The sequence below is a fragment of the Mastigoproctus giganteus genome, chromosome 14 (genome assembly GCF_048544385.1).
Source record: "Mastigoproctus giganteus isolate SK-2022 chromosome 14, ASM4854438v1, whole genome shotgun sequence".
NCBI classification, from domain to species: Eukaryota; Metazoa; Arthropoda; class Arachnida; order Uropygi; family Thelyphonidae; genus Mastigoproctus; species Mastigoproctus giganteus.
The window spans coordinates 58157781-58734496 of record NC_143588.1 but is presented as its reverse complement, the minus strand read 5'-3'; the positions used below and the strand labels follow the sequence as shown (position 1 = coordinate 58734496).

The window sequence follows — 576716 nt, the reverse complement described above, 5'->3', positions numbered from 1 at the left end:
ATTTCTACTGAGGGGTTGCATATCACAGTATTAACGTTGAAAATGTGGGTGGATATTCGAAGAATTTCTCAGATCATCGCCATAAATTAAACCATCTTCTCTTCTGTTTCAACTTCGTTTTCTTCAACCATTTATTCGTATAAATCATTTAAAGAGTTGGTCGATCGTTTCTTTAATGTTTTTTTCCTTCCAGGATCTGTTTCTTTCCCGTACTAGATAATGGATAATGAGTTTTCAACATCTGTCCAACACGATATCTATGATGAATAGTTGGTCACAGCTGTTGCATCTAAACTCCCAGCCTATCGCTTACAGTATGACAGCTGTGATTAACAACACTAAATAAATTCTGTCTCCAGTCTTCTGGAAGACACTCATATATAAACGAAAGTTCAGAGATCGCTGTGGTTAGTTCTAGAATTCAACTGGAGCAAATCTAGTGAGCATTATACGAATTTAGATCGGTATTAATATACACATAAGGACACAAATGTTGTCAACTAACGCAACTTAATCACGCATTTGGCATGCATTTCCTTTATTATTAATAAAAATTTAATCTCAGTATCATTCAAAAACGGGAAAGCTAAAGAAGTGCAAAATAGAATGATTTCATTAAGGGGGAGTAGTGTATAATTTAGTTTATTCTACATTTAATATTTATTAAAGGTAGAATAAACATCGTTTCCATTTTTGGTAAAATTATGAAAGAAATGAATTATTCATTTGTATGTAGCCGCAAAAGTAGTATTAAATTTTAAATTCATCGTTAGTAATATGCGTCAAGTGTTAAAATATTGCCTCCACTTTAAAAGATTTAGTGAAACCTAAATAATCCTTTATTGCCAAAAATCAAGGCAAGTCCATCATGGCTAGGGGAAGGAATTAACAAAATTTAAGATGCTGCAAAAGTAGATTAATTATAAATGGGAAATCTTTGACACTCAGTCCTCAATTGTACTTAAAGAAAATATTAAGCAGATACTTTGGCTTGATATTTATTGGAGTGGTGATGCCTTCAGCAGTTTTCGATCAGGTTGGCTATCTCTTTTCTATTGGATTTACTAAAGACAAACTTGTGACAGTCGATTCTGAGTTGTCTCTTGGTTGAACAGCCATTTGTTCCTCTGAATTTATTTCGCTAAATGCCACATTGCGTGTGGCAAATGCCAAGGTAAAAAGCCCAATTATGTTAAGTATCTTTTAATTCCTAAATTTTCTAGTGCAAACATGTGCATAGTAGCAAGAAAAAGAGACTTTTATCAAAGTTATAGTAAAACCATAAACATTGAAAACGGATCACAATTCAAAATTTATCGAATATAAACTGCAATTGAAGTGAAGACATTTAAGAATATAAATAAGTTCAAAATATTTTGGTGTATTAAAATACACCGAATAAGTGGTTTTATAATTCTATATTGTCAAAATAGAATACTAAAAATAAAATTATTGTTAGTGTTACAAATACACAATAAAATAGGTAATCTTTAAAAGTTTGAAATAAAGTATGTGTAAATCTTTTTCAAATGCTTAGCGGGTTTGCGGGTATTTTCAACATAATTCCCGATTTCTGCTAAAAAAAAGAAAAGTAAAATAAATGAATTTCTTTTAAAATTACATAATTTTTCGTAAAATTTACGTTAATCAAGCTAAAATGTATATCGAACAGTGATGTTCTACTAAAGACTTAAATGGCTTTTTCTCCCGTGTTTCGCATTGCAGTTGAGTACTGTAACGATGAGTTACAGTACTCAATAATTTAAACATACCAAATATTTAAATAGTTATAGTTTAGATTTATTAAATATTAAAATATAGATTATAAATAATATTTTCATGAGTAACACTTGGCATTACCTATTAAAGCAAGTCCATTCAAAGATTATTAATAAATAATATTTCAAAATATATATTTTTAATAAAACACCTTCCCACTCTATTCCATTTCTTAAAACTCCCCCGTCCTTCCCCAATCTTCGGATTCTCTCTTTTTTTTTTTTTTTTTTTAATAAGATCAAAAATGGCTCTTCACTCAAAAGATACAAAACTGAATACGAACACAGAAAAACAGAATACAGCTTTGCGATGATTCAGTAGGGCTCCATTGATGGCAGATTTGAATCTCTTTTAGGAGATCAGGGATCAAGACTTTGATAAAGTTGTAATCTTGTTACTTATTAATTTCATTAATAAAAAAATTGTAATGGCTGGCATAAAAGATAATGTTTTATCTGTTTGAGGTCCGAAAGATATTTATTTCTCAAAATAGATTTAATTCTCACAGGACAACAAACTATCCTTTTAAACGAGTTGCGCTAGTACTGCACTACTTTTAACAGAGTTTTAGAATCTTGGAAAAGTGATTTCTTGTACCACATGACAGCTCACCGTTCAGATCAAGAAGTGAAGCAGCTATATATATGCTTAGAAAAGTTGTGCGGGGGTGGATGGGGGACTTTTTGCGTTTGATATGATTTATCGGGCCTCTAATTTGTGTCCTATTTCTGCTGGGAAAGCTGATCATGCGATATTTGGCGTTTCGGTGGATTTTGGTTGGAGGCACAAGCCCAGGGGCTCAAACTGAGATAATTCCATATTTATACACCTCTTTTCCCATTGGGAAATTAATGACCTTCTTCCACTGAGTGGAAATCCATTTCACTTGTTACAAATTGCAGAGACTTAGGTACTTCGGATGTTTCAGCTCAGCAGTTTAAGATTGTATGTGGACGCTACTTAAGAATTTTGAAGAAAGTACAATCTCTGGAAAAACGGCTTGGCTATCAATGAGGATGTTTTGTGAAGGGCGAGTTATAGCCTGGGCGGGTACCAGACAACGGTGAATCTGGTAGGTCTGTTGCGTGTGGCAAATGCCAAGGTAAAAAGCCCAATTATGTTAAGTATCTTTTAATTCCTAAATTTTCTAGTGCAAACGCATCAGAAATACATAGCTATATCTGAATAAATCATTAGTAAAAACGGCATCGTTTTAAGTTATATCTCATATTGTGAATACCTTCACAACGAGTTGCCATGATATTGCACTACTTCGAATAAGTAACGCTTCACCTAAGGAGAAGACTAATGTTACTTATTCTCAGATGGATACCACCACCCAGACGGCACCGTTTCAGGGCTATTTGGCCCTTCTTCGGTGGGTGGGTAGGTACCCACCCACCCACCGAAGAAGGTGGGTGGGTACCAATGACCAGCGCTTACTACGTATCGTATAGTGAACGGTATTTTGTTATGGAGTGTCCATCGTACAGCGAACCGGGAGCCACTGTACTGAGCGTTTTAAGGCGTACTGAGCACGTGTACGTGCAATGTGACCACCGAAACCGCTTCCATTGAGTACGAAGGAGAGACCTAAGCTACTTCGACAGCGGAAGAAATTACAGCGCCCGATGGAGTTCAACAAAGAAGCTGGAGAAGATCCATCCACATCTTCAGAGCCTTACATCTCTCCAAAATGTTAGAAGTGAATTTGAGGAAGAGGAAGAGTCATAAAAGTTGATACTGCAAATGAAAAAGATGGAAGAGTCCTCGAAGCCCCGCCGTAAGCGAAGAAGCCAGAATCGATAGCCAGAAGTACTCCATTAAATCGTTTAACTTGTAGCGGGTGTAATACACAACCGGAGCAGAGCAAAGAATTGTAGGTCGGGGGTTCTGCAAAGCAGAGCCCCCGACCTACAGTTCATTGCAGAACACGGGTCTCTTGACGTCACACTCACACACTGATTGCTATAATAGCCACATTTACACATATTCACTCAACTTAACGGGTAGCCCAGTGGATCAGCACCAGACAGTGCTTATCTGTGGGGTTTGCGACTCAACAAAAAAAAAAAAAAAAAAAAAAAAATACGCAGCGCCATTAGTGAGCAAAATAATAACTAAAGTAATTTTTTTCTTTCAACCAATCACTGAGCCATCCTCAACAGCCAGTTACGGAGAGAGATGGGGCCACAGCAACTCCCTGGCTCACCAGACAGCTTTATTACCCCCAATAAAACATCGCATCACCTCTTGTTAGAAATTTTCTAACAAGAGGTGATGCGATGCAATCATTTTCTCCAAAATGACTGCTGTCATTTTGGAGAAAAGCACTTATTTCATTGTATATTTACCCTTTAGGCATACAAGTAAATTACTTATTTACGTTCTTTCAAATATTTTCTTTTAACTATTAACTGCCAGTATAAAAACCTTAAAAATTAGGTGATGCAATTTTTTGAGCATTTAGTCCTACACTGTGCTGCCGCTTTATTAGGTACACCCCTGCCGTGCACACAAATGGTTTGTCCCACAACGTTGCAAGTCACATGACCACAGTTGTGGATATAAATGCAGCAAAACAACCTTTCTAGCATCAGTTAAGCGTACAAACCGTAGCAAGAATGGGGAAAAGGAGTGATCTAACGGACTTCGAACGTGGTATGTCAGTAGGTGCTGGACAAAGCATCTCTGAAACGGCAGTTCTCTTCTCCTGAACATTTCACGCACCACAGTTTCAAGGGTGTATCGAGAATGGCGCAACGAACAGAAAACATCCTCTCAACGGCACTCCTGTGGAAGAAAATCGCTTGTTGATGAGAAAGGTCAGAGGAGGATGGCTAGAATTGTGCAAGCGAACAGACGGGCCACAATGTCGCACATCAAGTCAGAATACAACCTTGGTGCTCACAACAAAATATCGCAACGGACCACTAGTCGCACTTTGTCGCGAATGGGTTACAACAGCCGACGGCCACATCGCGTACCTTTGTTATGAAGAACAAGAGAGCACGCCTCCTGTGGGCACAGCAATACTCAGCACTGGTATATCGAGGATTGGAAAACAGTTGCTTGGTCTGACGAGTCAAAGTTCCTGGTGCATCATTTTGATGGAATACTCAGAATTTGGAGAAAAACAACATGAATCCATGGACCCATCATGTCTGACAACTACTGTGCAAGGTGGTGAGGGGGAGTGTTATGGTGTGGGGAATGTTTTCTTGACACACATTTTCTTGACACACCTCGCCGGTAGATGGCGCGGCCACCGAAACACTTTGAGCAGAATTTCACAGCGAGGGTCGTATCTTTGAACCGGTTTTAATTGGGACTGTCGCCGTTAGGTGGCACCACCATCTAAAACGTGCCGTAACACGACAAGCAGTGTTCCTTCTTTGCCTCAAGATACGTTCAACACAACAGTCAGCGTAGCATGGCGGCAGACACGAGTTCCACGTTCTGACTGTGACATACTCCTAAATCCTTAAAATGACTGCGACATACTCCTAGGAATTATGTTAGATAACAAACTTCAATTCATTACCCATGCTAAATATGTACTAAGCAAAATCAAGACTTTGACAGGCAAAATAATCAGAATTACCAAAGGTTCTTGGGTCTGAAACCCTCCACTCTCAAGCTGTACTACAAATATATATTTATTCCTATCGTCTGTTATGCTGCGGGTGCTTGGGGCCCCAGTATACGCAGAGTCACGGTGGAAAAAATCTTGACTCAAGTCCAGCACTTCTTCCTGATTTCAACTTCAAGAGCTTGTCGCACGATTTCAACGTCGGCACTACAGGTAATCAACGGCAAACTACCAATTAAATACGAAGTGCTGTACAATTACTTTCAGTATTGTAGAAGGAAGGCTATTGCAGCACAGTTCAACCAGTTTTTTTTTACTGGACGTGCCAGTGAAAGAAGACAACACTAGATTAAGAAACCAGTTCCTCCAGGAAATGCAAAACGAATGGACTAATGCCAACACTGGAAGAATTACTACCATTTTTATACCTCAAGTTGCCGAATTTGACAAAAAACATTGGCCCTGGTTGTATAGTTGTATAAGTTGTGAAGGTTAATGTAGAAATTGGTGCCTTTAACAAATTGTAATAACTGAATTACAAATGTTATGGATATACAGTATGGTCAAATGTGCGGCTATACTACATTGGTCTTAGGCAAGAGATTTATTGTTTATAATAATTCCTGTGAAGTTGGTGGATCAAGATGTTTTATAAAACCACAAATTGTAAATATTCTACAGTTATTCTTCAGCGGCGGATAGGAAAAACCCTGGAGCCCGTAGAAAATAATAAAATACTTTGTGACCCACTCCTAAATCCTCAAATTGCTTACCTTATAAACTCACAAAACAAAAACTCAAAGTTGATAACGATAAAATGATGAGTTCTGAACGTATTAAAACGTAACGAATGTGAATGAGCTCGAGTGCATAACGTGGGCGTACATTAGTGAGAACAATGCACAAAAGCATTGTTCTGCCATCAAAATCGGTACAACTAAGTTTCTGCATTTCTGTTGTGAATTCCATTAACCGAATATAGAAATATATTTCGATTAAATAAAATTAATAATTTCGTGTTAAATATTATGATACAACAAATATAAATTAAACTTTTAAGAAAATTAAAAATATTTTATTGTTATATCAAATAAAGTTCAAAACACCATTAATTTTAATTAATAGAATTCAATTAGCTGTTGCAATTAGAATACCAGTCTTCAAGCAGCCTGCCTAGGCTCCTAAGATTAAAGAATCTCGTTAATTGTACTAACGTGGTACCAGCAGGGGGTTTTAATAAAGTATTATCTGTGATATTAAAGTACATTTAATGAGATTGTTTAATTTCTAAGAGTCGGGAAAGCCCACAAACTGAGGGCTTCCTTACAAAAGTAGATTGGTGATACTTCCATTGGCAGCCCACATTCCTTTATTTGTTTGTGGTCGGCGCACAGTAACATATCGCTCCCAGGCGTCGGTATTTGTGCCTGCACCTGTGTGTAATCCGCAGCCTGTTTGCTGCACAAAAAACCGGAGTACCGGGAGAGCAAAAACCATGCAATCTGATGGCCAATGTCTTTCGGGACGGACAACCTTGCTGTCTCTCCAATGAGACAGACAGTCTCAGTTTGAAAATAGCCTTCAGAGTATTCTTACATCCCCGTGCAGCAGTGCTATTCCATGACACTTTCATTTCTGTATCTGTTCACACAGAATGTAGTAGTTTCACCTGAATTATGACCATGAAACGTGCTCTGGAAAATATCTTCCATTTCTCTGTCCAAAAGAGCATAATATATAACGATCCCATGCAAATTATTTCACCACCTACTCATCAATTACTAAAGCTCATCAGAATCAGTCACTTGTCTATTAAGACAAGTGACTGATTCCCTTTTAACAACTACAATCTTGTAGATATACATCACATGCGTGGCAGCCATCTTGTTTTCCGTAACTGTTGATTCATTTAGAGTCATTGATTCTCAAATTTTTTAGTTCGCGGGACACTGTAAAACAAATTTTCTGGCTCACTTTGTGTACAAAATTAAAAATATATTACTATATTGTTTAAATTATGAATATAAATAACTATGAATAAAGCTAGCTATGACAATAACTGTAATCCTAGGGGGTCTAGCTTAGCTATTAATTGATCATGGATGTAATAAATCTCTATAGTCTATACGAATGGTTTCTTCTCATTTTTAAAATATACTCTCATAATATTCGTAGCACACCTAGCCACCACTTGCGGCGCACCCTTTGAGAATCACTGGAACTTTCAGATTACATGAAATTTAATATTTTCTAGTAATTATCTATTAAATAAAACTGTTTATAACTACTTAAATTTAGTAGATTAAAAATGATTCTTGTAGTGTTAATGCAACAGTATTCCACAGAAAAAGGCGACATTCTGATGAATATAAGAAATAAAATTAGACGGTCTAAAATTCAAAGGAGAGCCACATGTTAATTAGACAGGAACTCATATGGACGCTAAAAAATCTGCTTTAACATGCGGACAAGTAATTTATTTTGATTAAAATAAGAATAAGACTCGTTGTCGGGTTTTAGAAGCATCAGTGACTAACGCCAAAATTACTTTGTTGTATAGTGTTTGTAAATTTCGTGTGTTCTAAAGTCGATTTATAAATAAATAAATAAATTTTCTGTTTATACTCCGGGACGACCAAACGGTCAGAGGAGTTCACAAGATAGACAGAATACAAGAAACAGCACCGTATTCAGTAGTCACGGGCTTGAACCCCGGTCACTCAAGGCACGTGTACTTATGCACCCGCGCGCCTGACCACTAGGCTACGGCTTTCTGTTTGCTGGACGAATAACCCAAGTTTCCGGGAGAAAAATCCATGCTACCCGCGCCTGAGACCTAACTCAGCCACGTTCGGAAAAAATCCCATAAAAGTTCCTCAATTTACAAACACTATACACGAAGCAATATGGCCTTAGTCACTGATGCTTCCAAAACCCGACAATAAAAACGAATTGAAACCCATTTGTACAGAATATAGAGATTTACGTGAGTATTACTTCATTGGCGGAGACGTGCTCTGGTTCATTCAGTCAATGCTTGAGAATAGGACTATTATTGTTCGCGATGCCAGTCGGCGCTACACCAGAAAATTACAACTGGAGTCCCACAAGGTGGGGTCCTCTCTGGTATTTTGTTCTCAGCTGTTCTTCTGCCTTTCGTGACGGGCCGAACTGATATTATCACCTTCGCTGATGATATAAATCTGTTCACTGCTGTCAACCCCGGAGACACTGCTGACTACACAAATGTCTCAATCGAACATAAAATCCAGAACCTCGAGGCCTTCCTCTCCGGTTTCGGCCTTCACATCAATCCTGAGAAGTCGAAACAGCTAACTTTCTCGCTCAAACGGAACCCAACAATGGTGCAACCCAATATAAGAGGATCCGCGATTTCTGCTGTTCAGCAACACACCGATCTGGGCGTTATTTTTGACCAGAAGCTCTCCTTTCTACCACACATAGACCACCTGCAAAAAAAAATTCTGTCGACTCCGGTGGATGCTTAAGCAACAACTTATGCATGTCCATGACCAGGCCGTTGGGTGCAGGTATATTAAGACATGTGTCTATCCGGTCATTCTTTATGGAGCAGAAGTCTGGACCTCAACTGCCACAACGCATCTAAGACGGATTTTTGCGGGTGAATTTTGGCTATTGAAGTGGGCCATATGGAAATTCCGACTTCCCCCTGCACGAAGGACCACCCAGATGGCAGCATCTCTAAACATCAAACGTCTTCCTGCCATTATCCATGGGAGAAGACTCGTCTTTTCTGTAAAAATGATGGTTGGCATTATTTCGGACCCAGACTTCTGGGCTAACTGCGGTTGGAGGATCCCGGTCCCAAGCCTTCGGGCCAATCCAGTCCTCCAGGCCACACCAAACCGGTTAAAGTTATCCGATCGCTTCTTACCCGTGCAAATGCTGCAGTACGTATACTCCTTGGATGGCGACCTCTACAAGTTCGCATTGGATAAAAAATACAGGCAGAACTTATTCCATCCACTTCCTTCTCAGGACCACGTCACAGGACATTAGAACCTGCTCCCAAGGACCTGTCCATCACTCCCATGGATCCCTCACTACATTGTTCCAACTTTCTGCGCCTGCACAGATGACTCCAACACTGTAAGAGGACTGCTCCCTGGAGGATAATTTAACATGATAACATGCTGTTGTGTATATATGTCCATATGTAAATTTTTCATTTGCTCTCATTTCATTACACTTGTATAATTAGTAATAAGATTATTTTTTTCTCCTATCTCATCCTTGTTTATTGCAGTGTATTAGCCTTTACTGTAATATTAGCCTTGTTAACCTTATATTAGCCTTTATAACCTTATTTAGACTTTTTATCTTGTATTAACCTTTACTGTAAACCCCTGGCTTGTAGCCGTGAAGGGTATTGTGTACGGCATGTGCATTTGTATGCAATAAAGAGTTCTTCTTCTTCTATTTACTATATCAATGATCAAGTAACAGCTAGGTTAGGCCCCGAGGATTACAGTTATTATTGTCATAGCTAGTTTTATTCATATTTATTTATATTCATAATTTAAACAATATAGTGATATATTTTTAATTTTGTACACAAAGTGAGCCAGAAAAAATTTTTTTACAGTGCCCCGCGAACCAAAAAAGTTTGAGAACCAATGACTCTAAATGAATCAACAGTTACAGAAAACAAGATGGCTGCCACGCATGTGATGTCTTGATTATCTACAAGATTGTAGTTGTTAAAAGGGAATCAGTCACTTGTCTATTAACAAAAAACCGATGCACTCTGAGACGAATCAACTGTTCTGATGAGCTTTAGTAATGGATGAGTAGGTGGTGAAATAATTTGCATGGGCACTGCGAATGGTTATATATTATGCTCTTTTGGACAGAGAGAGAGAGATGGAAGGTATTTCCAGATCAAGTTTCATGGCCATAATTCAGGTGAAACTACAACATTCTGTGTGAACAGATACAGAAATGAAAGTGTCATGGAATAGCACTGCTGCACGGGGATGTAAGAATACTTTGAAGGCTATTTTCAATCTGAGACTAAGTCTGTCCGTCTCGAAAGACATTTGGCCACCAGCAGATGATATAAGATTGCATGGTTTTTTTCTCTCCCGGTGCTCTGGTTTTTTGTCTAGCAAACAGGCCGCGAAATACACGCAGGTGCAGGCACAATATACCGACGCCTAGGAACGTTAATTACTGTGCGCCTACCGCAAACACAAAGGAATGTGGGCTGCCAGTGGAAGTGTCACCAATCTACTCTTTTTTTGTATTGTAAGAAAGCCCTCAGTTTGGGGTCTCCCCGACTCTCATAAATTAAACAATCTCATTAAATGTACTTTATTATCACAGATTAATAATCACTATACCACAGATTGGTTGCCATTGGTACCATTAGTACAATTAACGAGATTCTTTAACCTTGAGAGCCTAGGCAAGCTAAGTTTCTGAATTTCTGTTGCGAATTCCAATAACCGAATGGAGAAATATATTTCGATTAAATAAAATTAATAATTTCGTGTTAAATATTATGATACAACAAATATAAATTAAACTTTTAACAAAATTAAAAATATTTTATTGTTATATCAAATAAAGTTTAAAACACCATTAATTATAATTAATAGAATTCAATTAGCTGTTGCAATTAGAACATTTTTTTTTAAGCAGCAAGCAAAAAGCCTTCCGGAGTTAAAATATCTCGTTAATTGTACTGCCGTGGTAACCAAATTGTGGTAATAAAGTACATTTAATGAAATTGTTTAATTTCGGGGAGGCCCTCAAACTGAGGGCTTCCTTCCAGTACAACAAAAGAGTAGCTGCCCATACATTCCTTTATGGTCCGTGAGGTTGTCACAGACATTTTCTTAGATATGCCAGAGCTGTACCCTCGAAATGTCGAAGGTATAGCTCTAAAACGGTGTTCGCAGGCCAGCCGCTAGTTAGTACACCGGACCGAGCCTATTGGTAACTCTCTAGGAGGCTTCCGGATCAGCTAGTGTATAATCTTGCTACCTCTACTCTGCCAGATAGAGACAGGAGGGAGTCCGAGTAGTGTGTATGCGGGGAGCATTGTCGAGGCCACGTTATGTCAAGGATCTGAGTATATTCTTACCACATGTACGCCATATCCAAAAATTTCATTACTTCATACAGCATGTCCCACCCACTTTTTTTACTATTGAATACACCATGAATTGTCAAACTAATAGAGTAAGCTTATCTGCGAAAAGATCTAAACCTCCCAAGCACTTCCTAATTCATTTCACAAATATACGTGGTCTCAATTCTAATCTCAACGATGTCCATTTCCACTTGCAGTCTGCCAAACCCCATGTACTTTTTCTGACAGAATCTCAGTTATCGGTTGATTCAACTACTGCTCATCTCAGATGCCCAAATTATTCGCTGTATGATTCCTTTCGCCTCAAAGGTGGTACTTGTGCATATGCCCGTTCTGATATTCCCTGTCAGAGACTTGGCAATTTGGAATCTCCTCTCTTTGATCTTCTCTGGTTTAAAATCTCTCTACCTCATTGTGTCAAATTCATCTGTTGTCTCTACCATCCTCCCAACTCTACTAATCACTTGGAACTCCTTGACTTCCTCTCTTTGTAACTTCATTTTCTCCAGTCTATCTTTCCTAATAGTGAGATAATTTTCCTTGGTGATTTTAATGTTCACAACTCCAGCTGGCTTCCGTTTTTTAGTCACACAGACCCAGCTGGTTGAGATGCTGACGTTTTTGCAATTACTAATGAACTTGCACAGATTGTTCATTTACCTACCAGAATACCGGTCTATACTAACCATAAGCCAATTGATCTTTTGGTCACAAACAACCCTTTTAAGTATATGGTAAAAGGCACCTCAAAGCACAACTTGGTGATTGACTCTTCTCCAATGGAGCCTTTATCTCATGGGTATTCCCGACATCGTGATGTTTGGCATTACAAGAATGCAAAATGGGATGACCTGCGAATCTTCTTTTCCTTGGTCGGATTACTGTTTCAAAACTTCTGATATCAACGTTTGCTCAGATCGTGTCAGTGAAATTATTCTTGCAGGAATGGAATCCTTTATGCCACACTCCACTTTAAAATCTCATCCTTTATCTAATCCTTGGTTTTCCAATAAATGTGCTAAGGCTGTCCAAGAGAAGAATGTTGCATATCGTAATTGGCTTGTTTCTAATTCTTCAGTTTCATTTTTTGCCTACACCAAAGCTCGCAACAATTGTAAAGCAGTTATGAGTTTGAACAGGCTAAGAGTAGAAAACTTGCTTCTTGTCCTAATGGTAGCAGAGCATTCTGGTCTCTTGCCAAAGCTATTGGCCGCAACTTTTGCCCATCTCTGCTCCCACCTCTGTCCAAATCAGATGGTTCTGTTGTCACTTCAGCCAAGGATAAAGCTGACCTGCTAGCATCCCATTTTTCTTCCAGCTCATGTATTAATGATCTTGGTAAAACACCTCCCACCATTCCCAACACGCTCCATTCAATGCCTCCTGTGGTCTTCAGTCAAAAGGATATCAGAAGGATTTTGATGAATCTTGATGCTAAGAAAGCTCCAGGTTTCTTAGCATCAAAAAATGAAAATTTTTTCACTTTCTTATTCCAAAGGTGTTTTTCCTTCTGCTTGGAAATTTGCTCATATCCAGCCAGTTCCTAAAAAGGGTGACAAATCCCTCCCATCCAATTATCGTCCGATTGCAATTACTTCTACTCTTTCTAAAGTAATGGAGAAATCAATTAACCGCCAACTCTTAAACTACCTAGAAACCTTCCTTCTGATCAACGATCGCCAGTATGGATTCCGTCAGTTTCGATCCACTGGTGATATTCTGGCTTATGTTACCCATTTATGGACTAATTCAATGGAAAGGTTCGACAAAACACAAGTAGTTGCTCTTGACATCTCAAAGGCTTTTGATCGTGTTTGGCATAAAGGTCTTCTAAACAAGCTTCCATATTATGGTTTGCCAACTGTTTTTAGTAATTGGTTATCCAGTTTTCTCTCTGATCGCTCACTGAGGGTGATGGTTTGTTATTTGGTTTTTAGGAGCATTAGCAACTAAGGCCATATTGCTCCAGGAATATGCGGTGGTCATTCCTTGACCTTTCCGCATCCTCCGTATTTGGTGGTGATGGGTTGGAACCCCGGTCTAATCAAGAAGCGTGTGCTACGTAGTGCTGCTCCTTCCCACCTGGCTACGGAGGCGCGCTAGAGGGTGATGGTAGATGGCTCCCTGTCTTCTAACTTCTTCACTAATGCCGGTGTCCCCCCAAGGTTCAGTTCTTTCCCCCACTCTTTTCCTCTTGTATATCAAAGACCTTCTTCCATTGACTGTAAATCCTATCCATAATTTTGCCGATGATAGCACATTGCATTCCACTTTCCATTTTGAGAAACCTTGTCCTGCTCAATCAGCTTCAACTTCTCGAAAATCTGCTACCAATTCCTTAAGTGCCGATCTTCAGGTAATTCTCCAGTGGGGCAAAGACAACTTAGTTGATTTCAACCCTTCTAAAACTCAGTCTTGTCTTATATCTCGCAAAAAGGATTCTTCTGCTCCTATGCTTATCCTTAGTGACAATCCGATTTCTAGGCAAAATTATATATCTCTTTTGGGGATTACCCTGACTTCTAATCTCGCTTTGCACAAGCACATTACAAATATGTGACATGGAATATTGTTCCCACATCTGGGGTGGTGCCCCCAAAACCTCTCTCAGGCTTCTTGATTCCATTCAGAAGAGGGCAGTTAGGTTAATTAATGATTCATCTCTAACAGAGTCTCTGCTGCATACCTCCTCTACAGATACTTCCACGGGCACTGTTCTTCTGAATTGGCTTCTATAATTCCCGCTCTCTCTTTCAAAACAGTCCGAACACGTGCTGCCACCAGCCAACATCCATTTACTGTCCAACTTCAAACTCACAGAACCAACTTTTCGTCTTCCTCATTTATTCATTCTTTTCATTTCTGTATCTGTTCACACAGAATGTAGTAGTTTCATCTGAATTATGACCATGAAACGTGCTCTGGAAAATATCTTCCATCTCTGTCCAAAAGACCATAATATATAACGATTCGCAGTGCAAATTATTTCACCACCTGCTCATCCATTACTAAAGCTCATTAGAACAGAGTTGATTCGTCTGAGTGCATCGGTTTTTGTTAATAGACAAGTGACTGATTCCCTTTTAACAACTACAGTCTTGTAGATAAACATCACATGTGTGGCAGCCATCTTGTTTTCCGTAACTGTTGATTCATTTAGAGTCATTGATTCTCAAATTTTTTTGGTTCGCGAGGCACTGTAAAACAAATTTTCTGGCCCACTTTGTGTACAAAATTAAAAATATATTACTATATTGTTTAAATTATGAATACAAATAACTATGAATAAAACTAGCTATGACAATAATAACTGTAACCCTAGGGGCCTAACCTAGCTATTACTTGATCATGGATATAATAAATCTCTATAGTCCATACAAATAGGTTTCAAGTCGTTTTTATTGTCGGGTTTTAGAAGCATCAGTGACTAAGGCCATATTGCTTCGTGTATAGTGTTTAAAAATTGAGGAACTTTTATGAGATTTTTTCCGAACGAGGCTGACATAGGTCTCAGGCGAGGGTAGCATGGATTTTTCTCCCGGAAACTTGGGTTTTTCGTCCAGCAAACAGAAATCAACTTTAGAACACACGAAATTTACAAACACTATAACAAAGCAATTATGGCCTTAGTCACTGATGCTTCTAAAACCCGACAACGAGTCTTATTCTGATTTTAATCAAAATAAATTACTTGTCCGCAAGATAAAGCAGATTTTTTAGCGTCCATATGAGTTCCTGTCTAATTAACATGTGGCTCTCCTTTGATTTTTAGACCTAATTTTATTTCTTATATTCATCAGAATGTCGCCTTTTTCTGTGGAATATCTGTTGCATTAACACTACAAGAATCATTTTTTAATGTACTAAATTTAAGTAATTATAAACAGTTTATTTAATAGATAATTACTATAAAATATTAAATTTCATGTAATCTGTAAAGTTCCAGTGATTCTCAAACGGTGCGCCACGGCATATAGTACGCCGCAAGAGGTGGCTAGGTGTGCTACGAATATTATGAAAGTATATTTTAAAAATGAGAAGAAACCATTTGTGTAGACTATAGAGATTTATTACATCCATGATCAATTAATAGCTAAACTAGACCCCCCCCCCCTAGGATTACAGTTATTGTCATAGCTAACTTTATTCATAGTTATTTATAGTCATAATTTAAACAATATATTTTTAATTTTGTACACAAAGTGAGCCAGAAAATTTTGTTTTTCACTGCCCCGCGAACCAATGACTCTAAATGAATCAACAGTTACAGAAAACAAGATGGCTGCCACGCATGTGATTATCTACAAGATTGTAGTTGTTAAAAGGGAATCAGTCACTTGTCTATTAACAAAAACCGATGCACTCTGAGACGACTCAACTGTTCTGATGAGGTTTAGTAATGGATGTATAGGTGGTGAAATAATTTGCATGGGCACTGCGAATCGTTATATACAGTATTATGCTCTTTTGGACAGAGAGATGGAAGATATTTTCCAGAGCACGTTTCATGGTATAATTCAGGTGAAACTACAACATTCTGTGTGAATAGATACAGAAATGAAAAGTGTCATGGAATAGCACTGTTGCACGGGGATGTAAGAATACTTTGAAGGCTATTTTCAATCTGAGACTAAGTCTGTCCGTCTCGAAAGACATTTGGCCACCAGCAGATGATATAAGATTGCATAGTTTTTTTCTCTTCCGGTGCTCTGGTTTTTTGTCTAGCAAACAGGCCGCGAAATACACGCAGGTGCAGGCACAAAATACCGACGCCTAGTAACGTTAGTTACTGTGCGCCTACCGCAAACACAAAGGAATGTGGGCTGCCAGTGGAAGTGTCACCAATCTACTCTTTTTTTGTACTGGAAGGAAGCCCTCAGCTTGAGGGCCTCCCCGACTCTCATAAATTAAACAATCTCGTTAAATATACTTTATTATCACAGATTAATAATCACTATACCACAGATTGGTTGCCATTGGTACCATTACTACAATTAACGAGATTCTTTAACCTTGAGAAGCTAGGCAAGCTACGTTTCTGCATTTCTGTTGCGAATTCCATTAACCGAATGGAGAAATATATTTCGATTAAATAAAATTAATAATTTCGTGTTAAATATTATGATACAACAAATATAAATTAAACTTTTAAGAAAACTTAAAATATTTTATTGTTATATCAAATAAAGTTTAAAACACCATTAATTATAATTAATAGAATTCAATTAGCTGTTACAATTAGAATATCATTTTTTAAGCCAGCAAAAAGCCTCCCGGAGTTAAAGAATCTCGTTAATTGTACTATCATGGTGACCAATTTAATGAGATTGTTTAATTTCTGAGAGGCGGGGAGGCTCTCAAACTGAGGGCTTCCTTCCAGTACAACAAAAGAGTAGCAGCTCACATATTCCTTTATGTTCCTGAAGGTTGTCACAGACATTCTCTCAGATATGCCAGACAAGCTGTACTTGCTACCTGGGAGTCTAAAACGCTGATGGAACTGATATTCGGGTGACACTCAAGTCAAGTGGACACAATTTCGGCGAAGTCCGGCCGGTCTGTGACGGCCAAATCCTCTGCCTGCACCTTCACGATGGTGGGACTGTTAGTAATCCTGGGTATAACCTCCATGCACAAGTACAGGGTGGGTGACCACCCAGGTGTGAATCAACGTAAGCAGGGGTCGAGGTGCGGCGCCCACACCACTTGGAGGAACGCCGCCCCTCTATGTTACTAGGTGGTAGATGACTCTCATGAACCGGTGACATACCACCACTTTGCTTATTGGAGGCTTGAAGTGGTGGAATCCATGTTTAGTCTCTAGAGCTAAGTTCTGGTCAACCCTTTCCTTTCTCTTCCATCATGCAGTATGATTGATGACTTTTGAGGTTATGATGAACATCGTGGCGAAATCCAATATTCCTTACATTTCGAGGGTACAGCTCTAAAACGGTGTTCGCAGGCCGGCCGCTAGTTAGTACACCGGACCGAACCTATTGGTAACTCTCTAGGAGGCTTCCGGATCAGCTAGTGTATAATCTCACTACCTCTACTCTGCCAGATGGTGACTGGAGGGAGTCCGAGTAGTGTATATGTGGGGAGCATTGTCGAGGCCACGTTATGTCAAGGATCTGGGTATATTCTTACCACATGTATGCCATATCCAAAAATTTCATTACTTCATATAGCATGTCCCACCCACTTTTTTTACTATTGAATACACCATGAATTGTCAAACTAATAGAGTAAGCTTATCTGCGAAAAGATCTAAACCTCCCAAGGACTTCCTAATTCATTTCACAAATATACGTGGTCTCAATTCTAATCTCAACGATGTCCATTTCCACTTGCAATCTGCCAAACCTCATGTACTTTTTCTGACAGAATCTCAGTTATCGGTTGATTCAACTACTGCTCAACTCAGATGCCCAAATTATTCGCTGTATGATTCCTTTCGCCTCAAAGGTGGTACTTGTGCATATATCCGTTCTGATATTCCCTGTCAGAGACTTGGCAATTTGGAATCTCCTCTCTTTGATCTTCTCTGGTTTAAAATCTCTCTACCTCATTGTGTCAAATTCATCTGTTGTCTCTACCATCCTCCCAACTTTACTAATCACTTGGAACTCCTTGACTTCCTCTCTTTGTAACTTCATTTTCTCCAGTCTATCTTTCCTAATAGTCAGATAATTTTCCTTGGTGATTTTAATGTTCACAACTCCAGCTGGCTTCCGTTTTCTATTCACAGAGACCCAGCTGGTTGAGATGCTGACGTTTTTGCAATTACTAATGATCTTGCACAGATTGTTAATTTACCTACCAGAATACCGGTCAATACTAACAATAAGCCAATTGATCTTTTGGTCACAAACAACCCTTTTAAGTATATGGTAAAAGGCACCTCAAAGCACAACTTGGTGATTGACTCTTCTCCAATGGAGCCTTTATCTCATGGGTATTCCCGACATCGTGATGTTTGGCATTACAAGAATGCAAAATGGAATGACCTGCGAGTCTTCTTTTCCTTGATCGGATTACTGTTTCAAAACTTCTGATATCAACGTTTGCTCAGATCATGTCAGTGAAATTATTCTTGCAGGAATGGAATCCTTTATCCCACACTCCACTTTAAAATCTCGTCCTTTATCTAAACCTTGGTTTTCCAATAAATGTGCTAAGGCTGTCCAAGAGAAGAATGTTGCATATCGTAATTGGCTTGTTTCTAATTCTTCTGTTTCATTTTCTGCCTACACCAAAGCTCGCAACAATTGTAAAGCAGTTATTAATCAGTCCAAACTAGAGTTTGAACAGGCTAAGAGTAGAAAACTTGCTTCTTGCCCTAATGGTAGTCGAGCATTCTGGTCTATTGCCAAAGCTATTGGCCGCAACCTTTGCCCATCTCTGCTCCCACCTCTGTCCAAATCAGATGGTTCTGTTGTCACTTGAGCCAAGGATAAAGCTGACCTGCTAGCATCCCATTTTTCTTCCAGCTCATGTATTAATGATCTTGGTAAAACACGTCCCACCATTCCCAACACGCTCCATTCAGTGCCTCCTGTGGTCTTCCGTCAAAAGGATATCAGAAGGATTTTGATGAATCTTGATGCTGAGAAAGCTCCAGGTCCTGATGGTATTTTTCCACTTGTACTCAAAACCTGTGCTCCTGAACTTACTCCTATTCTTTACCACCTTTTTTCACTTTCTTATTTCAAAGGTGTTTTTCCTTCTGCTTGGAAATTTGCTCATATCCAGCCAGTTCCTAAAAAGGGTGACAAATCCCTCCCATCCAATTATCGTCCGATTGCAATTACTTCTACTCTTTCTAAAGTAATGGAGAAATCAATTAACCGCCAACTCTTAAACTACCTAGAAACCTTCCGTCTGATCAACGATCGCCAGTATGGATTCCGTCAGTGTCGATCCACTGGTGATATTCTGGCTTATGTTACCCATTTATGGACTAATTCAATGGAAAGGTTCCGCAAAACACAAGTAGTTGCTCTTGACATCTCAAAGGCTTTTGATCGTGTTTGGTATAAAGGTCTTCTAAACAAGCTTCCATCTTATGGTTTGCCAACTGTTTTTAGTAATTAGTTGTGGGGGGGGGTTATTTATTTTATTATTATTTTTTATTTTTTCTATTCTTATTATTATTTTAGAGATCTTATTTTTAATCTATCCCTTAGCTATTTCTTTCCCCCTTTTCCTTGGAACCATAAAGGCTGTTGTTATTTTCTTTATTCCTTTAAACAGGGGGGTCCTCAATTTCCTTCCAAGGCCCACATGCTACCTGCTGCATAATATATATTACCCATTAATTTTATCAGAAGATCCAAGTTCTAAGGACTTTATTTTATTATTTTTCTCTTTACTCTAGCTTCCCTAGCTTGGATAGTTCATACCACTAATTGTTGATAGTTGGTGTCAATATCACACATAAGCTCAAGATAAAACAACAAACTAGATTTATTTTACACAAGATATTTACACACAATTTATAATTCATAATATCGAAATTTTACAACAATCAACTATTACTATACATGTTATGATGTCTACACTCATCTTTGTTCTTCTAACCATAATTGTAACTTCCTCATCTACTATTCAGAATGCTAATAACTAACCAATACAATCATTTGAGGCTAACACAATCATTTGAGCCTTTTCAGGCTTAACAACTTTCCTTGTTCTCAGACACTTCCAATCACAGATGAGTAACACACCCACTTTCTTTCTCTCTTTCTCCCAAGTTATTGACTCTACTTCCTATCACTTACAATATATTCTGTTCCCCTGGTTTCAGTTCTTTACTAAATGTCCTGTCAATTACTTTTTCTTTCGTTTATTTATTTCTAACACCGTTTCTGCTAATAATAATTCTATATAAACTTACTTGCATTCCTTTTCTACCACCTGGATGAGTTCTTTTTTTCTTTTTGTTTCTTCCTATTTCCTCTCTGGCTTGGTCACCGCAAACTCGCTAGATGTGCTCCAGGCTCGACCTCAGACGTTCCAACTGCGCAAAGAATCTTTTTCCAGGACTATTGTGTTTAGCCCTCCAAGGGTAACTCGGACGACCTTCCTTACTCAGATCATTCCTCCTTTGCTATTTTCTTTTCCCACTATACTATCATCTTTCCGGAACTATCTATATGCATTTCCCACACTCCCAGAATTTCCTTCAGCCACTTTCAAGCGCCTCCCCGGGATTCTCCTCCGCTTCGGGACTCTGACCTTCGGGCTCTCCTTTTTTTTTTTTCCTCGTGTCTCCCTCTCGCATCCGAGTTTTGTTTCCAACTCTCGCTTATTTTCCATCCAATCATATTTTTCTCTCTCTCTTCATCTTGAATTTCATTCGCTTAATTTTCTTTTCTCCTCGCCTGGACCCGCGTCTGATAGGTACAGCTCCTTTCTTTGTATTCACAACATCCGGGCTCTAACCAATCTCTAGAAATTATCCTGGGATGACCATTTCACTTACCTCTTCTGTCACGCTTCCTTACAAGACATCGCCTGTGAAATCATTGAGTGCTTCCCATGTCGGCCTGTTTGTACTTTGTTTACATCTTGAGTCTGTTTACTGATCTGGGTTTGTTTACTGATCTGGGTCTTCCTTTTGGATGGAGATGGAACCACTTTAGGGGTGTGGGCGTTCTTTTGTCCCCCGTTACCGTCAGCAGCCACAGCCCTATTTTTTCTGTAGGCACGAACTGCATCAAACTGGCCTACCCATTGTATCATAATCTGGTCAGCGTCCCTCCTGCTGCTACACTAATCTCTCACTTTCGAAGAGTAAACAGCACAAACAATTCTGCTGAGTGCTTCACTGTTTTTAACTTAGTTATTTATTAAAATTTGATAATCTACAAATTCTAAAAATAAGTGTAAGAATAGTTCTTACATAGTTATCCAGTTTTCTCTCTGATCGCTCACTGAGGGTGATGGTTTGTTATTTGGTTTTTAGGAGCATTAGCAACTAAGGCCATATTGCTTCAGGAATATGTGGTGGTCATTCCCTGACCTTTCCGCATCCTCCGTATTTGGTGGTGACTGGTTCGAACCCCGGTCTAATCAAGAAGCGTGTGCTACGTAGTGCTGCTCCTTCCCACCTGGCTACGAGGCGCGCTAGAGGGTGATGGTAGATGGCTCTCTGTCTTCTAACTTCTTCACTAATGCCGGTGTCCCCCAAGGTTCAGTTCTTTCCCCCACTATTTTCCTCTTGTATATTAATGACCTTCTTCCATTGACTGTAAATCCTATCCACAGTTTTGCCGATGATAGCACATTGCATTCCACTTTCCATTTTGAGAAACCTTGTCCTGCTCAATCAGCTTCAACTTCTCGAAAATCTGCTCCCAATTTCTTAAATGCCGATCTTCAGGTAATTCTGCAGTGGGGCAAAGACAACTTAGTTGATTTCAACCCTTCTAAAACTCAGTCCTGTCTTATATCTCGCAAAAAGGATTCTTCCGCTCCTATGCTTATCTTCGGTGACACTCCAATTTCTAGGCAAAATGATATATCTCTTTTGGGGGTTACCCTGACTTCTAATTTCTCTTGGCACAAGCACATTACAAATATTGCTTCCTCTGCATCTAAAAAACTTGGTTTTCTCTTTCGCTGTCGGCGTTACTTTTCTTCCAAACAGCTGCTCACTCTGTATAAATGGCAAATCCGCTCTGGCATGGAATATTGTTCCCACATCTGGGGGTGGTGTCCCCAAATCCTCTCTCAGGCTTCTTGATTCCATTCAGAAGAGGGCAGTTAGGTTAATTAATGATTCATCTCTAACAGAGTCTCTCCACTCGCTTTCTCATAGACGTGCTGTTTCTGCTGCATGCCTCTTCTACAGATACTTCCATGGGCACTGTTCTTCCGAATTGGCTTCTATAATTCCCGCTGTCTCTTTCAAAACAGTCCGAACACGTGCCGCCACCAGCCAACATCCATTTACTGTCCAACTTCAAACTCACAGAACCAACTTTTCATCTCCTTATTTATTCATTCAACTGCCGTTTTCTGGAACAACCTTCCTTCATACATATTCCCTGAAAATTATAATCTACAGAAGTTCAAGTCCAGTGTGTCAACAAATATCTTCTTTCGTCTTCTCAACCTCCAACCCAAGCACAGTACCAAGTACTATAGGTTCTAATACCTCTCGTGTTTGGGGTTCACATAAAAAAAAAAAAAAAAAAAAAAAGTGTTTGCGCACAGAAACAATGACTCTCACGCGTCGGTTTGTTGTCCTGCACCTGTGTGTAATCCGCAGCCTGTTTGCTGGACAAAAAACCCGAGTAACCGGGAGAGCAAAAACCATGCAATCTGATGTCATCTGCTGATGGCCAAATGTCTTTCGGGACGGACAACCTTGCTGTCTCTCCAATGAGACAGACTTAGTCTCAGATTGAAAATAGCCTTCAAAGTATTCTTACATCCCCATGCAGCAGTGCTCTTCCATGACACTTTTCATTTCTGTATCTGTTCACACAGAATGTAGTAGTTTCACCTGAATTATGACCATGAAACGTGCTCTGGAAAATATCTTCCATCTCTGTCCAAAAGAGCATAATATATAACGATTCGCAGTGCAAATTATTTCACCACCTGCTCATCCATTACTAAAGCTCATTAGAACGGAGTTGATTCGTCTGAGTGCATCGGTTTTTGTTAATAGACAAGTGACTGATTCCCTTTTAACAACTACAATCTTGTAGATAAACATCACATGTGTGGCAGCCATCTTGTTTTCCGTAACTGTTGATTCATTTAGTCATTGATTCTCAAATTTTTTTGGTTCGCGGGGCACTGTAAAACAAATTTTCTGGCTCACTTTGTGTACAAAATTAAAAATATATTACTATATTGTTTAAATATGAATACAAATAACTATGAATAAAACTAGCTATCACAATAATAACTGTAAACCTAGTAGCGTAACTTAGCTTTTAATTGGTCATGGATATAATAAATCTCTATAGTCTATACAAATGGGTTTCAAGTCGTTTTTATTGTCGGGTTTTAGAAACATCAGTGACTAAGGCCATATTACTTCGTGTATAGTGTTTGTAAATTGAGGAACTTTTATGGGATTTTTTCCGAATGTGGTTCAGTTAGGTCTCAGGGGCGGGTAGCATGGATTTTTCTCCCGGAAACTTTGGTTTTTCGTCCAGCAAACAGAAATCAACTTTAGAACACACGAAATTTACAAACACTATAACAAAGCAGTTATGGCGTTAGTCACTGATGCTTCTAAAACCCGACAACGAGTCTTATTGTGATTTTAATCAAAATAAATTACTTGTCCGCATGATAAAGCAGATTTTTTAGCGTCCATATGAGTTCCTGTCTGATTAACACGTGGCTCTCTGATTTTTAGATCTAATTTTATTTCTTATATTCATCAGAATGTCGCCTTTTTCTGTGGAATATCTGTTGCATTAACACTACAAGAATCATTTTTTAATCTACTAAATTTAAGTAATTATAAACAGTTTATTTAATAAACTAGAAAATATTAAATTTCATGTATGTAAAGTTCCAGTGATTCTCAAACGGTGCGCCGCGGCTTATAGTACGCCGCAAGAGGTGGCTAGGTGTGCTACGAATATTATGAAAGTATATTTTAAAAATGAGAAGAAACCATTTGTATAGACTATAGAGATTTATTACATCCATGATCAATTAATAGCTAAACTAGACCCCCCCTAGGATTACAGTTATTGTCATAGCTAACTTTATTCATAGTTATTTATAGTCATAATTTACACAATATAGTAGTATATTTTTAATTTTGTACACAAAGTGAGGCAAAAAATATTTTGTTTTACAGTGGCCTGCGAACCAATGACTAAATGAATCAACAGTTACAGAAAACAAGATGGCTGCCGCGCATGTGACATCTTGATTATCTACAAGATTGTACAGTAAACCCCCGCTATTCGCGGGGGTTACGTTCCTGAGAAATGTCGCGAATACTGAGTTATGGTTCCCATAGTAATAAAATGGTTCCGTTCCAAAGTATGTAATATATAAAAAAACTAGTTAAAAATTTGGCTGTGTATGTATTATATGTATCTTCATAATATGACTATGTACATAGACAGTACATAGTGAAATGCAAGCATATGGCATCGAAATGAAAATAAGAAACAATTTAATATTAAATGTAATATTTATTAGAAATTTCAAACAAATCTTTCAAACCAGCGCCTTTGCTAGCAAAAAAACTTATCCCGCCAGTGCTATCACCAGTTTCGCTAAAGTGTTGATAAAGGAGTTTTGCCTTTTCTTAATGATGAGTGAACTTAACAGAATTTTATTTTGAGTTCGGTCTTCTATCCACAGATTTAAAGCTTTTTCCATTTTTTCTAATTTAACATCACCAGTTACAGAGAAAATTTTTGAAGCAATTAGCGCGTTTTCACGGACACTACGGCGGATTTTTTCTTCCGATTGTTTGATTGATCCGTTGACTCATTGATTTTATAATGTTTTGCCACTGAGGAGACACTTTCGCCATTAGAAATTTATCTAATAACTCAATTTTATTCGCTAATGGTATCACCTTCTTTGATTTTTTCACATTTCCCTTGTTATTCGTAGGCATATTTTTGTGGGGATTAGAAAGAACTTGTCCACAATAAAGTCACTTTCTTCCGTTAACACACTCGAAAAAGTCTGTTTTACACTGCAAAACGGAAGATTTATCACTTTTCTAAGCATATCAATTTATAAATTGATAAATTTATTCAATTTATAAGCATATAAATTAAAAGCAAACGACGAAACCTTCCATGACAAGCACATAACACATACTGAACGAGGATTAGCGAGAAACATCCACGCTCGCTATTTTGTCACCCCTCTCCCCCCACCCACTGAGCGCTGTTTTGACCGGGAAAGATAATTTTAGCCACGCCCATGTTTTTTTATGGCGGAAAATATTCAAGGCGGTTTAAAATTCACATTTTTTTAGGTTTCATTTTATATTAAATCAGCGATCGCGAATACGCGAAACCGCGAATACAGATACCGCGAATAGCTGGGGTTTACTGTAGTTGTTAAAAGGGAATCAGTCACTTGTCTATTAACAAAAACCGATGCACTCAGATGAATCAACTCTGTTGTGATGAGCTTTAGTAATGGATGTGTAGGGGTGAAATAATTTGCATGGGCACTGCGAATCGTTATATACAGTATTATGCTCTTTTGGACAGAGAGATGGAAGATATTTTCCAGAGCACGTTTCATGGTATAATTCAGGTGAAACTAAATTAATAATTTCGTGTTAAATATTATGATGCAACAAATATAAATTAAACGTTTAAGAAAATTTAAAATATTTTATTGTTATATCAAATAAAGTTTAAAACACCATTAATTATAATTAATAGAATTCAATTAGCTGTTGCAATTTGAATATCAATTTTCAGGTAGCAAGCTCTCGGAGTTAAAGGATCTCGTTAATTGTACTTCCATTGTGACCAATTTTTGATAATAAAGTACATTTAATGAGATTGTTTAATTTCTGAGAAGCGGGAGGCCCCCAAACTGAGGGCTTCCTTCGAATACAACAAAAGAGTAGATTGGTGACACTTCCACTGGCAGCCCACACATTCCTTTATGTGTTTCCGTACAGTAACAATCACTCCCAGGCGTCGGTTTGTTGGGCCTGCACCTGTGTGGAATCTGCAGCCTGTTTGCTGGACAAAAAAAACCGGGAGAGCAAAAACCATGCAATCTGATGTCATCTGCTGATGGCCAAATGTCTTTCCGGACGGTCAACCTTGCTTTTTCTCCAATGAGACAGACTTAGTCTCAGATTGAAAATAGCCTTCAAAGTATTCTTACATCTCCGTGCAGCAGTGCTATTCCATGACACTTTTCATTTCTGTATATCTGTTCACACAGAATGTAGTAGTTTCACCTGAATTATGACCATGAAAAGTGCTCTGGAAAATATCTTCCATCTCTCTGTCCAAAAGAGCATAATATATAACGATTCGCAGTGCAAATTATTTCACCACCTGCTCATCCATTACTAAAGCTCATCAGAACAGAGTTGATTCGTCTGAGTGCATCGGTTTTTGTTAATAGACAAGTGACTGATTCCCTTTTAACAACTACAATCTTGTAGATAAACATCACATGCGTGGCAGCCATCTTGTTTTCCATAACTGTTGATTCATTTAGTCATTGATTCTCAAATTTTTTTTTTTGGTTCGCGGGGCACTGTAAAACAAATTTTCTGGCTCACTTTGTGTACAAAATTAAAAATATATCACTATAGTGTTTAAATTATGAATACAAATAACTATGAATAAAACTAGCTATCACAATAATAACTGTAACCCTAGGGGCCTAACCTAGCTATTACTTGATCATGGATATAATAAATCTCTATAGTCCATACAAATAGGTTTCAAGTCGTTTTTATTGTCGGGTTTTAGGAGCATCAGTGACTAAGACCATATTACTTCGTGTATAGTGTTTGTAAATTGAGGAACTTTTATGGGATTTTTTCCGAACGTGGCTGAGTTAGGTCTCAGGCGCGGGTAGCATGGATTTTTCTCCCGGAAACTTTGGTTTTTCGTCCAGCAAACAGAAATCAACTTTAGAACACACGAAATTTACAAACACTATAACAAAGCAATTATGGCCTTAGTCACTGATGCTTCTAAAACCCGACAACGAGTCTTATTCTGAATTTAATCAAAATAAATTACTTGTCCCCATGATGAAGCAGATTTTTTAGCGTCCATATGAGTTCCTGTCTAATTAACATGTGGCTCTCCTTTGATTTTTAAACCTAATTTTATTTCTTATATTTATCAGAATGTCGCCTTTTTCTGTGGAATATCTGTTGCATTAACACTACAAGAATCATTTTTTAATCTACTAAATTTAAGTAATTCAAAGTATTTATTATTTTCTGCGGGCTCCAGGGTTTCCCCTATCCGCCGTTGAAGAGTAACTGTACATTATTTACAATTTGTGGTTTAGCAAAACATCTTCTGATCCAGCATCTTCACAGGAATGATTATAAACAATAAGTCTCTTGTCTGAGACCAATGTAGTATAGCCGCACATTTGACCATACTGCCTATCCATAACATTTGCAACTAAGTTATTACAATTTGCAACTACAGACAATCAAGAAAAAACAGGAAAATAGGATTCCAGTTCGGCAAAATAAGAATAATTTACAAGATGATTTGCTATGTTACTATCAAAACGTGCAATGTCTAAACAATAGCAACTATAAAGACACCTATTCCCTGATATTACAAGAAGACTATACGACATCTACTTTTTAGTGGAAACATGGCTCACTCAGGATGTTAAGGACAGTGAATTGGTCCCACCGGGCTTTGTTGTTATTCGTAGGGATAGACTGGATAAGAGAGGCGGCGGGCTCATGATTGTCTGCCAAAAAGAGATTCCTGTCTCAAAAATCAAAGTCTTGGCTAACATTGAAGGAATTTTTCTCCAGCTGGGCAGTGGCTCTTATATCTGCTATGTTATGCTTGTCTATCTTCCACCACCTATAGATAACACTCTTATGACGGAATTTGAGAACACTATCGACCAAATTCTTGATCAACATCTGGGAATAGACCATTTAATTGTTTTAGGGGACTTTAATATGCCACATGCCTATAATGGATGTAATGCCAATCCAACTAATGTCTGGACACTTAAGGGTAGATTTCAAAAAATTTTCATCTCTCTAAATTTGAATCAGATCTGTGAATTTCCAACTAGAAATGAAAACTACTTGGATTTAGTCTTCACCAACTTTCCTTTGGTGGTCTTTAAGCCAACTAATCTTTTCAAATCAGATCACATTCCTGTCGTTTTTTCCATCAAGAAGAGATCAGTTAAAAACACGGATTTAGAACAAAAACAGAAGCTCAATTTCAATAAAGTGAAATGGCCTGATATGAATTATGCATTTAAAAACTGTAATTGGGAATTACTATTAAAAATCAATGATCCTCAAGAAGCACTGGACTGCTTTTACCAAATCATTAATGAAGTAACTAACAATCTTGTTCCATGCTATAGTGTTCCTGATACAAATTACCCACACTGGTTCTCTAAGGAACTAAAATCCCTACTGGCAAAAAAACGAAAAATGCATAGTAGGTTTAAGACAAATAAAGGAATATGCCTTTACAATAAATATTCCTCCTTAAGAAGACAGGTTAAAACGACATTAAAACAGGACTACAACAAATACCTGTGCTTTGTCGAAAGAAGAGTCTTCGAGGCAAAAGATATGAAGCCTATATTCAGCTATTTCAAAGCAAAAAATCAAAATGCTGCTGTAAACACGCTAGGTATTCCCAGTGAATTGTCATCTTTGTCTGAGGCAGACAAAGATGACAACCTTGCTAGCAGCTTTGAAGAAATTTACAAAACAGATACAACAGATGACAGGATGGAAGGTAACGAAAGTTTTCCTCTCAACTACATTGATACCCTAACAGTATTTGAAATAAACCAAGCAGAATTATTGAGCACAATCCATAGTATGAAAAAGGACCTCACAGGAAGCCCGGACGGTATCCCTACTGTCTTATGGAAAAAATGTGGAACCACACTTGTAAAGCCATTACTTCACTTAATAAAACTGTTCTTTGAGAGTGGAATCTATCCAGCTCAACTGAAAAAGGCCTTTGTTACACCTCTTTACAAAAAAGGAGACCCATCCTCACCCAACAATTACAGACCAGTTTGTCAATTGAATACACTCTCAAAGATAATTGAATCCACTGTAATGAAGCAGCTATTTAACTTTATGAAACTTAATTTGTCAGATTACTCTCACGGATTTATCAAGTGTCGTTCCACCTGCACAGATATGATCTCGTTTGTTTCGAACATATCCCAGGCGCTTGACGAAGGAAAACAAGTCGACTCCATCTTCCTTGATTTAAGCAAAGCCTTCGACAAGGTAGTCCATCAGAGACTAATCAACAAACTGCATCACTATGGTCTCAGAGGACAAGCACTAAACTGGATTGAAAACTACTTGGAAGGTAGAGAAATGTCCGTGACATTTAAAGGTAAAACCTCATATCCTTTCAGTCCTGAAATTGGTGTCCCACGGGGTTCATCCTCAGGCCCGCTATTATTTCTTATCTACATCAACGACCTGCCAAGCACCCTTGGAGACTACCAAATCAAAATCAACGTATTTGCAGACGACATAAAAATCTATAAAGCAATTCGCAGTACCAATGACTGCATCATCCTAAACGAAGCTCTTCAACGAGTTATTCAGTGGCTGAAGGAGAACAAAATGGCAGTCAATGAAAACAAGTGTGAGCTGATGAGCTTTGCTAATGCATACAAGAAAAACAAACTTAATTTTTCTTATTGTATCGCCGACCGGGCTAGCCGAGCGGGTAAAGTACCTGCCCGGCAACCCAAAGGTCGCGGGTTCGATTCCCGCCTCGGGCTTGGATCAAAGTACTGCAAAAACCTTGGGAGGTGCAATATGGCCACAGAAGCCGATGCGCCAACAACTACCAAATCAAAAAAAAAAAAAAAAAATCTTATTGTATCAACAACAAGGCAATCAAAAAAGTTAGTACAGCCAAAAATTTAGGTATCCTTATTAAAGAATCATTTTCCTTTGATGTCCATGTCTCTAACATTGTGAAGGCAGCTAGCAAAAAACTAGGTTTCCTGAAAAGAATTAACCGAGACTTCAATCAGTTGGCACTTTTCATCTTTCTTTACAAAATCTATGTTAGGCCAGCCCTAGAATTTTCCTCACAAGTCTGGTCCCCACGTTGTTTACCAAAAATTAGTATTTGAAAATATTCAAAAAAGAGCAATCAGTACGTCTGCTTTAAAAGTGGCCTTGAATACAATGAGAAATCCTACCAAGAGTGGTGTGTATTCTTTGGACTCGAAACGCTGGAGAAAAGAAGAGATAAAGCCGACTTACTCCTTCTTAACCAGCTGTTAAATGGTACCCTGAATTGCCCTCATCTCGTCTCACAAATAAATTTCAACGCTCCGACAAGAGCGTTAAAAAACCATCCACTGCTGAAACCATCCTATGCGAGAACAAATTATGGATACTACAACTTCTACAACAGGACTGCAAGATCAATGAACAAAGCAAATATTGAGATATTTGACACCCCCGGACTCTTCAAGAGGCAACTGAAATTGCTAACCTCATCCGGTACCTGACTTAAAATAGACTCTTCTTTTAAGTTCTAAGACTCTGATTGTGTAATGTGTGTGAAGAAATACCAGTGCTCTGCCTGTTCACTTAAATAGGACGGGTGAGTCCTACTTTTATTTATTTAGTTTTATTTTATCTGTAAATTTACTTTTTTCTTTACTTTGGGAAATGTATACTCCAAGCTTCTGCTTTGAAGCTGTGTAACAATTCTTTGTAGATGCACCCTCAGGCACGTTGTTTGCTGTTTTGTAGCTGTTAATAATAATAATAATTTGTTGAAGGCACCAATTTCTATATTAACCTTCACAACTTATACAACTATACAGATAGTTAGGACCTACCAGTTCGATTACAATGAGGTCCGATATATATATTTTACAATTTATACAATTTAAGATTTACAATTTATGTACCTTATTACAGGTCGAAGTCCCAGGACACCGTCCACCCAACAGTGATCCTAGCACATCGACTTATGTATTCTGAATGCTAATATTGCCTTCCTGCAATAAATACAAATAAATTTCTTCATCAGACATCTTGTAACAATACGATTAATACCAAGGAGGCAACTATATACAGTGGTAGCACACTTACATAATTATTCTCAGCCGGCAAGTCCTTTCCTTCTGCGGAAAGCCTTGTCTGCAAAGTTAGCCAGTGCCTGATAATTTTCTTTACATTCTAAAAACTTGAAGTTATTTACATCGTAAACTTCGGTCAATGCCTGAAGTTCAAATCGAATGTCTACATAATATCGACATTCTAAGATTATATGTTGGACTGTCTCCTCTGAGCCACATTTACAAACAGGAGACGCAGCCAAACCCAAAGTAAATAACTTTGAGTTTAGGCTGCCATGCCCGGATAGAAGGAAAGTTAGGTGAAGACCCGGGTTAAACCAGGGCCAATGTTTTTTGTCAAATTCGGAAACTTGAGGTATAAAAAGGGTAGTAATTCTTCCAGTGTTGGCATTAGTCCATTCGTTTTGCCATTCCTGGAGGAACTGGTTTCTTAATCTGGTGTTGTCTTCTTTCACTGGCACGTCCAGGTTAACAGAAAACTGGTTGAACTGTGCCGCAATACCCTTCCTTCTACAATACTGAAAGTAATTGTACAGCACTTCGTATTTAATTGGTAGTTTGCCGTTGATTACCTGTAGAGCCGACGTTGAAATCGTGCGACAAGCTCTTGAAGTTGCAATCAGGAAGAAGCGCTGGGCTTGAGTCAAGATTTTTTTTCCCACCGTGACTCTGCGTATACTGGGGCCCCAAGCGCCCGCAGCATAACAGACAATAGGAATAAATATATATTTGTAGTACAGCTTGAGAGTGGACGGTTTCAGACCCCAAGAACCTTTGGTAATTCTGATTATTTTCCTGTCAAAGTCTTAATAGATAATTACAATAAAATATTAAATTTCATGTAATCTGTAAAGTTCCAGTGATTCTCAAACGGTGCGCCACGGCATATAGTACGCCGCAAGAGGTGGCTAGGTGTGCTACGAATATTATGAAAGTATATTTTAAAAATGAGAAGAAACCATTTGTATAGACTATAGAGATTTATTACATCCATGATCAATTAATAGCTAAACTAGACCCCCCCATAGGATTACAGTTATTGTCATAGCTAACTTTATTCATAGTTATTTATACTCATAATTTACACAATATAGTAGTATATTTTTAATTCTGTACACAAAGTGAGCCAGAAAATTTTGTTTTTCAGTGCCCCGCGAACCAATGACTCTAAATGAATCAACAGTTACAGAAAACAAGATGGCTGCCACGCATGTGATGTCTTGATTATCTACAAGATTGTAGTTGTTAAAAGGGAATCAGTCACTTGTCTATTAACAAAAACCGATGCACTCTGAGACGACTCAACTGTTCTGATGAGCTTTAGTAATGGATGTGTAGGTGGTGAAATAATTTGCATGGGCACTGCGAATCGTTATATACAGTATTATGCTCTTTTGGACTGAGAGATGGAAGATATTTTCCAGAGCACGTTTCATGGTATAATTCAGGTGAAACTACTACATTCTGTGTGAACAGATACAGAAATGAAAATTGTCATGGAATAGCACTGCTGCACAGGGATGTAAGAATACTTTGAAGGCTATTTTCAATCTGAGACTAAGTCTGTCCGTCTCGAAAGACATTTGGCCACCAGCAGATGATATAAGATTGCATGGTTTTTTTCTCTCCCGTTGCTCTGGTTTTTTGTCTAGCAAACAGGCCGCGAAATACACGCAGGTGCAGGCACAAAATACCGACGCCTAGGAACGTTAGTTACTGTGCGGCTACCGCAAACACAAAGGAATGTGGGCTGCCAGTGGAAGTGTCACCAATCTACTCTTTTTTTTTTTTTTTTTTTTTTTGTATTATAAGGAAGCCCTCAGTTGGGGGCCTCCCCGACTCTCATAAATTAAACAGTCTCATTAAATGTACTTTATTATCACAGATTAATAATCACTATACCACAGATTGGTTGCCATTGGTACCATTAGTACAATTAACGAGATTCTTTAACCTTGAGAGCCTAGGCAAGCTAACTTTCTGCATTTCTGTTGCGAATTCCATTAACCGAATGGAGAAATACATTTCGATTAAATAAAATTAATAATTTCGTGTTAAATATTATGATACAACAAATATAAATTAAACTTTTAAGAAAATTTAAAACATTTTATTGTTATATCAAATAAAGTTTAAAACACCATTAATTATAATTAATAGAATTCAATTAGCTGTTTCAATTAGAATATCAGTTTTTAAGCAGTAAGTACCTAGCCTCTCGGAGTTAAAGAATCTCGTTAATTGTACTTCCATTGTGACCAATTTTTGATAATAAAGTACATTTAATGAGATTGTTTAATTTCTGATAGGCGGGAGGCCCCCAAACTGAGGGTTTCCTTCCAATACAACAAAAGAGCAGAGTGGTGATACTTCCACGGGCAGCCCACACGTTCCTTTATGTGTTTGCGCACAGTAACAATCACTCCCAGGCGTCGATTTGTTGTGCCTGCACCTGTGTGTAATCCGCAGCCTGTTTGCTGGACAAAAAACCCGAGTACCGGGAGAGCAAAAACCATGCAATCTGCTGATGGCCAAATGTCTTTCGGGACGGACAACCTTGCTGTCTCTCTCCAATGAGACAGACCTAATCTCAGATTGAAAATAGCCTTCAAAGTATTACATCTCCGTGCAGCAGTGCTATTCCATGACACTTTTCATTTCTGTATCTGTTCACACAGAATGTAGTAGTTTCACCTGAATGAGGACCATGAAACATGCTCTGGAAAATATCTTCCATCTCTCTGTCCAAAAGAGCATAATATATAACGATTCGCAGTGCATATTATTTCACCACCTACTCATCCATTACTAAAGCTCATCAGAACAGAGCTGATTCGTCTGGGTGTATCGGTTTTTGTTAATAGACAAGTGACTGATTCCCTTTTAACAACTACAATCTTGTAGATAATCAAGACATCACATGCGTGGCAGCCATCTTGTTTTCCGTAACTGTTGATTCATTTAGTCATTGATTCTCAAATTTTTTTGGTTCGCGGGGCACTGAAAAACAAATTTTCTGGCTCACTTTTTGTATAAAATTAAAAATATATTACTATATTGTTTAAATTATGAATACAAATAACTATGAATAAAACTAGCTATGACAATAATAACTGTAACCTTAGGGGCCTAACCTAGCTATTACTTGATCATGGATATAATAAAACTCTATAGTCTATACAAATAGGTTTCAAGTTTTTATTGTCGGGTTTTAGAAGCAGTGACTAAGGCCATATTGCTTCGTGTATAGTATTTGTAAATTGAGGAACTTTTATGTGATTTTTTCCGAATGAGGCTGAGTTAGGTCTCAGGCGCGGGTAGCATGGATTTTTCTCCCGAAAATTCGGGTTTTTCGTCCAGCAAACAGAAATCAACTTTAGAACACACGAAATTTACAAACACTATAACAAATCAATTATGGCCTTAGTCACTAATGCTTCTAAAACCCGACAATGAGTCTTATTCTGATTTTAATCAAAATAAATTACTTGTCCGCATGATAAAGCAGATTTTTTAGCGTCCATATGAGTTCCTGTCTAATTAACATAATCTTATATTCATCAGAATGTTGCCTTTTTCTGTGGAATATCTGTTGCATTAACACTTCAAGAATCACTTTTTAATCTACTAAATTTAAGTAATTATAAACAGTTTATTTAATAGATAATTACTATAAAATATTAAATTTCATGTAATCTGTAAAGTTCCGGTGATTCTGAAACGGTGCGCCGGAAGAGGTGGCTAGGTGTGCTTCGAATATTATGAAAGTATATTTGAAAAATGAGAAACCATTTGTATAGACTAGAGTATAGAGATTTATTACATCCGTGATCAGTTAATAGCTAAGCTAGACCCCCCCCCCCCCTAGGATTACAGTTGTCATAGCTAGCTTTATTTATATTCATAATTTAAACAATATATTAATATATTTTTAATTTTGTACACAGTGAGCCAGAAAATTTTGTTTTACAGTGCCCCGTGAACCAAAAAAGTTTGAGAACCAATGACTAAACATTTACAGAAAACAAGATGGCTGCCAGTGGAAGTGTCACCAATCTACTCTTTTTTTGTATTGTAAGGAAGCCCTCAGTTGGGGGCTTCCCCGACTCTTAGAAATTAAACAACCTCATTAAATGTACTTTTTTATCACAGATTAATTCACAGATTAATTAGTATACCACAGATTGGTTGCCATGCCAGTAGCAAGTTCAATTAACGAGATTCTTTAACCTCGGGAGCCTAGGCAAGCTGCTTAAAGAACAGTATTCTAATTGCAACAGCTAATTGAATTCTATTAATTATAATTAATGGTGTTTTATACTTTATTTGATATAACAATAAAGTATTTTAAATTTTCTTAATTTTTAATTATATTTGTTGTATCATAATACTTAACACAAAATTATAACTTTTGTTTAATTGCAATATATTTCCCCATTTTGTTAATGGAATTCACTATAGACGTTTATCTGTACCGATTTTGATGAGTGAACAATGCTTTTGTGCATTGTTCTCATTAATGTACGCGCACGTTGCGCACTCGAGCTTTTTTTTTTTTTTTTTTTTTTTTTTGATTTGGTAGTTGTTGGCGCATCGGCTTCTGTGGCCATATTGCACCTCCCAAGGTTTTTGCAGTACTTTGATCCAAGCCCGAGGCGGGAATCGAACCCGCGACCTTTGGGTTGCCGGGCAGGTACTTTACCCACTCGGCTAGCCCGGTCGGCACACTCGAGCTCATACACTCATTGCCATTCGTTATGTTTTAATACGTTCAGAACTCATTTTATCGTTATCAACTTCGAGTTTATTTGTTTTGTGAGTTTATAAGGTAAGCAATTTAAGGATTTATGAATGTGTCACAGTCAGAACGTGGAAGTCGTGTCCGCCACCATGAACTCTCCCTGGTTATGTTGAACGTATCTTGAGGCAAAGAAGAAACACGCCTTTTCGTGTCTCTGCAAATGTATTCAGGATACTTCTGAAAAACCGATCCTGAATACATTTACTCGTATATATTGATACCACATGGGTACTACATTTCTTTAAGACAGCTTTAGCTTTCGCAACGGATACAGTTAGCTGTAGCCATTGCGTACAAAAGGCCTAACTGATTTGGGTCCCAAATTGAAGATATTTATTTCTTCCTAGGTGTGCAGAAACATGGGAATATATAAAAATTCGGAATAGTTTTATTTTACAGAACGGGCCAATTTTCTCTGCTAGCGCTGCCTACCTTAAAAGAAAGAATAGTTTTATTTTACAGAAATGAGAAAGGATTCGACGCGTACTGGCTTACTTGCTCACGATCGAACACTGACAGCTAGAGAACTTTCGAAATTTTCGCAATGAGTACAGCTAATATTACTAATTTCACGTGGTATAAGCGTGGTTATTAACTATAGTAATTAATTCTTATGGAAACAGCCACCTAACGTCCTTACCTAAATATATTAGAAAATTATTGTTATTTAGAAATTTTGCTCTCTGTAAACTCTAAAGAGCACATCATTATTATTTTTTTTTTTTCAGGAGGCATCACTCAAGAGATGGACGATTTGAGGAAATTCTAAAGAAAATGTTTTTAAGTAAAAGGAATTCATCCTGTTTAATTCTTAGTAAATCACCGAAGTAGGTGCAATGGAATCGTTTTTGTTACGTCTCATATTGTGAATGCCTTCTCAACGAGTTGCGTTGATATTGCACTACCTAATGTGTCTTCCCCGTCCATCTTGTTTTCTACAGCAGCATTTTCGGAAGGCAACTAGAGAGTAATACTCTTGATCTGATTATCGGTAGTGATCTTTCATGCATTAAGAATCTGAAGATAAAGGAACCACTAGGTGGCAGTGATCACTGTGCTGAAGTGGGATATACTCTGAGGTAACTACCATCAGGGGTAAAGGGACGGGTATTTGCTTTCGTAAAGGTGACTACGGTGGTCTGAGACAGTTTTTCAATTCTATACAGTGAGGTCAACCGATGATGTTACCAACGGTGAATTCTAAATGGGAAGAATTCAAGGAATTAATCTTGGAAGCTATCGGCTTTTTTTTACCAACTAAGAGATATTGTTCAAGGCCTAAATGGATGTGAGATGAACTAATGAGACATGTGGCAAAGAAAAAAAAATGCATGGGATGCATATAAAATATCAGGCGACACAGAAGACTATGGCAGGTATAAACTAGTCTGTAATCAAGTCACAAAGGAGGTTCAAAAGGTGACACAAGTAACTAGACCTGTTAGTTTTTACTTGTTGTCGGGGGGAAATAATGGAGTCACTGGTTAAAGATGCATTGCAGGATCATCTAGACAAGACTGCAGTAATAGTTCAGACACAGCATGGGTTTGTTAAAGGGAAGTCTTGTCTGACCAATTTGATTCGATACTATGATGTGGTTACAAAGGACCTGAATGCCAAAAATAATTTTGATATCATATACTTGGATTTCAAGAAACGCTTTTGATGCTGTAGCACATGAAAGACTAAGGGTAAGTTGCTACAATGGATAAAAGGTTGGTGAGTGGGAGACGACAGAGAGTGGTAATCAATAGTCGCTGCTCTTCGTGGACTAATATTATTAGTGGAGTCCCACAGAGTTCAGAGTTGGGTTCTTTGTTGTTTTCTGCATTTATTAATGATATGGATGAAGATATATCAGACTTAATGTCTAAATTTGCAGACGATACGAAGGTTGGCAGGGTTGTTAATGACACTAAAGACAATATGCTACTGCAACAGGATCCTGCAAAGTTGAGCAGATGGGCTGAGAGGTGGCAACTGAATTTTAATATTGACAAATTTAAAGTACTGCATATGGGTTGCAGTAAGTCCACAGTAGCGTATCAACTGTGTGGTACTACACTCAGGATGGTTAAGAATGAAAAAGATCTGGGAGTAACGGTGCAGTCAGATATGAAGTTTTCTTAGAAATGCAGACGGTTTGCAAGAGTAATGGTTTCTTGTCAATGATATACAGGAATTTTGCTAGTAGGGTAAAGGAGGTGATTATCCCTTTGTATAAGGCAATGGGTCAAGCCACGTGTTGAGTACTGCGTACAGGTCTGGAAGCCGCATTTTAGGAAGGATGTACAGTTGCTAGAACGAGTACAGAGAAGGACAACAAGACTGCTGATGAGAACGAAGAGGTCCTCTTACCAAGAAAGGCTTAAGTTCTGCAAATTGTAGCTTCTGGAGACTAGGCACCTGTGAGGTGATCTGATTGAGGTGTATAAGGCCTCGAATGGGTTGAACATGCGCAATGCTGATGGAATTCTTCCTCTTTCCCAGATTAATCGCCTGACGAGACATAAATACAAATTGAAGAAAGACAGTTGTGGAACAGATGTGCGGAAGTTTGCATTTAGCCAGTGGGTTGTTGATAACAAAATTCCATCTGTCGTTGTAGAAGTTGATAGCTTAAATAAATTCAAGACAGAACTAAACAAACGTTTGGAGCGAGTGGATGGGTGAAATGGGAAGGGTGGGTTTTTTTTTTTTTTTTTTTTGGCTGATGCTGGATATGGTTGCTTTCTTGCATCATATGCCTCTGCTAATGCTAATATGCCCATCTTCTGGAGTTTTTCCTTCTACTTTAAGATTTCCAGTTCTTCGAACCCTTTTAATACTAACGACAAATACAGAAAATAATGCCTTAATAAAAGGCACTATTTTCTGCTTTGTGGATCTATTCAGTAAATGATAATTTGAAAAGCGACATTTTAGCCTTGCATTATCAACATTTCTTCGCAGTCTTTGTTTCTACTGGTACAGCATCGGTAAGTCCTGGAATGTATAAATCTTGTTCATTCTTGGTTTTAATATCTTAAAATTTAGAAAACATTTCTCTCAAATTTGTTGTCCAATAGATTGGACATCCTTTTTTTTGCATCTGCAATGAAATAAAGAGTAATAAAGAAAAAAAAAAAAAACCGGAAAGGACACTGTTTTCAGCAATCAGTAGACAATAATTATTTAAAATAGAGGTTAAAGTTCAGAATATGACTTTGCGACACGGAGAAATGCATAAGCTTTGCTCATTGTACTGCTTCCCAGTGATTGCACGATCTATTCCTTCAGGTAATTTTGTTTCCAGATTTAAAACTAATGGGGGGGGGGACCTCTAAACCGTTTATTGGAAACCGGATTCCCCTTTTTTTGCACTAGTTTAAAATCCGAAAACGAATTTCTTCCTTTATCACTAACCTCTGTGTCGCAAAGATCCACGGGTAAGACTCTTATTCTGAATTTAACCAAATTAACTTACTAATCCTCATGATGAACCAAACTTCTTAGCCTCAAAATGAGTGCCAGTGTCCTCCCCTTCGACTTTTAGCGCACTTAATTTTATTTCTCTTACGTCAGAATGACTCCTTTTTCCCTTAATCAGATCACCTCGCAGGTGCATTAACGCTACTAGAATCACTTTCAATTTATTAAATTTAAGTAATTGTAAACAGTAATCACGGTTTATTTACTAGATGATGACTAGAAAATATTAAATTTAATTTAATGCCAAAACAAAGCAACAGGTTGGGAAGAACAAGATGGCGGTTACGCATGCGCTGTCTTAAATACCTAGAAGTATGTAGTTGTTAAATGGGAGCATGCGTAGCAGCCATCTTGTTTTTTCCAACCTGTTGGTTTTGTTTTTACAAAACATCTTCGCGTAATTTTGTTTAACGACTTAAAACCAGTGGCTGAGGTGGGGAGAGAAATCCCTAAACTGTTTATTTTAAAAATTATATTCTTTTTGTTTCTCCCGAATGACAGCTTTGGCCAACAGCAGATGATATCTGATCAGGGAGCCTTGGAGCTGTTTGAAAAATTATATTCTAATTGCAACAGTCAGTTTAATTCTATTAATTGTAATTAATAGTGTTTTGAACTTTATTTGATATAACAATAAACTATTTTAAGTTTTCTTACAATTTTAAATTATCTGTGTTGTATCATAATATACGAAATTATAAATGTAATTTAATTGCAATAACGTACGAATATTCTCCCTCTGCGTTAATGGAATTCGCAACAGAAATGTAGAACCTCAGATGTACTGATTTGATGGTTGAACAATGCTTTTGTGCATTAAAATACTAATGCAATGGAATGTTTATATATCAGCTAAATTTAAGGGGTTCTAACTCTCAACTAATCTTTTGATTTCAAGTACAAGATGTTTTTGTACCGCAATCGAAGATGTTTTCCAGAGACATTAGCTATCATAAATCCATTGTATCTTCTTGTCTTTCAGCTGAAATTATGGTTAAGAATGATCAATAAAATATTTACAATACAAATGCTGTTTTATTTCGTAATCAATATTACAAATCAAAATACCTAAAAGAAAGCGAAGATTAGTAACCTTTACGGAAATAGCGCAAATGACGTCATTTCCGTGTTGCATTTTCGTGACAAACTGATTTTTCTTCAGTCCGAAATTTAGTAGGCGACGCCAAAGATGTTTTCACATCAACTCGAGTCCAAGAACCGATCCTTGAGGGTCCCTACTTCAGACGTTACAAAAATCTGAAGAGCATCCATTAATCATAACCCTCTGCCTTCTGCTCTGCAGCTGTCCATCTTAGAATCTTACCAGTAATCCCAACCTGTTTAAGCTTATACAATAATCGACTGAGTGACTGAGTAATATGCCTTGCTAAAATCAAAATAAACTATGTCGAAATTGCTTCCTACATCCAGATCATGAGTAATTTCGACTATTTTATTGTAAATCATGTTTTAACTAAATTACTACTAATTTAGTTAAACATGATTTTCCCTTAAAGCCATGGTGTGTGCCCTTCAGAATGCCATATCTATCTAAATGCTCCTGGATTGCACTCTTAATCATTGCCAATAAGATTTTTTCTTCGTCTGCCTTCAGTGGTTATGAACTGCACTCTTTGAACAGCCTTCATGTATTGGCGATACACTGGCACTTCTCCAATCCAAAGGGATTTGGCCCGAGTCCAATGATGCCCTTATAATTAACCAACCTCAATGGTTCAATGCACTCCCTGGAAATCTCGTCAAAACCATCGAGTATATGCCATCCACTTCAGGAGTCTTTATGATCAAAAGTTTTTCAAATAAACAAACTGTAATTACGAAATCACTAATTTCGTATGGCTCAGCCTCACGCGCACAGCCTTTTCTCGGTATGAAGGGTATTTCGTTAGCAGGGCCGTGCAAAGGTACTTGGGAGCCTGGATGCAAAACCGATTAAGGGGCCTGGTTTATTTATGTCGAGACAAAAATTCTCCCTCTATTGGGCCACTAATTCGGGAGCCCCGTTGCGGCGCATCCACTGTACCCCCCATTTGCACGCTCTGTCTGTCAGCAGTGACCGATGCAATGGAAATAACAGTTACGCATAACAAAAACTGCTTCCAGGGATGCATAAAGAGGAATGTGAGGATGGAATTTCAGAATATGAGACTGCTGCAATTCTACGTGCAGAGCAGCCATGTTCCAGATTTTCTGTATAATGTGATGTTTTTAACCTTTGGAATAACCAGTGGAGTTGAACTGATCACTTGTAAGCATATGCCAATGAGTTGATTGATTCATTGATTTTGGTTTTAATGTGCCAGAGATTTTGGTAACCTTTTAAATTCGTTACCTCATCAAAAGGTTATGGTTATACGCGCAGAAATAAATAAAAGGCAGTATAAGAGTAAAAATTAATTGTCTGTTTTGTATATGTGTATACAGATTAATAGCTTGTAAAAACTTAAAACTGCTGACACGTGGTCATTGTCAGATAAAATCTGAATGAGTGTATATGGCTCAGATACATGGTTAAAAGTGGTAAAACGTGTATTTATAAAAACCAGTACATTCTATTGAAATAAGCTTAATGGATAAGTGTTACATTGCTTTCACACAGGAAGTTCATCAGCGCTCAGCATTAAAGAATGTGGGTAAAACTCCAAATTAGGGTACCCGTCCAACATGGCAAGGCACCTCCCACTCTAAAAACAGCGGCAAGTGGGGAGGAGGAACACCCTAGGCATATCAACCTAGGAGGACAGTGAACGAGTCACTTGTCAATCTCTGCTTTTCCTCACTGTTTTGCTAGACGCCATATTGGATGGGGTACCCTGATCTGGATTCAGCCGACCAGTCAGTCAGTCAAGATCACATAATAAGGCCAGTAAACAGCATTAAACACTAAGAAAAGGACAGGATACACAACGCGACACACTTGATCCAAATAGCTACTTCTTGAATCCTGGTCACTTTTCTTAGGAATGGATTTCTTGGAATCTTCTCCTTTATTTCTGAGTGCAAATTTCTGTAAAAAAACAAAGATTATAAAATGTATAACCAAAAGATAACTGTTTAATTTAGAAATCAGCACACAATTTATAGGGAAACCTGAGGCAAAAGAAAGATTATAAATATTACGAATAAATCATCAATTTTACTCAAGTTGTCTTTCTTTATACAATGGCTACTTTATTAGCTACATCTACAGAATAGCCAGTGGATATAAATAGCTACAGAATAGTTATTTATATTCATAATTTAAACAATATACTAATATATTTTTAATTTTGTACACAAAGTGAGCCAGAAAATTTCGTTTTACAGTGCCCCGTGAACCAAAAAAGTTTGAGAACCAATGACTCTAAATGAATCAACAGTTACAGAAAACAAGATGGCTGCCACGCATGTGATGTCTTGATTATCTACAACATTGTACTGTAGTTGTTAAAAGGGAATCAGTCACTTGTCTATTAACAAAAACCGATGCACTCTGAGACGAATCAACTGTTCTGATGAGCTTTAGTAATGGATGAGTAGGTGGTGAAATAATTTGCATGGGCACTGCGAATCGTTATATATTATGCTCTTTTGGACAGAGAGATGGAAGATATTTCCAGATCAAGTTTCATGGCCATAATTCAGGTGAAACTACAACATTCTGTGTGAACAGATACAGAAATGAAAGTGTCATGGAATAGCACTGCTGCACGGGGATGTAAGAATACTTTGAAGGCTATTTTCAATCTGAGACTAAGTCTGTCCGTCTCAAAAGACATTTGGCCACCAGCAGATGATATAAGATTGCATGGTTTTTTTCTCTCCAGGTGCTCTGGTTTTTTGTCTAGCAAACAGGCCGCGAAATACACGCAGGTGCAGGCAAAATATACCGGCCCCTAGAAACGTTAGTTACTGTGCACCTACCGCAAACACAAAGGAATGTGGGCTGCCAGTGGAAGTGTCACCAATCTACTCTTTTTGTTGTATTGTAAAGAAGCCCTCAGGTGGGGGCTTCCCCGACTCCCAGAAATTAAACAATCTCATTAAATGTACTTTATTATTTAATCCACTATCATTTGCTACCAAGTACAATTAACAAGATTCTTTAACATTGGGAGCCTAGGCAAACTGCTTGAAGATTGATATTCTAATTGCAACAGCTAATTGAATTCTATTAATTATAATTAATGGTGTTTTACACTTTATTTGATATAACAATAAAATATGTAAAAGTTTCTTAATTTTAAATTACATTTGTTGTATCATAATATTTAACATAAAAGTATAAATTTTGTTTAATTCTAATATATTTCCCCATTCTGTTAATGGAATTCACTATAGAAATTTAGCTGTACTGATTTTGATGAGTGAACAATGCTTTTGTGCATTGTTCTCATTAATGTACGCCCATGTTGCGCACGCTAGCCCACACACTCATTGCCATTCGTTACGTTTTAATACGTTCAGAACTCATCATTTTATCGTTATCAACTTCGAGTTTGTTTTGTGAGTTTATAAGGTAAGCAATTTAAGGATTTAGGAGTATGTCACAGTCAGAACGTGGAAGATGTGCCTCCCATCATGAACTCTCCCTGGTTGTGTTGAACGTACCTTGAGGCAAAGAAGAAACACTCTCTGTAAATGTATTCAGGATACTTCTGAAAGACCGATCCTGAATACATTTACTCGTATATATTGATACCACGTGGGTACGACATTTCTTTAAGACAGCTTTCGCAACGGATACAGTTAGCTGTAGCCATTGCGTACAATAGGCCTAACTGATTTGGTCTCAAATTGAAGATATTTATTTCTTCCTAGATGTGCAGAAACATGGGAATATATAAAAATTGGGAATAGTTTTATTTTACAGAACGGGCCAATTTTCTCTACTAGCGCTGCCTACCTTAAAAGAAAGAATAGTTTTATTTTACAGAAATAAGAAAGGATTCGACGCGTACTGGCTTACTTGCTCGCGATCAAACACGGACAGCTAGAGAACTTGCGAAATTTTCGCTAGTATTACTAATTTCACGTGGTGTAAGCGTGGTTATTAACTATAGTAATTAATTCTCATGGAAACAGCCACCTAACGTCCTTACCTAAATATATTAGAAAATTATTGTTATTTAGACATTTTGCTCTCTGTAAACTCTAAAGAGCGCATCATTATTTTTTTTTTTTTCAGGAGGCATCAGTCAAGAGATGGACGATTTGATGAAATTTTAAAGAAAATGTTTTTAAGTAAAAGGAATTCATCCTGCTTAATTCTTAGTAAATCACCGAAGTAGGTGAAATGGAATCGTTTTTGTTACGTCTCATATTGTGAATGCCTTCTCAACGAGTTGCGTTGATATTGCACTACCTAATGTGTCTTCCCCGTCCATCTTGTTTTCTACAGCAGCATTTTCGGAAGGCAACTAGAGGGAGTAATACTCTTGATCTGATTATCGGTAGTGATCTTTCATGCATTAAGAATCTGAAGATAAAGGAACCACTAGGTGGCAGTGATCACTGTGCTGAAGTGGGATATACTCTGAGGTAACTACCATCAGGGGTAAAGGGACGGGTATTTGCTTTCGTAAAGGTGACTACGGTGGTCTGAGACAGTTTTTAAATTCTATACAGTGAGGTCAACCGATGATGTTACCAACGGTGAATTCTAAATGGGAAGAATTCAAGGAATTAATCTTGTACCAACTCAGAAATATTGTTCAAGGCCTAAATGGATGTCAGATGAACTAATGAGACATGTGGCAAAGAAAAAAATCTTTTTCTTTGCTGTGCAACAGCGATAATTTTGATATCATATACTTGGATTTCAGGAACGCTTTTAATGCTCTTGCACATGGAAGACTACTGTACAAATTGGAGCAGAATGGTATTAAGGGTAAGTTTCTACAATGGATAAAAGGATGGTTGAGTGGGAGAAGACAGAGTGGTAATCAATAGTCGCTGCTCTTCGTGGATTAATATTATTAGTGGAGTCCCTCAGGGTTCAGAGTTGGGTTCATTTTTGTTTTCTGCATTTATTAATGATATGGATGAAGATATATCAGACTTAATGTCTAAGTTTGTAGACGATACGAAGGTAGGCAGGGTTGTTAATGACAGTAATGGCAGTGTGCTACTGCAACAGGATCCTGCAAAGAGGTGGCAACTGAATTTTAATATTAACAAATTTAAAGTACTGCATATGGGTTGCAGTAAGTCCACAGTAGCGTATCAACTGTGTGGTACTACACTCAGGATGGTTAAGAATGAAAAAGATCTGGGAGTAACGGTGCAGTCAGATATGAAGTTTTCTTAGACGTGCAGACGGTTTGCAAGAGTAATGGTTTGTTGTCAATGATATACAGGAATTTTGCTAGCAGGGTAAAGGACGTGTTATCCCTTTGTATAAGGCAATGGGTCAGGCCACGTGTTGCGTACTGCGTACAGATCTGGAAGCCCCATTTTAGGAAGGATGTACAGTTGCTAGAACGAGTACAGGGAAGGACAACAAGACTGTTGAGGGGAACGAAGAGGTCCTCTTACCAAGAAAGGCTTAAGTTCTGGAAATTGTAGCTTCTGGAGACTAGGCACCTGCGAGGTGATCTGATTGAGGTGTTTAAGGGCTCGAATGGGTTGAACATGCTCAATGCTGATGGAATTCTTCCTCTTTCCCAGATTAATCGCCTGACGAGACATAAATTCAAATTGAGGAAAGACAGTTGTGGAACAGATGTGCGGAAGTTTGCATTTAGCCAGTGGGTTGTTGATTTCTGGAACAAAATTCCATCTGTCGTTCTATAAGTTGATAGCTTAAATAAATTCAAGCCAGAACTAGACAAACGTTTGGAGTGAGTGGATGGGTGAAATGGGAAGGGTGTTTTTTTTTTTTTTGGCTGATGCTGGAAAATATTGCTTTCTTGCATCATATGCCTCTACTAATGCTAATGTGCCCATCTTCTAGAGTTTTTCCTTCTACTTTAAGATTTCCAGTTCTTCTAACCCTTTTAATACTAACGACAAATACAGAAAATAATGCCTTAATAAAAGGCACTATTTTCTGCTTTGTGGATCTATTCAGTAAATGATAATTTGAACGAAGCGACATTTTACTCTTGCGTTATCAACATTTCTTCGCAGCCTTTGTTTCTACTGGTACAGCATCGGTAAGTCCTGGAATGTATAAATCTTGTTCATTCTTGGTTTTAATATCTTAAAATTTAGAAAACAATTCTCTCAAATTTGTTGTCCAAACAGATTGGACATCCGTTTTTTGCATCTGCAATGAAATAAAGAGTAATAATGGGGAAAAAAAAAAAAAAAAAAAAAAAAACTCGAAAGGACAGTGTTTTTAGCAATCTGTATACAATAGTTTAAAATAGCAGTTGAAGTTCAGAATATGCCTCTTACCCATTGGTATTTGCGACACGGAGCAATGCATAAGCTTTGCTCATTGTACTGCTTCCCAGTGATTGCACGATCTATTCCTTCAGGTAATTTTGTTTCCAGATTTAAAACTAATGGTAAGGGGGGGGGAGACCTCTAAACCGTTTACTGGAAACCGGTTTCCCCTTTTTTTGCACTAGTTTAAAATCCGGAAACGAATTTCTTCCTTTATCACTAACCTCTGTGTGGCAAAGATCCACGGGTAAGACTCTAATTCTGAAGTTTAACCAAAATAACTTACTAATCCTCATGATGACCCAAATTTCTTAGCCTCAAAATGAGTGCCTGTGTCCTCCCCTTCGACTTTTAGCGCACTTAATTTTATTTCTCTTACATCAGAATGTCTCCTTTTTCCCTCAATCAGATCACCTCGTAGGTGCATTAACGCTACTAGAATCACTTTCAATTTACTAAATTTAAGTGATTATAAACAGTAATCACGGTTTATTTAACTAGATGATGACTAGAAAATATTAAATTTAATTTAATGCCAAAACAAAGCAACAGATTGGGAAGAACAAGATGGCGGTTACGCATGCGCTGTCTTAAATACCTAGAAGTATGTAGTCGTTAAATGGGAGCATGCGTAGCAGCCATCTTGTTTTTTCCAACCTGTTGGTTTTGTTTTCCCAAAACATCTTCGCGTAATTTTGTTAAACGACTTAAAACCAGTGGATGAGGTGGGGAGAGAAATCCCTAAACTGTTTATTTTAAAAAAATATATTCTTTTTGTTTCTCTCGAATGACAGCTATGGCCAACAGCAGATGATATCTGATCAGGGAGCCTTGGAGCTGTTTGAAAAATGATATTCTAATTGCAACAGTCAATGGAATTCTATTAATTGTAATTAATAGTGTTTTGAACTTTATTTGATATAACAATAAAATATTTTAAGTTTTCTTACGATTTTAAATTATCCGTGTTGTATCATAATATATGAAATTATAAATGTAATTTAATTTGAATAACGTACGAATATTCTCCCTCTGCGTTAATGGAATTCGCAACAGAAATGTAGAAATTCAGATGTACTGATTTGATGGTTGAACAATGCTTTTGTGCATTAAAATACTAATGCAATGGAATGTTTATATATCAGCTAAATTTAAGGGGTTCTAACTCTCAACTAATCTTTTGATTTCAAGTACAAGATGTTTTTGTACCGCAATCGAAGATGTTGTCAGCAATACAAATGCTGTTTTATTTCATAATCAATATATACAAATCAAAATACCTAAAAGAAACGCGAAGATTAGTAACCTTTACGGAAATAGCGCAAATGACGTCATTTCCGCGTTGCATTTTCTTGACAAACTGATTTTTCTTCATTCTGAAATTTAGTAGGCGTCGCCAAAGATGTTTTCACACAACTCGAGTCGAAGAACCGATCCTTGAGGGTCCCCACTTAAGATGTTACAATAATCTGAAGAATATCCATTAATTATAACCCTCTGCTTTCTGCTCTGCATCTTAGAATCTTACCAGTAATCCCAACCCGTTTAAGCTTATACAATAATCGACTGAGTAAAATGCCTTGCTAAAATCAAAATAAACTATGTCGAAATTGCTTCCTATATCCAGATCATGAGTAATTTCGACTATTTTATTGTAAATCATGTTTTAACTAAATTACTACTAATTTAGTTAAATATGATTTTCTCTTAAAGCCATGGTGTGTGCCCTTCAGAATGTCATATCTATCTAAATGCTCCTGGATTGCAGTCTTAATCATTGCCTATAAAATTTTTTCTTCGTCTGCCTTCAGTGGTTACGAACTGCACTCTTTGAACAGCCTTCGTGTATTGGCGATACACTGGCACTTCTCCAATCCAAAGGGATTTGGCCCGAGTCCAATGATGCCCTTATAATTAACCAAACTCAATGGCTCAATGCACTCCCTGGCAATCTCGCTCAAAACCACCGAGTATATGCCATCAACTTCAGGAGTGTTTATGATCAAAAGTTTTTCAAATAAACAATCTGTAATTATGAAATCACTAATTTCATATGGCACAGCCATATTGAATTTTGATTGTAGTTGTTAAAGGGGAATCAGTCACTACTTGTCTATTAATAAAAACCGATGCACTGAGACGAATCAACTCTATTCTGATGAGCTTTAGTAATGGATGAGTTAGGTGGTGAAATAATTTGCATGGGCACTGCGAATCGTTACATTTTATGCTCTTTTGGACAGAGAGATTGAAGATATTTCCAGATCAAGTTTCAAACTACTACATTCTGTGTGAACAGATACAGAAATGAAGTGTCATGGAATAGCACTGCTGCACGAAGAAGCAAGAATACTTTGAAGGCTATTTTCAACCTGAGACTAAGTCTGTCTCATTGGAGAGACAGCAAGGTTATCCGTCCCGAAAGACACTTGGCCACCAGCAGATGATATCAGGTTGGATAGTTTTTTTCTCTCCCGGTGCTCGGGTTTTTTGTCCAGCAAACAGGCCGCGAAATACACGCAGGTGCAGGCACAATATACCGACGCCTACGAGCGTTAGTTACTTTGCGCCTACCGCAAACACATAAAGGAATGTAGGCTGCCAGTGGAAGTGTCACCAATTACTCCTTTTTTGTATTGTAAGGAAACCCCCAAACTGAGGGTTTCCCCGACCCTCAGAAATTAAAGAATCTCATCAAATGTACTTTAATATCACAGATAATACTTTAATGCCCCATGCTGGTACCATGTTAGTACAATTAACGAGATTCTTTAACTTTGGGAGCCTAGGCAAGCTGCTTGAAGATTGATAGTCCAATTGCAACATCTAATAGAATTCTATTAATTATAATTAATGGTGTTTTGAACTTTATATAATATAAAAATAAAATATTTAAAATGTTCTTAATTTTAAATTATATTTGTTGTATCATAATATTTAACAGAAAATTATAAATTTTGCTTAATTTTAATATATTTCTCCATTCTGTTAATGGCATTCACTATCGAAATTTAGCTGTACCGATTTTAATGAGTGAACAATGCTTTTGTGCATTGTTCTCATTAATGTACGCCCACGTTGCGCACGCGAGCTCATACACTCATTGCCATTCGTTATGTTTTAATACGTTCAGAACTCATCATTTTATCGTTATCAACTTCGAGTTTATTTGTTTTGTGAGTTTATAAGGTAAGCAATTTAAGGATTTATGAGTGTGTCACAGTCAGAACGTGGAAGACGTGTCAGCCACCATGAACTCTCCCTGGTTGTGTTGAACGTATCTTGAGACAAAGAAGAAACACGCCTTTTCGTGTCTCTGCAAATGTATTCAGGATACTTCTGAAAGACCGATCCTGAATACATTTACTCGTATATATTGATACCACACGGGTACTACATTTTTTTAGGACAGCTGGCGCAACGGATACAGTTAGCTGTAGCCATTGCGCACAAAAGGTCTAATTGATTTGGTCTCAAATTGAAGATATTTATTTCTTCCTAGGTGTGCAGAAACATGGGAATATATAAAAATTCGGAATAGTTTTATTTTACAGAACGGGCCAATTTTCTCTACTAGCGCTGCCTACCTTAAAAGAAAGAATAGTTTTATTTTACAGAAATGAGAAAGGATTCGACGCGTACTGGCTTACTTCCTCACGATCAAACACGGACATCTATAGAATTTGCTGAGTACAGCTAGTATTACTAATTTCACGTGGTTATTAACTACAGTAATTAATTCTCATGGAAACAGCCACCTAACGTCCTTACCTAAATATATTAGAAAATTATTGTTATTTAGAAATTTTGCTCTCTGTAAACTCTAAAGAGCGCTTCTTTATTTTTTTTTTTTTTTCAGGAGGCATCACTCAAAGAGATGGACGATTTGAGGAAATTTTAAAGAAAATGTTTTTAAGTAAAAGGAATTCATCCTGTTTAATTCTTAGTAAATCACCGAAGTAGGTGAAATGGAATCGATTTTGTTACGTCTCTTATTGTGAATGCCTTCTCAACGAGTTGCGTTGATATTGCACTACCTAATGTGGCTTCCCCGTCCATCTTGTTTTCTACAGCAGCATTTTCGGAAGGCAACTAGAGAGTAATACTCTTGATCTGATTATCAGTAGTGATCTTTCATGCATTAAGAATCTGAAGATAAAGGAACCACTAGGTGGCAGTCATCACTGTGCTGAAGTGGGATATACTCTGAGGTAACTACCATCAGGGGTAAAGGGACGGGTATTTGCTTTCGTAAAGGTGACTACGGTGGTCTGAGACAGTTTTTCAATTCTATACAGTGAGGTCAACCGATGATGTTACCAACGGTGAATTCTAAATGGGAAGAATTGAAGGAATTAATCTTGGAAGCTATCGGCTTTTTGTACCAACTAAGAAATATTGTTCAAGGCCTAAATGGATGTGAGATGAACTAATGAGACATGTGGCAAAGAAAAAAAAAATGCATGGGATGCATATAAAATATCAGGCGACACAGAAGACTATGGCAGGTATAAACTAGTCTGTAATCAAGTCACAAAGGAGGTTCAAAAGGTGACACAAGTAACTAGACCTGTTAGTTTTTACTTGTTGTCCGGGAGAAATAATGGAGTCACTGGTTAAAGATGCATTCCAGGATCATCTAGACAAGACTGCAGTAATAGTTCAGACACAGCATGGGTTTGTTAAAGGGAAGTCTTGTCTGACCAATTTGATTCGATACTATGATGTGGTTACAAAGGACCTGAATGCCAAAAATAATTTTGATATCATATACTTGGATTTCAAGAACGCTTTTGATGCTGTTGCACATGAAAGACTAAGGGTAAGTTGCTACAATGGATAAAAGGTTGGTGAGTGGGAGACGACAGAGAGTGGTAATCAATAGTCGCTGCTCTTCGTGGACTAATATTATTAGTGGAGTCCCACAGGGTTCAGAGTTGGGTTCTTTGTTGTTTTCTGCATTTATTAATGATATGGATGAAAATATATCAGACTTAATGTCTAAATTTGCAGACGATACGAAGGTAGGCAGGGTTGTTAATGACACTAAAGACAATATGCTACTGCAACAGGATCCTGCAAAGTTGAGCAGATGGGCTGAGAGGTGGCAACTGAATTTTAATATTAACAAATTTAAAGTACTGCATATGGGTTGCAGTAAGTCCACAGTAGCGTATCAACTGTGTGGTACTACACTCAGGATGGTTAAGAATGAAAAAGACCTGGGAGTAACGGTGCAGTCAGATATGAAGTTTTTTAGACGTGCAGACGGTTTGCAAGAGTAATGGTTTTCTCTCAATGATATACAGGAATTTTGCTAGCAGGGTAAAGGAGGTGATTATCCCTTTGTGTAAGGCAATGGGTCAGGCCACGTGTTGAGTACTGCGTACAGGTCTGGAAGCCCCATTTTAGGAAGGATGTACAGTTGCTAGAACGAGTACAGAGAAGGGCAACAAGACTGTTAAGGGGAACGAAGAGGTCCTCTTACCAAGAAAGGCTTAAGTTCTGTAAATTGTAGCTTCTGGAGACTAGGCACCTGCGAGGTGATCTGATTGAGATGTATAAGGCCTTGAATGGGTTGAACATGCGCAATGCTGATGGAATTCTTCCTCTTTCCCAGATTAATCGCCTGACGAGACATAAATTCGAATTGAGGAAAGACAGTTGTGGAACAGATGTGCGGAAGTTTGCATTTAGCCAGTGGGTTGTTGATAACAAAATTCCATCTGTTGTTGTAGAAGTTGATAGCTTAAATAAATTGAAGACAGAACTAGACAAACATTTGGAGCGAGTGGATGGGTGAAATGGGAAGGTTTTTTTCTTTTTCTTTTCTTTTTTTTTTTTTTTTGGCTGATGCTGGATATGGTTGCTTTCTTGCATCATATGCCTCTACTAATGCTAATGTGCCCATCTTCTGGAGTTTTTCCTTCTACTTTACGATTTCCAGTTCTTCTAACTATTTTAGTACTAACGACAAATACAGAAAATAATGCCTTAATAAAAGGCACTATTTTCTGCTTTGTGGATCTATTCAGTAAATGATAATTTGAACGAAGCGACATTTTACTCTTGCGTTATCAACATTTCTTCGCAGCCTTTGTTTCTACTGGTACAGCATCGGTAAGTCCTGGAATATATAAATCTTGTTCATTCTTGGTTTTAATGTCTTAAAATTTAGAAAAAATTTCTCTCAAATTTGTTGTCCAAATAGATTGGACATCCTTTTTTTTGCATCTTCAATGAAATAAAGAGTAACAACAATGAAAAAAAAAAAACCGAAAGGACACTGTTTTCAGCAATCAGTAGACAATAATTATTTAAAATAGAGGTTAAAGTTCAGAATATGACTTTGCGACACGGAGCAATGCATAAGCTTTGCTCATTGTACTGCTTCCCAGTGATTGCACGATCTATTCCTTCAGGTAATTTTGTTTCCAGATTTAAAACTAATGGTAAGAAGGGGTGGGGGGGAGACCTCTAAACCGTTTACTGGAAACCGGTTTCCCCTTTTTTTGTATACAGTTTAAAATCCGGAAACGAATTTCTTCCTTTATCACTAACCTCTGTGTCGCAAAGATCCACGGGTAAGACACTTATTTTGAATTTAACCAAAATAACTTACTAATCCTCATGATGAACCAAACTTCTTAGACTCGATATTAGTACCTGTGTTCTCCCCTCCGACTTTAGCGCACTTAATTTTATTTCTCTTACATCAGAATGTCTCCTTTTCCCTTAATCAGATCACCTCGCAGGTGCATTAACGCTACTAGAATCACTTTCAATTTACTAAATTTAAGTGATTATAAACAGTAATCACGGTTTATTTAACTAGATGATGACTAGAAAATATTAAATTTAATTTAATGCCAAAACAAAGCAACAGATTGGGAAGAACAAGATGGCGGTTACGCATGCGCTGTCTTAAATACCTAGAAGTATGTAGTCGTTAAATGGGAGCATGCGTAGCAGCCATCTTGTTTTTTCCAACCTGTTGGTTTTGTTTTCCCAAAACATCTTCGCGTAATTTTGTTAAACGACTTAAAACCAGTGGATGAGGTGGGGAGGGAAATCCCTAAACTGTTTATTTTAAAAAAATATATTCTTTTTGTTTCTCTCGAATGACAGCTTTGGCCAACAGCAGATGATATCTGATCAGGGAGCCTTGGAGCTGTTTGAAAAATGATATTCTAATTGCAACAGTCAATGGAATTCTATTAATTGTAATTAAAAGTGTTTTGAACTTTATTTGATATAACAATAAAAAATTTTAAGTTTTCTTAGAATTTTAAATTGTCTATGTTGTATCATAATATATGGAATTATAAATGTAATTTAATTGCAATAACGTACGAATATTCTCCCTCTGAGTTAATGGAATCGCAACAGAAATGTAGAAATTCAGATGTACTGATTTGATGGTTGAACAATGCTTTTGTGCATTAAAATACTAATGCAATGGAATGTTTATATATCAGCTAAATTTAAGGGGTTCTAACTCTCAACTAATCTTTTGATTTCAAGTACAAGATGTTTTTGTACCGCAATCGAAGATGTTGTCAGCAATACAAATGCTGTTTTATTTCATAATCAATATATACAAATCAAAATACCTAAAAGAAACGCGAAGATTAGTAACCTTTACGGAAATAGCGCAAATGACGTCATTTCCGTGTTGCATTTTCTTGACAAACTGATTTTTCTTCATTCCGAAATTTAGTAGGCGTCGCCAAAGATGTTTTCACATCAACTCGAGTCCAAGAACCGATCCTTAATGGTCCCCACTTCAGACGTTACAAAAATCTGAAGAGTATCCATTAATCATAACCCTCTGCCTTCTTTCTCTGCAGCTGTCCATCTTAGAATCTTACCAATAATCCCAACCTGTTTAAGCTTATACAATAATCGACTGAGTGACTGAGTAAAATGCCTTGCTAAAATCAAAATAAACTATGTCGAAATTACTTCCTACATCCAGATCATGAGTAATTTCGACTATTTTATTGTAAATCATGTTTTAACTAAATTACTACTAATTTAGTTAAACATGATTTTCCCTTAAAGCCATGGTGTGCCCTTTAGAATGCCATATCTATCTAAATGCTCCTGGATTGCACTCTTAATCATTGCCAATAAGATTTTTTCTTCGTCTGCCTTCAGTGGTTACGAACTGCACTCTTTGAACAGCCTTCATGTTTGGCGATACACTGGCACTTCTCCAATCCAAAGGGATTTGACCCGAGTTCAATGATGCCCTTACAATTAACCAACCTCAATGGTTCAATGCACTCCCTGGAAATCTCGTCAAAACCATCGAGTATATGCCATCAACTTCAGGAGTCTTTATGATCAAAAGTTTTTCAAATAAACAATCTGTAATTACGAAATCACTAATTTCGTATGGCTCAGCCTCACGCGCACAGCCTTTTCTCGGTATGAAGGGTATTTCGTTAGCAGGGCCGTGCAAAGGTACTTGGGGGCCTGGATGCAAAACCAGTTAAGGGGCCTGGTTTATTTATGTCGAGACAAAAATTCTCCCTCTATTGGGCCACTAGTTCGGGAGCCCCGTTGCGGCGCATTCACTATACCCCCCATTTGCACGCTCTGTCTGTCAGCAGTGACCGATGAAATGGAAATAACAGTTACGCATAACAAAAACTGCTTCCAGGGATGCATAAAGAGGAATGTGAGGATGGAATTTCAGAATATGAGACTGCTGCAATTCTACGTGCAGAGCAGCCATGTTCCAGATTTTCTGTATAACGTGATGTTTTTAACCCTTGGAATAACCAGTGGAGTTGAACTGATCACTTGTAAGCATATGCCAATGAGTTGATTGATTTATTGATTTTGGTTTTAATGTGCCAGAGATTTTGGTAACCTTCTAAATTCGTTACCTCATCAAAAGGTTATGGTTATACGCGCAGAAATAAATAAAAGGCAGTATAAGAGTAAAAATTAATTGTCTGTTTTGTATATGTGAATACAGATTAATAGCTTGTAAAAACTTAAAACTGCTGACACGTGGTCATTGTCAGATAAAATCTGAATGAGTGTATATGGCTCAGATACATGGTTAAAAGTGGTAAAACGTGTATTTATAAAAACCAGTACATTCTATTAAAATAAGCTTAATGGATAAGTGTTACATTGCTTTCACACATGAAGTTCATCAGCCCTCAGCATTAAAGAATGTGGGTAAAACTCCAGATCAGGGTATCCGTCCAACATGCCGAGGATAGGCAACAGTGATTGACAGGCGAAGGCACCTCCCACTCTAAAAACAGCGGCAAGTGGGGAGGAGGAACACCCTAGGCATATCAACCTAGGAGGACGGTGAACGAGTCACAACTTGTCAATCTCTGCTTTTCCCCACTGTTTTGCTAGCCGCCATATTGGATGGGGTACCCTGATCTGGATTCAGCCGACCAGTCAGTCAGTCAAGATCACATAATAAGGCCAGTAAACAGCATTAAACACTAAGAAAAGAACAGGATACACAACGCGACACACTTGATCCAAATAGCTACTTCTTGAATCCTGGTCACTTTTCTTAGGAATGGATTTCTTCGAATCTTCTCCTTTATTTTTGAGTGCAAATTTCTGTAAAAAAAGAAGATTGTAAAATGTATAACCAAAAGATAACTTTTTAATTTAGAAATCAGCACAGAATTTATAGGGAAACGTGAGGCAAAAGAAAGATTATAAATATTACGAATAAATCATCAATTTTACTTAAGTTGTCTTTCTTTATACAATGGCTACTTTATTAGCTACATCTACAGAATAGCCAGTGGTCCCCCTTTGGTCAGAACAGCCTGGATTCGTCGAGTAACAGACTCAGAAGTGTCGAAAGCATGCCAAAGGAATGCTAGTCTGTGTTGAGTCAACTGCCTTCCACAGTTGTTGCAAATTGGGTGGTTGCATTCCACCTAATCCCACAGATGCTTAGTTGAAATGATTTAGTAACCGGAAGGCCACTACAGGACGATGACTTCACTGCCATGTTCTTGGAACCAGTTCTATACAATTCTGGCCAAGCACATTATCCTGTTGGAAGAACCCATGGATGCACTGTAGCCAACGATACACTCCACACAGCTGACATAATGGGTTCATGTATTCATGCTGTTTTTACCATATCCTGCTTCACCCATCAGCAAGAAACAGAAGTGCCCTTTGGGTAGCACAGTTGGTAGAATGCCGTCCTCCCCATACCGGGTTAAAAAGACCCGAGTTCGAATTCCGATGCGGTGAAGAATTATGAACTTTTTCACAACGTGGCCGAGTTACTCGGTCTCAGGCTAAAGCAGCATGATTTTTTCTCCTGAAAACTTGTGTGTTTTAAGTTTTAAATTAACCTATTTGAATTATATTTCTTTGGTGTTACCTGTACAGGGATAACTTTTGGCTTCCTGCTTCTGGCAACGTAACTGGCGAACGGATATTCTAGAAGAGCCGTGAAAACAAAAGCGGAACAGAAGAACGCCCACACATCAATAGCTGTGATGTAAGTGACTGGAGGAAGATAAGACCGCACTTGGCCAGCAGTTGTTGTGAGAGTTAAAAGAGTCGTAACTCCTATAGTCACTCTGGCGGGGACTGCAGTCACATCGATCCAGAAAGATATCCAGGAAACGACCACGACGAATGTAGTCACCAAATAAGAATTGAAGAGGTAAAAGCTGGCTTGGCGTTGAAGGACAAAAGTCGCATTGATACAAGCGAAGTAACCAGAAACATCTGAAATGGAAAGAAGAAGAAGTTAAAGCTTTTGCTACTGTTTAGTCACAAAAAATTAATTTCTTTTACATAATTTCTGACTAACTTAGCTAATTCGATTCATTTCAAAATGTATTGAATTTGTGGAAAAGATTGAAAACTCACCAAGTATAACAATATCTGATGAAAGTTCAATCCTGTTTGCATTTATTGAAGTTTTTTGTTGAGAAAAATGCGTTTTTGTTTTCTTTTTAATTCTTAGTTATCTCCTTTCGTTGTAATGGGGTCATGCTGGTCTGAAATGGGAGGTTCCAGATGGCTCGGCCGCTGACAGCAGTTGTTGGAAGAATATAAAATAGGGACAAGATGTTTGTGTTCTTAACCACTCTCGATAACTGCAGTACGCGGCTATTGTAAAGGAAATGACCTCATTAGATAAACGAGTCTATTATTACGGTGCACTTCAACTTGTGGGACGACATCGCGAGGGGTGCGTACGGCTACAGATTTCGGTCAGCGAGGACTACAACCCTACTTTCGTGAAGAAATGGTAGATAAGATAAAAAAACTAATAACTGGGATTATTCCATTGATTTATTTTCTTATTTGGTGTAGAAGGGCCGTGGCAGGAAACTGATAATACAAGAAGGTAATAAATATACGCACGGTTGGATCAAAAAGTTCAGCGAATGATCTTAATTTTTAATGTCTTTTGAGCACGCACACACTGAGTTTGAACTGTGTATACCCACCATATTTTCTACCTTGGAACATGGAACAATATGCCCCTAGTTGCCGATGCTCCTAAAACCCAACAACTTTGAAATAATTTCCTGTTCTGTATTAAGAGTGTAGATCAAGATTTAAAAATTAATTTTTTTAAATAGTTAAAATGTTACCTGGACCACCATACTGCATTCTCGTAGTGCCAACGTTTACTGGAGTTAAGAGTCTAAACATGGTATGATCTGTATACTGTCTCGATGGGATCACAACACTTGCTTTGTGCCACTGAACCACCAAAGCCTTCTCAGTTAACGAATCTAGAAAAAGGTGAGAACTAAATTAGACTATAATTACAGAATATAAAACATTCTGTAATTATGATCTTGGTAATGAGATTTCCTTCATCCAATCCTTTAATATAAAATCAGAATTTTCAATTAAAACCAAGAAAAATTGCCTCTCTGGCCTTATAAATGTCGATGGAAGCTATCGTTCCATGTGTTTTCTTGTGCTATTAATGGCATCTGAGCGCTCAGAACCGATTTGTTCAACAAATCCGGTCTGCTGTTGCTCTGCTATGATGAAATCGTTTTTTCCCCCCGACTGACTTTCTCTTTGAGTTCCTCGTAACACACCAACGATTTCCGCAACCTTTTCCACGAAAGCGTCTGACGAACGTGAACCAAACGACCGCATCCGTTGCGTGTCACTGAGGTCTTCTGTAGCCGCCATGATACTCCTAATACCAGATTTGAGACGTACTTTGCTCATACGCGTGTGTTTGAAATATATAAACGAGAATTGTTTTATTAAATGCTGTTGTAATCTCGGATTCAGGTTGCTCTTGATTAAAATCAAGGCTCTCAGTTAAGTTCAACTCTGAGGATATGTTTATAGGGTAATTAAAGCAGGACTTTATTAGCCAATAGCAATTTAGATCTGGTTCTAGCGTAGTACCGGAAGTAGTGGATTACAGATTATTATCTTTGATATCTATTAGTTGGTTCTGGCGTTTCAACAGATTAGTCATCTGGCTCTTTGAATTGTAAAATATGGTAATGACACAAGAAACATTTACATATTATGAGTGAACATTTCACTACATGTGTGTTTGCCTGCTTATTCTTATTTATTATTTTCTTTTATTATAATTTTTTGTGAGACTGACACCCTCCCCTCTTCTCAAGTATTTGCTGTACCAGGCAGAAGTTATGCGCTTCATAATGGTAAAGAAATAAGTAGCAGCGCTCCGCTCTATGAGAAGCTCAGTGAAGATGACAATGCCATCTTCACTGAGGCAAGTGCCCATAATTGGCAAGTGCCAGTTATGGGCACTTTGCCTATTATCGAATATAGACTGGATCTGTCGATCCACGAATCCCAGAAGATATGTTCTGTGGGATTCATTCTGGCGAATTCGGCCGCCAGGGTAGCCACTGAAAGTTACTTTCGTGCTGGGTGAACCACTCTCGAATAATACCCGCAACGTGGCAGGGCGCATTATCTTGCGGGAACAAACCTGTGTCATCCATCACTATGAAGAAGTGACTGTCTTCTTGGATGACCTGATTAGCCAGAGATTCTCAGTAAAATATCCCAAAAACATGGGCGCCAACTGCCTATTTCTATTGGACCAAGACATTGGAGTGATTCCTCTCTGCAGTTTGTTGTCGCACCTTCCATCTGCCGTTCACAGAAAACTTGATTCATCGGAAAAGGCAACTTTTTTCTTCCCTAGTCGTCAATGGTTCAATGACGTTGTTCAGATGCCAACTTTAGGCATTGTTGAAGATGGGTGGCAGTACCGAGTGCTTACTCCGAAGGCCCATATGGAGGAGGGTTCATTGGTCTTGGAAACACCGCTGGTCGTTCCCTGGTTAAAGTCCATGATCTACCGTTTTCCGTACAAGGCAACCCAACCTGCGTTCACCACGATAATCGGTGAGGCGTGGGCACCCGCTATTGGCCCGGTGACTGGTGCTCTGTCCACTATTTATCCACTCGTGGAACACGAACAGCCCACAAGATTCGCAAGTTTCTATAATACTGCCACCGTTATCCGACAATCATCCCTTTCTCGAAGTCCATCAGATATTGTCCATGTCAATCAAGTACTTCGTATGTACCGCATGTTACGAAGTTGCAGTATCATATTTACCGGTTCTCACCGCGACACATTTAACAGGGGAGGATCAGCCGTTTGCTAAACACGGGACGTTCTTAATGTTTTCACCAGTTAGTGTACATTCCGAAGCCATTAAAAAGATAGTTTCCAATAACTCTCACAGATATTGATTTTTAGATTTTTCACTCTGTGAAAAATCTAGGGCTGAAGCACTCCAGATAAAACGATGAACGAATTCATTCGTTTGATAAAAGAATTACTAGAAACACAAATATCAAATATGGAATAAATTATCTAGGAGGCATAAAACTTTAATATATTTTATTTATTTATTTTTGAATGTCGTGTGGCTCTAGCCATTCTAATTTATTCATGAGCGCGTGTTACTACGTAATAATAAAAAGCCAAACGAATAATAAAAAGCCAAACGTAGTAGGAAATTCAGGAAACCTATTCTATGGTTTGCATGCTCAGCAAAATCTCCTGGAAAATGAGGCCTGTTCCATTTGGGGACCGAGTCAACCTCTCTCGGGTAGACGAGTGTCCTCTGAGCATCCGGGTATTTACATTACAGCAGACAACTCAGCCTTAGAACACACTCAACACGGTGACGTATTGTGGCTTGATTTTCTCCTGCGTTAATTCAACCCAAAGCAAAGCTGATCCAACAAAAAACAGACTATCGATAAACGCTCTGTTCCAAAAAGCTAACTTTTGATATTGCCAAACGAAAGACGCGCATGCGCACTGCTAAAATAACTATTTTAGTGTTCTTTATAATATACAGTAGTTTCCACTTCACTCGAGTAACTGTTTATGACCAGCAGCTGCTGTGTTTGTAGTAAACAACTATTTATGGGGGGCGTAGTTCCCCAAATTTCTGGTTTTTACAAGTGGAGCGCAGCAGCCAAAATATACAAAGACATTTTAACCTCATGGATTTCTACATTCCAAACTTAGACAGCGGTAGCGCATAGATGTATCCCCCCCCCCAAGAAAAACAAGCTCAATGTCTTTAATTATCCCATTAATTTTAGCTTGGCGTGCAAAAATTCATTAGGATTTTAAGAAAAAAATTTACGCGTTCACTTTTGTAAAGTTTCTTTGTCCATCGACTGATAAATTAGTGTCATCATCAAAATAGCGAACATTAATGGAGTAACTTGGAAGATCTTGGAGTTGTTACTTGGCACCAGTATAACTGAGTTTTATTCTAAACTAAACGTAGACCACGCGCACTGTTGCTGAGTGTTTTATTAGCTTACTGGATGCGGATTCGCCACCTTAAAGAAAGCGTTCTTATAAATCTAACCTTTTCAAAATCTTCGTATTAAATTAAAATAAAAACCAATAAATTGATGGCATATAGAAAAAAAACCTATGCAAATGCAGCTTTGAAAAATTTAGAACAAAATAAGGTTCCAAGAGCTTCACTTACATGAACAAATAGCGAGAGGACATTGCTGAGTGTCTAGTGGATATTTGCGTAGGTCCATCGGACACAACATTGCTACAGACATCCTAATGGAGAAAAATTCAAATGTTATTAGTTTGCATTGACCATTTAAATTTATTTTACTTTATTTAAGTTACTGAAGTTTTAAAAGTATTAATTTTATAAGCGTGCTGCTATTTTGGGCCACGTGCATTAAATGGTAAATACGGGTTCCATTAAACCAGATTTTGCAATCTCAAACTCTCCTGAACAAGAGAAAAATGTGGACTCAACATTGTCGTTGGCTCTACATTTTGGATTTACCAGGACATTGTGAAATCCAAATTTTTAATCGAATTCCCATTGCTTTCCATTTCGCTTGAGTCCACAATTAGATGAGTGGCAACTACGTTTTTAATGCCTTTGGTGCAGATTTGTGGCTATGCATGCAAAGTGAGAGCAAGGTTACCATTAGCATCTCTTGAGACAGTGAGCGTGAGAATACAATTAAAAACACCTTTTACTGATAATCACGAGGCCCTTTCCATAAAGCATGATGAGCTCATTTGGCAGGGGTTGGCTGTGAAAATAGACACGCCTGGCATTGACGAAATACACATCCGGCTTCCATATCAATTCTCTTTTCGCTTTCAGGTCTATCTGGTCCTGACAACTGTCTTTGCTTCCATTGCTACAGGCGGCATTCATCAAACGATGGTCGTTCCAGGATATTGATAGCCTCATGTCGATGACATACTCCTGAAAAATATCGAATAACATCAGTCAGATTAGAAATGGAACTTCCGCATTTCCAGAATATGAAAAAAAAAAAAGGTGTAATTATTAGTAAAGAACTATTCTTGCGAACTTCACCGCGTTGGCTTTTAGCCAAAAAAGGTTGGACGCCCCTGATAGCTGAATCAGAAATTAAATTTCTCCTCTCAGTTATTTCAGTGAGTAAAGGGAAGATTGAAATCTCCCATAGCAAAGCACTCGTACTTACTCATCTTTATAATTATTTTATGAAATAAAATATTTATTAAATGACTATAGAAAATCAGTTAGCTTTTATAGTAATTTATTCAGAAAACAGCAATTGCAGTAAGTTGTCAAGTATTATTCGGAGGCTTTTCTAAGTGCTATTTATTTTTAGAGGAACTGCAATTTAGACTAGAAAAACAAAGACAACGTTTGTTAAAAGAAATGAAAGTAGAATTCATTAGTTCTGCTTAGAACTAATGAACTAATTAAATTTGTACCGAAGTATTTTAACACGTAGATATACACCGATGAGCAAAACATTATGACCAGTGAGTCGTTATGCAAATCGAAGCAACTGCAGGTGACCTACGCGGGTCGGGACATGATATAAAAAAACACCTGATACTGAGCTCCGTTAATCAGTGTCACTCTTGTTCTTCAGATGGGAAAGGCAGCGGACTTAAGCGAGTTTGACAGAGGCCTCCAAATTCCCCCAAACATCAATCCCATCGAGCATCTGTGGTTTGTGTTTGAACAGCAACTCCGATCTGTGGCGTCTCGACCACGAACCTTACAGCAGTTAAAGGATCTGCTGGTTATGTCTTGGTACCAGATACCACAAGACACATTTAGAAATCTTGTAGCGTCCATGCCTCGCCAGGTATGAGTTGTTTTGGCTGCAAGTGGAGGACTAACATCATATTAGGTAGATAGTCATAATGTTTTGGCTCATCGGTATACGTCTGGCTTTGGAGGGAATATTTCTGTACTAATGTTGTTGCAATAATTTCTCTTTCTAATTTTGTCGGATTTCTATTAGTCCTATTTTAATGAAATTTGGGAAGGTTCGACAAGTCTTTCGAAAAGAGCCAAATATAAAATTTCATTAACGTCCATCGACTGGGAGTCGAGTTATTGCATGCAGACGGACGGACGGACATGGTGAATACAATAGGCGCTTTACACATGTATGCTAACGCGCCTACAGAGTGATTTGATGAAGCAATCGTTTTATGGTCACTTATAGAATAGGCTTAGATAATGCATAATAATTTAACGCTGTTATCTCTGTATTTTGTAAAGCAATAAATTTATTTATCCTTTTTTAAGTGTAGCAAAAGCACGTGGCCAACAACAATAGCTCTATGGTCCGTTAATTCAGAACAATAACCTTTCCTGTGTCCCACAAAGCTTCCTGCGAACATCCTCTTTTCTCTTATCCATTTGTCCTTGCATGTACAACGTGAGCGAGGGTTGATAGCCTGTAAGTCTTTGTCAATGCGTATCAAGTACGCGTGGGTCACTCATCTATAACTGCACCTTTTACAGTAAATATAGCTACGTGCATCCACTGCTGTGTAACGGTATTGGTTCTCAAAGAAGGAAGAGTGAATACTATTACACCTTCCACCCCATCTCCAACTTTAGGGGTCACATTCACAAAGAGAAGTTATTTGGTGGCACGGAACAGTGAACACATCTTCAGTCTTCCTTGTTTCATGTTCTTTCTTGCGTTGCTATTATTGACAACTAATCGCATGAATGTAATCCTCTATTGTAATTACTGTGGCACAGTACTAGACAGACAAAATGGAACGGACTCTTGCCTTATTCCATCGAGGATTTCCATAAAAGACCTTTTGAATGTAATTTTAAACTCTACTGTCGAATATCCAACGAACTATAACAACACGATTTTAATTCCTTGTGTTCGTATATCTTTAGAACTCCATTAGCATCAATCTTCTACTGGCTTCATGGATCATCAACATAATGAAACAATTAAACCAGAAGCCATCTTTGTCTTATATTTATTATTAACATCACTGATTTCCCATTACTTGTTAGGAAGTTTTATTTAAAATCGGGCAAATAGAAATCTGGCAAGTATCATTTCTTTTTTTCCATACAATTCGTATGAAAAAAAAAAAGAAATTCATAGATTAAAAGCAGTATTATTAGCTCTAGACAGTCAATGCATGCTTAGCGTGTATATTTATGGGAGACTTGTATACGTAATGTCACTTGTAAATAGGTACAGAGAAAAGAGACTTAAGTATATGGGAGAATAGCAATAAATATAGTACAGTTGTAATTAAACTGAACGGCTAAATTTCGAGAAGTTAAAAGTATAGTTTTATCAAATGTTCTATAGTTATAATCTTAGTAGTTAATGATAAAACGTAACTATATTTACTTTTCACTTCAGTTAGTAAGAGAAAAGGAAATAACATTCAATTAATTTTAAGAAAAATTGGTTAATAAACGCACTGCGTTAATTAGCTACTTTGTTTACAGTTGTGACTGATTTCAGTGCAGTCTTCCCCATAATGTTTTTATAAACAATCTGAGATAATAGATATAATTAGTTCCATTTATAGCAAATTCTGAATTCTTGAAATGCGTTTCTCCAGAAAGGCATTAGCTTCCTTAAATACTGAAGAGCATCTGCAAATCTTCTTGCAGCTCTTCTGTTAAAGTGCATTCCTCTTCTGTCTTCCAATTGTGTGGGCAACGGAGAGAAATTCCGCTTCATAATCTTCACATTGTTTCTCCATACAAGCTGACAAGGCAAGTATGAGTATCATATTTTCCTTCCTGTCATGTCCGGGCAGAATTCCAGCTTGAATAACAGTGCATGCCTTTGTATCTTTTGGAGACATTAAGTGATCTTTGACATCTGCTCTTTACCCAAGAAGACATAGTTCGGTTCTGTTCCACCTGTACTTCTTACATAATATGTTGCCAACTTCTCTAATAAGATTGTCTTCCAATATTACAATCTCCCGCGTTACCAAATCAGTTCGTCTGTGCAAACTCGCAGTATCACCCACTCCACCACAATTTGTCTTTAAAGCATCTCTTCTGATTTTAGTTCTTTTCCCAATTGTTAAAAAAAAGTCTCTTTAAAGAAAGATAACTCACAGTGGCTGTTTTGTAGATTATTTTGCAATATTTGATTTATTTTTCGGTTGGGATTAATGCCGTGTCATTACGAGCTTAGACTCTGCAACTTTTCTTCATTGACTCACAAGGTCCTGTCGCTTTTTTTGTTTTTGGGCTGAGGGCCCTTGTGCGTCTGCACCATTGGATGATACACACATGTTTGGGCTGTCATTTCAACGCTGTTTTTTGGCTGGGATCAGACACTGGTTTGATGGTCTTCAAAAGATTCGATTTTTTGTTTGTTTGTTTCAATTAGTAGACTTGCTTGGTGATAATACGTTCTGTTGTTGGATGTATTTGAGGCGCCATATTTTACTGTAGTACTCCCAAGTAGCTATATCGATATTTCCTTCTAAGAAAGATTTATGTTTTTTAGATTTAAAAAGTTCACGCTGTTAGAGTTCTAATATGTATTTTAATCAGTGATGAACGTTCTTAAATGTTGTGCACAAAGTATCAACGGTCTGTTTATTAGAAATGATTAGTAGAAGAAATCTTTATTGTACTATATTGGGTACATGGTAACTACATTATATAGATCGTCCATGTACAGCAAAGATGGCCAGAGGCTTTGTGGAATTGAGTGAATAAAACAGATATTTTACACTACATGGGTAAAAGGTTTAACGGTGGTGGGAAATGGATCAAGAATGCTGTCTTCTAGGCAAATTTATGAGAGTCGAACTGAAACACTTAAAACCATTAGAAGTCCATATGCACTTCTCGACAAAATTAACAGAATACGTAGAAAACGTGGTGTGACTCGTGCAACTTTCGATGAAGCGGGACAAAATTTGGTGAAATGAGGAGAAAAAAATTTCGGACATGTATAAGGGACATTTATAGGGGTTGTATAGGAATTGCCAAAAAAGATCGCATTACAGAAGTCATACAAGATGTTCAAAAATATGGTCACATGACGTCATACGGTATTTGATCCTCTCCAATGGCTAAACAGGGGTGACAGGGATGACCCATTCTCTATATAACGGTGTCTATAATATTCTGTGGCAACAAATCCGATTCTTCCACCAGCGCAGATCTTAGCTCATCAAGTGACCGAGGAGTTGGCTTTCGGCGTGCAATGCGCGCCCAAGGGCGTTCCCCAAATGTTCAATCGGATTTAAGTCTGCTGATCGAGCTGGCCACGGCAGTTATTGGATATCTTCAGTTTCAAGATATTGAAACTGAAGCCACCATTTGAGATAAATTGAAACTGAAGCCACCATTTGAGATCTACATGGTGGCCTTGTCGTTCATGGAAAGAAAATTTGTGCCAACCGCACTCTTAAAGAGTTGCACATGGGGTTCGAGGATCTGTTCTCAGTATCTATGTGCATTTATGGTACCCCTATCAAAATCATGAAGAAAAGTGCAGCCGTTGATCATTATTCTGCCCCACACGAAAAGAACGCCTCCAACGTAAGTGTCCCTTTCTCTGGTGTTGAAGGGATGGAACCGCATTCCCAAATGAAATAATGTATAGAATGTGTTTGTAGGTTAAAACGGGACTCATCAGAGAATAGAAATGTACGCATTTGTCAGGGCTCCAAGCCACATGTTCATGGCACTAGTTTCGACGAGCTCTGGGTTAGTTTGGGGTTAATAGGATACCACTCACTGGCTTCATTGCGTAGAGTCCACTTGAATTGAGCCTTCTTAACACAGTTTGGTAGCAAATATTTTCACCTGTGTCTGCAGCAACCTCAAGAGACAGTTTATGATAGGACATCGTAGGGTTCCTTCTGCTTTTAGAGCCAAATAACGGTCTGTTCTGGTGGATGTAGCCATCGGGCCCACCGTTACAAGAAGAGCTGGCCAGGGCGACCCTGCCCAGCTCTGCTTGTAACGGTTCCTGTCTCTTGAAAGTGCTTCCATAGCTCCGAGACGACAGTTACGTGACACATTGTGTCAAATGTGCCCTCTGCGACTGCCCGGCGTCAAGGCGTTCAACGGCTCACCACATCAAATAATCATTTCAACAAAGATGACCTGCCATCCTGATTACTGTGGCTGTCCCACTGAGAAAGCCAAAAAATAGGGAAAGAAATTATGTGGTCGCAACCGATGTTTGTATAGCTATGAATTTTACATAATATGAGATTCTGTATGGTTTTAGATCGATTTCTATTGGATACTCAGAATTGATGATGATGTGAGGAATTTTGATGCGCCTTTTTCACAACGTGGCTGAGTTAGTCGGTCTCAAACGATGGTAGCATGGTTTTTTCTCCCGGAAACTCGGTTTTTTTGTCCAGCAAACAGAAAATTGCCCACAAAACACGCAATTTACAGACAATACACACAGAGCAAATTGGGGTTAATACCCTAAAACCCTACAACAACTGTAATTTTAGGTTCCCTTCTTATTAAAGTAAAAGCGGCATTTATACTTTCTTGAAAAAATTGTAGAAGAATTCTTTAAGAAAATGAAAAGGGGAGAAAACTTGTTTTTCTTCCCTTAATTTATTATCCTGTTCACTATACTGTAGTCCTATCATGATCCGACATATTTACTAACCTTTAAACCGATGGTCGGTCCAATTTTCAGCGGTAAGCTTCTGATACGAGTACGAGCAATTAAAGGCAAACTTTTCCCTTACCTTAAAAATGCTGTTTGGACATCAACATATCTATTATTTGTTACCATTATGGCAGCTCCAAGGCAACCACCCATTAGTGTGCGCGGTTGCTAAAGCACCACCAGTAAAGAATAATAAATAAGAAAAACAACGTTATTCAAAGAGTATAAGGTCTGATATCGAAAGAACTAACGGCCAACTGAAATATTGACTCACCATTTTGACATCACTGATGGAGTCCAAGCTGTTCACGAACATACTAATAAAGACGATAGTAGGATGGCCTGAAAGTGAAAATAATATAACTTTAAGACCTAAATTATGTAGTTGCAGAGTAACAAGTTGGTTTCTAGAAATGCAGTAGATGGAACAGTAGCAATCGTTGATGATTTCAACTCGCAATGCCTAAATAAACAAACAAACCAAAAACACTGTTATAGAAAAAGATACACTAAAATTTCAGGCTGATCAATCATCGCCAGGTATCAACTTACTGCTGCTATCAGTTCCATTCCAACCTCTATTAATGCTGGTGGAGATGGAGTTCCCCAATTTTTACTTAAATTCTTCAGATCATCATCCTTAGCTAGTTATATACAACTTCATCCTCTCCACTCATTATTTCTCTCTCCAGGAATATCTATTATGCCAGACCGTTAACAAAAACTCCCATGTCCACGCTTGTGAATCACTGTAAATCAATTGACAATGTCTCCAGTCTTTTAAAGTTGCTAGAGAAGGTACCGGGTAGAAAAGACGAGTTTGAGTCCCGTCGATGAAGTGACGAATTTTTATGGGCCTTTTTCACAACGTGGCCGAGTTAGTCAGCTTCAGGCGAGGGCGAGGGCGCGTGGTGTTTTCTCCAAGAAACTCTGGTTTTTCGTACAGCAAGCAGAAACTGGTCCACAGAACACGCGCAATTAAAATCGTCCAGTGAATAAAAGTCGATTGTAATTCTGGAGTTAATATTTCTGTTAATGTTCGCACGGAAGAGAATAACGTTTAGGCAGTAGCGTGTACCGATTCTTCCTTTTTTCTGTTTGTTTACCAATAAATGAATGCACAGACTATCCACATAATAACAGACTGGAATACTAAGTTTACTTTTATATCGAGGTCAGTAGGGCAGTTTCCTGTTGTTGACAATCACGATAAGTACGAGATGGCACATTTTTTTCAATTAGTGATGCTGAAAAATATTAGCTGCACCATTCAGTGTCAGTTATTTGTATTTATTTCTCTTTAAATACCTTCCCTTAACACGCACGCACCAGAAATAAACCCTAGTAGAAAACGCAGATTTATAAATAATTGAACAGAGAAAGCGACTGCTATGGTTTACAATTATGAGTTTTTCTCATCTGCAGGGATTCGACAAAGAAGAGAATCAACAAATATATTTCTCTGACACAGCAATTAAGTCGGACACTAATTAGGAGAGTTGGAAAACAGTACTAAACATACAACATTCCCCATGTTTGTAATGTAAGGGTAGCCCCTTATGGCCAAGCAGAAATCTTTAGGAAATGATGAACTTCTCCATCATAAAGAAAGCGAAAACAAAACGAATATCTTCTAAAATGGAGCGGAAAACAATTCTCAACCCTTATTTCATAGATCTCTTCTTGAAATCTTGAGTAGGATTCTTGGCATAGTTGCACTGCCTTCTGGTTGGATTGTCTACCATACAAAACCTCTTTAAAAAAGTAAAGCAATCCAAAAACCTGAATCTGTATAGACCCATCTCATTAGAACGCAGTATTTTCATCATTGACCACCCTATCCACATTTCATAGTTCGAAGAATCTGCAGTTCACAAACTTGTTGAACACATTAGGCAGGATACACAATTCTTAATAATAAGACTAATTGGAGATAATTTTCTGTAAGCCAAGCTTATGATAACCAAATTCAGCCGCTGATTACTATTCCAGACACATTATGGAATTTTCCAAAAAATATGCAAGTTGTCAAATGACAAAACCATGAAGGCTCCTCTCGGAGATTATATGGATTCTTGCTGCTCCAGTGTGAGGACCTTTCGCAACCCTTTTTGTGGCAACTCTGGAATTTTTCTTAGAAGCACATGGAAGCAAAATCTCTTTGGATGATGTGAAGATGTTTATCCGCTCCAGCAACCTCTTAGAGAACTTCTACTAGGCTCAGCACGCTTCCCGGTAGTTAACCAAGCTGACCTTTGACAATTTACTTTAACTCTAAGTGTCACACAGTTAACCATCTCTCTAACGATAATCAGCTTAAAAATCCCACGCTGATTCTTGACCACGATTAAAGGTATATTTCGGGATGTATAATCCCTCTTTTTGTTAGCCAGAATTTGTAATCTGCTCACGTGACCCACTTTAAGACTGAATTTTGAATGCTGGACATTGAAATGGCTTAACAAGACATTGGGCAACACGCTAAGAGTCACTAGAGTAATATTATATGTTATCCTTGACTGGTAACTGGGTGGATTAATTGTTGAAGAACAAATAGTCCATGAGCGCCTAATAAGAAGTATAACTAACAAAGATGCACCTTTTTATGGTACTTTGAATAGGACAAGAAGTAAGGAATCTCTTTCTGGCACAATATTAAAGGCTACTCAGCAGGTTTGAAGTAATGTATCTTACAGTATGTTGAGATTTTTGCCTTTTTATGCGTTTTATTTATCTTGATAAGTTATTTACAAACACACTGCCTGTTTAATTAATTTGGTGAGATTCAAAGTACAATTCTTTCCATATTAAGGGAATAAATTGAAATTAGATTGAAATTAAAAGAGTTACCTTTGCCATGAGTTGGAGATGCGGTTGGATCATAATCTTTCAGTACATCACTTAAGTAATCGGCATGACTATGATGATGAGATTCTCCATGATCGTCCTCCCTATAGAAGTTTAAAATTCACTTTTGCAGTTTCAGTTGGGGAATTTGTTTGCAAATTAAAAATATACATTCTCATATATCATATAAATAGTTTTGCAATTATATTTTAACTAAGTCATTTGCAGTGAAAAAGGCTAATAAAACAATTTAAATAAAAAGCTAATTCAAATTATGTCTCACTTTTTTTATATCCTTTTTCGTTTTTCTATATCTTCATTTTTAATTATGATTAAGAAGCCTCAAAAGCTGAAAGTGGTCTTTATAAACCTCTGGAAGGTCCTAAATGCAGAATTAATCGACCACTTCACCCGGCTTATTAGTAGTTGGACTACAAAGAAAGTCCACGATGAAAACAAAAGTATTTTTGTTTGAATCTATGAATAAGTGTACTGAGGACCTTGGCGATATTCCAGAGAAAGCTCAGTCCCCTTCCACAAGATTTTCCACGGTATATAATCAAACAAATTCTGTATTAACCAGAAAATAAATTGAAAATCTTCGAGTTTCTGAAAGTGGTAGTTTATATCTTTTTGAACAACACAATGCAGTCATGTGCAAATTAAGCGATCCTCCTGAGACAGAAAAAATACGCATTTCCTCAAATACAATAAAATAAAGAAACCAGATGAAGTACAGTTACAAAAAAAGACACGTTCCTAAATACAATGGTATTATTTTCATTTTGGCAAGCAACATTAATCAGCCATTACTTTTATATAGCAGTTTGATCAAAACAATGTATTTCAGTTAACGTTTATTGAAAATGTTAAAGGTCAACTGAGGCCAGGATTCAAATTCAATTATGCATTATTTGTCTGATGAATTGGAACCCAAACAAAGAGGTGAGTTATTAATTTTTCTGAAGATTGCAGTGTGATTGATCACAGAAAGAGTCTGTTCTATTAAGGGTATAATATAATGTCCTTGTGGTGCTGTAGAAGTGGAAAGCCAGAGATGAAATCGCGAGATGTGTGTCTACTGAAGAATCAATTTACATTTGCGTGGGTGGGTGGGTGTACACTTCGGTGATAGCATTTACGGAAACTTGGCTGATGTGTAGTAACTCAAAGTGATGGCTGACGCCCTCTGGTTGTGGCAATATGAGTTCGAATGCACTTAGCGAGTGAAGAAGAAATAGCAACGGAATTTCGCTGCAGAGGTGACTGAAATTTCAGAGCGAAGGTTATCTTGTGTGAAAAAAGACCACGTGATTCATCTTTGCCATGTTCACTTCTAAAGGAATACGAGTAAAAGCTTTTCTGCTGTTCAGTCCGTAGAAAGAAAGAAACGGTGTTTATCGAGTTTCAGAGAAAATGAACGTAAAAACTAAGAAAACGGTAAGCCTTTTAAAAACTTTATACCAACAAAATCTGCGAGTTTTAAAGATGTTTCTGGTTCTTTGCTCCTTGAAGGAGGTAATATCACCTGCTTGGCAGTATGAACAGAGCCCGAAATGCTTTCAACCAGTTGCATTTGCATCTACGAGTAATAATAACGAATTAATTCTGATTAAGACTAATATTATTATAAAGATAGATATGATCAACACCGATACTGTACTTAATTTAATTCAACTGTAGTTTAATGTTAGATCTTGGACAACAAAGTTGAGTTACCATAGCGCTGGCCTTCCTCTTTTGCAGCTACAGCGTGCACCTGTAACCAGGGTTGCTGTTCGCGCAGGTGACTGCCCACCAACTAACCACGTTCCTCGAGTTATACTGAATAATCATGAAGCGTCAGTAATGCTGTAATTATATATATTTTTAAAAAATAAACATTACTCCATTTACTGGAGGTTAACGTAGAAGGGGGCAACCGAATGGGGGAGGGGATAAGTGGACAATATCCCCCACTAAAGAAGAAAAAATCCCACATATAAGTCTCGATCCTTCAAAATTTTGGAGTGAAATTACTGAAAACATTTCTAAACGAAGAATTTACAACGGTAGCATTATGAAAAGGGGTTCATTCACATTCTAAGGGGGTTCATTCACAACTAAAAATTCTCCCATTGAGTACTTGTTTGTACACAAACGCATGCGCAGGTTTGTCCTTTCCCCTCGGTCCTCCATTACGGCATAGTGCTTTTGTCATTCCTTTTGGAGAGGCCCGGGTTCGAATTCCATTGGAGGATATGTGAATTCCTAAAAGGTTTCTTCAATTGAAGCCGTATTTAGCTGGTCTCAGGAAGAATTAGCCCCACTCCTCTTAGTGAATCACTCCAGATTTTTCAGAAAAGTAGAAAAAGTATTTTGAAAAATCAGATGAGTTAAGCAATGTTGATGGCAATATGGAAATTGAATACAGACGATCAGATTTTGCTTCTTAAATGGAATGCCTAAGTGAAGAAGTTCCTATATCGATATGGTCACTTTAAACAAATAAAAAATAGTTCTCTTATTCGTTTAGAGTGATCTCATGCACGGGCACGTAATCTGTGCGCATGTACACGAATGAACCTTCGAGGAATGCGGTATATTAAGATACAAGAAATACACCATCCTCCAACATTTGGACACTACATGAATTTTGCTGTGCTCCTCCTCTAAGGCTGCTGCCGGTTCTCTGTTTGAAGTAGGACGTCATAGTGCTTTGTGAGATGGAGCGTTGTCATGCTGATTAAAAAATGGCTTTTTTACAAACTGCTACAGTGCAGGTAAAACAAAATTGTACAGAATGTCACAATGTTTCCAACTGATTCTCGTTTCTATAAAAAAGGCCCTTAATGTTCTTATGTGGAATGGCATAGAATGCGTTGACCTTTGGAGAGGCGTGTTCGTGCTGGTTTAAGGGTAGAACAAGAATAGTTAGACCTGGGACAAGAAAATTTGTCCCTCTGTGCACAGATAAACTAAATTCTTTCTCTCGCCAGATTTCTGAACGTCCATGGTTATCTTTAATAACCATATAAAACCAGCTATCGAGCCCCCTGACTCTTGGGCCTCTCCCGCGGTGGTCGATTAAATTGAGGTCCGTTAACAGTTTGATAATTTCACCACTGCTTCTGTGGTAAGTGTATTTTACTTTAGGTTTAATTGTTATTGAATATAGGAAAAGTTCTTTTATCAATGGTTTATTAATCTTGTTCTTGAATATCAATAGACAATCACAAAACATGGACTAGAGGACTTCCTAGTAAGTGAGTACGAGACAGTGAGAAATTAGTATTATAACGAGAATTCAAGCGGGGTATACTGAAAGGCTTGTCCAAGAAGGATGGAGAATCGATGATAGAGTTTGACATTGTAGACAAAAAGAGAGACCCATGGAGTTGTCGTCTGGGGTGAAGAGGAACGATTCTGAAGCAACGACAAAGAGCCATAGTTTCGACAGTGAAAGGGATTTCAAAATTTTTAATGATAACAGTAATAACCTGAGAGGGACACTTTCTAAGAGTTTTTGGTATGTGGAGGACTGAAATTAATACCAGGAGACTCGGGAATCAAAAGACAAAAGTTTTCTCGGTCTCATGCCCCCCCCCCACTCCCCCAGAGGGCTTAAACAGACGTTGATTTTAGTTTCATTATGGATTAAATACGCTTGTACGAGCTACTCTGGCAAAGGTGATTTATCGACCCCAAGTTTTCAGTTTCCCAACATCTGCGTGATACCCCTATATTAAAGACGCTCGGCTGTTGACGTACACTTTGATTGGCTATAGTTCTGATTAGGAGTAGCCAATGAGAAACATGCATCCCATAAATTAATTTACATGTTTACAAATTATTAATTTGCAATTTTAAATATGTTATATATGTCCAATCATCATGAAAGCCAATTGAAATGGACCAAGTTCCATCAGCGTCTAATCGAAAAGCAGTAAATACAACAAGGTTCGATGTCATTGAAAAGACATTTCTCGACATGCTAAAGGCAGAAGGAATCTATCACTCTTCTAGCACTCTTTATTTGCGCTGAAAACCAAATCGCAAGTCGAATGACATGAATGAAGATTGCTTTTTAAGTGGTTTGAGGATAATAATGAGATTGGCGAACTTTCAATGGTATGGTCACCGAAATTTCTGGAATATAAAAAGAGTATTAAATTGTTTTTTTAATGCTGTATTGTACTGGACTGCGTGAAGTAAAAGAGCTTAATCTTGCTGTCGTGTATATACTGATAGAACCCACTCTGACTAAAGTTAATTCAGAGCTTTAAGGGCTTTCGAGCACTCTTGTAAGAGGTTCAGTTGACTCTCTGCTGATGGGATATACGATCAGGCCGAGTCAGTGACATCTCCCTTACGGACGAAAAGCCTGGGTCGCTGGACGCTGTCCTATATTTCTGAAGTCGATTAAATTGAGGTCCGTTAGTCAAGGTTCACTACACTCACGCTTATAGCTGTACTTGCTTTGTGGGTTGACGCACTTAACCTAATGACAGTGAGGATGGGCTTAATAATGTTCAAACAATGGGAAAAATTAAGTAGACACTGCCGGACAAAATCAACAGAACACGTAGGAAACATGGTGTAACTCGTGCAGCTTGCGATGAAGCAGAAAAAATTTGGTATGGTGGTGTACCGTGCAATAACGATGAAACGAGGAGAAAACGAAAAACTTCGGACAGATATATAAGGGACATTTATAAGGGTTGTATAAGAATTACCAAAAAAAAAGATTACATTACAGAAGTCGATACAAGATGCTCGAAAATATGGTCACATGCACGGCTTGCAAACTTTCGGGTGGCCTAAAAATAATAGTTTTTATGTATTTTTTTTACTGTTATTTAATGTGGCATCACATATTTGTGATTTAGAAATCTGTATGGACAGATCCAATTTTTCTTACATTTCCGGTTGGAAATGTTTTCACCTGGGGCATCGTAGGGTTTCATCCTGCTGTTAGAGCCAGATAGCGGTCTGTTCTGGTTGACATAGCCCTCGGGCAACCTTGGCCAGTTCTTCTTGTAATGATTCCTGTCTCCTGAAATTGCTTCCATTGTGCCGAGATGACTCTGTGTGACACAATAAGCCAATGTATGAGGTGCGACTACTCGTCTTTAAGTTGTCCAACGGCCTGCCATGTCAAAGAATCATAAGAACGACGATGACTTGCCATTCGGAGTACTGGAGATCTGGCCATCCCACTGAGAAAGTCAAAAAACGAGAATGAAGTGATGTGGTTGCAACCTGTCATTTTATAGGCATGAATAATTTGCATAATATGCGGTTCTGTAAGGTGGTAGATCGATTTTTATTCGAAACTCAGAATGCGCCTGCCAGGATGACTATTATATCAAATATTGCTTTCGGCGACATTGCTCACAATAAACTATTTATGAAAAATTTTTTTTCTATTAATTAATTCGAGAAGTTTATATAATACCTAAAATACTCATATGTATTATGTATAGACTCCATGGCTGAGTTAATCGACCTCAGTCATAGATAGCAAGGTTCCACCCCCCCTGGGGGGGGTGATCTAAACCTCTCAAACACTTCCTCGTTCGTTTCATAAACATAAGTGGTCTCAGTTCCAATCTTAGTGATGTCCATTTCTATTTACAGTCTGCCAAGGCCCACTTACTTTTTCTGACAGAATCCCAATTATCGATTGTCTCACTATTCATCTCAGTTTCCCTAATTTTTCACTTTGATTCCTTTCGCTTCAAAGATATTATTTGTGTATAAGCGTGATATTCCTTGTCAAAGAGTTCTCTTGGGGTGCACAGTTGGTATAATCACAGTCCTCCTCACACCGGGTGAAAAAGATCTGCGTTCAAATCCCATCAATGACGCGAGAAATTATGGGTCTTTTTCACAATGGCCAAGTTAGTCGGTTTCAGACGAGGACAGCATGTTTTTTTTCTTCAGAAACTCGGGTTTTTCGTCCAGCAAACGGAAAATCAAAATTTACAGACGTTACCATGGAGCAATATGGCCTTAGTCGCTAATGCTCCTAAAACACCCTACAACAACAATAACCTCAGATCACAACTTGATAACGGTTTCTTCTCCAATGAAGGCTCTCCCCGTCTCTCGTGTCGTTGGCATTACAAGGATGTGAAATTCTTGTGATGCCAAGAAAATCTACATGATTTTCTTTTCCATGATTGGATTACTCATTTAAATCTTCTTTACTATAGTGACGCTCTTGAGCCAAATATTTGTTCAGATGGTATCAGTGAAATTATCCTTTATTCCTCACTACACCTTAAATTCTGGTCCTTTATCAAAAAATAGATTTTGAATAATTGTAAAGCAGTTACAATTAATCAGTTTAAACCAGTTTCACTCATCGGAATAGTAGTACTGAATCATTTGAAAGGCTGGTTACACTTTTACCATACATAAAATTGGGAAAACCCAGATTAATCAGAAAATATTCTTAAATTCACCATCAGTTCACCGTTTGGATATTTCATCCAGCCTCATGCTTTGTAAGAGGGGTGACAAACTTTTAAACCCGAGTTCTAAACAGAATGATCTTTTATGGGCACAATAAGACAATTTCATTCAAACTTTAATTTCAACTTTTGACTTAAATGCGAAAAAAAGTATGGCCAACATAAAAAGATTTATCCTGCTCGATATGAAAGTGATAATAAACTTAGTAATAAATAATAGGTCTCACTGCTCGGGTCCTTCTTTCTCGTGCTCCTCATGGCATAATGTCCCGATGCAAACTGAAGCGAGTAAGATGCAATACACGGCAACCAAAATCATCGCATAGCTGTGCAAGAGTTGATCTACTTCGCCTGCTGACTCGCCACACTAATAACTTCTGTGGATATAAATGTGCTTCCCAAAGAACCGCGATTATTGATCTAAACAGCGTTAAGCACTCCACCTGCCGTATGTAGTAATAATAATTACATTCTCAGTTGTCATGAGTTTCACGGTTGAAAGAGCATATATGGAACAGTACCGATTTAAGAAGTTTGCGAATTAATGTATGAAATTCTTAAACAAATGGAGACGAATTCAATCGGAAGATACCCAAAATGGATACAAGTCGAATAGCCACGATGGATTTAAGGGTGTAAGATTGGATTTAAGATTTCGGCGCCTTGGGCAATAAATTAAAAAGTACTCGTTATTCCTCAGTAGGAGATTATTTTGCCAATTAAATGATCAACTGTGTATTCTGAACATGATTTATGAGGGTGTTTGAAAAGTTTGTGGCCTGAGTATGAAAGAGTAGTGGTACAGTGTGTAAAATTTCTGTATTTAATGTATAACACTTCAAATAGTAACCCACCAAGTTTCATGAATTGTTAATTACAGGTCCAAAGTCAACAAAGTTCTACGAATGAGGAAAGATGGACAAAATCAGTCACTGTACAGTCATACACTATTTGGGAAAAAAGGGATTAATGCCAAAGGTAGTTCATGAGGATAAGGGACTAATACCAAAGGTAGTTCATGAGGGAGGGAGAGCCTGGAAGATGACCCACGAGTGGAAAACTTGCAACATCCATCATTCCAGAGGTTGTTGACAACGTGAATGATCTGACTAATGCCAAAGGTAGTTCATGAGGGAGGGAGAGCCTGGAAGATGACCCACGAGTGGAAAACTTGCAACATCCATCACTCCAGAGGTTGTTGACAACGTGAATGATCTGATGATGAGCGAGTCTTATTACAACAGGACAACACGCTTGCTAACAAGTCTGTCATTGCCACGGCCACACTGGACAAATGCACCTTTGAAATTTTGGACCGTCCCCCATTTTCATCATATCTACCACCACTGGACTTTCTTCTAATTCCTAATTTTAAAAAATACCTGGCTGGCATATAGCGCATTGTAGTATGGGTGGCAAAAGTATATCTCTAAAGGGGCTCTTTTGAAAAGCAACATGTTATCAGGCTGCTCAGATAAACCCTTCATACTCTCAGGCCATGAACTTTTCAAACTTCCCTCGTATTTGGAATCATATTCGGTTTTATCATATTAAAGTGTATCAAGGTGTCGAACGTGATGTAAATAATTACGTGTAAAAAGATACATTGGCCTGATTTTAACTTTCGGATACCAGTGCACTTCTGAGAGATTTTTTCCCTTTTGTGTTTTCGTCCTGCACTCTAAACGATTAGTCTCTTTCTATTTTTCTAGCAGTATAAATAATAGGTATAGGCTTAATTGACTTAATGTATTTCCGACAATTCTTTAACTTCAAATATTTGAGAACTGCTTCAATAGTAAGATGTATAACCATTATACTGATTTTATGTATTTTATGAGAATTTAAAGTACTTAGATAAGGCTTACATGCATTCGGTCCCGTTCGTCATAGCAACAGGAGTGCGTCTAGCTTAGATAATTGCTTTATTGATCTTTTACTTATTTGTAAAGTTCTTGGTTGCTTTAACAAACTGTTCTTGTCTATACTGTTTCCGTGGTTGCCTTGGTATTACACTACAATCAGCTGTTCAATCAATGCCGAAGATTTCCCTCTCTGCGCGTAGCACTTCTCTTTCCTCTCATTAACATTCAATGAGCCTCTGTCCTTCACAGTCCAGTAACAAGGAAATTCATCATTTTCCTACAAGTTTCACAGCCCTCGTGTGTAGCACAGGTGGTAAGATCGTTGTCTTCCTCACATCGAGTGGAAAAGACCTGAGTTTGAATCCCGTCGATGACGTGAGGAATTTTATGGGCCTTTTCTCAACGTGGCCGAGTTAGTCAGTCTCAGGCGAGAACAGCATAGTTTTTTTTCTCCCGGAAACTTGGATTTTCATCCAGAAAACAGAATATCGACCTTGGAACACATGCAATTTACGTACAATATACATGGCATCAGTCGCTGATGCTCCTAAAACCCTATTACAACAGCAGCAGTAACACATTTTCAAGGTAATTAATGAACTTATTTATATCCTCACTGTATTGGCAATAGAGTGAGACAATATGAACAGAACCGAACCTCGGGTTTCTAGGCACATCAGTCACTTAGGCCATATTGCGCAGTATATATAAAATGCCTGTAAATTCTGTGGTTGATTTACTGTATGCTGGACGAAAAACCCGAGTTTCTAGGATTCGAACTCAGGTCTTTCCACCCGGTGTGGGAAGGACCATGAAATGAATAAATATATTTCTGCTTATTCGCGTGCCGGCTGATGCAAAAAGAGTTTACATATCTATTGTGGAATTAGTTTACATATCTATCTATGGAATTAAGAGCAACTAGGATGTTCTGGCAAGACAATACAAGCAACTTCCTTATTTGTGGCCATGCACATTAACCAGTGGACTACGGCTAGCTGTAGTCCACCGGTTAACGTGCTGTTATTAAAAGTAAATAACAGCTGAAGTTGTTATTTTTTGCTTCTTAGCTTAGTGCTAAGAAGCTTTGCGATATTCAAGGGAATTTTTGTCTAATGGTAAAAGTCTTCCTGGTGGACACTGTCCTGGGTCTTGGTATTATTCTATATGAAAGGGAATCCAGCAACTTTCTCTCTTTTAAACGTGAATTTTTACAATTTATGAAACTAGAGGGAAAGTCCTGGAAGTTATAGCCTATGATTGCACACTTGCTGCATACAGAATCTACTTGTGATTAAAAATAAGTTGAGTGACCATAGTCCAACCATTTAATGCATTTTAGGACTATGCTGAACTCACAAAACTTGTGGGACTAGCCCATAAATATCTTTTCAGAGGATTTGAATCAGCGTAATACGGATTATATATTAGATAGATTTTGGATTTTAGAATCTGCTTATTCTAATATGATATCAACGATCAAATTCATTGTGGATTTAGATATATTTCAAGAGTAAGAATTTAAGAACATATCATTGCAGTTGATATGTTCTTCGATGTTTGTCTGCAAGAGTTCTTCATTGATCTGCTTTTTGCCAACATCGTACATGATTGTCTGATCTTATTCTCTTTGAACTATTAGATTTTAGTCCCATTTCTATGAATTCACGAATTCGCTCTATTCTTGTATTTTACCATGATCTTGTTTATTTGCTCTTTCTATGATCATCTACCATTTGAGAACCTTTATCGTATTTTTTATTGTACAGTAAGTTGTTTTAGTTCCGGCCTTTCAAGATTTCGTTTTGGACAACCTCGTTGCTGGTTATGTTGGAATCTCTGTAATCCTTTAAGATAATTAAATTCTTTTGATTCTCATTTTAGTGCGTGCTTTAAAGCATTGGCCGAATTCGTGGTCTCGGGAGATAATGTCTGAATGGTAGAAGATTCAGAGGTTCTTCTGTGGAGTTCCTCTGTCTGCCTTTTTTCAATAATTAAGCTGAAAATATTAAACACACGCTTTTGAATGTCATGATATTATTTAGTTTATGCGTTGCTCCTGATGATCTGTTCAAGGCCTGGCCAAATCTCGGGAACTGATGAGTGGCTTAACAACTACGAGAGATTTTCGAAATTTATAGTAACTCTAAATTAGCTAATTACATTTTTGACTTATGAATATCTAGGACATTAATCGTGCTATTAAACATAGCGTGTTTTGACGCTATCTTAATTGAATTTTTAAAACATTTTTCAATTATATTAATTAAATATAATTATTGATGATATCGGGGAATGTTTTCCGAAAATTATTCTCCAGAATTATCCACCCTTAAACTATTATACTATATCCATTAGAATAAGACTAATAGTTCCCACGAAGATCAACTTACTTTCAAAGACCTAATGAAGAAACACTACTTTTTATTAAAGCAAACTTTATTATATATTTTCTTTTCCTCCTACTCCGCCTCCTCCTTCTCCACTTGCTATTTTCAGAAGTTAAAGCTGAAAAATTAGAAGAGCAAAGACTCGCAACTCCAGCCAATCAAGGTCAAGGGTATGAGAATGATACGAATATGTCTGGAATTCACTGGGAGTGCTGTTCGAATTTTAACTCTAAATGAGTCAGCTTATTTTGTTCCGCTTAGCTCAGAGCCTGACTGCCCTTGAGCGCGTGCAGTTAAACACTTTCCTTGAATATCTTTCGGAGCAGTTCGTAATTTTTACGATTTCTTTCGAAGGAAAAACAAATAGGTAAATATTCACCAGAAACACGCATCCAGGCAGTGCTTTGGGAGTTCTTGTATAGTATCAGCTGATAGGATTGATAGAATTTACTTTTAGACAACACAAGGGTAACGTTTCGAGGAAATTACATCTTTTTACCAGTTTATTTCGTAGTTGGAGGTGGTACAGACATTGGGAATGAATTGTGCACAAACAAAGCAAAAGATATTCATGAACTGGGATGATAATTGCATATAATACCGCCGTTCTTTATGAAACAAATATATTAATATATTAATTTATACTGGACTGGTGCCTTCGATTGTTGAATTGAGCCTCATGGAACCGTTTAACGATCTTCAAGGTGATACTATTCTGGAACCTGAACCACACATAATGATGTCATATTCAAGTTCCAGAAGAGCACCCACACTCTGGATGCTTCGAATATTGACATAATTTTATTGGCAGAGAGAGAGATGAATTTTTTTTTCACCAGGCAGAAAAGATTTAACAAGGTGAAATTTATGAACCGGGCGCCATCTAGGGAGTAGTAATCACTGAATTACGAACACCCCTATCTCTAATGGACTATGCTGCACAGACTATGCTAGATGGACGCCTTTGTGTGTGACGCAAGCAACACGAGTCCATGGACTTATCATGCACGGCATCCAGTATACAGGCGGGTGGCGATGGTTGCTTAATATGAGACATCGTTTGCTGGCAAGAGCTAGGACTCCTAGTGCATATGGACTGGTGAGACCTACCGATAGCTGTTAAAAGACCTTGTGCACCCTACCATGCTGCCTTCTTTCCCGGACAGAAACGTGATCTACCAAGATGATGGGAATGCACCGTGTCATCGGGCCCGCTGTATGCGCCAGTAGTTCGAGAAACATAGTGAAGATATCACCCATGTTGATTGGCCTTCAAATTCGCCTGACCTCAATCCAATTGAACACTTTTCATTTACTATTCTGACACTGTGGAAAGGCTTGCAGTCAGCATGGCTGCAGATCCATATGGACGTCTTCAGACATCTAGTGGAGTTAATGCGTGGGCGAATGGCGGCTGTTATCCATGAGAATGGGTGGTCATAATTCAGTGATCACTCAAAATACAGCATTTAATCCTTCTTAGCGAATTTAGGAAAATTTCCTAGCCTTGGTTTCGTTAACCTGTTTTCTAAGGGTTGGTTGTTTTGCGAAACTTTATAATGGTCGTAATTTATGGCGCAAAACTTATATTTAGATATGTGTAAGTTTTAGATGGAATGAGGAATTTGTTTTCAGTTGGAAGGTGGGGTCTTTTTCTTTTATTTTCAGTATTAACTAAGAAACTACCAAGGACTACTAATCCTCCTTAATGTCAATACAACCTACCAATTTTTGATTAACACAGATTTAGTTTTTTTTGTTAAATTTAATTTAGCAATACTGAGATTAAAACTGTTAAAAAGCTTCCAACTTATGCAAGAAATACTTGTCTAAATAATCACCGCATACCATCTTGTAAACATACCAGGGGGAAAAAAATTCGAAAACATCCTATCAAGTGAAATAGGAACTCAAGTATCGAAGATTCTAAATTCTCTCTATATAAAATCCTTATGGCATGGTAAAGAAAGAAAATTCATGTACTTGGTTACTGCGTATCATTTTGTAAATCTGTAGTTTTATAAAGTTTATGGTAAAGCGTTGATCAATATCGCTGATTATAAACGAGATACGAAATTAGATCCCAATCCTGAATCTAAGCACGTTCTGGTGAACACAGAAAAGCAGTTAGTAAGATTTGTTCTTGCGGTTGATACAGTGGAATAAATGGCTGTTCTTTTTTTGAACAGTTACGACCTTGACAATGTATGCCTCACTGTTTCTAACTTTCCCGGCTAATTAGTGCTGAAGGGTGTTCAAAAATTGTGGGGACTTCTTTTTGGTACTTTTCCAAAATTTAAAAGGCCTAATCGTCTTCAGCAGCTTCCACTAGTGAGGTCGCACGTAGATCTATTGCCCTCGCGGGTAACACAGAGGTTATAATCACTGTTCTTCCACACCGGATGGAAAATTTGCGGGTTCGAATTCAATCAGTCGGTCTCAGGAGAGATTTGCACAATTTCTTAATTCCGGAAACTCGGATTTTTCATCCAGCAAGACGACTGAATCGATTTAAAGAAAAGCCTTTTAACGTTTTCAAAGTAATCGTCTTCAGCAGCTACACACTTGTCAGAATACACGCAATTACAGACACACTTTACCGACACCTATTAGCCTTAGTTGATTAGTTTATTATTCCTAAAAGACTGATAAAACCAAGAGAAACATTTCTGTTCACTCTGGGACATGCCATACCCACTTTTTCGTGGCGCACTGATCAACCTTGACTTAGAAGTCATTTTGGGCTTCACATACTCGTAAAAAAATACTATAGAATACGTCATTAGGTGAAAAATGTTTATTGTTTTCATGACCTATTGCTGACAAAGGCTCGTTTACTATTATTCCAGGCTTTAGTAAGCTATATATAAGGCTGGAACTTAACCATATCGCGTTTTTCAAGTTCTCTTTTCTTTTTCTTTTTTTGTATCGTGCTGCTAATGGTAGGGCAAATTAAAGTAGTCAGTTTTCTTGGCTTTTTTGTTTATCAGAAGAAAGAGAGAGAGAGAGAGAGAGAGAGAGAGAGAGAGAGAGAGAGAAAGAAAAGTATATTAAATCATATAACGATGGATTGTGACTACAGCATTGAATCGAATTGTATTGTGGAAAACATAAGTAAAGTGCTTTCAAATTATGCACGCGAATGTGTGGTAACGGAATGAATTCAAGGCTTCCTTCAGATATTTTTCCTTCCACGAAACCAATATTTTATTCTCTTCTGTAGAGTATTTTTAGTTCCTAAAACTTTAATGTTACTTCAGAACATTGGAACGATTTAGTTTTTATCCCAATATACTGATCCTGCACCAAGAAAACTAAGGCTATGAGGCATAAGTATAGTCGTATATCGTGCTTATAAACTGCGTGCATTGCACGACTGGTTTTGCCTGTTGCCTGACCCTTGCGTGTAGCACAGTGGTTAAAATCGCCGTCCTCCCACACCTGGTTTAAAAGGTTTTAGTTCGAATCCTTTTGATAAAGGCCCATAATTTTCACGGGCTTTATTACAAGCAGAGGACAGTCTGTTTCAGACGAAAATCTCCAAGTTCTTTTATCGGAAACTCAGGTTTTTCGTCCGGAAAACACAAAACGACCGAAAACAAATACAAACGACCATTTACAGAAATAATATTAACGTCTCGTGGCCTTAATTGCCTTGGCGCTTGACACGCCTAACGCCTACTTTGTGAGATGAAGAAACCCATGTTTATTACCAGAGCTTGATCTAAAAGATTGAGGAGGAAGGATGCCCTCCATAGGTGAAAACTACGCCATGTCTCATCCACAGTTAATGTATCCATTTTCCCACGGTCTTTGAAGATATAAGCATTTGACTATAGCATGTTAAATAAATTCTCAAATGCTATCGTGCTCTTGCAATTTTAGTTTTAATTTCTGGATTACTTTCCCATTGATTGTTAGCAGACTGCCAAATATCCTCTTATCACCCATTTTAATCGTTGTTTCCTTTTCATCAATTCCTATCATTAACTTCAGTCCTGTCAGCATTTATTCTCATTTTTCCTTAACTTGTCAGTGGTAACGTGAGGAATTCTTACTTAGTGTGCATTTGAAAGATCAGAAAAAAATAATTCAAAAATTTTCACCTTTTTGATGCCACCTTCATTTTCCATCTTTTCCAAATATTAAAAAGTCTTTTAAATTAACTTTTGATTTCAAAAATTAACTGTTGTTAGATAGACCTGTTGGCCAGCGAAATGAAAAAACAAACATGTAGTTGAACACCAGTCTGCTGATAACATGAGCACTGCTGCACAAAATGTGAAGCGTGTGCATTAAGTGTTTAATTCCAGATTTTTTGTGGAGAAATCAAAGAAAACAGCTATTAGGATTTAACTGTTTGGATGGAGTGGATGAAGAGCACAAATTGCTGAAATATCGTCTGGGATCTCATCGGCCCCACACACCCAATTCGGTTAAGTCTTCCCCAGTGAAATCTATATCAGAACCATAACATTTCCAGATCTCGCTGTATGTACAATTTTATCTCCTATCTTTACACCCTCCTTCTATTCTCATTACGTCTCTTATTATTATTTCTATGTATGTATATATATTGAGCTGCTGGAACAAGTACAGAGTAGGGAAACGAGATTGGTGAGGGGAACGAAAGGGGTTCTCTTACCAAGACAGGCTTCAATTCTGCAGATTGCAGCGTCTGGAGACTAGGGACTTGCGAAGTGATTTGATTGAGGTGTTTCAGGCTCTAAGTGGATGGAGCAAGCTCAATGCTGATGGGACTTTTGCTAAAACTACACATATGAGGGCGGCACAAATTCAAATTAAGGAAGGATGGTTGCAGAATAGATGTGAGGAAGCCACCGGGTGGTTGATCGCTGGAACAAACTTCCATCTGTTGTTGTGTGGAGGTTGATAGCTTAAATAAATTCAAAGAAGAACTAGATAGACTATTGGAGGTGATCTGATTGAGATGTTTCAGGCTCACTGCTATATAAGCTTGCGTTCTTGATTCATTTTCCACTGCTAATGATAACTCGTAATCGATCCTGAAACCTTGCCAGCGATTAACAGAACACAGGCTGAAAATTACTGTCGACGGACTTCACAGAGAACTCGAAATTTTATTTAAAAATTGGGGAATTTCTATTGGTCTACATTTAATAACGTTTGAGGTGTGACTACAATTTTTTTAAAAGACTCGTAAAATCCTAAGAACTGTACCGTAACAACTCGACTTTCATCCAATGGGAGTCGAGTTGTTAGATGCGGATGGACGAATATGGTGAAGACAACTGGCGCTTTATGATTGGAGAATGCTTCTAAAAAATTACTCCTGTTCTAGAAGACAACCACACTAATGCAAATTATATCTCTCAAGATGATTATACTATCTAAAGTGCCATTCGCGTATCATTCCTATGTGAGAATGAATGGGTAAATTTAATACAGTAATTTTCTCTACAGTATCGCAATACTCTTGCCCATACTACCTTGGCATAAAGCTGTGTTTTGCTGGCTATAACGAACATCTGGAGATCGTTACAAAGGAATGCTTTTAACGCTAGTGGAGTTGAAGTTTCACAGATACAATGGACTCTTTATTCGGCGTGTTTTTGTCTTGCCCCTGCTCTTCACACTTCTCTCTATGAGCTAAGAGGTTTGTAACCAGAAACCAGTAAGCTGGGCTTCACTTATTTTAAGTAAGCCGACTCCCACACTACGCAAGACATGCTTTAAAAAGAAATCAGATGGTAATATACCGCATAAAACACAAGGAACCAAAAAAAATTATATATAAAACGATAAATACAGTAAAATCCCATAAATATGATTTAATTAAAATTTCGTTATAATGCAATTATTTCAAGGACCCTGCTGACTTTCTTTACTAATGTTTTGCAAATCTCTAAGCGAAATACTTTTGCGAATGAATATAAAACACCATTATGCCTGGAATTTGTGGATTATGAAAAGGCATTTGACTCCATACAGCATAAGGCAATGTTTAGGGCACTGGAAAGACAAGCCATAGATACCCCATATATTATGATTTTGAAGAAAATATATGAGAGTGCTACCTCCTTTATTAGACTAGAACAAAGACAGTAGGAAATTTAAAATCGAGAAAGGAGTTCGACAAGGAGACACAATATCTCCGAAGCTGTTTACTGCTGCCCTTGAGGAAACTTTCAGAAGATTAGACTGGTCGCAGAAAGGAGCCAATGTGAAGTGATTGATTAAGAGGAAAATCTTAATCAGTTATGCAGAGTTAGTAAGGATTTTGGACTAAAGATGAATATGGCTAAAACAAAAGTAATGATGAACAAGTATGCCACGGAAAGGGAAATAATGATTGAAGGAGCAGTAATTGAAAAGGTGGAGACATATACTTATCTGGGACAAGTCATTGGCTGTAATAATGATAAATGGCTGGAAGTCAAGAGAAGAATAAATTTTGGATGGATAGCATTCAGGAAATATAGTTACATACTGAAGAGCAATATCCCAGTTTGTCTGAAACATAAAATAATGAATCAATGTATACTGATTCATTATTTCGCTGAGAACTACACAGCAAAGAATGGAACGAATTATATTGGGAATCAGACTGTTAGATAAGAAGAGAAACACATGGATTAGGCAGCAAACTCAAGTAAAGGACATTCTTATCAAAACTAAAGAACTAAAATGGTCTTGGGCAGGACACATAGCTCGAAGACATGATGACAGATGGACTAAGAAAATAACAGAATGGTACCCAAGAGGAGCTAGAAGAAAACCTGGAAGACAACGGTGGAGATGGATAGATGAAATTCATGAGTTTGTGGGTAGTAAATGGATGACCATTGCACAAAACAGAAGGAACTGAAAAGTTGCTGGAGAGGCCTTCATCCTGCAGTGGATTAAAAATGGCTGATGATGATGAAGATACCGTTCTCATTTTAAAAGAAGTACATTGCTGAATGGTATTTCAAAGATATTTGATTTCATAATTTAAAAAAAAAACAAAAAAACTTCGCTTCATTCATAAATTCGATCCTGTCAGGGGTTCTACATGTATTTCATCTCTTGGGTTCAGTAGTAACCAACTTGGTTACCTTCCGGCAATATGCCTGTACATTTTTTGTATGTATTGTATGTATACATGGCAAGGGTGGAAGCCAGACTAATGTCTATCTGCATCTATATATTCTGTATCAAAAAAATAAAATAAATAAAAAATAATAATAATAAACACAGGCCTCTTTGCCACCAGGGAGCAGGCACTATCTGAGTGCCTGATACCTGGTGCGTGCCCATCCCTAAGACATGAAGCCGGGCTAGGGTCTACTGCTCTGTCAGTGCAATTTGCACTAAAAATCCCTCACCCACCAAAGGTGGGTACCATCAGTCCTGCTCCCAGGCTGCCGAAACCTGGAAGCCAGGAAAATAAAAAATAAAATAAATAAATAACATAAATAAAAAAGAAATATTAAAATAAAATAAAGTAATAAAAATAAATGAATAATAATACAATAAATAAGTAAATAAATAACACAAATTTATTAAATTAAAAAAATAATAATAAAATAAAACAAAAAATAATTAAATTAAAAAATAAAATTAAAATAAATAGTAAAATAAAATAAAGTAATAAAAATAAATAATACAATAAATAAGTAAATAACAAAAAATGTAATTTAATTTAAAAAATAAAATAAATAAAAATAAATAATAAAGTAATAAAAATAAGTAAATAAATAACACAAAAAAATTAATTAAAAAATAATAATAAAATAAAACAAAAAAAATATTAATTAAATTTAAACATAAATAAATAAATAAAATAAAAATTCCAGCCTCAGTATCAGTCAACCATGACTAACACGGACCGCTAGAAAATCAAAAAAAACAAAAAAAACACTAATATCTATATTGTATCTATTAAAACAGCCAACTGTTTTCTTTTTTGAAAGACTAATCTGCAATATTCTCGAAAGCTTAAATAATATTCCTTGGATTGAACATATAAATATTCAAAACCATTATGAAAATTGGAAAATTTATCCCTTAATATATATCTGTATTCTTCGTATAGCGGACACTCATAGAACATGCTCCCAACTCTACCATTTTACATTCACAATATGGTTGAGATTATAAACCAAACTGATATAACTTTTGTCTTAGAGAACCATGACCAGTTAATATAAAAGAGGTCTCGATATTAGGATAAAACCACTTAGTCAACTTGTTTTCATAATTAAAATTAACTAGTGGAATGAACAAACGAGTCACAGCACCAATTTCACTAGTATTCCATCTTTGCTGCCAAATATCAATTAATTTCATAAGAATACAGCATTTCTTTTTTCTTTCTTAATATCTATCATCAAATCATTGGTTATACCCAAAAACGTAATCTGTTTACCCTTTCTTAAAAAATATCAAAAAGCTCTGAATACTACCACAAAATCTAAAGGAAGTGTCCCAGCTAAAACCTGCAATGCATTAGTTGATAGAGTTTTACATGCTCTCACTATTATCAAAAGCATGACTCTTTGAATTGATAGTAAATTCTTCTGGAACTTAACATTAGTAATCCTATGATACCACACAGGCTGCATACGCAATAATAGGAATAAAATTTGCCTTATAATACAGACTTAGAACACGTTTTCCTAGTCCCAAGTATGATTTAGTGATACAGTCAATAGATGCTATAAACTTTTTAATTTTAATACTTACATTTTCAATGTGTGCAGTAAATAACAAGATGTCGTCTATAATCATTCCTAAATACTTCACCTTAGATACTAAGGGTATTTGTTTATCATTTATGTGTAATTTAGGGGGCCTACCATAATCTAACTTTCCCCTGAATATCATCATTACTGTCTTACTAGATGATACTGTGAGTTTATTGTTTTTAGCCCATTCAATCAAGGTATTAACTATATTATTCATTTTTATTTCTATTTCCATTCTAGAGTTTCCTTGAACACAAATAACCAAGTCATCAGCATATGCCACTTTGTGGCACTCCAGTGACTCAGTTTGAAGCCGTTGATTAAGAACTAGGTTCCAGAATACTGGACCTAAAACTGACCCTTGTGGACACCCTATATCCCTTTTATACTCCAAATGTTGAGATCTAACCAAAATCCTTCTTCCACATAATTCTTAACAGTGTAATATAACAAATCAGGACAATTAATCGCCCGCAGAGATTGAAGGACGCTCTCATACCTCACTGTGTCGAAAGCGCCTTCAAAGTCCACAAACAGAGCCACATATTTACTAGAAGAAAGCCTACAATAAATTACCAAGTCATTTATAGCATCCTCCTCAGAACAGTTTTTCTTGAAACCGTATTGGTAAGGAAAAGTTACATTAGCAGTGTTAAACAAAAACTCCAATCTTAATAACAATAATCTTTCAAATATCTTGCCCAAGTTAGCTAACAGAGAAATAGGCCTGATCAGTTAATTCCTTCCCTGGTTCATGAATTAATTTTAATAGGGCAATCTTCCAGAAACCTGGAAAGACACCCTCCACATAACACTTATTATACATTTTTAGAATAATTTCGGGGAAAAGTTCAACAGCTTTAACTATACTGCTGTTTTCCACCATATCTAAACCCGGTGTTTTACTACAATTTAACTTAGAAGTTATCAAATTCAACTCAATAATATCAAATAAAACTGTGTTTGAAGGACCACAATAAACACTGTTTTCCCTCCTAACACTCCTTTGCACAGTATTGTCATCTGCTGTACAACCACCCTAAACAGTTTATCAGTGATAGCCTGAAGTGTTGCTAGTTCTCTCAGTATAAATCAAATTATTAACATTCAGTTTGTTTCTTATTAATTTAAACAAAAGACCCCAAGGGTCATAATTCCCTACAGTGAATACTAAACCTTTCCATGCTTTCATCTTATGTTTATATATTGATTTATGATAAAGCTTCCTTTTCACTTTATACAACTGCTTAAACCTAACAGCTTCATTGAGACCCCATACCTCTGATATGTTTTCCTTAAACTGAAAACTTCTTTCCTTAAGTCAGCCAACTCATTAGACCACCAAGGTACGCTTTTATACACTTCCTTCTCCTTTTTGGTTGCAAATAATAATGCTAAATACAGTACAATGATGTCTGCACAAAATAAGCATATTCTATTGCACTTAGGTTATTAAAATCATCGGCTGAATAAGAAAACCTGTCATTCAAGAAACTTTTAAATTTGTTCCAATTTATTCTTTTGTAATTAAATCTGTTACATTCATTAAATACCTCCCGATCACAATATCTATTTACCAAAGATAAATTGAACACAATAGCTCTATGGTCACTGATTACACTGTTATTGTAATCAGTGACTACATCCCACAGAAAAAGTTTTCTATCTATCCAAAAGCTGAGACACCAAGGTAATATCAATATTCGAAGAGCCATGGACATTATCAAAAGTGGTTAGCTTAGCACTGACTTTTAAAAACAGTCAAGTTATGGCAGAAAATAAAATCCTCAAAAGCTACACCTCTACTATCAGTTGTCTTACTGTACCACAGAGATGATTTAGCATTACTGTCAATTGTACTGCCAGATATAAACTCCATGACTCTTTCCAAATACTGGATAGATATCAATACTCATTGTTGGAGGACAATAAACTGACAATAAGTAAAAGGAAATTGTAATTTGAAACATGTATGCATGTAGCACATCGAGTACATAATTTTGAAATGACTGTTATATTTAAATTTTTGTTAAAGACAACTATTGCAATCTTAGGTTTGCAGTCAGTGTTATGTATACCCCTAGAACTAACAGGAAAACCTGTGACTTTAAAATTTCCTCCAAAAGTACCTACGTATGGTTCCTGCAAACATAAAATATCAAAATCGTTTTCAGTCACTGCCACCCTAGCGTCATCTATAACAGATTTGCATTTTTGCCCATTCAGCTGTATCAATCTTTACAGTTAATACACTTAGCCTCTGACTTTATTAGGACAGTCAGCAAATATGTGTCCACCTTGCGCGCAATGTCCACACGCTACCACCTTATGAGTATAATACACAGCTGAATGCCCATAGCCAAGGCATTTAAAACATTTACTAACTACAGTAAATGAAGCTCAAAAATATTCTGTCATTTTCAAAAACCGATTTATAAAGTTTGGGTGACAGCCCTATAACCCAATTAGTAACGTTTGCTTTTGTTCCTGTATTGAATCTGAAAGTGACTCCCTGCTGAACCTCACATACCGTATAACCACAATCTTTAAAGTTCTTACAGTACATATCTGCCATAATCTCTTCCTTTGTAAGTTCTTTTAACACATCATACACTAATATAGTCGGATTCGAAAACTTAACCCTATCATGTTTTATCCATTTACCAACTAGAATTTCAGAATCAAGTATTCTGTTCAAATCAGTACTATTTTCAATTTCTATTACGATTCCCTTATTTCTAATAATCCGAAGGTTTTTGATCTTCATATCTTTCATATCCTGCTTTAATGATTTAACAACAACCTCCTTTACATCATTACTATTAGAATATTGGGCCTCGCTTTCTGCTCTAAGAATGAGAGTATTTTTATGTCTGTCCTTAAAGTCCATCCTTTCCTGTATAGTTTCATTAACAATACTCCACTTATGTTTAATCCCTGCCTTATTTCCGATTTCTGCTTTCTGATCATTGTGCTTTAACCTTATCTGCATAAGAAACAATATGCTGTTCCACCAAATTTGTCATCATGGGTTGTCCAAGTGTTAAATCATCAAACAAATATGCCTGTACAGAACTAAATAAAGGAAACTGAGTAGATGTCATTTATGTTGATCTCAACAGGGCTTTTTACTTTCCGTCGATCATGCGTTATTAACGCAGAAACTTATACTTGTGTTTAAGTTGATCTGGAGTGTTTAGGTTGATCCTATCAACTTAAACACTCCAGCACTTTTTCCATGTCTTTTACGTTCTATACTGTTGTTCCCCAAGGGGGACAATAATAAATGAATAATAAAAGTTCCTCCATGGAACTTTTATTATTCATCATTAATATCCAAACTCTCTGTCCCATCCCCTGTTGATAGGCGGAAACGTAATAACCAAGCGCCGACTGGTAATAAAGAGCGTTAGGAAAGAACTTGGAAAATCTCCGAAGCTAAGGAAAGGTGACAGGAGAAGCCTGCAAAGAATCGTCCGCGCGAAACGCAGGTCGGCTTTGTCGCAGCACACATAGGCTGTTACTGAGACGATTAGGACACATGTTAGTACCAGTACAACGCGCAGAACGCTGCATAATATAAGTTTTACCACGGTAGTGCAGCCATACATACGAGGTGTGGCAATAAAGTTTCCGGACTAGTGCTGTTTCTGTCATGTGAGTTTGATGATAATCGATGAGTTTGAAAATAAACGGAAGTGGTATGTTGTACTTCAAATTGCCTCCTTAGTAGAGTTATCTTTCCATGTCACAATTTTGCAATGGAGAAACAAAAGAATATCAGATTTTATTTTTAAATTGAGAAAATCTGCAACAGAAACGTATGAAATGTTAAAAACTGTTTATGGTGATGAAATGTTAAGTCGTACCAATGTGTTTGATTGGTATAAGCGCTTGAAAGACGAACGTGAGGATGTTTGCAATGACCCAAGAAATGGACGTCCATCAACCTCTCGAAATGAAGATATACTGTATTTGCAAACGTTTAGGAAATTGTGGAAAGAGTTCGTCGTTTGATCTTCAGAACGATGGCTGATGAGTTGGATATGAATAAGGAGATGATTCGTCAAATTCTGCATGAAGATTTAAGGAAAAGGAAAGCCGGTGTAAAATTTTGTGCTCCACAGTGTCGCGGATGAGCAGAAGCAACGAAGAGTGCCATTGTGCGAAGACTTCATCCAGGTTTGTCAAGACAATCCTAATTTTCTCGACTGTATTGTCATTGCAGATGAGTGTCGGGCGTTTCAGTACGACTCAGCCAGAGAATGCAGTGGATTTCAAAATCATTACCAAGACTCAAAAAGTTTATTTTACAGAAGTCCAGGATCAAGACGATGTTGATTATGTTTTATGAAAGTCTTAAAGTTTTTTTTAAGACGTATATTCATAAAGAATTTGAACTTGAAGGGAAGAGAGTCTATGCAGCGTTCTACGCACAGGTGTTTCAAAGACTATCGAAGTGCATTTCCCGGATGAAGCCGCAATTTGGAGAGAAATGGCAGCTGGTTCTTTTTGCACAACAATACCCTCGCATATTCCACACTTGGTCAGACATTTTGAAACATGTCATTGTTCAGATTACCATTCATTCTACTCCCTGCGATCTACCAATGGCAGACATCTTCCTCTTTTCCAAGGTGAAAACTGTACCCTCAAAGGAAAGAGATTTCAGGATGTTGAGGACATAAAGAAAAACGTAACTGCCGAATTGAACATCATCTCTATAGATGCCTTCTCTGACTCTTTTCAGAAACTTTTCGAACAATGTAAAAATGCAGTCAGTCAGGTGGTGATTACTTTGAATAAATATAAAACGATTTTTGAACTCTTTCACTTTGCGTTCTTTTTATTGCATCTGTCCGAGAACTTTATTGTCTCGCCTCGTACTTTTGATGCTTGTAGTGCTGGTCAAATATGATTTTTCGCAAATGTTAAGGTGATGTTGAAACCTTGCAGGTCAACCTGTACATTCATTGATATGGAGAATGATAAGGAGTACATAAATAGGCCAGACAGAAGGGCGCAGTGTTGTAAGCAGGCTATGAAAACAATTACACATCACAAAGTGCTTCAGAGAGACCTATTCAAGGTTATTCGTGGAGTCACTTCATTGTATAACGATCGATGCATTGCTATTGCTACAAGATTTGTAGAGCAGGGGATTAGTAATTTATGGCACACGTGCCAAAGGCGACACTTGAGATGATATCGAGTTGCACGCCAGATGATTTCATTCAATTAATTCTAATAAGTAGCTTTTACAGAGTATGATAACTAGAATAGATAAGTGTGTCTGTCCATAATTTAATTCTTAAAATTCAGCTTCTTGAAGATATTTGAAAAACCATTATTTAGTTTCTGTTTTTGCGTATTGAATTTTAAAACTTATTGCTGGCTAAGGAGGCCATGTGTTAAAGTAAAATTGGTATGCCAGACAATATATTAAAGTGAATCGACTCCACTTTTTAAAAGTTATCAAGGTAAAAACTTCTTCTTTTTTTTTTTCTCTTCATAACTAGTTCCAAAGTTGGATCCGAAACGTTGACATTAGTTTAAGATTATTGAGTATGTTGATGGTGTGCCTATTGGTAGGAAATAGTTTGATATATCTACTTTTGGAACCCAATAAACTATTTCAAATTTCAAAAACATGAAATTGAGTGTCTAATTTATTTATTATCGAGCATTCATCCAACGTAAAATTCCTTTCACGTAATACAAAAATTATTTATTTATAGTGATTTAAAAACAACCCACGTCTCTATTCTGCATATTTAAATTTGTAGTTTCATAGTTACAATATTTAAAATATAAAGATTTAAATATTCAGAATATTTAGTCATTGAAGTTCAACGACTAGAAGCCTTTGAGCGATAATTCTTCAGATCACTTAATTAGTTTATTATTTTTTTTATTATTTGTTATATAATAAAAATAATTTTACTAAATTATAGCATTCTGGTTATTAAAATATTTCATTTCGAGCTGTTGTAGTCGGAGTAGGGTTTTGGAGCATCAGTGACTAAGGCCTTTGTACTGCACGTATACTGTCTGTAAATTGCGTGTCCTGAGGTCGATCTTCTGTTTGCTGGACAAAAAACCTGAGTTGCCGGGAGAAAAAAATCCATGCTACCCTCGCCTGAGGCCGACTAACTCAACTACGTTTTGAAAAAGGTCGATAAAAATTCCTCACGTCATCGACGGGACTCGAACTCGGTGCCTTTTCCACCCGTTTATGGACTGTCCACTAGGTCTTCGGTTGGAGCACGGCGCTGTTCACCAATGTTGTGATGCCATCTCAACAAGTTGCCGCTGTGTTGTATTACAAATAAAAGCACTTCTTGATGCCTTTTATGCTTAATGATGTACCAATAATCGCCTACAGCTTCGATGGTTACTGCCATCTCGTTGGATAATGCCAACAATTATGCGAAATACAGTGAGTAGCATGACATCCCATGAATTTTTCACAAGACACGCTGTGATGGTTTTCACAAGATGAGAGATGCCAAATAATGTACAAATGTGTAGTTGATTCATTATAGCTTGAAATAAGCACAGGGCTTAGTTCTCTAAGTACACTCCTGTGTCATGATCTACAGAATATTGATTGACAAGGCTTAAAGCTTTTTATAATCTCCTTTTGACTAAAATATTTGTTTTTGGTCCTTCGCCCGGATCGTAAGTTATCACCTCACCTCCATCTGACTTAAATTTGTTTGGCTGAGTTCACCAAGTGACATCACACCTTATTTTCTGTTGCTTCTCTGGCTACTTGCTTGCCTGATGTCACAACATCTTGAGATTAACTAAAACAATCAAGCGCTAAATTATTAACTGAGGTCAAAGGCCCACGACGTATAAAATACAAACTACCGCTTTTCTTCCATTCAACTCGATCATGTGTAGCAAGCACGTTGCATGCTATTTTCGGTCCATGACGCCAGCTGTTTCTATTTGGAAACGTGACTAAAATAATGCGTTTGGAGAAAATGAGAATAAAGAACTTATATAACGCTCATCTGGCAACAGTGATTACACTGTTCTCCTGCAGCAAAAGCCCTTAACTTGTCTCTATTGTCAAACTGTCAAAGTACACACACTGCTTAGGTATAAACTTTTATAAGGTTAATGATTTTCGGGTAAATCTTGATGTTTTTTTTTAATTCGAGTTTTATTAAAATTTAGCTTTTTTTTTTTTTTTTTAATAAAAATTATATTTTGCATGGAAGAGTCGTAAATATTAAGTCAACTGAAGCTTTTCATGTTTCTGCTTCCGAAATATGATACATCCCATGGATTTTGAAATTAAATCAAATTTTAAATTGATTGTCTAGCATCCGCAGCTTTAGGGAGGAATGCAGATTACGTTTATTGAGTAAAACGTATGGGTAGAATAGTCTAGAAACTACTGAAAACTGACCACTGCATGAGATCTAGAAAACTCTTGACTCTAGAACTAGAACGATCCAACAAATGTGAATAGATAAACCAAAATCTAAAGCTTCTTTTGTATTGCATTGACAGTCTAGAAAGACAAGACGCTTTCGTGTAGCCCAATACCAAGGAATAGCCCAATACTTACCTATTTAAGTGCATTATTACATAAATTATTATTTTTCATATTCAATATTTTTTCAACAGTCTTGTTTTAGAGGAAATGCGCCTTTTTTGTGATATTGCATCACAGTCGACGAAAAAGCCAAATTGCATAACTTTTCTTAATTTTATTTTTAAATAATAATAAAAAAACAATATTGGGAACATTCGGGTTCCATCTATTCAAGTAATGCCGCCTTGGTGAAAAACAGAACTGGATAAGGGATACACTAATAACTTGTATACAGTGGACTTTCGATAACTGAAACATTGATAAGTCGAATTGCTTGATACGAGGAATATGACATCGAATTATGGCCTTAGTCGCTGATGGTCCTAAAACCCTACTACAATAACAATAATTATAACTTCAATACGAATTTATATCAAATAATTTATTCCCATAGGAAAAAACCAAATGGTACACATTTTCAATATCATTCATGTTTAATATCACACATGCGCATTCTGTCAGTTTTTATGAGTCAGTTGTTGGTTCACTGATTCTAAATTAGGTTTCAGAAGAGTTGAAGAACATAATGCAGTAAGAGTGCTTTCACACTGCCCGGGAAAACTACGCGGGAATAAGCATGAACAGTTCATTGGCGGAATTTCCTGAGAGAACAATGCTTTGAAATATGGGTGGGAATTTGTCCTCGCCCATGAAGAACAATATATGCTTTCAAGGATGAGATATGATGCAAAAAAATATTATTAGTGGATGATATGATGCGTAAAGGAATGGATGTCTGGGATTTTCCCCTCCCATTTTAAGAAGTTGTTACTCCCTGCGTTTAATATCTGTCAGAATGGGAAAGCAGTTATTACAAGTATTTCGGACACGTGACTTAAATAATAATCATCTTTAATAGTATTAAAGATAAATGAAACATTTGGTAATCATTCCTGTATAGGTAGGTTCAACTTCAGAACTTCGTGTTGTTTGTTGTAGTAAGGTTTTAGGAGTATCAGTGACTAAGGCCATATTGCTTCTTGTATATTGTCTGTAAACTGCGTGTGTTCTGAGATCGATTTTCTGTTAGCTGGAGAAAACACCCGGAAGGGCCAGCATTGCCATATTGCACTTTTCACGTGTTCATGAATAAGTTTTGGCCCATTCCTTTCTTTTATCAAAAATTTTATGATTACTCGGTGCTTCAATTTTGTGGCATCCATGTTTTCCTTTGGGAATTAACGCAAATAAGATAGATGAGACTATGATAAAGCTACAGTTTTATATATATAGTCTGGGTAAACAACTTATTGAACGTCCCTTGTACAACGTGAACATAGTATAATCAAGGTTAAATTTTAATCTAATTTCTTTGTTTACATTTATTATTGCACTTTGACAATAGAAGTTTCTTTCACTACAAGTTTTAGTTTTTTCTGAATACAAAAGAAAGTTTCTCTGTTCAAGGGAAATTTTTCTTCTTATTATTATTTTATAAAGATCCTTCATCTTCTGTATTTCTGATTATTATTTATTATTATTATTTATAAATTATTTTTGGAAGAGAGATTTAAACTTCATGCGCTTAATATAATTCAAAATTTTCCTTACCGTTTAGAGAATTGCATCTAATTTTTTGGGCTTCAAAAAAATTGTTTCATGCGCTACACAATTCATATGTTACTAATTAATCTGTGAAGAGATTTATTACGATTTTTTAAAGCTATTTGTAATAAACAACAACACCATTTTTGAAACTTTCACATTTTGTTTCTGAGCATCTATCAATCCGCCCCCTGGTGTTCTTCGGTTAACCCTTATGGCCATTTTTCTGTGCAAAATCAAAGTCGAAGCCCAAATATTAAGTGTTTCCTATCCACGCAAAATCACCTGAACGTTTCAAAAAATAGAAACTTGCAACACAGAAAGATAAATAATAATAATGTAGCAAGAGTGAAAACTAAAAATAAGATATGTAATAAATAAATTCATTCATTAGTACTCAATATTTGGCGTGACATTTACGTTGTTTTGTAGTTCAGTGCCAGCCAAACATTGCACTTGGGCAATCGATCCCGAAATAGCCAGTTTGACGAAATGCTTTAGTTTTCGACAAAGCTGCTGGCAGTTATAAATTGACAGCGGAACGTTTCCAGGATTCGGTGTGCAATTAAGGTCTCTCGATGAACGTTCTGTAATAAAATTTATAATAAGAAAATAATTTTAAATCGCTAAGGTTTTGAAGATGAATGAGACAGAAGAAAGGCATAAGGTAGACTTTTGGTGCAGTGATAAACATCGTAAGAAAAATGGCTATGTAAAAATAAAAAAAAACTTATCACACTGATATGCTAGTGAATATTAAAAATAATGTTCTTATTTATTTTTATTTTAATAATCGTCTGGATCACAAGGATAAGAGTTATCATTTATGGTGCAGGTATTTTATGAAATTCCAATTCTAAATAAATTAATAATTGGAAGGATAGATACAGTAATCATTTTACATGCACTTCACTTGACCTCTCAGATGCGTAAGTATCATTCCTTGAAATCATCGTGCCTATTTCAAACCGTAATACAATTTTAGAGCATGTAATAGAATTTTAGAAAACCATATGGGTCATACTTTCTAACGCCCTCATGGGCAACGCAGTTGGTAGGATCGCCATCCTCCCCACACCGGGTGGAAAAGACCTGAGTTCCAGTCCCATCGATGACAGGAGGAATTTTTATGGGCCTTTTTCACAACGTGACTGAGTTACTCGGTCTCAGGCGAGGGCAGCATGGTATTTTCTCCCAGAAACTCGGGTTTTTCATTCAGAAAACAGAAAATCAACCTCAGAACACGAGCACAAATTTACAGACAATATACACGGAGCAATATGGCCTTAGTCGCTGACGCTCCTAAAACCTTTAACCTTTTCCTATAACAACAATATGCTTTCCATACTTTGCAGGTTGGTTCTCAGTAAGAGATAACTGTCGTCGTGTTATCTCCCCTGTAATGTGTCGCAGTGACTACCTACCACAATTCCTTACGTCTGTGCTACCTGAAATGAGTTGAGCAAATATGAAAACGTTTCTGATCGTTATTTTTTGTTTCATGGTATGAGATTGAAGTTAGTGAACAAGATGGATCTTAAAATGATAAACGGTCTGCTACCTAGTTAAGCCAGTTAAAATCCAGTACTTAATACTGAGGAACTAACTTATTCAGGCCAAAGATTAGATAACTGATGTATTGGTATCAGTCTTTAGACTGTATTGGATAATTAGGGTGGGATTATGGAAACCCATCAGTTTCTGCATAATGACACATACTGCTGCATATTTCTTATCCTAAATTCTCCTGAGCGAAATATTTTGAACTGCAGATTTATTCCCTGAGAGCCGTTATGATAGTGATATAAAAATGTAGTCAGGAACCACTATCTGAAATATGTGGTACATGCTGAAAGAAAAGTCTCACCCGTACTGCTTGAACCATTGCTGTGTCTACATCGTTGTCTGTGTAGCCTGTTGTCATATTTTCACAGCACTCATTGTCTTTTTGTTTGTTTAATTGTGAGAGTTAGCAATGGGCCTAGATTCTCTCATACTTCAATATTTCTTCAAGTTTTAATCGTCACTAGCATATTTATATACAAATACTGGAACATATGTGGGGTGTTCTAGGAAGACCACGTGACCAAACTGTGCTCAGAAGAGTAATACAACAGTCTCGATAGACATCCCAGCAAAACATCAAGCAGGAGTTTAAGGCATCAACAGGAGTTGTGGTCTGTACGAACACGCAACGTACAGAGCTACATATCTTCAGTTTTCATGAGACAGTGGCAGTGCATAAACCAAGTGTCACTAACTACAATCAACGGTCTTGCCTTGTATGGAAAAAACCACTGATTATTTCAAATTATTAAATGCAAGCAGCTTAAGTTACTTATCACCCAACTAACTTAGTTGGTTTTAAAAAGTAACTAACTCATTTTTGTGAAAATAGACAACACCAATGCAACATTTTTGTACTGAACCTTTTCCACGGCGTTTCAAGGCTAAACGATATTCACTAAGTGCATTAAACAAGAAATTTCAAGCAATTGGTTCTGCATGTGATGTTCTCAAATCTGGGAGGCTTCCAATTCTTATTGCGATAAAATTAATAGATATATATATGACTGTATATTGAAAAGTCCAGGAAAATTTCACAGTTCGAGATAGAGTACTACCTATGGCTGGTGCTGCATAAGCTTGCTTTCTTGCGTTACATGCCTCTACTACTACGAAGTCAGCCGCTGGGAACGGACAGGTTTTTTGGGAAAAAAATGCTGTTTTATTGACCTAATTAACATGTTATATCATATTCAATAAATAGCTTTATAGTCCTACTACGACTTAATATATGAAGAATCTTTATAACGGTGATTTGGCGCGAATATTGTATCTTGAAACTTATACTGTTGTGCGTGGTAGGGAAATTCTAGTGTATTAATAGTAATAGTATTCGTCATGTAGTGCAAGGAAGCCACAGGCTTTTGCTGCACTGGCAAAAAAAGCAAAAAAATAAGTAGATGAGAAAATGCAAATCATATGCTTCCCTCATCACACAGGTGACCATTCAATTTATTCAAACTGTCAGCCTCAACCACCTGTGAGGGCAACTTGTTCTAGCAACCAGGACTCTGGCTAAACGAAAACTTCATACAATCTAATTGGAATTTATGACCCTAGTTCTGGAACTCTTTATAATAGTGAGAATTCCACCTTCATTCAATTTACTAATCCCTCTCATAGCTTTATAAGTCTCAATTAGGTCACCACTGAGATGCCTGGTTGCCAAGCTCTGTAGCCCGCATAATCGGAGTCTTTCCTCATACGATCATCCTGCTGATCTTACCATTCTAGTTGCTCATCTTTCTACCCTTTCAAGAAGCTTAATGTATTTTTTTTAGATGAGGTCTCCATACTTGAACACAGCATTCCAAATCTTAAAATTGCCTTATACAGTGGGATTATGACCTCCCTATATCTACAGGATAGCATTCGATAAATCATCGATAGGGCACATGGGATTTTCTGGCTACCTGTTTATACTGTTCAGAAAACTTCATATCTGCCCGTGTTGTAACTCCCAGATCCCTTTTCTCCTTCTTTACAGCAAATAGATATCTTGAATGTTCGAATAACGTAGGTTGGTTGTTAAGTAGATAATTTTATTATCTATAATAATTAACTTATAAACTTACAAACATATACTTGATAGAGTAATGCATATAACTTAAGTAGATAGCGTAATACGTATTATTGCTGCATACTGGAATGTATGAACGTTATGCGTGCATAACTGAAAAATACGTGGTTTGAATAAAGTAGTGTTACTATTGCATTTAAGTATATTAGTTTAGTGTGGTATTCTCAATTATATTGAATTTAAACATAAATCATGCCTCGGACTAGAAGAACAAAGCAGCAAAGGGCTCAAAGTAGCAGGAGGACCGTAGCTCGAAGGAGAACTGAGGAGCGACTGGCCTACGAATCACGTCCTCACGAAATGTGCGACTTGGACATGATACAGCCAAGGTGATATCGTTGTGTGTTCGATGTAATGAGTGTGAGAATATTAGTATGGAATTCGGGGTTCTGATGGGCGTTTCAGTGCTTGAAGTACAGTAGATGCCCTCGTAGGAATTAAATAGGGGGTCATCAAGTTCTCAGCTGCCCACCTCAATGCCAGAGCTCACTTGCACATCAACTCTCAAGGTAGAATGCGCTTGTCCCACCGAAGGTAGTTATAGTTATTACTCTATTGTCATGGAAACGGAAAATATAATGTAGAAAAAGGATACAATGAATAAAATTGATAGCTGCACAGCTCACCCACGAAACCTCTCTGCTGGCTATTTAAATCGACTAGGCTTTTCATACCAATTAAGAAATACTGTTCAAGCCTTAGACCTAAATGGATGCCAGTAAAACTGATGACACTCGTGGCGGAGAAGAACAATGCGTAGGAGGAATTTAAATTATCAGGTAATATAGACATCTATGGCAGATATAAACTAGTCCTGCAATAAAGTCACAAAGGAGGTTAGGCAAACCAAGGCAGATTACGAGAAGTCTCTGTCAAAGAATGCCAAGAAAAACAGCAAAGATTTCTTTACTTATATTAACAGTGGAAGGAAAGGACTGAATCACATTGGTCCACTCGATATCGATGGTTTAATGTTGATGATGGGCTCAATGTGTATTTTGCATCTACGTTCACACATGAATCCTTTAGAGATGTGGATGCCAGAAGTTTATCAAATCGTTTAACTTCCTCTTCTAACAGGAACTAAAGGATTTTGTAATAACTGAGATGAAAGTGGAAGGAAATTTGTTGAAGTTAAACATAAAAAAGCGGCTACGATGGATGGAACTTATCCAATTATATTAAGGAAGGCTAGCAACGGAGGTAAGCAAACTCATAGCCATAATTATGAGAGCATCCTTCGATTCAGGGGAAGCTCCCGTAAAGAGGAGATGTGAAAATGTATCCCAAATTCACAAAGTGGATCAACTGATGACACGAGTCATTACAGACCTTTTAGCTTAACTTCTGTTCCGGGGAAGATAATGGAGTTACTGATTAAAGAAGTAATGCAGGACCCTATAAACAGGAGTGTAGTTATACTTCAGTCACAGCATGGGTTTGATGCAGGGAAATCCTGTGCGACCAATTTGATTGGATAATATGTTGCAGTCACAAAGGAACCGGATAAAAAATATAATTTTGATATCATATACTTGCATTTCAGGAATGCTTTCGGTACTGTTGCAGAAAAAAACTTCTTTTTTTTTCTTTTTCTTTTTTTGTAAAAATTGGAGCAATATGGCATTAAGGCCAAGTTACTGCTGGGATGAAATGATGGTTGAGCATGAGAAGACAGAGAGTAGTTATCCACTCTATTATTAGTAGAGTCTCCCATGGTTCGATGCTGTGTCCATTGTTGTTTTCTGTATTCATTAAGGATATTGATTGAGGTATAACAGGTTTAATGTCCAAGTCTGCAGATGATACAAATGTTGGTAGTGTGGTTAATGACAGTAATGATGGTATGCTACCACAACAACAAGAAGTATAAAAATTAAGTGGATAGGCTTGGAAATGGCAACTGAGGTTTAACATTGAAAATATATACATTACTGCATGTGGGTAGCACTAACCCCTGAGTAATGTAGCAACTGTGTGGTTTTCCCCTCAGGGTAGCGGAAAATGAAAAAGACGTGGAGTAATTTAAGATATAACTGATCAGTGCAGATAGGCTGCCAGGACAGATCATGCGGGGTCTGTGAATAATATACAGGAATTTTTCTAGCAGAGATAAGGAGATGATTATCCCATTGTTTAAGGCAATGGTTGGGACACATCTTGAATATTGCATAGAAGTCTGGAGGTCTCATTTTAGGAGGGATGTAGAGCAGGTTGAACAGATACAGAAAAAGGCAACGAGATTGATGAGTGGAACAAATGGGTGCTCTTACCAAGAAAGTCTTCAGTTCTGCAAATTGCAGCGACTAGAGACTAGCAACTTGCGAGGTGATCAAATTGAGATGTTTAAGGCTTTTAATGGCTTGAGCACGCTCATTGCTGATGTGAATCTTCGTCTTGCTCAGACTACACACACGAGGAACATAATTCAAATTGAGGATGGTGGCAGAATAGATGTGGAGAAGTTTGCTTTTAACCAGCGGGCGGTTGATTGCTGGAACAAACTTCCGTCTGTTTTTGAGGAAGTGGATAGCTTGGATAAATTTAAGGAAGAACTATACAAACTGTTGGAGAAGGTTAATTTTTTTTTTTTTTTTTGGCTGTTGCTGTTTAAGCTTGCTTTTTTGCATCCGAAGATAAAGAAAGAAAGATCCAAAGATAAAGAAATTTATATTTGGATCTTCTCACGAAATAATTTAGAAGTGGTTACATCCATAAAGCAATAGTTACACAAGGATTGATACGAACTGATCACTGTAAAAGTGTAGCGTACTAATATTGATCCTGATTTCATAATAACAAATGGTATAGAAATTTTGGTCGCAATTCTTTTTTGATGAATGTCGGTTTCATTTCAGTGGTTGTTAAAACAATCAGATTTATCGATTGTGGTCTTCAGAAAACCAACCCACATGTTCTTCATGAATGACCACTTCCTAGCCAAAATATTGGAATTTCGTGTGTCATGTCTCTCAAGTGGATTATTGGATTTTGTGTACTCGCTTCGAGTGCCAGTCGTTCAAGTTCGCGTGACTACTAAAATATGGAACCACCACGAAATAGCGCACCGAGCTGCAGACACGAAAGAGAGAGTGTTTCAAAATTAAGTATACACACTTTAAAAATTTATATTTAATGGGCAATATATACAAATGTAAATTTTTTTTGATACTTTGAAAACAAATAACATTAATTTTTTTTACAACAATAAAACTTTACTTTAATTGTTCAAAATGCCCTCCCTCAGCATTAATGCATGCACGGCATCTATCTTCAATAAATCTACACACTGAAATGCACAAATCAGGTGACATGTTTTGTTTTTTGATTCTTGTTGAATTTTCATACACAATTCCTGCAAATTTGCGGTTTGTGACTGTAACCCGAATCTAACGGGATGAGATCTGGCGACCTCGGAGGATATTTAAAAGCACTCCCTCGATGACCTATCCATTGATCATAAAATTCATTGTCAAGATAATCGCGTACAGCTGTATGATAATGTGGATGTGCACCATCTTGTCGAAAATATACCAATGTATTTGCAAACATGCCTCCGATTTTTAGCACAGCACAATCCCTCAACATATCCAAATAATTTTTTCCATTAATAGTGCCATTGAATCGATAGAGACCAATTATTCCAAGTGAAGAGAGCCGATAAGTTATCGATATTCTGAACGGTTCCATGCTCCTCAAATTTATCCCGCAACGAATAATTTAAAAAAAAAAAATTTGGCGCTTTTGTTCTATATCGTGATTTCCAAGCACGCGGAACTTCATTGGCATTTTCATATTTCCAATACCATTTTATAATTGCTCTTCTTTCTTCAAAATTTAATTGGGTACTCTCCATCGTTTTAGAGGTATCTATAAAAAAAAACACAAATTAAATAATTGTAAAAGAAATTGTCTCTATTTTTAAGCAATAAAATGAGATTAAGAAAATTAAAGTGGTGCATATTGTGCACATTAAATATAAATGTTTCAAGTGTGTATGCGTAATTTTGAAACACCCCGTATGCATTCCGACCGAAAAATATATATATTAACAAACTAGTTTTCATGGTGTAGTAATACATTTTTATTTTCACGTACTGTTTCAGTACATTTACAACCTTTAGTCACATTTTCTCCACCAGAGGGCAACGTGTGATTCTCGTCCGTGGTATGAGACGACACGTTAGGTCATTGGGCTTGCCTTTCTAATGTAGAGATAGCAGTTGGCTTCAGGTTTTTAATGTAACGATAGGCGTTGGCTTTGTTGGTTGTATTGCTGAATATATGCGTAAGTTTAGCAGCAAGGTAGTAAAGATAGTGAACCACTAAATTTCATCGTTTCTCCTATTTGATGAAAAGTGCAGGTTTAACCTCTACTGTAATCTAATACCTGCTTTGAAGCCAGTTTTGCTGTGTTGCTCATAACACCCATATTTTTAGTTACTTCGATGAAGCACTGAGTTTCTTTTCGTTACTCCACTATTTTCAAGAGGATTTGACAGCACCCTAGTAAACATAACGATGAGTTGGGAAGAGGAAGGCAGCTGGGAGCAAGTTTCTTATAAGAAAACGGTAAGTAAACTTAGCAAATAATAAAAAAAAAAAAACCCACACATTAACAGTATCGTTTCCTAATAACGAAATGTAAGTTCTAATTCATTATGTTACATTTTAATTCATAAACTAACTCTTTACTAATTTGTTACATTTTAATTCATAAACTAACTCTTTACTAATTTGTTACATTTTAATTCATAAACGCGTACCTAGAAATTAGTTGTATGTTGTCATTTAAATTGCCCTTTAATATTAGCAGTAAGTGATTAGCAATAACTTTAGTGTTGCTTATGATTGTTTTTTTAAGTTAAAATAGATATACCTGATAGCAGTACGCGTGTGAATTAAAACATGAGTTTTCACCGTTAAACAGTGTCCCCAGAAAAGTTATACTAATATTAAGTTCTTGATTTGTGCATTCCGAAACGTAATTTATAAACACTCAAATCAGCACTGATAGAGAGGCCAGGATCTTATTTCATGCGTATAATTTCATCGTACGACGAAATCCTAAAATCTTTTATGCATTACAGTTATGTACAGTATAGACACAATCCCCAAACACGAGAGGTATTAGAACCTATAGTACTAATAATTACAATACGTAATTGTAATTCATATTAGAGAGTAATCAATAATAGCATATAATTATATAGTAACGTAATTATGGTACTGTAATTGTTATTGTCGCTAATGTTTTAAACAGCACACTGGAAATTGAAGTGAGGGTATATTCCAGAACACGGTGCCCCTTAGACAATGACGTCGAGAAGAAGAGGGGAAAAGCAGTGACGTACGGTTCGTAACTCCGCCCACTCACTGCGTTCCTCCCCTTCTTGACGACCGCACGTGGCGAATGTCACATGACATAACAGTATGGCTGAGCTGAAAAACAAAAAATTAACGGCAGTTTTTTCGGAGCAGCAACTAAAACAAATGCAATTTATTCCAAAAAGACAATCTCACGCAACATAAGTCAGGGTTAAAATTAAGAAAATTTAACACAAAAACAGTAATTTTTTTCTCAAAACGAAACAAAAATTAATATGACATGCAGCAAACGATCATCATCAGCCATTTTCAATCCACTGCAGGATGAAGGCCTCCCCAGCAACTTTCCAGTTCCTTCTGTTTTGAGCACTGGCCATCCATTTACTACCCAAAAACTCATGAATTTCATCTATCCATCTCCACCTTTGTCTTCCAGGTTTTCTTCTAGCTCCTCTTGAGTACCATTCTGTTATTTTCTTAGTCCATCTGTCATCATGTCTTCGAGCTATGCGCCCTGCCCAAGACCATTTTAGTTTTGATAAGAATGTCCTTTACTTGAGTTTGCCGCCTAATCCATGTGTTTCTCTTCTTATATAACAGCCTGATTCCCAATATAATTTGTTCCATTCTTTGCTGTGTTCCCTTCCATTCTTTTGGTGAGTGCCCAAGTTTCACTTCCATAAGTCATGGTGGGGAGTATACATTGATTCATTATTTTACGTTTCAGACAAACTGGGATATTGCTCTTCAGTATGTGACTATATTTCCTGAATGCTATCCATCCAAAATTTATTCTTCTCTTGACTTCCAGCCATTTATCATTATTACAGCTAATAACTTGTCCCAGATAAGTATATGACTCCACCTTTTCAATTACTGCTCCTTCAATCATTATTTCCCTTTCTGTGGCATACTTGTTCATCATTACTTTTGTTTTAGCCATATTCGTCTTTACTCCAAAATCCTTACTAACTGTGCATAACTGATTAAGATTTTCCTCTAATTCTTTGGGATCGTGGCTTATGACCACAATGTCATCTGCAAATCGTAAATGGTTTAGGTACTCTCCGTTCACATTGACTCCTTTCTGCGACCAGTCTAATCTTCTGAAAGCTTCCTCAAGGGCAGCAGTAAACAGCTTCGGAGATATTGTGTCCTTGTCAAACTTCTTTCTCGATTTTAAATTTGCTACTGTCTTTGTCTAGTCTAATAAAGGAGGTAGCACTCTCATATATTTTCTTCAAAATCATAATATATGGGGTATCTATGCCTTGTCTTTCCAGTGCCCGAAACATTGCTCATTGCCTTATACTCGCTGTATGGAGTCAAATGCCTTTTCATAATCCACAAATGCCAGGCATAATGGTGTTTTTTATTCATTTGCTTTCTCCATTAGCTGTGATATTACGTGAAGGCGATCGTAGTTGAGAATCCTGTCCTAAAGCCAGCTTGCTCTTTTGGTTGATTCTCATCAAGTATTCTTTCTAATCTGTTAGTAATGACCCTTGTGAACAACTTGTAGATGTGGGATAACAAGCTAATTGGTCTATAATTTTCAATTTCTGATTTATCTCCTTTCTTATGCAGCAAAACTATGATTGCATTATTCCACTCCTTAGGCGTCACACCTTTTCTAATGCACTTTGTGAAGAGCCTTGCCAGTTTTTGTGTTATGTCTCTTCCTCCCAATTTTAACAACTCTACAGTAACTTCATCTTCCCCCGGGGCTTTCCGATTCTTCATTTTCTTCAATACATGTTCTACCTCATCAGGAAGAATATCGGGTATGTCGTATGTGTTTCTACTTTGCAATCCATCTTCCCCACTGCTGGTATCATTCCCTCGCTCCTTGTATAATTCTCTATAGTAGTCTTCTGCTATTTGAATTATGCCTTCTCTGCTGTTTATAAGTACACCATCGCTATTCTTCAGTTTCAGTAAAGCAAACGACCAGTTTTCACTAAATAACTCCTGAAGTCACGTAAAAACGTAACATAACCATTTTTCACTAAACAAATGAAAGTCGATTAAAAACATGATGCTTGTTATAATTTTTTTTCATCTAATGACCAATTTTAGCTTGAATCTCTCCTGAAGTTTCATAAAAACCTTTTTTTGCTAAACAGAAACGAAAGTCAATTAACATGGTGCAATGGACAATAAAATTGCTCTTTGCATAAGCACGAAACGGCAACATAGAATTTTTTTTTTTTTTGAAAAGAACGCAATCAACACAATACTAGGTTAATAATAAGTGAAAATAACAGAAATACAAATAAAACTCACCTCATAAACACAGGAACTCAGGACTAAATAAGCAACCATGTGCCAAGGAGCAACAGAGCATTAACTCCAGCATACAAATGAAATCATACGTGACAAATTTTGCATTGAGCGCTCCAGTGACATCCGCCTGAAATGAAGAGGGGGATGCAGTCAGTGGGCGGAGTCACAACCTGTCAGTCACTTCTTTCCCCATTCTCACAGCCAATTAAAAGGGTGCACCATATCCTGTAGTACAGCGGAAGGGAGAGTGGCGAAGTAATCTTTACATATGTTTTGTTGGATAGTGTGAATCAGAGCTGTAATACTTAATGTTCTACGTTGATAATAATAAGAGGAGTTTACCTCAATATAGTACGTAGAACACTTCCGTATGATACCCTCCAGAAATTAAAACGAAAAAATCGGCAACTTAACGGTACATTAGAGTAAATTATAAATAATTAAATAATCAATTTAACACAATTCAAATCAATTTAAAACAATTAAAAATCAAATTAATGCAATTAAAAGAATCTAACGAAAATATTCAAAACGATTTGAATTGTGTTAAATTGATTATTTAATTATTTATAATTTACTCTAATGTACTGGTAAGTTGTCGATTTTTTTTCGTGTTTTCCGTTTTAATTTCTGGAGGGTATCATACAGAAGTGTTCTACGTACTATATTGAGGTAAACTCCTCTTATTATTTTACTAATATGTTTTGTTGATGAAAATTTTAAGAAAAAGGAACTAGGCATTCATTTATAGAAAAATATAAAAGCATTTGCTGTCCTATTTATTCAGCATTTACATTTCAACAGGCAACACTGTTTGCAATCCATAAATTTTATTGAAAATGAATATAAAATAAAACTACAGTAGGCCCTCGATTTTACCGACAAAAAATTCCCTCCTAAAGGAAAAATTTAGAACCTTTTTTTTTTATTCGCGAATAGCGTGGACCTAAAATTTCAGGGGAGTGATGGATGGCTGTGGCGTTTTCGAAAGCGCCACAGCATTATTAATAAAAGAACCTATGGTGAATCTTTAGGTGCAGATGAAGAACAAGTTGAGGCTTTCAGAAAATATCTAAATGACCTCATTAAAAATGAGGGCCTCATCTTATCACAGTTTTGTAATGCTGACAAGACTGGGCTTTTTTATCGTATTGTTCCTGAAAATACCCAGGCTTACAAGCATGAAACAAGCACCCCTGATCATAAGCTAAATAAGGAACGGATTTCAGTTTTATTTTGTGCAAATGCTTGATGGCTTGAATCGGCTTAAGCCAATGGTAGTTGGTAAGGCAAAAAACCTTGTGCTTTAAAGGACTTAATGAACCAGTTACCAGTGATATATTCCCACTCAAAAAATGCCTGGTTTACAATGAATATTTTCTGTGACTGGTTCTTTAACCATTTTATTCCATTTTATTCCTGATGTCTGAAACTATCAGACATATGTATGAAAATTCCTTCTCATGAAATAAAGGCTGTTTTGCTGTAGATAATGCACCTGCTCACCCTAATGCTGAGGGGTTAGTTAGAAGAGATGGGAGAATTAAATGTGTTTTTCTGCCTTCTAACACTACTTCACTGATACAGCCGGTGGATCAAGCGTAATTGATGAATGTTCGAGGTTGTATAAGAAGTTTTGGAAGAGGTGATGGTTGTTTTAGAAGACACAGAAGAAGATACAAGAGGCACCAGGACACTGCAAAATTTATATGCACACAACATCAGATCTGATATCTTCAACTTAGCAGCTGCCTTGGTCAGTGCTTGAAAGAAGTTGAGGAAAAGATGCCTCAAATGGACTTTGAGGGAGTTGAGGCGTGTAATTTTCGGGATCCTCTTCTGAGGGTCCGCAACAAAAATGCAACTGAGAATGATATGGAACAGTGGCTCGAAAATGATAAAGGTGATCCGTGCTATCAAATTTTTTTTGAGCCAGAGATTGCAGAAAATGTTCTTCATGGAGAACAAGAGGATGAGGACAAAGACGAAGAATCAATTGCACCTCATCGTAAATTGTCTATTATAAGACATCATACATTATATTGAATCATCATTAGACCCTGATGTGCTTCCTTATTATGAACATTTTAGAGAATTTTTATCTACAGTAATAAGGAAGCAGCACCAAGGTGTAAGGCAACTGAAGCTTGATGATTTCTTCAAGACCATTTCACGAACTGGACCTGTTTCACCAGAACCTTCTACCAGCAAGCAATTAACACCTCTCCTTCCGTATGACAGTTGTTTCTGACTCTGAAAATTGATTCTTTCAATTAAGTTAATATTAATATTGAATATTATGTATCTTTTTTTTAAACATTTTTTTTGTTTTTTATTCAATGGAGTTTAAGAATTTTAAGTATTTTTTTCCCTCTAAAATGGATTTAAATGAAAACTAATGTTCACATTGAAAACAACTTTGTGTGAGCTTTAAGAAAAAATAAAATAAAAAAAAAGTGGTGGAAACACTCCATTGGTTACATTGTATAGTTTTTGATGTGTTTAATTAAAATAAAGTTTGGTTCCTGTTGTAAATCTGTTTTTATATTTTTAACAGATGTTTTAGTGGCTTGTATAAATTACTCATTGTACATTATAATAATATTTTATTCATACTTATACATTATAATAACATTTTAATACATCCTGTACATTGTAAGTTCGTTATTAATATATGTTTTTAAAATACATTCGATTTAGCGGACTTTCGGCAATAGTGGACACCCCTTCCTCCAATTAGTCTGTTAAAGGCTGCCATAGCCGAGTGGTCAGGTCTGCAGGTGCATAAGTACACGTGCCTTAAGTGACCCGGGTTCATGCCCGTGACCGCTGTATATAGTGCTGTTTCTTGTATTCTCTCTGAAGTTTAACCTTGACAAATGCAAAGTACTGCATATGGGTAGAAGTAACCCGAGAGAAACGTACCAACCGTGTGTTACTACACTTAAGGTGGTAGAAAACGAAAAAGACCTGTGAGTAATTGTGCAGTCAAATATGAAGTTTTCTGAGCAACGCAAACAGGCTGCCAGGGCAGGTCATGGGGTTTTGTCAATGATATATAGGAATTTTGCTAGCAGGGAAAAGGAGGTGATTGTCACTCTATATAAGGCAATGGTCAGGCCAAGCCTTGAGTACTTGCGTACAGGTCTGGAGGCCCCATTTTAGGAAGGATGTCGATTTGCTTGAGCGTGTACATAGAAGGGCAAACAAGATTGGTGAGGGGAATGAAGGGATCCTCTTACCAAGAGAGGCTTAAGTTCTGCAAATTGCAGTGGCTGGAGACTAGGCACCTGCGCAGTGATCTGATTGAGGTGTATAAGGCCTTGAATGTGTTGAGCATGCTGAATTCTGATGGGATCCTTCCACTTGTTCAGATTACAAACCTAAGGGGGCATAAATTCAAATTAAGAAAAGACAGATGTAGAATAGATGTGCGGAAATTTGCCTTTAGCCAGCCGGTGGTTAATTGCTGGAACAAACTTCCATCTGTCGTGGAAGTTGATAAGTTGAATAAATTTAAGGAGGAACTGGACAGGCATTTGGAGGGAATGGTGTTTTTTTTTTTTTGGCTGATGCTGCATAAGCTCATACACATGCTTTCTTGCATCACATGCCACTACTACTACTACCTTGTGAACTCCTGACCCAGAGTATAAACAGAATTTAAATTTTAAATCAAGGGCCTACTGTATTATGGAAATATGCTGTACGGAAAGTAGTCATGATTTTGCCCTTTTTAATGTGTTTGCAACTCAAATTTTGGCAAAACATTGTACAGTACAGTGAATGGTTATCTTCTTTGATTCAGCCCCATTTGTATATTTATTACTGAATTTCTCTTGACGTTGCAAAAATGATTTGTGTGCAAGGTGATATTCTAAAACAAGGATTCATTCTTTTCAGGGAAAACCACAACATGTGCCACACTTTAAAAATGCTATATTGCTCCTTAAATATCACTGGGTGTATGATGACATTGCAGCCTGCTACCAGTCTAAAAATATCTTGCAATATCTAGTTGTCACTGATCGTTTCCACATTGTTATTGGTACTATGTACTCTTTTGCTATAATTACCAATATGTTGCATTGTAAATGTTTAAAATCAACCCTGTACAATATGTACAAGTGATTAATATATTTGGGTGCCTTGTTACTGTAATAATATTTTCACTAATTATAACTATTTTGAATTTTAATCATAAGGAGATTTGCCTTCAGCCAGCAGGCAGTTGATTAACATTAGCAAAGGCACATGATGCAAGAAAGCAAGCTTATATAGCATCAGCCAAAAAAAAGAAAAGAAAACCCCTTATTTCACCCATACACTCGTTCCAAATGTTTGTCAAGTTCTGCCTTAAATCTATTTAAGCTATCAACTTCTACAATGACAGATGGAAGTTTATTCCAACAATCAACCACCCGCTGGCTAAAGGCAAACTTCCGCACATCTATCCTACAACAGTCTTTCCTCGATTTGAATTTATGCCCTCTCGGGCAATTATTCTGAGCAAGAGGAAGAATCTCATCAGCATTGAGCATGCTCAAACCATTCAAGGCTTTATACACCTCAATCAGATCACCTCGCAGGTGCCTAGTCTCCAGACACTGTAATTTGCAAAACTTAAGCCTTTCTTCGTAAGACAACCCTTTGTTCCGTTCACTAATCTTGTTGCCCTTCTCTGTACTCATTCCAGCAGCTCTACATCATTCTTAAAATGAGGCCTCCAGACCTGTATACAGTACTCAAGGTGTGGCCTGACCATTGCCTTATACAAGAGGATAATCACCTCCTTATTGATTGCTGGAACAGGCTTCCATCTGTTGTGTAAGTGGACAGATTCAAGAGGAAAACTAGACTAACTGTTGGAGGGGTGGATAGATAAAGTGGGAAGTTTTTTTTTTGGCTGATGCTATATAAGCTTGCTCTCTTGCATCATATGCCACTACTACCAATAATAATTGCTAATAAATAAGAATGATCAATTAAATGAAATGTTTAAAATTAATTTTCAAAGTTATAGTAATGGATTTGTCCATCAGTGTTTGCTTAATTAAGTATAAAAGTAAAATAATAATTGGTATCATGAATATTCATATTAATTAATTTTCTCCTGTTTTCTTTTAATATTCTGTTTATTTATATTCTATTCTCTAACTGTTAGGTGCTTAGAGGCCTTCATATTGCATAATGTTACACTTTGTAGTGTGCTATTTCTGTCAGTTTACATGTGTATGAATAAAAAATATATATATATATTTTTTTTTTCTGGGTCAAAAAAATTCCTGCATGTTAGATAATTCTTTTCAATCAAGATAAAGCAAAGCTTTATTTTGAATGAAACAACCACCAAACTCTTGACAGATTATGATCTTATTTTACTACTTGTCATTTGTGTACCAGAATTGATAGTGTTGTTTTTTTTCTGTTGCACAGGGTAACCAAATAAAAACAGCCAAAAACAACAACACTTCAATTTTAGATAATATTATTTCATACATAAATTTGCCCTTTTAATTCATCATATTAGAGAATTCAAAGAATACGTCCAAAATATTTAAATTATGAAATTTGCACAATAAGATTTTTACCAGTCTTAATATTTATTCATTCGAAATGGACAAAAATTATACTTTAAATTTAAAAAAACCCACTTAAATAAGAAGTTCTGAGGAATTTTTCATACTTAGAAAAGTATAAATACGTTAATTTTTATTTGCTTATATATCCATCTGGAGGGATAATTGATAGGGAGACCCTCAGTCCCCTTCTGTTGCACTTCTGAAGGTGTCTAGTCATCCATAATTATCAATTTCAGATGTACACAAGCTGATTTTGCTGAAGTAAACTCTACGCTGTGCATGAGACTGACCCAACATTAACGAAAAGGGCATTAGAAATTCTGATTACCTATAGGACTGAAATCCAGACTTTTTCAAATGTACAAGTAGTATAGCCACTGTATTGCCATGAAGAACAGTTAATAATAGAAAAATAGTGTACCTAAGAGTATACATTTAAATTGTTTTTGTTTATTTCATGTTATGTTATTCTGTTTGTATGAACAAAAAATTACTGTTAAATATCTCATGCCCATGGGCATCTCTCATAGTAAAGCTAGGGCTGCTATAGCTGAGTTGTAAAATTCTAGTGTTCAGTAGCATGCACATTTGAGTTTATTGTAGTTTCAACCAAATAACTATGATTGCAATGCCATTCTTGTATTCTCTTTATGTGGTTGGTAAGCTCCTCTGATCCTTGAGGTATAAACATCAAATTTATTTATATTACAGCTGTTGCTAAATGTTTTGCTACCTTCTACCCTCTGATGTTTGTGTTCTGTTTATACTTCCACAGGACTACATGGATCAGAGCAGTTAAACTAATCATTTTGACAAAAATGTGATTGTTAACTATATTTAGCAGCCATGTGGATTCAAATGTGCCCTTCTAAATTCCTCTGTTTGATCAGTTAACTAAGTGTTGTTTATTTGTGTAATAACAAGGAAACTTGCAAACTAGTTGTTTTGTAAACTAGTTTATTGCCTTTGTGGAAAAGCTTTTTTTTTTTTTTTAATACAAAGTTAGGTTTCTTAAATTAATATAACAAAAAGATATGTAGTAGTAATGGCATATGATGCAAGAAAGCAAGCTTATATAGCATCAACCAAAAATATAAATAAATCAACCACCCACTGACTGAAGGCGAACTTCTGCACATCTGTTCTACAACTACCTTCCTCAACTTGAATTCATGCCTCTTCACGTGTGTAGTCTCAGCAAATGGAAAAATGCCATTAACGTTCACCTTACTCAAGGCTTTAAACACATCAGTCAGATTTCCTAGCAGGTTCCTAGTCTCGATACACTCTAAATTGCAGAACTGAAGCCTTTCTAGATAAGCACACCCTTTTTGTGCCCTTCACCAGTCTGGTTGCAATTTCCTGCACCAGTCCCAGCAGATCTACATCCTTCCTAAAGTTAGGCTTCCAGACCTGTATACAGTACTCAAGATGTAGCCTAACCATGGCCTTATACAAAGGGACAATCACCTCCTTATCCGTGGTAGCAAAGTTTCTGTATATCATTGACAAAACCCCATGAGCAGTTCTGGCAGCATGTCTGTGCTGCTCAGAGAATTTCATGTCTGACTCCACAATTATCCCCAGGTCTTTTTCTTTTTCCGCTACCCTGATTGTGGTACCATACAGGTGATAAGTTACTCTGAGGTTACTGCTACCCATATGCAGTACCTTGCATTTGTCAATGTTAAACTTCAACTACTATTTCTCAGCCCATCAACCCAATCTTCCTAGACCTTGTTGCAATAGCTCACTCTGATGACTGCGGTTAACCACCCTGCTATCCTTTGTATCATCTGCAAATTTAGACATTAAGCATGATATTGTTAAATATTGAAAACAACAATGTTCCCAGCACTGAACCCTGGGGAACTCCACAAAGAGCAGTGCCTATTGATAACCACTCTGTCTTCTTCCACTTAATCATCCCTTTATCCATAGCATGTAACTTGTCATTAATGCTACATTGTTCTAGTTTGTACATCATATACTTGGATTTCCTTCCTGAAATCCCAAGTATGTGATGTCAGAATTAATTTTTGCATCCAATTCCCTGGTCTCACTGCATCATAGTAAGTTATCAAATCTAGAGAAGACTGCCCCTTAACAAATCCATCCTGTGATTGCAATATAATTGCATACCCCTCCAGATGCTCTCCTGCATTACTTCTTTAACCAGTGATTCTATTATTTTACCTGGAATAGGTGTGAAGCTAGCAGGAGGTCTGCAATTACTCTTGTCGCCTTTATGAATTGGGTATACATTCGCACATCTCTAGTCCAAAGGGACCTCCCATGAATCCAAGGATGCTCTCATAATTATGGCTAAGAGTTTGCTTACCTCCTTTGCTGCCTCCCTTAATATAATTGGATAGATTCTATCCACCCCAGGTGCCTTTTTTATGTCCATCTTCAACAATTTCTCCTGCAATTTACTTTTAGTTATCACAAAGTCATTTAACTGCTCATTAGAGTTTGATAAACTTCTGGCATACCCTTCCCTAAAGAATTGCTCATGTGTGAATGTAGATGCAAAATATCTATTTAATTTGGCTGCAACCTGAGCAGGGTCATCAACAGGTAACCCACGACACCAAGTGGCCCAATGTGATTCAACCCATTTCTTCTACTGTTAATATAATCATAGTTGACTTTGCTGTTTTCCTTTGCCAGAGAATTCTCATAATCTGACTTATTAACTTGCCTGCCTATCCTCATTTTTGACTTGATTACAGACTAATTTATATTTACCGTCGGCTTCTGTATCACCTGATAATTGATATCCATCCCATGCATTCTTATTCTCTGCCATGTGTCTCAATAGTTTGATATCCATTTAGGTTTAAGCCTTGAATAGAACTTCTTTGTTGGTAATAAAAGCCTAGTAGCTTCTTTATTACTTCCCCGAATGCTTCCCATTTAGAATTTGCTGTTGGTAACATCAGTTGTCCCACTGCACACAATTCAAAAACTGTCTGAGACCTGTGCAGTCACCCTTACAAAAGAAAAAGCTTTTCCCTTTACCCTTGACAGTAGTTAGGTCTTGAATTAAATTCCACTTTAGTACACTGTGATTGCTGCCACCCAGTGGGTCTTTTACGTACAGATTCTTAATGCATGAAGAATCACTGCTGATAACCAGATCAGTAGTATTGCTTCCTCTTGTTGCCTCTTTAACTTGCTGCTGTAGAAAATAGTCATCCAAGAAATCCACAAAAGTTTTGCTAGTGTGTGAGTATTCCAGTCAACATCTGGAAAGTTAAATTCTTCCATTATAAGACATTCTGATTTTCTAGTGTACTCTATTTTCCTGTATACCTGTTTGGTATACTCATCACAGTTATTAGGCTTATAACACACTCCTACTCAGTTTTGTTTTCCCAGTGCTTATATCACACCAGACTTACTCAACATTGTGCTTGTCACCCAAGTCAACTGGATGCACTGTCTTAGTTTTAATATTCCTTAATATCCTGTCTGTCCTTCCTGTACACATTGTACTCCCATATTCAAATTCAGCATCACTTATGTCTGAGTGACACCATTTTCCTGCTATTCCTACAGTCTGCATTTGATGACTTAATCAGTACTTCAAATTCATCAAATTTATTTACAATGCTTGTAGCATTAGTATACATGCACATGTTCTTGCTCTTAGTTACCCTACAGCCGTTGTATTTACTTGTTCCCTGATGGCTCCCAGCAGTTCTTGAAATCTTTGGCACCTTGCTTTCCAGGCTGCTGCTCATTCCAATAGAAGCAGTGCAAGAATTTCTTCCACCTCTGCCTGCTGCTGTTGTTGATCTATTAGTTTGTGTATCCTTGAAAGCTAGTAGTTTTCCAACCTACCTAACACTGTCTCGATACCATCAGCATATATGTTTTTGCACTGTCTTTATTCAAGTATCCCATCCTTGTAAAAACCTTCTTGTTAACAAGCACAGACCATGCTGAGAAAAATTCACCCCACCAGCCTTGTACATTCTGTCCAGGGCCGAATTGATTGGCAAGGCTCTTAACATATACTCCCTCCTGTCGTGTCTGGGCAGAATTGCAGACACTTTCAAATTCAATCCTAACTCATGACTCTTTGCTAACACTGCCCTGAACTTTTTAAGTAAGTCCTCAGATCTCCTACTCTTAATATCATCTGTGCCAAGATGTGTAACAGTATCATCTTTTATGCTCTTAAAAGATATCTGTGCCCTTCCACCAATCCTTGCACAACATATTTCCCTTTTCCCTGACAATAGAGTCTCTGACAATAATTAGCTCCTGTGGGACCAGTGCATTCTGCCTTAAAGATTGCTGCTATGTTGTCTGATGCACAAGAGTGAACTCTAATAATTTCAAATAGATATTTACAGTATACCCAGTTATAAAATATAAGTACAAATTCCTGGGTATACTGTAAATATCTATTTGAAATTATTAAACTATGGACCCCAGTACTCCAGGCCCATTTGTCATTAGAGTGAACTCTGTTGGATTGGGCAGCTGAGAGCTTGATGGGTCTCCATTTTAATTCATTCAAAGGCATCTACACTACACATCTGAGTGACATCTTGTTTCTGCTATTCCTACAATGTTTGCATTTGATGACTTAATTAGTACTTCATCAAATTTATTTACAGTGCTTATAGCATGTGCATGTAAATATAATCACACATTCTTACTCTTAGTTATTCTAACACAGCCCATGTATTTATTTGTTCCATGATGACCCACAGCAGAGCCTGAAATTCCAGAAACCTTTCTTTCCAGGTGCTGTATGTACCAATAGTAATCGTGCAAGAATTACTTTCACATCTGTCTGTGGCTACTGTTAATCTATTAGTCTGTGTATCGCACCAAGCTAGCAGTTTTTTGACCCACCTATCACTGCCTCAATAGCATCAGCAAATATTCTTACACCCCTTCTATTCAAGTGTATCCCATCCCTGTAAAAACAATCTCTCCTGTTAATATGCACAGACCATGCTGAGAAAAATTTTATCCCACAAGCCTTGCACATTCTCTCCAGGGTTGAAATGATTGACAAGGCTCTCAACATATACTCCCTCCTGTTGTGTCTGGTCAGAATTGCAGACACTTTCAAATTCAATCCTGACTTGCGACTTTTTTCCAACATTGCACTATACTTGTTAAGTAAGTCCGTGGATCTCCCATTCTTAATATCATTAGTGAAAAGGTATACAACAGTATCACCTTTTGTGCCCTTAAAAGATGATATCTGCTCCACAAAGCACTTCCTAATTCATTTACAAATATACGTGGTCTCAATTATAATCTCAACGATGTCCATTTCCACTTGCAGTCTGCCAAGCCCCATGTACTTTTTCTGACAGAATCTCAGTTATCGGTTGATTCAACTACTTCTCATCTCAGATGCCCAAATTATTCGCTGTATGATTCCTTTTGCCTCAAAGGTGGTACTTGTGCATATGTCCGTTCTGATATTCCCTGTCACAGACTTGGCAATTTGGAATGTTCTCTCTTTGATCTTCTCTGGCTTAAAATCTATCTACCTCATTGTGTAAAATTCATCTGTTGTCTCTTCCGTTCTCCCAACTCCACTAATCACTTGGAGCTCTTTGACTTCCTCTCTTTGCAACTTGACTTTCTCCAGTCCAACTTTCCTAACAGTGAGGTAATTTTCCTTGGTGATTTTAATGTTCACAACTCCAGCTGGCTTCCGTTTTCTAGTCACACGGACCCAGCAGGTCAAGATGCTGAGGCTTTTGCAATTACTGATGACCTAGCACAGATTGTTTATTTACCTAGAAGAATACCGGACAATCCTAATCATACAGCCAATACGCTTGATCTTTTTCTCACAAACAACCCTTCTAAGTACACGGTCAAAGTGAGAGGTCCTTTAGACACTTCAGATCACAACTTGGTGATTGTCTCTTCTCCAATGGAACCTTTATCTCATGGCTATTACCAACCTCTTGTTGTTTGGCATTACAAGAATGCAAAATGGGATGACCTGCAAGACTTCTTTTCCTTGGTTGGATTACTGTTTCAAAACTTCTGATGTCAACATTTGCTCAGATCGTGTCAGTGAAATTATTCTTGCAGGAATGGAATCCTCTATCCCACACTTCACTTTAAAATCACGTCCTTTATCTAAACCATGGTTTTCCAATAAATGTGCTAAGGCTGTCCAAGAGAAGAATGTTGCATATCGTAATTGGCTTGTTTCTAATTCTTCAGTTTCATTTTCTGCCTACACCAAAGCTCGCAACAGTTGTAAAACAGTTATTAATCAGTCCAAACTAGAGTTTGAACAGGCTAAGAGTAGAAAACTTGCTTCTTGCCCTAATGGTAGCCGAGCATTCTGGTCTCTTGCCAAAGCTATTGGCCGCAACTTTTGCCCATCTCTGCTCCCTCCTCTGTCCAAACCAGATGGTTCTGTTGTCACTTGAACCAAGGATAAAGCTGACCTGCTAGCATCCCATTTTCTTCCAGCTCACGTATTAATGATCTTGGTAAAACACCTCCCACGATTCCCAACACGCTCCATTCAATGCCTCCTGTGGTCTTACATCAAAAGTATGTCAGAAGGATTTTGATGAATATTGATGCTAAGAAAGCTCCAGGTCCTAATGGTATTTCTCCACTTGTTCTCAAAACCTGTGCTCCTGAAATTACTCCTATTCTTTGCCGTTTTTTTTCACTTTCTTATTCCAAAGGTGTTTTTCCTTCTGCTTGGAAATTTGCTCATATCCAGCCAGTTCCTAAAACGGGTGACAAATCCTTCCCATCCAATTATCGTCCCATTGCAATTACTTCTACTCTTTCTAAAGTAATGGAGAAATCAATTAACCGCCAACTCTTAAACTACCTAGAAACCTTCCGTCTGATCAACGATCACCAGTATGGATTCCGTCAGTGTCGATCCGCTGGTGATATTCTGGCTTATGTTACCCATTTATGGACTAATTCAATGGAAAGGTTCGGTGAAACACAAGTAGTTGCTCTTGACATCTCAAAGGCCTTTGATCGTGTTTGGCATAAAGGTCTTCTAAACAAGCTTCCATCTTATGGTTTGCCAACTGTTTTTAGTAATTGGTTATCCAGTTTTCTCTCTGATCGCTCACTGAGGGTGATGGTAGATGGCTCTCTGTCTTCTAACTTCTCCACTAATGCCGGTGTCCCCCAAGGTTCAGTTCTTTCCCCCACTCTTGTATATTAATGACCTTCTTCCATTGACTGGAAATCCTATCCATAGTTTTGCCGATGATAGCACATTGCATTCAACTTTCTATTTTGAGAAACCTTGTCCTGCTCAATCAGCTTCAACTTCTCGAAAATCTGGTACCAATTCCTTAAATGCCGATCTTCAAGTAATTCTCCAGTGGGGCAAAGACAACTTAGTTGATTTCAACCCTTCTAAAACTCAGTCTTATATCTCACAAAAAGGATTCTTCTGCTCCTATGCTTATCTTTAGTGACACTCCGATTTCTAGGCAAAATGATATATCTCTTTTGGGATTACCCTGACTTCTAATCTCTCTTGGCACAAGCACGTTACAAATATTGCTTCCTCTGCATCTAAAAAACTTGGTTTTCTCTTTCGCTCTCGGCGTTACTTTTCTTCTAAACAGCTGCTCACTCTGTATAAATCGCAAATCCGCCCTGCCATGGAATATTGTTCCCACATCTGGGGTGGTACCCCCAAAACCTCTCTCAGGCTTCTTGATTCCATTCAGAAGAGGGCAGTTAGGTTAATTAATGATTTATCTCTAACAGAGTCTCTCCACTCTCTTTCTCATAGACGTACTGTTTCTGCTGCATGCCTCTTCTACAGATACTTCCATGTGCACTGTTCTTCTGAATTGGCTTCTATAATTCCCACTCTCTCTTTCAAAACAGTCCGAACATGTGCCGCCACCAGCCAACATCCATTTACTGTCCAACTTCAAACCCACAGAACCAACTTTTCATCTTCCTCATTTATTCATTCAACTGCCGTTTTCTGGAACAACCTTCCTTCATACGTATTTCCTGAAAATTACAATCTACAGAAGTTCAAGTCCAATGTCAACAAATATCTTCTTTCGTCTTCTCAACCTCCAACCCAAGCACGGTACTAAGTACTGTAGGTTCTAATACCTCTCGTGTTTGGGGTTCACACAAAAAAAAAATATATATATATATATACTTTTGCCCCTGGCAGACATACCCTGGTTCTATTCCACCTATCCTTCTTGCACCACACATTTCCCATTTCTCTCACAATACAAGTCACCAACAATAACTACCTTCTGCAGGACTAGTGTATGTTCCCTTAGAGATTGCTGCTGTGTTGTCTGATGCAGAAGTGTGAACTCTGGTGTTGAGTTGGGCAGCTGAGAGCTTGATGGGCCTCCCATTTTAATTCCTTTGAGGGCATCTACCCTACTCTTCAAACTCTTATAAACACATCAGAATGCTGAGTTGGCACCTAATTTCTTCACATTCTCTGCACATAGCGCGCGCGCGCGCACACACACACACACACACACACACACACACACACACACACACACACACACACACACACACACACACACACAATAAGACACCCCCCCCCGGCTGGATTATGTCCTCTTCCAGAAAGGTTTGCAAAGATTTCATAAGCTGCACATTTTGTTAGGCTGTGATACGTTGGAGAATTACCCCCTTTGGTTCTCTTCAAGCCACAGCACTCCTGCTACTTTGTGCCTGTTGCTTAGCTGCTCTAGTCTGGAGTATGGTTTCCATTTAAATACAATTTAATTGATTAACAATGAAATTTAATTGCCAATACTACACTAAGCTAATAGATTCCTAAATGTGGTGATACATATTATGGTATCAAGTTTTATGTTATACCTCATTCTGTTAAGTTCAAAATATAAGTTACACTATACTGTTACTAACATGGTGTTAAATTAGTTATATCCTTACTAAAAAGGAAAATTTCTTAGCTAAACACAAAAAGATATATGCCCGACAAGTGATAAGATCCTTCGAGCTACTTATTTATCGCAATTAAAACCCTACTATTCCACTACATTACTCTTTACATGCTGTGATATTCACATCAAAACACCGGTACTATAGCGGTAGGAATAGTAACTTACAAAATTTATTAGCTAAATTTAAAAATAAGCTAACAAACTTGACTAAGACTACTTAAACTATTTGTAAAACACAATTTAATATGTTAATTAATCAAAAAGACAGTAAAAATTTCCAAAAAACTTATTTGGAGATTCAGTTTCCACAATACCCATACTGGTCCATCTGGCACCAACTACCATGCCACGTTCAGAGTGACTTAAAAAATCTTTCACCTTCCCATTCTTGCACACATGTAGTATCCCTACATATTGTATTGCATGGTACTAACACAACAATGCTGTTACTAAAGGAATGATCCCTTTCACAAAGAGGGTAGGTGTTTATCAATAAAATAGCTGCTCAGTGTATATATTAACAGAATATTGAGTGTACAGGGTGATTCAGAAGGAATAGTAAATATTTTGGGAGGTTATAATATTGATTATTCTGAGTAAAAAGTTCATATAAACATGTGTCCAATTTTCAATGGATACAGCTGTTTGAAACTGGCATGCACAAAGCCATTATGAGAGGTATTAAAGAACAATAAATGATTTATTGTTTGTATTTATTGACTTTTTGAATGATGCAAAACACAAATAATTGACAAATTTTTTACAATCACAATAAATGTACAAAAATCCCACTACCAACCTCAGTGCACTGTGCAACGGTAATATGACATTGTTCTTCTGAGGTCATCTTGGCATTCCTTTATGTGAGGGCAACAGTATCCAAAATGCAAGCGAGCAATTTGTCTCTTGCATTTACTTTTACTTTGTATACTGCACTTTTCATCCATCCCACAAACAAAAATTTAACAGAGTGAGGTCTGGAGACCTTGGTGGCCATAACGAAACAGGCCTACGTGCTCTGGATTCATTAAGAATTTATTACAGTATACACAGAGCGTACAAATAAAGGAAGAAATATATGAGCTTTCGGCTATATGGTAGCCTTCATCAGAATTAAAAATACATGAATGGCAGTTGGAATGAAGATGTGCACTGCCAGGTGCGTGAGACGCGAGGTTTAATTGTTTGTTGACGTCTGTGGCTGTGACGCATGATGACGTGGCCAGCGCTTGTCCAATGATAGAACTACTGACTCTGTGATCGGGTTGACTTGGCAACCACTGTTCCTGTTCAAGGATTTATCCGAAGATTTTATATTTAACGATTCCAACCAGGTACGTTTTAGGTAATGGTGGGATCTGTCTACCACCACGACATCGCGGTGTGGGTCGATGTCGTGGTGGGTTGTCCAGACATGTTCGGCGATAGCTGAGTGTTCTATATCCGCTAAACGGATCGCTCTTTTGTGCTCCGAGAGACGTTTCTCGAGTCGACGTCCAGTCTCTCCAAAGTAGCAGCTAGTGCAGTCACGGCAAGAGATGCGGTAGACCAAACCGCTCTGCAGAAGGGTGGGGACAGGTGTTTTCACGTTGGAAATGAAAGAACGCAGTTTCTTGCCTGGGAGTTGGATGCACTTTATTCCGTGCGTTCTCAGGATTCTACCGATCTGTTGTGACAGGTTGGGGTAGTATGGGATGAATGCCCTCGTGGATGGCTCGTCACTGTTGGTGTTGTAGCTGGTCGTCACGATGTCACGTGTCTGTAGATCACACCTGTCGAGGACGTCAATGGGGTAGCCACACCTCGTAAGGTCTACTTTGACCCTAGTGACCTCTTTGCGTCTTTCATCAGCGGAGCTGGAGTGTGTCCAGGCGCGAGTAAGCAAGGTTCGGGCAGTGGAGAAAGTAGACCTTACGAGGTGTGGCTACCCCATTGACGTCCTCGACAGGTGTGATCTACAGACACGTGACATCGTGACGACCAGCTACAACACCAACAGTGACGAGCCATCCACGAGGGCATTCATCCCATACTACCCCAACCTGTCACAACAGATCGGTAGAATCCTGAGAACGCACGGAATAAAGTGCATCCAACTCCCAGGCAAGAAACTGCGTTCTTTCATTTCCAACGTGAAAACACCTGTCCCCACCCTTCTGCAGAGCGGTTTGGTCTACCGCATCTCTTGCCGTGACTGCACTAGCTGCTACTTTGGAGAGACTGGACGTCGACTCGAGAAACGTCTCTCGGAGCACAAAAGAGCGATCCGTTTAGCGGATATAGAACACTCAGCTATTGCCGAACATGTCTGGACAACCCACCACGACATCGACCCACACCGCGATGTCGTGGTGGTAGACAGATCCCACCATTACCTAAAACGTACCTGGTTGGAATCGTTAAATATAAAATCTTCGGATAAATCCTTGAACAGGAACAGTGGTTGCCAAGTCAACCCGATCACAGTCAGTAGTTCTATCATTGGACAAGCGCTGGCCACGTCATCATGCGTCACAGCCACAGACGTCAACAAACAATTAAACCTCGCGTCTCACGCACCTGGCAGTGCACATCTTCATTCCAACTGCCATTCATGTATTTTTAATTCTGATGAAGGCTACCATATAGCCGAAAGCTCATATATTTCTTCCTTTATTTGTACGCTCTGTGTATACTGTAATAAATTCTTGGTGGCCAGTGAACAGGACCACCATGGCCGATCCATCATTCAGGGAAAGTTCAATTTAGATATTGTATCAACAGATGGGTATGATGTGCAGGAGCTCTGTCATGCTGAAAATACGTACCAATCCTTGTAGCCAAGGGAACATCATCCTCCAATAGTACTTGGTTTGTTTTGCAGAAATTCTAGGTAAATGGGCCCTGTAAGATGATTTTGTAACACAACAGGCCCAATCAACTGATTGTTGATGATACTGCACCACACATTTACAGAGAAGCATTGTTGAAAATTTGTTTCTTTAGTGGCATGCAGATTTTCATCTGACCACCTATGATAGTTACAGGTGTTGCTGACCACTTATGATAGTTACAGGCTACTTTCGCCATCACAGGTGAAAGTAGCTTCATTGCTGAACAGTATTAATGGAATTAATTGGCGATTAGCATTTGCCCACCGACAAAATTCCAGTCTCTGGTTGAAGGTGTTGCACCCGCTGTATGTGAAATGGATATAAGCCGTGCTCATATAATGTTTGCCATAGTCTTGTCTGTGGAATACCAATACGCGTAAAAATTCTTCATGTGCTAATAGTAGGACTACATTCTACCAACTGAAGATTGTGTTTTATTTCATCCACATTTTGTTCAGTTCAGAAGAAATACGAGTGCTGGGAACTGTACTGGAGTCGCACAGTTTGGTGTAAACACTCTTGAATCCAGTAATCTGTGGTTAGGAAACCTTCAGCAGTATTCTCTACAAGCGGTAGTAACACTTCCACCTCAAAAACTGTAGGAAAACACCATATCGGCACTGGCGTGCACAGCTCCCTGAATCAGATGTGACCAAGTAGCAGTTATAACCCGACACTGTTTGGTGTTAGAAGTGCTCTTAAGAATGTCGCACATCTTCACACATGCTGTTGGGAATGTTCAAGGCCCTATACATCTCAATCAGATCACCTCACATGTGCCTAGTCTCCAGGTGCTACAATTTATAGAATTTAAGCCTATGTTGGTAAGAGCACCCTTTTGTTCCCCTCACCAATCTTGTTGCCCTTCTTTGTACTCGTTCTAGCAAATCTACATCCTTCCTAAAATGAGGCCTTCGGACCTATACACAGTATTCAAGGTGTGGCCTGACCATTGCCTTGTACAACAGGATAATCACCTCCTTGTTCCTGCTAGCAAAATTCCTATATATTGTCGATATGACTCCATGACCTGCTCTGGCAGCCCGTCTGCACTGCTCAGCGAACTTTATATCTGACTGCACAATTATCCCAGATCTTTTTTTACTCTCCACTTCCCTGTATGTAGTACCACACAGTAACTCAAGAGAAACATACCAACCCATATGCAATACTTTACATTTGTCAGTGTTAAACTTCAGTTGCCACTTCTCAGCCCATTTGCTGAACTTGACATGTTTATATGAACTTTTTTACTCAGAATAATTGATACCATAACCTCTCAAAATATTTTCTACTCCTCCTGAATCACCCTGTATATTAACTCAGTATAACAAAATTATTTTGTTATTTAGTTAAAACAAAATATACAATGTATATCTAAGAAAGAATTCTTACTGTTTGTTAAAATCTGTATGTGACAGGTAAAATCTGCTGGGATATTTAGAATTAGCACTAAAAGTATACCCAGAAACACCTTTTTGTAAACATCAAAAAATATGCAGACTAGTGTAATCACTTGCACCTCTGCTTGAGGCCACTATTAAATTTTGTCTATGCATCCCACTGAAACTGGCAGTTTTCTGAACAGCTTAATGCTACTTCAAAATAACATTCACAAATACTCCTGCACTCCTTCTATTAACAAGTGCAGGCAATGCTGTGAAAAATTTTATCACATTAGACTTGCAAATTCCCTCTCACTCTCGTTGCATGAATTTGGTGAAAAAACCTCTATCATGAACCTGCTGTTGTCATTACTACGTGAAATTCCATAAATTCAAATTCAGCTTTAACATGTTGGACAGACAACTTGTGTAATTGAGACCGCTAATATTCATAAAATCAGACAAATGCTAACTTATTGTGATTTTCTCTTGTAGAGGATCTGTGTCCTCATTTTGAATTGAAATCAAATAAAAATATAATATTAAATTGAATATAGGATATTAAGAAATACATATTATAAATATTTTAGAAATTAAGTCAGGAATTCCCATATCTGTATTTCAGATAATATTTCAGGAATAACTGCATCCAAGTAAGATGTAATAAGAATAGATGGAAATAGTATTGAAAGACCTGCCTAAAGATAGATGAGCCTTGTAACAGGACAAAGGAATGAAAGCAAGCTTTGACCCTAAATCCATGCATGGCAAATAATTGGAAGTATAAAGGGAGATAAATACCCAAAGCTTGAGGGGGAGGGGCTTTCACTTATACCACCTTCAAAGGTTGAAGGCCGTATTTATAGCCCTGCAACGTTCCATTGCAGTATTTAAAAAGTGCAGGGGGGAGGGGATGTTTAGGTAGGCAAGAGGAGGAGGATAGAAGGAAAATTCCCACCCTCTCATATTTCACTAATAGTTTGGGAATTTGAAAATTAAGAGATTTAGAAGGCCGCCGTAGCCTAGTGGTCAGGTGCGCTGGTGCATAAGTATACATACCTTGAGTGACCGGGGTTCAAGCCCGTGACTGCTGAATACGATGCAGTTTCTTGTATTCTGTCTATCTTGTGAACTCCTCTGACCGTTTGGTCGTCCCGGAGTATAAACAGAAAATTTATTTATTTATTTAGAACAGCCTAAAGGAGATTTTTTAGAGGAAAGGAAATGAAAGTTTTTTACTCGGAAATCTGGGTGCATGACTACCCGTCCCCATTAGTAGAGGTTCTAGATTCCCATAATGTTTTTATATGATTCAGCCTTAACTTGTGGCTCTCTCTCTATCTTCTGGTTCCAATTCATAACCTAAAGCAAGTCCTGGATTACCTATGCTTAATGTGATTAGTACCTACATGTTTGACTGTGTCACATAGGCCTGACGTAGCTGAGTGGTCAGGAGAAAGGGTGCAGTAGCATGCGCTCTTTGAGTAGACCTGCTTGCAAGCCTGTGACTGTTAAATACAATTAATGTTTGTATTGATAATTTATTGTAAACTCCACTTATCTGGTGGTTGTGCCAGATTATAAACATTTTGTTCCCTCAAAAGATAATTATACTATAGTCTCGCTAACTTTTGCTCCTGGCTGAGAACCCCTCTCCTTTTCTCCATTTCCTTGACATGTAGTCACTGTGATTTGCTACCTCCCTTAGGAGAAGTGCATATTTGTGATCCTAATATGCAGCAGCAGTGCGTAGCACACGCTTCTTGATTAGATCGGAGGTAGAGCCCGTGACCACCAAATACAGAGGATGCTGAAAGGTCAGGGAATGACCACCGCATATCCCCGGAGCAATATGGCCTTAGTTGCTAATGCTCCTAAAAAAAACCAAATAACCTACTATGCAGCCAGTTCAAAAGGCTAGGCTCGAGTGTTAAGTTCTTTGATTGTACTTGATGACTTAATCCTTTTAGGAGTATTAATTATTTTCTTCAAGCACGTAGTTTCCTCCATCAGAATGCCAATTTCCATGTAATTCATTTCATTTCCACCTATATTTGAGAGAGAGAGAGTGAGAGTGTGTGAGTGCATCCAAATGTGCTGTCATTTTCTCAATGCAGTGTTCATAAATAATGGTTGACGAGTAAAAGTCTGGAATTCATAGCTAAAACCAGACCCATACATTCGGGATGAACTGTATATTGGAACAGATTTCAAAATTTTATGAAAAGGTACATGTACAGTAAAGCGCCAGTTATAGCGATCAGTGATTATTAGAATCAGCTGCTTTATAGAATAAAATTTCAAAGAACCGATTCAAAAAAATAAAATGCACTGCACTTTCATCATTTATCAGAATCACATCTTTGGTTATAGGAATCAATTTTGAATGCCTCTGTGATATTTTTCTAAAGCACATTTCTAATATCACATCTCTGTGATATTTTTCTAAAGCACCATAAAATGATGAAAGCAATTTGCAGTTTTCGGTTTATCAGGCTTTTTTGTTTGTACAATTTGTTATAAACGGGTAGTAAACTCTATCAATACAAACATTAATACTGATAACTGGAATTCTCTGTTTTTACATTATTATGGTGAATGTTTCCCCTTCACTGAAATCTTCAATCATATAAAAAACATAAATGAATTTTCAGAACCTGCTCTTCATTCCCATATCTAAACCTCGCAATTGCGTGTCTTGTTAGTTCCAGTTGTGTGTTTGCCATGTGCTTTGTTACTGATTGACGCTTATTTATTTATTTTTTTACTGTTTTAAATTTTACTACCCAAAAAAAAAAAAAAGTTAGTGAACAGAAAGAGTGAATTTGAGTGTCTCGAATGAAGTTTCTGAAACCTGCATTAGCAACTGTTTCAAAAAATGTGGATTAATTATTCATGATGGTCAACTAAGTCACAATACTGATCACATCGAAAAGCCTAAAGGCATGGGTGAACAGGTGTTTAATGATTGGGTGGACATAGATGGTGATCTACAGGTTATTATAGCTTTAACAGATGAAGAAATTGCCCAGTCTGTTACTGATAATTTTGCCAAGGAGGAGGAAAATTAGGACAAACCCGAATGAATTCCAGTTACAAAACTGCAAATTCGTGATGCTATAGCCATCCTGAGGAGAGCTTTGGAAGAAATTGGTGCAAGTGATCATGAATATAGACTGTTATACGATATATGAAAAATCTATAGACTTTGTAGTGATGATTTAAAGCAATCTAAAGTGACTACTGATTTTAAATTATAATCTTATTACAAAGTGTTATGTTTAATTAATATGTATATTAATTAACCTATGTACATAAGTATAAATTTATTTTTATTTTTGAAACCTGTAGATAATATTCATTCGATTTTCACGTATCATTTAACTCGTAATAAACTTTTGGTAATAGTGTATTACTGGTAATAAAGTACTTTATTACCAGTAATAAAATATCTTTATTTTTATAGCTTGTGGTTAATATTCATTGATTTTCACTTATTACAATCAAAATTCAGTTTGCAGATGTGATCGCTATAACCAGTGCTTACTGTATTTACATTTTACCATATACACATAGGCAGATTTAGGGGAGGGGCACAGCATGTGGAATTAGAATTAGAAACAGCATCCTATCTTAATGTATTGTTCCGCCAGTTAGAAAATGAAAGAAGAGACTGGCAACCACTTATTGGAATTTCTGTGTGGTGATAGGCAGGTCCCCTCCCTTAATTCACCACAAAGTCAGCTAGGCTGAGTCACCAGTGTCAGGTAAACAATCTTGTTTACACCAAACAGCAAAAGCATCTAAGCCATCTTTTGATATTACACATGCTGTGCAGTCATCAGAATTTCTCATTGGCTTAGGCATACTGGCTAAAGGTCTAGGAATAATGTTGCTGCCTGCTGGACAGTTGCAAGACAATCTGGTCAATCCGTTCCAAGCCATGTTACTCATAGAAGCAATATGTGAAAGACCTCTGCCAAAACAGTTCTTGGCACTTTCACAGTGTTTTTACTGCCACAGAAGAACTTGCTGAGAAGATTGAGAAGACTGGACAAATATATACACAAATTATATAAATAAAATGAGGGGGAGGGGGAGCTAACAGAGTTTAAGAAATAAGCAGAGGCTTAAAAAAAGGTCAAAGTAAGAAAAGAAATAGGCTAGAAATAGTATTTTATTATAATATATATATTTTTTATGTTTCTGTTCTGTTTATACCTTAGGGCACACATGCCTCTTATTTTAGTAATAACTAGCCTGTTTTATAGTTTTATTTCTAATTTGCATAATATATATATAGCACTAGCCAACAACATGATTTTTACCTTCAGGAACTTAAATGCTGTTTTTAACCAATTTTTATACTTAGATTTCGAAAATCACTGTGATAGTTTCACATCGCGTCACAGTTATTAAATATAGAGGCAGTTAACATTTTTACCAAAATATGCCAATTTCGCATAATCTAGCCAGTAATGTATGACATACTGATTTATTTTAATAGATATAATTTAATTCTCTTAATTTTAGCAATTGATTCTGGTTTCTTGTGATAAACATAGTCAGACCTATGTCCACCTATGTCAGACCTATGAACATAGCCAACCTATGGCTCTTAGGTTCAAATTCCAATGCAACAATTTAGAATTTGAAGAGAGCACACTTAGCATTTTTGGTGAGGATTTTTGTAGGGTATGCCAAGGTTTTCCAAGTATTAACTGGTTGTGACATGTTCTCAGGGTTGTAAATCTATCCTCCAAACACTTTTTTTTACACTTGTATTACAAACTTGAATTATGCATATACTGTATATCCCTTTATTTTAACATTAAACATTGGTACATCTTTTGATGTAGACATGATAGGGACTTTTTATGGTGATTTTTGGAATCAGTATTTCCTCCAGAATCACATATTCTGGAGGAAATAAACACATGCAGAGGTATGACAAAAAACTTTTTTTGTTGGCAGTGTAATTCTCCATATTCTGTATGGAGAATTCTGTATGGAGAATTCTGTATGTATATGACAGTTATATGTGATCCTGCCTTGTAAAGATTTTACAATGCAGGTCATATATAGTTGTCAGAGACAGCAAACATGTTAAGGGCATTTTCTGTGGTACTATTATGCTAAGCCAGTGGTTTTCAACTGGGGTGCCGCAACAACATTCCAGGGGTGCCATGTAATTTGGGTTTAAGTTACTTAAACTTATTATTTTTTAATTTATATGTTTATTTCATTATAAAAAGGTGTACAGTATCTTTTTAATTTTGTGGTTATCTATAATTGATGTTTACTTAGTACCTCTATATAAAGAATAAAATTATATACTGTATATATATAATTTGTATTATGAAATGTAATTTTTATAATTATATTATTATAATAAATATCATATAACATATATTTTTTAATATTTTACACACATATATATTATATATATATATAGAGAGAGAGAGAATCTAACAGGCAGAAAATTGAGTAGGGGTGCTGCAAAATAAAATAAGTGCCATTATTAAAAAAAGGTCGAAACCACTGTGCTAAGCCATAAGTGAAACTCTGCTTACATGTCATATGCAGTACAAGCAGTGAGGCCTCAATAAGTAAATTTCTTTTGACAGCCCTTGAGCAAAGGCATTTTCAATGCTCTGAGCTATATGCTTTGCTACTTCCAGGCGCCTCCGTAGCCAGGTGGGAAGGAGCAGCAGTGCGTAGCACACGCTTCTTGATTAGACCGGGGTTCGAGCCCGTCACCACCAAATACGGATGATGCGGAAAGGTCAGGAAATGGCCACCGCATATCCCGGAGCAATATGGCCTAAGCTGCTAATGCTCCTAAAAAAAAAAACCAAACCAAGCTACTTCCAGTCCAAAGCACAGTTCATTAAAAAAAAAAAAAAAAAAAAAAATTAAAAGTACGGCACTATACCACAACACTACGGTAATATATATATATATTATTTAACAAAAATTATTAAAGAATTATACTTATTTGGTAGTGGTTGATGTTTTAAATTAGTACCAAAATTTCTTGCTGTTCAAAGCTGGATTGAAAATATAATCACACCTGCTTAATTAACTGAAGCTTCTAAAGTAGCTCCAGTCTTACGGATTGCGAACTGTTTTTGGCAATTAGATATCCAGATTTCTCTCTGGCTGCTCGCTGTGGATGATGGTAGACATCCCTCTCTCTCTGTCTTCTAATTTCTCCACTAATTCTGGTGTTCCCAATGTTCAATTCTTTTTCTCACTCTTTTCTTGTTGTATATTAAGGATGTTTGATTGACTGGAAATCCTATCTATAGCTTTGCTGATAATAGCACACTATATTCCACAGCTAATATCCTTAAATGCTAATCATCAGGTAATTTTCAGGGGGTTAAAGAAAACTTAATTTCAATCCTTCTAAAACTTAGTTCTGTCTTATTTTTCAGAAGAAATAGTGTACTGTTCCTCTACACATCTTTCATGACATTCAGAGTTTGACAATATTACATATCTCTATTAGGTATTACAGTGACTTCCAATCTCTTTTGGAATAAGGAGGTATTGCTCAAAACATCAAAGGCAGATACTGTCTGCCTTTGATGTTTTGAGCAATACTATGTTATGCTATTAGTTAAGAAACACATAAAATCCAAGGAAGTGAAGCCAGCCGACATCGCTGGACAGTGCAGTGTCGAGTCAGTTTGGTGTGACATAAGCATTGGGAGATCAAAATTGAGAGTAGGAGTGTGCTATAGGCCTAATAACTCTGATGAGTATAATAAGAAACTGTACAGGGAAATAGTGGGCCAGTAAATCAGAGAGTCTTATAATGGGGGATTTTAATTTCCCAGATATTGACTGGAATTTGTGGGTTGGTCACTCACACACTAGCAAGGCTTTTGTGGATTTATTGGATGATTGTTTTTTACAGCAGCATGTTCGAGAGGCAACCAGATGGAGTAATTCTCTAGACCTGATTACCAGTAGTGATTCTTCATGCATTAAGAATCTGCAGATAAAGGAACCACTAGGTGGCAGTGATCACAGTGTGCTGAAGTGGGATTTACTCAAAGAGGTAACTACCATCAGGGGTAAAGGGAAGGGTTTTTGCTTTCATAAAGGCAACTACAATGGTCTCAGACAGTATTTAAATTCTATACAGTGGGACCAACTGATGATGTTACCAACAGCAAATTCAAAATGGGAATCATTCAAAGAACTTATCTTGGAAGCTACTAGGCTTTACATACAAACTAAGAAATATTGTTCAAAGATTAGGCCTAAATGGATGTCAGATGAACTAATGAGACATATGGCAGAGAAGAAAAATGCATGGGATACATATAAATTAATGGGTGACATGGAAGCCTATGATAGATATAATCTGGTCTGTAACCAAATCACAAAGGAGATTAGGCAGGCAAAGGATGCAAAGAAAAACAGAAAAGAGTTCTTTACCTATCTAAACTCTAGAAGGAAAGGGATGAATCAGATTGGTGCACTGGATATTGATGGTTCAACAGTTGAGGATCCTGCTCAAGTGGCTAACAAACTAAACGAGTATTTTGCATCTACATTCACACATGAGGAGTTATTCAGGAAGGGGAATGCCAGAGGCGAAGTAAACTCTGGTAGTGAGCTAGATGATTTTGTAATAATTGAGAGGAAAGTAGAGGAGAAATTGTTGAGGATAAACATAAAAAGACACCCAGGGTGGATGGGATCTATCCAGTTATATTTAAAGGAGGCAGCAAAGGAAGTAAGCAAACTCTTAGCCATAATTATGAGAGCTTCTTTGGACTCAGGGGAGTCCAAAGAAGACCCATAGACTGGAGATGTGCAAATGTGACCCCAATTCACAAAGGAGGATCAAAGGTTGACACAAGTAATTATAGACCTGTAGGTTCAAGCGTTTAGGGCATAAGCCTCAAGCTATGAAGGAGTCTAGACTATGTATAAATATAGTGCAAATGCATCAGAAATACATAGCTATATCTGAATAAATCAGAATATTGGTAAAACGGCATCGTTTTAAGTTATATCTCATATTGTGAATACCTTCACAACGAGTTGCCATAATATTGCACTACTTCGAATAAGTAATGCTTCACCTAAGGAGAAGACTAATGTTACTTATTCTCAGATGGATACCACCACCCAGACGGCACCGTTTCAGAGCTATTTGGCTCTTCTTCGGTGGGTGGGTAGGTACCCGAGTGATGCAACGATGGCAAAACAGTTATGAAGTATAACTCCACAATATGAGAGATGCCTGATGGTGTATCATGTATTTAGACTCAAGCGTTTAGGGCATAAGCCTCAAGCTATGAAGGAGTCTAGACTATGTATAAATATAGTGCAAATGCATCAGAAATACATAGCTATATCTGAATAAATCAGAATATTGGTAAAACGGCATCGTTTTAAGTTATATCTCATATTGTGAATACCTTCACAACGAGTTGCCATAATATTGCACTACTTCGAATAAGTAACGCTTCACCTAAGGAGAAGACTAATGTTACTTATTCTCAGATGGATACCACCACCCAGACGGCACCGTTTCAGAGCTATTTGGCTCTTCTTCGGTGGGTGGGTAGGTACCCGAGTGATGCAACGATGGCAAAACAGTTATGAAGTATAACTCCACAATATGAGAGATGCCTGATGGTAAAACGAGAGATGCCATCAGGCATCTCTCATATTGTGGAGTTATACTTCATAACTGTTTTGCCATCGTTGCATCACTCGGGTACCTACCCACCCACCGAAGAAGAGCCAAATAGCTCTGAAACGGTGCCGTCTGGGTGGTGGTATCCATCTGAGAATAAGTAACATTAGTCTTCTCCTTAGGTGAAGCGTTACTTATTCGAAGTAGTGCAATATTATGGCAACTCGTTGTGAAGGTATTCACAATATGAGATATAACTTAAAACGATGCCGTTTTACCAATATTCTGATTTATTCAGATATAGCTATGTATTTCTGATGCATTTGCACTATATTTATACATAGTCTAGACCTGTAGGTTTAACTTCTGTTCCAGGAAAATTAATGCAGGCACTGGTTAAAGAAGCACTGCAGGATCATCTAGACAATACTTCAGTAATAGCTCGGACACAGCATGGTTTTGTTAAGGGAAAGTCTTGCCTGACCAATTTGATTGGATACTATGATGCAGTCACAAAAGAACTGGATGCAGGGAATAACTTTGATATTATATATTTGGATCTTAGAATGACTTTTGATACTGTTGCACATGGAAGACTGCTGCACAAATTGGAGCAGTGTGACATTGGAGGCAAATTGCTGCTATGGATAAAGGGATGGTTGAGGGGGAGAAGACCGAGATTGGTAATCAATGAACACTGCTCATCATGGACTAAAGTTATTAGTGGAGTCCCTCAGGGTTCAATATTTGGTCCATTGTTGTTTTCTGTATTTATAAATGATATTGATGATGGTATATCAAGCTTAATGTCCAAGTTTGCAGACGAAACGAAGGTTGGCAGGGTTGTTAAGGACACTACTGACACTATGCTGCTGAAACAGGATCTAGAAAGGTTGAGCAGATGAGCTGAGGTGGCAAATGAAGTTTAACATTGACAAATGTAAAGTACTACATATGGGAAACAGCAACCCCAGAGCAACGTATAAACTCTGTGGTACTACACTGACAGTGGTAGAGAATGAAAGGGACCTGGGGGTAATTGTACAAGCAGATATGAAGTTCTCTGAGCAGTGCAGTTGGGCTGCAAGAGTAGCTCATGGTGTCTTGTCAATGATATACAGGAATTTTTCTAGCAGGGATAATGAGGTGATTAACCCCTTGTATAAGGCAATGGTCAGGCCACACATTGAGTACTGTATACAGGTCTGGAGGCCTCATTTCAAGAAGGATGTAGAGCTGCTGGAATGAGTACAGAGAAGAGCAACAAGATTAGTGAATGGAACAATGGGTTGCTCTTACGAAGAAAGGCTTAAGTTTTGCAAATTAGTGTCTGTAGACTAGGCACCGGCGAGGCGATCTGATAGAGGTGTATAAAGCCTTGAATGGTTTGAGCATGCTCAATGCTGATGGGATTCTTCCTCTTGCTCAGAATAGTCACCTGAGAGGGCATAAATTCAAATTGAGGAAAGACAGATGTAGGATTGATGTGCAGAAATTTGCCTTTAGTTAGCGGGTAGTTGGTTGGTGGAACAGACTTCTATCCCTTGTTGTGGAAGTTAATAGCCTAAATAAATTTAAGGCTCAGCTGGACAGGTATTTCGAATGAACGGAGGGGTGAAATTGGAGTGGTTTTTTAAATTTATTTTTTATTTTTTGGCTGATGCTACATAAGCTTGCTTTCTTGCATCATATGCCTCTACTAATGCTAAATCAGATGGACATCAGAAATATTAAAAAAATTGAGTTTTCTTTTTTGCTCATGGTGTTTTCCTTCTAAACAACTACTTACTCTGTACAAATGTCAAATCTGTCCTGCCATTGAATATTGTTCCTGCATTTGGGGATGACATCCCACATAACCTATGTCTTCTTGATTTTTTAGAAAAGAATAGTTGGGTTAATGACCTGTTTCTTATAAAGTCTCTCCTTTCTCTGGCTCAAAATTTCACTTTCTGTTGCATACCTCTTCAGTAAATATTTCTGGAGGTACTGTTCTTCTGAATTGGCATCTGTAATTCCTCCATTGGTAGGCATCTAGTCATTGTCTAACTCAAAAATCACAACCAACTTTTCACCTTCCTTCATCCCATCTACTTCTGTTCTGTTGAAATAACCTTCCTTTACATATATTTACCAAAAATTACAATCTATAGAAATTTAATGTCTAATGCCAACATCTGTCAACTGTCATCCTTGAACCTATGCATAATGCTAAGTACTACTGTAGGTTCTAATATCTCTCTTGTTTGGGTTTTCATTAAAAAAAAAAGTGTGATATTTTGAATAATTTCCTCAGTTGTTACAAATCTGTGAACTTTCAACTGGCTTTTAGATTGGGAAACAAAGAAAAGAAATTAAGCCATATTGAACAAGTATGGGCAGATGGGGGACCACAGTGATGGCGTACTTAAATTCTTGAATGGGAAGCATTGAGTATGCATGGGCATTGCCATGATGGAATCATTCATTCCTTGGAACTTACTTTTCTGGCTGTTTTCTTTGAACAGTATCACCTAATCGCCATAGACTGTTTTTTAGTATTCCTGGTTTGTTGTGGTACAAGTTTGTTCTGAACAATGGCCTGCAAGTCAAAAAAAAAGCATGATAGTCTGGCCTTTTTGGGCTTTAGAGAAAATGGAACTTTCTATTAAGAGTATTGGGTCTTTCTTTCCTGATTTATCACCAGTAATAATGAAAGAATGCTGACAATCTGTGTGATAATCAGTGAGGATGCAAGACATTAGCATGGTCAAAGTGTGATGCATTCTAAAATTGATGTCCCATAAGAAATACCAGTTTCACTAGGAACTTCATGTCTAATTAAATGTCAGTCACTAGTGATCAGATTGCAAACACAAGTGATTGAATTATTGGGTTTTGAATTTGATGTGTGGCCAAAGAAAGGAAAAGTAACCCTCTTCAAACTTTTCAAATCACTGAAATGTCTTGAAATGACACAGCACCTTCTCTGAAAGAAGATGCTTTTAATATTTTGTTGATTGCTGTTGCACTTTTCCATAATTTGCCACTTTTTAAAATCGTGTATCTTAAAATGAGATGAAAACACTTTCTATTCAATACATAAAACACCTATTTAATACAGTCATCAGACCGACTGCAAATTACTGGGTAATTATTGTCTGGATGGGTCATCAACCATGTTGCAATAGGTCATAACTTACTACAAGATGCAATTTCAAGATAGTCAGTCCCCAAACTTTTTGATCACATGTATATGTTAGATACAGAGTTATCAGATATGCAGGCAATGTTTGGCCATTGTTTGATGTGCATTCTGCCAGATGCAAAGCTATTTTTGGCTTCCAAGTAGCTTTGCATCTGCTGTTTATAAGTCAAGTTGTAATTCTTCAACTTCTTATTTTGAGTATATTAGTTTATTCAAAACTTATTTTCATCTGTATCCAGTTTTGTATTCTCTGTGGCAGCTTATATATGATATATTGCTGGCTGTCACTTGTTTGGGAGGTGTGGATTCAATTTCCATTGTGGATGTAGTTAGCTGATCTCAAGCAGAGGGAGTAAAATTTTTCACCATCTGCTATTTTGGGTTTTTCAGCCCAGACAACATACATGCAAATTATCCTATGAACACACAACTTCTACAGACAACTATAAAATACAAATAGGTGTAACAAAGTTGAATATCTTTAAAATAATTTGATTTTTTGTATCTAGTATCAAAAGTTTTTTTTTCCCCTTTGTTCTTTTATTCAAAATAGTCAGTGGTAGTATTGTGTAAAATCAGTTTGTATAACAGTTTTCTTGTGATTTATATATCTGTGCAGAATGTTGTAGTCATGATGTTTACCATTCACAATTAGTTTATCTTTGAAGTTTGAAAATTAATAATTTGTATAGTATACCTTTGAAAAACGAACATTCTTCTCCTGAATGTGCTGTTAAATTTGGCAGTCTTACAGCAAGGTATTCAATTGAATACCTGGATGAATGCCAGGAGCAAACTTGCTAGTGAATGTTATTCAGAGATACTCCTTAGGTTGGAATAGAGAACTGCCTCTTTAACTTCTTATATTTCATATTTCTTAAATTAACTGCATTTCAAAAGAACACATATCTATGTGTTCTAATATATTGGTTCCTGCTGATATGAATAACTTTTTTTATTATCTACAGTATATTCATCTAAATTGTATCTTGCAAATAAACTGATTTGTTTCTTCATGAGTTTAATTTAATATGCATATTTTTTGATTATGGTCAGGATCACCACATAGGTATTGTAGGTTTGAACTTGTGATGAGAATACTCTGTACTTGTGATGAGAATACTCTGTACTTGAATACCGACAGCTCATTTGTGGTCCCTTACTCATTTGAAGCAGCTTATTATTTTAATTGTTCTGTCAGTATTCACCATTATCGGATAATGATGAATACGGGAGAACAGTACCGTATTTTTGGATAATACGGTACTGTTATTTAAGTTAAATAAAGTTATTGAAAGCCTTATGTTGGTTGCTGTTTCACATTATGTTAAAATTGAACAAGAGGTTTGTAATGATTTAATAACTAAATAAGCATACACTACTCAGTAGCCTGTTTCCCTAGCCTGGATATGCTGTAACCAGTAATATCAAAAGAATAGTGCAGTGTGCATTACCAAGTTAAGATGGGCAAGCACTTCCTCTTTCATCTCTGGGAACCTCTTTTAGTATAGCATGGTATAGTGGACCTTGGAAACTAGTTATTTCTTGTGCTTTACCTGCTCAGCTGTTGGAGTATTTCTGTTTACTCGGTGGATGTAAGAATATTTTACTAGCATGATTCCCAATGCCTTTTCTGTTATATTGTTTTCTATAATAGTGTTAAAAAGTGCAGTGTGCAACAACAGCAACTAGTCTGCTTATTTATATATTTCCCTTAGGGGTCAAAATATGCAGCTGTGGTATTCTCTAATACAGTGATTCCTAACATGTGACCTGCAAATTCAGCTGCATCCTGGAATTGTATTTGTAGACCACAAAAATAACAAATGGAACTGGGTCCCTAAATTTTTAATGATTCCAGAAAAATTATTACATCTCCTCTCTTGCCATGAGTTGATTCAAAGTATATAGACCAGTACAATCAGCATGAGAAAAGCAAGATTCCCTTGATTTACTCCTGTTAAAACAAATCTACAACCCTGTTTTTTTTCTCCTTTTAAGTATATGGTGCAGAATTAGTTGGATAACAACCCAGTAATTATGCTAGGTCTTTCAGATTGTAATGTAGTTTGGTTATTCCTTCTTATAAATTTGTTGCAGCCCATTTTAATTTCTTAATGCACTATTTGGAATGCATACTTTTATTTTAAAAGCCACTTCTCCCAGCATACATTTTCAATAACTTGCCAAAATTGAGATGTTTGTTTGGATCCTGATTTAGTTAGAGCCAGCCATATTTCTTTTGCTAAAAATTTTAAGCATTTTTTCATTTCAGAGTCAACTCACTATGCTGCCAGTTTTCAATAAAAAATATCATTTCTGTAGGAATTTGCTGACCATCAGATTAAAAAATACTGATTCTTCTAGGCTAGAGTGATCCTAGTTTTCTGTTTAGTCCTGATGTTCCGAAAGATTTTTTTTTGGTTGCTTAAGTGTCTAATGTCTCAAATTTTAAATGTAATGATTTATGATGTAATTTTTATCATATACATTTGCAGAAATTCATTTTTAATGTCAAATTACATCTATAAAACAGTTCCATAAAAGACCATTTCCAGGGCTGGAAAAACCACTGTGCACGTAAGTTCACCAGGAGCAGATTTCTAAGATAATAAAGATGACAGCTTGGTACATAATTTCCTTGCTTCTCTCTTTTATCAATAAGCAAACTTTATGAGGTACCCACTGTACTCTCCTGCAGCACACGTTCTGTGAATCAAAAGCAGAAACCCACATGGTTGGCGAACAGACAATCTGTTGTGCAGTAGGACAATCTGCCATGCAAACTTCATTGATTTTGCTCAGACATGTGATGTTATTTTCATTAATGGTTCATCAAACTTTTAAGTTTGTAGTTTTGAGAATTTTCTTCTTCAGAAGATGCAATGCATAACAAGTTATTGATGAAAAAAACTTTGGTTAAGTCTGTACTAAGTGATCAACAGAGTATTTTTTTAAAATTTGTTGAAATTTTGAAGCCATTTTTTTTTCTCGCAATAGGAAGATGCCAAAATTTATTATAAAATTTTTTAACCACCATTAAATGAAGCATGAATTTTTCATGTTATTCATGAAAGATAATAAAGATGGATTACTAAATGTGTATAAAATATATTGAAATGGAATTTCACATTGATGATGAAAATGTATTGTTTAGTCAGTTTTCTTTGCTTAAAAATTTAATTTTAGAACAAAAGAGAAGAATAATGACCTAAGAGAACTTGTTAGTGTTAATTTTTTTTTTCTTTGCAAAATTTGTATTTCAATAGCACCTCTTAGAAAATAATGTATCTGGCTTTGCTTCCCCCCCCCCCCTTTTTTTTTTTTTTTAACTCCAGTCCAGCACACAGTGGAAACGTTGAAAGGATATTTTCAGGAATTTGTTAATCATTATTCAGAATTATTATAATTGACCATGTCTCAGCTCTTTCACACTGGTATCACGTTTTCAGATTATATTTGAGAAAAATTATAATTCATTTAAAATATTTTCTAAGTTATATCAACTACCAGTCACAATGAAAACTATTTGTATTTTCATGGATAATTTATTTTTTTGAAATGTAGCTTTAACATGCCACATTATTTAAAGTATGTGTTTAGAATGCTACTTTGTCTTGTCAGTGTTAACCAATCAGATGGATGAAACTATCTAGATGTAAAAACTGTTAATGTGATTGTTTTATAAATTTAGCATGAAAATAATTTTATTGATAAAAATATGATATAAGAAAGGAGCCTTTGGCTCCTGATTTATTTTATTACACAACTGCTTATTTATTCCTCAGATATAATATTTGTTTCAATTAAACTCAAGAAGGACATTACTTGGAGTACTACAAAGTAAGAAAGATTAAAATAAGACATTTTTCCATGTGAAGTATGTTAATTAGTTTACTGGTATGCAAAGGACAGCTGTTTCATTTAGATCCCAAACAATCCTAGCAACTAAATAAAATTGGCTGTTTCAGATTTCCATATCATAGTATCTTCGGGCTTAGGTTTTTGGATTTGGGCAGCATTCTAAAACTGTACTACAGGAAAGACCAAAGTGTATTACATTTCAGAACTCTCCAGTGGTACAGTTTGGACTCCCATGGTCAAGTGGAACTCTCCCTCTCTTTTCGGCACAATCTTGATTCTAGGTTGACTGGGCATGTTATGGCCTCAGCTGCCAATGTGCCATTAAACATCAAACCAACCAACTTGATTCTAGGTCATACTATTCCAAGTGCAATCTTACATTTGCCTTATACAGTAGTCTATGGGTGTGCTATTATTGAAGGAAACTGTAAATGCAGATACTTGTTAAAAGCTTTTAATTTATTTGTGAACTTTTAATTCTTTGCTACTTTAGTAAATTTAGAATTAGAATCAGTGCTTTCATTTTAATTTAGTGATTTTTTATTTATTTGTTTTTTATGGCTTAGATAAAAACTACTACTACAACAACAACCACAACAAAAGTTCTTGGGAAGGATTTAAAAGAGTTCGAGGAGATTGATATTGATGAACTCTTAGCCAAGTTAACAGAAGAAGAATTAGAAGAACTTAGTAATGAAGTGGATCCTGATGTAAGTTTTTTTTGCATTTAGAAATAGTGTTGCTTGACATATTGTTAAAATATGGTTTTGTAAATTGTTTATAAGAATTTATAAAAACCATAGTCAATGCTGGATTAAGATTTTGTAGGCCCCTGGACTACAGGTACTGTGAGGCCCCCGGTAATATTTTCAAAAGGAAAAAAAAAGTTAAAGAAAAATTAAATTTATTTTTACAAGGCTAACAACAATTAAAATTCAAACAGTTGCTTTGCATAATTTCTTGGAAACAAATTTCTCCAAAACATCAGTAAATTGTAAGTTCTTGAGAACATTTTCAATTGCCATGAGAGCAAGTCTGTTTAGTCATTCTTGTGCCATTGTCGATCTGTGTACATTCTTTAGATGTTTCGTCTTGGAGAAACTCCTCTCTCCATTAGCATTAGTTATCATTAAACACAAGTAAATCCGTAGTGCTATTTCAACATTAGAGAATGAAGAAGTTAATCCATGGTTTACTACAAGGGTGTAGATATCAGAAGCTTGTAGTGTTTCATGCTTCTGCCTGAATTCATAAAATTGACCAACAAAGTTCTTGAAGTGAAGGATTTCTGGCACATATCCAGGCTCGATATCATCTGAGTAAATCTTCTGAAACTTGGCTGCTGCTGTTGAAATGTCTTCATCAGTCGTTGTTGGAAATTCGACCAGGAAACCAAATAATGAATGAACATTTTTATATGCTTCAGTGTGATGAGAAAGAGCTGAGCATAACTTGTCTATGGTGGGTAGATATTTTTCCACCTTCCTCGCAAAGCAACATATTCAGCATTCTTCATTGATTCGTTTTCTTTTCCAGTGCTCTCGTTTTTGTTTGTAACAGTATTCCGTATTTTCTACTTTGTCTTTTGCTTTATTTTCAAACACTTCAAACTGATCCCGCTGCGATATCAAAAAATCCAGTAGAGATTTAAGAAGTTTAATAGCTGATTGAAGCTGCAGTGTTTCTACTTGAAGTGATTTGATGACTTGATTGAACCTCTCTAGTATGACAGCCCAGAAATCTGCCAGGAGAACTGTTTCCAACTTTGATAGCTGCTTGAGTATAGTGTTTGCTTCATAACATGTGTCAGTCTTCTGATTTCCATCTTCTGAGATTAACTTCAAAGCTTCTTGAAAACAGCTGTAGCCTTTAGACAAGGCTTTTGTGGCATCGTCCCTTGCAGACCATCTAGTATCTGATGGTCTTTTAACTACCAATTTAGATTCACTTCCACTTTCAGCATTACTGACCAACATTGAGTTGAACCAGAAAAGAAATTGTAAAGTTTTTGTATAAGACCAAAGAATGAAACTGCTCCAATGCAGCTTTCCACAGCACATACACCTACTAAATTAAGAGTGTGCAGCCCATGGAATGGAATGTGCAAGATGATTGATATTCATAATATGTGCTTAAAGCCTTTTGTAGCATCCTAACATGTTTTGATGCATTGTCATAAGACCGTCCTCTTTGATTAGCTACATCAATTCCAATTTGTTCAAAGAATTTCAAGACAATGTTGGCAAGAGCTTCTCCAGTGTGATTTGCAATGGGAGTGAAAGTGAGAAAACATTCAACAACCTTATCTGATATTCCAACATAGTGAAGAACTACAGTCAGCTTATCAGTGTGAGAATTGTAATTGTCTGGTGTTGAATCAACACTTAGAGAAAAGTATTTGGCTTCCTTGATTTCTTCTACACTGGTTTTCAATACTTTATTTCCCATAATCTCTGACGTCTTCACATATTGTTGAAGATAGATATGAAGCTTTTCCTCGACCTTGATTACCATATTTACTATATGAGAACTAAGAAAAGGATCATACTCAGCAAGTAATTTAAGTATCCCAAGGTAGTTGCCATTCTGTTGAGAATTAAGTACTTCTGTATCACCACGAAATGCTAATCCATGAGATGAGAGAAACTTTATAGTTGAAACTACTCTTTGCAGTACTTTTGCCCAGTATTCTTTTTTCTTTGTGAATTGGATTTCAAATATAGGCCTGACGTAGCCGAGTGGTCAGGAGCGAGAGTGCATAGCACGTGTTCTTTGAGTGGACCTGGGTTCAAGCCCGTGACTACTAAATATGATAAATATTTGTATTGACGATTTATTGTAAACTCCACTGACTTGGTTGTCGTTCCGGAGTATAAACAGAAAATTTATTTAATATTGAATCAATTCGTCCAAGTGCTTTTCATCTAGAAATCCATGTCATCATAGAGTTCCTATGTCCAGAACTGTTCTCATGTTCTGTAATCCGCGTAGAGGTATGTTTACAGTCTGAAAATCCACCATTGGAAAACTGTGTTTTTGATCCATGTATACCATCAAAGAGAATGCAAGCAAAGCAATATACATTTCCTGTTGAGGGAGAATACATTAGACATTTCCTTTTAATTTTGTCACCAGTTATATGTTTTTGGAATATCAATGAATGTGAAAATTTTCTTTTCTGATAAGAGTATTGTCTTTCGGATAAAGAAAAGTCATCATCATGGTGCTGGCATTCCATGGGACCTTGTTTACACCAAAAGTCACATACCTCCTTTGTTATATTTGAATTTGTCCACAAACCAATGTCATCTTGACACTCAGATCCTAGGTTATCTTTCTTCTGGTGGACAAGCCCAGCATCAACTCCTGTGGCATTGGCATCATCAGAGACAACTTGAAATTCTAATGCCTCAGTCATTTTGCCATCATTGGATGCATATTTTGTTTGCTGTTCTGCTGCTGCCTTGCATTTGAACCCAAGATCAAATAAGTTTGGAGATTGACTGAGCAGTTCTTCATGCTTCTGCGTCTTCTCTTGTTGTCTTTTTCTTTTGCTTACTCCACTCTCAAACCTCTTTTTCTTCGACATGATTAATCTGAAAGGGTGAAACAATTGGTAAATATTGATTTAACTGAATTATATTTATTCAACTTTCTGGCTGGCATGACTCAACAGAACCAGCCAGGAACACAAATAAGAATACAGTTTGCTGAAGCATATGGCTTGGCGAGCTCAGAGAGCCTTTGCCTGAGAGAGGCACTGGTCAAAACCAGAACAGATGTGGTTCAAAGTAGGTCCTAGCCTCAAATCAATCATAATCACAATAATACTGATTAAGGAAGGTTAATACTTAATAATACACTGGCAAAATGCACATCATTAATATTAAACTTAATTTAGCCATCATTAAAACATGGTAAGATGAAATTCATATAAAAAGGAAGGTAGGCCTTTGCCACTAGGCTTGACAAGTTGACATTATACTATAAGGCCTTAGCAAACCGAATAACATCTGCCTTATTGGCATCCACTCTTAAATCTCTATCAAAAATTAATCACGACAGTTTATCATATACATGATATAATAATATACAGTTGATTCCGGTTATTTGGGACACATCGGGACTAGTGCATTTTGGCCCGATTAAGCGGCTGCCCCAACTATCCGAAGTTTCATGTAAAAAAAAGTTAAAAATACAATGGACCTCCTCTTTACAATCAAATCATGTTACGATGGACTCACCATAGTAAAGTACCGTTCACTATATGATGTGTAGTTAGTGCCGATCATTGTCAACGAACTGAATTTTAATTCTATTAAACAGCGATTCTAATTAGCAAAAATAGGAGGAATATTATCCACAGGCTATAAAAGTAAAGGTATATTAAGCACAAATTTACCCTTTATTACCTTACCAGTTAAAAAAATTAAATGATACATGAAAATCGGAAGAATATACACGTGATAATCGGATTTAATACGTACTGTAATATGTACATACTAGCTAGTTGACATTTCTGTTCACTGACATTTGTGGTTGGGGATTAAAATTTAAAACAGTAAAAAGATAAGCAATCAATAACAAAGAACATGGCACACACAAATTGCAAGTAACACAATGTGCGCAAGTGAAAATGGAGTAATGAGTTACGAAGCTTTAAGAATAGGAATGAAGAGAAGATTCTGAAAATTAATTTTTTTATATGATTGAAGATTTTATGGAAGTATAAACACATTTCACCATATTAACCCACAGAATTCCAGCTGTCGGTATTATTGCAAATTCAATAAGATTGAGTTTACTATCTGTTTATTATAGATTGCACTCACGGAAAAGCCCATTAAACAGGTGACTGCTAATTGTTTTATCGTTGTGACCTCCAGAAATCCAACCAAACCACGAGGTACCGGTTGGAGACAATCGTAGGGTAATCTCCAGTGCTGCGGTCTCCTGCCCCAATTAAACGGCATGTTGTCCCAATTAAGCAAAGTAAACCCTGGCTATTTTCTCGATTGGGTTCTGTTTTTTAAGATTTGCCCCAATTAACCGGTGGCCCAAATAACCAGAATCCACTGTACTATAATTATAAACTTACCACAGTAACTGTAAACACCAGTGTCAATCTTGTCAGATTTCAAAACAATAAAAAATGCTATTTGAGAGAACATTTTGCAGGGTTCCAACCAATAAAACCATTATTCATATTATAAAGTCTGTATGATGTCACAAACCATCATACAATATATATGTATACAGTACACTGTTTCTTTTTGCCATAGTATGTTTACTACAAATATATATACAATATATTAATTGAGCTCTTTTTTTTTAAAATAGATAATTTAGAGTACTTATATTTTGATTCAGCATTCACAAATGAAATAGCTTTTCACTTAATCTCTGGATGCCCTCCAGCTGGGAGTTCCCTGGGCTGTAGCCCCTAAAACCGTGCCTTAATCCAGTCCTGACCATAGTAAGAAATTTTGTAGTATATCTGTGACATACAGTATGAATGCCATTTAAGGGTTGGTTATTATGTACCTAAAAATATAATTTTTAATAAAACACTTTCCTTTGGAATATTTCTTATATTACATTTGATTCTTTGTTATTTCTGGGAATCAATTGCATATCTGCTAAATGAATTTTACGGTCTGTTAAACTTTCATAGCTGTTAAACTATGAAAATAATTTTTTTCCTTTCTGTGTTTGGACTTGGCATATTATGGCCTTGATTTGTTTCCATGAAAATATAAAATTAAAATCAAAAACTTGGTACAGTAATTGGCTTTTCTTATGGTGGGAAGGGAGGGAGATTGGCTATCTCCCTCCCTATCACAAGGATGAATTAACTTAAATGGAGCAAAACTGCTCTGGCTGAATTTTCATTTGAAATGAGCATCAAATTTATGAGTTTCCGTTATCAGGAATTTTGCGATTCTTCTGTTAATGGTAATGCAGAAAAGATAGAACAAATTTTCATAACCGTTAATTTCCTACATAAATTTTATTTTTAAACAAATAACCTCACCAAATGGCTACCCTGCTATAGGTTTTGAAATATGAGACACTGTTTTGATGGATCTGTTTTGAAACACTGGTTTCTTATCAGATAGTTGTCTCAGTTAGTAAGTCTTTTACAATATGTGAATAAAGTCCTGAATTGTTATGCATGTACCATCAGACAAAGTAGTCCTCTGATTTCATGGGCCATTTAGCTTTGGTACATATTAAAATAACCCAGTCCAATCAGTTTAATAATCCACTTCAAACAATTCATTCCAAATTGCTATGAGGTATAAAGAAATTAAAAGATTAATTTCTTTATACCTCATGGCAACTTGGATTGAACATCAAACACAAGTTAGAGAGGTTTTTGATGTAGGCATTGAGGTGCAAGTTGTTATGTAGGTATGCATTATAGGAATGAAAAACACTGAATTTTACTATTATAGGCTGGCAGGGGGATATTTCAAACCAGAAGTTTAAATCAAATAAAGTTGGAATGCATTAGCCATTTGATTACACGGATCATTTTGCTCCCTCTGAAGCTTGTGCCAAGGAAGGAGCATTAAAGGATTGGAGTTCAAATTGGAAAAATTGATATAGTGAGCCAGATAATATGCACAGGTTATTTGATATACTCTTGCATATTAAATAACGTAATGAATGGGGAGATTTGAGAACATGGACATCACTAGGTCTTGCGGTTGGTCTTGCATCTAATGGTATTTGTAAATAAAGCCAGTGTATAGTAGATTCACCTAAACAGGTAAATTCACTATCCACTTAAAATCTTGGGCAGCTGTTTCAAAGCTTACTGGCTTTTCATTAGCTAGTGGGCATCCTCTATCAGCAAAAACATATGCTGAATGTTGTATATTATCTAAATGGTGTATGGAAAAAAACTTCTATTTAACATATAACAACCGTTATTTGTGCATTCCCCCAGAATTGGGATGCAGTAACCCTATAAAATATAGTATAGCAGGGATATATTTCAATGCAAAATTTGAAATCAAAGTTGATATGCATTACTGCATTACGTGTTTAATCACTGGAATCATTCTGCTCCCTGTGAAGATCAGTGTCTAGAACTCTGCACTGACTTGGTCTTATATCCAACTTAGAGACAAATAACAATATTTGTCTCTAAGTCAAATATAAACTCAAATGTTTCTAAACTGCCATCCAGTAATATTATATTTCATGGGAGTTAAACACAAGCCTGGTGCAGTTCAAGGGGAGGAATGCACACACAATGGTTGTTATATGTTAAAATAGAAGATAATGAAAACAAAAAGATATTAGTAACTTATGTTGAACCATGGATGATAGTATCAGGGTCATTCAAGCAGAATGACCCTGATTGAACATCTAATACTAATGCATCCTAACTTTATTTTATACTGAATTGTCTTGTTTCATTTCCATCGACTTTATTTATAACTAGGTTACTGATTGCAGGAGTTTACAGTTATAAAAGATGACAAAGGTACAATTTATTTTTGATTCATTAACAGAGGTGAAATTAACAATAGCAAGAATAAAATCTGGCTATGCGTTTCTGGCTTTAGCTCTTCAGTGTGGCAGAGGGAAATGTAACAAGGGTCAGAACTAGGATTTTTACATAGACCACTTACTATCTATTGCTGCAGAAAATCACATCTATCTTTACTTTTTTGTTTCTGGACTTTTTAAGAAACCTGCATTGGAGACTTATGCTTTGGTTAGCTGGGAGGACTGCTGTGTGACATTTGATTTGAAGATGTGATCTAGTTGTTGGGCTGCCTCCTTTTGGCTACCACAACTCTGAATGCAGTTTTTTGAGACCTGTGAAAGTCCACTGGAAACACTTGGGATGATGTCACACAACATGCCATACCTTTGTTGGCCATGAGAGATGAGGAAAAGTTGATGTTATTGCCTGATGCGATGCTGTTTTGTGTTCTGAGGAGGTAAATGAGAAGAATGGGGGAGGGGAGGAAATGGTGACCTCTTTGCTTTTATTGGCGTTTGATCCTAGATTAAATTGTATTAAGTAACATGTATATTGAGCGCCACGGTTGAATAAAGAATTTTAAGAAGCTTGTGGTGTAATGTAGCCTGGGCTCCAACATCAGTAAAAGAAGTTGTAGATTCACCATTTTCTATAACACTTTCTTCTTCAACACTTTCTTCTTCCATACTGTGCCCAGGACTGAGGTTTGCCTATGCCGTCCACACAACATGGTCAATGTGGTATGCAGTGTGATGTGATGTTGTCTCCTGTATTTCTGATAGACCACAGAGGTCTATCAGAAGTATAAGAGTTAACATTTTCTTATGGGGGTTTTCTCAATCTGGAAACAAAAGGTGAGGATAGATATGGCTTTCTGCAGTAGTAGGTAGGTACTAGTGGCTAGGTACAGTCATAACAATGAACGATGATACAGGAATGAAAAACACTGCTCATAGCAGTGTTTTTCATTCCTGTATCATCAGAGATTTGCTAATGAAGGCTGCATGCCATCTGATGAAACCAGTAATTCTTAAAACAGGCTATCATAGTGATATCTCATTTTGAATTTTCATTGTACAGTCAAATTTTATTTCGAGAAATAAATTTTTTAAGAGAACTGGATAACATATAGTTGAAAAGCTGTGACATTTTTTCATTGAATGGTTGTTTGTGATGAAGATCATTTGTATATATATGTTATTAAACTTCCATTCTTAATTAAAGCAAGCAGCATATTTATTTTTGCAAGTAATTGTTTTGTAGATGTATTGTTTATAAGTTAATCTTTTATTCAATTTTTTTTTTCTGCTTTCATAAACAGGAGTATTAAAAAAAAAAAAAAAAAAGTAAACTGCAGCCATTATCAACCCACTGCAGGATGGAAGCCTCCTCAACTATTCATGTTGAGAGAATTGGACCATAGTCTGCTATGCTGGTCCAATGCAGGGTTGGCAGATTGGCCATATTTAGTAATCAGGGGCTTGAACCCTAGTCTACTCAAAGAGCGTGTGCTACTGCACTCCCACTCCTGACCACTCGGCTACGGAAGCCAACAGGAGTATAATGCATTGCATCACTCTAGAGTCAATGCATGTAAGTGATTGTTTCAAGATTCTGCCACTGTGTTGTTGTCAGTGTTTTAAGCAGTATGGAAGAGAGTTAAACCAAAAAATGTGTTGGATACCCTGATGATATTTATGATTATATCTTGTTCCTCTCAAAAAGAACAGTTAAACAACAAAGCAGAGCATTATAACACATTCTTTGTGTTAAAAAAAAATCTATTTTGGACCCATATTACATTTCCTTCTACTTGAAGAGCTAAAGGATTAGCTCAGAATGCCTTCCATATTCTTTTACAAATTTTATTTTTGTTATTGTTATCTTTGTTTTTTAAATAAGCTGCTATGAGCAGTGTTTTTCATTCCTGTATCATCAGAGATTTGCTAATGAAGGCTGCATGCCATCTGATGAAACCACTAATTTTTAAAACAGGCTATCATAGTGATATCTCATATTTTGAAAAAAAATAAAATAAGAGTAGCCCTTTTTTTTTTATTTAAAAGTAGTGTGCCTTTCTACAAACTTGCGATTGTGGGGGTTAGTTCCACCTTGATTGTTAAAGCCATACTGTTTACTTGTGGTATTTGAAATCTTGCTAGTCACAAAGTATTTTGAATAATAAAGCAGTCCTAGGTTTACTGAAAAATGTTTATCTATTTTTTGGCTGATGCTGTACTTTAAGTGGTGGTATGCAAATTTCATGATTTCAGGGCTGTGCACTTTAGTGTACAACTTACTTATCGAGCTAGTGTTGTGTAAAGAGATTTTTAGCTGCATGTCACTGAAGACCATTTTGAAGCAAGTATCATATTGGACATAGAGATTGAACAGCGATATGTGATTTCTTATTGTGTCACATGGCTTAAATGTATCGGAAACAGTTAAAGAGATGAATGAAGCATATGGTAATGAGTGTTTTGGTATGATGGCCATATTCTGGTGTTATTTGTCAAGCTCAGATCATGGCCCCCAGACTTTCGTCCATATGCCACTAGTTCATGTTGTGCCTATTAACATTGTTGGTCAATTTATCACAAGTTGAATTTGACAAGATAACAGAACATAATAAATGACCTTTAGCCTCATGGTAGGGACAGTATCCCCACCCCACCCCACCATGAGGAGGTAGGTCGCTCCATTTAGGAAACGTCTGACAACTCGTGAAAAAAATAATAAAACAACAATTCTCTAAGCAATTCGCATTAATATAACATCTTGACAATATAGTTAATATCATAACACAATCTTATCAATGCATCTCACAAGAATGCACACGAGCGGCAACCCAATCACACATGATGCAAGCAGCCTAAGCTAGAAACGATCTATCTGCCGATGAGGCCAGCTTTCAATCTGATCGCTCCGGTACCTTGATGAACCCCCTCCACACAGCCCTGCAGCCACAATCTAATCTCCATAATCAGTCCTTCTTCGAAGGATATTGACTGCTCTTACATGGTCTGGACAGATCTTATCAACTACAGAGTGTGCAGAAGGTGACTTTCTTCACCAACAATTGGTGCATTTGTTGGTGCATCTGCCGCATGTCACTGACAGTCATCTTGAAGCAAGTATCATGTCGGAAATGCAGATTGAACAGCATTATGTGATTCGTTATTGTGTCACATAGGGCGTAACTGAATCAGAAGCAGTTAAAGAGATGAATGAAGCATATGGTAATGAGTGTCTTGGTAAAACAACAATTCTCTAAGCGATTCGTGTTAATATAACACATCTTGACAATATTGAAGTGGTTTTTCCATCAAGACAGTGCCGAGGTTCTGCCACATCCCTCTTATTTATCGGACTTAGCCCAGTGTGATTTCTTCCTGTTTCCACGTCTGAAGAAAGCTCTTAAAGGCTTCACTTCTGACACAACAATGCTTGCATTGTCACAATGAAAGCACTTCACAGTCTTTCGAAAAATGGCTCGCAAGAAGCATTTAATGCATGGGTATGAAAGTTTGTAAAGTTCAAGGGAGAGTAGTTTGAGAAGGAGAAATCCACAGAATATTCAGATGATGACGACTAAGAACTTAAGACTTTCTTCAAATTAGAATTTCAAAACTAGATCTTTCGGTCGACTCACATTTGCAGTGAGTTGACCGAAAGAATTTGTCTAGCGTTTGAAATGCAGCGATTCCCTGACCATTATTGGCCTCGTGGTCCTCCATCAAGATTGGGCATAATGGTCAGTCTAATTTTATTTATTTTATTTTTATTGTAGTTAGTTTCAATCTCTATCATTTGTGATATTTCACATAATTTGAACTTGGTGCTAGCAAGTGGCACTATTAAATTTCTTATCTAATTGACTTTCAAAACTTAATTGATTTTTCATATCTATTTTTTAAGGCTTCTAAATTACTTTGTGGTGTTGTTTTTACAATATTTTTAGTCTTGGTTACCTTTCTCTTCCTTCCCCACTGGTTTAATTTTTTATGGTTAGTTTAACCTATTTTTGCTGTACTGGTTTACCATACTACTGGCTTAATTTTCATTTTAGGTTTATACAATGAGCAACATGCAAAGGAATATGCTATTATTCTGCCTCTGATGTTTGCGTTACTAATATAATTTTTTATTTTTATCTATTTTCTTTCATTAATATATATACTGTATATGGTTCCAGTGACCTCCAATATTGATTGTCTTATTAATGGAAATCAAAATATTTTTGCTGAACCTCATTCCTAATTATCTAGAAAACAGATGTGTGTAAGAATACTTTGGTAACATTTTTCTTAATGTACATTCACTTGGAACATGTTCCTTTTTATATTTTTCCAGAAAACACTTCAAAAATACGTTGAAGCATCAAGAAAAGCTTGGATTAAATCAAAAGTAGATTGTTGAGTTGCAGCTGAAGAAGCAGATCAGGAATGGTAACTCCTCACTATTGCAGCTTCTTGTTTAGAAGTTTGTAGATGTTGGGAAAAAACTTTTGACCAAAATTCATTGCTTTTTCAAATGCTTTACAAAAGAAATGTCTGTTAATAGATATTATATCACTACCAAACTATTTAACTAAATTATTCACTCTCAGTTTCTGGTTTAAAGCAGCACTCACTTTTGGTTGGTGTCCTTTACTGTAAGAAATGAATGACCATTGAAGTAAAGGGTGCTAGAATAAAGTAACAGATGACCAAGTAACCCTGGAATTGCTGATGTGTCACTCATGTAGTGTGAAATACTGCTAAATAACAACCCATATCAAATGCAAAGTTTATCTGGTATTTCCCACACTTTTCAGTACTAGTGACAACCAACGTTGGAGGCAGTTTTGTATTAACTATGTTCATTATTTATAGTATTAAAGCACTGCTTTCTAGAACCTCAGAAATGGAACTGAAAAATATGCCCAGTATGCTCTTATTAATTTATAAATCAAAGCACATAAAATCTTAAGAAATTTGTTTTAATCAGAAAAGAACCTCTGCTTTCATGGTAACATGCATATTTGTTCATCTTACATATAAATTTCCTATTTATGTTATTGCTTGAGTTTCACTGGAAAATTTGTTTATTAATTAAAGTATATAAAGGGGAAAATAGGCAAAAAAAAAAAAGGTAAAATGCACCTCCCCCCCCCCACCAAAAAGCGTTTTTCTCCCAAAACATGGAAATAGGCATTTATAGCATTTTGTCTTCTAAGCATACGACAGGCTTCAGTTATTAGCAGTTCAGGTTAATTAAGCAGGTTAAATTTAGTATTTAAAGTTTGAAAAGTAACTAAACATTGTAAATTTATAAAGTGTATTATTGTGAAATGATATCAGGAAATAGTTCTTTTTCATAAAATTTATTTATATATTCACTTTTTCCTATGGCTTTGTATAAAACTGAACTTGAAATTTTGGTAGCTAGTCTTACAAAAGTATTTTTGTGTGATGAATCAATAATACCGAAATGGTTCAAGATCATAGTATGTTGCCACCTCGGGGTTTTTAAAAATAGTTTCATTCCATTATTGGAATGAAATTGTGATTGAAATAAAAGCTAATTAATAGCAATTATGGGAGAAATTAATATTAATTAATTGCTGTATAAAAAAAAATTCATTTTATAACATGCAAATGCAACAAAAAAAAAACTGAAATTCACTTTTTTGCCAAAATTTATAAATTTTCTAAATGCAACCAATTGTGAAAACATTAATATAATTAATTTTGGAAAGAATTTAAATGCTCCTTGATAAGTCAAATATTTAACAGTAGTTTTCTTACTTATCAGGATTCTCTGTTGCCACCATCACAAAGATGTCGGGACCAGACAAAAAAGAAACCTACCGGTCCTTTAAATCGAAAGAAGTTATTGATGTTTTTAGAAAAAATGGCCAAAGAGCAAGAAGACTGGCCAGAAATTAAACCATTTGAGGCAGGAATTAAACGAGGTAAGGCATAACACTTATTCCATTAGTGTGTGTGTGTGTGTGTGTGTGTGTGTGTGTGTGTGTGTGTGTGTGTGTGTGTGTGATAAAAGGATGAATTTGCTCATTTGATAGAGGAGGAAAGTGGGTAATGTGGAGGAGGACTCTGCCAACTATTACTGGCAGTCCTCTATACAGGACTGATTAAAAGCTTTTAGGTGTCCAATGCAAACAAGAAAATGCTATCCTTTCCCACTACACAAAGATATCCCAGTGATATTCTATTGTCTTTTCCACCAAACTAAAATGTAGATGTACATAATATAATGAATTTTCTCATATGATGGGGAAGGAATAGCATATGATGTGCACTCTGCCAGCTGTTACTGACAGGAATGCACACAGGCCTGGGTTCCCCAGGAAGAATTCAAGGAAGAACTAGACATTCTTGGAGGGATAGATGTTTGAAGTGTGTTGTTTTTGGTTTTTTTTTTTGGCTCATGCTTTCTTGTATCATTTGCCACTACTGAAAACCATGCTGTTTCCTTCAGAATTCCATTTAAAAAGAATATTTATTGTAATCTGTAAGGAAGCACGAAATATACATATTGCTGGTTACGATAGCTGATCACTGCACTTTAGCTAGAGGTTATTTCTATCCGAATGATCCTGTACTGCACTCTCAGTCATTGATTCCATTATTCAGTAGTAAAAGGTGTTGTGTACACCTTTTACTACTGAATAATGTGCACAATGTAAAATTATAACTTCCTACAGGACTAGCCTTAAAGAGAATTGTGTGTGTGTGTGTGTGTGTGATTCCTTTTCTTGGAGATATCTTTTGTATTTCGGAAATTTTATATCACCAAAATATAAAACATTGTTTTTCAGTTGCAAGTGCTTTATTTTTTATTTATTTTTTGTAGCAGTGTTTGAAGTAATGGCTTGTGTATGTTGAATGAAACCTGCACACTTAATAAACTGGCATCTCCGTAGCCAGGTGGACAGGAGCAGCAGTGCATAGCACACGCTTCTTGATTAGACCGGGGTTCGAGCCCGTGACCACCAAATACGGAGGATGCGAAAAGGTCAGGGAACGACCGCCACATATCTCCGGAGCAATATGGCCTTAGTTGCTAATGCTCCTAAAAAAAAAAAAAAAATAACAAATAACTTAATAAACTACACTTGCTTTTTTGATAATTCCAACTTTATTTTGCTTACTAATAAAAATGCAATTTTTTAAGAAGATTTTATTAAACTGCACTTATCTTGAATATTATAATTATACATGATAAATGCAATGTAAAACATAACAATACTACTACTATAATAATACTGTCATTAATAAAATTAATTAAGAATAAAAATTTTCACACTTTCAAAAGGAATACATTATATATTTATACACTCTTGATCACTGAATTATGACCACCAATCTGTAATGGACTATGCCACATAGCTCACAGTATAAAAAGCCAAACAGCTTGTTATGCTAGAGCATTGGTAATTTGCATCTGGTTGTGCAACATGATGTTAAAATAACAGTTACAGGATGTACTAAAAATATCAGAGTTTCAAAAGGGCATGATTGTGAGAGCTTGTGCATTGGGTGCTTCATATCAGAAATGGCATGTCTCGCCAGTTGCTCATGGCTCACTGTGGTTAAGGTGTACAAAGAATGGTCTCAAATGGGTCAAACCACCTCCTAGCGATAGAACTGTAAAGGATTATGCAAGGTGGCTATTTGTGGTGAGTGAAGGGTGCAACACGTACAGGCTCAATGGCAGGTTGCTGTGCTAATAAAAATTGACATCACAATACATTATGGGGAATGCAAGAACATTCCAAATGATGATGTGCTGCACACTGAGACATATTGAGTTCCATGGCAGATGACCTAAGAGACACCATCTACTCACTGCTGATCATCATCAGCGGTGAATGCTGTGTTGCGAACAACACGCTGGTTGAGCACTGGAAACAAGTGTGCCGGTCAGATGAACCCAAATAGCTGCTGCAACATGTTGGACACCTTCATGTGTGGCACAAGCAACATGAGTCCATGGACTCTTAGTGCAATGGTACCCACTGTCCAGGCAGGTGTCGGTGGTTGTTTAATACAGGACATTTTGCTGGCAAGAAATAGGGTCCCTGGTGCATATGGGCCAACTTTTCACCAATGAGGTCTACTGGCAGCTCATAGGAGACCAGGTGCACTCACCCATGTTACATTTTTTTCCCAGACAGAAACAGGATCTTCCAAGGTGATAATGTACCATGTCATTGGACCTGCACTGTGCACAAGTGGATCGAGGAACACAGCGATGATATCACCCATCCTGATTGGCCTCCAAATTTGCTTGACCTCAGTCCAATTTGAACACCTGTGGGAACAGGAAGTGAGATGTATGGACACGCAACCATCATCTATTTCAACACTGTGGAAACCCTTGGCGGCAGCATGGCTAATGTTATCCGCTACGGACTTCTTGAGACATCTAGTAGAGACAATGACTAAGCAAATAGTGGCTGTTATCTGTGCAAATGATGCCCAACATTGGATTAGATAGGTGGTCATAATTCAGTGATAACTTAGTGTATAAAATATATATTATATATTTACGCTGTATAAAGGGATGTATTAATCTTTGCATGAACTTAAGTTGAAGCAGATGAGCCAACTTCAAAAATTCGTTGAGTGTCTTCTACTTCATGTTAGCAGCTGCAGTTAGATTTTCTACCAAATTGAAGTTTTGTAACACCTTATCAGACACAAGAGAAAGTTAAAAAAATAACTCCTTGGTGGGTCCAGCCTTCCACAGTGCTCGGTTTTCTTTGGTGCCAGTATAGTAGGTTTGACATCCTTGTGTTTTTGATAATTTGATGATTTTATTTTTGATCCTTGTCCAAAAATAAAATCATCAAAATATGCTAAATAATCACTGAGTCATAAAGAGTGACTTTCTACTTTCAAAACTTCAAGTTAAATACTGTGTGAAATAAACAAATATCACTTGCACTAGAAATGATTTCTATGAAGTAAAAACAAACAGCACCATAAATCATTCAAATTTAGTCTTGTCATCTTTCACAAAAATGTAGAGGAAGAAGGAGAGTTATATTTGGGTATTCTTTCTTGGGACCTTAAAAAAAAACAATATGAAGAGGAAAAGCATTTTAAATGAGAGTGCTGTAATCATTAAAAATGCATGGTACATTGCAGGATTGACTTTGGGATCAGATGAACAGAGCATTAAAGCAGGAGAATGCTATAAGTAAGAGCATTATAATGGGAGTTGACTGTGTATGGAACACCATATAGTACTATATAAACTGCTGTGGGTACTCCATTGGCATGCAAGTATGGTTTTGTTCACTTACAATACTTTGCTGCTGTTGGTCATGCTAAAAATTAAATAAAACAATGGTTTTGTCCACTGTTTGTCCTTCCTGTAGTACTCTCCCTGTACTGAAAACATGCCCCTTTATTTTGTCAAATCAAAGTCACCTACAGCTTTTACTATTGATGTGCAATAAGATAGTGTCATAACATATCTCATATAGGAGACTTCATCTGAAAAAAGACATTATGCTTCTTGAAAGGGCCCAAAATCGGCAACTCACATAGTGAGATTGGCAAAAGGGCAACCATACGAGGAAAGAATCCGATTTTGTGGGCTGTGCAGAGCTTGGCAGTCAGGTACCTCAAAGGTGGTCTGATTGAGGTTTATGAGGCTCTAGAGGAGTTAGTAAAATGAATGAAGGTGGAATTTTCACTGTTATAGAGAATTCTAGAACAAGGAAACATAATTTCAAATTCCAGGGGAAGGTTTAGACTAAATTGTAGGAAGTTTTCTTTTAGCCAGCAAGGCTTTGATTGCTGGAACACGTTGCTTTTGCAGGTAGTTGAGGCTGACAGTTTGAATAAATTAAAAGGTCAACTGAATAGTTACCTGTGTGAGAAGGGAAGCACATAATTTGTATTTCCTTATCTACATTTTTTTTTTTCCCCATGCCAGTGCAGCAAAAAAGCCTGTGGTCATTGCCATTAAACAATGGGTTGTATGGCAGATGATTCTGTATAACGTAAGTTAAAGAGGAACTCACGAAGTCATTCCAAATTAATATGTGGTGCACAGTACTGTTACTGTTATTAAAATGTAAGAGTCAAATTTTTATAATTATTTTTTGTAGAAAAGTTTATTTTTTTTATAAAAGTTTTATTAGGATTAAAGAAGTTAGTGTTTTTGTATAATATGTTATGGTAACAATCATAGTTTCAGTGTTATTTATTTTTTTTTTTTTTTGGTTTTTCGCATTTATAGTGCAAAATTAATGATCTACAGATAGAATGATAATATTTTTACTAGGCAAAGTGTGGATTCCAAAAGAATTACCGAAACCCAAACTAGATGATGATCTAGAAGTGGAGCTTGATATAGGTGATGAGTATGAACATGCACTTGATGGGGCCAATGAATCTGAGTTGGTTGATTTAGCTGGTATGTATATATTGTGATTTTATTATTTACATTACTATTTAGTGAAAGCTGTTTTTCCTGTATTCTATTAATCATGTAGCATTTGCTCTGTAAGAGAAAGGATTAAGAACTACTATATCATCATAAAAAAAAATGTGTATACACACAACAGTTTTCTTCTACTTTTTGGTGGTTAAAATTGCAAACCTCTTATTTTCAGAATTGTGTTAATTCTAAATGGATTGTGATTTCAAAGCAAAAAAAAAGAATAAAATCCAAGTATACAGGGTGTCTCAAAAATATCGGTACAAACGTTTAGGGGAGGTAGGTAACATCTACAGGAATGTGAATCGCATAGGAACCCATAACGGAAACGTCACGGGAAAGTAGTAGCAGAGGCACAAGAAGCAGAAATGAGACAAGACAGTAATTAGTGGCAAACATTTATTTGACATAATATTAACAATGGAGTACGAGATGGATGCATTTCATGATGTTACAACAGATGTTCAAAGGTTCCACCGTGAGACGCGATGCATGCGTGACACCGACACAGCATGGATTGGCGGACACAGTCGAACACACCTGGAGTTTCTTTGACAGTAGCAGCAGCGCAGAACAGTCTTGCCACGAGATCCATTTCCGTCGCGCCACCGTAGCCAGGTGGGAGGGAGCAGCAGTGCGTAGCACACGCTTCTTGATTAGACCGGGGTTCGTGCCCGCCACCACCAAATACGGAGGATGCGGAAAGGTCAGGGAATGACCACCGCATATCCCGTAGCAATATGGCCTTAGTTGCTAATGCTCCTAAAAACCAAATAACAAACCATTTCCATCTCCACAGGCGATTCATACAAGATAGATTTGAGGGCCCCCCCCCCACAGAAAGAAATCAAGGCTCGATAAATCAGGTGAGCATGGGGCCAGGCAACGGATCCACCATGGCCAATCCATAATGGGCAGGCGTCCCGTCATGTTGAAACCAAATGTTGCGTCTCACATTTGCTAGAACATCGTCAAGTAACCCTGGTAGAACTTGTTCAAGAAAGATCCGATATTTAGCGGAGTTCATGCGGGATGGTAACAGATATGGGCTGACTAAGCAGTCACTGACTATACCTGCCCACACATTTATTGCGAAGCGACGTTGTGCCGCACGGGGGCGCTCACCATGTGGGTTGTCGTGAGCCCACACATGAGCATTGTGCTGATTGAATAAGCCTTCCCAAGTGAAATAAGAGGCAACGGCATGTGTGGTGGTAGTAGGATTATTTTGGACGGCATTCAACACACTTTCTTCCATGGCGGGAGTTTGCGTCGAACGTGGTCTGCCCGCACTACTCCTGTTACCTCTAAATGACCCATAATCACACAAATTTTGATGCACACTTGCAAACAAACTGTGGTCTGGTACATGTCTGTCTGGGAAGTGTTCTCCATAAATTCTTTGAGCGGCTCGTCCATTGCCCTCTGCTAATCCATACACTAAGTGCATGTCTGCCAGCTCACAGTTCGTATATCGATGCATGCTCTTCGTGCGGCGACTACTGCTTGAATGAGTAAACCAAAAATTTTCCCTCTCGCGAACTGATGAACAGTGCCATCTACCAACTTACGGTGACGTTTCCGGTTATGGGTTTCTATGTGATTCACATTCCTTTAGATGTTACCTACCTCTCCTAAACGTTTGTACCAATATTTTTGAGAAACACCCTGTATAAAAAAACATTTATTTTGGACATGCATGATTTGAGGGATACCTGTATGCATTTTAATTTATCAGTACATCACAGTATTCTTTATTATCATAATTATCATTACATTAAGGGATTTGTGTTCATCAAATTATAGTTCTTTTACACACAATTGGAAAAATGAATGCTGACTCATTCTAACACACCATAATGTTATGTCATACATCAGGGAAGTACGCATATAATACTGAAAAAGTATTAAATTTTAGTGTCATATTGAGGACCTACTCAACTCTAGCACACAAATTACAAGCTTTTCTTTATTTTGTGAAAAGAACAAGACAGAAAAACTATATTTTAACAGTGAGATGGAGAAGGGGCCAAAAAGACTGATTATCATAAACCCAAGGAGTTAATATAACTGTTAATTCCCTGGGTTTATGATAGAGAATCAGTCTTTTGGCCCCTTCTCCATCTCACCGTCAAAACATAGTTTTTCTTTTTGCAAAAAAGGAAAACTAAATTAAAATCAGATTTTTTTTTTTTTTAATTGTGAATTTCTTATATTCATTATTGAATATAAGAATCGTAATAAACACTTGAAAATAGTGTTTATTTTTTTATTTTTAACACCATGCATACAATACAACCTGGGGATGATACTCTTTCTCACAATATAGAAAACAATGAAGATTAACCAAAGAACTTAAAGTTTATTTAAAAACTAATATATTAAAGATTCTTTTACAAAGAAAGTAAATGTATGGGATGGCAACTCCTCTAACTGGTATTGCTAATGGGCTAGAAATAAAGTCAAAATACCTCCCCCCCCCAATCAATAAGTTAATAAAGGCAATCTTCCTTGTCAATCAATTATGAAAGACCAGTGAGATACAGAGACAGTATGTCATTGATGACAAACTGATCAGTAGTATGCCACAACATTCATTACCAGAAGTATTTTACACAAATGGCAAAAAAGTGTTAGTGCAGTTCAATTGGTGTTTTGTTGTCAGGGTTATTTGTATGCTGGTACAACCCAATAAAATGTTACAACTTCGGAGTATCAAATGAACGTCAAAACAGGTTGATGGATTACAAACTGATCAGTAGTATGCCACAATGTTCACAGCATACTTTACCAGAGGTATGTTATTCTTATGGTAAAAAAGTCTTAGTGCAGTTCTATCAGTGTTGTGTTGCATTGTCAGGGTTATTTGTATGCTGATACAACCCAATAAAGTGTTGCAACTTCAGATATTTAATACACTCATAACAGAAGCTGTATGACTTTATGAATAAATTGTGTAAATGGGACTTGTTTGGTGACTTTCTATCCTGAATTCTTCAGACTAAAGTGTGTTTATGTATGTAAACATACTTTAGTCAAAAGGCTGCTAGTTCCAAACAGAATTCTTAGATAACAATTTGCCAACTATGTTTTTGGAATCATTTAAGTTAGCAATTATTTAATTTTAACTTAAATGCAGTTTTATTTGGAGAACAAGTTTTTTGAACCAAATTGAAATGAATCAGTTTGCAAAAAAAAAAAAAAAAAATCCAGTACTTCCGGTGTCATTAAAGAAAAAGTATTTTTCAGTATCAGTTTTATAATAATGAAAGAAGAAAGAACTGATGTACACTTGTACACTGCTCCTTGGTTAGGGTATTGACAAGTGTATGAGGGAGATTGAAATATAACAGCCTATCTCAAGTAATGCTTGATATTTTAACAACTGCTCATAGCAGTGCTAAAAAAATATTCAGCCAGGTGGGGGGGGATTAAAACTGACAGAGTTCAAATCTCTTTCCAGTGTAGCTTTGGACCTCTTGGTAGCCAAGGCTTGAACAGCAGTGGCATTGTTTTATACAAAACTTTGGTTGATTGAAAGGATGCTGTACTGGTAAACAGTTCTCTTACTGTATTTAATGCAGTGTTTCTGAACATTTTTTTAATTATCGTCGTTCCCAAAAGGACTTTTTTTTAGACATTTTTTTTTCCTAATCGCCCCCCATGAAATTTTAAACAAGAAAATCTGACTCTTTTTATTCAATGAGATATCCGAGCCTGATGCTTCTTATCTAAAAGTTCAATGTTTCGTATGACGTTAGTAAATTTAATTCTAATGTCTCCTGTTGAATATATGTCAGTTCTGTTTCTTTCCTTTGTTAATTTGCTGAACTAAAACCACTTTCAATCATATAAGATGTTGGAAAACAAAGAAGTACTGTAGCCATTTCAGACCACATTGTTGGATAAAGAATGTTTAGTTGTTTTTGATCCCCACAAATCAGCCATTCCACCTTTTTTTTAGAATTTATATTTGCATTCTTCGTTACATTTTAATTCACTGAGTTCTTGAATTTCTTCACTAGCACACCCAGTATCGCATCCAATTGGATCTAACATCCATGTTTTCAGTTCAGTAGAAAATAAAAATGAAAATCTATTTTTCATTTCGCCTTTTAAAGAACACAAATGATCTGAATAATTCTTAAGATCATTCTCGGTGAGAAATTCATTGATTTCAGCTAACTCTTACTTACCACGAAATTGTTTTCTCGTTAAATTGCTTTCAAATATTTCCAGTTTTTCCGTGAAGGCTTTTAATACGCGTTTGCAGTCTATCACTGCAATTAATTTCCCTTTAAGTTGAAGTGATACTTCATTAAGTTTTTGAAAAACCCAAGCTTTATAGTTTGTTGTTTTTGTGTTTGCTAAAACTGTCTCTGTTTCACTTTCTAAAAAACTAATTATCGTATCAAAAAAGGTTTACAAATCTTCTTACACAGTTTCCAGAAGAAAGCCATCTGACTTCTGTATGTAAAAGAAGCCTCGCATAAATTTTTTATTATGAACACAAAATTTTCTGAAAAGGTCATATAGCATATCATATTTGCTATGTGACTTTATTTTTATTGATGGTTTTAATAACTATACTGAGAGATTGATAAAGAGCTGGACTAATATTTTTTGCAACCAGATGATGTTGGTACATAATGCAGTGTATTTCAAGAACTTCGGGACATACTTCCTTTAGGTGACCTATAAAACCTTTGTCTTCTAACCATGGAGGTAACACCATCAGTGGCACAGATACCAAATTTTCCAATGGTACTTATTTTTCATCTAACCATGTTTTTACAACACAAAAATGGATGCTCCAATACAGTCAGTTTCTATAGATTTTACAAACATCTCTTCTTGCAATTTACAATCATCCTTGAAATAGCGAACGTATGCCATTAGAAGGACCTTATTGTCAGTAACTGTGGATTCATCAATCTGATTAGAAAATTTTCTTGTTTTTAGTTTGTCAATTTAGTTGTTATTCAACGTTAACTGACATCTCATTGATTCATCTTTGAATTGAATCGTTGCTGAGCGGCAATGCTTTGAAAATACTGGAAGAATTTTGATGCATCACTGTTGAAATTGCAATCTCTAATGCGAGTTGTATAACAGTCTCAGCAACTGTATAAGCACTACCAGTTTTTGCAATAATTTCTGCAATTTTATAAGACATAATCATTCCATAATCATTTGTTTGTGTGCTCTTCTTAAATAAGGAAGTAACAGTGTTACACTGCTCAAAATTCTGTTTTAAATTTTGAAATATTCTATATCTTTACCAATTTTATCAGAATGTTTCCTTTTAACTGATCTGAAAGTCTTGATGGTTTCATAGCCTCTTTTGAAAAAGAACTATTACACATAAGACACATTGGCTGTCTTTAGTCGAATGGACATTCAATAAAACCATAAACTAGATATCCATCAAGATACTGTTGATACTTTTTCTTTTCAGCACTTGTCATGATTGATGATGGGTTGAATAATTACAAAGAATTAAATAATAAAATATGAACAATTTTTATTTAACTCTCATAGCCTATGTCTTTTTTTTTTTTTTTTTTTTTTTTTTTTTTGATTTGGTAGTTGTTGGCGCATCGGCTTCTGTGGCCATATTGCACCTCCCAAGGTTTTTTTTTTTTTTTTTTTTTTGCAGTACTTTGATCCAAGCCCGAGGCGGGAATCGAACCCGCGACCTTTGGGTTGCCGGGCAGGTACTTTACCCACTCGGCTAGCCCGGTCGGCATAGCCTATGTCACTCACAAAAGCACAGTGGATCAAAAATAAACAACTTTAGCAGTAGCAGAGGCATATGATGCAAGAAAGCAAGCTTATAAAGCATCAGACATTAAAAAAAAAAAACCCTTCCAATTTCACCCATCCATCCACTCCAAATGTTTGTCTAGTTCTGGCTTGAACTTATTTAAGTTGTCAACCTCCTCTACAACAGATGGAACTATCAACCACCCCATGGCTAAAGGCAAATTTCTGCACATCTATTCTACAATTGTCTCTCTTCAGTTTTAATTTGTAGTCTCCCCATGTGAGTAATCTGAGCAAGATGAAGAATCCCATCAGCGTTGAGCTTGCTCAAACCATTCAAAGCCTTATACGTTTCAATTAGATCACCTCGCATGTGCCGAGTCTCCAGATGTTGCAATTTGCAGAACTGAAGCCTTTCATGGTTACAGCAACCCTTTGTTCCACTCACCAATCTCGTTGCCCTTTTCTGTACTCATTCCAGCAGCTCTACATTCTTCCTAAAATGAGGCTCCAGGCATGTACACAGTACTCAGTGTGGTCTGACCATCGCCTTATACAAGGGAACAATCACCTCCTTATCCCTACTTGCAAAATTCCTGTATATCATTAGCATCAGTAGAGGCATATGATACAAGCTTATGCAGCATCAGCCAAAAAAAAAAAAAAACCCCTTCCACTTCACCCCTCCGTTCATTCGAAATACCTGTCCAGCTGAGCCTTAAATTTATTTAGGCTATCAACTTCCACAACAAGGGATGGAAGTCTGTTCCACCAACCAACTACCCACTGGCTAAAGGCAAATTTATGCCCTCTCAGGTGATTATTCTGAGCAAGAGGCAGTATCCCATCAGCATTGAGCATGCTCAAACCATTCAAGGCTTTGTACACCTCTATCAGATCACCTCGCCTGTGCCTAGTCTCCAGACACTGTAATTTGCAAAACTTAAGCCTTTCTTCATAAGAGCAACCCTTCGTTCCGTTCACTAACCTTGTTGCCCTTCTCTGTACTCATTCCAGCAGCTCTACATCCTTCTTGAAATGTGGCTTCCAGACCTGTATACAGTACTCAAGGTGCAGCCTAACCATTGCCTTATACAAGGGAATAATCGCCTCCCTATCCCTGCTAGAAAAATTCCTGTATATCATTGATAACACACCATGAGCTATTCTTCAGCCTGTCTGCACTGCTCAGAGAACTTCATATCTGCCTGCACAATTACCCCCAGGTCCTTCTCATTCTCTATCGCTGTCAGTGTAGTACCACAGAGTTGATACGTTGCTCTGGGGTTGCTGTTTCCCATATGTAGCACTTTACATTTGTCAATGTTAAACTTCATTTGCCACCTCTCAGCCCATCTGCTCAACCTTTCCAGATCCTGTTGCAGCTGCATAGCGTCAGTAGCATCCTTAACAACCCTGCCAACCTTTGTGTCATCTGCAAACTTGGACATTAAGCTTGATATACCATCATCAATATTATTTATAAATACAGAAAACAACAATGGACCCAACACTGAACCCTGAGTGTTGACAAGACACCAGGAGCTTCTCTTGCAGCTTGTCTGCACTGCTTAGAAAACTTCATCTGACTGCACCAATTACTCCCCATGGCTTTTTCATTCTCCACTACCCTGAGTGTAGTACCACCCAGTTGGTACGTTACTCTGGTGTTACTGCTCCCCATATGCAGTACTTTACATTTGTCAATGTTAAACTTCAGTTGCCACCTCTCAGCCCACCTGCTCAACGTTTCTAGATCCTGTTGCAGTAGCATACTATCATTATTGTCATTAATAACCCTGTCAACCTTCATACCATCTGCAACTAGACATTAACCCTGATATAACTTCATCAATATCATTGATAAATACAGAAAACAACAATGGACACAACGCCGAACCCTGGGGGATTCCACTAATAACATTTGTCCACTAAGAGTTGTATTTATCGATTATCAATTTCTGTCTTCTCCCACTTAACTATCCTTTTATCCATTGTAGCGACTTGTCCTTAATGCCATACTGCTGTAATTTGTATAGTAGTCTTCCGTGTACAACTTCCACAAGGAAACAATAAATCAATACTAATTGTCGCTTAGAAAATAGAAACAATAGACTAGGCTAAAACATTTCCTCATATATTGACCAAAGAAACAAAAGAATAAATAAACCATGCTCACCATGTCGTCGCCGAGGTTGCAGCTGGTGGAAAGGCACAAACGGCAAGGATTGTGGAGATATTACTTCTGAAAGCACTTGGGCATTTAATGCCTATGAAAAGCAAAGGTAATTGAATTAAACCACGCCCGCTATCTTCCTTTTATCAAAATTTCTCATTCACTCCTAATATAATATACAGTACCTATATATTAAAAACGGAAGACTGCTGCACAAATTGGAGCAGTGTGGCATTGGAGGCATATTGCTGCTATGGATAAAGGGGTGGTTGAGGGGAAGAAGACAGAGTGGTAATCAATGGACACTGCTCATCGTGGACATTGCTCATTGGGTCCACTATTGTTTTCTGTATTTATAAATGATATTGATGATGGTATATCAAGCTTAATGTCCAAGTTTGCAGACGATACGAAGGTTGGCAGGGTTGTCAAGGACACTACTGACACTATGGTGATATAGTTGTACACGTTGGCACTAATGATATTAAGAGTAGGAGACTGGCAGAATTTAACAAGTACAGGTCACTGTTGAAGAAAAGCCGAGAATTAGGGTTGAATTTGAAAGTGTCTGCAATTCTGCCCAGACACGATAGGAGGGAGCATATGATGAGAGCCTTGTCGATCAATTCGGCCCTGGAAAGATTGTGCAAGGCTCAAGGGGTAGAATTTTTTTCAGCCTGGACTGTACCTGTTAACAGGAGAGATTGCTTCTACAGGGATGGGATACACTTAAATAGAAAGGGTGCAAGAATATTTGCTGATGCTATTGAGGCAGTGTTAGGTGGGTCGGAAAACTGCTAGCTTGGGGGGAGACAAAGACCAATAGATTGACAGTAGCCACTGGCAGAGGTGAAAGAGATTCTTGCACTGCTTCTATTAGAATGAGCAGAAGCCTGAAAAACAAGATGCATGATATTTAAGAGACTGCTGGGAGCCATTGCGGTACAAGTAAACACATGGGTTGTGTTAGGGTAGCTAAGAATAGAAACAGGTGCAGGTATACTTGCGTATACACCATTGCTAGGAGTTTAGTAAGTAAATTTGATGAATTTGAGGTATTGCTCAAAACATCAAAGGCAGATATTGTTGGGATATCAGAGACGTGGTGTCACACAGATATAAGGGATACAGAACTGGAATTTGGGGAGTACAACGTCTACAGAAAGGATAGACAGGATAGGAAGAGGGGAGGGGTTATGCTATTAGTTAAGAAACACATAAAAACCAAGGAAGTGAAGTCAGTCGACATCGCTGGACAGTGCAGTGTTGAGTCAGTTTGGTGTGACATAAGCATTGGGAGATCAAAATTGAGAGTAGGAGTGTGCTATAGGCCTAATGACTCTGATGAGTATAATAAGAAACTGTACAGGGAAATAGAGTGGGCCAGTAAATCAGAGAGTCTTATAATGGGAGATTTTAATTTCCCAGATATTGACTGGAATTTGGGGGCTGGTCACTCACACACTAGCAGGGCTTTTGTGGATTTATTGGATGATTGTTTTCTACATCAGCATGTCCGGGAGGCAACTAGAGGGAGTAATACTCTTGATTTGATTATCAGCAGTGATTCTTCATGCATTAAGAATCTGCAGATAAAGTAACCACTAAGTGGCAGTGAGCACAGTGTGCTGAAGTGGAATTTACTCAAAGAGGTAACTACCATTAGGGGTAAAGGGAAGGGTTATTGCTTCCATAAAGGCGACTACGATGGACTGAGACTGTATTTAAATTCTATGCAGTGGGACCAACTGATGATGTTACCAACAGCAAATTCAAAATGGGAAGCATTCAAAGAACTTATCTTGGAAGCTACTAGGCTTTACATACCAACTAAGAAATATTGTTCAAGGTTTAGGCCAAAATGGATGTCAGATGAACTAATGAGGCATATGGCAGAGAAGAAAAATGCATGGGATACTTACAAATTAACACATGACACAGAAGCCTATGACAGATACAAGTTGATATGCAACCAAGTTACAAAGGAGGTTAGGCAGGCGAAGGCAGATTACGAGAAATCCTTGGCAAGGGATGCAAAGAAAAACAGCAAAGAGTTTTTTATTTATGTAAACTCTAGAAGGAAGGGGATGAATCAGATTGGTCCACTTGATATTGATGGGTCAACTGTTGATGAACCTGCTCAGGTAGCTAACAAACTAAATGAATATTTTGCATCGACATTCACACATGAGGAGTTATTCAGCGAGGGGAATGCCAGAGGTGTATTCAACTCTAGCAGTAAGCTACAGAATCTTGAAATAACTGGGAGTAAAGTGGAGGAGAAACTGTTGAAGATAAACACAAGAAAGGCACCCGGGTGGATGGGATCTATCCAGTTATATTAAAGGAGGCAGCAAAGGAAGTAAGCAAACCCTTAGCCATAATTATGACAGCTTCCTTGGACTCAGGGGAGGTACCCATAGACTGGAAATGTGCAAATGTGACCCCAATTCACAAAGGAGGATCAAAGGCTGACACAAGTAATTATAGACCTGTGAGCTGAACTTTTGTTCCAGGAAAATTAATGGAGGCACTGGTTAAAGAAGCACTGCAGGATCATTTAGACAAGACTTCAGTTATAGCTCGGACACAGCATGGTTTTGTTAAGGGGAAGTCTTGCCTGACCAATTTGATTGGATACTATGATGCAGTCACAAAAGAACTGGATGCAGGGAATAGCTTTGATATTATATACTTGGATCTTAGAAAGGCTTTTGATACTGTTGCACATGGAAGACTGCTACACAAATTGGAGCAGTGTGAAATTGGAGGCAAATTGCTGCTATGGATAAAGGGGTGGTTGAGGGGGAGAAGACAGAGAGTGGTAATCAATGGACACTGCTTATCGTGGACTAATGTTATTAGTGGAGTCCCTCAGGGTTCAGTGTTGGGTCCATTATTGTTTTCTGTATTTATAAATGATATTGATGATGGTATATCAAGCTTAATGTCCAAGTTTGCAGATGATACAAAGGTTGGCAGGGTTGTCAAGGACACTACTGACACTATGCTGCTGCAACAGGATCTGGAAAGGTTGAGCAGATGGGCTGAGAGGTGGCAAATGAAGTTTAACATTGACAAATGTAAAGTACTACACATGGGAAACAGCAACCCCAGAGCAACGTATCAACTCTGTGGTACTACACTGACTGTGGTAGAGAATGAAAGGGACTTGGGGGTGGTTGTGCAAGGAGATATGAAGTTTGCTGAGCAGTGCAGACGGGCTGCAAGAGTAGCTCATGGAGTATTGTCAATGATATACAGGAATTTTTCCAGCAGGGATAAGGAGGTGATTATTCCCTTGTATAAGGCAATGGTCAGGCCACACCTAGAGTACTGTATACAGGTCTGGAGGCCTCATTTCAAGAAGGGTGTAGAGCTGCTGGAATGAGTACAGAGAAGGGCAACAAGATTAGTGAATGGAACAAAGGGGTGCTCTTACGAAGAAAGGCTTAAGTTTTGCAAATTACAGTGTCTGGAGACTAAGCACCAGTGAGGTGATCTGATAGAGGTGTATAAAGCCTTGAATGGTTTGAGCATGCTCAATGCTGATGGGATTCTTCCTCTAGCTCAGAATAATCACCTGAGAGGGCATAAATTCAAATTGAGGAAAGACAGATGTAGGATAGACGTGCGGGAATTTGCCTTTAGCCAGCGGGTGGTTGGTTGGTGGAACAGACTTCCATCCCTTGTCGTGGAGGTTGATAGCCTAAATAAGTTTAAGGCTCAGCTGGACAGGTATTTTGAATGAACAGAGGGGTGAAGTGGAAGTGGGTTTTTTTTTTTTTTTTGGCTGATGCTGCATAAGCTGGCTTTCTTGCATCAAATGCCTCTACTAATGCTATGCTACTGCAACAGGATCTGGAAAGGTTGAGCAGATGGGCCGAGAGGTGGCAAATGAAGTTTAACATTGACAAATGTAAAGTACTACGTATGGGAAACAGCAACGTATCAACTCTGTGGTACTACACTGACATTGGTAGAGAATGAAAGGGACCTGGGGATGGTTGTGCAGGCAGATATGAAGTTTTCTGACAGTGCAGACGGGCTGCAAGAGTAGCTCATGGTGTATTGTCGATGATATATAAGAATTTTTCTAGCAGGGATAAGGAGGTGATTATTCCCTTGTATAAGGCAATGGTCAGACCGCACCTAGAGTACTGTATACAGGTCTGGAGGCCTCATTTCAAGAAGGATGTAGAGCTGCTGGAACGAGTACAGAGAAGGGCAACAAGATTAGTGAATGGAACAAAGGGGTGCTCTTATGAAGAAAGGCTTACGTTTTGCAAATTAGTGTCTGGAGACTAGGCATCGGCGAGGTGATCTGATAGAGGTGTATAAAGCCTTGAATGGTTTGAGCATGCTCAGTGCTGATGGGAGTCTTCCTCTTGCTCAGAATAATCACCTGAGAGGGCATAAATTCAAATTGAGGAAAGACAGATGTAGGATAGATGTGAGGAAATTTGCCTTTAGCCAGCGGATGGTTGGTTGCTGGAATAGACTCCCATCCCTTGTCGTGGAAGTTGATAGCCTAAATAAGTTTAAGGCTCAGCTGGACAGGTATTTCGAACGAACAGAGGAGTGAAGTGGAAGTGGTTATTTATTGATTTATTTTTTTGGCTGATGCTGCATAAGCTTGCTTTCTTGCATCAAATGCTTCTACCAATGCTAATGATAATAATATACAGTACCTATATATTAAAAATCAGTTTGCTCAGGAGAAAGGAAAACCCAATGAGAGAAATTAAATATTAAGGAATAAGATGTTGGGTTGAGTTGAACTTTGGAGGACCACAAACCGTTGTAATACCCATGATTTTTTTGACCCCTTGGGAGCAATATTTCCCCCATTGAGAACCCTTCTTTTAACGTAATGTATATCGTGAGTGAAATTTTGATTTCTAGTACAGTGTAGACTTGAAAAAATACCCTCCTGCTTTTTCTGAAAAATTTCTTCTTTTCTTTCTATTTTTTGCCAAATGCTCCTGTTTTCCTCCTGCTTATAGTTATTCATTCTGCAGAGTTTTTCTCTAGCTGTCCTAAAGAAATATGGTCAGTGTTTTGTCATGAGCAGGTAAGCGGGTACACATTGAATCCTTTCTCATTTCTTGTATCTGAGGAAACTTATAAATTTTCTTTAATTTCACCATCTTTCCAATTATTCAAAATGTGCATGTTGTGTAAAATTTTCACACGTACAAAATGTAGTCTCTATAGTACTTCTTTGAAAACAACATTTTTTATATTCTTATGCCCTTCTCATAACCTTATCTTAACATGCTGGAATGATCTGACCCAAGACATTGAAAAATTGGCCATGACTAAATACCAGGTTAGTAAACGAAATTTTGACTCTATCGAACATTTACCCTTGACTCTAGCCGAATAGGAAACTGCCATCTCTTAAATGAGAATGGCAAAGTCGAATCTGATGGAGTCAAATCTACATGCAGTAAGAGTACCCATTTTCCTTTAGCTTCTTCTGTTATTATTTCTAGATCCAAACAATTCCGAACTTTGACTATAGTCTCTGTAATATGTCTTTGAAAACTACATTTTTTTATATTCTTGTTCCCTTCTGGTAATAACCTTATCTTAACATGCTGAAATGATTTGACCTGAGACATTGCTACATACAATTGTGGCCGTAACTAAATACAGGGTTAGTAAGCCAAATTCTGACTATCAAATGTTTGCCCTTTACTCCAGTCAAATTGATCAATCCTTCTGAAATTGCCATATTCTGCAGTAAAATAAAATGATCCCTGACATTTTCACACTTAAAATATAAGGCTTGACAATGAGCACACCTTTCACCAAGTAAGCCAATACTGGGACAATATTAAATCTTTTGAATCCTTAAATGCACATTTCAGACCAATCCTGGATTGCAGGAGCATAAAAATGCATGTTTCTTCTTTGCTGCAAGGTACATTCAACACGATCAGTCAGAGTAGCATGACAGTGTATCGGGGCTAAGGTAAGCGGCGCAATTATCCAAAACTGGCCCTTTCTGTAAAATAAAACTATTCAGAATTTTTATATTTTCCCATTTTTCTGAAGAATGGGAAACACCTAAGAAGAAATATCTTCAATTTGAGACCACTTTCAGTCTGATCGATTAGGCCTTATAGTTCACAATGGCCATCTCAAGAAAACAGCTTCCATATTAATATATAGATTGATGATTGTAATTCTGTTTTTGGTCTGAATTATTTCCATGAAGGTTAAATTAGCTTACTGCCAATTGTCTACTATACTGTTTTTTAGTCAGATGTCTGTATTTCAAGAAAATTTGTAGGCTCGTTCATCGAAGACATTTAAGAGTTAATCTTTTGGACGTAGTGAATCACGATCCTGTGTATGTGCACATGTGTATACACACAGTATATATCATAAATATTCTTATTAAGAGATAAAATATAGGTATAAAGGTAAATCAAAAAGTAAAACCAGTTTCATTTTTATTAAACTAAGAAAAGGAAAGTATGCAAAAATTTGGTGTTAATTCCCTTTCTTCTCCAAATATTTATCATATTGGTATTTGTGCTTCTTTGATTTCACCATTTGAAAATTGGCATTATTATACTTTTTGACAAGGCTAAAAATGTGATAGTCTGAAGGGGGGGGGGGAGGTCTAGACTGTGTGGCAGCTGAGGATAAAGTTCAAAATAGAGTTTTTGAATCATTTCAACAGTTGCAGTGGCTGAATGAGGTCAAGAATTGTCGTGCTGCAGCAGAACACCATTTGGCAGTAAACCTCTGCATTTACTGCAAATAGCATGATGCTCCACATTATAATCAGACAATGCCAATAGCAGGTACATTTCTCCTTAGACAAAAATTCAAAAAAGCTCTTTGTAAACATAAGCAGTGTTAAGTGCCACTGTATTTAGACAATCTTGAGGAACATTCTGTTTCCACAAAAAATTGATTTAGCTTGATCTTATTGTTCACCTTAGACAAATACTGTTATCCATAGTTCAGACTGTTTCCAGTATCTTTTTAAATTGCATAGCATCATCCAATAGGTTAATCCACTATGCATTTAAAAATTGGAGACACCACTGATTTAAATGCATTATGGATTCACCTACTGTGTGATTTAAAAAGATATCGGCAACTTAGCCTGAACCGTGGATAATGGTATTTGTCTGAGAGGGGACAACAAGAACATGCTTAATTGATCTTTTGTGTGGGAACAGAATGATCCCTCTGACTAGCTTATTCATTGTATATATAATAAAGGATCTTTGTTTTAGGCTTTTATTTGTTTAATCTTCACAAAGAAAGAAAACTATGCATTATAAGAAATAGTGATTTATTTTTGAGGTATGCAAAGTTTCATAAATAGGAAATTACCAACATGGGATTAAACATACAACTGGCATTTCTTTAGTACAGTCTTTGTAATAATATTGTATTTTAAAATAGTTCTGCAATAGACTACTTTGTATAAATATGGTATATCATGTGTGTGGACTGCATTGTTCCAGTGTAGTATCCTCTGTTGCCTCTTAGAAAAACAGTTCCAGGATGAAATTGCAATGATCACAATTCCTTAAAATGTTAGTTAAAAAAAAAAAAAGTTTCTAAAATTTGATTAATGGGTATTTTTTATAATATCAAGTAATAGATTTTAGGTCAAACTTTTTCAGTCATAGACCCCTTTTGATTTCTTGCTTTATTAGTGGCCCTCCCTCTCCCAAATTAAAATATTTTGTTTTATTGTTCTCAATAACACATTGAGATTGACAAATAAAAATATTTCTAACTTACTTTCAAAATTTTCCCTCCAGTTTTTTAAAGTATGCACATTTAAAAATAAAATCAAGAATCGGGCTGTTCACATTCCATTCAATACATAATTGCTTGTATCTTGGTTTCCAGAAATGCTGAAGAAAACAGTCTCAACTATTTAACTCCCAAAATTATCATGATGGATTATTTTCTTTGCTACATATGTTGTTCATGTCATGCATCCACCTTCAGGAGGAGGACATCTGCCTTCTTCTGGACTGCCACCCTCTCCTCTATAGACTGTGGTGTATAAATCTCCTGGAGTATGCAGGCCACAATTTCCATGCCACTGCTTCAGATGGTACACTTATATTAATATGTCGGAAAGATGAATTTAATATTATATGAGGTGGCATCTGTTCTAATTGAGGTAGAAGTTGTTATTGTGAATGTTGTAAAAATTGTTGGACTGAATGTAATGTAGATTTGAGGCCTGACGTAGCTGAGTTGTCAGGAGTGAGAGTGGAGAGAGCCGTGTGCTCTTTGAGTGGACCAGGGTTCAAGCCCGTGACTGCCGAATACGATTAATGTTTGTATTGATGATTTATTGTAAACTCCACTGACCTAGTGGTCGTGCCGGAGTGAAAACAAGAACATTAAAATGGAATGATTAAGGAAGTTCTCTGGTATTAAATATAAAACCTATTTAATTTTTTAAAAATATGTTTTTGGTGCTTAAGTAAAATTGTAAATAATAATCCAGTACCAAATGTTATTATTGCAAAATTAAAACATTTCAAAGAGACTTATAAATGATCATTAGCTTAACTAAGATCTGCTTAATTTTCAACAGTTTATTCATTAATTTCTATCAATAAATTTTCATATAAGATATCAGTTTTTAATTGTAATATTGTTCTTATTTTTTCTAGCTATATTGGGCTTGCACAGCATGCTGAACCAAGATCAGTACCATGCCTCAATTTTGAACAAAGGCCAGAAATTGGGAGACAGGTTTGAAAGTACATAAATGAACAGTAATTGCTGCTTATTTTAATATATCTATAAAGAAAATTTTGTTTTTATAAGGAGAACAGAATACTCAGATAATGCTTAGAATTTAGGTTTACTCTAAAAGAAAGAATATATTTAATGATAATTAACTCAAGAGATGAGAAGCATCAAGAGGTGTGAAAATGGGTTTCCAAGTTTTAGCTGCTGGTTGCTCTAAGCCTCTGTAGATAATAGTTTGTGTCCATTTTTGTATTGAACAAACAAAATTTGAATGTACAGCAGACTCTCAATTTACCGGGATTGAATTAACCGGGACACTTCAAGATTCAAAATTAAAAAAAAAAAAAAAAAAACACAACCAGAAATCATAAAATTCAAGTAAAAAATAGAATAGGTATAAACAGATATTTTGCAAGTCATAAATAAGCGGCGTTATAAGTCATCATTAGGAGATTAGTGTGTGCCTATTATCTTGCAGCCCCTGCTGTCTTTACATCTGCCGTTCAAAAAAAAACCCCAAATGTTTAGTTTGATAGTGCATGGTGTTGATTGTTGTGTATAACGCAAAAGGACAAATTTTGTTTTGTTATGCATGTCACGGATGTTGGAATTTTTTTTTTTTTTTTTTTGTATGTTATTCATGTCATGCATCCACCTTCAGGAGGAGGACAATTTGTTTCGAAATCGTGAAAATGATGGGCAAATGCAAGAGTTGTGCTTGAAAAACTTGAAATTATTCAAAAGTTTGAAAATGGTGCATCCATTAAATCTCTAAAGAACCATTACAACGTCGTTGGTGACCAAACCATATGCAACATTTAAAAAAAATAAAGGGAAGCATTGTATTGGACAGCAAGTAGTGTGTGTTAAGTTCTTTATCTATTGGCATACTTTTTATGTAGGTTGCTGAACATTTTTTGATTCAGCAAGTCCCCAACTTGTGTAGATTCGGAATTGCATTACTTTTTTATAATTTTTTTATATGACTGAAGATTTCAAGTGAAGGGGACACATTTCACCCTAATGTAATAACTCGAAGAATTCCTACTATTGGTATTATCGCAAATGCAATAAGATATTTTACTTCCCATTTATGATTAGATGCACTAACAGAAAAGTCCAGTAACTCGGAAAGTGCAATTTTTTTTTTATGGCAGTGACCTTCAGAAATGTGCTTTAGTAAAATATAAAATCGCGTGGGGTTGGTAATAGTGAGTTTTCGCCTAACTCCTGTGAAGTTTTTTTTCAGAAAATTTAGTTTTAACCGTTCTCATGGTGCCCACTAAGAGAATAAGTGACAGCGGTACTAGTAAATCTATCAAGAAAAGGAAAGCGATCGAGTTGGATCAGAAAATTAAAATAATAAGAATGTATGAAAATGGCCAAACATTAACAAGTATAGCACGGAATTCAGATTTGTCAGTGGTAACGGTTAACACAATAAAGGAGAAAAACAGAATACGAGAAGTGGTCAGAACTAATGAAGGTCAACTATAATATTAACCAAGGCTACGAAATACATACCAATTTTTACAGTACAATAACATGCATTTTTTCTTCCTTTTATGTTTTCTTTTCTTATATGCCACTCCGGCTACTTCGCTGCTGTCCCCCGATAAAGTTTTTAATTGAACTTATTAAAAATATATAACTATTTTTCTTCATTCTTCTGAGACTATTATGTGGGTTTTGAACTTTTGGCATATCAGGGATATAGCAGCAATATTTTTATTAGTCATTCCCGAGTTATGCAAATCTCTCCTCACGTAAGAAGTCCTGGAATGTATCTCTTACGTATGTTGAGGACTTGCTGTATTTTGGATTATCCGGGAATATTTTTTTACCATCCATCCCGGAAAATCAAGTCTACTATACAGTAAACCCCCACTATTCACAGTTTCGCGTATTCGCTGTCGCTGATTAAATATGAAATGAAACCTAAAAAAATGTGAATTTTAAAGCGCCATGAACATTTTCTGCCATAAAAAACATGGGCGTGGCTAAAATTATCTTCACTGGTCAAAACAGCACTCGTTGGGTGGGGGAGAGGGGTCACAAAATCGCAAGCGTGGATGTTTCTCACTAATCCTTGTTCGGTATGTGTTATGCGCTTGTCATGGAAGGTTTCATCGTTTGCTTTTAATTTATATGCTTATAAATTGAATAAATTTTACAATAATAAGTATTACATTTAATATTAAATTGTTTCTTATTTTCATTTCGATGCCATATGCTTGCATTTCACTATGTACTGTCTATGTACATAGTCATATTATGAAGATACATATAATACATACATAGACAAAATTTTAGACTAGTTTTTCTTATATACGGTATTTCATACTTTGGAACGGAACCCCTTTATTACTGTGGGAGCCATAACTCAGTATTCACGTTTTCGGTATTTGCGACATTTCTCAGGAATGTAACCCCTGTGAATAGCGGGGGTTTACTGTACTTTCAACAGCATATCCTCAAATTGTAAGGCTACACTCATAAATGCTACTTATAGATATCTTAGTACCTTTTCATACATGTTTTTTCTCATCTGTTAGAGAAAAAAGAAAATTTTGAATTCAGATAGTCCTAGAGCAATTATGGTTCAAACTTTTTTTGTTTAAATTTTGTTTTTACATCTTTTGGTATCTCATGTTATTTTGTTAAATTGTCAAGTGGAGTGCTTATCTTCCCACCAATGCAGGTCAACAACCACCGAAACAGCCATCTTGGGTTGGCATCACTTTATGACTAAGTAATCATCTTTTAGAGCTGTATTGCTTGTAGTGTGGCATGTGGGCAACTTATGGTGGCGGCCTTGCAGTTGAAGATCAGTGTCTTTCAAAAGTTTTTAGATTTTGCCTATTCTGTGGGGGCGCTTCCATAGCCAGGTGAGAAGGAGCAGCAGTGTGTAGCACATGCTTCTTGATTAGACTAGGATTCGAGCCGGTCACCACCAAATACGGAGGATGTGGAAAGGTCAGGGAATGACCACCGCATATTCCCGGGGCAATATGGCCTTAGTTGCTAATGCTCCCAAAAACCAAATAACAATAACAGCCTATTCTGTGAAAAATGGATGCAAGTTCTATTGAAGACAAAATAAAGTAAGTACAAAATGGTAAAACGTTATTGTACAGGTAGGGCATAGCTTTGGTTTTTAGATAGCATGGAGCAAATTGAGTTACTAGGTGTTGATCTCATATTGTGAAGGCACTTCACCACAAGTCGCCTTGGTATTATGCTAGTACTTTAAATAAAGAAACACTGCTCCATTAGAGAAGTATATTGGTGTTTACTTAAAAGGCATGCCATTTCCCATAAATAGTTTCAGCCATTTTTGCTACCTCACCAATGGGAAGTAGGCACCATGAGTGACAGACATGACTTTGAAAACAGTTAGCCAAAATTTGTTAGATGCCTTATGTTGCAGAAGTTTTCAAAGTTTGATGAATTTAGGCAAAGATTTCATGCCATGATAGCTGTAAAACATTATTATACGTATAAGATATACCCTCAGTTTGTACAATAAAACCTGGTTAGTTCAAACTTCAAGGAATCCAAAATATGCACCTGTTTAAGCTTAAACAGGTTCAAGGTATCCATACAAGTTCAGAACCTATCTGTGTGAACCAATCAAGAGAATTTTTTTAGTAGATATTGATATTCTTATTATAACTGCAGAATTTTCTTAATAATCTTCTTTTTTTTTTTTGTCGTAGATATTTGTGAATAAATGGCTAATGCATTAATCAGTATGAGAAAGAATGTTGTGGGGAAATTTCTCACACATAACAAGATTGCTTTCTAAATTCAAAAAATAGCAAGGGCTTAATTTTTCAGTACTCACCTTGATCGATCTGCAATTGTTATGCTTTGAATGGCAATAGGTGACTAGCTTTAAGGTGATTGGTTCTTAAATTAAGGGGTGGGTAAATAGTAATTATAATGGAAACAGGATTAAAATATGCACAAGGAAGTAGAAGTGCATTAACTCCATCCTTGGTTGTCATTAAATTGGGATTCTAAATACTGGATAAGCCAAAAGTCGTAACGAAGGACTTTCGTTACGACAAGTTAAATGAAAAGGGAATGCGTACTGTATTTAAGAAGAATTTTGTAATCCCATGATGCATTTTGTTACTTGCAGGAATCTCAGATTGACGTTGTATCACTATACGCCAATGTACATATACCTTTCACCTTACAAGCCCTTCGTGGATATTTAACTTCCAACAATAGTCTCATTAATTGCACCTCCTTTTCTATAAACAATATCTTAGAACTCACCTCTCTATTATTAGTTGCCAGGCATTTCAGATTTCACAATCACATCTTCCAACAAATATTCGGGTTACCCATGGGCTTGGGCATCTCTGCTCCCCTTTCCGAAATTTACTTAGCCACAGTTGAAAATAAAATCCTACGACCTTACCCTTCCGATATAAAGTTATACATGCGATACGCTGATGATGTACTTTTAATAGGAAGCAAAACTATAATTGATAACCTTTTTACAAAATTCAATTCAATTCACGACAGACTTAAATACACACTTGAAATAGAAACCAATAAACAAATTAATTTTCTCAATCTCACCATATATAAAACAGGTACTAAACTAGGAACTAAGATTTATAGAAAAACATACACACACAGGGAAATTCCTACATTTTACATCGCACCACCCTTTCAACATAAAAAAAATCCGTTCTCCAAAACCGAATCTACGTCATTAAATTAAGCACCTCACAAGACGACCTATCCAATGAGTTACAGTATCTCACAAAAAAATTCATAGCCAGAAATTACTCTCCAAAATTAATCCAACATACCATTTCCATTGCAAAAAATAATATCAATAACCCCATAAAACACATCATAAATAGTAAAACACATCTTGTCCTTCCTTATCATAGTAATCTTGCAGGACAATTTTGGCGAATATTTGCAAGTATAGACATGACTCTTAATTTTTCCCCTTATAACAAACTCAGATCACTTTTCAGTAAATATAAAGAAACGCATAAATATCCAACAAGCGAAATGAATGATATTATTTATTTAATAAAATGTCAACACAATTTTAACGCCTGTTACCTTTGTAGTACCACAACCAAATTCGGTTCAATCCAATACCAGAGCATACTATCACTACAGTAGCTTCAGAACTGGACAATCTAGCACTGAACTTACTTTACATGCCCACTCCAACAACCATACTCCCTTAGTTGACTCAGCTATTACCATATTAAAATTAAAAAACAGTTACAAAATTTTACAATTCTAAGCCCTTATTATACAATGGTTTCGTCACCACTCCTATCTAAATATTATAAATACGGAACTCCCCTTCAATTTTTCTCCGGTTTGGAATCTCACCAATCTGAGATTCCCGCAAGTGCATCACGGGATTACAAAATTATTCTTAAATACAGTACGTGTTCCCTTTTCATTTAACTTGCCAACTGAAGGCGTTTTTTAACAAAAGTCCTTCGTTACGACTTTTGGCTTATCCACTATTTAGAATCCCAATTTAATGACAACCAAGGATTGAGTTAGTGCACTTCTACTTCCTTGCGCATATTTTAATCCCGTTTCCATTATAATTACTATTTACCCACCCCTTAATTTAAGAACCAATCACCTTTAAGCTAGTCACCTCTTGCCATTCAAACCATAACAATTGCAGATCAAGCGAGGCGAGTACTGAAAAATTAAGCCCTTGCTATTTTTTGAATTTAGTCCAATAAAACAGTACTTTAAGACATACTGTAACTTCTAAGTGTCCAAGATTGCTTTCTTAATATCAGTAAATTAAATTGATAAGTTTTGGTTTGCTGCCGTTTCTAGTCAGTTTGATGTATACAAGCTGTACGTTAATAATTTAAAATAAGGGTGCTGTATTACTATATACAGGGTTGTTAAAATTAAAGTATCCCTATGTTGTTATTTATTATTTGGTTTTTTAGGAGCATTAGCAACTAAGGCCATATTGCTCCGGGACATGCGGTGGTCCTTCCCTGACCTTTCCGCATCCTCCGTATTTGGTGGTAATGGGCTCGAACCCCGGTCTAATCAAGAAGCATGTGCTACGCACTGTTGCTCTTTCCCACCTGGCTACGGAGGTGCCTGTATCCCTATGTAAAGGGCTTTGGAGCAGGTTCTAAGGCTTGTACTGAAGAGAAATTTGGACAACAGGTACAATAAAGAATGGCTCATCATTTATTGAGAAAAAAAAATTAGTTACAAAATTTATCACTGTATGGTGTGTAACTATCTTAGTTACAATTATGCAAATAACTTGTTATTTGCATAATTGTAAGTTATTGCCACAGCGCCACTACTCAGCTCTACTGTACTGTATAAAAGCAAAGCAGTCTCTTGAAAATCATACAGTAGATGTTTGCCTGCACTACAGCATCAATACCATCAATGTTGCAGGAAAAGTGAAGCTGCACTATCAGAACATCAACAATGCAGCTGTGGCTATCAGAGAATTCCGGGGTCAGAAGCGCATAAGGCTTGGACCTATGACTGTGCTGTCTGCAAAATGATTGTGGAATTTGAAGAAACAGGACATCTTGGTGTTCAACCAGGTAGAGGTCGAAAACGAGTGGACTCCTTTCGTGTTGAAGATGTGGCTATGGCTGTCGTGGATTTATGAAGTCAATCTCCATGTGGTAGCACAATTATGCTAGCTGTTTCACGTGAAGTGGACATGCCGTATTCACTGTAAGGCTAGTAATGCATCAAGTGTTGTGATACTATCCTTACAAGATGCACATGCTACTAAAGCATGGTTGATTCAGATATTCGTTTCACATATGCATTTCAATTTCTGGTGTGAATGACAGTGGATATCATTTGGCCTTAGAATGTCCTTTGGAGTGATGAAGCCCACTTCTGCTTAATGGTCAAGTGAATATGCACAACTGTCGCATTTGAGCAACAGAAAACCCTTGACTTATTCAAGAGGTCCCGTTGCATATTCCAAAAGTGACAGTGGTGTGGATTTACGATCACATTCATGATTGGGCCATACTTTTTTGAACAGGTAACACCAACTGGACCCCGCACCTATTCCGTCACTGGACAGCGATATTATGAAATGTTGGCAAATTTTGCAATACCAGAGCTGCAATGACGTGGGTGCCTTCAGGATACCATATTCTTGTAAGATGGTGTGCCACCCCCACATCCACCATTGTGTCCAAAGATCACTAAGGCAACACTTTACAGACTAACAGGTCATCAGCCATTGTTTCCAGACATCCTGGCCAGACCTCACCCCATGCGACTTTTGGTTGTGGGGTTTTTTGAAGAACCAGGTGTATCAGGAAGGATGTCAAACTCTGGCAGATCTGAAGGACAGCATTAGACATCGTGTGCTGACTATTCCAGTTGACATGTTACGATTTGCTGTAGAAAATGCTGTTATTCGAATGGAAACTGTTGTTGACTGAAATGGAGGGCACATTGAACAATTGTAGTGCTGTTCAAGTGATTTGCCACAGCACCATATAGTGACAAATTTACTGTACTGTGTGTTGTGACACATTACTCCCATCACCAGCATTCCAATTACCGGCGAGTTGAGGCACAGTCGCCCTTCTGTTGCCACATACCATCCAGGAGAGTCTTCTCTCACCACAAGCATCGAACCGTGGTCGTCCAACACCTCACCTGCAGTTCGCAGGGTCCCCCCTCTTTGGACCACTTTTGGTAGGAACTAACCACAGCTGATTGTGAGCATCCCACCAGCCGTGCCGTTTCGGATATGCTCTGACCTAGTCTGGCCGTTACAATTTCACCTTTGTCAAACTCACTGAAGTCCACTGCTTTTCCCATCTGAAGAACACAAGTAATACTGATTAATGGAGCTCAGTATCAGGTGTTTTTTATACCATGTCCCGACCCGCGCCATAGTTCACCTGCAGTTGCTTCGATTTGCATAATGATTCACTTGTCATAATGTTTTGGCTAATTGGAAAAAAAGGTTACATACCTTAAAACTTAAAATAAACCAAAATATAATACTTAAAAGTGATAAAACTTAACACACAGAGATAAAACCTGTACAAAATATCATGTTATGGCTTTCTGAGATTATAAATTTTAAATAAACCTTAAATTCACCTTCAGTATTATAGTCACATAATTCCTGTCCGTTGTTGTTATAAATACAGACATCAGCAGCTATTAAATTGCTGGTCACAGTGTAGTTTTATTTACTATAAGCTATATTTATAATTTATTTAAGGGTTCCTGTTCATGTCTTTTACATAGGGTTTCCAATCTTCATATATAGTTTAGAAAATCTTATGTATAGCAGAATTTTCTTATTATTGGATTTATGAAAAGTTGTAAACATTGTGGCAAATTTAATGATTTGCAAAAAAGGTGTTTGTGCTGGTTTTGTGCTTTTTGGTTGTATCAACATGAATTCAGTAATGAGTTTGTAATGGTGACCACATTTGTTATCCCAGAACAACCACTAACTCTAGAGAAAAACATTATTTTATGTGCATATTTTTTGTAATTTTTTTTTTTTTTTATAAATAAAATTGCACTGTATGAATATTAATAATATTCTGAATTTATAGGTATTGTTCGAGCAACACGGCCTAAACTTTTACCACTGGAGCCTGACAATAATACTGATGTGGACAAAACATTAGATCAGGTGTGTAAGAATGATCCCGCCTTGAAGAAGCTGAACTGGAACAATATAAGAGTATGTATTTTTTCATCATAATTGATAGGAGTTTGGCAAAGTTTTCCTTTAAAAATATTTAAATTAATGTGCTCTAAATTTTAAAGTTGCTTAAGTGGAATTTGAAAATGTACAAATACAAGTGTCCTTTGCCTGTTGTAGCTCTCTCTGATCACAGTTATAATTAGTTACAGTTACCTTTTTACTCCTCAATTTCACTGTTTCCCAACTTTGGTTTAATATTAGTAAGATCTTTGTATCAATGAAAGATAAAAATAAAATAAAGTATTCATGTTCCTGTTCTCACAACCATCTATTTCCACATTGAACTTAGGCAGACTCACTGCCTATGCCACATTGGGAAGCAACTTATTCTGGTGTTCAGGAACTTGCTGCATATGAGTGAACTCTATGAGATCCAGTCTTTGTTATTCCCTAGGATTTTATATTTGTATTTCCTGGTTCGGGTCATGTTTTTGTGTCACCGTTATGCACAAATAAGCAGAGCTTCTTTATGAAGATTGTATTGAATTGATATTCAGAGTATTATTTGGTAATCTGTGATTAAAAAAAATTGTAAGAAGATGCTCTCTGGCATAAACAATATTGTTTTATAGATTCACTTGGCTGTATGTAGCTTACCGTGCTTTATATTCTGAAAAGGGCTGTTTAACTGCAATGGTAGTTAGCTACTGGTGAGTTTTCATTTTTATCATTTAAAATAGCTCTCCAGTCATATCTTGTGAGCAGTTGAGGCTGATCTTTTAACTATTCAGGATTGCTGGAACAGCTCTAGCATTCGATAGCCATAAAAGGCATCGAAACAACAGTGATAAATTGCTGTGGGGAGAAATTGTGGACTAAACATGGCAGTAATTTTCAAGAATTTCCCAGTATGAGAGTGAGGTATGGTGGCTTGTTGAGCTAGCTAGAAATATGGGAGGAAAAGGATTTGAATATCTACAGGAAGATCAGGCAGAAGAGTAGTTAGTGGCACAACAGGAGGAACTATTCATTGAAGGTCTAATTGAACTTTGTCAACAAAAAAGAAGCAGAAAATGTGTAATAACTATTAATAACCAAAAACAGAATTTTAAAAATAATCAGCAAAATTAATACCAGAATTGTTGAGTTTGACTTTTTACATATACAAGTTCTGGCCATCTGTGTACACTGTATACAGATGGCCAAATAATCATAATTTACAATGTTGATTTTTCCTGTATCTACTATTTAGAAATTCTGATTAGTATTAGTATTGGCAAAAGCATGCATGGAAGCAAGGCTTGTACGCTATCGGCCAAAATTTTTTTTTTTTATAATCCACTTAATTTCCCATGTCATCAGCATTTAGTTTATGTGACCCTTTAAAACTTTATACACTTCAGTAAGGTTGCCATGCTCATGCCTAGTTTCTTGAGACTACAGTTTACAGAACCCCAGTCTTTCTTGTTAAGAAAACTTTTTGTACCTCCAGCTAATATTGGTGCTCTTTGCACCCTTTTCAACAGATATATGTCCCTCCTAAAATGAGGTTTATAAATTCACATTTAGTATTTCAGATGTAACCTTACAACTGCCTTATACAACACCTCTTTCTCCCTGTTGGCAGAGTTGCTGTTTAACATTGACACAACCTGGGCTGTTCTAGCAACATGTTTACATCTCTCTATAATTTCATGTCAGACTACACAATTATCCCTAGATCTTTTTTTTTTTTATTCCCATGCCTTCACTCTGGTACCACACTAATGGTATATTATTCTGGGATTACTGTTACCTAAATGCAGTATCTCTTGCATTTATCACTGTTCGGCCTCACTTGCCACCCCCCCAGCATGAATTTATGTTGTTGTTATTCGGTTTTTAGGAGCATTAGCAACTAAGGCTATATTGCTCCAGGGATATGCGGTGGTCATTCCCTGACTTTTCCGCATCCTCTGTATTTGGTGGTGACTGGCTTGAACCCTGGTCTAGCATGAATTTATCTAGAACTCTTGATGTAGCATATCTGATTATTGTCATTAAACATTTATTTTGCTAATGATACAATGGGGCACCGTTGTATCATTAGCAAACTTAGATATTAAATTTGAAATACCTCCATCAATATTATAAATAAATATTAAAAACAATAAGGGGGCTTAACACTGAACCCTGTGGCACATTGCTCATACCATTAGTCCACGAAGAGCAGTAGCCATTTGTAACTATTACCTCCTACCATTTAACCAACCCCTAATTCCACATTGTTGAAATTTATACAACAGTTGTACAAGTGGAATGGTATCAAAGGCTTTACTGAAATCATGCTGTCAAAATTGTTCTCTGCATCCATTGCCTTGATTACAGTCTCCCAGTAGCTGATGAGATTAGTCAAGCATGATCTCCATTAAAGCCATGCTGTAATTGACTTATAGCTCCACTCCTATAAAGGTGATCTTGCATTACTTCTTTAACTATTGATTCCATTATTTTTGCTGGCACATAGGTCAAACTTACAGGTCTGTAATTATCCACTTCACCCTTGGAGATATATTTGCACATCTCTAATCTGTAGAGACTTTCCCTCCCTGCATTCAAGAATGCTCTTGATATTATAGTTAATAGTTTGAATACCTCTTTTGTCACTTCTAAATATAATTGGATAGATTCCACAAGTCTCATACAGATACTTTGTTCACTTTTATCTGCAACAATTTCTTCTCTAGCTTTCTTTCATTTATCATAAAATCATTTAACTCCTAATTACCTTTAGTGAGGTGCCTGTTAATCTCATCTGTACATACTACTTTGTGCATGAATATAGAAGCAAAATATTTATTCAGTTTTTCAACAACCTATGCTAGGTCATCAATTGTTGGGTCATCCACATTAAAGGGACCAGTGTAATTCATCCATTTTTTTTTCTAGTATTAAGATAAGCAAAGAATTCCTTATTACATTTCTTTGCACTGTTAGCCAAATTTCTTGTAATCTGCATTAGCATGCTAAATTGTTCCTGTGTAACTTGACAACAAATTAATTTATACTTATGTAAACTTGTGTGGACTGAAAATTTTAATCATCCCATGGATGTTTCTTCTGTGCCACTATGCTCATTAGTTCTTATGACTCTATATTGATACAAATCTTAAAGCCGACCGAGCTAGCCGGGTGGATAAAGTGCCTTCCTGGCAACCCAAAGGTCGCGGGTTCGATTCCCGCCTTGGGAGGTGCATTATGGCCACAGAAACCTATGCACCAACAACTACCAAAAAAAAAAAAAAAAAAAAAAACCCAACAAATCTTAAAAATATCTTTTAGTTGGTATAAAAAGCTTCGTATTCTCTATGATTGCCTCCCCAAACACCACATCTGGCATTTGCATTTTTTAACATTAGTTGATCCTGCTGAGAAGAGTTTAAAAAAAAGGTAATAACAACAGCCCATTATAATCGCCTCTTTGAAAATAAAATCCCTTTACTTTACCCATGACAGGAGTTATTTATTTATCGAATAAATTCCACTTCAATACACTGAACATTCCCCCTCCCAGTGGTTTCTTTACTTGAAGATTCTGAAAATTTACTTAAATTCTGGTACACAATGGTATAATGAGTGAGCTGCCAGCTTATGAGTTCCAGTCACTATCTGGAAAGTTAAAATTTCCTGTGATAATGTTTTCATTTTCTGGCTCACTCTATTTATCTCTAGTTGTTCATTACAGCTATTTGACTTGTAACATACTCTTGCTTTCACTGTTATTTTTTCAGTTTATGTTAACCCAGTCTGACTCAGTATTACACTGCCAGTCCATATTAACTGGATGTACTACTTTAGAATCTGTGTGCTTCATTACCAAAAGCACAACCCTTTCTCCCTCTCCTATCATGTTATCCTTTCTGTAGCTCATCACACCCCAATCCTCTTGTTAACACTGCCTGCTCACGTCAGACCACTCTTACTTCCTCACCCCCTTGGTTATGTTTGAACAGAACATATGCCCTCTATGCCATGACCACCTGCATTGGTTGTAGTCCCTTCCAAACATGGCACAGCCCTGATGATGTAAATGAGCCTGACCCAGTGATCCAGATGGCTTACACAACCTGGCACATATTTTATGGGTTTTCTCAGTCTGTGGACATTTGGGAACCAATGCACTCATAATGAATCATTCTTTCACACTACAGGATAGAGGCATCCAAATTTTTGCAATAGTAAGCCACATGATCAGAAAGATATGTAGGTGAGCAGCATGAGTTCTCTTTATTGACAACAACAGTGAAGTATAGTCAAGTGTTGCATACACTATCTGGCAATATGGATTGTGTAGTGTACACAGCACGTACATTTGGCCTACAGTGGCCAATGTTATACTGCTTATACCTGCATAGCAATAAGTGTTAAACTGGTGATGTGATGCCATTAAATTAAAGAGTGTGTTGTCTTTAGTGCCCACTGCAACATTTGCCTTGTGATCCTTCACCCAAAAGAGATGCCTTGTCTATCATCTCCTAACAGTTTGCATCTTATGCAATTTTTGTTTTCTTCCAGGGCATACTTCTCTTCCCCCACCCCTAGTGTTACCTGTCTACTCTTCTCTACTCCTCCTATCTCTCCTCTTTCTTGCTTTTCCTTTATTGGGGTCCTTCCACTGCATCTCCAGAGTTATGGTAAAGAAATTCTGTATAAAATTAACTGTGCTTTACTTTTATATCAAAAAGATGATATTTCCACTTCAATGGGAATTGAAGTGGAAATATCATCTTTGATATAAAAGTCACCTGGAAATCTGCAGGCCAACTCCCAACACATTATTGACAACCATTATTGGAGTTGGCCTGCAGATATCCAGGTGACTTGCCAGCTGGATGCTAAGGGATCAGGTGTAAAACATGCCAACCAACACAACATACATGACTGGCTTTGCAGAAATGCTGAACACAACAGATACAAGACAGATGTGATGGAATCCTTGGGTACTTTATTTCCTATATTCCTTTAAAAGCACAGAGACTTCTCATAATTTGCATGCTGAGAAAAATTCCACCTCACAAGCCTTGCATAGTCTTTCCAGTGTCAAATTAATTGATAAGACTCTCATCATAAATATCTTCCTATCATGTCTTTTCAAAATGATACTTTCAGGTTTTGTCCTAACTTATGGGGTTTTTTGTTTTTTTCAGCATCATGCCTGTTAAGTGAAATCTCAGTTTACCTATGCTTAACATCATTAGTACCAACATATACAACAGTATCACATTTTGTGCTCTGGGCAGATATTCCCCGTTTCTTTTGATAGTAGAACCAGTGAAGAACCAGTTTATTTTCAACTGGCCAAAAACTTAATCCCCCTTTTCCCATTACTTTAAGTATTTCCAATCGTTGATTTTGTAGGTTGTGTCTAACAGCTCCTAACCTTTGTGATTGGCAAAGGATACCTGTACTACATGAATAATTTAATGTGGACAGAATAGGATGCATGTTGACATTTATATTAATATATGAAATAAAGAGATACTATATCACTTTCATATTTAAGTTCAGTTTATTGGACAGTTGAAGATAAAATTACAAAGGTTTTTGCTAATGGGTTACTGAAAGATCTGAGTCTATTTAATGACTAGGAGAACTTCACATTTTCTGAGTTAGGGTTTTGGGAAACTGCAGTGGGGAAACCTACTGTGGTTTCCCAAAAATTGCCCTTTTGACATAAAAGGTTGTTCATCGCTGCTTTAATTTATCTAGATTCTCTTTTTAAGTTAGCAATATTTAGAGATCAATATCATATTAGTTAGCTATTGTTATTTTTTAAATTATTTTATTTTTAATTTGGTTTTTATCAAAGAGATTTAAGTATTTGCATTTGATTATTTTCCTGTGTTAGAAGATATTGTCAGTTATCAGTCACAAATAAAAATTCTCTTATGCGGTATTTGAAAATTTTGTTAAGCCATTTCATGAATTTTGCAGCAAGATGATATTGCCCTTTCAACATAATAGGCTCATCGCTGCTCTAAACACTCTAGGTGCATCAGTTTTTGCTGTTATGAAAATTCTCCAGCCTCATACTACACTATTGTAAATGATATACAGGATTTTGCGTAGTTTTGTGTGTTGCTCCTCCATAGCCAGGTGGACAGGAGCAGCATAGACCGGGGTTCGAGCCCTGGACCACCAAATACGGAGGATGCGGAAAGGTCAGGGAATGACCACCGCATATCCCCGGAGCAATATGGCCTTAGTTGCTGATGCTCCTAAAAACCAAAAAAAATAACAAATAACAAGCATAGTTTTGTGCAGTTCATAAATTCAAGTTGGAAGCCAGTCCTTTGATTAACTGTCTTCCTTTAATTTTGTATATTCACTCTTGCAGTTATTACAGAATTAGCTTAAATTCTGCAAGCAACTTAAAATTCAAGTATTTTGTTGGTAGGGATTACCATTATTAAAGTGATTTTCTGTGTATGTACCACCTGTAGACATTAGACGAATATCTAGACCACCCAATTAGGGCGGTCAAATGCCTATACAATATATCCAATGCCTATATAATATATGATTACCCAAGTGATTGTAATTAATTTTTCACTTGCTGAGGACAGCACTTTTTTTTTTTCTCTTTATAATAATCTATAATATAGATTATTATAGAGAGATTATGATATACACTGTGCTGCCACTTTATTAGGTACACCTACCTAGTAGCGTGTTGAGCCTCTTTTAGCCTTCAAAACAGTCTGAATTTGTCTAGACATGTATTGAACAAAAAGCTGAAAACATTGTGCAGGAATGGAGTACTGAAATTTATTACTGAAAGAATGCAGACATGAGTGTATCATGCATCTCCTTGAGATTCGACAGAGGTGTAGGCCTGCAGCGAACAGCCCTTTCCAGCTCATCCCAAATATGTTCAATAGGATTGAGATCTGCGAACTGAGCCGGCCACTGCAGCAAAAAAAAGTCATTGTTATGTTCCTGGAACCATTCCATAGTCATTCGGGCCTTGTGCACTGGCGCATTATCCTGCTGGAAGTAACCATCTGACTGAGAATAAACTGTCAACATGAACAGATGCACTTGGTCAGCAACGTTGTTTAAGTACGATGTGGCATTCAGACGTGACTCTATGGGTATTAACAGGTCCATGGATTCATGTTGTTTTCCCCAAATTCTGAGCCTTCCATCAACACCAGGAACTTTGACTTGTCAGATCAAGCAACTGTTTTCCAATCGTTGATAGTCCAGTGCTGGTGTTGCTGTGCCCAAAGGAAGGGTGCTCTCTTGTTCTTCATTGATAACAAAGGTACGTGATGTGGCCATTAGCTGTTGTAGCTCATTCGCGACAAAGTGCAACTAGTGGTCCATTGCAATATTTTGTTCTGCGCACCAAGGTTGTATTCTGACATGTGTGACATTGTGGCCCGTCTGTTTGCTTGCACAATTCTAGCCATTCTCCTCTGACCTCTCTCATCAACAAGCGATTTTCTTCCATAGGAGTGCCATTGAGAGGATGTTTTCTGTTTGTTGCACCATTCTCGATACACCTTTGAAACCGTGGTGCCTGAAAAGTTCAGGAGAATTGTCATTTCAGAGATGCTTTGTCCAGCACGTTTTGCACCTACTACCATGCCACTTTTGAATTCCGTTAGATCACTCTTTTTCCCCATTCTTGCTGTGGTTTGTACGCTTAACTGATACTAGAAAGGTTGTTTTGCTGCATTTATATCTACAACTGTGGTCATTGACTGACTTGCAATACTGTGGGACAAACCATTTGTGTGCACAGCAGGGGTGTATTAAAGTGGCAGCACAGTGTATATCATAATATATCTATATCTAGTATATTATGTCGGTTGTTAGGACCAAAAATATTTGCACAAAATCATCCAGTGATTTCACTGAAATATCTAGAATTTTACTGAAGATATATGAAATATTTAGAAACTTTTATGAACATAAATGATAATTGCATGGTCACAAAATTCATTGACATTGTTATATATAAACAGTTTTTTGTTTATGTACTGCTTTGATTGAAATTTTTTTCTTTGTTTTTTCCAGACTATCTCAAGAGAGAAATTTAGGAGATTGTTTGAAGGATTAAAGTCAAACACTAATTTAGAAATTCTTAGTGTAGCTAATACTGACCTTACTGATAGTACTGCTGAGGTAATTTCTTTAAGTTAATGTATTTGTACTTAAGAATAGTGAATCAGTTGAAATGGAGATGCTGTGTGGTTTATCATTTACGCTTATCATTGTACTGCTTATCATTTACGCTTATCATTGTAGCATTATTACTGAAAGAATGAACATTCTTGTGCCATGTGTTGTGAATTAAGATATTTACTTAAATGTTATAATTGAAAAATTGATCACCTCAGTACTTCGATATAATAGAGTATTGACTATGTTTTGAGACTCATCCGAATATCATCATCAGGCCTGGACAGTAAAATTAGAATGGGGGAATGAGCATAACTAATACTGACCTTACTGATGCCACTGCTAAGGTAATTTTGGTGTATTTCATAATTGATATATGAATAGTAAACTAGTCTTAATTTTGGTGCTACTCTGGTTTCTGTTCCTACTTTGCCTGGCCTGATTATGTGATTAAAGTAAATTTTGAAACACAGCCAGCATTATAATATTAAATATTGAGTTAATTTCATTTATAACATTCAAGTATATAACTTAATTCATATGTGGTATGAGTGTTTATTTTATCAGAACAGTAAATGTTTCCACATTTCTTGCATTTAGTCTGAATCCAGTTCACAGATTTAAACTAATTGCTATTGTTTTATAGATCTAAAAATCAGTGATTCCCTTTCTGAATTAATACTTGTTAAATTTTAAGAAAATAGTATCCAGTTAGATACAGTTGAAAAGAAAGGTGTGTTGGTAGCATTAAAAAGTTTTAACGATGTAGAGCAGTGGTGTCCAACCTATGGCCCACAGGCCAGATCCGGCCTGCGAATAATTTTTTAAGGCCTGTGCGGAAAGTGAACTAAAACAACATTGATCGCCACTGCATGTACAGGCATGCAAGCCTCCAGCTCGACTGTATCAAACCTGTATATGTGATTCAGTGCAGTCATATGTACACTAAATATAGTTATGCATTTTGACATAGCTTGTTCATTTGTATTGAATTAATTATTAATTTGTATTGAATTAAAAAAAATCATTCTTAAAAATGTTCCAAAAGGGGAAAATCGATTTGGAGTGTAGTGTTTTTGATCCAAGGTGAATTGAAGACTATATTTTCATTGAAATGTGTTTGGTGTGTCAGGAGACTGCAAGTTTTTAAAGAATTTAATTTAAAACGACACTGATTCCAAACATAAAATTTGCCTTTAGCCAGCGGGTGGTTAATTGCTGGAACAAACTTCCATCTGTCGTTGTGGAAGTTGATAGGTTGAATAAATTTAAGGAGGAATTGGACGAGCATTTGGAGGGAATGGTGTGTTTTTTTTTTTTTTTTTTTGGCTGATGCTGCATAAGCTCATACACTTGCTTTCTTGCATCACATGCCACTACTACTACTACATAAAGGAGTGCTGTGAAAAGAAAAGTGTTCAAAGTTACAAAATGAATTAAGAAAACAACAAAACATACTGAAAACGTATGTCAAGAAATTTATCTGCTGTACATGCCAGTTATCAGGATTTTCTAGATCTTGTTTCACATTTGATCGCTTTTGAAAGTAAATCGTTCAATGATGGTGAATTTGTTAAGTGTTGTTTGTTAAAAGTTGTGGAAGAAATTTGTCTGGAGAAAGGAACAATGATACAAGTCATTAGTTTGTCTCGGCAAACAGTTATGCGAAGAGTAGAAAATATTGGAAAGAATTTGTTCAAACAACTTTTGGAAAACATAAAACAAATTAAATATTTTAGTGTATCACTGGGTGACAATACTGATGTAAAGGATACAGCCCAACTCCTCATCTTCATACGTGAAATTAATGATAATTTTGTACCAGTTGAAGATTTAGCTGATCTACAGAGTATGTGAGGAACAACTACAGGTGAAAATCTTTTTGAAAATTTTTGCCAATCTATCGAAAAGTTAGTATTAAATATTATAAACCTGGTAGGAGTCACAACTGGCTTTGCAAAAAATATAATTGGTAAAAACATTCGGCTTATAGGTAGAATAACCAAGAAAATTATAGATATTGGAGCTGAAACTCTGATTGGAATTCACTGCATTGTGCATCAAGAAGCTCTTTGTGGCTGTTGAAATATCACCAAATGTTTCAACACAGAAAAAGAGAAACCAGTAAAACAACTATCAAATATGGAGTGGCTGTTTGATCTTGCAATTCTTAACAGACATTTCTAGTCATTTAAATGACTCTTAATTTAAAACTACAAGGGATAGGAAAATTGGTCTGATTTGTTTGGTAACATCAAATCATTTCAGAATAAGTTGTTATTATTTGAAAAGGAGAAACACATTTCCAAAGAATTGTTGCCTTTCATTATTACGATTACTTCTTGACAAGTTTGAAAGTCGATTTTCTGATAAATCCCATTAAAAAATATAAGCTTTTGATTGAGAACTCATTTACTTCTATGGCTGAAAACTACAATCCCGTATTGCAACTTGAAATTATTGATCTGCAAGCGAAAATATGATTCAAAAATAAGTATAAAGACTGCAAAAATAAACTATTTGAATTCCACAAGGCTTTCCCACCTGAAGATTTTCCACTAATAAAAGAAAATGCCATGAAAATGGTTACTTTGTTGGGATCAACGTATGTTCGCAAGCAGATTTTTTTTTCACTGGTAAAATCAAATAAATACTTAAAAAGAAACAGAATAACAGATCAGCATTTTTTTTTTTTTTTTTTATGAAAACCCCAAACAAGAGAGGTATTAGAATCTATAGTACCATGCGTGGGTTGCAGGTTGAGAAGACGAAAGAAGATATTTGTTGACATTAGTACAAAGTACAATGTAATTTTCAGGAAATATGTATGAAGGAAGGTTTTTCCAGAAAATGGCAGTTGAATGAATAAACAAGAAAGATGAAAAGTTGGTTCTGTGAGTGTGAAGTTGGACAGTAAATGGATGTTGGCTGGTGGCCGCACACGTTCGGACTGTTTTGAAGGAGAGAGTGGGAATTATATAAGCCACTTCAGTAATCTTGGCTTGTGGCCGCACACGTTCGGACTGTTTTGAAGGAGAGAGTGGGAATTATATAAGCCAATTCAGAAGAACAGTGCCCATGAAAGTATCTATAGAGAAAGAATGTAGTAGAAACAGGAAGATTATGAAACAGCGAGTTAGAGAGGAGTCATTAATTAACCTAACTCTCCTCTTCTGATTGGAATCTAAAATCCTGAGAGAGGTTTTGGGAGCACCGCCCCAGATGTGGGAACAATATTCCATGGTAGGGCAGATTTGTGATTTGTGTAGAATGAACAGCTGTTTGGAAGAAAAGTAATGCCGAGAGTGAAAGAGAAAACCAAGTTTTTTAGATACAGAGGAAGCAATATATGTAATGTGCTTGTGCCAAGAGAGAATAGAAGTGAGGATAATCCCTAAAAGAGATATATCATCTTGCTTAGAAATTGGAGTGTCACCAAAGATAAGCGTAGAAGCAGAAGAATCCTTTTTGCGAGATATAAGACAGGACTGAGTTTTAAAAGGATTGAACTCAACTAAGTTGTCTTTGCCCCACTGGAGATCGGCATTTAAGAGATTGGTAGCAGATATTCGAGAAGTTGAAGCTGATTGAGCAGGGCAAGGTTTCTCAAACTAGAATGTGCTATCATCGGCAAAGTTATGGATAGGATTTCCGATCAATGAAAGAAGGTCATTAATATACAAGAGGAAAAGAATGGAGGGAAATAACTGAACCTTGGTGGACACCAGCATTAGTAGCGAAGTTAGAAGACAGTGAGCCATCTACCATCACCCTCCGTGAGCAGTCAGTAAGAAAACTGGATAACCAATTACAAAGAACAGTTGGCAAACCATAAGATGGAAGCTTGTTTAGAAGATCTTTATGCCAAACATGATTGAAAGCCCTTGAGATGTCAAGAGCAACCACTTGTGTTTCACCGAACTTTTCCATTGAATTTGTCCATAAATTGGTAACATAAGCCAGAATATTACCTGTGGATTGACACTGACGGAATCCATATTGATCGTTGATTAGACAGAAGGTTTCTAGATAGTTTAAGAGTTGACAGTTAAATGATTTCTCCATTACTTTAGAAAGAGTAGAAGTAATTGGATGGGAGGGAGTTGTCACCGTTTTTAGGAACTGGCTGGATATGAGCAAATTTCCAAGCAGAAGGAAAATCATCTTTGGAATAAGAAAGTGAATAAAGGTGGCATAGAATAGGAGTAAGTTCAGGAGTGCACGTTTTGAGAACAAGTGGAGATATACCATCAGGACATAATATTGAGATTGGCATCACAAATTTGCAAACAAATTTTGAACAATTGTTTAAAAATATCCAGCCTCAATCATCTTATTAAATGCTAAGTTTTGTCCAGTAAATGTTATTCTTCATTGTACTTAATAAAATTTTCGAATATTTCGATTTTATGTTTATCATTATATTCATTTATTCATCTTAATATTGAAAAGCAGTGATCCTTTTCAGGTTGTAAATTTTCTAAAATGAGCATTTAAAAGCAAAGATAAAGTATTTTTTTAAAACAAAAGTAAAGTATTAAAAAAAGTAAGTCATATTTTTATAATTTTAATAAAATCTAAAAAAAAAATCACTTACATAGATTTGTTGCACATAAAAAGTGTTGGGGATTTGCATTTTTTTTTTAATATATAGCTTGAAAAGAAAAAAAAAAATGGTAACATGAAAATAGAAACTTCCTTTTACGAGTAACAAGATGTAGAAAAGAAAATGTGACAATTTTTTCTCGAATCATTCTGTGCGACCCGCGAAACAAATCTAACTTTGAATACGGCCCCCGTACAGGAAAAGGTTGGACGCCACTGGTGTAGAGGAAAAAATTAAATTATATTCTTTGTTCACTAATTTTTTTTTTTTTTTTTTTTTTTTTTATATTGTTATAAGGACAGTATTGTTTTATGGAATAAATAGTTAACATTGCAAAAATTAAATAAACATTTTGAATTATCTACTAAAGTATTTAAGAAAGTAATTAATCCGGAGGAAAAGTTCTTGCATATGAAAAGTTGAGTAGTGCTCTGATTACACATCCTCATACTGATGACGTATAGTACAATGTATGAGCCAAAAAGGTTAAGACAAACCATTCAGTGTTGTCATGCTGAACAGTTTGGTTAATGACATTTGGTGATCCTTTTCAGGTTGTAAATTTTCTAAAATGAGCATTTAAAAGCAAAGATAAAGTATTTTTTTAAAACAAAAGTAAAGTATTAAAAAAAGTAAGTCATATTTTTATAATTTTAATAAAATCTAAAAAAAAATCACTTACATAGATTTGTTGCACATAAAAAGTGTTGGGGATTTGCATTTTTTTTTTAATATATAGCTTGAAAAGAAAAAAAAAATGGTAACATGAAAATAGAAACTTCCTTTTACGAGTAACAAGATGTAGAAAAGAAAATGTGACAATTTTCTATGAAGAATCATCCATGAATATGAATATGAATGAATCATCCATTTATTTGCGATCAAGCTGAATTAGTGCATATTGAATGTAAGGTGTTTTATGGGTTCTTTGTTTTAAAATGAGTGATTTTACCAAGCAACAAATTTGCATCACATTTTGTTTCAAATTAGGGAAAGTTTAAAAGAAACCCACAAAAGGTTAAAAGCAACTTTTGGAAAAGATGCTTCAAAAACTGTTGATTCAATTGCTCCTGTTCATGATCTGATCAAGAGCAATCAACATATAACTATCTACAAATTTGCCAGTGAAGTTAGTATTTCTTATGGGACATGTCAGTCAATTTTAGCACAAGATTTTGGAATGCAGCATGTTTCAGCCGAGTTTGTGCCTCACATTCTCACTAATGACTGCTGAGAGCAGCAAGTTTTTGTGTGTCAGAATCTTCATCGGCATGTTACTGCTAACCCACACTTTTTTTTTCCCTCATTACTGCTATGTGAAGATTTTGTTTATCATATTTTTTTGACTCACAGGGTATTGATCGTTATGAATTTGTCCTGCATGATAAGTGAACCAGCAATACTACAAGAGCTTTTCTGCAGTAATTGCACAATGCTGTTTGCCGTAAATAGCTAGAAAAGTGGAACGTCAGGAAATTAGTACTTATAATAAATATAATGATAGCACCCTTTTGTATACGAGAATTTCTTGTGAAGCACTTTATCACTCTAGTTCCCTATCTGCTATAGTCAGATTTAGGTGTGCATGTATGTGTATACTATTAGTGATTCCAAAAGAAGCTTATCAGGAATGCTTTTGGAAGTGTCAGCACCAGTTTACACAATTGAATGAATTCTGTTTGAATAGTCCCAAACTTTTCAGTCGCACCTTATGTGTCATCATCAGTATTATGTGTTAATATTTATACTTTTTTTATATTAAATCTTTACTGTTTTCATAGTAAATATTTAATGTGAAAAAGTTGCTAAAATTATTTCAGATACAGATGTGTCAAATGAGAAAGGCAAATATTAATTTGAGGAAGTTAAGGATGTGTATACTGGTATGTTATGTTACACTGCATCATTTTTAAGTTAGAAAAAGGATGTAGGTTTGTATTTGCTGTTTATGCCATCAAAATAAGAATAAATTAATATTCAAAGCATTATATATAAAGTTTTAGTTTTTACAGAACAAAATTCTGTGAAATCCCACTATTCCAAAACTCTCTATAACTTACCACACATTCAGTGAATTTCTGAAAGGGTTAAATAGTACATTAGTATTGCTTCTTATATTTATAATATAATCAAGTATGGTAAATTCTTCTTCCTGGTATTATTCTATAGTACATCTTTATTATAATGTGTTAATTTTAAACATTGAATAATTTTAAAATAAATTAATGCAATTAACTGAAATCTGGCAAATTGTAGTGCCAGAACATTGTCATTATGTTGCCTTATCTGTCATTGCATAAATAATACTATAAGGTGTATGTAAGAATAAATTTGAATTTCGGTGCATGCTTTAAATAAGAACTACATCAGTTGTATCAACAGTACTATAATAAAGATGTGAAAATTTGTTTTCGGCACATACACTTCCCTCATGTCATATGCACAGGAAAATTGTTCGATTTAAAAACTACTTCCCAGAAATGCATAATTGCAAATAAATGTTCATAATTTTTCTTGCACAAATTTTAGAATAGTGGTATGGAGTAATTTAACTGCAGACATTGTTTGGAATAATATTTTCTTATTTTACACTTAAATTTACATATTTAATTATAACACTGTTTTAATAGGTTCTTAAAGATGCCATTAAACTAAACAAAACTCTGTCATCATTAAATGTGGAATCCAATTACTTGACTGGTCCAATGATTAGAGATTTAATAGAAGCTCTCCTAACAAATCAGACCATTCTTGAATTTCGAGCAGCTAATCAGGTAACATTTTTACATAATATGTTAATTACATAAGTTAATATTTTAATTACTTATTAACCCGCTGTAGTCAGCCCCTCTAAGTCTAGATTTTTAACCCTAACTTGAAAATTGCCCCCCCTGAAAAAATCTAATCATTTCCATAATTTTTACTCAATTTACAAAATTGAAACTCTTAATATACATAAACAGAAGTATATTCTTTGATTTCTTACCTTTAAATTGCAGCAAAAACTATTAATTCGCTCAAAAACAGCAAATATGTATGATCACATATCATTTTTTGTAATTATGACTGCAAAAAAAAACAGCGGCCATTCACTTTGATTATATAATGGGGGGGCTGGCATAAAACTGATAACACACAATGCTCATTTGATAAAAAAAAAAATAAAAAAAACCAACAACACTGCTTTATTGTAATTATTTTACGGAACAATATTTTGCAATAATCCCTCTGGAAATATTAGCAAGTGAACTGCATTATAAATTTCAAACATCACTGTATAGCTTGTCCTTGAATGCAAATGACTACGGTTACTTTCTTTTGAGTGACCGCATGTTTACGCCTTCTACAGATGTTTTATTGTCGAAACTTCCTTCCGGTATAATCATCAGTAGTAGTCCTTTATTGTACCTAAAGTAATTTGTTATGTTGGGGGAAATGGTTTTTGCTCCTAATTAATGTAGTAATTTCGAATTTTCCCAAAGCAGATTACCTGAACACAATGTAAATTAGAAGGACAGTAGAAGAGTTGATAATTGGTGCCATTGGTGGACAGCATTCCGACAAACAAATTTTCTGTTTATACTGTACTCCGGGACGACCACATGGTCAGAGGAGATCCCAAGATATAGAGAGAGAATACAAGAAACAGCACCGCATTTAGCAGTCACCAGCTTGATTGTGTGAAATAACATTCCCACAGTAAAACAAAAGAAGAGATAGGGAGTAAATCTATTTTTCAGTGGAATATATCTTTTTATTGCAGCTCAGAACAGCATATGACCCTGGATGGTGAATTTATTCCACTTGTGTACTAAAACAGAATTTCTTCCTTTGTGATAACATCAAATGCGTACCAAGGAAATATTGCCTAACAGTATTTTTTGAACAGCCGTTAGCTTTGTATTGTTCGAAAATATTGTAGTTTTGTGAACGATACACATTTCAAGAAACAATCCATTATTCATAGCAGATGATTTTTTCTTCTTCTTTTGCGCACCAGTTTTCAAAGTTTATAATTCAGCTATCAATAGAAATATTTTCTTTAAATTTCGTTAGAAGATCAAATATACATCCAGGAAACTGCTGTTCCGATATTGTTCCCTAAAAACAATTACAATAGAGCAAACTTTTTTTTTTTTTATCAAATGTGCATTGCAGTGTTATCAGTTTTTCCCGTTTCCAGTGTGGCTTCCAATAGATGAATTTCCTTGATTTTCTGTTAGTAGGTGCAATATACATTGAAGAAAGGAACATGAATTGGGTTAAAAGTAACTTGTTTTCAAGAGGTTTGATTATTGCAATTATTGCTTTACTGATGAATTATAAGGTTAAGTTACTTTTATGTCTCTGTTATGCAAACTGATATTAATATTAATTATTATAGCAGGCACATTGCTATACAGAGTAGTAGCAAAAAAATTTTTTTTTGTATATCAAAATAGCAATGTGAATTTTAGTAATCCTCACTGTTATTTTGACTTTCAATCTGAATCATTTCTGATGATTTTAGAATTGGAGAAGTATAATTTTGAAAAAAAATAAAATAAAAAATAAGTGAGCAGAAAGAAAGGAAGTTGTTGATTTGTTATTTTTTTTTAATAAACTTAATTTTTCTGAAATAAGTTACAGAAATGGACATGCAGCATGTGAACATGCTGCATGTCCATTCAGAAGTGGACATTCAGAAGTGAAGTCCAGCAATAACTGGACTTCACTTCTGAACATAGCTTTTTTATTGTGATTTTTAATCAAGATGTAGCCAGATAAAATGTGTTCATGAATAAAAGGAAGAAGACCGATTCTACTTTCCATGCCACAAATACATCGAGAAGAGATCTTTGACGTTGGTCATTCCTCCTATTCACGTTTCTAGTTTCTATCCTCTCTACAAGAGAAAATCACAATAAGTTAGCATTTCTATGAATTTACGAATATTTAGCGGATCTCGATCACACAAGTTGTCTGTCCAACATGTCTAGTAAAGTATCAAGACAACAGGATTCCCATAATGTTTTTTATACAATGTCAGTGTTTCTATCCTCTTGACATTTTCTCCAAAGAATGTATTTAAAGGATCATGGTTGATATCAAATCTATTGCATTATTTTAGTACATATAATAATCCCTTTTGGCAGTTGCACATTACTCTCCAGGCTGTCTTGCGTGACTCTTCTTGAATACTGCATTCTTTGAACTTTTCTGTCATATAAATAAGTGAGCCCTTGCCATGCTTTGTTAGAGACAGTTTGTGCTATTTTTATAACATAAAAAAATTTTATGTTTATCTTTAACACTTGTCCCTTCAATTTGTAAAAAAAATAGAGTATTCCAAAATCTGTGCTTCTCATTTATGCAAATAAGGAAATGTGTCTGTCTAGGTTATATAATGCAACAGACCTATAAAAAGAATTACAGTACAGTTATTACAGGTGTACCATGGAAAAGACAGGCAACATGAATGATTTTTGCAATAAGCATGATCATAGGTACTCTTTCAGTAGGAGCATCATTACATGCAGTAGCAGAGTTCAACCATCTATTGATGCTTTCAATCAATGATTACTTTGGAACAAAGTAGTCATTGATAGAAAGTATCAGTAGAAGGTTGAATGCATCAATGAAAGCATCAATAGATGGTTGAAAGGCTGATATTTCTTCTTTTTTTTATTAACTGGTAGTACAGTAAGCACTGGTTATAGTGATCACATTTGCAAATGGAATTTTGATTATAATAAGTAAAAGATCGAGTTTACTACCTGTTTATAAAAGATTGTACAAACAAGCCCAATAAACTGAAAACTGTAAATTGTTTTTATTGTTTTATGATGGTGACCTCTAGAATTCTATGTGTCCTTCAGAAATGCACTTTAGAAAAATATCACAGACTACATGGTTTTCTCGGAAACCACAAGTGAATTTCAGATTAGTTAAGCTTCAAATTCGGTAAGAATAATATCGGCCTGAAACTGTGTGATTTATTATTTTTCTCAGTTTTTTTATGGTAAAATGTGAACAAAAAGAAAATGCGTAGTTTTAATGTTGAAATTATTAATAGAATTAGAAAAGGTGAAAATTTAGGAAATCTCTCCAAAGAGTTTAATGTTGGGACTTCAACAATTTATGACACCAAGAAAAATTCCAATGCTATAACAGGATTTGTGTCAGTTATGGATAGTGAAGGAGGCTCTAGCAGGAAAAAGGCAGGCTATGTTGAAACCTGAAAATTCCACTTTAGAGAGTGCACTTCATTTGTGATTTCTTCAGAGGTGAAGTTTAGGTAAACCAGTGTCTGACCCAGTGTTGTGGGGAAGCACATTGGATTTTAATCAAATATTAAGAGATAATGAAGATTTTAAGGCAAGCACAGGTTTGCTGAAAAATTTTAAACTGAGACACTGTATATATGAACTAGACATTCAAGGCGAGAAACTTTTTGCAGACGAATTGGCAGTGGTATCCTTTAAAAGTAAGTTCACTTCAGTTAAGCAAATTACGAGAAAGAAATGTTTATAATGTTAATGAGAGTGGCTTATTATGGAAAGCATTATCAAGAAAAACCCTAGCCACTAAAAGAGAAATGCCTGCACCAAGTTTTAAGATGAGAAAATAGCGAGTTACAATTGTTATGTGTGCAGATGTCATTGGGACGTACAGATTGTCTGTACTCATTATCGGTAAGTCGAAAAAACCAAGAACATTTAAAAATCTTTCTAATTTTCTTGTTTTGTATAAAAACCATAAAAATGCCTGGATGAATGTTTCTGTTTTCCGAGATTAATTTAAAAAAAAATTATAAACTAATCTTAATTATTTAATTTAATCATAGGGTTATGATTTACAAATATTAGCGGATATTTTACATTTATTTATTTAATTACATTTAATTTAATCTTAATGGAAAAATTATCCGGAAAATTTTCGGATAATTTTTCCTCTTCGGAAGAGAGCTGACATCAGTTATTCCAGATAACTGCCAATCTACTGTACTTGTAAACTATTCGCCCCATAATGCAGATGTTGTACTGCAAATAACTCTTATTTTGTTAAAAGTGAAAACTGTATGCATTTCCATATCTTCAGTTACAGAATAGTAAAAGTGGAACATTAGGTTGAATTCAACGTTCAGCAAGAATTAAAAGGAGGGAGGGGAAGAGTGAGAGAGAAATTTTAACTTTTAAGGGCTGCATGTGGCCTACAGACCTGCAGTTGGATAGCCCTAGCTTAAATAATTCTGTAATATTTAGAACAAAAGTCAAAATATATTTTTCTGAAAACCTAAATGATTAATTTCCTGAAAGGATTTTTTCTTAATGTTGTATATAGAGTCCACAGGTCCTTGGAAATAAGAACGAAATGCAAATAGCCAAACTTGTAGAAGAAAATAAAAAGTTATTAAGACTTGGATTAAGCTTTGAAGTCCCTGATGCACGGGTACGAGTGACTGAGCATCTACAGCGTACTAATGATACATGTGAGTGCACTTTTCATTTATTGTATGTTCACTAAAATTATATTGCATTAAGTAGAATACATACTTATTTATTTGTTTAATTTATTATCACAGTATAATAAATTTGCACATATTGCTTTCATTGATACTTAATTTTGTGATATATTAAAATGTTTTTTTTTTTTTTTTTTTTTTTTTACTCTTAAAAAATTTCACTAGAAATACAAGCAAACTTTAGGGGTGGGTAGGTGTGCATGTGTGTAAACATCATTGAGGAAAGCCTATGAAGGTAAAGGTTATTCCGAAGTAGTTTGCTCATATTTCCAGTGAACATATGTTTCCAAATCATCCCAAACATTATTAAAAAGCATACACTAATATTATTAAAGTAGAGCTTAATAATAGATTCTAAGCAAAAAATGAATTAATCAGACACATTCATGAAACAGAATTTATTTTTATATATATGTTTGAACTGGGGAAGATATGTTTCTTACTGTCATTTCTATGAGTGTGGTATTAAATATGAGGTGTGGTATTAAATAATGAGACTGTTTCAATAAAATATAATGAAAATTTTACTTCCATCAAGTTTAACTTGATGGAAGTAAAATTTCCATCAAGTTTAACCCCTTCAAAATTGTCTTGGGCTTACACACAAACATTTCTGGAAGTCATCTTCTGTAAATCCTTTTAACACTTTTTTTCTGAATGTCTTCAATGGACTGAAAATGGTTCCCTTAAGTGCACTTTTCAGTTTAGTGGAGAGAAAAAAGTCACAAGTGGCTAGGTCTGGCAAGTAGGGTGCATGTTCACATATGGATTTGTTTTTTTGTCTGAAACTGGCAAACATAAAGCACATTGTGTGTTGGAGCATCAAGCCATCCTTCCACAATTCAGGTCACTTTCTTCGAATTTTTTCACCCAGCCTTGTCAGAACTTCAGTGTAGCTTGTTTGGTTGACAGTCTGATTTTGGTTGAACATATTCAGCCATAATAATTCCTTTAATATTGAAGGAAAAACAGGTAGTATGGTTTTCATTTTCGATTTTGGTGTGTGTGTGTGTGTGTGTGTGTGTGTGTGTGTGTGTGTGTGTGTGTGTGTGTGTGTGTGTGTGTGCAGGAGATTTTTTTGTCTACCATTGCATTGATTGTCTTTTAGTTTCTGGATCATACTGGAACAGCCAACTTTCATTGCAATGAATTACAGTACTCAAAGTCTGGATCTTCAGTTTTTTTTCAAACCATTTTTACAGACATGGAGTCTTCTCATTCTTTGATCTTTGTTCAAAATTTTGGGCACCATCTTGGCAAAAACTTTTTTTTGTGCCTAAATTTTCAGTTAAAATTTGTCTGTTTCTTTATCCATATCTAGTTCTGATGCAACCATTCTAGTACCCAGCCCATATTTTCATCAGTTTTCATGGATTTTTCTGGCCTGATTGTTCACCATCTTCCACATTCTCTCTTCCTTCTAAAAATCTTTTATCCAATCAAACATGTGAGTTCTTGACATAGTATTTTCCCCATTAACTTGACATAACTCATAACTTTCAGTTGGTGTTTTCTTTAGTTTTGTTAAACATTTGAGGTTGATTTGTTATTTGATTCTTTTGTCTCTCATTTTTCTGGCCAACTGCAAAAACACAAGGTAATGAAAATCCATCTTACTGCAAAGCAGATGAGCATACTGAAATGTGACTTGGCAGACAACTAGGGAAAGGTTAAGTTGAAAGATCAACTGTTGTGCCTTTCTTTCACATGTGGTGCTTGGCGGGTAGTGGCCACTTGTGCAGTCTCATTATTTAATAGCCACACCTGGTGCATTTACACTTTAGAATGTAAGATAAGCTAGTGGGCCTTAAAGGAAATGCCAGGGACTTAGAAATAGTTATAGACACAGTAGTAAACCTCTACTTCCAGTATAATTTATCAGATAACCATAGCCACTAACAAAATCTGGATATACAACCTTAAATTTGTTGTTAGGAAACCCCTATCCATTTGTTATCTACACATCATAGCAGTGCCAAAATGCAAAAACTTCACAACCAGTCAGAAAAAAGCTGCGCCATTGAGCAAGTAAATTTTATTATTAATACCAATAATAAAATATTAGAAGTAAATGCAGTGTTTCCAAATCCATGGCAAATTCCATCAAAAAAACTTAATGGCATAATGATACAGCAGGCTGACAAGGGCAGTAAAATTGCCATTTTTAATAAAACAGATTAAAATTCAAAATCAGCTGAAATTTTTAATGATACAAGTATGTTCTCTAAATAATGACTTTAACATCACTCAAATTAAAATTGAAATAAATCTCTTTCTCACAGTGCTCAGAAACAAAGAGAAAATTAATCTACCCTCAAAAGAGTAGGCATAAAAAATTTTGTTAGGTATTTTTGACATTGCTAACCTGGCATCCTCTTTTCAGTCTTCTATATCTTCCACTTTTTTTTTTTTAGAAACTTCATTGTTTCTTGTCAAATACAATATTTCATCATAGCAATATTGCATTATTCTCCTCCACTTTATATTGTATTGTAAGGTAGTATTGCTAATTGAGAAAAAAAAATGCAATCAGACACAACTAATGCAATTTACATACACAAATTAGATAGCATTGTATACATAACAAAATACTAAAATTACTGCCCACCTAAATACATTCACAGTGCATCTGTTAGCTATAAGAAAAGAGCATACTTCTGCAAATTATTCACAGAATTAAATGCACATGCCTTGAGTGTATATCACAACCCTCATATAGATCAATTCCACACTTTCCTCATCCTTTCTTTCCCCAACAAACTTGAAAAATGAAGACCTTTTCCATCAAAATGTTCCAGTAAAACTCTTTTGCACAATGTGAACATCCAGTCAAATATTTTTTGCATCTCACACCTCAATTACATCATTTTCCTGTGCATTGAGTTCAAAATATAAAACAACATAACCAACACATGATCTGTGATATACATTCACTTCCCCTTACTTAAAGGCTTGAATTATAGAGTTATGGTGACATATATTTATGTATGCCATCATCTGTCATTATTTATATTTCAAACTTGGGTTTCGGTTATCACTGTGCTGTTATTCAATGAACCAAAGGAAAAGTATGCTTAACTTTGGTGATTGTGTTTTTATCCTGAATTATTAACTTCTTTTTTTTTTTTTAATTCATTTCTTTTAACCCCATTACATATCTGCAATTGCAGTTTAATAAAGGTGAGTGTTGTTAAACTGTATAATTTCTACAATTCACAAGTTACTAAATTTCATAAACACTTGGAAGTTATTGATCACCATTTTAGGTCTTTTTCAAGACTAATTTGTCTTTCATAAGATAATAATGAGCTCAATTTGCACATCTCTGAAAAGTTAGGAATAATGAAACAGTTCTTTGTCAGTTGCCATGCACTTTCTGATGTAATAAATTCTTCAGGTTTTAATTCTTTATTCCACATAGCAACACAAACTGCCTGATTATTCACAAGTCTCAGGAAAAGGCTGCTTTAGATGTCTTGTATTTCAAAAAAAAAAATAAAATAAAATAACAGTAGCATTTAGGTGATGTTATTTGTTTAAAAGTAGCATTTTTGCGAGACAACTTGTGGATTCTAAAAATAATTCTTTCATAAGACAGTGTTTACTTACGTATCTGAAAGTCTGCCAGCCACCAGATACATATAAGACAATATTATCTTTCATTTAAAAGTTACTTCTATAAGTATAACTATGGATTAATATTTACAAAATCAGAAATATTGTTTGTTTCATATTCTTGATATATAAGTCATCATTGAAATGATTTGTTATCACTAACTTTAGTAACTACACTGCTTGTCAAAATTAACAGAACATGTAGAAAATGTGGTGTAACTACACCAGAATGTACCTATACAGCAGCAGCAACAAGGAAATACCAATCAGCAGCAGCATAAACTGGCATATCAGTTCCACAAACCATACCTCTTGCAGATTGGGCCCGAGCAGCTTCACAGTAGTCTCCTAAGGAACAGCATGCGATAGATTATGCCAACAACACACTAATTGCAGTTCTGCCAAATGCATCCCATACTACAACAGAAGCCATAAAACTAAAACAGCAGTCCCAGTGAAGAAGACTCAGTCAAATTTAATAAACATGGCTATAGATTACAGCCGGCTGCATAGCAATATTGATAATATCTATGGCCTAATCAAGCAGTATAGTCTGGCAAGCATATGTCTACAAGAAAGTAACCTGTCTTCATAGGTAACTCCAACAATCAAGAACTACACTATCTGTCAACATAGTGAAATAACAATTCTGTGCTTGGAGGCATGGCCATTCTTGTCAACTCAAGGATTTGCACTACATACATTTCACTGTAGACATTCTTAGAAGTAGTGGCAGTATGTCTCCTTTGGAATGCACAGAAGATGACATGGACATCACATGTCTATCTTCCCAAAAAAATAAAAATAAAATTGGAGAGACAAAAACAGAACTGAATCAAACCCAATGTTAAAAATAATGGCTCACATTATACAGAGGAATTGTACAGGTCTGCATAGCAATATTGATAATATCTATGGCCTAATCAAGCAGTATAGTCTGGCAAGCATATGTCTCCAAGAAAGTAACCTGTCTTCATAGGTAACTCCAACAATCAAGAACTACACTATCTGTCAACATAGTGAAATAACAATTCTGTGCTTGGAGGCATGGCCATTCTTGTCAACTCAAGGATTTGCACTACATACATTTCACTGTAGACATTCTTAGAAGTAGTGGCAGTATGTCTCCTTTGGAATCATGTTTCTGACTGCTGCAACCAATGCCATATTGGTCCTTTTAAACATATTACTCAGTGGTTGAATGATGCATGCCAACTTTCCAAAAAAGAGAAAAACTGGACATGGAACATGTTTTGTAAGCATCCAACAACTGAGAATCTTGTAAATTTCAAAAATAAAACTTAAAGCAAAAGCATGGTTTACAAGGAAAAGGGCTAAAAAAATTCTTGGATTCAGTTTTTCTCTATTATTAACAAAGAATGTGAATGACAGAATAATCTGGAACAAAATAAAAAAAACTAAATGATAGATTTTTGCAAGCATCCTCTCCAATACTTAGATGGAATGGGCAAGATTTATCATTTACAGTAGAAATAGCCAATGCTCTGGCAATTATGCACAAATCTGAGATATATCAGTATACAGACCATCTTTTCAGCAGCATAAAATAAAGGCTAAGCAATGCAAACTAAATTTCAGCACAAGACTGTCACTTCCATGTAATCAATTTTTATAGCGTTGGAACTCTAGGAATGCTCTAAACAAATCAACAAATAGAGCATCAGGTTCTGATGGGATTTATTATGCATGTTGTGCAATACCTAAAAATGAAAATCTATTGATGATTTGCCTATGAAAATCTATTGCTTTTGATAAATTGGATTGCCTCCAAAAACTACTATCATAACTCATGGTGTCATTCAACTGTGTTAGCTTTCCCTAAATCTGGAAAAGATCAGACAAATCCATGCAACTAGAAACCTATATCCTTACCAGCTGCTTGGGCAAGACATTAGAAAAGATGATCCGTGATAGGTTCATATGGTGCTCATAATCCCACTCAATCATCAGTCATAATCAAATACAGCTTCCACAAAAACCAATCCAAATTGACCTTGTGGTGAAAGCTGAGTATAACATATGGAATGTCTTTATCCAAAAAGAACATCTTATCATGGTATGGCTGAATATTTAAAAAGCATCTGGCACTACCTAGTTCAATGGCCTTCAAGATATGTATACCATAGGACTCTGAGGTTGATTACTAGTGATCATAAAGAATTTCCTTAAAAATAGAACTTTGCTGGTGCATTATCACAATGCAGTTTCACAATCTGTTGTCCAAAGAGGTATGCTACAAGGATTGGTACCAACACTACACTCTTTGCTATTAGAATAAACAATTTAGCTATTAGACATCAATAAGAATAAAATATATTCTTATTGAATGCACTCATTATCAGTCTACCAAGTCCACATTATTCTGATTGCTGTTTTAACTTACAGGAGTCTCTTCAGCTTAGTCATATTATAGAGGACAACTTCAATCTGAGTTTTTCCACCATCTAAAACTAATTAATTTATGTGGACAGGTCCAATTTGGCCATATAGCCCTTGCACCAAAGAAATCCATTCCAACAACATCATATATATGTGTAAATGTACAGTCACACTTGGTTATAGTAATTTTGGAAATAACAAATATGCAGCTATAGCATCACAGTTAAGTCAGTGTAAACAAAAAATAAATCCTTATATATAAATTGTACATTTCACCTTGGTTGCAACATCCTTTCAAAATTGCATACCTCATCTCTAACATCAAACTTTCCATTGAACCGACCAGCAGTATATATTTTAGATTATTTAAAACATTCCTTGTGATTACCAGTATTGAGTAATAGTATGACTGCTATTACATTGTAACTTCTCTTCTGAACTAAAAATAACTTCATTGCCAGAACACAGGATGTTGAGTTAACAGTTACAACATCCAGAATGTTGCAGTTCCCTCAGTGATACTGCCTGGCTACTTTAATAGGACCAACAACCTCTGCAGAAATATGTAAATTGAGAAGGTTACATGGTATGACATGTGCAGCAAAATGCTGTATTTTGAATATTAATCTACTTTATAGTGTTTGTCAAATACTGTATTTTGTTTTTATGGTGATCCCAAGTGAAAAATGTTGGTATACTATACAGAACTAAAATTGTGCAGTAAATGATGCACTGTTACTTGCAGTGACATAACTCATCATTGTCAGCAAGTGATTTGTAGAAGAACATTAGCCTACAAAAAAAAAGTAGGCAAGAACCTTTCTACACATTGCTGATTTTGTGAATTATCATTAGTACCTCACTTGGAATGACATAACTCATCATTGTCAGCAAGCATTTTGTAGAAGAACATTAGTTATGAAAAAAAAGTAGGCATGAACTGTTCTACATATTGCTGATTTTGTGAATTATCACTACCTTGTTAGCCATTCATTAATACCAGTTTATTTTTGCAGCTGCCTCAGTAATGCTAACAGTTGTTTGCCCTTTATGTACACTGAAGCCATTAAGATGACAGTAAATGCCCATTAATTCAATGATTTATAAACTTGTTTCCTTCCTGGGTTATAGTTTTACTGATTTTTCTGGAAACATTCATTATAGTTTTTTTCAGTAATAGTATGATTACTATTACATTGTAACTTCTCTTCTGAACTAAAAATAACTTCATTGCCAGAACACAAGATGTTGGGTTAGCAGTTATAACATCAAGAATGTTGCAGTTCCCTCAGTGGCACTGCCTGGCTACTTTAATAGGACCAACAACCTCTGCAGAAATATGTCAATTGAAAAGGTTACATAGTATGACATGTGCAGCAAAGTGCTGTAAAGTCACACAACCATGTAGTGCCCAAATTAGTTCACTGACAATTGGGAAATGGACAGAATCTTGGCCTTCCAAAGAGGTACAATTGTTGATTTGCATTTAGCAGGTGCCACAGCAGATGGGATGGCTGCACTTGCCAAGTATTGAAAGAATAGTATCATTCAACCTTTGAATGACCAGAAAAACATCTAGAAAACTTCAATGAACAGATGCAGTCGTGACTGAAAGTGTAAAATGCCAGAGCAAAGTGCTTGATGTCTGGAAAAGGTTACAAAGTGTAATCATTGCCAGACAACAGAACAGTTAAATTCTGCATTTAATGTGGGAATGTCACAAAGCATCAGTACCTGTACTGTATGAAGAACCCTGCAAAGAATGCACTCTGAGAGTAGGAGACCTTTATGTAAACCAGTGATCTCTCACGCCAGCTGGCTGCTTTGAAGGGAAACACTGGAAACATCCTTTTTGTGTACAGATAGTACAGACTGCTGGAAAAGGAGGTGCAATGGTGCAGAGCATGTTTTCATGGCATACCCTTGGTCTCCTAGTCCCACTGTAGTGTTCCATGAATACTAGAGCATATCAAAACATCATTGCAAATTAGTTATAACTAGCAGTGTTGCATATTTACCCTGATGAACAGAAATACTTTCCATATAACAGTGCAATACATTAAATGTATGAAAAATTGTTTTCAGGAATGTAACCACTTCCATTGTCAACCCAGTCTGTTCATCAAAATCCACTGAATGTCTGTGGGATTTTGATAAATGGTAATATGCTAATGATAATGATATTGATGAAGGGACACATGAATAATTTCATTTGATAAATGTATTATTTTAAAACTTGAAGGACTGGAACAGAAGTTTTATTTATGAGTAAACAACATAAAATATAAGAGGTTTTAAAAAATGATAGCATGTTCTGCTGACAAAAGTAATAATTCTGGCTCACACTGTACAACATCAAGCAAGATGTAATTGCTTATATCCACATTTTTGTATTGAAAAGTCACACTGCATGTTGGACGGTACCCGAAAATGTTAAACTTTTTTTTATTTTGTAACACTTTTTAGATAATGTCTTTAATTATTTATTTTGCGTATGTTTTCATTTCTCTTGCTGAAGACCCTAAATTCAGAAACTCGCAGAATCCAGAAAGCCTTTGGTCTCCAGGCATTCTGAATAAAGGGTCCAGTACTGTATATCCTGATATTTTTTCTAGAAAAATCTTTTTAACAGAAAATTATTATTCAGTGGTATGTTTATTATTATGCAGAGTTAGGGAATCAACTGAGTCAGCATGATGCAGCACTACTTGCTACTTGGAGTGGTCCAGATTCATATTTTTTCTAGAAAAATCTTTTTAACAGAAAATTATTATTCAGTGGTATGTTTGTTATTATGCAGAGTTAGGGAATCAACTGAGTCAGCATGATGCAGCACTACTTGCTACTTGGAGTGGTCCAGATTCAAAGTCCCATCTATAACTAGAGGAATTTTTTAAGATTTCAATCAAGGCTGTTAACTATCTGTTCTGAAGTAGACTGCATGGTTTCTCATGAGTTATTCTTGGTGCTTCTACCAGCACAATATGAATATCTGCCTGTAAATATGCATGTACAAAAAAAAACATATTCCATATTAGGATTGGGTCACCCAATATGGAAGGAGGTGAAGTCAGATGACTACAAAAGGAGGAATTGCTTCCCTACCCACACTAAGGTTGTGTTGTAATGATGCCATGTCAAAGAATCAGTAGGCAATACTAAATCTTTTGAGTAGCTTAATTTACAGTATAAAGAAAAGCAAAAAAAAAAAAAAAAAAAAAAGAAAGAAAATAATGATAATAATAATAGTGAGCACTAATATTAGTCATACTATATTTTGGGTGCATTCCACAACAATGTAAATGTGCTGATTAACATACTTTGTCCACAGACCTGTATACTAATTGCCCTTCTGTCATTTTGCTTAACAATATTGCCACTTACCTGATGCATGTGAAAGTCATTTTAATCTTAATCAATGGAACTTTAAAATTTTTAATAAAGAAAAATTTGTGAAAAATATTCTGAGTTACAATTGTTGGTACACAGTGGGTTTAGACTTCAAAACAAGAAAAAAAAGTGGTGATTGAAATGATCTTTATGAGTTGTTGATGGGATTTTTGTGTGCAGTTCATAATCTGTATTATCATTTTATTTTACAGATTTCACTGCATGACAATACACACTGCCTAGCCACTTTATTAGGAGTATGAACCAACAGGGTGTTGTATTGATATTTGCCCAAGTCACTGCTCCAGCATGACATGGCATGGAATCAATAAGGTGTTGAAAAGTGATGCTAGGAATACTAGACTATTTGGGTAATAAAACTGTATCAATTATTTCACTGTGAAAAAAAAATATCCAAGTGATATGCAACTTTCTAATTTTGATCAGAATGTTTTGCATGTGAGTGATGACTATTTCTCTTTCCGCTTATGTTATGGTCATGTTTTGCAGCATATCTTTTCAAACCTGCCATGTTCATCTGCAATGGCAAAATGATAGTTACACACAGAACACTATAGAAAGAGAATGCCTAGTTTTTGACTTTTGTTGCTCTGTGGAGTATTACCTTGGGTCATTGTTTAAAAATTTACATTACATGACTTAATTTCGATCAGAGCTGTTTTATATACAAAAGTTCAGCATGCTTGCCATTGAGTGATATAGCCAACCAAGATGTCACCATGTCATGTGGCAATTTCTGCTTACCAATGGCATAAGAGGATATCTATCTTTGAACTTTTGTTCCATTGTTTGTGAGTGTATCCTGGGCTGTTGGACAAAAATTTTCATGCTATAAGGGAGACTGTAATTCTGATAGGAGCTGTTTTTTTATCCGAAAGTAAACCATGTTTGTCACTGATTGATAATAGCATTAGTAGAGGCATACAATGCAAGAAAGCGAGCTTATACAGCATCAGCCAAAAAAAAAAACCCTCCCATTTCACCTCTCCATTCATTCCAAACGCCTGTCCAGCTCAGCCTTAAATTTATTTGGGCTATTGACTTCCACAACAAAAGATGGAAGTCTGTTCCACCAATCAACTACCTGCTGGCTAAAAGCAAATTTCCGCACATCTATTCTACAACTGTCTTTCCTCATCTTGAATCTGTGCCCCCTCAGGTTCTTAATCTGAGCAAGAGGAAGAATCCCATCATCATTCAGCTTGCTCAACCCATTCAAGGCCTTATACACCTCAATCAGATCACCTTGCAGGTACCTACTCTTCAGGTGCTGAAACTTGCAAGACTTAAGCCTTTTGTTCCCCTCACCAATCTTGTTGCCCTTCTTTGTACTAATTCTAGCAACTCTACATCCTTCCTAAAATGAGGCCTCCAGACCTGTATGCAGTACTCTAGGTGTGGCCTGACCATTGCCTTCTATAACAGGATAATCACCTCCCTGTCCCTGCTAGTAAAATATATCATTGACAAGACTCCATGACCTGCCCTGGCAGCCCCTCTGCACTGCTCAACAAACTTCATATTTGACTGCACAATTACCCCCAGGTCTTCTTCACTTTCCACTTCCCTGAGTGTAGTACCACACAGTTGGTATGTTTCTCTTGGATTATTGCTACCCATATGCAGTACTTTGCATTTGTCAATGTTAAATTCATTTGCCCATTTGCCCGACTTATCTAGATCCAGTTGGAGTAGAATACTGTCTTTACTGTCGTTAACAACCCTGCCAACCTTTGTATCATCTGCAAACTTGGACATTAAACCTGACATAAATGGTCCAAGAGCATACAAAGCTTAGTAAATTATTCCTTTTTTCATTCAAAATTGCCCAGCAAATGAAATGACAATTTGTTTTCCAATAAAATTTTATGAATGGCAATAAAAACCAAATTCTAACCTGTAAAAGTGATGAACAGGTGGGTGTATTACAACAAAAATGACTCTCCAGTGGGCACATAGTAGGAAATTAAGTTTTCTGTGGCACCATCAAGAACCTTATTCTGCTTTGTAGCAAATGTTTTCTTCTCTGGGTAAGAAAAGCAGGTCAGCATGATTCATAATTACAGCTTTAATGAATTGGAATAATATAATTTATTTTTAAAATTGTACTTAATCGTTTTGAGTGAGTTTTATAACCATATGATATAGCATATCTTTCTTATGACATATTTTTTAATAATTTCAGTGCGAATACTGAGGACATTAGGCAGTGACAGAACTGTGGGCATTGACAAGTTCCCACATTCTTGAACATTTGTAGATGGAATTCTGTGAATGTTTAACTGAAGATATAATATAATATACTGTTTTCTTTAAAAATATGTTTACAAGGATGCTGTTGTTTCAAAAACATTATGTAGATAGACCTATGAAATCTGATTTATTTTTTTTTCTTTTGTTGTGAATTGGAAATGTTTTGTTTTGTTTTTTTTTTTTTTTGTTTTTTTTTTTTGTTTTTAATTCTAAAGTGGCATATGTAAAATTCAACTGTCTTTATTTTTTGTTTTCTCTTTTTTTTTTAATTTTTTTTTTTATGTGAATGATTTACAGAAGTACTTTTCAGAAATATCATATGTTGTGGAGTTTGTCGTTAGCACTTGATATTGTTATGCTGGCACCATGAAAAATTTCCTGGTGAACACCTTGTGTGATTACCTTTCGTAATGTCCTGTAATAAAAATCAGTCTAACAATGTGTGTAGTAAAAATTTTATTTCAATAATTTACTTACTAGACAAAACCTCACTGTTTTGTTTATGATTATAATAAAACAGTTTTAGAGTTTTGAGCATATTGGGAGAGGTGTTTTTGGAGGTGACATTGTTACTAAAATTCAAAGTTGGTGTTCTAATAACTATTTATTTATAATTTTTTTTTTTTTTTATTCTTGTTTTGTTATCATGTTAAGAGTAATAGTAATGTTAAGGCAAAAAAAAAAAAAAAAGGAAAAATGGATATTTTACTATTTTCGTACTGTGATTAAAAGTTTTTAAAGAATATAATACATGCAGAATATAAATTTCAGCACTACATATTAAATATAAAGAGGTTGTTTAATATCTTAAATAGCACATATATCTTTTGCTATTTAAATAGTATTATTCTTAAAATTTAGGAATAATTTTCACTATGTAGTGTAAATTTTGTTGTGAAAATTTTCACTATGTAGTAAAACCTAGTTTTATGTTGAAATCATCTCAAAATGTGAATCACTGAGATCTTTCCAGAAAATATGTTCTAGTTATTCTTTATATCTTGATAATAAAAATAAAAAAAAAGATTCTGATCTGAGGTTAAACAATTTTTCATTTTAGTATAGTGTTAGATTTTGTTCTGAGATAGGCTTGTAATGTGAGTAGCTTGATTTGAAGCTGTTTCCTTAGAAATTATGCTACAACTTTTCTGTTCTGAACTATGTCATGATATAATGTAAGTTTTCTTTTCTGATTTTACAAAATTTTGGAAACCATGATAAGGTGATATAAATGAAAAGTTATCGGACATAGTGTTTTCAGTTGAAATTTAGAAATTATTATTATAGATATTCTAGTCCACAGTAATCACTCAGCTGTGTATTTTAAATAATATAGCTATATTCATATGTTGATAAAATGTTAGATTTATTCTGCAGGCTTATTTTTTCTTTATTTATGTACTGGAGTTAAATTATACAAACAGATTGACCACTAAGTGATGAAAGAAAAGCATTACCCTGTGAGAATCATATTTACTCTGCCATTTAAATGCCAGTTGTCTAGTTATGTGGTCTCGTATATTTGTCATTATGAATAGAGTAGTTCACCTACCATGAATTAAGGTTGGTAATAATTGCTGCAAATGACCAGAAGTTTGCTTTTATATGTTGCATCCAGTAAGCTTTATAGTAGTAGTAGTAGCTCCTGCTAATTTAAAAATATCAGTGGAAAGAAGCATGGATGTGAATATATGAAATTAGGCACAAGGACATTCTCATCTGGAAAGTCAGAAAGATGGATAAAATAAACAGGACAGATCATGAATCACTTGTAGACTCAAGCTGTATGAACAGAAACCTGTTTGTTATACTAATCTTGCAGTAAAATAAAATAGGGAAAATGATATAATAATTCCAAAATCACTTCTAAGATGTGTAAATAAAAATCTTTTGCCATTCACAATTGGCAGCCAATCTCCTGGAGGGATATGGCATACGATAGATGTCATTCACATTCTATGCATGATTATTCATTTAAACATTTTTTGCTGGTAATTTCTTCATTCTTTAATTTAATTTTAAAAATGCATTTTAATTGTAGTTTAGTTGGCTTTTGAGATGAAATTTAACTCCTATTACAAGTATATGTGCTTTTGATGTATACCAGATAATATTGATTAATTTCCTGTCCATAACCAGTTTGTTATACTCAATTGCATCAAGTGTTACTAATATTTCTTGTATTTAGAGTGATAATTTCTTCTTTTATGATGTATTAATGGATACCAATAAACTGCTACTACTACTAAGGTGAATGGGAAGCTTTTTTTCTCCTCATGCTACCTGCTGTATTTCTAATTATCTACTGCTAAATATCTGCTTTATAATTCCTTTTTTAAAGTTGTGATAATTTATAAAAATAGTTTAAGTGTGCTTTAACCTGAAATATACTACCCATATCTCCTTTCCATATCTGTAAGGGATGCCTTCCAGACATCCAACTTTTGTTGCCATTTTTGGTAAGCTCAAGTTTTAGTGGGTCATTAACCTTCTAATTAATGAAAACTGCATTCTGTTTGTAACTAGCTCAACCAGTACTTTACTGCCATTGCCAAATGGAAAAAGAGAAAAAAAAAGGTAATTAAATAAATTTGTTTTTCTAACTATGAAAATTAAGAGAATACACTCACATTTCATTATTCATGGTTAAGAAAAAGCTTTTAGGAAAAAAACATAAAACAAAACCAACAGCAAAGCCACATTGTTTAAAAATTTTAGAAAATTTGTGTATATCATAGTAGCTATATGTGGATTTTTTTATTTATTTCATATAGTTGGATATGAATTCGTCATATATTATTTCTTACTGGACAAATTAATAAAATATCCTATTCTGAATGAAGTTGTAACAAATTCAACTCTTTTGATTAAATACTGATGAGGATTCTGATTCATAAAAATTCTTGTTTCTAAGTCACTCTTAGATGTTTTTTTTTATTGTATTAAAAACTTAGTTTTTAAATTTTGCATTTGTAGTTTTATTGGGTTTCTTCGTACAAATTTTAGTTTTAATTTCCCAAGGTATTACATGCACAATTCTTTTCTTGACATCAAGTTTATTCATAATTCAGTAATTTAAAGCTTTGAAGTAGTAAATGTTAATGCTGTGTTTATCAGTTGTTATATTTTTGCATTATATTTTTCAAGAAGATTAGGCACAAAACTGGATGCAACACAACCAAAGAACAAACAGGTTTCAGAAGTGGCTTTAGTACAATGGATCCCATCCGAACACTGCAGCAAGTTATAGAGCAGCACAATGAATACGACCTTCCATTATGTATTATAGCCTTCATCAACTATGAAAAAGTGTTAGACTCAGTTACAAAACAAGCAATAATCAATGCTCTAATCAACCAAGGTGTAGACAGAGATTACATCAGTATTCTCTAATCAATATATGAAAAGGCGACTGCATCAATATTGGTTAACAATGATAAAGTTCAGATCAACGTAGAAAAAGGCATCCGACAAGGAAACACAATCTCCCCAAAACTATTTTCTGCCTGATTAGAAGAAATTTTTTGCAAGCTAAATTAGGATAATAAAGGAATCAAGATAAATGGAGATTACCCGAATCATTTATGATTTGCAGAAGATATCATTCTCTTTGTCAGTCATCCAGAAGAATTGAAGCAAAACATTGAATAACTGTAGCATAAAAGCAAGAAGTTTGATTTTAAGATGAATATAAAGAAAACACAGGTTATGTTCAAAAAATTTAGCAGACCAAAGAAAATCATGGCCAATGGATAAGAACTAGAAGTGGAAAGGTATGTTTACCCTTTACAAGAAATTTCAACAGACAGAAACATCATGATGGAAATTTAATGGCATATAAAATTGGGATGGCAAACATTTGGAAAGCTGGCAAGTTTTCTTCAAGACAAACTTGCCGTTCTGTCTCAAATGAAAAGTTTTTGATCAATGTATCCTCCCTGTCTTGACATATGGTTGTGAAACATGGACACTGAATGCCAAAGCTTTAAAAAGACTGAGGGTCACAAAAGAAGTATGGAGCACTGAATTTTGAACATAACCAAAAAAAAAAAAAAAACGTAAAATATGTGCATGGATTTGACAATAAACCAAGGTCTACGACATCATTGAAAGAACAAAGCACTTAAAACGGAAATGGTCTGGTCATGTATCAAAGAGAAGAACTGACGATATATGGACCAAATGAATTTTCGAGTGGATAACGCTTGACTCTAAATGCCCAAGAAAAAGACCAAAGATGAGGTAAATCGATGAAATTGTGAAATTTGCTTGGTGTACAATGGCAACGAAAAGCATAAGATCACAGTTGCTGGAGGCCTTCATCCTGCAGTGGATTGACAATAGCTGAAGATGATATTTTTGCATGACCATGTGGAGAAGGCAAGACTTTCAGAATCTCTAGATAATAAAAAGCTCTGAAGCAGTTTTGATTCTGCAAAAAAGTAGCAGGATCGATTTACAAGCCTCTTAAAAATAAGTAGGATGACATTCCGTGCAACTTTAATCACTGTAATCCACAAAGAGAAGAAAAGTGTAAGAAACAATTAAGTATGGGGAAATACTTAAATTGAGAAGTGTCTTACAGCAGCTATGTCGGTCTGCATTTCATTCGTGAAATGCAGTCTGCAATAAATTTGTAAAGCAATTTCAAGTGTACACTTTTAATTAAAAGGAAGATGTAATAAGGATTTTTCAAATGATATGTAGAAGCATAGAATGAGGGGAAACTCATTCTTTTTCTTTGAATTGGACTATACAGCCACCTTATATGCATTGATAGAGATGCATATTCAGTGTACAATCTCAGAAAATTGTCTTTAACTGATTATGAAGAAATATGCTAAAATTAGAACATATGCTCCAAGTGATAACTTTGACTGAAGTTGATGATGGTTACACCAGAGATAATTTATGAACTAAAGTAAGTGTTCAGAGTGGTCTTTATTAATGCAAATGTTCAAAGATAAACATGTCCTGCAGTTTCTGATTTTTGTATGGATTACACAGATGTATTTTTAAAGTCTTCTTTAACACTAAGTTAGTGGGAGTCACTGCTGCCTCAGTGGCTTGCTCCTGCCAGAGATTGGCTAACTACGGCTCTGATTGAAGGGGCCTCTAAGAAATTCTGAAAACAATCGGCAAAACTCATACTATCATGGAGGACACAATTATAAGTGGACGACATGACACAGCAAAATTTCTACGCAATACTTCAAGATTATGTTAAGTAGTTCATATTGTGATACCCCAGTGCATGACTGCTTGCCCTAATTATAAAGTGTTTTTGGAATTTTAGTGCCCACACTAGACTTTTGAAAGAAATTAAGCATGACTCCATCTTTAGAAGTTAGAAACAGTTACAAGTTACACTGAGTTTTTATAGAAATGGAAAATTTATTTCCAGGAGAATATCCTGTACTATATAGTAGGCTTGTGTCATGCCCAGCCCAGTAAAATTTTGCCCAAGGTTTTCTTTAATTATCAAGAATTGACATTCCGGCCACATGATGCGTATTGATCTCTGCTGCAAATACATTTACAGTAAACAACCAATTTTGGTTGTTTACTGTAAAATTTAGCATAATTTTGGAATCCTCCCTCCTGTTTCAACCCAGCAATAAACCTTGATGGGCTGAAGAATTATGTATAAAAAAAAATAATTACCATATTAGGACCACCTGAGAATTACGTAATCTAATCGTGTGAATTTTGTCTATTAATTTCATGTGTTCTCTGCTCAGTTTGCCTGTTTTGCTAGATGAAAAACTTGTTTCTGGGAGGGGGGACCTTGCTATTCTTTCTCTCAAGACTGACTTACTCAGCCACAGAACAAAAAAAAAGCCCATAAAGTTCCTTGTATCAATAATGGGATTCAAACTAGGAACTTTTCTATGCATGGGAGGACTGATTTTAACTATTGTACTACTTGAGAAGGATGGAGGTTATATGAGTTCTACTGGACAGTCGGCGCCTCTATAGCCAGGTGGGCAGGACCAGCAGTGCATAGCACACGCTTCTTGATTAGACCGGGGTTCGAGCCTGTGACCACCAAATATGGAGGATGCGGAAAGGTTAGGGAATGACCGCCGCATATCCCCGTAGCAATATGGCCTTAGTTGCTAATGCTCCTAAAAACTAAATAACAACAACTAGACAGTCTTGTTAGAAAGTACTCAGACATCCTCTCTACTGCCTGGATACTTTGTATGATTAACATATCTTTAGCCCCTTGAAAAATAGTCTAGTTAGTAATGTGCTTCCAGCTGGACACTGATGTGAAAACTATGAGAGCTCTTCAATAAAGAATGATCATAATTTTTTTTTTTTTTTTCACAACATACCTTAATTAATCATCCATATTTTGATGGTCCTTTTCAAAGTAGTCCCCATTTTATGAAATGCACTTACTCCATTGTTTCTGCAGTTCAAAAATATGGTGGAAGCTATTTTTTGACATGCATTTGCAGATCACCTTCAATGTCTTTACAGCTTGTTCTGACAACTGCAAACGTTTTCCTCTCGGCTCCTCCTTTAACTTTGGAAATAAAATACCAAAAAAAAAAAAGTGGAGGGTGTAAGGTCAGGGCTTATATGGTGGTTAAGGAACACATTTGACATTAATGCTGGCTAAGTACTCAATGACATGAGCTTTGTTATGATACAGCATCCACTCACCTGCATACATTTGTGATCATTTGCAGCAAATGTAATCCTGCAAAGTGTGCAGTACAGTTCTGAAGTAAGGTCCTATAACAGTTATGATGTGGCACAATGTGCAGGTAAATCATTCCTTGAATATCAAAAAAAGAGGTGACCATAACCTTTCCTGCAGAAGCTACATCTTTTGCTTTTTTCAGTGTTGGTGATGTAGACTTCCAAGCACAGTTTTATTGTGTACTCTGGGTCAAAATGAAGCCATACATCATCCGGCATTATCACCTTGTGCAGAACTTGACCATCTTCAATAACCATCCATTGCAGCCCCTGACAAACCTCCATGCAAACTTGCTTGTTGCTCAAGTGTGAGTAGTCTTGGAATTCAGCTTGCACAAGCATGTGTGATATGCATATCACATGGCGATCTTACTACTGACATTCTCAACATCTCTCTCTGCCAGTTGATTTAGCATTATATGGTGATCTCAAGATTACAGTATTAACGTTTATGGGTTTCTGTAGTGACAGCAGTGATTAGTGCTCCGGGACTGCTGATTTTTGTGATTGAATTATGTTCATCTTTAAACATTCTAAACCACCTGTGAGCTGTGCTATAAATTCACCATGAGCCTCTTTTAACATTTATTATGTTTCAGCTGATGTTTTCTTGAGACAAACAAAATTTGAGAGCAGCGTACTATTCCTCATGTGTCGCATCCATTGTTATATAGGCGAAACTGAACGGGCATAAACTTGAACAACTGCCAAGGTCACAAGGTGGACATGAGTCAACTGCACAGTTGCTGTGTGATACATCTTTGTTTGGTCATGAATTCTGCGGCTCAGCTAAAAATAGCAAAACAGTATGGTTCTTTGAAAAATTATGATCATTCTTTATTGAACAGCCCTCGTATAACACGAAAATTTAAAGTGCAGTCACTTAAATATTCTTTAAAGGAAATGGATTGCTTTGTACATTATTGGGACAAAATGTCTGATTTGGTATAATCTTTTTCAATGGAAAGTAAAGTATATTTTCTGTGTTTATAAATAATCCTTATAGATAGCTTATAATGGTTGTTTTCTGCATTTTTAATTTTAAAATTTAACCATTTAGAAAAGTGTAAATATAGGCAAGATAGGATCAAAAAGTTTCAGCACTGAATTATTTTTACACATGTATAATATTTGCAGATCATTACAAACAGAATATTTTAGAATACTGAGTTTAGTTGGTTATTCATTTTATTTAATTACTTGCAGAAAAGCTTGTTGAAAGTTCATTGGTTACATTTGTTGTTACTGCTATAAATTCAGCTTCAGAAAATTTTCATCACTTTAATGACTTCTTTTAGTTTGGAAAAAAAATAAAAATCAATGGATGCAAGGTAAGATGAATAAGGAAGATGTAACTCAATGTTTGGGAGGTATTCAGAAATCACTGTTGCTCAATGAGCAGAGGCATTGTCATGGAGTAATTTCCAGTTTTTCCTTGCCCACAGATCATATCCCTTTATTCTAACTGCATCTCTCAAATGCTTAATGATTTCTAAGTACATAATCTTTTAAGTTTGCCTTGTTGGTATAAATTCATAATGAATTATAGGCACTTTATAATGAAAATATAATTCTAGCATAACATAAAAACTTCAGCTCAAATTATTTTCTTTGTGGGAGATTTCAGTTCAGTGTTAATGTTTTTTTCTGTTGGTTCCAATGCTACATTTCTTCTCTTGTCACTGTTGCTTTTAGAAAACTTTGGGAAGTTTCCATTTGATCCACTGTTAAAAACTTGAACAGGGAAGTTGCATAATCTTTTCATGTTTAAAATATTGGATATGATGCCTTGGCAACCACCATATGATATTCTAACTTGAGATGCTATATCCATGCATTATTTGATGGCCCAAATAATGCTTCAAATACAGGACTCAAGTCATTTGTTAACAAGCAAGATCTCCCACACTTTGCATCATCCTCAGTGTAATATAGCTAAGGTATCTTGCAGAATTAGTAAAGGCATATGATGCAAGAAAGCAAGCTTATGCAGCATCAGCCAAAAAAAAGCTCCCATTTCACCCCTCTGTTCATTCCAAATACCCGTCCAACCTTAAATTTATTTAGACTATCAACTTCCACAACAAAAGATGGAAGTTTGTTCCACCAACCAACTACCTGCTGACTAAAGGCAAACTTCTGCACATATATCCTACAACTGTCTTTCCTCTATTTGAATTTATGCCCTCTCAGGTGATTATTCTGAGCAAGAGGAAGAATCCCATCAGCACTGAGCATGCTCGAACCATTCAAGGCTTTATACACCTCAATCAGATCACCTCGCAGGTGCCTAGTCTCCAGACACTGTAATCTGCAAAACTTAAGCCTTTCTTCGTAAGAGCAACCCTTTGTTCCATTCGCTAATCTTTTTGCCCTTCTCTGTACTCATTCCAACAACTCTACATCCTTCTTAAAGTGAGGCCTCCAGACCTGTATACTGTACTCAAGGTGTGGCCTGACCATTGCCTTATACAAGGGGATAATGACCTCCTTATCTTGGTGCACAATAGCCCTAGGTGCTGATGTGCCATAAAACTCCAAAAAACCAACCTCCTTATCCCTGCTAGAAAATTCCTGTATATCATTGGCAAGGCACCATGAGCTACTCTTGCAGACCATCTGCACTGCTCAGAAAACTTCATATCTGCCTGCACAATTATCCCAGGTCCTTTTCATTCTCTGTCACTGTCAGTGTAGTACCACAGAGTTGATACATTACTCTGTGGTTACTGCTTCCCATATGTAGTACTTTACATTTGTCAATGTTAAACTTCATTTGCCATCTCTCAGCTCGTCTGCTCAACTTTTCTAGATCCTGTTGCAGCAGCGTACTGTCATTAGTGTCCTTAACAACTCTGCTAACCTTCGTATCGTCTGCTAACACATTAAGCTTGATATACCATCATCAATATCATTTATAAATACGGTAAACAACAATGGACCCAACACTGAACCCTGAGGGACTCCACTAATAACATTAGTCCACAATGAGCAGTGTCTATTGATTGCCACTCTCGGTCTTCTCCCCCTCAACCATCCCTTTATCCATAGCAGCAATTTGCCTCCAATGCCACACTGCTCCAATTTGTGCAGCAGTCTTCCATGTGCAACAGTATCAAAAGCCTTTCTAAGATCCAAATATATGATATCAAAGTTACTCCTTGCATCCAGTTCCTTTGTGACCACATGATAGTATCCAATCAAATTGGTCAGGCAAGGCTCTCCCTTAACAAAAGCATGCTGTGTCAGAGCTATAACTGAAGTCTTGTCTAGATGATCTTATAAAGCTTTTACTGTATGCTTTAGCAATCATCCATGTAGTCTGGGGCTGATTCCTTAAACAAAAATAAACTTAGAAATGGCAACTAAATCAGTTATCATCAATAAGAGATAAGCCTCTGCAGCTGTGCAGCCAAATTGTCACTTCTTGTGGAAAACTCTAAACATTTTACATTAGAAGATAGTGTTTCTTATTTGATATACTGTTATTTTTAGCAAATTTAGTCTTGTAACATTTTTAATGTTGCTTTGTTACTGCTTGATTAAAATCTTTGATTGGGGTGTTGGGAAATCACCCCAATCAAAAAAAAAGTGGCAACTCATGTTTCTGGGCAAACCCTGGCATGTTCATTGCATAAGCATGTGTGTGAACAACTAATATACAGGAGATATATGTATATTCGATACAATTTTTAGTGTTGCTTAACAGCAAATAAAATGGTGCTGCATAATTGTGACGGAGTTACAACTGCCTCCTGCAATGAGTACTAAAAACAAGTTGGGTAATGTATGCATTGCATTTTGTTTCATACATGTTCAATTTTATTTTTTAACTGAATTTTTCCATTTTCTTTGATCAAAACAAGTGAGAAATGTATAACTTTTCATCAACTAATAATACAGTATAAAGTTTTTTTTCTGCTTGAGTTTTAATAAAAATTGAAGTACAACATACTTTATGAATATTCTCTGATTGATTGGATAAACAATTGGTAATAATTCATTATATTTATTTGTAGAAGAATAAGAGAAATTTACCTCGATATGATACTTAGAACACTTCCTTATTAAGGCTCTATGTATTATATTGATATATATTTTTCTTCTTCTACAAATATTGAAGTAGAGCGTATTGAGCATAGTAGCTTTGTTTTATACTATCAAATTATATATTTCTAAATTAATAAAAAAAGCATTTAATTTTTATTGAGTTATCTGCCTCTTTTTTAAGAGGAAATGTGCAATCTTTGCGTCTGACATTAACTCATTCATCATTCCAGGGTGCGCTATTATAAACAGTTTCCATTGCAGTGAATAATTATTTGTAAAGGAATAAGAGAAGTTTACCTCAATATGATACATTTTCCTTCATCAGTATGAAAATCGTTTTGCAATTTTTTTGTTAAATTAATTTTTTACTTAATTTTGAATTGTGTTATTTATTTTAATTGTGTTCGACTGATTTTTAATTTTTTCTTACTGTAATGTAAGATTTTCGATTTTTTAATTGTTTTATGGAAGTTCATACAGAAGTGTTTTATGTATCATATTTGAGGTAAACTTCTTTTATTCCTTTACAAATATTGATATCAATGTAGAACGTATTGAGCATTAGAGCTCTGGTTCATACTTTGTGACTAATTGTATATGGATAGCTCAATAGGTATGTGGGGGGGGGGTATCATATTTCTATTTGTCCAATTTTAATGAAATTTGGAATGGCTTGGCAAATCTTTCAAAATTGCCAGGTGTAAAATTCACGAGAATCAGTTCACTTGGAACCAAAATGTATGAGGACAACATTTTTGGTTCCTAGGACAAATAAGATGTGCAGAAGTTAAATGCTTCATGCATTTGTCAACTGCTACAACTTTTTATTCTTGCATTTTTCTGACTGTAGAATTTGACAAATCAAAGTGGTGTTTAACAGGATTTTAGTTTTGTGTTTTCCATTTAATGCCAAATATATACCTCTCTTAGCTAAAGAAAATGAGGTGGAAATACCAAATATCATTTCAGAGGAAAGGATCTGAATTAGTATTACCGTAGTTTAAAAGTTTCAATTGAAACAAAGGTATATGCCTAAGGTGGTAAACAACTATATAAGTTTGAATTTCTTGTATCATTTCAGTTTCTGCTTGGCAGTTAAATTCCTCTGTAGAAGAAAGTCCCCAGTGCTTTCAGGGCTGCACTTTTTTTTTTTTTTTTAGAAGTCAGGAGTAAAATATGATAAATATTATTGGCCAGATGGGAAATGTAGCCAAAAAAAAAAAAATGTTTTGGCTACATTTCCTGTATGATCAGTGTTGATAATAACCTTTATAGTAATATGCAATCATGTCAGATTTTAGTAACAATATTTGTTCTGGATGTGTTCTACACTGATGAGCAAAAGCTACTAAATCAAAGAATCCAAAAAGCCCATGAGCCATCCTGGCAATGACTAACACTGATAAAGTTAGAGAGGGGAAGGGTTACTTCATCTGCTGCCCAACCCTTCATGTAGTCTCATAAATTTAGCAACACAAATTTTGCCTGAAATGGGGTCTGTTGAAGGGTTTGGGTAGTTTATTTTTGGGAGTGCTAATGCATAGAATCCTGTACTCTGATGGTCCCATTGTCAAAGGGGGAAGTGGTACCCACAACAGGCCCTAGCAAAAAGATTAGCATGTTTACAATCAAGAAATGCACTCTTGGACTCCCCCTCAAAAGACCTACAAAGGCTCAGATATATTTTCAAACAATACGAAAAAAATATTAGGGCACTTCAAACCTACAATTGATGTTCATTAATATTACTCTTTGAAGTTCCTATCAAAAATAACGCTTTAAAAATGCCAACGGTAGTCTTGATACACCTGAAAAATGAAAGTCTAAAGAAAACATGTAAATGGACTTGTCATGCAGCCTATTCCTATTTAAGGCAAAACTTTACCTAACAGATGAAGTTAAAGGAGCCCTCTTTCACAACCATGTTGAAATCTTCAAGACCAATATGGAGTTGGGGTAGAGCTATGAAATATGCACTGGTAGCACAATGATATCACTGGGTGGAAAAGGCCCAGGTTTGAACCCCATCGATGACGCAAGGAACTTGAATGGGTTTTTTTCACTCCTTGGCTGAGTTAGTCAGTCCCAGGTGTAGATAGAAAGGTTCCCCCCCCCCCAGAAACTGGTTTATTTATCCAGAAAAACAGGCAAGTTGACCAGAGAACACATGCAATTTACAGACATATTACATAAATGGGTATATGTAAGAAATTACAGGTGGCCCTAATATAATTTGAATTTTATGCATGCATGTGAATGTGTCTAATTCCAGTATATCAACAATATTTTCTTGCATAGGACCATGGAAAGATGATTTTAGGATTCCCATCTCATTTTGTTATACCACGGATATCAAATTTCATACTTGAAATGGAAGAGCTGCACTACATTGCTTTACTTTATGTTGCTTGTGAAGAGATGATTCTTTCTCCAGTAGGAGAATACATGAAGTGATACAGGTATAGTTTAAATATTTATTAATGATTTACTTAGCCTTAAAGCTAAACAGGATAAACCACATCCATAAATTTGATGCAGGCCATTATCAACAGGAGAAAAAATAAATTGGAGGAGCCAATTCTCTCTCTCTCTCTCTCTCCCCCCCCCTACATGAGATATGAAACATACTGAATTGCCAATGAGGTAAACACTATAATGACAACCCATTGGAAAGTCCAGTGGGTCATCTATATAATGTAGTTATACACCAATGAGCCAAAACATGACCAGCGAGTCGTTATGCAAATAGAAGCAACTGCAGGTGAACTACGGTGCAGTTTGGGACACAGTATAAAAAATACCTGATACTGAGCTCCATTAATCAGTGTTACTCTTCTTCGGATGGGAAAGGCAGCAGACTTAAGCAAGTTTGACAATGGCCAGACGACTGCGTCAGAGCATATCTGAAATGGCACAGCTGGTGGGATGCTCACGGTTAGCTGTGGTTAGTACCTACTGAAAGTGGTCCGAGGAGGGAAAACCCACTAACTGCCTGCAAGTTGTTCGACAACCAGGGCTTGTTGATGCTCGCGGTGCGAAGGCTCTCCCGGATGGTACCTGGCAACAGAAGGGTGATGTGCAACTCGCCGGTAATTGAAATGCTGATGACAGGAGTAATGTGTCACAACACAGCACATCAAACCCTGTTGAAAATGGGGCTGCGTAGCCACAGGCCGCTCCAAGTGTCTGTGCTAACCAGTGGCAACAGCACCTACAATGTGCACACGAGCATCGAAACTGGACCTTGAGTGATTGGAAGGTCATCTAGTCCAATGAATCACGTTTCCTGTTGCACCATGTGGACAGTCAGGTACATGTGTGTCGTTTACCTGGGGAAGTGATTACATCTAGATGCACCTGGGATTAAAACAAGCCCACGTCATGCTTTAAGCAATGTTCTGCTGGTATACCCTGGGTCCAGTCATCTATGTGCCAGGCACTCTTGACATCTACCACCTACCTAAACATTGCTGACCAGGTACACCCTTTCATGGCAACAGTCTTCCCCTCTGGCAGTGCCGTCTTTCAGCAGGATAATGCGCCATGCCACACTGCCCGGATTATTCAAGACTGGTTCACAGAACATAGGGAAGACGTCCAGGTATTGCCCTGGCCTCCAAATTCCCCAGACATCAATCCCATCAAGCATCTGTGGTTTGTGTTGGAACAGCAACTCCAATCTGTGGTGTTTCCACGGATCTTACAGAAGTTAAAGGATCTGCTGGTTACGTGTTGGTACCATATACCACAAGACACATTTAGAAATCTTGTAGCGTGCATGCCTCGCTGGGTGCAAGCTGTTTTGGCTGCACTTGGAGGACCAACATCATATTAGGTAGGTGGTCATAATGTTTGTCTGTTTCTTCCTTGAATTTATTTAAGCTGTCAACTTGCACAATGACAAGATGGAAGCATGTTCCACCAATCTGTCACCCACTGGCTAAAGGGAAATTTCTGATATCTACAACTGTCCTTCCTCAATTTAAATTTATAGTCTCTCAGGTGTGCACTCTGAGCAAGAGGAAGAATCTCATCACCATTCAGCTTACTCAAACCATCCAAGATCTTATACACCTCAATCAGATCCCTTTGCAGGTGCCTGTTCTCCAGATGGTGCAATTTGCAGAACTTAGCCTTTCTTGCTAAGAGCAAACCTTTGTTCTCTTCACCAATCTTGTTGCCCTTCTCTGTACTCATTCCAGCAGCTCTACATCATTTCTAAAATGTGATCTCGAGATCTGTATGCAGTACTCGAGGTGTGGCCTGCCCACTGCGATATACAAGGGGATAATAACCTTAACCCTGCTATCAAAATTCCTGTATATCATTGACAAGATCCCATGGGCTGCCAGAGCAGCTCTATCTATCTATCTATCTATATATATATATATATCCAATGCAAGATTTAGCCTTAGTTGCTAATGTGCCAATAAAATCCAAACCAAACCAAACCAACGCAAGAGGGAAAAAAATTGCTGTCATGTCACCCAGATCGGCTCTGAGAGACTCATAGAAACTGACAAGGCAGGTATTGGAAGGGAACCGAACAGTATACAGCACAAAAAAAAAACAAATTCTTAAAAACGAGTATAGCTCTTTATTGATTTCAGATTGACAAGACCACATGCCATCAAATATCTATCTGGTGCTCATTCACAACAAATCACTCTTGTGATTACCAGGATGGAATGCACAGATTGATGAAGTAGACCTGTAGGACAGCCTTGTACCTAATGCATATCTATTTTGCTTTTGTAACCCATTAACCACTGAAAATGTCGATGAAGATTTTCTAATGAATGGTAGGTTTACTTAAGGTTTTGTCGAAATTAATACCAAATTTAATAAATAAATTCGTTATTACATACACTGTTATTACTGCCACTCACTTCATTACCGTGTCAATCCCCCTTTGGCCACTATGACATCCACCCTCCTAGGCACACCTTTCCACCAACGTATGAAAACTCAGTGAGTATGGAGCTTCATTCCTCTTGCAGAACAAGGATGATCAGTTGAACTACTGATGTGGGGGTGGGTTGTCTGACATTCCAGTTAATTCTATAGGTGTACCATAATCAGGACTCTGTGTAGAACGTCGATTATCTGAACCACCGCTATTCCCAAAAAAATTTCAGTATCTACTTTTAGTGCACTTGTTATACTGAAATATTAGTATTAATACAATTCGTTTCCGATTATTTAATCGAAGATATATGCAGCATAGCATAGAAATGGTCTTAATTTGTCATCACAGGAGTTAAAAATCAAAGTTTGCTTTAACTACTGTGTCGATCCAGGCCAGTCTCTCTTGACCCTTGATGAGACATTGTCCGTTGTGAGCGTGGGAGTATAGTGGGAAGGGGCGGTTAGCTTTCACTCAGTCTGCTGCAAGGCACTGCAGTGTGAGATTATTGCAGGCGTTTTGTTTCTAATCACCCAATGTTCGATTTTTCATTTGTGGCTATTTCAGAGTGAAATACTGTGTCATTTTGCTTTTAATTTCACATTGCTGCCCCTTTGTGTTAATAATGGCGTCTGCAGACGAAAGAAACCACAATGTGTTGTCAATATAAGTCAAGATAACAATTATTAACAGACTGGAAAAGGGCAAAAGGGGTGTGCATCTCTGGCTAAGATTTTTAACGTTGGTAAAGCAACCATAAGTGACTTAAAGAGCAGGAAAAATGAAATTTCGAAGTTTGCTTTAAAGTTGGACAGTGAAGATGGCTCTAAAAAAATAAACTATGAAAGAAGCTAGTGATGAGAAATTAGAAGACTGTTTATTTATGGTTTCCATAAAAGAGAAGGCGAACTTAATTCTGGACCTCTGTTATGCGAAAAAGCGTTACCATCGAATCAAAAGTATTTAAGGGCAAAGGCTTCATGCCACGAGGTAGAATGACTAATATGTAGGTTAGTGCAAATGCATCATTTTAACATAGCTATCTACCAAAGGAGTTAAATTAATTAAATTGGCATAATTTTGGTTATATCTCATATTGTAACTGCCTTCGCAACGAGTTGCCATGGTATTGTTAACAAGAAGCCAACAAGCTTTGAAACGATGCCGTCTGGGTAGTGGTATCCGCCGAGAATAAATAACAATAGTCTTCTCCACTGGTGAAGTGTTATTTATTCGAGGTAGTACAATACCATGGCAACTGGTTGTGAAGGCAGTCACAATATGAGATATAACCAAAACGATGCCAATTTAATTAATTAACTACTTTGGTAGATAGCTATGTTAAAATGATGCATTTGCACTAACCTACATATGAATCAAAAGTTTAAAAGCCCATCTTAATTTAAAGCCAGTACAGGATGGCTGAAAATTTTCAAATCTCACAACGGTATAAGGGAGCTTTAAATTTATGGAGAAGCTTTATCAGGTGATGTACCAGGAGCAGAAGCTTTTAAAGAGTCTTTTCTGAAAATGGAGAAGGAAGGTTTTATCTAAGGATGACGTTTACGATGCAGATGAAACTGGTCTTAATTGGAAGTCACATCGTGACGCGATGCAAGTGATTTCTGTACAAGGCACTAAGGTGATAGACCCAGGCTCTGCTGCTTTTGCGTGGGGGAGGACAGCGGCTGCCTAGTTGTTGGCTGCTCCCTGGTGGCGAGGTGGACTGACACACCATACACCAATACATAAAGCTTTGCAGAGTTTCTGCACCAACACAGATGTGCAAGGTGGAGATGGGCTTAGATCTAGGAGCCACCCTTGATACAGGTAAAACACACCCACACGTGTTCATATATAATATAGTATCTTATATATGTATAATGAGAATGCTAATGTATTGTCTCAACGACTTTTATTGTGTGTACAAATAAATGGAAAAAAAAAATTCATCGCCACGCGAAATGGCTGCTTCTGGTTTCAAAGCTAACAAACAGCTTGTTACAGTTATGGTTTGTGCGCAAATGTAAGTGGACAGCATTTTTTATCATTGTTGGTGATTGGGAAATCCAAGATGCTTTAAAGGTGTAACATGCCTACCAGTACAATAAAAATCACAGAAAAATGCCTGGATGAATTCCAACATTTTTTTGGATTGGTTTAGCTACGATTTTCCAAATGTGAAGAGGCAGCGAGAAAATTAGGGTAAAGCTGGTGAAGTTTTGCTTATTATCAAAAATGCACCATCCCACTCCTCTTGAAAAACTAAATTCAATTGACGAGAACTTCATTGTCAAGTTTTTACCGACAAATGTCACAGCCCTGCTGCAGCCAATGGATCAAGGTGTAACAGAAAAACTAGTCTTTCGTCGCTTGCTGCTAGAGGGAGAAGAAAGCGCGGTTGAGTTTTCAAAGTTCAACATTAAGGGTTAGTTGCTGCATGTTAGCAGATGCCTGGAAGATGTTATCGGAGGGAAATCTGAAAAAGGCATAACATAAATGGGGTGCTTCCGAAAGAAACGGTCACACAAGTACAAGATTTCAATGAAGACGTATTGTAATTTTATTTCAAGAGATTGCGGGTTTTTCGAGTGTGGGCAAGATGATGCAGAGTCATGGGTAAACAACGATGCTGATGATCCTGGTTATCATATTTTAACCGAAAAATAAATTGTTGCATTAGTCCAGGATGAAGAACGTGCCGACTTTAACCAAGGTGATTTTGATGACGAAGAGGAAGCAGGCCTTCACTGCACTAGAAACTGTATGACATGGTGTGAGCACAGTCTGAATGCAGTTCTACGGAGATACTGCTATTAAAGAGGATGAGTGACCGCGCCGCGAAAAAAAAAGAATCGCGCATGGTTCAAAGAAAAATTCAAAATTACATATTTTAAAAAATAAACCTTCCCAAGGTTCATTATACTCTTATTTCTATGAAACTACTTGTTTATTTCTGTTTGTGTAAAAAAATAGAGTGTTTTATAGTTGAAACCTTGTAAAACAATTACGTAAGTTCAAAATAAAATCAATATAATATACATTGTTTCTTAAAAACATTTTGGTTATTATTTACAAACCATTTCCTAAATCAAACTTTTTTATAATACTTCTTATTTCCAAATACAGTAGTAATAACCGTGCATACGATAATTTAATTGTAGGTCTAATTACACTTTGTTTCATATAAACTGGGTATTCTCATGTATGTTTGATTATCCGAGCTATTTGATTAACGGAACCAACATTGGTCCCAATTAGTTTGGATAATCGACGTGCTATTGTATTACATTAAGGTCATCTAGAATTTTAATTCAACTATCCATGTGTATTGTGTCTGTAAATAGGACGAAAACCTTTCTATCTACGCCTAAGAGTGACTAACTCGGCTATGGAGTGAAAAAAAGCCCATAAAAGTTCCTCATGTCATCGATGGGATTCGGACTTAGGGCCTCTTCCACCCAGTGTGGGCAGGATATAACGATACTACTGTGCTATTGCGCAGACTGTAAGGTGGTGCATGTGGAAATAAATTTTTTGTTCGCCAAATTTTCGAATACATGCATTATCTTAATTAAGTCAATTTGACTGATTTACGTGTACATCCCAGCCAACGTTTCGTGATTGGTGGGACTGCGCTGATTGTGAGCGCATTTGGGCAGAGTGAGAAAGAAAACGAACGTTTAGAGTGGTTCTCTTCAAGACGCCTGGTCAGCGTGAAGAGGGAAAGACCAAACCCTCCAGCATATGACCACGAAAAAACAAATGGCCCTCAGTCCCCAGCGGCTTTCACTCCCCCTATTACGGCAGCGACAGGATTAGAGTGGAAGCAGAGGGTGCTAAGAATCTCTGGGTACGACCAGGCTGCCATGCACAGAAACTGAACTTGGCCTGTTATAACGTACGATCACTCATCGGTGAAGACAGGATATTAGAGCTGGAAAAGGAATTAGAAAATGTGAATTGGAATATCATCGGTTTGGCTGAAACAAGAAGAAGAAATGAATCACTTTAAGCTTATCTAGTGGAAATCTGCTGTATACCAATGGAAACAGTGAAGGTGGAGTTGGGTTTCTGGTCCATAAAGATTTAAAAAAACAACATTTTGGAATTCAAAAGTACATCACCAAGGGTGTCAAGACATACTCAAGATTTCTAAGAGGTACAAGCTAAAGGTTATAATGATTTATGCACCAACATCGAGCCACGATGATGAAGAGGTTGAAGAAATGTACACCGAAATTGAGTCTTCTAGATGAGCAGAAAACCCACTACACTTATTATGGGGGACTTCAATGCTAAGGTTGGAAAAAGACAAAATAGTGCAGAAAGGGGAACTATAGGAAATTTTGGAATTGGTGAAAGAAATGAAAGAGGTGAAAGACTTGTGGCATTTGCAGAATCTCAAGGATTGTCAGTAATGAACACTTTTTTCAAGAAAAGGGTAAACAGAAAGTGGACATGGAAGAGTCCAAATGAATTAACAACTAATGAAATCGACTTCATCCTCACTAACAGAAGATATATTGTGAATGATGTTACCGTCCTGAATAAAGTAAATGTTGGAAGTGATTACAGAATGGTAAGAGGTAGACTTGATATAGATGTAGGAAAAGAAAGGAAAAAACTGATGCGAGTAAATAATACAAAGGTCTTTGAGATAACAGAAGAGGAGAAAAAAGTAGTATATACTGGAACTTAAGAACAAGTTTGAGCTTCTGCACACTGCTCAGGACCAAGATATCGACGAGGAATATTACAATTTTCTGAAAGTGATAAAGCCCAAGAAACCTATAGGAAAAAAGAAATCCAAAGAAGAAAAAATTAGTCAAGATGTCAAAAAACTTGTCATGATGAACCAAAGACGACAAATGAAGAGCAAGAAAAACACTGACAGGGAGAAAATTGAGTATACTGAGTTATGCAAAGCCATTAGAAAGAGACTCAGAGAGGATATAAGAAGATTTAACACAAGAAAGCATTAAGGGAAAACAAAGGATTTAAATCAGCACCATGAGCAGTAATACAGAAAGACAAATGATACCGAAACTGAAGAATAGTGATGGTGTACTTGTAAACAGCAGAGAAGGCATAATTCAAATAGCAGAAGACTACTATAGAGAATTATACAAGGAGCGAGGGAATGATGCCAGCAGTGGGGAAGATGGATCGCAAATTAGCAACACATACGACATACCCGATATTCTTCCTGATGAGGTAGAACATGCATTGAAGAATCGGAAAGCCCCTCGGGAAGATGAAGTTACTGTAGAGTTGTTAAAATTGGGAGGAAGAGACATAACATAAAAACTGGCAAGGCTCTTCACAAAGTGCATTAGAAAAGTTGTGACACCTAAGCAGTGGAATAATGCAGTCATAGTTTTGCTGCATAAGAAAGAAGATAAATCAGAAATTGGAAATTATAGACCAATTAGCTTGTTATCCCACATCTACAAGTTGTTCACAAGGGTCATTACTAACAGATTAGAAAGAATACTTGATGAGAATCAACCGAAAGAGAAAACTGGCTTTAGGACCGGATTCTCAACTATGGATCACCTTCACGTAATATCACAGCTAATGGAGAAAGCAAATGAATATAAAACACCATTATGCCTGGCATTTGTGGATTATGAAAAGGCATTTGACTCCATACAGCATAAGGCAATGTTTCGGGCACTGCAAAGACAAAGCATAGATACTCCATATATTATGATTTTAAAGAAAATATACGAGAATGCTACCTCCTTTATTAGACTAGACAAAGACAGTAGCAAATTTAAAATCGAGAAAGGAGTTCGATAAGGAGACACTATCTCCGAAGCTGTTTACTGCTGCCCTTGAGGAAGCTTTCAGAAGATTAGACTGGTCGCAGAAAGGAGTCAATGTGAACGGAGAGTACCTAAACCATTTACGATTTGCAGCTGACATTGTGGTCATAAGCCACGATCCCAAAGAATTAGAGGAAAATCTTAATCAGTTATGCACAGTTAGTAAGGATTTTGGACTAAAGATGAATATGGCTAAAACAAAAGTAATGATGAACAAGTATGCCACGGAAAGGGAAATAATGATTGAAGGAGCAGTAATTGAAAAGGTGGAGTCATATACATATCTGGGACAACTTATTAGCTGTAATAATGATAAATGGCTGGAAGTCAAGAGAAGAATAAATTTTGGATGGATAGCATTCAGGAAATATAGTCACATACTGAAGAGCAATATCCCAGTTTGTCTGAAACGTAAAATAATGAATCAATGTATACTCCCCACCATGACTTATGGAAGTGAAACTTGGGCACTCACCAAAAGAATGGAAGAGAAGCTGAGAACTACACAGCGAAGAATGGGACGAATTATATTGGGAATCAGACTGTTAGATAAGAAGAGAAACACATGGATTAGGCAGCAAACTCAAGTAAAGGACATTCTTATCAAAACTAAAGAACTAAAATGTCTTGGGCAGGACACATAGCTCGAAGACGTGATTGCAAATGGACTAAGAAAATAACAGAATGGTACCCAAGAGGAGCTAGAAGAAAACCTGGACGACAACGACAGAGATGGATAGATGAAATTCATGAGTTTGTGGGTAGTAAATGGACGGCCATTGCACAAAACAGAAGGAACTGCAAAGTTGCTGGAGAGGCCTTCATCCTGCAGTGGATTGAAAATGGCTGATGATGATGATGAGAAAGAAAAAGGCACAATTTCGTCATGGCAATGAAAATTTTATGAACGCAGTTATATTGAAATTCGCAGGGAAGCCGAGAAGATTGCAATTTCTATTTAAAGATAATGACGAAAATTATCGGGATCTAATTCTGTTTTTCAACAGTTACTTTAAAATTGTTCTTGTTTTGATAAATTGTTTGATTTTAATATTTTAGTTGGTCTAGTATTGTTTTAATGTTTCAATAAATTAATGAAAATATTAAAATTTGTGTATTACTTCGACATTCAGAGGTGGTGCACTTGCACCACGCTGCCGGCGCCCATGACCAGCGCCGGCAGCGTGGTGTGGTATGGGACTTTAGCCTGTTGGAATATAATAAAGAACTTCCACATCATGGGGAGCACAGAATTGTCAAAAATGTTAATGTGTTGGCATCATAGTTCAACACACACAACCACCAATGATCCTACGCCATGCCATGAGAAACAACTCTGAACTTCATTAACACATTGTACTCTGGTAGTAGATATTCACAACGCCCACAACCACCAATTTTGATCAGACACGTGGCAGTTTAGTGCCTGATTCACAGGTATGGAGATGAGACTGCGAAAAGATTTTTAGGGAAACAACACTGTGTAGGTATTATTTCCCTAAAAGCAGAGGGGTCCGTACAAAGAGATGCCTACCTAAATAAGCATACTTGCCTCGTTCTCCATAGAAGTAGTTTTCCGTGATATCAATTGTTTCAGGAAAAAGACTCTGGTTTGAGTCAGATGATTGTTTCTCCTGTTCAGAGCATATTTATAATCCAGTGGAGGAAATCTGGCTCATCGGTTAATAATATACACCGGCATTGGATTTGGTATATGCGACATGTTGTCTACAATTCAGTCATTTTTATGTAAGATGAAAAGTAAACACACACACCATGAGCCATCCTGGCGATTAACAGAGTACTTAAGATCGCTAGCCTCCCACATTGAGTGGAACAGTGTTTGAAATTTTGTCAAGATGGGAGGAAATTTTATAGGCTTTTTCACAGTAATATTCTGCAATGGAGATAATTGTCATCGTGCTAAAAATCGAGAGTATCTGTTTTCATTCAAAGTAGACTCCCTTAGGACAATCTAGGGGAATCTACTTCCATCACTCTTACGCTATTAGTCCTTTGACTGCTGGAGTTTTCTTTAATGTGTGTGGCTAACCACATGATCGACATTGATTCATTGGGTTACAGCTTCTTGAGACTGGCCACTTTCAAGACTTCCAGTGGCTTTCCAGTGCAAAACACACAGGCAGATGATTCCTTTCAAAACGTTCTTAATTGCCTTGCCGAAACGCGTATGGTTCTTCGCACCAAATTACACCAGCGCGGGAGATGCACTATTGTCCAGAATATCAGAACAGGATATTCATCGTACCGTTTACAAAAAATCAGCGGTCCAGCTGCAGCAGTTTAGTGTATAGTGTTACATGACATGCGGCAGAGGTGTAGTGGGCGTAGAGTGTAGATAAAGTCTCTGGCTGGGTGAACCTTGTCGTCGACGGAGGCTTGCGAAATTTTTATTGGAAAGGAGCACAGGGTAATAAAGTTGAGATGAAGGTAAAAGTGGTGGATGGGAGGGAGACGTTCACCAGAAAACAGGAAGTTAAGGGAACAGATGAGCAACCCTGGGGGAAAGCTCATCCTCCAAAGGGGACGGTTAAAAACAGGGAAAAGTTTAGGGTGGTAGGGTCCACCAAGCAAAAATTAAGGATAGGAGTTGGGAAGGGAGGGTAGTGGGTTTAGGGAGAAATAAAATCATAGGATCAGGGTACCGTATGGAGAGGGAAGACCGCCGCTGAAATAAATTCCACACTGGCCACATCAGCTGCAGCCAGTGTCAACAGAGTGGGATTTAAGTTCGTAAGATTATTTTAAGTATATTCAGAGTGCACATTCAGGCAATTAATTGACATTTTAATTCGACCATTAGTCATGCACATTAATCCAATTCACTTGACAGAGCACTCTGAGTATGACCAAGACACTCTTTTTTTTTTCTTCTTCTTTTTTGCATATTAAGTGTACATACGTTCTTAACCAGCTAAAAAAATAGACATTCACCCATCCCTTGCATTTCACCTAACGCGGCCGCGATTGAGAGCCCAGCTGGGCAAGACATTTGCTCTAATTTGAAGTTGGACTACTCCAATGTCCAATTTCTGCGAGCATGGTACCATTTTAACCATCGCTGAATACAAACTTTTGCGATCCTGGAACTTGTACGAATGGGCTCGTCCATGAAGGTCATCCCGATGCAGTACCTCGAATCACTTCGACAATTTATCCTGTTGGGTCGTCATGTAATTTTTTCCGGCTATAGTGGCGATTTTGTTCCACGATGTCTCAATACTTTGACTTTCAGGCCTCTTTCTATTAATCAACGTGGTCGGTCGGACTCAACTTTCACATTTTCTTTCTTCTTCTGCTATGTTTGACACAAGTGAAGTGTGTAACTGTAACCCTACCAGGGAGGGGGGGGGGGCTTCTCTTGGGAAAATCTCAGACTGCCGTAAGCCTGACACCAAAGCATGTTAGAGCGGAGACCCGCTGCTATATCACTTGATCTATTCATTCCGCGTTTCGTTCATTCTGCGTTTCATAAACGTTTCGTTCATTATTTTTCTTAAACGAGTAACATTTTTTTTTAAAACTTCGTTCTAGATCACTCTAGTCACCCACAGTTCTTATTCATGTTTACAGAGATTTCTATACTTTTCTATGGTCCTATACAATATAATTTACTAGCAACTTTTGTTTGCAACATTTGGCCGCAGTACTTCGACGAAATTGAGAACTCATCTGGCCTTTTGATGGTCCTATTGTAGTATAAATGGAAATTTACTTGTTAATGAGAGCATTAAGGATCTCGGCGGTCTTCCAAGATGATTCCGAATTTGTGGCCATCACCAGAGTACCTCAAGTATGCCCAACGGGATTCAGGTCTGATGGCCTCGGTGAAAACGCCATTCCGGAAGTATCCTCCACTGAAGGAATTATTCAATGTTTTTTGTAATAATTACTTACCAATAGACAAAACGAATCAACTTGCAATTATCAAATTTGTAACTGAAGATCTGTAAGAAAAATTCATAACAGAATGTCTTCTGAGTATAGTAAGAGTATATGAATTTTTAATAAGAGTATGGAAGAACATAAGTAGTGATGCAATCATTTTGAACAAGGATCTAAACATTGCAGCACGTAGTAGTAGAAGCATCATGTCCCCAATAGCGAATAGATGAGTCTAAGATTTATATAGGAAAGTAATTATTTATTTATTTATGCTGTAGTTTCACATTTACAATGGAAAAAACAAATCAAACTCACAATATAAATATTTAACATAATATAAAAACCCATGACTACTGCAAAATGGTGTGTTTTGTTATACATACACTGGCCAAAAAATACGAACCTTTATTTAATAGGGCCGCCTTTGTTTCGAATAACAGCAAGTGTGCGGCGCCTCATGGATTCTATAAGGTGTTTTAGTGGGTTTAGTCTAATTGCAACCATTCTTCAAGCAATAAAGCAATATATCGCGCGGCTGCGACAAAGTTGAAGGAAGGGACTTGGTTACCGAATAGCTCTCTCCAACATAACCCACACATTCTCAATAGGATTGAGATCAGATGAATGTGGGGGCCAGGAATGATAGTGGAAATCCATGTCATATTCTCCGAACCATTCTGGCACGATCCCCTGTTGCATTCATCTATAAAGTGGCCATCACCTTCGAGATAAGTGTAACATTATAGGGTGCAGTAGACCTGAAACAAAATTCAGGTACTCCCTGGATGACATTCGACCTTCCACTGGAATCAACGGACCCAGTCCATGCCAACAAAACATTTCCTATGCCATGATACCACTTCCAGATGTTTGGGTTGTCTTAACAAGGCAAGCAGGGTCCATCGCTTCGTGAGGTTCTCGCGACACACACTGCCTGTCATCAATACAAAACAAAGTGTATCATTATTCGTCTGACCACACGACTTTCTTCCTTTGTTCCACAATTCAATCACGACGTTCTCGGCACCACTGCAAGCTGATTTTTCTGTTTTTCTCTGAAACGAGTGGCTTCCGAATAGACAGACCATAGTCAATACCCAATTTCTTCAATTCCCTGCGCATGTTACGGGTGCAGGTTAAAATAGGACAGTTCTGGGCTTGGTTGAATTGAGATGTTATTTGTTGCGCTCTGGATGTCCTATTTTTCTGTGCAATCCTCCTTAGAGTACGATGGCTTTGCTCTTGAAGTATTGTTTTTTGTGCCACATTCACGCCTTTGAAATGTGAAAGAACCAATTGCTTTCCAGTCATTTAAAACGTTTGAGATGGATGCTATTTAGAAACTAGTTATATCTTTCGTTTCTTGAATCGTGGCTCCTGATAATGTGCACCCACGATAAGACCTTTTTTCAAAGTCTGTAGTCTGTGCATTTCTCCCATTCTGGCTTCAAGTTACCGCAGTCGAATAGCCTGTGCAGTTTTTATAATCAACGAGGCAATACGTCATCACACGCGTCACAGTTTTCTTTGCATCTATTTGCATTAACAGCGACACACTTTAAGTGTAGTGGGACTTCCGCGATCATGTGGGCAACTGTCTTCTGTCCGAATTCTGCAGCTGGTATTGTTTTTGTCCATGTGCTTCATCTATAAATATCTTGTGGTCATGCGTTGTTAATTTCTATTCGTGCAAGAAATTGTGGTAAAAATCAGAGAGGGCTCTCTTATTATTATTAAAGAGAAGAATGATGATATCCAGCTCAGAACCCTGGGTGTGCCAAGTTCATACTCACCAGATGTGAGCCCCTGGTGTATCGATAACAGCATAAAATTTTCGACGCAGTCTTCTGGACAGTGTTGTGGCAAATTAATGCGATCCTGCAGGCACCAGGTTCCTTTTGTGAGCTAACTATTGTAGCTAGAGCAATGTGGTATTCGACCCCTGGTCGAATACCATTGCTCTAGCTCCTGTCCACGTCCACAGGTTACACCAACAAAAGGACGTGTCTCTTCGGACTTCGATATCATTTGCCTAGGGTCATTCGCGCCTGATAAGTAATCATTTGTTTAATTATCTGCAATATTATCTATGTATAGATGGGATTTCTAAACATTAAGCAATTAAATATACTGAGTGCCCACTTTATTAAGCACACTTATCCTTTTCATGAATGGAGTGCTCCATCAGTAACAGTGTCACGTGGTTGTACTGCCATAGGTGGGGCTGTTGTATGTATGCAATTGGAGAGAGGGGGAAGACGAAAGATTTAAGTGACTTTGAACGAATGGTAGTCGGCACCAGCCGCGCCTGATGAGTATCTCAGAAACGGTAACCCTAAAGGGATTTTCACGTATGACTGTGTCTTGGATGTATCGAGATGGGTCCAATAACCAAATAAAATTCAACCAACGGCAATCTTTTGGTCGGAAACAGCTCGTTAATGTGGACAGAGGCTGTCATGAGAATTGGGCAGAGTAACAGAAATGCTATGGTAAGTCTGATAACATCTCAATAAAACGGCTGACCAAAAGGGTATTTCAAAAGGCACAGCCCCTCATAATTTGTCGCGAATATTAGATATTGTAATATTCATTCCGCGACAAAGATCAAGCAGCGTTTCTTGAGTTAAAGGTACTCGATTCCTGTTATTTCACGTTGATAGGAGAACCAGAATATAGCATTAACAGCATGAGTTCACGTACCCATCCTACCAAGGGTTAACAGTGCAAACTGGTGGTAGAGGTGTAATCGTTTGGGGAATGTTTTTATCCTGAACGTTAGGCCCCTTGATACCAGTGGAGAAACATTTGGATGCTACACATTAGCTGAAAATTGTTTTCGACGAGGCACATTCCTTTACGGCTGCAGTACATCCATCCGCGAATGGGTTTTTCCAACAGGATAATGCACCGTGTCAGAAAGCAAGAATTATACAGGACTTGTTTCACAGAAGAGGCGAATTCAGCCTACTGCAGTGGCCTTCTCCAGCACCAGGATGAGACAGAATGAACTCTTCAAAGGTAGATTTCCGTATCTACAAGGACTATTGGAAACAGTTGAGTCGATATGGAGCAGCTTTCCTGTGGAGGCTTTCGACACCCGTTGAGTCTATGCCACAAGGAGTCCAGGCTGTTCTGAGGGCTACTCGCTGTTAGCTCAGCGTACCTAATAAAGCGGCCACTCAGTGTAAGTACATTAAAATACAAAATAGTTAGATACAAAGATATCATGGGAGTCTAATGTACTGTCATATGAGACATTATAATAGTAATATTTTGTTTCTGATAAAAATGCGGTCAAGAATTCTAACGATAAATTTTTATCGTTAAATTTTAAAATTTAACGTTTTAAAATTTAAATTTGAATTTGAATTTTAAAACGTGTGGTCTTATCTCCACCTAGCTGAAGTACAATAATTGCATAGGTTGTTGAAGCAATTCAGCAAAGACATTCGCGTCAGTGACGTCATGTTGTTTGCTATGACATTGACTTCCACTTTAATGACAGCCTTATTGATTTCCTTCTAGGTGTCTTGACGCCTGACTTCGTGTTTTCGTTTAATAATTTGCAGTCCTTAGCGAAAAATTTCAAAGAAACATATTTATGTCTTACCAAAATGCTTCCCAGAAAGAGAGATTACAACAAATATTTACATACGTGGTGCATTAGTGATTTATTTTCAGTCTTCCTACGAATCGTACTTTAATGATTATTGTCCGAAAACTGCCGGTAAGAAATCTGGGTTCAGATGGATTTATAAGCTTAAAATTCTTTCCTTCTCTTATCAAAGAACTTCACAAGTCGATAGATTTCCGTGCACCATTTTGTAATATTTATCGGTTGTTGCCAATTGCTATCATTAGAAGAACGTTTCAAAGTACATGCAGTTTCGAAGAAAGACACAAGAGAGAATATGATAAACGTGCGTATTCTATCTTAGAAGAAAAGCACCGTATGAGTGTGAGTCATTTTGTACCAAGATTGGGCAATCAACGCTTCCTCATAAAAAAAAACCCCGCTTATTATGAAAAACAATCTTTATAAATTCTCCATCCCAGTTAGAAAGGCCTTGATATAAAGCGGGTGGTTGCTGATGAGCTCGAAACAACCCATGAATTGCAATCAATTAAAATTGCAAATCACGCTTGATTTCAATAACTGAGAGTGTACTCTATCTAATAGCTAAAATACCGTATACTCTGGCGTATAAGTCGACCTTTAAAACAAGAAAAATTGTCTAAGGTTGACTTGTCCGCTGAGTATCAAATTCGAAACGCATATCCTTAGAGTAAGCAGACACGATTCATTACATATTTTTTATACAAATACACACGCTGACCAAAAAAATACGAACCTTTGTATAAAAGCAGTCACAGGCAGAAGAAACGCAAATAGATGCAAAGAAATCTGTGACGAGGATGATGACGTGTTGCGTCGTTGAGTATAAAGGCACAGACTGTTCGACTGCAGTAATACGAAGACATAATAGGGAAAACGTGTGGTCTATCAGAGTTTGAAAAGGGTCTTATCGTGAGTGCACATTATCAGACGCCACGATTCAAGAAACGAAAGACATAACTGGTTTCTCAAAAGCATCCACCTTAAAGGTTTAATGACTGGAAAGCAAGAGTTCTTCCACATCTCAAAGGGGTAAATGTGGCAGAAAAGCAATACTTCAAGAGCGAAGCTATCGTACTCTAAGGAGGACTGCGCGGAAAAATAGGACATCCAGTGTACAACAAATAAACATTTGAATTCGGGAAGTTCAGAACTGTCCTATTTCAACCCGTTCCATGCGCAAGGAATTGAAGAAATTGGGTTTTGGCAGTGGCCTGTCTATTCACTTGTTTCAGAGAAAAATCAGAAAAATTCGCTGCGATGTCGTGATTGGAGAGTGGAACGATGGAGGAAAGTCATGTGGTCACACGAATCATTTTGTTTTGCACCGATTACAGGCAGAGAGTGTGGCAAGAACTTCACAAAGCGCCTTGTTAAGACAACCCAAGCATCTGGAGGTGGTCTCATGGTATAGGGAATGTTTTGTTGGCACGGACTGGATCCGTTAATAATGGTTGAAGGTCGAACGTCATCCAGGGAGTACGTGAATTTTGTATCAGATCTACTGCACCCTGGAATATTACACTTTTATCCCGAAGGTGATGGCCACTTTATGGATGGTAATACAACAGCACATCGTGCCAGAATTAGGAGATCATGACAGATTTCCACCACCATGCCTAGCCCCCCATACTGGAATGTCTGTTACGTACAGTATAGAAATATTTTGTCTTCCAGAACTTCCTTCAGCGTATTCGTTTTCACTTGCTGGTTTTCCAGCCTTTTTGCAGTTTTAAGATGGACGCCTTCAATATGGTAGCAACTATTGTAGTAGCATACAAAACTTTTACTCCAAATAGCTAAGAATTAATGATCAGTTCCCCTCTGCCACCTCATTATATCCTTCCTGACATCTGAGAACTGCATTCACCAGCAGTTCATGCGTCTCCTAGTCTACGACAGACTTCTTAATATTTTGGCTATATTTTTGAGAACATCTTAGAAGAGCGGTGGTGTGCCAATTCAATTAAGTGGCTCGAGAACAGAAATTAATTTCTCATTACGTAACTAATTAATGGATTCAGAAAAACCATCCAAAATCTAACAACGAGATTGGTTGCACCACAAAGGTAGAACTGTGTTTGCAGCAACTCCCTATGAGGGAATAATACGATTAAGAATTTAATATCTTTATAAACACGCGTGAAAGAATTATATGCAGATAAAACGTCTGAAAAATTTCCCATACGAGGAATAAAATTGAAAAAAAATCTCGATTTAAAACCGAAACCTTGAACTAGGTTGCATTCAGATCACGAATGTTACAACGCATCGTTATCCTTGAGGGTGAACCTTTCAGAAGTAATTTGCATAAGATAATTTGTTCTCGCAAGATGTATAAGAAAGAGGACGATATATTTGTTGAAGAGAAGAGATAGATAGTCCCGCAAGAAAAAGTTGTCACATGATAATAAATCATTCTTGTTGGACAGCGAGGTATTTGAATTTCTCCAGAACGGCAAAGCGAAGGCCAGATAAACTTAATTATGACGGTAATTACATAATTAATATTCTTCTGTTTACTTTAGCTAGTTCCATCTTAGAAGATGCAATATGTGAGGAAATCGTGGTAAAAGGCCAAACCGTGAAAAATGGACTTCACATATTTGATCAAAAATAATTTACCAACTCTCTAACAGCTGGTGTTGGCGTGCTAGTTTGTATCACCCAAATCGACAGAGGTCACACTGCTTCTTCTTATGTAAACTTTGACTCCCGTTATTACATAACAAAATTCCAAATCAAGACTCGAAGAAAATGCCAATTCGAGCCACATTTTGTACTAACCCCCACTCATAAGACGTCATCAATCTGACCCCTTCTCTCTAAGCTCTCGTGGATAGCACAGTTGTCACAATTGTGGTCTTCCCATAGCTATTCTGACACCCTCTCTCTCTAGGCCCCCGTGGAGAACACAGTGGTTACAATGGTGGTCCTTCAACACCAGGTGGAAGAAGCCTAACTCCAAATTCCGCCAGTGACCTCAGGAATTTTTAGGATATTTTTCGCACAATATGTAATCTTAAACCGCTAAATCTAATTTCTTAACTTAGACGTTGAATTTATTAAAACTATTTTATGCGAATTACGTTATAGATACCAAACAAAACTTTGCAGATCAGCTTAATTAAAAGTTTTCGTGTTTACTCTCAAAATACCAGTGGACGGCTCTAATTACCACTCTGATTGATGGGTGCGATCCATTATTACAGCAACACACCCTGGAAACTTTGTAATCATTTGTCATCAAATCAAAAACCGTAGTTTGCTACTATGCACTCTCTGAATTAATGCCGTTCGCACAGGAACTCAGATGGCATTTCCCAAGGTCGTAGATCACGCAAGATCGCAGTTATACCATGTAGCCCATGAAGAAAAGGCTAACTACTTCATATACTTCAGCTACTCATTAGAATATTAAGGCTAATAAAAGTCTCACGCTCAGAACAACAGCATTATTTCTTATACTGGACACAAATGTGTTCCTTTTGAAGAAGCCTGTTCACTTTAACGTCTAATTAACTACCTACAGAGATCTGTGAAAGATCTCAAACTACATTTGGCTGGGTTGGTGCAAGACCATTATTTGTTGGCCATTTTTGGGGATATCTGTTGCCAATTTAATTCCTTTCACTGAATTTTAGCCAAGGAGATGGTAGAAATAGGACCGTACGATCATTACATAATCTGGAATGGCATATTCGATGGCCTGTGGCGCCACCTAGAGAAAATTTCTGAATCTTTCAAATAAGTTTTAATGGAATATCCTGTTTATCGTTTGCTTCATACACGAAAGAAGCCAAGAACCTTTCTTACAACCAACAAATGAAAAACTTGTGACGTCACAAATTCCCCTCTAGTTAACCGCACTGGTTTTATTTAAATTTTCGGAAGGATATTTTTTGTGAGAGGAACACTTTTAAATGAAATTGAGACACCTGATATACTCGTGGGATTTGAAAAGAGATTTCGTTTTAAGTATACCTCTCACATCAGTTTAGAGATTTGCATAAGAAAACAGCAGTGCCCACTAATCCACTACGATCAGAGACAGACATGGCCATTAAAATACAAAGCCTGACTGCAGTTCTTTGCGTGGTAAATCAATCAGAAAGGATTTAGAATTATAACAACGGTTTCGTTTTATGATTTCTTTCCCAAGTGATTTCTTTGGGTGTCTTATTTAGTCACAATACCCACACATGAAGTAAAATGCTTCTGAATGTAATGGGCAGAACAACAGAATAGATGAGGGGGAGGGGGGATGCTAAAGAGGAGGAGGATGATTTATATTTAAGCGAAGATTCTGTTAGCAACGTTCCAGAGGTGAATTTTCATCAGGTCGAAAGCTGAACAAGAGAGGTTTCATAGGTAGGTGGAAACTTGTGGTCATTATAGCGTAGTAGACGTTTAAGAATCTCTCTTTCACATTTACTATCTGTCTTTTTGTCCCTTTCTTTCCTTTTCTCTCGTTGTTGTGTATTAGGGTTATAGGAGCATCGACAACTAAGCCCATATTGCTCCGGGTATATTATCTGTAATATATTGTTTATATTGTGGAGCTGGTGGAGGACTTCCGGGTTCGAATTCCTTCAATGACGCGAAGAATATTTGTGGGTTTTCTTCACAGTGTGGTTGGGTGAGGGCTGCATGGTTTTTGTTCCAAAACTTGGTTTTTTTCATCCAGCAGGCAACTCGACTACAGAATACACGCAAATTAGTATTTTGACGATTATTGCACACCGGCACCATTGAAAAAGTTATAAATTCTTTTGGGACGTTAACTTCGCTAAAGCGTTTCCATTTTAATATTTAATGCTGTCAACAGATGAGGTACAATGGCGGTTTTTGCTCTCAGCTAAAACCGAAGAAATAAGGAGTTAAACCGGGCACTTACCTCTGGTCTCGCTCAAGTTAAATTTATGATATTGTTTTTATTTTTCCGATGATTTCGGCCTTGAGGGATGTGTTTTACCCTTGGCCTGGCAAAGGCTCGTGCCATCCAGTACGGATTTAGTGAATGAGGTAGCAATGAAAAGTGCTTTTGCCAACTTCCTTCATTACTACGCTGTATCACGTTGCGACTTTTGATGTATATTTAGCTTCAGCTGTTGTCCAGTCGCCAACACATTCGGTAATGACGCATTTTGGTTACGTAACTATTTTAGCATGCTTGGGTAGTTCTGCAAACTCGGCTTGTCTGCAGCACATGGAGTTTTACAGTTCATCTTATCAACAGTTTTGTTAGGTGCGATTTACAGCAATTTTCGATAAAGTGATTTTGGCCAAAATAAACACGACAGGAGGAGAAAGAGAGTAAAAGGGAGAAAGAAAGAAAAAGAACGTATTTTTTGAAATAAATGTGTCCTGCTTCCGCGTGCCCGTTCTTATATAATCCCCTGGCATATTGCCAGTGACGTATTTTTACTTGTCTTTCTCCAGACTCAAGTGGTTGCCTACACTCATACAACATACGTCAAGACCACTGTTTCTACAAAACTAAGCCTTTAAAATTTACAAGAAAACTTGCCAAATTAAGCTTGGAACGTTTCGATCATCAACCATCAGCCCTATCCTCCAACATATATTGGGGCTCTGAGAAGAAACAGGGATTATAGTCCAACAAAAGCAATATATGTGTTTTCTGAGATTGCAGAATGCGCCCCTGAAATTTTCACTAATGGAGTGGCCAGTTCAATCACAGAAGTTGGACATTTAGTTTTTTTTTTTTGGACAACTCCCTTGTTTTCATCTGACTCGTGGTCGACAACCTATAACAATCAACTTGCAATTTATGGTGAAACCAATATCTCTTACAATACAGTATCTACCTTTTTTTTTAAAAGGCGGCTGGAAAATTCTTTCCCCTCTTTCTTCTACTTCTAGAAAGTGGTCGAATTCTTCTTCTTTTCGTTTAATTCTGCTTCTCTGTTGTATATTGCTGGAACAACAATCCAAAGAAGTTTTATGAATTGTAGTTCCAGCGAAGAGTTCCACCAATTTCTTCAATAGTGATGTGGTATTACTGATGAAGTCCTTGCTTTGTAATAAAACTTTTCACGATAATCTCAAAAGAACATACGTTTTTTTTGGTCTTTATTTAATTTGTAGTGATTTATTTTGAAGTTTTTCCAAAGCATCCATTAAATTGATGAAATAAACGATAGAGTTTCTTCCTTAATCATTATAGTATTATTTCCACCGACAGTTTACCTTGATTACCGTCCTCTCCATGAAGCTTTGCGTTGGCTGTTTTCTACCAAATAATGTTCTGCTTCACCTCTGTGAATAGGTTTTTGCGTGTTTAGAATTATTCGAAAACAAAACGTTGTTCTCGTTTTAGGAAATTGGATTTGGCGGACAAAAATGTACACGAAAGAACTTTTATAAACAGTTTCTTTAAGAGTTCAGTTGGTAATCAGTTCCATTCCTTCTTAGTAAATAGATGGTCTGAACCAGCCTGACAACTTCTTTGTTTGTTTTACATTTAAATTCAAGACTAGGGTAGGGCTACCTGGTACAGAGTTAAACATATTGAAAATTATATAAACCACGATGCCATAGCAGCGACACATGATTAATTTAGGGAGGATTGTCAGAAATCCCAATGATCTGCCGAAAATCGCTTTTACCAATCATCGAGGAGGATTCGAACTCGGACCAGGTTGGTCCCAGTTCGAATTCCGTGTTAATTGAATCACTCGCATCTATCTGCAAGCAGGTAATGTAAATTAAAGTAAAAGTAAACTGAAACAATACACAACTGATGATAATAAAGTCTTTTAAAAGCTATACAGGTTCTTATAAATTATACATAGCAGCTTAGAATGACAGCTACAGTCAAATGTAAATGACATGAAAAAAGAATCAGCTGGTCGATGACTTTCTATGGTGAACAGATGTTCCTAATTGACCGTTTTGTTTTTCTCGTAACTAGATTTTTATGCTTTAGATGTTGTCATTTTTTTCTCAGCGAAAAAAATTTTATGGCTAAATGTGTATAAAGTTGACAGCAGCACCCGATATGATAAATCTATTGACGTAAATGGACTTATTATTTGCAGGTGTGTTCCAGACAGTGTGTGTTAATTTTTATATCATTCCATGTTAAAGATAACCCATTAATTTGACGTTATTTTATTTTAGGATGGGCAGAATGCCAGTCTTCCTGACAACCTTCATATTTGTGGTGGTTTTACGACAAGCATCGAGGTGTTTGGCTATAGGCGGGACTGTTTCTGTGCCAGCTTCTCGGATGTACGACATTCCCTTGCTTCTCGGCTACGATGGATCCAAAAGTGACACACGAGGGTACAACGACCTACAGTCGGAGCGCGATTTCCAGCAGCACGAAGACTTACCCGCAAATAGAGAAAACGGAGAGATAGAAAAGAGGGGATTCGGAGAAAAAAGAGGATTTGGTGAGAAACGGGGGTTTGGAGAGAAAAGGGGATTCGGAGAGAAAAGGGGGTTTGGAGAAAAAAGAGGGTTTGGAGATAAGCGAGGATTTGGTGATAAACGAACCCCCAGGAAAGGCAACCCTATGTTTTTAACACCCTTGTGGTTGCATTTTCCTCGAAATTTTGTTCCTGGATATGATGGTTTTACACGTGCCAATAAACTGCGCTTAAGAAGTCATGGAGTTAATCCTAATCCGTTCTACCCGTATGGGGAACTTTTGTGATCACTGAATCATACCTTCCCCCCTGGGTATCGATGCCTGGCTGAGTACTCACTGGACTGGAAGCATACATTTGTACCGGAATAAACACATTTTTAATGCTGTGGCAGTCCTCATTCTTGTGTATTCCATTTAATTAATAAAGATACCTTAAAACCACACGAGTTTGGTTCATTAATTAAACTGTTTGTTATTAACACGTTACTAAGAACGCAATGCAGGTTATTTATTTATTTTTAAACACCTCTCTCGAGAACTGGCATAAAAGCGACCTCACACGACCATTACGAACACAGTGTTTTAACAGACAAAGGTAGCTGGTATTTGGCATTACTTCCTGTACAATCAAGAAGCTTTGTTACAATCTCTAGACCCATACGTTGCTGGTTTTATTTAGAAGGTCAACAAGGAGACTTACAGCTGTGCAACTATTCAACAGGTAACAGTTCATGATGTTTTTTTTTTAAAACTATGCTCAACTACTCGATAAACCTTCTCAGATATTGTAGAAATAACTCAACGATTATAAGTATTATTATATAATTGGAGTACACTTTCCAAAATTAAATACTACTCTATTCAAAGAATGGGGGGGGGTGATACATAAGCAGTTCGAAAGTCTTAATATAGTTTGCTTTTATTATTTACTAGTCACAGCTAGAATTTTTTTTTATTAAATTGAAAGGTTAGTTTTAGGACCTGGTAAGTTTCATAAAATCACTTAGTATTTGCTCTTGAGGTATAGACTTCTACTTGAAGCTTGGAATACCTCTCACTTAGGATTAAATGGAGCCCTTGAGTAACTGAATGTCACTGGAAGGTTGTTTTCCGACCGTGAATCCCATTAGACGCATAAAAAATTTCTTAAAGTTCATTTGATATCAGGTTATATCTGATGAATAACCGCTTTGAACGGAGTTGATGTAATTAGGAGACATTTTACCTTTAGCTGGGTAGGTAAGTAGACATAACTAAGTGATAAGGTATCACAGAAATGCATTTATCTTCTAACCTTGGCGATTCCTCTGTGTCAAGTGTACCGTAGGTTTTTATTAGCTTAAACTCTGAGCCGCATCAAAAACAGTGCGATTTATCGGGAGTGTCATGTTACCGAGGGGTCGCTATCTAATGATGAAAGATGGCGTCAAGAAGATGAAGACAGAAATGTGTAATTCTAAGGACTGCCTTATTAAAGAAGTTACGGGTGCAGTGCCCAGACAGTTCAGGTATTGTTTTATGGTTTATGGCTTACTTGATAATCATAGCCCCGCACGATAAACAACGTTTCAGATGGTCTTGAACTTGGGTGTGAGAAAACCTAGTTTCCTCCATAAGTTTCATGAACAATTTTTAATTAATTTCTACACGTGTGGCGTTTTATTAATGAATAAAAGTATATTCTCTTTTATATAACGTTATTATTTCAAATATATAAAAAATAACCCATGGATTTTTATTTATATTTAAAAAAATAATAAATGAAATTCGTTAACGACCCTTTTTTTTTTTTTAAGATTGATTTCTGTACCTGTCCGCTAGGTGTCAGCATCTTACTGCCAACATACCTCTCTCAGGCATGCAACGAAGGTAGTGACGTCAAATACGGTATCAGTTTCCTGTCACATTCTGTACTGTTGGATGCCAGTTAGTGCGTAGACTGCATGTTTTCGACACCAAAATAAATTTCACTGTTTCTTCACCCACTCATCTCGCCCCCCACGCACACCCCACCCTTTCTCTTGGCATCTTTTTAAGTAAAAGATGCCGTCCTTGAAAGAATTAACTCATTATGATTAGCAGCAACTCGATGCATGGCAGTCTCAGAATTGACGAGAACACAACATGAATTTTGAGACAAGCGAATATAATCGAAATATTAAAATCTGGACGTCCCTTGAGATGTTTTTAAAAAAACACTTTATGCGCCTAAATTCTGCACCAAATTTTATTTAGTATTTGCTTATATAATGCATTTAATAACAACTCAACAATCCGAATAAATAAAATAATAATAAATAATATATATTAAATTAAATTAAATAAAGAACCGTTTACTTCAGATGGCGCTGCATACCTCTCTCTAAGTCTTTTAGAATTCTCTATCACTAGCGCCCTCTATCTCATTACAATCCAGTCGTAGTGAACCTACAAATATTTTTATTTGTATCCATTTTTTTTTTTAAACGATAAAATAAATTAAAGCAAATAAAGTTACATTACCCTTTAAATTTCTCCTTCCCGGTAAGATACTAAATTCAACACTCTTCTATTTTGTTCATTAGTTGTATTTTCCTTAATCAGTATTTCACACTTTACAGATTAGGTGTAACCATGACAACCGTGACGTATCGCTTAAAACCAAACCTTAGTATGTAATAGATTCTTCAGACTCAGAATGCTATTTTATGCACTAAATAATGCCTTTTTGACTTTTTTTTTCCCTGTATTTTCGCAATTATTCTAAAAATAATTTTTCTTATTCCTGAAAACAATATATATTTTATTCTTCATAACAAAACGACCAATATTCCCTAAATATATATTTTTTAATATTAAATTATAAATTTTGTAACTTCCACTAACAAGGAGCAACTTCACTCTGTGAACTTGGCATTTGCTGGTATGACAACTAAACATAAAAAATGCTCTTTAAAGTGGTTCCATGCTATGGGGCGACAAGAGATTATACGATAGACTTAACCGTATAAACATAACGCGCGCGCGCACACACGGCACACCATATAGACGGGTCAATCCTTATCAGACATGGGTAAAACTTCGTGGAACTGGCGACACAAGTCTTGGTTTTGTGTTTGAAGTGCTGTAAAGCAAATGACATGATAATACCAAAAATTATTAGCAATTCTTCTAAAAGCTGTACACTGCCTTATAAATACATCAAGAGAAGGATGCGAGTAGCAGTAGTTTTGTTGGACACGGACTAAAATAGTGCAATACTGGATCACTTTATTCCACTCTTCTTAGAAGAAAAGACAGAATTAAAAGTAAGTTTTCCCTCCCTTTCTGAATTGCTGGTATTCAAGCCATTCGGTTGGCCAATTTTAAAGGTTTGAAAATATTCAAAAGTCGGATTAAAAATGAGTTTGTTGGCTTTGATTACTCTGCCGAGATGTATAAAATTATGAGGGATTTTTTTGTAATTAATTAAATAAAATTAATAATAGTGTATAATGGTAATTAGTATTGATCTTAATACGACTAAGTTTATTGCGCAGTTTCTATAGGGGTGTGGCCTTTGTAGATGCGTTGTGACATGTTTCATCGTGCATTAACAGTATTCATGCGAGAATTGGATTCACCTGTTAGTGTCTGAGTTGAAATAGGTTCCTATTTTTCGTGTAAATTGAGTGACTGTGTTTAAAAACAAAGAATTCTTATCAAATTCTGGGTTTAAAAATTTAAAGAAGGCAGGGAAGACGTCCATGATGATGATGGGATGCCCGAAGTGGTTGTCCACCAACTCACAGGACAGACGAAAATTTATAAGGGTGACAGATTTTGAAAGGTTCATGATATTTAGCAAATTGGATGAATTTTCTCATCATGCCAATGCGCCAGCTCATGAATGTTTCCAAGAATGTATTAATCATTGGTTAACATATGTACCTTCATATGTTAACTATTTAGACTATTTAGAATTAGATGAAGTTGGGATGTACCAATACAGGTATGTTTGTTCTAAAATAAGCGTTATTCTTTTATGATGGACTATTTGGATGCAAATAATGTTATTCGTGTACCGAATGCAAAATGCCAAGTTAATTGTAATGTCTAAAATGGATTTTTTGAAAATTACAAGCATAAAGGAAATACCAAATACTCTTATTTTTTATTTCGAAATTTCCACTAAAATTTTTTAACTTTTTGTTGTAATAAGATAACTGTTATGCATAAGTAAAATCATTTTAAAATTTATCCAAAGGGGTTTGGCTTTCTGACAATACTGTTCAATGTTAATTTTTCTGTAAATTTTTACCAAAAGAGAAAAATAACAAATATTTAAAAACGGAAACAGATTGCGCTGTTTCTGATTTATGCCAAATAACTGTGGTGTTTGACTTAGGAATTTAGTATTACTTTTAAATGTCAAACCGCAGATATCTTTGAACAATATCCAAACCATAAAAAGATAGTAAAAACAAAATAAAACCCATCACGACAATTTTTTAACTTTCGCATTTTGTGAACAGGAGTGACGATAATAAAACAAATTTCGTTTGATCGAAGTGATCTCACCCTCTCTGTATTTCTTTAGGGGGTGGACACGACACAAAGCGTGACAAGGAGCTCCTTTTGCGAGAACAGGATGCTGTACACGGACAAATATGTTGCCTTTACACACACTGAGTCAAAGAAAATTCCACAATGAATGTACAAAGGTTAGCGATAAGATTTGGTGTTGTTTTATAGCAACTTTGTTAAACAGTTGAGCCTTATAATAAGGTGACCTTTACCCTTTATATGGCATATCAGAAAACACGTGGGAGAACAACAGCTGGCAAGGGTGCTGATTGATCTAAGAGTCACGAGACGGGCGATTAACAACGCCGTGGAATTCGCACACAAACTCCTGAGGTGCCTCTGAAGAAAGTACAGAAGAAATCTTTATTCTTGGTTTCATTAGAACACGGTTGGCCCGTTAGGCTTAAAATAAACACGCTTTTCAGTTCAAGCTGTCGTCACTGGAACAGGAAATGACGTTACAAAAGATGTCCGTCTTCGTGTTATGCGTTACTCGAAGAAAGGTTGGCGATGTATGTAAGAAAGGCTCTCTGGACGAAGCGTCAAAGTAAGTGATAAGAAACTAATTTGTCTTTCCCCCAACTACGTTTCCCTCTCACCATCTATATGGAAAAGATCGTTTGTTTTCTTTTCTGGTATCTGATGGAGTGCCCGTTCGTGTTCACCGCTGTCCCTGTCGTGAAATAATGACTTTGGAGAAGATTTGACAGATCGACGAGTGGTGTGTTGCTGTCAGTCCTACTTCCTGCGCGAATTTATCCGTGGATATTCCTGATGTTAGTCCATTACTAACATCATCTGTAGGCCGCCTTTCGGGCTCCAATTCGCGCTACGTCGAAAGGCTTCTTTACTTAAATGTGCTGAACCCCGTTGCTGAATGTGCAGAAACTAACACATGAATATCTTAATCACTGAGGCAACAGCTTTTGAAATGGTTTGCTACATTCCGTTAGTTTTATTTATCTGCAGTTGTGTTCACACATACATTGCTGGGGCTCTAAAATATCGAGAGAGTACCCTCATATCTGGTACACGGAAAAGGGGAGTCGTAGTATTTATTTAGGAAATAAGTTTAAAGAGGGCTTCACTTGATTGACAATCATTCTGGTCTCTTGCCAAAGCTATTAGCCACAACCTTTGCCCATCTCTATTCCCACTTCTGTCAAAACCAGATGGTTCTATTCCGAATACACTCCATTCAATATGGATAGGTTTGGTGAAAACAGTTGCTCTTGCCATTTTAAAGGCTTTTGATCTCACATTTTCTACAGATACTTCCACGGGCACTGTTCTTCTGAATTGGCTTCTATACTTCCTTTACTGTCCAACTTCAAACTCACAGAAACAATTTTTCTTTTTCCTCCCTTCATACCTTCCTGAAAATTGCAATCTACAGAAGTTCAAGTTTGATGTCAACAAGTATCTTCTTTCATTTTCTCAACCTTCAACCCATGCACGGTACTAAGCAGGTTCTATTGCCTCTCGTGTTTGATAAGTTAAAGAAAAAAAAAGCCTTTATACGTATTCGCACGATGTACACGTTGGTTATTTATGAAAGGAAGAAGGCTAAATTATTATTATACTGCCACGCAACCGGATTAAAAGTTCAATTCCTGGATCGACGTGGGCGGATGATTGTGCTGAAGATTAAGCTTTTTCAGTCAGTTGATCCCACAGATTCTCAGTGGATTGAGATCCGAGGGGTCTGCTGACCAGGATAAACATTTAGTCTTTCTTGTGTTGAAGTTATATACATTGTCCACTCAAAACATTATGACCACGACTGTCTTTTAGCAATTAATCGTTCCTTCTCACCAGGTGGTACATGTGTTGTGGTGGGAACTGGTAAATGTAACATTGCAGGTTCGTGGCATGCGGTCCATACAAAAAAGTATTGATCGACATGGGCAAGGGATGATTGTTGGGTACCTGTTGAAGAGTGGTAATATTATGGAAACTGAGAGTCTTATGGGCTGTTCGCGGAGTACTGTTGTTAAGGTGTTCCAGGAATGGATGGACAGTGGACAGACCCATGGAATATCGATGGGATAACATGGATCGACAGATTCGGTGTTTGGATCCTGGACCACGGACTTCTTTGGACTCCTGCACCACTCGCAGATATGGCAACATAACTCCGCAATGTTTAGAGGCCTTACACTGTCCATGCCTCGCCGTGGGCCGGTGGTACTGGTGGAAAAAGTAGGACATACCACCATTAGGTAATGTTTTGACTGCACAGTCTGTCATAAGTCCAAGTTTATTTGTTGGACAATTATGAAAAATACATGACATCCACCTTGTCACTGCATCAAGTCAAAATAAAGAAATTAACAAAGTGTGAACAAGGCCGGACATGGAACTCGCCCTGGACATCCTTCAGGATGAATTCCACTCCATTTCACATTATTTATTCTAAGCAGGAAGCCTTGAATCGCTGGATACAGAGTACATTGTGAGGGCACAACAATCCCCTTGCCTTTTCCCTCGTGGGTAGCACAGTTTGTAGGATCGTTGTCTTCCCCACACTAGGTGGAAAAGACATGAGTTCGAATCCCATCGATGACGTGACGAATTTTATGGACCTTTTTCACAACGTGACTGAGTTAGTCCGTCTCAGGCGAGGTTAGCATAGGTTTTTCGTCCACAGAACACACGCAATTTACAGACAATGTACACGGAGCAATGTGGCCTTAGTCGCTGATCTCCTAAAACCCTATTATAACATACACTAATTGATCACTGAATTATGACCATCTACCTAATACTTCGTAGGTCCTCCCTTTGCCCTCAGTACAGCAGCTATCCGACATGGCATTGATTCAACAAGATGTCGGGAGGTATGGCCAACCAACTGTGTGTAATGCGGTCAGCTGTGGAGGTGATTGGTGTATCCAGACGCCTGATATGCCTTTCCATAGTGTCCCACAAGTGCTCTATAGGATTGATATCTGGGGAGTTCGGAGGCCAATCGATATGCTGGAAGTCAGAACTGTGTTCCTCAAACCATTCCTGCACAACAAGTGCTCCAATGCTCGGCGCATTATCATCTTGGAAGACACCATCGCCATTCGGGGAAAATTGTAATATAGCGGGGTGTACACAGTCAGCAAGTAGTTGACGATAGTGGAGCCCACTGATACGTTTTTCCACATGCACCAGGGGTCCAAGTTCCTGCCAGTGAAACCTGCCCACACCATACAACCGCCTCCACCGGCCTGCACTTTTGATACCATGCATGATCGATGAAGAGCCTCATGTTGTTGACGCCAAATCTGTACACGACCATCCACGGTGTGGAGTAAATAACGTGACTCATCCGACCAGTACACCTTCTTACAGTCTTCTAACGTCCAACTTGCATGCTCTTTATACCAGGCGAGCCTTTTACGCCGATGAACCTTGGTTAGGAGAGAATGTCGTAGGGATCGTCTGCTGGTATAGCCCATACGTGCGAGCGTGCAACGCATGGACATGCCAGATATTGTTCCGGGTTGGCCCATGTTGGATTGGGTAGTCAACTCTTCAACAGTGCTGCGCCTGTTCGCGTCGTGGGACCGGGCGCTCACCTCTAACATCGACCTTTCGCTGACCTTTGCAGATTTGGCGTCGGGTCGTTGTTTGACCATTTTGACACCAGTCCTGGTACACTTTAACTACGGCGGCTGTCGAACACCCCACCAGTTCAGCCGTTTAGGAAATCGAGGCACCAGCTCGTCGAGCATCCACAATCTGCCCTTTATCAAAGTTCGATAAATCCTTCCTTTTACCCATCACGCTTGGAATTTTACTACCTACTGAACCACTGACACCTTATCTGTGCTACGTAGGTCGACTAACTGCGCACTCTCTTACCCCACTTGGTCAACGGGTCGCGTTCAGTTTTCATAGTGGTGGTCATAATTCAGTGATCACTCAGTGTATATGACTCATATATGGCATAGTAGTGATGTTATAATAAAATCCGCATTTAGAACCACTGTGATTTTCAATTCAATTATTTCTGATCTTTATTTAAAAGTTTACATCGTGACATTTTATCACGTCACATAGCCGACTGTAAAGAAAGTGGTAAGCGTAGCCAGAGAACCAAAACCTACTGGGATAAATAAGATGTAACATCACTCTTATTGATGCCATATGTACATGAGACGGTTTGATTATGTAACCGCTTCTCTGTAAACAAGGCTTCAATATGGAATCGCGTTTTGCATAAAAAATTGAAAATCTCGAAAATTTACGACTTTTGTGATTTTGCACCGAAATATAAGGTATACGAATAGGCGTGTACGAATTAACCCGATGTATAATTCGACCTATAGTTTTAGAGGTAATTTTTTTTTACCAAAGTTGTCGTATACTCCGAAATATACGGTATTTTGGTCAGATCAGTGTATAATGAAATCAAGGATTCGAATGTTATTACAAATGAGTGTTAACTATTTTTGTGGGGAAGGCGATAAACGCCATTGGCTAATTATTAATCTGAAATATATAACCATCCTTTAGCAAAGTAGTAGTACGACAGAAAATTGTAGAGAAATCTCAAGCAGTGCTAATTATTGCCGAGAAATTTGTTTGCAGATTGTGAGACTGTCTTCTTTATCTAACCATAAGCGATCTTGGATCTTGCATATGACGATTATTTATGGCTGTATTAAGAAACAAATATTGACTTACATATAATGGGATAGTGTGACGCCATCCCAGTCTGAAAGGGCTGAGTTCCCAGTACTTACTTTATTGTTTGCTGGAATGCAAGATAAGCCTAATACCGCCTATCTCACCTGTCTTTCTTTCATTGCCATAATCACTCGACTCTGTTCCCTCTCACATCTGATTTGTTACTCGTCCACTAATAATAAAGCAGACTTGTTGGTTAGCAAGAATATCAGTACGTGTACTAGGGTAAGTGTGTACAAAGAGTTCCATAAAATCCCAGAAGAAAGAGGGCCCATTTTCACCTTGAGGTAAGCCTATTTGCAATTTTAGAAGTTTTAATAGAAAAACGTTGCGATTTTAAAAATTAGTGATTAATTAAAAGTATAAAATAACTAATGTTTTTGAAGAAGTGGCATTTTCTGTCTCTTTTTTTCTCTCTTTCAGATGTGGAGGATATAAATCAGTCCTTCAATGTTTTTTTGCTTTGATTAACCTCTTCTGTAGAGAGTTCACCCTATCAAGAGAGCTATCCGTGGACAGTGTGGGTTTGGTAACTGTCATGGAGTTGCTCTCTTTATAGAAGGACTCATGGACATCTCCATAACCACTTAGGAAAACTGTGAATGTTCTCAGTACAGGACTAACGTAAGTGAAGGTGAAAGAGATCAGCGCCATCTACCGGTATACATAACAATAAGTAATATTAAAAAAAAAAAAAAGGATGTAAATAAACATGGAAAGGCTCAGCGCCATCTACCGGCTTATTTATTAATATTAACTGTACATTTTAACAAAAACTGTCCATTTTTTGTTAAAAATTGACAGTTTTTGTTAAAAAAAAACAAACAAATTTCATATATAAATAAGTGAATAAATCTTTAATATTTAAAGCCTCTTTTAATGTCTTTAAGTTCTTAAATTAAATTGTTTTGGCTGCTTTGAAGTGCGCAGAAATATTTGAAACAGCTTTATCTAGTGGTAATTTGTAAAGAACCTCCCTCTTTCCTTTGGAAAGTTATACCCATCTCTTAGAAGATAAAAAGGATACAAATTACCAGATTTCTACCAAAGCACGAACGTAGCAGGAGGTGTTTCCATTTGGGATTTAAAAAGGAAAAGAAAATTGCAACTTTTATACTCTACACCAGTTCCATACTTCAATTACTACGTATTTCTCTAAGGTGAGTGGGCGAGAGCTTTTCTATCGTGGGGTGGTAATCGATCGCACGGGAAATTCACCTTCTCATGTGCAGTTACTCAGATAAATATCTCCCGAGGTATTTTGCACAACTCTAAGAAGACACAAATCTTTGGCCATCGATCAAGCTTTGTTTAAAAAGAAATTTACGACAGTTCCAAGGGAGGAATACAATAAATGTATCCTTAAATATAGTTCTTAAAGTTTAACTCAAGGGCAATCAGCCTCTTAGCAACCAAAAAGGTATAAAACTTAAAATATTATCATTTCAATAAAGATTCTATTAATGCCACAATCGACAATCACCAATTTTCCCAATTCGCATCTAAAATGAATCCATATTTGAAATACTGAAATGGATGCTTCAACCATAGTCGGAAGAATAATTTTGTAATTATAATGAGTTTAAATTATATTTGGTGAGTGACGTGGTGTTTATATTCCTTCCTGAATCTATTTGCTTTTCGATTTGCCCTGAAATGGATTCTTTTACCAGCGCCTTTGATATTAAGGGAAAAGTTTTTGCTTTAGAAAATTCCATGCCCACGAAAATTCAATTTTCCATATTTATAAAGTGTCTTTTCAGTGTAATGCGTGTCCTTGACTTCTGAAGAATCACAGATCCCCCTGTGAAATACGGCAGAGAAGAAATCAAAAATAAAGCTGGATAGATAGAGAAAGAGACAGTGGCGAAAATGTTAGGCGAAATCGATTCGTGGTGCCTGAAGTTCTACGCCAACTCCTTAAGACGTCACCGTGTCCTCCTTAACAATGACATTGCTTAAGATCCGTACTTCTCGCTTCAGTGATCGATCCACCTTCGAAATGTTTCTTATCGATCTATTTTACAAGCTTCTGGCTAAAAACAAATCAATTCCATCCGATTGAGAGTTTATTTTTGGACAACATTCAGTCGTTGGGTTACCAATCAAGGTTCTATCATAGAGTTAAGGAATTTTGTCCATAACGAGTACCCAGGGTGGATTCAATCACCAATAAAAGAAATAAAAACGGCTCACTTCTAATTTAAACTAATATTTCCCCAGAAGCTTATTAATTTATTGTATTAATATGAAATATTTGGATTTAACTGTTTTGTACTCAAAGAAGGTCCAATATTGCCGATGACACATCACCAATCAAAGCCGCAAAGAAAATACACAAATTACAACTTTGTTACTGACGTTGCTTTTCATTATCAAGTGATTAGTTAGTTCTTTGTAGAGCTCAACTGTTCATCAAGAGATCGGGTCCATTTGTCAAGGTCTAGTCGAACTCCATCTCAACAATACAGATGGTTAACACGAACCTGCTGTGAGATCTATTTTGAATTTATCTGAAATCTCTAAGAGTTTCTGTAAACTATGCAGTACAATAGAACTTTTGCTGTTCTTAAATGACTGTTGTGTATTTTATCACGGTAGTGTCTCAAGACAAGAATTAACTGTCTTTAAGAAGTTGCCATTCGGAAATATTTCTCTTTTCGAGAAACTCCAGAGATCGCTGCATTATTAACCATGATCTCTAAGTGAGATAAATGTTTGGTAGCGTTGCTGCACTTTGTTCTTACCTTTATTGCCAAGACTCGCTGTTCGGTAAGGAAGACGAGAATTATTTTCAACTTGAAAGATGTCAGATGCGATATTTTGTATTGGTTTTCGTTATAGAGTAAAAGTTCCAACTTGACCTGCTTTAACAGGATTTTAAGGTTTTAAAAATTAGCTTCAGATAAACTTAATAAGAGTCTTTAAGATATACAACTTTTACATTAATAAAAAGTAAATAATAATAAAAAAACAATACTGGTACATATATATTTAAAGTAGTGCAATATGAGGGCAACTCGTTGTAAAGGTGGACGTGCATTTTTGCGCACAGTAGATGTGGAAGAATCACACCAGTTCGTTAGTACCCCAGTCATCAAATTACTGCAGTGTATTACAAAATATTGGTGTTCATACATTTTTACGTTCCTCAAAGCATATCTTAGTATCATTCGTGTATATGAGGATTTTAATACTTTAAGGAAAGTTAATATCTGTTAGGTCTAATGTACATTAAATAAAAGTGGTCCAAGGGAAGAGCCTCGCGGTGCTCCAGTACAAACCGTAATGTACTTAGTGTATCAGACAATTTAATTTGATATACTCTACCTGTAATATAATCCATTATTAAATTTAATAGCGGGATGGTAATTCTATGCACGATTTGTTTTTAAATTTTAAATAATTAAAAAAAATTAAATAGTAGTTTTAATGTAAACTATAAAAACAACTTTATTTTATTAAAATATATTGAATATTTTAAACAAACAAAAAGATAACTTTGATTCTCCAAGTACACCATTTGTTAATTTTTTTTATCAACTCGTTGTTGTTAATAATAATTAATTGATATTAATTAACAACCTGTTAATTAATTTAATAATTTTCTTTTGTTTTTTTTTTGAGTAATAAGTACCCTTTTGAACTAGGATTTGTTAATTCGCTTATCTCGTATATATTTTTTATCAAGATTACAATTGATCGATTAGAAATGAATTTCAATAAACAGAGTAGAAATATCAATTTAAATGAATCAATTAGAAGCACAATTAGTTGATGTCTTTCGTTATATGAATCCTCAGTCTGTTTGGGACTGAGGATTCATAGCCTTAGATGCCTTGCCACCTTATTCTAAACAACCAGTCTGACGAAAGCGTTAAAGCATCATCACATATGAACAAAACTTTAACCAGGATGGATCACGTGGTCTTTGTGGGCCATGACCTTCCCCGTTGGGGAGGTGGGATTAATATTCCGAGAATTCAACCATCTGACCACGCCCTCCACCTGAAATCTTTACATTTTAATACAAGACACGCGCTTAATTAAGCTCATTCGCTGTCTCTGATTACCAAGCAATTAGAAGTACCTAATATTGAGGACTGGAAGTTCTGTTTCTTAACCTCATTACTGGGGAGGTCTTTCGATTGATTCTTACTGCTAAGTAGATGAGGGCTCTTATTAAGACAAATTATCGTGTGATGAAGCTTATTGGCCAAATTAGAAAATAAATAAATAAAGAGTAAATGTAACTTTTCCACGATTAATGAGATTTACAAATTACTTCAGTTTTAATGAAAAACAGCCATAGTGAGCGTGCCACTCGAATGCCATCGATTATTTCTATGGAGGTGTATTCGTGTGACAAATTCATGGTTTCAAGCACTCGGGTAGAATCTTCTGTAATCCATATTTACCTGAATTACTGCACGGATGTTTTGATATGGCCACGTTTCCAACACGGTAATGTCGATGCATGCACGAGCAGCATCTTATGCTGTCACTGACAGGAATTTATCGATTCTGGAAATTGTAACGTCAAGCATAATTTATTCAATGCAGCAACTTAGAAACAAATGTCCGTTGTTAGGCATCCTTTCTATTCCAGCATCCTTCCCCTCCCCCTCCCCAACCAGCGTGGGGTATTCCAGTAACTGGGGAAAATAACCAGCAAGGTTTCTTTTTTGTAGCTTCTATTAAAGCTACCGTATTTTTCAGACTATAAGACTAACCATTGTAATGACAGATTGAGGAGAAATCATTTAAAGTTATCTAATCACAAACAATGGGGACTGAAATACGCGGTATAAAGCTGTATCTAAAGCAAGACCAAAAGGGCTTCCCCTTTGACCTTGGTATTTCTTCGAGAAATGGATAAAAGTGGAATGTCTAACAATATGCGCGTGCTGCTTATTCACCACCATGACAGGCAATTTATGGTGGCCATACCGACAAAGACTGATCACCTCAGAAAGCAAATTTATGCCACGCTATCCATCACACTGAAAAACGAGTCCCTCTACATTTTAAATTACTGTAATTCCTCCCCCACAGTCTTCAAATAAGGAATTTATGTTGCTAAGCAACAAACAAGATTACTTTTTACTTCTCAGTCAAGAATTTGGAGTTTTATTTGATATTAGAATCTCAGAACGCGCTATTTATCTTCTTCATTGGAATATGCATCTCAAAACGTTCCGAGGTGGTTTACGAGATCAATCCCACAATGCACAGCGAATTATATTTAGAATGAAAATGGAGTAATGGTTGGCAGAGTATTATTTTAATGAGCAGCTTCCCAACTCAACGTCTTCCACTAGGAAAGAAACAATAAAAAAAGTCAAAGGAAGATTCCATTTTTCTAAGGGAAGATGGGATCTTTTCTGTCGACTGTAATTTTCTCCCTTTCTTTCGTTTATATGTAGATTTCTATTTCCTCTGGCCGCACTTTACTGCCAAACGTATCTCCATATCGATTCGGATTCGCCGCTTACGGCACGCGGGCGTTTCTGTGCAAATAGAAAACGCAGTTTACGAACAGTCTTGAAAATACGCAGACTTAAAGTCAATTAAGGAGGCAGAGAGAGAGAAGAGAAGAGGGTTGGGAAATGACATGAAACCAGCTTCTGACCCTCCCCCCCCCGTGTATCCGAGTGCAATTTCCGGTAATTTGTTTCTAAAACGACGAGCCCGTCGTCAAAGGCTATTTTTGTAAAACTTCTCCAATATTGTTACAAGAATGTCCTTGTTATGCGAGGAGCGAGAGAATGGCTGAGCGCGTGGTGTGTAAACATCCCCCGGTGATGCGCGTTAATTGTTTAGCGTCTGACAGCGAGTGAACAAAGTGCAAAATGCACCTCGCAAAGTGAAAGTAACATTCAATTTTAAACAATCGTTTTTAAGTTAAAAGATTTTCATTGTTGGGTGTGAAGCGAGCATGCGCACTTGCGAATAACGTTTCGATTTAAACGCATCGCGCAAAGGCCTATATGTTAGGATGCACACCGGGAACGAGCATTCAGAAATCGTACAAATTGTTCATTAAGCTAATAATGTTCGTTGATTGGTGGCGATATATTACTCGTAAATTGCTTGTCTCTAGCACTCTTTTACTCGAAGTTATGATTTATCTGCAATAAATCATAACTTCGAGTAAAAGAGTGCTAGAGACACGCAATTTACGAATTAATGAAAATCAAATTTTGATCATTAACGAACAATCATCGATTCTCTCTCTCGATTTAGATTCAAATGCAAACATCCAGCAGACGACTGAAGACTACTAAATGCCCTTCTCCATTTTGCTATTGGCACTGTATTCTGAGAGGTGTGCAGCGATTTCTGAATGATCTTTACCTTCGGGTTAACGCTATTAGCAAGCTCCAGCAAGATTTATGACGCTAATTACCTTGTCAGCTTCTGAACTATGGCAGCTCCACGATGCGAGCAAACCCCATAATATCGCTTCATGTCGATGTAGTTACTCTTAATTGGCGTTGCCGGCCGATATGTTACTAGGGGATACGAGCCGATACCGTACTTGCCGCCTTCTCTTAAGACGACCATCCGTCTTCGTGAACCATTACAATTCAATGTTTCATTAAGATTTTTTCACCAGTTTTGTAAAAGAATTCACCATGGTAACGCACGTTACGATATTTATTAGTGTTTTTGTTGTTCATATCTAAAAATAGTTATGTCCAAGGAAGTTAAGGTCACGAGGTTTTCGTATAATTCGTGTCTTCGGTTTTCTTGGTCTCGGGATGAAAAATCCGACCTTTATCCTCTTCATTCTTTATCCTCTTCAAGGGTAATTATTGAAAATTGTGTGAAGATGAAAGCGATAACTTTGCAGCAGTGTTATTTTCTCGTTGACAGTTTTAAAAAGCTTTTTCGTATACAGTTTCAAATCTTTCTGTTCTTCAGTAAGACAGGACTCGCTCCTTTTTTTTCTCTTCCTCTCTTTTTTTCTACACTCTTTCACGGTTTCTCGCTAGCCCATTTCCAATGGCATCTCGAGCTTTGTACATACACCACTCCCCCTTCTTTTTTTTGACAAACATTCAAACTTTTTTAGTGTTCTGCAGTAGAAGAGGAGAGGAGTATTGTTGAAGTTCTGTCATTTATCGCTTATGTTTACTACTTTCTTTCCAGCTTGTTTTTCCTTCTTTTCAACTCTTCTGTTTGCTGAAACTTTCTGCAGAAAGTGTGATAGTTTTAAAAACGATCGCAGTTTATTTCTTATTGAACAAGTGTGTAGAAAACAAGTTAGAAATCTACAAGTCTGCTTTTGTCCACTGTTTGTGGTAATCTGTTCACTCTCGAGGATTCGTCCATCATTCTTCTGAGAGTGAAAACAAATCTGGCCAACGTCACAAATTGCCTACAAAAGTAGCAAATTCTGCTGCTGCGTGGATGTTTGTAGTCGAGTTATGGTTGATGCAGAGAAGTGCAGATGATATTATTGATTTTTACAGTCTACTTGCCACCGTTAACAGCAGACGGCGTCTTTGCTTTTGGAATCCACAACAGGTAGGCTACAAGAGGAGATTTGCGGTTACAGTAGATCCGTGTCATTGCTATCCATCCACGCAACAGCCCTTGAAACCCCCCTCAAGAGATTTGGATTAAGGTTAATAGTGGCCAACTGGACTATCTTCTTCTTCTTCTTCTTCTCGCTATCCTAATGAATCGACCACTCTCTCTAAACTAGTGAACGGCTCCCAGCAGAGATGTAACAAGTAGTCTCGCGTTGAACCACGTGCGCTGATTACTTCGATATTGTTCCAACGGCGTCGATGGAGCTTAATCTTACTTCGAAGGATGTTCGTAAGTCAAAGAAGGGCTGCGAACGCCACAAGCATAAAACAAACGCGTCCAAGGCGCGCGCGAATAGAAAAGAGCACGCGGACAAGAGGAGGCTTAGGAAAAGTGGCTTAGATTTCGCTCTAAGCCATCTAGACAGCGCGAGCGAAGATTCGAAAGAGCTGTCGACCATTAGCAGCACGGATAACTTGGACAGCGTCGGTTTCCATCACTTCAAGTGTGGTCACGAGTCCGATGTTGTGTCCCAGAGTTGTAGAAGTAGGAGGTCAAGAGATCCTTTAGAGAGCGCGCAAGAAAGAAGACATAATCGAGTTACTCTTGTTATTGGCATCGTAAGTGGAGGAATTTTCTTGATTGCCTTTCTTTTGATTGCAGTCACGCTTTCTTTGACTCCCCAAATCAACGAGAAACGTGAGTAGAATTTTTCGCTTTAATTATTTGTTGATTGATAATAAAGCTTTTGGTAGGTGTTGCTGAATCTCGAATTGTTTTTTTTTTTTGTTGTGGATTTTAAGAGTCAAAATATTATTTTGACTCTTAAATTTTTAACAGAGTCACCAGACAAATTGCACATTTTTTGCCACCTTTCAATACACTTCTACAGGCTAGTTTTGTATATGTCCTCTAGCTGTCCTTCAAACCACGATTTAGCAACAGAAATCACCTCATCATCAATAGCGAGGTGTTTTCCGCAAAAGGACTTCAGTGCAGGAAAGAAGAAGAAATCTGGAGGGTGCAAGGTCAGGGAATAAGAAGGATGCAGTTAGTAAATATAGCAACTGAGTTTGACTAAGTTTATTAGTTAGCACAGTTGCTACAATCGTGGAAAAGATCTACAATCGATTCAGGATAGAAAGGATTCTTCTGGTTGTACTCACATAGTTCAGGAGTTAGTCTGAGTAAAGCTACAGTTTGCGTGTTTTTTTTATCCGAAATCGGGAACCAACTATAAAATATATTCACTTTACACACACCACATATTACACTAATGTCTCATACCCTTAGTTTCCTTGCGTTTTATTCTAGAACACCCAATTTCTAAATTACTAGAACAAAACATTTGTTGCTGTGCTGACGAACTTATTCTGAACAGCTGGCGCATTATTTACGATGAAAATTATGATATCTCGAATCTAGCAATTATTATGCAATAGGACAATGTTTGTCACTCTTTAAATGACCAATGTCGACATCCAGGGGTTAAAACTAAGGGGGGCAAGTTAAAGAATGATGTGAAGCTTAAAACTTGGTACAAAACTGCCTTCAATCTGCACAAGACACTTAATGGAAATCCAATGTTTGCTGAAAATCAGTTTCTGGAACTGTTCTGAAGGTATGCTGAGATTTGCTTTATTTATTGACTAGGCCAAGTCACTTACACTTGTTTTCAAAAGTTAAGGAACAAAGACAAGAACGTGGATATATTTTTAAATGCAAATACAAATAGAATCATCAAATAATCATCATTTACAAAAAGGAAATTGCTCCAGCCTTTTTTAATCCACTGAAAGATTTTTGATTTAGTTTTGTTTATTCTTTAACTTTTGAGTATCAGTGTAGTCGGCACAGGTCTTCAAAAATCGAATGCTGTTATTTAGAACTAAAACCTTTTCTCTAAAGGTCATACTTATTACGTAAACGGACGCAGTAAGTGTGACCTTTACGGATGACACCGCACCTGTTCGCTGTAGCTTAATGGAAGTATTTGAAGGGTGTACTTCTCTGGGAAGATGGTTATACGTTCCTCATCTTTCCTCCTAATCCTTAATAGAAAAGAAATCCTTCTGTTAGATGTATGGCCCTCATCCTGCACACCTTTGACAACAATTTGGAAAGATAAATTAATACACCGAAGAAGAAAAAGTAACTGTAAGACACCCCGGTGTAAAACAGTCATGGCGCTAACATAATGTACTTTTTAACAGCTTTAGAAAGATGAATAATGCGAAGTGGATTTGAACCATAAGCGCAAAATAAATTTTAAAGCAGCGCATGTGCTAACGCTAAGCGCATGCGCTGCTTTTCCCTTAAGGAATCGGTCCACACCGTTTGTCTTCTTATACTGGAGATGATATTCTAGAAATTTCTTAAATATTATTTCAGTTTTTGCTTTTTAATGCATAATGGAAAATATTTTAATAAAATTTCGTAAAGTAGTTGGTCCTATTAGCTCGGCTTTTCATCCCACATATAAGGTATAAAATACATGCTTTATCTTGTCGGGATAATACTGTGTTGGCTTTTGCATTAGCAACACCTACTTAATAACCAACTTTTGGCCTTAGCATAGCCCATATACGTCTTGGCATGGACTCCACGAGGTGTTCCAGAGTGTCCTCTGAGAGTGCTACCCAAGCGTTGCACAATGCGTCCAGCAATGCCTGGCATATTGTCAGACGGATGGGCGTAGCATCGAACGTCCTTTTCCAGTATGTCCTAAACGTTTTCAATGGGGTGAGACCAGATGAGTTGGTACTGCTATGGGAGGATGGAGAATTCATTGCCATGTTCCTAGCCTTGTGGCATGGCGCGTTGTATTGTTCATAGACACCGGAGCTGTGTGGATGCACTGTCATCTGAAGACAGAAAGGTAGGCGTTCTCATCGAGCCATTGATTAACGGCGATCAGAAGACCCAGAGCGTGGCACAAAAACAGTCCTCAAACCACAACGCCACAGCTTCTAGCCTGAGGAACACAAGAGTGCATCAAGGTGCCATGGCCTCATGTTGCCTTCTGCAAATGCGAATAAATCCATCAGCATCATTGAGTCAAGGAGTGTTTAGACCAGGCGACAGACTTCCACATCTCAGTGGTCCAGTGTTGGAGCTAACCGTGCCCATGCAAGGCAACATCTTGTTTCTTGTAGTCAGCATGGGTACCCGTGACAGTACCTTTCGGCTAGTTGTTCGACCCCACGGTTGAGACAGTCACGGTAGATTCGTCGACACCACAGAACGGCAGCACTTCGTATGTTGGCTGTTGTCGAGTGCTTGCACCTGTACGTCTTGCCCCTACAATCATTCCACGTTCGAAGTTGGAAAGATCTCGACGCCGATCCATCCTTCCTCGCAGACAATCAAAAACTGATGGCCATGTGTGCGAACTGCAATCTTATATCAGCCGTTCCCAGCTAGGAACCTTCACCAGCGTCAAAGACCAGTCCATTCCTACACAAGGGGGTGTTGCTAATGCAAAGCCAACTCAGTGTAAGTGGCGTCATATTAATATTATCAAGTGTTTGCTTTCACCCCTTTTCCACAGCCGACCAGCTAGAGAAGGGTGTGCAAAAAAGGCAAGAAGAGCAATTACTGTGTTTACAGAATTCAGTTATCGACAATATTACAAGAAGCAATTATTTACAGTACCTTACAAAAGTAAAGGTTCACTGTTGAACCTTTACTTTTGTAAATGATATACACTGCTCTACAAAATTAACCGAACAAAATGTTTTTCATGAATAATTTACTGTGTATGGTGTCGCCGAAGGCGAATATTTGATATAATAGGGGTCCTGGTGTCAAAATTCCGAGTATCCAACAGAAATCGATCTACCACCTTACAGAGCCGCACATTATGCCTATAAAAACACGGGTTGTGACCTCATTCCCGTATTTTGTTTGGTTTTCTCAGTGTGAAAGAAACATCTCCAGTGCTCAGGATGGCAAGTCATCGTCGTTTATATGATTCCTTCAGATGGCGGGTCGTTGGATGACTTGAAGTCGGACAGTCGAAGGCAGAGGTGACATGTTGACTTAATGTGTCACGCAAGTTCGTCTCGGCACTAAGAAGGCAGTTTCAAGAGACAGGATCCATTAGAAGGAGTGCTGCCCGAGGGCTACGTCAACCAGAACAGACCACTATATGGCTCTAACAGCAAGACGAAACCTTACGATGTCCTGCCATCAACTGTCTCAAGAGACAGTTGATGACAGGACCTCTAGAGGTTGCTGCAACTACAGGCCCCCTCGACGTCGGCACCTGTACGTGGTGAGGGGACTCCCAGTAATGCTGCTGGTCTTCCAGATTAGCATCACTGGGGTATAACGTCCATACCTTTGTTCCAGGGTTACATCATTGGAATCTGGCATGTGCAGCCGTGCGCCGCGACCCGTGGAAACTCGGAAAGGGGGATCCTGTTAGTTGAGGGGTCCAGCCTTGATACACCATGCACAGCAACTACTGAAAGCCACATCGTTAGGGGGATTACTCATCATCGTTACTCCCCATGAAACCTTGAATTTCTCACGCTGTGTCATATCAGAGTGGGACCTTCTTCATGTTTCTGAAGAAGAGATCTGCTCTGAACTTAAAGACCAAGGAGTAACGGCTGTCAAAAGAATATTGATGCGGAAGGATGGGAATCTTGACCCTACCCGAGTTCTCATCCTAACGTTCAACACCCCACAGTCTCGAAGTTCCATAAAAGCAGGCTATTTAAACTGCCCAGTGAGGATTTATATTCCGAATCCACTGAGGTGTTTTAAATGCCAAAAGTATGGCCACTCTCAAACAGCTTGTCGTGGCACCCTTGCCTGTGCTCGCTGTGGTGCTAAAGACCACGAGAGCACAGAATGTTTAGCTTCTAAGCCAAGTTGTACTAACTGCCAAGGAGAATACCCTGCATACTCTGAGGCCAGAAAACGCATCCAACCAATAAATAGCTCCAAGCCCTCATATGTCCAGAAAGCTTCGGGGAGAAAGTACCATTGGTACTCAGACTGATATGAGTATTCCACCAAGGGAGTCATTTACCCCCATTGCGCGCTATTTATTAAGTTCCCAAAAATCGCAGTCAGCTGCCACTGCTATATCCATACTTCCTAGTGCTCCACCACTTCCAAAACAGAGTGCTAAAGAAACTCCAAAGAAAGGGGAACAAGCATCTACAATCCAAGAGACAATAGATGTCGATGATAAGGAGGTACAGAACGAGTCTGTCCTGGAACTCTTTGCGAAAGAAGAAGAAGAAATGGATACAGGCCACCGTCCAGTCTTTCCAAAGAGAGATAAACCCAGGACTGAGAAAACAAAGCCCTCAGCCCTTCGGAAGCCACCAGACGGACCCAACAAATCTAAATAATGGTACATTTTAATTTCTACAATAGAATTGCCGTGGATTCCGTAGAAATAGAAATGACATCAAGGCTCTCCTGAGTAAACATGAACCAACTTGCTTTTGCTTACAGGAGACGTATTTAAAGGTAAATGAGGCCCTTATTTACGTAACTGCTCAGTTATTTGCAGAGACAGAGTTGGGGAGGGATCCGCCCACGAAGGAGTCGCCATCCTTGTGGTATCGACACCCCCTTCCAAGCTATACCAATTACCACCAACTTAGAGGCTGTAGCAGTTCGCCTTACAGGAGAGTTTCTCTTAACAGTTTGTTCCATCTATTTTCCACCTGGGAACGACATCCCCCAGGTAGACCTTGATGATCTCATTAAGCAATTGCCACCCCCTTTTCTGTTATTAGGGAATTTCAGTGGACATAATACTCTGTGGGGTAGTTCTGACAACAATAGAAGAGGTCGGATTATCGAGCGATTGCTTGAAAACAATGATCTGGCTCTTCTAAATGTGGGATCTAACACATTTTTCCACACGGCTACCCGTACATTTACTGCCATTGATCTTTCCATCTGCTCCCCTTTCCTCCTGCCTCTGAGTACATGGGAGGTTGAAGAAACCCTTTATGGTAGTGATCACTTCCCCGTGTTATCCACCATTTCTAATGGGATACAATGTCACCAGTCGAGGATACCACATTGGAAGATCGATCACGCCGACTGGAATGCCTTTCGTGATCTGGCAATTCAATCCAGTCAGCGGCATTTGCCATTCCAAGGACATCGTCCCGCTTTCCAGGTTTTCCAAAACCATGGTGGAATGAAGAATGCACAGCAGCTAGGAAGGCTCAAAACAAAGCATGGGGAATATTTCGTCGTTACCCCACCACAGATAATTTAATCGCCTTCAAACGTGCACGTGCCAAAGCACGGTACATCGGACGTCAGGGCCAAAAGGAATCTTGGATCAGATTTTCATCTTCCCTTACACAGGCTGCCAATCCCAAAGCCATCTGGGACAAAGTTCGGAAAATGAAGGGCAAATACACCTCACAACCTTCATCGATCCTGGAACATAATGGATGTACAATTGCAGATCTAAGTGCAATTGCAAATACTCTCGGGGAGACATTCGCTAAAGTGTCTTCAGAAACATCGTACCCCTCAGAGTTCCTCGCGATCGAACAAAGATCAGAAAAACATCACCCGAAGCTGTCCTCTAACAATTGCGAGGAATACAATCAGCCTTTTACACAGTGGGAGCTGAAAGCAGCACTCTCACTTTCCAAGGCGAGTGCTGTTGGGCCAGATGACATCCATTATGAGATGATTAATACCTTTCATCGGAATCCATGGATCGTTTGCTCTGTCTCTATAATAGAATCTATATTGAAGAGACATTTCTGGACTCATGGCATATGGCAACAGTCCTTCCCTTTCCGAAACCAGGAAAGGATCCAAAAATACCAAAAAATTACCGTCCTATTGCTCTGACGAGCTGCTTGTGCAAGATCCTGGAAAGAATGGTCAATGCTCGTCTTTTGTGGTATTTAGAAGCTAACGACCTCCTTTCCAGGATAAGAAAGTGCCCTCTTTGTAGACGACTTTAGCATATTTTTGTAGTCATACAATATGAGGGTCATTGAAAGACAATTGCAGGCTTCAGAATTGTTGGACTGCCCTTTAGTGATTTGTGCCGATTTCAGAGGATTAATTTGGTTGAATGCGTTGAGGTAGTCAGCCATGCCCTATTGATTTGCTGAGTGGTTTCGGCTGTCGAGTCGGATGGCGATATCCTAGAAGGAGCTTGACATCGTCAGCATATATGATCCAATTGCATTTGTTGGTCACAAACGGCACCATGATCGCTGTGAAGAGAACCCGGACAGGACCCCTCATCGAGGCACACCAGCAGTTATCTGACACATGAAGCTCTTCGTTCTGATTTTTAGCACAAGGGTCCTCTTGGATAGAGGAGATTCTAGGAACCAGAGAACATTACCACGGAAATCGAAATAGCTTTCTAAGAGATGTAAGAGTTTGGGTATATAGATGTTGTCAAATGTAGGATCGATGTCAAGGTAACTTCTTGACAGCTCTTGTCTTTGTTCTACGGCTTCTAAAATGTGCAGTGTGGTCGTGGCAAGATTAGTTATAGTCGACCTTCCAGGGATTCCGTAGTGTATTTGCTCAGGACTGTCACGGAGAATATGGTGGGTGATGGATGGTAGTTCTTATTCTTATACAATTCGAATTCTCATATTTAGTAAAATTATTTAGTAAATAATTCAAATTTTTGTGTAACTGATTTTAGGTAACCTAACCTTTTCTCACTCTCTTATTTAATGACAACACTACGCCCCAAATCGTCTTAGCAATCTTCACAGAAAAGCCCTTAACCCACATTCGATTAATCTCCGCTCCACCATCAGAGTCATCAACTACACTTTAACACACACACAAAAAAAGTTAGTGGTTTAATGGTAGGCTCTCGGCATCGTATGAGATTAGAACCTATTTCCATACACGTGCAGCGTAGGCTTCGAATAGGTATCTTGCGAGAGAAAAAGTTCCTCTGGTACTTGAAATATTTACGTCGCCATGAAAATTTCCAGACGAAATGTGATGAACGCGCGCGTGCCGTTATTGCAGACGCGTGATAGTGTGCGTTCGAACCTAGCGCCATCTATCTCGGCCACGAATTGCATAATGAAACGAAAGACAACGCAAAATGGTCGAATTAAATTTTTAACAGGTGTCTGCAATCCCCAGTGCGTTAAGTGAATTCATTGTGTTTTAAGTGTTGGATTTTTAATTAATTAGTGCTAATGAAGGTGATTTCCTTGCGATGGATTAATTATGCTCATTAACAGACATCTATTAGTGCAAGGTAAGGAATAAAAATGCTTGGTTTTAACATTATCCTGAAAGGTGTTCATAAAAATTCCTTACGTTAGTATTTCTCAAGCTTTTGTGAGCCTCCTATTTAGTTATTGATATTTTTATGCTCCTCCTCCTCCCCAAGAGTATAAAAGTAATTTTATAAAATTTAATCCGTGATAGTGTACAAATATATAAGTGGAATTATTACACACATTAATTTGTTTCCTGTAATGTTGCGTTATGATTATTAGCTGCTTTTTCTAACCTTTCCTTCCTCCCCCTCATGCTAAATAATTACTCTCTCTTAAGGGAGACTATCCTTACAGTTTTTAGTAAATAATGATTAATTAATTATTGAATATTTGTTAATATTTTCGCATAGCGCAGAAGCTTTTAAATTAAAATAAATATATTATCTAATTTTAACACCAGTTTATTATTTTTATCGAATTCATAGAAGTGAAGCATGCGCATTATTGATAGTATGGAATTATGTGGGCCATACTCCAATATACGGTGTCCCCTTGTAATTGGCTGACAGGTTTTGTGATGTCAATGAACAGATGAAAGGGGACTTTTGGTTCCCTTTACCATCATGTGATTAATATAAGAGCGCGGTTGTCGAGATCTTATCCTACTTTTTTGCTGAATTGCATGATTCAAATCATGCAAAGCCCCTGGGGTGAACTCCTCTACAAAAAGTCGAATTTAGCATATGGACGATTGTAAGGGGCAGGGCCTCAGGTATAGAGCATGAAACACGCTCCCATCCCTTTCCAAACGAGAATGTTTCGAAAATCAGTTTCAAGGCTGAACGTTGACTAATCTGTAAATGAAATATTGTTTTCATTAATGGCGTTGTCTGCATCTACTTTGCTTTTCTGGGGGGGGAGCAAGGTAAAGGGAACCAAAAGTCCCCTTTCTTGAAGCGTTCTATTAATTGAGCTCTATTTGTCGTCATCTGATGTCTACGTTGAAGTCTACAAAAAGGGAGAATCTTATCAGATACTTCTGGTTCTGCGTTAGAGAAATAGGTGGCGCTGTTGTATTGCAAACTTTGTTTATTTTCTCTATTAATTCGGCGCATTTTTAAAATTTAATTTACAATTATAAAAGTAAAATTTATATTGTACTGTATGATAATTGACATTATGTCAGCGCCACCAAGTGGAAGTATGAACTTATGCTAATTATAGTTTTAACAACAATTATCCAAAAAGCTGTAATTATATTCTCAAGTTCTAAATTTAAAAAAATGATTAAAAAACGCAAAAGAAATTAATATTTAATTATATTTTTTACATCTTTTAATGTTTTTAATAACTGAGCACGTCGACTAATTAATTTCCGGGGTGTATTCTTATTTCTACGTAAAAGATATAAGTAGAAAACATATGACCGAAACGCGCATGCGTAAACATTTACACATTGGAGAAATCTATTCGAACATTATAATCCTCTTAAAGTAAACATTTCTTTTGCAAAATATTTTTATTCGCTATTCCTTTTCCTTAATTAATTTTCCTTTATTCCGACTTGGAAGACGATCCGTTTTTAGAAGTGCGAGCGCCGCCTTCCGGTTGATATATTGGTGCACCGAATTAGTCCTCTGTTGCTAGTTTAAACTCGGAGAAAGTTTAACTTCCTGCGGTTCGTTATGACAAACACTTCATCAAGAGCACACTTTGCAGAAACGTAATTTGCGTTTTTCATTGTTTAGTTAGTGGCGCGCGAATTTACCAACCGTTCCACGTGCTGTGACGTGTAAGTTAATTGTTGAGACAGAACAGTCCCGCGCTATTTGTAGCTTGTATATTTCATTCGGGGCACGTGGTCCCTATTAGCAGACGACTTCGGTTTCATTTGCGTGAATTTTAAAAATGATATTTGCGTTTGAAGAAAAATGCGCGCTTAGAAAATGCACTGGAGGCAAAAAACAGCGAGGGAGGCCTTTGGAAATAGTAAAGGTCAAAGCTAACTTGATTACTGACGGCCATTACGCGGAAATTGCCGCGCATTTTTCTTCTTCTCTGTTCTTTTCGCATGACAGAAGGTAGCACTCGCTTTTTGCGAGGAATATTGGAATTCTTAAGAGAAGAAAGAACGCTACTTCAGATCTTTTGAAATGATCCGTAATGAGGTATTTTGGTAGAATGATCGAGGCAAGCTTTACTCTAATAATGGAAACTCATTAATACAGTTGATGTTCGTTTTGATGGAGGGCGAACGCAGGTAACGAGAACGCATGGGGTTGCACTTACTGGAATTTTATTACTAATTTTTTTTTTTTTAAACAACTTATTCAACTCGAACTCTATTCAAAGTTAACTACGCTTTAGACAAGCATTAATAGAAATTTTCTTATTGCATTGAGATGAACTCAATCCAGAAATATTCCGTGATGCATGCATGGTAGGATGGTGCTTCTTGGTTTTGCTATCCCCATCCACGATACTTATAGAGTTTGGAGTGGAGGAGGGTATGATGTCTATAAATGGGCATCAAATTAAACTTGTCAACTCCCACAGGGACATTTGTTTGGTCTGGGATTCGAGCCTGTCATTTTTGCAGCACTTCAAGGAAGCAAGAAACAATTCTACACAGCCCTTTGGTCTGCTGGACAGGAATTGGTTGGTTACGACTATAACAAGCTGATAACTAGGTTTATCCTAACTTGTGTGGTACCGGTGGCTCTCTACACTTCGGAAATCTGGTTCTCCACCCTACCTACAGCAGTTCTTGGGGCTTGAGTATTGGCTTCTGCGATCCCTCAATAGGACCCCTTGGAAACAAATCATCGCCTACTCGCAATATAATTACCCTCTCCAAGCTCATTTCGGATAGACTGGATGCTCCCAACATCGACAGACTCGTCATCCTCCACGAATGTCAGAACAACCAACCAAGCAACCAACCACCAAACTTCTACGATCCGACTTGCCTTCAACCAAACCAGCTCATATGTTTCCAGCAAACACGATTGGACTCCTGAACGACCTAAATGTTAACTCCGAGGCGCTTTGCATGGACAACCCCTACATTTTGCAATAGTGACGTAAAACACGACAACGCTCCATCTCACAGAACAATGACTATAAACGTGTGGTTTGAAGGGAACAATATCGGAACATTGCAGTGGCCAGCACAAAACTCTACCTTAGCCCACTTGAGCATTTTTCCAAAGAACGACAACGTATAATTAAGACAAGGCCAAGACAGCCCTCTTCATTATTGGAGCTCACGAATGCTTTAAAAAAAAGTAGTGTATTCCTAACACTTTTGGTAAGGCAGTGTATATCAATCTCTAGCTTTTTGAACACACGCGAGTAAAATGTGGAAATGTTTTCAGGTTTGAATAAACCCGTAATAATGTGTCTCAATTTTAATATCTGAACTTTTTTAGAAGAAAAAAAAAGGTGTTCGAATAATTTGTAATTTATTTAAAAAAAAAAAAGGGGGTGGGGAGTCACCAATTCTGTGAAAACTAGTACAGTGCTCGGAGCGCTGCATAGTATGGATCACTACGGTTGTGCATCCATCCACAAGCTATTGATCACCCTAACTAATGCCAGACGTCATCTAGCTTGGTGAAAGGCCACTGTCCTTTGATCTAATGGAAAGCTGTGTGTTGGAGTGAGGATTTACTGTGTATAATCTACCAGTCTTGGTGCGCTAGCCTTCTCCAGATGCCCAGAGGAATTTACTGGCGGACTGCATTGTCCCGACAATGAAGTTTGAGAGGCAGCGTGATGGTTTGAGGCTATTCTTCATTGTTTGGCCTTGAACCATCGGTTGTTTTTGACAAAATGACTGCTGAGGTCTGTCTAGAAGTCCTGAACAATAAGACGTCATCTGCCTTGTGATAGCACGTCGGAACAGGGATGTACCTGTACTAGCAGAACAACGTTCCACTACTGGTTTAACGACACGAACTTCTAAAAGTTGGATTGTCCAGCCCAGAACTTCGACCTCAATCCTATAGAAAACCTGTATGAAAAATTGGATCGTTGGGTGTGTGTGATGAGAGATTGCTCAAAAAAACAGCTGAAGTGGTCGCTGCTTTGATGACCAAAGAGCAGGAAATATCGGAGGACATTTACCAAGAACTGGTAGAGAGTGTTCAATTGAGGATACATTCTATCATAAAGCCCAAAGGTTTCGGCACGCCTTATTAGTTTTTCTATAAATAAAGATTATTTGTAAATCATTAGGTATCCGGATATAAATGGGAGGACATAATATATCTGAATACAATTAGCCAACCTCATCTTTGGATGTCACCATGTCCTTTGAGCTACCAATTCATTTGTTGCAGTGGAGGTTTTGCAAATATTAACCTCTGTGGTCATCAAGTGGATGTACCTTGGAGTTAAAAGACCATTCCAACCATGTGGAACCAGTGACAGGGAGTCAGGCCGCTGTAAATCAAGTGATGTATGAATCTTGGAGAAGAGTTCATGGGATACTACTGAAGTTGAGCGAAGGTTAATTATCTTGGAGTGGATAGTATACATCTTTTTATGCTAAAAGGGGTTGCATGTGAACTCATCATTCCTTGGAAGATGTTAATGAGATCATTATTAGATTTCGGAGAAATCCCCCTGGACTGGAGTAGCGCTAATGTCTCTCCAATTCACAAAGGAGGTGAGAAAGACGTTATGGGCAAATACAGACCAGGAGTGGGTAAGATAGTGTTGTTTATGCTTAAGGATACAATACAGGATCATCTCAAAAGGAATCTCTCGAAAGATCTTTCAAACCCAGGTTTGGATCCTAAATGAATCATAATGTGGGTTTGTGAGGGGGAATCCTTGCTTGACCAATCCAGTTAACTGCTGTGGCAAAGTCATAAAGCTGGGGTTACCGACAAGATCCTTTGTTGGATCATGGCCTGGCTAAAAGATGGGAAACAGATAATCATAAACGGATAGACCAGTGTCATAAATGGAGTTCCTTAGTGGTCAGTGTTGGTCTCTTCTGTTTTTTATCTTGCTTAATGACAGTGGTAAGCGAGTGTAGGGGAAGTTGTCAAAAGTTTTCTTGATTTACAGGTAGAAAGGGTGGTAAACCGCCATAACAAGGCATTTCTCCTTAAGATGACATATATCGGCTGCCTTAAGAATGGCAACTGAAGTTTAATGCTTGTAAATACAAGGTTCCACGCTTGGAAAACAGAAATCCAGGAGTTACAAGCTCGGAGCAGTAGAGTAAAAGGTTGTCTAGGACACAAAAAGATTTGGGGGGGGGTTACGATTCAGTTACATATGAAATTTTCCACGCAGTGTAAACAGGCGGCTAGAAAGCATGGTTTCTTATTTATGATATACAGGACTTTCTAGACGTTGGGTCATGTCTGGAGGCCACGCTTGAAAAAGACTTAGGACTTTTAGAAAGGGTTGAGAGAAGAACAACCAGATTGGTGAGAGATGCTAATCGATGCTCATATGAAGAACAGTTTAGAGAGTGCGGAATGCAAAGCATGGCAATTAGACATCATAGTGGGATCCGATAGAGGTATTAATGCTCTGAAGGGATCAATAAAATGAACGAAGGAGGTATATTTTCACTGGAAAAAGAAAGAATAGGGGTCACAAATGCAGATTTTTGTGGGGAAACAGAAGGCTGGATCTTGATGTTTCTTTTGGGCAACGCATTGAAGAATTCCATTGCAATGAAATTCCAGCAACAGTGGTCGAGGTTAGTTAGTAGTTGGGTGAAGTTCAAAGCGAAATTGAAGAGTCACTTTTAGCGTCGGGGAATGTAAGAATGATTATGTAACGATTAAGTAAGATTTGTACAAACCTTTAAATTTATTCAAACTACCCACATCTACAACATTAGTGAAACTTTGTTCCAACAATTGATTACTCTTTGGTTGAATGCAAATTTCAGCGCATAAATTCTGCAACCACCCTTTCTTAATTTGCTTTATGTCCCCTTGTATGTGTGTAATCCCAGAAAGATTAAAGACGCCATTAGTATTTAGTTTACTTAACCATTTTAAATCCTTATGAACTTCAATTAAGTCAGTACGCAGATGCCAGGTTTCCAGAGTCTACAAGTTACAGAGCTCTAATCTTTCTTAGTAAGAGTACTCTCTTGTTGCTCTTCTCCGAAGAGGTCCACATCCTTCCGTAATTGAGATTTCCAGACATACAGCCCTCGTGGATAGCACAGTTGGTAGAATTTTCTGAATACGAGTCCCGTTGATGATGTGAGGAATTTTTATAGGCTTTTTTAACAACGTGGCTGAGTTAGTCGGTACCCAGGCGAGGGTAGGATGGTTTTTTCTCCCGGAAACTCTTGTTTTTCGTCCAGCAAGTCGACCACAGAACACACACGGGTTAGAGACATATCATATATGGCGCAATATGGACTAAGTTGCTGATGCGTCTGAAACCCAACAACAACAACCAAACCTGTATGCAGTACTCAAGACGTGGCTTAAACATTGCTTTATACAATGGAATAATCACCTCCTTGTTCCTCTTGGCAAAGCCCCTGTATATCATTGACAAGACCCCATGAACTGTTCTAGTAGTTTGTTTTCATTGCAGAGAAGGAATGTGATATCGGCCTGTACAATCACCGCTTTGAGTTGGTGCCACCCAAAATGTTATTTTAGGATTACTGCTAGCTATGAAGACATTTGGAGATGCCTTGGGTACTGTTTTCTACAGCAGCATGTTAGAGAGGCAACAAGAGGATTGATTTGGTTATCGTCAGTGGTTCTTCATGCGTTAAGAATCTGCAGATAAAAGTCCCACTGGGTGACAGCGATTACAGTGTACTAATGTGCAATTTAATTAAAGATATAATTACTGTCAAGGTTGGTCTCAGACAGTTTTTAAATTATGCGCAGTGGGACCAACTGATGATGTTACCAACAGCCAATTCTAAATGGGGAGTAATCGAAGAAGCTACTAGGCTTTTTCATACCAGTGAAGAAATACTGTTCAAGGTTTAGGCCTAGATGAATGTCAGATAAACTAATGAGACATGTCGCAGAGAAGAGTGCATGGAATAGACATTAATTTTCAGGTGATACAGAAGCTGATGGTAGATATAAATTAGTCTGTCACAAAGGAGGTTAGGCAAAGCTAAGCCAAATTATGAGAAGTCTGTGGCAAAGAAAAACAGCAAAGACTTTTATGCTTATAATAACAGTAGATGGAATAGAAGAAATGGGTTGAATCACATTAGGCCACCTGATGTCTAGGGATTAATTGTGGAAGATAATGCTCAGATTGCGGACAAAACGAATAGGTATTTTGCATCTACATTCATACAGGAGGAATTAGTATTAAAATTAGAAATGGCCACATGGTGCAAGGAAGCCTATGGCTTATGCTGCGCCAGCAAAGAAAAATAAAATAAGAAGAAGAAATTTAAAGAATGAATAAATAATTAATAAGAGAAAAGGAAATAAACAACCTATGCGTTTCCCTCCTCCCGTAGGTAACTGTCCAGCCTACCTTTGAATTTCCCCAACTTGTCAGTCTGTACTACCAATTAGGTAACTTATTCCAGTAATTTATAACTGGCGGACTCCAATAAAACTTCCTGCAATCCAGTCTAAACAACTCTCCCCCGTAACTTTAAATTATGGCCCCTAGTTCTAGAATCATTTATAACCGTGAAAATTTCGTCCTTATTCATTTTGCTCTTGCCTCTCAGAGCCTTAAACACCTCAATCAAATCTCCTCTAAGGTGTCTAGTTTCCAAACTCTGCAACCCACATATTTGAAGCCTTTCTTCATAAGGACGCCCTTTTGCCGATCTCACCAGGCGAGTTACCCGCCTTTGGACCCTTCCAAGAAGAACAATGTCTTTCTTTAGGTGCGGTCTCCATACTTCAACACAGTATTCCAAGTGTGGTCCAACAATAACCTTATTTAATGGGATTATGTTGTCCTTATCTCTACTAGCGATTGTTCAATAAATCATCGATAGGACGCCATGGGCCTTCCTTGCAACCAGTCTACAATGCTCGGAGAACATCGTGTTCCACTGTATCGTGACACCCAAGTCCCTTTCCTTCACTACCGACTTTAGTTCAACTCCACCAAATGTATAAGTTATTCTGGGATTACTGTTTCCCAGGTGCAATACCTTACACTTTGCAGGATTAAAGCACAGCTGCCATTTTTCTGACCATTCCTGAAGTCTATCTAGGTCATTCTGAAGAAGCTCTGCTTGGCGGCGATCATTAACTACTCTACCAATGTTTACATCATCTGCAAATTTAGACATCACGCCCTCTTTCCCTTGATCGATGTCATTTATGAAAATCAAAAACAATAGTCATCCTAATACTGATCGTTGGGAAATCCTACTTCTTACATCAACCCAATCTGAGGAATAGCCATTTATCACAACCCTCTGCCTCCTGCCCTGAAGCCATCCTGCTATCCATCTAAGGATTTTCCTTGTGATTCCAACCTGTTCCAGCTTATAAAGCAACCGCTCATGTGGGACTGAGTCAAATGCTTTGCTGAAATCCAAATAAATAATGTCGAAATTATTCCCTAAGTCCAGCTCTTCAGTGACCCTGTCAAATTAGCTAACCAGATTAGTCATGATTTTCCCTTTACAAAACCATGTTGAGTATCCTTCAGAATTCCATTTCTATCTAAATGATCCTGAATTCCGCCCTTGATCATAGTCTCCATGATTTTTCCTACTATTGAAGTTAGACTGACCGGCCGGTAATTTCCCACTTCATTCTTAGAACCGCCCTTATGTTTGTTTGTTTGTTATTTGGTTTTTAGGAGCATTAGCAACTAAGGCCACATTGCTCGAGGATATGCGGTGGTCAATTCCTGACCTTTCCGCATCCTCCGTATTTGGTGCTGACGGGCTCGAACCCCGGTCTAATCAAGAAGCGTGTGCTACACACTGCTGCTCCTGCCCACCTGGCTACGGAGGTCCCCCACCCTTATGTATTGGAGATACATTGGCACTTTTCCAATCCAATGGGGCGCCTCCGTAGCCAGGTGGGCAGGAGCAGCAGTGTGTAGCACACGCTTCTTGATTAGACCGGGGTTCGAGCCCGTCACCACCAAATACGGAGGATGCGGAAAGGTCAGGAATTGACCACCGCATATCCCGGAGCAATATGGCCTTAGTTGCTAATGCTCCTAAAAACCAAATAACAAACAAACAAACATTTTTTTCAACTTCACTTCCAGAATTTCTCATTGACGTGAAGGGTTTTTCTTCTGTAAATATCGATGCAAAGTAACTGTTGAGTTCATCTGCAACTTCAGCTGGGGTATTTAGAAAGTTTTATTTTTAATATATTAATTACAGAAATAATGAGGCTAAATAAGCAATAGAGAGATGAAGAATGTAATTTTGTTAACTGTACATAAAAATGTTGACGAGCCAGTGTTATATTCTGCCATTAATATTTACACCCGTTCTGTTTTCTGTTATATCAAGTTTGCCAAGAAGCTTTAATGTTGTTCTTCTTTTCTTTTCTTCTCTGTACGAGAAGAAACAAAATTGTTTCTTAACTCTAGGAGCCATAGTGAGGGATTTGTAATTTAAAATAAATGTAAAACAGCGCCATAATCCGTGATATCAGTACAGAAACTTAGCACTGTAACGCATTTGCGTTGTATGTTACCATACAACACAAATGCGTTGTATGGATCTCAATGTTCCGTTATTTGGGGTGTCGTTATTTCGAAAATCTACTGTACTGTCCCACGTCCATTAGATAAGGGTCCGATATGGTTTGTCCTTCTCTTCTTTGCGTTTACGTTTATATATCTGAAGTATTCTAAGGAATTCTTCAGAATCAATTAGACGCAAATTAAAATCACCCATAAAACATTTGATGCTTGTTTGTCCATTCCATTTGCATGTAGAGGCTCTCATCATAATCTTCACACTCACCTGGCCTGTAGATTATTCCCACTCTCATTATACATTTGCTGATGGATATTTCCCCCCAAAAACCTTGCAGAGTCCAAGTCTTCAGTTAATCCACAAGGCTTTCAGCATATAATCCCTCCTATCGTGCCTGGGAAGAATAGTAGACACATAGACATTGTGACCTAACAGGAATTTCTTCAGCATGATTCTATAATTCTTTAGGGAAGGGAATGCTAGAAGTTTATCAAACACTAAGAGAAAAATTACTTCGTGATGAAAGGAAAGTGGAAGAGAAATTGTTGAAGATGCACATGAAAATGGAACATGGGGTGGATAGAATCTCTCCACTCCGTAGGGGAGGTCTCTATGGAGTGGAGATGTGCGAATATGCCCCAAATTCATAAAGGAGGATCAAAAGGCCACATGAGTAATTAAGTAATTACTGAGCTGTTAGCTTAATGTCTGTTCCAGGAAAAATAATGGAATCACTGGTTAAAGAAGTAATACAGGAGCATCTGGACAGGCATGCAATTATACTGCAATCACAGCATGTATTTGTCAAGGGCAGTCTTGTCTAACCAATCTGGTAGGTTACTATGATACAGTGACCAACGAAGTGGATGCAGAAAATAATGTTGACTTATATACTTGAATTTCAGAACGGCTTTTGATACTGTTGCACATAAAAGACTTGTCAGCCTCGCTGCTCTTATACTTATTAATAAAATACTTCAATACAAATTGGAGCAATGTGGTATTAAGGCCAAGTTGATGCTATGGATAAAGCGATGGTTAAGTGGAAGAAGACAGAATGGTTATCAATGGACTCTGCTCTTCGTGAACTAATGATATTAGTGGAGTTTCCCAGGGTTCAGTGATGGACCCATTGTTGTTTTCAATATTTTTGAATGATATCGATGAAAGTACGTTAGACTTAATGTACTGAGAAATGGGCTGAGAAATGCCAGTTGAAGTTTAACATTGACAAATGCAACGTACTACACATGGGTAGCTGTAATCCCAGAGCAACTTATCAACTGTGTGGTACTACACTCAGGAAATTAAATTCTCTGAGCAGTGCTGCCAGGACAGCTCACGCGATTTTGTCAATGACATACAGAAACTTTGCTAGCAGGGATAAGAAGGTGATTGTCCCTTTGTTTAAGGCCATGGTTAGGCCGCATCTTCAGTACCGTATACAGCTCTGTAGGCCTCACTTTAGGAAGGATGTAGATCTGCTGGAACGAGTGCGCAGAAGGGAAACCGGATTAGTGAAGGGAACAAAAGGGTGCTCTTACTTTGAAAGGCTTCAATTCTACAAATTGCAACGTGTCGAGACTAGGCACCTGCGGGGAGATCTGATTGAGGTCTTTAAAGCCTTGAATCGATTGAGTAAACTTAATGTTAATGGTAATCTTCCACTTGGGAGAGTACATACATGGTGGGGCATAAATTCAAGTTGGGGAAGGATGATTGCAGGATAGATGTGCGGAGGTTTACATTTAGCCAGCGGGTAGTTGGAAGAGGCTTCCATCTGTTGTTGTGGAGTGGATGGGTTGAATAGATTCAAGGAAGAACAAGATAAATTCTTTGAGGGTACGTATGGGTGAATTCTATAGATTTTATTTTTTTGGCTGCTGCTATATAAGTTTGTTTTCTTACATCATTTGCCATTACTGCTACTAATACTATTAATAGTCTGGATGCCACCATGTCTCCAGATACTGATGGTATTTCCCCAGTTATTCTTAAAATCCTGTTCTCCGGTGTTGACATCCTGATCTGCCTTTTAATTCTTTTTTTGAAACTCATTCACATTTTCCATTTTATAATGATGCCATTTATGCCATAGACAACCTCATTTCTATTCCTCGTTGGTAGCACAGTTAGTAGAATCACCATTCTTACTTCGACCCGAATTCAAAGCTCGTCCATGATGGAAGGACTTTTTATGGGTCTTTTTCACGAGGTGGTTCAGTTAGTTGGTTTCCTGCGATGATATCAGCGTCTTGTTGCGCCTAAAACTGTCCAGCAGACAATTATCTAATTTTAATTTTCCCTCCATTGTTTGCGTTCTTGAATCTACCATTAATGGAATTTTCCATTCCAATAGAGAATGATTAGTTTGTTCGTGGATTGTAGCAACGTTGTACCTACCAAATAGACAGTCATTTGCTGCGATTAATATTTCTCCTTTCTTTCTCTTATCCTATGGATTCTGCGCACACTCTGTATAATACCATCTCTGTTTGTCTCGTGTAATTAACTAGAAAGCCTTATCAACTGATGACAAGAGGTGGAGAGGATTAAAACGCTTTGACTTGTGGACTTTTTTTAATGGACTTCTAATTAGTGAACGAAAAATTAACCTAACCGCAATTTAAACATAATTACAACAACATACGCCCGCATTTTCAATCATCGACTCATAATACTGTCTCCTTTTAAAGAATTGCTTTAATTACTGCGTATACTTGGCTAAATTAAGCTTAATGATATGTAATAAAAATATTTTTTTTTGTATTTATCTCGTCTTCCATCTGCTCTCTGTTAGATTGTCATTCCTAGATATTAATGATAATATAATGAATGTTTTAATTTCCTTTCTAATTATTTCAGCTTAAAAACAATTTTATGTATCCCGCGATCTGTTTTGATATGATTTTGCATAAATTAATTCATTTTTTTAAAAAAATACATCTTGTTTTGTTTGATGTACGTAAAGCGAGAAAATTGCAAAAGTACTGTGGCGCCATCTTTTATCCGAATAGTGGACTGTTGAAAAAAATCGATGAATCAAAGTTATTTTCAGGCTGGGTTTCACAAGTCTTGTGACTCAATAAGGAATGTTAAAATGTTTTCAGCTAAAAGTGGGTGGTGATATTTTTCGGCTTTTTTGATTATTATTATCTACAATGTACTTTTAGTGTACATAATTTATAGGTATTTCAGCTAAATACAGTACATGATTTTATTATTTGTATTTGTTGAGAAGTACTACACCATATGCCATTATTTATTGTTGTTGACGTATAAATCGATAGATGGCAGCACGCTGCAACTCGATAGATCGTGAAGTTCTAATTCAATTATTAAGAGAATTTCAATAATAGTAATTATAATTAAAATAATTATGTTTAATAATTGTAATATTTTTAAATATTAAATTCAATAATTAATATTTAAGCTTGTGGATTCTAAATCTTACTTTATAGCTGTATAATACATACGTAAGGACCGAGTCAAGCGGGTAGTTTATTTTGTTTATTTATTTGGATGTTGCAGCCAAGTTTAGGGCTTCCTTTCGTCACGTGACTAATACTAATGCACTAGTCACGTGACGAAACATCACGTGACTAATACTAATGTATTAGTCACGTGATGAAGTGTGTTTTTCTGCCTAAGGAAATGTTTTCCAATTGAACAGATGCAAAAACTGAAAGTACTTTTCATTGGGCCTCGAAGAAACTCCTTTAAGATGGTGCATTTGAAACAAAGCTACAGGATACTGGCAGTTAGGTAATTGTTTAAAGCAGTTATGAATGAATTTCTTGGAAGAATGAAAGAAGAAAATTATGAATCTCTGGTGTCAACTTTACCGCAATGTTATAAAGATATGGGCTGCCAAATGTGTTTGGAAATTCAAAAAAAATCCATCGTGGAATGGAACATAAGAAAAAATCTCTTAAGTTGCAAACGCTTGTAAGCAAATAGAAAGTGTATTATTGTTTGATTAAAGTATTTTAAAATGAATGACTCATTTTAGGGTACGTAGTCTAACGAAGGACCCTTGTAATGTCACAGCATTGTATCTCTGGAACCACTCAACCTATTGACTTAAAATTTGCATGGGTTTGTACATCATGTGAACCAACATAGCGCCATATTGATCGTTGTTGACAAAAATTTGCCTGAGAAATGGGGTGGGGGTTAAAATGTGGGGGGGACAAAATGTTGTCGACAACCTATAGCTTATTATACACCATTGGAAAGAGCTCAACGAGTAGGTTTAAAATATTTTTAAATTTAAAAATGGCGGCGCCAGACAGGAAAATGTGAGTAATTTTCGTGTCCCCCACCCTCTATTTCCGTCGCTAATGGAGCTAAATATTTTAACTCACATTAGCTATACCATAAGATGTAGAAAACCAAGCTGATTAAACACCTGCGGCAGGCATGGCAGAGTAGATGGGCCCACTCCACCAAGGGAGAGGTCAGAAGAAAATTCATCCCAAACATTGACAGGGTGTACCCCCAGTCCCTTCCCTGGTTCCTCCTGATAACAGGACATGGCCCTTTCAATGCCAAATTGACAGCCTTTGGTCTGGTCGGTAGCCCTCTCTGCTTCTGTGGAGAGGGAGAGATCTAGCATCATTTGATGCATAGATGCGAATACTACGATGCCACCTAATTACCAGGATTAGACATACACTGCAGGACCATGAGCTATATCTCCTAGACACGGAGGAGGAATATAGGTGACTTTCGCGATTTGCCCAGGACTTGTTCTCCAGAAGAAGAACACTACTAGCGATTCACAGACAAGACGAATTAAGACAAGATGATGAACACCTCATAACTTGTATGCTAGGCCGACTTCATCCTTAGACCTCCCACGACTTGACTAAGACCGCAGCTCTGCTGCCATCACTAAAGAACCAAGAACATCATCTCCTGGATACAGAAGATTAGCATACACCCTTCAGCCGATATGCGCAAAATGCATACAGCTGAAGAATTCCACAACGACCGAAAAACTAGGACATTGACTAGACCTGACCAAAACTGAAAGGAACAGGAGAAAACCCAAATTTATCAGGAAAACATACCCACTTAAATGGACCAAGAACGAGAGAGAGTGAAAACCCACTAGAACAACAGTGAACAGAGGATATCCCCAAATGATGATATACGGAGTGCAAACTCCAACCCTCCGATTGCACCCTGGGACACAGGGTTCAACTCGGGCTCATATCTAGAACTGAGATAACCAGATTTGAACCTGAAACTGACTGAAATAACCTTTTGAGAAAACGAAACATAAGCCAACCAAGTGGACTGGAAACCCAAACATCACAACCGAACTGAACAGCAGCAATTTCTGCCATATGCCCTATTGGCGACTTTCATTCCCTTCCCTGGCGGGGGGAGGCGACAGGGTTCCTGTCCCCTCCCCTCCTCGCCACTCCCTATTTTTCTCCTCGTGGGACATGGGCATGCCCCACCCTTGGGGTCACCTTCTCTATCGTCCCCATACTTCTGTCTTTCCCCCCAAGTCTTCAGAAACTAATGTGCAGGGCCTTCCAGAAACTAGGTGGCAGGGCCTTCCAGAGTAAATAATTTCTCAATACTGTTGTACCTGGTCTGCCTCCACGGGGCCAAGTGTGGTCAACGTTGGGCTCCAGCAGTGGTCTAGCGGCCTTAAATCTCTGGCCTTCCCAGTGAACTGATACACCTACAATGAAAGCAACGAGGAGATGGGGGAAACCCATGGTGCCGTTTGAATACACTTTACTTATTAGTTTCCCCGACCTGGTACTCTCCTGGACTTCATGCCACTTACCTGCTGACAGGGCATGACTCCTTGAGGAAGAAGCTACACAATTTTGGGATCTCGGACGTAGCTCACTGTAGCTGCGGACAAGAAGAAACTTGGGAGCACCTGCTCTACGAATTCAATATCTATGAAGACCTCCGTGGCCTGCTGTTTACCAAACTACGCTCCATCCTTAGAAATCAGGAGGACATAGTGCTGCAGGAAGAAGAAAACTATAAGGCTTTCACGCTTTTCGCTCAAAATCTCTTCGCGAGGCAAAAAGCACTTCCACCACCCTGAAACAAATCTCACTTTGGCCCACCGAACAGACACAAAGAACATAACTGGCCATTAACGGAGCCTAATGGACAAGAAGGACAGAATATACAGATACCTTTGGTTTTTAGGGTGAAGTATTTAGGTGTACTTTTAGATGACAAATTACAGTTTTTTGCACAGTTGGATTACTTAAGTTCCAAGGTAGAAAAGTTTACTGCCTCTATAATTCGTATTACTAGGTCGGATTGGGGGCTTGGAAAATAATCACCAATTGGTGATTATTTTGAAACTGGTGGAAAATAATCACCAATCACCGATGAGGTACACCTTGAGCAGTTATTATACGTCCAGGAGTAGCTCTCCATATAGGTACACTAGGTGGTCACCACGAAACCTCGGCTTACATTTGTCCTTGAGGGTTTGGTATACCAATTGCATGGTTCGCCTAGGGCGTCAGTTTCTAGCAGCCATATTAGGGTCGTTTTTGTACACGTGCTGTGTGTTCTTAAGGGCTGCTGCCCCTGAGGATATACAAACGGACGAAACAATACCGGAACTTACACAAAAATATTTGGCCAACATCTTAATCCTGTACAGTGATAAAAGTTTAATCCACTGCCAGTGTACATCCAGACTTGGTTGAAGTCGGATTATATTTTTCAAAGCCGCAGTCACCATCATCGAGGCACATTTATTTCAGTCACAGTCAAAACTGCGCACACTCACCACCCTCTCCACCTTTGAATAAGAACTTTTCTCATTCTGGTGTCTGGCATATGTTACAAAGCATCACGAAGAAAGATAGCTGAGTCAGACAGCCCGGATATAAAATTTATGCGCTAAGCTTATTTCAGAAATCACAAGGGCCCGCACGGTGTTCCCGGTTAAAGTTATTACGTCTTCTCACGGAACTGTTCGCTTTTTCACTTGGGATTAAGAAAAAACCAAAAGAAAATGAAAAATACATCTTTTGCATCAGAGTGAGAGAAGGAAACAGAATGAGAAAACGAATGGGAGAAATATCCCGACTGCATAACCCTTCGTATATATTTTCCCATATATATTGTTCGTTTTTATTCGATAATTTCCGGGCTGGGAGTACATTCTCCGGGCGCTCAGGTTTTTATATCACGTACGGTTGTTGTTTTATTGTTATATCGGATCAAAACAACGTTCTTTTTTGTTTCTACACTCGCACAAATCCCTACACTCATAATCCTCCTTTTGTTGACATTGGACGTGTTCGAAGAATGTTGTTGCTTTTGCTGATGGCAACGAAGACATCAGTAGAGAGCCATTTGCTCGTCTTGTACGTTGTCACTGTTACACTGCACGCTCTATTTGTTCCGCTATGGAGCTCCCTGCAGGCGCCGACAGCTTTTTATCCCCACTACAATTTCCCTCGTCACCTGCCTCGATCGAAATACATTAACGAATCGGCAGATAAAAGACGCCAAAGGAATCCAGATTTCGAACAGACGTCTTATTAGCGTTATCTCCTTGTAATAGTCGAGACTCACTTCGCAAGAATGAGAATAAAAAATGGAAAGAAAGAGGAAATGACGTAAAGAAAAAGAAAAGTTAACAGCGTGTCCAAGGACGTTTTCTTGCCAGTTGTAACACATCCTCGTGGAAAGCACTTCACGCACAGTAGAACTATTGCGCAGGCGCAGTGTGTCACTGACGTCACGAAACGTTTTCATAATATCTGTGTTGTTGATCAGAAAAGATTGTAGATGGCGCTCGTAGCCAGTGATCCTTGTCTGCTGGTAACATTTTTCTTATTCATTACGTTATTGGGTTGTTCACAAAAATATTTAATTTTTATATTATTTTTTATAATTTATTAAATTTTTTTATAATTTTTACATTTTAATTTTTATAGAGTTCAAATCTATTTATAAAAATCACTATTCCGTTTTAATTAAGAAAATAGAAAAATTAATTATAGATCTCTTGGATTGGACGGTAGATGGCGCTAATTTCAAAATTGATTTTTTGAGATTAAGTAGTTTTCTTGACAGTTCTATGGAAAGCACTGTCACTTCACATACGTATACAATTTCTGCGCAGGCGCAGTGGGTTGATGACGTCACGAATTGTTTTCACAATATCTGTCGTCGATTATCAGAAAATATTGTAGATGGCGCTTGTGGTCAGTGACACTTGTATGCTTGTAAACAATTTTTCATTCATTGCGTTATTGAGCAAGCAGCGCCCTCTGCAATCTACTGTACGAGATTTATAATAGATATTTAATTTTTAATTATTTTTATATTATGTATTATAATGCGTGTAAAAATGCACACATTATATTGTGTGTATTTTCATAATTTTTATATTAAATTTTTATATTTAATTTTTTAGAATTTTTCTTTTTTATCTGTTTATAAAAATCAATATTCCGTTTTAATTAAGAAAATAGAAAAATAAATTAATTATAGATCTCTTGGATTAGACGGTAGATGGCGCTATTCACAATGCATTTAATAGAACTGTCGTTAATTTCAGAATTGATGTTTGGGATTCAGTAATCTACATAAAACGAATTGCATTTTTAAGTACACTGGTGACCAAAAAAAAAAGCATTTACAAAAGATGCTTTGCTGAATGGCATAAGAATAAGAGAGAGAGAGATAAAAAAAAAAAAAAAAAAAAAAGAAATAAAGAGCTTCGGCTATTTTCCATCGTCAGAGAGAAGAGAAGATAACCCGTAATTAGGAGCGTGTCAATACTGCCGTGTTGACCGTCGTGAGAAACGCGCTTAAATGGAAGTGTGCCGCAGGCGGAGTCACTCACAAAATGCCGAAAGTGTAATCGATCTGTCCACTAACTACACCATCTTCCTTTATAATATTTGCAAAGTTTCGCGGCGTTATTTGCACTGCGTGTGTTCCGTAATTTGCCGCCGACAATGTTTACGAACTTTGATACAATTAGAGCGGAGGGGGGGGGTCTTCGGAATCTTTCCGTTTATTATCTTTTTCTTTTTTTTTTTTTTTTTTCAATAAATCGGGGATGTTTAAGTATAAATCCAATGAGCAGACTTTCTCTTGTTTTTATTTTGCTGGAAGGTTACATTTTCGGGCTTTGGATTTCTCCTACGGCCAGGAGGTGTAGGAGGACGTGAAAGAACCGCATTTATTCGGCGAATGTAATCAACAGATCGATGCGGCAAATTAGAGAGCGCTGTCGAGAAAGAGGAGGCTGCAAAATGAATCAAATATGACGTGGCTGCTGCGTTATGTTTCATTTATCAGTACTCCTATAAATGTAATATAAACGCTAGAACTACCGAACTGTATAGTTTGTCTCTTGCTAAAGACGTGTGGACTCTGGTTTACGTGATTATGCGCAGAAAACTATTTGAGAACTTTAGGAAGATTTCTAAAGATTGAGCTTTAAGAATTCCAGTTTAAAGATATAATGCATCGACGCCTTAGTTGCTTTGGCATAAAGACACTTCATTTGGCGAGACAATAGCAGTATCTTCATCCTTCTGGAAGACTTTAGTTGGGCACTTTCGGAGTTAAGGAATTAAAGCCATCTAAGGCTATGAGGCGTCGAAATTTGTAATTGTGTGCATTATTCGGTTTTTCGCAGATCGTATGAGGGCAGCAGTGAACGCTTGGCTTCGTTCCCTAGAAACATGACCTTCTGGAAACCTACTGAAGTGATTGCCCCTGATAAAGTCGTGCCTGTGGTTCCTTTAATCTTTCTTCTTATTTCATTATTTTTCTTGTGTGAGGTGTCAGTGCTAATCCTCTTGTGGTGATACCACGGATGCTTTTATACGATTTAACGAAAAGAACTAATCTCCCCGAAGGTTTCCAAGTCATACCAGTGGATGAAAGACTGTCATCCGTTTTTTTAAGACTGTCTAGGTCAAACGAGAAGGCACAGCAGACTTCACCATATTTAGCAGTCATGCGGATTTAAACCACAGTCAACTGAAAATATGGTGCTCTTCTTGTACTCTTACTATCTTGTGAATATAAACGAAAAAAATTATTTAAATTTAACTGGTCTCAGTTCCAAAATCCATGATGTCCGCTTCCATCTACATCTGCCAAGTCCTTGGTGATTTTAATGTTCACAACTCCAGATGATTTCAATCTTCTGGTTGCACGGATCCAGATGCTGAGGTTTTTATGATTACTGATGACCTCACATAGCTTATTAATTTACTTACCACACAGTCCAACCACACACCTATCACCCTTGACCTTTTCTTCACCAATGAGTTCATTTGATTCATGTTTAAAATATATTCAAGACATGGAAAAGTTTCCGAATACAGCTGACAAAATACAATTGATCCACGAAATGTTTACGTACCAAACTTTTGCCATCTTTTCACTTTGGCTGGCTCTTTATCTTCTCGTGGAAACTACCCGTGTCCAGTCTGTTCCTAGAAAGAGCAACAAATCTCTGTCACTCAGTTATCATCCCACCAATCTTCAACACTTTCTGAAGTAACGGAGAAATCCATTAACTGCCAACTTGACACTGTCTGGAAACCTTCCTTCTGATTAATGATCGCGAATCTGCAGTCCATCAATGCCAATCCACAGGAGACCTCCTTGCTTATGTTACTACTATTTGGAAATTCCATCTAAAAGTAGAAACTCGACTGTTGCTTTATACATTTCAAAGACCTTGCAATGGTCAATCTTTAATGATAATTTAAAAGAGAAATTTCAAATGTCCAGTTGACCAATAAGATAGATCAACTACACACACGCATGCGCACACACAAGCTTTGATTCCACAGCTTTCTGAGGACCAAGATAGACTGGATTCGATTATATGTGTACATTTATAAATACTGTATATTCACGAGTAGCGACCTCTGTGTACAGAAAGGCGTACTATTTTTTTTTTGTTTTTAGTTATTTATTTACTGGTACTAAAAGCAAGATTCTTTCAACGTATTGCACTTAGAAAAGTCCCCAAATGTCTACTTTTTTCATCAATAAGTAGTTTCTTTCCATTTCGAGGGTAATTTCTGCTTCTCGAAATCCCTCTGAGGATACATGAGGGATTATTAATGGATAAACCCAACTTTTTAAGTTGCCGGCTTCTATCTGGTCTGAGGGATGGTGCACGGGAGTTGTAGAACAGTTAAGCAAGTACAGCGAGTCCGTCAGAGACACAGACGTAAGAAGGGAATTGTGCCGAGAATATTTTTGGAATGGAAAGTGGGAGGAATCGATCTTTTAATAAGAAAAGTGGACATGCGCGCTTCGGGAGAAACAGGGACATTGTATGTGGAAGCTGGAGAGAGAGAAAAGAAGTAGCAGCACGCTCTGCATATTTGTTCTGATTAATTTGCATATTTTAATGATTTTTTTTTTTTGTATTAGGCGAGGCTATTTGCTCTTTTTGTATATACATTCAGTGTCCACTTTATTGGGAACACTTCAAGGTCGTACAAGGGCAAATAAGCTGATATGTCGTGTCCCAAGTGAATTAGACACACGGGTAGTCCAGTCTTAGAGAAGTTATTATTATTATGGATATCTCAAAGGTAGTATAATAATAATAATGGAAGTTTTAGTATTTTAGAGTAAGCTGGGACAAAAATAAAAACAAAGAAAGAATGGTTATTGGCTTGTAGCTGCACTCACTAGCCAAAAAATTAGAAACCTTTATTCAGTAAATATCATCCAAAGAAAAAACTTCCCAATTCACATATCCATCCCCTCTAATACTTTGCCTAGTTCTTCCTCGAATTTATTAAAGCTGTCCACTTCCGTACATCTATTCTGCAACCGTCCTCCTCAATTTGAATTTACGTCCTCTCCTGAGTGTAGTCTGAGCAAATGGAGGAATCACATTAGCATTGAGTTTGCTCGATCCACCCAAAGCCTTAAACACCGCAATCAGATCAGGTGTGTAGTCTCCAGACGCTGCAATTTACAGAACTGAAGCCTTTTTTCTCCCAATTGCAGCCTATACACGACATTGCATGGATTGTAGTAGACATCTGAGGTCCCTAGCTGAAGATTTGAGCATTGTTCCATCAGGATATTTGTCGGCTGTTGTATTGAGGTCGGTTGTGCGAAGCCGAGCAACCCTTTTCAGCATATTCCGCATATTCTCAGTTGTATTTAGAGAGTGAGGCGGCCAGGATAGATGGTCAAAATTTTGGGAATGTTCCGCAATCCATTCAGGTGCTAGTTTTGCACGGTGGATAGTTCTGTTGTAGCCTTGAAAGAATCCATCACAATCCGTATAAAACAAACTCTGCAGGATGAAGCTGGTCCGATACGACAGAAAGATAGTTGTGATATTCTATATAACAGTGAATCCGCCTTCATTCATTTTACTAACCCTTCTCAAGGCCTTATAAATCTCAATCAGGTCACCTCTGAGGTGCTCGGTTGCCAAGCTCTGTAGCCCACATAATCGGAATTTTTCCCCACACGGTCGTCCTTCTGCCGAACTCATCATTCGAGCTGCCCATCTTTAGACCCTTTAAAGAAGCTCAATGTCTTTTTTCAGATGAAGTCTCCATTCTTGAACACAGTATTCCAAATGCGGTCTTACAATTGCCTTTTACAGTGGGATTATGATCTTCCTGTCTCTACAGGATATTTGATGTGTCCCACTGATGTGTCCTTTGAAATATCACCAAAGGACACATCAGTGGGCTTTGATGGCCGCCTGTCTACTCTGTTCAGGAAACTTCATATCGTAACTCCCAGATCCCTTTTCTCCTCTACTGTTTTTAATTCAGTTCCACCAAGTGTGTAATTTATTTTGGGGTTGTTATTCCCCAAGTGTAAGACCTTGCATTGAAACACAACTGCCACTTTTCTGACCATTATTGAAGCCTGTTCTAGTCATCCTGAAGGAGCGCTGTTTGGCAATGACCATTAACGATTCTCCCAAACTTTACGTCGTTTGCAAATTTTGACATCACGCCCTCTATTCCTTCGTCGATGTCGTTTATGGAAATCAGAAACAGCAGTGGTCCAAGAACGGATTCTTGGGCGTACCCACTTGACGTTACACAAATCTGAAAAATATCCTTTAATCACAACCCTCTGCTTTCTATCCTGCAAGTCGTCATAGATTCTTTCAGTAATCCCAACATGTTCCAGCTTATACAGTAACCTCTCATTAGTGACTGAGCCTCTAACACTCTGAATCAATGCCGACAATATATTCCCTACATTGAAGTCAAACTAACCAGTCTATAGTTACCAACTTCACTCTTAAAACCAACTTTATGTATTGGCAATCCTTCAGCACTTATCCAATCCAAAGGAATCTCTCCCGAGTCCAGTGGTGTCCTTATAATTAACCTCAGTGGCTAAATACACTTTTTAGCCCTCCCCCTCCTTCAAAATTACTGAGTATATGCCATCAACTCCAGGAGCCTTACTTGCGTTTAGGCTCAAAAGTTTTTCTAATAAACAGTCATCTGCAATTTCGAAATCACTAATTTCATCAGGCTTAGCCACAGCTTCTAAAGGTTCTTTCGTCAATAAAAACAGATGCGAAGTACCTATTCATCAGCTGGGTTATCTTTTTTTTTTGTTTCACAGCCGGGAAAAGTTTGCAGCTGACTCCAGTTCAGTCCTAAGATCACAAGAAGATGGACAATCCAATAGAACGTGGTCAGCAGATTCAACAGCGCCACAAAAACAAAGTGGCGTGTCAGAGAGAGTAAATTTAAGCAACTTCTTATTAAACTACCATGTTCTTTTAGAAGAAACATTGCATACAGACTCGGTGACATCGAGAGTAGATCCTTTTTGAGAAACTCTTTCACATCAGAAAAAAATTCTCTCGCTACAGAGTCGACCAAAGCAGAAGACCAGTCCTGTTGCCACAAGGAGACAAAATGAGTAGGCAGTCTCTTCTTTTCACTAGTTACACTTTCCTCTAGATTTAACTGAACACCACCAAAGTACAGAGAGATATTCTTTCTCAAATGAAAAAGAAGGTATCTGTATTGTACCTCGTATGAATTGGGAGTTTGCCAAGTAGGACCTGTAAGGCAGCAGTGGACGTAGTTTTACAACCCGTGATATCAAAAGAAGAGCAGATCTTTCAGCCTGCTCCAGTTGATTAATAATCGCAAATTTTTCAGGACGAAACCCCCATAGGAAATAATTGCCAAGAAAATGCAGTTATAATAGAGTGTGTCCTTTATTTCCCCAATCTTTTTTCGCAATCTGCCATAATTTTACCATCAGAACCTTACATTTATCTTTGGCGTACTTCACATGCGGTAGGAAACTTCGATGGTCATCCAGTATCACCTTTCGATTATATTTGATAGTAGGGGAACGATTAGGATTCAACCTTCCTTTCAGAAGCATCTGGAACGTTTTGGCAGACGAAATTTGAAGTTTATGCGTCAATGTCCAGTTGGATAATTCCACTGAAACCGAGTTTGCAGTGTCCTCCAGATGTTTTCTAGAATTTCCACCGACCAAGATAGTCAGGTCGTCAGCATACGCTACAATTCGAACATTAGAGAAAGTTTTACTCAGACAAGTATCAAAATCGATGTTCCAACACAGAGGCCCAAGAATGGACTCCTGTATGCAGCTTCTGGTAACACCTCGAGATCTCATTTAAGCCACAACTTACTTTGATAAGACGGTCAGAAAAGTAACTCCTGAGAGGGCAGAATAAGGGCATTGGAATCCGGGCCTCTCGGAACCTCTCGAGGGCACTTTTCCACCAAAGAGTGTTAAAGCCCCTCCCCCTTGAAGTCCACGAAGAGACCCAGCGGGTATTTAGTGGACGTCTTTCGGAGTATTCAAGATATTTATGTATGGCATCTTCGGTTCCACGTCCCTTCACAAACCCATAATGACAAAGAGAAGAAAGTCCTCTAGACGAATAAGCATCAATAAGTCTTCTGGCAATGAGTTTTTCGAAGGCCTTTCTCATAACAGGAAACAAGGCTATCGGCCTGTAGGAGAGGGGGATCATTAGCCAGTTTTCCAGGACGTTAATGAGAATTTTCAAATTGGCTATCTTCCAAACTTTTGGGAAAAAGACCAGCCCGTAGACAGACTGTAAGAGTTGAAGAGAAAGATTAATATATCAGGTATAAATCTCCATGCTCTTTTAAGAACTTCGACTTCCAGTCCGTCAAACCCAGGACACTTCCAAGATTTCAAGCTCATAATAGCACAATTCACCTCATCCTTGGAAAAAGGCTGCCGCAGTTGATTGAAGTTTTCCTCTATAATAGTAGACTGTTCTGTATTAAAAATTAAACCATCTTCTTGATGTATGATGACATTCAATATTTTCTTTATCGACTCAATCCAGGAGAGCGCTTCGAAACCATCATCAGAGCGTATTGATGTAAAAATCTCACCAGGAGATAGTTTATTGTTGACCAATTTTTAAACTAAACCCCAGGGGTTAGTATTTCCCTGAGAGTTTACAAGGCCTTCCCACCCACGAAGCTCTTTTGTGTTTGTAGATCTCTTGGTGGTAAAGTCTTTGGGCATTTCTATATCTGGTTTGTAAGACTGTAATTTCCAGATTACTACGATAAGGACACCTTCTAGACCTCTTGAATTCTCTTCTGGTGGAACGAGTAAGCAACTTCAGATTTGTAAGCTGATCACCACGGGACATGATAAGGGTTCCGTTTCCAACTTTACTGATCCTATCTCTGCTGGCATTGCCAGCAGAGATAGGATCAGAAGAACCTCGAATCTTAAAGGCAAACCCTTGACAGTCCTTTTATAAGAACAAGGATTTTGGAGAGCCAATACCTGTATGTTCCTCTCAAGAAAAATCGTAGTCAGATTGTTGATAGCAGGAATTGCTCTCATGCAGTTGAGTTGTAAGAAATTGATCTTTGCACTTGATATTAGACAAGAAGTATTTATAATTGTATTACTCATAATTTGTTTTTGCACGAACAAGTTCCAAGGCTTTTAGATACTCCTGGCATCTGGCGGCACGGTAAGAGTGAGCGCAACTCCTTTTCTTCTTCTTACAGTTAGGACATTCTGGAGGTTTGTCCTTATTCTCACAATCACTAAGGTTATGTCCCACAGAGCTACAGTGGCCATAAGTTTGTAGATCCTGAGCACAAATACAGGCAGAGTAACCATAGCCTAGGCACTATGGTATAGTCTTTGACAGTGTGAGAAGTCCATCCATACTATTACAGATCAACTGGTACCTGTTGTAGTCTTCACCACTTTTCATCGCTCTGCATCTGCCCCATGCTATCTTTTTCTGCACTATTTGAACAGCCAGCTCCTCAGGTTGGTTAGGCTTCTTTTGATAAGAAGTGTGACTCCACCACCTCTTCTGTCTTCCATATCTTTCCTAAATACGTTACACATACCATGAACTCGTCATCCTCAATTTCCGGGTGGAACCTCGTTTTTCACCCGGAGTAAATTATTCACCAGATCGACTAAGAATCCCAAGGAAAACGATCCGTGATCAGAAGATTCAGAGAGCTGAGGGCTACACAGGGTGTACATAAATTATTCACCTGATTATGAAGCTCGATAAAATATTATTGTAAAACGGTTTTCCCCAAAGGAGTGGGTAAGATGATATTGTTTATGCTTAAGGATACAATACAGGATAATCTCAAAAGGAATCTCTCGAAAGATCTTTCAAACGCAGGTTTGGATCCTAAATGAATCATAATGCGGGTTCATGAGGGGAAATCCTTGCTTGACCAATAAACACTTCCTGAATTTCCGAAACTTTATCTACAGATACACTAGGCCTATCTGCTCCTTTGTGGCAGAATACTGCTGGTTTCTTGGAACTGTTTCAACTATCGCCTCATCTTTTGTTCCTTAGGTGGATCTTTCTGAAATTCCGTTTGAAAAATCTCTTCATACATCCAAAACAGTTTTGAATGTATAAAGAATTCTTTTTTGTGATTATTGTGAGTTTCTGCAAGCAAGGAAGGCAGCTTGAGATTTGGATGTACCGTCCCTTGCGATATTTTTGTCACGAAAAGACTTTGAAAATCCAAGATAATTTAGGGATTACAGTGAAGAAAGGAACAAAGAACTTCCTACTCACAAGAAGGATTTTAAGAGATGCGATCAGAGCCGGTATTAAGGTCAGAAGATTTAAAATCGGATGACTTTTCTCTTCCTCTTCTCCATTCGGATTTTAAAATCCGAATGGAGAAGAGAAAGAGAAATTACGTCTATCGTTCCTTTTGACATTATGATGACAGCGATATCTAAAAAGAGGAGAAAGACTTCTTGGGAGAACATCATCAGTAAGTTACGATCCGTGTGACCTAGAAGAAAACCAAATCTATTCTATAAAAGCTTTTAGAAAGGTCCATATTTTGCGGGAGTGAAAACACGCTTCTGTTGATGACTTTCCTCTTTACTTCAAGTTTGCCAACGTCTTTTGGAGTAAACCGAATAAGTGGGATTGAAACTGAAAGACATTTCCTTGGAAACAGTTGCTAACAAGAGATTCGCATCTTCGGGAAAATTTTGGAACACCCTGTATATAAGAATTAAAAGATAAAACAATTATAGTCTCTGCATTTTTATATTAACTGCTCTGTGCTGAGGCAGTGGCCAACAAATGGAATAGGAATGTGTGCAAATGCCCTTGGAAATCAACTAAAAGCCCTTCTGCTTTAATTAGAGCAGAGCGCCTTTGTAATGTGCCTTTTCTGGGCAACACGTGTCTTGACATAACACGGTTTCTCCTGCTTGTTATTCGCATCAACATTCACTCGACTTGGTTTTATGGTGGGCTTCTGGTACGGCTAGCTGAATTGACCTTGTGGCTCTGTTTTGCCCTTTCTTTTAAGTTTCATAAAATCCGTTCTAAGTGGAATATAAATAGCGTGAATTGCTACTTTACTTAAGGCAAACGTTGTCAACAGACTCCTCATGTGTGTTAAGTGCCGAATTTTTTAAAATTTCGTTAAGTATGCAGACCTGCTAATTATTACCGTATTTACCCGCGTATTTTGCCAATATTCTAATTATGCCATCTGTATTTTCAACTGAAAATTAAGTAGGTTATTTTTTTCCATTATTTTTCCTAGTATACATTCCAAACAAAATATTACCGTATTTACCCGCGCATTTTCCCATTCTTATCATTTTACAATATCCGTTTTCAGTTGAAAATTAAGCGCACTATTTTGTTCCTTGTTTGTCATAGTATACATATTTTCCACACCTATTTTATTGAGTTTTTCTGCAAAATTTCCAAAGGATAAGAAAGTAAACTTTTTACACACATCCACACACCTCACCCTTCCCCCCTACCAGAAATGGAACATCTTAAACACATGGGACTGTTACTCACTTCAGATATTTATTCAAACCACACTCGATGTTATTCCGAGTTCTGCGGAATAACAGAACTTCTTCCCCATCCCAAATCTTTCACATTTTCCGAATAACTTAGGGCTCCTTAACTGTCATATTCCGTGACCCGCACACCGTCACGAAGGTCATTCCTTCCTCCTCTTTGTAGCACTGTTTGTCCTCGAAGGAGAACACGAGGCCGTTTGACATCGGCTGAAAATTCCCGACACTACGTAGGCAGCCATCAATCACACCCGATTCGGTCACTTGCTGTCGGTGCGTTGAAAACCGTCTCTGACATTCGCTCACTTGTCGGCGACGAAAAGAAAACGCTTAGAAACGCCGCTACGGACGTGTTTTTAAATACGACACGAGTTAATGATTTTTGTTAAAAAAAAAAAAAAAAGAAACCTCGTTCTCACAAGAGTTTCTTTAAATAAGCGTATCTAGTCATGTTATTGCTATAATGATACAGGGAAAAAAAAATTGGCAGTGCCCCTGTAAAAGTACTTCCACCACATAACACAAGCTGCACTACCCCATCAATAATTTGTAGCGACTTCTTTAGCCGACAGCGCATTATTAATGTTAAGGCACGAGAATACGTCACCCGGGCTAGAGGGCCTTATTTATAGCTTGTTTTGTCTAGTGAGTTCATCAGAGAAATTTAAGATCTTAAAGGCTAAACGTGTTGCTTAACTCTTCAGAGTTCCACCTGCAGTTCGTAGTGACAGTTCCATCTGGAGTTGGTAGCGACAAACAGTTCCGCTCTTTCTTGAAAATATAACTAGTCGGTTTCTTGAGAGATTAATATTTTTTTTTGAGACTTCTTTATACAGGATTTTTTTGAAAAGTCCCATCAGATTTTGGGAGCTTGTTCTACTGAGCACAAATATTAAAAAAAAAAAGAACTCGTAACAGGAAGGAAGGAAGGAATTTTCCATTTTTACTCGTAGTTCACTGGAACTTGGTGAGAAGCGCCCTCTAGTAGGAAGTTTCTTTCTGTAAAAGATTGCGTTAATTATTTTAATTTTTGTGATAGGTTTTTTTAACAGCTCCTTCGTACGTATTTTCACGGTTCATTCTGTTACTTGCAAGTAGCGCCCCCTAGTAGGAAGTTTCTTTCTTTAAAAGATTGCGTTAATTATTTTAATTTTTGTGATAGGTTTTTTAACAGCTCCTTCGTACGTATTTTCACGGTTCATTCTGTTACTTGCTAGTAGCGCCCCTAGTAGGAAGTTTCTTTCTTTAAAAGATTGCGTTAATTATTTTAATTTTTGTGATAGGTTTTTTTAACAGTTCCTTCGTATGTATTTTCACAGTTCATTCTGTTACTGGCTCTTGGTAACTGTTTTGGTAGAAACGTATTTAAGGAGATTAATGTTACTTTACTGCTATTTACCTCTTCAAAATGGACTTACTTTTACACTTCAACTTTTACAGCGTCACGGATTTTGGCAGTTATTATCCTTGATGCCGGTTGCTAGGCGACCGCAGTAGAGGATGTCAAAAACAGATAACTTGGATGCCATCTCTCGAAGGAAAGCTATTTAATGATGGCTTATGTGTGTCTGGAGAAATATTCACTAATTTTTATTAATGTATTCGTTCATTACAATCGAAAGGAATAAGGTTGTTTATCTTTCTACTCCATTTAAGTGTTTATTGATTAAATAAAAATATATATATTTTAATAACGGATAAATACTTCGAAGAAGGAAAGGATGGTAATATCAACAGATCCGTGTCTAAAGGCGGGGACAGTTTCGATTTTTGCTTCAAGGTTTCCAAATAGAGAAAAATACTCAGATTCTACAGACCATGTATTCATGGTCTGTCCTTGTCATCTAGGGAATAACTGGACACTAAGGTCACGCTGGTGTAGCGTGTTGTGCGAGCGGATTAGCGAGGTCTTCCTCGCCTCACCTTATCGCGAAGGCATTAATGGAGAAGATGGATTTGCGATTGGCAAGGGGGTAACGCAGAGGTCTCGAGACACTCCGATCACGTGACACTTATTCCCATTGCAGGTCCCTTGTCAGTCTTTCATTTGGGTTTAATGTCTTCTTTCGCTCTTCGTCGGCGAGGCGAAGGCGTCGAGAGGGGACATGGGGGGTGGGCAAAGGGGGAAAATGTTGTTTTTCCAAAAACATCAACGAGACGCTTTCAGGCTCGTCTCGTAGTATTGCCTTTTTTTCTTTAGTGCACGTGACCGTGGCTCTAAGTACTCCTGTGTAAGCGCCGGAAATGACCAGAGAATTGTACGAGAATCCGCAGTGACACCAACTCGCCGGAGAGAACTCTGGTCACGAGAATTGAAGAGCGGAATCTAATATTACCAAGAAGCAGCTGGTACATTGTTTAACCAAGCACGTCTACTACTACTTAACACGAGAAACAAGAGTTTCCTGCGCTTACATTGCTGTCCTGGTGCATGCTGGAATAATTGGGAAAGGTGGGGGGGGGGTTGAGATGATGGAGAGACACGAACTCCAGTGTCAGATAAACGTCCTTTTAAAAGTAAAATGAGTTGGGATTAAGGCATAAGTTACGAGTTAATAGAACATCTCGAGAGAGAGAGAGAGAGAGAGAGAGCGCGCGCGTTCGCTATCGTAGAGAGAAACGGCAAGTTTAAGTGCGGAATGATCTCGAGACCATTCAGCGCCCGCTGTGATGAAGAGGTAGACGTTTGTAAGCGATCCTCGCAGATAAGAGGGTGGCCCCACTCGAGCCTATAAAACGTGCCAATAATTATTGCGTCTCCTACTGCGGCCTTTCGCCGATTTCGAAACGTGACTTCGAATAAAAGAAGCCCCCGAGAGTTGACATCAGTTAAGATCACCCGTTCTTAGCCTCTTTGTGCTCCTTGGGTTTGCTTAGTCTTGCACAAACCGCGTCTTTGACAGCCAACCGACCATAAACGTGTTTAATGATCTTTCGCCGGAGAAACTGAAGCTAATACGATTGCCTACGCGTAAAGGAGCGAAGGAGAATCTCCTACAGGAGACGGCCAGTTTAATATTTAAAGCCTCGGATGAAATATTTTGTTTTTCTAAAGAATGTCGTGATTAATGAAAAACCACTCGTCCGTATCGATGGTGGGTGTTGACGAGCGGAAAAGACAGGGAGCGACGCCGGACCTATTGGAGTGTTAAGAAATCAATTTCTTCAACTTCCTGTCGCAGGCGTTCATTGTCCGTTGGGCAGAAATAAGATAATTAACAGATGTAATTACAAACCTTCAAACGCGGCTTTTCTTTATAGCAATTTCAACAAAACCGAACTAACCCCGACGTCTGCTCATTAGTGAAGGGGATAGGGCACTTTGATTTGTTTCTGCGGCCGTACAATTAGCGTTCGGGGATGTTCCGGTGGCTTAAGGAGAAATGATCGTATCGAATCTCGATGCGAAGCGACTTTTGAAAAGAAAATGAATTTGTAAGAGCAATAAGGGGCCAAATAAGAGTTTTCTTAACTTTCTACCAAGGATTATGCCCAACCCGGATGATCTTAGTAAATTACAAAATACTGTCCGTTAATTGGAAGACGCCCGTCTGTACAATAATGAACCAATCGCTAAGCCTACTTTAAGATTTATTCTGTTAGAAGTTTTTTTTGATTATCAATTTAAGAGTGCATTTCCCGAGCTCATCTTGTTATTTTTAGTACATCCTGAACTTTCCGATTTCCATCTAAAAGGAATTTAAAAAAAAAATCTGTATCTCGTTACACGTGCGGCGCTATCAAAAGTTTCCCAAGTTTTCTGATTTATTGGATTTATTTCTTTTGATACGAACCTGTCAGTTCGATGTTAGACAGAGCCCTCTGTAGTCGATATGCATCAGTCATCTCGCATCAGCTGATTCCAAAAAGATCTTTCTCCAAATTCCCTTTTTTTTTTTCTCTCGAGAATTTTATCCCATTCTGCAGAACGTGCGCGTAATTTAAAACAGTTTTTTTAACAATAAAATGTTAATTTCATTTTTAGAACATTGTTGCTCGCTGCCGATTCATAAACGCGAAGTTACGTAACAATGGTCGCAGCGTCACGCGCAGTTAATTATTGAAATTCCACTCGGTTTCCATTGTCGCTAATGACCAACTTAATAGAACCTGCAGTTAAAATGTACCAAGTGTGGTTATTTAGAAAATTAACAGATTTAGCGTACCACGTAAACTTCGGTGTTTCTAAAAACATTTTTATTTTTATTTTTTTTTTAATAAAAAAAATGTACAAATCTTTTGGTCGATGGTAAGCGACAGTTTTCAATTAATGCTTGGAGCAATAAATTTGTTAAGGGGGAGAAAATATCCCGAGTGTAATTAAGGCCCTTCTAAATTGCCCGAAACCTCACAGAAGGCTCCACCTTTTCGGTTTGAAAAGAGCCGTTTGACTTTCGGTGGAATCCTTTGATAATAACTAACAATCGCGCTGTCAGTTGGGATTTCTAATTGTTTAACGAGAAGACGTCACAAAGCATTGTTTAAACAAACCCACTTCGAGTAGAAATTAACATCTTGAACGCGGGAGCCGCCAAGGAATTAAACAGAATTTCCAAGTTTTATTTTCATGTCAATTTCGCAAGTGATAACGTATATACAACCTGTCAAAAGAATCCGTTCACTGACTGATCTTTAATCATTTTTGCCACAAGTGGATTCGATCTACTGGAATCACAATTTTTTCGGTGAGAAAAGTGTATTTATTTTCTTTTAGTACGATTTCCCCCCCCCCCATAAACTTTATCTGTTGGTAAATTTTTCCATAAAATAAAATAAAACTAATTTTATCTTTTGGTACTTTTTTTCTATATTATATATAATTTCTTTTCTATAAAATGTATAAATTTTAATTTTTATATGATTCCTCGCCCCATAATATATGCGTACATTTCTTATTTTGGTATGACTTTTTTTTTTTTTTTTTCATAATACATTTTATCTTTTGGTGCGATTTTTTCACATAATATAAGTGTAAATTTTCACCTTTCAGTACGCTGATAATATAAATGTGAACTTGAATCTTTTGGTAATTTTTTTTTCCATTTTGGTATGATTTTCTTCCTTAACACGAGTATATATTTGGTATGTTTTTATTTTTTTTCCATAATACAAAATGTACATTTTTTTTCGTTTGGTTTTCTTTTTTCATAATACGAATGTGCATTTTATCTTTTGTAACGATTTTTTTCTCGTAATATAAGCGTAAATTTCATCTTTTAGTATGATTTTTTACCCATAATACGAGTGTATATTTTATCTTTTGTTAAGATTTTTTCCCATAATATAAGTGTAAACTTAATCTTTTGGTTCATTTTGATATATATATATATTTTTTTTTTTAACATAATACGAACGTCCATTCTTATCTTTTGCTGTTTTTTTTTCCAGAATATGAATGTGTATTTTATCTTTTGGTACGATTTTTTCCCATAATGTAAGTGTAAATGTTAACCTTTGACTACGCTGATAATATAAATATGAACTTGAATCTTTTGGTACTTTTTTTCCATTTTTTTGGCGTTCCTTTTCCCCCATAATATAAGTGTATACAGGTATTTCATCTTTTTGTATGATTTTCTTCCTTAACACAAGTATATACATTTGGTATGTTTTTTTTTTTTTTTTTTTTTTCCATAATACAAAATGAGCATTTTTATCGTTTGGGTTTTTTTTTCCCATAATACGAATGTGCGTTTTATCTTTTGGTACGATTTTTTTCTCGTAATATAAGCGTAAATTTCATCTTTTGGTATGATTTTTTTTTTACCTATAATATGAGTGTATTTTATCTTTTGGTAAGATTTTTTTTCCCATAATATAAGCGTAAACTTTATCTTTGTGTTCTTTTTGGTTTTATTTTTTTTTTTATACATAATACGAATGTGCATTTTTATCTTTTGCTATTTTTTTTCTCCCATACTATAAGTGTGTATTTTATCTTTTGGTACGACTTTTTTCCCGTAATATAAATGCATTTTATCTTTTGGAACCTTTTTTTCTATAATACATGTAAATTTTAATCTTTTGGAAGTTTTTTTTTTGTCCTATAATATAAGCGTACATTTCATCTTTTGACATGTTTTTTTTTTTTTCCATAATGCGAGTGTACGTTTTATCTTTTGGTACAGTTTTTTTTCTCCCATAATTAAGAGTAAATTTTAACCTTTGGGTAAGTTGATAGTATAAACGTGAACTTTAATCTTTTGGTACTTCTTTCCCCATAATATAAGAGTGCATTCTCATAAGAGCGTAAATTTTAATCTTTTGGCGTTTTTTCCCATAATATAAATGTATATTTCATCTTTTGGTATGATTTTATGTTTTTTTTATGTTTTTATGTGCATTTTATGTTTTTTTCCATAAATACGAGTGTGCATTTTATCTTTTGGTACGACCCCACCCTCCATAATATAAGTGCATTTAATCTTTTGGAATCTTCTTTCCCCGTAATATAAGTGCGTATGAAATTTATGTAGTATAGCATAAAAACTCGAATAGTGTTGACGTCTTGAGCAACTTTTCTGAAGTATCTGCAAAGACTGGAATCTATTCATCGAAGCTAACGTTGACACATTGTCCCCAAAGAAGATAGCAGACAACTTCAGTTCTCCAACTGACATTCTCATATGTTTCTCTTTTAAAAACCATCATTTTTTCGAAAAAAAAAAGACCTTAGGGAGGATGTCATCTATGAGTAATGCACTGTATGTGGTTCCGGATAGTTGAACGGGGCTCTTACAGCGTTCCACCAAACAAAGGTAGAATCTCGCCAAAATGCTTCGAACTTCTAAAAAGGTACGGAATATCCATTCATCAACGTGTCAGGTGCGAAAATATGGCGATAAAGTTAACAGAGTGAACGCTTTATTGAACGTGACACTGCGTGGAACGCGCATCATGACGTTACAGTTGCGTCATTTTGTCAATTTCATTGTTGACTGATCTCATGAAAGACTACACGTGGTCTGCAGCCGAACTAAATGGATACAATCGAATAAGTGGAATGCTTTAGGGACAACAATGGCCGCTTGTTGCGTGCAATACAGCCAGCTTTCTCGTTGGACAAATTTCGTTCTATCGTTTGGTGACAGTAGGGCAGTGGACGCCTCCGATGGTAAAAGCAGACGCAGTACCAAAGCACGTGAAAATTAAAGTAATATTTAATACGCGAAACAAAAGCGTCCTGATTGGTTGAATTCAGTCCGTTTAACCCTATTTAGGCGTAGTAAAAAATGGCTGTCAGTGTGGGTGGTAACTTCTTAATTAAATCTAATTTTTTTTAAGTGGACGTAGTGAATTTAATTAAGAATCTTTTCTGCATATTTAATTGTGGCGGGTGTCGATAATAGCGGATAATTTAAGGAATAAATGAGTAATGAATTAGTAAGAAAAAAAAATAAGGTTTTCTTTCGTTCTGCTGAGCAGAAGAGTTGATTTTTTTTTTCCTCCTCTCTTTAATTAAGGCACTCATTTAAGTTTGGTTTGTAAAACACTGGGACGAACGAAGGGAAAAAACGAAGACAGAAGCCATGTTTGAAGTGTTGGTTTTTTATTTCACTTTCTAACAAAGGAATTGGGGTAAGAGGCTTGGAGTGGAGGCAAAAAAAAGGTGGTGGGGCGGCATTCATTAAGAAAGCATTTGTCTTTTGGACTTCTTTTCAAAAGGGCAGCGACAAAGGGTGAATAATTTTGCACGCAGCAGCTAACTACGGATGAACGCTAGCAGTAAATCGAGTGTATTCTACACTGCCTGTCCACTTTATTAGGACCACGAATTAATGGTGTGTTGTCCCCAATCGCTGTTCTGATACGACGTGGCATGAGGCCAACTAGGTGTTGAAGAGTGACACGTGAAACACAGGACCGTAAATCGACAGTTATACCTGTTTTGGAAGTCTCTGAATCCGTCCCCTTTGCTGGTGATTCTAGCACTGATAGGGCCCACTCGATGGTCCTAATAATGTGGGGAGTTAGTGTAAGTTTGCTCACGTCTTAACTTGTTTTAACACGGAGTTGAACTTTTGGAATCAGACTATGAGCAGCATGGAGAAGATTAGCTTTAAATCCCCCCCCTGTTTTATAGAGGTTTCTCCCTCCCCCTTCTTTTCTGCCCCTTGAACAAAGTTCTGTAGCAGACAACATCCTTCCATCAATTTCTTCTGCGACAGCTCCTTTGTTGGCTAAATCCTTAACTCTTGCGTGGTATTGGGAGTGTTGTCGTAGACACCTCTTCAGGAACCACGTGGAAAGTAATCTGAGGATTAAGGAGTGGCTACGATCAACCGTACCCATATGTTAATGGAAAGTGATTTGCCAATACAGCACCACTGAAGTTTTCGAGGGAAATAATCCCAGTGCCATATTTTGTAGAATCGATCCATCGGAGTTTCCTGATCTTTGAAGAATGGGGATGACGTCATTGCGAATTATGAGGGTGTCGACGTTAGCGGAGAATTTTGCCCTTCGTTTACATAGGATGGCAGACGTCGGCAGATTCGCTATCGGAAATGTTTTTGAATGACAAAAAACCCAATATTTTCTTGGGCAACGCGAGCTTTGGAAGTACGCTTAATGTATTGGTTGGATCCACTTTGGTACCATCTTTTGCCTTTATTCAAGTTTATTTCTTTGGGTTTATGTGGAAAATTTTTCAGTTTTGAAAGATTGATCCATTGCTAGTTTTTCTGTCCTTTTTATTTGGGCTACTACTGTAAACAAGGGTCTCCAATCGAATCTTTTGGGTTTCCATTAGCATCTTTCGAAGGTTTGAAGAGATTCTGTAAATGTAAAAGTATTTTTTGAACTTCGCCTGAATTATTGAAGTAATGTTTATAATTTTATAAGAAAAAAATATAGATTTTGAAGCAAAAAGGCTTAGTTCTTGTCATCTTGCCCTTCTTGCATTTAAATCGTCAGAAAACTTTGACAACTTTCCCCTACACCCCGTCATCAATGTCATTAAGGAGGATAAGAAGCAGAAGTGGTCCCTAACAACCCACCCAAGTACAATGTTAGTGGTCCTCTATGCACCTCACATCACAACTTGGTCTCCAGTGGAACTTCTGTCCCATGGACACCCCTGATTTATAGAAATTCCAGTCCAGTGTCAACATGTATGGTCTGTTCTGTATGTTCAAAAATCAGAAAAAAAGGCCCAACGGCGATCCTCGAGGGACCTCATGACAAAAAAGTACATATAAGGAATTGAGATCAAGTAATAAACGCGTCAAAAAATTCTGTTTAAAAAGTGTCCCTGAAGAACCAAGAGAATAATGGGATCCCATTCATCATAATGGAAGGTGAGCACCAAAAAGTATAATCAAACTTATCGGACACTTGAAAAGATGGCTTATATGACATAAGACCAACTGCCATGATTCATATAGCTGATAAAATACACCCTAGAAGTAGCCGGTGGTAGAATTTCTCACCTGAGACTGACTAACTCAGCCACGTTGTGAAACAGGCCCATAAAAATGTAATACACTGACGACTCAAGCCTCATAATACTAACTCATCTTTATTGATAAAGAGAAACCCACGTCATCCAATACATCCCTCCAAAAGTCTTTTCTTCCCCCCCCAAATTGCTGTTGACAATTTCCCAATATAGGAAGACACCCACTCATCACTGGCATTTGAAGATCCTATTGGACAACAGACAGCAGCCATTACACAACCCTTCCCTCCCTCATAAAGTAACTTGCTTTGGAAGATGCTGGCGAGTGAATAACAGCGAAAAACATCTTTCTAGTCACCAGATGACCTTCAGTTGGCTTTTTAAACTGTCTAAGTGCTTGTTTTAATGCCTCACAAGTTTATGGTATAAACAATACATGTTTTTGGAAGAAAACTGCGATGTCAACAACATAAAAGGAATGATCTAAGAAACTGCACACCTAAAAAAAGTATAAATAAAAATTATACAATAAACACTTCAGAAACAGTTATAGGTTTTTATAACTCGTAACTTCTTTATTTGGACGAGTATTATTCGTTTATCTTATTTATTAAGAAAAAAATTGTCACCTTCTTATTCTTACCTTCTTATTCTTAAAGTTAAAAGCAATAAAACTTCAATTGTCTCCAGAACACAGCAATTATATTCGAAGCAATACGAGTTTTGTTCGTTGTTAACGTGAAGGTCAGCTTTCTGGCAAGATGCCAGATTCGTTTGAGAATAATATCAACTCCAAGTGAACTAAGACACCATCCAGAAGATATGAAGGATGCCCGCGATAATTTTCAAAGACTTTAAGGGCCTTTAGAGACCGGGCATCGATGCTAAAGCTGGCAGTCTCGAAAAACAAGGCGATACAAATCTAAATTAATCGTTAAAATTGTGTTCTTAGCCACCCTAATAAAATAAAAAGGTGGAAGAAAGAAAGTGTGAGCAAATTGCACGATTAATTTGGAGTTATGAGGAGGAAAAAAGTTGGGAAAGTTAAGCCTAAAGTGAAAGTCATCTTGCAGGAAAATAGTCGATGCAGTCTGTGATTGTGTTTACCATCACGTTGCTCGTAACCATGGAAATGAGAGTTGCCTGTTTTCATGCATCACCTGTCACGAATATAGGTCATAAACAAAACAAAGACGTGTGTGTGTTACTTAGCGACAATTGTGGATGGCCACTGATTACTATACGATACGGGCAAAATGGCCCGTTTTGATGAATAGGCCCTGTTATTTGAACACTGCCAATGGCAGACGCACGCTTGTGGCGTCTTCAATGTTGTCTATTTCGCTTTCCGTAATATATGCGCGCGCATTGCAAGTGCGCAGAAATGTTCATTCATTTGAAGTGAAAGTTAGCTACACTGGTTATTTATTAGTCGTTAATCAGGTTTTACTTTAATTAGAAGCGACTCTTCGTGGTTGTTAATATTCATTTGCATAACGACTCTCTTTTAGGTTCTCGAAAGGTAACCCCGGGTCTTCATCTTGCAGCCCGTCCCTTTTATTATTTCATTTTTAGGCGTCAATTTGCAATCGATTACAGATTACAATCCTGAAAAACTTTACCAATCAACTGTCATATTACTTATGTCAAAGTGATTTTAGGAAATTAAAGGTTTTTAAATAAATTTACAATTATTGATTACTAAATTCAAGCTAATCAACTGATTTAGCATTATTTATAATTAATTTAAAGAATACAATAACTTTTAAAATAAAAATTCTAATTACTTAAAAAGCAAAGGTAGCTTTTTAAAAAGTTAACTTTATATATTTATAAACTGTATAACTCTATTCCTCTTCATATACAATTTGAATTCTAGAAAGAAACTACTCCTACGAATTTTAAAACTTTGACAAATTACTGTTTGCAGACTTTTATTATTGAACTTATATTCTTTTAAACTTCGAAATATTTTTTTATCTTTACCTTCTTTTACGTCATGTTTATCGTCTGCCATTGCGAAAATTTATTTTCGCAATGGCAGACGATAAACAGTTTGATTTGTTCTGTTGGTTCTTTTAGCGTATTAAAATACGAAAATTGTCTTTCGAAATAATGTTAAAAACAGAATGAAGTTTACTTTTTCACTATTTTTTGCTTTATTACATTTATTTATTCAGTTCTATAACAGAACAGCTCATCGTTTATTAATAACCAAATAAAAAGCGCAAAACAGTTCTGTTCTTATTTAAATTTGTTCCGGTCTGTTATAATAAAAGTATTGCCACGTTTGTTACTCTCGCTAGGTTTAATCTTGCGGAAACGTATCGCTGATATGCTCCTGCCTCGCGCGCGCACACACACGCACACAGATTTGACAATTTACCGGCGTATGAACACTATCCGAAATGAAGAATTTAGCCCTGTATTAAAATAAAGCAATAAGTTGAACGCGTGTCATTTTCCTGCCTTTCTATTTATCTGCGCATGCGTACAAAGCATGAGCGAGCGAACGAAAGAAGGGACAGAGAAAGAGAGAGAGGGAGGGAGGGGTGGGTCGGGAAAGGAAGGGAAAATAAATGCGCTGGAAATGCTAACATACAGCTCTTCGCATGCCTGTACTCGCGCGTTTCGAACGTGGCACGCAAGACACACACACACACGAACGGACGGAGCATCAGGCTCTTCGCATTAGGATGAACTGGAAGAGTGTTGCCACTGGAAACAACGCTCGCCTTGCTTCGGCCACACCGCAGTTACACTGTGGACGGGTATGAGCGTTGTCGACAAGTAGCGATCGAATACATCCGGAGACCTTTCGGAGGTTTTCTACGGCGTCCACGTCAACATCGTCGAAAAGTTGCGATCGCTTCTGTATCCGAACATGGATTCTGTCCAGTGCGAGGAGGAGGATAAACCTAAGAGCGACAGTGACATCTCCGAAACGCCCTTCGACCTCCAGATAGAAGGCAAGCCGCCGAGGTCGATCAGCCAAATACAGGACGGTATCATCCTGCTGGTGACCCCGGAGAACGAGGAAAGTCAGAGTTCACCTCTGGGGTCGTCCCGAAGTCTGATGGTCAACAGTCACCTGTTGTTACCTCTGCCGGCCGAAGACGAAGACTCCTTGCTGGATCGCCGCCACTCGGTCCAGGTGGATCGACTGGAGCCCAAAACTCGCCGACACGACCGAAAGCGATCCTGTCCGGACACGGACATCCGCAAGAGCAGGGAGCGAAGACGACGTGGAAGCTCCGCGTCCCGACTGTCGGATCCGAGGGATAACGGCGGCTCCCTGACTCCGAGACATTCCAAGGATAGGTTGACCCCGTCGTCGCGCTGCTCCAGCAACTGCAGCGTCAGCCACAGCCGACGCTCGTCCAGGACGGACGAAGAAGACCTTCACCACCCGCACCACCATCACCACCACCACCACAGGGGCTCGCGCCAGAGCATCGACGAGCACAGCTACCACAAGCACCACCGGAGCAACAGCACGGCGTCCGTCATCACACAGGGTGATCGAAGTTCGCGCCGGACATCCCGTCTCTCTACACCTACGGTCGTGGTCACCGACGGCGACCCCCGTCCCTGCGATCCGGATGCCGACGAGCCGACCGGTCATCGGCGGATCATCATCATGGTTATCGGCTCGTTCGCTGTGTTTATTTTAGTGATGTGTGTTGTTTTGGTGGCCGTCACTTTGACCCTTTCTCCGAGGATTGACGATCTCGGTAAGTCTTTCTCTCTCTCTCTCTCTCTCTCTCTTTCGTTTTTCTTAATTTAACGCCACTCAGGCGGAAGTTTTGTAGACCCACGTGCCCGTTTTGGAGGTCGCTCGCCGTCCCGCTCAGATAAGCGTCTTGAAGGTGACGCCGCTCGTTTGGTTTCTCGTGGATAGAGAGAGAGAATGAATTACGCTAAGCCTAAATCGTAGTTGTGCGAGCTCGTACGGCTAATGTATCGCCGTAGAGTGGGGCCGGCGTAACACGGCGGCAGTGTATTATCGTGTGGCCTGACGAAAGTGTAATTACACACGCCGGTGGTTTACGAGACTTTTGAAATTGAAACCTTTAATCAGAAAGGCTGCTAAGTGTGTAATAGTGGGAACAGCACCACCTGGCTGTAATTCAAGACCCACACGAGCAGATGCCTTAAAATTTAGGGCTAACGAAGAAATGTTTCTTATAGATGAGGAATTTTTCCTCCTCCTTTGCGATCTCATTGACTACAACGATCTTGCACACAAACAGCGCGCTGAGGGTTTATTTTTCGGGCTTTTTTGTTTAAGCCCCGAAAGGAGACTGTGACGTCCCACGTAAGTTTAAGATCAATTTAGGTACGGACAGCTCTCCTCGTTTGAGTGTCATAATTTTCGACGATCGAAGTGGCCTTAAGAAAATTTACTTTCTTTCTTAAACAGGTAAGGAATAGTTAGACCATTTCAAATATTGGTTGATAGGCACCGACGTTCTGTTACCTACTGTATTAATCCTTCATCGCTTATGTTGTGCGTAATCCAAGATTTCCCCTTTCATTGTTAAAATATTTTTCCTCTTTTGCGTATGTGTTTATTCTTATGGACTTTCAAGAAAGAAAAACTTAAGAAATAGCTTCTTAAGCCTTTCAAATCACCCATCAAATGATAAATGTATATTTTTTATTTATTTTAAATTTAAGTGTACAAAACACACATAAACAGATATAAAAAAAAAAAAAAACAGAAATATTGTAATTTTACTTAAATTTAAAATATTTTGATGTTTGCATGTATATTATATATATAGTAATTTTTTATTTTTATTTTGATAATATTATTTTGGCCCGAAAGACCACAATAAATACAAATTAGGAATTAGTGATGTCATACTTATCGATGATTGTTTATTGCAAAACCTTTTGAGCATAAAGGCAAGTAAGGCTCCCGGAGTTTATGTAATAAACCCTGTAGTTTTGAGGGAGAGCGTGAGGGAGTGTATTGAACCATTGCGGTTAATTATGAGGGCATCTTTGGACTCAGAGGAGATTCATTTGGATTGAAGAAGTGGCAATGTATCGCCAATATATAAAAGCGGTTCTAAGAGTGAAGTTGGTAACTATAGACCGGTTTGTCTGACTTTAGTGGTAGGGGAAATCTTAGAGGCAATGATTAAGAGTGCAGTCCAAGGACACTTTGATAGATATGGCATTCTGAAGGACAAACAATGAATTTGTTAGGAGAAAATCGTGTTTAACTAACTTAGTAGGCCATTTCGACACGGGTACTCATGGGAAGCAAAGAATTTGACTCGGTCCCTCATGAAAGGTTGCTGTATAAGCTTGAACAGGTTGGGATTACAGGTTGAGGATTCCAGATGGGTGAGCTGAATTCCAGGATTTTGTGGAGATCTGCAGGATGAGAAAGAGATTACTTTGCACTTCGAAGGGTTAGCAGACAAGTCATTCAGAAATAGCCACAGAGAGAATTTATTGAAGGCGCATTGAAGCTGATGAGAATCGGTAATCTTCACTGCTGAATAGATCTTAAGATCATCTGCATAGAGAGCAACTTGAATATTGGAGGTTCAGATGAAAGATCATTTATAAAAACAATGAAGAGTAGAGGACCTAGGGAAGACCCTTGAGGTACTCCACTTAGTGGTATAAAACGGTCCGAGTTCACTTGATTGAGGATAACGCTCAAGGAACAATGCTTAATGTAGCTGCGTAGCCATGAGAGCAAAGGGTCACGGATGCCATATAGCTTAAGTTTTTCCAGAAGTTCTTCGTGCGGGACTTTATTAAAATGCCTTAGATATATCTGTGTAGACTGCATCAACTTGAAGGTGATTATCGAGAACTTCAGAGGTGTATTGCCAGAAAGGAAGCAAACTTGACTTGCCACTGCAGAAACCATGTTGATTCTGATCAATGAAAGGCCTGAAGAAGAATTCGAAGAGATGTTTGCGTACTGCTGTGTCGAAGAGTTTAGCAACTATATTGACCTCCTTAAAGTGCTTAGGACACTTCCCCAGCCCGAGAGACAAGTTGAAGATCCGCAGTATGAGGGGTTTTAAGGTAGCGACATCATTTTCCAAAATAAGCCTGGAATGTCATCTTGAGCAATACTGAATTCGTCCAATAAGAGATTTCCATCTGCGTTATGGAGTTGAAACTTTCTACTGGTTATATTCTTGTGCTTCATGAAATTCCAGAATGGTTTAATATCTCTGTGAATGAGCAGACTATCCTGAACTGACTCTGTATACGTATTGTATGAAAGTTATCATTAATTAAGGAAATTTAAATTTTCAATTTAACTTACATTTTCATTTTCAACTTACATTTTCAATTTAAGTGTACAATACACATACACCTATACAGATAAAAAATATATAAATAAATTGTAATTTTATTTAAATTTTAGATATTTTGATATTTTTTCGTGTATATTATATACATATTTTTTATTTCTGATAATATTATTTTAGCTCGAAAGGCCATAATAAATACAAAATATCAATTCTCAATACACTTAATACATAAATATCATTTGAAAATTTTTTTTCTCTGATTTTGCATTTATAAATCGTTCAGTTATTCGCCACTTCAGTGTTTAATCTTCCGAGGTCGATTTTTAACCGGTGATTCCGCCAAGAAAAATGGCGAATGATAAAAAAAAATATCTCGAAATAAACGAAGCTGATAGTTAAGGATATTTTAAGTGCGTCGTTCTTTATTTATTTTTAAATTCAGTTTTTTGGAGAACCGTGAATTGCAAATGAAGTGTTAGCACGCATTTAAACGATCATTTAACTTGATTTATTTTATTGTAATTCCGGTTGCGTCCTTCCATCATTTGTTTCCATAAAAAAGCAGTCTGCAGCTAAAACAGAACATTTCTTCTCCTATTTTCTATTTCCCATCACGTCCCGCGATGTCCAATGCAATTTCAGACGAAATTGTCGCGCGCTGGTGCTGTGTGACGCGTGATTGGCAGGATGTCTTCCATATCTACATATTCGTCTGCTTTATTCTTTAGACGCCATGTTTTTTTTTTTTTTTTTATGAAAACTCTCAGCACGTAGAATAAACGTGAAAATATACGCGAAAATTTCAAAAAAACATACGTAAGCAGCGTTTTATCGAAAATCTGTACTTTTTGGTGGATTTTAGATGGCGAATTGAAAACCTCAGTTGATAATAAATAAAGTTTTTCCTCGAAATATTTAAGAAGAGTAAATACGCGAAAATTAAGTCTAGTACACGTCCAACCACTTTCTACGTTCACCAGCACTCGAGTTGTTGCTATGACGACTGAGCACGTGCTCTACAGATATATTCTCAAGTATAATTGAACCGAATAGCTGCTTGTTGACCATCCATCGAATGATTGAGCACGCAGGTTATGATTTAACAATTCTCTGCATTTGGTCGATGCTACAGTTGAGTTGTAAACTTGCGAAGAATTTTCTGGACGTGGGGGGGGGGGAGGAGAACACATTTAGGATACAATTCGTGTGAATGACGAGAATGCGCACGCGCTTTCACTTATACTGAGTAGAAGTGCGCAGGTCTGTGCATATTATTTTTCTCACTGCTGTACGTAACACTGGGTGACCACCCAAGATGATCTATAGCTCTGTTATGCAGATTTATACGTCGCTCCATACGTTCAATAAGTTAGTTTAATTTATAGGTACACTATTCTAACAAAAGTTATGGAATATCATTTTTTTAAACACCTTTCATTTTAAAAAATTAAAATGAAACAGTTCATTTGGGGCGCTCTTAAATATGCTCCAAGGTAATTTAGGTCATGAAGTGTTCGGTGGTTGGTTTGCTGTTTGGTATATGAACAATCTGAGGAGAAAAACCGCGCTACCTTCACCTGAGACTGACTAACTCAGCCACGTTGTCAAAAAGACCCATAAAAATTGCTCATCATTTACGGGATCCGAACTTAGGTCTTTTCCACCCGATGTGAAGAGCACGGTGATCATACCAACTGTGCTACCCATGAAGCCTTCAATGTAGGCAAATATTGTATCTGAATGGATCCAGGAACATTCCCGAGATTTCCACCATGGCCGTCTAATTCTCCAGGTGTGAATTCAGTTAAGAATTTTATCGTATTTTTGATTAATTAACGCGTTAATTTGTGTTTTACGAATAGTTTAAATAGTCTTAGTCACGTTCTTTAGCTTATTTTTAAATTTAGCTTGAGATTTTGTAAGTTAAGACTTGTTATTCCTACCACTATTGTATCGGTGTTTTGGCGCGAATATCATAGCATGCGACGAGTAGTGCAGAGGAATAGTACGGTTTTAATTGTGATAAATAAGTAGCTTGAAGGATTTAATCACTTTTTGGGCTATATCTTTGTGTTTAGCTAAAAACATTCCTTAAGATAAAACTAATTTAGCACTGCGATCGGAACAGTATAGCATAACGTACATCTCGAACTTGAAAGAATAAAGTATAATGTAAAACTTGACAACATAATATGTATCTTTGCATTTAGGCTCAATCAATTAAATTGTATTTAAAAGGAAATCATTCCCCAGACAGTAGCAGCAAAGCAAAGACAAAGCAAAACATCTCAGCCTGAAAAAGTGTGTAACTTGTGCAATGTTTGCAGACCTTTCTGGAACAGGACATGATCTAACCAAGGAGGATGTCTTTGTATGTGTGCCAGGTGCAGAAAGTGTGAAGAAATTAGGCGCCAAATCTGCCTAGACACGATAGGAGGGAGTATATGAAGAGAGCCTATATCAATTAGACCCTGGAGAGATTGTGCAAGGCTCACGGGGTTGAGTTTTTCTCAATGTGGTCTGTGCTTGCTAATAGCAGAGACTGCTTCTACAGGGATGGGGTACACTTAAATAGAAAGGGTGCAAGAATATTTGCTGATGCTATCGAGGCAGTGTTAGGTGGGTTGGAAAACTGCTAGCTTGGGGGATACATAGATTAATATTTTAACTAGAGCCAGGCAGAGTTGAAAGTGATTCTTTCATTGCTACTATTGGTACGTGCAACAGCCTGGAAAGCAAGGTGTCTGGGATTCCAGGGTCATCATAGGATAAATGAATACATGAGCCGCGTTAGGGCGTATAAATTAATCTGTAATCAAGTCAAAAGGGAGGCAAAGAAAAACAGCAAAGTCTTCTATGCTTATATTAGCAGTAATGGAAGGGTTTGACTCACATTGAGTCACTTGATGCCATGGGTTAACTGTTGATGACCGTGCTCAGATTGTGGACAAATTGAATAGGTATTTTGCATCTACATTCACACATGAGGAACTCTTTAGGGTAGGTGATGCCAAACGTTTATCAAACTCTAACGAGGAACTAAATGACTTTGTGATAACTGAAAGGGAAGTGGACGAGAAATTGTTGAGGACATAAAAAGGCACCTGGGGTGGATGGGATCTACTCAATTATATTAAGGGAGACAGCACAAGAGGTACGCAAACCCTTAGCCATAATTATGAGAGTATCCTTGGATTCAAGGAAGATCACTATGGACCGGAGAAGTGCGAATATTTCCCCAATTCATTAAGGGGAAGTTACTACTATGGATAATGGGATGGTTGAGTGGGAGAATACAGAGAACGATAATCAATGGACACTGCTGTTCGTGGACAAATGTTATTAGTGGAGTTTCCCAGAGTTCAGTGCTGGGTTCATTTGTTGTTTTTAATATTTACGAAGGTATATCATATTTAATGTCTGTTTTCAGATGAGACAAAGATTGGCAGGGTGGTTAACGACAGCCATCAAGACGACTAACTTATCAGCTGTGTGGTACTACACTCGGGGCAGTGGAGAATGAAAAAGACCTGGGTGGAAATCATTATTGTGCAGTCAGATATGAAATTCTCTGAGCAGTGCAGACATGCTGCCAAGAGAGCTCATGGGGTTTTGTCAATGATATACAGAAACGTTACTGGCAGGGATAAGGAGGTGATTGTGCCTTTGAATAAGGCCATAGTTAGGCCTCATCTTGAGTACTGTACTGAGGTGTGCGGGCCTCACTTTAGGAAGGATGTAGGTCTGCTGGAACAGGCGCAAAGGACAACCAGACTGGTGAGGGGAACAAGGGGGTTCTTTTACCTGGAAGGGCTTCAGCTCTGCAAAATTCAGGTTCTCGAGATTGGGCACCTGCGGAGAGATCTGATTGAGGTGTTTAAAGCTTTGATTGGATTGAGCAAGCTGAATGTTAATTGTATTCTTCCTCTTGCTGAGCCTACACCATGAGTGAGCATAAATTCAAGTTGAGGAAAGACAGTTGTCGAATAGATGTGTGGAAGTTTACCTTTAGTCATCGAGTGGATGATTGCTGGAACAGGCTTCCATCTGTTGTTGTGGAAGTGGATGGGTTGAATAAATTCAAGGGAGAATTAGACAAATTCTTGGAGGGTAAGGATGGGTGGGTGAACTGGTTTTTCCTGGCTGATGCTACAAGACTGTAAGACTGCTTTTTTTGTATCATTCGCCATTATTACTACCACTGCTACAACGCATGTTTTGAAAGGGCAACTTGACTTCGCGGTTTCCTACCGGCCACAATTACAACAGCTGACAAACATCCTGATGGAAGACTGGTCAAATTTGAGCTAGAATTCCTCAGACACATCCTTATTAAAGAGTTAACTGAATTTCCTGGCGAGTCGAAATAAACCAGAAATGAACAGCAGAATTGTGATCGCAGTCTGTGTTAAGTGATCAATAACGAATGAAAAATTATTGAACAATCCAGAGGTGTTTGTTTTTCTTAAACTACTTCTTGATTCTTTTGACAGAAAAATTAAACAGACTGATATTAATGAAGGCTAAAGGAGGCTCAACACGCTATATTAGTAGCGTGTTGAGCCTCCTTTAGCCTTCAAAACAGCCAGAATTCGTCTAGGCAGGGATTGAACAAGATGATGAAAACGTTGTGCAGGAATGGAGTACCATGCAGACATGAGTATATCACGCAGTTCCTTGAGATTCGACGGAGATGTAGGCCTGCAGTGAACAGCCCTTTTCAGCTCATCCCAAAGATGTTCAGTAGGATTGAGATCCGCAGACTGAGCGGGCCACTGCAGCAAAGAAAAGTCATTGACACCACAGATCAGATGGTCAGTAATTGATCCGAGTTAAATTCTTCACACTGCAATTAATACATTTATATTCTAGCAGTTCAGGAATGTTCTTTGCAGATAACTCACGAATAAACTCTAGAGTAGTTGAATTAATCAACTTCAATAAAGTTTCAAAAGTTTTGAAACTCTTATCAAAGGCTTTGTATGAACTATCCTTTTAAGAATATGAATTGCAAATGGGAGAATATAAATTAAACTTCGCTGGAGTACACCAGGGACCTTATGGTCATCCTACCATGGTTGGAATGCGCAGCAACTAATCCAAAGAATAGCGAAAGGCCCTGATGGTGTTCACTACACAATGATTAAATGTTTAAGTGAAGATTGCATTGTATTTCTCTTATAGAGTTATTGGACTTCCGGTGTGTATTGATCATAAGGTATCAATCCTTAGTCAATCGGTCTGGTACGTGACATTTCAACGGAAGGGACGTTTCTTAGGTCGACAAATGGCGATGTGATTTGCAAGTAGATGCGCACTGGTGTTGAAACCGTCACCAAAAGGATACAGAAAACCTCTGAAGCTAATCTTCACGGTTAGCACAGTTGGTATAATCACCATCCCCCCCCCACATCGGGTGGAAAAGACCTGAGTTCGAATCCCGTCAGTGACGCGAGGAATTCTGATGGATCTTTTTCACAACGTGGCCGAGTTCGTCGGTCTCAGGCAAGGACAACGTGTTATTTCATCCATAAAATAAAATCGATCACAGAACACACTCAATTTAGAGATGTATTACCTAAAACTCGACTACAGCAACCTCCGAAGCTGGCAAAACGCGCAAAAAGAGTCCTGCAAACAATTGCCCGCTCGGAACGCAGGTCGACGTTGTCACAACACACTCAGCCACATGTCAGCACCCGTACTGTGCACAGAACGCTGCGTAATACACTTTACCAGAGTCATATAGCCTCCCACAAGCGTCTAGTCACCACGGCTACTGCCAGATGTAAATTATCAACCGATGTCTGGCCAAAAGAATGATAAATTCCAGATTTGCTTCATCTAGAACTTTCCAAGTAAGAGAAGGTTGAGATTCGTTTTTCGTTGTGCCTTTCCGTATAATAATGTCTGTCCAAAAACGGGAAATGTCTTGATATTCCGTCCTTAGTGTCGCGCTCTTTTCAGTCGCATAATACACACCTCGTACTGTTGATATCCATCTATATGCATCTGGCAACCATCTGTCATTCCAAAATATATGCATGATGGAAAAGCAATCGCTAGATGTAAGGAAAAAACTAAAGGAACAGCCTGATACAACTAAATATCCTCAGAGTGATATCTTCTTTCTCCTGGAGAGCTGATCATCAAACACTTACCATTATATCATTTTCGGATGCTTTTGACCTCTTGTCCGAGACATTCTGGAATTCAAAGAAATGAATGAGACAATTACTACAGTAAAATTGAAGTCAACAAACAAACTATGACATGTTAGGTGGGTCGGAAAACTGCTAGCTTACGGGGGGGGGATTCACAGATTAAAGAGGTAACTACCATCAGGGGTAAAGGGAAGGGTTTTTGCTTTCGTAAAGGTCACTACAGAGGTCTCAGACAGTTTTTAAATTCTGTACAGTGGGACCAACTGATGACCAACTGTTCAAGGTTTAGGCCTAAATCGATGTCAGATGAACTAATGAGACATTTGGCAGAGAAGAAAAATGTATGGGATGCATACAAATTAACAGGTGACACGGAAGCCTGTAGTGTTAGGGTCGGGCGCCATCTGTGGTTTCCCACATCTGCACCATATGTACACTGAAGAAATACAGAATACTGTAAATGCCAGAAAAGTGTGGGGTTTGTTGAATGTTGGGTTCTGTTGTGTCCTGGCATTTGACCGCAAGACCCCTTATGGGACCCCACGTTGCCCGCACACCACTAGGAGTGTGACTTATATTTTGCGGTGGAGTGGTCAAGACCACTGGAGCCTACCCAACCAACCATGTGGGTGAGTTAGCAGGTAATCATCCTACCCTGGAGGTTCAAGAGTCAGCAAGTCAATGCTGGTAAAACGGTCAAGGACAGATTTTTTATTTCCGATTTGAGCAAGTCCCTCACAGGTTTGTATCCCTAGCTTGACACAGAAGCCTATGGCAGATATAAGCTAGTCTGTCATCAGGTCACAAAGGAGGTTCGGCAGGGGAAGGCAGATTACGAGAAATCTGTGGCAAAAGATGCTAAGAAAAACAGCAAGGATTTCTTTACTTATATAAACTCTAAAAGGAAGGGGATGGATCTGATTGGTCCACTTGATATCGATGGTTCGACTGTTGATGATCCTGCTCAGATAGCAAACAAACTGAATGAGTATTTTGCATCTACATTCACACATGAGGAATTATTAAGGTTTGAAAATGCCAGAAGGTTATCAAATTGTAGCAGGATACTTAATGCTTTTGTAATAACCGAGAGCAAAGTGGAAGAGAAATTGTTGAAGTTAAACGTAAGAAAAGCACCTGGGGTGGATGGGATCTATCCAGTTATATTAAAGGAGGCGGCAAAGCAACTAAGCAAACCCTTAGCCATAATTATGAGAGCATCCTTGGACTCAGGGGAGGTTCCCACGGACTGCAGATGTGCAAATGTATCCACAATTCACAAAGGGGGATCAAAGGGTGGCACGAGTAATTACAGACCAGTTAGTTTAACTTCTGTTCTGGGTAAAATAATGGAGTCAATGGATAAAGATGCATTGCAGGATCATCTAAACAAGACTGCAGCAGTACAGGGTTGTTAAAATTAAAGTATGCCTATGTAGAAGGCTCTGGAGCGAGTCCTAAGGCTCGTATTGAAGACAAATTTGGACAACAGGTACAATAAAGAATGCGCTCGCCATTTATTGGGAAAAAAAATTTGTCACTGTATGGCGCGTAATTATCTTAGTTAGATTACACATTTGCATAATCGTAAGTTATTGCCACAGCGCCACTACTCAGCTCTACTGTACTGTATAAAAGCAAAGCAGTCTCTTCAAAATCATACAGAAAGATCTGGTAGGTCTAAAGGACAGCATTGGACTTCATATGCTGGCTATTCCAGTTGACATGTTACGTTCTGCTGTAGAAATTGCTGTTCTTCGAATGGAAACTGTTGTTCAACAAAATGGAGGACACATTGAACAATTGTAGAGCTGTTCAATTGATTTGTATTGCCACAACGCCATATAGTGACAAATTTTGGCAATAAATGGTGAGCGAATTCTTTATTGTACCTGTTGTCCAAATTTCTCTTCAGTACGAGCCTTAGAACTCGCTTCAGAGCCCTCTACATAGGGCTCTGGAGGATACTTTAATTTTAACAACCGTGTAGTTCAGACACAGCATAGGTTTTTAAGGGAAAGTCTTGTCTGACAAATTTGATTGGATGCTACGACGTGGTCACAAAGGAACAGGACGCAAAAAATAACTTTCATGTCATATACTTGGATTTCAGGAAAACTTGGAGCATTAAGGGCAAGTTGGTACAATGGATAAAAGGATGGTTGAGTGGGAGAAGACAGGAAGTGGTGATCAATAGACGCTGCTCTTCGTGGATTAATGTTATTAGAGGAGTCCCACAGGGTTCGGTGTTGGGCCCATTGTTATTTTGTATATTTTTCAACGATAAATAAATAAATATAATCTTTATTGTAAGACGCAGAGGTACACTCGAGTACCCTGATTTTACAACATCCTTCACGGAACTAAGCCAAGGGTTAACAAACGGCAGAGATATCATCACGACGGAAATATTATTACTGTTAACAGCTAAAGCATTATGACACAGATTCAAAGCATTTGGACTATGCATTTCCAAAGTAAATGTACATAAAGAGAACAGGAAATCGAAGTCTACAGATAAAAATGGGACTGATCCGTCCTATTTAAGTGAACAGGTAGGAGTAAAGTACAGCACTGGTATTTCTTCACACACATTACGCAATCAGAGTCCTAGAACTTGCAAGAAAAGTCAATTTTAAGGTTCAGGTAACTGATGAGGTTAGCAATTTCAGTTGCCCCTTGAAGTGTCCAAGAGTGTCAAATATCTCCAAATTTGCTTTGTTCATTGATCTTGCAGTCCTGTTATAGAAGTTGTAGTATCCATAATTTGTTCTCGCATAGGATGGTTTCAGCAGTGGCTTAACATCCAAAGGATTGCTGATCTGGAACAAACTTCCATCTGTCGTAATGCAGTTGAGAGCTTAAATAAATTCGAGGAAGAAGTGGACAAGCTTTTGGAGCTAATGGATGAGTGAAATGGGAAGGTCGCTGGTGTGTCAAAAGCAACCATCTCAGAAGTACACATCGAGTGGAAGAGGAAGGAGATTCCAGCAGCAAAAGGAAGAAAGTCGGTACTCCATGAACCAGACCACAGGACTTTAAAGCGAATTGTGTGTGACAATAGAAGGCCCAGTTTGCAGCAAACAACCGAAAAATTCGATTCAGGCAAAGAAGGGCCCGCTTCCAACCGAAATATGCAACGGGAGTTGAAGAATCTGGGACTTGGTAATCGTCTGCCCATACGAAAGTTACTTTTGTCTTTAAAAAAAATCATAAAATTCGACTAGAATGGCGTCACATGATCTTGTTCCACTCGACTAATGTATATTGTTAATTGTTGTGGGGTTGTGGAGGCGGCAAGGCCTGTCTCTTCTGATTTCAAATACTTATTCCACTGGACTGTGGAACAAGATCATGTGGACTCGATCTCGACTTTTTTGCACCAATGGTACGATAAAAGGGTGGCGTAAATCTTGTGAAGCCAATGATCCAGGCTGTCCACAACTCGGTTACAGAACTTACCCATTAAATAAAGGTTTCTAATGTTTTGACCATTGCTTGTAAGTTGGATTAAGAAACATACAAACGTTTGCGTATTGTGCTCGCAAGAAATTTATAAGATTTGGAGAAAACTAAGAGAACAATCGAGGCACTTTTCAAAGTCACATTGGATCGAAGATTGGAGCTGATAAATCGCCCTCGCAGTTTGTTAGGAGCGACTTATGGATCGTCAGTGACATCGAATCCTCAGTACGATCGAATAGAGTTCTTGAGACACTTGTCTGGCTCTTCCCAATCCATATATCGACATCCTTCTGGTCAATGAACTGATCCACTGTATCAGAAAAGACAGAAGGTACCGTTGGTTTCCACTTATTTGCATATTAGAATAAGAGTCAGTGCTGTGTACTCAAATGTGGTACTGCTTCTCAGGTGGTACATGTGAGGTTGCTATCTTGGCTTCGTGGTCCCACAGTAACCAATCAATCTGGAAAACTTATTCCAGAACTTATAATTTTTCCCACGTGACCGAATATAAAATAAATAAACGAGGAAGCTATAATCATTAATATGATCACTCTACTCCTCTCGAGGATACTTTGGGTCGCGTGACGTGTTCCAGTTTTCTCCATCTCTTGCTGAGCAATCTAATTTTTCTCTTCCCCACAGGCTTTTAATCTTCTGCGCTGATTTTGTTATTCTGTCGTCTGCCTTTCGATGTAAATATTTTATTGGTACTGGCCAGCGGGATGAAAATTGTGGATGTGGTAAGCTTTGGTTTTATAAGTAGCTACGCTTATTCCTTATTTATGAATTTCATCAGCGCACTCGATTATATCGCGTAATCTTTTCTTCCAAGTTCTCTTCATCTTTGCGCAATAATGTACGTTGTACTAGTTAATTAAAAAAGGGGAATTACAGACAGCGATATTTCCCAGAATTCATATTATATGAATTCAAATTTCAAATAATTTCTGGTTGTTCAAGTAGTTTTTTTAGCATATTATTTCATTTTAACATCGACATACGAGCATAAAATTAACCATTAAGAGATTTTCCTCTGTTATTTACCCTTAATCTCGGCAGATTTTTTCGGTAACTTTATTTTGGCACGTACTGTACATACTCGTAGAAATTCAATGGGAGGGTGTTGCTGTTAACATAGATAAATGTGGCGATAATACCTAAGTCGATTTAGTCTATGGTAGGCCTCGCTGAACCTATTAAGATAAATCTGTTGTGTAAAAAGGCTTTCCAGCTCCTTTAACACCTAGAAAGAAGCAGGGATGAGTCCCGTCCCTCGAGGAGCTAAGATTTATTTTCAAGAAGCCTATTAGCATTGTCTCAAGTTGTTTACATCTTTATTTCTTCGTTAAAAGAAACTAAATGAGAAACCTAAAACCCTCAATACAAGAAAAATAATCAAGACTGGATCAGATTGTAATTTCTAGAAATTTCGGCTTAAGTTGTAGCTTTTAACTTCTTTCAGAAATCTATGACAACCATGCACGTGCTTATGTTCAGTTTTTGGGATGAGGAATTCGGTCTTGGATAGTAGTAGTTCTTAGTATAAACGTTCAGAAACAGAGGTCCTGTCTGTTCGCTTAACAGGATCCATTTTGTGAGTCGAAAGTGAACAGGCAGGGAAGGGAGGGAGGTTTTATTTCTGGCCCTTGTCCCTTGTAATCCTGCATTTGTGACAGCGGGTGCTAACTGTTCTAGTGTGACACATTTGACTTTTTAAGGGTGGTGCCGATATATTTGGAACGCGATTGGTGACCTTTCATTTTTAGCTGCCAAGAAGCAGTTATTCACGTGAAGTGACACGCCGAGAAACCCCTTCTGGCTTCTTTTTTTTTTTATTATCACTTCACGATTTAATTTCTTCTTAATTTACGCTACACTTCCTTCGGCCATTAAGCTCTTTGTTTTCTAAGAATGCTTAATTTTCTTAAGTGCCCGTAAACAAAAGGAGAGTACAAGAATCTTGAGAGATACACGACGAGGATTTTTACGCCCAAATGTTCAATTAGCGTTGTAGAAATATGAAAAGGTATCGGCGTCTGGGAGCGACCACCCACGTACGAAGAAAGTGCGTTGATTCTCGTGGAAGGGAGGGGGGGGATGGTTACTTAGAAAGGGAATTCAAATCCGCGTAGACGTAAGAAAATGAAGAGAGGGGGAAAAATAAGAAGAAAAAAGATGGAGAAAGACTCTTTTTATGCTTCGCTTCACTTAAGGGTGTTCAATGGTTCGTAAAATGGAAGCCTGAATACCGAGTCCCGTAGCGTCTCTGGGGTCCACATTTTAAAAGATGGAGAAGAGAATCGCCGCTGTTCTCCAAAGAGCAGCTGCTCAGATGTTAGAGACAGCGAAGTATGGGTAGGTTGGAGAGTTAGGCAATTTTCTTAAGGTTATATAAGGAAAATTGGAACGCTGTCCGATATCGCATCGGTGGGTACGCGCTATACGACATTTTTTTTCGGTGCTTTTGGAATATTGTCTTAATAAAATGCTAGAAAAAGATGAATAAAAGATTTCTTAAGTGTGTTTTTGTTTTGTCCGTTCGCTGTGTCTCAGTTGAAGAATGGGGGCTCACGATTACGTTGCAAATGAAGTCAAGGGGCGACTTATAGCCGTTCAACTGATGTCTCCTTCCAGCTAATCTCCTGATGCTGAGAACAACCCTTGGGATTTTTCCTTCAAAATCTCCTCTGAGATTTCTTGGACTTCTTCCAATACGCATCCCTTAAATAGCGGTCTTTAAAACACATACTTTCACTCTATTCTTTTGAATGAATTCTAGTCAGTAAAACGACATATTTGGTTCATTTTGGGAAACAAAGTTGTAAATACGTGGTAAACATCCTGCTGCGCGTAACCTATTTCGAAATTTATTAATAAATTACTAAGACAGTTTGGATCTTTAAAGTTAACGATGAAACTTAATTATGTGGCAGCGCGGACTTGTTGGCTGTTGTAGTCACGTGCCTCCAGGTTTCTGATCATCAGGAGCACATTCTGGAGCATCATCATGTGCAGGACATCCAAAAGACAGAAAGTTCTCCTTCGGTAGAAAAATGCCAAACGTAAGTCGTCTTGAATCTGTCCATAACAACGTCATACAAGCCGCCACTGCTCATGCGCAGTCATTTGTTTTAATTTTTAAAAAAATCCCTCTTTCTGATAAAGCGCACATCCGGGTAATTTTTTACTCGTAATATTTAAACGAACTTTTCTCGTTCTGGATAATCGTTATCGGTACACGCGTTCCATTTAGGGGGGAAGTTACTGCGCATGAGCAGTGGCACGCACGTGCGAGTCATTTAATGCGCGTCTTCGGAGTGTCGTTTTTCCCCCCTTTGGAGGTCTATATGGGTAGTTTGGGGATGTCACTCCCGCGTTCCAAGATGTCTCCTGTGTATTTGCGCGTATCCTAAGCACGAGGACCCGAAAGACGCTCCATCTCTGCGCTAATCCCAAATGACTCGAAGTCTTGTTCATTATCCTACCGTAATCGTGTACGGGGAAATAGAATAAGAGCGTTCGTGACTGTTCCGCCGCAGTGACCTCGATCCGTGACCTAATGTGGGATTTATTTAAACTCAACAAAAGCTCGTGTTTCTATTTATTGATGCCTTTCCGTGCACATCCACCAAACAATTCTGACAACCAACTTCTGTTTTCTGGTGAACAAAAAGAAAAAAAAAACGGGAGATAACAATCGCGGTAACCATGACAACGTTCTCAAAAGCACGCACATCCAGGGCGAGTTAGTCACACAAGGCTTAAAATACGTGCTTAAGATCAATCCTACTTTAAATGCGTTACCTATTTAAGCTGTGATGACTGCGTAATGATCCTCAACTACAGATTCAGTTTAATATTGCAGTCTAAGCGAATTATTGATCGATTATCACAGCCAGGTGTTTACCATATTGTGCATGTTGTGTTTTTTATTGGAATCTGCGTATTGCGGCTATAAAAGCGTAACAAAATTTTTGCTGGGTTCTGTAGATGTTAGGAATCCTTCAGATACTGTTAAATACCCTCGGGGTGTTTCTATATTTATCATCTTGTGTTTTATTAAGATCTGTCTGGCCGGAAGTGTATCACAAAGTTGCCATCGTGGCTTCTGAAGTGAAGCAATAGAGGTCTGAGCTCGTAAGAAACTGTCGCACGTGGAGTTTAGGCTACCTTATTATATTGCTGGAGCATTCGAAGAGCGAGTAAACGGGAGTGTATACCACCACATAAAACGCTAGTCTGCTCTTAAAGGAGAGGGAAAGTCTATGATTAAGAAATAGCGTCCAAGGAAAATCTTTTAAGTGCTGTCTGATGGGATTTTTAGAGTTCGCATTGGAAGGGATTCTAAGAGGAATATTTTCAAATATATATGTTCCATAAATAGCGAAGGATGTTTAGATTTTGTAGCGAATTTTGCTTCGATCGAGCATAAAGATAAAAGTTTTGGATGTTTACTGCGTATTCAGAGAGGGAGAATGGAAAAGGAAGCAGGATGCTGCAGAAAGGAAGATGCAGGAAGACAGAGAGTGTTAGACAGCAGTCGGAAAATGTCAGAGAGCAAATTACTATAATCAGAAAGCAAATTGCTGCCGTTCTCTTAGCAGCATCCTGCTAATTGCTATGTGTCGAGCTCTGAACAAGCTCCAGTATCATCTCTGTGAAGTAAAAGGAGTCCTTTATCTTTTTGGTTGGCATCACCTCCTTCTCGTGTTTTAAACACCTGTATTTATACTCGAAGAAAGTGTATTTGAAGTCTAGTATCGATCAAGGAATTAAAATAAACTTTTATAAAGATATTTCTAAAGATAGTTCGCGTACATCGCATCTAGACCAATAGAGGAGAGTCATAATTGATCATATTTATTTATACACCCATCGGATAAAACCGGGTACATTTATTGTCCTCTTCTTCGTCATGAAAATAAGAACTATGCTGGTGCGTTGTAGCATCCAGGTCGTATTGTATGGTGTTAAATTCAAGAACTTGTGTTTAAGAAACTTGCTGTAAGATAAATCGATATTCCAATATATTAAGAATCTTTATATCAACGAATTGTTACTGGAGGAGTAGTCCGATCAAAGGATGTCACTTCCAGCACCAAATAATCCTTACCAGACTCTTACAATTATGCAGAATCAGTGGAAGACGAACGAACAGATGGTGGTAGTGCATATAATAATCCATCGATTTTTCTTTAAGATATTCTTGGGCCTTTCTAAGTTTCTTTCATTACCCCTTCGCCTTAGGGAGATGCTGTACCGACTCTTCACCTCTCCTTCGTATCAATCTATCTTTAGTTACAAACTAATCCGTACATTTATTAAGGATCCTAATCAGAAGGCAGCACAAATTGATTTCTCCCGAGCATTCTCCCCAAGTGATCAATTGGGTACATGTAAGGAAAAAAAAACAACAAGACACGACTGAGATTCGACCGGAGGTTGGCAAATAAAAGAACGAAGAAGAAAGGATAAGAGTAGTTCGCAGTTGATGTCTGTATTGTCCTTTGCAAGGCAGACAAAGAGAGATCGAAGAATGTGATAAATGGTCAATATCTCTTTGGAGAGTTTCTTCATCCAAGAGGATGGAGATGATTTAGAACTTAACCTGTTTCTATTAAATCAATTGTTTCGTTCTCTTTATTTCTGCTTTAATATAATCTTGACCACGTGAAGTAATAGAGATAAAGCTGGCCAAGCAACTCTATAGAATTTAATTAACCAATATGTATGGTTAGTTAAAGACCATTGGAGCGATGCCAATCTGATGCTTCGTAGTTAATGGCAACCTCTGAAGCGTGGTAATAAATGAAAACAAGTAAACAATAGCTAAAGTTGAATAATCCCTGCTGCTTCTTAGCATCTCAATGCCTCTTTCGTTCAACCAAATCCCGTACGTCGCCTATAGATGCACGCGCGCCTAGAGGAGCCAATTTATCTCGCATTACTCTCTGGTTGATTTTAAACTTTTCTTTACAGTTAACCCTTCCTTATAATCTACTGTAAGCTTAGCGAGAAATGTGGGAATGTCGTGTTTTTCTCCCCCCCTCCCTCTCACTTTTAGAATTCCACTAATGCTTTATATTTCCGGCTTTATGTGTGTTTTCGCCTTAACGGTGAAAGATCTCTCTTTTTCGTTCTTTCTGCATCACTGCATGATTATTCAGTAGTGTAAGCGTTTAATGATGCTTGAATGCATGCATAAAGAAAGCGGAAAATTAATATTCTAATAAGTAGCTCTGTCATTACTTATTCCATTCTGGAGATATTGAAGCAAATGATATACTATAAATAAAACAAATACGTTTTCAGTTTTGGTATGTGGATGTGGGAGCTGAAAAAAAAAAGAGATACGTGTGAAGTTAAAAATATGTTAGAGGAAAAAAAAGTACTAAATATAACAAATAAAATATCAGAGTAAAAATCAAATGTTAGATTAAAATATCAAGTAATTTGTATACGAAAAGCAAATCACCGATAATTAATTATTGGTCCCAAGGAGGATCCTAAAGAGACTCCATTCGTTATAGAAAAATACCGTAACCACACATGATTTCGAGTTACAAAATTTCACTTATTGAGGGCCTTGCATACTATAAAACTTAAAATAGCTCAGTATGTTCAAGTATCGTGGTTTAGATCGTTTTTATTGCTCTACTTCCACATCGAGTGGAAAAGATTGGTCCTAGTTCTCCTGAAGATGGGAGAGAGGTTATGGGCATTTATAAATTGTGGTTGAATTACTCAGTCTAATGCAAAGCTTTCCCAGTTCGCTCCCTTGAATTTCGGGTTTTCATCCTTAAAATCTGGGCAGAGAATTCACTAATTCACAGCCCTATTCCGGTGTATCCCCTCATGGTCTTAAAAACAACAGTATTTTCAAGGAAACCCTTGTTGTTGTTGGAGGAGAGAATATAGATGTAACTTTAATCACTTTTCATTCTCGAAAGAATCACAAAGCTATTCACTTTGGGTCTAATTTTAACTGAAAGCACATTTCAGTTAAAATTAAAAACGAAAAATTCCAAGGACACCGTTATTTCAAAATCACCAAGCTCGTGTGCTTCTGTTATTGCGATAATAACATTGGGCTCGTCTACGTTATATTTCTATTAGATTAACGCCCATAATTGCTACTTTTTAAGACGCGTTATCCTTGAAATAACCGGAGGGCAAACTTTAATACGTTCTGATGCATAATACGTAGGACATCTCGCCTCTGCCTGGCGTGTTAAGACATTAATCTTAGTTAACTGCAAGATGTACCTTTTTTTTCTAACTTCACAGATGGACGTGTTTTGATCATGTCTGGACATTAATAAAATTTAAACTTATCTGCATGCAGTTTCTGACCTTTGGCTGTTACAAGAGCGTGTTTATTTTAATAAAGACTGCCTGTTTGTGCGAAATAGGCAGTGTTTATTAAAGTCTTCTTTATAAGTCTGAAACACTGCCTATTTATGCGAAATAGGCAGCCTTTATTAAAGTCTTCTTTCTAAGTCCGAAACGTATATATTATATCATTATAAAATGTATTTGAGATATATCTTACACAGTTGAGATTGTGAATATTCGATCCATAGTATTAAATGTTGCAAAAAGGTCAAACTTCAGTTTCCAATTCGCTTTACCATATACGAAACCCGAAGCTTGTAATTATTATATTACAGCCTGAATCCGGTACACCACAATGCACCGCAACTGAAACACTGATCGATAATCTATATTTGGAATCCTTTCTTCTGAATAAACACTGGGTGGGAGTTAGAGCCAAGTTTAGCTATCCGAATCCTGGGATGTACGTCCATGAGCAGTCGGTGATACGACTTGCGAATGCTAACCGAAACTGTTATTACTTCTACTAGTAGTAATAGTAAAATCAGTTGAAAAATAAATATTTTAATGAGAGGGAAAATGGTTATTTATCTTGATGAGGTTGTTAAAAATATCAAAGACCTTCTGTTTATTAAATTCTCGGTATTTAAATGCGACGCGACCTTTCACGATTTTAATTCCGAATTACGCATCATCAGCGATAACATCAAGAGGCATTCGCTCGCTAGTAATAAGCAGTATCCAATTCTGGACGGCCTTGTGGGTTCTTTCTGTTCTACGATCTTGGTAATTGCATTGGAATCAATTCCTGTACTTGGAGATTAATTTTTTTTTGTAGTTTATCCTAAATACAGTTGAAAGAAATAATGATCCCTCCTGATAATTTTGCTTCTGCTCTGGTTACTCTTGTAGCTTCGTTATTAATTTTTGATAAGGAGATTGCAAAGTTTTATTGATCCAACCTTTTGTGTGTGTAATATTCTCCCATTATTTTTAAAGTTCATCGATAGTCTCTCTTTGATGTTATTGTATTTGCTTCTAATTATAAGCGAGTCGATGTATTTATTAATTATTTTTTCGGGATTATTAGTAATGACGTTAATGGTATTCACCCTCTAATAAGGGGTCGATATTGCGTGGAAAAATATTAGTATAAATAATTCCAAACGTATTACAAGATTGAATCAACACCTGCATGACATACGAGCATTGCGGTTGGGAAACATTTACAGGGGTAACCGCGTTTTTGATTTAAGTATTCTTTGCGATATCAGGATGTTATTTTTCATCTCTACCTTTTCCTTACTATTTATTATCTTTAGTGGTAGCCTTGTAAAAGCTTTTCATGGACATTTACGCGAATGTCTTGGCTTTTTTGTGTTTCGCAAAAGATCGTTTTCAGTCAATTAAGAAGATTGCATTCTTACTTGGATCTCCAGTTGCGCTAGAACCATATTAAAGTTGTTGCGCTCGTTTTATTGGCCCGATTTCTCTTTCATTCTATCTTAAGCTTTAGGTTAGCAAGTTTTCAGAGAGCTCCGCATTATTTCTTTCGTATCCCGAACTGGTTTTCTCTGATATTGATCACCAAGCATCTTATCGGAGAAAAAATGGCGATCAACCTACTCTAGCTGGAAGAGTCCTGGATTTTTTTCTAGATTATTAGAAATACGGAAAGGTTAGGGGTCGTTTTCTGTAAACGTGGCGACATGAATAGAAAAAATAGGCAATAATGCGAGTTTTTCAACGAATGGTTTTTCTATGTGTTCTTAAGGATGAAAAAAATATAACTAAAGAGAAAATAAATATATGATGTGAAGGAATTATCATTCTAACTTGCCAATGACTTAGTCTTTTAGGAATCATACATTTTAAAGTCTACTTTATTGTCCAGGACTTATGTAATACTCTTTACAGCTTCCCTCAACATAATTATACTAAGGAAAAAACCTTTTTGTAATACAGACTTTCATGACAAAAGGTTTGGGTGAAATATGAACCGAATAAATGATTTTATTCATTTCCCTCTAAATAAAAATTTGTAAAAAAACATATTAGACTGAGATTCCAGTCTATCTATGGTCATATTGCAAATTTTATAAGTCATAAACACACCCAAATACGTTTCAGGGAATACAATTTTTATTAACAACTATTTTTATCGCTTACAAAAACATTGAAGCGGAGGTTTTATACGCCAACTTGGACACACACACGCACACAAAGAAAATGGTATGATGCAGAACTGTCTTCTAGAAACGCGTAGAAAATTAAGCCTGCCTACTGTACAAAGCTATGTAGTATTTTCAGCTTCTTCTGTATAGAAAGAAGTTTGTTTTTGGGGACTGCTCCCAATTTCATTGTTCTCGAAATGTTTCATCCGACGATAAAAGAGTGCATTAATAACTCGAATAGAATTGTACTGCTACCAAAGAGAAACAGAAAGGCGTTCTCAATGCAGACAAACTCAGAATCCGACATCATAGCAACGACAAAGAAAACATTACTTCAGAATTACTCGCTTGGTGGCGCACTAATCTTTTTTTTTTTTTTTTTTTTTTTAATGCTGTCTGTTTACTATATCCGTCTGCATAAACTAGCAGTTATTATATAACGTTTTCAACTTATTTCTGACGACAACTTTTTTAAATGGATTTCTTTGCTTGAAAATAAATAGTTTAATGTGACTAATTCAATTTTTAACAAAAAAAGTGTTTATTTTCTGAGGATTGTGAAATCTCCTTAAAATTCTCTTGGAGAGTTTAAATCATTGCCCAATTCTTCCACCGTTTATATAAATTGAATTACACTTCACAACACTAGAGGTCGCTGAAAATGACAATCATTGCTGTGGTATGTCTATCGGGATGATAGATGCTAGCGATACAGAAGACAGGAACTCAATCATTCCAAGAACGAAGCAATCTATACCGTCATTTCGGTGAATGATTGTGCATGTGTGTGTTCATTGGGTCAGTAAAGCGTTCCTTGGACAGAGAGAAAGAGTAATCCAAGCACTAAGTGCTCCATCTCCAAATTATAATGAATCATTGGCATACTATGGTAATGTATCTCTGCACATCCTGAGTGTTTTGCCAATACAAAATCATGATATAATAGTTGCGCCATCATACCATTTTTTTCTCATCTGCACATGACCTTCGAAGTTCTGACAACATTTGCGCATGATCGAAGTTCTGACAACATTTCTCATCTGCTCATCAAGGTTCTGGACATTTCTCATTTCTCATCATTTGCGCATGATGGAAGTTATGACAACATTTCTCATCTGTACATGATCATCAAAGTTCTGACAACATTTCTCATCTGTACATGATCATCAAAGTTCTGACAACAAACAGTTAGCGATATAATTTAAATTGTGGTGTCTTGAGATCTCTTTATTTTTTTACATATTTTTCCCGATAAAATTCAACAATTTAATAAAATTAAATTTCTCTAATTCATTTCCCAGTATTTTTTAAACCGCTATCCTGATAATTACCGGAACTAACGGCAGTTTACACTAGAGAGCCTTCATGGAAGCTCCAATCAATTATCAATTTCCTCACGAGCAGTTTAACTTGCTATTCTTACCTCAAAATTTAATTATCAATCTATCTTTCTAGCTAACGTTGCCTTATTTCCCGAAGACAGCCAATTAGGTGTTAATATCAAAATTATTTGTCCAACTCAAAAGGGATTCCTTAATACGCTTCATGCATATTTATTACCAGTTCCGTTCTGCTCGGGGGATGATCGTGTTCAACTATCCCCGAAATGTCAAGAGGTCCTAGACGACTGGCAATTCATATTTACAAAGCAGTAAAGGGATGTTGTAAGTCGATAAGTGGCTCTCGGTGTTCTTGGTCTTGTCTCAGTAATTTGCACAGAAAATTTAACTTATTCTGTTTGACAGTTTCGCATTTTTATCTTAACAATCCGCAGTGTTTATTATTTTCTATTAGTTTTCGCAGAAATTATGAGTTTTCCCCAAGAATAACAGTACTAGACCGATATCCTTCATTATTCACGTTTTATTCAAAAATACTGAATCCCTAGTGAGTAGAAAATGAACTGAAGTTCAGAACTTCGAAAGCATAATCGCTTCCAACAATGGAGAATGAATTTTGAATGATCTCGAGACTGTATTTGCGTGTTAGCACGTGACACACGTTTATATGCAAATGTAGTTTACATAACTCTGAAAATTATGTAAAAGAAATGCGGATAGACAAAACTGGGAGGCGCATTTTATAGGATTCTTCTCGTCAGGACTGGGTGAATAGAGAACAGCTGGACTGTAATTCACATGCGGGCTCTGACAATATTTTTAAGAACTGTGGAAATCTTTTATTGGGAAAAAAAACGGATAAAACAAGACAAAATATTAAGAATTATTAGGCAACAAATTTAAGGCAACATGACGTCACGTGATGCATTATTTTTTTATTATTTTTTTCCCCAACTTGTGGATCCCTTTCAGAGATTTGCCATACTAATTGCAATAAATAGTACTGTATAACTGAAAATATGCCATCCTCTCTTGGGCCTTTACCCTCTTTTAATATCCGTAGGATTTCCTAACGAATACTTCTGTGAGATTATTATATCGTTTATTTTACAGCACTCTAATTCCTTAACAATTCCCAGAGTTTTGAGTTTGCTTTTGATAATAAACATCGACGAGAATCTGTTTAACTTATCTGCCATTTCCGTTGGACTTTCTATGGACCTTCCACTGTAAGCAATTAAAGAACCTATTGGATTTATTCTCTTCTTTCTCGTATTCACATAGGAGAACTCCTCAGCTCCTTTCTTAGCTCTCTTTGCTGGTGCTTTCTCAGAATCAGCTTTCGCTCGTCTTACCCTATTAGTTGCTTTGTTACATATTGTCTTTTAACGCTCATACAAATCGGAATCAAGCGATTGTCTGTAACCGTTCCTTGCTTGTTTCTTTTGCTCAAATTCCTAATTTCATCAGTCATCCATTTGGCATTTTACGTATGAGGGTATTTTCGCTTCGAGAATACATTTAAGTTTTTAAATTCTGTACAGTGGGACCAACTGATGATGCTACCAACGTAAAATTCTAAATGGGAAGCATTCAAGGAATGAATCTTGGAGGTATTAGGCTTTTCATATCAACTAAGAAATATTGTTCAAGGTTTAGGCCTAAATGGATGTCAAATGAACTATTGAAACACGTGGCAGAGAAGAAAGCATCTACGTTCACACACGAAGAGTTATTCTGGAAGGGGAATGCCAGAGGTGAATTAAACTCTGGCAGTGAGCTGGATGATTTCGTAGTAACTGAGAGTAAAGTGGAGGAGAAATTGTTGAAAATAAACATAAAAAATGCTCCTGGAGTGGATGGGATCTATCCAGTTATATTAAAGGAGGCAGCAAAGGAAGTAAGCAAACCCTTAGCCATAATTATGAGAGCATCCTTGGACTCAGGGGAGGTTCCCACGGACTGGAGATGTGCAAATGTGACCCCAATTCACAGAGGGGGATCGAAGGGTGACGCGAGTAATTACAGACCAGTTAGTTTAACTTCTGTTCCGGGTAAAATAATGGAGTCACTGGTTAAAGATGCATTGCAGGATCATCTAGACAAGACTGCAGCAATAATTCAGACACAGCATGGGTTTGTTAAGGGAAAGACTTGTCTGACAAATTTGATAGGATATTATGATATGATTATGATGCAAAAAATAATTTTGATATCATATATTTGGATTTCAGGAAAGCTTTTGACACTGTTGCGCATATAAGACTGCTGCACAAATTGGAGCAGAATGGTATTAAGGGTAAGTTGCTACAATGGATAAAGGGATGGTTAAGTGGGAGAAGACAGAGGGTGGTAATCAATGGGTGCTGCTCTTCGTGGACTAATGTTATTAGTGGAGTCCCACAGGGTTCGGTGTTGGGCCCACTGTTGTTTTGTATATTTATCAATGATATTGATGAAGGTATATCAGGCTTAATGTTGAAGTTTGCAGATGATACAAAGGTTGGCAGGGTTGTTAACGGCAGTAAAGACAGTATGCTACTCCAACTGGATCTAGATAAGTTGGGAAAATGGGCTGAGAAGTGACAATTGAAGTTTAACATTGACAAATGCAAATTACTGCATATGGGTAGAAGTAACCCCAAAGGAATGTACCAACTGTGCGGTACTACACTGAAAGTGGCTGAGAATGAAAAGGACCTGACAGTAATTGTGTAGTCAGATATGAAGTTTTCTGAGCAGTGCAGACACGTTGCAAGAGTAGCTCATGGGGTTTTGTCAACGATATACAGGAATTTTGCTAGCAGGGAAAAGGAGGTGATTGTGTGGGGGGGGGGGTGGTTTGTTGGGGGGATAATTTTTCTGGGGGGATAAATTTTTTTTTTTTTTATTATTTATTTCTTTAATAATAAATCACGTTAACCTTCCAGACCCACCTCTTTTAACTTTATTTCTCAATTAAGTTTCCCCCTTAATTTACCTCCCCTCCACGTTAACACCTGACTTGTATACTGCACAGAAGATCACAGATTCTGGGGGGATAATAGTTCGTGTATGTCTCCTCTGGACTGGCTGAGTATTCAGAATGACTCAATACTACACATGATAAACATATACAAATTTGTTTATTTCACAGTATATACATTAAAGAATTGTATGATACAACATCAATTGGTATAATGTTAATAACTGGCATTATATGTGTGTTAAGATGTAAAATTAATAACAAATGATATAATATGTCTCTTCGTGTCTTTCTGCCTCTTCTCCTTCTGGTTTAGGTTACATCTCATAACATTACTTTACTTTCTAACAGTTAAACTTCTCAACTAGAATTACATCAGTGAACTTAACACCTCTATGGATATTGTCCTAGATTTATAAATCCCCGCTATAATCTTTCTTTAATTTATCCCTTCCAAAATAATTCAATCTTAATATCTTGTAACGTTTCATGTACATAGAACACCTTTACATCTTAACTTAGAACATACCAGTCTCAAGTACATGTATCTAAATCTCCCTTGCTTTAACTTATCCTTGAGATGAAGTACATACATCTATGAACCCTTTTCTTCCTTTTATACTAATCAATACCAAATCTACTATCAACTAAATAAACATTTTTCTAAAGTCCTTCTCTTCAAATCTAGCTTAAAATTATTATCTCGTACTTACATATTAACTTAGGGAATCACTCTCTACACTACCTTTTCTCAGTTCAGGGGCGACTCATCATCAACAGCATAGGGCATTATCAGGCTCCAACTGGAATTTTTCATCTGCAAAGTACTGCTGTTCATCTACAGGGATTCTCCTACGTTCAGGAACTCGCTCTTCTTTACATACGGCTATTAAATAAGTTGCTCCGGCCTGCTTTTTTTGGGCGTCTGATCAGTTCGACGGAACTGGGAAGCATACTAGAATTATCAGGACTCTTCTTACTACTTTATTAAGAAACCTGGCTATGTAGCTCTTCCTTATCTTGCTATACCGAGGCTTTTCGATCCTTTTTTTTTTCTCAGCTCCAGCATAGGTGTTTCCATCTTTCAACGATTATCTCCTTCCTATTTCAACAACTCTTAAACAGCAACTCCCACAACTCATTACTCTGTCCGCTACCTTCTGGCGATTCTCCCGGCACTTCTCGGGATTTCTTTCCAGCCGCACATCACTCAGGCATCTCCACGGGAACTCTCTAAATTTCCACACTGCCAAAACTCACAACTCTCCCACAAAACCTCTTCGTAACCCCCCAACTTGTCTTGCATCTCCTCTTTGTTTCAGGCGCTCATTCTATTTTGATCCAATCGTCGTTCGTTCTCCATCATCTCATTATTCTCATTCGCTCTCTCCCACTTCTTCCGTTTTTCTTGGCCCTTCCCTCTCCTGGGGTAACTTCCTGTTTACTTTTTTTTCAGCAATTTCGATGAACTACTGGGCGTCTAGAAATTTCTAGATATTTCCTTGTGATCATTCCCGATTCACTTACCGCTATTAGTCCACTCTGTTTCTTCTCTACCGCTCCTTGAAATTAATAAGTGCTCAAGGAGTCGGTCTGTGTCATCTAGCGGCTAGCCATTACCACAGGTGTATGTCGCAACCAGGGTTTCCTTCACCCTCTTAGTTCTTAAAATCTTCCTCTCCACAAGGGGGAGTCGGTTCCCTTGTTCTTTTCTTCCAAAGAGTTGCTCACTTTCTGTTTATGCGACCATGAACTGGCCTTACGGTGCTCCCTTTGTACTAGTGTTCCAGTGCTCCCATTGTCTTGTATACCGTCCTGCTACCTCCCGTTGTTACGTTAATCCTCCCCTACTTGACTGTATGGTACAGAGCGATCGCAATCTAAGCTGAGAATCATCCTATGTAAATAATATTATTTAATATATACATATTTTTTCTTGTTATGTTATAATATTTATAACATAACATTCGCTAGGATAAGTGTAAGAATTTTGTTCTTACAATTGTCCCTCTGTATAAGGCAATGGTCTGGCCACGCCTTGAGTACTGCATACAGGTCTGGAGGCCTCATTTTAGGAAGGATGTAGATTTGCTTGAGCGTGTACAGAGAAGGGCAACAAGATTGGTGAGGGGAATGAAGGGATCCTCTTACCAAGAGAGGCTTAAGTTCTGCAAATTGCAGTGGCTGGAGACTAGGCACCTGCGAGGTGATCTGATTGAGGTGTATAAGGCCTTGAATGGGTTGAGCACGCTGAATGCTGATGGGATTCTTTCCCGTGCTTAGGTTATGGATCCGAGGGGGCAAAAACTCAAATTGAGGGAAGATATTGCCTTTAGCCAGCGGGTGGTTAATTGCTGGAACAAACTTCCATCTGTAGTTGTGGAAGTTGATAGCGTAAATAAATTCAAGGAAGAACTGTTAAAGCTTTTGAAGTGAATGAATGGGGTTATTATTATTATTTATTTATTTATTTATATTTTTTTGGCTGTTGCTGTATAAGCTTGCTTTCTTGCATCATATACCTCTACTAATGCTGAATCTCTTCAGTACTTCTAATATCATATTATATCTCTGTCTGGCAACATACGGTTCTCTAACGAGGAGGGTACCACAAGAAGCGCATTCTGCCTGTCCGAAGACAGGCGAACGTACAAAATAAAATACTTTTCCTTCCCATCGCCATGAGGAATTCAAGGGGCCCATCCAAAAGGGCCAGAATATATTAAAATCCTTATTGTGCAAACAGAATTGAGTTCTGCTCTAGTTTGTTCTCTTCCTTTGCCGAATAGATCTCATTCCTCCACCTGAAGTGTGCGTTGATGAACCACACGTGACTCTTAATTCAATCGGGATGGATGACTCTTCAATTCCATTTCTTCTACCTCCATAAATGGTGTCGTTTCGCTCACTGTAATCTTGACCTCCACTTTTCCTCACTTCGGCATATTCTGGTTTCGTTCTGCTGCTCTATCAGGGCATTTTTCTATTAACCGGATTCGCTAGAATAGTTTACAAAACTTTGATACTTTACACACGACTAGATAATGTCTGAATACACGCCTAAAACTGCAGCAAAACACGGAGAAATAGTTGACAACAGAATGGTCTACCTTACTGAGCAGCTTTTGTTTCGTATGAAAAGTTTTTATGACATTGGTAGGATAGGATTGAGTTAAATGGACACAGTGAATGCCGAACTGAAGGTTCTTTGATATTATTTTATTTCGAGGCTTGAAATAAGACAATTTTCCTACAAGATGGGACAAGATCACACACGACAGTTGAGGTTCTTGATTTCTTTAGCGAATATTTTCTCGAGAGGCGTCACGTTGAGTTGATACGCTAGAACAAGACAAAGTTTTTCTTTGTGATCCCTGCCTCTCTGAAATATTAATCATTCAAATTCTACTTTTTATCTTGACGACAAAAAAATGTCATCTCAGAAACGTAAAGTGGAAAGTGAAAATGGACAATTTAGCGTTAAGTAGAAACCGGAATTTTTTGTAGCGAAGACTGGAAACATCCTGTAATTAGTTTAGAACCTATCTCAGTAATTAAGCGCGGCACCATGACACGACACTTCGAGACAAATCCTTTAAGTTTTAATGAAACATTCCCTGTGGAGAAACCTAAAAGGAAACAAATTTGAACAGCCAAAATCTTCATATTTCGTCTTCAGCCAAACATATCGAATATCATCGGATCAAAGAAACTTCTGAAGTTTACTTTTCGAGCCATTAATTGCTAAAAATCAATATATTTACTAGAAATTGTCAAATTTTTGATGATGAAGTACAACACCATAGAATGCATTTATTTCTGAAATAAAATCCCGAATTACTGTGGAAATTATAACCACAAAGAGACAGCCAATCAAATCACACTTCAATTGTAACCTCGCTACCAAAAGTCATTACTTTATAAATGACGTCAGCATTTCCCAACGCTTTTATCGGTGTGGGTTATAATCGCCAATTCTTTCTTCTAATAAAACATTATCGGTAGTTCCCCCTAGTGGCAATTTATAGAGGTTTTGATTGGGGGTCTTTCGTGTTATTTTATTAAGGTGCTGCGAGAAATTCTTTACAACACGTCCAAAGAATACGTGGCGCGAATGGTTTGATTGCTTCGGGGCATCTTACATTTTGATGGTTTAGGGATGGTCGATAGATCTATAAGTCTTGGTAATAGGATTGTCGTCTACATCTTTGGCCTCCTGATCTTAAATTCTTACTCGAAGATGAAATATCGAATTCGTTTGTCTTGTTGTATGAGGCGAAAGAGAAAATAAATCCTCCAATCCAAACAACAGAAACTTGCGCCATTATAAGCTATCTTGAAGACCGTAGAAGAGTACTTTTCTATTAAGAAAATAACCCCACACATTGTATGGACTCTTAAGTAATTGGTATTTTGATGATTGCTAATGTCTGGTGTATTATTACACTTTTAAGTAGCTTTGTGTAACCTAAGTATAAGGAAGTATATTTTACAAAAATTAGAAGTATTTAACGTTTTACAGTATATTATATTAAGATTTTCACTTTTCTTTGTCCACAGTTGAAATAAGACGACTGAATTCAAGACATTAACGTTGAAGCATTAAAAGTTTTTATATATACAGTGTGGGACCATTTATCCGGCTACCTAGTATCCGGAAGTTACTGAAACCAATAAAGTGAAATATTTAAAAAGCATATATTATTATTTTTGCTCACAATGTTACTGTCTTTAATAACTTTTATATTAACTTAGTCATGTATACATATACTGTATATGCAGAGCTGTAGTGAGGGCAGGGCAATGGGGGAAAACGCGGCACAACCTTGTAAGGGGGCGACAATTTTAAATTTTATTATACACTATTTTATTTCTATATAATATCGGTGTAAATACGCCATAGACAACTCTTAAAGAAAAACTACGGTAGTAGTGTGAAAGGCATCATTTCATCTGTATTGTGCTGATCCTTCACAACGAGTTGCCATGTATTGCACTATTCTCGGTGGGCACCGTTTCAAAGCTAGTTGGCTTTTCATCGGTGGATGGGCTGTTAACCTGATATTGCTAGTGGAGCGTTACTTATTCGAGGAATTAAGAAACGTAATGGCGTTCATATCTTGGCAGTGTGCGGTTAAAAATTATCAGCTGATTATGATGCTGCAGTGGCATATTTGGGAGAGTTTTCAAAATTAATTGAAGATAACAAGTTTACTTGTTATCTTCAATTGCATTGCAGGATCATCTGGACAAGACTGCAGCAATAATTCAGACACAGCATGGGTTTGTTAAGGGAAAGTCTTATCTGACAAATTTGATTGGTTATTATGATGTGGTTACAAAGGAACTGGATGCAAAAAATAATTTTGATATCATATACTTGGATTTCAGGAAAGCTTTTGACACTGTTGCGCATGGAAGACTATTGTACAAATTGGAGCAGAATGGTATTAAGGGTAAGTTGCTACAATGGATAAAAGGATGGTTAAGTGGGAGAAGACAGAGGGTGGTAATCAATGGGTGCTGCTCTTCGTGGACTAATGTTATTAGTGGAGTCCCACAGGGTTCGGTGTTGGGTTCACTGTTGTTTTGTATATTTATCAATGATATTGATGAAGGTATATCAGGCTTAATGTCGAAGTTTGCAGATGATACAAAGGTTGGCAGGGTTGTTAATGACAGTAATGGCAGTGTGCTACTGCAACAGGATCTAGATAATTTGGGCAGATGGGCTAAGAAGTGGCAACTGAAGTTTAACCTTGACAAATGCAAAGTACTGCATTTGGGTAGAAGTAACCCCAGAGAAACGTACCAACTGTGTGGTACTACACTTAAGGTGGTAGAAAATGAAAAAGACCTGGGAGTAATTGTGCAGTCAGATATGAAGTTTTCTGAGCAATGCAGACAGGCTGCCAGGGTAGGTCATGGGGTTTTGTCAATGATATATAGGAATTTTGCTAGCAGCGAAAAGGAGGTGATTATCCCTCTGTATAAGGCAATGGTCAGGCCACGCCTTGAGTACTGCGTACAGGTCTGGAGGCCTCATTTTAGGAAGGATGTAGATTTGCTTGAGCGTGTACAGAGAAGAGCAACACGATTGGTGAGGGGAATGAAGGGACTCTCTTACCAAGAGAGGCTTAAGTTCTGCAAATTGCAGTGGCTGGAGACTAGGCACCTGCGCGGTGATCTGATTGAGGTCTATAAGGCCTTGAGTGGGTTTAGCACGCTGAATTCTGATGGGATCCTTCCACTTGTTCAGATTAGGAACCTAAGGGGGCATAAATTCAAACTAAGAAAGGACAGATGTAGAATAGATGTGCGGAAATTTGCCTCTAGCCAGCGGGTGGTTAATTGCTGGAACAAACTTCCATCTGTCGTTGTGGAAGTTGATAAATTGAATAAATTTAAGGAGGAACGGGACAGGCATTTGGAGAGAATGGTGTGATTTTTTTTTTTTTTTTATTGGCTGATGCTGCATAAGCTCATACATTTGCTTTCTTGCATCACATGCCACTGCTACTACTACTACTGAACAGCAGATGTATAATGCTGACCAGGCTTCTTTATATTGGAGGTATATTCCTACAAATTTGGTCCTTGAGGTTGTCACAGACATTCTCTCAGATATGCCAGACAAGCTGTACTTGCTACCTGGGAGTCTAAAACGCTGATGGAACTGGTATTCGGGTGACATTCAAGTCAAGTGGACGCAATTTCGGTGAAGTCTGAACGGTCTGTGACAGCCAAATCCTCGGTAAACCCCCATGTGCATACACACTGTGGGTGACCACCCGGGTGTGAAATAACGTATGCAGGGGTTGAGGTTTGGCGCCCACACTACATGGAGGAATGCCACCCCTCTGTGTTACCAGGCAGTACTAGGTGGTAGATGACTCTCATCAACCGGTGCGAACCACCACTTTGCTTATTGGAGGCTTGAAGTGATGGAACCCATGTTTAGTCTCCAGAGCTAAGTTCCGGTCAGCCCTTCCCCATCTCTTCCATCATGCAGTATGATTGATGACTTTTGAGGAATTGATGAACATCGTGGCGAGATCCGAGATCCAATATTCCTTACATTTTGAGGGTTCGGCACTAAAACGGTGTTCGCAGGCCGGCCGCTAGTTAGTACACCGGACCGAACCTATTGGTAACTCTCTAGGAGGCTTCCGGATCAGCTAGTGTATAATCTTGCTACCTCTACTCTGGCAGATAGTGAATGGAGGGAGTCCGAGTAGGGTGTATATGAGGGGAACATTGTCGAGGCCACGTTATGTCGAGGATCTGGATATATTCTTACCATGTGTACGCCATATCCAAAAATTTCATTACTTCATACACCATGCCCCACCCACTTTTTCTTACTATTGAATACACCATGAATTGTCAAACTAATAGAGCAAGCTTATCAGTGAAAAGATCTAAACCTCCCAAGGACTTCCTAATTCTTTTCACAAATATACGTGGTCTCAATTCTAATCTCAGTGATGTCCATTTCCATTTGCAGTCTGCCAAACCCCATGTACGTTTTCTGACAGAATCTCAGTTATCGGTTGATTCAACTACTGCTCATCTCAGATGCCCAAATTATTCGCTGTATGATTCCTTTCGCCTCAAAGGTGGTATTTGTGCATGTCCGTTCTGATATTCCCTGTCAGAGACTTGATAATTTGGAATCTCCTCTATTCGATCTTCTCTGGCTTAAAATCTCTCTACGTTATTGTGTCAAATTCATCTGTTGTCTCTACCGTTCTCCCAACTCCACTAATCACTTGGAGCTCTTTGACTTCCTCTCTTTGCAACTTGACTTTCTCCAGTCTAACTTTCCTAACAGTGAGGTAATTTTCCTTGGTGATTTTAATGTTCACAACTCCAGCTGGCTTCCGTTTTCTAGTCACACCGACCCAGCAGGTCGAGATGCTGAGGCTTTTGCAATTACTAATGACCTTGCACAGATTGTTCATTTACCTACAAGAATACCGGACAATCCTAATCATACAGCCAATACGCTTGATCTTTTTCTCACAAACAACCCTTCTAATTGCACAGTCGAAGTGAGTGGTCCTTTAGGCACTTCAGATCACAACTTGGTGATTGTCTCTTCTCCAATGGAGCCTTTATCTCATGGCTAATCCCAACCTCGTGTTGTTTGGCATTACAAGAATGCAAAATGGGATGACCTGCAAGATTTCTCTTCTTATTTTCCTTGGTCTGATTACTGTTTCAAAACTTCTGATGTCAACGTTTGCTCAGATCGTGTCAGTGAAATTATTCTTGCAGGAATGGAATCCTTTAACCCACACTCCACTTTAAAATCTCGTCCTTTATCTAAACCTTGGTTTTCCAATAAATGTGCTAAGGCTGTCCAAGAGAAGAACGTTGCATATCGTAATTGGCTTGTTTCTAATTCTTAAGTTTCATTTTCTGCCTACACCAAAGCTCGCAACAATTGTAAAGCAGTTATTAATCAGTCCAAACTAGAGTTTGAACAGGCTAAGAATAGAAAACTTGCTTCTTGCCCTAATGGTAGCCGAGCATTCTGGTCTCTTGCCAAAGCTATTGGCCGCAACTTTTGCCCATCTCTGCTCCCACCTCTGTCAAAAGCAGATGGTTCTGTTGGAACTTCAGCCAAGGATAAAACTGACCTGCTGGCATCCCATTTTTCTTCCAACTCGTAAAACCCCTCCCACCATTCCCAACACGCCCCATTCAATGCCGCCTGTGGTCTTCCGTCAAAACGATGTCAGAAGAATTTTGACGAATCTTGATGCTAAGAAAGCTCCAGGTCCCGATGATATTTCTCCACTTGTTCTAAAAACCTGTGCTCCTGAACTTACTCCTGTTCTTTGCCGCCTTTTTTCACTTTCTTATTCCAAAGGTGTTTTTCCTTTGCTCATATCCAGGCAGTTCCTAAAAAGGGTGACAAATCCCTCCCATCCAATTATCGTCCCATTGCAATTACTTCTACCCTTTCTAAAGAAATGGAGAAACCGCCAACTCTTAAACTACCTAGAAACCTTGCGTCTGATCAACGATCGCCAGTATGGATTCCATCAGTGTCGATCCACTGGTGATATTCTGGCTTATGTTACCCATTTATGGACTAATTCAATGGAAAGATTCGGTGAAACACAAGTAGTTGCTCTTGACATCTCAAAGGCTTTCGATCGTGTTTGGCATAAAGGTCTTCTAAACAAGCTTCCATCTTATGGTTTGCCAACTGTTTTTAGTAATTGGTTATCCAGTTTTCTCTCTGATTGCTCACTGAGGGTGATGGTAGATGGCTCTCTGTCTTCTAACTTCTCCACTAATGCCGGTGTCCCCCAAGGTTCAGTTCTTTCCCCCACTCTTTTCCTCTTGTATATCAATGACCTTCTTCCATTGACTGGAAATCCTACCCATAGTTTTGCCGATGATAGCACATTGCATTCAACTTTCCAGTTTGAGAAACCTTGTCCTGCTCAATCAGCTTCAACTGCTCGAAGATCTGCTACCAATTCCTTAAATGCCGATCTTCAGGTAATTCTCCAGTGGGGCAAAGACAACTTAGTTGATTTCAACCCTTCTAAAACTCACTCTTGTCTTATATCTCGCAAAAAGGATTCTTCTGCTCCTATGCTTATCTTTAGTGACACTCCGATTTCTAGGCAAAATGATATATCTCTTTTGGGGATTACCCTGACTTCTAATCTCTCTTGGCACAAGCACATTACAAATATTGCTTCCTCTGCATCTAAAAAACTTGGTTTTCTCTTTCGCTCTCGCCATTACTTTTCTTCCAAACAGCTGCTCACTCTGTACAAATCGCAAATCCGCCCAGCCATGGAATATTGTTCCCACATCTGGGGTGGTGCCCCCAAAACCTCTCTCAGGCTTCTTGATTCCATTCAGAAGAGGGCAGTTAGGTTAATTAATGATTTATCGCTAACAGAGTCTCTCCACTCGCTTTCTCATAGACGTACTGTTTCTGCTGCATGCCTCTTCTACAGATACTTCCATGGGCACTGTTCTTCTGAATTGGCTTCTATAATTCCCGTTCTCTCTTTCAAAACAGTCCGAACACGTGCTGCAACCAGTCAACATCCATCTACTGTCCAACTTCAAACTCACAGAACCAACTTTTCATCTTCCTCGTTTATTCATTCAACTGCCGTTTTCTGGAACAACCTTCCTTCGTACGTATTTCCTGAAAATTACAGTCTACAGAAGTTCACGTCCAATGTCAACAAATATCTTCTTTCGTCTTCTCAACCTCCAACCCATGCACAGTACTAATACCTCTCGTGTTTGAGGTTTTCATTAAAAAAACACTGTTGCTGCACCTGAGGAATCAACACCCAGTGGGTTTAAAGACTGAAAAGAAAGGATAAACCGTTTTAGGTTGTGCAAATACTGCGGGTTCACATGAAATGAAACTGCTTGTTATTGGTAAAAGCAGAAATCCAAGAGCTTTCAAAGGATTAAGTGTCTTTCCAGTTATTTACAAGACAAACAAACGGGCATGGATTTCCAGACCAATCTTCCTTGATTGGTTTGGAAATCATTTTGTCCCAGAGGAATTTTTGGAATGCTAAAGACATTTCAAAAAGATTTTAATATAGAGGATGCAATCTGGATTGCTGCAAAAGCCTGGAACTGGGTTGATGAAAACACTTTAAAATATGGTTGGCATAATTTATGGAAAGAATCAGTCTTTGATGATGATCATGAACAAGAACATGATTTCATTGGACTTAGGGTGTGAAGAGAAGAAACTTGTCAACGACTTGATTAATTTTACTAAAGGTTTGTCATGTTCTTAGACCCAGCTGTTGGATTATGATGCAGTGGAAGAATTCCTCCATATTGATGATGATGCTCCAGTTATCCTCAAACTAACAGACATTGAAATCTATGACATGGTAATGGTTGATGATAGTGTTGAAGAAAAATTCGGTATTGAAAGAATGATAAGCCTTACAGAAGAACTGATTCGTGGAATGGAATGGAGGAGTTTTGCTACAGAGCATCACATAATGTCTCTTTATAAAATTCAACAATTGCGTATAAAAGAAAGACCAAAATATCTAAAACAACTTAGTTTAAAGAATATATTAAAAAAACTGGCTTCCAAGGTAAACTCTACAGGCACATGTACAGCATCTACGCTTGAATCCCAGCCTCCAACTTCTGGTGTGTCTATCCCATCAACTATATCTTCCCAAAACTGTCAAGATATTTCTTCTGATGATGTAATTGATAGGAATCAACTCAGCTCAATAAACATTCATATTCTATTTTGTGGATAACTCCCACGAAGAATTAGAAATGTTTTCTCTCAATGGTCTTAAAGATCATTGCAGAACGAACCCGAGTTGTCTTGGTATTGCGCTAATTTTAAATCGACTTCAGTTTATTGATGAGTTGCCTTGATATTGCACTATTCTTAAATTGCGCCACTTTACCACGAGTTGCGTTGATATTGCATTTCTTTTAAACAAATGCTGTCATTAGAAGGTTAAAAGTCTTTTATTCAAAACTGTGTTGTTTAAAACAACACTATTTCAGATAAGGGTATCTTACATTTTAAATTTTAAAAAAAATCGTAGAATGAGAAGAATATACTGTTTAAGGAATTAATATTTTTATTTTTCCTTAACTTTTTAAGATGTTGGTAGAAATAAATTAAATCCAAAGGGATATTGAGAGTTCAAAAGGAAGGGGGAAAATTGCAGCAGAGAGAAAAGTTTGAGAAACATTGCTGCAAGTATAGGCGTTCTTCTAAAGTAATTTTCGAAAGAAACTCTTGTTATTGTTCGTAGTGACCATTAACAAACCTCACTAAACTGCTCCGAAATCAATTTCTTTTAAGGAAAAAAGCGCGCGCTGTAACACCATGCACTATGAAAAGAAGATGAAAGGAGGGAAGGGAATTGGCTTTCCAAGACCGTCGCTTTAATAGGAAACGTTATGAGAAAATAAGGGTTCGACGGTTCGTTGGCTGACTCGTAAGATATTTGCGACAGAACGAAGGTCAGGTCGCCTGACAGTGATTAATAAGTCAGCGAAGGCTGTAAAAAGTTCGCGGCCTACGTTTTCCTGTGTGGACTAAACTCCATTTTGTGCTACTGATAAAGGCAGGGACGCTGCAGAGTTTATTATGTTTTTTTTTTTGTTTGTTTGTTGTTTTTTCTCCGCGAACATCGATTCAATAAGATTACACACTTTTGCTGGCGCTGCGATTTTCTTTCGTTAGCACACAAGACAGATTATCAGCTCTTAATGAATTGTAGAACAAGCGGATGCGCTGCACACATCCTGATGGAAACTGAATTTTAATGGCAGCTGTGACGTAACGAAATTGAGAGCGAGAGAGAGATGGGTGATGAAAAGAAAATGTGCACGAAAAACATTTCGTCCGAACTCTTATGATTAAAAAAAAAAAAGTTAAAAAGTATTTTTTGTACCTCTTAATCACCTCACCACGAGTTGCCTTGGTATTGCACTACTTAAAAATGGTGTCAAGTTTTGATCAACAAGTTCGGCGAATTGAAAATAAATTTTATTCAATGATAAATGTTAATAAACTCCTGAAAACGAAGAATATTACTTTATTTCTTGTTTTTATGATTTTATTTTGATTATTAGATTATTACTTTGAATTCATACCAGAAGGGGGGGGGGTATATGTAAAGTTACGCAGTTGCCAATCAAATTGCATTCTTTACAAAAGATAACCCTACATGTAGAATTAAATATTAATTAAAAAGATTCTTACACTTATTATTTATTATTAACTTCTTTTAGTAAAATGTTAAGTATTTATCTTTTTTAGAAATATTCCAGTACGATTGAAGTACACCTATTTCTATTCTACAGTTTTATAAAAACTAAAATTGCGTACAGCATAGCAAGTGCTTTGCTTAAAAGAAGACCGCAGGGATTATTACAGATCGTAGCTATGTTTATGGAAGAGCAAGCACTGCTGTTAAATCATCCCTCACACTAAATAATAGCTGAGTGAGGTGGAAGGAAAAGCCACTTAACTGAGTTCGTAGTCAATGAACCAATAGATTACCTTTGATGCTTAATTTTCTGGTGGCGAGTTCTCATTTAGTCTCGGACACCGCTTTCTAAATTAAATTTGAGCCAGATATTTCCTAACTTTGAATGCCTATTACGTACTTGTCGAAAATGCACGACTAATATGTCAACCGGATGTGCTTCTGGAAACGGAAATAAAAAAAAAATTGCCTATAACATTATATTTATAGCTGCAAAGTTTTGCGCATGCGCTTTGAGACCGAGATTGAAAAAGCGCATGCGTAAAATCAGTTTTAATATTTCACCTTATTTGCCTGCATAGAATACAAACTTCGCGTTAAATAATTTTTGATAAATTATTATTAAAGAATAATTTCGAAAACGCGCGTGTGCTCGCAAGATAAGACGAAATAGTTCGGCCAGCTTTGAAAACACGTGAAAGGGAGGTGGGGGGGGGGGTTGATAGTCGTGTACGGAACGTGAGAAGAGGGTCGTGTGTAATAATTTAGTTAAATCCACGCTCCGGTCTGCTGCTTTACATGAATGTATACAAACATGCACAAATTATCCGGGGTTTATAATTAGGAGTCTGGTTAATGACAGATTTGGTATGTTGCGTTCCCTCTTTAATTGCGCACATATCAGCCGCGTAGTTGAACGAACAGCGGGCTACCGAATCGTATTCTTAGCAATCCCGTAATCCTTTCGAATAATAGTTACGGAACTCATTATGAAGTTGGTGACATCGCATATTTCTCTGCAAATTACGAACGTCTAAATATTGTCTTCAAGTCATCGGACATCATTATTCCTCGCAGTTGTGTTATGAGATGAACGCAATTTGTACATTTACTTGTCTGGTGTTGGTATACCCGCAGGATGGAACGAGATTATGGTTTTAACGCGTTTCACGGAGATTGCAGTGATTCTATACCCGGGGGTAGTTGAGATAAATCACAGGATGAGAACAAATGGATTGAATCTCTGCGATTTCATACACACCACTGTTATCACAAATGCCACAACAAAACCAACTTAAGATGGAAGGAATAGATAAATTTTTATTTAATTTTTTTATTAAAAATATCGTGAAAAATTTAATTATTTAAATGATAGTACGTAGTTATAAAAAAATGTTTATATGTTTACTTAAAATATATATTTCAAAAATATACCACAAGTTATCTTATATGAACTTGAAACAACGGAAGGTGCGTTTTAAATTAATGACGTAATTTCCGGTTTTCTAACAAAGATGATATGACACTATCCTAAATCTGTGTTCCGATTTGTTTGTTCTCCTTTGAAGTTCTTTCTTTCCAACCTCGGTGGCGCGAGATTAGAAGCACAGAACGTCTCATGAAACAGCATTATCGAGTCCTGTCTCTGACACAATGAGTTTGCTCCACCTCAAGTGACTGTCAGGTGTTTGTCACAGTGGATAATGCAGTTGTAGATACAAGGGAGGAACAGGAAATGACACGGCGAGCTGAGATTGCAAAGGAGGGTGTTGTCGGCGGTTGCAACGTGTTTTGCCTTCCTTCCTTCCCAACCAATTGCCTCGCAGGCGTTGCTCATTAAGATTAACGAAAATGCGTGGATATTTATAGATAATTGAGTAATAAAACGGATGCAGAAATAAGGAAACTAGTTGGAGAGGGAACTACATTTCAAAAATATGCACCGGTTTTCTTTGTTTACACAGAATTCTTTGGAAAAAGCATACACTGACTAGCAAAAAAATGGCTTCTCAGTAAAGAACACATTCCCGTTGTAGCTGTTGATTAATTTACGGCCAAGATTAATTGACCGGCAATTAATTAACAACCATACTTCTACAGTTGTGTTCTAAGGTAGGTTTGTCTTCTTCATTCAGCTTAGAAAACAAAATACTATATATTGGTGTTTATATTGATCTCTATTACAGTCTGCTCATATTTTGTGGAGAGTTCCATTTCGTGGAGAACGCAGCGTCGATATTTTCTGTCTTTTGGAACTTATAGATGTCGGCTTCAAGGTTCTGAGCAACTTGGAGCATATCGACAAGTAGAAATTAGTCAGTAGTGGAAAATCTGCTTCCTAAGAAGCACAAGGACGGTTTAAATCTAACGGATTTGGGGAGGAATCCTCCAGACACATATTTCTTAAATATTGAGAGCAGAAATGTCTGTAAAGCAACTTTACTCTTATAGTAAGCCTAATATCGTGTATATTGTTAGGGATTCTCATTATCTTAAAGGCTAATTTGAGAAGTCAGTATTCTTCTGTGTAGGGAGGTCATAACGAGACTAGGGGCTGTTCTTCGGGGTGAGAGTGAACTCTTCCGTCAAAAAAAAAAAAAAAAAAAAAAAAAAGAATCCTTTAGAAACATTGCTGTTTGTAAAAACTTGTTAATTAGTATTTGCGGTAATTTAAATAACTGAACTCCTTTTCAGTGCAGTGCGAGGGCCCTTAATCATAGGTGCCTTACTTAAGTGGGTCATAATACGTCTATCTTCCATTAGGGATGTGTAGCTTCTTCAAAACTATTGTCTCTTAAAACTATCCTTGAAGAAAAATGGATCGACTCTGCTCTAAGTGGATTCGAAACCGGGATATTATACAATAAAAACTGAATTTCCATTTTGTACGCGATTCAACGATTACTACTCTTGTTCATTTTATTTTGGCAAGGTCGTGTAGGTATTTTAAAGCTAAATTGAGCGCTTCTCGGGATGCTTTTGTAAGGAAAACAAACAAAATCCAGAAATGTTAATGAAAAATTTGAACACCCAATATTTTTAATCGCTGCGTTCATAATCACGCACGCTCTCGTGCACCTAATGGATACTGTAAATTAAGATGCGAAGGACTTCGTGCCACTTCGGTAATTACCAAACGCTTGCTTTCTCTGCCGTTAACTTCCCCCACCCCTCCATACGTCCCCCTTTCTATTTTGTAGGGCGTTTCGATCGAACCAGCAGCGTTGCCGAAGTTGACCAATTAAGCCGGCACGTGTTGACAACGTATTCAGCCTTCTTAAGGACGGGTGTTGACAGCGAGTGTCGTTCGAACAAGGACGTCCATTTATACCGCCTGCAGGCGAGCGAATACAGTATCCCCACTAATGCAGCTCTAACATCTAAACAAATCAGTTGGCTCCTACTTCTGGCGTGTCATTGATTCGCCAACCCTTCCTGTACTGGGGAAGACATTAAGAAGACTTAGCGAGTCATTCCTGTAGTTTTGTTCATTTTCTTGGCAGACGTATTTGACGTTGAGGGCCGTTTTCTTCTTTAAGTGGACAACTTTTCCCCCTGGAAACGATCTCAGCTTTGTAAAATAGCTCCACGGATAGTTTCAGCGCGGTATCTCCTGTCTTTTCTTCCATCAAGATTGCTTCATTGTGCTAAAAGTTTCAAGTGCGGCACTTAAAAGATTTGTAAGTACGCAGAGGCGATCGCAACGCCCCCGGTGTCAGGTATAATAAATTTAAAACGTTTCGCTGTTGGTTAGAACCTTAATTTCTATTGGTAATAAATGTTAAATGAATGTGTCCCTGGAGCATCGTCAAGGGGAAATATAAAAGGGATAAGTATAGAAGGAGGACAGAAAGGACCACGTCTTTGAACATTTAGATCTTTTATGTAAATTTTATCAAAGAACATTTCTTTATTGGTGATCCAACCTTTCAAAATCGGCCATGTGGTAGGCAGTGTCATACCACCATATTATCTGATGCCACAGAGACCATAACAAAACCAACTCCAAAAACTGCTGTTAAAGGAAGATCTGCAACTAGGTGGAAGGATGGGATCAGTGAACTTTTGGGCGTGACATTTTGCGATGCCGCTCGTATAGCATCGATGCAGTTGGAGGATTTTTGGTGGCCACAACAGTTCCTCAAGGGACTGTGACTGGAAGAAGAAGAAGAACCATGAAGAGTATTACAACCTACAGACTCTACCCCCTGCATCAAGTGATCAGTGCGAATTTATAGAGCATTTTTCTACTACGACTCATAGTTTTCTTTGCCAGTTACAAATCTTTTCTTTTAAATAGCCCTACTTCATTAAAAGTCCTAAGAAAAGAGCCTAGAAAAAGAAAAACCCATTTTTCTTTAATTTAAATTACCGTACTGACCACCAAACGGCACTGCTTCTGCCTCCTCTTGGCAGGGTCGGAAACCCAGGAGATAAAGCTCTCACTGCTGGGGCTAAAAGGAGCAACAATGTCTGAATGAATCTATGGACACAGTCCATAAAAATAAGACACCATAACAAAACCAACAAACATGGCAAAAAGTTTAACCATATTTTATGTACATCTTACGATAGCAACCCTTTCAAATTCGAATGTCGAACTGGCAGAACACTTGGCAAGAAGAAACCGGCAATAAACTGCTACAGATTCAACAAAAACTAAATCTCTGGAATTGCAGCGAAAGATCAAAGGAGGAAGTGGTTCTAACAAGAAGAAGAATTGTAAACACAAACATTACTCACTCTTACGTAGGGCAGAAGACCCACCACAACTGCCTTACAAGGTTAACCGTCTCCTGGATTATACCCTGACTGCTTAAAATGTACGACAGAACGCCAGATAGCTTTTGTAATATTATTCAGAACACAAGACAGCTTCTTGATGCTAACGTTAGACAACAGAGCTGATATAAACATGTCCTACTTTAGATGCTTCAGCAAAATAGACCTTAGACCTGCTTTTTATAGTCTTTTTGTTTTGTTTTTAGGTTCTTTTTGTTCCAAATAATACTATTTAGCATCCAACCATTTTTTTAGGATTGTTCGCCTGGTTTATGACTTAGTCCACTGTTCTGTTGATTTTTATGCTCAAGTATTTAAATTTCATTACTTGTTCTATTATTTTTCCTTCTAAATCCAGTAAATGTGTGCACCAATATTTGTAAATCATCTTCCTGTTTGCGCGAGACGTACTGTGTCGCGTGCATAATTTATCATTTTTTATTCTCTATATCCTACTTCAACGACTTTATTAATTTCTAACTATTTCTCTGATAATTTCGTCCCTAATAAATAAGATTAGAGAGGATAATGACATTCCAGTGATTGATTTTTTTTTTAATATAATATTTTTAGGAATATTTCTTGTTCGATTGGTGTATTACGTTCAATTGCCTTTTCTATAATTTTGTTAAATAAAAATACTACACGAACTTCTTTTTCTAAACGCTTCTCGTCCATCTTGAAATTCAAAATTATTCATGAAATATTCCGACACCATTTTGGCTATAATTTAGATTGGGTACATAATGAATTCATTCCTAAATAATTGCAATTCATTCCTCTTGCAACGTTCAAAGGCCTTCTCTTCTAAAAAGAGGAAAATGCCAAACAACACAAGGCTGAAAATGGCAACGAGATAAAAGCTGCATTGTAGAAGAGACCATCACCAAGTTGTGATCTGTGGTGTCTGGGGGACCACTCACCTCGACCTTGTACTTTGAAGGGTTGTTCGTAAGAAAAAGGTGAAGAATGTTAGGATTGTCCACGACCAGGTCATCTCCGATTTATTTTGAACTTCATTAGGATAAATTACCAAACAGTTCAACCCCATGTTTCTTTTTTATTTGTTTTCATTTTTGAGTCATCAGGATTAAAGATGAAAGCCATGGATTCCCAGAATGTTTGCAAATCTGAGCTGAGAAGTTGTGTTTCCTGTTGGCCTACTTGAGCAGCTAGAATTTTGATGAAAAGAGCTGTTTAATCGTTGTCGGTGACGCTGAAGCCCAGATTTCAGCCTCATGGAGTAAAGGTGGAAAGAGGAATGAGCTAATGTAGCTCGCGGTTGTTCATTTTATCAGTGATATAGGCGATGTTGCTTCACTATCCATTGGAGGAGCCGACCGGGCTAGCCGAGTGGGTAAAAGTACCTGCCCGGCAACCCAAAGGTCGCGGGTTCGATTCCCGCCTCGGGCTTGGATCAAAGTACTGCAAAAACCTTGGGAGGTGCAATATGGCCACAGAAGCCGATGCGCCAACAACTACCAAATCAAAAATCAATCAAATCCATTGGAGGCTTGAAGCACGTGTGAGTATAATATCACACGTGTTTCAACTGGATACGATTGGGATGATGGTACTGATGACTGGAGTGATGGATTTTTCTTCAATGAATATATCATGAATTCCGATATAGATTTTTTGGCCCAAAGTAGCAAAGATAAGATGGAGCTGTGGCGAGTGATTTTTAATTTACATTCTTCACGAGAGTTTGGTGTGGAGGATTATTTTAGAAGATGAGTATTTGGCAAACGTATTGATACAGTCTGAGAATATTCAGAGTAAGTTCTGGATCACGAGCTTCGGACACCTGCCAGGGGATGAGTTTGGCGGCTCTGACGCATTTATCCATGAAGCAAGTAAGGAATAGTAATGCCAACCTTTTTTTATTGCCTTTCTAGTTCTTAATTTGGGGTAGTAGGTACGCAAACATGGGGTCATCGAGTTTAGAACCAGTTAAACGTAATCGTTTCTTAGAAGTCGATATACAATGGAACTGGAACTGTCACAAAAAGTTACATGAGATTGATATCGTTGTATAACACTGAGATGCGTTTTCATATTCTGGCAGTTTCTCGAGAAACTTTTTTTTTTTTGCGCGTGGTCAGTCCACGAGCCAATAACTCATGGCAACAGATAAACGCAACAATAAAACCAGTGGCGTTCGCGGTTATTAAGTCCCGCGTTCGTTAGGGTTGTTGTAAGCGGTGCGCGATAACATTCTCCCCCCTACCCCCACGCACCTCCGAATGATGCTGCCACAGCTGAAGGATGGCTTTAAACCACTCGCAAGGTCATCCGCTACTTGATATTAGCCTCGAAAGCAGAACGAATATGACACTTCCGTATCTCTCGCCGGAACGTTGAATCGAGAAACGAAATTAGCCGTAAAAGGGTTATTTATATCCCCGCCTCGGTTATTAGGAGATTATCTTTAATCCGCGTTACCTAATCTTTTACTTACATCCGAGAAATAGACAGACGACGTAATCACCGCAGACACATGAATGGTGGTGTTGACATTTTGCCTCAAAGTCCCGTTTATTGTCGAATAAGGCACCCCCGTTGTCACATTTGGGGGGGGGTCGATAATTCATAATTCACCTGCCTCTTAAAACGCGAATTGTTAGGTAAAAACATACGCCTCCGTAGTTCTCGCTCACGCCACTAGGTGGCGCAACCAGCGGTCACTTAATGCTTAATAATGAGACCACGTGACTGACAGTCACGGTTTTGTTACACGCATAAAAGAACAAATCTTCGGTACTCACTAACAATAGGTATTCTGTGTGTTACTATGGCAACTGAGACCGGCGATTATTTGAAAAAGGAAAATAAAAATTTAAAAAAAAAAATCGATTTCTTTTGAAGAAAGGACACGCACTTTCTTTTCACGTACCCACCCCATTCAACTTATTTGAAACGGCAGCGAGGCAAAGGGGTGGTTATTAAGTTTCTCCGTAGCTGTGCTCATTTGCTTAACGTGGCGGATCTGAAAATTAAATCCTTTATCAGAGAGAGACGATTGGGAACAAAGTCTAAAATGCGCTTCTGTAATGAGTGTTTTATACAACTGGAAAGCTTCTTGAAGATAACGGAAGCAATTACTTAAGATAGAACTTCTACTTCCTGCTCTCCGATTTCGCTTCTTCTGCTCTCCAATTTCGTCTGGTAATCGAATATCTTATTGTTGAGTGTTTGTAAATTTGTTTGTCATACTCAACTCCTATTCTGTAGAGGTTTAAACCAGGCAAAACGAGTTTAGAATTTCCACTCGGCAGTAACTTTTGATAAAAGGGATGCCAGCTATTGATCTGGATGCTCTCGACCGTAAAAGTGACACATAAAATTCCCACAATTCATACCTATCTGCGTTTATGTTCCATAAAACCAGTTTCCATCCGGGACTTTACATCAACGATGACGTAGCTTTGATGTCATACATATGTCAGCCCTGTAAAATCTCGATTTTTTCTAAACTTTATTACCTTATAATTGTACGACTTCAATAACGTCCAGGGCATCAAACAACCGATATAATTTCACGATTATTTTATCGTCTGCCTTTTGATAGCGACTTTGGACTTCGCGTCTGTCGCACAACTGTCTTTTCGTCTTACCGTGACTTCCGTGTTTAATACAGTGTTTTTCATCCCCGGAACTTTTAATCCCTTAAAGTTTAGATTAAGTTTGTTGCTAGGAGAAACCATTTAATATCTCGTGTGTACAGTTGTCGTCTGCTGCGAGTTTGTCTTACGAAAACCAAGCAGGTGTCTGTTTTCGTGTGTGTCGGTTGCGAAGAGCTTCTATTGTGAATCTGCGTGTAGGTTCAAAGTACAATCTGATTATCAAACACATGTTGGGTTCTCATCTTGATGACAGTTTCTGCGCAGTCATTAATTCTGCCTTAAACTTTTAAGTCTTTTCCAAGAATTCAGACTTTATTTGGGACAGAATAATTTGCGTATAATTTGGATTATGACCGTTCTACAGATGACTTCGTGTGCACACGTGTGCTGCCATCTGTCGGTAAGCTCTCGATTTACACAGCGACCTAACTGGATGTTGTTCCCGCAAGTAGAACCAGCAAGGCAGAAAATAAGTGTGAATTTATTTAATGTTAATAAATACAGTTTTATGTTAGAAGAATCCGTTTTTCGACTTTTAGATTATATAAAAGTAGTGGAAGTAATTATTGTGGAGTTTTTCTAATTTTTGATTAATGAGATCAAAATTCTGTTGTCGTTAGCGATCAAATTCTGAAGACACCAGAATTTTGCCAAAATACAAGTTTTTTTGTGATTGGAGAGAGGTCGTTACAAATTTTCGAAATTTTAAACACCTGAGCTCCACAAACTTACTGAGCGCGCATGTCCAAACGTGTACTCAAGGCTTGGTTGAAGTGTTACATCGACCATGGATAGTTCTGCTCGCAACACGAGCCTCCTTTTCCTTACAAGAGAACAGTGTGACGTTATCGCACGTGAAAGTGAAGAAAAGAAAAGAGAAAAATTCGATTTGTAGAAGAAATCACAAAGACAAACACTGCTAACGAAAACTTTCTTAAACTTTTTCCTTATCCGGACGTTGCCACCAAGTATTGACTACGGCTTTCTGAGTTGCAGGAACTTTAATATAAACAAGGAAGATTCTTTATTGATCTTTTCTGCGCATCGTCTTAGTCTCTCTCTCTGAAAGACGTCAGAGAAGCAAAGGGGTTTGACAATAATGGAAAGCTCTCGGAGTGTCTTCATATTAATAGCGAAATTGCCTAATCGATCTGATGGCGAAGATGCCAAATCCGTCTTTTGAATCGTGTCAGATCCACTTCTTTCTCACTCCACCAGACAATGCTTGAGAGTGGGCCGATGCTCGCTTGTCAGAATGTTTAAGAGACTAATGGATGAAGAAAAAAAGAGGGGAGGGCGTTAATTGAAAAGAAGTTTGCTTTTTAGGGATTCATATTCAACATTAAATAATTTAGCGAGCGTAGCGTTCTTCTATAACACTTGCAGCTTTAAGAACTGTGACAATAAAGAATTGATGTATTCGCTTTGTATTTTAAATATTCTTCGGGCAAAAAGGGAATGTAAAAGATCTAAATAAAAAAAAAAAGTCAAGAAAAGTGAGGAAAGAAAACTGGTTTTTCGTCTCACACACGACCATAGAATACGTGCGGTTTTCAGATCTAACATACTGACTCCTCATGTCCTTAGATTCCAATCCAACTTATTAATACATATTAATTTAATACTTAAATTATAGGCGATGTATTAAAGCTGATGATACTTTTATTTTTCTAGCAGAAGTCTCTAAGGTTCACCCCTAGGCCTTCTGTTTTTAGCTTATATACATTGGTGTGCAAAACTTAAGGACCAGTCAGGTTTTCACCTGTAGCTTCTCATAGGAGTGGCCTGGATATGGGAAAAGCATACCAAAGGAACCTCGTGAGGTATAGAAATGATGAAGGAAACAACACCGACACAACAACGGAAACAAAATGGCACAGAGGGACTTTATTCAAAAATGGCAACATAGCACTGGCTGCCATGATACAGATGCATCACTGCCAAAGATGGAACAAAGGGAAGAGGTGGTCCTCAGTAGGAGATATGGCTACCCCTAATGTCGATGCAGGCTTTGCCCCGCCTATCCATACTTAGAACAATGTTGTTGATAAGTTCTCGTGGTAACATCCTCCATTCCTCTGTCAGCGCCATCTTCAGCTGGTGAACATTTTCCGGTGGGTGTGTCTAGGCGTCTCCCCAGAAGCGTCCCATGTATTCGATGGGATTTAGATCGGTAGAACAGGCGGGCCAATCCATACGAAGAATGTCCTCACTTTCCAAAAGCATATCAACAGCTGGAGTGCGATGAGGTGTGGTGTTATCATCCATAAACACGAACTCGGGGCCAATGGCACTTCGGAACAGACGCACATGGGAAAGGATTACCTCAGTACAGCAGCGTGCACCGGTTACAGTACCGCCTTCCAGTATCTGGAGTTGTGTATGTCCATCCAAGGTAACGCCTTCCCAGACGAGAACACCTCGACCGCTATATCGATCCCTTTCAGTGATGTTTGCGGGGGTGATACCGTGTGCCAACCTCTCGCCAGATTAGCTGATGTCCAGAATCGCTGCTGAGACTGAATCTACTCTCATCAGTAAAGAGTACCTTATCCCAGTGCGCTGCTGTCCAGTCCTTGTGTTCGATGCACCACTGTAAACGGTGTCTCCAATGGGCATGTGTTAAAGGGACACAGCGTACTGGCCGTCGGGCAAATAGTCCACCTCTGTGGAGTCGCCTGGCCACAGTAAATCGCGATATCCTGCATCCTGTGCAGCTGGTTTGCAGTGGATCCCGCTGTCTGGTGTTGGTCCCTCTTGGCCTGCAGAAGTATATAACGATCATCATTGGGTGTTGTTTTCCGTGGACGACCACCACTGGTCCTTCAAACAGCTGTACCTGTCGTTCTGAAGGCCGACCACGCACGTGAGACGATGCTATGGGCGATACCAAACTCTGCAGCGACATTCCTCGCACTTCGACCTTCCTCGAGCTTTCCAATTATTCGACCCCGGGTAAAGTCATCCAGATGTTGTCTACTGGCCATTTCGTTGTCTGTAGCACTGTATGAAACCAATCGAACGTCTGTAACAATCGTGCTCACCATTCGGCAATTTGCACATAACTGCTGCTTTTATCTGTTCATGCGAGCCCTCTCATCACGATTCAAATTTTTGCACGTGCACCAGCTTTCTACTGAACAGCCACAGTTATGCAAATCGCCACAGGCTGTTTCGTTTGATTTTGTGGTTGTAACCTTTAGAAATAGTGTTGATCCTTAAGTTTTGCACACCAGTGTATTAATATTTCAGGAATAGGCCTGAAATGTTGAAAGAAAATAAAAAAAAACGTAGCTTGAAACAACACACACACACACATTGATACGAACAGTGAAACAAGACTACATTGCTCATAAGGGACAAGAGAAGCTATTTCCGGTACGCCCACTTTGACTTCCTGTTTATCTGAAATGTTTGAAATACGAATATGTCGATAAGGAAGAATAAGAGCTCTCAAGGCTGCAGATCTTGAATCCAGAGGGCGCTTTCGGTTAACTTCTGACACAACATCTTTACAACATCATTAGAGACAATTAAAATGAAAGCAGTAATAGAGTTTTTATGCATTAAATATTTGTCAAAGGCTGCAATGAAACTAGATAAGTCAACTTCAATAAAGGAACTGGCAAACACCAGGAACAAAACACACCTATATTTTACTTTTATACAAAATAATTTCGGCTTCTAACAATTGACCAACTTGCGAGTAAGAAAAAAAAATCAGTAAGAAAAACAAAAAAGAGAAAAAGAAATGTTTTTCCCAATCACTTAACTTCTTAAAAATTTTCTTAAGCGTTCATTAAAACATTGGCCGCGTTTAATGAGGCAACGCGCTGCCTGCCCTTGAGGGTTGCGCCGCTGATGCAATTTCGATTAAGTAAACCAGTTGCGAAATCCAAACATCTTTCTCGTCCGTGCCTGGGGTCATCGTTCCATTCGAAGGGGATGACAGAACGTGCACGAGCGACACATTCGCCACTCGCTTAAAGACGCCATCGAATCTTAAAGCACCCGAGCAATACGCTGCCTCTCGCACGTGCGCCGTTTTCGCACAGTAGGTGTTGAATATCCCGACGGTGTCTTATTGCGATGACCACCATGGCAACAGGTGCAACCCCCCACCCCACCACCGCCTCTCAGGGATTGCATCAGAAATCTTAAATCTGACCTCCCTACATTGCCTTCAGACCCGTCACGCAAGACGTTTTGGACAGAAATGTTGACAGCTAGAGTTTTAAGAATAAAAGGTGCCTTTTTACATTGCACTGTAAGTGCAATATCGAGCCAACTCGTGACTGTGATATCCCCCTATGAGAACTTAGCTCCATTACACAAGAAACTTTTCTCAGTGCCTATTGTTTTCAGTTATAGTTAAAGGACTTGGATGATATTACTTTTACTTTAGTAGGGGGGTTAAATAGCGGGGGGATGTGAAAAGGCAAATATAAACATTTATCTTTCCATCCATTTATTACTTGTCTTTGATGCGTCTTTTTTTGTTTATCTCAGCTTTCTTTTTTTTTTTTTAATTATTGATAAATGTTTGTGATCTAAAAGCTGTTCCCTTTTGATTAATGTCTTCCATCTTTGCTTTTCTTCGTAATGAGCAGGTTTTTTTTTTTTTTTTTCTCTTTCCACATCTTCTTTTGACTGTACGCGTTTGATATTTAAATATGAAAGTAAAACTTTTTTCTTTTTTTATCCAATAAAATGAAAACTCGAGACCTTCGTAGATGTAGTTAAAGAAATTGGCGGTTAACAACTCTTAAGGAAAGAAATGTGGATAAGAAGCTATTAATCTTCGATCCTGATCGATTCATTTGGTCGAGTGGAAGTTGTTCGCATCAGAGATGGTCTTACGGACGCATCTCTCGACCAGGGAGTGTGAAATGTGTGGTTCGACCATTGTCAGCCAACCGTGAGAGAATTCTGGAGAGTACACAGGTGTTACAAATATTCTCGTCCAAATATAGTCAGAGTTCGGAGAACATGTGGGCTATTATTAGGAATCCGAGTACAGTTTGTACACCAATAAGAAAGTCGTGAAGAGAAATTGGAGATGTCCTATTAAACGTAACTAATTAGTTGACTGAATAGGCAACTTGGCTTATCTACAAAAAAAAAAAAAAAAAACTTTGAATAAACCGTAACAATTGCAGACGCCATATTTGAAAATATGGCGTCTAAAACGATATTATCGAATTATTTGACGTATAAAAACAGACTGGTTAGAAGAAAATATGAAGAAGGTCGACTCTATATTGGAAATAAAGCGAGCGTGTGTGTGTACGATGTTTTGTATTAATTTTTGAGCATCGAGTGTTAGCGTTTCCATGGTTACCGTATCCTCCACATATCTCGGAACTGTTTTTTTTTATCCGGTTCTCCCATCCAGCACATTTCGACTACACGATTGTTATCACAGCGTGATAAATTGTATTTTTAGAAGCAACAATTGAACCGGTACACTTTTAGAAGCAAAGAGATTGCGCGCGCCTGTGACTGTTTCACGTGGGGGCCTTAGCCGTATTATTGACACAGAAATACGAAGCCACCAAAGTGCTTGTGACTGCTTTTATTTTCTTGTCACTGCATTTTTTTTTTTTTTTTTACAGTTCACGTATTACTACGTGTATTGGGACAGTAAGAAGCTAGCGCGCGCGCACACACACACACAGTTTAAATTGATAGCTTCCCTGGCAGAGCGAACAAACCGAACATATATTTTCAATTGCTGATGGACAGCCTTTAGAAAAAGCAGCGAGTTTAGAAATCCAACAAACTCTAAGAGACACATTGGTGCTTTTATAACCACTGGGACGCGAACCTTTTCATGGGTTGCACGTAGATAGAAAGATTAGCCACCCGTTTATCGCGAGGTAAGATGAAGAGCTACATTTACTGGCATCAAACAGCTACATTCGTTTCCAGAGCTGGATTTATTTAAAGCTGCATTTGCCACGTTCGAAATACCGAACAAATCATTCTCTATTAAATAAACATCCACACTGTCTTCACAAAAAGACTAGGATCTATTTGAAATTTAAATATAATTTAAAGTTAGATATGAAATTATATTTATTTCTTAAAATTTTATATTATAAAATATAACGGTAATAAACTTTTAAGTTTGAAAGAATAGTTCTGTTAATTCTGTTAGAACACCTCATTAAATATTTGTAGATAATAATCTAAAATGAGACTATGAAACAAAGATGATTTTCTTGTAAACAAACTGTTAGTGCTGTCAATTGAAATAGGTTCATCATCTTCTAAATCTACATCTTTAATTATCTTCATCATCTTCTAAATCTGCATCTTTAATTATCTTCATCATCTTCTAAATCTGCATCTTTCTTTAATTATCATCTTCTAAATCTGCATCTTTAATTATCATCTTCTAAATCTGCATCTTTAATTATCTTCATCTTCTAAATCTGCATCTTTAATTATCTTCATCATCTTCTAAATCTGCATCTTTAATTATCTTTATCATCTTCTAAATCTGCATCTTTAATTATCTTCATCATCTTCTAAATCTGCATCTTTCTTTAATTATCATCTTCTAAATCTGCATCTTTAATTATCATCTTCTAAATCTGCATCTTTAATTATCATCTTCTAAATCTGCATCTTTATCATCTTCTAAATCTGCATCTTTCTTTAATTATCATCTTCTAAATCTGCATCTTTAATTATCATCTTTTAAATCTGCATCTTTAATTATCTTCATCTTCTAAATCTGCATCTTTAATTATCATCTTCTAAATCTCTAAATCTGCATCTTTAATTATCTTCATCATCTTCTAAATCTGCATCTTTTATATCAATAGAAGTCTGAATCTGAAAATCAGTTATCATCTTTAGAATGTAGAGGAAAAAAAAAATTCTAATTAAATTTTTCGGTATTTATGTTTTGCGTAACCTAGGAAACTTAACTTTGGTACTTAAAATTATAGAATATTTATGACATTTTCAATGTTAGAACAATTAGAGGTACGTAATTGGCTAATTACCAAGGGACATTATTGGGTAATTAAATGTCGTGTTCCTCTGTATTATTGGATTGATGACTTTGTCGGTTGTGCTGCTATCTAGTGTTGGTCAAATGAACTATCACCACATATCAAAAATAGCATATTTGTTCAGATAACTGTGATACTTTCTCTCTCTCTCTCTCTCTCTCCATAATGGCTTCTCATAAATCTCGCTTACCTTTTCCTGAAGACAGAAATAATCTTGAAGACAACGAAGAAACATACGACTTTAAAAGGATCTTAAATTAATGGGACGTGGGTTGGAGGGGGATGTCGTTAGAGTTCTTAATGGAGTACAAATGATAATTAACTCCATAAGGAGAAAGAAAGAATGGTAAGATCGATTTATACTTTATTTAACGGGAAAAGCGTGAGGAGGAGGAACCTTAAGGGGATTTAATCCTCAATGCTGAGCGGGTGGCGTAGTCACTGCCTGCTAAAGCTTCCCAGCGTTTTGTGTATTAACCCACTGAAACAGACAAACCAACCTTTAGAACACACTAATTTGCCTTTGCGCCATACAAACGAAGCATAACGGAAACAACTGAGGAGAACGAATTTTAAGTTTAGATAAGATGGGAGAATGGCTAGTGGCGCCACCTAGCGGTGTTTCTGTGCACTCGTCCACACTGGGCCTTTTAAGTGGATCTAATTGGCTGTTTGGCTCGAATTTTGTACTTAGATGTTGACGCTAACAACGTATTAATATCGGGAATATCCCGGACATGCACTAATCTCTTTTTAATAGTTAAAAATAAGTAAGAAGGCTTCATTAAAATAATTGTATTTTGAAATAAGTTTTTATCCAGGAGTCTCGTTGACACTGACTTTCTGGAGAGAGAGCGTGAGTCCATAGTTTTAATACCGAATAACTACACTGGCGCTAAAAAAGTTAAGGAACAAATACAAAAAAAAAAAAAAAAAAAAAAGGCACGGCGCCTTTCTTTGAAGTCTTTTCTTTGTCTGTCTTAAGTTTTCAATTCTTTGCAGTTTTCTCCTGATTCCTTGTACTGAACTTAACGCTTTTATCTGGTCAGTAAGATTGGATATTCGGAGAAACCCCTTCAGCTTCTAGGAAGTGTTCGCCAGAGAAGAATACAGCCGCATCTTATACTGCCACGATCTTCTCTCGAAGGTGGGAGGGATTTGACTGAATCTCATTCGCAGCTGTCCCGAGTATTGCTCGCTCGCAGACATCCTCGCCAGTGTGACGGATAGATTAAAGGAACGTGCGCCCAGCACTTACGGGTTAGCCTTTCTTGAGCAAATTAGACAGCTAGAAAATGAGTTACATCAAAGCTGGGATTTCCACTTCTCGAAAAGTGGCTGAAGAGTGAAATGGATATCGCCGCTGCCATGGCGACCAACGCACAAATAAGCGGGTTCAGATAACTTCGTTACTGGGGCCGGAGCTGAAATAATGGCAGCTTATTGTGTATCGCGCACTTTATCTCTAGGGGCGGACGGTTTGCGCGTGGTAGGGGAGAATTAAGACTTACATCATAAAATTCAACTCGATATGGGAAAAAAAAGTCGGCTCTGAAACGAAAAGAACGCTCCGTGACATGACCTCTGTCGATCTTTGATTTAAGCTTGCCCAAATTGTCGCTAGAGGTCGCTTATCGAAAGAAAGAAATCTCTGGGGGACAATTGAACGTGGAGGTCATGATTAGCGGCCTCTGAGTGTGCGGAACATAATTCTTTTTGTGTCGCTTGGATGCTGTTGGATTGTAAACAAGAAACAGAAATAGAATTGTGGTATGATTGGTTGATACAAACGATTCTCTGCCTTTAAGATTTTATACATCAAGAAATAGTATATATAAAAAGGATATTATCGATGCCCTTTGCCAATCCATGAAATGGAGGAGCCAAAAGGCCACGATGGTTATTTTGCAATGTGAATGTAACTGGATTCAGCCGAAGATGGAATGGAATGCGATGATGATATTGATGTAGACTTAACTTCAGCCGATCGTACACACCCAACGAAGAGACATCGAGGCTGGAGCTGTTTACCCAGGATGAATGACCTCATTAGAGATCAAGTCTTCTCCAAAGATATAACCCAACTCGCCTCGAGACCAAAGCAGACCATTTGGTTAAGAAGTCCTCAAGGTCTTCTTAACCCGGTGGTCTGCTTTGGTTTCGAGGCGACATTGAGCGTTAAGATGACCTCAAAGTCTTCTTAACTCTCAATATCGAAAAGGAAACTCAATGTTAAAGTCTTCTTAAACCTAAATGTCAGTCTTCTTAACTCCAGTATCGAAAAGAAAACCCCTCAATATCAGTCTTCTTAACCTTCAATATCGAAAATGAACCTCCAATTCAAGAACTTCTTAACCAACGTGTTCTTAACTTCAACATCGAAAAAGAAACCTCAATGTCGAAAATGAAACCAGGTTACCATATAAGAAAAAGAAGAGTGGGTCCAAGGAGCAACCTTGACGATCTTCCTTAGGCCCAACATTAAAATAAAATAAGAGAACGCCTGATGTAGCTGAGTGGTTAAAGTCCAAATACGTGACTCCTAAAATACGGTTAGTGATTGTATTCTTGCCTGAATGATTACTCGTAGTCTTCATTGATCTCATTTACCTTCCCATGGCCGTGTTGGATCATAAACAACATTTTAAATTAATAATAACGTACATAAACAGAAAACTTGAACTACTCGACTCAGTCAATTCCTTTCTGTTACATCTGTGAAGATTACAGCGTAATAATCGACTAATTTGCATATTGTCGAGTTGATACATCGGTAATAAGCCTTTTTTACTTAGCGCTGGCCATTATTTTAAAAAACAAGATCAAATTTATTTAAATTTTATCTCATTGCTAGTGCCCTGAATATAAAGTACCCCTATTAGAGATGAGACCACAAAGTTATCGTCGAGGTTCATAAAAGGAATATGTCCTGACCTTTCATGGCGGTAGATTAAAATCCCATCGAAAGTATCAGCTGTTACTGCAAAGAGGAGGCTTATCTGGAAATATATAGCCTTAAATTTTCCTTCATTGTGTACATAATTTAGCTAAGTGCTTCCATTATTCGCTCACCCCATCACAGGAGGAGCAGATGTTTTCAATAGTTTGCCTTAAATGCACTTTCGATGTATCCTAATAAGGATGGTTATGAAAATGAGACGATCTATGCAGAAGTCGATAAAGTGCGCGTGTCAGTGCAGTGAGGAATTATACCTTACACCATATTGGCCATTCATAATTAGGATAAACTACAATTTTAATATTTATTCGGACATTATAATGCTCTCTCTCTAGGCAAACAAGAATAAGTAGTTTATCTTCGACAATAATCCTCTGAAAATTGGAATTGTAGATGAACCAATCATAAAAAGATTACGGGACTGATGGAGTGCACTCTTAAACCGACTAACCATCGTTAAAATATCAATAGTGAATATTTTTGCCGACAGATGGCGCCAGTTGCGCGATTAATGAAATTGAAACTAAAACGCGCATACATGCATACATACATATCCACATACAAACGAAATTAATATAAAAGACGCGCATTAACTAATGGGACTTCGATCTTGTCTCGTGATGAATGGCTGTTCTATGAATATCTCTGATGGCTTTCTCTTCAAACGATTTGAGTCTTGTAAAAAGAATTCCGATGACTAATGGGAAGCTGCCAGGGTGTTTACAAAACTGCCGCATCAAAGAACAAGGGGAGGGGAAGCAGATAAGTGCGACTTCACCCCGCCAAAAGAGAAAATAGGATTAAGAAGGTTTTTCAGAGTAGACAAAAGGAATTTTTTTCCTTCCAGAGTTTAATCAGAGTACCAGAATTAGCACCTTCACCTCGACAGACACGTGTTTGGATTGGAGACGGGTGTAAGATGCATTAGCGAAGCTTTCCGACAGCAAATGTGATTACGCCAGTTGAAGGCTATGCCGTATGGGCGGGCGACTCTTCTTTTTCGCTGGAAGAAATCAGACATCCGAATGCCTTTTGAAGAGGAGCGAAGAAAGAATTTACCTGAAGAATCTCGCGAGGAAAAAATAGAGGAATTGGAGTACTTTATTCTGTTTACAACGATGTTTCCCTTAATCGAAATGTCGTATTTCAAAGAACAGAATTGTAATAGAATTTGAAGGAGAAGAAAAACTGAGGATTGGAATAAACAGGGCGAGTGAAAAGTTAGGGTATACAGTAAAACAAGTGTGGCTATTAAATTACGAGACTGCGCGCGCAGCTATAAAGGCACAATAGTTGACCTCGAGCCTTTCTCTGGTTGTCTACCAAGTCACGTTCCAACACGCTTAATCGCTTTGCAGTGAGACAGATTTTCATTACCTGGTGTTTTTGCAGTTTTTCGGAAAAAGACAGTATCCAAAAAGAGTGATGAAAATGTGCACCAAATAAGGATTTCGATTACAAGAGATTGTCGTTCGCATTGGAACGGATCAATCAGAATGGACCAAGAAACAGACAAAGTTTAACTGAAAATTTAGGCTTGAGGAAAGTGTGTGCCAAGATGATGCTAAAAATGTTGAATGAAGATCAGAAGACTCATGAAAGGACTCTTAAGTTTGTGATGATGTTTCTAAAAGAAATTGAAGAAAATCCAGACTTTCTGAGTAATGTAATTACTTTGTTTTTAGCAGTAGCATTAGTACAGGCATACGATGCAAGAAAGCAAACTTATGTGGCATCAGCCAAAAAAAAAAAAAAAAAAGAAAGAAAAGAAAACTTTCCATTTTACCCATCCATTCGCTCAACAATTTTGTACACTTCTTTCTTGGATCTGTTTTAGCTATAAACTTCTACAACGACAGATGGAAGTCTGTTCCACCAATCAACCACTCGCTGGCTAAAGGCAAACTTCCGCACGTCTATCCTACAACTGTCTTTCCACAATTTGAATTAATGCCCTCCCAGGTGATTATTCTGAACAAGAGGAAGAATCCCATTCGCATGCGTTGAGCATGCTCAAACCATTCAAGACTTTATACACCTCAATCAGATCATCTCGCTGGTGCCTAGTCTCCAGACACTGTAATTTGCAAAACTTAAGCCTTTCTTCGTAAGAGCAACCCTTTGTTCCATTCAGTAATCTTGTTGCCCTTCTCTGTACTCGTTCCAACAGCTCTACATCCTTCTTGAAATGAGGCCTCCAGACCTGTATACAGTACGCAAGGTGTGTGGTCTGACCATTGCCTTATACAAGGGGATAATCACCTCTTTATCCCTGCTGGAAAAATTGCTGTATATCATTGACAATACTCCATGAGCTACTCTTGCAGCCCGTATGCACTGCTCAGAGAACTTCATATCTGCCTGCACAACCACCCCCAGGTCCCTTTCATTCTCTACCACTGTCAGTGTAGTACCACAGAATTGATACGTTGCTCTGGGGTTGCTGTTTCCCATATGTAGTACTTTACATTTGTCAATGTTAAACTTCATTTACCACCTCTCAGCCCATCTGCTCAACCTTTCCAGATCCTGTTGCAGCACCATAGTGTCAGTAATGTCCTTGACAACCCTGCCTACCTTCATATCGTCTGCAAACTTGGACATTAAGCCTGATATACCATCATCAATATCATTTATAAATACATAAAACAGCAACGGGCCGAACACTGAAGGACTCCACTAATACGAGGGGCAGCGTCCATTAATTACCACCCTCTGTCTTCTCCCACTTAACCATCCTTTTATCCATTGTAGCAACTTACCCTTAATACCATTCTGCTCCAATTTGTACAATAGTCTTCCATGCGCAACAGTGTCAAAAGCTTTCCTGAAATCCAAATATATGATATCAAAATTATTTTTGGCGTTCAGTTCCTTTGTGACCACATCATAATATCCAATCAATTTGGTCAGAGAAAACCTTTGCTGCTTCCTTTACTACAACCGGATGGATCCCAGGTGCGTTCCTTATATTTAACTTCAATAATTTCTCCTCCAGTTTGCTCTCACTTATTACAAAATCACTTAGCTCCCTGTTAGAGATTGATAAACTTCTGGCATTCCCTCCTTGAATAACTCCTCATGTGTGACTGTAGATGCAAAATACTCATTCAGTTTATCAGCTAACTGAGCATGATCATCAATAGTCATCCCATCAATGTTAAGTGGACCAATCTGATTCATCCCCTTCCTTCTAAAGAAATCGTTGCTGTTTTTCTTTGCATCCTTTGCCAAAGATTTCTCGTAATGTGCCTCGCCTGCCTAACCTCCTTTGTGACTTGGTTACAGACCAGCTTATATATTAGTTCTAACTTTATTAGAGCTAACAGATGATACAAAGGTTGGCAGGGTTGTTAATGACAGTAATGGCAGTGTGCTACTGCAACAGTATCTAGATAATTTGGGCAGATAGGCTAAGAAGTGGCAACTGAAGTTTAACCTTGACAAATGCAAAGTACTGCATATGGGTAGAAGTAACCCCAGAGAAACGTACCAACTGTGTGGTACTACACTTAAGGAGGTAGAAAATGAAAAAGACCTGGGAGTAATTGTGCAGTCAGATATGAAGTTTTCTGAGCAATGCAGACAGGATGCCAGGGCAGGTCATGGGGTTTTGTCAATGATATACAGGAATTTTTCTAGAAGGGATAAGGAGGTGATTATTCCCGTGTATAAGGCAATGGTCAGGCCACGCCTTGAGTACTGCGTACAGGTCTGGAGGCCTCATTTTAGGAAGGATGTAGATTTACTTGAGCGTGTACAGAGAAGGGCAACAAGATTGGTGAGGGGAATGAAAGGATCCTCTTACAAGAGAGGCTTACGTTCTGCAAATTGCAGTGGCTGGAGACTAGGCATCTGCGCGGTGATCTGATTGAGGTGTATAAGGCCTTTAATGGGTTGAGCATGCTGAATTCTGATGGGATCCTTCCACTTGTTCAGATTACGAACCTAAGGGGGCATAAATTCAAATTAAGAAAAGACAGATGTAGAATAGATGTGCGGAAATTTGCCAGCGTGTGGTTAATTTCCGGAACAAGCTTCCATATGTCGTTGAGGAAATTGATAGGTTGAATAAATTTGGAGGGGATTATTTTGTAATTTTTTTTTTTTTTTTTTTTTGCTGATGCTGCATAAGCTCATACGCTTGCTTTCTTGCGTCACATGCTACTACTACTACTCCCCAAATTCCAATTCTGCAATCCTTATATCTGTGTGACACCACGTCTCTGACATCTCAACAATATCTGCCTTTGATTTCTTGACTACACTTCAAGCTCATCATATTTATTAACTATACTCCTAGCATTGGTGTACATGCAAGTATACATGCACCTGTTCCTATTCTTAGCTACCCTAACACAACCCATATATTTACTTGTTCCACTATGACTCCCAGCAGTCCTGGAAATCTCCATTGCCTTGTTTTCCAGGCAGCTGCTCATTCCAATAGAAGCAATGCGAAAACCACTTTTGCCTCTGCCCGTGACTACTTTTAACAGTTTGGTCTGTGAATCCCCCCTAAGCTATCAGTTTTTCCGACCCACCCTTTCTATTTAAGTGTATCTCATCCCTGTAGAAGCAATCTCTCCTGTTAACAAGTACAGACCAGGCTGAAAAAAATTCCACCCCTTGAGCCTTGCACAATCTTTCCAGGGCCGAATTGATCGACAAGGCTCTCATCATATACTCCCTCCTATCGTGTCTGGGCAGAATTGCAGACACTTTCAAATTCAACCCTAATTCACGGCTTTTTTTCATCAGTGACCTGTACTTGTTAAGTAATTCCGTCGGTCTCCTACTCTTAATAATCATTGGTGCCAACGTGTACAACTATATCACCTTTTGTGCCCTTAAAAGATAATATCTGCTCTACAACGTCATCAACGTTTGCTCCTGGTAGACATACTGGCCCACGCTATTTCTCCGTGCAGTTGTTCATAGTACTCATCAGAGCCATTAGATCCTGGTGCTGTTCCACCTATCCTTTTTGCACAATACATTTCCCTGACAATTGAGGCACCGACAATAACTCCTGTGGGACCAGTGCATTCTGCCCTGAAGATTGCGGCTGTGTTACCTGATGCACAAGAGTGAACTCTTCAAACACTCATAGACCCCTTCCCACCATCAGAAAGCTGAGTTGGCGCCTAATTTCTTCATGTCCTGTTCTAGATCGTTCCGCAAACATTTCACAAGTTGTACATTTTTTTTTTTTTGACTGTGATGCGTCGCAGCACTCCTGCTACTTTGTGCCAGTTGCTTTGCTGCTCTAGTCCGGGGTATGATTTCCGTTTAAATACAATTTAATTAACAATTAAAGTTAATAAGATTTATAAATTTAATTGATAAATTGTCAATACTATACTAAGCTAACAGATTCCTAATACAGTGCTACGTATAAGAGTGAATGGGTCTGTTGTACTGGAATCCATAGAGATAAAAATAATAACGCATATATCCAGTGAAATATTTTAATTAACTTTGGAGCTTTCGAGGCTGAATGTACTTCTTTATCAACAAATGGAACTTCCTTACAGATAAAATTATTTAACGGACACAGAGTTGTGCGTGCAGTGAGCCGTGCGAGGGCACGAGGAGGGCCATCCAATCATTAAACTGGTGATCGTTGTTGCTGCATGGACGCGCGTAGTTTTGCCTCCAACTACACTCCAATCTACACTTAAAACAATTGTCTCTAAGATGGGGTGTAGTCTCATGCCTTTGTTGCGGTTCGTGGCTCTCGCATTACATAATATATTGAGTGACTCTAACCAGAGGCGGTGGCGAAAGTGGTCAATTACTTAGTAGTTCCGCTAGGGATTGAGGTCGTGGTGACATTGTCCTGAGTTGATGGCGGTCTCGGGTGGACTGTGAGCTCCTGTGCTTGTAATAAGCACTTGTCCAATATGTGTGTTCGGTAGCCACAATTGATCAAGTCTGTCCTCACTCTAGAAATCTCGTTGCCCCTAGCTTCATCTGTGCTGCAATGGCTCCAAGCCCTGGAGAATAGAGTGCGGGCAGTGCTGTTGAGATGGCTACGGAAGGGCCGGATCTGTAGTTTGTGAACTGACCGCACCGCATTGGTGCGGTGCGGTCAGTTCACAAACTACAGATCCGCCATGAACCGCCATGAACTCAGGACAATGTGCCTACTGCCTACATTCTCTACTATCCAGGCATGTCAGGCCGGATCTCAAAAGGAGGTGATATTTGGTTGTCCAATCCAGTAGAAATGTCAAATGTGGGAGGTCCTTGTAAGGTTAATCCCATCATTCTCTGGGCATGGGAAAAAAACATGGGCAGTGTAAGTCTATGGGCTATTGTTCGGTGCTGGAACAGATTGTAGTGCCCATCTCTGCAGATTTTGTCTAATCTAAAACACTTTTTGAGCATAGTTGTGCGGCGCCTCCGTAGCCAGGTGGGAAGGAGCACCAGTGTGTAGCACACGCTTCTTGATTAGACCGGGGTTCGAGCCCGTCACCACCAAATACGGAGGATGCGGAAAGGTCAGGGAATGACCACCGCATATCCCGGAGCAATATGGCCTTAGTTGCTAATGCTCCTAAAAACCAAATAACAAACGAGCATAGTTGGTGAAGGTCTTAAAAGGCTCTCCTCCAGTATCAATAGGTGTTCTTAGCCCCCTACGATGGGGGCCAATTTCTGTTATAAGTTGATTTTCGTTTCTATGGGGTTTTTCTTTGGATTTATTAGAATAAGCCTGATTATATTTCAGTTAGGTTATGTTAAGGACACTTTTGTTATTTTTTTGTTTTTAGTAGTACAAGTTACAGTTCAAAAAAGGTGAAGGGTGGTTCTGTGGGCGTAGCACTGTATTTTGCATTGCTGAGTATAATATCACTTTGAGCCTGAGTTAGTACCTGGTACTCAGTCTGGAAGATGTGGTGTAGTAGATTGTTAACAGAGTCCTCCCAAATGTCAGTTGAGGTTCCATCTGCCTTAATTGTGGAGTTCACCACATCATCTCTTGGCAATTTGTTGGTGACAGTCCTGTAAACCACACCCCAAAGGTCCCCACCAAGGTCCTCTAAGGTTCCTTCTTTTCTGTCCTTATTAGAGCAGTGTATCAGTTTCTGAGAGTCCTGTAGAAATCTCTCAGAGCATTAACCTCATTCTTGGGCCAAGTTGTCCTTGCTCTCTGGAAGTGAGTTCAGGCCTGGTGCTCCGTTTGCCAGAGTATATCAAGTTTAGGACACCACCAAGAAACAACATTCTTCCTCGGTTTTCGTTTAGGGATTGCTAGGTTACATGCTTTTTGAAGCATAATTGCAACGTCTGAGTTGTGTCCATCCTGGCTATAGTTGTAGTTATGGTTCTGAGTCGGCTGTTGCTGTAGTTGATTCTGGATTTCACATGTGAAGATTTGCGAGTTGACTTTCTTTAAGTTGTAGCTTATTGTATCTTGGGGTATCTGTAAGTGATTATCTATTTGTCTCCTTAAGGTGAAGGTTAAAGCTCTATGGTCAGAGGTGGTCCAAGCTTCTTGGACTATCCAATCTGTTTGTTTGTTGTATATGGAGGTGGTAGCCACGGTTATATCTGTGTGACGTTCCCATAACCTGTAGGTGGGTAGGTTATGAGGTCTATTTAAATCTGAAGGGTCGTGGTAGCTATGTAGTCTGTTAAAATCTGTCCATTATGCATACATGGTCTGTCTTCTGTTCGACTGTGCCAGAGGCTTGACTGACAGTTGGCATCTGTATGAGTTTCTGAGAATTCTATTACGAGTTTCTGAAGATTCTATTATTCTGTATGTTCTGGAGCATTCTTGGACCCTGCCCTGATAAACGGATTGAGCAGTGTGTGCAAGCCCAAGGCAGTTATTTTGAAGGGGATAAGTATATCCACACCCATAATAGGCACACCTCGTAGAAAGCGATTTTTTTGTTTAATGTACAAAGAAGTTTTATGTGCATCGTGGAAGAAAAATTTCAAGGTGGAATTCTTGTAGTAAAACTTTATTTGAAACATTCAACTGTGGAATTGATAAACGTGGTATAGTAGTGTTTAATTTTCTAAATCATTATTTGATCAAACCAATTGTCATTCACGTTCCAGTAAACGTTTTATACTTTTTTACAGAACCTAAAATAAACGCGTAACCTAACTTTTGGATCAGCCTGTACATGAATTGTAAAAATGGATCCAAAATGGCGAAAGTGGAGAAGGGAAGACAGAAAAGGGCCCTGGGGGTCGTATTTAGCATGGAGCCTGCTACGGGGAACAGAAATACGAGAGCGAAGAACAGAAAAAAATTAGAGTTATTGTTAAACATATTATTGAAATTAAATTAATATTAAATGAAATATGTTTCGCACAGGCCGAAGTTTCTTGCCCCAGGGTACGTCTATTCTCCCCATGAAGTGGTCTTAATATTCCGAGACACCCACCAGGGAAGAGGAATTTTATAAATTAACTGTTACGGCAGCTACTATAACAGCGTTCAGTTAATAAACGAATGTGAAATTTTTTGCTATTGCGTACGGATTCAAACTTGCAACACGTTTTTTGTTTTGTTTTTTTTTATGAAAACCCCAAACACGAGAGGTATTAGAACCTATAACACTTAGAACCGTGCTTAGGTTGGTGGTTGAGAAGACGAAAGAAGATATTTGTTGACCTTGGACTTGAACTTCAGTAGACTGTAATTTGGGCATCTGAGATGAGCAGTAGTTGAATCAACTGATAACTGAGATTCTGTCAGAAAAAGTACATGGGGTTTGGAAGACTGCAAGTGGAAATGGACATCGTTGAGATTAGAATTGAGACCACGTATATTTGTGAAATGAATTAGGAAGTGTTTGGGAGGTTTAGATCTTTTCGCAGATAAGCTTGCTCTATTAGTTTGACAATTCATGGTATATTCAATAGTAAGAAAAAGTGGGTGGGACATGCTGTATGAAGTAATGAAATTTTTGGATATGGCGTACACGTGGTAAAAGCATTAGCATTAGTAGAGGCATATGATGAAAGAAAGAAAGCTTATGCAGCATCAGCCACAAAAAAAAAAAAAAAAAAAACACTCTCCCATTTCATCCCTCCGTTCGTTCGAAATACCTGTCCAGCTGAGTCTTAAATTTATTTAGGGTATCAATTTCCACAACAAGGGATGGAAGTCTGTTCCACCAACCAACCACCCGCTGGCTAAAGGTAAATTTCCGCACATCTATTCTACAACTGTCTTTTCTCAATTTGAATTTATGCCCTCTCAGGTGATTATTCTGAGCGAGAGAAAGAATCCCATCAGTATTGAGCATGCTCAAACCATTCAAGGCTTTATACACCTCTATCAGATCACCTCGCCGGTGCCTAGTCTCCAGACACTGTAATTTGCAAAACGTAAGCCTTTCTTCGTAAGAGCACCCCTTTGTTCCATTCACTAATCTTGTTGCCCTTCTCTGTACTCGTTCCAGCAGCTCTACATCCTTCTTGAAATGAGGCCTCCAGACCTGTATACAGTACTCTAGGTGTGGCCTGACCATTGCCTTATACAAGGGGATAATCACCTCTTTATCCCTGCTAGAAAAATTCCTGTGTATCATTGACAATACACCATGAGCTACTCTTGCAGCCCGTCTGCACTGCTCAGAGAACTTCATATCTGCCTGCACAATTACCCCCAGGTCCTTTTCATTCTCTACCACTGTCAGTGTAGTACCACAGAGTTGATACGTTGCTCTGGGGTTGCTGTTTCCCATGTGTAGTACTTTACATTTGTCAATGTTAAACTTCATTTGCCACCTCTCAGCCCATCTGCTCAACCTTTCCAGATCCTTTTGCAGTAGCATAGTGTCAGTAGTGTCCTTGACAACCCTGCCAACTTTCGTATCGTCTGCAAACTTGGACATTAATGATATACCATCATCAATATCATTTATAAATACAGAAAACAATAATGGACCCAACACTGAACCCTGAGGGACTCCACTAATAACATTAGTCGACGATGAGAAGTGTCCATTGATTACCACTCTCTGTCTTTGCCCCCTCAACCACCCCTTTATCCATAGCAGCAACTTGCCTCCAATGCCACACTGCTCCAATTTGTGCAACAGTCTTCCATGTGCAACAGTATCAAAAGCCTTTCTAAGATCCAACTATATGATATCAAAGCTATTCCCTGCATCCAGTTCTTTTGTGACTGCATCATAGTATCCAATCAAATTGGTCAGACAAGACTTTCCCTTAACAAACCCATGCTGTGTCTGAATTATTGCTGCAGTCTTGTCTAGATGATCCTGCAAAGCATCTTTATCCAGTGCCCCCATTATTTTCCCCGGAACACAAGTTAAACTCACAGGTCTATAGTTACTTGTGTCAGCCTTTGATCCTCCTTTGTGAATTGGGGTCACATTTGCACATCTCCAGTCCACCTCCCCTGAGTCCAAGGAAGCTCTCATAATTATGGCTAAGGGTTTGCTTACTTCCTTTGCTGCCTCCTTTAATATAACTGGATAGATCCCATCCACCCCAGGCGCGTTTCTTGTGTTTATCTCCAACAATTTCTCCACTTTGCTCTCATTTATTACAAAATCACTTAGCTCCCTGTTAGATTTCGATTAACTTCTCGCATTCCCCTCGCTGAATAACTCCTCATGTGTGACTGTAGGTGCAAATTATTCATTCAGTTTATCAGCTACCTGAGCATTGTCATCAATAGTCAGCCCATCTATGTTAAGTGGACCAATCTGATTCATCCCCTTCCTTCTAGAGTTTACATTAGTAAAGAACTCTTTGCTCTTTTTCTTTGCATCCCTTGCTAAAGATTTCTTGTAATCTGTTTTCGCCTCCCTAATCTCCTTTGTGACTTGGTTACAGACAAGCTTATATATATCATAGGCTTCTGTGTCGTCTGATAGTTTATATGCATCCCAAGCATTTTAGAGCTGTACCCTCGAAATGTAAGGAAGTTTGGATCTCGCCACGATGTTCATCATAACCTCAAAAGTCATCAATCATACTGCATGATAAAAGAGATGGGGAAGGGTTGGCCGGAACTTAGCTCTAGAGACTAAACATGGGTTCCACCACTTCAAACCTCCAATAAGCAGTGGTGGTTTTTTTTTTTTTTTTTTTTTTTTGTTGACGTGTACCAGTATAAGCACTTTCGAGACATTATTTAAGGGCCGCCCAAAATATGGATATTTTAAGATAAAAGGACGATAACGTAACACTTATTGTTGACAAAAAACTGGAAATTTTAGCTTATTTCAAAAATATCCGTAAAACGTTTCGACGTTTTCATAATAGATGGCAGCAGCTGACGTTGGGGTGGGAGTAACAGAAATCGAAAGCTGCTCGCTACAGAGTAGAGGTTGATTGAATAATTTCGCACTTGCGTTCCCCTATTCAATATTTATAATAGTGATTGATCCTTTCCCATAATGCCGAGTTAAAATGAAACTATTCGAATCACCATTAATTAATTTACAAGAAATGCGAATAGAATAGATATTAGATTTTATTCTGTTCTTCGAATATCTGCGCAGTTATTTTTATTTATGAATTTAATAATTGTAATAATTAAATTCAATTATTAAAATGATTTCCTTTTAATAATTTCCTTCATAAAGTGATTTTTCTATTAATATGAGCGAGTTAATAGTTAAGTGAATCGAAAAACAAACATCTTCAAAATGACATACATATGACAGGAAGAACGGCCAAATCTTCATCATCGCGTGTGGCTCCATCTATCGACATATATTGGAATTATTAACTTTTAGCTGGAAATGTTTTGTAATGGCCTGGTTTGAATAGAAAATGTCTCCTTTTCAGAAATTTTAATGACTTAATCTTAATAAACGCCTTTATGTTTAAGTAATTAAACGACCGCTGTTAATTGTTTATGCAAATACTTGGAAGAACGGCTGCTTGAATAATATCTAAAAAAAAAAAAAAAAAACAGTAGGTGACGAAATAATAGTATTCCCAAAAAAAAACCCAAAAAAACCCTGAGAATTACAATAATTTATTATCCTATGTAGTGCATTATTATGCGGAATATACTTATATTACCAAAAGTAACCGGACACCACCAGAGTGCTTTGAGATTTAGTAAAGTCTGTGCCACGAGGTCACTACGAGGTGTTTGCTGACGAAAGTAACGTGCGATGCATATATATACTCACTGGCCAAAAAATTAGAAACCTTTATTCAGTATCTAGTAAGGCCATCTTTTGGCCGAATTACAGCTTGTGTATGCAGAATGGATTCCAGTCTGAGATAATCTAACTCCAGATCTGCCCATTCTTCTCATCAGGATAGTTATCAACTATTGTGTTCTGGTCTGTAAGGAATTGCGAAATTGAACCGCCCTTTCAAACGAATCCCGGACATTCTCAATTTTATTCAGATCTGGAGAATTAGGCGACCAGGACAGACATTGGAAATTTTGGGAATGTTCCTCTAGCCATTCACATACCATTTTTCCACGGTGGAGAGTTGAGTTGTTGTCTTGGAAGAATCCATCTCAATCCTGGTAAAAATGAAGCATTGCAGGGTGAAGTTGGTCCGATATGATAGAAGGATATTCATTGGTGGTAACACGACGGTATGAGCATACCCATTTCGTACTAACAGAACACACTCCATGGCCTGATACTACCTCCACTCACTTGAATGGTGGACATAAGAGTCTGGATGCACGGTTTCATGAGGGCCACGCCACTTTCACCCTGCCACTGGTGAAAAGAAAGTGTACATCGAGACTCATCAGTCCACGTGATCTTTTTCCACGGTTTCACAGTCCATCTTGGGTGTTGATATTGGTGTTAAAGTGAGGAGATGAGTGTTGGTTCTTAATGATGTCCTTTTTACAGTTTTGGATGCCTTTGGAGTGATACTGTATATACGACCACTGTTGGTAGGTAGCACGAATTCATAGAATTAATTGGCCCTGGAAGGAGGTTAGCTCGAAAACTCGAGGTAGGCCGATTTCATGAGAAGAACCACAAATGGTAAATACCTCCAGCTTTCTCAGATGGAGCGACACCCAATTTTAGAGTGAATATTCGCTATATACTAATTACCGTAATTTAAAGCATAATTCGATCCATCCATTCCGAAGGATAATTTAACAATACTCAATCTCCAACAGGAAGAATTTATTGAATAATTAACATACTTTCCGTGTCCATTATAACTGCTTGTCCATCTTCCGTGTCCATCATTCATTTTGCATCGTGAATACTGAATTAGGGTAGTAGAGGGAGTTGCAAATAGATTTTAAGTCTAGGAGAAGCAATCCTTGAACATTCATCAAATACGAAAGAAATGTATCGTTGGATACAGAGGCAGAAAATGAAATATTGAATAAACTTCTAGTCTATATATTTCCGTTTCAGAAAGCTTTCTAAGGCTGGATGTCCTTGAAGGTTGGCCAGCATTTTCGGTTAAGGTTACTCGCTGATAGGCTGTGGGATACAGTTCTCCGAATAACCATTTTTCACAGACTCCATTCGGGTAACCAGATTTCGGAGAGGCTGAAATATGACTTTTTGGGGTTCATTCGTACTGCTGTCGATCTCCAATACATTTAAAAATACTGATTGATAGAGCAATTTAGAAAAAAGAGAAAGGTTGAATATTTAAGGAGAGAGAAAGTTCTGATTCAGTTTCTCAGCGGGGATCTTACAATTTAAGGCTTCCTTGAACTCCAGAAATATTCTGGGTAGTTTGATGATTCCATTATGGACTCGGAAGAACGTTTGAGCATTTTCTTGACTGTTAGCTGATCATAAACAAGGGCATAAACATGGAAAGTAAGGTTTTTCATCCAAGAAATCAGACAAACGACCATAGAAAGCGTATTTGTTTATTAATCGCCAAAACAGACAAATCTCCAACCACTGTATGAATATGCTATTTAGACCAGTCTTTCAAATCATGATTTATTAGATTGGTTGACGTTGCGTGATGTGCTACTTGATTAATAGCCAAACAGATGGAAATGAAGACTTGGACAACTGGTAAACTGCAGGAAAATAAATTTCTTTGGTCACTACAATCCGATTGATGGAATGAAAGATGTATTGAGGGCAAGACTAATAGCGAGAAGGTAGAAATGATATTCTTCTTAAAAAATAACTCTCCAGGCTTACTCCCAGCTGTCGTATAGCTGGGGTTAAGACAAACATCTTTATCTATTTGCTCTTTGATTTCTGCGTGCTACGTTTCCGACTGGTTCTTGAGCTCATCACGACATGACTCCTGCCCTCGGCAGTAGCCTAGAAACTACCAAATCGCTCACTTAGCCTCTGACCCTGTAAATATCTCTTGATGTTCTTGACCTCCTTTTCGCAGCCCATCTCATTACGACTGTCTCCATCTGTCTTCATTTCCTGGGGGTTAGAGATGCGCACGCGAGTGTATGTTAATGATTTCCTTAATGAGACCTCGCCCCGGTGGAGTCGTACAATAGCGGAACCTTGAAAAGTAGGTCATACTGCGCTGTTTGTTGGAATGGCCTTACTTCGCCGAATTTCATCCGGATCTGTGTATTAGAAAGGTGGACGCCTTGACCTTCGAACTACGTAAGGAGGTCAGGTGCGAGACGGTTGTCATATACTCGACAGCTTTATGACTGGAAACGAATTCAGATTGTAGGCTGTAATGAGAAACCAGTTAACCAGTTTTGACTTTCAGATTGCCCATCCTAGTAACTACTGTTGATCTAACTGGATAACTGAGGCTAGATGGGGCAACTGATGCCCAGATTTCGGCAGTATGCAACACCAACGATTGAATTATTAAATAAACATATTTGAGTAAAGGACCAACAAATACGAAGTTGTTTTTATAAGATGGAAGAACGTTTTCAGGAAGAAATTTTGGAAGTGTGGGATATTCTCGTTAATCATGAATTAATTTTAACTTGGTAATAAGTGTATCGGTACTTTAGGGTACAGTGGATCTGAGTTAGAGGTTGAGCGAGTCTGTTCTTGAAGTCACGAGGGCATCCACAATAAACTCCTCTAGCTTAAAGGAACTTATTGTCGATGTCCATCAGCGAATATGGTGGACAATTGAGGAGATTTACCTAATGCCCACTTATTTATTATCTCCTCACTTTATGGTTGAGTAAATTAAGAAACAGAGCTTTAAACGCGAGGGTTTATATGTCCCTTCCGGGAGTGTCTAGTATCCCACGATGAAACGGGTCCTCATTATGAAGTGTTCTTTTTAGTCTTTATCTGTCCCATACTTAAAAATTTAATTTTTTTCTCAAAGATAAACTGGCCTAGAACACACTGGATTTAAACACTTTGCACTGATGTCTCATATACTGATTTAATAGAAACAAGCTGTCCTCCACAATCTGTTTGTTACCAGTCCAATACATCCGAAGTACAAAGAACGCTTAATCATTCGCTGTACTGCTGGGTTATGCCCTCACCATCTTTGGGTGTGTCTTTCCATCCATTACAATAATCGTCCCACTGCATTATTCTGCCAGAGCTTTCCCTGTCACCAGCTGCAGATGAGCTCTGGTAGTTCTTTAACCCCAACTGCGAATGTTTTCAAATCGCGCAAGATCTAAAAATCGATATGTCTGCTTTGAGGGGAAAAAAATGAAGAGGAAAAAAATTGGAGTTCCAAAAAATTAGAGAATAATCACCTCAGTCAGAAGAGAAAAAAAACAGGACAAAGAAACTCGCACTGTCTTTGATATCAATTTTACACTTTGTCCTCCCACTGACTATAATAATTATTTTATAATTAACCTGATAATAATTAACTACATCTTTAAAAATTGCTGATAACTAGCGGTGTCATTTAGACATTGGTAATAATTAAAACATATTTTTATCTCTTTTTTAATGATTAAAGTGTTTTAATTCTCTGCATTCGAAACAGGAGACGGACGACCTTCGCTTTTTTAGCCGAAATTTACGGACGCAGGGGGTGTGTGGGTTTTCTTCTGTCACGGATGATTCCGTAGTCAAGTAGTGCGTGTAAGAAACTGGAGGTCTGACTTAAGTAATTAAGAGATTTATGGCATTTCACCTTGGCATGTTCACCTGCCTCCACTTGCTAATGATGGAAAAGGGAAAGGGGGGAGGCGAGCAACAGCTAAAAGTGGATCCGTCATTTGCCCTGTTTACGCAGTGAATCACTGTCTTCAAGAGGGGTGGGGGGGGGGTGCCTCGGATGGATGCATTTATTACGGAGAAAAGTTGATCGCACGCGCCCATCGGCTGCAAAAACGAGAAATGCGAGGAGTTACCGCTGGATGAAAAGCCTCCCGAAGGCTCAACGCGGTCATAAATTTCCCGCCGGAGAAGCTACGGACTGAAGCGGTGTAATGGACCGAGCGCGAGCTGTGTGTGAACGGAGGGGGGAGTTAAAAAGGGGATGGCATCGATTTTTTTTAGCATTTACTGAGTGAAGGAAAAATAAGAATTGGACAATTTGCAGATACTGCATAGAGTACGTCAGGGAAGCTCAGTGGCGCCCTCTCACTATCAGAAACTGGACCTTAATAAATAATTAATATTATTTATTAATTATTGATTATATATATATATAAAATATAATCATTTATTTTTTATTTATAAAAAAATATTAATTATTTTATATACATATACATAATTTATTATTTATATATATAATAAATAATTAATAAATTATTTACAAATAAAAAATAATTATATTTATTAATTTATATATATAATCAATAATTATTTATTAAGGTCCAATTATTGTTTATTTATTTAATAATAAATAAACATAATAAACATAAACAAATTTATTTAATAATAAATAAACATAAAAATTGGACCTTAATAAATAATTACTATTATTTATTAATTTTTGATTATATATATAAATTAATAAATATAATTATTTATTTTTATTTATGAATAATTTATTAATTATTTATTATATATATAAACAAATAATTATTAATTTATAAATAATTTATTATTTATTTAATAAATAAACATAATAATAATAATTTACGTCAGGTGAGCTCAGTGGCGCCCTCTCACTGTCAGAAGCTTGATCTTAATACATAATTAATGTATAATATTAATAATTCATAATAATACATTTTAGAAATAAATAAATGAAATAAACGTAATTTATGTTTGTAATCATCAAATGCCACTTAAACTGCTTCAATAATGGAAGTTTTTAACTTTTCTAAGGGAAATTTCGAACTGAAATCTTAAATGATAATTTTGTACCTGTTCTTTTACAAATATTACGATTATTAGACAACGACAGTTGTTGGTTTAATCACTCAGTTAATTAAATGCATTAATCTATTAGCTAACTAATTATTTCACGAAGTCGTTTAGTACCAACAAGCTGTTGGACATAATGATGTCTTTTGTGTATTGGCGACTGTAGTTCCGGCTTATTCGCAAAAGTTATTACCACTCACTAATAGAGACAGTTGGGACTGATACTGCACGAACAGGTGCAGTCTAATGAATTTGGCATCCCCTGGGGAGGGAAGGAGATGTGTGTCGCCCGATATCAGAAATGCGGAGGTGATTAATGATCCAAGCTAACACTTTACCCTCGAATAATCGTCATTGGCGACACCTCTCTGGTTCTAATTGCAAGCTACACGATTGCCCTTCAATTTCGATTCTTCTGATGCCCTTTTTCGCTAAAAAGAGATCGGAAGACTTTCCCAATCAGTTTTGAATCATTGATGGAAGATGATTCTCGAGTTCAATTTATATCTTTCACTAATCTTCAGAAAAAATCTGCGGTTATGTATATTTTTGAGTTCATCTCTAGCTTTTTAAGTTGAACATCTCTGACATTTCGCTGCTTAAGAGTCACCAACCACGTGAGGCTTAACAAACTAAGTTCCTTTAGAAACGTTCAGTATTGTCCCATCAGGTGCTTTCCATCAGTCCCCAAGAGTACAAAAGCATTGATTCCATTGGTGGTGACTGCTTGTGGCATGTCTTCAATACTAATGCAGTTCTGGGGGGAAAAAACTGGTTTGTCGAGAATTTTTCGTTTCTTTGGGGTATTAAACGAATTCAGAGATTCTAAGGGGCCATTGTAGCAACAGAAACATCTGCGCTGCCTCCCATATTCTACTACAATTCACCAAAAATCTTTTCTTAGAAAGCTCCCTTAGAATTCAACTGCATTTTTATTACCTGTTCATGAGCGCCCTCTATGAAATAGATTTCTTTCTTTTATCTGAAATCGGGACTCATTAGTATCAACGTGTTCGTCTTTTTGCGCGGAAATATTCTCAGCATTTCCGGACTTGTCCAACTTCGTCATGTACGCCCCCCCCCCCACAAATATTGACCAAAATTTCCAATGCACAAAACCAGTGCCTTGTTGTCTTTAACAAATCCACGAGCGTCGCCAATTTCTATGTCTGAATTTACCGAGCCGTGGCTTTGTTCTGTGGCACGCAATCGGATAACATGGGCGTCTGCCTGCACGTGACCACGCCTTCAAGAGGAAATGCTTTCGTTTTTCCCCCCGATCGATTGGAAAGAAAAGAGGGCAGTGGAATAAGGTCGGTTTGGGTACGAATGCTTCCTTCAGACAACGGCCAGATTTTTTGGCAAAGTCAGCCGCGATCTGTACATCGGCGTAGTCAACTACGATCCCCCCTCCCCCCCACTAATCAGAACGGATCGGCGTAGGTGGGACAGGTCATTCCAAGATGGTTCTTTCTGTTGATTTTGTCAAGGTGACGAGGTCTGATGACCTGACACAGATCTACTACGCATTTTAAAACGCGATTTATCTTCGGCGAAGACCGCAGTGAGCCTGACCTCTGTACCCACGACGTAATGTGGCAAAGGGTGGGACGTGATATGCGTGCCAGACTCGCGTTCTAACTACGTAGTTAAGCAACAAGAAATAAACACCTAATTTTAGAGAGTAATGTATTATACACACGCACGAAGGGAAGTGCTGGAAAAATGGACAAACCCGGGCGTTCGTAATGGGGAAAAGCGGGGTGAACTCACTTCGTAGTTAACCCAATAAAAAGACAATGGCAGATTTGTCAGGCGATGTGTAGCGAACGCTTAGAGTGACCTCGCCGTAACTAATAGTCTTGAAGGGTGTGCGTTACTGGAAGCCACGCAGATGAAAAAAGGAAGAAGTTTTCCAGTGGAGCCAACCTAACTTTAATAGTCAAACGAGAATCCTTCACGTTTCGCAATGGAAACTGCGCATGCTCTAATTAACTGGAATTGCCTGCAGCGTTAATGATTGTTTCACATACTGTCTGCTAAACTTATCCCTGCTCTTTTGCAATTTTACTTTTCTGATTCGGTTTTTCCCTCAGCCATTCCTTTTTTTCTCCGTTTTCCGTTTTTAATTTTCCAGTTTTCTGTATTTAACTTTATTTTGTGTCCGATTTTCTATAGCTTCTAATTTTCTGTATTTCAATCTATTTTGTGTTTTAGTTTTTTATGTTTAGCTTTATTTTTTCCCCCGATTTTCTGCAGTTTCCACTTTTCCAGTATTCTGAATTTCTTTCTATTTTGTGTTTTCCAGTTTACCATTTTTATTTTCCATTTTTCTATATTTAGCTTTATTTTGTTTCCAATTTTTTGTTTCTATAGTTTCCAGTTTTCTGTATTTCATTCTGTTTTGTGTTTTCCTGTTTTACATTCCCCCCCCGTTTTCCACTTTTCCATTTTTTATTTTCCCGTTTTCCATCTTTAACTTTATTTTGTTTCCAATTCCGCTTTTATACAGTTTCAACTTTTCTAGTTTTCTGAATTTCATTATATTTTTCTGTTTCCCAGTTTTCCATTTTTTCCATTTTTCTATGTTAGTTTTATTTTATTTCCAGTTTTCTTTATTCCATTCTGTTTTCTAAATTTAACTTTTTTGTTTCCAATTCCGATTTTCTAAAGTTTCAACTTTTCCAGTTTTTTTTATTTTATATTTTCCAGTTTTCTATATTTAGCTTTATTTTGTTTCAAATTTTCCATATTTCATTTATTTTCTTTCCAGTTTTTTACTAGTGTATATTTATTTCTATTTTATTTTTAAGTTTATTTCCCCAATTTTAATTTTTATTTTCCTGTTTTGTGTATTTCATTCTATTTTGGGTTTTACACTTTTCTATATTTAATTTTATTTTGTTTCTGATTTTCTACAGTTTCTACTTTTCCGGTATTCTGAATTTTTCTATTTTGTGTTTTTCCAGTTTTCCATTTTTAGTCTCCAGTTTTCTATATTTAGCTTTATTTTGTTTCTGATTTTCTGTATTTCATTGTGTTTTGTGTTTTCAATTTTCCCCCCAGTTTTCCACCTTTTTATTTTCCCGTTTTCTATCTTTAACTTTATTTTGTTTCCAATTCCACATTTCTACTTTCAACTTTTCCAGATTTCTGCATTTCATTATATTTTCTGTTTTCCAGTTTTCCATTCTTCTATATTTAGCTTTATTTTGGTTTCCAATTTTCCGAATTTCTATAGTTTACAGTTTTCTGTATTCTATTCTATTTTGTGTTTTCCAGTTTTCCATTTTTAGTCTCCAGTTTTCTATATTTAGCTTTATTTTGTTTCCAATTTTTTGTTTCTATAGTTTCCAGTTTTCTGTATTTCATTCTGTTTTGTGTTTTCAATTTTCTCCCCAGTTTTCCACTTTTCCACCTTTTATTTTCCCGTTTTCTATCTTTAACTTTATTTTGCTTCCAATTCCACATTTCTACTTTCAACTTTTCCAGATTTCAGCATTTCATTATATTTTCTATATTTAGTTTTATTTGGTTTCCAATTTTCCGAATTTCTGTAGTTTACAGTTTTCTGTATTCTATTCTATTTTGTGTTTTCCAGTTTTCTGTATTCTATTCTATTTTGTGTTTTCAGTTTTCTGTATTCTATTCTATTTTGTGTTTTCCAGTTTTCTATATTTAACTTTATTTTGTTTCCAATTCCGATTTTCTACAGTTTCAACTTTTCCAGTTTTCCAGTTTTCTATATTTAGCTTTATTTTGTTTCCAATTTTCCAGTTTTCTATGTTTCATTTTCTTTCCAGTTTGTTTACTAGTGTCTATTTATTTCTATTTTATTTCCCCTATTTTAATTTTTCTGTGTTTCATTTGTAAATTGTCATTTTATATTTCTCTTTTTTTCGCCTTTCCCCTTCTGTTATTCCTTTTCTCAAATTTTCATTTCCATTCTTTTTGTCCTTCTTACACTCCTACTCTGTTTTTCTTTCTGAATTTTTTATCCACATTTTCCCTCTGTTAGCACACGTGACCTTGATGCCCTCCTTACAAGCCATCTTCTTGGAACGCGCCTTACTGTCTGGCCCTGTCTTTCTCTCAACCAATCAATCATTCCTCGAACATCGAAGATCTTTTCTCACAACGCCAATTCCATCATACTCTCTAATCGATGTACCAACATTTCCAACTATTTTTATCGCTGCGTAGTCTTGACCCTAAAAGCAAAGATATCCTTCTCCCACCTGGAATACTTCATAACAAGAAACACACCACAACCACTTAAGAGCATAATATTGATAAACTTTTATAAGACAAAACCAAGGGATATGAAATAAAAAAAAAAATAAAAATAGTTGGACTTCAGTGCGTCCAGTAGGGGGCGCACCGATATTATCCTCCAATTTTCGGCTCTAGTTGCTATGATTTATAAACTTTGTCAGTTTCTTTACTCGTAAAATGGGAAGTCGTTGGGTTGATTCCATTATATGAAGGGGGGGGGGGAGGATATACCTATTAGGGTGAAGAATGTTCGAGTTGTCAAAGATTTTTTTCTTTCTTTTTGGCACTGTCTCGCGCTCAGAGGAGATATCCCTAATCGGCAATGCTAGTTTATAAAAATATACGCGCTGAAGTCGAGAGAATGGGTTGCCAAGCTATCAAAGACGCTGTGCTGTTTGAAGGATCCTTCCTAGTTGGAGTATTCGTCTTAAATTTATGGCCCGAATCTCTAACTACTTAATAGGTTTAAAGAAAGTGTCGCGACCACTGCGGTATTTATTGCATAAGTTTAAATTTTAATGGCTGCCATTTCTACCTGCTCGTGCGTGCGGGACATGTTAACGATCAGAATCTAGCGATCTCTCATCAACGCGGCTTTCCTTCCTCCTAAAGATTCCTCCACTTCAACAGAAAATATTAAAATAAACAGCGCGGCCGGATAGTTTAACAGTTTTTTCAATTATCAGCATCGAGACGTTTCGATAGAGATTGTGTGAAACCTTCATCAGGTGGGAAAAAAAGTTTAAAACTTCGTTTTGTGTTATCAGAGCGTTGGAAGTTGAACAATGGAGTCAATGTATCACGTGCTTGCATTGTTACAGCTAAACAGTTATTGCGAGTTCCGTCAGAATGTGTAAATTGTGCTGATGACGCACAGATATTGGTGAGCGCGTGGAAAGATTAATGCGTTAGTTACAGTTGTGACACTTGCCTCTTGCACAGTGTTGTTACAATTAATTGTTCGTCTGCCGCGAATGTGGACGCTTGTAAGTAAACAGCAGCCGTTTGACTTCTGCAGGAACGTGCAAGCGATTAACTATTGTGCTTTTACTACGCATGGCTAAGTTTCAATTGAGGAAAGATAAAACGCTTTGCACGTGCTTAAAGATAATTGCCCGATTTCATTTTCTTGGTTACTTATTATTTTCAGGGTAACGTTAGCTTTGGCCAACTTGTGCTCAATTAATATTATGGATATTTGCACAATAAGCAGACGAGCTAAAGAAAACGAATTGGATACTCGTGGATATTTTGCTCATCGCGCATGGGCGACTACCCGCTTTTGTAACCAGGCAACCATGAGATGAAATCATTGAGAAGTTTATGAGAGGATGTTCGCTCTTGTTTTATAAATAAGAACAAAGAGACTGTTTAGCAGCTGCAGCAGCCGATCTCGGCATAAACTGCACCGATGGTTCATTGGCCAGGCGTGCTGTCATTAAATGTCTTGTATGCTTATTTGCTTGTTTCGGAATACTGACAAGAGCAACAGATCTACTCAGTTTCCTGTTTAGTGACGTCATCATCATTATTATTTGTATGATTTTTTTCTCCTTATGGGATATTTTCCATCCCGCAACGGATACTGGTACCAGATGGTAGGGTGGTTGCCTATCCTTCAGGTGTTCAGGATCGTGGCTTTCTGGAGTTCTATGTAAGTGTTCTCTAGGAGGGTGATTGCTGCTAGGTCCTTTTGGGGTCATTGGCATTATTTCTAGGGAATAAACATAAATACATATAGTGCCTGTCACTCCAATTTTTCTATAACCTGAACCAGTCAGTGGGATAATACCACGCGCTGCTCGATTGAACACACGCCAGACCAATGTGCAATCGGCACATTTTATGTCGACAATTGGCTGTTTTAGCCATTAATTGTTCCTTGTAGGTTAACGCGACTTGTCTGATTTTAATGGATGATATTTTAAAATAATTAAACAAAAATTGATAGGTTCTCTAGGTTCGTGTAAGAAAAGTTCAAGCGTTCTAAACCTTTTCTTAGGCCCATCGATTTGGCTGTCGTCTTACGTGATTAATTTATTAAATTCTAACTTCTAGGAATTGGACTTCTTTCTTTTTCTTTTTCCATCATTGAAAAAAAAATCCAAGAATTTGAAGCCCCCCCCCCCTCGAACAGCCATAATGAACTCGCCTTTGTAGAAATAAATATCTATGGCCGTTAAGAATACACAAAAAATAATAAATAAAAGACAAATATAGTAAAGCATCATGGGAGAAACGCGGATGGATACAGAAAGTTAAATAATAAGTAGTAGAGAGAAATACATAAAGTTGTCAGTTTAAAGGAAAACAATTTACAGATGGAGTTCGAGTGTGGATCAAATAAGACTATTAATGTGGCTGTAGCGCAGATGATTGCGCCTGCGTAGAAGCAGTGAAGAAATAATGGTGTCAAGAGGAATACCATTAAGAAGTCAAATACCACAAGTAAAGAACTTCATTTTGATTCACGCGAGCATTAATTCTAATAAATGACGTAATTCATATTCAAATTTAAAATATCTTTCGCATTTGTTGCCTTCAAGTGTTTCTTCCAATCACAATTTATCTTTGCAAACGATTTCACGTGATTTACTTCTGGCGCGCCTCAAGCCTCGTGCCCAGATTGCAACTGACTGCAAATTTCATCGTTTGGTGGGCGCGAATTGCACGATGGGTAATTTATGTTTCTTCACTTGTCCACCATTAAATCAGTCTCGCCAATTCTGTTTACATTCTCCAGGAAATTATAAAAATGTTAAATTTAATTATATTCCGAAATTCATTTGAAAGGACAGTTCATTAATTACTAATTATCTTCTTTATTAATTCGTTAGAATTTAAATCATTTGCAGCGTTCGTTTTGTTAACGGATTTTGCGTTTTTAATTTTGCGCAGATTCTATCTTTTAATGAGAAACCGAACAGGAATTTATGAAAAGTTTGAAAAATATTTAAAAAAAAAAATCTGCTCTGGAGTAGTGTTGACTTAACTGTCTCATTCAGCTCTGCCTTTCATTTATGTCTGTATGCAAATTATTTAGCAAACTATTAGCGTTAATTGTTAGGACCAAACGAAAAACGACGTATGAATGATTAACTTAGTTGTTAATAAATTTTCAATTATTTTTTGCTTAACTACTGCCATCATAAATCTTTTGGCTAATTGCTAAACAGCAAAAGAGAAATGTAGTTCGTCTGTTAGGGAGTATCCAATGAATACGTGACATTTCGGCTGTGCTTGATGACGTCACAATGGACCATTGTCGAGTAGAAGATGCAGAAATGAGCATTTTTGTACTTTGAAGTCGGTTAATAGGATGACGCATTAATGGCGCTTTGCTCATTTAATTGAGAATATCCCCGCGCAAGAAGTATCTATAGAAATTGTGGCTTTATCAGCCGTTTCTATTGAGGGTGATCAGCAGAGCGTTGAAGACATTGTTCGGCGTAAGCAATCGATCAATAATCACTAACATTGGGCCTGTTTGCCTAAATTTGAAAGGGAGAGGCTCTTTCCCTTAATTAAATTCCAATATTTTCGTTTTTTTATGTATTACGGTTATTATGGCCAAAAAAAAAAAAAAAAAAAAGCAAGCCGTTGTATATTAAGGGAATGTCTTTTATCGGTTATGCAGTACTGGTGCTTTGTAAGTTCACGCGGTATCTGATAGACAGCCCAAATGACCATGGCTGATCATAAACTTGTCCTGGCTTGCTTGTTCAAGAGTCTGAATTAATGTTCTTGAGAACGTATGGTTGTTAATGGCATAGTTCTGGTTTTCTCCACTAGGTGTCATGGTGGCCCCAGTGATATGCTGTGGGCAGACTTAAGCAAACATATCCACTTTTTTAGGAAGTTTTATTATCTCTACTTCAGCGCCCCCTGATGGTGCAAACTGTAGCTACTGTATTTCCCATAATTCCAGGTTTTTTTTTTGTTTTTTTTTTTTGGTATTGGGAGCCTGAGTATCAAAAGTTAATTCTTAAATACCCAACTAAAACGCCCCCTGGTGGCATAAATTGTAACTACGGTTTTTATTTTGTATTGGGAGCCTGAATATCAAAATCTGGTTCTTAAATACTTAACTACAACGCCCCCTGGTGGTGTAAAGTAGAGCTACAATTCCCTCATAATTCCAGTATTTTTTTCCTTATTGGAAGCCTGAATATCAAAGCTGACTCTTAAGGATCCTTCCTCCTTGAGTTATTGCAGACAACAAATAGTCCATTTGGGGAACAAAGTTGTAAATACCTGAAAATGCATTTACTAATTACAGTCGAAGCTCTTTATAGCGACCCTTTATAACATCCTACGTGGTTAGTCCAGGCCAATTTCTCATTAACCTAATGCTATTTTATGAACAATCGATATAACGCCCTTCTGATATAACGATCGTTAAAAAAAGCTTCGACTCCTATTCCAAATAGGTGGCAATTAGGCGTTGGCAGTTGTAAAATACGCAGTTTTCCTTTGTGATTCTAAAATTTAAGCAATGATACGCCTTGTGGACGTCCACAGCTCATCACATGTTTATATATATGATAACAAGATGATAGTTTAACGGATATTATTAGGTGAATGACTTACAAGAACACATTTGCAGTTTAAATTTGCTAACTTTGTAAATGTTCAGTAATTTTAAATACACTGAAATTATTAACAAAGATTATTAAAGGTTAGAAAGAGATAATGCTGTACAGGCAAAGATTAAGGAGTATAGAAGTGAATAACTAATTCTGAGGATTCCCAATAGATGGAGAAATTATTGATCCTCAGTTAAAGGCTGTCCCAAGTGAAGCGGGGCCCCCCAATTTCGTAAAGAATTATCGCAACGTGTTTCTTGACCTACACATGGGAACTAACGAGACTTAATTAGGTTGCGATGATTAGCGTGGCTGTTTTAGAGAAAAGCGAATTAGCAGAGTGAAGACGCTCTTCATTATTCACAATGAACTCGGTCTGGATGCTGTTGCTTTTGTTGATAAAATTTATTTAATCGCGTTACCATTTTGATCGATCTGTTACCATCTTGCGCGCATTATTAATCCGGCCCGCTTTGTGTGGGTGTTGTTACCACAGAGGTGATTAAAGATTTGGCCAAAATAATTGATCACCAACGCGACAAAGACAGAGAAGTTCAATAAGGGATTTTCACGAAGAGGTTCAGTGGAGAAGATTACCGTTTTTCGTATTAAAATAAACGTCAAATGTAGGATATTTTCAGTTTCCCCTATAGGAGGCGCTGCTTTCATCGAGTCCTACTTAAAGCTGGGACAATTTTGATGAATGTCATAACTCGGAAGATGCTTTGAATAATTTATCGCGTCTCTAATCTCTATTGATCCCTTTTGGACTGTGTAATGTGAGTGCATTTGCAGCTCTTCATTAACCCTAAACCTCACGCTAGATGCACGAAGAGAGTGACGTCATCATTCTTCCTAAATGCGTTAAAATATAAATTTCAGAGAACACACGCCGTGCCATCAGCGCCCTCTGTCGGCAGTACGTTAAACTACAGTTTTAAATTGCAAAAAAAAAAAAAAGTTTGCCTGTCTGTTCATTGACTATATTTCACGAAAATAATAAATAAATTAATTAATTAATTAAGAAGAGTGATAGAAATTAAAACTAATATTTGTTTCAATAAATGCAGTTTATTTCTGAGTTAGGTTTTCGGAATTCCTCTGCTCGAATTAGGAAAACTGACAGAGAGAGGGATTGAGGAACTTCTTTTACTCTCTTATTTTTGCACGCGCTATTAGCCGCCCCCCCTTCCCCCCGTTTAGAAGTGATCGGTGACAGACGTAGTTCATCGTATGCAGAGAACTACCGGTACAGTAGACGTACAATCCCCCCCTCCCTCCCCTCCCCCACCCGTACAAGTGTTCGAGGGATCTGCACTATCTCGGGTGTGGCAAGGGACGTAAATAAAGAGGGGAGGGGGAGGGAATAAATTTCTCGATCTTAACGATGACCTCCTCGAAGCCGTGACTACTCTCGGCGAGTCTTATCCAAACATTAATCTGCGAGCAGAAAGTTCTTGGGGCGCCGCTGACACTATCGTTCCGAATCGTTATCCTCGCCTGTACGTGGGCTCTCCGTCGCATGCGCTGTCGCGGTTTTCGTTTCGTTTGCGCGGTACGGTGGGAAAGGAACAGTCCTCGTGGCCCTCGTGCTCAGTGCCTCATTCTAGCGCCTGTCAGAAATGTAAACATCTTCGGTGCATGGACAGGGAACTCGCGTCTGCACCCAGGGGCGGCCCGAACTTCGTGATGGGGTCACTGTGATCCGGGGAGAGGGAAGGGGTGGTTCGGCGGCAATGGGCTACCGCAAAAGGATCCAGCCGCGCGACCAACCAGCTGTGCGGAATCGTACAAACGTCTCCTATGGCGGACTCGCAGAGGGGTCGAGACGGTGGCAGGTCAAAGGTTCCGCCGGGCAGCCACATCAAAGACGGCGTGGTTCTGAGGGTAGGCACGAGCGCCAAGAAGCGAACACGGGGCTCGCTGTACCCTTTGCTGCCCGTGGCTCACACCTATCCGTCTAGGCGTCGACACTCGGTTCAGGACTCGTCCAAAGAGGGCGGCCGACGAAGCAAGAGGAAAGTGTCGTGTCCCGATGAGGACCTCCGAAGGACCAGAAGGGCGCAGCGGAGGCGGGGGAGTAGCGTTGCTGGGTCGTCGGACAGCGAGGGTCGAACTTTACCTCGACGACCACTCAGGGAGATTAGGGAGCGGCAAGACAGGTTTTCTCGTGGCTCGAGCGTGAGCAGCAGCCGGAAATCATCTCACACGGACGAAGAGTACCCCCGGTACCACCGTCATCACCACCACCACCACCGGCACCACCGTTGCCGACACTCCATGTCCACCACCACCAACGAGTCCGAGTCGGCCCCGGTCCAGAGAAGTCGGCACAGCAGCAGCAGTGCCGCGTCCACTGCAGCCGTAGCAAACTGGGAACCCCACCAGGAGAGCAAAGGGGAAGCTCTGCCCCCAATCCCGGCGGGGACCACCGACGAGGAGGCCGAGAAAGAACTGGAGAGCGGAGAAACTCGGTCGCAAAGGATCGTCAGTTTGGTGGTGATGTCCGTGGCTTCCTTCATCCTCCTGATGTGTGTGGTGCTCGTGGCAGTGACCTTACGGATGACCCCGACAATCGATGAAATGGGTGAGTACAAAACGGTTTCTGTTTTTACCTTAGTCCTAAGAACTTCCTTTTGGCTCTTCTTGTTGTCCCATTTTTTGAACCACCAGTGTAGTTATTCCGAAGTGGTGGCTTCCTGTTGCCACGCAAGTTGTTCTTTCAATCTTTGCCTCTCATCAAAATGCTCGAAAATAAAATCCAACATCCAGAAGCCTTTAATCTAAGAAAAACAAATTTTATACAGAAGATGAGTTCCAAGGCGAGTTGTCGAAATAGTAGCCCCCTTTAGACTTCAGTGAACGGAAAATTTGTAACCATTTTCGTCTTTCGTTAAACCGTATACGTTTTCCAGAGTACCCGGAACAAAACGCCACTCATCACCACAAACCGACTAAACTGCGCTAATCATTAATTGAATTTACTCGATCTAATTTTAAATACTCCATACTTAATGGGCGCGCAGGTGCTGTAGAGAATTAGGCTTAAAAAATAGAAGCGACTTTGATTACATTTTATACATTGTGGAAGTTTAAGAATAAGTCCTCTAGAATTAGAATCTCGGATGAAATCTCTTTCTTATTTATAGACATCGCACCTTTCTCTTCTCACGGTAGGTGGCTGCGCGTTAGGCTGCAGCTTTTCTCTTTAATTAAGTTGGATCCCACTTAACTCTCTTGTTCTATTCATGGCGTCAATAGCTGAGGAGATCGTCGTCTTGTTGGTAATTAGCCAAAGCGGCACAGATTTGTGGCTCGATGAACGCCAGCAATTGGGAAGAGAGGCGTCTCTGGCATCTCGTTCGATAGACGTCTTGATTTCCCCCTTCTTAAGACATCGAAAGCCTCAGAACGATTTGGAAGATAAAACTTCACTTTTAATAGTCGCCTTTTTTTTTTTAAAGAGACTCCAAAAAGATCGTTGTTGGTAAGTGGTAAAAGCCTTGGCCTTCCACAATTGTTGCTTACAATATCCTAAAGAAATACTGCTGGAATTCAGAATATTACCTTTCTGGCTACGTCACAACTTTGGCTTTTTGTTGTTGTGTTAAGAGAAGGCAAGCCTCTGGGCAGACCATTATGGCCACATACGAATGCGTTGGATTCCTTATCTCAAACTTATGTCCACAGGCTCTTCTTATAGCGCCCCTTAACTTTTTTTTAATGTCTGGTTGAAGTTTTATTGCATCTCCTTTGGCACTACCTTTCTTTACGAGCTTGATATGCTTCAGGTATACTCCACTTGTGACATTCATAAAGGGTGTATATTCCGATAAGATGCTGGTGGGCATGGTGGAGATAAAAGAAGCAAGTTCAAGTACAACCGTTGGTTTTTATATAGACAAAACTCGGGATGAAATTCCAAAGAAATGGACGTTTATATTTACAAACGGATTTAATGGATTCGTCAAATTACATTTAACCATTGGATTTAATGAATTCTCAGTTGGGAAGACACCTTAAGTGGAGTTTTAGATTTCTTTGAGAACACTTCGTCTTCTACTGTTATTAAGATGCAAACGAATAGAATTTTCTCAGAAGAATTTCCATCTGCTCTAAAATGTAGCATCTGTTACCAAGCTACTTTGCAGGCAAAGACAATTTTATAGCTTTCTCAGTAACAAGTCTTCTCAGCCAAGATTTTGCAGTTTTAACATCTTTAAAGTCTTTTCTTAATTCGTTTCATTTTTCATTTAGAAGGAAGATTCCTACGTCTCCCGAGACAGACGACAAAATTCAATTTACGGAGATATGCGAGCTATTTGCGCGCAATTATAGGAGAGGACGCAAATGTTGGCTAGCGAGGAATGCTGGGTCCAAATGGCGTCATAAACTCCATGATCCGAATACATATCTTGGGAAATTTCTTCTCGTTTTCTGTTATACACTGACTCTGAGAATTTTTATGCAAGTTGGGAAGAAGTGGGAGGAGGGTTAATACGCTCTTGCTTTTAAGAACAGAATTATATATAAAAAAAAATATTTTCTAAGTAACTTTTAGATCTTCATCCTGGTACAAATAAAATATGTTCTTAAATCTCTGTTATCTGCGTTTTATAATGCTGCAGTTTTCCATCCTAGGATATTAAAAGAGGAAAATATGCGAGTTAGTACGGTAATTTGGGGAAATATGCGAGTTAGTACGGTAATTTGAAATTTGAAGAAAAACGCAGCGATATTATAAAATCTAGAGTCAGACTATTCCTCACCCTGCTGTGTTTAACTTTTTTTTTTTTTTGTTCAGCATCCCGATCCAACCGCCCCCTAGCGGTAGTTTATAGCAACTGACGATTATAAACCTTTATGAAAAGCATTAGAGAAGTTTTGTATTTTAACAAATGTAACATTGATTCAGAAGAATGTAAACGCTGTCTTACTGTATTCTTTCGTTTAAGAAGAGCTGCAGAAAACCAATCCAATATGTCTGTCAATGCTGAGAAACAGAAAGAAGTGTTTATATTTTAGAAGTCTGTGCACAAAAGCATGAGATCTTGTTTTACAACTACACACTTCTTATGCTGAACAATGAGTAGGTATCGGGTCACAGAAGGATGCCACAAATAGCATATTTTTTGTATATGGAAAGCCTTTTCAAAGGAATTCGTCCTGCTGAGTCTATTGAAGTGAAAAATTGATCTTGGCTTATCACCATTTGACATCCTTTTGTGTTGGGTGTGCTTCTTTCTTTCTTTTTTTTCTCTCTTTAAGAAATCCATCCATTTAGTTTAAAGACTTACCAGAGATATAAAGCCCTTTTCAGCGTATTGAACAACTAGCTGTTTAATATCAATAGAGATTAGCTGCAAGCTGAAAAACAAACATTCTGAGATGATTTGATTAATAGTTGCATTATAAGTTGCTGATTAAAAATAACTTTGCGTTGTTTTATAAAGTGTTTTGGGTTGTAAAAACTTAAACGAAGAATTTAAATTGTCCTAAAGATGCAAATAAGATTACCTTCATTGTAAATGAATGCACTCGCTTGCTGATGATGACCTACTCAATCTTAGCTGCTATAAAAGATAATTTCTAAACTTGATAATGGTTGAGGCCGACAGGTGTCGCTAGTGGTGTTAACAGCGTTAAGGACCACCAACTAATATTATTAACAGTAATTGCAGGATGCTTTTTGACGACAAATGACCCTAATTAAACAAGATAGCTTCTCGAGGACAAGAACGATCCACTCTGTCTTCAATGAGGAAAAGGAAATCTTAAGACAGTTATTGTCAAAATGGCTTCTGTTGAACCTATAGATCCTTGTAATAATGTCTCTTGTTTTCCATATTCCAGACGTGTGTTAAGCGCCAAGGCAGCTAAGGCCAGGAGGCGTTATTAGTGTCTATCAATTGCTCGTATTCTGTCGATTTTGCCTGTCTGCTGGACGAAAAACCCGAGTTCCCGGGAGCAGAAACCATGTAACCCTCGCCTGAGATCTACTAACCCATGTTCTGAAAAGTCCATAAAAATTCCTCGCATTATTGACGAAATTCGAACTCAGTCCTTTCCTACCCAGTGTGGACAGTACTTATATCCACGAGGGCCCATATGCCATATTCTGTTACAGTTATGGCGCAATATTGATGATGTCATGAGGTATACAGTGACTTTGACTGATAGCTGAAATTAATATCAAGAATTTCCTAATCTTTTTATAGCTCCTGAAATGTCTTTCTGCTACGTCCTTTAAAATACTGTTTTTTTTTTGTTCCTCCCCATTTGTCTAGATGCTGTAACTTTGCAATTAGATTGTCCGATCTGGCAGGATTCCGTCTTGGAATCAAGCCAGCTATCAAAAGTTATCCCAGACATCTCCACCAGGTTAAATAACACTAAAGCGACCCCATTTGCTGGTGTTTATTGCAGACATGATGTCTGTGCAAAGGGGACAGTATTTCATGAGGTCCCTTCTTTTCTAACGGATACCGGAATGCGCAGATGGCGACCATATTTTTATTATAATAATAATAACTCCTTCAATTGATGCTGTCATCATGATGGCTAACTATGTGGGCTATCAAAATTAATGAGGTAATCACGAGGTAGTCGTAACTTGTCCAAGAAGAACAGCACTGATCAAAATACTCTTAAAATTTGTCTAAGGTACAGATATTTACCAAAAATCCCTCCTTGTAATTCTTCACACACGTATTCCGGTAGAACTTTTACATATTTATGAACATGCTGAGCACTAAGTTCAGTGATGTTTTCCAATATAAATAATGCAAAGTTTATTTTTTTTATATGTATTTCCTTTTGCGTTTTATACTTTTCTCTTGGACTCAGCTAAGTGTTGTTGCAGCAGAAAATTGGAAATGAAACAAAACTTGGACTTATGCCTACGTGTATATTTATAGTCGGGGGGAAAGAAAAGGAGTTAGCATCGATCAATGCAAAGACAAATGACTTTTTCTGACACATGTAATAGATTCAGGCTTGGCCAGAAATATGGAAGCATGCTGTACAAGTGTGAAGAATTAGCGAGAGGATTGATGTAACGGAAAGTGGCGATGCGATAACCAGGATGCTCAGAGTTACGTAACTTTCCGATGACGCTTCCACTATCTAGAATTTTTATCCACTGAATAAATAATTACCCCCCCATTAATATTAATTTTCACTGGAACAACATAAGACAAGTTTGAATAATCCTCTGTGTACGTAGGTATTTGTATTATCTTGCCTGCGTGGTGGTTGTTTTTTTTTCAGTTTTCTCTTTACTTTTCCTGTTTTTGTTATTTTATTTATTTTCCCGGTTTTTTTTGTTTATTTTCCTGTTTTTTGTTGTTTTGCTTTGTTTGTTTTCCTCTTATTTTTCACTCTATATGTAAATTATATCGTTTCCTCTTTTATATATATGGCATATGGATATGATTATTCCTTTTATTTTGGTGTTTATCTTTCTACTGCTTTTTTAACTATTTTTGCCATTCTTTCCATCTCTTTCTATATTTATATCTCTCTCATTTCATCTCCGTTAGTATTTTTATCTCTGATCTCTTTTTTTTCTATCATCATGATTATTTTTTTCCAGTTTGTTTGTCTGCCTGCCAAATACGCGTCCCGATATTAATGCCATATTTTTCCAAACACAGGACTTTTGAAGTTGTTTGGTATGTTCTAATTTCAGACTTGTTCCTTCTGTGCTTGATCTCTTGCCAGCAATTTCAAACTTTCACTTCATTATTAATAAGCCTGGCCATAATCCAAATCCACTTCGTACAACACAGACAATTGAACTTCCTATGCGCATGGGAATGTTATGATCTAATATTCCTAAAGTAGAATGTCTGAAATTATCTTTTGGTCTCGGTAACATTTGTATTAAGAATCTGCAGATAAAAGAACCACTAGGTGGCAGTGATTACAGTGTACTGATGTGGGATTTACTTAAAGATTTAATTACCATCAGGGGTTAAGGAAAGGGTTTTTGCTTCCGCAAAAGTGAGTACAGTGGTCTCAGACAGTTTTTAAATTCTGTACAGTAGGATCAACTGATGATGTTACCAACAGCAAATTCTAAGTGGGAAGCATTCAAGGAATTAATCGTGGAAGCTACTAAAAGTTTCATACCTATTAAGAAATATTGTTCAAGGTTTCAGCCAAAATGGTTATCAAATGAACTAATGAGACTCGTAACAGAGAAGAAAAATGCATGGGATGCATATAAATTATCAAGCGACTCAGAAGCATATGGCAGATATAAACTAGTCTGTAATCAGGTCACAAAGGAGGTTAGGCAGGCGAAGGCAGATTACGAGAAATCCTTGGCAAAAGATGCTAAGAAAAACAGCAAGGATTTCTTTACTTATATAAACTCTAAAAGGAAGGGGTTGAATATGATTGGTCCACTTGACATCGATGGTTCGACTGTTGATGATCCTGCTCAGATAGCAAACAAACTCAATGAGTATTTTGCATCTACATTCACACATGAGGAGTTATTAAGGTTTGAAAATGGCAGAAGGTGAGGCAAAGTGGAGGAGAAATTGTTGAAGTTAAACATAAGAAAAGAACCTGGGGTGGATGGGATCTATCCAGTTATATTAAAGGAGGTGGCAAAGCAACTAAGCAAACCCTTAGCCATAATTATGAGAGCATCCTTGGATTCAGGGGTGGTCCCCACGGACTGTAGAAGTGCAAATGTATCCCCAATTCACAAAAGGGGATCGAAGGGTGACACGGGTAATTACAGACCACCCTGGTACAAATAAAATATGTTCTTAAATCTCTGTTATCTGCATTTTATAATGCTGCAGTTTTCCATCCTAGGATATTAGAAGAGGAAAATATGGGAGTTAGTACGGTAATTTGGGGAAAATATGCGAGTTAGTACGGTAATTTGGGGAAATATGCGAGTTAGTACGGTAATTTGGGGAAATATGCGAGTTAGTACGGTAATTTGGGGAAAATATGCGAGTTAGTACGGTAATTTGAAATTTGAAGAAAAACGCAGAGAAGAAAAACTTCTGTTCCTGGTAAAATAATGGAGACAATGGATAAAGATGCATTGCAGGATCATCTAGACAAGACTGCAGCAATAATTCACACACAGCATGGGTTTGTTAAGAGAAAATCTAATCTGACAAATTTGATAGGATATTATGATGTGGTTACAAAGGAACTGGATGCAAAAAATAATTTTGATATCATATACTTGGATTTCAGGAAAGCTTTTGACACTATTGCGCATGGAAGATTACTGTACAAATTGGAGCAGAATGGTATTAAGGGTAAGTTGCTACAATGGATAAAAGGACGGTTAAGTGGGAGAAGACAGAGGGTGGTAATCAATGGGTGCTGCTCTTCTTGGACTAATGTTATTAGTGGAGTCCCACAGGGTTCGGTGTTGGGTCCACTGTTGTTTTGTGTATTTATCAATGATATTGATGAAGGTATATCAGGCTTAATGTCGAAGTTTGCAGATGATACAAAGGTTGGCAGGGTTGTTAATGACCGTAATGGCAGTGTGCTACTGCAATATGATCTAGATAATTTTGGCAGATGGGCTAAGAAGTGGCAACTGAAGTTTAACCTTGACAAATGCAAAGTACTGCATATGGGTAGAAGTAACCCCTGAGAAACGTACCAACTGTGTGGTACTACACTTAAGGTGGTAGAAAATGAAAAAGACCTGGGAGTAATTGTGCAGGCAGATATGAAGTTTTCTGAGCAATGCACACATGCTGCCAGGGCAGGTCATGGGGTTTTGTCAATGATATACTTGATTTACTTGAGCGTGTACAGAGAAGGGCAACAAGATTGGTGACGGGAATGAAGGGATCCTCTTACCAAGAGAGGCTAAAGTTGTGCAAATTGCAGTGGCTGGAGACTAGGCACCTGCGCGGTGATCTGATTGAGGTGTATAAGGCCTTGAATGGGTTGAGCACGCTGAATTCTGATGGGATCCTTCCACTTGTTCAGATTACGAACCTAAGGGGGCATAAATTCAGATTAAGAAAGGACAGATGTAGAATAGATGTGCGGAAATTTGCCTTTAGCCAGCGGGTGGTTAATTGCTGGAACAAAACTTCCATCTGTCGTTGTGGAAGTTGATAGGTTGAATAAATTTAAGGAGGAACTGGACAGGCATTTGGAGGGAATGGTGTGATTTGTTTTTTTTTTGGCTGATGCTGCATAAGCTCATACACTTGCTTTCTTGCATCAAATGCCGCTACTACTACTACTACTACTACTACTACTGGCGCCTCCGTAGCCAGGCTTTGCAGGAGCAGCAGTGCGTAGCACACGCTTCTTGATTAGACCGGGGTTCGAGCCCGTCACCACCAACTACGGAGGACACGGAAAGGTTAGGGAATGACCACCGCATATCTCAGGAGCAATATGGCCTTAGTTGCTAATGCTCCTAAAAACCAAATAACGACTGCTACTACTACAATCCTTTGGAGATTATAGCATCAGATTGTCGAAATGGTTAAAAAAGATACATAAAGATATGGATTTTCATTTGATTTCTTTCACGGTCCCAACATTCATTGCGAATGTCCACTGTTTATCCAATAGGATTGTTTATTTACGTACATAATAAGTAAATAACTATTAAGTTATTGCTAGTTAATTGCTTTGACTTCTTTGCACATACCGAAACATTAATATTCACTTAACTCTTTGTTTCAGGCGGATTTTAATAAAAGTTGAAATGCAACACGTGTTTTACACTGTGTGAAAAATTAAACAAATAACACCTACCTCAAAATGCAGCATGCTGTCAACACTTTCGTGATGTAGTTTATTTATTTCTTCCTGGATTTCAATAACAAATAAAAGATGACACATTTCATATTTTTCTCTTCTTAGAATAAGCAAATAGTAAAAATTCATATATTTATTAAACTGATAACAAAAAAAGAGCTCACGAACCGAGAACATATCGTTTCAAAGCATCTGCCATCATATTCCCTTCATTACTCCAACCAGCGCACGGTACAAACATAATTTCCAGTACTTTGTAAAGTATAATTAAGAGAAAAAATTATTATTTTTTTAATTTTTTAAAAGCAAGTTTTCAAATATAAAAGTTCTAAATCTAGTTTTACAATTTATGGAATTTCGATTGAAAATTCTAGAAATAAATAGTTCTACAAGGATAGGTTGCAGCAAACAGGTTAATTTGTTTTAATACCGTTGGTTACATTTGGGGGGATGTGAATGGGTTGGGAGGAGATTACGTTTACATTGCTTAATATGCATGACATAATGTACTTAGGCATAATCATAGGCGTAACCATTTTAATACGCGGTGAAGTGTGCAGGTAATCGTGGTAATAGGGATGTGTAATAACCCCGTTGGGTACTCAGTTATAATCATGCAGATTATAATTGAAATACCTGAACGCAGTTTCTGTTTTTCTTATTTTCGCGTATATATACGAAATGTTTCACCTGAAAGGACTTCAAACTTTCAGTTAGATACAAACCTTGCAATATTGCCCTTCATGGCCATCAGTCATCATCATCATCAGCCATTTTCAATCCACTGCAGGATGAAGGCCTCTCCAGCAACTTTCCAGTTCCTTCTGTTTTGAGCACTGGCCATCCATTTACTACCCACAAACTCATGAATTTCATCTATCCATCTCCGCCTTTGTCTTCCAGGTTTTCTTCTAGCTCCTCTTGGGTACCATTCTGTTATTTTCTTAGTCCATCTGTCATCATGTCTTCGAGCTATGTGTCCTGCCCAAGACCATTTTAGTTCTTTAGTTTTGATAAGAATGTCCTTTACTTGAGTTTGCTGCCTAATCCATGTGTTTCTCTTCTTATCTAACAGTCTGATTCCCAATATAATTCGTTCCATTCTTCGGTATGTAGTTCTCAGCTTCTCTTCCATTCTTTTGGTGAGCCTCAAGTGTCACTTCCATAAGTCATGGTGGGGAGTATACATTGGTTTATTATTTTACGTTTCAGACAAACTGGGATATTGCTCTTCAGTATGTGACTATATTTCCTGAATGCTATCCATCCAAAATTTATTCTTCTCTTGACTTCCAGCCATTTATCATTATTACAGCTAATAACTTGTCCCAGATAAGTATATGACTCCACCTTTTCAATTACTGCTCCTTCAATCATTATTTCCCTTTCCGTGGGAATACTTGTTCATCATTACTTTTGTTTTAGCCATATTCATCTTTAGTCCAAAATCCATACTAACTGTGCATAACTGATTAAGATTTTCCTCTAATTCTTTGGAATCATGGCTTATGACCAATGTCATCTGCAAATCGTAAATGGTTTAGGTACTCTCCGTTCACATTGACTCCTTTCTGCGACCAGTCTAATATTCTGAAAGCTTCCTCAAGGGCAGCAGTAAATAGCTTCGGAGATATTGTGTCTCCTTGTCGAACTCCTTTCTCGATTTTAAATTTGCTACTGTCTTTGTCTAGTCTAATAAAGGATGTAGCACTCTCATATATTTTCTTCAAAATCATAATATATGGAGTATCTATGCCTTGTCTTTCCAGTGCCCGAAACATTGCCTTATGCTGTATGGAGTCAAATGCCTTTTCATAATCCACAAATGCCAGGCATAATGGTGTTTTATATTCATTTGCTTTCTCCATTAGCTGTGATATTACGTGAAGGTGATCCATAGTTGAGAATCCTGTCCTAAAGCCAGCTTGCTTTTCGGTTGATTCTCATCAAGTATTCTTTCTAATCTGTTAGTAATGACCCTTGTGAACAACTTGTAGATATGGGATAACAAGCTAATTGGTCTATAATTTCCAATTTCTGATTTATCTCCTTTCTTATGCAGCAAAACTATGATTGCATTATTCCACTGCTTAGGCATCACACCTTTTCTAATGCACTTTGTGAAGAGCCTTGCCAGTTTTTGTGTTATGTCTCTTCCTCCCAATTTTAACAACTCTACAGTAACTTCATCTTCCCCCGGGGCTTTCCGATTCTTCATTTTCTTCAATGCATGTTCTACCTCATCAGGAAGAATATCAGGTATGTCGTATGTGTTGCTACTTTGCAATACATGTTCCCCACTGCTGGTATCATTCCCTCGCTCCTTGTATAGTTCTCTATAGTAGTCTTCTGCTATTTGAATTATGCCTTCTCTGCTGTTTATAAGTACACCATTGCTTTTCTTCAGTTTCAGTATCATTTGTCTTTCTGTATTACTGCTCATGGCTGCTGATTTAAATCCTTTGTTTTCCCTTAATGCTTGTTCTACTTTTCTTGTGTTAAATCTTCTTATGTCCTCTCTGAGTCTCTTTCTAATGGCTTTGCATAACTCAGTATACTCAATTTTCTCCCTGTCAGTGTTTTTTTTGCTCTTCATTTGTCGTCTTTGGTTCATCATGACAAGTGTTTCTTGACTGATTTTTTTCTTCTGTGGATTTCCTTTTCCCTATAGGTTTCTTGGGCTTTATCACTTTCAGAAAGTTGTAATATTCCTCATCGATATCTTGGTCCTGAGCAGTCTGCAGAAGCTCAAACTTGTTCTTAAGTTTCAGTACATACTGCTTTTTCTCCTCTTCTGTTATCTCAAATACCTTTGTATTATTTACTCGAGTCAGTTTTTTCCTTTCCTTTCCTACATCTATATCAAGTGTACATCTTACCATTCTGTGATCACTTCCAACATTTACCTTATTCAGGACGGTAACATCATTCACAATATATCTTCTGTTAGTGAGGATGAAGTCGATTTCATTAGTTGTTAATCCATTTGGACTCTTCCATGTCCACTTTCTGTTCACCCTTTTCTTGAAAAAAGTGTTCATTACTGACATTCCTTGAGATTCTGCAAATTCCACAAGTCTTTCACCTCTTTTATTTCTTTCACCAATTCCAAAATTTCCTATAGTTCCTCTTTCTGCGCTGTTTTGCCTTTTTCCAACCTTAGCATTGAAGTCCCCCATAATAATAGTGTAGTGGGTTTTCTGCTCATCTAGAAGACTCTCAATTTCGGTGTACATGTCTTCAACCTCTTCATCATCGTGGCTCGATGTTGGTGCATAAATCATTACAATCTTTAGCTTGTACCGCTTAGAAATCTTGAGTATTAGTCTTGACACCCTTGGTGATGTCGGCGCCTCCGTAGCCAGGTGGGAAGGAGCAGCAGTGCGTAGCACACGCTTCTTGATTAAACCGCGGTTCGAGCCCGTCACCACCAAATACGGTGGATGCGGAAAGGTCAGGGAATGACCACCGCATATCCCGGAGCAATATGGCCTTAGTTGCTAATGCTCCTAAAAAGCAACTAACAACTTGGTGATGTCAATTCCAAAATGTTGTTTTTAAAATCTTTATGGACCAGAAACCCAACTCCACCTTCACTCCTTTCACTGTTTCCATTGGTGTACAGCAGATATCCACTTGATAAACTTATAAGTGATTCATTTCTTCTTCTTGTTTCAGCCAAACAAGAAGAAGAAATGATGGCCATCAGTACAATACATAAAACACAAATAATTTGACAAGAGCGCAAGTCCTAGAATGATGGTGCAGAATTCTGGCCAATGATAATTTTAGCAGTCATCATAAGACGTTTCACTCTAATCAGCGCAGGGAGCCATGAGTTTTTTTAAGGGAAAATGCCCATCAGTTGTCCTTAAAAATTCCCACGAAGTTTGTTGTTTATGGCACATTTTAAGAGCAAAAACTCAGCAGCGAAAAGTTGATTCGTTGTGCTAGGGGCAGCAGATGCCCATACCTCTGTAGCATATAAAAGTAAAAAGAATTCCATGGTTTTTAATATCCCATAGTTTTGACATCCGAAATATACTGCATATAAACAGCTTATCCATGCGATTACTGAACCAAAGATTAGGGTTTAACACAACTTCATTATCTGTCCATCACCTCTAATAATCTACCTAGTTATTTCTTAAATTTACTGGAATTGTCCCCTTACGGGTATTGTCTGATTGTCTGGGAAACAGTATAAATGCGATCAGCATTTCCCATTCAAAGCCTTAACCACTTCAATCAGGTCTCCTCGCAGGTGCTTCCAAGCACTGCAAATTGCAGAACCGAAGTCTAAGGTTTGTGTTCTTTACTAACCTGGTTGTTCTCTGCGCCTGTTCCAAGAAATCCACATCCTTCTTAAAATAAGCCTTCTAAACCTGTATGCAGTACTCAAGACGTGTCCTAACCTTATACAACGGTATAATCACTTCCTTATCCCTTTTAGCAAAATTCTTGTATATCATTGACAGAATTCCATGAGCTTTTCTAGCAGCCTGTCTGCACTGCTCAGAGAACACCATGTCGGGCTGTATAATTACCCGATCTCTTTCATTCGAGGTAATGGAGAACGAAATAACTTTGAGCGTGGTACCGCACAGTTTGTATGCTCATCTGGGATTACTGCTACCCATATGTCGTATCTTGCATATACCATTGCGAAATCTGAATTGCCACTTAGTCCATCTGCTTAATTCTTCTAGGTATTACTGCAGTGGTGTCTTGGTTCCCCGCATTGACCACCCTGCCAACCTTTATATCATTTTCAAACTATGCGTTCTAATACCTTTCGTGTTTGGGGTTTTCATAGAAGAAAGATCTTGGACAACAAGCTTGATATACCTTCATCAGTATCACGAATAAATATTGTTAATTGATATTGTAAACAGTCAGTGGCCCAGCACTGAAACCAGAGCAGAGGTGCTCCACTAATATTATATACCAAAAGAGCAGTGTCCATTGACAACCACTTTGTCTTCTCCCTCTCAACCACCCTTTTATCCATTGTAGCAACTTGCCCTTAGTGCCATACTGCTCCAATTTGTACAGCAGTCTTCCATGTGCAACAGTATCAAAAGCTTTCCTAAAATCCAAGCAGATGATATCAAAATCATTTTTCGCATCCATTTTCCTTGTCACTGCATCCTAGTATCAAATCAAATTGGTCAGAAAAGATCTCCCCAGAACCCAAGTACTCCAGCACGCAGCACTCAAGCCACACCCTTGAGTACTGCGTGCTGGAGACCTCATTTTAGGAAGGATGTAGAGCTGCTAGAACGAGTACAGAGAAGGACAACGAGATTGGTGAGGAGAACAAAGGGGTGCTCTTACCAGGAAAGGAAAATTGCAATGTCTGGAGACTTGAATGGGTTGAGCAGGCTCAATTCTGATGGGATTCTTCCTCTTGCTCAGACCACACACAATGAGAGGCAAAATTCAAATTGAGGAATGATGGTTGCAGAATACGTGTGTGGAAGTTTGCCTTTAGCCAGCGGGTGGTGGATTGCTGGAACAAACTTCCATCTGTTGTTGTGGAAGTTGATAGCTTAAATAAATCCAAAGAAGAGCTGGACAAAGAAGATGCTGCATAAGCTGGCTTTCTTGCAACATTTGACTCTGCTAGTGCTAAGTGATGTTATGCTGATTGCAAATAGGAATAAAATCTTCCAACAGTTTTTTTTCGAAATTTTTAAATTAAGTATTACTCTTCAGATAAAAGAACGTCTTTTCTGCAAGATAATTATGGTAAAACACTTTTGTTTTATGTACCTTCAATTTTATTCACTCATGACTTATCTGACTCTTTTCAAGAGTGTTTTGATTAACTCATCCAAAATTCTCCATCATTCTAATTTCAAATGATATTGACCATGATTTTTAAAGAATGAATATTTCTACTGTTTTGAATATTGAAATCTTTCGATTGATGATGATTCGATTATGTCCTTCACTAATAAGGGCTTGGAATGACAAATCTTTCCGATTGAAAGCTTTGTTATCCTACTGAGGCTTGTTCTGGAAACGCACAAGCTCTCCAGTGTGTCTCTGCGACTTAGTGTTAATAAAATTTGATGCAAAGAGTGGTTCTTTGTTTTTGGTGGTTCAAAGAACTTAGTTCAAAAAACAAAGAACTTAGTGGTTCTTTGTTTTTTGCATGAAGAGTCATTGGTGATAATCAGATCGAGTTCTGCTCTCTCTTGTTGTCTCTCTAGCATGATGATGTCGAAAACAGTCATCCAATAAATCCAGAAATTAATTCACAAGTTGCAGTCAATATGAAAAGATAAAATCCTCCATTATAAGACATTCTTATTTATTGTCCCACTTTGTGTTCGTACAGTTGCCTTCCTCGTTCATTTTACTGATCTCCACTGCCGAGGGCTTTATACATTCAACCAAGTCCTCACTAAGGTGTCTAGTTGCTAAGCTCTGCAGACAACATCCAAGCCGATCCTCATAGCGATAATACATAGCACTCAAAAACAATATCCCCTTTGCACCTTCTTCAGAAGATCTAGATCTTTCTTTAGATGCGGCCTCGAGACCTGGATACACTGTTCCAAGTGTGGTGGTACCATCATCTTACAGAGAGGAACAATGACTTTCTTCTCTCTACTTGCAAAATTCCAATAAATCATAGAACACCAGGTGCACTTTTTTTCACCTGTTGACACGAGTTTTGAGCTTCATATCTTTCTGTCTTAATCCCAGTTTCAACATCCTCTAATTCCTCTGATCAGTGGGTTTCTATTCTATTCCCCAAGTGCAGTTATTGCATTTGATAGCATTGAACTTCAGTTACCATTAGCCGGAATTATTTTGAAGTCGTATAGCCTGGTTCGAATCGTTAACCGCCATTTCAACCTTGAAGTCTTCAACAGAGTTTGTCAGCTTCCCTGTATTCCCCCATTAGTATCATTTAGGAAGATAAGAAGCAAGAGAGGTCCTGATCACTGAGGGATATTTTCCCTCACCATTTGTTCGACGAGGAAATGATTTCGGTTCTTTATTAATACGAAGAAAACCAAGGAGTGACCTCAGTTCCCGAAAATAAAGCATAATTTTAGATGTGTGACGTCACAAACACGCAGCAGACAGTGACGTTTCTCCTGATAATAATATCCCTGATCCGGAACTATCGGACTTTCTTTTTCGAAATTAATTTCGTCGATTTTTCAAGATTTTAATGATTTTAAGAGTACAATATTTTAGTAATCTAATTTGCATAATGCGCATTAGTGAAGTTGCCTTTCTCTTAATGCAAATTAAATACATTCACGTCATGGTCGAAGTGTTAAGAGCTTTTCCACTACGCAATTCGAAATGTATTTTTTTTTTTTTCCTTTTAGCTGGTTGAAGGACGCATTGAGTCATATTACTCCATCGCCCATCCTAGAAGCACCGTTCCATGACCGCACCAAAAAGAAACGAAAGCTTTAATTATGTCTCATGTTTCTGTGTCACGTGTAATTATACACGAAGCGCTTTAAATTTGCATATGAATCGCATTCCGAAGAGTGAACGATCCAACACGGGACACGCATAATTAGACACTTGGAGAGGGAAGTGGAGGTTGCAAACAAAAACACCCACGTAACCATACAGCGCGCTTTCTGGGCGTTCTGCGGTTTTGTGCCTTTGTAATACTTCCTTTGCCGAATCTGGTGACAACAGTAGTTGTTGACACAGCGAATAATAAATTGATTTACTGCAGCTTGAACTTCCTACCGGCTTTGCCATCGCTGTACACACATTCCACTTTCCTTTCGAGATCAATGGAATGGTCCTTATGACGCAATCGCCATCGTTCAGGTAGTGATTAGGTGTCATGACAACAGAAACAAACTTCGATAGCCATAATTTCAAATGGGCCAATTCTAATGGACGGATGTTACACGATTGTTATGTGTTGGTTGGATGTCTTTCGTTGTCAGTTATGAAGGGTGTGTTCGCTGATGATTCTTGGTAGTCAACGTGAACTTTGGCTGTATATTTTCGAAGAAATTGGGCTGTCTTTAACTTCGATAAAGAGATGCTCTGACAGCTACTTTTATTTCAAATAAAATTGGAAAAATTCACTTTTATTGGCTTCTCTTTAGTTGATAAATCTGAGCGATCTCTGGAAGTACAAGATGTGGTTTTGAATTCATCTATCTTTGGGTGTAATTCAACTGCTTTGAACACCACCTATCTTCGAAGGAGCATTGACATAACACCGAAGCCACACCTATACAGGTGACTCATCTTTAAAAGGGCAATGAACAGACATTTTCTTTTTCGTGTGAAGAGAACTTTAACAATCACAATTCCATCTGGTGGAACGTTTTGCGTGTTTAAAATCCGTGGCAAAGATGTAGCGTTTTTTTAATGAAGTATAAATTGTTACAGTGATGGGAATGTAAATGTATTTTGCTGCCATGGTACTCGTTTGTATTGTAGTCTGTCTAAAGGACGCGGTAGACTTGTGTCTCAAGGGTGGGATTAAACGAACTGGCAGAAATTGAAAAACTGTCATGATAGGTCTTCTGACAACCCACTCATTCATCCTAAAAGAATCCATTCTGTTGCTGTAGCAACAGGAAGAATCTATTTTAGAAAAATATGGAAAAGCTGTTGAGAAATATCGGAATAATATGGCGTTATTGAGCTAAAGCTTGCAGATGCATCCGTTGGGATTGTGCTGATACGGATAGAATACATCTACAGTAATTTAAATTTAATAACTGTTGTTGATGACTTTAAGTCTAGACCATATTGAAACGCCAAGAAATACTTCGGCCGCCGGTTTTCGAGTCGCTGGTATTGACCGACTCCATAATACAACACGCGCACACCCTTCAGCGACGTTCGCGAAGTCAACAAGTCCAGACTGTGTCACGTGACGGTCTTTTATCTTTGCATTTCGAAGAGATGCCTTGACCTGGAAATACGGTTATCGCAGAAGTATCAGATGTCGTAACATTTTATAAACCATAAGATACCATTAAATTCTCCGCTCAGAAAGTAAGAGGTCACCTTGGAAAAGACAGCTTTACGAGTACTTGCCCTTATTGAACTAATTCTCAATTACTGGACTTTCAGTTTCCTTTACATTGGAAAAATTAACTTCCAACAGATCCAAGTGGATTAAACTTCAACAATTGGTGATTCTTATTTCCGATGACCATATTTTTTGAATCGCCCTCGTGGTAGCACAGTTGTTAGGATCGCCGTCCCCCCACACCGGGTGGAAAAGACCTGAGTTCGAGGTCTTTCCTCTCTTCGATGATGGTTCTTATACAGTTCCTGTATAAGGAAATCCACATCTTTCTCGCTTATCCCACCAATACCAGCGTAACTTTTGAACTCAAAATATGTGGAGTATCGAGCCGTTTTGTGAGTTAGATAGTAGTGGTAGGGGTTGAGAAGCGGAGGACAGCAAACGCCCCATAGATCTGCGAATGTGCAACCCAAGGAAACAAGTCCATATAAGATAGGCACTATCACAATATGAGAGACATTTGGGGAGGGGATTTTCTTTCTGGAAAATAAAGTTAGGGGGATTGTGGCAAAAGATCGTCGTTTTAATCATCAGAATAATGGCTGATGTGTTGGTTATGAATTAAGGGACGATTCTTCATATTCGGCGCGAACGTTTAGGGAAAAGGAGGGTCTGTGCAATCAAGAGAGGACTTCAGCCAGACTTGTCAAGATAATCCTAATTTCCTCGACTGTATTCTCACTGGAGAACGTATTGGACGTTTCAGTTCGACCCAGTGACGAAGCACAAGAGCCTGCAGTGGACTTCAAAATCATCACCAAGGCCCAAAATGTTTCTTTCACGGAAGTCTAGATCAAGATGATGTTGGTCATGTTTTTCGACGGATGTGATTCACAAGGAATTTGTACCTGAACGAGAGAGAGAGTCAATGCTGCTTTCTACATACAGGTGCTTCAAAGACAGTTGAAGCGCATTTCTCTGGTGAGGCCGAAATTTCGTGAGAAAGGTAGCCGTTTCTTGTTGTACGACAATGGCCCCCATTCTACACTTGTGAAGATATTTCTGACGAAACATGGCATTGTACAGATCAACTGTCCACCCTAATCTTCCAATCAACACCAGCGGACTTCTTCGTCTTTCCCAAGCTGAAAACTGCTATCAAAGGAAAGAGATTTCAGGGCGTTTGGGACATAAAGAAAAGCATAAGCGTCGAAATGAACAGCATCTTATTGGACGCCTTCGCTGACTCTTTTCAGTAACTTTTAGGACAGGGTAATAAGTGTATTCAATCAGGTGGTGATTACTTTGAATAAAAATAAAACCACTTTGGAGCTCCATCATTTTGTGTTCTTTTTAATGTACCAGTATCTAAAAAATTAATAAAATTCTCAATAAATGTAACTCTTTTAAAACTTTTCACCATAAATAACGTGTTTGATGGTCACGCCCGATACTAAGGAAAACAAGAGTCAACTTGTTTTGGAACCCAAGTGTTTCTGTTTGGTGTTGCTTAGCAATGGTGGGCATACCGGTGGATTCAGTGATATTCAAACGTTTGGTTTGGCCTTGAGCTGCTTTCGCTCTTTTAGCGTGTGTACGTAGAACAATAGAAGTGGCGTTCACGTGAAGGAATATATCCGATATGTTTGTAAAATTCAAAGATATGAATATTTATCTCGCTTAATGTTTCGGATGACATTGGAAGACATGGGAATGCAGTTCCAGTTTTAATGGTTGTCTGGTCACTACTTGATTTCATCACACGCATACAGTGGCCCCCAAAATCAAGCACAGAATCCAGGAGCACTGAAACCCGAGTACTTCATTAATTAATAGACCCCTCCGGGATATCACAGTATTTAGGATTGCTGTCGTTGTTATTGCTACTAAGGCTTCGTGTATACTGTCTAGAAATTGCGTGTGTTCTGTGGTCGATTTTCTGTTTTGCTGAACAAAAAAGCACGAGTTTCCAGGAGATAAAAGCATGCTGACCTACTGAGCCACGTTGTGGAAATGGCTCATAAAAATTCCTCGTGTCATCGACGAGACTCGAACTCAGGTCTTTTCCACCAGGACTTCCAGAATTTAAAGCGAATTGACTGGAAAATTCAATTTAGGTGAAGAAAGAGCCGTTTCCAACAACTGAACTGAAAACCACAACACAACTGTCCTCGCTAAAAAAAAAATAGTATCTCAATGGTTGGAGAAACATTCTCATGATTTCCAGCATCTACCATGGCCGCCTAATTCTCCAATTCTCAAATTTGGAGAATTAGGCGGCCAGATAGATGTTGGGCATCCAATGGGGAATGCCTGGGATGTGCTGGAAAGGGCAATTCGGCTTCACAGTTCTCTACCGACCACAATACAGCAGCTTACAAATATCCCGATGGAAAAATAGTTAAATCTGGAGACAGACTCCCTCAGACACCTACTGGAATCACTGCCACAACATGTACGGGCTGTAATTAGGACAAAAGGTAGTCCCACTAGATATCGAATAAAGGTGTCTTAATTTTTTGGCCATTGAGTGTCAATACGGAACGATACTTATTTGTGAGTGGCCCAAAATGAGGATGATATATTAAGTTCCAGTACAGTAATTGTTAATACTATACCAAAACGTTTTTGTAAAGTGTTTTTAAGTGGTTAATAAATATTGCATTTTCAGCGCATATTTGCTTTTTCGTAGTCATCTATTGACCATTTCTTAACCTTTTTTTCTCTTAAAATATTCCCGAATGTATGATAACAGTGTGTTAAAAACACAGTTTTCATACTTTAGATTAATGATTTTGTTTCAAGTAGGAAATGACTTTATAACGACTCTGTATTTTGCGCAAGGACTGTTGTCTTCAAGTTAACGTGCAAGCAAATAATGCTTGTAGCATGCAACGTGTAACTCAAGTCTCCCACTTTGAAGTCCTGTTTCATCAGGATTGCAGGTTCAGTAAACTCTAATTAACTTCGTGTATACTTTAGTTCATCCAAGCCATCTGTTACTGTCTGCGAAGCAAACACGCTATCGCGAACTTCTTTCATAACTCCGTTAGATATCGCCTTATTGGGTAGCACAGTTGGCACAATCCTCATCCTGCCCACACCAGGTGGAAAAGACCTGAATTCGAATCCCGTTAATGACCCGAGGAATTTTTTGTGCCTTTTTCACAACGTGGCCTAGTTAAACGGTCTCAGGTGAGGGCTACATGGCTTTTCTCCTTGAAATTCGAGTTTTTCATCCAGCAAACAGCTAATCGACTACAGAACACGTGCAATTTTCAGACATATATGGTATAAGTTGCTGATGAGCCTAAAACCCTAGAACGATAACATCGATTGGTCCCCTTCGATCACCCTCCTGAAACATCCATTATGTAAGACCTCAGGCATCAAATTAAATAGAGCAGCCATCTCACCTAAGTTCTTAATCCTAAAGATCCTCTCAATCTCTTCTAAGACAAGGGAAACAGACCATCCGCATGGTATGGAAATCCTTTGGCATTCATGAAAACAGAATCTGGTATACTCGAACAAGGACACTGTTTAACAAAATAAGAAGGGGCAATTAAAAATTACACTGAAGCCATTCCTCATAACTCTCCAAGATAATGGATACAAAACCCAGAAGAGCTAGAAGCTGAAGATCCTTGGAAAAGGATCCAAGATTTTCAGCAGGGTGGAAAAGGTTCCCTTATGCTCTTCCAAATACTCCGATGAACATCAACCTCTAGCAATATCCCCAATCTCTGAAGGATCTCCACTCCACCTTTTCAAAATATTGTATTTCATTTTATTATTCAGTAAACCACGCAATGCTTCTGGCCAATTTCCATTGATTATTTTAATTATGTCAGGAGATGAGCAAGCTGGTCTCTAGGCAACCATATGAAAAACAGTTCTGTTAATATTCTCGCTTGACTTGCGTCATATTTTAGCTATTTCTTGAATGGGGTTATTTCTTTTGATCAGCCGCCATGCACTTATGACATTCTGTCTATTTTTATATAATATTACCTCCAGCTGAGTGTTATTTCGTTTTCTGAGATCAGCAGATTTTAATCCAAACATAGTTTATATTCTCTGGCTATTTTCGCCTGGTAATTTGGGTTCATTCTAGGCTGCTGATCTAAATACTTGCATTTTGTGCATTTATTTCTTAATGTCTCAGGCATTTCGGTTAAATCTCTTAAGGAATTAATAGATTTGATGCTGATGGGTGAAAGTGGCAGCGCATAAGATGTACGAGTCGACAAACTTGTAAGAAGTGACATCAAATAAAACTTAATGTGTTTCGAAGTAGATTAATTTCCACTGTAGCTAACTCGGAGAAGATAACTAGATGCATTCAAAGTTCTCCTTAATTACTGTATGATGCATTAATGCCATCCAGGTTCTTTGGTCCAAAGATCTAATCTTTAAGATTGTATGATGATTTCCAGGTTGAAATTCTACCACTGTGCGGATATTAATAAATTTAATTTTTATCAACAAAATAACAAAGTTCTGTGCCCTAAAAGTGCAGCGATTTATAATTATAAAATAAATAGAAATACATTGAAATATAATCCCGAATAGGCTAAGAAATTCATTAATCATAAAATAAGAATCAAGATCTAAGAATTAAGACAAGTTTTATATCTACAAAATAAGAATCAGCTCAGATTTAAATTATCCATCGAAATTTCCAGTTGAATTCCATATCTCCAAGTTTAATTTACTTATAATTTTTTTTATTGTACAAGTATTTTAATAAATACTAGGGGGCTTTGTCCTCTGCTCGCTTTGCTCGCCAACCCCCGCGCACACTTTTCTACATAAAATGTAGAGGTATGACGGAGTAAGTCAAATCTTTTCTACGTAAAAGCACACCTCTCGAAACGCATTGATGTTCTTCCTCCCCCTTTTTACCCCCACCTTCAGCTATCTCCCGCACTCATTCTTTTTTTCTTGCTTTGTTCTCCGTCAGGAAGCTCAGGCAATCCCCGATGGAGAGCAGCCAGAGTACTGTGGACAGCCTGGCCCACCTCCGATTTATAATAATGTTGATCCGGTTTATAATAATGTCGACATTTTTTGTTCGGTTCTTAATCTTCACCGTATAGAAAAGGCTCAATCTGAGTTCAGTTCAGATGAGAGAAACTTTTATGAGCAGGTTCGGCGCTCTTAAGGTCCCTAGGAAGTTTGATAAGTTAATATAGGAAATAAATGGTTTTACTTTAATAAAATAGTATCCCTAATTTTTTTTAAAAATTAACATAGCCTAGTTTGCCTATTGGTAGGACCAGCCTTGTTTGTGATAATTTTTTTTTTCAGACTGTCCAAGTGTTTTTCATCCAGCAAACCTGCCATGGAATGCGCACAATTTCACTGATGCTTAATGGCCTAAGTTGCCCTGTTGCAAAATATGTATTTTTTGTGACTCTCAGTTCTTTCCCCTTCTAATGCGATTAACTGTGTCGTGTTTGGTTAGTGTAATAAAACCTAGGCGTAAAATGAAAATAAAGGGAAGTTAATTACGCATAGATGGTTATTAAATTATAAAACCATTAAGGAAACGTGCCATAAAATTCAGGAAATGAGGCATAAAACGAATATGTAAACAACTAAAAATCATAATTTTTTTGGATTTTATTAGTAAAGCCAGTGTATTTGCAGTGATAAACAGACTGCAATATCTCTGCATAATACGAGGCAGTATTTTTTTTTTTTTTTTTGAAATAACTGCATCGAACGAGTCCCGTTGGAAACCACAAAAGATGGCTTCCCATATGATTAACCCACCCAATGATGAGCTTACTCTACTTAGAATGATTAGCAAACTTGTGCAGTTGACTAATGACATTTTAAGCAATTACACCAGGGCTTAGGTTAATGTTCTGAAAGGTAATTAGTGTCTAGATTGATTAACAACTCGTCTCTATCAGTCTTGTTTTGTACATTTTTTTTTTTTAAACTTAATTTATGGTAAATTGTTTATAGATACAAAAATGGTTCGAAATTAAATACGTTCGTGTGATTTCCAACAGGGGGCACTCCAACTCTTCAAATCTAAGTCTAATTTAAAAACATTTCTCTTCCAGTCTTGTGTTGATAATTATTAAAGAAATAAATTAATTTTATATAAAATATACATTAAATAATTAAACCAAATGATAAACTTTTAGTATTATTTAGATTTTTTATATTTTATCTTTAAAAATACGACAATTCTAGGACACCAGTTTAGTTTCTAAATAGCTGCGATAGCACTCCATTAATAGCGTTCCTCGAGTGATGTAATCTGGTCACGTGGGTGACGTAGCCGACTTATTATCCAATCAGATTTAGTAATCGATGGGATGTTGATTTTTTTTTGTTTTGGAGGGTAAGGGGTTTATCTTACACGTTTCGTTTCTAAGACAGTAAATATCTAGGGATCAAAATGCAGTGTCTCAGTTTAAGGTCATCCATTTCGCGAAGTTATATTTTCTGAAGCCTGCCTTAGAAAGAAGTGATAAGACACAAGAAAGCGTCAAATGTCTGAAATAATGAATATTTATACGTCGCTCACTCGAGTAAAATGTCACCTTAAGTAAAACGGATGCGACGCGCTCTGATTTGGTGAAGACAGCAGAGAATGACATCGTTCAACTTCGATTGCAAATATCTATATCCGGTAGCGACATCTAGTGAGAGCCTTTGTGAAATTAAGCGAATTTAAATTAAGAAAAAATACAAGCTATTGCTAGCGCCATCTAGAAAATTTCTCTCCAGTGATAAAACTATTCGAAAATTTTAGGACTACAGTATTTCTACTGATAAATCTTACTTGCCTTTTGGTTACAGAAAAAGAAATAAATAAAACTGTAGTATGTGTTCACCATAAATTTTTCAATATGTTTCCAACCGCTATTCGGCAAAAATCAAATCTTTTCTATGAGCTTCATACATCAAACCATTTTTCGAACTGTCAGTTATATATGATACTGTGAACGCTATGAATTGAAGGCTATAGAGTGATAGATAGAAATAGACCATATCATAAATCAAATACAATTTCATATGCATCATACATGGAAAATAAATTAATTGCGTTAGCTTTAGTGTATACTATTTCTATGACACAACATCTTTATTTTGAAGAATCATTTTTGAATATGTAGAATTATTTCTCCAGTATGTGGCGTCAATCTTCTCTAAATATTATAAAGTTATAATTAGCCACTTCGGCCTTTTTCAGCCCACAACAACATTCAAGTCTTCCCACGAAATACGTATACAGACATAATACATGATGAAGCATATGAGCTGGAGTTCTGTGACTCAAAATAATCGATAAGCCAAAAACTCACCATAATGGACATTGTATTAGTTTGGTTCCTTGATCTACCGATATGTATTGCTAAAGGGGCTACTATTTCATCGATTATCATGCTGAGCAAAGACCATTATTCTAATGCGTCATCAGTGACGTCACTATAATTGCCACCAGAAATAAGGGTGCACAAAGCATTCAGCATTATATTATGACGAGTGGGCCTTTTTTTTTTTTTTTTTAAATGAAGTTGTAGAACTAGAAAAGAACTGCATTGGGCTTGGCAGATTAATTAATGAAAAAAATTGACTTTGTTTGGAAGACCGCGAAGCAGTGAAATGCTAACATAACATCAGATTTTGTTCTTAGCTGTTGCATTCTCATTTTATTTTTCTTGGTATTTTCCAAGGTTCTAAGGGAACAACACGTAATTTTATGCATTCATTAAGTATTAATAGAACTGTATATAAACAATATATCAAAGCGAATAAATATACTGCACACAATTGTTTTAACAGATAAAAAACAGTAGAGATAAAAATCACATAAATTCTACCAACTGTGGCACAGTTGGTAGAATTGCCGTTCTCCCCGACACCGGAAGGAAAAGACCTGAGTTCGAGTCCCGTAGATTACGTGAGGAATTTTTATGGGCTTTTTTCAACGTAGCTGAGTTAGTCGACCTCAGGCGAGGGTAGCATGGTTTTTCTCCCTGAAACCCGTGATTTTCATCCAACAAACAGATAATCGACCTCAGAACACACGCAATTTACAGACAGTGTAGACGGAGCAACATGGCTTTAGTCGCTGATGCTCTTAAAATCCTACTACAACAACCAACTTTCAGGAAGGTGTTAGGAGCCTGTTTAGCAGGAGCCACAATTGAGTAAACAAAGGAAATTACTGGTGGGTCGAAAGTGACCATCCCAAAAGTATATAATAAACGGAAGACGAAAGAAGAATGCAGATATAAAAGTAGGAAATGTGCACAAAGTCGGTGCTCGAGCACTACAGGAATTTAAAGCGCCTTGTGTTTCAGAATAGAAGGTCCGGCGTGCAGCAAATTACTGAAAATTCAATTTAAACAAAGAAGACTCATTTCTAATCGAAATGGGTCTTCTTTGTTTAAATGTTACTTCTTTGTTTGGTCTGTAAAAAATCTAAAGATTAGACTGGAATGGTGCAACTAACGCAAAGATGGAATGTGGAACAGTGGAAAAATATCATGTGGTCTTAATAAGTCTCGATTTACACTTTTTTTAACACTTCAGAAATACAATTTAGGGATCTTTACGATTTACACTTTAGGGTGTAAGTGTTGTGTGAACCTCATGAAGCCACGCATCCACACTATCTCTTGTCCGCCATTCAAGCCTGGTGGAGATGTTATGTTATAGGGTATATTTTGTTAGTATGGACCTGTCCGCGTTGTGTTATTCCAATGAATATATTTCTGTCGATCGGACCGATTTCACCCTCAGTGCTTCATTTTTATCTGGATTGCGATGGATACTTTCAAGGTGACAATGCATCTATCCACCGTACAAAATTTCTATCTAAATGATTCGAGGAACGCTCCCAAGATTTCCAATATTATCCTGGCCAGTTAATAACGTCTGGGATACGTTGGTAAGGGTAATTCGGATTCGCAGTTCTCTACCTACCACAGTATAGTAGCGGACAAATATCCTGATGGAAAAATGGTCCCTTGAGCCTGATACCCTCAGACAACTATTGAAATCCATGTCACTACGTGTTCAGGAAAAAGGTTGCCCTAATATGTAAAGGTTTCTTATTTTTCGGCCTGTGAGTGTATAATCCATGAAGGTTAACATGTCACTGCGAGGTTAGCTGGGAAATTACCTTTGCCAAGCCATTTTCTTAAAGCTGGTGTTCCTGGTTATTTCCAGTTGTTGATAAATACTTAGTTGATTTTTACTTTCAGCAGGATGAAATGCCTTCATGTGAAGATGAATGAATCTGGTTGCTCCAAATCCCTGGATCATGCACTGATCATGGTGACCAATTGAATGGTCAGTTACCACAATCAATGGACCTTACATTACTGGATTTATTTCTATGAGATCAGGTGATATATCTTCTGACAGCTATATATCAACCTAAGACCATATAGAAAATACCCGTGCAGTTAAAATCTGAACTGGCCAGAGCAATCCCCATGTCACCTAGACGCCTGAACAAGTATATCCGTGGTGCTTGATTTGAATCTGATGCGAGAGTTAAAAGTACATACGAAATATTTTTATTTAAGTATTCCATTTTTCGCTCTTGTGTAAAAGATAAAGAAAAATTTATCATTTGTGGAAATGTGAGTTATTTTCACCTGAAGAGATCACTAAGTTTAGCGACACTTCATAATCAAATGTGGAATTTTTCCCAGAAAAGCTTTCTCAAACTACTTTAAATGGCCTTTTCGTACACCAAAAAAGAAAATGAAAAAAAATCTGGAGGCAGTTTTTCATTTTTATGATAAAATTCTAATAGCCAGAGTTCATGCTTCCAGCAAAGAATTGGCATGGGAGGGACCAAAAAAATGTGAACACACACACAGCCATAATAAATTAGGTGAAAGTTTTATCCCAGATTCCTATCTTCCGCTTATGTATTGCCTACAGTGTGGCAGCCCCCTAAGTACGGAAATCATTAAGTTCAGATAGCAGCGGGCATTGCTGAAGAATGTAGTTTTTTTCTTCTAACTCTAAACATCTGGGTTTGCTGATAAAACACTTTTCCCACTCCCTCCCACACAAAATCGATCTATTATTTTTTACGCTGTTGATGCTCTGCTCACTAACTTGCCAGCGAAGAGATTTAAGGAAGAAATAAAAGTTTCCTAAGGCCACATCACGTGACGTGATTGACGTACAACCACACATATCCAGTTATTTATTTATACTGGTATTTGTAACAGCCATTTCCAGAAATACAAAAGCGATGTGTCAAATATTTGGTGGCTTCAAAAATATGGGAGAAATATTAGCTGAGAAAGAGAAGATGTTAAGTAAAGAGCGAAGGTAGAAGCAATAAGAAAATTATCACGAAAGATGTGATAAGAAATAGATTTTGTTGAGAGCATCTAAGATTTATTGCATGATGTCGGTGAAGGGAGAAAGCTAGTCGGGATGAATGTGGATAAAATTAACTAGATGGGAGAACAAATGAGGGTTTCCTTTAGTTCTCCCCCATTTATGTTCATGTTTGCTGCATCCTCAAGAGAATAGACTTTTTCTAACTGAACTTTATTGTCACAAGTGAAACAAACTTAAAAAAACATACGGGTTGGGTCACTATGGGGTTAGATCTCGGATGACCTCGCATACTTTTCTCATCAGACGTAGATTATCATCCGAATCGGTAGTATGGCAGTACTTTAATGAAGCTGCCGACTGTAGTCTACGAAGTACCCCACTAAAACTGCGACGGACTCTTCTCCAAGGATTTGATTCTGTGGGGAAAGAAAGGAAGAGAAATTGACTGTACGTTGTATATTAAAAACTGTATATTGTATATTTAGTAACCTTTTTACTAAATATATATTTATTATATTTTTAAATTTTATATTTATTTATTATATTTACTTTATATTTATTTATTATATTTATTTTATATTTATTTATATAAATATTAAGTGCCCGTTAACCTGACACTTTTTGGGCAGGAGGGGGCGCTACTTGTTTTTAATAAAACCGTTAAATCTCTCTCGGATCACTAGATAAGTCTGTCATATAAATAGAAGGTTGTATAATGCCAAATTATATTCACTAATAAAGGACTTTACCTTAGAAAGAATCTCGAGCTGCACGAAGTGGACTAGGCCATTTCATCGGTAAGGGAAGGTGACAAATGGATGCGCTCCATTACCCTTCGTTTCATTTTATTTTACAGAATAATAAGCAATAGCAATGTTGTTATCTGTTTCTGTTGATAAATCACGTGGTTATGACGTTTGAATGAAATCGCGCGCGTTGCTAGGAAACAAGAACGTTTATTTTAGAATGGGAAGGAATTCCAAATCGCGTTTTTTAATTAATATCGATAATAAACCAAATGCTTCTTTCTAGGCCATATAAACCAATAAAATCGCTGATTCTTTATTTATTTATTTTATTATATTTTTAAGAAAAATAATCTGCGAAGTATTCGAGAAAAATACGTATATTATTTTTTGTTGGCTTTCGGTATTTTTTAATTGTAAAAAAAAATTTATTCTTTTGTTTATATTTATTTCTCCACTGTGTAAGATAGTGGAGCTTTGTTCTTGTTTAAAAAAAAAATACAAATTCTCAATACAGTGGATAATTTGAAATACGAACGGAAAGAGAGCTTTGATTTAATTGTAAGTTGCTCACAGATTGTCTTTTTATGTTGGAAGAGTAATGATGGAATCCCACTGAGAGCCATACATCACCTAAATGGACACAAACACAACACTGCCAAAATTAGAGCATCCCATAAACAGTCGAATCCATACACAAAGAAAAACTGTTGCAAATTGTGGATACGCATACCTCAAACCACTATAATTAAAGCTTGTCTGTGTGGAGATACTGCGCAGAGGATGCAGAAGAGAATTTGCGTATGAAAAATATTCATCAGCAGGGGGCGTGGTTTTTTTTTCTCTTTCTGATAGGAAAGAGAGAGAAATTATCCTGTGAGGTGCATCCATTTTTGCTTGTATGCCTATTAACTGTCCAGCCAATTGCGCGCACAGCTAGAGATATAATATTCATTTCTGAATGCCATTAACCACATTAGAGCCAGCAGTCGGAAGTAGTTAAGGCGAAACTTTAATGTTGATTACTGGCAGAAGTAATAACTATCAGTGTGTGTTGGGTCAGATTTTCATTATGGAAGAAATCACGCATTACTGCAGGCAGAACAAAGAGAAACGCACACCTCCTCAAACTTAGGCACACCATATGATGTCGTACACAAGAGGCTAATCATTCTAATCAAAGTTGGACTTTCATCAGAGTGAGGAAATTCTCCCGAAACCTCTCATTGTAATGAACACTTAAAAATCACAAGCTGTGGCGGCAAATATCCAAAAATGTCATTACTTCATACAGCATGTTCCTCCCCCTCCCAACTTTTTCTTACTAGCGAATACACCATGAATTATCAAACTAATAGAGCAAACTTATCTGCGAAAAGTTCTAAACCTCCCAAACGTTTCGTCGTTCATTTCACAAATATACTTGGTCTCAGTTTCAGTCTCAATGAAGTCCACTTCCAATTACCGAACCTCGTGTACTTTTTCTGACAGAATCCCAATTATCGGTTGATTCAACCAGTGCGCATCTCAGTTGCCCAAAATTATTCGTTGTATAACCTTTTGCAAATTATTCGCAGAAGTACCACCTTTCGCCTCAAAGGTGGTACTTCTGCATATGTCAGTTCTGATATTCCCTATCAGAGACTTGGTAATTTGGAATATCATATTCTTCGATCTCCTCTGGCTTAAAATCTCTCTACCCCATTCTGTAATTTTCATCTGTTGCCTCTACCGTTCTCCCAACTCCACTAATCACTTAGAGCCCTTTGACTTCCTCTCTTTGCAACTTGGCTCTCTCCAGTCCAACTTTCCTAACAATGAGGTAATTTTCCTTGGTGATTTTAACGTTCACAACTCCAGCTGGCTTCCGTTTTCTAGTCACACCGACCCAGCAGGTCGAGATGCTGAGGCTTTTTTGCAATTACTAATGACCTAGCACAGATTGTTCATTTACCTACAAGAATTCCGGACAATCCTAACCATACAGCTAACATACTTGATCTTTTTCTCAGAAACAACCCTTCTAAGTACACGGTCGAAGTGAGTGGCCCTTTAGGCACCTCAGATCACAACTTGGTGATTGTCTCTTCTCCAATGGAACTTTTATCTTTATCTCATGGCTATTCCCAACCTCGTATTGTTTGGCATTACAAAAATGCAAAATGGGATGATCTGCGAGATTTCTTTTCTTCTTTTCCTTGGTCGGATTACTGTTTCAACACTTCTGATATCAACATTTGCTCAGATCGTGTCAGTGAAACTATTCTTGTAGGGATGGAATCCTTTATTCCACACTCCACCTTAAAATCTCCCTTATCTAAGCCTTGGTTTTCCAATAAATGTGTTAAGGCTGTTCAAGAGAAGAATGTTGCATATCACCTTTGGCTTGTTTCCAATTCTTCAGTTATTAATCAGTCCAAACTAGATTTCGAACAGGCTAAGAGTAGAAAACTTGCTTCTTGTCCAAATTGTAGTTGAACATTCTGGTCTCTTGGCAGAGCTATTGGCCGCAAGTTCTGCCAGTCTCTCTTCCCACCTCTGTCAGTACGAGATGGTTGTATTGCCACTTCAGCCATGGATAAAGCTGCCCTGCTAGCATCCTATTTTTCTTCCAACTCATGTATTAATGATCTTGGTAAAACAAAAATTCCACCATTCCCAGTACGCTTCATTCAATGCCTCCTGTGGTCTTTCATCAAAAGGATGTCAGAAGGATTTTGACGAATCTTGATGCTAAGAAAGCTCTAGGTCCTGATGGTATTTTTCTACTTGTTCTCAAAACCTGTGCTCCTGAACTTACTCCTATTCTTTGCCGTCTTTTTTCACTTTCTTATTCCAAAGGTGTTTTTCCTTCTGCTTGGAAATTTGCTCATATCCAGCCAGTTCCTAAAAAGGGTTACAAATCCCTCCCATCCAATTCGCGTTCCATTGCACTTAATTCTACTCTTTCTAAAGTAATGGAGAAATCAATTTACCGCCGCATTTTAAACTGTCTAGAAACTTTCCATCTGATCAACGATCGCCAGTATGGATTCCGTCAGTGTCGATCCACTGGTGATATTTTGGCTTATGTTACCCATTTATGGACAGATTCAATGAAAAAGTTTGATGAAACTCAAGCAGTTGCTCTTGACATTTCGAAAGCTTTCGATCGTGTTTGGAATAAAGGTCATCTAAATAAGTTTCCATCTTATGTTTTGCCAACTGTTTTTTTTGTAATTGGGTATCCAATTTTCTCCCTGACCGTTCACTACGGGTATTTTTAGATTTTTCTCTCTCTCTCTTCTAACTTCTCCACTAATGTTGGTGTTCCCCAAGGTTCGGTTCTTTCTGCCACTCTTTTCCTCTTGTTTATTAATAACATTCTTCCATTGACTGGGAATACTATCCATGGTTTTGCCGATGGTAGCATATTGCATTCCACTTTCCATTTTCAGAAACCTTGTCCTGCTCAATAAGCTTCAACTTCTCGAATATCCGCTACCAATTCCTGAAATGCCGATATCCAGGTAATTCTCCAGTGGTGCAAAGACAACTTAGTTGATTTCAATCCTTCTAAAACTCAGTCTTGTCTTATATATCGCAAAAAGGATCCTTTTCTATGGTGACACTCCGATTTCTAGGCAAAATGATATATCTCTTTTGGGGATTACCCTGACTTCTAATCTCTCTTGGCACAAGCACATTATAAACATTGCTTCCTCTTCATCTAAAAAACTTGGTTTCCTCTTTCGCTCTCGGCGTTACTTTTCTTCCAAACAGCTGCTCACTCTGTATAAATCGCAAATCCGCCCTGCCATGGAATATTGTTCCCACATCTGGGTTGGTGCCCTCAGAACCTCTCTCAGGCTTCTTGATTGCATTCAGAAGAGGGCAGTTAAGTTAATTAATGATTCATCTCTAACAGAGTCTCTCCACTCGCTTTCTCATAGACGTACTGTTTCTGCTGCATGCCTCTTGTACAGATACTTCCATGGGCACTGTTCTTCTGAATTGGCTTCTATAATTTCCGTTCTCTCTTTCAAAACAGTCCAAACACGTGCCGCCACCAGCCAACATCCATTTACTGTCGAACTTCAAACCCACAGAACCAACTTTTCATCTTCCTCATTTATTCATTCAACTGCCGTTTTCTGGAACAACCTTCCTTCATACGTATTTCCTGAAAATTACAATCTACAGAAGTTCAAGTCCAATATCAACAAATATCTTCTTTCGTCTTCTCAACCTCCAACCCAAGCACGGTACTAAGTACTATACTCCTGTTTTACAGAGGTATTAGGTTCTAATACCTCTCGTGTTTTGGGTTTTCTTAAAAATAAAAATAAAAAAATAAATAAATAAAATATTCTGCTAAACCCTTCACTAGAGATGGTACCTATCCGAATAGCTATTGGCATCCATATTACAATTTGCTCTTTTGACATTCCATCAAGTTATATCGTCCAACAAAACGAATTAAATAATCTCATAGCTCAACTAGTTGCACCTTTCGGTATCTTGGAAGATCTGAATGGCCATAATGATCTATAGGGTAATAATAATCACGCAGAACGAAGAGGAAAACTAACTGCATACTTTTTAAATGATAACAACCTTCTTGTCTTTAATGATGGCTCACCTACGTACTTTCACCTTCCTCCTGGAACAAATACTGCAATAAATTTGGCTATCAGTTCAGCAACGCTATATATCCTACTCTAAAATGGAAGATAAACAACCACCAACTACACAACTACCATTTTCCAATGATAATTGAATTATTCGGCAAAACTTCTATCCATCCTAACACATAGGAATATTTTGTAGTGCGATGGTAACTGACAATGTCTTTCAGTAAGATGCCAAAGGAATACGACGTAAAATTTCAGAAGACATATGCGCAAGATTTTCCCATATATTGCAAAATATAACATGTTTGTTTTGCGTATTTTTCAAGTTGAAGGAAATAGGAATCTTCTGGACGACCCAGAAAGCTTCTAGGAATCCTTCTAAAAACTATCTGGCGCTTAGTGTTGATAATGAGCCCTGTTATGGTAGGACTAAAATGTTGAGTAGGATAATAAAAGAGGAGATTGAGAGGTGGTAATAGGCTGGCCTTGTCATCTCATTCATTTGCTGGCATGAATGCCTTCCTGTGAAAATGGATGAAAATTTGGTGGGCATTTACTATACTAGAAAGAAGTGTTAAAAGGAAAGCTAGATTTAAACACTTTCAACTGATGCATGATACTGAATTTAAAAAAAAATTGAAGCATGTGTAGACACGTTGGCTGTCTTTGGTTAAATACTAGTAATTTCAGAGTTACCAAACTGAAATGTATACTGGCGATCACTAGTGAGTGGCACTAATTCATGATCCAAAGGTTTGGAAAAAGGACAAATTGATGACCTTCCAAATTACTTGTGATTCGCAGACTTCTGGTGAAAATAATCCTAAACAGGTCAAGCAAGCCGAAATCTCTAGACATGTTACCTTCGCTCCTGGAACGTCTGTTAGTGTTTCTCTTTCCTAGTTTTAATAAAGGAATTTGCTTGTTTCTTTAAATTGTAACGCCGAAGTTAGAAAACCAGAACGTGACTCTTCAATCCAACGTATTCACATTCGTTCACTGAAGTCATTACCTCTTGATATATTTAAGCGTGTAATGTGCAAATTTTGCAGGGCATCATTTTCAAATTTGAATGTTTTTGTGGGCAAGGTACCAGTACTTCTCAATATCATTGAAGATAAAGAAACAGACGAATCAGTTCCCTCAGTATGAGAACCTACCAAGTGCTATTATGAAAGAAGAAAAAATTGATGTACAGCAGCACTTGGGTGGGAAACTGATAAAGTACACAAGGAAGTTTGAAATACATAACTAATTACTGCAGGTTATGCTTGGCATTTTCAGCCAGGTGAGAAAAACAAAAACTGAGTTCGCCTCTTTCCGGTTAAGCTTTGGAAGTGCTCATGTCAGCCATGTTTAGAGCATGTCCATTTTAAAACAGCAATGCCATTGCTTTAATCAAAATTTCGACTCAACCTTTCTGAAGAGGGCAGAGTTTTCAACAGTATCTTTCTTGAGCAATCAAAATCAGTTGATATTTAGGAAGTAGCATTAACATCAGTAGACGCATATCATGCAAGAAAGCATGCTTATACAGTATCAGCCAAAAAAAAAAAAAAAAAACCCTTCCCATTTCATCCATCCATTAGCTCCAAAACTTTGTCCAGTTCCTCCTTGAATTTCCTTAAGCTATCAACTTCCGCAACGACCGATGGAACTTTGTTCCAGCAATCAACCACCTGCTGGCTAAAGTAAAAAATTTCCTCACATCTATTCTACAACTGTCTTTCGTCAATTTGAATTTATGCCCTCTCAGGTGCGCAATCCGAGCAAGAGGAAGATTTCCATCAGCATTAAGCTTGCTCAAACCATTCAAGGCCTTATACACGTCAATCAGATCACCTCGCAGGTACCTAGTTTCCAGTCGTTGCAATTGCAGTACTTAAGTCGTTCTTGGAAAGAGCAACCCTTTGTCTCCCTCACCAATCTCAGTGCCCTTCTTTGTACTCGTTCCAGTAGCTCTTCATCCTTCCTTCCTAAAATAAAGCTTCCAGACCTGTACGCAGTACTCTAGGTATTGCCTAGACATTGCCTTATACAAGAGGATAATCACCTCCTTATCCCTGCTAGCAAAATTTCCGTATATCATAGACAAGACCCAATGAGCTGCTCTGGCAGCCTGTCTCCACTGTCAGAAAACTTCATATCTGCCTGCACAATTACTCCCAGGTCCTTTTCAATCTCTACCTCTGTCAGTGTAGTGCCACACAGTTGGTACTTTTCTCTGAGGTTACTGCTTCCCATAAGCAGTACTTTGCATTTGTCAATGTTAAACTTCAGTTGCCACCTCTCGGCCTATCTGCCCAGCATTTCTAGATCGTGTTGCAGTAGCATGCTGTCATTACTGTAACAACCCCCCCGGGCGCATTATAGCCTTAGTCGCTAATGCGCCAATAAAACCCAAGCAACAAACAATAACTGTAACAACTCTGTCAACCTTCTTATCGTCTGAAAATTTGGACATTAAGCTTGATATACCTTCATCCGTATCATTGATTAATATAGAAAACAACAATGAGCCCAACACCGAATCCTGGGGGACTCCACTAATAACATTAATCCATGAAGAGCAGTGTCCATTGATTACCACTCTCTGTCTTCTCCCACTCATCCATCCTTTTATCCATTGTAGCAACTTACCCTTAATACCATTCTACTCCAATTTGTGCAGCAGTCTTCCATGTACAACAGTATCGAAAGAATTCCTGAAATCCGAGTATATGATATCAAAATTATTTTTGGCATCCAGTTCCTTTGTGACCACGTCATAGTATCCAATCAAATTGGTGAGACAAGAAATCCCCTTTACAAACCCATGCTGTGTCTGAACTATTACTGCAGTCTTGTCTAGATGACCCTGCAATGTTTCTTTAACCAGTGATTTTATTATTTCTTCGGAACAGAAGTTAAACTAACAGGTCTGTAATTACTCATGTCACCCTTAGATCCCCCTTTGAGAATTGGGGATACATTGCATAGCTCCAGTCTGTGGGGACCTCTCTGGAGTCCGAAGATGCTTTCATAATTATGGTTAAGGGTTTGCTTAGTTCCTTTGCCGCCTCTTTTAATATAACTGGATACATCCCATCCACCCCAGGAGCCTTTCTTATATTTAACCTGAACAATTTCTCCTCCACTTTGCTCTCGGTTATTACAAAATCCTTTAGCTCCTTGTTAGAGTTCGATAAACGTTTGGCATTCACCTCCCTAAATAACTCCACATGAGGGGTTATTTAGGGAGGGGAACTAAAGAAGTGCTTGCTGCTTTTCTTTGCATCTTTTGCAAAAGATTTCTCGTAGTCATACCTAAACTCCTTTGTGGTTTGTGACTTGATTGCAGACTACTTTATAGTTACCATAAGTTTCTGTGCCACCTGCACTTTGCTTTGATGCCATGCATGTTTCTTCTCTGCCACATGTCTCATTAATTCATCTGACATCCATTAAGGTATAAATCTAGAACAGTATTTCTTAATCGGTATGAAAAGTCTAGGAGCTTCCAAGATTAATTCCTTGAATTCTTTCCATTTAGAATTTGCTGTTGGTAACATCATCAGTTGGTCCCACTGTATAAAATTTGAAAACTGTCTGAGACAACTGTACTCACCTTTACGAAAGCAACAATTCTTTCCTTTACCCTTGATGGTAGTAACATCTTTAAGTAAATCCCATACTATGATCACTGCCACCAAGTGGTTCCTGTATCTGAAGTCCAAACAGACATCCCCAAACAGCAAAATCGGATAAAGCTAATGCTTGAAAGAATACTCTGCTGCTAGATAATCTTGTGGCTGTGTTTTAATGTGAAATTCGCGTAGGTTGTCAGAGAATTTTAATTTAATAGTGTAGTGTGGACTTAAAGAAATATCCTACTTTTTCCGAAAACTCTGTTTGACCCAAAATTATCCAATAGGCTTCAACTGATAAAGCAGTTGAATACAGATGGAAAACCATACCAAAATCCTGCTCACAACCAGCAGTACATATGCAGTAATCTGGTTGAGTATCGCACCCCCAGAATAATGCATTCAATATCTTTCCTTGCATTCGAACTACAACTAACCCTATCCAATTCAAGTGTGCTCGAACAAGGTCGAGGTATGTTAGAGCCTGCAACGGAAAGGTATCTTCCGTTGTCAAAACGAAAAAAAAAAAAACTTATCATCAAACGACCCCCTACGCATAGAATTTGTAAAACAATCAGAAACATGAGTGGTGAATGGCACTCCTCCACCTATCATGGAATGTCGTGGAATGTATTGTAATTGTAAATATAATTGTCTTCTGATGCTTATGAACCGCCTCTCTTATCAGAAGACAACTTATATCACGCCATGCATATAAAACTAGATCAATGCTAACCAACACTAGGCATTGGAAACAAACAGTGTTAGCAGATTTAATCTGAATTTTGATGATGTTGAGAATACTCCTTCACTTGTCTTTGGCCGTTGAAAAGTGGCCTTTCCTCCATGTGATTTCTACCTCCAAAAATGGAAAAAATCCGCATTACTACCCAAAGAACATATTTTGCAGCTATACCTGCTATACGTCTGTTGGGTCCTGGGTTTCGGAATCCCGGGTTGGAATGGAGCGGTAGGACATTGAGAAAAATCTCAGAGGATGGGGCAAAGTCCTAATTATGCAGATAAAAGATTTATTTCAGCAATGTGACTGGTCTTATTTAAAAGAAAACTTGGCTAACGTTTATAATCTTAAAGGGTTTCGAATAAATTTTATTGTACCTTTTTCGGGTCTTCTTAAAGAAGCTAGCCTTGCACTTGTGAGACCCCCAAAGATCTTTCATAGAACGATTTGCGCGCATGCTTACATTAAGTTGCATAATCGGTGAAAACCAATCGTAGGTTTAGGATTAACGGTATCTAATAAGACGAATACATTTTGGTGAGAGTTACGTAATAAACACTGCAATAATATTAATTAATCTTAAGAAGAAAGTTGAATCCATAAGAAAATTTCTTACCTGTGCAGGACGACTTTGGTCTATTTGAGGAAGGATTGCTTTCGAACACAAACACAGATTCGCTCATTCCGTAAGGGGGTGGTGAGGGGTTTAATGAATGCATTTCTCTGTTAATATTTCGGCTTTCCACGGAGCTGTGGGTGCGTGCGACCAGACTTGCCCTGATGTACTTTGAAGGAGACGGGAGTTGTTTGTATCCAGCCATCCTGGGACATAGAAGCTTCGAATTGTAAGTATTCTTGGGGAATTTCTTTCTGGCTCCGGTTGAAAAGGTAATTTCGTCCATTTCGTCTTCGTGTTTGGAGTAGGCAGAGCTCTGGGACGGGACTGCTGATGTGGATGTACTTTCAGATGATTCTTCCATCAGAAGGGGAGTTTTCATCGGACTTTTTGGGTGCTTCCATTTCTTTTTATGCTTTCTCGGTGGAGGAACTGGACGTTGGTTCTCCTTAGTGGAACGTTCGTAAGATACCACTGGAACTTTGCATATTTCTGCTTGCTGATAGGTCCATACTGGTTCATTGTCTCCTGAAGTGTCCACTTCTGTTCCGGCAAGTAAAGGTATTCTCTCTGGCTTGACATGTAGTTGCTTTTTACTTTTGGCCTTCCGTCTTTTTGGAATCGGCGGGGGTGGGGGAGGAGGTGGAGGTCGAATAGCTGGTCTGTAAATCACCTGGCCTCTGTGGAGGATTTCGGGATTGGGTCTTCGCCGTTGAACTTTCACAATTGATGATGCTGAGCTAGATTCTTGTGCTCTTTTCTTTGTCCTCGGGGGCTTTGGTGGCGGAAGTGGTATTGGTGTCTTCAATAGAGGGTTGAGTGGAGGTATCTGACCAACGCCACCTATTCGGCTGGAATTTGGCTGTTGAACGTATGCTACTACAACCACCCCATTGACAGACGCTGAAGCATGACTTGCTTTTACATTCCTGCCCTGTTCTTTTTTTAAAAGCTCCTCTGGAATTTTGACATTGCATGGCGGTAAAAGAATGGATCTGTTACGCAGTCTCCTCTCTCTGTTGGTTAACTTACGAATAGATCTGCGTATTTTGAGAAGAGGTTTCTGGTCTTCGGATTTCATCGCATTTAATGCCAGATGATCAAAATTTCAAGACTCAGATTCCAGAAATAAGTTTGGCCAGTGCCATCGACAGAAATCTTAATTTCAAGCCACATTTGCACCACCCCTCACAGAGGCAACTTAAGCACTCGACCCGAGCGAAGATTTAGAAAACAGTGTCAGTCAGTTAAGACTAAACACTGACTCTCATAACAATGAGATTCTAACCATGGATAACTCTGGGAAATTTTGAACTTTTTAACAATGGAGGGAAATTTTTCCTAACAGTACAGATGAACTCATTGTAGGTGGATTAAATTCTTTGGCCAATGGTGACTGATGTCCTGTTTCATTTTCCTTCTCAAAAAAAAAAAACAAAAAAAAAACAAAGATTTCTTAAGAGGATCATCATCGTTAGATTGCACAACTTCAAAAACAGTTGATTGTAGGCGTAGTCCAAGTAAGGAGAAATCCATTATATCCTCCGAAATTGCATAAAACAGGAGTCCTTGATGCATGCAAAATAAATGATCGGCCATCTATCCTACCCTTTGTTTTTTCCCCTCTTCCAGCTCAGATATTTTCCTCCCGATGATAAACTACTTCTTTATGATAAAAAGAAGGTTCTCTTAGCTTATATTAAAACCTCTTTAACATTATCTCAATGGTCTGAATTCTCTTCGGATTTCCACGTTTTATTCCAGAGTTATGCGAATATTAAGAATTGACTTTTATTCACTCCATGAGATGGCGCCACTGTATTTTTAACATTTCAAACAATGTAGAAATTAAAGCAGCCAACTTACGTACTTTGAAATATAATTTTTAACTTATTAATATTAAATTATTTTCGCGTTATCGAAGCTAAGAAAACCTTCTTATCTATTTCGATACGAATCTCTCTTCTAGTGTCTTTTTTTTTCTGTTTAAAAATGTATTATTACTACTGTATATGGTGAGATAAATCATCCGGGCGATTTTATTTTTAAGTTGATATTTTTTTCCAGTACAAAAAAAGGAGTGATATTTATTTATTTTTAAATAGCTTCCATACCTTGAATTTATGTTGATCGTTTCCCGTGAATATCTTGTTCAAGAGCAGGAGGAACTCAACACCAATAACATTTGCATATAAAATTAATCCGTAGCTGGAAATACATAAGGGAGAGGTCTCTTGCGAGTATCTCTATGGATGGATTCTGTTTTGGCGCACATCCAATTTGATCCTGCTCCAAATATGGCCTACTTGTTTAAATACGATCGATACACTCGAAAGAAACTCAACTTTTTATTTTGCTGCATCCGAAAAGTGAAGAGGAAATATTTGCCAAGAAAGCAGATCTCAGAGATTTCTTTTAATATTTAAAAAAAAAAGTTTGCCAAGCTACTTACATATTTCTCCTTATTTTTTTTGGTCGCGTATATACAGGTAGCAGAGTTCAGTATTGTCTATTCTTGTACTCTTCCAAATTCGATCGAAATTAATGTTTTTGAACATTTTTTCCCCATCAACAAAGAGAGAACCATCAAAGACGAGATAATGTTAATAATGGTATATATCGAATTTTAAACTAGGTATGATTGTTGGTCGTATAGAAGATTTCATAAGTAAAACGACAATGATTATTATTACATGTTTTAGTCACAAACCGCCATTTTGAATTTGCCCTTTTAAGAAATACAAAACATCGATTGGCTTTAGTTCTTGAATATTGGAATGTGGTCTGCCATGCCCTTCAAGGACCATAATGAGATTATCCATATCACACTCGACAGATTTATTTAGTTTATCGTGGAAAAACAAGAGTGAGCATCTGGGTACCTTTTTCTGTGATGTCACGGGGGACTGCTTTGCCCTAGTTACTAAGCACTGATGGATAAATACCAGGTTATCACGCATTTATTAAGCGTACTTCAACAGAGCGAGGTTCGATCGAATCATGAAATTGTCCAATCATGAAACTGCTTTGAAAGATAATTAAATCATAGGGGAGGGCAAGATGTGGAAAGATATGTCGGGCATAGGGGAAGGATAGCGCGCGCGGTGCCTAACGAAATGACATACAAACAGTTTCGAATTTTCCATCTGTGTCAGAATCATTTTTCAAAGTTTACCATTAATCATTTCGACAATAAATACAATCTTTAACCGTATACAGACCTTCCTAATATAGCATAGACGGTCTAGTGGATGAAATTATGTTAATAAGATTTAAAAATTGAAATAATAAAAAAAAAATCCTGTGGTAGAGTGCTTGTTCGCCGCTCTGCACGACTCTGTCTTTTGTTTATTGAATATCGCTCGCGTCTGCCATAACAATGAAGTTGTTTACATTCTGTTGCCGTATTGTCTATCCTAGAAGATCGTCTTTGGTTTTTCTTTTTAAATAATAAATTTTCAATCGAAATTTTGAATTTTTTTTTAGATAAATAGACATTATTACATCCAAGGACGCAAGGGATACCACAGATTTTCATGTATGGCGCCATGGCCTAATATCTCTTGGGATACACTAGCTGCCTTTAGTTCAATATAATTAAAAAAAAAAAAAATTCAAGCTCACAGAATACGAAAAATAACCTTCATCATTATTTATTAATTTTCTGCGTATTTATCATATTGGAAATTATAGATTTTGCGCATGTTGTTTTGAATTTTGGCAGACGAAAAACCCATTTAGTTTACTGTCACGTGCTGCGCGCATTTTCTCCCACGTTGAACCACATGGGCGTTCCCCTTTTACAATCACGTGACTATTTCCCAATGGACTCCGTATGATTAGGGTTAGTGCTATTACTAATCTTTTAACGCTTTTAGTTAAACGGGTGGCCACCAGGAGGCAGGAGTTGCTTCTTGCAGTATATCTTCACCTAGCAATTGATATTCCAGTCAGATGTTCAGTCAATAATATTTTCACGTACTCCGTGACCTTTAGAGGACGCAAGAAAGATCCCATCTTGTGTTCATAAAGCATAAAAAAACTCATGTATTATAAGTATAATAGAGCAACTATTTAGGGGCTTTTAGCAATGTAGGTGTCACCTTTCCTTTCGTTCTGGTTGAGGGTTGCCCTTGAGGTAACTGAGGTGTCCACTCTCTAAGGATCGTAATAATACCAATATATTAATTTAGCTTACTGCGTAATTTTTAATGAGCGCTGTTATATCGGCTGCCATAAAAACATTAAAAGTGGTGAACTTCATTTGCTGTTGGGGTGAGTTTGTCGGTGACTAAACCACGAGTACTTTGGGCAAAGACTCTTGTCTTTGCTCAGAGTACTCGTGGTAATTTGCATACAGACAACCACATTTCTAAAGTGTTCGCTGCTGAAGCTAATCAAAAGCAACAAACCAAACCGGAAATCGATGCATTTATGAAAAATCAATGTTTCCACGTGTTCATATTTAACTGTGCAGAGATAAAGAAATAAAATTATTGAAAGTTTCAGAATTTAAAAATGAAGAATGAAAGAATCTGAATTAAAAAAAGAGCATCGCATTCGTTGTACCGTTTGTTCTCCATAATTTAAAATCAAAATCCGATAATTAAATTGCGCTAACCTTAATTACTTCTGGTTATAATTATTTTCAAAAATCGGCCCTGAATGGTTCCTGCCACAGTAAATACCTCCAATATTCAGACCGTTGATATAAATTAATGCATTCCTACCAACAGCCTTCAAAAAGAGAGGTTAAAAAAGATCAATATGAGGTTAATTTAACCAAGTATCGAAATGAAACAATTATCCAGAAGTACTAGAATGTGCTCATAGATGGCAGGACTATTTCACAAACCTAGAATAGTGGTTAAATGGTGTTTTTTTTTATTAAAGAAATTTCTTCTCAGACTTTTCAGGAATTTCTCCTCATAAATCATTTAAAAAGTTTATTAATTAACAATTTCCAAGACAAATGGGCATATTTTGAAGTTGTTTTATTAATCTAGATCTTTATTCGATGCTTAATCAATAATATTAAAATAAAATATTTATTATGCGTATAATTTAATTTATTGCCACAAGATGGCGGCACTGCTCATTGCACAAAAACTCTTTAAAATGCCACTACGTGCCAAGCATTTTTTTTTAATCTGCTAAACCCCACTAAAAGAAGTACCAACTTTTTTTTCATTTCATAAACATAATTAATTAGTACAGATAATTAATTAACATTTATTGTACAAATAATCAGTGGGAGCTATTATTCGCTTCAAACACCCATCACATTAACCGCATTAAAAATAAATTATGTCAATAGTACATACATTGAATACTAGATGGCGCCATCATTTATTCAACTTTAATGTGAAATATAGTCAAAACCACTTATCGAAGTAGAGAACAAAATAATTAATTTATTCTATTTAAACTTTTTTTTTTAGAGATAGTTATTTACAAATACTTCTAAAAGTGTTTAATTTTCATTTATTTAACATCAAATACTGGCCACCTGTGAAAACCATCCACCTCCTATGGTAACTATGGAAACGGGATTTTTGCCTCTTTGAGCATTGTTGCCATAACAGCGCGCATTACAGATGGAAGATTCTCAACGCAGCTAATTTCTATTTGAAAAGTAATTTGCATTTCATACGCAGCTTGCTTTATAACGTTATTTTTTAAGAAAATGTAATTTACCTAAATAGTAATTACTCGGTGAATATTTTATGTCTCTGAAAGGGCATCGCTGTCTTGACAACTGTAAGAATTCTTAAATAAAAAGTTCGATTGAATTTAAAATGAAAATATTTCTTTTGAAAGTTCTACGTGAAAATCACCCATCGTTTAATAATAGATCCATTTAATTCGAACAGTTTTCTACATACTAAAGGAATTTTAATGAAAACTGAATCAAATAAATATAAAAGCATTGAGGGACTGGGTAATATTGATTTCCTTATAAAAGGAAAGGCTATAGTTTTCTGAAAACGATATATCAAGTTCCATAACGTCTTATGTAGTCCTCTAAAGAATATTTTTTATTTATTTAACGATAAATAAAAAGTTCGATTGTGTAAGATAACTTGGGATAATTGTATTAAATAAAATTTCTGGTCTCGATTCGCGTCGGTTCGAAACCATGCCAGTATAATATATTTTACTCCCGGAATTGGGTTTTCATCCCGACAACAAAAGTGACAGTAAAATCCACGAACTGCCCTTTTTAGTATATCCTATGTGTTCTTGATTAAATTCAAATTTGGAGAATTAGGTGACCAAGTGAGATGTTGAAAATCTTGGGATGTTCCTTGAACCATTCAGATACAATTTTAGCACAGTGGACAGTTGCGTTGATATCTTCAAAGGATCCATCGCAATCCCGGGAAAAATTGAAGCATTGATGGGTGAAGTGGATCTAATGTGACAGAAAAATATTCATTGGGTGATAACACAACTTTGTAATGGTATGAACGGATCCCGTGCCAACTCATCTCATGCCGTGATTCCACCTCTAGTATTGAGTGATGGACAAGAGATCGTCTGGATGCATGGTTTCATGAGGTTCTTGCCGCACTGTCAGTTTACCATTAATGCAAAAAAGTGTAAATGGAGACTCATCAGACCACATGATCTTTCTCCAGTGTTCCACAGTCCAGCCTGGCGTTGCCGGCATCACTCCAATCGAATCTTTCGATTTTTTTACAAAAGAAGCGGCTTTCGTATGGGCACACGTTTACTAAGTCCCAGATTTTTCAATTCCCGCTGTACAGTTCGGTTGAATATGGGTTCTTCTTTGCCTAAATTGAATTTTTCAATAATTTGCTGCAAACTGGACCTTCTATTTTGACGCACCATTCCACTTAATTCCTGCGGTCTTTCTTGGAGTATCACATTACCCCTTTTGCTGCTGCAATCTCCTTCCATTCAATGTATACTTTTAACATGGTTGCTTTCGACGCACGAGTGATATTCTTTGTTTTCTCAATTGTAATTCTTGCTGAACGGGCTCCAAACAATAACTGCTTTCTGAAATTCGGATAGTTCGCCTGCCTTCTCCATGACCGGGGCTTCTTCAATCGACTAAGGAGCCCCAGGAAAGCGTACAGCATTTATCCGATACCAAGGTACTTGTAATCGTACCATGTGAGAATATATATTTTCAGAAGTACGTTTAGTTATCTATTAACGCCGGTTGCAAAAAGTTTCTAATTTTTAAGGGTATTTCAACAAAATGTGTACATTAGCTAAGTAAACTAACATCGAGAAAAACCATGAAAAAAGGTTGTGCGTGTGAAAGGCATTCTTTTATTATTACTAGTTTTGTTTTAGCGTGTCAGGTCTCTTTTAAGGGATTCGATGATTTTGCAGTTCACTAAGAATTGTTTTAATTCTTTTCATTTAATTTATACACTATATTGCCAAAAATAACGGGCACACCAGCAATTTTCAAAAAATTCTTTTATACAATTGTTTGAAAGAGGAATGAACTAAAATATTCGCTTCTGCGGTTAGTAGGGAATATTTTGGTACCTCCAGCTTTCAATACTAAAGGAGCTTCAGCTACTGATTGAGAGCGTATCGGTTCATCTCAAAGGTGTAAAATGGAATTAAGGTAAGAGCTTTGGGCAAGTCAATGAAGATAATGCGCCATTTCATACCTTACCATAGTCTGTGAAGTATATTATGGCTCATTATCACTGTGAGACAGAAAAGGATCCTCCCCATACTACCATCGCAGTGTACAAAGAATAGAATTGTCCAGAATGGCACTATCTCTCAACAGGATAGTGATGTAACTTACCGTTCATGTTAAAATTGAAATACACCAAATACACAAAGAAATTCCCTCACTTAATTGGAATGGACGGATCTGAACGAATATTATACAGAGATAAACTTCCCGTATACTTTTATCTGACGCTGGCTGACCAATAGGGCAAATGAGAGAACTGTGGGTGGGTATTGTCATTACAGATTATAGAAAGTTTACTATTTAAAACTAACGTCAGTTCTGAAATTGATGATTCGTCAATGATCATCCGAAAAACGTGGTATAACCAGAATTAATGAGTACGATTAACAGTCGAATTAAATATGTTTTATTCAGTTCCACCAAGGTGAGATATTTCCACTTTGGAAAGTGCATTTTTGGATCTAATGTTCGCTAGATTTTGAAATATGAATTACTCGCTCAGAATCTGTAATTGGACCACAACGCTCTTTTCTAGTCTTCTCCCTTCTTAAAGTTCTCAATTCATCAATTCCAGTGTAGTTTGCTTCTCCCCTGCATCATGTTATGTTTGTGTGAGTCAAGCGCAAAAAACAGCTTAGGCCATTGAGAGGACACTGTGTTGCGTCTGTAAATTGCGTGTATTCTGTGATCAATTTGTCTGTTTGTTGGACAAAAAAACCCAATTTACTGGAAAAAAATATCATGGACTCCCCACCTGAGACCGACTAACTTGGCCATATCTTGAGAACAAAAAAGCTCAGAAATTGCACGCGTCATTGATGTGATTTGAACAGGGGCATTTTCCACCCAGTGTGGGAAGGACGATTGTTATATCTACGGTGTTACTCGCGAGGGTCTGTCATGTCAATACTCAATACTCCAAAGTAGTTATTTGATTATTATATATGAGCTACATCACCTATACACGATCTCAGTTCTGGAATCTTATCAGTAGTCTTGTGATGACTTTTTGTTAGAAAATATTTCTCTTTACTTTTCTTCACATGCATTTCTTCCTCGTCATCTGATCTTTATTGAATCTTTTCCTGTCTGTTCATCCAAGCATCTTTTTCTTTCCGTCTTGCGAGAGAAATGTATCTCATTAAGAACAGCCAACTGATCTTATCAGTGATGTCTGCAGTACTTCATATTTCCAAGCTATCTTTCAATATTCCAGATGTACCACTCATCCAAACCATTCACCCACTACCCAATTACGAGTGGAAGTTAAAAGTAAATGAATAAAAAGTTGAAGAGATCGTTAAATTTATTGATGGAGTAGCGTAAGTGGGGGTTAAATTAGTAATCTGAGGTCAAAGAGAGGCACGTGCAAAACTAATTAATTTGTTGGACCGGAGTGAAAAGATATCAACTCTGTGTTCTTTCAAATATTTCAAAGTTTCATTAGGTCATCAAAAACACTATCGCCTTCTATCGGCCCTTTGTTCAACTGACCAAACAATTTAGACGACTGGGCTTAAAGCGGAATAGACAGAAATGTTCTACCTTTTAAGACTTTAATGACAACATCCCACCGGCTACTTTTTAACTCACAAGAAAGCTATTAGGTCCTTGAAGAAAGTGCAGTAAAATTGTAAGGCAATATTGAACAGAGAGGGAGTTGCTGGTTTTTATCACCGACTCCGTGGCACGGTTATAAGCGAAACAATGAACATCAGGAGGATAGGAAAAAGGGTGGGGACGAGTGGCTAGGTTACGCACAGATTGTAGCCATCCCCTTTGATATCGCCAAAGGTCAGACTACGGGAGAGTCGTCAAAGGTGAGATATTGGCTCATTCCAGCAATGGCAACAAAAGACACGCCATCAACTTATCTACTGGATCGGCAAAGTGCGACATACGGAAAGAGATAAAACTCCAAGTCGGTTTGATAGAAAGTCGATGGAGTGTCGGCTTTAAGTGATAGATGTAGCAACTTACTCTCAAACATCGAGAAAACTTTTGATAAACCGTAGAGATCTGGAAACTTCGGTTGTAAAAATTCAGCTTGGAACTTTCCATCAGAAAACAACGTTTGTATCCAAGGAAAGAATAAATATTATGGGTTATGGAAACATCTCCAGTAAGCTCCATAATTAATTTCTGCTGCCCTTAAGTAGGATTACTAAAAACGTGTTTAAAATATGTTAAAAGTACCACCAATCAGGACTTGATATCCCTAAAGTTTTTCAACCCGAATTTTAACAATAAATATTGTGATTCAACTAGGAAGAATGGACTCTTTGCTATGGTTATGCGATACTAAAACTTTAGCATAAATTAGCCATGATGAAATCAAATTTGCTCCCACTGGATGGCATCCTGGAGAGCACAACCTTTCTCCATGTCAGTAAGAAGAGCCATATTAGTACGTACATGGCTGATAAACGGTGGAAAATATTGGCTCGCGTGTTATCTTCAACCGGTTTTAATTAACAGAATTGTGATAACCACAAACCAAGCTATCAGTCAGAATGTAATAACACACAACCTAATCGATTAACATCGCATTCCTGCAGCGTAAATCGAATGACTGCAAGAATATTATTCTCTCTCTCTCTTAATTAAAATATTAATCTGATTACACCCTAGATTATCTTGCTTTGAAGGCCGAACAGATGTGCCTTTTCCCCGATTAAGAGCCCTCTTTTATTCAATAATAAGCGAGTTTCGTTTATTTAACCCCTGTTCTGTTTCATTTAAGGTTTTTTGTGTCAGCTCAGGGAAAATAAAACAGTTTTGAGCCATATCCGGAGAATGTAGAGGCTGAAACATTTGTTAGATAAAATATTTGGAAATAAATCATTTAAAAGTCGAATTGTTCTCTCCCTCTCACTTACGCATTGAAGATATATTCTTCTTCCCCTCCCTTCTATGGTCTTTTTCTCCAAATTGGATCACTTAGAGACCTTGAAACAATTTTCGTTCTTTTCTCTTCAATTCGAAACAAACTGCGTATCTCTGCTGCAGTTTAAAAAAAAAAAGAGTAAATTAGTTATATTTTATATTAATTATTATAAAAAATTAAACTGTTATTGCAAAAACAAGCTCCATTTCGATATATTTCGAATAAAACTGGTATTGGACCAGCGCACCCAGTACTGGACTGACTGCTGTTTTATGTGTTGTTAATGGCTTTCAGTTAACCATTATCCACCAGAGGTAGCCACCGTCGACCCTCAATATCCCGGCATTTACCTAGGTATAATGACGTTCTTCCGTAAACTTCCATTACTGAGTCTGGGGTGCTCATTTCTCGTTTATCCTCACGTACATCACTTTAAGTGACCTTCAAGAAACCTTAAGTGATTCGATTAATAATCTCTGCAGATAGTTTAGACCATTAAAATCAGAACTACTGGAGAAAACGATAAACAGAACATATTCACGCATATAAAAGTAAATTGTTAATGTCAAGGACAAAACGATGAATGGAGGAAGAAAGTAGCAATTCCTGTTTGATTCTTGAAAGCTTTTTTTAAGTTCCATATGTTATTGCAAGCTGTGGTCTGTAAATGGTAATGATCCTGACTCTTCTAGTGACTGCAAAGTACCTCTAACAGTGAAATGAGCCCACGTCAGTTTAATGGACATGCGCATTTCAAAGATAGAGCAGACGATTTTTTTTTTCCCAGTCTGGAATGGTAGAAAATCTTTCTTCGAGTTCAATTTTGGAACGCTCAGTCCAAAATACCCTCTCAGTGATGGAAGAGACTTGAATACCTTAAATAACCTTCATTTGAATCTTGAATTTCTTAAAGACACGAGTGAGGCGATTTGAAAAGTCACCAACTGTGTTACTGGGCCGGCCCGAGAGTAGATGTGACGTCATTTACCGAAATTAGCACCTTCGTAGAGGATACGTGACGTCATTTATTGAAATTAACACCTTCGCCGAGAGGGTATCTGACGTCAGTTATAAAAACAAACACCTTCTTCGAGAATAAACGTGACGTCATTTACTGAAATAAGCATCTTTTTGAAGAGTAAATATGATGTAATTTAATAAATGGACACTTCCGTTGAGATTAAATGTGTCGTAATTAATATTATGCACCTAAAAAGAGAGTAAAAGTACTATAAAACACCAAGGACATGTACTCTTTCTTCTACTACGTTCTGAACAGTTAATGGTTATTTGGGAATCCTCCCCCACCCTGGGTTCTGATAGATTAAAGGCTGTAGCATTGCCTGGATGCATCTACAGCTTTAATTATATCATTAAAGCTTTGTGTGTGGTGAGTGGAATTTTTGCAAAAAAACTTGCAAGCGTGAAGGTCGTTGCGTAGGATTGCTCTTGTGGAACATGCGCATTTTAAGTCCAGCAACGTTCATCCTTTTTTCATGGTGTGTGTATTTGATGGTACACCAGAATCATTCAAAATGCGAATTAAGAATTTAAACTATCCTTCTGGAATCCCAGTAAATGTATTAAGGTGTTTACGCTTTTCATCCCGAGACTTAAAAGAAATGAAAATGTAAAACAACAAATTGCCAGCGATGATTTTGCAATTTCTAAGAGCTTAGCAAATGTATCTTTTCCATTTCTCTCCCTAACGTAGATCTTTAATATCTCTCGTGCAATTACTGCATTCTTTAGAGATTAAAGGATTGGACGGAATAAAGCAATCGATGAAACACAAACACTCGTATTAACTGTGCTCTTTTTCTTATCGCTTGTATGTGTCAGCTTAACGGGTTAGAAACTAATCGTTCGTACGTGACTATTAACTGCGCATGACAACCAGAATCAAAAAGATAGGTGTTGCTAAAATAGTGGTTTGAAGGTTTTTCAACATGATTCGTGTAAAATTATTGTCAATTTTGATTATAATTTAAGGATTATTATTAATTTATAATCAATAAATTATATTTGTACAATTCTTGTATATTTTTTCGATTTTTAAAACCACTTTTAATAGTTTTAATTATTAATTTCAATCCAGTAAGCGTTAGTACTGAAAAATTCCGATAGGTAGCGTCGAAGTATTTCCTGACATTAAATAACTGGAAAGAAAAATGTGTTCAATTTGTATGAGATAATTGAATTGAACGTTGTGTAGTGCCAATCGATTAGACTTAATGTTAAAGGGATGATACGTGAGAGTAATTGGTAGCTTCCTGCTTCTGGATGATGTTGAAGTCCGTTTCTAGAATTAGCCTTCGTTCGAAATAATTATGCTTCAAGATCTTGACGCAGAAAGCTTGCTAAGCGATAATTAATCAAGATGAACAAAAAAAAGTCCTTCAGTTACAATGGATTTTAAAATAAACCAAGCCTTGTTAAGAGGAATTTAGCAAGTAGTACTTCTAGAGAAAATTTCTGTTAGTAGTATCTAACTCAGGTATTGGATGTCATTAAGAGACGTTAAATATCGTAGTTCTTGGCTAACGAATTTCTACTTGGAACCATTTAATGATTAGGATTCGCGTGACACGCGAATTAATAATTTGACATTATGATGAAGGTGTGAAAGTTGCATAAGTTTCTTTCCCAAAAGATGGGAAAATATGCGAGTAAATACGGTAAATGATTTTTATTCGAATTATAACGAATATTTAACAGTACCATCTGGGGTATCTGTTATCAAATAAAACTGCCCTCTCCGTTTTTCCTTAATCTTATCCTTTCCTTCAATCTTTTGCTTTTCTTTCTCTGCCTTAGTTCTGGCTCGCGTGCTTCTGCAGTCGCTTCTAGAATCTCAACAATTATAACCACACTGTTTCTGAATTGAGAGGGGGGGATTGTATTCCCAGCAGGTTTCAAAGCATTCTGAATCCACAGAAACACAACAATAGGGTGCGCAGTGATAGAACGAGATAAGGGACGCCACGGGAATCTCAAGCTGTATCGATCTTTCCGTCACCTGTTTGAGCGTTTATTGTTTAGCTAAAACCAAGGAGCCCCATCGCGTGTCCCGATCTTTTCTTATCTGTCTGAGGATAAAGAAAAAGGTGTCTGCACCTGTTTCCCTTTAAAAGTAAATAAATCTGGATAAATTTTAACTGGTTCGAAATGATCTGACTTTGAAAATTAACTTTATTTATATACACTGCGATCTAAAAAAGTATAGACCACATTCTTCTACTGTATGACGTATTCCTTTGTAAAATACAGTTTGGAAAAGCGGAGGGTTGTGAATCTGTGGTGGTTGCTATGGAAGCCAACGTATTATCTTCAGATTTCGCTGTCATCCACTAACTAGATACCCGGTGCGTGAAATATGTATCGCGAGTTTGTATATGTGAGTAGAATTCATTGTCCAGTTGTTGTCATGGGTACCAGCTGGCATTATTGAGGGCTTCCAGCTGTTTGGGCCAACTGACTCCCTTCTCTACTTAAACCAAAACTAATTGTCAATAGAAACTGCATAAAACGTCGAATTATATTCTTTTGCGTGTTTATATATCGTTAAAGAATAAACAGTTGGGATACTGAATGCACGCAAATGGGAACAGTAAGTATAGACCCCCCTTTTTTCCCCAATTGCCACATCGTATTTCTGTACCAAACTCAACGTTATTTGACATCGCTGGATGTTTACGTGTTTGACTGTTAAATAGCAACCCAACCTGTTGTTATTTCTGGTTGATAAACAAAATGTGTTGTCAAGGTAGTATTGGGACCTTAAATCACAAACATCAAAAGAAAGCTCCAGAGAATAGGACACTTAGAGAATAGAGTAATTTCGTCAACCTTTTTTCTTCCATTAAAATTAAAAAGTGGAATTGGATAGTCCCTTTTTGGTGACTCCAAGATATGTTGATTTGGTGAATGATTGGTTAACTTAGTTAACCAAAGTATCTCGTGGTTCTGTTGTATTTATCGACAACAAGGTCATGTTGTTTTCTGTTGTCATATTTATCGAGATAAATCCTTGGGTTGATGGTATTTTCCAGGGTCGTTTGTTTCTAACACAAGGTCGTCAAGCTGATGTTGATCCAACAACCCTTGGCTTTTTAACAATCACCATATTATCGGGAGCGCCAAGTCCTCCATTGAGCAATCTGGCTAATGTTAGGATGTTGGAAATCGTTATTTGCTGTTTCCATGGTGTCACTCCTCGGTTTCAGTATATTGCAGCCTTTTGTGTGAGCTTAGTGAGTCTTTTCAAGAGCCAATACTCCAGAATCCGAGATTTGTTGAAATACGCTTCTAGCTAATGGTTAGAATTTCATCCCATATGAGTTCTACACCTTTCTGTGAAGTAATTTTTGGTCATCTCGGTTTGGTTTACTTCGATTAAGGTTAGGCAATGTTCAATCCAGTTGAGAATTGAGCGACAGGCAGCAATAGGAGAAATTTCTTGAATAACTTTATAAAGAGTTGTCTTGATTGAAACACAGACAGCACTTTGGTGTTCTCCTAATGGCAGAACTGTGTTTCAATTAGAGTAGTTTCATGCAGAATTTCTCCATCCACTGTAAAAGAAGAAAGCCCTCCTTATTGTGTCTTTTTTAAGGGCTTTATGACCTGTTTAACTTGACCAATAAGAGAACTTCAACGTTATTGTATCAGAATAATTATTTATCTTAATATGAATGGTGCGTGTGGAAAGAAAATTATCTTCGATTAGCGATCAATCATCTTTTATTTTTCAATAGACAGAAAGTCGTATTTCCATTATGGAGTGAAGCGGGTTCATTATGGAAGAGGAAATATTTCAAGAGAAAGAGCATGCAGCCAAGACATTTATCCAACAAGACTACATCTTAACGATTTTAAAAAAAGAAACAAGAACAACCTTGCAATTCCAAAAGAACCATGCGCTTTTGACAGCAACGTTATTTTCAACTTCCCGTTAAGTAGAGCGTGGTTGGAATTTACGACACCTCTCCTTGTACGACACCCTCCTCCAGAAATTAATTAGCTACTTGGGTTCCAGCTTTATGGAAAATTAGGACATCAAACAGTATCCTATTGATTATATGGAAGAGGGTGAAAATTGCGCATGCGTTGCTGTCAGAGTGCAGCGTCCACTGTACTCCCATTACTCATCTTGACGGGGACGATGTTGGGGGAGGAATTCTTTTCACGGTCGACTTCGAGAACGCACGTTTCGTAATTCTAATCAGCGAGCGATCAGAGAAACCCCTTACGTGGCGAAAAAACCCTGCGATGGTAGGAGGGGGGGGGGGGAAGAGTCGACGCGCCGTCACACTCCGAGCACGACAAACCATCTGTGTGTGTGCGCACGTGCCTCCCGTAGCGAGTGATATCGGCTTACCTTCTATAGAAACAGATATGTCTTCCCGGCAACCTTAGACGACATCGGTAGCGTTTCAGAAGGCCATTATAAGTTCGTCTGCCTCTTTCTTTTCCCCCCAAACTGTCCCCCCTGCCTTCTTCGACTTTAGTATCATCTCAGGAAGTGGGAGGGGTGTTTTGTGGCAAGCGTAGAACGCTACAAAGAGGTTTTCCGAGTTCCAACGTCAATAATGAATTGGAGGAGGGAGGAGGAGGAGGAGGAGAACGTCATATTTTGATAGCGCGATCACTCCGGATCGTGCTCTGAGGCAGATCGCGTTTTGGCGGATGTAAAATGATAGCCGAGAGCGAGGTGTGTGCGTTCCCGATCGAAGGAGTCCTGCTGCTGCACGGTGACTTGTCCAAGCGCATCCATTTCGAAAGGAGAAATCCCCGGTAATCAACCGAAGAGAATTCCACCAAACAAAATCCGAAAAGTCTCACCGATGATGAAGGAACAGGTTGTCGCGCATGCGCACATAGGTGGAACCGGATGTGGTGAAAGTGTACCAGTAGGTTATTTATTACCCTAAGAGAAGTGACACGCGTACATTATTAATGAGGTTAGTGGATTCCAAGAAACTGTCTTACAATCTTCTTTAGCCTTACAATCAGTCATCGATGAATCTGTGCGCTGTTGCCAAGCGTCCAACATCCCTCTCGTCTTCCCGCTCAGGCAACGCGAAAAGCTGTGTCGGTTTCATAGAAGGAAGGATAGATTCCAGCACTACGGAAATTCGGAGTCTCGAAGGAGCTACGTGGTCATTAGACGGAAGACCCCTCATTCCGAGGTCATTAGTTGCCGAAAGCGAATGGCAAGCATCCTCAGTAGGCGCGAAGACTTCTTATCGTGGTGATAGTATGCAGGACACCGTCCCCGATAACGTGGCTTGCGAGATAGACCCAGATGAGGAGGGAGGTTCTTCCACCGAACACAAGGGGGGAAAGAAGAAGACCGAGAGCGATTTATCTCCACGTGCCAGAGTCGTGGTAATTGCTGTAGCCGTTTTTCTGTTCCTGCTTAGCATACTGCTCGTCGGCATCACTCTGAGGATGGCTCCAGTAATTGATGAGTTGGGTAAGTTATCTGGTTGTTCGTTTGGATGAGCATGGCGGATGCTAAGTGGGTAGAGAAAACTTAAGAGCTTTGTTCTGAGCGAAAATTAACTTGGGAATTAGTAATGGGAAGTGCTCGTTGTGTTAAGGTTTCGTTATTTTAAGATTTCAGTGGGGAGTCCGTAATGTGCGCGCGTAATCCCCTCGTGGCATTGAACGCGAAGTAATTTTTGATTTCTTATTATTCATTAAGCAAACTACTCGAGATTAAGACACGCGCTTAGAAGATGCTTGGAATTGTAGTCTTAGAAAGTAGATTGAATACTATCTTAGCCCTTCCCTTGAAAGACCACAGTGGTGATGAATAAACTCACGTGTCCAATTAATTAGTCGTCTAAAAGTGGGGGAAATTGGAGAGAATTTAATAGATTGAAGATGTACATCTCGAGATGAGAGCATCGCTCAGCTTGTGGCCGATGGAATATTCAAGTAGTCCATTAGTCTCGCGAGATGACATCCCGCTCTTAGTAAGCACTTCATCCGTGACAGGCGCCACTCAACACAGACACATAGCCATTGTGTCTCGTGTGCAAAAGTTTGCTTCTCTTTTATTTCGATTCTACTACTACGTGATTTTCTACATCCCCCTTTCCATATGCTTGCTTTTATGTTAGCTTTAAGATCGATTTACTATCCAATAATAATTAAATTAGCCGAATTTATTGGAAATAATCCATAAATATTTCTAATAACATTCTAAGCGCATTTATACAAACCCCTGTAGAAGTGCATTCCTGCATTACACCAAAGCAATGTGGGAAAGCTAACAATTCAGGATTAATTGTTTTAAATCGATAACTTTTCAATCATACCAGAAATTGCTATCTTAAGAGGCATATAAAATTCCAAAGAGTAATATTCTTCAAAAGTCTTTGTTTTCTTTTTTTTTCTGTCATTTTATCGTTTATTTATCAACTTTATTAGCCATTCCCATCTTCATCCACACTTTCTCCTCTCTATAAGTCAAGGAATCTCCTATGTGGCATCCTGATTTAAATTTTTTCCATTCATATCATTTTCACACTTACTCCTGCATGCTACGAATGAAATAGAGCGAGTGTAATGCAGCTGGGTGTGCATTTTTTAAGCAAAACACCCTTCCATAACGCTCTCGCAAGCATACTGACCAAAGATGGACTTCTTAAGAATATTAAAAGAAGCGAGACTATCCACGCACCTCTCACCAAAGCGATGTAATATAGCACCAGTTGCTTTAAAGCACCATGCAAAATAAATGAACTTGCAACCACCAACGCGTGCAGGAAGGTCAACTGGAGTGCATTCTCAGTCTCCTGCGTGCGCATTCGCCATCGTGAGAAACTGCTTACTGGATAGACTACTGAGATCAATTTTTCTGGTATCTGCTTCCCCCTCCTCCTCTGGGTCTGTTATTTTCGATCTCTCTCTTCTTTTCTTTATCTCTGATCTTCTTCTACTTCTCTGGTTCTTTGTTTCCTTGATTATATTTACCTTTCTCTTTTCCTTCTGTATATTTGTTTAACGTCATCCTCTGTCCTTTTGTTTCTTCTCCTCTCCTAATTCTCAACTCGGTTTCCAGAGCGCTATCTAATAAAATAACGTATAGAACCCATTTAACTCTTCTGCCCAACCCCGTTAACTTGTCAAATGTCCAAAACACGCTCCACTGCAATTTTTGGCCATCCACATTTTGTTGGTTGATGTTCCAGGGAGAATCCGATAACGAATCAGCAGTATCAGACATCCCCCAAGAGGATAAATAACTGCAGCACGTGAAAAGGACCCTAATATCTTTATACCCATAAAAATTAAAGAATAAAACATTGAGAGAGAGAGAGAGAGAGAGAGAGAGAGAGAGAGAGAGAGAGAGAGAGAGAGAGAGAAAGAATGCATTTAAACGAAAATATCCAATGCGAATAAATAACTTTATTAATGCCACATTATAAAGACAATAGAAGACCATTGTCTTTGTTTGGAGAGTTTATCTTCATTAACTGTTTTATTAGCCTCCCTTCTGGCGTTCAAATTATAAGCCCGTCCCTGTTGAGGCTCGTATCCACAGTGATAAAAAAACCCCAAACTTTTAGTACCTATTTTGATCAGCTCTTTTGAAAGAAGATGGAAACAGACTTCATTAGTTTTTAATAGAGTTCATTTTTAATGCTGCGTGTCCATCTGGTTGCCCAGGTTACTGGAACTTCTATATAGATGCAGTATTTAGAGGTTTTTGTTTGTAACATGTGTTTTTCCATTATGGAATTAGTTTTAAATTCCCCGAGGACCCCGCAATATTAATAGGTGTGTTGTAGTCATTCGTGATGTGATCCCATCATATCAGCAAGCTGACATTTCCAGATATTTTTAAATTAGGAAGTCCTAAAAGATCATTTTTCTTTCATGTCCTGTTTTAATTCTGGGAATAGCCAAAAGTCGAATGGTACCAAAACCAGGAGAATCAAGGATGGCGAGTGGCGTGTGACACGGCGCATTGTAGTGGTGTAGGAATCAACGTTTCGCTACCTTTTTAAACGCTGCTAAGCAGCTGATGCAAAACAGTTCGTTGAATTTCTGAATTGTTACTAGGTTTCCAGTTTTTATTGGATTCATCAAATCCAGTGGCTTCACTGAAGACTTCATTGTGAGAGTAAACTAACCTTTTGGGGACTAAGTAAATTACCCCTTTTTTCTTTACATAGAAAGTTAACATTTTTGGGATTAAATCTTTTGTAGCAATCTATGGTTATTCTGGGTGCATAACTTTGGAAATAGCACCTGGAATGACAGAAGAGGTTTGAAGTTAATTCATTAATACTTCATTTGATGTGACAACCATTATAACGCTTTTATTTCGGGTACTGTTGGTATCACTGAATAAATTCTAGATGTTAAATATCTTCGTGGAAATTATCCTGTCAAGAAAATGATGGTTAACTATCTCCTTGATTCGTTGCTCAAGGTGTGGTGGTGCACCACCTTGCAATGTCCTGCTGTTTCTCGCACTTGCAGAGCGACTATAACCTGAGGCGTTAACAACCCGAGGTAGTGTCGTGATGGTGCACATTTTTCGTTGTTGGTCCATAGGACCCAAAGATGAAAAGGATGAAATTCTTAGCAGAAGAAAGAATTTTTCCAAACATCTGGAAGAACTCTGAAGGATTTTAAGCTGATAAGCAATACAATGAGTGGCCATTTATTTAGATACAACCACCAAATAGCGAGTAAGTCCCCTTTGGCCTTCAGAATAGCCTGGATTTGTCGTGCATAGACTCAAAGGGATGTCGAAAGCGTGCCAAACGATGTTGAGTACTTTTTGATTAAATTGCTTCCCACAGTTGTTGCAAACTGGATGGTTAGAATCTCTACTCGGAAGAGCTCGTGTCATTTCATCCTAAAGATGCTCAATTGGATTGTTTTCGCCATATGCTGATCCTCCACTAGCGTAAAACAGCAGGAACCGGAATTCTCAGACCACGAAACGTTTTTTCAACCTTCCTCTGTCCACTTTTAGTGTCCCTGAATCCATTGTAAAACCTTGTGTTTTGTTGAGGAGAATGGAACCCGGTTTGATCGTGGAATCCGATAGCCAATCCGTGACTGTGTACCGAAATGCCTCTTTGATTACCAAGGACACGTTTTATACCACACGATTACGTCTAGATGTCAAAATAAATAAATTGACTGTTCTTACGACGATCACATAAGGTCAGAGAACTTCACAAGATAGAGAGATACAATAACATTACCACGATGATATAAAACTACTAACCTGAATCCTATTTACAACCAACCCAACGAAAATAGTTTCTGGACTCAGCAAGAGCCTCACCACAGTTTCTGCAAATTAAATAACATTCAATTTACGGGTATTGAAATACGGGTACTCGTAGCTCCATGACCCAGGTGATAGGCCAGGGAGACAATAAACACACACCGCAGATTTCCAGCAACTAGGATCCATCTAGCATAGTAACATGATTTGGTGTTCTTTCATCCGTTGCTGTATAATATAGATGGATATAACGCACTCAAACTATTGGATTTTAAAAATCCAAAAATGTGGTCCAATAAGCTGGCTTATTGGAGATGATGGAACTGTAGACGCAACTTATGATCGTATAAGATTCACCATCTTCCAGCCAAACTGTTCAAGGGTGAAAATGTTTTCTAAATAAATAAAAATGTAATAACTCTACTGGTTTATCCACAGTGACACTATGCTTGTTTCACCTCTCTGTTTGGAGAGGTCTGGGGTTGAATCTTGTCTTGGACTGGAAGGGTTATTAAAGTCCTCTTTAATCAGGCTGCAGTTATTCGATCTCACGGGGAGCGCTAGGGTTTTTTAAACCTCAATAAATGCTGCTAATCGTTCTGGACACGCTTAGGTGCATTATTAATTTAAAAAGGGAACTACGGGTTGGACCCAATTTAGAATCGCGTGGAAACCAAACGTTTTTCTAGCTCTAATATGAAGATTCGAAATAACACCATGAAGAGAAGGAGTTCATACTAGGCCAATACTCATTTCGTTTTACTTTTTTCGTCTATAACTTGTGAACTGCGCCCATTTCAAGTTAATTTGTGAACTGCTCCATTTCTACAAATCTCGCTTTTAGAACTTCATAAATTTTAGGCGTGAGAGTGTCAATCTGGAGGAGGACTGTTCGTAGGGGTAGCGTTATTGGGTCCTCTTAATTATAGTAACAGACACCCCACTGGGTCTAAATGCAAAGTCATTAAACGCCACCCACACTCAAAAAAACTCGTCGAGACTTTCGATCTTGATAAGCGATTTCATTCCGGATGCTGAGGACATCGCCGTAAACCGTCTCCGACAAATATAACACCCCGATGGAGAAACATCGTAAACAGTACAAACAGGGACCGTCATGCAAATGTTCCCTCCCCCCTTCCGTCTGCATCGTGGCAACGTTCGAAGCGCATTAAGCAAAACGGAGGAAGAGGCGACGCCCGTGGCTCCCACCCTCCCTCCCTCCCGACACGACCAAAATTAGAATGTTGCGGGGAAATATACAACGAGCCGGGAAACTAATTATAGCGACGGGGGTTGCCTAGCATTGGAGAACGCCGAAGGGGCATTAGACGCGGAGTGATGATCTGGGCCACATGGTACCGTCCCAAAACAAACCAATGAGGGACGCCACAGGAACACGACCCTCCGTAACCCACAACCGCCGACGATCTTCGCACAAAATTCGCGTGCGCGCGTGCATGCACACACGAGGTCGAAGAAGGGAATTAAAGAAGCGGACGTCATAACAACAACCGACGACCCGTGAATTTAATCGCTCATCTCGTCAGGTGCCGCCGCCGCCGCCATGGTATCGCACGCAACCGGCGAAGGCCGAGAAAGGGGTCTTGAAAAGTCTTCAACTTCATCCGGGAAGCTGCACTTGAACATCCCCCAGTACACAGACACCGGCACCCCCGAACTGTCAGACGTCAGTCGACCCTCTTCGTACTCCCACAGTGACCGCACTCCGACGCCCATGGCGGAACGTCCCTTAGAGCATCCCCAAGTGAGGCTCTTGAGAGAAGGGGCCCGGAGAGATAAGGAGGAGAAGAAAGAGAGGAAGATACGCCGCAACAGCAGCGAGGCGAGCGTTTCCGGTCTGCTGTCTAAAGCGGAAGGGGTCAACGGGGATGGTCGACACCATCAGCGAAAGACTCGTCAGAAGCTGCGTCGTTCTGTGTCCGCAGTCGAGTGCGAAAGGGTCCGAATCAGACCCAGAGTTCGTCGGAGCATCAGCGAACGCAGTACGGACGACCGAGTCCGTCAGTCGCGACGATGTCAGAGGCAGTCCGGGATCGAATCCACCGGAGGGTCGGAGGCCCCCTCGTCCCGTTGCAGCGAAGGCAGTTCTCGCACTCTGAACAGCAACATTTCCCTGACGGAAGCCGTGGCCGTTGAGTTCGGCCTGAAGGAGATCCCCGGGATTACGACCAAAGAGGCAAGGCGGCGGCGCATCGTGTGGGCGGTGGTGATCATCACTTTGTCCATCCTCACAGCCAGCGTGCTGCTCGTGGCCGTCACTCTGTTCCTGTCCCCGGAGGTCGATGCCGTGTGTGAGTATTTTGGTGTTTTCCATCTGTTGTGTTCGTTCGCCGAAAAAAATTTGTCTTTTTTTGTCGTTGTCATTTTTATGTCAAGGAAACTAAGGATATGAGGTGTCAGCTGATTGTTTTTGTACTGCGTGTATTATATGGGAGCTCTCGCGAGTAGCGCAGTTGGCAGAATCGCCAACACCGGGTGGAAAAGACCCGAGTTCGAATCCCGTTGATGAAGTGAGCGATTTTTATGATCTTTTTCACAAGGTGGCTGAGTTAGTCGGTCTTAGGGGAGAGTAGCAGGGTTTTTCGTCCAGTAAACAAAGTCGACCACAGAACAGTATGGAGCAATATGGCCTTAGTTGCCGATGCTCTTAAAACCCTATAACAACAACAAAGTGTATTAAATGGTCGGGATGAAAACCTCGGCCACAATGTGAGTAAAAAAAAACCTTTCTTCCTTAGTTGATGGGATCGAACCCAGGTCCATATTTCAAGAAGGAAATGCAACCCTTATTATGTATTTCTATTGATCGAAATATTTTTGATGTTAAGTTTCAAAAGCCTTGTCCATGTTGGTGCTGCAAAACCTGTTTATATAAAAATAATAATTCTCCAAAATATTAAAAAAAACGTATGTGCGCGCGCGCACTCTACAGACGCAACTAATCTTATGTGCAAGTGATAGCAAAATCGATTCGCCTTGACCCATCTTCGATAGTGGCATGTAAAACAGAACGCTTTCCAAATAAATCCTCGATAATCCTTCTTAGTAACGAGTCATTGATCAATAAAAGACAGAATGACAAAAATTAGAACTCCATTTCATCTTTTGATCCTGCTTTTCAGGCTATTACAGCAATTAAGGCTAAACAGGCAACTGTAGTGCAGGATGATCATTTTAAAATGGAACCCACGAAATGAGAATAACTTCGAGTAAAAGAGTGCTAGAGACACGAAATTCACAAGTAACCTTTATTCAATAAACTCTGAATTTGTATTCAATAAACTCTAAATTTAAATTTCGTGTCTCTAGCACTATTTTACTCGAAGTTATTTGTTTCTTCCTCCCAAGGAACAAGTAGATTCTTTAATCCACTCCTTCGTCTGTTCTATTGGCTAAGCATTGTGCATTAACTGAAGACTAAAAAAATCTTAATGAGACATTGAGAATCTTTTTCTGAGCGCTGAAAATGAAGCTATTTTCACCAATCCACCAGAATTGAAGTGTGATTCACGTTATTACTCCACGTGACTGCAGTGGGTGTCGACACAAATTGCTTCGAGATATTTTAGTGCGTGTTCGTCGCCAAAAGAACTCAGAGGTGACTGGCCGACTTTCCCACAATTCCGTGTTTTCTGGGAATTACCAGTCACTCGCGATATCACGTGACATAATTCGATTTCTCTGTTTCCAGTTTTCGCAGGGATTCACCAGTTGAGATGATACTGTGAGGAATTAGTCTGTGGAATATTCAAGAGATTTTTCAGCCAAACGTTCAGTGATATGGTATCTAGGAATATTGAACCTCAAACTCCTTCTGGGAAAAAAGGAACCTACAGCAACTGATAATCCTTTTTAAAAATTGCCCATATTTCATAGATTACTCCAAAATTGGACCATTAAAATTGGACAACATTTTTAATTTATTCAAAACTAAATAAAAAAATATATAGGTTGCTTTTCCACCGCCAGGTGGTGTACTAAGCGATAAAAACTTTTACTGTGCGTTTATTTTTATTATGCGTGGGAATTTCGGTATTTTATAGCTGGTTTGTATTTTTAGGGATGAAAAACCCGGTTACAAGAAGAAAATTCTTCCGCGAGACCTACTAACTCAGCCAGGGTATGGAAAAAAAGAAAAAAACCCAAAAAACATGAAAGTTCTTTCCCTTTAGCTGTAATTCGAAAATTCAGGTCTTCTCCAAGAGCCTAACCACTATTATAAGAAAATTGGGGAACTGTTTCGTAAAAATATTCCTAATAACTTCGATCATTAAAAAAGGACGCTTGAATCAATCCCTTAGAATCAATTTATAATAAAAAGCAATCCAAGGATATGCAGTAATAAAATGCGCACCACATTACACAGTGTTTCTTGTTTATTGTGTCCTGGTCTTCCTCAGTTAATGGTTTCTTAACAACTCTACTAGTTCCTCTAAGTGGCTTGTGCAAAGAATGTGACTCCATCTCTTTCCAAATAACACAACCCTCTTTAGAAGTATGTGCGCGTACATTCGGGATCGATTTAATCTACATACCAGCCTTTTATACAGTAGAGAAATGTTTAGCAGACCACTTTGAACCAGGAAAAAAGACGCTACCATAGAAGCATTTCTGTTTGGGTGGTATTTTCGCTTTACAGAAATAGTGGTAAACACCTTGGACAAAAATACACTCTTTTCAATTATCTTGTAAAGATAAACAGGATACTGGAATGTAGCAACTTGACTATACATGAAGACAGAGAATGCGTTGCATTGTATCGTATATACAGTAGTGGACAAAAAAATTGCACTCTACTGCATTATAATATATTGCAAAAGCGTGCGTATTTTACAGGCTGTCATGAAAATCATGCACAGAACACGAATGATGTCTTGTGGAAGATAAATAGCGTTCTGTAGAAAACCAATGGCGATATTTGCGACGTCACCTTAATGTTGTTGTTGTTGTTAGGTTTTAGGAGCGACTGAGGCCTTGCTCGATGTGTACTGTCTGTAAATTGCGCGTGTGTGTGGTCGATTTTCTGTTTGCTGGATGGAAAACCCGAGTTTCTGGGAGGAAAAAACCATGCTATCCTCGCCTGAGCCCGACTAACTGAGATCCTTTCCATCCAGTGTGGGAAACTGCGATTCTACCAACTGTGCCATCCACGAGGGTGTTGCTGTCGTCAGTCATGCGTATCATTTTCAATCTCCCCATCGTCGAAAAAACGTTGGCCACCTATTTAAGTAACCCAACGAAAATCGCTTGGTTCCAGATGAGGATTTTCCGGTGGATGATTAAGAGGTTCATGTCCCAAATGATGATTTTGGTTGGAAAATTCTTGATGGTGTCTTGGGTTTATTGAATTTTAACAGTCTCCAGTCACATAACATCACTACTCCACGACTTAATAGCCCAGGCCATTTTCTGTAAATGGATTCCTAAGTTCTTTCAGAATTGTGCAATACTATGCACACCCTGAAATAATAACCTGTATTGATTATTCCGATTTTTCTAATTGGAAATTACTCAACTTTCTATACTGCATCCTTTTGTTGCACGATATAAACATGAGCCAACATTTTTCAGCTGTCAGCGCCGCATGGTGCTGGAACCCAACCAATGTAAGTAGCCCGATTCATAGTCCAAAATACTTACAAGTATCTGTAGAAGTTCTTTGCCTCCTGGGATGTTTCTCTGCAGCTGTTTTCTCCATCGCATGCCAGCCAAGTTTTCGAATAGAGGCTGCGTTTTCTCAAACCATGCGGGACAATTTGGACATCCCAGTTTAGAAGGTGTGTTCAGAATTCTTACATATACTGAGCCTCTACACTGAGATGTCCAAATTGTAAAGAATTTTCTGAGAACACGTGGACAGCAGATAGAGATATATAAAACCGAAGATAACATCTCCTACCACGAAGCAAAGGATGCAAAACAATCGATAACTCCAGGAAAATTATCCCGTGCTCAAGTCAATATACATCAATGTATTCTAATCTTTCTACACGTCCTCCAGAAGAAACTACCAACATCAGTACCATCAAAGTTAACCCAAGGATTACAAAAACATTTGTAAAGTGTCTTTAACAGTTGAAGAGAAAATCACGTATTTTGTCTTCTCAGGATTCTTTGATAGACTGAAAAAAATTAATTAGCCTAGAGAACTCTTTCAGGTCAGACAGTCGGAATTTGATTGCCACGGTGTACTCTGGAACTAGGCAAGGTGCGGATTACATCATTTTTATGGGCCTTTTTCACAACATGACTGAGTTAGTTAGTCCCAGGCAAGAGTAGCTTGGTTTTTAAGCCCAGCAAACAGACAAATCTATTACAGAATACACACAATTTACACACATATTATATATGACGCAATATGGCCTAAGTTTTTGATGCACCCTAAAACATAACAAACCACCCAACACTCTTGATCCTGGTGAGGAGAGGGGGGGGTTCTCTTGTCAAGAAAGGTTTCAGTTCTGCAAATTGCAGCGTCTGGAGGCTAGGCACCTGCGAGGTGATCTGATTGAGGTGTTTCAGACTTTGAATGGCTTGAGCAAGCTCAGTGCTGATGAGATTCTTCTCTTGCTCAGACTACGCATATGAGGGGGCATAAATTCATATTGAGGAAGGATGGTTGCAGAAGAGATGTGTGGGAGTTTGCCTTTAGTTAATGGGTGGTTGACTGTTGGAACAAACCCATCTTATGTTGTGGAAGTGGATAGCGTGAATAAATTCGAGGAAGTACTAAAACTGTTGGAGGGAATTGAAAGGTGAAATGGGAAGGGGTTTTTGGCTGATGGTGTATAAGCTTGCTTTCTTTCATCATTTGCCACCACTAATGCTAATGCAGTACTAACTCTTGGTTAAGTGGTCCTCTAAGCACCTCAGAGCACAACTTAGTGATGGTCTCTTCTCCAATGGAGAAGAGACCATCTATCATGGCCATTCTAATCCTAGCGTTATTTGGCATTACAAGAACGCAAAATGGGATGATCTGCGAGATTTCCATTCGTCCTTTCCTTAGTTGGATTACTGTTTTAAATCTTCCGATCCCATTTTTTGCTTAGATTTTCACTCTCTGGATTATTCTTGCAGGGATTCCACCTTAAAAATCTAGTCCTTTATCTAAACCTTGGTTTTTGAATAAGTGTGTTCAGGCAGTTCAAAATAAGAACGTTGCATATCGTAATTGGATTGCATCCAAATCTCCACGTTGATTTTCTGCCTACACCAAAGCACGCGACAATTCTAAAGCAGTTATTAATCACTCCAAACTCGACACTGAGTCGGCTAAGTGTAGAAACTTGCTTCTTGTCCAAATAATTGCTAATAATTCTGTCCCTAGCTCTTGGTCCCAACTTTTGCCCATCAATACTCCCATCTCTGTTAAACCGGGGTGGTTCAAAATAAAAAGCCGGCTTACTAGCATCCTGTTTTCCTACTAACTTTTGTATGAGGATCTTCGTGGACCATCTCTTTCAATACAGCATACAGTCCACTCACTGTCTCCCATTGTCTTCCGACAGACAGGGATTTAGAAGAATTCTGTACAATCTTGATGCCAAAAACGCTCCAGATCCTGATGAAATTTTTCCACTTATTCTCTAAACCTATGTCCCTGAACTTTCTCCTGTTCACACTTTCTTATTCCATCTGTTTGGAAATGGCTCATATCCAGCCAGTTCCAGAAAAGGGTGACAAATGTTTCCCATCCAATTATCGTCAGATTGCACTTACTTCTACTCATTATAAAGTCATGGAGAAATCCATCAACTGTCAACTCTTAAACCTTCTTGAAATCTCTCACCTGCTCAATGATTGTCACTGTTGATCCACTGATGATATATTGGATTACGTTGTTCATCTTTCAACAAATTCGGATGGAAAATTTTGGTGAAAAACAGTTGTTCTTGGCATTTCTAAGGCTTTTGATCGTATCTGGCATATATTTCTTCTAAGTATGCTTCCATCTTATGGATTGTTGACCTTTTTTTGCAGTTTGGTATCTAGTTTTCTCTCTCTAAACATTCACTGCGGATGATGGTAGATGGGCTCTGTCTTTTAACTTCTCCACTAATGCTATGTTCCCAATGATTCAGTTCTTTCGCCCACTCGTTTCGCTCTTGTATATTATTCAACATTTATTTGAATGGAAATACCATCCATAGTTTTGCGCACACTGCATTCCACTTTCCATTGAGAAACCTCGTTCTTCACAAACAGCCTCAAATTACCAAATATCCACCACCAAATTCAAAGGTTCCAAGTAATTCTCCAATGGGGCAAAGGTAACTTATTTAATTTCAATCCTAGAACTCAATCCAGTGTTATATCTCGCGAAAAGGATTTTTCTGCTCCTGTTTATTTTCGATGACATTCAGATTTCTAGATAAAATCATCACATATCATATATCGTCCTCAATTAGTAATCTTCTTGAGTGCTGGAATTTTGGGTGGTTAGAGGGTGGTTTTAATAAACTGAGGGTTTGAAAAATCAAAATAAACTGGACATTTGGCTAGAATTTTTTTAGGAAATCTCATGGAGGAAAATTGTTCAAAAAACAGACGTAGAAAGAGAATACAAGAAGAAGAAAAGTTAATTGAGTTTTAATATCCTGCAGAATACACCATCTTAATTCTAATTTCTAAAAGAAAAGAACTCCAAACTTCCTTTCTTAAAAACAGAATAAGATGGTAAAAAAAGAATCACAAATTCTCTGCAGTCACCGAAGATGTTCTGCTCGTTTTTCATCCCCAAAATATAAACCTTCGACCTAATTTTGGCGGATATTTTAAAATCCTCACTCTTGCTCTTTCTGAGAAATGATTCCTCACGTCTTATGTTTCTCTCATCAGTTTCCCTCTATCACTGGGCCACCAAACATACTAAATGGTCTAAAAATAACTCTGAGACGGACGAAAAAGAACCTTTTGATGAAGTATCGTGTATAAAAAGTTCATAAGTGAGTCTTCGCGTAGGGTTAATTACGACTGCAACCCACACATCAGGGTTACCATCTGGGTTTCTACCGTTTTTAGTGTTCTTTCTCTCCGCGTGTAACCGTACATGGATGGAATCCTCTTAATGACAAACGTACGTAGATCGTAGGTGAAAGAGAAAGTGGAGGAAGATTCTCTTTCTGAGAACCAACCTTTTGGGTTGTCCAGGTGTTTCTATCCATGGGTTCTTAAATCAACATCGTACGTTTGGTGAAAATGGCCCATGCGCTGAATCATTCTTTGTAATTGCCAGCTCTCGGCAGTTAGTCAGAATCCCAGTCAAAATAAAACTGGCCATTTTTACCACGATGTATTTTAAGACTCCTCTTTGTGTGCCATTTATGTCATAGTATGAAATATAACAACCGTGTTGCTCTAAACCTGACTATTCAAGATATCTCTGACAGAAATTAATCTTCCCTTTTTTTCTTAAAGGCTGAAACTGTTATCTGGGAGAAGATGAATTCAACTGGAGATCTTCCACATAATTTAGCATCTCAAGCGCATGCCCAGTTATTCGGTCATAATAAAAAGAAATATCGAACTAAGGAAGACGTGGCTTTGGAAGATTCCATCTACACGCGCTAGCGTGTAGGATGTTAACGGGCTTTACAACTCTGACATGGGATTTCCTGGGATTTACTCAGCATTACTTTTATGTCCTGCGTAAGTCGCTGAACTTTTAGTACGCAAAGTTACCAAGCTGGTTTTTTATCCCCCTTTTGGAATCAGTCAGAGATTACCGAAGAGCATCCTTTCCTAAGGAAATTTCATTTCCATCTACGTGCTGCTCAATAAGAATGCCACTCTTCTACAACATTTTATCTAATTAATGAGAAATAAATTTATTTAAAATTGCATTTTTCACTGATCATCAGTGTACACGAAGTGTTAAAACTTAAGTTTAAGATTTAATTCTTAAATAATTTAAATATGGCGTCTATTAGATGATTAATTGTATATTTAAAAGTGATATTAAGTTAAAATATAATTGTGGGCTCTGTATTTTGTAGTTTTAAGATCGTTCTGATGATGAACAGAGCTGACTCTTATCGTAATTAACTTGCGACTGACAAATTGTGCCATCACTAATCCCCTAATGTTAGAAGGACACGAGAGGTTTAGGAGGGACATATTTAGGGATTGAAATGAAGAGCGAGAAGTAGATTTTAATGGAGAATGATAAGAGCGGTGCATAATTCATTTTTATCTATTTATAAATATTCAGAGCTAAAATTAGACAATGCTTTTACGTGTTATGGAATCCTGCGCTTCTTTTCTCCCGGATTCTTGCTTATGTGGGTCAAAAGCTAAAGCATCCTTGCCTACAAAAATAAACCCAGTTCATAGCAGTAATCTGCGTATTAAGTTCAGTGATAGGGGTCGCTGTAACCGAATATTACACGTATGTGGTTAAAGACAACTGCAAAAACAATATACGGTTACCAGAAATCTCTTAAGAGTTTATCGCTACTACTTAAGACATCTAAGTGACTTCCTTGATCGACAAGTTTTTCTTAATCTCTCTCATCTTTAAACTTTCAGACGACTTCCGGTTGGATATCGTCATATTGTGATTTTTTCTCACAAACAGGATGAAAGATAAAACAAACGAACATTCGATGCTCATATTGTCACGTGGTGTATTTTAGAATCGATCCCCCCCTCAGGAGTTAACGCTGTTATCAATAATGGTAGTGACGAAAGATCAAAGGGAAGCGTTTAGGAGAGGGAGAATTCTGGTTGCTGAGCAACCGGGCGAGATCCAACACCGTTTCAACAACGTTGCATTCCCAGTTTCCATTTGGTTAATGCGCTGTTTATCTGTGATCATCACTACAATGTCTTATTAGGTTGCGTTATAAGGTCAGGTGTGGAGCGCCCTCGAATATAAGTAGCTTACAATTACCGATTTATTGCTGTTAGCAAACAAATTATTATCATCTGATTTTCTCTAATTGTATTTTAAATTAATTGCACTTTATTTGCTCGAAGTATCCATAAAAGACAAATTACTTTACGCAGTTTGGAGATTTATTCAAATAACTCAAAGTAGAGCCGCTTAGAATAGAAGCTCTCAATCACAGTCTCAAATTAAACGTGTGACGTCATGACGCGTAACAATGGCTAACCGAGATCCAGTATTCAACAATAGTTGTAATAAATGCGTTTCATTTTAAATATTGTAACCGGAGCTCGTTTTAATTAAGTACAAAAGACTGGAAATTTTCTATAACCACCTTTAAGCCTTCCAAGTGTTCCTAATGTGGTTCTGCAAACAGAAATTAATTATTACCACCAATGCGCTGCCCTGCTGTAAGGGAAAGCTTATATAGCCTGGTGATTAAAGACTGTGGCACCGTTTCGGTTGTATTAATGCAGGGTATTCGCCTTAATTTAACGCCGAACTTTAAAAGGTACTTTATGTTTCCTCAGCTATACTTAAGCTTCATAAAATGCAAAATTTAATGGGGAACGCGATTTAAATTGCACTCGGGTCCTTGCGTTGAAGATAATGACCCTCGAATAAATAAACAATATCAAAGTTGTTCGACTTGAGAGGAAATATTTAATTACGGATCATTTATTATGGTAGATATGCGAAAAGGGTGCACTCTGTTTAATCCCCGCGAGGGTTAAAGGTGTGAACTATGACCTGGAAGCTTTCTTTTTTCGTATATTTTGGTGTTGGGACGTACGTACCCGCTTCCATGTGGGTAACGTCCATCAGCCACGTTTTTCAAACATCGCTAGTCACTGGTAAAATAGCTGTCTGAGGGATGGTGACGGATATATCGATGCACGCGTTAGGGAGGAGTCGGGAGTGTTTGTTTGAGATGGTCATCGGGGTTTGTTGCGCAAAAAAAAACTTTGGCTTCGAAAGTGACGCACGGGGAACTCTTAGATTGCGCGAGGGCTTTTTCTTTTTTTGGTTTACGATCAACGAAGTTTAGAATGTCTCATCTCTTTGAAAGCTGGCGTTGCCACGGTAACGGAGGAGTCTATCAATCTCCGAGGGATGGAGTGTGTGGTGAAATGAAATTGGTGCATTTGTCGCTACAATTTTTATTTTTTTCGATTAAAATCGAGTTTAATTCGTTCTCAAACCGCCATTTGTTCAGAAACGCTAACTCCTAATTTTCATGCGGTCTGGTAAACATTGAGCGCGTTCCGGAGAGGAAGATGAAGCTGTCAAGTATGACAACACGTGACAGAACCCCACTTAGCGTCATTATGACAGCCCCCCACTCGTTCCCGAACACCGGAAGTTCGATAAGTGTCCTTCCAATGAATGATGGGATAGCTAGAGCAGTGATACGATTATAAGATGTTTAATAAATCATCCGATGCATTTAAGGCTTCGCTGAGCATTTGCTAAATGATCCCAAGCAGCAGAGGTGAAGAGAAAGATGTTGCCTATCTTTCACGTATTATGAGGTAATGCAGAACTACCTCGATATATTTTTTATAAGGATTTAATGTGTTGTTTCTCTAATTGGAAAATATTTTGTTTCGGATCATTTTTCACATCCCTTAAGTAAGAAGTTAGTAATGCTCTGCCAAAAGTTGCAGTGGAGGGTTGAATATAATTGGGAAATCTAAAAGTAAAGCGGAATAAACACATCCCTCTAATTCAACTTTAAAATTTTAGATTTGGAGTATAATTCAACCTTAAAACCTGCCAAGAAAACTGAATACTTTCTGGCTTGGTTAGATCGTGGACATTGGGCCAAGCCAATAGGTCCTCAATCAGTAGCTGAATTGATCCCTGCGATTTATGCTTTTTGGGGCCAATGGTAGGATGAAAATGTGGGGTGGACCTCACTAAGCCGTGCATCCAGACTGTCTCATGTCCACCTCTCAAGCAGCTGGAGGTGGTATCATACTATGGAGTATGTTCTCTTGGTACGGATTAGGTAAGCTCAGTTAAAAGTCGTGTTACTTCCTTCCCTCATATTTCCAAGATTTCTAACACCTATCCACCTAACTCCCCAGATCTGAATCGATTTGAGAACGTCTGGTATATGTTGGAAAGAGTTACAACATCTGACAAATATCCTGATGGAAGAATGGTCAAATCTGGAGTACGGGCTGTAATTCTGGAAAAAAAGGTGACCCTAGTAGATATTGTAGAAAGGCTTACAATTTTTTGGCCAGTGAGTGTAGTACGCTGCAGTAAAAAAAAAAACAATTTTTAAAAATATTATAAACCGAAATTCAGTTGGAAAATGTCTGAAATTATTGAGAATTTCAGAAGAATGTGGATTAAACCTGCAAAATCCTAAGTACCATGGAATTATCCAAGATGTTAACTCACAAGTATTCCTGAATATTGATAATTAATGTGAAAAACGCAGATCATTTTCCATGTATATTTTAACTGGGATGGGATCATCTCCTCCGCATCATGTTTATTTTAAGGATAAACCAGTTGCAGTTCATGAAAGAGTGAGCTTTTAAGAACCCAATAATTCTGAAGCATCTTGAAAGATAGCAAACCCATCCCCGCATTATTTTATACTCACCATCAGGCTAACTTTGTGTTACTCGAAGTCCTCGCTCTAAAGGAAAAAAGTGGCAGTTAACCAGACAGTTTAATGGCAGAGAGGTCGCATGCCAACAATCCAATATTTGACTCGAGTCCAACTTAACATCGATTCAGTACATTCTTATAATAATCCGCACTAAGGAAGGCGATTACTCTTTGTCAGCTGCTTTTTATTCGCCGGAATCCCGGCGATGTCTACTCTATCAAGTTAGCCTTCAAGTAGAATTCCCACAGAAATTAAAATGAGCAATTTGAAGAATCTTCTGACAAAATCGATCCTTGTTTAGCAGAAATAAACTCTTGGGTGTACTGAGGCGGGTCGTGAAGTTTTTTTTATTAATACCGCGCGCCTTCGAAAAGTGCTTTCATAATAACGTTTATGGATTATTAATTGAAGCGAAGCAGAAAATAGATTTAAAATTCCAATTTAATGTCACCAGATCACTGTGCGACAGATGGAATTGCAATACAATATGGAAAATGCAAGAACAATATCCCAACTGACTATGCGCAGCACACTCAGGGATTCCACAGCAGACGACCCAAGAAATATTCTTTCCTCACCGCTGATCATCATCGTCGATGGTCAGTGCTGTGGTGTCGCGCTGGTTGGACACTGGAGGACTGGAAACGAGTGTGCCGGTTGGAAGAGTCAAAACCTGGGACGCCTTACTATGCGGTTCAAGCAGCACAATCCATGGATCCATCGTGTATGGTGCCCAATATCCAAGCAAGTGACGGTGGTTGCTTAATATGGGTCGAGTTTCCTAGTCTTCCGACAGCTCTTAGGAGATCATGTGCATTCTGCTATGGTGCATTCTTTCCTGGACAGAAACCGGATCTTCCAGACGATAATGCGCTGTGGCATCGGGCTTGCAGTGTGCGCAAGTTGTTCGAGGAACACAGTGAAGATATCACCCATTTTGATTGGCCTCCAAATGCTCCTGACCTCAGTCCATCATGAACATCTGTGGGTGTGGGGAAATGAGGTGTGTGGACACACAACCGTCATCTATCCTGGCGCTGTAGACAATGCCAGCCTGTCTTACAGACAGAATGGCTGCAGATCCCTTTGGACCTTTTCGTGACCGCCTCTCTAATACCGTGGTTCAATACCGGTATTAGAGAGGTGGTCATAATTCAGTGATCACTCAGTTTATATACACTGTATTGTCAAACGTATCTTCAAAACTTGCTTCAAGGACCCTTTTATTGATACAATATTGTTGTCGGTCGACTCCATCCTAACGTTTGTTAAGAGTAAGGCTGTAGTTTGGTCCCCTCCTTCAATATAGCAGTCAATTCAGCTTTCCGACACGTTGGCCTCTCCGAGGCTTGCGTTCATCTCATCTCAAAGGTACTAAGGTGGGGTAAGATCGGTAAAGTTTTCACACGTCCATGTCTTCAAACCAAAAACACTTTTGGTGTATCCGATACTTATACTTTTGGCGATATAGTGTATATATATTTATCTTCTAGCAATTTTATTTGAACTATATTATGTAGCTTTGGACGCGGTCGTTAAGCAACAGAATAAGAACTGAATGCCGATTAATATCCATCAAAATGTATTAAATTGTATCTTCGTGTTGCCATTTTGTTTTTTGGAGTTTCGAAATGAAATTTTGTGTTTATATTTAATAAAAGCTCCGCTTTGTATTCTATTCAATTCTGCGCAGCAAGAAGGGAAATGCCACGTTCTGAAGCTTACGTGAATGCATGGGTCTGCAAAGACGTGCTCTGAGAAAGTAGAAACGAAAAAGAGCTTGCAGTTAATCCGAGTTAGAAAATGACCAACTTTTTTTTTGTGTGTGCGCCCAAGTTTTCCAAAAGAATTACCAAAGTTTCTTCGACCAGATCCTCTCTTATTATGAACGAAAGTTTTCTTTTCTTACTGTATTCTGAAGCTACATCATTACACACGGGATTTAATACCTTTTTCTTCTTCTTCTTCGATGTACTCTCGATCTAGTGTCACTTATGTTTATATAGGGTTCGTATCTGAAGGAATTTAATTGCGTCTATTGATCGGTTTTCTTAGAAACCACCACCAGAAGTTTGTTCTTGAATCGATGATGAGTGTAATGCGATAGTTGAACAGGGAAATATTATTTATGTGCGAGAAGCCATTGCTGAGAAAGCCGGCTAATCGATAACCTCCATAAAATAAAAAATTGGAGTAGATTATCCAGGCTTATTTTCAAAACAAGTCTGAACATGTTTGACTAAAGAGTTTCTCATTCTTTCATCGGAGAATCATTTAAAAAAATCCCCAAAATTTCGAATGATTTATACTCTTTTAAGAGCAATGGCAGAACCAATTTAAAAATTGGAGAAAGTCGTGTTTGCAGCTATTATCTTCTAATTTATTTGTCTTGCAAGAATACTGAGAATTCTATTTGCGTGAAACTCGTGCTCAAGACAAGAAATGGTCTCTTTATACTCCAGAATAGATAACGTAGGTCTATGCCAGAGTATAAACTTCCTTTGTCCATTGTGTTTGTTTCTGCGCGAGGGAACTAAGGCTGTGAGGTGGTATTGTATTTTATCTGTACGTTTCATGCATTTTATGATCAATTAGACTTTTTTTTCTGATTGAAAAACTCGAGTTTTAGAGGGGAGGAAATTGATGCTTAATATATCGTCTTTAAAAAGTTCCATAAAGGTTTTTTTTTAGCTCTATGGTTAATAATCGCTTTACTGTGCACAGTTATTGAGCGCGTGCTAGGTTTTAATAAAAAGAAAAAAGAAAAAAAGCAAGCAATGTGTATATATAGAAATAACCGCATAAAATGTATACTGAGTGAATGTAGCTTCCCTGCAGAACACCAGTGCATTGCTGTGGAATCCTCCTATTTCATTTCATTGTTTAATGTGTATGTAAGAGTCGGATATAACGATCAATTTGGCGAGGGGGAGGGAGCATCCGAGCGTTGCCTTCTCTTTACCAAAGCCTCCTTCCAACTCTAAAACCCCTAATATATACGCGCATTAAGTAATCGATATTATGTTTAGTCGAATAGTTGGATTAAATCGCTTAAAACTCCATCTTTTCTCTAAATATTCTTTCTCCTTTCTCTTGCTCTTTTACGTACCCTAGGAGCACCTCGCTGTCCGTCATCCAATCAGCGCCGACTACTGAAATCAGCGGCAACTACGCCAATGGAGAAACAGTTCTCAGGTAGAATCGATCGAGTCATAGAGACACATGCACACAGAACCTCAGTGATGCGGCCTTTACGATCTGGACCGCCTCACACTTCCAGTAGCCCTGGATATGATGGCAACGATGTATTCCAGACTTGGGTTTCAAAGTCCTTTTTATTAAAATAGAAATTCATCGCCGCAAAATGGGACAAAGGGTGTTCGGAGTTCAATCGGTCGTGTGCCTGAACGCCTGTGGAAGAAAACCACTTCCACAGTGCGCACCCGCTGTTAATTTCCTCTTTACAGACGCTCGGTTGGAATTGGTGATCACGTGCAAACATGCCACCGAGATAGCTGTTTAGGAGTGGGTGTGGATATACAGAATGCAATTTTGGGACCACTCGATAATACGCTCTTAAAGGCAATCATTGCAACTCCGGAAGTGACAACATAACGCAACCGGATATTAGCTGCCACCCGCAACAATAGCATCTTCCGCTTTTTTTGCAAAAGACAGGCACCTATCGCAAAAAAAAGGTCAGCTACCTGGAAGGCCTTCGGATCGATTTCACAATATCGACACAAGCTTCCAAATTTTCGCATTCCTCTACTGACAACAACCACGCACGAGCGTTGGAAAGCCACCTCCAAGTGATACCTGTGATATGTGTAATGATTCTTCATCCCGTGACTGAAGTAATTTTTTTTCTCTGACATCTCACCATTGCTCATATCAAAATGGCTGCTCAAAACTCTACGTATCTTACGGATACTTTTCACCTTTCCCTACCTCCTCATCCTGCCTTACCTTCCATATCTCGAACTTCGTTGAAAAGCCACAGCTCTATCTGCCTCAGTAGTCCGTTCGATCGCACATTCGAAGGGGAGGGATTCTGGTCCAGAGGGGATGAGAGACCGATTCTGTTAACGCCAACGCCCAGAAATGAGCACAGGAAAAAAGAGTCGTCGACAGCATCCAAGAGAGTTTACACGGTGGACGATACTGCCCCTGTAAAGAGTGGACATCGAAAAAGTTGTAGAGCGTCCTCGGGAACTTGTCCTGTGCACGGAATGAACAGGAATCAAAAGAAGACAGCCAGAGAAAGTGAACAGTCTAAGAGGGCCAGGCTTGCTATTATTGTCATAGCCTTGGTGCTGGTATTTCTTAGCATACTTCTCGTTGGTATAACCTTAAGGATGGCCCCTGTTATCGATGAATTAGGTAAGATTTATGTGATTTTTGAGTCTGTAATGTTTGGTCTAAATTTCAATGACCATTACTACCTGACTAATCGCGTTGACAAGAATTGTTTGGTTTATTTCTGGGATGAAATCCCCTTCATTTTTAGTTAATAATGTTAGGCATTTTTAATGTTGGGCGTTGATATAATCCCCACCTGAAATGCTAGTAATTTATTGCATTAGGGAGGAATTACTAGAATTAAGTGACCTGCACGAAACATAGTTCGTTAGTCATCCCCTGCTGAAATTAATGACACGCGCCAACCAGAAAATTATAGTCTTCCACTGGGTCTGCTTTCAACTCTGTTCTTTAAGAAACATTCTTATTTTGCCTGTAATTTGCATCGTATGGTTTCAGAAAGATTGCCAAAAAACGCACTGATAATCCTTTTGTAATGAAGGAATTCATCTTTGTTTAAATTGTCTTTGCTGAGTGAAGAAAATAAGCAGTGACGCCTTGTGGACACACATTGCAAAATTTCTTTATCTTAAAAAGAATCTTGCTCAGATGAGTATCTTTGAAGGTTCATAAAATGCTCTAAATTACGTTATCTTAAAAAGAACAGTGTCTTTGAAGATGGGTAAGGTGAGTATCTTTGAAGATGCGTAAAATGCTCTCTCTCTTCAACCCCATAATGAAGGTTGCATCTGCGATGATTTCTTAGTCTAATATGAGTAAAATTCTTTATAGTTTCAAATCGTAGCAGCCTATTTGCTATTTCAATTTGTGTATATCAGTTTAATCCTTCATTAAGAATTCAGGAGACTACCACGCAGCACATATGTGTACCCTAAAACGCGAGTTTCCTGTTGAAACTTAATAGGATAATGGATCTGCAGTAAGAGTGCCCTAATTTAATCACTCTTCAACCAATATTACTCTCCCTGTTGACATAACAAGAGTCTGGACCAGTTAATTAGCTGGGCTACTGCAGTCGAAGAAAATGCCCTGAGGAAGATTAGGATGGAGTTTCTCAACGGCAAACTGTGGTAACTTTTTTCTCCCTTTTTTTATGCCAATTTTTTCTTTGAATAGAGAGAAAGTTATACGCGCTAAAGACTTCTGACCATTTAATCATCTTGTACATCAGGAAAGATATAAACCAACTTTAGCTGGTTCCACTGTAATTGATCTCTGTACTTTTACAACATTCTCTGAATGTCTCCCATTCTATTTTCGGCGTGCACTTGGATATTACAGATTAAACTACTGTAGACTTTTATTGGCGAATATTGTTTATTCTTATAAATCCTGAAATATTTAGTCCTGTAAAGAACAGAATGAAGATATGGGTTCACACGTTTAAAGCCATCATTTTGATTAGTGAAGACCCACGTCCTGGATATTTATGAGAAAAAGGCACCATTTTTTTTCAAAGATTGATATCCATGACCATCAAAATTGATGGTCGTGGATACCATCAATATTGATGACCGTTCGTTTTTATTGTTGCCCAGGTAACCATATATATTTGGAAAATAAAAACTATTACAAGCACAGCGTGTACCAGATGTGCTTGGAATATAAATTCTCGAAATACAATCTTTGGGAGTCAAAGATTTTGGGAAAATACACTGAGTAGCCACTTTATTAGCTACATGCAGCGAATAGGTCCCTTTCAGCCAGCAGAACATAAACTAGTCATGTCATGGGCTCAAGAGGTATCGAATGTATGACACATAGATGCTGGTCCTTGTTGGCCCACAGGTTTGATGGTTGTAGATATCATTCCACAAGTGTTTAACTGAAATGAGACCTGGGGAAGCCGCCACAGCAAGTTGAATTAACTCATGCACCTGGGACCAGTTTTATACAATTCTTCCCTTATGACATGGCCCATAACCCTATTGGAAGAAACCAAGAAGGGAACGTGTTTGGTTGAAAGTAATATCCAAATAACTAGCGACATTGAAATGTTTCTCTACTGGTGCCCAATGTGCACCACAAAAACAATCCCCAGATCATTACCCGGTTGCTACCAGATGTCGAATTGACTTCCACTTGTTCCCGAAACTGAAGAAACATTATAGGGTCAATAATTTTCTACCAACCAGGGCGGGATATCTGCTCCGAATTGGTTGTGACACCAAGAGAAAGTTTTTCTAAGTGGAATTCAAAATCAATTTAGATTCGTATGATATTTGTTAAAAACGAAAACGGATGGATCCAAAGTGAGCGTGTTTGAACACTAAAAGCGTTTTATATTCAAAGTTGTGTGTATTTATTACTTAGTAGTCCACTTTTTCTTTACTTAAGTTTAAAAGACCATTTATACAAGGTTGCTTCAATCTCTTCTGAGGTGCAAATAGCTAGAAGTCGCGTGCAGTCGCCATAGGCGTTTCTATTGTGACCCACCTGCTAAGTTAGTTAAGTTAATACCTGTTTGTGTGTGTCAAATTCGACTTGATAGATCAATTTAAGATTTCGCAACTTTTGTGCACGCTCTCTTTCAGATACCACCAGCAGCATCCGATCGATGTTGAATTCTAAATCAAAACCTAACAATAACATTGTCGATTAGCTGCTAAGAAACACTTAAAGGAGCCTTTGTTGTAGCTACCGGTTTATTTTGGTTCCTAAAAAGTGCTTTTGCAAACAGGAAGGGGTGTTCGCGCAAACATTCTGATGGTATCACGCGATGGTGTTAACTTGAGAATTTAAATGAAAAGGCTGCGATAAAAACAGCAAAACCAATTTCTGAAATGAAGAGAAAAAGACTTGAGTGGTTGTGAATAATAAATAATGTGTTGAGTGAGAAAAAAGGAATTTATGGTCACCGAATACAGCTCATAAATGAGTATTGATTGATAAAATCAGTCAGTGCTCATTTAATTCATTATCTTTGGAAAAGCTGAATCTTCCTTTGCTGTGAATAAATCCATTAAACTTGATCTCTTCGCAGATCTTTCTAAAGTTAGAACGAAGCCCAAGGATGGTACTTGAGCGCGTGATCTCGTTTTGTGTTTGAGCTTGTCGTGCATCGTCGTAATACGTTATGATAACAGATGTTGGGGTAGTTATCTTCAAGAAGCTGTATCGGAGATCCAGTTTTGTCGTTATGGAGGCACACAGACTAACTCACTTAAGATCCGTGGGGAAAGCCTTATAAGCCTGACTGAAAGGAATGAATTCAGTGGGTTGTAAACTAATGAGACCCGTGATCCTATGCACCAAGACCTGCCCATTAGAGTGTCTTAGAGTCATTACTGATGTTCCAGCAATATCTTTGACTGAAGGATGTTTAATCTAGAGGGAAAGTTTTCCTAACAAGAATTTTACAAGTTATGAAATTTCAGACTAATCAGGGGTGCCATCAATCGCAAAATCACACAGTCATTGACTATAGATAAGTAATTAAACTGCTGGTGTTTATACACCCTTAGAACGCTGTCAAAATGAAAGCATCCGTGACAACAGGTGTTGGGATGGTTATCTTCAAGATCTCGATTCATTGTGATATAGAATTTTCTAGGCATTGTAAACAGGTGCTTAGGAAAGTGCAAATGGCCTTTGATAGTAAGGATGTTATTATCCCTCTTTATATTGTATGCGGGAGGCAGCGCCTAAAATAAGAAAACTTCTGGAGAGGGTCCAGAGAAGGATGATCAGATTGGGGGTAAGTGCAAAGCGATGCACATAAGAAAGTTTAAAATATGTGAACTGCGAAGATTGAAAAAGGGACATCCTTTTAAGGGGAGATCTCATTGAGGTTCTCAGTCTGTTCTCTCTCGTAGGTGATGCAAGAAGCAGAGTACACAAAAATAAAATCTTGGTGACTAACAGAAGACTAGATATGGTGGAGTTTGTTTGCCTACAGAGCAACGGGTTGTCAAACATAAGTTGCCTGAAAACGTGCCCTAGTGGGCAGCACAGTTTTTAGGATCGCCGTCCTCCCCCACATTGGGTGGAAAAGATCTGAGTTCAAATCTCTCAGTGAGCCAGGAATTTTTATGGATCTGTTTCAGAAAGTGCTGAGTTAGCTGGTCTCGGGAGAGGAAACTCGAGTTTTTCGTCCACCAAAGAGGAAATCCACTACAGAACACATGAAATTTATAGATATATAGGGTGTTCTATGAATTATTCACCCGGTTATGAAGCTCGATAAAATTTCATCGTAAAACGATTTGCTGCACCAAGAGTGTCTTATCACACAACCACACTTCAGTAAACCTTCACATGAGCACCTTTGGTAGTACGTAGAATGTCGAGACGATAGCCGATTTCAAATGTTTTCCGGCACCTCTTGAGAAATGGAAATTACTGCCCGTTCAATCCTGTCTTGTAACTCTGTGACGTTGTTAACGTTTTGCATACTTCTTGCCCTTTAGGTAGCCGCATCACTAGGTGTAATATCCGGGAACGAAGAGGCCATGGAATGGGACCATCCCACCCGATATCCATCAGTTAGGAAATTTTTTTATTGAGGAAATCGCTCCCATGCAAGCTCCAATGTGATGGTGCCCCATCCTGCTGATAGAACACACGTGACTGCCTATCTCCAACTGAAGTACAACATACGTTCGAGCATATCTGGGTAATTTGGGACCCTCACGCTTGTGTTAACGAACTGAGTGGGGATTTTCAGATCCTCACATGCGACAATTGTATCTGTTAACTTTACCAGACAGGTGGAATGTCGCTTCATCACTGGAAACGACCTTTTCGGTGATGAATCTGCTATCGTCTTGACATTCTACGTTCCTACCAAAGGTACTCATGTAGAGGTTTACGAAAGTGCAATTATGCGACAAGATATTTGATAAGAAATTCTTTGAGTTGGTTTATTAAGTGCAGCAAACGTTTTACGGTACCTGTTATAATAAAATTTTAAACGAGCTTCATAATAAAGTGAATAACTTACAGATCATTGTATTACGTACGTTGCAATATGACTTAAGTTGCTGATTCGCCTAAAAAAACCTCACAACGTGGAAGAGGCAGAGCGTCTGGCTTAGTTCAAAACCGAATTGGATGGTTACTTAGTTGGGATGGGAATAGCATAGTGGGATTAAGTGTGTCCTTATCTATGAATCCATCGTGAAAAAGTACAATATCCGGGTTTTTCATCCCGTGCAACATACAAATCTGCCCGTGAACCACACTTCTACAGACAGTATTTTTTGATCTGGATGCATCTTGATCAGAATCATTAGCTCTTCCTATCGCGCCTTTATTCGAATTCTACATCTCCCGTGATGGGCTACATACAGACTGAACGGAATATTTACATATCGAAATGTCCTAAACATAAAAATGTATGAAAGTTAGTTTTCCATAATAGGAAGACGTGTTCAGGTATTTGTGCGTCCTAATAATAAATCTTAATACTCAAAAATAGGAAAAATAACTCTGTTACTCGAACGTTTAAGAAACACCAGTCCTTTTCTTGCAAGGTACTGTCCTCAGATCTTGCCACCTAAAACGTCTAACCAATATTTATGCGGTCGAAATCTTGACAACGCTTTCTTCTTCTTCTCTAAACGGATAGAGCAAGAATATGCACGCGAATTTCCATGCACAAACAAGACCAGACCAAGTAATACAAAATCACCACAGATAATACCAGTGTACTCTTAGCTGGCTGGAAGCATTCTATTTTTAGCTTGCCCGCGAACTCCATAAATTTTCAAGTAGCAACTTTCTAAGTAATGCATATTTCCCAGGGATTTCGTGTTTTGGCAATCTCCAAGAAAACTTTATTTCACGTAATTCGGTGAATCCATTCTAAGAAATATGCAGAAGCATTCTTTAATATCCGATTTGAAGATATTTAGAGAATAGAACTACCACGGACAGCATGCGTGCGACTTTTTGTGAATAAGGTTAATCGGAGTGTCCATATTTCATACATTTTGAGGTTCTTTTTGTTTATATTTGTAGTAAAGTCCAAAACCCTTAACTACACTGTGCTACCAAAATATTGATCCATCGGACATGGTAATACACAAATTATTACCAATTCCAAAACAATCCAGTCCATTACCTGAACTCTCAAATAATTTGCTAGGGCAGTGTGTTATAGAAACGATGAGGTTCGGTTTTAGTAATTTAATTCCAGTAAACCGTGACATTCCCTCCTTTGAATAAGGATGCTTCAGACAATTTAAGGCTCGAAATTTTCCAATTCCCTTCACCTTGTTGATAGACTTCCTTGCGTCGACCAGAAAAGGAAACCAAGCGAATCCAAGAAGATAACAAAACAGAACACTCATTAATCTTCTCCACCAACTGCCGACAACAGAAACATCAAAAATACAAGTGACGTCATTACTTTGTGCTCCAAAGTTCCAGCAGATAATATTTAAGTATTAGAGCGAACCTACATAACGAGTTCAAGTGACAATGATGATGTATCACACGCTACAATGCCGACCCCTTCTTAGTCTTCATTAAATGTTTCGTATGTTGGAAGATGCTAATTTAGAGAGGGAAATGTATCCGTCACCAAGATGCCAACGCCAGTGTAACTTGATTAATTACAACAATTTTTAGGATATAACTTTTGAATTATTTGGAAAGCTCTTGTGTACAAAGAAAAATGGCTTTATAATGCACATTGTGTCTTGCAGTTTCAATATTTCTTTGGCCTGCCAGTTTATTGTTCATTTACCATCGTATTTGTCACCCGGAGCTTTTAAAGGCTAAATACCGAAGTCAACTTCAAGATTAATTCCTGGACAGCGAAATCCTTGAAGCTATGACAAGCTAGTTTGTCGTTAGCTGCCCATTATTGATTTATTAGGGATGGCAGACATATTTTGAAATCTTCCATCTCTCTTGGACGACAGCATCGAATTTTTAACGCTATACGTTTCAATCGAAACACTAAAACAAGCCATAACGTTAAGCCAGAGTTATTGCTTTCATTTTGCAAGTAATGAGCCTTCAGCCAATACCCGCTTTGAATGATCTGGACTTGGGCCAGCTGGCAGAAATACGTCCTTAGTCTGTAATAGTATATTTTATTGAGGCTTATCTCATTTGCAGGGTGTTTTAAAAGCAAACGTAGAGGCTTACATCTCTTGCAATAAAAATAGAACAAGGTCTATAAGTTGTTTTATTAGACCCTAAAAGGCGGAGACCCGCTTACATAAGTTTTCGTTAATGTTGACCAGATGATCAGTTATCTGCCAGTAGCACGGATCCCTACACTGTTTTAAGCAATTTTTTAACTATAGTCGACTCTTCTCAAACTAAAAATGTGTTTCTAGCTGCAGGCTAATCTTTCTGAACATCATCCGCTGTTTTATAATTTTCTACAAACTTGGGAACAAGAAGTGCCTTTTCTGACAGCTAATATTAATGTTTTTCTTCCCTAAAGCATCGTTGCAGTGATTCTGAAGAAGCCTCTGGAGATGCACTGTTTTTTTGGGATACGTTTTTCACCATTTCCGATGAGAAAACAAGCCAAATTTCAACGTATACGCTTGCTGATGTTCTTTCAAGAATGGTGTTTTTGGAATCATTAAATGGTCCAATATCTGATGGAGATGATTCCTCTCCCTACCAAGAAAAATGCTATTTTGTTAAATTTCCGTTTTTTTAAATCAGGATCTTTGATGTAAGAGACAAGTGAAAGGACACTTGGGTCTGTCAAAGTCCCGGTGTTAAGTAAAAACTCTTCAATATGTTAATAATCATGTATTTAAGAAAGGAACGTTTTCCAGCGATATGGTGGGTGAATAATTTATCGAAGATTAAGGCATTTTAGTTTTTCCCCTCGGGAAAAAACTAAATAGGCTTTATTCTCAGCCGACTCAAACAGTTGAGGCGTTCAATAGATAAGTACGTGTATGTTTTTGTAGTCACAATATGATGTAAATGCGGATCTTCACAGCGAAGAATTTATAAATAAATAATCAGCCCTCACATGTCTTCCCTTCTATAAGTCCATTAGATTACAACTCTTCCTCCTCGATCTAGTTAGTTTCTTTCAAATGCTACTTGTCCTCATTCCAAAAGGACTTAACTCAATTTCCAGTAACCAGAACGAGATAAAATCCCAAATACAATACGCCACTGTTTTTACATAATCTTACTTATCAATCTTTTGAGTTATATTTTGACACCATAAAGCCATTTTATAAATACCTCGCATTTTCTTGGATATAAATCCACTTTAATATGGACACTAGTTAGGACAAAGTACACACTCCATAAATGATAGAAAAAAACAGAATTCGCTTTTCTTCGTAGTATACACAGATGGGGTTTGATACTTAAATTTTTGTACCTAAACTAATGCTTGTCTAATATCTAAGTTTTCGTGAAGGGAGAGTAAATTCTAATAACCCTCTTAGGACACAAGGGACGCAGCTACATCTCTTGTATCTGTCAACTACTTGTGTTATTTTGGAGATCAAAAGCAATGGTGGATATATGATTCTTGAAATTAATCATATCTCGTTATCCGATGATAAGATTTGAACTTTTCTGTTTCTAGATAAGATCGGAATCCTTAAAGAAAGTGTCAGCATCTCCCTCACAACCTTCTTTTTATAGTTATCCGCATAAAACATTGAGCGTTGTTTGTACACTTAGGAGACAAAACTATGTTATCAGCGTGAGAATTACAGGCTTTTGGTAGAGCTGTCGCTTAAGAGGGATTGAAGAAATTGATGCTTGCGTTACCCAACCGACAGTTAGGAAACGTCAGTCATAGATAAGAAGCACTCGCTAAACTCTTAATCTCTTGAAGAGTGAAAAAAAAAAAGTGTGGAGGAGAATCTGTTGGTAGCAATTTAGGAAAGCCTCAAGCTTTCAATCGTTTATTATAATGGGATATGTTAACATTGGGGTTTGGACAGCTCCAGTACGAAATATTCAAGAAAATCGAAGAGTTTGTGTTTGATGTCCTATGATGGTTATGAGGCATCAGCGTATTATTGTGTTTGTAACCTGTGTAATTCTATAGTTTGTTTTCGGGATGAAAACACAAAAAAACTACCTTTGTGCACTGGACAGTAACTAATGTTTGTCTGATGATCATGATAGCGGGGAAAAGGGATTTACAGTGCTTGAAACGAAAGATGACAATGGGTACATTGCAATCTGCAAGAAAGTGATCAAACACAAGACGAAATCTGAACTTCGATAACTAAGTTTATATTGCCTGGTGTTACACGCGAACACTACATTGGGCATCCTGTACAGGGCTCATTACCAGCCTTGTGTTTTAACACTGTTGAAATGCAAGGAAGATAATGAACTATTTAATCGGGAGGCCCAGATTAACTCAATGGGAGTCTCGCGTTTGTTTTGTTTACCACACGTTTACTTCACACACACGCGAAAATTAAATGCAGAAACTATGACGTAGTACCGAGAAATGTTTTGAAATTTACCGCTAAAGAATAAGTTTATACTTCGTGAATTATTTCAGTCTCGAATAGTAATATTTTATACACCATAGATGTTTTCGAAATTGAGTTTTTACAAACGCAACAGTTATTTTATATTGCATTAACCGTAAGTAGAAAAATTGCGGGTGTTCTATGGTCGATTTTCCTTTTTTCTGGATGAAAAACCCGAGTTTCCGGTGGATAAATACCTTTCTATTTATGCCTGAGACTGACTAACTCAGCCATGGAGTGAAAAAAGCCCATTAGGGTGTATTTCTTCTTTGTATCAAAAGAAAAGGCTTATATAAAACTCGTCGATTTTAAGGAATGATAACAGACTGTGGAAATACCTCTCTCTCTCTCTCTCTCTCTCTCTCTCTCTACAATTTCTGAACCTTTTTAGTATTATTATATGCGTCTTTTTTCAACTCTCTCATCTTCTTTGTGCATCTTTAATTAACCATTTCAGAACGCTTTTCGGCATGCAAGTCTGCTCCTCGTGAAAAACCCTTTTTTTGTTTTTCAAGCAATAAAAAGGTTAGCGTTCAGCACAAGTAGGAAAATTGTCACTTTAATTAGATTGCTATGGGCATCTTTTTAAAGAACTGATAATTATTTCTGCTAACAAACGTTTAATTTTCTTAAAACAGCTGAGAAAAGTTCTGAAAGAGTAGACACACGTTTGGATTTTAGCCATAAGAAAGTGCGGAAGAATGTATCGCAAAATATGGAGTGAAATTCTTTATTTAAAAGAATATCAAAACACATTATCTTTTTTAACTGCTCTCTGAGTAGTAGTAGTAGTAGTGGCATGTGATGCAAGAAAGCAAGTGTATGAGCTTATGCAGCATCAGCCAAAAAAAAAAAAAAAAAAAAAAACAAATCACACCATTCCCTCCAAATGCCTGTCCAGTTCCTCCTTAAATTTATTCAACCTATCAACTTCCACAACGACAGATGGAAGTTTGTTGCAGCAATTAACCACCCGCTGGCTAAAGGCAAATTTCCGCACATCAATTCTACCTCTGTCTTTTCTTAATTTGAATTTATGCCCCCCTAGGTTGGTAATCTAAATAAGTGGAAAGATCCCATCAGAATTCAGCGTGCTCAACCCATTAAAGGCCTTATACACCTCAATCAGATCACCGCGCAGGTGCTTAGTCTCCAGCCACTGCAATTTGCAGAACTTAAGCCCCTCTTGGTAAGAGGATCCCTTCATTCCCCTCACTAATCTTGTTGCCCTTCTCTGTACACGCTCAAGCAAATCTACATCCTTCCTAAAATGAGGCCTCCAGACCTGTATGCAGTACTCAAGGCGTGGCCTGACCATTGCCTTATACAGAGGGACAATCACCTCCTTCTCCCTGCTAGAAAAATTCCTATATATCATTGACAAAACCCCATGACCTGCCCTGGCAGCCTGTCTGCATTGCTCAGAAAACTTCATATCTGCCTGCACAATTACTCCCAGGTCTTTTTCATTTTCTACCACCTTAAGTGTAGTACCACACAGTTGGTACGTTTCTCTGGGGTTACTTCTACCCATATGCAGTACTTTGCATTTGTCAAGGTTAAACTTCAGTTGCCACTTCTTAGCCCATCTGCCCAAATTATCTAGATCCTGTTGCAGTAGCACACTGCCATTACTGTCATTAACAACCCTGCCAACCTTTGTATCATCTGCAAACTTCGACATTAAGCCTGATTGAAGTATTTTTCAATCTATTCGATAAATCCTTCCTGATTAACATGTAGTTACTAATATACAAGTAAATCTTTAATACATATCAAATATAAGCAAGAAGCTTTATTTCATTGAACGTAACCCATCTGCCCTCGTGGTTGGCAGATGAGAAAATCGTTGGTAAACCACAGTTGGTAAAATCGTCGTCCTCCCCACACGGGATGAAAAAGACCCGAGTTTGAGTCCCATCGATGATGGGAGGAATTTTATGGGCCTTTTTTCACAACGTGGTTGAGTTAGTCTGTCTCAGGAGAGGGTAGAATGGTTTTTCTTCCGAAAACTAGGATTTTTCATCCAGCAAACAGAAAATCGACCTCAGAACACACGTAATTTATAGACAACATACACGGAGAAGTGAAGTATGACCTTAGTCGCTGATGCACCTAAAATCCTATAACAACAACAACAGCACAGCCCATCTGTTTGACTATGAAGACTTGGTAGTCTGTTGTAGAATGAAAGTTTACAGAAGCACACAGCATTCGCGAACTGAGATCCCAAGGATGTGTGGAAGTGAATTAAAGGTAATCTTATTTTTGTTTTCGCCATAGATGGATTGAACCTTCCTGGACCATCTTACGATGTGCATTTTATGTGTTCAGTTTATTTAAATAACCAAAGCATTTTCCCATCTTCGAGACTCCGATTACAAATGCAAAGCTACAAGCATTAGAATGAATAATACAAAACCATGCTGACTGACATACTTCGATAAGGTGTCTTCGGCTACCGCGTGACTTAGCTTCTTCCCTCTCCCCTTAAAATGCATCTAGCTGGACGACAGTGCAGCTGCTTCCAAAATGAAATTGGACGAAACAAACGTTTTGTAGAGGGCGCTGAAGAAAGTCATAAAAAAGCAAATAACAACTGAGTGAAAGGAGCACTTTGCAGTCGCGCGTGATACGGCTTCGTAATTATTGGTCCAACCCGACTGACTAATAATACATCGAAGAAATAAGGCGCAAATGCTAACTGGGGTTTTAATGTCTTTCCAGCACACCTGGAAGTGCAAAGAGTACGTAGAAAGAAAATGCCCAGTTGCAGGAGTGGCATTAGTTAAAGCGTTTGGCAAAATCACCCTTGCTGGTCGGTTTCCATGGAGATGTAATAGTTACGAGATCCTGGACCGTCGTAATGGGAAAGCAGATCCCTTATCTAATTACTCCCAGGATGACACAGACCCAGTTAAATGAAAACAGAGGTCTCTATTGGAAATTTATCTGTAGCCTTATGAAAATTGTGGTTGCCTATTAACAGCTCGCTTTTCTGTTATTAATAAGTCCACTTGGTGGAATGCATCGTCAGAGGATGCTGACATATTCTCGAATAAAAGTATCCATCGCGTCCTATAAGAGACACTCCAAGTTTACTGGCAATAAATTCCAAAGAAATACTGCTTTTTGAAGTTTGGATTTTCTGCACTAACATCGGTGGAAATGTTGAGGAATATCGAAGGGTTGTTAAGTGCACCGACAACTTTAATAATCTTCCAAGCCCATAGTCACGATGTCTCCAGTCGTAAATTTCTTGCAATTTTACTTGAGGTCTGCTTGTCTCATACGTTTTACCTTTAAGAATGGTAACTTTATGAATAATGTTGTTGTATGTCGAGTCATTGGCTTCTTTTGCGAATTTCTTCTCCATTTTCCTCTCCGTATTTCTCTTTATTTAGAATACTAAAGAAAAAGTCGCTGGTAGCCACTATACACCTTAAACAAATACACCGATGTTCACTCCAATTCCATTATTTGTCCACAATAGAAAACCTCCAATCTCTCTTTCTCTCTTTCCCCGAGCAGATTTTATTCGTCTTTCGTGTCAGAACAGCGCACTCCTTCGTTAAGATAATTGCGTTATTTCGTAAATGCCTCGCATCATCGAGGTTGGAGGGGTTTCTACGCGTTCAGCGCAAACAATAACGTGGACAGAAAGTTAGGTTATAACAAGCAAACTTATTGATTTGGTATTGAAGTTTAATTTCTTGAAGACTCGCAGTTTACGCTCTCCAAGTGTGAGCTACGACGCTATTATTTTTCATTCCTCATTAAAATCTGTGCCCATTTCGGAGATAATGAAGAAAGAGTGCGTTACATTAAGGCGAGAACGCCCAGCAAAAGATATTTCTTCTTTGCATAAAATTAGCGCAGCGAGACATTTTCCGTGGAACATATTTCACGTGGTCGCTGGTCATTTCCTTCGTACGAGTTATTAATATGGCGTCACGGAAGCGGCGGAAAGACCAAGTGAGGTGTTTCCGCTTGTTGGAAAAAATCTGCGTAAGATGAAGGGGCAGTGCAAAGTTGGCGCTTTCCCCTTAATATAGGTTTTAATTAGAAAAGCGCAACTTGGTGTTTTTTGCAATTTTAATCTTTTTGACTGCAATCAGTTCCATGCGTTTCTTTTGCATTTTATAAAAATGGAATCTTTTCTTACCCCCCTCATACCTTTTATCGGCAATTGGTGAAAATTTTAGACAAAAATCGCCAATAATCCAATTGTCTTACAACTATTTTTTCACATTTTCTCTTCTCATCCACGCTCTCGTGCGTATCACAGTTGGTAGAATCATAGTCTTCCCTATACTGGGTGGAAAAGACCTCAGTTCTAGTCCCGTCGATGACGTGAGGAATTGGTCCTTTTTCACAACGTGGTTGAGTTAGTTGGTCCCGGGCGAGGGTAGCATGGTTTTTCATCCAGAAAACAGAAAATCAACCTCAGAACACAAGCAATTTATGGACAGTATACACCGAGCAATATGGCCTTAGTCGCCGATGTTCCTAAAACCCTCTTACTACAACAACAACTACTCTTTACAACCTCAATCGCTAAATACTCTTCACATCTAGCGCTTTGAGAGATTGATTGAAAGTGTGACTAATATTTGAGATATTTGCTTTTATGTGGAATACTCACCATTATTCTGTATTATCACGTGTTCTTTCCACCGGATTAACTCCACTTACCTCAAGTAGTACCACAGATGTCGAGAAAGTAAACACCACCTACCTGAGCGCTTAGTAATCGATACTTAACCTTAAGAAAACCTGTTGGTACTCGATTTTCGCAATTCATCGAAATGATTAATTGAGTTCAGTTCAAAGAATGATTCTGGTCAGCAGGAAATTAATCCTTTATCAGGTTTTGTATAACACCAACTTCGGAAATATATAAAAAAACAACTGTCGGTTTTATTAAAGATTTGTTACCAAGGCACCAGAAAGTTCATAGCAACAGCGAGGCTGGAAACTGCGTGGGATTGCAAGCCGAAGGAAAGCGACACGTGATTCATTCAGCGAAAGGTCAAAGGCATCTTTCTTTTTCTTCGTATCAACTCATGTTTTCTTTGACTCCCCTTCGAAATACGCAATGCTTTACACTATCTAATCGTTTTAAATGCTTCACCAGAGACAAGAGCTTTCTTAATTACTTCTGTTAATCTGAAATACATAATTACCTCCTTGCGATGCAGAACCTAAAAGTAATTGAATTAGGCCTCGTTGAATTTTTCTTCCCATTAAGGATTTGTCTTTGCACAGAGTTTGAAGTTATACGCTGATTGCATTCGCTCGGAAAGATGGATGATTTGCAGGGGAAAAGCATGGTTTACATCTAAAAATTGGACTTCATTCACAATGGTATATTAAAAAGCTTTTAGTGATGTCTTTTGAGTATTAAAGAAAGGAAAAAAACGTACTGCCCTTTCAAGATTCTTGAGTCCCCTCAGCTTCTACATGTAATAACTGTAATAATGTCCAAATCTTTACAGAAACAGGAGTCTGTTTCGCTATCATTTCTCCCAAATGCCTTTAACTTAAACTGCTGATATCCTTTCATTCGAAATCCCTGGCACAATTTGGTGCAGGGATTTCGTCCATGATTTTCATCCAGTTTCGAATAGTCATTTTTATGTTTATTAAATACAAATATTGTTTCTGTATTAAATCAACAACGACTATTTTTATACACGACACTAACAGGTTTCTCCATCTGAACACATGGATGGTCCAACGTACCTTCTCCTGTGCAAGATTCAAGAAAATAACATTCGCCGAAGTCATCATATTGTACCTCAACACTTGCTTGTAAACATCTTGTTACGCACGGTGACGTCTGTAAATTCTCTAGTGAGGGCATGCGTTGCTATCAGAAGCTTTAATTTTCCAGTTCACTGCACTCGGAAAGATGAACAAGCCAGCTCTCTCTGTCGCACGCGCACATACATACAAGATAGCAGATAACGGAGAATTTATTGATCGCTAGTAATACTTACATGGCTAATTCCGGAAACCATACAGAATTGTGCTATTCTTGCGCGTGGAATATTTCGGGAGGGAGCAGTACATGGACTGGCCGTGTCCGGTCATCACCGTTATCATTATATCTCCAAGTACATTGCGTTGAAATGATTAAAAGTCCAGAAATCGTATCGTCATCAAGGATTTGAACCATTAAATATGAGCCATTAATAAATATTTCAAACAAGGTACATACGCGCTGTAAAAACGTTTTGCAGTTGGAGAATGACAAGAACCCTTTCAAGGAAATCAGCAGATGATGGAATCGGGATACTGTGATCAACGGATAATTGTCTGCAATCCAATCCAATCTCTAAGGACACAGTTGTCTCAGTTGCTAAAGGTGCTCTTCCATAACGGATTCATCCCAACAAGTCGTGCTTTCATTGGCACTGATGAGTATCGTAGAGGTTACTAAAGTTGCCCTCTTGTTGGTTTTTGCTATCTACCAACGAGCAGTCACTTTTATGCGTGGAATATACAAGGTCAAGGACGTGCTGGCAATAAGCCAAACCCAAAAGAAAGACGCGCCAGTATATTTGGTTGGCCATATTAAACCTTGTCCTCTGTCATTGTAGAAATGCACGCAACTGCGATGTATCTTTTTGGCTGTTTGACTTTGGAGTATACTTTAAATATATATTGAACGATTGATCATCTGGGCCTCAGTGAATTTACTGAAGGTTTGAAATGCCGAAGAGAGTGAAAAAAAGAATTGGTTTTACACCAAACAGATCTATAAAATTTGCAGCAATGTACGTCTCCTTATGAAGCAGTGATGTTTATTTGATGTGCAAGATCGAGACAACTTGTGATGACTCCATAAGACGAGATTGATCAATTTTGTGTAAAATTTAGCTTACTTTTTAGCTTCGTACACAACTGTTTATTGATCCATTTTCAGTATATTATGGTCGCGTAAGTGGGAAGTAACCTTTTGGACACCCTGTATATAAACTTGCGCAGTTATTTTCTAATACAGTTTAATCAACGAGCAGAACCTTGCTTTTTAAGTACGATGCTACGTGAGAATTCATTCTTTGTTTAACTGGAAAGTCTTTAAACACAAAGAACTCGGCTTCTGTTTTATCTTAAAGAAAAACAGAGGTACGCGAATACATGGGGAATGTTAATTACCTTCGTTGAGCTTTTTTTATTCTCATTTAAACAAGCTCTTCAATAAATTAAGGTTTCTCATATAAATGCGAGAGTACCTTAATAGGTACGAGAATCTGTAGCATATGTTAGATTCTGTTCAACTCTTCGAGAATTCCTCCAGAATATGTACCTTTGGGAATGGGTTTCATGCGTCTTCTTTAGCATACAGCTCGTGGCATGTAATCAATTCTTTAGTGGTCTCAGCAGAGGAGAATCGATCCAAGCATTTCGATTTGTCAAATGCTTTTATATAGGTATCGTCTTGCTTTCTGATTGATTTTTCTACGGAGTGGCCACGCTCTAAGGTAATTCTCATTTCTTCTATCTTCCTGTTTGCTCATTGGTCATTTAGTTTTCTTGACAGTGGAAAAATGCAAATTGTTTTCAATGATTTCTTTATAAGAATACGTTGTACTGAACTTCCCCAGATTTCTCTTTTTTTTATCCATGGAATAGTCTCATTTTTACTTCAATGTGTTTGTAGTTTATTTACCGTGGTTCGAATCCACGTGACCGCAAAACTTTTTCATATCATAATATGTAAATCAATAAAGGAACAATAAAGGTCCCTCAACTAGAAATATAATTAATGAACGTGTATGTATTTTCCAAAGTTTGTTTGCCGTTGTAGAGGCTTGTAACGTGCAGGTAAGCCTTCGCGATATCGCAAGTTCGAGCATACCGTACTCCATAAATATGTAGTTCAAACTTTGGGCGTATTATAAGAGTAATTAGTTGTTAGTAGTAACCATAACGCCGAAAAGGGTGAATAAATCAACTATCTACTAGCTGTAATTAATTAAACTGGGGTTAATAAGCTGATTACTCGCTCTTAATAGATGTTATCGTAAACTTTGTATTCTCTATTGAATACATCAGACCGCAAGACGTACATTTGCGCTGTTTCTTGCTTCGATTAAACATGATGGTCTCCTTAGTGACAAGAAACGGAAGCCGGGTGATTAATAACTAACAGCTGGGTAGGAGTAAGAAGACCCAACATGAATAAGCAATGAGGAAAGGTGTTCAGCTGAGCAAACCATGCGAGGACTCTGGAGAGATATCCATCATGAAAATAATCCAAAACAGCGTTAGAAAAAATGTCATTACCTGCCTATATACAGGGGGGATGTATATATATTAAAGATTAATTGGAGAAATGAAAAAAGAAACTGTGTCATTTCCTCCTCTCCTACTGAGCTAGCCTAATGACTCCTGAAGACATTAGAGAGATTAGTTTCCATCCAAAATACTCGAGAGGGAGGTTGAAAAAGAGAGATAATCAATAGAATGCGTGGAATGAATTCTAAATGTCACCGGAGATTTCGATAGTTGAGGAAAAGGGACTTACAGTAGCCAATTAAAGTGGTGATAGCTCGGAGCTCCTTAATGACAAATGAACTTAAGAAAAAGAAGATGGAGAGAAAGTAAATGATAAGGAGAAAGACGAATAAATTGATGAGGAATCGCTTAACGAATTCTTGCTTTTCTGCGTTGCCAAGATAATGTGTATTCTGATGTCGCTTGTTACTTTTACACGTTGGATTAAATCGGACTAGAATTCGTTGTGCACACAGAAATGGCTTGTCTTTATCTAGAGGTCCCAGTTGAAATTCAGTATTGTTTTTATCTGGGTTCTGTTTCTTTAGGGGTCCATGTTGAATACGGTTGCGTTTGGCGATTTTGAGCAAATCAGCAGGATCCAGAATGGTTGAATTTTGGGCAAATTAGAACTTTAACCCCTTCAGAAAAGAAATCGGTGGTAGATATCCAGGAAGGGCAGATGAATCCTGGAAGGTTAACAGAGATTACTGGACTATTCCATTTTTCTGTATTTTTTCCTTCATTTCTTCCATTAAACTGAAGTTGGCTCTTTGGATTTTCTCTTGATGAATCAGAAAAGTAATTTTCTGCATTTCTGCCAAGATTTACGTAAACGTATCGGTTAACTTCTAGCCTACACCGGTAGAAGAAAAAAAAAAAGTTGCACGTGCTTAATAAGACTAAAAATTGCGCTAACGTTTCTTATCTCTTAAAAGTGAAGAGTCTTTAACGAGCGCTGGTATCATTTAGAACGTGTGGGACTTCAAAAAAGGCCGCCAATGACGTCATTTACCAACTCGGATATAAAAGAAAGTCGCCTATAGCGAGCATCGTCGATGAGGAGCGGTGCGTGTCTCCTTGAATATCCAACTGAAAGGCGATCTACCAGGAACACCCCACATGCAAGTTTTTAACTTCCGCTAAGTCAGCGTCTTTCCACTTGTAATGCGAATTTTCATGCAAAGGTCCTTTTCGGCCTGATCTGCGAAGAAGAAAATAAACGATGATGTCAGGAGTATTACTTAAACTTGGAGATAGTTAAAAGTGCGGAAGATTGGCTGAAGAGTGAAGTCTGAATAAAACAGTTTTCTTTAAGTTAGCAAGAGTCTGCAGAGATCTTATTACAGATAACGGAATCCTTCTGTAGGTGGAAAAAGAGAAGAAACTGTGATATTTCTTAGCTTTTGTATGGGATGAAATTTTAAGCATCCCCCACTTCGCTCTTATTTCGAATGTAAAAAGTTTTCTGAATTTTAATTGGTTGCCCACTCGGGGGTTAAAGGAATCTTCAACAGCTGGTAAAAGCAACAGGTTTTATTTATTTTTCCTTTTCTTTTTTGGAATGAATAGGTACCATATGTGACTGTTCCTATCCATCTGCCCAAAGATGTCGATTTGAAAACTGTGATGTTTCCTCTTGTGGTGATGGTTTGTTAGCAGTTGCAGCGTGTACTCTTTTCGGCTTATCCGATTCCTTAAAATTTCTCCTCAAGAGGGCTAGTTAACAGCTGTTTGATGTTTTGATTTTCTAAGACATTAACCAAAAACCACTTCTACGTTTTCCAGTTTTCCACTTAATGATAGCTATTCTATACAGCTGAACGTTTCTAGATTAAACCGAGGACGGGGAACAACTTTCCCTTTGAGGAAAAAGCTGTTCATTATTTCCGCATTTAAATTGAGAAATCTTAAAATCTAAATGATAATACTTAGTCGATTTTAACAAATCTAAATTCCAAATTTTCGGCCCAAATACAACAAAAAGGCCTAGCTTAAAAATATTATAAACCTAAAAATAAGTGAGGCAGACTTACTTTTTAATTGACGCGTTATATACACTGTCCTACCGTAAATGTCCTACCATAAATATCCGGACACCTGCCTTTAGACAAAAAAAGAGCTTTTATTGCGTCATTTAATATTTTGTGCTGAAACCTTTTACTTTTATGATGGACTTCAATCTTCTCAGCGTACTCTCTCAACCAGCTTTTTATAAATGTCAGGTGACATGTTCCTCCACTCGGCCTTTAACGCAGCCACAGTTCGACCTTGTTCTTTCGGCGATCTCGACGTGCACGTACCCGACGATCCAAGACATCCCAAAGATGCTCAATAGGGTTCAGATTGGCCAATCCAACTTTTCCACACCCATGTCCTCAAACCACTTTGTTACGACTCGAGCAGTATGGCATGGCGCGTTGTCTTGCTGGTACAGATATTGCCACAATGTTGGAAGTGCATAATTGTCCAGGCTGTCCTAGTATTGCACAGCAGTCATGGTTTTGTCGATAACGAGTAATGGGCCTAAGCCAAACCACGAAAGGAGCCGCATACCATGACACTGCCTCCACCAAACTTCATTGTTGGGAGGATACAATCAGGAAGGAACTGTTCCCCTGGCATTCGCCACACCCAGGAACGGCCATCAGACTGGTAGAGTGCGAACCTCGACTCGTCTATCCATAGGACTGTTTTCCACTGCTCTACAGTCCAGGATTCGCGCTCCTTACACCATGTTAATCGGCGTCTAGAATTTGCTGAGGTGATCAATTCTGTTGAACTGTTGGGGTAATTCTGTTGAACGTGTCATCTTGCATGTCCATTTTTGCAATTGTCTGCTCGAAGCCCGGTGTGCATATTTATAGCAGATTCTGTTGCATGCATAGGACCTGTTTCCCTACCCATGGAGGGGTATCCGGATATTAATGGTAGGGCAGTGTATATACATAGTTTGTTGGTTAACCCTTCCTTTCCCTTTTCGGAAATCTCTCTCGCACAATTAATAGGTTCCAACTATTGCTAAGAAAAGGTGCTTCTCTTCCTTTACAGCAGTTCTCTTACTACAAATCACCAATGTTTATCAATCATTGGTATTTCATGATCCTATTGTCCTACCACTTTTAGCAACCCTTTCTCGCCTGATCGCCCATTCCCTGGTATGGGCCACTGTTTGTTACTTCTTGTCTCCATTTAACTACTATTTACTTCACACATTTATAACCTCCCTATTTCTAAATCCAGTATTTTACAAACCTTAATATTTATCATTTTCTCTGTCCTACTTGAATTTATTTCAAATAAATAATATTTTCATTATATTTGTAAGAGTGTACTCTTACAGTAGCATAGAAAAGTAGATAAGCATGTCTCTTTTATAAACATGCTTTAATTATAGAAATAAACTGTTTGTGGTACTTAATAGTTAAGACTGAAGTGTTTTTGAAATTCCATTGGCCATCTTCACTCCAAGTGTGTTAGACAGATTCTGATTTAGCCACGTGGCAGTGGATTATGACCGACTTATGTTCTTTGATTCTTTTGAATAGTCTACTACCGCTTTGTCCAATATAAAAATTTTGGCAATCTCCATATTTTAAGTTGTACATCGAGTATTTTGTAGATAGAACTTTTGCCAAAGCAATGAAAGAATATCAAATTTTGCTTTAAACTGGAAAAATCTCGAACTGAAACGTATGACGTGCTAAAAACTATGTATGATAATGAAACATTAAGTCGTACTAGTGTGTTTTTATGGTATAAGCGGTTCAAAGATGGACATGAGGATGTTCGTGATGACCCATAAGAATTGGGTGCCCATCAACCTTTCGAAATGAGGACAGACTTGAAAACGTTCGGGAAAACAGCATCACGGATGAGCAGAAGCAACGAAGAAGTGTCATCATGCGAAGACTTCATCCGGACTGCTCAAGACAATTCTAATTACCTCGATCGTATTCTCACTAGAGATGAGTGCTTCATCCCAGAGACGAAGCGCTAGAGCATGCAGTGGACTTCAAAATCATCACCAAGGCCCAAAAAGGTTCATTTACAGAAGTACAGGATCAAGACGATGCTAATTATTGTTTTTCTACAAACCGAAGGTTGTGATTCACAAGGAATTTGGAAATTCTCTGTGAATTTCCAAGAATATTCACGATTGGCCCTGAAGGGGAGAGAGTCAGTGCTGTGTTCTATGTACAGGTGCTTCAATGACTATTGAAGCCCATTTCACTGGATAGCTGAAATTTCTAGAGAAACGCAGCTGTTTCTTGTTGACAATGCCCCCGCCCATTCTGCACTTGTTGTGAAGACATTTTTAAACATGGCATTGTGCAGATCCACCGTACTCTCCTGACTAACCACCAGCGGACGTCTTTCTCTTTTCTAAGGTGAAAACTGCCCTCAAAGGAAAGCGATTTAAAGATGTCGAGAACATAAAGAAGAATGTTGAGTCAGCGAAGGCGCCTTTAGACGCCTTCACTGACTCTCTATAGAAATTTTTAGAACGCTGTAATAAGTGCATTCAATCAGGTAGTAATAAATGCATTTAATTAGGTGGTGCAATTACTTTGAATAAAAATGAAGTCGTATTTGAGATACTTCACCTTTGTGTTATTTTTATGGTAAAATATTGTTTTTTCCATTAGGTTGTTAGTTAACTAAGTGACTATTGTCCATTTAAGATAACCTGGATCGGCCCTAGTAAAGAATGAAATAACAGACGACATTATTATGGAGTATATTCACTGTGCTGCCACTTTATTAGGTACACCCCTGCTGTGCACACAAATGGTTTGTCCTACAACGTTGTAAGTCACATGACCACAATTTTGGATATAAATGCAGCAGAACAACCTTTCTAGTATCAGTTAAGCGTACAAACCGAAGCAAGAACGGGGGAAAGGAGTGATCTAACGGACTTCGAACGTGGCATGGTAGTACGTGCAAGACGTACTGGACAAAGCATCTCTGAAACGGCAGTTCTCCTGAACTTTTCACGCACCACGGCTTCAAGGGTGTATCGAGAATGGTGCAACGAACAGAAAACATCCTCTCAACGGCACTCCTGTGGAAGAAAATTGCTTATTGATGAGAGAGGTCAAAGGAGGATGGCTAGAATTGTGCAAGAAAACAGATGGGCCACAATGTCGCCCATCACGTCAGAATACAACCTTGGTGCGCAGAACAAAATATCGCAACGGACCACTAGTCGCACTTTGTCGTGAATGGGCCAAAATAGCCGACGGCCACATCGCGTACATTTGTTATCAATGAAGAACAAGAGAGCACGCCTCCTGTGGGCACAGCAACACCACCACTGGACTATCGAGGATTGGAAAACAGTTGCTTGGTCTGACGAGTCGAAGTTCCTGGTGCATCATGTTGATGGAAGGCTCAGAATTTAGCGAAAACAACATGAATCCATGGACCCGTCATGTCTGACGACTACTGTGCAAGGTGGTGGGGGCAGTGTTATGGTGTGGGGAATGTTTTCTTGGCACACGTTGGGTCCATTGATACCCATAGATTCACGTCTGAATGCCACATTGTACCTAAACATCACTGCTGACCAAGTTCACCCGTTCATGTTGACAGTTTATCCCCAGTCAGATGATTATTTCCAGCAGGATAATGCGCCGGTGCACAAAGCCTAAATCACTACGGAATGGTTCCAGGAACATGAAAATGACTTTTGTTTGCTGCAGTGGACCGCTCAGTTCACGGATCTCAATCCTATTGAATATATTTGGGATGAGCTGGAAAGGGCTGTTCGCTGCAGGCCTACACCTCCGTTGAATCTCAAGGAACTGCGTGACACACTCGTCTGCATGGTACTCCATTCCTGCACAACGTTTTCAGCATCTTGTTCAATCCATGCCGAGACGAATTCAGGCTGTTTTTGAAGGCTAAAACAGCTACTAGGTAGATGTACCTAATAAAGTGGCAGCACAGTGTGTGTGTGTATATATATATATATATATATATATATATATATATATATATTTTTTTTTTTTTTTTTTTTTTTTTTTTTATTGTGAGAATTTCTGCAGATTGTCCACTTCATCATCATCATCATCAGCCATTTTCAATCCACTGCAGGATGAAGGCCTCTCCAGCAACTTTCCAGTTCCTTCTGTTTTGAGCACTGGCCATCCATTTACTACTCAAAAACTGATGAATTTCATCTATCCATCTCCGCCTTTGTCTTCCAGGTTTTCTTCTAGCTCCTCTTGGGTACCATTCTGTTATTTTCTTAGTCCATCTGTCATCATGTCTTCTAGCTATGTGTCCTGCACAAGACCATTTTAGTTCTTTAGTTTTGATAAGAGTGTCCTTTACTTGAGTTTGCTGCCTAATCCATGTGTTTCTCTTCTTATCTAACAGTCTGATTCCCAATATAATTCGTTCCATTCTTCGCTGTGTAGTTCTTAGCTTCTCTTCCATTCTTTTGGTGAGTGCCCAAGTTTCACTTCCATAAGTCATGGTGGGGAGTATACATTGATTCATTATTTTACGTTTCAGACAAACTGGGATATTGCTCTTCAGTATGTGACTATATTTCCTGAATGCTATCCATCCAAAATTTATTCTTCTCTTCACTTCCAGCCATTTATCATTATTACAGCTAATAACTTGTCCCAGATAAGTATATGACTCCACCTTTTCAATTACTTCTCCTTCAATCATTATTTCCCTTTCCGTGGCATACTTGTTCATCATTACTTTTGTTTTAGCCATATTCATCTTTAGTCCAAAATCCTTACTAACTCTGCATAACTGATTAAGATTTTCCTCTAATTCTTTGGGATCGTGGCTTATGACCACAATGTCATCTGCAAATCGTAAATGGTTTAGGTACTCTCCGTTCACATTGACTCCTTTCTGCGACCAGTCTAATCTTCCGAAAGCTTCCTCAAGGGCAGCAGTAAACAGCTTCTGAGATATTGTGTCTCCTTGTCGAACTCCTTTCTCGATTTTAAATTTGCTACTGTCTTTGTCTAGTCTAATAAAGGATGTAGCACTCTCATATATTTTCTTCAAAATCATAATATATGGAGTATCTATGCCTTGTCTTTCCAGTGCCCGAAACATTGCCTTATGCTGTATGGAGTCACATGCCTTTTCATAATCCACAAATGCCAGGCATAATGGTGTTTTATATTCATTTGCTTTCTCCATTAGCTGTGATATTACGTGAAGGTGATCCATAGTTGAGAATCCTGTCCTAAAGCCAGCTTGCTCTTTCGGTTGATTCTCATCAAGTATTCTTTCTAATCTGTTAGTAATGACCCTTGTGAACAACTTGTAGATGTGGGATAACAAGCTAATTGGTCTATAATTTGCAATTTCTGATTTAGCTCCTTTCTTATGCAGCAAAACTGTCCACTTACGTGTGGCAATCTGCAAAAAACGTTTTCAGTGCTTAAACGTTTTATTTTTTAATTTCTCAGAAGTCAATTTAAAAATTGATTTCGCATTATATTTCAGATCCTTGATTGTAAAGCGTTTCGAATGCGTATAGAATTGCACATGTTTTATTAATCAGGTGATAACAATGCGAATAATAAAACATTGCAGGAGTTTTATCCAAGTTCTCAATTCTGGTACCATTCCAGTAACAGTACCAAAATTTTAACATAGAAACCTCGTGGTTTGAAAAAAAGAATTACATTCACTTCGGAAAAACACAGAACACCTTGTGGAATGTATTTAAATGTAAAGCGATGATTTCACTGAAGAGTTTTTAAAATTTAAATTTCGCCTTTTAAAAATTCAAGTAATTGTTGTTGTGAGGTTTTAGGAGCATCAGCGACTATGGCCAATTGTTCCGTGTATATTGTATGTCAAGTGTGTTCTGAGGCCGATTTTCTTTTTGCTGAACTTTTTCTGGAGAGAAAACCTTGCTACCCTCGCATGAGACCAACTCAACTTGTCTTTGATAACTAAGTTCAAAGGTGCATTCAAGCTGGAGAAGTGTACATCAGCTTTACGACACACACTCACGCGTCATCTATTTCTTCGTAATGGTGAAAATCCGAACCTCGATGAGTTGAAGTCGTTGATACTGTTTTGGCCACCTTCCCAGGAACATCTTTCAAAGGACTTTGCTGCCACACATGGGACTTGAATGGACTAAAAAGCATTTGGAACAACTGTTTTGGTTCGGCCCAAACCCCGACCACGTTTCCCGTCAATGACTTGGCACCAACAGGATAAACACTCAAATAGTAACGCCAATTAAAACACTTCTGTAGGTGATCGCGCGTAAAATAACAGATCTTTATGTACCATATGCTTTTGGGCAATTATCTCATTAATAATAGTCAAGATCGCGATCCCGTAAACACTAGACTCGTTTACTGGAGTATTTTTGGTGCTTTGAGGAATTCCACATGATTTGGAGGAAGGAAGCATGCCAATTTTTGCTTTGGTCTTTCTCTAATACGTCATATACCGAATAATATAAATAAATCTGGATTCGGTTTGGTTCGCAAACACATTCCAGCCATTTTGCTTGCCAAACAGCTCCAATTTTCCGAGGTATATTTACCAGATCAGTGTTTCCTCGACCGTACGTTTTACTTTCTGTTTTCTTATGTCTGCTGAGTTCCTATACATGTTCTAATGGGCAGCTTGATGTGGTCCAAGATTGTTGACACTTCCTCAAAAAGTTACACAGGAAAGAGTGTTCCGCACAATTGTTGGAGCTTGTTAGAGAGAATATGTTTTTTAACGAATATTGTGACTCAGGAGGAATGCTGAGTACATTATGACCCAGAAATGAAATAGATCATCAAATGATGGAAATATTTATCTTCACCAACATCCCCAAAATAGCCAAGGTTCAATTGCCTGCCAACAAGGTCAAGTTTTCAGTCTTTTGGAATTCTAAAGATATAATCCTTGCAGATTACTTTCTAAAGGGCAACAGCATCACTGAAGAGTACTACAGAAACCTTCTGGGATAGTTAAGAGAGTCTATCAATCTGAAGAGACGCAGGAATCTATCCAAAGCTGTCTACCTCATAGCCGACAATGTTCTTTGTTCTTGCTCACTAGGCTGCTCATACAGTGGATTTTGCAATTAAGTGTGGCCTTGAAAATCTGCAGCACCCACTTTATTCTCCCGACCTCTCACCTTCAGAATTCTTGCTCTTCCTTAAAACGAGGAAACCATTATGGGGCTGCAGATTTCAGCCTGATGAGTAGGTAATTAATCAAGTGGAAGCATGGTTAGAAGTTCAAAGTGTGGAGTTCTATTCATGAGGTCTGAAAAAGCTTATCCACGGATGGAAGAAATGCGTAGCTCCAAAAAGGTAGTTACACAGAGATGGATGAAATTGCCAGCCAAGTTTCAAATCCTTAACTCAAATGTGAGGTTAAATACTTATTGACTACCCGTCATACCTGCTGATGTCTAATCCATCACGCTATCCTATTTTCATTTGTGCACTGTTTTCAGTCTTATTTCCATTATTTTTCCAATAATAGACTGTTTACTTTCTCAGATAACATTCGATGGTAATAGTATTGAGATACTGGTGACAGTTATGAAACCATGATGGATTGTTTCCATGCGAAAATAATGCTCTGCATGATGGGCTTAATGTAGAAATATACAGAGTATATAGCGTTTTTAATTTCAAGGATTGAAAATCTCTAGATTGGGCTATAAGGTGTGCATGTGTCTTGATTGCGCGTGTTCTGAGGTCGGTTTCTCTGATTACGACTTAAAAAACTTGCATGTACCAGTACCACAAGCATGAAGTGCAGTTAATTCTCTAGAAATAGGGAATTAACCGGCTTGCTCTTCTGTTTTTCCTCAAGTACTGAATTATCTTAGTCGGTAGTATTTTTTGTTCCGCGACTATGTTTTATATACGAAGGAAACCCCTTATTTCAAGTACTCGAGTTGCTATAGTTGGTAGAACTCAGTCACTTGGCTGACTAATTGTCTAACTGTAGTGCACTCGAGGACTTTTTGTAAATGTGAAGTGCGCTTTGGAAGTCATTAGTGTCACCAGCATTTATCTGAGCGGTTCACAGAATGCCTATTTTTACCTCCAGAAAGTGCACACTTCCGACGGTGGTGATATACTTTCTTTAAGTGTGGATCCTGTCGTGGTTAATGTTACACATTTTCGCACGAGGTTCTTTTTTGATAGCCGGGATAACTAGTAAAATAGCTAAAAACTCAAATACTCTAAATCCGGCACTCGTGTATTAAGAAAAATGAGCTTATGGCGCTGATTTATCCACTATATAAACGATTTCATTGAAACTATTCAACGCAGACAGAACGACAGGTTTCCTCCCAGTGGAACCTCTGTGAGTAGCGCGATTGGAATAATCGCCCTCCTTTCCACAGTGGGTGGAAAAGAGCTGAGATCGAATCCCGTCAATGAAGGAATTTTTATGGGCCTGTTTTACAACGTGGCCGAGTTAGGCGGTCTTAGCGAGGGTTCATGGTTTTTCTCTCGGAAACTCGAGTTTTTTGTTCAACAAACCGACCACAGAACACATGCAATTTACAGGCAAACATATGGCATAATTTGCTGATGTCCTACAACAACATTGTCCGTCCAATTAATTGTAAAATACAGAAAGAATAGAAAAAAGGGTGAATTTTCATAATTTAGCGGACTAATTGATTATAAATCATCATATTCCTGCAGTTATAAATCAAGAACAGAATACCTAAAACGCTAATAATACAGGGCAAAGATTTTAAATCAATATTTTATAATCTGAAAAAAAAAAATTTAAAAAGGAAAAATTCGCGTCTTTCGGAACTTGTAACGTACCAACGGCAGTTTCTTTGTCCTTCCATGGAAGGTGACAAATACATTTAGCTTGTATTTTCCTGAAGTTTTTTGCAACCATTCCTTGCTCGCGGCCACTGACTATTAGGGACCTAAACATGACCATCAAGGTTTCTTAACTTTAGCGTAAAAGCACTCTCCCTTTTTATTTCGTTCGGTGTTTATAACAGACATTTTCTTACGGTTCTTGTATGTGAATGGTTTCATCGATCTTTTTGGAGCGAAGGTGAAAACACACCTCACAGATTTTCACTGCGCCCTAGGTTATGGACAATGGAAGAGTAACCGAGTATTGATTTCCAATCAGAATCCCCAAGAAAAAGAAAAGTTTCTTCTTGGATAATGACGCACGGAAGTAGAGCATGGAAATGGAGCTTGGTCTGCACAGCTGTATTACATTCTGCTGAGATCTTCGGGAGTTTGATATTTACGGAAATCAAAAGAAACTGCTTAATCCATTGACCAAAAATAGTTCGTCCTCTATTCAAAGTAAATTAGGATGTAAATAATATGCTAAACATTAACTGGAAATCAGCCATCGATATCTCTCCATAGAAACTCTAAAAGTAACTTGCTGGCAGGGGTTTTGCGAGGGACGAATGCAAGTCAGCAGACTACATATTTAGGAAAGAGATAGTATTATCACAGGTGTAACGAAATGGTCTAAATATAAAAGTAGTGCTCAGTAGACAGGCGGTGCCTGATAAAGACCCTATTTATAGATGGCTTTATTTCTTGTAGTTTGAGGTTCTCTTTTCCCTTTAAAATCGCGGCACAAATATTTTGTTCAGGACAGTATTTTTTTAAACTTAGATTCCCGTAATCATTTTAAGTCATTACCAATCTTTATTCCCCCACTTGCAGCAGCTCTGCAACCAGTTCTTTCCTTATAACGATCCAGTAATAGTTTTGGAGTTAGACATTTCCTGTCGGCTGTTACCTTCTGGTTTTCTTGACGTCAGCTTGAACCGAATTTAACGACAGATTTCTTCTCTGACTTGACCTTTAACGTTATTGTGTTTGTTTTCCGGTGTATTTTGAAAGGTGTGTATTTGTGGGGGAGAGAAAGAGAGAGAGAGAGAGAGAGAGTAAAGAAAGAAAGGAGGAGGTTGTGTTGGTTGCAAAAGTTTTTGGCTAGTTACCCAGCATTTCGGAAAGGGAAAAAAAAAGTCTCCGTGAGTCAGCATCACTTCGTTTATACGTACAAGGCTGACAGCATCGTGTGTGTGTGTGTTGGTGTATCTCTTATACACAAAGTGTCTTCGTAGCTCGCGGCCATTGCATGATGAGTGTAGAAAAAAAAAGGATTCGTGGTCATCAAGTGCGTATAAATAGCACATTTTATCAGTGTTTATGAATTATGCAATTACTCAAAAAATTACAATATTGTTGACTGCGTTTTCACGTACAATGTGAACTAAACTTAACAGAATCATCAAAAAACTCATTAAATTATTTTGTTTATAATCTGTAATAGTACGCCAGGTGGCGCTGGGCTTTAACACTGGAAATATTCATAATATTTTTGACTGAGTTGGGAAATAGGAAATCAGGGAATTATACGATAATCAGGATATTGTAAGAATATTTGGGATAATTAGGATATCGCAAGAATGTTGTAGGATAACCAAATAGTGTAAAGATGTTATAAGATAATCAGAATATAGTAAAAACATAAGAGAATCAGCATATTATAGAATAATCAGTATATTATAAACTGTTTTTTTTTTAGGATAATCAGATCAGGATATACGATTATGGAATAATCAGAATATCGTAAAAATATTATAGGATAAATCAGATTATTGTAAAAATATATAGGATAATCAGAATATCGTAAAGATATTATTGGGTAATCAGGATATTGTAAGGATTTTATAAAGTAACAAGAATATCGTAAAAATGTAGGATAATCAGGATATTATAAAATTACTTTTATAGGACAATCAGAATATCGTAAAAAAATAGGAGAATCAGGATATTATAAAAATTAATTTTATAGCATAATCAGGATATTGTAAATCTGAGGTGGTTGCAAACATTACAGCTACAATCTGCCAAAGGAATCACCAAAACTTCTTGGTAATTCCTCTCTCTCTCTCTCTCTCTCTCTCTCTCTCTCTCTCACACTCAGGGTAACTCGGGAATTTTTTACAGCTACAATCTGCCAAAGGAATCATCAAAACTTCTTGGTGATTCCTTTCTACTTCTCTCTGTCTCTCTCTCTCTCTCTCTCAGGGTAACTCGGGAATTTTTTTTTTTTTTTGGCTGGTGCAGCATAAGCCTCAGGCTTTCTTGTACCATATGGCTAATAATAATAAATAAAACAATAAACCCCATGTACTTTTTCTGACAGAATCTCAGTTATCAGTTGATTCAACTACTGCTCATCTCAGTAACCCAAATTATTCGCTGTATGATTCCTTTCGCCTCAAAGGTGGTACTTGTGCATATGTCCGTCCCAATATTCCCTGTCAGAGACTTGGCAATTTGGAATCTCCTCTTTTCGATCTTCTCTGGCTTAAAATCTCTCTACCTCATTATGTCAAATTCATCTGTTGTCTCAACCGTTCTCCCAACTCCACTAATCACTTGGAGCTCTTTGACTTCCTCTCTTTGCAACTTGACTTTCTCCAGTCCAACTTTCCTAACAGTGAGGTAATTTTCCTTGGTGATTTTAATGTTCACAACCAACTCCAGCTGGCTTCCGTTTTCTAGTCACACTGACCCCAACTGGTCGAGATGCTGAGGCTTTTGCAATTACTAATGACCTTGCACAGATTATTCATTTACCTACAAGAATACCGGACAATCCTAACCATACAGCCAACACGCTTGATCTTTTTCTCACAAACAACCCTTCTAAGTACACGGTCGAAGTGACAGGTCCTTTAGGAACCACAGATCACAACTTGGTGATTGTCTCTTCTCCAATGGAACCTTTATCTCATGGCTATTCCCAACTTCGTATTGTTTGGCATTACAAGAATGCATAATGGGATGACCTGCGAGATTTCTTTTCTTCTTTTTTCTTGGTCAGATTTCTGTTTCAAAACTTCTGATGTCAACATTTGCTCAGATCGTGTCAGTGAAACTATTCTTGCAGGAATGGAACCCTTTATCCCACTCACCACTTTAAAATCTCGTCCTTTATCTAAACCTTGGTTTTCCAATAAATGTGCTAAGGCTGTTCGTTGCATATCGTAATTGGCTTGTTCCCAATTCTTCAGTTTCATTTTCTGCCTACACCAAAGCTCGCAACAATTGTAAAGCAGTTATTAATCAGTCCAAACTAGAGTTTGAACAGGCTAAGAGTAGAAAACTTGCTTCCTGCCCTAATGGTAGTCGAGCATTCTGGTTTCTTGCCAAAGCTATTGGCCGCAAATTTTGCCCATCTCTGCTCCCACCTCTGTCCAAACCAGATGGTTCTGTTGTCACTTCAGCCAAGGATAAAGCTGACCTGCTAGCATCCTATTTTTCCTGCAACTCCTGTATTAATGATCTTGGTAAAACACCTCCCACCATTCCCAACACCTTCCATTCAATGCCTCCTGTGGTCTTCCGTCAAAAGGATGTCAGGATTTTGACGAATCTTAATGCCAAGAAAGCTCCAGGTCCCGATGGTATTTCTCCACTTGTTCTCAAAACCTGTGCTCCTGAACTTACCCCTGTTCTTTGCCGCCTGAACTTACCCCTGTTTTTCACTTTCTTATTCCAAAGGTGGAAATTTGCTCATATCCAGCCAGTTCCTAAAAAGGGTGACAAATCCCTCTGATCCAATTATAGTCCCATTGCAATTACTTCTACTGTTTGGCGCCTCCGTAGCCAGGTGGGCAGGAGCAGCAGTGCGTAGCACACGCTTACTTAATTAGCCCGGGGTTCGAGCTCGTGACCACCAAATACGGAGGAAGCGCAAAGGTCAGGGAATGACCACCGCATATCCCCGGAGCAATATGGCCTTAGTTGCTAATGCTCCTAAAAACCAACTACAACAATAAATTCTACTCTTTCTAAAGTAATGGAGAAATCAATTGACCGCCAACTTTTAGACTACCTAGAAACCTTCCGTCTGATCAACGATCGCCAGTATGGATTCCGTCAGTGTCGATCCACTTGTGATATTCTGGCTTATGTTATCCATTTATGCACTAATTCAATAGAAAAGTTCGGTGAAACACAAGCAGTTGCTCTTGACATCTCTAAGGCTTTCGATCATGTTTGGCATAAAGGTCTTCTAAAGCTTCCATCTTATGGTTTTCCAACTGTTTTTTGTAATTGGTTATCCAGTTTTCTCTCTGATCGCTCTCCGAGGGTGATGGAAGATGGCTCTGTGTCTTCTGACCTCTCCACTAATGCCGGTGTCCCCCAAGGTTCAGTTCTTTCCCCCAGTCTTTTCCTCTTGTCTATTAATGACCTTCTTCCATCAACTGGAAACCCTATCCATAGTTTTGCCGATGATAGCACATTGCATTCCACTTTCCATTTTGAGAAACCTTGTCCTGCTCAATCAGCTTCAACTTCTCGAAAATCTGCTACCAATTCCATAAATGCCGATCTACAGGTAATTCTCCTGTGGGGCAAAGACAACTTAGTTGATTTCAATCCTTCTAAAACAAGCTTCCATCTTATGGTTTGCCAACTGTTTTTTGTAATTGCTTATCCAGTTTTCTCTCTGATCGCTTACTGAGGGTAATGGTAGATGGCTCTCTGTCTTCCAACTTATCCACTAATGCCGGTGTCCCCCAAGGTTCAGTTCTTTTCCATTAATATCTCGCAAGAAGGATTCTTCTGCTCTTATGCTTGTCTTTAGTGACACTCCGATTTCTAGGCAAAATGATATATCTCTTTTGGGGATTACCCTGACTTCTAATCTCTCTTGGCACAAGCACATAACAAATATTGCTTCCTCTGCATCTAAAAACATGGTTTTCTCTTTCGCTCTCGGCGTTACTTTTCTTCCAAACAGCTGCTCACTCTGTATAAAACGCAAATCTGCCCTGCCATGGAATATTGTTCCCACATCTGGGGTGGTGCCCCCAAAACCTCTCTCAGGCTTCTTGATTCCATTCAGAAGAGGGCAGTTAGGTTAATTAATGATTCATCTTTAACAAAGTCTCTCCACTCGCTTTCTCATAGACGTACTGTTTCTGCTGCATGCCTTCTTCTACAGATACTTCCATGGGCACTGTTCTTCTGAATTGGCTTCTATAATTCCCGCTCTCTCTTTCAAAACAGTCCGAACACGTGCCGCCACCAGCCAACATCCATTTACTGTCCAACTTCAAACCCACAGAACCAACTTTTCATCTTCCTCGTTTATTCATTCAACTGCCGTTTTCTGGAACAACCTTCCTTCATACGTATTTCCAGAAAATTAAAGTCTACAGAAGTTCAAGTGCAATATCAACAAATATCTTCTTTCGTCTTCTCGACCTCCAACCCAAGCACGTTACTAAGTACTATAGGCTCTAATACTTCTCCTGTTTGGGGTTTACATAAAAAAAAAAAAAAAATCGGGTGAAAAACTGTTGTGGATAATTTGATCTACAGCAGTCAATATGAAAAGATGTTATAGGGTAATCAGAATATCGTAAAAATGTAGAATAATCAGAATATTATACGATTATAGAATAATCAAAATATCGAAAAAAATTATAGAATAAATCAGATTATTGTAAAAATATATAGGATAATCAGAATATCGTAAAGATATAGGGTAATCAAGATATTGTAAGAAATTACTTTTATAGGAAATGAGTTTATTCATTAAATAATACTTCACCCAATAAAAGTCTGAACGCTATGGAGACTAGAATGTTTGACATTAAAAAAGTTTAGAAATAAGAGAAATAAAAATTACAAAGTCATAAAAGATGAATTCTTACATTTGTGTGGCAAGACAAAAATCTATGAAAAAACAGAAATAACGACACCAAAGAGATATATCTCTCGTATATAACTGATACTGATCTATAAGCGATAATTTTCACTTAAAATCTCTCTCTCATTTTAACAAAATACTTATTACATCCTATAAAAATGTTCTGGTGAAAGTTTCTTTCCAGTCTGAAACTTGTTTGATAAATTGGAGTAAAAAATATTCTTTTATCATCAATGTCAGTTCTACCTGCTTCTTAAGCGATAAAAAAAACGAGGAAGCAGATGCTTTCAGTAGTTAATCAAATCAGAAACGAGCCAAAGTTTGACATCTGAAAGGAACTTGCTAGAAGCAGAACATTTGGGGAAATAACATAGCACGGACATATTTCAGTACACGAGCTTTCCCAAACCTCTCTTCCTACACACTTGGGATGCGTGCATGCTCTTTCGCATATTTACATCGTTTTTGACGTCGTGTACCAATTGGCAGAGATTAATATTATTAGCCGCATTTGAAAGTGCAAGTGGCAGGTGGCTCCTTCTGTGGTTGGCATTTGAGGTGGTTCCAAACGTTACATCTACAATCGGGTGAAAGACTGTTGCGAAGAATTTGATCTACAGCAATCAATACGATTTACCAACACGGCAGTTCTAAACACACCACTGTATTCTGCTAGATACAGCCCGAGGAGATCAAATACCACATAGTTTCTTCTTTACTTACCCAAAATTCTCAGGAATTTCACTTAGCACACACGACGCTTCATAAATCAGAGATTCAAGGTCAGTTAAAAGAAAGCACTTAAAGAAACCCTCCCTCCTTCCCGTCCCTTAAGAGAACAAGGTGTCTGTACGACAATGCTACTTGTCTTAATGACTTGTATTGTTGGCAGATTCTACTTATTTTTGTATCTCTCGGACCAAAATAGCAAGTTCACTTTTAGAATGGAAGAGTGGGTCATTATTTGTTCGAAGCAGATGACAGAGCAAGAGGGATGGAAGCATGCGTTGTACTATCTCTCTCTCTCTCTCGGTTTTTTTAAAGTGTGACAAAAAGCAAGTAAAAACAGCTTGATTGCTAAATATAGATGTAGAACAGTAGCCGAGAGTCTTTAAACCACAGCATCCGTTAGAGAGACAGAAGGGTGAAGGTATGTAACTAAATAACTGTCCCCGGATCGCAAACTAGATTATGTGGACCTCTAAACGTGTGTGTGAATAGTTGAGCTTCTTTTGTGTTTTTAAAGCGACAATAAGGACCAATTTTTGAATGTGAATAACGCTTGGAGTTTCTGTATGGTACGAAGGATCTGTTTAACAGTTCTCGTCTTTGTGGATACATCACGAGGAGATTGCTTCCCTTTTTCAAGCTACTGTAGGAGAAACACGTATCAGTCTAAACATGAGTAATCCTAATGTGGAGGCGAACACCTTTCCAATCGAAATCCATCAGCCGGCAACGCCATTCCGGGTGTTTCCTATATTCGAGGAGCCATCGGTGCACCCTGAAGATGTGGACAGCGAGAAGGATGTTAAACGAAAGAAGAGATTCAGTCGCTTGAGCAGTGATGGATTCGGAAATTTCGAAACAAAGGAACGGGGAAGTTCACATCGAAGGAGTAAACGCGTCAATCGATCGGTATCAGTCATGGAGGCAGAGAAATCGCCTGATGTTCGCCCGAAAGTGCAACGGAGCATCAGCGAGCAGGATAGCAGTCAAGTTCAAAAGTACCGCCGTCAATTTTCACGGCACGGCCGGAGATCGCGTCCATCGTCGGAAATGTTTGATGGAGGTGCACTTTCGTCGTCTAGGACCAGCTCTAGAACGTTCGTGAGCACCCCTTCCATGACGGATTCGCTGGCCGTGGAACTTGGACTCAAAGTGATTCCAGGGTTAACTATAAAAGAAGCCAGGAGGCAAAGAATTGTGTTTGGTGTCTTGCTGGTCGCGCTGGTGATTTTTACTACAAGCGTGCTGCTTGTAGCTATCACTCTGATGCTGTCTCCCGCTGTTGACCATGTCCGTAAGTAGAATACTCGTACTATAGTCGGTGGACGAAGACCACTTAAACCGTTGATTGTTTAAGATTAAAAAGAAAAATTTCTAATTAATAAGATAAATTTGGTTCTGTAAGTTAAGATTAAATGTATTTTGTTCTTAAGAGGGTAGGGTTAGCATGTGCCAAGATGATGAATGAATCAGCGCTGTTAATTTAGGAAATGTGGAATGCTGAATCTTTGCTGGTTAAAGTGGGCAGTTCGTTGATTTTAGTTTTGTGTCGTAACATTTTCTTTTAAATTATCTTCAGAAATTCCTGTTTATTTAAAAATAATTCACCAACGGATTGAGCAAGTACTTCTATCTACCTTTCTCCTTGCCAAAATTGAACTGGTTGTTGGCAGGGAGAACGTACGAAGAGGAGAATATGCAGTACCTTATAATGTCACTCTTCATTTTTGTCTTATGACAAACTTTTCGAAATAATATATTTGAAAAGTTATTCCTTAAGTCAAGGTGTCATGTGGACTTCCTACTAATGCTGGAACTAGGTTAATTATAGAGAGAATTTGAAGTAGGCAGCCAAGAAATGACAGACTTCTGCGTTGCCTTTCATTTTTCAACAGCAAGCTCAGTTCTTCCTAGCTTTTAAATCTCCAACAACAAAAGTAAGTGTATCCAAGATCTGTTAGAGGAAATTGGATTATCAGGATGAAAGAGACTCCAAATGTCTTAGTGACAGATTTCTAACACAAAAGGAGACCGTACTGGGCAAAGGAACATATATTGTGGACTGTTCAAGATTGGTAGGTCAATTTTGTATTTCCAGCAGTCAGGTTAGCGTCTTTGTAAGGAGACAACTTCGTGAAGAATTCATCCCACGTGTCTGAAATCTGCTGCTAAATATCTTACCAAAATGTGGTCTGATAGTTTTTTTGTCAAGTTGTTGTGTTGGACGAGTCCATATTGCGGAAGAAGCAATGAATGCAAAGGATTACTTTGAAATATTAGGAAAATGTTGCTAACAGCTAGGAATATCTTTGGGAACGAAGAATGGATTTTTCAGGATGATAATGCTGCGTGTCATTAGATAAAGAGTAAGCGAAGGTGGGTGGCAGGCAGTCAAAAACATTACAAGGATGGCGTGGCATGTTGAGTTTCCAGGTCTTAATCCAATCCTATAGAAAATTTGTAAAAAAAAGTACAACAAAATCATATACTGAAAATAAAGCATTTTATAATTTTTAAAAAGCCGTTTTTTGGCGATCGAAACCATGATGCCTTACATTACACCACACCACTGAAGAGTTCTGCACCTTATCGAAAAAAACGGTTGGCATATTTAAGTTCTATGTAAAAAAATTACTTCAGAATGAACAATTTACGATTATACATTGGATTAAAAGCGAGAAATATTCTAAAAAAGAAGTGTTTTCAGAACTTTTTACAACCACGAGATGTGTAGTGAAATTACAATGGCAACCCGTTGCCATGTGAGGAACGCTGTATTCCACTTGTGGTAGGTGAAGCTCATACCACGTCACAAAAATACGTGTTCCGTGCTTAAAGGGCCCCGGGTGCCGAACGTTTTCTGTGTGTTTGAATTGCGATTTTCTAGGACGATTGTTGATTCTTTTAAGTTCCTGCTTTTACAAAAGCTTCTTGTTTGATAGTATATTTTCTTTCAAAAGTATCTGAAAAGAGCAAGAAGGAGATTTACATTTCTTTCTTTTTTTCGTAGTTAAATTACTAATTCTTACTGAATCTTCGTTTGGTCACACGAGGCATTGCTTTTGCCTTCCTGTGGTGGAGCTGGAAACCTGGAAGGAAGGGCCAACTCCATAGCTAAAAGGAGCCAAATGGATCTCCAGACTTTTCCATCAGTAGGGCCCACAGGCTCTACATATCGTGATAATGAAACCAACCAAAACACTTCAAATCCTAAGAGACTGAGAAACGAAACGCATAAATTAATTCTTAATTCTTTCTTTCATAATTCGATCCATGACCAACTGTCTCCATTTCTTGTTCAGAAATGTTTAGAAACACTGCTGGTCCACCTAAATTAGTTAAAAGGATTCAAACAGGAGGCCTTGTAGAAACCGTGACACAAAAGCTTTTAAACTTTATCCTTTATTGACTTTCCAAGAGTCAATCCTTATACCACGCTGGACACTTCAAAGGAAGTCATAGCAGATTAGGACTTAATGTGTAGGAGGTAAAAACAATAGAAAAGTTTTGAGAACAAAAGGTTATACATGAAAAAAGAATAATGACTAAAAATATGGTAAATTATATGTACTCTAACACTTCTTACATTCTGTACGCTGACTCTACTAGAACAGTTAAAAATAGATTACCTCTTGGGTAATATTTGTCCATATATATCAAATCCAATAAGATGCTGTAAGCATCTGATTGGATTTCGTATATAGGAACAAATATTTGGCCATTCAAAAACCAGTCTGGGAGACGTAGCCTGTCTTCACCTTGACTTCAAGAACCATACACAAGCAGACTAATGTCCAAACACCTTTTTTCGCAATTGCAAAGGTTCTCATCCAACATATTACAAAGCCTGTGAATTATGAATCTAGACACTAAAATTCAAAATTACAAGATGAAACATAATGTTGGGTACGAGGAAGTGATAAAACAACTTCTTGACACTCCAAACTGTAGCTATGCAGCAATTATATAAAAATATGAAACGACAGTAATGCAGACGGAGATTAGCATTCCTCCAAAAATATCACTTGCTGAATGGGTAGCACAGTTGGTATAATTACCACCTTCCCTACATTTGGTGGAAAAGACCTAAGTTCGAATTTCGTCAATGACGCGAGGAATTTTTATGGGTCTTTTTTCACAATGTGGCTGAGTTAGTCGGTCTCAGGCTCGGGCAGCGTGGGTTTTTCGTCCAGCAAACCGCAAATGACCACAGAACACAATTAACAGGCATGTTATATGCGGCGTAATATGATCTAAGTCGCTGATGCACCTAAAATCTTGCAAACAACCAGCTGAATGGGCAAGATCTTTGTTAACAGATCCTCAACAGTATCGCTTCTCGGCCTTTTGGCTTAGATCGTATTGTAGCCTTTTCAATATAGAATGTCAGATCAGCGTAGTAATACCTGGAACCCAATATCCCATCTGTCCAGCAAATCAAAAAAGTACAGAAAGATGTGAATTTCACTTAAGCTAGAAAAAAAAAAAACTTCTTCAACACAGATGGACTGTGATATACATGTTTTCTAAGAAAGATAATTGAAAAAAATGATCGGCCAACAGGCAATAAAAAACAAGCAAATCCACCTTCCTTCAAGATCTTAATAATGGATCATATCTCCTAATGAATTGTGTAGAGAATTACGAAAGCAACACTGATGACTTTGTGTGTTATGTTCATCTATTCTTTCTTTCTGGCTTTCCTTGATCACCGTTTATAATCCCATAGGCATTTGTTTGCAAAATTTTGCGGTACGCATTGCTCGCACTGTTACACTCTTCCTTGTCTCTATATATCCCCACCAAATCATATATACAGGGTGTATCATAACATGTGGGACCCACTTCGGGGATAGATTTAGGACCTAAAAACATTTAAAAAAGTTCATGTAAACATAGGTCTGATTTCGCCTTGTTTTTGAGTTAGTTACAGCCATTTTTGCGTTCCAGCAGCTATCTGCTTCCGTTTACAGGAAATGCACAAAATGACCATGAGCCTCAATACAAGCCTACAAACGCCTCATCATAGACCACCTCTTCTCACCCGCTCAAAAGTTCCAGGTGTCTGTTGGACCTTGTTGTTATAGCGAGGATGTGTCTACCACCATCTGAAACTCGTGTCCTCGTGGGTAGCACGGTTGGTAGAATCGCCGTCCTCCCCAAATCGGGTAGAAAAGACCCGAGGTCGAATCCCGTCGATTACGTGAGGAATTTTTATGGGCCTTTTTCACAACATAGCCGAGTTAGTCGGTCTCAGGCGAGGATAGCATGGTTTTTTGTCCAGCAAACAGAAAATAAACTAGAGAACACACGCAGTTCACAGACACTATACACGGAACAATACATCCTTAGTCGCTGATGCTCCTAAAACCCTACAGCAACAACACCCGGCGCCTCCGTAGTCAGGTGGGAAGGAACAGCAGTGCGTAGCACACGCTTCTTGATTAGACCGTGGTTCGAGCCTGTCACCACCAAATACGGAGGATGCTGCGGAAAGGTCATGGATGACCACCGCATATTCCCGGAGCAATATGGCCTTAGTTGCTAATGCTCCTAAAATACAAAACAACAAACAGCAACAACACCCGAAACTCGTTTTCTAAATGAACCGGTTTCCGCAAGGCGTTTATGTATTCTCTGAAAGGTCTTATTTGGCACATGACAAATTGGGAAGTTTTCGGCATATAGATGTCTTGTCTCGGCTGTATTGCATCCAGCACATCTATACATGAGATGCATGTCTCCCATCTCTTGATTTGAATAAGCCTCCATTATCACAGCAAAGGCACAGTGTCAAAATGTTAATAACAAGCTCCAAATGCGGTGTCTTGTCAGAACTAACTGAAATCACTCAAAGAACACTACGGAATCTTGTTTAGATCACTACAGCAACACCCTCTATGAGATACGGAGCATTGTTTGTAAACAGTTGAATGGAGCCAGCCATACTAACTCAGTTTGTGGAAAGAATTGCTGAAACACAAAAATGGCTGCAACTTGAACCTTTTTTTTTTTCTGTTTTTAGGGCCTAAATTCATCCCATGTTATTATACATCCTGTGTACCCTGAGGCGGACTTGCATAACATTGTTCACTTGGCTGAGTTGTTAGGTCTCAGGCGAGGATAGCATGGTTTTTCCTCCTGGAAACTGGAGTTTCCATCCAGCAAACAGAAAATCGATCACAGAACACATGCAATTTACAGACAATATACACGGAGCAATATGGTCTTAGTTGCTGATGCTCCAAAAACCCTTCAACAACAACATAACATTGTTTATAGCCGAGTGTGAAACTCGAGGGTGCACGCGCTTAAAACTCAGAAATACACGGGCTTCGAGTGATCGTGGTTCAAGCCTGCATGACTACTAAATACACCAATGCTATTGTATTTTCTCTATCTTGTGAATTCCTCTGGTGGTACCGGAGTATAAAAAGAAATTTTTTCATTCGTTCTCCATAGTGGTTTTGCCACTTTTCACCAGTTTAGAAAAGTCTGGGTTTGATTCCCGTCTGAGTTGAGGAATTTCTAAAGTCCTCTTCACTCGAGGCATTGGTTAGCCGATTTCAAGCGGAGGGAGTAGGGGGTTTCAGGTCATACAACATGCAAACCAGCCCTTAAACGCAAACTTGTACAGAAATAATACCTTTTTGTAAGTTACGCTTTTGAGCTGTTAACATAAATATTAATTTTTGACTTTGTTATGCAGATATCGACTCTATTCAGCCTACTACGTGGCTTAAACGGACACCCCTATTTTGGGATCACATGAAACGGACAAATGAGGACAGCTACTTGAATTAATACCTGATGATCACAGTCTGGGTGGTGAATTCTTAATACTGGTTTTCATACGTACGTTCATCTTTCTACAGGATCAACCTCTGCTATCGATCTTTCCATCTGATCTCCCGTGCTTTCCAAGCACTGATTGGTCACTGTGGAATGACCTGGACAGCAGTGACTATTACTCAATAATTTGTCGAATCCAAACCATGTCTGCATCAGTAACATAAAGTCGAACAAAACGGAAATTTTCCAAAGCTCACTGGAAAAAATATACCATTCACAATACATTTGATACCAAATTCATTGAGTCTCAACACATTGATGATATCACTGAGGACATAACGCAATCGATACTAGCTGCAGCCAATATTGCTATACCGAAGTGACATGTAGGAAAACGTAAACATACGAGTCACTGGTATAATGCAAAGCGCATAAATGCAAAATGGGAAAGAAATGAACCATGGTACTTGTTCCGCAAATACTCTACAACCAATAATTTATCAACTATAACGGACCTAAAGAAGTACGTGACATAATGAGACAGGCAAGAAAAGACTCTCAGATTAGGTTTGAGGCCATTGTACTGATACCCGTTTGATTTGAAATACTATTAAAAAAACCTAGAGATAAACAATCAACTTCTCTTCCAATACTGAGTTGAAATAGGCAGGATATAACTTGATTGAATTCTAGTTATTTGAATAATTCTATTTCGAAATACAAACAGTATAATTTAACCCAAATCCAGTAGGTATGAAATGGCTCGACATGTATATTGTACGTATAATTATGAAGGATGGAGGAAAAACTGACTGACTATTACAAGTATTATCCAGTTGCTAGTCCATTGTATCTATTTACACCTTCCATCTAATACAAGTGGACGTATGTTTCAAATTTCCATCTTCAAACTACGCGTTACTTCACGCCAGTATCGATTTAACAGCCAGAAACAATTTAATGTTCGGCACGTGCCGTTAACAGGTGGATAAAGAACAGAATCTTCGAAGATTACCTTTGGCCTTTAACAGTACTGCGAATGCAATTAAAATTTACGTTCTGTGAGATGTTTGTTTTTTCCGGTTTGGTTAACTTTACGGCAAAACAAGCACCATCAAGTAGAAAGGCTGATAAATGTGTACTAATGTCTTCAAATGAAGCTTTTTTTTTTTTTTTTTTTTACTTTTTCAACTGTGCCGGATCCTTGAACAGCAGTGATAATTGATTAAAGAGAAATGCATCTTTAGATTTTTAGCTTCTTTTGTTGGTTTATTTAGAGAAAGATTCATGACTATTGTTCGCAAAAGATCTTGGAATCAATAAGGCGCTGAGTAGGTTCTCGCTATGGTGGCGAAGTTTCTTCTTTACAAGATCTGTCTTTGCTAAAGTGAAAAACACGATTCATTGAGGTTAAACGTGCGACCAATAATGTATTGGGAAGTTGGTTGGAAAGAAAAAAAAAAAAGTTGAACCGTGAAGGGTTGGTGTAAATACCAAAGGAAAAAAAAAAAAAAAACCAACGTATATGCTTCTCAAAAGTTAAGAGAAACTGGGAAATTATTCAGTTAGGGATCTTAGGGGCAATGGCGTAATATGGAGTTAATTTACCAAGGATCGACACACTGTTGTTGGGGCGTGAGCGAGTAAGGCCATATTGTCTGTATATTGCACGTTCTGAGGTCGATTTTCTGGATGGAAAACCCGAGTTTCGGGGAGAGAAAACCATGCTACCTCACCTGAGACCGACTAACTCAGCGACGTTGTGAAAATGACCCATAATTCCTCACGTCATCGATGGGACTCGAACCCAGGTCTGTAGGGAGGACAGCGATTCTACCAACTGTGTTACCAGGAGGGCCAGTGATGGATATCTAACTGAGGATGGATACCCAATCTTTAGAACATTTTGGATTGGCATAGGAAGAAAATAAGCGATGCTAATTTCGCAGCATTGATGATAAGTAAGAAGTTTGATAAATATAAGACTGAAATTTTGTTGGATAATCAAATATCTGTTACCGATATTCATTATCCTCAAATTTGATAATAAGAACTTTTAAATCATCTGCATAGCTGATGTAGTTGTCATGATGAAGCAGCAGTAAACGGTTAAATCAAGGAAAACCCCAATAGAGATAATCCTTGGTAAGCTTTGATTGTTAACTATAAGCCGAAGGACTCATCTTTCCTCAGAAAGTAGTTTTAGAAAGGCAAGAGTATCACCATTGATATTGAAACAGTTTTATCAAACGTAAAGGACAGCCGAAGTGTATGGATCAAAAGCTGACTGATGTCAAGGTAGATAAATGCGAGTTCTGCCTTTTGATCGAATACTGGAAGAATATAACTTATATTTTCTGTTTATACTTTCGGATGGCCATATAGAGTCAAAGGAGTTCACAACTTAGAGAGAATACAAGAACATGATTTTTAGTAGTTAGCAAACTTGTTATGGTAGATCTTTTTTAAGTATAACCATTAATGTATTTAACGTAGCACGTCAAGTTATATTTGTTTTGTGATAAACAGGCAATACATCGGTAGACTTCCTTCTTTCTGCAGAGACCAGATTTTGTAAAATGTCTAGAGTGCTTGCAAGGAAATTAGCTGGGCAAGAATCGCGTTACAAATAACATTATGCACTTTAAAATTAGAATGTATTGTATTACAGTGAGACACTGTTTGGAATTAAATGGCATTAAAATAGCATTTCATTCGGATCGTTAACCGTGCAAATATTACAGAGGGCAGTGTGGTAACACAGAGACATACAAATGAAGCGGCATTAGGTAGAGCCGCTATTTACAATCAAAATGTCATTTAGGAGCGAGTGCAATCAATTTGAATGCGGACAGGTAAAGGGGTACTATAGGGCAGGATTTTGTGCATGGTTGGATTAAGGAATTCTTAGAATTCCGAAAACTTCCACCTGGAACGTCATGCGCAAATTTGGCATGGAGGAATAGAGAGTGAGTGTTAAGAACCAAAGCAACTAAGAATATGAAGCGTATATTCTTTGGTCGATTTGTCTGTTTGCTGGACGAAGTGAGTTTTTGGGAGAAAAAACATGCACTCCTTGCCTGAGACCAACTCAACCACGTTGTGAAAAGAAACCATAAAAATTTCTCGAGTCATTGATGGGATTTCGAAGGCAGACCTTCTCCAGCAGGTGGCGGGAGGACGGTGATTATATTCACTGTGCTTCCGCGACGGAGGAGTGGAGAAAGGATTCTTAAAAGTCATGGATCTCAGTACACAGTTTTCTTTAGTTGGAAGAATTTGTGTGCACCGCTAACCCGAATAACGTTTTGAAAAGGATTGCACATTCTTAATTGTGAAAGAAAGTGATGGTTTTGGGGATTGCTTTTCCTGGTCTTATTTTGGACCTGTGTGGTGGTTCCTAGCAGAAAGTTCAATATTGTAATATTCTCAATAACACTGTTCTTCCAAAACTAGTGACAATTTTATGGAGCAGAATCTTACATTTTTAAGACAATGACATCATTAGCAAGTTCCAGGTCTGACGGCTTAGTTTGGAAAGAAAAATGTTGCACTAAACGACTGGCCTGGCTCATGCAGAACCTTGAGCTTTCTCATACAACTTCTGTTGGAAAACTGGAAAGGTATGACAACACTAATCCCCGAAGGCCAACTTCTGATGTCCAATTAAAAACTGTTGTTCTAAAGGAACAGAGCGATCTTTCTGCATATCTCGCTAAATTTTTCTATCAACGGAAAGTGTTTCATGAGAATCGCTTGCAAATTTACAGGCCAAATGAGATCGTAAACACTATTAAAATTTTATTTGTAGCCGTTCTTATCTTTTTATCTTAGTGTTCTCTACTTCTGCTGATACAGAATACTTGAGAGTATATCTTTATGGTGAAAGGTCATACACTACTGCAATGCTTTATTACTGAATACCACGTTATTTCATGACAATTTGTAATTTCTGCGATGCGTTATTCTAGTCCTAAAATTAGTTAAAAATTTTGCGCCAAGGTAATTTTAAGGCCATGAGGGGATAGTGTATTGTGAATACGTATGGTATGCTGTGGTGAGTTTGTTTAAGACCAAGTAACTCGCCACTTGTGGGCTAGGAAATCCCGAAAAGGTTGTTCCCATCTAGACGATACTCCAACCCAAGCGGTTTCCATATGATATGGAAGGATAGACGATCTTAGCCATACTGTCAGTATGTAGGAAAGAAATGGCATTTTAAACTTTTTTTTCAAAAGATATAGGTTCGTGAAAGAATGGCAGTTAATACGGTATTAACCTTTACTGTCATGCAGCCATCAGAGAAGTAAGTAATAATAACAGAAGAGAGAGTGGTAACGTTGCATATACACATTTTAATTTTAATCTTGTTTAAGCTTACTTAACAGCCCAATTCATCCATTCGCATATCTTTTATCTCTCTTAAATTCCTTTCCGACTTAACTTGGTGTGTTGAGAGCAGGATATTCTGTGGCTGTTATTGCATTAAGAAAGTTAAATCCTGTCCAGCACAACTACTTAATAATTACCGCCGGTTATGGATTATTTTATTATACAAACCTCGTACAGTTAAATAACAGCCTTCAAATCTTTAATGATTAAGGCTGATGAAAGGATTTAATACGGAATTGAATTCAGAAGCATCAACAGTTATTAAACAGTTAGTAAGGCTGAATGATGCAAGGAAGCAAAAAGTAAATTTTTCTGCATTACCCAAAAATAAATAATAATTCAAACAAAGCAGAATATTCATACGATTCCCATTCCCACTAGGTAATCTTTCTTAGATTCCTTTCTAAGAAAGATTACTTAGATTAGTCAGATTCACTACTGCCGCCATATTGGGAGGCAACTTATTCCAATTCTCGACAATGCATAGGTGAACTTCATGAGATTCAATTTTCTATTATTCCCTGAGATTTTATATCCCTCTGGTTCGAGTGTCACCTACAAGGGAGAATAAACCGTCCTCATTCATTTTGCTAATTTCCTTCAGTGCCTTATACACCTCAATCATATCTACCCTAAGATGTCTGTCACACTCTGCAGTCCTCGTATGTGTATCGCTTTGCTCTCGTCACCAATCTGGTCACCCTTCTCTCAGCCTCTCCCCCTCCAGAAGTTCTACGTCTTTTTAGATGCGAACTTTGGCAGCTCACCTTCGATACCCTCGTCAATATCTATTATTAACATTATTCGTTTATTTAAACACATTCTGCCCTTAACACAACCTGAAGACAAGAAGGGCACAGTCCAAGTTGAAATACATCTATCTCTGCAAGATTCACATGTTCATTAAAGATAGAATTAAGATAGGAGGTTTGAACATAATATCATGATAAAATTTATACTTTTTTACAGATGTATTTAAATATATATGATTACAAGACCACAACAACAACATCTATAAATTTATACAGATTAATCTGTGTTTATGACTATCACCAGAATAACATCTGTTTAACAATATTTCAGTTAGACGTTCAAGTTAGGATTACATAGTTTTACTGAATGTGTATATGGCATATTCACTATCATCTCTTCTGAAGTCGCACTTAGTGCTCTTTCTTGCCTTTAACAGTAGCAGTTTTACAGGAGTTTGCTAAGTTTTAATTCAAATCGATTTGAACAGTTTTAAAAAACTGTTCAAATCGCAGCTACTTCATCCGTGTCCAACATTAAAATCGATTGCTTGCTGTTTATCAACGAACTGGTAGGTATTCTTGGGCGTCTGATTCCTGTAGCTGCTGTTATTGCAAAATTTTTAGGGATCTATGACGAGGGCATTAAAAAGATTAATTGTATTGGACAGAAACATGTTCTTGTGACGTACTAAATTGCTGATGGTAGGCCGAACTGAAAATCTCGTGCGACTTTGTTCTAGGCCCGCCTAATTAGGGCTCCTAAGAATATTTGAAATCGATGGGGTGTCGGTCTTTCCTACGATGTTTTGCCAGCATGTACACTAATTTTTTTTTTTTTTTTTGAAATTAGCAATGAGAGTGTCAAGTTTAATATGGGAAAAAAAAAAAAAAAAAAAAAAAACACTACAACGCATTTTAAGGTTTTTGAGCATTGAAAATTTTACAGCAAAAATATTGAAGTTATTAATATTAAGAAGTATACCGATTTTTCATCAAAATATCCTCCACGAGATTTTATCATTGCTTTGCACCGACGTGGCATTCTGACGATTAATTTTATATAGTTTTGACTAACATTATTCCAAGCGATCTGCAAGGTTTCCCATAAATTTTGTGAAGATGGGAAGGCTTCACGGTCTAGGTGAGCCCATAAAGACTCTATCGAGTTTTAACTCAGGCGATTGGGGCGCCCACAGAATAATTTGCAATACCCCCTCCTGTTGTTTAGTTGCTGGAAAGTCCCTGCACAGTTTAGCGCAGTGCTTCGGATCACTATCTTGTAATATAAAATTTCTTACACAGTCGAAGGATCCAAGTTGAAGTCCAGAGGATATTTCATTATGTTCAAGAATGTTGTTTCTATAGCCTTCTTTCTTAAAATTCCTTCACTTCTGATGAAATTACCCACTCCAGAAAAAATAAACCACCACTGTGTTTCATTCTCTGCACTAAACAATGTGGCACTATTTTTTTAATATTTTTTTTCCAGTTGATTGTCTCAAGCTGTACGCTTGGATCCAGAAATTTCAAATTTGGATTCATCGGTAAGTTTTTCCACCCTTGAATTGTTTAATGTTGATGGCTCTTATCCCAAGCCAACCGTTTCTTTCGCCTTTCCTGTTTTAATAAGGGTTTTCAGACTGCTACACGACCATGAAGTCCTGCTTGTGTAATATGAAGTTTTACAGTGGATTTAGACACGGGAGTATCTCTGTTCCTATTGAACTAAGCTCAAATTTCAGTTGCAGAAAGTCGTCTATTGCGTTTATAAATCAGTGTTATGGTCTTATCTTGCGCTTCTGTTTGTTATGCTCGGCCGTCTGATCCTGGTTTGTCCTTTAAGCTGCGTCTTGGATCGTCGAATGATAATAGTTGTACTCCTTTAAATGAACCATCCTTCCACTTTACATCGAATAACTATCTTTATACAGCGTTCTAATAGCACTGCTTTTTTCAAAACTCAGTTCCTTATTTCTTGCCATATTTATCACGAAACAAAACTTACTCTTTCTGAATGACGGGTGTTCGATATAAGTTAGAGGTCTTATTCCTCAATTTATATTATTGCAAAACACTCTATAATCATCTATACCAGATGACGCAAGGAAGCAAAAAATAAATTCTTCTGCATCACCCAAAAATAAATAATAATTTGAACAAAACAAACTATTCATACGATTCCCATTCCTACTAGGTAATCATCCAATTTTCCATTGGATTACTTAGTAATGTTGAAACAATAGTCAAATTTCTACAATCATCTAAAGGCTGCTGATTGTGGTAGAAACGTCCTACCACATTCAGCAGTCTTCTGTACCTTTCTGGAATATTCTCGAATTAATATTATATAAATTTCTCAAATTTAATTTAACTTTTTTGGTGTTTATACGTAATAGAAAATATTTTAATTAAAATTGGTAACCAATTTGGTCCTATTTTAATAAAAAAAAACTTTAAAAATTAAGAAAAATGAAGCGTTTTTCCAAACTTTTAGGCGTGAGTGTATTTTCCATGAGGTTAAGAATGAAGTTGAGATTGGAATGAAGAATCAATCTCAAAATAGATTGAGGTAAGCCTACCAGTTAGCTAGATGATCTGAAGACCTCAAGATCCAGTATTCGAGCCCATAACAATTGTTGAACTGTGATTGTGGAGCTGAGAACCAAATGATAAGCATACGGTGCGATCGGAAAGAGGCATATTTGGATTTATTGTGCCATTAGTTTGGGATCCCTAACTCCAATAGCTCCTGCCTAATCGTCCTAATTTTTATGGAAATTCGAAATAGGAGTGAGACCCAAAGTCTGATCCCTGAGACCTCATTTGTTACGCTGGTCAACTCTGAAGACTGGCCATTTATGAAAACCTTATGCCTCCTATCCTTTAGCCAGCCTGCAATTGAGCATAGCATCTTCCAGTTTATATAGCCGCCTGAGGGCTGTACTGGACTCAAGATATATCATGTCAAAATTGTTACCTGCATTCGATTGCTTAATGACTACGAAATAATTTATCAGAGTAGTCAGGTATGACCTTCCATCGACAAATCGATGATCTATCCACTATTCGGTTGTACTGTGTACGAGTTTAAATTTTTTTAATGTTTGGGCACGATAGAATTCGCTTCACGAAACTTCGTGATCTCATTGGTGTGATATTAAATTAACTTAATCTATATTAATTAGACACCTCTCATCTACATAATTATTCCGATACTCTAACCTAGAGGAGAAACAGTATTCTTTTAAATACTGTTACTCCTGCCTCTTTGCATCCCCGGTCCAGTCTGCTCCGCCTCCTTTTTCTCTTAAGCAATGTGATGTCTGCTCTTATTTGTTCTTCCTCGTCGTCAATGTCAATGTCTGCGTCCTATATTGTACAATATTAGAGGTCTAGCTACTGCCGCTATCTTACACGTACCATTTTATTTTTAGTGGCATTATCTTATCGCGAAATTCTGCCTTCACCCTGCACCAGTCTTTAAAAACATCGCCTTAGTATTGCTCTCTCTTCAGAGAGATAAAAGGTAGCGTATTCCACTAAATTTATCTCTCTTCCGTGTATGTTTGTCCTTGATAATGTCTTGTTCTCAGCACATCTTCCTCTATCGCTTTTGAAATCTCTTTGCCGTTCATTCTACTGTACATTTAATCTTATTCAGACCAGCGAAGGAAATGTGCCACCAACAAACTAATGGCAGTTCTAATCAAAAGATAAAAATTACCCGTTGGCTTTAGATGCAATTTATAAACACTTAGAGAACGTGTAATAAGATTTCTCTTTAACAAAAACGCTCTGCCAGAATATACTTTTCTGGACGAGCGTATAAACACAAATATTACAACAGACTGGAGAGTTTATTGTAATATTTGTATGTTTAATTTCTGCACTGAAGAGTAGTTAAAATTTTTGCGTAGAGGTCTTTGCAGAACTCTCTTACAAATAGGCCTTTTCTTGTATAGCATAAAGTTGGTATTGTGGGGAACGATGTTTTTTCTTATATATATATATATCATAAAAACTACTATAGAACATGTGTACCTTGCAATTACAAAATGTAGCTGTTGTATAAACCTTTTTTCTTTACAAGTTTCCTCGGTCCCTCCAAGGTCCACTTCTCAGCCACCTGACTGTGGTTACTGTCAGAATTCTTCCAGATAAGGAGGATTATTTTATTTTATCCCCAGGATCTACCCAAGTTCTCAAAACAAGCAGTGCATGTTCCTCTGAATTAGGACACTCATTATTAATGTTAAACAGGACATTTATCACATATATCTATTTACATGAATAACACAAAGAATATGAAAAATAAACATACCGCTTTCTTTTGAAATTTCCACATAATCTTATTTTAAATCCTCAGACGAATTAATCACAATATCATACAGACTAACTCAAGTATACATTAACAGTATTTCTGTACTCCCTCATTTCCGGGGAAGTTTTACAAATGATCATATTTTATATTTATATATGACAGGATTTAAACAATCTACTGACACTTAGAAAAAATTCCCTTTCCGAATTACAATAATTTTCTTATTTTTGTTTAGCGAATCAGAATTACAGTTAACTACTACAGTATCTAATACAATGCCAGTACTTCACGTTAACTCTTTTTTCTCTCTTTCTACTCTCACATTCGCCCTCAATCATTCCTCTTTTCCTAACTTCTAACGGTACAGTCCAGCTCTATAGACCTGTATGAACCATTAGGAATGGTAACTTAATCAGCATCTCTACTTAGACTTACTTTTGTCCAGTCTAAAGGTATAAGTGATTCTGCCGAAAGCTTTTCTTTCTGTTCCTCCTCACGGTCATTGAAGACAATCTTCTTTCTTAGCTGGAACTCTCCGAGAACGTGTACTATTCCAAGTAAAGTCTCCGTAGCTTCCAGAGCGTATTGGATAGGGCGTAGTCAACGTACTCACATAAAGATACCTCGACTTCGGTCTTCATAATACTTGCTACACTGAAACGTCGCCAATCTGCGAAAGATTTCCGGGTAGTCTTCTTCCCCAGCTTTCATACAACTCGTGCGTATTATGCTCATGCTGGTCATATTTTTAAATACTCTGCCACTGCATTCATCTCGCCCACCTTACGCCAAGTTTCTTGTTGGACTTTACTTCTTCCGCGCACATGCGATTTTTCACCAAAACTTCTCTTTTTTTTTATCACTCCATACTGCACTACCGCGGATCTCGGCCCTCAGTCCTCATATCACTTCTATTTTTTCTCACTCAAAACTCTGTTCCTTTCCATAACTCCTCTCTCTGCCACATCGTGGCCAATAGAACCCTCTTACAATTTATTTATTTTTTCTTTTCTAGCTTTATTTTCTAAATTTCCATCTCTTTCTGGGACCCTTTTTCCACGGAAATACCGAGCGTTTTCAATCTCTGCCATTTGTCAGAGATAGAAAACTCGTCAGCATAATCTTTCATCAGCCATTTCGACGCGTCACCACTGTCCTCCACATCTCTAGAACAAAGATTTCCTTTCCCACTGGAAAAACTCTCTGTATACCAGAATTCCACTTTCTCACAGGGTTTTTCGCGTCTTTACGTTATGATCCGGAATTGCTCGGTCTCATTCATCTTGTTTTTACTATTTTTCCAATACTGCTTCCCTCTTACTTGCTTGCAGGTTCCTCAACAACTAGAAATAAACACATTTTCTTCAGTTTGTTGAAATTACAAGGCTCCGCTGATTGCTTTGCTTAAAACCAAGCCTGATCTTCCTTCTAACATATCCTTCCTTCCCTAAACAATTAAAATTTAATATACAAACATAATATCAAATTTATATAAGATTTGGATCGTACAATGTATATTTTTTTTTAAAAAGAATGTATTGCATTTTTAAGGAGGTAAGCAGCGGTTCTGAGTATAAATTCCAGTTTAACAGACAGGATTGCCGAATATTAAACTGATATTTTACGCCCATCATGGGGAAGTTTTGCTTCACCCATGTTTGGGTGAGTGTCCTGGCGATGACCTGATCGATAATATATTTATCAAACATTTTTATGACCCAAAGTTCTACTTAAATTATTCAACTGCTTAAATACTGGAACGTTTCCCAAACAATGAAAACACGCCATTCTTAAGATTTTACATAAACCTGGTAAGTCACTAGACAATGCCAGATCCTACCGTCCCACAGCCTTGCTCTCTCACCTAGGAAAAGTGTTAGAGAGACTAATCGCAAAGAAAATTACCACACTGCAGGGAGCTACATACTCTACATCTTCTCTTCAATACGGTTTTAGGCAAGGGCTTGGATGCGAAGACGCCTTATTAGAAACTTCACCACCTTATTGATAGCTCTACTTCCAAGTACGTTATGGCAATCTTTATCGATTTTGAGGGCGCTTTTGATACTTTATGGTGGGAGAGCGCCCTCAGTAGACTCCATCCCAATCATTGCTCTCTTCAGCTCTATAAACTTGTTACAAACTACTTTGCTGATCGCACTGCCACCGTCATTACTAAAAGCACGAAGATTCACAGATCTGTCTCTCGTGGTTGCCCCCAAGGATCAGTTTTAGGTCCCTTGATTTGGAACCTAGTTCATTAATGATTGGCTGTTTAGGACGACTGAATTTCAAAATGTGCAACAACTTGTGTATGCAGATGACCTTATCATTTCGTTGAATGGAAACTCAAGATCTGGTTTAGAACTCTATGCCAATAAAGTACTCTTTGAACTATCGTCTTGGTCCTCTAAGAACAAATTGAAATTATCCTCGACCAAATCGAAGATTATGATTTTTAAACACAAATTGGACTATGGCAGACCACCAGTTGTAAAACTTGACAAGAAATCACTTCCACTTGTCCGAAGCACCACATTTTTAGGAGTCATCATCGACGACCGCTTTTCCTTTACTGCACATATTCAACATCTGTCCGTCAAAGTTAAGTTTTACCGCATTCCTGATCATAAGTTATCACCCATTGTTGCGTAGATTCTTAAAGACAAATCCCATCATTTCTTAATATTTTTCGATGGTAAATGATTTTTTTTTTAATAAAACGTGCTAGATTTTATAGTTTCCTCTAAATAAAGAAATATGGGGTTAATTCGCGTCTGGAACGATAATTGACTCCATCTTCTTTTTTCATCTAAAGTGAATAGGGATTCGGGTGAAAGAAAGAAACTCAGAAGAGGTATCCTAATGGTTGAGATTAATGAGTATTCCGTTTCTTTTTAATGTTATTTAATATTTTGAGTGGCTTATCCCTGCATCAGCACTACTTTTGTCTAAACTTTGTTGTGCAATGCTTTTCAGACCACGGAAACCACCGTTGTTAAACCGACTCATGAAGATAAGTCATATACTCTTTTGTATAAAACGCTATACTTATTCTCGTATAATCTGATAACGTCTAATTCAAAGATAAAGCTATCTTAAAAGATACGAAACGTCCTATAATGAAAAAAAAAAAAAAAAAAGCATGAATTGGAATCCTGTAAAGACCGTAAGAATTTTGTGCAGTGTTTTTACACACTGTGGCCGAGTTAGCCGGTTTGAGAGGACTGCTTAGTATTTTCCCCTTCCCAGTCAAAAAAATTCGTTTTTCATCCAGAAAATTGACCATAAAATACAGACATAATATACTAAACATCATCGCCTTAGATACTCTAGCGAAAAAAACCAAAGAGCTTTGAATTTATTTAATTTCACAGATTTCAACGTGTTTGCCTCTGATGAGAGCTTTTTAAATACTTGTAATTCTTAGTATATTTGAAAGGAAATGTTTTAATTTGAAGTTACTTTGCTTAATGTTTATGTCACTAGGTTTCTCGTAATGTGTTCCATAAATCCAGCCAAAACTGGAGCCTTAACGATTTCAGATCTTTTTTAAGTGGCTTCCTCATATGAAAGACGTAAATCGTGACTTCAATCATAAAAAGTTAAGAATTGAGTAATTACCAACATAAAAAAAAAGGCTAGTGGAAAGTATCGAGTTTTGTAGTATTTGTTCATTATAATTGCGTAAGTTAGTGGAAACGTTGTTCATGATTTTCCCATTTGTGAGTAAGAACCCGGATAAAAATCTTACGACCACGGTCTGAGACTGATAACTTCAGCACCAAGTTGAAGAAGGCGGAAATATTTCCAAACATCCTTTAAGTGTATTTGAGTGGTCCTTTCACTCAGTGAAGAAGCACGTTATGCACGTGTCTCTCCTTGGACAGCACGAACTTGCAGTACTAGGCCGGCATTTTATCGTTATGAAGAGTGACTTTCATAGTAATACGGTATGATGGCCATGGAAAGAGTACCTTTTATCATTTTATGGTGTATTTGGTGTGTATTAAAGGCCGCTACTCTGAGTGTTTCTAACTTCGGAATTGTGACGCATTTCTTCGAAGTGCCAGCCGAAATTTCGAGGATAAAGTTTAAGGATTCCGTTTTTGCCTCTAAATGTCAGACTTACTGTCTTTTTTAGGGTACAAAACCTTATGTTTTTCCAATTTGAGTACCTGTCGAAAAATTACAATTTTCTTGCATTTTTTTTTTTTTTTTTTGGAATAGAGTCAATTGTGCTTAATCTGTTATTTTATTTTAAGCCTAGGCAGACATACTGTAAGATTCTAAAAGTACTTTTCCATATTCCAACTGTTAAACAAAATTGAAAATAAAAATACAAACAGCTGTAATCAACTTCCACTTGTATAAACGATATTAGTTTCTGTTCTTTTATTTTAATTTCATTAATTATTCTTTAGAAGGGTTCCCAATTCAAGTTACCTTTCCGTTTTTCAACTCCCATGTCTGAATTATCACATTACTTTGTCTCTTTGTATATACGCATTAAGATTATCTTTAAAGCCTGTAGTGATATTAACAAATATTTCTATTATATCTATTATAAAAACAATAATTCTTCGAAATATTAATCGATCGTTCGTCAGTCCAACAGAGATATTTTGCACCTAGGTCTCCGATAATCCTTTCATGTTTTTTAGCATTATATCTTTTAGTGGAGCCAACGGAATCTTTCAAAAGTCCGAAACACTACGTCACTGTCAAATAGAAGGCGCCCACTCAGAGCAACGAGGTCAGCGTACCCTTTAGCCCCCACCCCCCGTGTTCTTTTCTCCTCGTGTGTTGATCTAACATTCAAAAAACAGCAAGCTAAACTCCTCAAGAAAACTGGGGTTCATACACACAAGCTGAAATGGCTTTCTTCTCTATGTTAATATAACCACATCTTAAAATCTTTTGATGCGTATTCGTGTCTACTACAGAATCGGGGCTCTAACCATCTTTGTTTTCCCCGGAGAGGTTTCGTAACGCCGTTTCCATTTTCCCTCTTTATTGGTTTCTCGTCCCTGTTTTTATATCTGCATAAAAGTTCAAGACGTTAATATTTGTTCCGAAAACTTTTGACTTATTTCTGCTGTTTCTATGTTGCAAGTTTGCTGGAGGTAAGGTAATAGCGTAAGGAATTGCATCTTAAGGCGAACTTGTCGATAAAGAATTGCGTCGTTAAATTTTGAACGTCAAGTTTTAGGCAAGTATCCAACACGTCTTTTTCTAAGTAGTTATTTGAAACTCGAAGAAGGAAATGATATTAAAATTTTAAGACTTTAAAGTATGGACAGAGCTAATGGTGAATGCTGCAGAACTGAAATAAATATAAGCCATACAGAACAGATTCCACACATTTAAGAGGATAACCGTTTAGATGGGATAAATAATGGAATGTATAAGATTTTTGAAGTCCGACATTGAATCATTTTCTCTTGTATGAAAGCCACAGTATTAGCCCTCAGGTATAAACATTATCCAAACATGTCCTTCAAATACACATAGTGAACATTGTTTCTGGATAGTTCTTGAGCCAGAATCGCCTCCGGTTATTATTACTATTGGCTTCAAAGCATATTAGCATCTTAGGCTATACTATGCAGTTGTTCAAGTCATAATTTGCATGTGCGGGATGAAAAACCGCAAGCGAAACACTGCCCTCTGCTTGAGCTCGGCCAACTACAGTTTCTGTTAGAGAGGTCCTTAAAAATTCCTCCACTCTCCGATGGGAGTGGAACCTAGACTTCCCCAAATGGCGATACCGCTATACCGTCAAGGGGGATATAGGAGTGTTTGCAATCCTTTCTGACTGGACTTCCATTACTTTTTTAATCAGCAGTATGATTCGCGATTCCTTTAAATCTGCAATTTTTCATCTGCATTAAAGAAAAGTATCTGTAGAGTTAAGAGACGTAGTACTTGAAGTGACCAGACCATGTCACTGGTTCGAAGCTGGGACGGCAGAGGGTGTTCATAGCTTAACCACTTCAGCATCCAAATCTCAGTTGTATAAATTCACTTAACTGTCCTGCCGATATCCATATCTCAAAAGCGCATAATACTGTATTTTTTAATTCCCGCGATATTACGAACAGAGAGATGAAGTTGCATCTCCAACCAGAGTATGGATAAGACTCGGGTTAGCAATATGCTAATCGAATGTTGACCCAAATATGTGTGACTGTTTACCATGAGGACTGAGGTCCCAGAGAACATAGGCTGGATTTGGGTAGGCATTGATCTGAGAGAAAACACAATCATCGCAGACTTGGATTTAAATTCAAGTCCAAACTGTGCGCATGCTCGGCCTACCCTGAGTATGTGAGCATATACACGTGGATGATCATGTTCAAATGCAGTGATGTAAGGAATATTAGCATATCTCCTTTAAACGTTGTAGAAGTGTTTACAGAGCATGTCGAGAACAAAAACGCCGATGCCATCAAAAAGGCTTTTGTTGCTGCCAGATTTGTTACTGTTGAAAGGTTCGGAGTGAACAGTGTATTTGGCAGGTTTGTGTGGGAGATATTAACCCTTTTCTTGCTTAAAATATGATCCAAATATCTCTTTGTCCAGAGCTTCAAGAAAATGAAAATACATTGTTTATACAATGTATAAACCAGTTTTACTGGTCCTAAGTGGCCATGTTTTCAGCATGGCCACTTAGGACCAGAACAGTGTGAAAAATATAGAGAAAAGAATGAATTCGAACAAGTGGCATGCATTAACTTCTACACTTTTTATATAACCGCTCGGAATACTAATAGCTTTTAATTATTAGTGCAGCTCTAATGTTTGAAGAAGCAAATAATTGGGTTTTGCTTATAAATAGCATCGCGAGTGAGTTTTTGAAATAAGCAGAATAAAATTAATTAGAGACAAGAGCGTATTAAAATTATTTTTTCATTAATATATTTGAAAAATATAAGTATGCCGAGTGCATGAATATGTATAAGATCTTTTCTGATGTTTAAGCACAAATATAAAAGCATTTTATTCTGATTTTTCTCTAGTATCTCTTCACTTTGTATCCAGGTATGCGGCAACCAGACCAAACAAATGAAATTATGCATACCAAAAGAATACAACAGAAGTTAATTTATTCAGCCTCTACTTTTTTCTTGCCATTATTTACGGTGTCAAGAAAGTAAGAAGAAATTATCCATTGGAAGGAAGTGAGAGCTGCTTAGGATGAATAGAAACTCCGATCACTGAAATTTTCTCTTACTGTCTCAAAAGGGTGTTCATTAGTTATCTTAAATTAAAAATAACGAGCACATCTGTTTTGCTTAAAGGACATTTGTCATCCTTTGAGTTAGTAATCAACTGCACTTTGTACGTTATTCCCAAATTGAATAAGGTGGAATAATTTGAACGACAGAAGGAACACTAATTTGATTAGCAAACTGAATGGCGAATTCCACATATTTATCATTCCTAAATCCTTTTTGTGAAAATGCCCAATGGCATTCTTGGGACATTTTTACGAGCGAATTCGGAGAAACAGTTTTAACTAAATTAAACTGAATCCCCCAGAAACAGTTCGGATAACTCCCTGACTTTTACTAACATTCTTCTATAGCCCCTAGAGACTAAAAAAGAATTTCTATGCACAGAGACATCTTCTATCACACAACTCGATGGAAAGAGTTTAAGTTTCAGCTGTTCACCGATAATGAGGTAAATGATAAATTACCCATTCCAGGTGAACAAGTTGACTGGCCTTCTTAAACTCAGGGTAGACATGGTTTAATTAATTGGATAATAGTAGACTAATACTTTTTCTAAAAATGTTTTAGCTAAATTCTCGGAATCTCCGAGCTTATTTTTTTATTTTTACATATTTACTCGAATTCTCTGCACCGGAAAAACCAAATTCAAACTTCACTTCTGGACACGAGGGATTTTTAATTTAAGCGCTAGGAAATATATGCGGTATTAAATCTTAGTTAACAAGTTACGTAAAATTTCCTTAATATGGCAAGAAAGGTGCTGCGAAAACGAAATTATAAAAATGCAGTCATTTTTATACTTTAAACAAATTTTAGCCATCTCAGTTTACCTTTCATTATATTCAGATATTAATAATCAAAGCACTGATAAAAAGATAACATTTTAAATAATGATGATCATGTTGACAAGAAGGGCAAAGCAGATTTATTTTCTCAAGATCGTCACGTCACATTTGACAAACCCTAGCGACAAATATCGTTTCGAATCTGGCTGACATTATCGGTACTGAACTGAGGGACTTCCTCATGGAGCGAACTGCCCTCATGGTAGTACAGTTAGTAGGATCGCCGTCCTGCTCACACTGGATGGAAAAGACCTGAGCTCGAGTCCCATCGATGGCAGGAGGAATTTTTATGGGCCTTTTTCACAACGTGGCTGAGTTAGTCGGTCTCAGTCGAGCGTAACATGTTTTTTATCCCGGAACTCGGGTTTTTCGTCTAGCAAACAGAAAAACAACCTCAGAATGCAATTTACAGACAATATACACAGAGCAATAGGGCCTTAGCTGCTTATGCTCCTAAAACCCAAGAACAACAACGTTGAGTGAACTCGGAATTTGGCTTAAGGAGTAACAGTTGTAAGCGAGTTATTGGTAAATCTGAAACCTTTTGTTATTTTTAGAACATCTAAAGACTGCCAAATGCCCGTAAACTTAATGGCATTGTTATTAGACTGTCCACGACAACTTACGGGTGTCCATCCTTACTTTGTGATGGTTTTATTGTAACTTCATACAAAGACATGCTGCAAATTACACGGTAATTATTCTCGAACCATCCCGTTTAAAAAAAATCATGATTTTTTAACACTAATTATGTAATATTCAGGAAGAATTAGATACTTATCCTTTCTTGATATTAAGGTATTTCGCCATTTTTTGAATGTGTGTTCTCGAATTAAAGAGGAAACAAAATTTCCTGTTTACACTCTTCTTCTACTGGCATTTTTCCTATTATGTAGATATTTTCCCAAATAAGACAAACATTTCTTTAAAGTAAAGTAATAAAAAAAAATTCATTAACAAGAAGGTTCACTCTGATTAAGTAACTTCTTTATTTATATAAAGATCATGCAGAAAAAATTATAGCAGTATCACCCATTACAGCCGGAATAATCATGGCCAGGGTTATGATCGGTCGTACAGATTTCACCATGGACCTTCTGGCTTATATCACTCATTACGAACAAATTTAGTGGACAAGCAATTCTCTCGACATTTTAAAGAAAAGTTACAGATCTTGGGAGTACGTTGGGCTGCTAATTTCCATTCTAGCTGCTAACTGTGACTCTTTATACGGAGACTAATTTTTCTAATCTACTGATCTATTTCTGTCAATGACCTTCTTCCATCGACTAGTCTAGCAGTTAAAAAAACTTCAGTTATACATATCCACCAGTATATCGTTAAATTCTGGCCTTGAGATCATTCTCTACGTGCAAAAGTGGTAGGAGAGGTAACCTATTCCGACTTATTTCTCCTAGGTACTTGGAATCAGTTTAACCCCAAAGTTTATACTCTTCACTTTACTTCCTGTTTATCTATTGAGGGGAGAGGTATTGCGCCAATCTTATACAGCCATTAATCCCGTATATATTTGAAGTCTTCATTATCTAATAATGGTTCCACCTCTGGAAAAAAAACTCTAAGCTCAAGAAAAGGGGAACGCTGCATTAATTAAAGATTCTGTCCTTTACAAACATGCTTCATGTCCATTGACATTAACAGCTAATTGAGGTCGCTCGCTTTGGTTATAGACAGCTTCGTGCTTGTTCTTTTGACCTTGCCATCTGTAATTGGCCGCTTTTTTTTAATCAGTTAAAATACTGAATTCGCGTATGAAGAGTCCATAAATGCCGATTTCCGGAACATTCTTCTCTGTGTGTGTGTGTGAGGGAGGGTAGACGCTGTTTCTTTTCAGAGAAGAAACTCTCCCAATAAACCCTTTTTCGTTTATTCTTTCTATTTCCGTTTCTTCGAAGAACTTTTTTCCTTGGAAAGTCAAGTAAAATGTCAAAGTTTCTTCAACGATATTCAGCTGAGAAAAGTTCATACCGGTAAATTAATTATGATAACGAAGAAAATCAAGCGTACTATTTTGCAGGAAAATCATCTGCAAGACTGCTCTTGAGCGCACAACTGCAAATTTTTTTTCTTCTTCAGTGGAGTATGGAGACTGCACACAAGCATTTGAAACAGAGATTCTGCGCATGAAAAATTCTCTTCAATTGTCCGTGTAAACGGAGTCTGCATTGTCAGCGGAATAAAGAAAGAAACGGCTGTTTATGCGAGAACTATAAGCTGAAAAGGCACGCAATTCTGAAATTTATTTTGCCGTTGAAATACCCAACCCAGAAAGCTTTAACAACTAGTTTAGTCAGTAATACAAGTTATCTTTAACCTCTTCCCTTCCAACAAATCAGACTTTACCGTTTATGACTCAAAGCGTATGCAAATAGAAAGGTACGTACAATCTCCTGTCCTCATTTAGTCCGAAGAAAGATTTCGGGTCCTCCGCGGAACCCTTAATATCGATTTCAACTTGTTCATGCGTAGAAAAATTCCTACAGGGCTGGATCCATGGTGTGTAAAGCAAGGTGCCCCACCAATCACCACAGGAGCTGTTTTTTTTTGGATGGGGGGGGGGATTTGGCCCATAAACTAATTTAATCATAGTGCGCCAGTTACTATGATATGTTACTTCTTACAGTTTTGTTGTCTGTTACTTCTCTAAAAGTTCACTTTATACTCGGGCACGACCACCAGTCAGAGGAGTTTACAATAAATCATGAATACAATCGATAATAGTATTCACCAGTTACGAGTTTGAACCATGGTCCACTCAAAGAGCATATGCTACAGCACTCTTGTTTCTGACCATTCGGCTACGTTAGGTCTGTGTGTGCGCGTTCGAGGATCCTACGTAAGTTATGTTAAGAAATGAAAAATCCGGAATAACTCGTTGAGGAGGTGGGGATGATTTTGCTGATGTGCAGTATAAATCGACAAATTAGTGTTCTGAAGAGTCCTTAAGAATTCCTTCATTTTCGGACGAGATATGTACTCAGATTCATCAAAGAAGCTGTAGTGGTGTCTAAGGCCCAGTATGGCTTCACAAAGAACATACACGGAGTTTAACTGAACAGGAAACGATAGAGTAAGTTCGCTTTCTTGGCATCATTATGAGAACTTTATAAGACAATAGTGAATTATACTTTGTATACTGAGTGGTATACTTCTTCGTGTTTTTTTTAGTTATGCTTTTGTTAACCCGATGTAGTTGAGTGGTTAAACAAGAGTGCATTAACTCACTCGTTTGAGTGGACTATTGTTCAAACCTGCGTGACCCCTAGATACAGTTCACGTTGTCTAAATGATTGGTTTTAAACTCCTTTTGCACGTGCCAGCATAAAAAAAAAAGATTTTTTAATTAAGTCTAGTGTTCTTGTTTCTACTCCAGCACAACCACCAGGTCAGTGGAGTTTACAATAAATCAATCAATACGAATGTTAATCGTATTTAGCAGTCACGAGCTTGAACCCTGGTCCACTCAAAGAACGCGTACTACTGCATTCGGTTACGTCTGGCCTGGTTCTGTTGCTCCATCTGGGACCATAGATTTGTTGCAGGTTGAAGGGAAAATTTAACAGTGATCTTAAATGTAGTCGAGAGAAATTATACAGGCAGACCAAAATCATTCTCTAACTATTCCACCTCTTTTCATGAAGTAACAGTTGGTCGAAGAAATGTATAGAGTGAAAGAGAGGAGGGACGCTAGTGACATTAAACTGCGTATTCAATTTCTCTCCTCTATAGTTGGCTGCTGTTGATATTTGCATCTAATACCTCGATCCCTCTAAACAGTAGTTGCATTAATAATTTTCTCTTTAAAGGGTGATTGTGGTAGAGGACAACATTTAAAGAGAAACTTATGGACGACAGTTTTTCAGTCGGCACAGTATGCAAAATTTTGCATATACAAAATGCAAAATTGCAAATCACAATGTGCAAAATTGGACCGTGAGCACGCACTAAAAGGATATGATCGAACAACACCGGTACTATTTTTTAGTACGAGCAGTAGAATATTTTAGATTTTCCAGAACTAGTCTGTGTACTTCATATCTGTGTGTAAAATCCATCGCTGATTTTTTTTCCCCCCTTGAAATTTTCAAAGAAAAACGTCTGGATATAAGATAAAACTAAACTGACCATACCTAAGCACAGCCCTTTCGAGTTGGAGTAGTGACCAGTAGTCAGAGTTGACTGAATATAGTGGTCTTCTAATGAACGAAATTAAATAGTGTTAGGCCTACTCAGCACTTTGGAAAGTAACCAAAGGAAACAAAGATGCAGTTGGGTTATTGTTATTAGTTTATATTTTTCAACTAGATAGTAAGTGTTCTGAAAAGAAATTTTTTTATTATTTTAGAGACAGGTCTATATTAATGATAATTAAAGAAAAATGGCGCAGTTGTAAGATAGAAAATTTCACTTTGGAGCGCAATTCTTTGATGTGTATGGTCAGTGTATATCGCAGCAATATTTTTTAGACGAGTTAATAGAATGCTTCAGCATTTAGTGATCACGTGGAAAAGTTCTTGGAGCAAAGCCAAGCCAGGCCAAATCACTCAGATGATTTGGTAAAATTGTGTCTGTGTGGGGGGGGGGGGGAGGATCTCCCTCGTGATTATGAAGCGAATACAGCTGCTTGGCTTGCAGCCAAAATTTTTTTTCAATCTTTACGTCGTAAATTGGCCAGAAATTATGGCATCGCTGAACAGGAAAATTCTGATGACTCTAGATCTATGTGCAAGTGAGACGCTATAAACATTACAATTGCATGGAAACGTCTCCGGTCATGGACTGTTTTTGTTAGGAATGACTTTGAAAAGAAGGTGGAAGAGCTTCTTTCAGATTAACATTTTAAGATGCATATAGTGCAGTGAAATTCTCGAAAATACATCGCCATGTTAGGCAAAGTAGATGGTAAAAACACTAGAATTATTTAGTAAGGCTTGTGTCACCGTTGAGAAAACACACAACAAAAATTATTTGAATGCAACTGGAATCTTTCTGTAAGTGTTTATGAACTGTAAATATTTGACGCTACCTGTTTATTTCCATCAGCAGCGTGGATTGAATTCTCCACCGCTTTGTATAAAAGAACAGAAATCCGTGAGAATAACCTCGTACTACAAGAGTTAGAATATGTTCTTTGGAGTTCATATTAATGGGGTGTTGCTGTATCTATTGCCATTACTATCTGAATTAAGAATTGATTATTTTCTTTAGTAAGTTTAACGTGTTTCACTTTTAGTTAAAGGACTTTTTTTGTTCTCTTGCAGTGCGAAAAGGAAATGAAGAAATCTTCAGGGTATACTCAGTGGACTCCACAACTAGTGACCCACCATCGGACGAACTGACAACTAACAGAACATCGCTAACTTCTACCGGACAGCCTGGCTGATGACTGTTTTGCATGAAGCCAAAGATTTTGCTTTCTGTGGAACTTCGGACCAACAGCATCTAGCAATAATTTAGACGTGGAGTAGAAGCAGCTGTGAGTGATGTTCAGTTGTCCTCATCTTATTTACCGATTAATGAGGAATGGTAAAGTAGTTTTGTAATCGTTCAAACGTCGGTAAGGATTTGGCGAGGAAGCACACCTCTAGAAGAAGGTTGAAGGAGTTAGACTTCAATTTCTAGTGGACAGAAAAGTGGTATTGCTCGTGCCATAATCTGACATGCCTAATTTTTTCTTTGATTTTCTTTTTCTGATGCATCAGCGTATTGTTATCAAAAGCGCAACGATTCGAATTTTAAAATTTTTCTGAGCGATACGGTTAGCATATTAGGGGCTTCCTTTCTTTAGATTAGTCTCACTATTAGCTAGAAAACGGCGAATCTTAAATGGATCGCTCTCGATCATTTTTGAAAATTTCGTTTTAAAGTGCATTTGCCTTAGCTGTTCAATCTGATAGCGTGTTGTATACTGCCTTACGTTCACAACAATGAAAAAAAAGGGATGGTCTCCAAAGTGAACTGTTTAAGGGAAATACAGAGCCTTGGAAATCAGATGAACCAGCTTTCGAATGGGACGTCATATTTGTAAAAGTGTTAGGAATTCAATTCTATCGCATATTAGGTTGTAATATTTTAATATAGAATGGAAGAAAGATTTATGATTATTGAGAGATGTAAATTGCTATTTATAGATGCATTTATGACCCTATTTATTTTCTAAAGCAGAGGTGCGCTGGGTTTTTTTTTTTCACTTCGCTTCCTTCTAAATTGGTTAAGTTTAATCGCAAACTTTCTGTACATAACTAGGTAATCTGTGTGGAAGGAAAGAGTTCGGGTACTGTAGGATTTCGTTAATTACTGCTTATAGAATCTTAGAACGTAATTTTCAAGAAAATAGGACTATCTTTGTCTGTGGACTCCTGCGTAAATACAGTACAATAATGTACGGTATCTGCGCAGATTACACTAATGCAATTGAAATAATTGACATCAGAAATGTAAGATAGTAGTTATGGACCCATATCAAAAATAAGAAATACATAAAGAATATCAAAATTAGAGTTATATCGCGTATTCGTAATGAAAGAAATATTTTGTGCCTTTAATTATTTTAGTATGATATAAAGTAATACGGGGATTTACATTAATGATCGGTAGTTTAAAGCTGTGCTTTTCGAATTAAATTGTAATATCTATTATATTAATTTTAAAGATAATCTTCATACGTAAAATCTGTTTTATGTTACTTCTTATATCTTCCATAATCGTTGAGTTAATAAAAGTTTCCGACTTAAGTATGGGGTGATTTTTTTGAGGACTGTACGAAGAGATGACTATGTGCTGCTTGCAATAGTGCGACTGCAGAAATACATTAAGCAATGCCTATTTTAAGCAAAAGTAGTGGCTATTTACTTTCATTACTTATTATACTTCATTTTATTTATTAATATGATTGGCAAGGGTAAAGTGATTTTAAGGAAACTATCAGCAACTGGCCCCTAATTTCTTACGGTAGGTTGGTAATTTTCATTGTATTGTGTTCTTCTCTGTTGCTCATGACTGTTTCAATCAAAGCATCGTTATTGACCACTATCGGAAATCAATTATGTGACTGGTTCCAGTGTGTTGTACATTGATTCATTTTGTTTAGTCCATTATTAGGTTATCTAAAACGGGATAATTAGTGACTTAGTTTTTTAATTAAGCATAGATAAGGTTAAGTTATTGAAATGGTTAAAGAAAATTGGAAGTCTGTCACGTAAAGTTTAACGTGCAGTAGCTGTCGTTAGATGACACATTGATCAGTTATGATCGTAGAAAGCAATGAGACACGACAATCATACAGTGATATTGTTAAAACTGCCCACTGGAAGTGCAGAGAATGTTGTTGAATGGGTTTTCCTAGTTCTTTAGTTTTGCTGCATAATGCTTATTGCCCTTCTTTCACTTTTGTTTACTGGGAAATAATATATCTTTGGTTCTCAGTTTGGTTGGTTGGTTATTAGGATTTTTATGGCGCATCAGCAACTAAGGCTATAGTGCGCCAATCTCAGTTTGGTTACTTAATTTTGAATTGTATTCGTGGTTGGAATGGGGATACTGGGAAAGTTTCCTAAATTTCTTCTTTCAATGTCTTACAGAATTATGCAGCATATGATAGAGTGGAGTGTAGAGTGTGTTTAGTGTCAAACGGCACCAGGGGTTTCTTCCATCTCCGCATAGTATACATTGTGGGTGTGAAACAGAACACTGTCAATGCCAGAGGTTTAAAAGTGTAGTGTCGTGTACTGTTGTTCCTCTGGTCATTTAGCCGTTGGGCTCCTAATGAGACCCAACGTTGTCCACGCTCTGCTCCGTGGAGGCAGACCAGGTACACCAGTATTATAGTTATTTACTCTGGCAGGTCCTTCCACCTAATTTCCTGAGATTTCAGTGGCAAGGACCTAGGAGGAAAAAGGGGAGGGGGGGAGAAGAAATAGGGTTAGCCGAGGTAATTAAAAATTGTGTTGATTAAATTTCTGAGTGTGAGGCACAATTACTAGGGGTTGGTTTGAACCCTAGTCATGAAAATTTTTAAGAGAGAGCGGGGGGGGGAGACTAAAGGCTGGGGGAAAACAGACAGAAATGTGGGGTCAACAGAGAGACGATCCCAATGTGTCAGTGGGGCAGGCCCATGCCCCAACCAGAAGAAAGGAGGGATCAGCGGGGGGGGGAGTTAAGAGACCGTCGGCTCCACTCGCTAGGAGGAAAGGCGAAGAAAGGACCATGCAAAGGAGAATGGTTCTGAGAGCCAAGATGGCCTTGCACAGCAAAGCTGTCACTAGTCTTCTTAGGAGTTCCCGTTCGGTGAGTCCAGTCCAGTCTAAGAAATGTCAATCATGGGAACGGTGTCCCATCTTCCAGTTTGTCCTAGTTATGGTCTGAGTGTGGTCGCACTTGGGACGGATGTCCCGTCCAATTGTCACTTAAAATGTAGAGGGTCCGTTCAATGAGTCTAGTCCGGTTGGTGGTCACTTTTGGGACTAATGTCGTGTCCTTTGTGGTGACGATGACGTTGTGATTGGTTGGTTTGCACTTGGCTGTTACAGCCTGGATCTTCCAGGGTGTGTGATGTCCTTGCAGTTATTGAAATGCAGCATATGATAGTGATGTATTAAAATTTACCGCTGTAGAGAAGCTTTTTGTGATTAACTGTTTAAAATCTCGTGTAGAATTTTCGACCTCCAAGCGATTCTTTGTGTTCTGCTGTGGATGAAGTGACCACCCAGTCGTTTTTTCTCCGTACAGTCCTCAAAATATCTCCATGCAGTTATTTATGTTTCTTAAATGTGTAGTACTGAGTAGTCATTTGGCTGAATAATCCAATGTTTTCACAGAAATAAAAAAAAAAAAAAAAAACAACACTCAGTATTTTAACCATACAAAGGCGCTTAAATTATTTCGGGGAATTTCAGTATAGGACATCTGTATATTAACATTGTCTTTCTCCTGTACAGTTGCTTGCATATACATTCCAGATTAAATATGAAAAAAAAATAAGGGAAAAAATACTAGTTTTATTCGAATCCTCTTTTGTCGATGACAGATTGATTCAGAAAATCATTAAGAATAATTTGGCTGATTGGTGGAGGACCTTTTTTTTTTTTATTATAGAAGATATTTTGTTAACGCTTTAGATGGGAAATTGTTTTAGACTTATGTAAATTTAAATCTGTTTCCTCGGTGTTCCGTCAATATTACTGTACTTTGCCATCCTGTTTGTAAATATTGGCGTTCTTTGAAGAGTCGTAATCCCAAACAACGAAACGAATTCAACTACTCTGAATTAAACACTGTAAACGTCAGTATCTGCAGAGAGAGACTTATTGAAAGGGATGTTTGTGAGAAACAGGTTGTTTTGTTAATGTTTATATCATAGTTGTTGTACGCTGTTTTGTAGTCTAAGGAATAAAGTTAACACTTCCTAGAACACAGTGTTCAATTAGGAAGAAAGAGGTGACATGTTTTTGGAGAGAGAGAATTCAGATAAATTCCTCGTAAAATTTTCTCTATAATTTATTTCTGATGCTTGATCACAATGTCTGTCCCTCTGCTAATTAGATATTTTTATAAATTCCACTAACATGTACTATAAGACTGTGTTAAAATAAGATTACTATTTTAATTCCTTAATAGAAATGCTGACTATCAAAATTTTTTCTAAAATGCAAATCCGTGTGTCTATCTTGCTCTTATTGTAAAAATTACTGTTTAGCATTTTACCTTTGTCAAGATGTCTACCAAAACTCTAAAAGTCTTTCGTCTATCTGTGGACTATTTTGTTTTTTATGTAAGCGTGAAATACGATGTTCAGTCGTTAAGGCTATTTTTAACCCTTTTTTTTTATTCGAATCCTCAATTCAATTTATTAGATTTGTATTTCTTTTATTAAGCGTTTATGTGTGGGTTTGACTATCTTTGTCAGTGGTGTTTTCAATGTAATAAACTAATAGATTTTCTTAGGAAGTAAATAAATCTCCATCCATTCACAATCTTATCAACACATTCATGGGTGACGTTGTTTTTCATTTTAAGGGCAGATGAACAACGATCGAATTTGAGTGAGTTTGAGCTATTCGTGAGATGGGTTGAAAAATTCTTAGCTTTTCTTTAGGAAAAAAAAAAAAAAAAAAAAAGAGTAAATTTCTTATTATATGATGAATATCAAATACACTGAGTGCATTGTGCAATTCGAATTTTTTGTTTGTTTTGTAAACATGGACATTTGGCAATTCCTTTTTAAATAAAATTTTAAGAAAATGAGCCTTTTCTGTAGACGTTACTCATCCTTAATTATATTTTTTAATGATTAACGCGTAAAACGATTTTTCGGAAAGATTGTACAGGAATTTTCGAAAATCAAAAGATTAAAAAGAAATTAACATTTGAAATATTTAGACATTGTTTGGAAAGCCAAAAGATTAAAAAAAGAAATTAACATTTGAAATATTTAGACATTGTTTGGAAAGCCAAAAGATTAAAAAAAGAAATTAACATTTGAAATATTTAGACATTGTTTGGAAAGCCAAAAGATTAAAAAAAGAAATTAACATTTGAAATATTTAGACATTGTTTGGAAAGCCAAAAGATTAAAAAAAGAAATTAACATTTGAAATATTTAGACATTGTTTGGAAAGCCAAAAGATTAAAAAAGAAATTAACATTTGAAATATTTACATTGTTTGAAAAGCCAAAAGATTAAAAAAGAAATTAACATTTCGAATGGCTAAAAGTATTTTCGTGTAGATTTACGCCGTGTTAACGTTTTGTCCTATTTATGAAAAGCAATTAAAATTTCGTGGATTATTTTAACTTTTTGTGAAGTATTTAAAGAATCGTATGTTCAATTAAAAAAAAAATTTTTTTATATAATTAAATGATCAGAGAATTTGGCAAATGTTACAATTAACAAAAAAAATGTAATGCAGGTATTATTTTAAATAGACACCCAGTGAATCTGTAAAACATATTCCATGTTAACAACAAGTTGTTTAATTGTCATTGAAGAAAGTGATCAGCAAGCAATGAAATGTTTCTTTAATTATAAAAAAAAAAATTTCAATTAACTGTTGTGAATTGAATGGCCTCAAACAATATAGTATAATTTTTGAGAAATTAGAATTGGTGTTTAAAAAGCATATTTTGGAAGCCACTGCTATTTTATTAGTGACTGGTATATTGGTTAAATAGTATTAAAACAGCGGTTTTGGAAGCTACCTCGACATCAAGTTAAAATTAATTTCAGAAGGATTCTAAGTTGTGATAATAATCATACCTAGCCTCATATTTGCCTAAAAACTGGTGAAGTCCACTTACTAAAAAAAAAATGTTATTTGTTAATCTTGTTGTTACGTCACAGAAGTGTTCTGTGTCAGCAGTGCTATAGAAATAAATAAACTATTGTATATAAATGAAGTTTCTGATCTGTAATTAATGTGTGGCTGGTCTGAGAATGTGGATTTTCGAATGAACAACATAATGCTCACATTTGTTGATGTTGTTTGTTGTAGAAAAAAAAAAAATAGATATTTACTTCGCTATCAATTTGGATGAAATGTTATTAAGACAAAGTAGGCATTTTACAGACCTACTGCAGGTGTCATTCATGAAAGTGTAGACAGCAATAAAAGATATATGCTGAAAGGATATTTGTTTCATAACAATCTGAATCAAACCTACAGACATGTAATGAAGTGAAATTTTTAAAAAATATTTGTAATTGGCGAATGTTTTTGTACATATTGGTAAGCAATGCGTTAGTTGTTTTTTAGTATTTGGTGTTTTTATGAACGTTGTGTAGAAGGGACGAGGTAAAGAGTAGATTTGTTTTGCAATTTTGCGGTGGGGAGGGGGGGGAGATTTTAGAAGAATTTGTAGTTGTCTTGAAATGTGCGGGCGAGTCAAGTGGAAATCAAATTTACTTGCACACTGATGAAAGATATTCGCGAAAACACAAATGAAAATATGGAGTAGTAATAAAGAACTGGAACACGATTTTTTATATTAACTTGACAAATAATTTGGTTATACTCAAGAGTATGGGTACAAAAACCGCGTAGTTCAGTTTTAATTCGGGATGGATTGAAGGAAAAGAAGTGTGGGTTTTTTTTAATGGAGTTTAATTTTTGGCAAGTGAAGAATGGTTAGGTTAGTTATGGCAGTAATTCGGGACGGATTCAAGCAAAAGAAACTACGCTCGCAAAGTGGTACCGATGTTCTGGAGTGTAACCAATATATATATATTTAATTATTCTTCATTATACGATTGTGGAAGGCTGCTTGCAATTAAGCATTACAACTAATGTTATGTGGTCGAAGTTAGAATTATAAGCTAGCTGTAAATAGAAAGTTATTTTTTTTTCCGTTGGAATGAGCTGCGCATCCTTTGAAAGGTTGCTGATCCCTTGGGTTAATGTTGTCTGTGCGTCTTTGCATTGTGTTAGATATGGGAATCTGCATATCTTAATTTAAGATGTTTCTCTTTTTGGAAATTTGTGGCTGTGGTAATGGGGTTGAGAATTCGCGAAATTCGTTATGATTTTTCATTGGATAATGAGGAGAGATGTTGTTCGAGCGTTTTCAGAGCTAGAAAGTATGGGTTTATCTGCTTAAATGGCATAAAACGTGGAAGTTTACTTGAAAGATGGTGGTAAGGTTTAGAATATTATAAATGATTGTAAAGTAGTAGAAATGATGATCATCAATGCGCTCACCTGTATGTCGTAACGCCTTGCTTTCAGCGAGATAGCTGCATTGGTAACATTGAAGTGTTGTTGTGGGAGTAGGAATCATGGGGTAAAGGTAAAGTGCAGCCATTATCAACCCACTGCAGGATGGAAGCCTCCTCAACAATTCATGCTGAGGGAAAATGGACCATAATCTGCCACGCTGGTCTAGTGCGGGTTGGCAGATCGACCGTATTCAGCAGTCAGGGGCTTGAACCCCAGTCTACTCAAAGAGCGTGTGCTACTGCACTCCCGCTCCTGATTATGGGTAAGCTAGTGAAAGAAGAAAAAAATGTATTAGTTGGTGGTGGCGGCGGCGCTAGTTTTAGATCATTTGCATGACGCTGTCGAAGAAACGCGCGCTGTGGTTGATCGGAGGATTTATAAGGTGTGTGTGAAGGAGGAGGCTGTTAGTTGGTATTTCGTGGTGAGATTGTCAACGGTACTTCGATTTGTCGTAGATGTTTGCGGGAGGGAGTCTGATTGATGGTAAAATTTTATTCAATTTATAGTTATAAATTTGCTTTGTTAAGAAAGAGAGGTGATGTTTGGTTGAACGGTAATTCGCACACTTTCGAAGAACATGTAGAAAGAAAAGACTTGAGAGTAATTAAAAAAAATAAGTTTTCTGTTTATAGTCCGGCACGACAACTAAGTCAGAGTTTACAATAAATCGGCAATACAAATATTTATCGTATTTAGTAGTCACGGGCTAAGAAAGAAACGGTTTCTTCAACCAGTCATTACCTACGGATCTGAAATCTAGGCGTCGGCAGCAAAAACCACCTCATCTGATGAGTACTGGCTTCTTTGGCGGGTGCTCTTCAAGCACAAGCTTCCACCCCCTCACACATACTTCAAAAATGACCAAACTTCTAAACTACAGAAAAGTCTCAGAACGGATCTTCACCCTCCGCTTACTTGTCACCATTAAAATGATAGCGGGTGAAATCAACACGCCAAGTTTTTGGTAGATTTGTAGTTGGAGAATCCCTTTGAGACCCTTAAGGGCCCTACCTTCTTTACAGTCCGTGGAGTGGAGGCTCAGGAAGAGCGACAGATTCCTGCTAATGGAGATGTTCCAAAACGTCCAAGATATGGATGCTGATTACAAGAAATTCATTGAGGACAAGGCCTACAGAAGACGTATCATCAGGGAGTTCATCTTCAACCGAGTGACTGTCACTATTTTTCCTTGATTGATTTGTTGATATTGTAAAAAAAAAATTCTGTTTTCATGTGTTTACACCTTAATTTTTTTTTGTTTTTACAGTTTTAGTTCGTTTCTATATTAAACCCCTAGCATTTTTGCTGTTATGGGATTTGCATCAGGCATACATGTAAAATTTACTTGTTTTCGCTGATTGCAATAAAGATATTACAATTTTTTTTTAAACCGGAACAATTTGCAAACCGCTAAAATCTGCGTATGTTGATGAAACGTCAAGTCGTACCGTTCAAGTTTGAATGATAAGCGGTTCAAAGACTGACATCAGGATGTTTGCAATGACGCAAGAAATGAGCCCCGCGTTGAAAAAAGTTCGCAAATTGTGGCACGAGATTGTACTTTGACGCTCCGAATGATGGCTGACGAGATGGATATGAATAAGAAAGGTCTGAAAATTTCTGCTGCACAGCCTCACGAATGAGCACAAGCAATGATGGGTCATCACGTACAAACTTAATCCACACTTATCAAGGCAGTCCTAATTTCCTCGACCGTATTCTTGCTGTAGATATGTCGGGTGTTTCAGTACGCGCCAGAGACGAAGCGGTTGAGAATGCAAGTGTACTTGAAATCACCAAGGCCCAAAATGTTTTCTTTAGAAGTCCAGGATTAAGACTATGCAGACCAAGCTTTTCGACAAATAGGGTACCCCACAAGGAATCTACCTAGAGAGAATCAATACTGCATTCTACGTACATGTGCTTCAAAAGACTGTTAAAGTGCATTTCCTGGTTGAGGTCGCAATTTCGAGAGAAAGACAGCTGGTTCTAGTTGACACAAATTCCCAAGCCCATTCGCCACTTTGAACGCATTTATAATAAAAAAAATTATTGTACAAATCAACTACCCTACCAACACGGTCTTTTTCCTCTTTCCCAAAGTGAAAACTATCCTTAAAGGAAAGATTTCAGGACGTTGAGCACAAAACAAAAATTTAACCGCCGAGCTGGACGCTTTCGTTGACCCTTCATAAACTTTTAGAACGTAATAAGTGCATTCAATCACGTTGTGATTACTTTGAATAAAAATAAAACCATTTTTGAGCTCTTTTACTTTCTGTTCTTTTTATTGCACAAGTCTAGGAACTTTATTGCAACACCTCGTATAAATAAAATTCTCCCCTATGTTGGGGTGGGTTTGACACCAAACGTTTAAAATACGCTTTAAGAACTGAAAAGAAGCCCCGAGTTTGATTTCACTGTTCAATAAAACAAGACGGTAAGCATACAAACAACTACCATCAAGGTTATTAGAATATGAATTCCATAATGAAGATGTATTCAGTAACAGTCAAATTCAACTGTCGGGTGGCTGCATTCCTTTCACTGGAATTGCCAGAGGGTTACATCCATAATTCATTAATTTCGCTTTCGTCATTATAGCTTACAAATGAGCAGAAGTTGTTAGCGTGCGGCTGCAAAGCAAGCCAATAAAAAAAAAAAAGCAATCCTAAGAATTTCTTACAACTTCTTAAACCTATCATATGAAACTAATTTACACAATAAATTCTAGCAATTCGAGAACATTCTGTACACGAAAGCATCGCCACCGAATGGTAGAACACGGATGCACAAGCTGTTCACAAGGGATAGTAATAGAGGCATATCATGTAAGCGTATGACCTTCTGATAAAATATTGTGTTGTACATATGCTACAATACAATGTGTACATTGTATTGTAGAATCAGCAAAAAAAAACAAAAAAAAAATTCGCACAACCATTTCCTCCTTGAATTTACTTAAGCTATCAACTTTCACAACGACAAATGGAAGTTTGTTCCAGCAATTAACCACCCGCTGGCTACAGGCAAATTTCCGCACATCTATTCTACAGCAATCTTTCCTTAATTTGAATTTATGCCACCTTACGTTCGTAATCTGAGCAAGCAGAAGAATCCCATCAGAATTCGGCGTGCTCAGCCCATACAGGTCCTTATACACCTCACAGGTGCCTAGCCTCCAGCTGCTGCAATTTACAGAACTTAAGCCTCTCTTGGTAAGAGGACCCCTTCGTTCCCCTCACAAATCTTGTTGCCCTTCTCTGTACATGCTCAAGCAAATCTACATCCTTCCTAAATTGAGACTTCCAGACCTGTACGCAATTAACAAGGCGTGGCCGGATCATTGCCTTATACAAAGGGATAACCTTCACCTTTTCCCTGCTATAAAAATTCATGTATATCATTGACAAAACCCCATGACCTACTCTGGCAACATGTATGCATTGCTCAGAAAACTTCATATCTGACTGCATAATTACTCCCAGGTCTTTCATTTTTTACCACACTAAGTGTGGTACCAAACAATTGGTACGTTCCTCTGGGGTTACTTCTACCCATATGCAGTACTTTGCATTTGTAAATGTTAAACTTCAGTTTCCACCTCTCAGCCCAGATTTTCTAGACCCTGTTGCAGTAGCACACCCCCATTAATGACATTAACAACTCTGCCAACTTCGACACTAAGACTGATATACCATCATCATTAAATATACAAAACAACACCGAATCCTGTGGGACTCCACTAATAACATTAGTCCACGAAAAGCAGCGTCCATTGATTACCCACCCTGTCTTCTCCCACTGAACCACCCTTTTATCCATTGTAGCAACTTACCCTTAATACCATTCTGCTACAATTTGTACAGTAGTCTTCCATGTGCAACAGTGTTAAAAGCTTTCCTGAAATCAAAGTATATGATATTAAAATTATTTTTTGCATCCAAACCTTTGTAACCACATCATAATATCCCAATAAAATTTGTCTCACAAATTTGATTGGATATTATGACTTTCCCTTAACAAACTTTTAAGGGACAAGACTTTCCCTTAACAAACCCATGCTGTGTTTGAATTATTGCTGCAGTCTTCTTGTCTACATGATCCTGCAATGCATCTTTAACCAGTGACTCATTATTTTACCCAGAACAGAAGTTAAACTAACTGGTCTGTAATTACTCGTGTCACCCTTCGATCCCCCCTTTGTGAGTTGGGTATACATTTGCACATCTCCAGTCAGTGGGGACTTACCCTGATTCCAAGGATGCTCTCATTTTTTATGGCTAAGGGTTTGCTTAGTTCCTTTGCCGCCTCCTTTAATATAACTGCATAGATCCCATCCACCCAACGAGCCTTTATGTTTAACCTCAACAATTTCTCCTCCACTTTGCTCTGTTATTACAAAATCATTAAGCACCCTGTTACAGTTTGATAACCTTCTGTCATTTTCCTCCCTTAGTAACTAATGTGTATATAAATGCAAAATACTCATTCAGTTTGTTAGCTATCTGAGCAGGATCATCAACAGTCGAACCATCAAGTGGACCAATCTGATTCATCCCTTCCTTTTAGAGTTTATTTAAGTAACGAAATCCTTGCTGTTTTTCTTAGCATACTTTGCCAAAGATTTCTCGTAATCTGCTTTCGATTGCCTAACCTCCTTCGTGACTTGATTACAGACTAGCTTATATCTATCATAGGCTTCTGTGTCGCCTGATAATTTATGTATCCCATGCATTTTTCTTCTCTGCCACAAGTGTCACATGTTCATTTGACCACTATTTAGGCCTAAAACTTGAACAATATTTCATAATCGGTATGAAAAGCCTAGTAGCTTCCACGATTAATTCCTTGAATGCTTCCCACTTAGAATTTGATGTTGGTTACATCATCAGTTGGTCCCACTGTACAGAATTTAGAAACCGTCTGAGACCACTGTAGTCACCTTTACGGAAGCAAAAAACCCTTCCCTTTACCCCCCCCGATGGTAATTACCTCTTTAAGTAAATCCCACATCAGTACACTGTTCACTGCCACCTAGTAGTTCCTTTATCTGCAAATTCTTAATACTGTACGAAAAATCACTGCTGATAACCAGATCAAGAATATTACCCTCTCTGGTTGCCTCACGAACATTCTGCTGCAGAAAACAATCATCCAATAAATCCACAAAAGTCTTACTAGTGTGTGAGTGACCAATCCACAAGTTCCAGTCAATATCTGGGAAGTTAAAATCCCCCATTATAAGATATTCTAATTAATTAGCCCACTCCATTTCTCTACACAATTGTTCGTTGTACTGATTAGTCATTAGGCTTATAACACACTCCTACTCTTATTTTTGCTTTCCCAGTGCTTATGTCACACCAAACTGACTGAACATTGCACTGTCCATCTATGTCAACTGGATGCACTTCCTTAGATTTTGTTTTTCTTAATTAACAGCATAACCCCTCCCGCCTTCCTATCCAATGTATCCTTTCTGTACACATTGTACTCCCCCAAATTCTAATTCTTCACTCCTAATATCTGTGTAACACCACGTCTCTGATATACTAACAATGTCCGCATTTGATGTCTTGACCAGCACTTCAAATTTATTTACTGTACTTCTAGCATTGGTGTACATCAAAGTTTACATGCACTTATTCTTAGTTAGCCTAACACAGCCCATGTATTTATTTGTTTCATGACTGCCATCAGTCCCTGAAACCCCCAACATGCCTCGCTCCAGGGCGCTGCTCATTTCTAGAAGTAGTGCAAGAATCACCTTCACCTCTACCTGCGGCTACTTTTAACCTTTTCGTCAGTGAATCTCCCCCCCCCCCCCCAGCTAGCATTTTTCCGACCCACGTAACGCTGCCTCGATAGCATCAGCAAACGCTAATGCTATCGAGAGGGTAGACAAAACTGCACGTACATACAGTACAGTAAAGAAATTTCACGTTATTTGACTGTAAAACAAATTGTTCTATTACCATTACATGGATATGCTGTTCATTTTATCCCTTAAGCATACTATCTAAAGATCAATAACATACAAAGAAAGAGAAGGGTAAACAACAACAAAAATAAATAAATAAACAGTCGCAGAGGTTAATTGATATTATTCCGTTCCCAATAAATCCTTGTCACCTAGCAACACTGGTAATAATGAGTTTGCCAGAGGCATAAAGTCCTCTATTTTCGTTAGTTCCTCGTGTTCAGTCTGCAGCTTTCGGACATTTAATACCGATGGACTTGGTCAATAATTTATCCTCACAAACTGGCGACGGCATGTTTACAACAGCAACAGATTCCAGATGCGCGTAGGGTGGGTGGGAGAAAGCAGTGGAAAGAAACGTGGATGCGTAGGAACGATCGTCTTACTTTCTACAAATGTGATCGATTATATTTAGGTTCTAAAGTACATTCTGAACAGTTTTCTCCGCCTAAAGCAAATAAAGACTCCGAAAGCAGTCGGTTGACCCAGAAGCAGTAGCGACAACAGCACTAGAGTTGTTTGGCTTTTAAAAGTCATCTGCTGATGGCGTACGGATTGCCCCACGAGAGCAGCTGCAGCTTGCGAAGACAAGGGGCTGAAATTGCAGCTGTGAGCGTTCTTCGCGTTGTCTCTTTTTTTTCCCTCTCCCCCTCTTCTTACGGAAGAAGCATCGAATTTAGCGCTTCACAGGAGGCGAGAAATAGTAACATGTTTAGGCTAATTATGAAAACCAAAAATAAAAAGGAACTGAAAATTTAATGACTATCGATCGAGCAAATAACCCAAATCAGCAATCCTTTGTTATCGTACGCTTAAATCCATAAAAAAATACGCACATCATTATCACAGATGAAACAAGAATATTAAGAACATCGTTAGGAAACTAGTTTCATATTTTTTAATTCTTATTTAGAGAGACGAGAAATAAAGGATAATGCCTCTACGACATTTATTTTCCTTACTCAAGAAAGACAAAGCAAGCCTTCACATTGGGTTAAGTTTAATTACTGTTGAAGCTTCAATGCGAGCCTGAAATCTCCACACAGAAAAAGGCCTATTGAAAATACTCCATTTAAACATAATAACTAATATATAAAGTCTACAGTTGTTTAAGGGTCTTCATAACCTCCCTCGATCTAGTTTTCTTAACATATGCTGAATGCATATGTTAAGAAAACAAGTAATCAAAAGGGAAGGCAAAACCAACAAAATAAAGTGCGTATGCAATATTAAACATTCATCGGATATCCTTTTGATTAACAGTGTGTAAACAAGGCAACAGAGCACCTAATGTCAAATGTGAGAATTTTAATGGGTGGCAGAAAGTTTCACTCTGATACTGGTGATATTTGAAGAGCAGTAGAGTATTTTTAGTGCGTGAGAAATATGAGTTTGTCCCAACATTGTATGATCTTGCATGCAAATCGTTTTTGCGTTGCGATGCCATTGAGTAATAAATATACAAATAAGATTGCAAGAAAACAACGAGAACTGCATCCGCCCTACTAATGAACGTATTCTTTGTAGAAATGAAACAAATATTAAAATGAATTAATGTCTAGTGGACCAAGGTGGGCACTACCAGCACATTCTGTAAAGTTTCAAGTAAAATCTACTTCAATTATTCGTTTTTAATAAAATTCTGTGGTATGGTAAAATGGTTGAGTTTTAGGTGGATAACTTTATACAGATTCTACTCCCATATACAAATAAGGGAGTAAATTTGTATAAAATACACTGACCAAAACGATGCAGAAACCTCTCCATGTATATTTACTGTGCCAGATACCACACATGCCTATCGGTTCAGACATTAACAAAAATCATGTGAGTTTTGCCTATACAAACAAAAATATTGCTGCATAGACAACAAAATATGGTCCGTAGAACCAACAACAATCCAGTATGAGTCGTAAGTTGGACTTTCAATGCAGAATGGCTATGAAGTGACCAGTAGTAATCTACCATCAGTAGGTTACTGTAGGCGCAACTGCGGCTCGTTGTTGTAGTAGGGTTTTAGAATCATTAGCCGCTAAGGCCATATTTCTCCGTGTACATTGCGTGCATGTATTCTGAGATCAATTTCCTGTTTGTAGGAAAGAAAACCATGCTACTCACGCGCTTGAAACCTCCCAAAATCTATTGTGGCAGATGACAGTAAGTTCTTAACGGGGGGGGGGGGGACCGGTATGAATGCCTCGGGAACTCGTAAAGCGTACTGGGCAAGGCATAAAAAGGGCACAGTTTGCCTCAAGCATGGTTTCTTCGGAAGACATCGCAGAGCTAGATTAAAAGTGCAGAGAACCATTCGTCACTACATCAACCATCAATAGGCGTTGTATGGTTTTTAGGGGCATCAGCGACTTACTTAGGCCATATTGCGCCGTATATGTCTGTAAATTGTTTGTTCTGTGGTCGATTTGCTGGACAAAAAATCCGAGTTTCTCGGGTCTCGAACTTGGATTTTTTCCATGCGTTATGTGGAAGACAGCCACTCTACCAATAATGCTACCTACGCGAACCAGCAAACAGTAGGGACTGGGCTTGGGTTTAACGGAATGACTGAGCATAAGCAGTCACCAATACAAAACAGCGTTTCGACTGGTTTCGTTCTGAACATTTTCAGACTCGAAAAAGTTAGCAGGTGCTATATAGCGGGAAGAATCCCACTGCACAATGTTTCATTTCAATGGTTATTTTGGGTGTAAAGATCTCCCAGAGAGCGATTCCTGTCGAAGTACATCTCGATTATGAAGTTTTAGCGGAGGCAATCTGATGGTAAAGTATGGAGCTGTTTTACAATTAGTTTATTGGTTGTAGTACCTGAAACCATGAAGTTCGTGACTTACTTTGACGCAGTGGACAAAATTATGCACTACTACTGACACGTGCCCTGTCGGTATCGGCACGACAACTCTCCAGATAACACAGCAAGATCATGCAGGACATGTGGACAAATGACGTAGAAAAGTTGGACTGGTCGGTTCAGAGCGAGGACCTCAACCCAACATCTGTGGGACGAAATGGACAGCGGGATTACGCTGCAACCAGAACAATCTCCTTCCAAATGCTGGCGGCTGCTTTACAAGATGAATGTAGTCTAATTTCGGCAGATACCTAGTTGTCAGAAAGTATGTCCAGGGTTTTAACTCTCATAGAGCTAAAGGCGGCCAAACTATGTATTAGCTTTTTTGAATTAAATGCCCTTTTCACAACTGTGTCCAATACTTTTGTTTGTATGTGTAGTGTAAATTTAAATGTGCAAGGTTAGCAGATGCACACGTGCATCATATCTGGTGTTGGGTTTATTCAAGAGATAGGGCCAAACAAATTAACTATGCCGTTCCACACCACATGGCAAAATTTTGGGTTTAAATCCTCTCGATGAGAATAACAACGAGACTCCTTTCATTAAATAAATAACAAACACTCAGATTCCTAAAATTTAATAAAAACAAGACTTAAAATAAATTTAGAGTTGTTGTCAGCGAAATTAAACAGTTTATTGGTTTCTTAAAACAGATTCAATTCACAAACCATTCTGATCCAATCTTATAATCAGTGCTGGATTAAGGTATGGACTAGCATGCCGTTGCTCGGAGCGCCAAATTTTACAAATCATAAAAAAAAAAAAAAAAAAAAAGATATATACCCTTAGTAAAGGGGCGTAGAAAATTTTTTTTCTCTTCGGGGCGAGGAAATACCTTGGTCCGGGCCTGTCCTAAACCTAGATTAACATCAATCTGGAGGTTATCTAGTTTCAGTAACTGCTTTTAAACTCATCTGATCAAGAATAAATTTAGTGTGACAAAAACAGTCAAACTAAAAATGTAAACAGATTTATCCGAGCAGCTTTGGTATTCAGTGAGGCAAAGGCAAATGATAAAAACAACAAAATACCTTTAATACGGAAACCCCCGCCTACAAAGCAAGTATGATACTCACTGGCAATGATGCAAGCTGTTATGTACCTTGTCTTTGGGCCAAAAAAAAAAAAAGAAAAAAAAGGGCGCTTAATACCACCTCGACGAATGTTCCTCCATGCTTAATTCTTCGGTTATCAGAAGCACACCTTCATTCTAGATGACTCTACTTGCCTTAAAACTACAATGGTTTTAACTGATTGCACCGACTATAGGTTGCTGTCCCATCACACAGTCATGTTGAACTCTGACAATGTTAACCGCATAGAACAGATTACTGTTCTGCTGAACAAGGGATTTTGTAACTGTCGAGGAACTACAGTACAGATCTAAGTATAATTTTAATATAACTCGCACCAAGGGCGAACGATGATCATGAGACATCGTTCCCTCATATCATGAACCCTTGTTTGATTCGTATGCTTTTGTTGGATACGAGCAATTCAGAAAGACCATGATTTAAACCAGCGATTCCCAAACTTTTTCGGCCACCATTCCCCTTGGTTCCGTAAACTTATCTCCAGCGCCCCCTACATTACCATATAAAAATGCGTTATTCAGAACTAGCGGTTTGAATCCACTAACGAAAATAATACGATAAAATTCAAAACAATAACAATTGCACATTTATTCAAAATCTCATACAATAAAATTAAATCAACAAAACTGACGTACTTGATCCAATGATACCAGATTCAAAGTCTGATAGTCATTTTGTAAATCTTGAATATCACAATTTCACTCTACGATAAACTCGTAATGCGATAGATGGGCTTGATGAGGTGATACCAGTTTCTCAATGTCTGGTTTAAAATTCAGTTAGGGTTATAAAATAACCACACTTAGTAATCTGAAGTCGATTTCTTTGCTTAGAGAGAAGTTTGTTGACCACACTAAAACCAGCATAAAATATACAACTACTTACCAAACATACACAAACCTTCACCTACCGCAGACGTACAGTAACTAATTTATAAGAAAATCAATAGCTATTTATAACTGTAATAATTTGCTTGCGTCTCTCTATCCGGAACGTTCTTTGAACTTGAATAACTCAAAACCATACAAGCGTTTGACCTGATTCCTTTTTGCGATAGGTTTTATTTAGCAATAAAAGAGAGGGGGAGAAAAAAAATTGCAGCAAAATTTTCCAAAAAAAATTTCCGAACGATTTTTAAAATTTTCATTTTTTTTTTTTTTTTTTTTTAACAGTTTCGTTACAGTTTTGGCGAAATATTCGCCAAGGGTACACTAGAATAATTGTAAATTTTTTTTTAGTAATTTTTAAAAAATATATTTTATTACCCGAATCCGTCTGTCTCACTGACACCTTAACTACCGGCGAAGGGAGCCGAGGGGGAGGTTTTTGTAATTACTTCAATTAATTTTTATTTCTCTGAAACAGTTTTGGCGAAATATTTGCCACAAGTATTCTAGTTACCAATAATTGGCTATCTTGTGTGACGACTCCTAATTGTAAATACAAAGTGACCAAAATAAGTATCGCTGAAAGCGATAAGAACAGTGCAGTAAAACTAAATGCAAAGCGAGGAAGGCGTTTCGCCCTAGGCACTGATCAATCGTAAATAAGAGAACGTGCTCGGAGAGAGCCACCTTCAGCACACCCCTTTGCCTCTTAGTTCCCCCGAGGTGATCCCACCGCTTTCCCGGGGGGGGTATCACCCACTTCGAGAACCACTGATTTAAACCAGAATCTGCATTATTAAAGTGATCTTTCACCATCATTCCATTAAGGAATACAACTATTTTACACTCTACCTCTGACTTACTGGAAGACAGCTTCAACACGAAATGAACATCTTTCTTTTGAAGTCTACCTTTCTCACCTGAAGGAATCTATATATATAATCTACAAGTGTCTATGTTCCTGATTTTGGGGGCAGCCCTCTTGAACTAGATTGAGGGTTAAGATTCCATTGTGAACTGCCCTCTTACCTACTAAATATTATTCTCAAGGCTTGAAACTTTTTTGGTGACCTGCTTCCAAGTATATGTATGAACTTCAGACACTTTTCTAAATTTAGAATAATTATTTTACTCAATTACTTTCGACATGAGCTTTTTTACTCATTTGAAAACTTCAACACAGAGCTAACATTTTCCTAGTTAAACACCTAAAATCTATGTGTAATTTGTTCCTGCTTTTTGTGCATGCCTTTCCCAAACTTGACTAGAGAAGAGTCCAGTTCAAACTATCTTCATACCTATTAGTGTATCCTTTGATGCAGGATTCATTGACCTCACCATTTGCGGTGAAGCAGAATTTTTTTCATTTATTTTATATTTCGCTGGTGCTCTTGATTGAACCCCAATGGCAGGATTTAGTCCATTAAGAACAGTATGTGAATAGTTTGTGGCCCACAACTTCACATGGACAGCTACTTGGAAGCAGCTATCCTGATCGCTGCTTCGTGGTAGTGAAGTAACTACAAACAACACCCATGCACTATGCAAATATTACACTGTAAATACTTCTAGCTCTTTTACACTCAGCACTACAGCAGAGCTGAACTAACGTTCGGAAAGCATCCTACAGAAAACACTTGTCCATGTCAGGGTGTGCTGCACACATATCCTTGTCATCCACCTCCCCCTCCAAATGAATAACTGACTCGTCACTAAATACGCTGTCACCATTCTTTATTCCAGTTTTTTTTCTCTCTGTACCCGGCATACTGCCAGGTAAGATTTAAACTACTGCCTATTACTTTTTGTAAACCATCAGAGGTAATGTATATCACTGATATGATTAAGAGGAGAAAATTGATGCAAATACACAATGTGGATGCAATTTTCTCTTTACATAGTCTACAAGTGATGCTTCTTAATAGTGGATGTCCCAAAGATGAATTAACATTTCTAATTCTTCTCAGACAGGCAAATCTATAAGCTCAGTCAGCTAGCTGTTGTTGTTGTTATTTGGTGTTTTAGGAGCATTAGCAACTAAGGCCATATTGCTCCGGGATATGCGGTAGTCATTCCCTGACCTTTCCGCATTTTCCGTATTTGGTGGTGATGGGCTCGAACCCCGGTCTAATCAAGAAGCGTGTGCTACGCACTGCTGCTCCTTCCCACCTGGCTACGGAGGCGCCCAGTCAGCTAGCAAATATCTCATTGCTTGGACGATAGCTGTGGCAAAAACATATGTTTTTACTATACACTCCTGCAAACATGGACTACATGTCCAAAATGGCAACTATTTGCTGATTGAACCATCCTGTCAGAAAGTCAAAAAATGCCGTAACATTTGGGCATTTTTTGACTTTCTGACAAACTCACTTGCCATTATTCAGTGTTCTGCTTTTGCAATTAATAATAAAGCCACTCCAGCAACTCTACATACAGCTTAATTGTGCTTCTAAATTATAACTAGTATGATTATTTGCATTGACAAAATAATCCATACACTGGCATGCAAATTTATAGATAGCTTCATTATTCTTTTAGTGGCAGGGAATTTTCTGACAAGTGCATTTTTTTAAGGGTTCATAGTTCTACTTCACCATTACCCACTTCCATACTATATTAAGATTGAGGCTCCATCCATTATCTCTCCAAAGCATGAAATAAAGCACACTAGTTTGAATGCAATGCATTTCAAAAAAGATATTACTCAATGTCCACTTTATTAGGTATGCTACACAATCACAAGAAAATCGGTTAATACATCATGCAATTGTGATATCCTACTTCAGCTATGAGGTAAATATGTACATCCCCAGCAGTTCACATGGCACTGGATTGTAATCCTGTTCAGTATATGTGGTATGACATCAAAAAGAGTTATTCACTATACAATAATTGCAAGGTGTCTTGGGCTGGAACTTCCAATAATGTTCCTCTAGCTATCACAGCATTACTAGAAGGTCATGGAATCCATGCTAAGATGAATCACTGTTGCATTGCAGCCAAAAAAAGTGATTCTACATGAAATTAGTTGTGTTTGTACCTAATAAAGTTGATGTCAAGGGTAAGAGGTAATCAATTTTCGTAATAGGCATGTTATAACCAGTATGCAGAATACATGCAACTTACAGGTACTGCTTGGTCTTAGTTGCCTAAGTGAAAATAGGAAGAGCATCCATAGCTAGTCCATGAAACTTGCTGCAGTTATGTTAACACATTACTATTTTCCCACTTCCCCAATTAACTTCCACATGTGGGACAATTGTACATCTCATTAAAATACTCCCTCTTAATGCCAAACATCTTCCAAAGCATGCTATAAGCACTTCAGGCATCAACTCCAATTCAAGTCACTTCAAGACCATCTCTATTGAAAAATTACCATACCCATTAAAGCATTGCTTAATGTGGTAATGTCATTTTTAACCAATGATTCCAAAAATTCAAGGACAGACATTTATCTTTCATTTCTCTGACAATGAAATAGGACCAGCCCACCATGTAAAAGCTATCTCAAAGAAAAAAATCAGATAACAGATGCAATATTCTGCTGTGCAGATTGTGAGATTTTGAAGAGGTATTACTATAGGATGCCATATCAACTTAAACTGTCATTCTGATAGAAACATGACCTATCCCTAAGAAATTGCCACAATGCAAGTAAGGCAGAATTGTTCAGAATGCTATAATAGATGGCTGTATTTGTGATCTCATCAATAACTAATGGATCAAGTCCTGCCTACAAAAATCAGGCCCATACAATCATACTACTAGTACCAAACTCCACTGTTGATATAATACAATCTGGATGAAACTGTTCTTTGGACATACATCACATGCAGTTGTATCCATCTGATACCTGAAGTATGTAACTTGATTCATCAGTCCACATCAAATTCTGCTACTGCCAGAATGTCCAATGTTTCTGTTCTCTGCATCAGGATAGGCAGTGACATGCATTGCCATGAGAATTTGGCATACCAACATGTGCACAGCCAAGGTAACCCATTCTATAGTGTTTTCTTGTGGTTATTGGTCCTTTAATTATCTTAGTTAACTGTCTCATTATAATATTATGGATACTTTTGAAATTTCCTTTCAGCATTCCTTTAAACTGTTGACATGCCATGTGCATTAATTATAATTTATGTCTATTTCAATATCTGACCCTGCTGTCTATTGGATCTGGTGTTTCCAACAGCTGATTTTGGATGACCACTCTTTCTGCTATCTGGCAAATGACATGACCCTTTAGAACAATCTACCATTGTGTCTTTTGTGGTAGCAGGTATTTTGCAATATATAGTTATTCCACTCAGATTAATTTTCTTTACAGCAATGTCTAAAAATATTCATCAGTTTCTTCCTAGAATTTCTTTCAATACTTTGTGGCTGGTTTGAATAGCACCGAGCTACACTCTTTTAACAAAGTCATATGGAGAGTAAAAGATTATTGAAATACTGTTCCTTGGTTATTTTTAGATGTTGGTCCTTTCTAGTTCTAGATTAGATGGAGAAAGTGTAGCAGATGGAATCCTTATTTATTCTATTTAATTTACTTACTGTATTCCAATTTAATATATAACTGTATTCTATCCATTATCCTTTTATATTTTATTTCACAAATCCAGAGCTGCCTTCGAAACCACTAGCTGTAGAAGAGAAGCTCATTTTCAGCTTTCTTTTATATTCTTAATATATTAACTATGGTTATTATTTTTTATTTTTATCATTTTTTTTTTTTTTTTTTTTTTTTTATCAAGCTCACCTCTTGAGCACAGGGTTTATTAAAAATATTGAAAAAACTAAAATTACATGAAATAAGTGGAGCTTAACTTTTGTATTCTCTGGGGAGAAAAAGTCCCTTCCATGGTTTGTCACATATAAAGGATAAAATTGTTTCTGAACTTATACAGTATTAGTATAATCAAATAAGTTCAAAAGTGATATTCATTAATACATTATAAACCATGGAAAGGAGTGCATTTTTTTCCAGGGGATTCAAAAGTTAAGTTTTAATTATTTCATGTAATTTTAGTTTCTTCTAATATATTAAGAATGTCATAATTTTAAGAAACTTAAGATAAAGCTATAAAGAAATTTAAGTGCTTTCTTTTAATCTCAGTGCAGTAGCGTAAATTGATATTTGTAATCCTACATATTTTTTACATTTCAGTTGTTTTATTTATTGATGAAGACTTCAAAGTAGTTGTTGTTGTTTGGTTTTTAGGAGCATTAGCAACTAAGGCCATATTGCTCCAGGATATGCGGTGGTCATTCCTTAACCTTTCCGCATCCTCCGTATTTGGTGGTGACGGGCTCGAACCCCGGTCTAATCAAGCAGCGTGTGCTACGCACTGCTGCTCCTTCCCACCTGGCTACGGAGGCGCCTTCAAAGTAGTGCTGCTCATGTTTACCATGGAGAACATCAATCATGCACTTAGTATATGCTTTCTGTTTTGAATGGTAGTATTGTTATCATTACCATCTCCAAAACAGATACTGAAAAGCTGTGTGTTGTCTGTCTTCTCCCACTCAACCATCCTTTTATCCACTGTAGTAACTTGCCCTTAATGCCATACTGCTCCAATTTGTACAGTAGTCTTCCATGTGCCACAGTATCAAAAGCTTTCCTAACATCCAAGTATATGATATCAAAATTATTTTTGGCATTCAGTTCCTTTGTGACCACATCATAATATCCAATCAAATTGGTCAGACAAGACCTCCCTTTAACAAACCCATACTGTGTCTTAACTATTACTGCAGTCTTGTCTAGATGATCCTGCAAGGCTTCTTTAATCATTGATTCCATTATTTTCCCAGGAACACAAGTTAAATTAACAAGTTAAATAAGGAAGGCACCTGGGGTGGATGGGACCTATCCAGTTATATTAAAGGAGGCAGTAAAGGAAGTAAGCAAACCCTTAGCCATAATTATGAGAGCTTCCTTGGACTCAGGGAGATCCCCATGGACTGGAGGTGTGCAAAAGTATCACCAATTCACAAAGGGGGTTCAAAAGCTGACACAAGTAACTATAGACCTGTTAATTTAACTTGTGTTCCTGGGAAAATAATGGAGTCAATGTAAAGAAGCATTGCAGGATCATCTAGACAAGACTGCAGTAATAGTTAAGACACAGTATGGGTTTGTTAAAGGGAAGTCTTGTCTGACCAATTTGATTGGATACTATGATGTGGTCACAAAGGAAGTGAATGCCAAAAATAATTTTGATATCATATACAGTACTTGGATTTCAGGAAAGCTTTTGATACTGTTGCACATGGAAGACTGCTATACAAATTGGACAGGTATGGCATTAAGGGTAAATTGCTACAATGGATAAAGGGATGGTTGAGTGGGAGACAACCGAGAGTGGTAATCAATGGACACTGCTCTTCGTGGACAAATGTTATTAGTGAAGTTCCCCAGGGTTTGGTGTTTGGCCCATTGTTGTTTTGTATATTTATCAATGATATTGATGAAGGTTAAAGGTTAACTGCAGTCATTATCAACCCACTGCAGGATGGAAGCCTCCTCAACAATTCACATTGAGGGAAATGGACCATAATCTGCCACGCTGGTCCAGTGCGGGTTGGCAGATAGACCGTATTTAGCAGTCAGGGGCTTGAATCCCAATCTACTCAAGGAGCATGTGCTACTGCACTCCCGCTCCTGACCACTGGGCTACGGAAGGTATATCAGGTTTAATGTCCAAGTTTGCAGATGATACAAAGGTAGGCAGGGTTGTTAATGACAGTAAAGACAGTATGCTACTCCAACTAGATCTAGATAAGTTCAGCAAATGGGCTGAGAAGTGGCAACTGAAGTGTAACATTGACAAATGCAACGTACTGCATATGGGTAGCAATAACTGAATAGAAACGTACCAACTGTGTGGTACTACACTCAGGGAAGTGGAAAGTAAAAAAGACCTGGGGGTAATCGTGCAGTCAAATATGAAATTCACTGAGCAGTGCAGATGGACTGCCAGGGCAGGTCATGGAGTCTTGTCAATGATATATAGGAATTTTGCTAGCAGGGACAGGGAGGTGATTATCTCATTATACAAGGCAATAGTCAGGTCACACCTACATTACTGTGTACAGGTCTGGAGGCCACATTTTAGGAAGGATGTAGAATTGATAGAAAGAGTACAAAGAAGGGTAACAAGATTGGTGAGGGGAACAATGGGGTGCTCTTACCAAGAAAGGCTTAAGTTCTGCAAATTACAGCACCTAGAGAGTAGGCACCTGTGAGGTGATCTGATTGAGGTGTATACGGCCTTGAATGGATTGAGCAAGCTGAATGCTGATGGGATTCTTTCTCTTGCTCAGATTAAGAACTCTAGGGGGCACAGTTTCAAATTAAGGAAAGACAGTTGTAGAATAGATGTGCAGAAATTTGCCTTTAGCCAGCAGATAGTTGATTGGTGGAACAGACTTCCATCTTTTGTTGTGGAAGTTTGTAGCCTAAATAAATTTAAGGCTGAACTGGACAGGCATTTGGAACAAATGGAGGGGTGAAATGGGTGTTTTTTTTTTGGCTGATGCTGCATAAGCTTGCGTTCTTGCATCATATGCCTATGCTAATATGGCCTGAAAATCTGTATAACTCATGGGGAAAATCCTACTCCCTCCACCTGTGATTGGCTAACTACAATCTTGATAGGAGATTACTTTAGAAATTCTTCCAGCAATAGATGGCAGTCAAACTCAGGCCTCATCATATGGTTACCTCAGATGAAAA

General features: G+C 37.7%; 4 protein-coding genes across 7 annotated transcripts; 3 read left to right on the top strand and 1 right to left on the bottom strand.

Annotated features, from left to right (window-relative positions):
• Positions 1-42436: 42436 nt before the first annotated feature.
• On the bottom strand, positions 42437-59151 carry LOC150075152 (glycine receptor subunit alpha-4-like). Its single transcript, XM_090388380.1, has 5 exons — positions 59028-59151; positions 58593-58736; positions 57362-57714; positions 56485-56574; positions 42437-42607 (listed from the first exon to the last, which is right to left on the bottom strand). Exons 1-5 carry the CDS (start codon positions 59149-59151, stop codon positions 42437-42439), a joined length of 882 nt encoding a protein of 293 aa, XP_090244506.1.
• A 13375-nt stretch (positions 59152-72526) lies between these two features.
• Positions 72527-221095, top strand: tmod (tropomodulin). 2 transcript variants are annotated; one of them, XM_090389315.1, is made up of 10 exons: positions 72527-72717; positions 146189-146332; positions 158923-159082; positions 163432-163563; positions 180202-180291; positions 188887-189017; positions 197046-197153; positions 204387-204530; positions 209080-209227; positions 220872-221095. In XM_090389315.1, the coding sequence occupies exons 1-10, from the start codon at positions 72694-72696 to the stop codon at positions 220934-220936; spliced, it is 1146 nt and encodes a 381-aa protein (XP_090245441.1). In that variant the 5' UTR covers positions 72527-72693; the 3' UTR covers positions 220937-221095. The 2 variants fall into 2 exon arrangements, with proteins under 2 accessions (XP_090245441.1, XP_090245440.1); XM_090389314.1 differs by lacking the exon at positions 72527-72717 and adding an exon at positions 107669-108076 and having other exon boundaries at positions 220872-221092.
• Positions 221096-254296: 33201 nt separating this feature from the next.
• LOC150075150 (uncharacterized) lies at positions 254297-257805 on the top strand. Its single transcript, XM_090388877.1, has 2 exons — positions 254297-254336; positions 257112-257805. Exon 2 carries the CDS (start codon positions 257113-257115, stop codon positions 257647-257649), a length of 537 nt encoding a protein of 178 aa, XP_090245003.1. The 5' UTR covers positions 254297-254336; position 257112; the 3' UTR covers positions 257650-257805.
• A 64682-nt stretch (positions 257806-322487) lies between these two features.
• LOC150075149 (uncharacterized) lies at positions 322488-554273 on the top strand. Of its 3 annotated transcripts, none has more exons than XM_090388737.1 (2): positions 322488-323511; positions 550685-554273. In XM_090388737.1, the coding sequence occupies exons 1-2, from the start codon at positions 322662-322664 to the stop codon at positions 550804-550806; spliced, it is 972 nt and encodes a 323-aa protein (XP_090244863.1). In that variant the 5' UTR covers positions 322488-322661; the 3' UTR covers positions 550807-554273. The 3 variants fall into 3 exon arrangements, with proteins under 3 accessions (XP_090244863.1, XP_090244864.1, XP_090244865.1); XM_090388738.1 differs by lacking the exon at positions 322488-323511 and adding an exon at positions 408316-409333; XM_090388739.1 differs by lacking the exon at positions 322488-323511 and adding an exon at positions 469480-470351.
• The last annotated feature ends 22443 nt before the right edge of the window (positions 554274-576716 follow it).

Bases quoted from the DNA above. Each gene is read 5' to 3' on its own strand.
- LOC150075150 (XM_090388877.1), top strand. From the start codon at position 257,113: ATGGGCAGAATGCCAGTCTTCCTGACAACCTTCATATTTGTGGTGGTT.
- LOC150075152 (XM_090388380.1), bottom strand. From the start codon at position 59,151: ATGGCGGCTACAGAAGACCTCAGTGACACGCAACGGATGCGGTCGTTT. The intron at 58,737-59,027 runs GTCAGTCGGGGG...ACCTTTTTCTAG, and splicing joins ACGAGGAACTCAAAGAGAAA to ATTCGTTAACTGAGAAGGCT. The intron at 42,608-56,484 runs GTGTGTCGCGTT...GTTTTTTTACAG, and splicing joins GAAGTAGCTATTTGGATCAA to AAATTTGCACTCAGAAATAA.
- LOC150075149 (XM_090388737.1), top strand. From the start codon at position 322,662: ATGGATTCTGTCCAGTGCGAGGAGGAGGATAAACCTAAGAGCGACAGT. The intron at 323,512-550,684 runs GTAAGTCTTTCT...GTTCTCTTGCAG, and splicing joins TCCGAGGATTGACGATCTCG to TGCGAAAAGGAAATGAAGAA.
- tmod (XM_090389314.1), top strand. From the start codon at position 108,026: ATGAGTTGGGAAGAGGAAGGCAGCTGGGAGCAAGTTTCTTATAAGAAA. The intron at 180,292-188,886 runs GTACATAAATGA...CTGAATTTATAG, and splicing joins ATTGGGAGACAGGTTTGAAA to GTATTGTTCGAGCAACACGG. The intron at 197,154-204,386 runs GTAATTTCTTTA...CTGTTTTAATAG, and splicing joins TTACTGATAGTACTGCTGAG to GTTCTTAAAGATGCCATTAA.